Genomic DNA, 576,716 nt, shown 5'->3' on the forward strand with positions numbered 1-576,716 from the left:
TGGACTTCCGGCGCACGCGCGGCGCGGCGCGGCAAGGCCAGCTTTCGATTTCCAGCCTTCCCCCGGCCCCTACCTTCCGCCCCACCTCCAGGCTAGTTCCTCCTCTTGGCCCCGCCCCCTGACCTTACTTCTCCCCACCCCTAGGCCCCGCCCCCTGATCCGCTCCTTCCCGCCGCCCCTCCCCCGTTCCATTTCATTGTTGGATTGTGGCGCCTCACTCCTGCTGGCGGCCGGCAGGGGGCGGAGTTCGAGCCTGGATTTTTTCCTCGGGGCGTCCCCCGGGAGGCCGTCCCGGCGTGGGGGAGGGGAGGGCGGGGCGGGAGGACGCGGTTCCGTCGGCTGCAGCGCTACTTTTGGTCCGGGGTCGGCAGGGAGGCCGCGGCTACCGCATCAGAGCTGACGTGGGGACTACGTGGGGCCGCTGCCGGCGCCGGGTTGCTGGGCGGCGGCGCCGCTGCTGAGCGGCGGTCGGGCTCGCCGTCTCCACCTCCTCGCGTCCGTAATCAGTGACGAGGTCCGCTACGTAAATCCCTTTGCGGCGGGTAAGTGGTGCGCCAGCCCCGGCCCCGAGACCCAGCAGCCGGCGACGCGGCGCAGGAGGCGGAGGTGGAGGCAGGAGGCGGAGCGGAGCCGGGGGCGGTGGAGCAGCGGAGGCCGAGCGGAGCCGTGGGTGGCGGGCCGGGACCCCGGAGCCGGGCGGAGGTTTGGCGGGGAAGCCGCGAGTTCACCTGACGCGGCCCCTCGCTTGGCGCCCCCGTGGCCGCTGCCTTCTCGGCCCACGCCCGCTTGGTCAGCTCAGCTGCCCCGGGACCCGCCTGCCTCCTCGCGAACTTGGGACGAGTTGGAAAATCCGCCCTGAGAGAGCCTTGCGGCTCAGGGGAGCGGTTTAACTCGGAAAAGGAAAAGGAAGCCAGAAGTAAGGACTTCGGATTTCAGTGCCCACAGCGCCTCTGCCCCACTTTGCGAGCTCAGTTCAAACTTCAGCGAACGCAGCCCGTTTTTCCCAAAACCCGGCCGGAGGGCCTCGTAGCTGAGTCATTCGGTCCCGGGCGCGGGCAATCTCAGGAGAGGGAAGGGCAGAGCCGCGACCGCTCTCGAATGGCGCATTTTCCCTTCTGTCTGAGTCTTACCTTTTTAGGGCCATCTGGTAAGGTTTCCAGAGCCTGCTGAATTTGGGGAATAAACACATTATTAAACATGCTTCTTTTTTTTTTTTTTTGAGACAGTTTTGCTCTGTTACCCAGGCTGGAATGCAGCGAGCGGCATGATCTCAGCTCACTGCAGCGTCTGCCTGCTGGGTTCGAGCGATTCTCTTGCTTCAGCCTTCCGAGTAGCTGGGATTACAGGCATGCGGCACCACGCCTGGCTAATTTTTGTATTTTTAGTAGAGCTGGGGCTTTTACCATGTTGGTCAGGCTGGTCTCGAACTCCTGACTTTCCACCCACCTCGGCCTCCCAAAGTGCTGGGATTACAGGCGTGAGCCACCGCGCCCAGCCTCAACATGTTTCTTAATCCTGTTGCGTTTTATTTGTATATCAGATACCTGAGTTTGAAATCACTTAGGGGTTTTCTGCATGCTGCTCAGTGAAGCAGCTGTCAGTTTGTAATCACATTTTAAGAAATTGTGACTTACAAGGCCAGTCTCAAAGTGTCATTGAAACTGAAAGAGCCCGTTTAACAGTGTGGTTTATGTACGCGACTCAGTTTTCTTTTCTATTTAATTTGCCGGGCGGATGAGAGTGCACCTTTCCCTTGACACAAAAACCTAGATTGAACAGTGAGAGGTCCGCTATGAACATTGTATCAGATTACATTAATAAACCACGCTGTTTTGTTTTGCTTTTGCTTTGAGCACCACGTTTTTTTCCTGGTTTTTTTTTTTTTTTTTTTTTTTTTTTTTTTTTTTTGAGACAGGGTCTATGCTCTGGCGCCCAGGCTGGAGTGCAGTGGCACGATCTCGGCTCACTGCAAGCTCCGCATCCTGGGTTCATGCCATTCTCCTGCCTCAGCCTCCCGAGTAGCTGAGACTACAGGCGCCCGCCACCACGCCTGGCTAATGTTTTGTATTTTTAGTAGGGACGGGATTTCACTGTGTTAGCCAGGATGGTCTCGATCTCCTGACCTAGTGATCCGCCCGCTTCGGCCTCACAAAGTGCTGGGATTACAGGCGTGAGCCATCGCACCCTGCCTTTTTTTCTTAGTCTTGATTCTGTTTTTGGATAACAAACTTTCCCTTCCTAAGTCATAGTAGTCTTAAAGTCTTTCAATCTAAAGTAATTTTTTTCCCAAAGGAAGGCTTGCACGCAATATGTTTGGCCAATAAATGCTAAGTATTAAAACTGATGTTTAAAGAACTATGTATTGATCCCGACACAACTTTAACAAATATATTAAAATGGTTTTGATCCTGAATGAGTAAACACTTAAAGCATCGTCAGTATACACACGACTTTGGCGAATCTGTAAATAGATGAATATAACACATACTTTCCCAGTGAGTTGGTGATGGATGTGGAATCATTTTGGTGAGTGTGAAGTTGTAATTACGGTGATGTTTGTGTACATATTTTGGTGACAGTATATGAATAAATTTTTATTTAATGCGTAAATACAGAGGACATTTTTATTTTTAGTCTTTTTGTTTTTGCATTGTCCGTGAAAGTTAATGAAATTTACTCCTACTTTCTGAATTTTAAACTCTCGAATCCATAGTTAATAGGCTGTATTCCAGTTTCATGCTCAGGTGAGTCACTGCGTAATCAAAATACAAAATCTTGCTTAGGGTTATGACCATTTCATGAATAGTAGGGAAAAGTTTTGCATTATTAACGTACATAAGGAATCCTGACTGAATCTTTACCAATATAGAGATATGTTTCTGAAGTTGTATTTTCTCCCAAGTTGTATTCCCTGCAAATTAAGTATTGGGTCAGAAGATTGAGCTAGGTTTATTGTTGAAGTGGATAGTCCTACTGAAGAGCTCTCAAATGTCCTGTTCCTTTTAGACAGACTTCTTAAAACTGAGCAGTGCAAGTAATAGCTGAACCACTGAGAGACGCTATTTTTTAGAGCAGTTTTAGAACCAGTATTTTTATATTTCCTTATCAACATTGATAAGGAAATAAGCCTGAAATGCCGAATTTTATTGTTTCTACTTAAGTAAACTGATGGATTCCGTATGTAAAAGTCAGCTTTGAAAAGAATTATTATTGTACATTGAATACAGTTTTGATATCATCAACACAGGAACTTAAAAAAATACCCATTTTAGGCTGGGTGTGGAGGCTCATGCCTGTAATCCCAGCATTTTGGGAGGCTGAGGCAGGCGGATCACCTGAGGTCGGGAGTTCAAGACCAGCCTAACCAACATGGAGAAACCCTGTCTCTATTAAAAATACAAAATTAGCTGGGCATGGTGGCCCATGCCTGTAATTCCAGCTACTCAGCAGGCTGAGGCTGGCAAGGCTGGAGAATCGCTTGAACCCAGAAGGCAGAAGGTGCAGTGAGGCGAGATCAAGCCATTGCACTCCAGCCTGGGCAACAGGAGCGAAACTCTGTCTCAGAAACAAAACAAACAAACAAAAAACCACCCATTTTAGGAAAGATGTATCTCATTACGCAATAGGTAGAAATGAACATTTTAAATAATTACGTTAATAATCTCCTTTTAGACAATACATTTTATTTTTATTTATTTATTTATTTATTTTTGAGACTGAGTCTTGCTCTGTGCCCCAGGCTGGAGTGCAGTAGCGCGTTCTCGGCTCACTGCAAGCTCCACCCCCCTGGGTTCACGCCATTCTCCTGCCTCAGCCTCCTGAGTAGCTTGGACTACAGGTGCCTACCACCACGCCCAGCTAATTTTTTTGTATTTTTAGTAGAGACGGGGTTTCACCATGTTAGCCAGGATGGTCTCGATCTCCTGACCTCGTGATCCGCCCGTCTCGGCCTCCCAAAGTGCTAGGATTACAGGCTTGAGCCACCGCGCCCGGCCGACAATACATTTTAAATACCTTTTGCAATGGGAGCTCCACAATAAAGACTGCTGTTGTTAAGAATAAATGCTTTTACTCATAGGTTTTCATTTTCTGATACTGTATATCCAGTAGAGAATAAGCAAGAACAAAGAAGAAAACCTAAGGATATCATTAGTGGAAATTTCTGTTAATATTACTTATGAAAATGCCTTAAATCTTAGTGCACTGAATAATGATGTTTTGATCAATGATGGACCATATATATGTCCGTTAAGATTATAATGGAGCTGAAGAATTCCTGTCACTTAGTGATGTCCTAGCTGTCCTAATGTCAGAGGGCAGAGTATTACCTTTTCTATGTTTAGGTATGTTTCGACACACAAATACATTCCACTGTGTTCTGATCACCTGCAGTATATAGTACAGTAACATGCTGTACAGGTTTTGTAGCCTAGGAGCAACAGGCTATCCCATTTGGCATAAGTGTGTAGTCGGTTACGCCATCTTGGTTTGTTTAAGAGCAGTTTATAACGTTCGCAGAATGAAGTTGCCTAATATTTCTAAGAACGTATCCCCATTATTAAGTGAAGCATAACTGTAGTTCAGTTATAGTAAGGTTTACAAAGTAAAATGATATCTATTTGCACATTTCATGACAGGCCTTCCTAGGAGTGATAGAGGAAATTACTGGCAACATGTGTGTGAAGTAGTTTTTGTAAGTAGAGGAAATGCATAGGCTACAAAACTGTATGGTAGTTTTGCTTAAAGACTGCTTAAATAACTATCTCATTGGTCAGGAAGGATGCTTACCTCTAAGAAAACCTTACTAGCAACTCATCCTCTTGTTAGACTTTTTTGAAGCCTCATCAGTTCTCCACAAATGAGAAGTATCTTTGTGCATGTTTTCTAAACAGTAGTATAACCAGGCCAATTAAATGTCAAGATATTAGTAAAATCCTGTGAACGTTTAAGAGTGGAGCTAATGTAATGCTAATATTTTCCTTGAGAATTTCACAAAATAAACTCAGTGTCTTCAAAGTTATCTTAGTAAAGATTTTTTTTTGTATTTTTTTAAACATAGAAGACTTAAATCATCCATCTTAGAATAGCAAAATAGCAGATAGTTTTGTTTATATTCTTAACCTCAATGTTTTCATTTATAGCACAAAAAATGATTTTTTTTTTTTTTTGGCTTAGAAATGGTTTTAACTGGAATTTATATCCTAGCATTGATTAAGGTGAAAGTGTCCACCCTTGGAATTGTGGCAACTATATCATACATAAAGACCTATATTACTGAATATGGGTGCTTAGAATGTTTTTACTCTTAAAAATTTCTGGAGGAGTAAAATTAGGCATGTTTCTGCACTTAGAAAGATACAGGTTTTGTTCAGATGTGTAAGATAGGCCCAATCTAGCTAAGTAAAATAATGGTAAAATTATTTTTTCTGATCTTAAGCTGATTCAGGTAGTTTACTTTGTCAGATTTACTATCTAGTAGTTAATGCATTTATACTTAATATGTAGATGTTTTGAAATGTACTTAATGTGCAGTAAAGAAGCATGCAATTGGAAAAAAAAAAAAAAAGACAACCTTACAGTGAGCCTAGTCAAGCAAATAACTCCCTCAAAAGTTTACAAATTTGGTTTCACATTGGCCGGGTGCGGTGGCTCATGCCTGTAATCCCAGCACTTTGGGAGGCCGAGGTGAGTGGATCACGAGACCAGCCTGACCAAACATGGTGAAACCCCGTCTCTACTGAAAATACAGAAATTAGCTGGGCATGGTGGCTCGCGTGTGTAATCCCGGCTACTCAGGAAGCTGAGGCAGGAGAATCGCTTGAACCCGGGAGTTGGAGGTTGCAGTGAGCCAAGATCATGCTACTGCACTACAGCCTGAGTGACAGAGCGAGACTCAGTCTCAAAAAACGTAAAATAAAAATTTGGTTTCACATGAAGTGGTGATGGTGGGGGAGGGAGGTGTTTGAAAGGATGGAGATAGACCATGATTATTTGAATTTCATTTTTCATTTCCTCCTCAGCAGCCGATTCTGTAGGTCATTTACTGTGAAATAGCCAAAAGCAGGCAGCAGGTGGGAAATGAATTGAAAAAGAGACACTTATTGAATAGCTAATCCTTTAGTGATTTTAGTAAAGAGTTAAGATTTCTTAATAACAGGTATCTCAGGCAATTAAATTGGAGTAGCCGTGAATCTGTATTAGAGAGCCTCCTGAATTTATGTATAATTCATGTTTGAAATATTAAAGACATTTACAAGTGTTTGGAATATTTATTTACGAGTATCCCTTTTGGCTATTCTGTTTTTACATGAAAGTGTAAAGATTATTTTTTGAAAGTTATTGTAACTTTGCTTCATAAAGAGTGTAAGACTAATGGTGTAATTTCATGTACTGCTTTCTCACGTTGTTTTCCTGTACTCATCTCCTTCCCCTAAAATGGGTAACCATAGTCTCATCCCTGTCAATTTCAGCTGTTGGAATTATTTGTCTTATAACTAGCCCCACCTTCTCTTAATATTTTAATGGACTTGGTTGAGAAGGACCAACTTTACAATATGAGCTTCATATTCTCCTTTATCTTTCTTTTTTTTTTTTTTTTTTTTTTTTTTTTTTTTGAGACGGAGTCTTGCTCTGTCGCCCGGCCTGGAGTGCAGTGGCCGAATCTCAGCTCACTGCAAGCTCCTCCTCCCAGGTTTACGCCATTCTCCTGCCTCAGCCTCCCGAGTAGCTGGGACTACAGGTGCCCCACCTCGCCCGGCTAGTTTTTTGTATTTTTTAGTAGAGACGGGGTTTCACCGTGTTAGCCAGGATGGTCTCGATCTCGTGACCTCGTGATCCGCCCGTCTCGGCCTCCCAAAGTGCTGGGATTACAGGCTTGAGCCACCGCGCCCGGCCTCTCCTTTATCTTTCAAACTTTATTGCTATTGCTACTTAAATTACAGTTAACCTATGGATATCTACTTTTGCAAAGAACTAAAACCTTGCTTCATCACAGAACCAAATTGTATTTCTCTGTGTTCTTTCTCTTCCTGCTTCTGTAAAAGGTATGATACCTTTTATTCCACATTCCTTTCTTTTTCTTTTGGATATGCTAGTTGCAGTGCTTTCAGTTTTTCTTATTATTTTTCTTAGCCTTTCTTTCCAAAACCATCTCACTAATGCATAATTTACAGTTTATATTTTTGGGTTTTTGAAAGTGGCGTAAGAACTTAGATTGTTTGGCAAGTGTCTTATAAATCTTAATTTAATATTTCCCGTATTTCATAGTTATCTCCAACTGTAATATCTAGTCCAAAAGCAGATTTTTTTTTTTTTTTTTTTTTTTTTTTTGAGACAGAGTCTCACTTTGTTGCCCAGGCTGGAGTGCAGTGGAGCGATCTCGGCTCACTGCAGCCTTCACCTTCCCGGGTTCAAGCGATTCTCCTGCCTTCGCCTCCGAAGTACCTGGAATTATAGGCACCCGCCACCATGCCTGGCTAACTTTTGTATTTTTTGCAGAGATAGGGTTTCACCATGTTGGCCAGGCTGGTCTCGAACTCCTGACCTCATGTGATCCACCCGCCTTGGCCTCCCAAAGTGCTGGGATTACAGGCGTGAGCCACGGCGCCTGGGCAGAAGCAGTTTTTTTAAAGCAGAAAAAGCAAAACTGTCTTTATTGTCTTTCCAAAGCATTCAACTTAGTCTTTAGAGAAACAGTTCTCTTTTTGAATCATTTAATCCACTTAGTCATTTCATCTAAGGTACTATTTAATAAAATTACAAAATTGCAACAAGTATGGCTGGCATAATCAGATTTGGTGACAAATACAACTAACTCTTGGTAAGCACCCATCCCTGTTGAAGTGAACACAAGTGCTTGGGCACACTAGAGAACTGTGGTGGGCATTAGCTATACTGTAAGCTTCACAGGAGTGGAGAACGCTGTTAATATGGAGAGCTAGAAATTGGTTAAGTAGACTTTGGTATTCTAATAAACTTGCCCAAGAAGTTTAATTCTTATATATACCTAATTTTTCCAGAAAGTTACATTAAGGTATTAATGTAATTAACCACAGCAGATTAGGTATTCAAAGTTTTTTTTTTTTTTTTAAACAGCTCTATTGCCCTGGCTGGAGTGCAGTGGTGCTATCTCAGCTCACTGCAATTTCCACCTCCTGGGTTCAAGTGATTCTCCTGCCTCAGCCTCCAGAGTAGCTGGGATTATAGGCACACACCACCATGCTAGCTAATTTTTGTAATTTTTTTTTTTTTTTTTTTTTTTTTATAATGAGACAGAGTCTCACTCTGTTGCCCAGGCTGGAGTGCAGGGGCGCGATCTTGGCTTACTGCAACCTCTGCTTCCTGGGTTCAAGCAATTCTCCTGCCTCACCCTCCCAAGGAGCTGGGATTGGTGCATGCCACCATGCCTGGCTAATTTTGTATTTTTAGTAGACGGGGTTTCGCCACGTTGGCCAGGCTGGCTGGTCTTGAACTCTTGACCTCAGGCGATCTGCCCACCTCAGCCTTCCAAAGTGCTGGGATTACTGGGGTGAACCATGGTACCTGGCCTCAACATTTTTAAGTGTTAATTTAATACTATCTTTATCAGCATATTGTATTTGTTTGCTTATTTTATATGAGCGTTTTCCAACATTCGCTTTATTACCCTCTCTGTAATATATAATCCCATATTCAGATTTCACCATTTGTCCCCAAAATGTCCTTTATAGCATAATCAACATATTTTAAATATCATTTGTATAGAAAGCTATATATTGAAGTATACTGACAGCAATGAAATTAATTAAGCCTGTTACGATGGCTCAAGCCTGTAATCCCAGCACTTTGGAAGGCCGAGGCAGGCAGATCACTTGAAGTCAGGGGTTTGAGACCAGCCTGTCCAACATGGTCAAACACCGTCTCTACTAAAAATACAAAAATTAGCTGGGCGTGGTGGCATGTGCCTGTAATCCCAGCTACTTGGGAGGCTGAGGCACGAGAACTGCAGAACTGCTTGAACCTGGGACGTGGAGTTTGCAGTGAGCTGAGATGGTGTCACTGCGCTCCAGCCTGGGCGACGGAGCAAGACTCAGTCTCAAAAAAAAAAAAAAAAACAAAAAACGAAAAACAAAGAAATTAATTGAAGCTATTACACCAGAGGGTGAACATAGAGCAACATGCTGGTGAAAGTAAGGTGAATGCCAAATGTTATTTTTGTAATCATACCTAATAAAGTTTTTATCAGGATGTTAGATGACCTTCAAAATATGGCACAGAAATCCATAACTAGGCAAAATAATTTTGAGTCTCATTTCTTCTTGTAAGTTATTACTTGCCTGTAACAAACTCCTCTAAAATATGCCTTTCTGCTCTAAAAGCTAAAGCTTAAGAGTCCCTTGGCAGATGGGACTTTTAAATTATTCCTGTAGAAAATTGGTAGTATATAAGTGTTACAGCTCTTAGAATTTGTCCAGCAAGCTCTGTCTCTGGTTTTTGCCAGAATGCCCTCCACCTCCCAAAAAAAGAAAATTGGTAGATTGGTAGTATACAGGATATATCAGTGTTTTTTGGGAGTTTAGGTATAAAGAGATCTGATTAGAAATTATAACTGGAGAGCTGATTACAGTGGCTCATGCCTGTAATCCCAACACTTTGGGAGGCTATGGTGGGAGGATTGCTTGAAGCTAGGTGTTTGAGACCAGCCTGGGCAACATAGTGATACCCATTTCTGGGGGAAAAAAAAAAAAATTAAAAAGACATTTAAAAAAAAATGAGCCAAAGAAGATAGAGAACAAAAGGCTAGATAATTTGGAAGAAAAGCATGAAAGTAATGTCATAAAGAATTCAAAGAAGACAAAGTTTCAAATAGAGGAGGAAATGCTGTAGGGGTATTGAGGAAGATGGAGACTAGAAAGCATCCTTTTAGATTTGGCAAGCAGGCAAGCATTCATTGGTGACTTTGTGGAGAATAGTTGGAATGAAGTAAGGCTCTGATCATCCTGAGTCAGGGTCAAGTTTATCTTGTCCTTATTCGGGTATGAGGCTAGTTTTTCTTTTTGATATCCTGTGGCTCCCATGACAAGAAGATGGTGCTTTCTTCAGTGCTGGTTACCTCTGGGAAGAGGAAGCAGGCGGCTGTTCCTGGACTTCTCTGAATACCTTTTTCTAGTTTTAAAGTTTTGAACCACAAGAATTTATTATTCAGCAAATAAAATATTTCCAAGTGGAATACAGAAATTGGCATTTGTTTCTATGATATAGTGCTGTGGTTGCCATTATTGTTCAAGTGCTATTATTATTTTATTGACACATCTGCCCCCTCTTTAGATTGCAGGCTCCTGGAGAGCTGTCTCCTGCAGTGCCCCAGCATCTAGTGTGAGGGGGTGGCATCTAATGGGTTATACAACTTTTAAGGAGCATAAGATGTCCCTATGTAAAATGCTAGTGTAGTATAACAGAATAAGGTTTAATCTCAGAATGGCATCAGTTCTGCTTTTTGTTCCTGTTGTGAGGAGCCTGTTCAAATGCCCTACTGTCTCTTGTCTCTATGCTGGGGGCAGATGGTAGCAGTAGCAACCATCGCCTTAGTGCGCTTAGTAAGGTCTGATAAACCTGCCTGCTGCCTACAGTTCCAAATTTGACCGGGATTGTATGCCATCATTTAGAGGAACCCTTAGGAGGGGACTCTGAAAGCAGTGTGTGTGTCTAAGCACTGCTGTTGTGGGCAGAGGCGCCTAGAGGTTACTTAGGGATGAGCACGATTGTTTTCTCCAGCTCTAAAATAAATTAAGGACTCCCAGTTTTTTTTTTTTTTTTTGAGACTGTCTTGAAAGAGTTTAGGTCTGTGAAATGGTCTTGCTCCGTCACCTAGGCTGGAGTACAGTGGTGCGAACATGGCCCATTGCAGCCTCAACTTTGCGTGCTCAAGTGATTCTCCCACCTCAGCCTCCTGAGTAGCTGGGAGTCCAGGCCTGTGCCACCATACCTGGTCAGTTTTCTTGTAGAGACAAGTTCTCACTATGTTGCCAAGGCTTGTCTCAAACTCCTGAGTTCAAGCAAACCTGCTGCCTCAGCCTCCCACAGTGCTGGGATTACAGGTGTGAGCCACCATGTCTGGCTCAAGTGTTCTTTTGTCTTTTTTTTTTTTTTTTTTTTTTGCCAGTTTTACTTCGTTCCACATGTCAAATATATCTTTTTAAAGATATTAGTAAAAAAAATAAAGAGAGTTTAATTGCTGCAGTGTCTAAACTAGGTTTTTTTCATGGATTGAAGGCTATCAGAAGGACGTTTTGAATAAATGTATTTTGTTTGGAGTTTAATTTTTGGATAAAAACCCAAGTTGGAATTTAAGGTAAATGAAAATTTTGTTGCATTGAAGTGAAATATAAGGAAATAATTCATTAAGTTTATTAAATGATCATTCTTAAAAATAGAGCTGATACCCATGAGCTATACTTAGTGTGTATTAGATGATTTAGATAGCACTGCTTTGTCTTCAGTAGCAAATAATCAGAAAAATAGTGTATCATTTCAGTTTTGTCAATTTTTTCCCCCTAGGAAGATAAGAAAAATACAGTAGAAATAAGATTGACAAAAAACAGTACAGGGCTGTTTTTAGCTTTCTAGTCTTTTGGTTTTTTTTGCGGGGCAGGGGGTGGTGTTTTGTATTTTTAGTTTTATAGAAATTAGAATGTTCTTCCTGGCCTCATTTTGAGAGGTTTTAATTTTTTTTTTTTTTTTTTTTTGAGACGGAGTCTCGCTCTGTAGCCCGGGCTGGAGTGCAGTGGCCGGATCTCAGCTCACTGCAAGCTCCGCCTCCCGGGTTTACGCCATTCTCCTGCCTCAGCCTCCTGAGTAGCTGGGACTACAGGCGCCCGCCACCTCGCCCGGCTAGTTTTTTGTATTTTTTAGTAGAGACGGGGTTTCACGGTGTTCGCCAGGATGGTCTCGATCTCCTGACCTCGTGATCCACCCGTCTCGGCCTCCCAAAGTGCTGGAATTACAGGCTTGAGCCACCGCGCCCGGCCGAGAGGTTTTAATTTAAATAAAATTTAATTTGAGAGTTTTTTGAAGTGAAATGTTACGATCTCCCAATTCAACATTATAATTTTACTGCAGGATAAATAAAGAAAACGGGAAAGGAGGAAAGCATTGATTACAAATGTCTTAACAATGAGCAAATGTGCAAGGAAAAAATATATTAAGACAAATCTAAGGTAGGTAGATGTATGTTTTTCTGTTCTTTTGAAAATTCTACTTAGCTTAAAGTTCATGATGAGTAAATGGATGTATAGATGTACACATACATATATGTATGTATATGTATTCTGTTATAGACTCAAATTATTCAGCCATTCACTTAAGGTACCATCTACTTTGTACCATGCTAGGCGCTGTAGGGGATGTGTGGGTATGTCAGTTGACGTATGCCAAGTACTGGTCTTTTCAGTTAGAAAGCAGACCATTTGTGAGGATGTCGATAGTTCAGCGGAATTGTAGAATTTGAAGAGTCCCCAGGGTTTTATTCTTCCTCCTGGCCTTTTGGCTATACTTGTATTTAACCTTACGAAATAGAAGAAAGTTTCTACCAACACTTTACAAATATCCAAATAGAGTTTTTCGAGTTTTCTTTTGATTACTTTCAGAGACATTCTGTTTCATCAGTTGGATATAGCCCTGAAGAGAAAATTGATTTTCTACTTTTTCTAAAGTTATTTAAAAGAATAGAAACAACTTTCATAACTTCCTTTTCCAATTGGATTCTGTTTTTAGAAGAGGTGAAAATTTTTTTCAAGGGTAATGCACTTCCTCTGTAGTGTAATTTGTCTTTGAAAATTGGATGCAACTGAAATTTTAGAATTTTTTTTTTTTCTTTTTTTTGAGACAGAGTCTCACTCTGTTACCCAGGCTGGAGTGCAATGGCATGATCTTGGCTCACTGCAACCTCTGCCTCCCAGGTTCAAGGGATTCTCCTGCCTCAGCCACCTGAGTAGCTGGGATTACAGGGTGCCACCATATCTAGCTAATTTTTTGTATTTTGTATTAAAACAATTTTTTATTAAAAAAAAATTTTTTTTTAGGCTGGGTGCAGTGGCTCAAGCCTATAATCCCAGCACTTTGGGAGGCCAAGGTGGGAGAACTGCTTGAGGTCAGGTGTTAAAGACCAGCCTGGGAAAAAAAAAGAAAGCAAGAAAAGAGAAGAAGACCAGCCCGGGCAACATAGCAAGATCCTATCTCTAAGGAAAAAAAATGTTTTAATGGAAGGTCCTATTTTTAAAAAAACAATAGTTATATTAATATTTTATTAATTTGGATCCCAGTATATTCAAAACAGGTTGGGATAATATTTGCTTTTCTATCAAAGGAGAGAAAGGTTTGCTAAATAATATAAAGGAGATTTCAGAAGAAATGTTTAACTTCAAAAGAAAATAATGTTCCTGCTATTATTAGTTGTTCGTAAATTTAAATATCCCCATTTTAGCTATTTTTTTGTTTGTTTGTTTGTTTGTTTGAGACACAGTTTCACTCTGTTGCCCAGGCTGGATTGCAGTGGCACAATCTTGGCTCACTGCGACCTCTGTCTCCCAGGTTCAAGAGATTCTTGTGCCTCAGCCCTTGAGTAGCTGGGATTATAGGCGCGGGCCACCACGCCCAGCTAGTTTTTGTATTATTAGTAGAGATGGAGTTTCACCATATTGACCGGGCTGGTCTCAAACTCCTGACCTCAGGTGATCCACCTGCCTTGCCTTCCCAAAGTGCTGGGATTACAGGCATGAACCTCCATGCCCAGCCACCATTTTAGCAAATTTTTACCTGTTTTTAGAATTGTGGAACCAAATATTTGCCAGTATTTTGCTTGTTGTTAATTTATAGTGCTTAGTGGACTTTTTTGTTTTAGTTTTGTTTTATCCTTACATGTTTTTATTTTTAAATATTTTGTAATTCATAATTGTGAATTGGTTCTTTTCTCTCTGAAAAGGATTATTGTTTAAAATTAAAATACTACATAGTTAATTAAACACTATTAGTTTTAGTACAGCTGTGTTTATTTAATATCACAACTATGTTTAATATAGAAAGTGAGATTTGGGGAAATATATTCTATGAGACATCTCTTCAATTTTAATATATTTAGTTATAAATTATGTAGTGAATAATGTAAGATGATAATGGACTCTATAAATTCTATCTGGAGCAGCTGTGGCTGATTTATAGATGTTAATGTTGTATGTGCAACATTGACAGCTGAGTTTGGGGTCCTGCATTTCTGCTGAGATAGTGCTTGAAAAATGCCTGGTACAGTGCTTGACCCATGTTGAGCACTGAATTGTTAGTTGAATCTTCTGCACTGAGTCCTGTGTAGGAGTTGGGTTTTAGTGGATTTAGGGGGTTGTACTGGAGGGCAGTTGGATATAAATCTGCGGAATAAACTGGCTGGAAATAGCATATCTAGTTTAAATTGCTAGTGTTAACCTTACTTTTTTATAGATGATTTTTACCTTCAAAAAAATAATTTTAGTATCAAACTTTTACTAAATGACATGAACTGAACACCGTGCTAGGTACTCTGACAGAATACAAATGGAATAAAATTACAGTCCATACATTTGCTATGAAAGAGAAAGCATATCCGAGTGAGATTGCAACAACAATTGCAGCATACTCCAAAACACATCATCATCATAAAATGTTGTCCAAACTGGAATACGCAGGGCACTGACCATGGAAGGAACCCTGGAGTCACAGTCACAACACCTCTTTTTCATCCCTCATCATGCTACCTATTATGTTCCCTGTAAAAGTCCCTTAATCTCTCTGAATGTTATTTTTGTTATTATAATAACACCTGATAGTTGCACAGTCTTCCAGGATAATTGAATAATTGGTTTATGTAGCATATACTGTACTAGGCACTGGGAATGCATGGAAATCTATAAGATGGGATCCCTGTCCCTGAGTTGCTCATGCTGTTGTGTGAATTCATGTATTATATGCTACACAAATGTTATAACAGACTTGTAAAATGCTTTGGGAACTCAAAAAAGAGTATCTAATTCTGCCCATGGCTATTAGAATAGGCCTTTGAAAGATGGTGTCCTTGAACCAGACCTTGACAGACTAGTGAGAATTTGCCAGTTGGACAAAGAAGGGTAAAGGGCATTTCAGGAAGAGGGAAGATTAGATGTAAAAGATTAAAACTGGGAGAGTAAGGTATGTACTTGAAAAAATGTCTGATTAGGAGGCTGGCATGCAGTGTGTTGGAAAGAGTAGAGGGACTGGAGATGAGGCTGTAGAACTAAAATGGGTCACATTGTGAAAGAGATCGAATGGCAGTGTGGTTTGGTAATGGAGTATATGGACTTCGGAAAAAAACCTTGGTTCGAAACCTGGCTATGCCACTTATACCTTTGTGGTAAGATCAAATTTTTAACCTCCCTGAGTCTCCTTTTCCTTATTGCTAAAAGAAGAACTAATTATTTTTTATTTTTTGAGACAGTCTCACTCTGTTGCCTGGGCTGGAAGAACTGATGATAATGATCTTACAGAGTTGTTAATCAAAACTACCATTCACTTACCACATGCAAACTCTCAATAAATGATGGTTATAGTTATAAGAATTAGAAGTTTGGATTTTATTCTGTAGTCAATAGGAAGCTACTAAAGAGTTTTAAGCAAAGAAATATTTAAGAATACATGTTTTAGAAACATAACTGTTGGCATGGATTGGAGCCAGGAGATAGAGTGGTGGCCGTGGAAATGTAGAGAAGGGGACTTAATTGTTCTTTAGAAGGTAGAATCATCAAACCTGATGATGGTGCTGTGTGGAATGACAGGGAGTTTCAGGGGTTTCTGGCTTGAACAGTTGGTTGGATGGTGGGGTCCCATTTCCTGAGATAGGAAACTCAGAAGGGTAGAAAGTTTGTGGAGGAAGAAGAGGAGTTTAGTTCTAGACCCATTGATTTTGAGGTTCCTGCAGGCCATGTGTTTGGGGATGTTAAACAGGGATTTGGATATTGTATTTTGGAATTCAGAAGAGACGTCTGGCCTAGAGTCATGGACTTAAATCTGGCACTTGAATCCAGAGAAACAGACCCCATGAAGTAGGGAGAGATTTGAGAGTGAGGCAAGAAAGCTAAGCAGAGTCCCGAAGACATGCAACGTTGAAGGTTAACATTGAGAAAGGGAAGGAATTGTCAGAGGAGCTTGTGGAGGAATTGTCAGCGAATCAGATTAGAAGAGGAAAATGTAGTATCAGTACACTGAGACAGTGTTCAAGAAGGAAGATGTTGTCATCAGTTTGAATGCTGCTGAGGGATCAAACAAAAGATAGGACTTAAAATGTACATTGGATTTAGTGACAGAGATTAGTTACCATTTCTAGAGATGTTTTAGAGGCAGAAACCTCTGTAAACTTGGGGGGGTGTCTAGGAGTATGTGGGATGTGAAGTAACGGAGATAGTGTTGGCAGTTCTTTCAAGTAGTTTAGCAGTGAGAAGGAGAAGAGAGGTTCAAGGGAATCGCTTGAGAGATTTCTGATCCAGTGGATTTGTGGCTGTGTGTGTAAGTTGTGAGATGGGACAGACGTGAATGTGTTTAAGTCTTTACAGGAAAAAACTGTTAGAGGGGGAGAGAATAATTGATAGTATAAACCCCTGAAGGGCATGGGCTCTAAACAACAGATACAGGAATTTTAAGAGTGGGGAGGAGGCAGGAGGCAAGGGAGCATAGTGAGTGTAGATGTTAATAGCTTTGTTGATTTGGTGTGGGGAGTTGATGGAGTTCTAATTAGAGACAGCAGGCAAGGGCTTTCATTGAGTGTAGTCAGTATAGAAACGCAGGGATTGAGAAGAGGGAGCACATTCGAAACAGTTGTGGAGAATGGGAGAGTAGTAAGCCAAGTAGGCAAACTCCATCAGTTTGCCGCCCATTTGAGGTTGAAAACCAAGAATTTAATAGCTATATTTATTTTATGTTTTTAGAGATGGGGTCTTGCTCTGTCGCCCAGGCTGGAGTGCAGTGGCACAATTATGGTGTGCTGCAGTCTTGACCTCCTGAGCTCAAGCGTTCCTTCCACCTCACCCTCCTGAGTAGCTGGGACTATAGGTGCCCACCACTATGCTCAGCTAATTTTTTTGTTTTTTGTGTAGAGACGGGGTCTCACTATGTTGCCCAGTCTGATCTCGAACTCCTAGGCTCATGTGATCCTTCTGCCTTGGCCCCGCCAAAGTGTTGGGATTACAGGCGTGAGCCCCTGTGCTTGGCCTTAATAGCTTATTCTGGCTTATAATTTCATTCAGTATTGTTCATCTGCCTTGGTGCAGGCATAGAGGAGATGAAGAGTTGGTTTTATACAAGGTTGGTATTTACTAAGAATTTACAGCAGTGGCATAATCTTGGCTTACTGCAACCTCCACCTCCCAGGTTCAAGCAATTCTCCTGCCTCCACCTCCCAAGTAGCTGGGATTACAGGCCCCTGCCACCACACTCAGCTAATTTTCGTATTTTTAGTAGAGACAGGGTTTCACCATGTTGACCAGGCTGGTCTGGAACTCTTGACCTCGTGATCTGCCCGCCTTGGCCTCCCAAAGTGCTGGGATTACAGACGTGAGCCACCGTGCCTGGCTGGGAGACAATAATTAAAATGAGAAGCCATGCTAGCTGAATAGGGTGGGAAGTGAAGAAAGAGGGAGGTGGATGGGCAGAGAGAAAGTGGTGTGGAGATCTCAGTGTATTGGAATAACAAGTGTGATGGGAGTGGTCAAGGGAGAGGGTAAGCTGGGGGAATAGGATGTTGTAGGCAGGGTGGAATGTCAGAATTAATTTTTTCAGAGCTGGACCAGTTTGCACATTAGCAGTGTCCAGGGTGTGGCCAACCATTCCAGTAGATGGCTGAAGTGGCATAAAGTAAGTCATTGATCTCAGACATCTGGGTAAGGGATGGGTCTTCATTTGAGTGTTGAACATAGACAGAATGGTGAAGAGGAAGACTTTTACATCAGGAGCCAGAGTCTTCAGTTTACATCCTGGAGGTCAGTAGATACTGATTATCTTATGGATCCTGATGACCTTGAGCCTCAGTTGAACAAGGGTTTTTACAAGGGAGTAAAGGAGGTGCAGGTGGGAAGCAACAGTGGGGAACAAAGCAGATGGCCATTCGACATGATGGGTGTGGGAAGATGAGCAGTACCTTCTTGAGAGGACAGCTGCGAGGCTTTGGGAGTTCCAGATAGCACATTGCTGGGGTTTGGAAGGAGAACAGGAGTGAGGGGTTGTATTATGGAGGGAAAGGAAGCACTAGTTATGAGAGTGAAGATGAAATATGGAAGGAGTTTATATCTTGGACAGTGATTTGAGTATGATTCTGGCATGGGTACAGGGGCATTGCAGTTTAGTTGTGGCTTAGGAAGAGGCCCATTGTCTGTGATTTTTGTCTTCAGAGTGGGTGGCAGCAACTGTGTAGAACAGCAGCTCAATTACTTTGTCCAGTGAGGCGATGGGAGGTTACAGCGGACAGTGCCCAGTGCTAAATTCTGGTAAGGAGGAGGAGTTGGGGTGGCTGCTGACCTTCCATCTCTGCCTTTCTCCCTAAGGCTCAAGGCCTCATGGCATTCTGACTGATGTTTAGCTTTGTGGGGTTGCTTTTTGTGGTTGATCTGGTTCTGACTGATAATATAGATACACGATTCTAGCTTTGGAGTCTGAATGGACGATGATACTCTTGACTAAAAGAAGAGATAAAAGAGAAGGGACCAGGTGTCCATGAAGACCCCAGGTTGAGATGCTCGGTAGGAGGGAAGTGTGTGTAAATACAGATTTGGGAGCCATCTGCATATAGGATTGAAGAAGCCATAGTATTCATATTGGAAAATTCTGTAATATTGACAAAAGGAAAAGGGCAAAGGACTGAACTCTCTGGGAAATGCCCCCAGAGAAAAATGGACCAATTAAAATGATTTCTTGAGATGATATGTATCAAGACATTTTCATATATAAAACATTTTGAAATCTGTTTGATAGCTTATAGTCTTTTATCATATCTCAAAAATTGAGTTCCAAATAGTTTATTTTCTTAATCATTAAAACTTTTTTTGTTTTTAAATGGGAGACTTCTTGGATTCCACAGTGTGTACCCCTCTGTCCTTAAAGTATACTGAACATAATTAGCCTTTTTTTGATGACTCAGGATAGTTATTATAAATATCAGTTATTGAGTTGTAACTCAGGCTGGGCATGATGGCTCACGCCTGTAATCCTAGCACTTCGGGAGGCTGAAGCGGGCTGATCACTTGAGGCCAGGAGTTGGAGACCAGCCTGGCCAACGTGGTGAAACCCTGTATCTACTAAAAATACAAAAAATTAGCGGGGTGTGGTGGTGCGTGCCTGTAATCCCAGATACTTGAGAGGCTGAGGCAGGAGAATTGCTTGAACCCAGGAGGCGGAGGTTGCAGTGAGTGCAGATCGTGCCACTGCACTGCAGCCTGGGTGACAGAGCAAGACTCCGTCTCAAAAAAAAAAAAAAAAAGAGATTATTCCTAATTTAATTCCATGCAACCCTTCCAGCCCTATTTGTACCAGTCCTACTCTGTCTCTTTCCCATTAAATCTAATTATCCCCCTTTCACTCCCCCAGATTTTCTACTCCAGTCAGCTATTCTGTTTCCCAAATATCCTCTGTACTTCCTCCCTCTCATAGTTGACCTGTCGTTTCTAGCTGGTGAAATCCTACTCAACCTTCAATGTACAACTCATATGACCACATCCTCTGGCGGACTTAGTCATTCTCTTATGTTTTCCAGAGCATTTAATGGATCACATACATCACATGATTCAAGAAATTACAGCTAGTTGCGGTGGCTCATGCCTGGTAATCCCAGCACTTTGGGAGGCCAAGGCGGGCAGATCACCTGAGGTCAGGAGTTGGAAGACCAGCCTGGCCGACATGGCGAAGCCAAAATACAAAAATTAGCTGGGCACGGGGGTGCACGCCAGTAATTCCAGTTACTTGGGAGGCTGAGGCCAGAGAACTGCTGGAACCTGGGAGGCAGAGGTTGCAGTGAGCTGAGATCATGCCTCTGCACTCCAGCCTGGGTTGACAGAGCGAAACTCTGCCTCAAAAAGAAAGAAAGAAAGAAATTACTTTACTTGTGATTTACTTTAATTACTGACCTGCCAATAAGCTGTGTTTCTCAAATTTTAGTACATATTGGAATTGTTTGAATATAAGAAGTTAAATTCTCAAGAAAGTTTGATTAACTAGGTTTGGGGTTGAGCCTAAGCTTCTGCATTTTTTAGGGCAAATACTTTTCGTTAATTCTGATGCGAGTTGTCCAAGGACCATAATTTGAGAAACCAACAACATAGTTAATGGATTCCGCCAGGGCAAGGGCCATGACTTACCTGCTTATGTATTTTCAGAGCCTGCCATGTAGATGATGCTAAATGAATGTTTCTAGAATGAAATAGAGTTTACTGGGGAAGGCCTTTCGGCATGTAATTTTTGAGTTGAGACCCAAGTTGTTGCAGAACCTTAAGAAAGGTTTTATCTTTCAAAGGTATACAAAATAGCACAAGACAACATTTCCCATGTGGTTTCCAAAATACTCCTGCTAAGGCATACTTTGTGGGAAAAGGGTTTGTTTGGTGGTCAGATACTTTTAGAAAATGGTGTCTGTTGGACCTGTGCCTTTCACCCTTCTCAAGACACACTAGCAGATTGAAGCTTTTGAGATGTTCTGTGGGAGAGAAACCCTTTTAATCTTTAAAACGTTTTGACAAAGCACTTTCCCTACCCTTTTTCCCCAGATAATGCCTTTTTAGAACCTGCAGAACTAATGTCTTGAGGTATTTTCTTTTTTTTTTTTTTTGAGATGGAGTCTCGCTGTGTCTCCCAGGCTGGAGTGCAGTGGCGTGATCTCGGCTCACTGCAAGCTCCGCCTCCCGGGTTCATGCCATTCTCCCGCCTCAGCCTCCCAAGTAGCTGAGACTACAGGCGCCCGCCACCACGCCCGGCTAGATTTTGTATTTTTAGTAGAGACGGGGTTTCACCATGTTAGCCAGGATAGTCTCGATCTCCTGACCTCGTGATCCACCCGCCTCGGCCTCCCAAAGTGCTGGGATTACAGGCTTGAGCCACCGCGCCCGGCCTGAGGTATTTTCTTTGGAAACTGCTCACGTAACCAAAAGTAGAACAGTAGGAGTTATCCCTTTATGTGTGATGATGACCTATAATTACCTAGAATTGGAGAGGCCACTCTGGGAAGTTTTAAGAAAAGAGATAAAGGATTAGGCAATATATAGGGAAAGACATTTTTCTATGGTAGGCTCTATGTTTGTATTTTGGTATAATTGCTCTAAATTGTCCTGGTCAGTAGTAAGTGTTAAAATAATTGTAGTATAGACGATAGCAGACAGGTTTGAGCATGGAAGGATTGAATTTGGCTAATGGCTACTGGAATGCAAAAGGCGGTATGAAGTCAAAGACAGTAGATGAAGGATCTGTAGGATCTGGTAACTAATTAAATCTGGAAAAACAACTTGGATATTTTAATTCAGAGATCTAAGTGGACCATATACTTTTTGGACATATAGTTAGACTAAGGTGAAAAAAACATACTGTATTATTGACAGCTGAAAAGATGTATAACAAGAGGGACTAGTTTCTGTAAGTTTTTAAATTTAAATTTTATTTTGTTTATATTTTATCTTTAACAGGATAAAATTTATTATAATATAGTTTGCCTTCTAAAAAGAGTCCATATAGAAATCATTAACTTAAACTGAATTCATATACAAACTTCAAATCACATCAGAAGTTTTTTCCTGGAAAAATTAGGTCCTCTTTTTTCAATAATTGGGGTTTGTTTATCAGAAATGACTTAGTGATAACAAAGCAAGACACATTTTAATATTATTATACATTTAATTTAGACAATGGGGAAATTCCTTCACACTACCTCATAATATAAAACAGGTTTATTAGGCCTTGAGAATCATAGAATATTTATACTTTTCATGTAAAATAGGAAACATAATTTTCCAGTCATTCATGCTAAACAGCAGGGTTAAAGTAATGATCAGGAAGATTTTATTATAAGTTTTTTAAGTTTTAAAATAAGGTAGTTCTCACAAGACATTTTGCAGTGCTCCCTTGGTAATGTTCATATTCAGTGAGCAGAAAGGAAAAGCTGAGAGAGTTAGGACTCTACTATTGAACCTGTTTCTTGAAAAAAAAAAACCAAAAAAACCGATAGTACAATTGGATGTCAGAAATGGTTATTAGAAAGCTAGGTAAAAACAGTACAGGTTGAGTATCCCTTATCTGAAATGCTTGGGACCAGAATTGTTTCAGAATTTGGATTTTTTTGGATTTAGGATATTTGCATATACATGTGAGTTACCTTGGGGATGAGAGCCAGGTCTAGACACGAGATTCATTTATGTTTCATATACACCTTATAGTCCGAAGGTAATTTTATACAATATTTTTAATGATTTTTGTACAAGATACAAAGTTTTGAGCCATAGCATGAGGTCACATGTGGAATTTTCCATTTGTGGCATCATGTAAATGCTCAGAAAGTTTCAGATTTTGGAGCATTTCAGATTTTGGATTTTTGGATGAGGGATGTTCAACCTGTATTTCCAAATACTTAAGATAGGGCCTTAATTTGTCTTCCTTTTTATTGTCTTTTCAGACAAATGACCATGGAAACAGTTGAATCCCAGCATGATGGAAGTATAACAGCTTCTTTGACAGAGAGCAAGTCTGCTCATATGCAGACTCAGACTGGCCAAAATTCAATCCCTGCTTTAGCTCAGGTAGGCAATAGGCAGGCATCGTTGAAAGTCAAAATACATGGAAATGAGAATTAGGTGCAGATTCTGTTTTATTGCCATTGATCTTAAATTTTCCATTTTGGTTATCAGCCATTCTTGCTGATTTGATTGTGAAGAAAAGATACATATTGTGATTAGCCTTGCATTTTAACAGACATTCAGCAGTGCCCCATCTCCACTGCCACTACCACTATGGACAGAAAAACAAAAACCCTTCCGGAATATGTAATCCTCAAAGTATGATTTGAGAGGGTTGCTAATTCGAAATCGATACAGTTCTGATGTCCTTAGCTGTTAAGATGACAGAAATCTTACCATTTGCCCAGTATGTATTTGTCTCGATCATTACTTTCTTTTCAGTTAGGTCTCTAACTTTGAATTGGTTTCATTCAGAGAGCACCAGTATCAGTCAGTACCTGTTTCCAGATCCGAAAATTTATTTCTGAGATATCTATAAAAATATATAGCAAAAACAAACACATTTGTTCATCAAATATTTATTGAATGTCTGCTGTGTCTAATTATTCCAGATGCATGTGGATATGTAGTTTCGGGCCTTAAATATCTCATGGTTTGGTAGGGTAGACATATTTTAGCAATAACTCCAGTAGGGTAAGAAGTGCTGTAAAATACTATGTAGAAAATGAATAAGGCCTACAGAAGAGGGAGCAGCCAGCTGACTAGGAGTGTTTTACAGATCTCCTTTGAGCTAGACACAAAGGATGAGTAGGAGTCTGCCAGGTTGATAAGGTGAGGAAGCATATTCTAGGCAGAGTGAAGAGTGTGCACAGAGGCACAAAGCCAGGGCATGGGATGTTCAGGGAACTATGGGTATTGAGTTTAACTGGAGCCAGGTGTCTGGGTTGGGCAGTCCAGCTGGTGAAGGTAAGCAGAGGATTGTATACATTTCAGGGTTTAGAGTACACTGTACTCTAAATAGTCCTGAAATATTTTCAGGTGCCCACCATATTTTCAGTTTAGACACTAGTAGCCATGTGGAGGTGGAATTGGAAGTCAGTGAGTCGGAAGTGAAGACACCATCAGGATGCCTGGTGGAATCAAGGTAGCGTGAGGTACACAGCAGTGGTGAGACCTTTGTGGTATGTTAAAGGGAGAATAAAAAGGACCTGGTGGCTGACTGGAAGGCGTGGGGGGAACACCAGGCACTTCTTGGTTTATATTAGGCCAGACTGGTGTGAGAGCTCTCCTTTCCCATGCACCCAGCCTACTTTTCTTTCCTCTTTAAAGCTGCCAACACCCACTCGTTCCCTGGAGGTTTTCTGCGATGTTCTGTAGAGCTGTATCTCCCTAGCAACACCTTTTGTTACACTGAAAGACAGGCATGTAGGCCAGGCCTTTTGCTTAAACACACAAACACACACACACCCCCTCACACATGCACCCACCCTTGTTTAAAAAAAAAAATGCATGTTCATTGTAGAAAATAAATATTACTAAAATGAAGAATATGAAAACTATCCATGATCTTAACATCCAGAGATAACATTTTGGTGTAGCTCCTTTAGTCTTTATTGTCTGTGTGAATCAAATAGAAAGCATATACTTTTTTTCATGATTTTGGGATTTTCCAGATGAAAATACATTTTATTCCTTCTGACTCTACTTCCTTCTGGGTGGGTCCTGGCTCACTAAGTTCTACAGATGCCTTTTACCCCAGAATTCTGGGGCTGAAGTCTCAGCAATAGATTCCCATTATCTAAATATGGTAATTTGCAATTCTGAGGACCTTCAGGCTGGGTGACAGCCATATCTGTGAGCCTCACTCAGAAATTGCCAACAGGTGGCTGGGTGCAGTGGCTCATATCTGTAATCGCAGTACTTTGGGAGGCCGAGGCAGGTGGATCGCTTGAGGCCAGGAGTCCGAGACCAGCCTGGCCAACATGAAGAAACCCTGTCTCTACTAAAAATACAAAACTAGGTGGGTATGGTGGCACATGCCTGTAGTCCCAGTTACTCGGGAGGCTGAGGCACGAGAGTCTCTTGAACCCAGGAGGCCGAGGTTGCAGTGAGCCAAGATGGAGCCACTCCACTTCAGCCTGGGTGACAGAGTGAGACTCTGTCTCAAAAAAAAAAAAAAAGAAAAGTTGCCAACAGGTTGAGTAATGTGGAGTCTGAAAAGTAGCCTTGGGTTTTTGAGGGCTTGGAATTGAATAGGAGTCCAGTGGACAGAAACTAGCTTAGAGAATAAGAGGAGGGGAAGTGGAAATTGGAAGTATAGAGTCTTTTAAGAAACTTGTCTTGAAGTAAGAGAAAGATGGGTTTGTGAGACAAAAGGGTGAGAACTGGGATGTGGGAAATTTGGGAATGTTTTGAATAAAATGGAAGATTATAGAAACTTGTGAGAAGGCAGAATCAAGGAACTAGAAAAAACCTGTGTTTATGTTTGTAATGCTTCTTTAAAAATCTCAAATAATGTATGCTAATAAATATTGATAGTTATTAAATCTGGATAGTAAATTCATGGAGTTTTGCTGTTTTTCTATTTTCTGTTGTTAGAAGTATTTTTTGTTGTTGTTTTTGTTTTGTTTTATTTTTGAGACGGAGTCTCATTCTGTCGCCCAGGTTGGAATGCAGTGGTGCAGTCTCAGCTCACTGTAACCTCTGCTCACTGCAACCTCCACCTCCCAGGTTCCAGCGATTATTATGCCTCAGCCTCCTGAGTAGCTGGGATTACAGGCATGTGCCACCATGTCTGACTGATTTTTGTGTTTTTAGTAGAGACAGGGTTATGCCATGTTGGCCAGGCTGGTTTTGAACTCCTGACCTCAAGTGATCCACCTGCTTTGACCTCCTAAAGTGCTGGGATTACAGGCGTGAGCCACTGCACCCGGCCTGTTTGAAGTATTTGATCTAACAGTAAACTATGGTTTTTGTCTTTCACATGTTAGAAATATAAAGAGATTAAGAAGCTAATCTGTATGCTGACTCATGGATTATTTTATTTGAGAATTATCCTCCATACCATGCATGGATCGTGATTTTTTGAAGAATTAGAAGACAATTCTTAGCAGTCAGAATTTTCTGAACATAATTACTCATTTAAGTTCTTGTGACACCAGCAGCTATTTGTTTATGAGTATTATTACTATCATACGATGTCATATATCTTATAAGGAGTAGGAAATCAAGCTGAACTCTATTAACCCTATGATGTATGCCAAAAGTGACTGACTCTTCTGAATTTCTGATGGCTTTATATTTACTTGCTGCTTGACTCATTTTTCTTCAAACTTAAGGATTGTAAATTTCCATATGTTTTAGATTTAAATTTGGTTGTATATAAAGAGGAATTTCTGACACTCACCTTCCTTGTTTATATTATCAGATTATCAGTAAACAGTGTGGGAACAAAAGGTGTGAGCAGAACATTCAGTGGGTTTGATTCTCTGCATCTAATGTCATTTGATACTAGTTGTTTTGACTGCTCTGGCCTTTCCAGAGCTTCTGCTAATCAAGAATATACTCTGAAAATCATCAGAGACCTAGCAACTATTGAGCTTGGTCTTGGCTGTCAGGCCTCTGTTCTGCTGATGGATTGAGGTGAGGTGCAGGTACACCAAGGGAGACTGGAATTTTGCTTTTCTATTTTATAACTTTGTAGTAATAAATGGAGCCTTTCTCTTCTGTTTGAAAACAAAATCACAGTGGTGGTAATGTCAAAAAGTTGGAAGCACGAGTTGCCATTAACAAATCCTGATAACTGGAGGTTAAATGTTGTCTTGGTTTTCTTCTTGTCTAAATTATTTTTATGCTGATTTATTTTTAATGGAAGCTGGTATTTATTAAGTACTTGTGTTGATATATAGGACTAGACCCACTGGATTCTGGTAAAACCTTTGATAATAAAGTGGAGAGTCCATTTTTTTTTATTTTATTTTATTTTTTTATTTTTTGAGACGGAGTCTTGCTCTGTCGCCCGGGCTGGAGTACAGTGGCCGGATCTCAGCTCACTGCAAGCTCCGCCTCCCGGGTTCCCGCCATTCTCCTGCCTCAGCCTCCCGAGTAGCTGGGACTACAGGCACCCGCCACCTCGCCCGGCTAGTTTTTTGTATTTTTTAGTAGAGACGGGGTTTCACCGTGTTAGCCAGGATGGTCTCGATCTCCTGAACTCGTGATCCGCCCATCTCGGCCTCCCAAAGTGCTGGGATTACAGGCTTGAGCCACCGCGCCGGGCCTGGAGAGTCCATTTTAAATAACCTGGCCAGGCGGAAATCTTTTCCAGAAATCAAAATGGTAAAAAGCAAAAATATTGTATGTATAATACAAGTAGTTTTAAAATAGTGACACATCCTCTGGAAATAATATGGTTTTTAAATGGGTAATGGGAAGTTAAAACTTCTTTTGTTGTGAAAGACTTCAAACATACAGAAGAGTAGAAGAATGATTCCACGTACATATAAAGTTACTAATTGTTAAGATTTTGCTAGGCCAGGCATGGTGGCTCATGCCTGTAATCCCAGCACTTTGGGAGGCTGAGGCAAGAGGATTGCCTGAGCCCAGGAGTTCAAGACCAGCTTGAGATCCTGTCTCTATAATAAAAAATAAATTAATATAAAAAAATTTTTGCCAGGTGTGGTGGCATGCCCTTGTAGTCCCAGCTACTTGGGAGACTGAGACCAGTGGATTGCTTGAGCCCAGGAGCTCAAGGCTGTAGTGCACTGTGATCATGCCTACAAATAACCACTGCACTCCAGCCTGACAACATAGCGAGACCTTGTCTCAAAAAAAAAAAAAAAAAAAGATTTTGTAGCACTTGCCTCATCTATCTTCTTTTTTTCTTCTTGTCGCTGAAGTATTTTAAGCTGCTCAGCAGATCTCAGACATCATGTCATTTTACTCCTACTTACTTCTGGGTATACAAGTCTTAAAACATTATGGACATTTTCTTATATAACAAAATGTCATTATACCTAGTTAAGTATAATTAATATGCAATCCATATTCATTTCACAAATGTATGATCTACTCTGAAGGCAGCAGAGTGGACACCTTGAACTTTTCTTGTTCCTAGACTCTTGGGAATTGATAACACTGCCATGAAGACCTAGGTGGGTGAGGTCATTCAGATGGAGCCAGTGGGAAGGATGTACCTTAAAAGTGACTTTCTGAAGTATAATTCCCCATAGCTGCTGATGAAGCCTGGAGGCCTCGACTCTGAAAGCTAAATAACTCTTCTTTATAAATGACCACTTCTCAAGGTTTCAGCAAAGATAGAAGGGAAAGATGAAAGGAGCAGCATCACAGGAGTCACGGGGGGGAAGGAAACTCTGGAGATTGTCAAGGTCGGCATACTGCCTCCAGAGAATTAGTTCTCATATAACACTTAACCTCTCCAAGGACCTCTGTATTTTTGGAAACAAGGAGATGCTAGGGAGGCAGAGAAAGCCACTAGGGAATGTTGTTCAGAGATTATACTCTCCTAATCAAGCTGAACTCTGTTAACCCTATGATGTTTGCCAAAAGTGACTAACTTCTGAATTTCTGATGGCTTCATATCTTATCCTTTCTTATCTTTTCCATTCTAAACGCACACTGTGTAAGGAGTCCCTCGGAATAAAGCAGCCCTAGCATGCCGTGGGGGATTGAAGTAGGAACGATTTAACAAGGGATACTTGGAAATATTGTCATGTGTGAGTTGTAAATTTTCTTTTTTAATCTAGTGGAAAATTGGAATGGCATTTCTCTGTTTTGGCCAGCTATGCCAAAAATCCATCTTCTTGGTTCCAGATAGGCCTAGGAAGGATGTAGATGGCAATCACAAAACAAACAAAAAATGAGCACACAAATAGAAAACCTCAAGCAACATTTTCTCTTGTTAATAGGTCAGCAACCTCATATTTCTGTATTAAAGATGGTCTGCATTATGTTAGGTTGATTTCATATAATTTTAGCTAAGTAGATCTAGTTACGGTCAGTGTTTTATTGAATCTTGTATTTTAGTTTCAGTATATTAATTTTCTTAGGTGAGGGACTCTTACTGAAGGAGAAAAGTGTTCCTGCTAAGATTTTGAAATAGAGCCGGGCGCGGTGGCTCACGCCTGTAATCCCAGCACTTTGGGAGGCCGACGTGGGCGGATCACGAGGTCAGGAGATAAGACCTGGCTAACACGGTGAAACCCCGTCTCTACTAAAAATACAAAAAAAAAATTAGCCGGGCGTGATGGCGGGCGCCTGTGGTCCCAGCTGCTCGGGAGGCTGAGGCAGGAGAATGGTGTGAACCCAGGAGGCGGAGCTTGCAGTGAGCCGAGATTGCGCCGCTGCACTCCAGCCTGGGTGAGAGCAAGACTCCGTCTCAAAAAAAAAAAAAAAAAAGGAAAAAAAAAAAAAGATTTTGAAATAAAAATTTCTGTTTTACTGTTGATTTTTTCACTATTGCTCCTTATTTTTATGTATTCTTTCCCCTGGCTGTTTTTCATTGTTCATATTTTATCTGTTACATAGAACATTTGTATTCTGTTAGAATTATCTATAAAAATGAACAAAGGTTGGCAGAAAAAGGAAGAGAGTAAATTTTTTTTCAATTAATGCTAAATCTGTATTATAGAATGTTCCTTAATCAATTCAGAAAAACCCACTACTTTGAACTGTAACTCATTATTGAGGGTAATTCAAGGTTCAGAGGCCATAATAAAAAGTAACTCGTGAACTGTTAGTAACCAACTTTTTTCAACTTCAACAAGAATTTGTTATGTATCTGTGCTCACATTTTGATAATTTTGTATATAATAGTATATTTCTTTAAAGGTTAGTTTTTGGCTTTAGAATACGCTTTTTTGTTTTCATCCCAGTGTATTGAAGGTGACAGTACTTTGCGTTAAATAAATTTTGGTGTTTCAGAGGTAATTTCAGGAAGTATAAATCAGTCAGAGTCAAATTTCAGAAAAAGAGTTTGGTTTTATACTTACAATAAAAATGCAAACAAATTTATTTTAGTGTTTGGGAGACTGTTAAAGATTTTTCTGTAATTTGTAATGATTTTCTATGAAGTTTGGATACTCACAGAAAATGTTCACGTTCCTCTTCTTAATTTTACTAATGTGTAGTTTGTCACTAGCAGTAACGAAAAAATAACTCAGTATAAATACAGTTATTCCTTTTGCCTTTTTCTGTATGATTTTCTTTAGTAAAAGAGTAAGCTGCGAGGATGGAAAAATGGGGAGTCATTGTTTAATGGGTATAGAGTTTCAGATTTGCAAGATGAAAAAGTTCTGGAGATCTGTTTAACAATAATGTGAATATACTGAACACTACAAACGACACTTAAACGGTGAATATGTTATGCGTCTTTTACCACAATAAAAGACAATGAATAACAAAAAAAAATAGGCTAGACGTTGAAATTTGGAAAGAGAAACATTATAGTTTCTTTTTTGAGTAAGACTTAGGGATTCTTTTCTTTCTTTCTTTTTTTTTTTGTTGTTGTTGTTGAGACAGAGTCTCACTCTGTCACCCAGGCTGGAGTGCAGTGGCGCAACGTCAGCCAACTGTAACCTCCACCTCCCAGGTTCAAGTGATTCTCTTGCTGACTCAGACTCCTGAGAGCTGAGACTACAGGTGCATGCCACCACGCCTGGATAATTTTTCCTTTTTCCTTTCCCCTTTCCTTTTTCCTTTCCTTTTCCCTTTCCTTTCCTTTTTTTCTTTGAAGATGGAGTCTTGCTCTGTTGCCCAGGCTGGAGTGCAGTGGTGCGATCTCGGCTCACTGCAACCTCTGCCTCCCGGGTTCATGCCATTCTCCTACTTCAACCTCCTGAGTAGCTGGGACTCCAGGCTCCTCCCACCACGCCCGGCTAATTTTTTGTATTTTTAGTAGAGACGTTTCACCGATTTAGCCAGGATGGTCTCAATTTCTTGACCTCATGATCCGCCTGCCTCAGCCTCCCAAAGTGCTGGAATTACAGGCGTGAGCCACCGTGCCTGGCCACCTCTTTTCTTTTTTTTAAGAAACAGAGTCTCACTCTGTCACCCAGGCTGGAGCACAGTGGCATGATTGTGACTCACTGCAGCCTCAGTCTCTTGGGCTCCAGTGATATTCCTGCCTCAGTCTCCTGGAGTAACTAGAACTACAGGTGTATACCACTACGCTTGGCTAACTTTTAAATTTTTTGTAGAGATGGGGTCTCGCTGTCTTGCTCAGGCTGGTCTCGAACTCCTGGCCTCAAGTGATCCTCCCTCTTCAGCTTCCCAAAATGTTGGCATTACAGGCGTGAGCCACTATGTTTAGCCAGAGATTGTTTTCTTTGCCTTATTTTATCGTTTGTTATTTATAACCCTTGTAAATCCCAGACTATTAAGAATTATATTTGGAAAACAGAGGCTTTGGGAAATTTCTGCTTCATTGAATAGTTGTGACGACATCTTCATAGTGCTCTTCACAAATGTGGATTTTGTAGTCCTATCAGAGATAAAACTATAGTGGTTTTCTTAAAAGGTAGAGGGGAGAAAAGCCTGGTTATGGTATTGAATGTATTAGGTAGAGACAATATTAAATGAAGAAAACAGACATAGTTCAGGAAAAACACTTGTCTTTAAACAGATTTCATTCAGAAGTAGACCTCTGTTTTGGCAGATAATAACTATTTTCCTTTAAAACCATGCATATAAAGATGCAACAACAACAAAAACTACAGTCAGTATCCCTGATGAACATAGGTACAAAATACTAACAAACCAAATTCAACAACATATTAAAAAGATCATTAACAGTGATCAAGTACCATTCATTCCCAGGGATGCAAGGATGGTTCAACATATGCAAATTAGTAAACCTGATACATCACATCAACAGAATGAAGGAAAAAGACCATATCATCATCGCAACATATGCATAAAAAGCGTTTGAAAAATTCAATATTTCATTATAAAAACTCTCAACAAATTACATAAAGAAGGAATGTACCTCAATGCAACAAAGGCAATATATGACACACCCACAACTAACATGCTGAATGGAGAAAGGTTGAAAGCTTTTTCTCTAAGATCTGGAATAAGACAAGGATACCAGGCCAGGTGTTGTGGCTCACACCTGTAATCCCAGCACTTTGGGAGGTTGAGGCAGGTGGATCGCTGGAATCCGGGAGTTAAAAGACCAGCCTGGGCAACACGGTGAAACCCTTTCTCTACCAGAAAACATACAAATAATTAGCTGGTCATGGTGGCGCACACCTGTAAGTCCCAGCTACTTGGGAGGCTGAGGTGGGAGGATGGCTTGAGCCTGGGAGGCACAGGTTGCAATGAACCAAGATCACGCCCCTACACTCCAGCCTGGGTGGCAGAGCCAGACTCTGTCTCAAAAAGAAAAAAAAAGAGAAAAAGACACGGATGCCCATTTTTGCCATTTCTATTCAGCGTTGTACTGAAAGTCCTAGCCAGAGCAATTAGACAAAAGAAAGAAAGAAAAGGCAACTGAATTGGAAAGGAAGAAGTCAACTTGTCCCTGTTCACAAATGACATGATCTTACATCTGACACGACCTTTAAAAAAAAGGAACGAAAATTAGAAAACCTTAAAGATGCCACCAGAAAAACCTGTTAGATCTAATAAATGAATTCACTGAAGTTGCAGGATATGAAATCAACTTATAAAAATCAGTATTGTTTTTATCTACTAATAGTGAACTACCTGGAAAAAAATATCAAGAAAACTCTATTTACAATAGCTATGAAAAAAATACTTAGAAGTAAATTTAAGCAAGGAGGTGAAATATGTCTACATTGAAAACTATAAAAAACATTGATGAGAGAAATTGAAGGAGACACAAATAAATGTTCATGGATTGGAATAATTAGTATTGTTAAAAAGTCCACACTACCCAAAGCAGTCTACAGATTCAGTGCAATCCCTATCAAATATCAATGACATTCTTCACAAAGATAGGGAAAAACAGTCCCCAAATTTATACAGAACCACAAAAGACCCCAAATAACAAAAGCAATCTTGAACCAAAAGAACGAAGCTGGAACCCCTGCCATGGCCAGTCCGTTGCAGGGTATCCTGCAGCTACTACAGACCCAGAAGCGGGCTGCTGAGGTTTCCAAGGCCCACAGGCGGATGGACGGGGGACTGAAGCAGGCCAAAGAAGTAGCTTAGGGTGAAATTGAACAGTGCCAGCTGCAGAGGGAAAAAGAGTTCAAGGCGAATGAAGCTGAAATACTGAAGTGGAAAAGGAGACCCAGGAGAAAAGATGATCATCCTCCAGATCTACTTCTGGCAGAACAAGGAGGAAGTCTTGAACAACCTCTTGGCCTTTGCAACATCCGGCCAGAAACCTGTGAAAACTGCTGTGTAAATGGGTAGAAGAAAAAAGCACCTGTTCTATGAATTGGCATTTTAGATGCTGTCATGGAATATGAAGTTTCAACATAGCTCTAGTTATATTCTTATGGAAAGGCATTAAATTATTTCTGTATATTATGTAATAGGTCCTTCCCCTTTTTGGAGAGTAACAAATGCAGTTTTTTTCCCCCCAGACTGAGAACTTATCTAAAGATTTTGTGTTTCCTAGAAAATTAATTGGTATATGTTGTCTATTTTCGTATACCTTTTGGTTCAAGCAACATATATGTCAGTGTTGACATTTTCTTTCTTAGATCTAATTAAACAAAACCAATTTTTTTGAAGAAAGAAAGGGATTAAATAATTTTCCCCCCTAATGCATTACTGAATTTGCCAGGGCTTTATCTATGAAAAAGTAGTAAATACTTATTTGTAACCTGTGTGAAGCAACATTCAGCCTTAATCTATTCCTGCTAATGGTTAGAACAACAATATTGGTATAATTGTTTGGGCTGCTTTTAGTTTCTGTTAATCATGTTTACTAGATTATAGAACTTAAGAACTTGTTACACGTTATTACTTGGTGTACTGATAATCATTTGAAAGTCAAGACTCTTTGTCTTGCGGAAAAAAAAAAAAGAGAGAGAGAACAAAGCTGAAGGCATAACACCACCTGACTTCAAAATATACTATAGAGCTATAGTAATTAAAACTGCATGGTACCAGCATGAAAACAGATACATTGATCAATGGAACAGAATATAAAGTCCAGAAATAAAACCATGCGTTTACTTACAGCCAACTTATATTCAACAAAGATGGCAGGACCACACAATGGGGAAAGGGCCATTTCCTTAATAAATGATGTTGGGAAAACTGGATATTCACATGCAAAAGAATGAAATTAGGCCTTTGTCTGTCACCATAAACAAAAATCAACTCTTGAAAATGGATTAAATATAAGACCCCAAACTATGAAACTACTACAAGGAAACAAGAAACTTCTTGACATTAGTCTGGCCAATGAGTTTTTCGATATGACCTTAAAAGCACAGGCAACATAAGCAAAAATGGACTCACAGTATTACGTCAAACTATAAAGCTTCCCCATAGCAAAGGAAACATTCTACAGAGTGAAGAGGGAACCTACAGAATGGGAGAAAATATTTGCAAACTATACATCTGATAAGGGGTTAATATCCAAAACACAAGAAGGACTCAAACAACTCAATAGTAAGAAAACAACCTGACTTTCTAAAAATCTGCAAAAGACCCGAATAGACTTTCCTCAAAAGAAGACATAAAAATGGCCAAGTACAGTAATTCATCACTTAACAACAGGTATACATTTTGAAAAATGTGTTGTTAGGCGATTTCATCTTTTTTTTTTCCCCTTCTGATCCAACAGAACCAATGGTATAGTTATTTCATCTTTGTGCAAACATCTAGAGTGTACTTAAACAAACCTAGATGGTATAGTATAGCCCACTACATACCTAAGCTGTATGGTACAGCCTATTATTCCTGGGCTGCAAACCTGTACAGGATGTGATTATACTGAATACTATAGGCAATTGGAGCACAATAATAAGTATTTGTGTATCTAAACATAGGAAACATTCAGTAAAAATACGGTATCAAAGATAAAAATGGCACATCTGTATAGGGCACAAAACCATAGTGGAGCTTGCAGGACTGGATGTTGTCCTGGGTGTGCCAGCGAGTGGGCGGTGAGGGAATGTGAAGGCCTCGGACATTATTGTACACTACTGTAGACTATCTTTTTTTTTAATAGAGTTTTGCTCTTTTGCCCAGGCTGGAGTACAGTGGCACAATCATAGTTCACTGCCACCTCAAACTCCTGGGCTCCAGTGATCCTCCTGCCTCAGCCTCTCAAGTAACTGGGACTACAGGCACATGCCACCATGCATGGCTAACTTACTTTATTTTTTTGCTATTGTAGACTTGATAAACATTGTACACTTAGGTTATACTAAATTCGTAAAACATCATTTCTTCAATAAATGAACTGTAGCTTACTGTAAATTCTTTATTTTTTGACTTTTGTAATAACACTTAGCTTAAAACACAAACATACAGCTGCATAAAAATGTTTTTTATGCTTGTTCTATAAACCTTTTCTGTGTTTGAAATTTTTTATTTTTTACTTTTAAACTTTTTTGTTAAAAACTGAGACACAAACACACATATTGGCCCAGGCCTGTATAGTGTCAGGATCATCCATATTGCTGTCTTCCACCTTCACATCCTGTCCCATTGGTGGGTCCTCAGGGAAAGAACACTCATGGAGCTGTCATCTCTTGTAACAGTGCCTTCTTCTGGATACTTCCTGAGAAACCTGCCTGAGGCTGTTTTACAGTTAACTTTTTAAAATAATTTGAAGTAAAATAATAATAAAAAATACAATAAATACATAAACCAGTGACAGTCATTTATTATTCAAGCATATGTACTGTACATAATTGCATTGCTATGCTTTTATATAAGTATGAGACAGGGTCTTGCTCTGTTGCCCATGCTGGTGTGTGGTGATGGGATCTCGGCTCACTGCAACCTCCACCTCCCGGGTTCAAGCTATTCACATGCCTCAGCTTCCCGAGTATGGGATTACACTCGCGCATCACCAGGCCTGGCTAATTTTTATGTTTTTAGTACAAAATTTCTCTACCAAAAATACAAAAATCAGCAGGGGTGGTGGTGGGTGCCTGTAATACCAGCTACTCGGGAGGCTCAGGCAGGAGAATCGCTTGAACCCAGAGGCGGAAGTTGCAGTGAGTCAAGATCACACCACTGTACTCCAGCCTAGGCAACTGAGACTCTGTCTCACCAAAAAAAAAAACCCCAAAAAAACCTCAACATTATTAATCATCAGGGAATTGCAAATCAAAACTACAATGAGATATCACCTTCCTCCTGTTAGGTTGGTTATTATCAAAATGACAAAAGATAACAGGTGTTGGCAAGAATATGGAGAAAAGGGAACACTTATACACTGATGGTGGGAATGTAAATTAGTATAGCCATTGTGGAAAACAATATGAAGGTGCCTCCAGATATTAAAAATAGAAGTACCAGATGATCCAGCAATTTCACTACTGAGTATCTATCCAAAGGAAATGAAAGCACTGTGTGGAAGAGATATCTGCACTTCCGTGTTTATTGCAGCACTATTCACAATGGCCAAGATACGGAATCAGCCTCAATACTCATCAGTGGATGAGTGGATAAAGAAAGTATGGTATGTAGCCGGGCGCGGTGGCTCAAGCCTGTAATCCTAGCACTTTGGGAGGCCGAGACGGGCGGATCACGAGGTCAGGAGATCGAGACCATCCTGGCTAACACGGTGAAACCCCGTCTCTACTAAAAATACAAGAAAATTAGCCGGGCGAGGTGGCCGGCGCCTGTAGTCCCAGCTACTCGGGAGGCTGAGGCAGGAGCATGGCGTGAACCCGGGGGGGCGGAGCTTGCAGTGAGCCGAGATCGCGCCACTGCACTCCCGCCTGGGGCACAGAGCAAGACTCTGTCTCAAAAAAAAAAAAAAAAAAAAAGGAAAGTATGGTATGTATACACAATGGAATACTATCCAACCATAAAAAAGAATAAAGTTGTGTCATTTGCAATAAGATGGAGGCATCTGGAAGACATTCTGTTAAGTGAATAAGCCAGGCCCAGAAAGACACATACTGCATGATCTTACTCGTGTGGAGTCTAAAACGTTCTCATAGAAGTAGAGAGTAGAATGGTGGTTAGCAGAGGTGGGGGTGCTTAGTTAGAGGGAAGGGTGGGGAAATGTTGGTCCAAGAGTATATAATTACAGTTGGGAGGAATGTGTTCAAGAGAGCTATCATACAGCATGGTGACTATAGTTAAGGACAATGTATTGTTGAAAAATGCAGAGGTAGTTGAATGTTAATAATGTTCTAACCACAAAAACAACTACATGAGGTAATGCTATTGTTAATTAGCTAGATTTAACTTTTCCACAACTTATATATACTCCAAAACATCATGTTGTACGTGATACATGCATTTTTTTCTGTCAATTCAAAATGTAAAGAACATCTGAAAGGTGTATTTCTAACTTCCACATGCTTTCCTTGCCCAGTCTTTCTCTCCTGCTTGTCTCTCTGCCTATCAGTGTGAGACACCCTCTCTAGGAAGCTGCTGTCATCCTTTACAAAGAAAGAGTCCAGAATCTAAAATCTTACACAGGCTGCTTCAGGCAGTACTGAAGCCTGGGCTTCTCAGAGGCCATAGTAGAGGCCAGTTGTAGCAAATTTGGTTGAAAAAGCAGGAATTATTTTAAGTTTTTCTAACCACCTGAGCTCAATTTGCCCAGTTGTGAGATTAAACACTTTCTTAGGGCAACAGTTAACCATGGCCACCAGAAAGTAAAATCAAATACAAAATAATAATTAATGGGCGAGGAGCAGTGGCTCATGCCTGTAATCCCAGCATTTTGGGAGGCCAAGTCAGGAGGATTGCTTGAGCCCAGGAGTTCAAGACCAGCCTGGGCAACAAAGTAAGACTCCATCTCTACAAAAAAAAAAAAAAAAAAAAAAAAAGCCAGGCATGGTGGCACTTGCCTGTAGTACTGTCTACTAAGGAGGCTAAGGTGGAAGGATCTCTTGAGCCCTGGAGGTTGATCGAAGCTGCAGTGATTCATGATCATGCCACCACACTCCAGCCTGGGTGACAGAGCAAGACCCTGTCTCAAAACAACAAAAAACAAAAATAAAAACAAAATAGAGAACAAAAATAATAAATGTGTGCATATTTACTATTGGATATGGTAATATACCATGGTAGGTATTGCCTTTGTAAGTTGGTCTCCACTGTCTTTTGTTCCTAGAGCTTTCTCATTTTCTCATCTCCAAGGGCTTGTTTACTGCTTCATACATAAAAAGAGGCCAGGTATGATGGCTCATGCCTGTAATGCCAACACTTTGGGAGGCTGAGATGACAGGATTGCTTGAGCACAGGAGTTCAAGACCAGCCTAGACAACATAGGGAGAACATGTCTCTACGAAAAATCAAAAACTTAGGCCAGGAGCAGTGGCCCATATGTGTAATCCCAGCACTTTGGGAGGCTGAGGCAGGCAGATCACCTGAGGTCAGGAGTTCGAGACCAGCCTGGCCAACAACATGGTAAAACCCTATCTCTACTAAAAATACAAAAAATTAGCCAGGCTTGGTGGTGGGCACCTGTAATCCCACCTACTCGGGAGGCTGAGGCAGGAGAATCGCTTGAACCCAGGAGGTGGAGGTTGCAGTGAGCCGAGATCGCACCATTGCACTCCAGCCTAGGTGACAACAGTGAAACTCTGTCTCAAAACACAAAAACAAAAACAAAACCAACAGTTAGTTGAGTGTGGTGGCATGCACTTGTAGTTCAAATTACTCAGGAGGCTGAGGTGGGAGGATTGCTTGAGCCTGGGAAGTTGAGGCTACAATGAGCCGAAATTATGCCACTGCACTCTAGCCTGGATGACACAGCAAGAACCTATCTCAAAACAAAATAAACAAAAAGAGCCCTAATTTATACATGTATACTCGGTTTGAATTAAATTTAGCTTGTTTACTTAAAACTAGTGTTGAAGGTATTTTTCATACTATATTTTAATACTAAAGTTGATACTTTAGTATTTATGCAGTTTTAAGTATTAAGACTAATCATTTGATCTTTGCTTTCTTTACCTAAAACATGGAAAATACTAGATTAAATGAGATGATTTGTGTGAAGCACAAGCAGAGTTTGGCATCTGGTCAATGTGCAATAAATGCTTGCTTTTATCCTCATAGTGACCTGCCTTGATCTTAAAATTAAAATGGTAGTAATTAGGTTTTAAGATGAAGTGGCTTATGCTGGTTTTAAAATATATTGTATTCGGAATCCTTTGTAAGTAACTATGTTTTCTTGTAACATTGTAATCTACTATGCTTAGTAGGCCTCCAGAGGGTATAGAGGAGAAAAGCTAATTTTTTATAGTTGTTTTATAAGCAAAGGTCCGGGATGTCAGGAGCTTGCTTAAAATGGTTATGTTTTATGCTTCTTAATTTAGGTACTTTAGATTTCTCCTAGATATTTTAGAACATTGCAGGCCATTTTGGGCATAAAAATCTACAATATAATTTGTAACTATTTCAGATTTCATGGTAAGACCAAACTGCGTTATAATTTTTGTAAGGAGCTAAACTCTTAGACTTTACTATTTATGTACTCTGACCGTTGGACTGGAACTGAAAACAACTTAAAGATGCAATTTGGTCTGGCTGTGTTAAATTAGTCTGCTTTGCATTGCTATAAAGGAGTACCGGGCTGGGGCAGTGGCCCATGCCTGTAATTCCAGCACTTTGGGAGCCTGAGTTGGGTGGATTTTTTGAGCTCAGGAGTTCGAGACCAGCCTGGCCAACATGGTGAAACCCCCTCTCTACAAAAAAAATACAAAAATTAGCTGGGTGTAGTGGCAGGTGCCTGTAATCCCGGCTACTCCAGAGGCTGAGCAGAAGAATCACTTGAGCCCTGAAGGCGGAAGTGCAGTGAGCCAGATTGCACCACTGTTTTCCAGCCTGGGCCACAAAGCGCGGCTCCATCTCAAAATAAATAAATAAAATAAAAGGAAAAGAAATACCTGAGGCTGGATAACATATAAAGAAAAGAAGTTTGTTTTGGCTCACGGTTTTGCAGGCTGCACAAGAAGCATGGCACCAGTATCTGCTTCTAGGGAAACCTCCAGAAGCTTCAAATCATGGCAGCTGGAGAAGGGGGAGCCAGGGTATCACATGGAGAGAGAGGGAGCAAGAGAGAGGGGAGGTGCCACACTCTTCAACAACCAGCTCTCAGAACTACTAGAGCGAGAACTCACCATGACCCAAACACCTCCCACTAGGCTCCACCTCCAACATTGAGGATTATATTTCAACATGAGATTGGGAGGGGACAAGCATCCAACTGTATCATATGCTTTGTCAAAATGATTCTGATTTTGACATCTTTTATGTAAATCTTCTTTCCTTGCCTCCATTTTGGGGATGATTTTTATACATTTAATCCTTTAAAATCAAAGGGTTTAATATACATGTATGTTATCTAAGCTGTACTTTGTTGACCAAATTATTTGAGTAAAATGTAGCAATAATAAGAATAAGAATAACAAAAGTGAACTTTTATTGAATATTCGGTATGTGCTAGGCACTGTTCTTTTTTTTTTTTTCGAGACGAAGTTTCACTCTTGTTGACCAGGCTGGAGTGCAATGGTGTTATTCTGGCTCACTACTATCTCTGCCTCCCGGGTTCATGTGATTCTCCTGCCTCAGCCTCCTGAGTAGCTGGGATTACAGGCATGTGCCACAACGCCCAGCTAATTTTGTATTTTTGTAGAGGCGGGGTTTCACCATGTTGGCCAGGCTGGTCTCAAACTCCTGAACTCAGGTGATCCACCTGTCTTGGCCTCACAAAGTGCTGAGATTACAGGTATGAGCTACCGGGCCAGGCCGCCAGACACGGTTCTAAGTGCCTTACACGCATTGACTAAATCTTCACAACCCTGTAGAAAGGTAGTGTTTTCATAACCATTTGCACCTGAGGAAAACAAGGCACAGAGAGTCTAAGTCACTTGTTTCAGATCATACAGCTAGGAAAGGCAGAGCCAAGATTTGAACCCAGGCAGTCTGTGTTTAGAGTCCGTTGACCACTCCACCATTTATCACCTGAAATGCATAGGTACTCAGTGTTTAACCAGACAATCTCAGAGAACATTACCTAGAAAAATCCATAGTTCATTAAGAGTGATAATGAATATATGCTTTCTTGTCTCCATATATATATATATATATATATATCTCTATATATACTTTATAACAATTTATACTTCTGTGTGTGTGTGTGTGTGTTTGCACTATGTGTACTATGGATACATATATACTGTTACTCTGTTACTCCATTATTCAGTGGCAGAGAAGACAGTTTCAAATTTAGATCCCAGTTCAGCTTCTGACCCTGGATGTGTGAAGTCATAGAAAATTTAAATTTTACTCATTTCGATGCATTAGGAATTGTTTCCATATAATTCCTGGCACCAACAGCCATTGTATTTGTTGCACTATAATTCTCGGGTCAGGAGTACGAGAGAGTCCAGAGTTTTAGAATTATATCATTTAAGATGATGAATATCAGTCTCATTGCAATTTAGTAAAATCAATTTAATGAGTGTTTTCTTGGCGAAAAGCCAGTTAATTATCATATCCATCAAATTTGGGGCTATAGTTATTAAAATTTTTTATTGTGGGAAAAATATCTAACATAAAATTTGCCATGTTAGCATTAAAAAAATTTTTTTTTTGAGACGGAGTCTCGCTCTGTCACCTAGGCTGGAGTGCAGTGGCGTGATCTTGGCTCACTGCAAGCTCCGCCTCCTGGGTTCAAGCGATTCTCCTGCCTCAGCCTCCTGAGTAGCTGGGACTACAGGCACATGGCACCGCTCCCAGGTAATTTTTTGTATTTTCAGTAGAGATGGGGTTTCACCGTGTTAGCCAGGATGGTCTTGATCTCCTGACCTCACGATCCACCCGCTTTGGCCTCCCAAAGAGCTGGGATTACAGGCATGAGCCACCACGCCTGGCCCATGTTAACATTTTTAAGTGCACAGTTCATGATGTTAAGTAACATTTTCATGAAACAGATCTCCAGAACTTTTTTTATCTTGCAGATATAGAACTAAGCACCCATTAAACAACTGCCTCTTGGTATTAACCTTTCCCTCAGCCACTAGTAACCACCATTCTACTTTCTGTTTCTCTGAATTTGACTAGATACCTCCTGTAGGTGGAATCATGCAGTATTTTGTCTTTTTGTGACTGACATATTTAGCATAATGTCGTTGACATTTTGTAGCATGTGACAGGACTTTGTTTTTTAGGCTGAATAATATTTTATTGTAGGTATGTACCACATTTTATCGTTACTATTTTTCTGTACTGTTTTTCTCTGGTGGTTTTTGTCAAGTCAGTACTTGTTAGACTTATACCAAGTGATTGGTAGAAGGAATATGATAATCAGCATAATTCATATAAATTGCAGTTTGGCTGTTTCATAGATACTACAATAAAGAGTTGGTTTAGGTTAGAAATAAAGATTAACATGAGAGTTTTGAAAAGTGGTTTGTAGGCATTCATTCCCTATTTTTTAGCTTTTGGCAAGAACATTTCCTGTTCATTATTAGAAATGATCCATATTACTGTTAAGAGCAATTTTAATATCTACTGTTTGCCCTTATATGAGGTCTGTTGCATAAAAAGTCTTTTTTTGGCTTAGGATCTTAATTGCAAATTCTTTATGTGTATTTATTATTTTGAAATACATCTGGCTAGCAAATTATGATCAGTTTCCTTCTTACTGAAACCAAATATGAGATTGACTTCCAAAAGTTCCTTCCAGAGCTAAAAGGAGTTTGACTTCTATAAAGATCATGTTCATTTCTATAGTACTTTAATATATATATATTATAATAAGTGAAACATGTCTCATATTGGTTAGAATATAAAATGATGCCCCAAATACTATAAATAGGAAATCCAAGATACCATAAGGATTAACTCAGAAGAAAAAAAAGATTAGCTAGAGCACTGTTTTCAAAGGATAAAGAACCCTAATTTTAATTTAAGTGGTTACTGGAAGTATTATCAAAATAGATTATTTAAACTCTTCTGGATAATTAAGAATGACCAAATTCTAATACTTGCTTTGCTTTCAAGAAGTGAATTTTTTAGAAACATGAAATTTGACCATTTACGTTTACAGTATCAGAAACAATGATCCTCTTCCCCCTTTTTAATTTAGATTATGGATTTCAGCTTATGTGCTATACATAAAAAAGGGATTGGAGGCAACAACAACATCTCTTTAGAAGATAATGGATAGCAAATATAGAAATAATATCGTACTTGGCTAATCTCTTTTTAACAAATATTTTCAACATATATTCTTAAGGTAAAATTTAACTACATTGATTTTGCAATTTGTTAGCCACACTATCTTAAAAACAAAACAAAAAAAAACCCACCTAGGCCAGACGTGGTGACTCACACCTGTAATCTCAGCACTTTGGGAGGCCAAGGCGGGTAGATTACCTGAGGCCAGCAGTCGAGACCAGCCTGACCAACATGGTGAAACTCCGTCTCTACTAAAATTACAAAAATTAACTGGGTGTGGTGATGGACACCTGTAATCCCAGCTACTTGGAGGCTGAGACAGGAGGATCGCTTCAACCCAGGAGGTAGAGGTTGCGGTGAGCCCAGATGACACCACTGCACTCCAACCTGGGCGACAGAACAGGAGTCCGTATCAAAAAAAAAGAAAAAAAAAATTACCTGGGCGTGGTGGCGGGTACCTGTAATCTCAGCCACCAGCCACTAGCCACTCGGGAGGGTGAGGCAGGAGGATTGCTTGAGCCTGTGAGGTGGAGGTTGCAGTGAGCCAAGATTGTGCCACTGAACCCCAGCCTGAGCAACAGCTAGACTCTGTCTCAAACCAAAAACAAAAAACACTTTAATGGGAAGGAAGTCACTCAATACAACCAAAATGAAGACCAACTACATTTTTCATTTAGTGTTTGTCTTACTCAGCACAATCAAGTATGACTTTTAAAAATTAAAGTAGGCCAGGCACGGTAGTTCACACCTGTAATCCCAGCACTTTCAGAGGCCAAGGTGGGCGGATCACCTGAGGTCAGGAGTTCAAGACCAGCCTGGCCAACATGGTGAAACCCTGTCTTTACTGAAACAAAAATCAGCCGGGCATGGTGGTGCATGCCTGTAATCCCAGCTACTCAGGTGGCTGAGGCAGGAGAATTGCTTGAACCCAGGAGGCGGAGGTTGCAGTGAGCCGAGATAGCACCATTGCACTCCAGCCTGGGCGACAGAGCAAGACTCCATCTCGGGGGGAGAAAAAAAATTAAAGTGGAATATTTTACATCTTTATTCAGGTATTTGATTTATAATATTCTTATAATTTTCAGCTTTAAAACATTTGAAATATTCTTTTAAATGCTTTTTCCCTCATAGAACAGACTGTTGAGAATCCTGTCTTAATACATAAACATCAAGATAGTTTTCAGCTTTTGCTTAGCTTGTTAGTGTATTTTTATTGTAGTCCTTAAACTAGGTAGTACAAAGATTTGATTTTTCAGGAGCAGAGTTTATAGAGCAGTCTGCTATATTGTGAATTCACATTTTAAAATCCTTTATTAATTGTCTTGAATGCAGGTCTAGTAGCTCTGTGACGTGTGCAGCTATACTATGACATCATAAACCCCATCTTGAGGGAACCTAGCTACGGGTCAGAGCTAGTCCACTAGGTGCTCATCAAATGCTGTGTTACAACGCTGTGAGGTTTTCCCAGTTATAAGTGTCATTATTAGGGTTTTTTTTTTTTTATTGCAAAGCCAAGTAAGGCTGTCAATTGCATCATCTTACCTTATTTCTTCAGATTAAGTACTGTTTATAGTGGGGTTTTCGGTGGATGTGGTGGCATCAGCATAATCTATGTTTCAGGCGTCCTATAGAGGAGGATTATTCTTCAAGGGATGTGGAAGAAAAGGTAAATGATGTCTACTATAAGTACCTTCTACACACTTTTAAAGCCTCATGATTGTGAAATATAAAATAACATCCATTTTATGTTTTAGTTTTTTTGAGCAGTTGCCTACTTGGTTATTGGAATGTGATAAATTATTCATAGATCTTGTTACCACTTTTTCCTTCTCTTCATTTAGGCTTTTTATGCAAACATTCCCTCCTCTGAGAAATTATCTACAACAAATAGCCTCTTCCCACACCACTCCCAGCTCCTGATTTGTCACTCTCAAATCCGTTATTCTGCTTTACTGTTCTTTTAAGAATGGAGCACCACCCAAATTATTTCCTCATCTATTTCTGTCTTCTAATCTGGGAGAGCAGCGACTTGTTCTCATTCACTGCTGTATTCCCACTGTCTAGAATAGCCCACGACAAGCTCCCAATAGATATTCAGCAAATAGAAGGCTTAATTCATAAATCTGATGTGTTTTTTGATGTTTATAAGAAAGATTTCTCTATTTTTTCCTGTGATATGCATATTTTAGTTCAAGTGAACTTTGGTTTGTCTCCTTGTGTGTCTTTTAGGAAAGACTTTTTAATTCCTTTCTGTTTCCAGGGCTTCTTTAGAACCCTACTTATGAATAAAGTAATTATAATACTTTGTAGATTCCTCCTTGTTTATATTACAAGGATCTTCTTCTTCTTCTTCTTTTTTTTTTTTTTTTTTTTTTTTTGAGACTGTCTCTCACTCCGTTACCCAGGCTGTAGTGCAATGGCATGATCTTGGCACACCGCAACCTCTGCTTCCTGGGTTCAAGTGATTCTCCTGCCTTAGCCTCCCAAGTAGCTGAGATTATAGGCATGTGCCACCACACCTGGCTAATTTTTATATTTTTAGTAGAGACGGGGTTTCACCATGTTGGCCAGGCTGGTCTTGAACTCCTGACCTCAAGTGATCCGTCCACCTCGGCCTCCCAAAATGCTGGGATTACAGGCATGTGCCAGCATGCGCAGCCTCCTCCTCCTTCTTCTTCTTCTTTTTTTTTTTTTTTTTTTGAGACAGACTCTCGCTCTGTCGCTGAGGCTGAAGTGCAGTGGTGTGATCTCAGCTTACTGCAACTTCCACCTTCCAGGTTCAAGCAATTCTCACGCCTCAGCCTTCCCAGTTGCTGGGATTACAGGCACATGCTACCACACCTGGATAATTTTTGTATTTTTAGTAGAGATGGGGCTTCACCACGTTGGCCAGGCTGGACTTGAACTCCTGACCTCAATCGATCTGCCTGCCTTGGCCTCCCAAAGTGTTGACAGGCGTGTGCCACTGCACCCAGCCTCAGATGTTTATTTCTTATCTGGGCTCTAATCCAATAACCAGTCCCCTAATTCTCCTTGCCTGTGGAACATTTCCACCTGGTGGTCCTGCTGTTGCCCTGCCATTTTAGTGGCTTAGGCTCCCTAAAACTGAATCCATCACCTTGCACAAATCAAAAAAGATGCTTCTTTATTTACCTATTTTGTCTTTGGGGATACCATGCATGTTACTGGATCTTTCACTGCCCTTCTTCCCTACATGCCATCTGTGTACCATACCCTACTTAACAGGCAGCCATGTACTCAGCTATAGCCCTACGCACTCAGTATAATAATAGTGCTTAGATGTTAAGGGTAGGAAGCCATGTGAATTTTTTTGATGAATAATAATGGTGGAGTTTAACCTATTAACTCTACCAGTATAATTATAAGCTTGACACTCTTGCTTATAAGTTTTGGCCAAACCAGTGAGAATGTAGAATGATAATTCTCCAGATCTAAGGGTTTTCTTTTTTAAAGGGAGACATTTGAATTCTACCTCCAGGTGCGTCATTTGTGCAGGTTCTCGGCCTTTATTTTAGCAGTTTAATGAAAAAATTGTCTCGTGAGCTTTTGGTCTGCCTAGAGTTTGGACATATAGAAGTTTCCTTGTAGTTACAGAATCTGTATAACCCATCTCCAGAATTGTCGGAATATGGTTTATGTTAGCAGGTACAAGTTCTTTTTCTGTATCAGGTATTCTGAACCAAGCCTTTTTTTTTTTTTTTTTTTTTTTTTTTTTTTTTTGAGACAGAGTTTTGCTCTGTCATCCAGGCTGGAGTGCGGTGGCATGATCTCAGCTCACTGCAACCTCCACTTCCTGGGTTCAGGAAATTCTCATGCTGCAGCCTCCCAAGTAGCTGGGATTACAGGTGCGCACAACCACACCCGGCTGATTTTTGTATTTTTAGTAGAGGGGGTTTCACCATATTGGTCAGGCTGGTCTTGAACTCCTCACCTCAGGTGATCCTCCTGCCTCGGCCTCCTGAAGTGCTGGGATTACAGGCGTGAGGACTTAGCCATTTTTGATAGAGCTATTGTTTAATTAAAATTCTGAGACTTGTACTTGAAAGATGATTAAAGCAATGTAAAGGATGATTTATGCCTATCAGACACCCATGAATCTTTGTTAAATTGTTTTTCTGTTCTCCAGAATAATCTGATTTCTTTGAAGCTGGGCATTTCCCCACAAAAAGTGAATGTGGACTCCACCTGCCATCTCAACCCATAGGTCTAGTTTGTGAGAATACTTGTAGGACCCCTGGATTTCCCCCTATAGTTTCAAGTTCATTGTCTTCAGATACCTTATTCTATGTATTTGGAAAAAAGAGTAAAACTTTGAGAGCCATTGGGTATCTGACAAGGTATCTTTGGGAGCTCCTTAATTCTAAATAGAAAATTATTTTGATTTGAGAAAATGTGGTATCTTCAGAAATTTCCACCACCCAGCTATGTGACTGCATTTTTTAAAAAGGAAAGGAACAGAGAGGAAAATCAAGTCACTCCACCCTCCTTACTTACCTGTGGATTGTCCCTGCACGTGGTGGTGGGTGGTAGAAGTGGTGGTGGAGCACTGGGTCCTCCAGAGAGCTCAGTCCGGAATCTGGCAGTAAAGATCATGTCCCAGTTTCCTGAACTGATGGGACAGAAGCTGGTCAATGAAGTCTTCTCTTTGTGTTATTTTTTTTTCTTTTGTTTTATGTAGTTATAAAGTATAATTTCCATTTTGCCAGTTTCTGACATACAGGCTCTGTCAGGGTTACTGGATATGTTTATTTTGTCTCTGCTGCTCTATTGGAGCTGAAATCTCAGCCTGTCTGAGCAGTTCTTTAAGCTGAAAGCCAGGATGGTAGGGGCTAGATTAGAGTGGAATAACTGTTTTCAAAGTGTGGTGTGCAGAACCCTGGGGGTGACTCTGAGACACTTTCATGAGGCTTGCTAGATCAAAACCATTTTTACAGTAATGCTAAGATGTTATTTTTCTTTTTCTCTGTTTTGATATCTGCACTGATGGTGCAAAAACAGTGGTGGTGGGGGAGTGGTAAATTGTTGGTGCCTTAAGTCAGTGACACAAACTGTATTAGTATTCACTATATTCTTCACTGCCATCCACTTGCAGTTTTTTTTTTTAAGTCAGTTTTACTTAAGAATACCTTTGATGAAGCAGTAAAAATTACCATTGCGTTAAACCTTGACTCTGAGTACATGCTGTTTTGATATTCTGTGTCCTGAAGTAGGACAGCCGCAGAAAGCACTCCTGCTGCGTCCTGAAGACCCGTGGTGTTCTTGAGGAAAAGCACGTGTGTTATTTGAGTGCCAAGATGAATTAACTGCCCGTTTTTCCACAGAACATCATTTTCTTCAAAAGAATGACTAATTGCCAAATGATGGCTATTCAAACTTGAAGACATTTCCTCAAAAACAAATGAAGTGAGCTTGTCAGTTCAAGGGAAACAACTCATGGTGTTTATTGTCACAAGCTTTTAAGGCAAAACTTTGAATTTTGGAAAATCTGCATCTGCCATTGTGAGCTTGACAATATTCATAGTTTTCTGATCAAACTGGTTATACTTTAATGAAATGTGATTTATAATAGTGTGTCATGAAATGCGTCCACATTTGGAAGATCTCCTGAACTCAGTGAGCCAGTATTTTCCAAATGAATACTTCAGGATGTTACAAAATCTTATGTGAGTAAAAAATTCATCCAAAGTACAAGACAGATCAATGGATTTTAATGTAATTGATACAGTCTCAGATTGTACATTGCAATTAACCCTTAAGAGACAACCAGTTGTCAAGTTTTGGTGTATCGATGAAGAATATCCATGATTTTCTACAGCCGCTATTATAATATTCCTCCCTTTTTCTAACATGAGTCTATGTGAGGCCCAGATTTTCTTCACATACCAACTAAAGCAACATATTGCAGCAGATTCAGTGTAGAAGTAGATACGAGAATCTAGCTGTCTTCAGTTAAATCTGACCTTAAAATAATTTGTAAAAATGTAAAATAGTGCTACTTTTCTCATTTTTTGAAAATATAATCATTTTTCATAAAATGTTATTTATGGTAGCATATATTATTTTAAAATGAGTTACTAAGTATTTTTAAAATTTTTGTTTTAATTTCCAATATGTTAAATATCAACAGATATAACCAGTAGTGTGCACAGCTGGCTTGTACCAGTGAAAGCCAATTGTATAATCTTTATCCGGCTTTGTGTTCAATGTCATCCATTGGCAGCTTGAAATCAGCCATAGTAGGAGTATTTACATCACAGAAATGAGCAAACACCACAAGTCAGTGTTCCTCCTTCTTAAGATCTAGTTATTAAGTGTTTACCAGCCCTCTACTGCATATGAATCACAGAAACAAAAGCTCTTTGAGGTCATCAGTAATTTTTAAGAGTGTAAAGATGCCCTGAGACTAAAATATTTGAGAATTAGTTGTGAGGAGAAAGAGTTATCTTTTGGGAGTTAGTCACCATAGAGGTGGTTGCCTTTTTATAATTCATACAGAGTTGCCTTTTGTGCTGGAAACATTTGTAGAATAAATCCCATGTTTTAAAACTTGTAGTTGTTAAATCTACTGGTTCCATAATGGGATGATGTTTTTCTTTTCCCTGGAATCTAAACTGGACGATAATACTCTGGGGGTAAGTGAGCTGAATTTTCACTCAGTAGTGAGAATTTTCACTCGTAGGCTACGTATTGGTTGCCTCTGTCCTGGTTTCTCACTATCTGTCCAACTGTTATCTAGGTTTAGATCAAGCCTTCACTCATGCTCTGGCACCTACACAAAGCCCTCACTTACTGTTTGGGCCCGTACTGATCTTTCTATTCTGTACTCCTATGATATTCAAGGCCTCTAAAGTGGAGCAATTAGTTCTATACTATTCAGCGTGCCATTGTTTCTTAGGTGCTAGTTTTATTCTACTTTCTACTAGTGCACCTAGTACAATGCTCAACACCTAGGTTCTCTTGACGGATAAAACATGTTTTAACTTTTGGATTGCCAGAGAAGTTTGTTTTCCAAGGGAATAATATTGTAAATAAATCTTAGTTATTTGTTATAAACACAGTTTTTAATAATTATTTTCAGGTATTAATATAAGTTGGAAATCATTGGTGTTCCTCAAAGTGAAGTCACACACAAAATCTTCCTTGAAAAATTGTTTTAGATCCTGTGGTTCTACTAACTGCACATGATAGACACTGGTGACTTATTTCCAAAGTCTTTGACTCTTGAGTAAGTCATAATGAATAGTGAATCTTAGTAAAATGAGTCAAAGTTTCTGAAATTATGCTAGCCTATAGGACAGAGGTGTTTACTAATTAGAAAACCTGGCAGGTTTTGAGTCTAGAGGAGTGGTAGTATCATGCTTTCTGGTAGGGATCTCTGTTGAAGGAACTCAGGGAAGTAGTGAGAAGATGGCTGTTGTACTGATCTCTACCCAAAGCTAAGTGATAGTTCTGGCCTCTCTGGATGCTTGAGCTAGGGAGACGGAAAGTGTCCAGAGGCCTCACCAGCCTTGAAGGCATGAGCTTTCTCTGGGTCAGAGACACCAGGGGCTTGAAAGGTCCTGGAATTTCTTCAGCCTATGCCTTTTTAGTGGTTATAAGGGCATAACAGTGACTGTGATTTTTATCAGTCTAGAAACAACGCATCAGCTTACATCTAGAGTAACACTAGAATATCGTATGTCACACATTTAATAAAAATAATGCACTGGCCAGGCGCGGTGGCTCATGCCTGTAATTCCAGCACTTTGGGAGACCAAGGTGGGCAGATAACAAGGTCAGGAGATCGAGACCATCCTGGCTAACACAATGAAACCCTGTCTCTACTAAAAATAAAAAAATCAGCCCAGCATGGTGGTGGGCGCCTGTAGTCCCAGCTACTCAGGAGGCTGAGGCAGGATAATGGCTTGAACCCGGGAGGCGGAGCTTGCAGGGAACCAAGATCATGCCACTGCACTCCAGCCTGGGCAGCAGAGCGAGACTCCGTCTCAAAAAAAAACAAAAAAACGAAAAAAAACAACCATATTTAAGTTCTATCTCCAATTTCTCTGAAGAAGTTAGAGAGGATAGTTTATATGCTGGCCTAAGAAAGGCTTCACTGTTAGTAGTCGTGAGGTCGTAGTGAGGTAGTTTAACTGCTTTAGAACTTCGTGCTTGGAACATTCTTAGCCACCGAAGTATGGGCACCAAAAGTGATAAGAAGCATGTGTTCCTTAATATCTGTCACATCAGAAAATGACTGTTCCAGGACAGTAACCACCTACCGATGGTAAGTATCCTAGCTGGTTTGTCATTTCTCAGGAGCAGGATAAAGAGAAGTAGGGCAGCCATATTAGTGAGTGGTATTGCTTAAAACTAAGCAAAAACAATAACAAAAAAGATTCAACTTTAATCCTCAATGGTGATCGTTTTAGCAGGTTTCTGTAGCTGGATCAGGCACCGGAAGAGGCTCCCCAGCTGTAATTCTAGTGCAGTTACCTTCGGGCCAAACTATACATGTCCAGGGAGTAATTCAGACACCACAGCCATCGGTTATTCAGTCACCACAAATACACACTGTTCAGCTTAACTTCCTTCCCGTATGGTTTCTCTTTTACTTTCTTGAGCCATTTTTTTCTCTTTCACTAATTCATTTATCATTTTTCTTTATGAAGCTTTTATGCACAAATCTTTTTATTAGATATTTGGAGGAATCTCTTTTCCTTGCTTAAGGTACTCTGTGTCCTGCTAGGTACGTAGGTTTCACTTCAGAGCTGCAGCTTTGTTGTCAGCTCTTCATTTGGGGACTGAGTAATTGCAGATGAGCAGTTCATGTCTTCTTCACATTGGTTTTCTGTGTTCAAACTCAGATTTATTTAGCGGTGCTCCCCAAGGGTGCTGAAAAATATTTTGAGGGTTCTTCAGAGAAGATGTCTGATAAACACAGTAATATAAAGATTATAGTACTGATGCTGTTTTCATGAATAATCACCTTAGTAGGTAGATACAAATTTATTTAAAATTCAGTATACATAATTCTTAGATGATTTTATTGATGTATCCTTCTCAGATTAAACCTTGGCTTTTGTAGATATAATTATTATTGTGGTTGTGATCCAGAGATGTATTTTACCCTTAACATTTCTTGAAGGTAAAACATTTTTTTCCATCAATAGATGTAAATTATTAAGTATGCATTTTTTTAAAGTATGCATCTTAATTACTGAATTTATTTTTGTTCCTTTTTAAGGTCAGTTATTATCCTTTAAATGCTGAAATTATCTGAACCTAATTGATGACAAAAAAAAAATCTGTGAGGAAAAGGGAGACACATATACATAGTGTAGTCCTTTTCCCGCGTGTTCAAGTAGTTTATCACAGGAGAACGATGAGAGTGGCAACAAGATACCTGACGTGACAAATTCACGTATGTTAAAAGCTTGATTATCTTTGTGGCATGGGTATCTTCTCCTGTATTGCCCAAAAGTGTAAGAATAATTCTCATCATTATCTTTTTTTCCTGTGATGGCCCCTGATTCCAAGAGTTTCTAACTCTTTCTGACACTAATTATAAAACAAGAAAGTCTTTCCTACCTCTTCTTTGTTTTATGCCTTTTATTGGGGTCCACATATTTCTACTGAGTTTTAACCTGGCTGGTATTGGAAGAAAGTATTGTCTATTAATTTTATTATTTAATAGAGACAGAATTCTCAGTATGTTACCCAGGTTGGTGTTGAGCTCCTGGCCTCAAGTGATCCTCTTGCCTCAGTCTCCCAAAGTGCTGGATTACAGGTGTGAGCCGGAGCACCCAGCTGAAAGAAAGTATTCTCTTATATTCAGTAGGCTTTGTTTGGATTTTGTTAAGTGAATGATCTAATTGTCCTTGTAGAAAGAGGTGCCAGTGGATCTTGTCCTAGAATACTTAATCCCTCTGCATGAACTTTAATTTTCACCTTTTCTAAAATAGATAAATTAATAGCCTACCTCACCTAAGGGAGTTGTTATGATTCTATGACAGATGTGTGAGAGCCCGGTGTAAAGTGATAAATACTTAATATTTGGTGGTGATATATGATTATCTGAGGCAACAACATTTTTTTCAGTAAGTTCTGTTGATTGAGTGTGTGTGCTTATGTGTGGGGCATTCATGAGCAAAGATGCAGAGTCATATGTGAAGGTGAATATACACCTCCGTGTACTTTGGGAAGTATATATTCTTGCTTGCATTGTTGATATTTTGATAAGCTCTTTTGATTTTATCCAAATCAGTTTCCTATGTACTTACAATATGAAGTGAGTTTTGTAAACTCTGCTACCCTAGGCCCTCAAAGTATTAATAATTGACTGAATATATCGAAAGCGGTCATGTTGTTGAAGAGATTCATTGTTTTAGTTTTCTGACTTCTTTAATAATCATATCACTGTATTATTACTTGACTTGAAAAATGAAATCATGCTTAAAACTCTGATCTTTCTCTTTTTTTTTTTTTTTTTTTTTTTTTTTTTTTTGAGACGGAGTCTCGCTCTGTCGCCCAGGCTGGAGTGCAGTGGCCGGATCTCAGCTCACTGCAAGCTCCGCCTCCCGGGTTTATGCCATTCTCCTGCCTCAGCCTCCCGAGTAGCTGGGACTACAGGCGCCTGCCACCTCGCCCGGCTAGTTTTTTTGTATTTTTAGTAGAGACGGGGTTTCACCATGTTAGCCAGGATGGTCTCGATCTCCTGACCTTGTGATCCGCCCGTCTCGGCCTCCCAAAGTGCTGGGATTACAGGCTTGAGCCACCGCGCCCGGCTGATCTTTCTCTTAAGGAGAAATTCTTTATTTGGATCTTCAAGACCTACCACCACCAAACCCTAACTTACTCCTTGTAATAGAAATCCTAATTTTACCCAGGCTTGCTTACTGACTTGCTTATCTACTTAAATATTCTGTCTTGGGCCTATCTGATAGCTAATGTGAAGACCCAGCTCACGCCAGTGCCAGCTGTGTGAGAGTGGAGACAGCAGTGTGATCCAGGAGCTCTCTTCTGCCTTGGCCCCTTGCTGGCTCCCTCCTGAATCCGTAGGAGCACTTTCAGGTTGAGAGCTTAGGTCTTGGGTATTTTACATTTTGTTCTTTGCTGCAATGCCTCATTTGACATCCCAACCACTCTTTCCCTTGTATTTCTGTAGTATATAGTACCCGTATCATTACTTTCCACACACGTTTGTTTTATAACTGAAATGTTTGTGTCTGCACTTCCTTTCTTGAGCCAGACTCCTTTAGTGCAGATTCACCGTGTTGTATTGCTTGGTTGCTTCCACAGTGCCTGGCTCAGTGCTGCACACGCAGACTCTTAGCCTCAATTTTTTGAATGAGGGAAAAGAACATATATTTTATGATACATTTCAGAAAATCTTGTATTATAGGTAGCAACAATTGCAGAGACAGATGAATCTGCAGAATCAGAAGGTGTAATTGATTCTCATAAACGTAGAGAAATCCTTTCACGAAGACCCTCTTATAGGTAAGTTAACCAAGTTTCCTACTGTAAAGATACTTTTTCCAAAATGGTAGAATAATTATTCATCAAATCAATTCTTCCTTTATAGCTTTTCTGTTTTAAGAGTCAATTCATGTATCTTAGTGACTTACATTGTTAAATTATATTTTAGGAAAATACTGAATGAACTGTCCTCTGATGTGCCTGGTGTTCCCAAGATTGAAGAAGAAAAATCAGAGGAAGAAGGAACACCGCCTAACATTGCTACCATGGCAGTACCAACTAGCATATATCAGACTAGCACGGGGCAATACAGTATGTATGCTGCAATTCGATATGATACAGTGCTAGCTTTAAGTCTTCTCTAGTTATATTGAAGCAACTCAGGTTTTGGCATTAAATTGTTCCATTTTTAAGTGCATCAATACCTAAACTGTATCATTGAATGAAAGTATATGTTAAAAAGTGAGATATTTGTATTGACAACTATCATATAATTTTGAAAAGTAAAAATTTTAACTGCTGAATATAGAAGAAAAATTTGGAGTAAAAATAAAGGGAGGATTTTTTCCTACTTACATGTTTATATTAATCTCTAGTAAAACATTGTTTTTGTTGTCTTTATGATGCATGCAAACATAAATGTCTGTATTTCATTCTTGTTGGCTTCTGTTACCCACAATTACATACTATACTTACTAATCTAAGAGTTTTCTAAAGTATGTTTTCAATGTTTCACTACTCTCTGTTAATTGGTGCTACAGTTTTTCCTAAAAGAGAATGGAAAAATGATTTAAGTTTTTAAACTGTAGCAATTGGATAGATAATTTTATTTGAAATTTTACACACCAAAAGTTCTAAATAAACAGATACATTCACATTCAGTCTTGTGCATTTTAATGGACTGTTAATTCTGTGCTTTTAGCTCTGATTAAAGCACTAGTTTTTTCCCAAATGAAAAATGTTTGATACATAAAAATAGTAAAAACCAAGAGCTAGAAAGAAAGGAAAAAGGAAGAGAAAGGATAGGGATATCACATATCCTAAGCTAGCCACTTAGGTACTGGAATAATGTGATATTCCTGTCCTTTCTGAAGTATAAATTGTCCATGGAAATTGTCCAAATCAGTTTCCCATGTAATTATAATATGAAGTAAAGTGAGTTTTGTAAACTCTGCTACCTTAGGCCTTCAAAGTAATTCACTGAATATATTGACAGCAGTCATATTGTTGAAGAGATTCATGATTTTAGTTTTCTGACTTTAAAAAGAGCTACTTAGGTACTGGAATATATGTGATATTAAATAATGTGTTTATCCAATTAAGGTATGGAGATTTTAGATATATTCTTTGTTTTTCCTTTAAAAAGTAGCAATACCAAGGAAAAAAAATCTCAAGTCTTAATTTAAGTCCTGGCTACTAAAACAAGCTATAATTTTTAATATATGAGAAGACTTTATGTAGTCATTTTTTTTTTTTGGAGCTTTTTAGAGTTTTTCTTATAGCATTGGTAGATTTGCAGTTGTAAACTATTAAATACATTCTCTGTTGGTAATTGAGGGGAACTCCTACCATGATACCTAGTAGATCCGGGGTGTAGTATATTCACACCTTCTACAGGGCACCCAGTAGACTTGTCCAAAGTCAGTGTTAGGAAAAGAAAACTCCCCATCATCTGTAAGAAATAGACCTTGAGGTTTACATTGTCACTTTTTTATTACTTCTTTCGTTTACATGCTCTTTTGTCTGGCACACTGGGAATCTCTGGTGGGTTTTAGAACTGTAAAACTGAGTATGCTAATGTGCAAGGCCTGCTGGTGAGCCTCTGCAGCACAGCATGCAGGTTATGAGAGTGCTGAGTGCCTCGTCCTTCCGTCCCCAGAGGGGCTGGGCAGAAGCTGCTGGCACCTCCTGGCTGGTCAGTCCTGGCCTTGAGCAGCTCCATCTGCTCACCCCAGTGGGCTGTACACATATCATCATGTTCTGTTTGTGTCATGACAGGGAAAAGGTTGGAAGTGACTGCTGAAATGACACTAAGACTTCTCAAAGTGTTGGGGACCACTAAGATGCTGTCATCGTAACATTTCTCTGGCATGTCCTAATGCTGCTTAGGACTTCTGATAGAAACAGTGATTCCTTTACAAGTTGATAGGGAAGCAGATGCTATAGGGTTAACTTGTCTAGATTATTAGCTGAAAATTTGAAATTATGAAAACGTTTGGGGTTGAAGCTGGAGAGGATGTGGGGAAGGAACCATGTTTGTGCCATTTGCAAACTCAATGATCAGAGCAAGAAGCTTTATTAAATTCACATCTCAGGTTTTAGTCTTTGAAGTGGGAATAATACTAAATTGCCAAACTCTGGGGTTCCTGTGAAGACAAAGGAGATAACGGGTAAAAGTAGGGGGAAAAAGGCATGCTACTATTGGCATGAAACAGAGAAATTAAGTTAGGTGTACCATTGTCTCATTCATGTTCATTGAACTTTCCCTCCAACCAGCCTCAATGGCTTCATTCCCTGTGTCCTTGGTGCCTGCTCACAGGAGGGGGCTGGCATTAGACCTTACTCTGTGTGTCTGTAGGGGGATGAGAGGAGCGGAGTCAGGAATTCTGGTTGAGAACTAGAAAACTGCATCTTTAGAAATTAGATCTTAGGCCAGGTATGATGGCTCCCACCTGTAATCCCAGCGCTTTGGGAGGTCTAGACATGAGGGTTGCTTGAGGCCAGGACTTTGAGACCAGTCTGGGCAATAGAGTGAGACCCTGTCTCTACAAAAGAATTTTAAAAATTAGCAGGGCGTGGTGGTATGCGCTCATCCCAGCTACTCAGGAGGCTGAGGTGGGAGGATTGCCTGAGACCAGGAGTTTGAGGCTGCAGTGAGTTATGATTGCACCACTGCACTGTCCAGCCTGGGCAGTGGAGTGAGACTCTGTCTCAAAACAACAAACAAACAAAAAAGCACATCTGTGTATTTGCCACATAAGAAGTCATGGACTATTTCTTACTTTGATTTCTTAATTTGAGCCTATACAGTATGATCCTAGAAATTATTTTGATAAGGATTTATAGTTCTGTGTGTATAGTCTGCAGGTAAAAATTGCCATTTATTGGTTCACACAGTGTGAATTTCCTTTGTTAAAAATGCATTTTGGGGACATTTAGTGACATTTATGTAGATAATTCTTTGATAAGTGAATACTAACAACATTCAAACTTTTTAGAAGACGTTTAATTGGACGGTAAACATATACTTACATACACAACATCCATTTTTATTGATCTTATTTCTTATAGAACTAACTTAGCAGATATTAGTGCTTTAATGTTGTAGCAGAATGTCTAGAAATGGAAACAATTGCCAGTGTCCTTTGGTTTTTAGAATAGAGGAATTTATTTTACTAGAATTTCTGGAGCTTTTCCTATGTTTTTTCCTTCCCTTTCAGCTGTAAATGTTTTTTCCTTCCCTTTCACCTTCCCTTTTAATGCTGTTTCATAACCTTTTATTATAAAAATTTTTTTTAGGTTTAATTCTTCAGCTTTATCCATGGATGGCTTTCTTCCAAACTTTGCTTTTCTTTTTTTCCAAGATTAGTATTTTATTAGTTATTTTTAATTTGAAATAATGAGTTAGCTGGTGTTTAAAAGAACTAAATGTGTATCAAAGTTGAAGAAAGTATATTCAAGTTTTCCCATATACAAGCAGTTACGTTTTTAATAGTTGAAAGATACTTGGCACAAGTTGGCCTTATTATATTGACTTACTATTATCACAAAAACTAAGAAGTGAAAGTTGGAATAGGCTACTCCCTGGGGAATAGGAAAACTAGCATAAAATAGACAGGGATCCATTATTACAACACCAAGTAAGTGAGCTCTACCTGCAGAATCCTCGCTGGAAGTACAGATCTTCGTGATAGGTGTGTTGCATAACAGTTGAGCGATGCTGGTCAAAGAAAGTCTTTTATCTCAGGAGCATATACCCGAGACATGGCAGGAGAAGAGAGAGCCTTAGAATGAACAAAGAATGTTACTTGCTGCATAAGACAGTTAAGATATGCAGTAAATGAATGAATTTGTAAAAGCAACTGAGGAAATTAAAATGTTTGAAGCTTCCTAATTCATTAAATTTTCTCTTGAAACAAAGGTTACTTAAATCCCCCATCCTACTATACCCAACTTCTTCCTGTACCAATTAAAGACTATCACCCAAGACTTCAATTTTTTTTCCCCGTAAATGACCCTTGTCTCTGTTTGTGCCTACTGTATTTTACTAGGAATCTTATTAGAGTCTCTATTAACTCCTCTTTCTGGAATTCTTATACACGAAAGGTAAGTGGGTCGATCCAAACTGCACCATTATGAAAAGAAAAATGTGAACTTTGTGGATTGCTTATAAGAATTCAGATTTCTCAGGAGGCTCACGAATAAACACTAATTCAACTTCTTCATAAAGGGAATTGGAACATGATAGGCTTACACATTTGAAAGTTAATCCAGTTGCAGTTCTTAATAGTGACGTTTACATTTCTTTAGGGCAACTGTTTCAAAAATTTTTAAGGCACTACTTAATGTAACTCTGGCTTTTAAACTTTGGTGTTGCTATTCTTGTTAAAGCATGATTTAGTCTTTTTTTCTGCTATATGCACCTCTTGGCTTTTAAGGTACAGGTACTCATAGGTACTCTCTTATGGTCACTCTTTGAATTTAAACCTGAGAATTCATTGGAACAAAGGTCTGTTTACTGCTCTTTTTAAAGTTAATGTAGTGAGATTTCATTTATGAATCTTTGCATTGCAATTTGGAACAAGAGTGGTTTTAAATATAAACATTTACATGTTTATGTATTTTAATTAGCTCATGTGTATAAGTTTAAGTTTAGAAGTATATAACATGGGCTGGGCGTGATGGTTCACGCCTGTAATCCCAGCACTTTGGGAGGCCAAGGCGGGCGGATCACCTGAGGTCAGGCGTTGGAGTCCAGCCTGACCAACATGGTGAAACCCTGTCTCTACTAAAAATACAAAATTAGCTGGGTGTGGTGGCGCACACTTGTAATCCCGGCTACTCGGTAGGCTGAGGCAGGAGAATCACTCAAACCCAGCAGGTGGAGGTAGCAGTGAGCTGAGATCACACCATTGTACTTCATCCTGGGTGAGAAGAGTGAAACTCCATCTCAAAATAAATGAATAAAATAAATAAATAAATAAATAAATAAATAAGAAGTATATAACATCACCAGGCTTAGTGGTTTGTGCCTGTAGTCCCAGCTACTCAGAAGGCCGAGGCAGAAGGATTGCTTGAGTCTAGGAGTTTAAGACCAGCCTGGGCAACATAGCAAGACCCCCATCTCTTAAATAAATAAATAAATAGCTAAAATAGAAGATGTGTCTAAATTCATTCAGTTAATTTCATCATTTTTTCTCACTACCTTGATTTATGTTTATTGAAAGCACATGTTATGCTATCCTTGAATATTTTGAAACCTAAACAATTTTCTCCTCAAATCTCTGAATACAGACAGGCCCACATAAAACCTATTTCCAGGATCCTGAGGCATTGGGAAATCTTGTTTCTTGTCAGATGAGAGAGAACATTTTCAATGGGAAGGTCCTCTGTCATTTGATAACAACAAAATCAAGAGCACCTTTGGTATAAAAAAGGAAAATGAGGCTAAACGTGCCTGACTTAATCAGTAGAAATGTTTTCTCACTAGAGCCAGTGTGTGAGGGGGGTGTGTGTGTGTGTTTAGCTTTTGTTTTCCACATCTAATTATATAATGACCTCACCAGAAAATAAAATGAGAAGCAGATTCTTGATGTTCGTATCGTGAAAACAAAGTTTTTTGATCAAACTGTGGGGAAATATTAGTGAAAGAAAAAAGGAAATGAGTAAATCAAAAAGAAAGAAGAGAAAAAGGAAAGTAAAGATCTTTGTTATCTACCTGTTTAGGGGTTCTTACCCCTGAGGGAGCTACTCTCACCTCAGATTGACTTGATCTAAAAGCTTGATAATTACATTGGTGTTGAAAAACTAGGTTCTATGATTAGAATTTGAAACCATACCTCATTTAACTCTCCTAGATTCACAGGTGGCTTAAGTTGTTTATAATACCATCTGTCATGAGGAAATGATAGCCATTCATTCATTCATTCATTCTGTTTATTGAATGGCTGCTCTGTTCTAGGCTTTGTCCTTCTTTTTTTTTTTTTGAGACAGAGTTTCACTCTTGTCCAGGCTGGAGTGCAATGGCGCGATCTTGGCTTACTGCAACCCCTGCCTCCCAGGTTCAAGCGATTCTCCTCCCTCAGACTCTTGAGTAGCTGGGATTACAGGCATGCACCACCATGCCTGGCTAATTTCTTGTATTTTTAGTAGAGACAGGATTTCTCCATGTTGGTCAGGCTGGTCTTGAACTCCTGACCTCAGGTGATCTGCCCACCTCAGCCTCCCAAAGTGCTGGGATTACAGATGTGAGCCACCGTGCCCGGCCTAGGCTTTGTACTTCTAACACACCGTGGTTACCTGACCTTAGGCTGTTCTTTTCTAAAGCACTATTTCTGTGACATCAAATTAATTATCAACTGAAAAATACATATTGAAATATATGACAACATACAAAATTTACTCATGTCTAGCCACAAAGGGCCAAGAAAGCAGTGTCTTTTGACATTTTTATACTTATAAGAAGTTAGATCTCCCTCAAACCCTTTTACTGTGAGGGCTGAATCCTGAAACCCATGAAATCTTTGGAAAGCCATGGTTTAAAAATATCCTGTTTTTAAAGTATGTACAGAAAATACTGCTCTAGATGAGCCAGATAAAGTGCTGTTACATCAGGGTATCTCAGCCTCAGCTCTGTTGACATTCTGTAACTGACTTCAGTTTCTGCCACACTGGCCTGTCAGTGAAATAAAACACAGAGAACACAGCATGTGGAAATCTTTTTAAAAATGTTAATCTGTCTTCCTGTGTAGACACTGGCACCCTAGGTGAAAGAAGTGAAAATTTGTTGTTGTTACTCTTTCCATAATTCTCATAGGTTTGTCCTATGTAAGGTTATTACCTAAGTGCTTTTTTGCCTACATGCTATTAAAAATGTTTGGAAATGACTTGAAAGTATTCAGAGTATATTTTAAACACTACTTTACGCTACTGTAAGGCATTTACTTTGATGTATAGATGTCATGTTATTCTGGTGATGTGTTTTTAAAATCTTTGTTGTAAAGCCTAGTTAGGTAGTTTATATGTGATTTTTTAAAAAGCATAGCCTCTGGTACCATTTAATACCTACTATTTAAAACATGCAGTTGGAATCTTTATGTTAAAATATACAGACCTTCCAGATATTTTAAATAATACTTATCTATTATAGTGAAATTTTTGAAACAAAACATTTGATCAGTTATTCTTTGGAAGCTTCAAGTCCATTAATACGTCAACTTTTAAACATGACTGGCAAATCTCAGTATTTAAAGGGAATCTACCTCATATTTGTTGCCATTAGCTGTAGTTATTTGAGACACTTGGTAGAGATAAATATTGTAGCACAAATCCTTTTAGTAACAGTTACTTTTTAAGGACCTTTCCAACTTGACATTTTATATTTCAGGATTCTCCTGACAGACAAAATGGCAAAGATTACACTTTTCTAGACTTGAGCTTTATAACCAAAATATTTTAATATAAATTTATATATAAATATATGTATATTTATAACATATATGTTATATATGACATATATGACATAATTACATATATAATTATATATTTTTATATAAATATATATAAAAACATGTTGGTTATATATATAATTGTATGTATGTATTTCTTTTTTTTTTTTTTCTTTTGTAACGGAGTTTCTGTTGCCCAGGCTGGAGTGCAGTACCGCGATCTCAGCTCACTGCAACCTCCACCTCCCGGGTTCAAGTGATTCTCCTATCTCAGCCTCCCAAGTAACTGGGACTACAGGCGCCTGCCACCACGCCTGGCTGATTTTTGTATCTTTAGTAGAGATGGGGTTTCACCATATTGATCAGGCTGGTCTCAAACTCCTGACCTCAGGTGATCTGACCACCTTGGCCTCCCAAAGTGCTGAGATTACAGGCGTGAGCCACTGCACCTGACCTATATATTTCTTAAAAACTACTTTCTTTTGATGACAAATTAGAAAAGTAGTTAGCTGAATGAAGGTACAAATTCATTTTAATTGTAATATTAAATGGGAATTTTTCTCTTTTCTTTCCTTTTTTTAGAGACAGGGTCTCCCTATGTTACCCAGCCTGGCCTCGAACTCCTGGGCTCAAGCAGCCCTCCTGCCTTGTCCTCCCAAAGTGCTGGGATCACAGGTGTGAGCCACCACACCTGGCCTTAAATGGGAATTTTAAATGGTAGAAGAATGGTGTTTGTAAGGAAAAACATCTGAGAGAATGGAGAAGACCAGGAAGCTGGACTCTCCCTGTCTGCTTCTCCACTCTTCCTCTTGAGTGATGTAGTTAGCTGGATGCTAAGGAGTAGGAACACTCCATGGGCTCTATGAATCTCAAACAGTTATTTTCAGGTGTTTATAAGCTTTTCCTAGCATATTGTCCCATGACGAATTCAGCATAGAAAATAAGGGTAACCTGAGAAAGAAGCAATGGTAATAAATAGACCCAGAGTATATTCTTCCAGTAGGGGATTATTAAAAATAAATCTTGAAATTCTCTAATATTTCTTTTCTTTTTCTGTTAAGTTGCTATAGCCCAAGGTGGAACAATCCAGATTTCTAACCCAGGATCTGATGGTGTTCAGGGACTGCAGGCATTAACAATGACAAATTCAGGAGCTCCTCCACCAGGTGCTACAATTGTACAGTATGCAGCACAATCAGCTGATGGCACACAGCAGTTCTTTGTCCCAGGCAGCCAGGTTGTTGTTCAAGGTATATTTTATTAATCTAATACATTTAGAATACCTATGGATTACTATATCACACCACTGAGTGGTGATTTTATAGTTTTCTGAAATATATCAAAGGTAGATGGGGGGGGGTTGGGACGCACTTAAAAACGCTTACAAAAGAAATATTTTAATACATTAAATAGCAAATTAAGTTTTATCATTTTTCACCTTTTAGCAGGTTTTACTGGCTCTGGAGAAAGGCCAGATTCAGAGTAGCATGACAGAAAAAGAGAGAGAGAAACATGAATGAATTTTTTGTTTTGTTTTGTTTTGTTTTTGAGATGGACTCTCACTCTGGTGCCCAGGCCGGAGTGCAGTAGTGTGATCTCGGCTCACTGCAACCTCTGCCTCCTGGGTTCAAGTGATTCTTCTGCCTCAGCTTCCCAAGGATCTGGGATTACAGACATGTGCCACCACGCCTGGCTAATTTTTGTATTTTTAGTAGAGACGGGGTTTCACCACGTTGGGCAGGCTGGTCTTGAACTCCTGACCTCAAGTGAAGGCCTCAGCCTCCTAAAGTGCTGGGATTACAGGCATGATCCACCGTGCCCAGCCACATGAATGAATTTTTAAATTAAGTAAATATCCTTCCTTTGGGGATTGCAAATGTTGTACCTAATAGATTTATATTACCTAATCTGTGACAATTTAAGTATTCAGGCTATGATGCCCCAAATTTGAGTTTTTCCCCAGCTGTTACTTTCAAGTCTAATTTCTAGGTAATTCATTTCAAAACAAATGCTGACTTTGGGTTTTTTTGTTTTTTGTTTGTTTTTTTGATGGTTCTTAGTATGTTTGAATTCTGAGGTATCCATTCTAGTTCTTACGGAAGCTGTCAGTAGTGAAATAAAAGTTGAGATGTAGCCCTAAGCTTTTAGGGTTACCTGAGATTTCAACTATTTCAACTGGATTTGCGATATACATTATTTTAATTTAATTCAGTTGTGCTTATGATAACTATAATAGATGTATTTAATATAGCTTTCAAAACTCCTGTGTTTTAATTGAATTCTGTTCCTTTTGGTCCATTTGCTTAGGATTCAGGATTTAGCACTAATTTTTTTTTTTAATTTATTTTATTTATTTATTTATTTATTTTTGAGATGGAGTCTTGCTCTGTCGCCCAGGCTGGAGTGCAGCAGTGCGATCTCGGCTCACTGCAACCTCCGCCTTCTCGGGTTCACACCAATCTCCTGCCTCAGCCTCCCGAGTAGCTGGGACTATAGGTGCCCGCCATCACACCCAGCTAATTTTTTTTGTATTTTTAGTAGAGACAGGGTTTCATTGTGTTAGCCAGGATGGCCTTGATCTCCTGTGCTTGTGATCCTCGTGATACAAAAAATTAGCTGAGCGTGATGGCAGGCGCCTATAGTCCCAGCTACTTGGGAGGCTGAGGCAGGAGAATGGCGTGAACCCAGCAGGCGGAGCTTGCAGTGAGCAGAGATGGTGCCACTGCACTCCAGCCTGGGTGAGAGTGCGAGACTCCGTCTAAAAAAAAAATTACTTTTCTTCACAAGTCACAAAGATATTTTTCCACATTTTTTTCTATTTGCTTTATGGTTTTACCTTTCACATTTATGTCTTTAATGTATCTGGGCTTCACTTCTGTGTATAGTATTTGGTGGGAATTCATTTTTAACTTATATGGAGCCATTCCCAAGGGTTTGTTGTTTCCTCATTGGTGAATGGGGAAGCCTTAATTAGACAGTAGGTTTGCTTGTGCACATGGATCTGGCCCGTCTTCTGTCTGATTCATCTTTTTCTGAATGCCAGTGCCATATGTGTTTGTTATCTCATAGAACAAGTTCCCCTTGTCTTTTTTCTCAGTTTGATGGAGGGTTAGCTTTTTGTGCAATATTATTCTTTCATATGCATTTGGAATAAGTTTGAGTTTGTAAGTAGTAGTAGTAATAATAATAAAACCAATGATGAGACTGCATTAATTTTGTTTTGTTTTGTTTTTTGAGACAGAGTCTCGCTCTGTTGCTCAGGCTGGAGTGCAGTGGTGCAATCTCCGCTCACTGCAAGCTCTGCCTCCTGGGTTCACGCCATTCTCCTGCCTCAGCCTCCTGAGTAGCTGGGACTCCAGGCACCTGCCACCACGCCCAACTAATTTTTTTGTATTTTTAGTAGAGAGGGATTTCACCGTGTTAGCCAGGATGGTCTGGATCTCCTGACCTCATGATCCGCCCGCCTCGGCCTCCCATAGTGCTGCGATTACAGGCGTGAGCCACTGTGCCTGGCTGAGACTACATATAGTTTAGGGACAGCTGCATAATGTTAAATTGACCTATCCCAAACCATAGAATGTCTTGTTTATTCAGATCTCATTTTACTTCTTTTAACAGTTGAACATTTTTCTTCATGGGGGTCTTGCATATTCTTTCTTCAGTTGGTTCCTAAATACTTTATGGGTTTTGTTGCCGTTACAATGGTACCTTATTTTTTGTTATATTTTCTCATTGTTGCTGGTGTAGAGAAATACAGATTATTTTAAGTCGATCTTTTATCTATTAACTTTGCTAAACTCTAATTACTTCTAATAATTTACTGATTCTTTGTGAATCGGTCTGTGATCCTATGTGAATGTTTATACAAATAGTGATGTTTTATTTCCTTCCTTCCAATCTTTATTCCTCTTTTCTTTTTTTCTTTTCCTTAAATAATCATGGCCAGGAGCTCCAGTTTAAACGCAGCAAGGCCAGTGGGCATTCTTGTCTTCCTGAACTTAGTGGCAGTGTTGCCTGCCCGCCTTCTGCCTTCATCTCACTGAAGGGCTGTGTCAGCTTCTTTGTGGATTCTCAGTGCCTGTCTTGGCTGATGCCTCAGCAGTATTTAACACTGTCAACTTCTGCTTCCTCTGCTTCCTGAGACTATGTCCTCCTTGCTCTTCTCTCTCTGCTGCTTCTCTGTCAGTCTCGTTGCTGGGCGAAGCTTCCCCTGCCCCTGTCCTGAGTGTTTCAGTGATCTTCACGCTCGCTCCCCCACCCTCTTCCTGCTGAGCTCCCTCCCTGAAGGACTCCCTCCCACCCTGGCTTCAGTTCACTGTGACTATGTCCTGACTCCAGCTGGTTCCTTAGATGGCCCACACATACCTCTGATACAAATCCCTGAAACCCGTTGTTCCTATCTTCAGTGACCAACCACTACTATCCCACCTGGTGCTTGATGCCAGAAACCTGGATGTTGTCCCATATTCTCCCCAGTCTCCACTCAAAGTCACTGTGTAGATTCTTCTCCCTGGCTGAACCATACATGCTTCTGCCACTCCACGCCCCTCTGTCCTGGCCCTGGCCCTGGCCCTGGCCTGGGTGCTGTCCCTCTGACCCAGGCTACCCCTGTGGGCTGCAGTCTCCAGCAGCCACCAGAAGCTGGCTATTGTGGAATAGCTTTCTGATCCTCCTAATCATGCCAGAGGCATCAGCTCCTTTCTTGGCTCAGTTTTTTGGGAATTGTTCCTGAAAATTCAGCTAGACTCTTCATTCCTCACAGTGATTCTGGGAGCCACTGATACTTCTTAAAAACCGCAGCTTCTTGCCCCTAACATCTCCATTACTGCATTGCACTGTTCTTCTTTTCTTCTTCTTCTTCTTCTTCTTCTTCTTTTTTTTTTTTTTTGAGACAGAGTCTCACTCTGTTGGCCAAGCTGGAGTGCATTGGTTGGAATGCAGTGGTGTGATCTTGGCTCACTGCAACCTCTGTCTCCTGGGCTCAAGCATTTCTCCTGCCTCGGCTTCCCAAGTAGCTGGGATTACAGGCATGTACCACCACGCCCAACTAATTTTTGTATTTTTAATAGAGATGGGGTTACACCATGTTGGCCAGGCTGGGTCTCGAACTCCTGACTTTAGGTAATCCCCCCATCTCGGCCTCCCAAAGTGCTACAATCACAGGCGTAAACCACCGGCACCTGGCATCTGGGGTCTTTTTTATAAGGGCATTAATCCTGTTCACAAGGGTGCCACCCTTATGACCTTATCACCTCTCAGAGGTCCCACCTCCAAATACTATTGCATTGGAAGTTAGGATTTCAACAGAGGAAATTGGGCAGGGATACAAACATTCAGTCTATAGCATCCTCTCGAAAGCATCCATAAATGTCTGTGACCTGTTTAGACAAAGCCCCAAATCTTTCATGTGGCCCAAATCTTTGCTTAATCAAAGCCTTGCTTTCTTTAATAGCTGCCTACCTCTCCATTTCTCCCTCTTTTGTAATACAGCTCTTCATTTCCTGGAATAGGCTCTCTCCCTCCAGGGCCGCCTGCACACATACTGATTGCCTGATAAGAATACTTTCCCTGATTGTATGCCCTACTCCTGTTTCACCTTAAATGATTCTTCCTCCAGGAAGCCTTGCCTATCCTCCACATCTGGCTTAGGCAACCCCCTGTGAGTTCCTGCTGTACTTCCTTGGGCACACATCATGTTATATTGTGGCTCTGCGTGTCTTGGTAGATGGTAAGTTCTATTTGGACAAATACCTAGCACAGACCTTGGCATGTGATAAGTGTTCAGTAAGCATTTACCAAATGAAAGTGAAATATTCTTCCTCTGAAAATGTGATTTGTTCCATGTGTGATTTGTTCCATGTGAGATTAACTGGTCCAGGGAATATATTAAAACTTTACTAAGAGCAGTAATCAACTAAGCAACCCATTTCCCTTCTTTCTTTCCTTCCTTGACTTTTTTTTTCACACCAGTATTTATTGAGCATCTATGTGCCAATTTAAAGGAATGCTGACGTAAAAATCAATTTCTTACTGATTTTCTGAAATTTGAAATAAAATTTCCTAAGCATTCTTGGGCCCAAACCCTCAGGTGTGGCTGGGACAGCAAAGAGTCCCTGCTGGAGCCCCAGATTGGGGTTGATGCCTAGGTCTAGGTGACCATCCAGGCTTTCTTACTCAGCCAATGTATCTTCAGCTGAATTGAAACCCTAGCCCCCTTGTCAGGTATCCTGGAGAATTACTAGAAACGTGGACACCCCCTGAAACTTTACCTCCTGAGCATCTGAGGTGTACAGTCCTTACCTTTACTGGAAGATGATTAAATTAAATACAGCTAAAATGTGGTGGGATGTCCTTTCATTGACATAAGGTTGGGTTGAATTCTAATCATACAAGGGGAAAGGGCTTTGTACAACTCACTGATAAAAACAAAAGGTCGGCCAGGCGCTGTGTCTCACGCCTATAATCCCAGCACTTTGGGAGGCTGAGGTGGGCGGATCACCTGAAGTAAGGAGTTCGAGACCAGCCTGGCTAACGTGGTGAAACCCCGTCTCTACTAAAAATACAAAAATTAGCCAGCTGTGGTGGGCACCTGTAATCCCAGCTACTCGGGAGGCTGAGGCAGGAGAATCATTTGAACCCGGGAGGCGGAGGTTGCAGTGAGCCAAGACCGCACCTTTGCACTCCAGCCTGGGGGAGAATAGCGAGACTTTGTCTCAAAAAAAAAAAAAAAAAAAAAAAAAGACAAAAGGTCTCAGTGGCATGTCACTTATTTTTTTGCAGTGGAAATGCCAATAATTTTTTTCCAGGCTATGGTCTGTTCTACGGTTGAACATTTGCCCATTTTTGTGTCTAACCTTATAGTCACTGAATTTTCTATAATGATCCAGCTTACTATGTGCTGAGCCTTCATTAAGTGATCCAAATAAAATTTGACATTTTAAAAAAAATGTATAAATAGTAATTTTGATTTATTTATGAATTTTAAAAAATCACAAAAGTCTTTTCAGGTTGGTTTAATCTGGTAAAACAATGTATTAGGTTGAATCAACATGAAACTGCTATTTTTGTGGGCCAAAAGGTCAAATATCAGCAAGTTCATGTGATTCAGTCTAGTAGTTATGGGGGAATACTACATAATACTTGCTCCATTGGCACAGTGAATTTTAAAAATTTCATTATCTACTCCCTTCAAGTGAAAGTAGCATATTCTGTATCACCTTAGGAAGAGTTGGATTTTTTGATGGTGTAGCAAATAGCTCAGCAAATAAAAATGTGTTAAGTAAACACAGGTGGCTGGATATTTCTTGGTGAATTTAGAAGTGACTATGGAATACGGTATTTCTTTCCTGATAATCAATGTGTTTTTTTTTTTTTTTTTTTTTTTTTGTATCCCCAAAGTTTAAATCTCCAAGTGTTTTTTTCCTCCTGTAAGTTAGGAAAATGTATAGCGTTTATTCTCACTATGTTTACCTAGAAACCTTGGACACAACAATAATAAAGAAGTAGCCCTGTAAGATACAATCGTGTAACTTTTAGTGCTAAAAGAAACATTATTATTATTATTATTATTATTATTATTATTATGCCAGAGCCCACCTCAAACAGATTTCTATGTAAAAATGAGAAACAAGAGCATTAAGATGGTTTATTACAGGAAGAGTTTTTATAGGGCTGGGGTTTCAGTGAGCTCGCCTGTGACAAAGCAAATTGATGGCAGTGATAGGCTAGTGATGTCATTGTGATGTCAGTCCTCCTGCTTATCCTGCACATGCTTGCTAATTTGGAACACTTTATGTTGAACTGTGGTAGAGGAAACAAGACAGTTCTGTCTGCAGAAGCCCATTATGGCTGTAACTGGAGATGACACAGGTAAGAATGTTAAAGAGGGGTTTCAGTTAATTCTGCAGATTGTTTTGAAGTTTAGGAAGTATTCAGGAACATCTGAGTGTTTCAGAAAGTGTTACTCTCCTAGTCACTTAGGTTTAAGACTTTTTTGAAATACACATCTATATATATTCAGCTCACTTTGTTAAGGCATCTTAGTGTGATTGTTTCTTTGCTCAATATTCTATTGCTTGCTTGACTGAGGCACTAATCCTCTCTTCCTCCCTCTGTCCTCCCTCCCCTCCTCCCCCTTCCCCCCTTCCCCTCCTCCCTTCCTCCCCTCTTCTCTTCCCTTCTCTTCCTCCCCTGCATCTCTGTGTCTCTCTTTCATGTGCATACCATTCTGCCCTACTAAAATAAGCTGTTACTTCATCTGCAACCTGTTGCAAATTCAATCTAGCCTCAGGTTAAACATACAGTATATACTGTTCACGTTCTGATTTCGTTACTGTGGGCAAATGCAGCTCCAAACAGAATAGGAAAAACCCGCGTGTTATGGATGTTTGTGTGCCTACTTGTTTCTTTCCTCCTGTATTTAAAATGGTCTGTTCAGCTAATTGAGTTCAAAGGGCTGATGTCATTACATTTCCTGGAATCGTGTTTCAGCAGGGGAAGTGGAAAAGTTAAACTCCAAGCGAGCTGCACATTGACGTCAGTTCCGAGTCATGTTGTGATTTAGTCAGTTCCTTTCTGTTTTGTAAAATGCTGCTGACAGATTTAGAGTTAACTGGCTCACCACTGCCTCTGCCTCCAAGCTCCCTTTTAGACTGAATAGCTTTTCTTGTTAGCCCTACTTTAACATTTCTTTTGAAGTGGGTATCTGCTTGAAGAGGGAGACACGTCATGAAACTGTAATGCATGAACAGAACTCGGGAGTTGTCTGGCCAGCTTAGTGGTAAGATCGAGCCTCCTACTGAGGCCGTCCCTGCACGCGCCTGGTGAGAAATGGACGATGTATGTATAAGCTGGCGGATTCTTTACTCTTAGTCCATCTATAGGAACTTGCGATTCAGAGCGCTCTCTAGTGTTCAGTCAGGGAAGTGCTTGTCTTTTACTTACTCTCCCAGCCTCTGGTATTTAAATTTGTAATGGGTTATTTTTCACTAGGTTTGCTTTTCTCAGTAACAGGTAGTGATTTCGAAAGACTTAGTTACTAATAACCTTTGTGTGCTTGCAGCGTTGTTTATTCAGTGGTCTTGTTTGTAATACAATACTGAATTTGCAGTTGAATTAAGAAAGAGTGGATGGTTTTAAACAACTTCACTACAATTTAGCTCTTCGAAGTTAATGGGTCTCAGCCCTCTTTCTGGATAGGAACACTGGATTGTCTTGAGTAAGTAAAACGTGTATTACATTGTTTTTAAAACTGTCTTGAGGAGCTATTTTTTTTTTCTCAAAGAAGGTTTGTGAAGTTCTAGAGATGCTATAGACTGCAGAACTCAAATGATGAATTTATTTTAAGATATAGATGAACATCTCAAACACTGCATGTCATATGATTCTTAGAACCAGAAGGCACTTTTGTACATATATTTATTTTCTAAAAATTACTGGTTTATATCTTTCTTTACCAGGCCTTTCATTCCTATTCCCCTTTTGACTTGTCTAAGCATAAGACTCATAACAAAAAAAAAAAAATAAAATGATGTGAAAACGCTGTGTACTTTTTTTTTTTTTTTTTTTTTTTTTTTTTTTTTTTTTTTTTGAGCCGGAGTCTCGCTCTGTCGTCCAGCCTGGAGTGCAGTGCTGCCATCTCGGCTCACTACAAGCTCCGCCTCCCGGGTTCACGCCATTCTCCAGCCTCAACCTCGTGAGTAGCTGGGTCTACAGGCGCCTGCCACCGCGCCCGGCTGATTTTTTGTATTTTTAGTAGAGACAGAGTTTCACCGTGTTAGCCAGGATGGTCTCGATTTCCTGATCTCGTGATCCACCCGCCCGCCTCGGCAACGCTGTGTACTTCTAACCACTATTTATAAATAGATAAACATTTTTGACATTTGTTTTTACAGAATGAACATAACATCCTTGAAAGTTTTTTTCACAGTTTTACCAATAATGCTACACATGATTGAATTTCCCTTTCGAATTTAAACTTATCAAAATGCTGAAACTTTAACATGTCAAACAACAGAACACTTTTTCAAAAGACCTGATTTTGCCTTTGGAAATCATATTTTTTAAATCTGGTCAATTCTTACAGAATCAGTGCTACTTGAAAAATGAGTAATACGTTTTATTTCATTTTTATTTATTTATTTATGAGACAGAGTCTCGCTCTATTGCCCAGGCTGGAGTGCAGTGGCACGATGTCAGCTCACTGCAAGCTCGGCATCCTGGGTTCACGCCATTCTCCTGCCTCAGCCTCCCAAGTAGCTGGGACTACAGGTGCCCGCCACAATGCCTGGCTAATTTTTTTTTTTTTTTTTTTTTTGTATTTTAGTAGAGACGGAGTTTCACCGTGTTGGCCAGGATGGTCTCGATCTCCTGACCTCGTGATCTGCCCGCCTCGGCCTCCCAAAGTGCTGGGATTACAGGCATGAGCCACCGCGCCTGGCCTCATTTTACTTTATTTTTTAAAGCCAAAAGAGCACAGGATTAAGGGACTTTTTTGAAGGTGTAGTAGAGTAGCTTTAGGAACCAGACCTCTGGGCTCTCAGTTCTGGGGTAACCCTGTGGATCGGCAGACCAAGTAGATTGAGCTAGATTAGTGGCTTGCAAACTTTTCAACCATGACCCACATTATATCACGACAAAGTGGACCTATGTGTGTGTGTGTACCCTACATTTATATAAAACATGTTTCAGACATAATTCTTATCCTTAACAAAATGTGATGTACCCATAATTCCTTTTCTGTCCTTTTTTAAAAATGCTTTTCTTGACCCATGACATTTACTTTATGACCCGTTAATGGTCTACAGCTTACAGTTTGAAAAACTCTAATCTAGACCGAAATCAGGCTCCTAGCACTAATGGCTGGCCTAGAAAAGATATTAGCATTTACTTACAGGATCATGAAATGAAATATAAAAAGTAAATGACTGGGCGCGGTGGCTCACGCCTGTAAACCCAACACTTTGGGAGGCTGAGGCGGGCGGATCACAAGCTCAGGAGTTCAAGACCAGGCTGACCAACATGGTGAAACCCCGTCTCTACTAAAAATACAAAAATTAGCCAGGTGTGGCACGCATCTGTAATCCCAGCTACTCAGGAAGCTGAGGCAAGAGAATGGCTTGAACCGGGGAGGCAGAGATTGCAATGAGCCGAGATTGTGCCACTACACTCCAGCCTGGGCAACAGAGCAAGACTCTATCTCAAAATAAATAAATAACTGACTGTAGTTTATGGGATTATGTTACTGACTTTGTGGGGCATAAGTTACATTTTTATTAGAAATTGCCTTTTGTTTTATTCATAAACTGATTCTGTTAGCATAATTTCCTATCTTTTAGACTCTGAGTCTCACGTTGCATTCTGGCTGGATTTCTGAATTGTTGAAAACAAACTTTCCAACAAATTTGGAAAATGAGTGTCTTAGTTAATATTTGATGCATGAGAATAAGGATATATATCATCTTTGTGAAAGGAGGCTATTAGCAATTATTTTTGCTTAGAAATATTTACATAAAATAATAATTTGGAGGCCCGACGTGGTGGCTCACACCTGTAATCCCAGCACTTTGGGAGGCCGAGGCGGGCAGATCACCTGAAGTCAGGAGTTCAAGACCAGCCTGGCCAACATGATGAAACCCCATCTCCATAAAAATACAAAAATTAGCCAGGCGTGGTGGCACATGCCTGTAATCCCAGCTACTCGGGAGGCTGAGGTGGAAGAACCGCTTGAACCCGGAAGATGGAGGTTGTAGTGAGCTGAGATCGTGCCATTGCACTCCAGCCTGGGTGACAGAGCGAGACTCCATCGCAACAACAACAAAAAAGAATAATTTCATTTAGATTGTGACAGCTTCTTGAAGTTGGTAGCTGAGCAAGTTATAATCACTTTGGAAGTGGAAATAACAAGGCATTTATCTACCTTAAGATTCAGTAAACCAAATCTGCAGGGTGAAATTGGAAATTACTCATGTTATTTTCCTACTACTTTTGAAAAATGTATAATGAAATGTAATTTGGAATATTTATTTCACTTTGCTCTGTTTTATTTGCCTGTATGAATATATTAGGAAAATATATTTATTCATTTATATTCTAATAAAATAATTATACTTTGCATTTATGTAAACTTTAAAAAAATCACTTAATGTTACAAATAAACATGAATACAAACTGTAGCAAGTGCTGTCAAAGAAACTATCAGATTGTGAGTGACACAGAAACATCTGGACATACAGGTTAAGGGATCAAGTAGGCCTCACTAGGAAACCATGTTCAAATGCTAAAAAAGGCAGTTTACAGGCATTCTCACTGATACATGCCCAGCTACACCCGGGTCAGACTGGGTAAATGACTTCCAATTTCACAAAGCTAGCAAGTAGTGAACCTGTTCGAGTCTTCAGAATCCTCGGGTTCTGTTCATAGCATATTAATGTGACTCCTCAAAACTCACCTGACATTGACACACGAATGCAGTGTCATGTGAGTACATGCTGCTACACACTGCTTATAAAACATATAAAATGAGGTTAGGTTAGCATCATTTTAAGTCATTAAAATGGCTTTTTTTTTTTTTTAAAGACAGAGTTTCACTCTTGTTGCCCAGGCTGGAGTACAGTGGCGTGATCTTGGCTCACTGCAACCTCTGCCTTCCAGGTTCAAGTGATTCTTCTGCCTCAGCCTCCCAAGTAGCTGAGATTACAAGCGCCCACCACCACACCTGGCTAATTTTGCATTTTTAGTAGAGACAGGGTTTCACCATTTGGTCAGGCTGGTCTTGAACTCCTGACCTCAAGGGATCCACCTGCCTCAGCCTCCCAAAGTGCTGGGATTAAAGGCATGAGCCACCACAGCCAGCCTAAAATTGAATTTTTTATAGATTATTATTACTCTCAGAGAACAATAGAGCATATATTTGCTATTATATGGAACATTAAATTTCAGTGTTCATAATTTCCCATCTTTTTTATAGACTGACTCATAGATTTTCACATACTAAACAACTTTAAAAGGTCCTTTATGTATAACTTAGCTGGGCTGTGATAATAATTTCATAATGTGTGCATATGTGAAAGCATCACATTGTACACTTGGAGTATATACAATTTTTGTCAATTACACCTCAAAGCTGAAAAGATTTTGGTGAGTTATCTATGCGGTCTATGTGTTACAGTGATTGTAGCAAATTTGAAAATGATCAGTGCTTAAATAGCTATTTTTATGTAGGATTTAATTTTCACGGAGAAGGGAACGTTTTTGGCAGTGTGGGACACCAGGCACGGAAATGTAGGATCTGGGTATTAGGAGCAGGTGGTGGTAGGGAGGAAGAGAACCACAGCAGTGGTGGTGATGTCAGCAGCTTACCAGAGCTAGGGATAGAAGCCCCCGACTTAGAAGTGTGACATCTAAGTTAACCTCTGCTGCTTACTTAAAGGTGTATTTAGGATTAGTGCCATGCTGTGAAATGGCGTATGAAAGCAGGAACTCTCTATACGAAAATGTTTTTTATTCAGTCTTTGTGCTCAGTACTACAGATATCTTAATAAATAAGCAATTGAATAAAATCACCATCATTTGGAGTGCTGAGAAATGATTTCACTTTGGAATTTACCAACATAGGTACTTGGCTGGGTTTCTTATTTATTTCTTTGTTTCCTATTCTCACTTGAGGTTTTTTTTCAGTTTTCTTCTTTCCAGTCTGATGAGAGTATATCTTTGGCCATTCAAGGTTCTATTATAAATGATTGCATACATTGAAAAGGACATCTTACATTATCTTTAATAATATGTTCTCTAAAGGAATATAATGATATATAATTTTATAAGTTTTTAATAGGCATATTCTTTAACAAAATAAGGAATAAGAGCCATAAATTTTGATTCCTTGGGTTTGTTAGAAGGGAAATTCCAGGGGGAAATGGGTTTATGGATGTGTTTTAACTAATATACATTGTAAGCATAATTTGGAACATTGTCTTTCAGAACTTAAGGAGGGGAAGAGGAAGGGAACTAACATTTGTGGAGTGCCTGCCATGTGCCAGGCACTGTGCTAGACACTTTGACATACATTATAGGGTTTATTGTGAGTACTAAATGAGATACTGTATCCCCATTTTACAGATGAGGAAACTGAACTTGCCCCAAGTCACATGGCTGGTAAGTGGCAGAGCTGGACTAGAACCCAGACTCCAAACCCCATGCTTTTTCTGCTGTACCGTGTTTAAAGCTTGCAAAGAGAGGTATGAAGTTAATGACCAAAACTGAGAGTTCTAGGAATTTTCTTTTCCCATGAAATATTTGATACTGAACCTAAAAAAAAATTTTAAAAATGCTTTCATGTCAGGAGCTAGATGGAAACACGTCATAATGAGAACGCCTTTGTTTTTAAAATGCTATGTTAGACTTATCTAAAGTGCATCTAAGTAAGATTTAAGAAATAATGCCTTTTATCAAGAAAGGCCACTTTGAAGAGACACATCGCATCTTGTAGGACTTTCCATGTCTTAGAGGTAAAGGTTTAGCTATAATAATGTAAGTTTATAAGAAAGACTGCTTATTTTAAGCATTCCAAATGACAGCAGCCTTGTGCAAAACCCCAGGAAGTTCAAATTTTACTTCATATAGCACACATAAACTCATGAAACACCCATTATATGCCAAGTACTGTGCTAGATTCTAGGGGATTCTGGGGTTAAAAAGATACTATCCCTGATTTGTCTTAAAGTTTTTCCTTTCCTGAGAATAAAGTTAGTGTATAAATATCTTACAGTCTTTCTTCAATCATGATTGTTAGTCCCCCACTGATAACCCATATATTTTCAGAATATGAAAATTCTAGAATAAAAATAATTTGGACACTTTCAGTAGTTAAATGGGACAGGAAGTGGCCTTTATAAGAGTACAGGAATAGCAGTGTGTCATCAGAGAACGCAGGATGGTCTTTGAACTGTGATCCTTGGTATCTTATCTGCTTTAAATTTCCACTGAGTTCATATTATTGGAAATTTGAAGCTAACTAAGAAAAATATTTTTTATAACTTGTTTTAAAATTAAAACTTGTGACATTTAGATTTTTTCAAAACAAGAGATTTTCTTTGTATCTTTATTTTTTTAGGAGACAGGGTCTTGCTATGTTGCCCAGGCTGAACTTGAACTCTTGGGCTCAAGTGATCCTCATGCCTCAGCCTCTGAAGGAGCTGGGATTACAGGCATGAGCCACTGTGCACAGCTGTCTTTGCCCATATCTGTTAAAATGTACTTTACTAATAAGATTATATTTGAGTATATGGAATTTGTCCATTGACCATTAGAAGTATACCACTATATAGATCCGTTGGGATATTATAGAAATTTATGCAAATTCCTACTAATTTATACTAATTCCTGTTTCTGGCTTGAACTAATGCACTGTCATTTTTATTTTATTGAGGGAAGTAAAAGGAATATATGATACCTCTGAAAAATTATAATAAAACCCAGTCACCTAACATCTCAGAACTAATACATCTGAATATATCATCCCCTTCCAAGTTATTTTAAAGTGGTATTTTTTTCTGAGCTATTGCTCAAAATGTTTTTAAGAATTCTTAGTTTGGAATTGCCATTATCTTTCATGGTGCCAAATTTGGTCCCTTGAGGGTGGTTGTTGCTTCTGGAAACAGGCAAGAGTTGTTGAGAATCATTTCTGATAAATACAAGGCCAATGAATGAACTTCCTTTTTTCTTTTCTTTTTTCCTTTTTTTTCTTTTTTTCCTGAGACAGGGTCTTACTCTGTCGCCCAGGCTGGAGTAAAGTAGCATAGTCACGGCTTACTGCAGCCTCAAACTCCTGGGCTCACATGATCTTCCCACCTGAGGCCCTGGAACCACAGACGCATGTCACCACACCTGGTTAATTTTTGTATTTCTTGTAGAGATCGGGTTTCTCCATGTTGCCCAGGCTGGTCTTGAACTCCTGGACTCAAGTGAACCTCCCACCTTGGCCTTCCAAAATGCTGGGATTATAGGTATAAGCCACCATGTCTGCCCTTGAACTGCATTTTTCACCTGTGACTAATGCAGGGTCACCTGTGACCCACCCTTTTTAAAAAAAAAAAAAAAAGTTTTTTGTGGCCGAGCGCAGTGGCTCACGCCTCTGATCCCGGCACTTCGGGAGGCCAAGGTGGGTAGATCACGAGGTCAGGAGTTCGAGACCATCCTGGCCAAAATGGTGAAATCTCATCTCTACTAAAAATACAAAAATTAGCCGGGTGCGGTGGCAGGCATCTGTAATCCCAGCTACTCGGAAGGCTGAGGCAGGATATTTTGCTTGAACCTGTGAGGCAGAGGTTGCAGTGAGCCGAGATTGTGCCACTGCACTCTACCCTGGGCAGCAGAGCAAGATTCCGTCTCCAAAAAAAAAAAAATTTTTTTTTTTTTTTTAAACTAGCTTTTGTATATCATGGAACCATCCTGCTCTAACTTCATATTACAAGAAAACAGCAAACGTCTACAGAACTAGAGTGTAATGAGCCCCTCTCTACCTATTACTTTTACTGCACGTCTGTGTGAGCAGTGTTTGGAAAGAACGATCCTAGACCGAGGTCCCTATCCATGCTGCCTGCACGTGTCATCCTGGTGTCATGTAAACTTCTCATTCCTCACTGGCTATTGTTCCAATTTTAGAAGGCCTAGGTGGCCACCAGCTGTTCCATTGTTTCAGCCTTTATTACCCCATAACCTTCTTCCCTGGATGTGGGTGAAGAGAGAAGAGAGGAGAACTATGTTATTCTCTGCTCCACTCCATCTCCTCTGACAATACGATGAAGATACTTTAAACAATCTGTTAAGTTAGTTTATAACTGGCTTAACGTGACTTTCTTAACTATCTCAGAGCTATACAGTTTTGTATGACTCATTGAGTTGTCTGTGTATGCATTATTTTGAATAGTCACAAAAACAAATTTAGGACTTTTCTCAAGTTTATTCATATGCTGGTGATCATTAGTCACAATTAGGCCGGGCGTGGTGGCTCACGCCTGTAATTCCAGCACTTTGGGAGGCCGAGGCAGGCGGATCACAAGGTCAGGAGATGGAGACCATCCTGGCCAACCTGGTGAAACCCCGTCTCTACTAAAAATACAAAAATTAGCTGGGCATGATGGCGTGTGCCTGTAATCCCAGCTACTCGGGAGGCTGAGGCAAGATAATCACTTGAACCAGGGAGTAGGAGGTTGCAGTGAGCCAAGATCGCACCACTGCGCTCCAGCCTGGAGCCAGCAAAACTCCAGCCTGGAGTCAGCAAAACTCCGTCTCAAAAAAAAGAATTATTACCTATCACCAATGTTTTAAAATTACATGTAGAAGGAAAAGGCAGTACAACCTTATAAATGATATTTTTATTAATTCTATGAAAATCTTTAAGTGAGCTTCCTTGAAAGCCACGTGTTTAACTGTTGTATTCTTTCACCTAATTCTCAAGCCTTAGAAGGCAAAAATCTGGCATATACCCAAATAGAAGCACATAAATCAGTTAATCTTTGTTTAACTGTTTTAAACAAAGTTTCAGTGATAATATCCTATTTAGCTGACAAAGTATTTGTCTCCCATGGGTAACATTTCACTTCTTATTCAATAGGTATAAAACATTTCCATGAAATATAGAAATGCTGTATTTTCCTCTTTTGATTGTAATTTAGTTCAGACAATTGTTAATAGAATTTGATAACTTTTTAAGAAATCTTTTTTCTTGCAGTTAGCTTTGAGAGAGCATATATTTTGTAATGTCTCATCAGAGTGACAAACTAACTCTGGACCATACGTTTCAATGTTGAAGCGTTGGTGGTAGAAACGTTTTATCACTCGAATCCATCTGTCTTTTCTAGGAAGCTATGTTTCTTGCAGTAGACAAATTTTGAATATAAATTAGGAAACTTTGAGAACTTACTTTCAGTATTTTATCTGAATACTAAGTAAATATTAAACCCTGTCTTTTAACTGTATGGTTATACTATGCTTAGACAATACTTTTAAATGAATATTTACAAATGTATTATTTTTCCTAGGAAACCTAAGAAAGACAAAAATTATCTTTCCGCAGAGAAACTAGGTTTAAGCAGAGCTTTGCTGGGTTTTTGTTGTTGTTTTTTTTTTGTTTTGTTTTGTTTTTTTTTTTTACTGAAACTGCAGTGAGCTCAATTCCTTCCAGTGCTTCAATAATTTTCTAGTAATGAGAATTGCACTTAAAGACATTCAGTGACTGTTTCAGGCATGATATGGAGTATAGGAAAATCTCTAAACTGAAACATTCACAGGATGGAGATATTCTGCTTCATGGAAATGTTTGCAGTGGTGTGCTACAGTCAGCTCCTGCTGGCTTGTTAGAGCCTATTGTTAAATTTTCAGGCCAGGTGTGGTGGCTCACGCCTGTAATCCCAACACTTTGCAAGGCTGAGGCAGGTGGATCACTTTACGTCATGAGTTCAAGACCAGCCTGGCCAACATGGCAAAACAGGATCTCTACTAAAAATACAAAATTAGGCAGGCATGGTGGTGCACACCTGTAATCCCAGCTACTTGGGAGGCTGAGATACAAGAATCACTTGTACAGGGGAGGCGGAGGTTACAGTGAGCCAAGATTACACCACTGCACTCCAGCCTGGAGCCACTGAGTGAGACTGTCTAAAAAAAAAAGCCGGGCGTGGTGGCTCACGCCTGTAATCCCAACACTTTGGGAGGCCGAGGTGGGAGGATCATGAGGTCAGGAGATTGAGACCATCCTGGCTAACACGGTGAAATCCCATCTCTACTAAAAATACAAAAAATTAGCCGGGCGTGGTGGTGGGCGCCTGTAGTCCCAGCTAATTGGGAGGCTGAGGCAGGAGAATGGCGTGAACCCTGGAGGCGGAGCTTGCAGTGAGCTGAGATTGCGCCACTGCACTCCAACCTAGGCAACAGAGCGAGACTCCGTCTCAAAAAAAAAAAAAAAGAAAAGAAAATGTCAGTACCTTTGTGAGCTGGTTGTAAAACAGCGATTATTAAAAATTAAGTGTGTGTATGCACACATTTTATTTATTTATTTACACATTTAAAACAGTACTCAAAACTCATAATTTCTAAGTATTTTCTCTGTGCTCTGTGGGCATTGGCATCTGTTTTGTCTGTATGCTGTGTGCTTACTACGTGTGTGTCTTTCCAACTCTATGATCAGCAAAGTCACCTTGGCAGCTTGAAATTGGCCATGTATTTACACCATGAGAATTATCGGAACACTACATATCAGGGCTTTTTCATTGTTTTCCCCTGAGGACTGTTTATTAAATATTTATTAGCACACCACTGATTTTAAGCTAAATGAGCACCTGTGAGCTTTTGCATTTGATAAAAACCTGTCTAAAATGCATTAGGACACTTTTCTCCTTAAATATTTAGAGCGTGCTGAATATCATTGTTCTAAGTGCTGAAGAAGATCTTTAATACTTGAGATTGCTATAATGCTCAGAATAATTATCTTAAACATTACAAGATCACCTCTTATGAGATGTCAAAAGCATACCGTTTCCAGGTCAGTTTTATGTAAAATGCCAAATTGTGAATTCTTTATATAAGCTCGAAATACTTTGTTTTACTGCAGCTGCCACTGGTGACATGCCAACTTACCAGATCCGAGCTCCTACTGCTGCTTTGCCACAGGGAGTGGTGATGGCTGCATCACCCGGAAGTTTGCACAGTCCCCAGCAGCTGGCAGAAGAAGCAACACGCAAACGAGAGCTGAGGCTAATGAAAAACAGGTGAGATGTTTCTCAGGGAATCGGTAACTTCTAGAACACTTTTTTAAAATTACAATTTTCGCTGGGTGTGGTGGCTCACGCCTGTAATCCCAGCACTTTGGGAGGCTGAGGCAGGTGGATCACGAGGTCAGGAGATAGAGACCATCCTGGCTAACAGTGAAACCCCGTCTCTACTAAAAAATACAAAAAAATTAGCTGGGTGTGGTGGCGGGCGCCTGTAGTCCCAGCTATTCGGGAGGCTGAGGCAGGAGAATGGCGTGAACCTGGGAGGTGGAGCTTGCAGTGAGCCGAAATCGCACCACTGCACTCCAGCCTGGGCGACAGAGCAAGACTCCATCTAAAATAATAATAATAATAATAATAAATATTAATAAATAATAACAATATATTAATAAGTAATAAAAATAAATTCCAGTTTTCAGCCAGGCGTGGTGGCTCACGCCTGTAATCCCAGCACTTTGGGAGGCTGAGGCAGGCAGATCACAAGGTCAAAAGATCGAGACCATCCTGGCCAACATGGTGAAACCCCGTCTCTACTAAAAATACAAAAATTAGCTGGGTGTGGTAGTGTGCGCCTGTAATCCCAGCTACTTGGGAGGCTGAGGCAGGAGAATCACTTGAACCCAGAAGGCGGAGCTTGCAGTGAGCCAAGATCGGGCCACTGGACTGCAGCCTGGGTGACAGAGTGAGACTCAGTCTTAAAAAAAAAGAAAAAGATTACAGTTTTCATAAGCTGTTTGTCCCAAGTTACATGTTATGTGGCATTTCATGTAGGTTTGTGCTCTGTGTGTGTTATTAGTTTGTCTTCTAGTCAGAATTCCTGGCCGTTAACTATTTCATCATCAGGAATTACATCCCTATGTTGTAAGGGTAGTGTTCAAAAGATACAATAATTTTTTAAAATAATGATCAAAGGACTTCATGAGAAACAAAGAGCTATTTTGTATTTAGTGTTTGCTTTGTGAAGTAGATAAGTCGAATTTTTTAGCTTCTCTGAGCAAAATAAATTGAAGTGTAAGTGAAGCATTTCTTTTTGACATTTTCTACATGTAGTTTCCTTTTGTCTATTTTGTAACTTTTTTCCTCTATTACACTGAAATACATATTTAATATGATAAATTCTAGTCAAGTGCAAATACAAACTAACAAAAAGAATTAAAATCATCCATGGCTCTAATCACTTAGGATACCTCCTATTATAGTCTACGTACTTCCAGTCAGCTGTCATTTTCTCTCATTTTTTCTTGCTCCATAACTCTGTAATTTTATTTTTTAAGCAACATATTATAAAATGCTATTTTCTAAAACTTTTTAAAAATTAAAACATAAAATTTTATTTAACTTGTATATTATTTCTTGGTTTAGTTTTTATTATGGATAATGGTGCAAATTAATCTGATTTTCAAAAGGAACAGAATTGTCTTAAGAGTTTCTCAGTAGTCTTGTCACCTTAGTCCTAAGTGTCAAATAATGTCCTCATTGTGTGCAGCCAGGACAGAGGCTCAGCAGTGTTTGTTATCAAGGGTCCAGGCTCCCGCTCCCGGCTGTGTCATCTTCAGCATGTATCATTCATTCTCATGATCACAGCGTGGCTGCTGAACCTCTAGCCATTGCCTCAGACAGGAAGAAGGAAGAAGGGCTAGAGCCAAAAATTGGGGCTAGCTGAGGTCTGGCTCAACTGCAAACATTTCCTGGAAGACCCTCCCAGCAACTTTCACCTACATTTCATTGGCCAGAAATAGGTCTTTAGTCCCTAGCTGTATGGGATTCTGAGAAAGGTTTATTTTCGCTTTCTAAATCTCAGTTTCAGAGAAGACAAGAGAAAAGCAGATGATACCTGGCTGTTAGGTTGCTCATTGTCTGTTTAGCAGGTTTTAAGTGCTTTGTTCTACTGTGTCTTTAATGCTTACATGAGAGTAGGTGATTATTATGCCCAGTTTACGGATGAGGACCAGAAGTTCAGAGATGTTAAAGTTGGTCAAGATCACATGGCCCAAACTGGGCAGAACCAGGGCAACCAGGCAGTCTTTATTCTAGAGCCTGTCCTCTGTCCCAGCATCGGGCACCCCGAAAATACCCCATGATAACCTGCAGATTTCACTTCCTGGGAAAGTGTGTAGGCTTTAGTCTTTCACAGATCTCTTACATATTCTCTTTTTATTCTTTGGTTGGTATCTATATTCGATATTTCATTATATTGCATTTCTGCCAATCCAGCAACAGTTTTTATTTCTTTCCAGCCTTGTCAGAGTTTCTTCTTTGCCTTGCATTTCCTCTCCATGCTGAGGATATACTCAGACACATGCAAGCCTGAAAACTGAGCTCACTATTAATAGAAGAAACAGGTGTTTTCCATGGCTGAGGAGTACTTAGGAATGTACCATCTACTGATATGATCGGGGAAAGCTTTGTGCCTGGAACATTTTGACTCTAGTAATATGTGTGTCTGTGCGTGCACACACACACATGCACACTCAAATGTAAAATATGAAGTATGAATATTTATAATAGCTTGGTAAATAAAATGTTAAAGATTAAACACCCACAACACTACTATTAGGTCTTTAAATTTTTCATTTAATGGTAAGCCTGTTTTGTAAAAGGACTATCTTCCTTCTAGATCTAGAATTTAATATAATTTACTCATGAAAACCTTGGTATTCATAAATGAATTTCAGTTCCTTTGTGGAAAAGAGTTGAATTATGTTCCCAAAGTGGCAAATGTGTGTTTGGATTTATTCTTAACTTTTCCAATTGCATCATTTAGATTAAATTAGTCACTATAACGTTCAATTCAATTTTACATTTTAAATTTTTTTTTGTTAACCAGCTGAGAAGTCTGAGAACTTTGTTCGTTCACAGGGTGAGTCCATTGTTCCTGGCTAGGAAGCGGGGGTCGATCTTTTCCTGCAGTTCATTTGGATTGAAGGTTCTTTGCTGACTCTTGCTTCCACAGTGAAAACACAGATATCCAGTCAGTGAGAGTCAGCTATCTTAAAAAAAAAAAAATCACGTATACATCACATGTGGTTCAGGATACTAATTGGCATTATAGAAACTGGCGTTTAGACATTCAACACTGCTTTTGTTAACCTATTTGAATGATAATATATGTTTCAGTGTAGGCTTTTTTGACATGAAGGGTGATCTACCTCAAAGGCAGTTATTCTGGAATTGAATCCTCCAAAATGAGGCCAATCAAAGGGTATCTTCTACAGAGGAGTTAAGGGAAGTGGTTGCCGTCCCTCCCACCCTGAAAAAAAGAAAAAGAGAAAATGTTGGCTCTACTTATTGTTTTGGTGGGGTTATGTATGAAAATGACTAATTCAACTCATCTGTTTGTGTTGTTGCTTTGGCTACTGGTCTGTTCCTTCTTTTGGGGCTTATTAGTGCTTTAAAATTCAACATATTGGATATTAAATGCATGTGATGAGGAAACAGTCTTGAAATATGCCCGGAGTTACTCAGTAGCTTCTTTTTTATAATTTTAATTGTGGTGGTCTCACATTTGTGGGTTTAAGTTGTCTGAGTTATTGAGTGTTGTATTTTGTAGCCCCCGTCTTTAATTTTCAGAAGCACTGTCCATTTCATTTCGGTTTATAAAAATGCACATCTTTTGTTTATTGTTATGATTTATCCATGTTGTGTTTTCTAGCCAATAAACTGTGTCTTGCAGTCACAATTGATCTTGTTTTACTGAGATTTAGTTTTGAAGACTAAAAATCTCCAGTGTTGATATTTAAGGTTTTTGAAGATTCTTATAATCATTTTTGATCGCATAAAATTAATTTATTATGTTGGAGTATGTGCCTTTTGAGAGACAAAAAAATTAAAGAGAATTGAAAGGATCTATAAATGTTTTTGTAGAAATTCCACTTGGGGATGTGGTCCTATTGTAGTTTACTGAAAACAGTTCTGCTCATTGTTACCAGTGGAATGTGTGCCCTAAGAAAACACCATTTGTGATGAATGCTGGGCAAACTGTGTTCTCAAGTCATTCCTGTTGTCCGATGGTTATCTTACAAAAAGCATGTGCTTGGTTATGTTTGTTATGTGGCTTTGTACAGTCCTTACCTAGGATCGATTGGCTGTTGAGTTCGGGGGGCAGAAGTGCACTGACCCACTGTGGATTGTGTTGGAAGGCTGTTCCTGTAGTCATTTGCCTTGTGTTGGTTCCAGGGAAGCTGCCCGGGAGTGTCGCAGGAAGAAGAAAGAATATGTCAAATGTCTTGAAAATCGTGTGGCTGTGCTTGAAAACCAAAACAAGACTCTCATTGAGGAACTCAAGGCCCTCAAAGATCTTTATTGCCATAAAGTAGAGTAACTGTCTTTGACTTGGACCTTGTTTACTGTGAACTCTAATCAAGGCAGGAGATGCAGCAGTCCTACTTATTGCCATGTGGACTTGTGGAAAGGACACGTGTGACCCTTAAGAATCCAGTTCGGATTAGTGTTTGAAATTGAATTGGGAATGTTGTTCCAGGATGTGGAATGCAGCTGTGATCACACTTACCGAGCTTACTTTGACCTGTTTGTCAATAGCATGCAAAAAAATGCTTTGTTTGCCCTTTGCTTCTGCTTTTTTCAGGGAAGCTGCCAAAGAATGTCGACGTCGAAAGAAAGAATATGTAAAATGTCTGGAGAGCCGAGTTGCAGTGCTGGAAGTCCAGAACAAGAAGCTTATAGAGGAACTTGAAACCTTGAAAGACATTTGTTCTCCCAAAACAGATTAGTAGAAATATTTAACTATGAACTGAAGACAGCATGTATAGTTGCTTTTGAAGGAATACAGTATATAGCTGGCAAGAATGGTGGCTTCTTTTCTTTGTATCATTCATCTTCTTTAATCTCTTAACATTCCTAAAATGCTTCACTGTATATAGTTAAGTCATAGCTATAACTTCAAATTTTTTAAAAGAGACAAACTAAAAAATGTATGTAACAGATTCTTAAAATGCAATATTTGTAAGGCTTGTTCCAATGCCACATACTTGCAGCTCCCATTCTCTGTGTCATCAGTAGTGTCCTATGCAATAAAATTATTTGCAGGTCTTTAAATCATTTTAGGAAAGGATGATCAAAAATAATGCATCCAGCAGTACACTGAAAGTAAACCACAAAAAAAATACCTCAGGAAAGAATAGAAAGAAAGTCTATCTAATGGCATGCCTATATGAGAAGAATAGCCTAGATATGAATATATGGCATTTGCAGATTTTTATATTAGTTGCTTTGTTAAAAAAAAAAAAAAAAAAAAAAAAAAGATTGTATTGCTGTCCTTGAATGCCATAGTCAAAGAGAGTTTTTAATAGAACCATGTTGGTTGCACTTTGTAGTGTTTGGTGCTCATTTAAATATCTGAACATTTACTACAGTTTTTAACTGTATTGTGTAACATAAAAGATCTTGCAGAAGTTCTTAGTGTCGGTTTAATATTAACTAATGAAAGTGATGACATATTTTTTCTATCTGGAATGAGCCTGTTGGGATCACATTGCATACCTTCCGGGTACAAGTCAGTTTCTACACTGGGTGCTGATCCTTGCATGCACCCTTTCTACCATGTCATGGTGGGGATGGCCGCAGGGTGTGCACCCAGAAGAAAAGAATGGCTGTTAGCGTTTCGGCCTTCGTGATGGCCTGAGACTATCTGTAGGTGGTCTGGAGCTGTCTGGCTGGTGGCCCCCTATTTTGCCATTTAGCGAACAACCACAGAAATTTTAAAAACAAAAGCATCCCAAGATTTTTTCATTTCAAAAAGCCTCAAAGTCCACATTAGATCAGATATCCTGCTGTCGGCACATTCAGCTGAGGTTCATTACAGTCGAAGCCGCAGTGTGATCTACGTTTCATCTTGTTTTAATAATAAAAAGCTTCAGGAAACAAGCCCAAAGCCCTCACCACAGGATGCTCTGTTCCCTCTCATTCCCTGACATTTCTTGATTGTCTGCTGCGTGCTGGACTCTGCTGTGTTTCCTACTGTGACTTCTGCTTTAAGGATGTCCCCGCCCCACCCCCCAGTTTCAAGGGTAGATCTGGTCAGTGTGGTGGGAGATAGAAAATTGGGAGGTGGTTTGTGGAGCATCCAGCTGCTGCTTCTCCTGTACCACTGGAATTCTTTCCCTTATCTGTCACTCCCAGCAAGTAGGGCATGTCATTGTTGGCTTTCTTTAAAAATATGTATTCTCCCTTCAGAGTCGGAGCTCTGAATTTTCTTTCTTTCTTTTCTTTCTTTCTTTCTTTCTTTCTTTCTTTCTTTCTTTCTTTCTTTCTTTCTTTCTTTCTTTTCTTTCTTTTCTTTCTTTTCTTTCTTTTCTTTCTTTCTTTCTTTTTTAAGACAGAGTCTTGCTTTGTCGCCCAGGCTGGAGTGCAGTGGCGTGATCTCAACTCACCACAACCTCCACCTCCCGAATTCAAACAATTCTCCTGCCTCAGCCTCCCAAGTAGCTGAGATTACAGGCATGCGCCACTACACCCAGCTAATTTTTCTATTTTTAGTAGAGATGAGATTTCACCACGATGGCCAGGCTGGGTTCAAACTCCTGGCCTCAAGTGATCCACCTGCCTTGGCCTCCCAAAGTGCTGGAATTACAGATGTGAGCCACTGCACCCGGCCTGAATTTCTTTTATCTCAGTTTTTGTCTTCTCTTCTACAGAGAAGATGAGGAAAGAAGACAAGGAAGAAAAAGGAAAGGAAAACTCCAGGTTTCAGATGCAGGACAGTAGGGCCTTGTACTCACTCATCTGCCCAGTCAGTCGCTGTACATCAACGGTGTGGCTGGGGTGGATGGACACACAGAGGGGACACGAGGATCAGCAGGCAAGATGTACAAAGTTGGAGATGATGCACGCTACATGTTAGAATTCTAGAAAGATGCAGCTGGGGGTTAAATAGGAGACTTCATGTGGTAAGTGGATTTTGAACTGGGCCTTGAAGTGATTGACAGTGCTGGGGCATGGGGTTGGTACTTAGGGAATACAGAGCACACACACTGCTCCAAGGGGCTTGGGTCTGGAGGACGAGGGAAGCCAAGTTAGTTCTCACCCAAGAGGTAGTTTCATTTGAAAATTGGGGAAGACAGAATGAATGTGTGCGCGTGCATGTGTGTACTCCAGTCTGTAAAAGAGGTTATATTATTTCAGAGGAAAGGGACTCTATCCAATTTCTTGGGACCACCAGCAACAGAAGTCCCCCTTCCCAAACCCAGTGGTTTAAGCAATAAGGAAATATACTACCTTGCAAAACAAGAAGTCCAGTGGTAAGAAATTCCAGGCTTGCTAATTTGGTGATAACAATGTCATCACGACCAGACCCTGCCTCCTCATTCTTTTCCCTCTACCTGCTGGTACCCCTGACCTAATACTGCTGCCACAGTCCCAGGCATCAGAAATGGGAAAGACAACACCCTTTTTGGAGAGTACTTTTTTTTTGGTTGTTTTTTTTGTTGTTTTTTTGAGACTGAGTCTCACTCTGTCACCCAGGCTGGAGTGCAATGGTGTGATGTCGGCTCGCTGCAACCTCCACCTCCCAGCCCAAAGACTGGGCTGAAAGGCACTGGGTTGCTCATGATGATTCCGCCCCTAGGGTTGGGGAGCTTCCAGGCTCTGGGGAAGCATATGGCCATCAATGTCGAATAAAACTGGGCTTCTGGAAGAATGGCGTGTAGACACTGGGGACGTCTGGCGCTGGGACTGAGTGAGCGCTTACCCTGTTCAAGAAGTGAGGAACAGCTTGTGAGAGGCTGGGGCTTGAGCCACGCTCCCAGACATGCACGGGAACTCTTATTCTTGTTCATGAAATGTATCCCTGAAACCAAGCTTCTGCTACCAAAATAGCACCATTTGACAGCAGTGCTTTCAGCCTTACAGCAGATACTGCCTACGACCTCTCCCTCAACAGAACCAGCAGTAGGGGAAGCTTTGCAGGGGGGAACGTTGCACATCTCACACACCCGTGCGTGCGGGATCCACAGCGCTCCCCACACCCTTGCACTCGGGATCCAGAGTTCTCACTGTGTGTGTCTTTCTTTGAATCCTAAAAGTTTCAGAATCTGGACTGCTGGGTATAGAAATTACTGCTCCAGGTTTAGGGGACTGCATACCTTCTCTGTCCTATCTAACTAGGTACTTCATAACGCTAAGTCATGTGAGATGGGAACATTAAGGAAATGAACTCCTTCTAGTATTTAAACATGTGTGACCATGAGGCATGCCTGAAACTGAGAACATGGACATCAGCAACATACTGTGCATGAATGGCGGCTATTTCAGTGCCAGATGCCTCATTCCTTGTTCAACCACACTTCTCAGTTTTCTTCATATATGTTTATGTCCAAAACATGCTGTTTCCCATGTGCCTAACAGTACAACTTTAAAAAATATGATTTGTGAAACCAACTTGATTGTTCTAGTCTACACCAAAAATAATTAGCCCGCTTTGACGTGTGAGGCAGGCAGAGCTGTTGCCAGTTGGCTGGCCATAATGCAGTGACTCCTATGGTAGTATACCGTGGTTCTCAGAAGCTCAGATGTGTCAGGCTGGAGTGCAGTGGCATGATCTTGGCTCACTGCAATCTCTGCCCCCTGGGTGCAAGTGATTCTCCTGCCTCAGCCTCCCGAGTAGCTGGGATTACAGGTGTGCGCCGCCATGCCCATCTAATTTTTGTATTTTTAGTAGAAACAGGGTTTTGCCATGTTGGCCAGGCTGGTCTGGAACTCCTGACCTCAGATGATCCACCCGCCTTGGCCTCCCAAAGTGCTGGGATTACAGGCGTGAGCAACCGTGCCTGGCCATGCTTCACCTTTTCTAAGAGCATTTTAAAGACATAGACTTGATTCTGAACTACTCAAGCATGGTATATTTTAATCTTTATGGTTTGTGGGCAGGTTTTTCTATATAAATCCATTTTCTTGGCTGGGCATGGTGGCACACGCCTATAATCCCAGCACCTTAGGAGACTAGGGCAGGAGGATTGCCTGAAGCTAGGAATTAAAGACCAGCCTGGACAACATGGTGGGACTCTGTCTCCACAAAAAACAAACAAACAAAACATTAAGCAAATTAGTTGGGCATGGTGGTGTGCACCTATAGTCCCAGCTATAATATATACATGATTCATTGATCATGTTGCCTATATCCTTAAATTGTCCCATCTTCAGGGCTATGTGATGCGGAGTTTCCAGAAAGCGACATGGGAGTCAGCATGTTCATTTACTCCTTCAAGTCAACAAGTGAGGCTGCCTTTGTAAGAAGTCCGGAAGGAGAGAGGGCAGCTTTGGGACCTAGGGCTGTGGCAACCCTGACATTACCAGCACCGTCCTGGGCTTGCTTTCTTCCAGCTGGGTATGTAGCTCCATGGATGCTACAGCCACGCAGTCATGGCAGTCAAGAATAACAGCTACTGTGTACAGAGTGCTCACCCTGCGCCTAGGGGCTTCCACATTTTATTCTCCTAACAGCTCTCATTTTGCAGATGAAGAAGCAAGGCTGGAGAAATTCAGTAGCTTGCCAAAGGTCACATGGCTCAGGACCAAGCGCAGAACCAGGACAGGGAGCCTCTGCCCTGGTGGCTCTCACCCAGTCTGGACCCAAAGGCAGGAAAGTGATAAGAAACACTTGCTGGCAATGACTCAAGCAGGTGGTGGCTGCGGAGAGAGCTCTGTGGTTCTGAGTGGCTGTGTGTGGGAACACCCAGACCTTCCTGTTCAAATGCACAAAAGCACATTTTCACTTCTCTCTGGTTTTTCAAATCCCTGATGCTGATCAGGAAAAAAATGACTTTACAGTTTAAGGACTAAGGTCTGGCTAGCTATTGGAACAGCAAAGTCACAGTTACGCTTATTGAAATAGAATCACAGCTAAAAGAGGTCTCGCCGGTGTAATTTTTTTATTTTTATTTATTTATTTTTTTGAGACAGGGTCTCACACTGTGTCACCCAGGCTGAAGTGCAGTGGTACGATCTTGGCTCACTGCAACCTCCGCCTCCCAGGCTCAAGCGATTCTCCCACCTCAGCCTCCCCAGGAGCTAGAACTACAGGCACGAGCCACTACGCTCGGCTAATTTTTGTGTTTTTTGTAGAGACGGGGTTTCGCCGTGTTGCCCGGGCTGTTCTTTAACTCCTAGGCTCAAGTAATCCACCTGCCTCGGCCTCCCAAAGTGCTGGGGTTACAGGCATGAATCACTGAGCCTGACCAACAGGTGTAATTTACTCCTTTCATTTTATAGACAAGAAAACCAAATTTCAGGCTGATTTACTTAAATATTGCCAGCTATTGACAATAGACTAGAAATACTCAGATCTCTGAACTAGTGTGATAATCTTTATATTACTGTGATGCCTCTATTTTTCTATAAACTGGATTTTCAGCCAGCTTTTGTGCAGCATAGCTTTCTGAGGAAGGATTTGTCCCTGTGGTTTGAATGGACGGAAGCTGGAAGGAAAAACCCCATCACTTACTATGCAAAAGTCCAGCTGGTCTCTGTGACAGCTGCAGGACACAGGGACTCTGCCAGATCTATCTCAGCCACCTCACTTTATGAAGGATGCTTGACTTGTGGTTCAGTCATTTTCTAGGACAAATGGCTGTTAACAAGGTATATGAGAGCTCTTGCTTTCAACGTTCGTGGAGCTCTCAGAAGCGCTAACTTACATCAGACCAGTGTCAGGCTTGACTTAGGAACGAACTTTTAAATTCTTACCTTTTAAAACACAGTTCACGATTGACACACTCTTTTTTTTCTTTCTTTTTTTCTTTTTTGAGACAGAATCTCACTGTGTCGCCCAGGCTGGAGTGCAGTAGTGCAATCTCAGCTCACTGCAACCTTTGCCTCTTGCGTTCAAGTGATCCTGCTGCCTCAGCCTCACGAGTAGCTGGGACTACAGGCGCACACCACCACACCCAGCTAATTTTTGTATTTTTAGTAGAGATGGGGTTTCACCATATTGTCCAGGCTGGTCTCGAACTCCTGACCTCAGGTGATGCACCCGCCTTGGCCTCCCAAAGTGCTGGGATTACAGACATGAGCCACTGCGCCCAGCCACTACTGATAGACTTTTGAGGAGGTAAGAAGCCCAAATAAGGGGGCTGTGGATGAAAGTGGGCTGTCCCGGGAGAGGATAGCATGAGTGTGCCCATCTGCGTCTTCTGTTTTGTGTCCCATACCTCTGGAATTTTCATTCAGTAGGTCTGGGTATTTGTATTTTTAACCAGTTCCTTGCATGTTTGTTTGTTTGTTTGTTTTTGAGACAGGGTCTTGCTCTGTTGCCGAGGCTGGAGTGCAGCGACACAATCACAGATCACCTCAGCCTCCACCTCCTGGGCTGAAGCAATCCTCCTGCCTCAGCCCCCGGAATAGCTGGGACCACAGGCATGTGCCACCACCACGCCAGGCTCAAGTTCCTGGCATGTTTCTGAAGCACTCTAGTGTTGGAGGACACTGAACTGTATGATCTGGGGTTGGGCCTAATTTTCCTTTAAGTTATGTGTGCTCTTACCCAGCATTTGCCCAGCACAAAGACTGTTTAATGTCACAGCCACAGCGCCACCTAGTGTATGTGTGACTTCCAAGCGGCTTATTTTCTTGGAAACAGTCCATGAACATTTCAAAACTCAATGGGTGGTATTTCTTTTCTGCAAGGGACTCTCCAAGTGTATGCCAAGCCCTATGGGGCAAGGGAGTAAGGGCAGTTTTTTCTGATCTAATTTGGTAAATTATATTCAGAGTAACTCTGGGGAGTCTTGGGTTAACTGTGGGGAAGGGGCAATAATTTGACAAGGTTTGGGAATCTAACTTAAAGATTTTTCTCTAAGAGTACACAGTTACTTGCAAATAGACTGAATTATTTGACATAAGAACTTTAGACATTACTTCCAGGCCACAAAGTTTTCGCAAGTGAGTGACTTTAAAATGAATCCATCTTTTCTCAGTAAAATTACCAGTTTTGCTTTAACTGCATATGATGGTTACTTTAGGTGGTTAGAACGTAGTGGAAAATGAGGCCAGGCGCGGTGGCTTACATCTATAATCCCAGCACTTTGGGAGGCCGAGCCGGGTGGATCACTTGAGGTTAGGAGTTCGAGACCAGCCTGGCCAACATGGCAAAAACCCATCTCTAATAAAAATACAAAAATTAACTGGGTGTGTTGGCACGCGCTTGTAGTTCCAGCTACTGGGGAAGCTGAAGCAGAAGAATTACTTGCAGTGAGTGGAGATTGCGCCACTGCACTCCAGCCTCGGTGACAGAATGAGGCTCTGTCTCAAAAAAAAAAAAAAAAAGGACATAGTGGAAAAGAGTCAAAGCATTTTACGTATCACTCAGACATGGCTGTGGGTGGCATTTTAGTTTTTATTGTAACCTGTGATCACAGTGTTGGCCTCATGGGAATTGGATGAGCATAACCATATCACTAGAAGTTTTTGACAGTTCTTGGTAAATAAGTATCATTGACTGTGGGAGAGCAGTGATATTTTCATACTCTAAAAAGTATACATATCCTGTTGCTTAGTAATGCCGAGATCAGCATCTGTTTTGTTATTGTAGCTTGAAATATCATGAAAATGTAATCGGAGATGAAGGTACTGATGGCATTTAGCAATTGCTTAGAGGTTAGATTAGTGACATGGTAATGATTATTAGATTAGATGCCTTTGAACAGTTTCTATTCAGAGACTTTTGATATATGATATTATGAATAAGATAATGTTAAAAAGTCCAAATTTTAGAACATTAATCCATCTCAATATTAATTTAAAAATAAATACACACACATGCATACTTCTTTGGTCAGCCAGAATTTTTTTTTTATTAGCCTTTTCCTCACATAACCAGCCAGTGTTAAAATAGATTTGATGTCATGAAGGTTGCAGCTTTTAGGCAGTATAATTTCTTTTCCTGGCATGCATAGTTCTGTATTATGTACATGGTTTCATTCATCCTTTTATCCAGATGTCTGAATTGATGTAACCCACCTGGATTTTATTGGAGTTTAGACCTAGAAGGGTAGAAGACAAATCTACTTTATCAAGGGTATAACATGCCTAACCTATTAGTCTTTCTAGTCAAGTAACCTGACTTAACATCATTAAATGTTGGGTTGCTGTTGCTCCAGGAATACAGGATTGTGGCAGTTTGGAGGGCAGGGAGGGGAAGTTGGAGTACGGGCAGAAGATTTCATACAGGGAACATCCCATGTAACAATAGAGAAAGAAGACTGGGTTGCTGGAGGGGCTTAGCAGACAATCTACGGGGACTCTTCCACAGCTGGTATAGACTTTACCCACCAAAGGACATTGAGATTAGCTGTGGTTTCTTAGGTATTTTCACTACAATCAATTACTTGAATACTTCTAGAGCATTTAGGATCCCAGACACCCGTTTCGACTTTGATTTTTAAAATGAGTCAGACAGTGATTACCTATGTTCTCAAAAATCCATCCTGGATAAAAAGAACTACAGAAACAAAACAACAAAGCCCAAAGCTACAGGCACTGTGAAGAGCAGAATGAACAGTGGGTGTGGGCTTGGCTGGAGGAACCATGGCTGACGGCCACCAGACCTGGGTTCTGGTCCTAGCTTTTCTGTTAAAACTCCCTGTGTCACTTTGGCAAGGTCACTTGACCTCTGTTTGATTGGAAACCTCTGTTTTCTCCACATTGACCTTGACATTTGTGACACTGTGATGAAATTCACAGTGAAATGTTAATTTCAGAGAAGAGTTCATCAGATCTTATTTTTTCCCTCATCCCTGTGAACACAGCTTCTAGATTCTTAGTACTCAGGTCATGAACCCATAAAATTGTCTTTCAGAATGTCTTCAACATCAGTATTTTTAATAAGCCATTCTGAGGCTTGCCCAGCATTTAAGAGAAAAAAAGTCTTAGGCTGAAACTGGCCTGTGATGAAGGCAGGGACATCTACTTTGATTCTGGTAACTAGATTAAGATTTTGACACATGAAGACTTTACTTGGGCAAATTTTGTTTTACTTATGTTATTTATAAATGTGCCAAACCATAGAAGTTTCCTTTGCCCTTCTCCACCTAACAGGGCCGCACCAAGTTAACAGAAATGATCACTGGCTTAGAAAAGGTTGTGGTTTTCAGTGTACATTAGGAGGGTTACTGTCCCATAACCCAGTTTATTATTTAAATATTCTTGAAAGAACTGAAGTAATGAAGGGAGAGGCTATATTTTCTTTAGATTTTTCCATGTTATTTGAAAAGTTTTATTGACACGTATTTTTCTTAGCAGAAAAGCAATTGCTTATTAAATTGTACCCAAGGATAAAATGATTTGACAGGCTCAATCATGATCGATTTGAATAAGCTGATACTTGCAAATATTTCCTTATTCCTGATGTTTGATAACTTCAAGTCCCTGAGACCCAGAACAAAGGCCTTCTTGTCGTGAAAAGGCAGCTACATCTAGTGGTTGGTGGCATTTTCATTGGAAAATTTGGTTTATGAAAAAAGTCCTTCATGGCTGTCTTTGCTGACATTCTGTGGTTGTACAGAGCATTACAACTAATGTGGTGTGTATTTGTAACTTAACTGAGGTATAACTTTTACACCATAAAACTCACCCATTTTAACTGTACAATTCAATGATTTTTTAACAAATTTACCAAATTGTATAATCATCACCACAATACAGATTTAGAACATTTCCATCACCCCAGTAAGATTATTCATTCCCATTTATAGTTAACCAATAATTTTATTTTATTTATTATTATTATTATTGTTTTTCTTTTAAAGACTAGGTCTCACTCTGTCGCCCAGGCTGGAGTGCAGTGGTGCAATCATAGCTCGTTGCAGCGTCAAACTCCTGGGCTCAAGTGATCATCCTACCTCAGCCTCCCGAGTAGCTGGGACTACAGGTGTCCGTTGCCATACCTGGCACATTTTTAAATTTTTAAATAAAAATAATGCTCAGGCTGTTCTCGAACTCATGGCCTCAAACGATCCTCCCACCTCAGCCTCCCAAAGTGCTAAGATTATGGGTGTGAGCCACTGCGTCCAGCCCCTGGCCAGTATCTTGATTGTAGCCTGTGAAAGACCCTTAGTTAGAGGACCCAGTTAAGCCAGGGCCGGATTCCTGATTTACAGAAACTGTGAGATAATAAATGCTCTGTTAAGCCTCTTAAGTTTGGGGATTGTTATGCAGCAATATGGAACTAATACATCTACTTGCCAAGCTAATCTAGCAATGTATGCAACTGAATATCCAATCTGCCAACAGCAGAGACCAGTACTGTGCCCTTCACTGGCACTGGAGAAGAACCAGCCACTAGGTGGCAAGTCAGTGACAGGGACCCTCTTCCACCTTGGAAGGGACAGAGACAGAATGTTTGATCCTCTGGCATGGGATACCTCGTAACATCACATCAGGCCTGGGACCCATGTTACAGCAAGGGAGGTAGGGGAGTGGCCTAGGAACACAGGATCCTGTAGTGAAGCCACAGAACAGCGGACCTGATAGAGGCGCGGCTGAAGGGCCCACTCCAGGGCAGGACTTTCAGGGCATGAGGTGCCGTCCTCCAGGACACAGGCTGCACTTTAGAGACCTTTACGCAGTGCTCAGTGGGAAGAATGCATGGGCCTAGGGACCAGAGGCCCTGCCTGTCTCACCCCCAGGGACCAGCTGGGAAAGGAATTGGCATTTCCCATCGCTGTAAGTTTGGGTTCTGCAGGTCTAAAGGGCCTGGTCCCAGGAGGACACTTTTGCCAGGGGAGGTGCCACTGGGGCACTTAATCTCCTTGTGCCAAGGGACCTTGCAGCAGGAAGAGGAGTCACCCTCTGGTGGCACTGACTGGCCACCATTACCAGGAGGAGGAAAGGCTTCTGCTCCAGACTGGAAGCATATGTTTGGCACCCAGGCCATCCATGTGGGCACCTCAAGTGCAGTGACCCCGGCTGAGAACAGCAGATGTGCCAGCTGAGGGGTGGATGAATGGGGAACAGATGTAGAGGAAAGAGACAAGGAGTGTGGACCACAGCCTGAGGCCAGCTGTGGTGGGAAGGGCTGTGGTTTGTCCTATTAATCTTCCTCTTCTAAATTCTCCCATAGGCCAGGTATGGTGGTATACACCTGTAGTCCCAGCTACTTGGGAGGCTGAGGCAGGAGGATCCCTTGAGGCCAGGAGTTGGAGGTTGCAGTGAGCTATGATGGCAACACTGCATTCCAGCCTGGGTGACAAAGTGGGATCCTGTCTCTAAAAAAGGAAAAAGAGAAAAACATCCCCAGGAGGAGGCTCCCCCACACTCCCCAGAACCTCCAAAGAGCTGCTCTCTTAACCGTCTTAATGTATGTGACTGAGCAGCTGGCGGGCAGGGGTGGCTGTGGGGAAGACTGGCACATCCCCCGCTCCCCTGCCATAAAAGATCTTGCCCTTAGCTGCTGGGAGTGCTGTCAGCCCACAGCTTTCAACTCAGTCCCTTTGGGTGCTGCCTCACCCGATGCTTACAGGTCTGTATCCAGCAACGGACCCAGGTGGCCCCGCCAGACAACACCTAGGGTCGATCTCACTCCTGAGCTCCCTGTGGGGTCAGATGAGGTGGTCATTTGACCAGCACAGGAGCTGTTTCTCCCTCCACCCACTCTTGGACTCTTGCCCTCCCAGGAGCATCCTTATGAACCCCTGTGTGCATGCCAAGTCCATCTCAGAGCCCACCCTCTGGCAGCACCTTGTGCTGATCAGTGACAACACTTAGACAAGCTGGGCCATTTTTCTAGAAAATCATAAATTTCTAAGCCAACTCAAGGGAAAAGAGAAACCGTGAACAGTATAAGCATTCAGAAAAATTAATTATACAAAATAACACCAGGGTCATTCAGCTTTACAAGCGAGTGCTATCAGATTTCAAGGTATGGATTCCTATCCTAGAAAAAAAAAAGTTACAGAAAATAGTAAAAGAAACCTAATTTATTTTATGAGATTTGTAAAACATTTGTAGTAAAATTGGGAAAGTCCAGTATAAAAGAAAATGTATATGCTAATCTAATTGATAAACTAATATACAAAAGATCTAAATAAAGTGTTAGTAAACTAAACCCAGATATATATTTAAAATATTACAGTACGATCAAGTAGGGTTTATCCTAGGGATACACATTAACAGACTAACATTCAAAAAGAGAAAGAAAGCATATTTCACTAGATGCAGAAAATCATTAGCTATGGTTCAACACCCTTTCTTGTTGTCAAAACATTTATAAGACAAACTTCTTGGCAAACCAAGAATAGATAGTGATACGGTTTGGCTGCCTCCCCACCCGAATCTCAGCTTGCATTGTAATCCCCATAATCCCCACATGTTGAGGGAAGGACTTGGTGGGAGATGATTGAATCATGGAGGTGGTTTTCCCCATGCTGTTCTCATGATAGTGACGAGTTCTCACGAGATCTGATGGTTTTGTAAGTGTTTGACAATTCCTGCTTCACACACGCCCTTTCCTGCTGCCTTGTGAAGAAGATGCTTGCTTCCTTTTTGCCTTCCGCCATGATTGCAAGTTTCCTGAGGCCTCCCCAGCAATGTGGAACCCAGCCATGAGTTAATTAAACCTCTTCCATGTATAAATTAGTCAGTCTCAGGTATTTCTTTATAGCAGTGTGAGAACAGACTAATACAGATAGGAACTCCCAAAACTTGACAGTGTACAACCAGCTTACTTATTAGTGTAGTTAGAAGCATGATTCAATATTGTAATGAAGTGCCTAGTTAGTGCAACAAGATAAGAAAAAACAAAAAAAACAAGTTGTCATTATTTACAGATTAAAATGTCCATATACAAAATTCAGAATAATCTGCAGACAAAGGTTAGAAAGCAAAATAAAATTCAGTAAGTTTGCGAAATAAAAGATAAATGTGTAAATTAAAATTTAACAGTATTCCTATATACCTACAAAAAACAAGTAGAAATTGAATAGTAAAAAATCATGTTCATAACAGCAAAACATATACACAGCATCTAGGAATAAACGTAACAAAGGCTATACAAAAATTTTACAGAAAAAATTGTAAATCTTTACTGAAGGGCACAAAAGAAGGCCAAAATAGAGAAACCATGTTATAAATGGAAAAGCTCAGTATTCTAAAGATGTCAGTTCTCAAATCAATCTATAAATTCAATACTACTCCAATCAACACCCTAACAGGGCTTCTTTTTCCATAGAACCCAGCAAACATCTCAAAACTCACAGTGAATTGTGAAAGGCCAATGTGGTGACTGAATCATGGCTGCCATGAAAATGTCCACCTCTTAAAGGCTGGAGCTGTGGATATGTTACAATAGCAAAAAAGACTTTTCAGATGTGATTAAATTAAGGGATTCGAGATGAGGCGATTATCCTGGATTATTGGGTAGGCCAATCACTAGGGTCCTTCTAAGAGGGCAGTGGGATGGTCAGAGTGAGAAAGAGGCTATGTGACCAGAGGAGCAGAGAGAGAGACCAGAAGATGCTGCACTGCTGCCTCGCAGAAGGGGAAGGAGCCACGTGCCCAAAAATGTAGGCAGCTTCTAGAAGCTAGAAAAGACAAGGACATGGATTCTTCCCAAGAGCCTCCAGGAGGAACACAGAGCTCCAGAGCTGCAAGAGAATAAACCTGTTTTGTTTTCAGCCCCTAAGTTTGTGGTAATTTGTTATAACAGCAACAGGAGACTAACACAGTAAAAAGTCAAATGACTTAAATAAGGAGAGAAACTTGCTTTCCAGGTATCAAGACTTTCTAGAAAACGATTGTGATTTGAGTAATATGGAACAGATGCAGAGTGTGAGACCAATGAAACAGAAAGGAGTGACAACCACTTGCTGAGTACGGTATGTCTAGAGCTGGCATTACAAACCAGTAGGAAAAGAACAGACTGTTCAATAAACGGTGCTGGATAACTGCTTATGCACATGATAAATTAAATGAGGCACATACCTCATTTAATAAAATACATTCTGGCCAGGTCCAGTGGCTCACACCTATAATCCCAGCACTTTGGGAGGCTGAGGCGGGTGGATCACTTGAGGTCAGGAGTTCGAGATCAGCCTGGCCAACATGGTGAAACCCCATCTCTACAAATACAAAAATTAGCTGAGCGTTGTGGTGTGTGCCTGTGATCTCAGCTACTCAGGAGGCTGAGGCAGGAGAATCGCTTGAACTCAGGAGGCAGAGGTTGCAGTGAGCCGAGATCACACCACTGCACTCCATCCTGGGCGACAGAGCGAGATTCTGCCTCAAAAATAAATAAATAAATAAATAAATAAAATACATTCTATCAATCAAACTTTAAAACTTTCGAAGGAAATTAGAAGAATGTCTATATCAGGATTAAGATTTGTTGAAAAATTATTGAAAAGCTCAAACAATAGAGAAAAGTCAGGTAAAAAATCAACTATGTTAAAAAAGAAAACTGCTGTATGACAAATAACACCATAACAAGGGTAAGAGACAAACCACAGACTAGAAGATATTTTCATCACATAAAACTGGCAGAGGATTATTATCTAGATATAACAAGAACTAGCCTAATTTTTATTTATTTTTATTTATTTTTTTAGACAGAGTCTTACTCTGTTGCCCAGACTGGCGTGCAGTGGTGTGATCTCAGCTCACTGCAACCTCCACCTCCTAGGTTCAAGCAATTCTCATGCCTCAACCTCCCCCAGTAGCTGAGACTAAAGGTACCCACCACCATGCCCAGCTAATTTTTTTTTTTTTTTTTTTTTTGTAGTTTTAGTAGAGACAGGGTTTCACCATGTTGGCCAGGCTGGTCTCGAACTCCTGACCTCAAGTGATCTGTCCACTGTGGCCTCTCAAAGTGCTGGGATTACAGGTGTGAGCCACCATGCCCGGCCTTAAGAACTAACATAAATTAATAAGGAAAAATACAACAATCCACATGCAAAATGGGTGAAAACTGAATGTTTACAAAAGGGAAAAAGCAATGAATAAACAGGAAAATATGCTGAATCTTTCTTGTTTTGAGGAAATGAAGTTTAAACAATAATTATCATTTCATATTCAGCAGATGGGTGAAAAATTATAATACCACCTAGTGTTGGGAGGATAGGGAGGAATGGGGACTCATACACTACTAGTTGGAATGTAAATTGCATCTTTATAGAGAAATTGGTCGCTATCTATCAGCCGTGAAGAGGCAGGTATGTTGGGAGACCTCTTAGGTTTATATCTGAGAGACTCTCAAATAAGGAGGCTGATACAAGGAGACTGTTTACTGCAACAATGTTCATAATAGAAAATTTTAGCCGGGCGCCTGTGATCCCAGCACTTTAGGAATATGAGGCCGGTGGATCACCAGCCCGGCCACTAAAAATAAAAAATTACTAAAAATACTACTAAAAATACAAAATTAGCTGGGGGCATGCCTGTAATCCCAGCTACTCAGGAGGCAAGGCTGGAGAATCGCTTGAACTTGGGAGGCGGAGGCTACAGTGAGCTGAGATTTTAACACTGCACTCCAGCCAGGGTGACAAGAGCAAAACTCTGCCTCAAAAAAAAAAAAAAAAAAAAGATAAAAGAAAATGTTGGAAACAACCTAAGTGTCCTTCGGTAAGGAAGGGTAACTGTAGCTTATTCCTACAAAGGAATGCTATTCAACAGTTCAAATGCATGAATTACAGCTACGTGGATCCAAAGGATCAATGCTGGACCGTGTTTCCCATAAGAAAAAACTGTAAACTGATCTAAGAGTTATACTATTTGTGTTAGTTTTACGCTCCTAAAATAACACTATAGGCCAGGTGCAATGGCTCACGCCTGTAATCCCAGCAGTTTGGGAGGCCGAGGCGTGTGGATTGCTTGAGGCCAGGAGTTTAAGACCAGCCTGGGCAACGTGGCAAAACCCCTTCTCTACTAAAAATACAAAAATTAGCCGGGTGTGGTGGTGGGTGCCTGTGGTTCCAGCTACTCCAGAGGCTGAGGTGGAAGGATCCCTTGTGCCCAGGAGTTAGAGGCTGCAGTGAGTCCAGACCGCGCCGCTGCACTCCAGCCTGGGCGAAGGATTGAGACTGTCTCCAAAAGAAGAAAAAAAAGCCAGTTCTGCTCACTTTTGCCCTCTCTGCTGCCTAGCTTGCAAACATGATGGCTGAGGAGGGTCCAGGCCGTCCTAAATTACAAGGTGACCTTGATGACAGGTCACACTCTGAGGATGGAGGGGCAGAAACAGCATCGTAAGGACTCCAGCGTGGCTTTTATGTGAAGCCGCCATACTGGCTCCTGAAAGGCCCCCTATGTCGGGGCTGTTATATGAGAATAAACTCTATTATTCAAGCCACTCTCATGAGGTTTCTGTTACTCCTAGGGGAATGCAACTCCTAACTGACACAGCTTCCGCATTGTGGAGTCTCACCTAAGCAGATCTGTACTGTGATTTTAGTGATTCAATTTTACCTTTGGTCCCATTATTTTGAACGTCGGTTGGGGTATGTTTATTCACAAGACTGCAGATTGCAGACTCCACCACCACCCGTGAAGTAATAGAGCATGCATTTGAGATTTTATTTATAGTTTTTTTTTAATTTTTAATTTTTTTTTTGTAGAGATAGGATCTTGCTGTGTTGGCCAGGCTGGTCTTGAATTCCTGGCCTCAAGTGATCTTTCTGCCTCAGTCTCCCAAAGTACTGGGATTACAGGTGTGAGCCACCACACCCAACCTATCTGTAGTTTTTAACAAATATTAAGTAAAGGGTTGACAACACCGAGTACAATCCCTTCTGTCCATAAAATATACCCAAATGTTAATATCGTATCTCCTTAAAATACATTGAAAACACATACATTTATTTTGTAGCTACTATTATAAGGCGGGAAAGTTTATGTATTTTTTGTAGCTGGCACCAGAATACTTTTGAGAGGAAAAAAAAAAAGGACCTGTTTCTGTTGAGAAATCTATCGGTGTGCTTGGGGTGGAAGCTGCTTGCCTAGAGCCTGAGCATTGGCCGCCCCCAGGTTTGGAGAACTTGAACACTCCCGTGCATTGGAGAGGAGAGAATTTCGTAACTCCAGGGCTCCTTTTTGTGGGGGGTGGAAGTGTTCGGTGGGATTTGCTGTGTGATAAAGGCTTCCCTGGGAACCTACTTGTTCACGCTCACAAAGCGTGAATGTGAGTCTGCGTGCATGTGCACGCCAACTGTGATGGCAGGAACTTACAGCCAAATAGTGGCGGTAGGAGCAGTGGCAGAAACAGGAGGCCTACCTGCAGCCAGTGTCTTGATGACATTTTGGGGTTCCTCCTGACATCCTCAGAGAGAAATGACTCTAGGACATAGCCGGAAGTTCATGATCACTGTGGCTGCCAAGCCCATGGATCCAGCTGCTGGAGAGGGGGAAAGTGTTACAGACCAATTTCATTTTTAAATATGAGAGCCAAAATTCTGAATAAAATATTCATAAAGATGATTTCAAAGTACATTTAAATAGTAATATAGATCAACGAAGTGAGATTCACCTCAGGAACACAAAAACAAAAAAAAATTTTAATGCAAAAATGTTAAGAAATCTATGAATATAACTCATATTCATTTGTTAAGAAGGAAAAATACGATTATCTCCATAGATGCCAAAAACTGGAACCACTTTCTCCAGCTTTCCTCCCAACCCGGGGAGAGCCAACAAAATGGCAAGTGGAACGCCGCAATTTCTGTTCTTGCGCAAAATTCATCCTTGGATTCCTATGTCTCTGTGTGGCCCGCCTCTTTCTTATTGGGTATATTAGGGTGATTCTTAAGGAATTCCCCACTGCCACTCACCTCTGTTCCTCTTATTTATTTATTTATGTATTTATGTATTTATTTATTTTGAGACAAGGTCTTGCTCTGTTGCCCAGGCTGGAGTACAGTGGCATGATCTCGACTCACTGCAACCTCCGCCTCCCGGGTTCAAACGATGCTCCTGCCTCAGCCTCCTGAGTAGCTGGGACTACAGCCGCGTGCCACCACGCCCAGCTAATTTTTGTGTGTTTTTAGTAGAGATGGCATTTCACCATGTTGGTCAGGCTGGTCTCGAACTCCTGACCTCAAGTGATCTGCCTGCCTCGGCCTCCCAAAGTGCTGGGATTATAGGCATGAGCCACCTCGCCCTGCCTTTTTATTAAATATTTTTAAAGGGGCCACGTGAATCTTCTCTGTATCATTCCAATTTTAGTATACGTGCTGCTGAGGCGAGCACGACATCTGTTCCCCTTATACTGCTGCTGGCAGTGGGAATGGGATGAGTCAGGAGCACCTAGAACCTGCTTGGTCAAGAGGATAGTGGGACTCTCCCACGTCACTCTTACTCTTGATGGGAATTTTTTAAGATTATGATACAAGTAAGACCAATCCCTCCATGCCCTATCCACAAGTACCTTTTGTAATTGCCACTGCATTATTTTTCTGCTTTTAAACCACCTCTCTATTTTGTTGTGAATTTTGGGGAGGTATCTCATTGGAGTCTCTCTCCATTTTACCACCGAGGTCTAGAATATGCACTAATTTAAAAAGAGAAATTGGCAACTTTCGTGGGAGGGGGAGGGATCCTTGACAGTCACATATGGATTGATTAAGACCCTATTCTGCTTTTCCCATGGAATGGGAATCTCTGGAGCCTGTGGTTCTACTATGAGCCTGGCTATCAGGCAATCACAAAGCTCCCATTTGAGGTAAGAAGACACCACACCAGGCACAGTGGCTCACACCTGTAGTCCCAGAGCTTTGGGAGGCCGAAGTGGGAGGATCACTTGAGGCCAGGAGTTTGAGACTTGCCTGGGCAACAAAGCAAGACACTATCTCTACTTAAAAAATTAGCCAGGCAGGCTGGGCACAGTGGCTCACTCCTGTAATCCCAGCACTTTGGGAGACTGGGTTGGGTGGATCACCTGAGGTCGGGAGTTCAAGACCAGCCTGACCAACATGGAGAAACCCCATCTCTACTAAAAATACAAAATTAGCCAGGCATGGTGGCACATGCTTGTAATGGGGGAGGCTGAGACAGGAGAATCGCTTGAATGCAGGAGGTGGAGGTCACAGTGAGCCGAGATCTCACCATTGCACTCCAGCCTGGGCAACAAGAGCGAAACTCTATCTCAAATAAATAAATAAATAAATAAATTAGCTAAGCATTGTGGCATGCACCTGTGGTCCCAGCTACTCGGGAGGCTGAGTCAGGAGGATCACTTGAGGCCAGAAGTTCAAGGTCACAGTGAGCTATGATTGCACCACTGTACTCCAATCTGGGCAACAGAGTGAGACCCTCTCTCTTTAAAAAAAAAAAAAAAATTCAGAAATCAGATACTTTATAGGGAAGGCAGGACAGGAACTGAAGACAGCCTTCTTATCTGTCTTTGGAACTTGCCACAAAATGTTGCAGTAATGACAGCCCCTGAGGCAGAGAAGCAAAAGAGATTTAAGAAGGAATTTCTGGAGCCACACATTCAGAACATTAAATGGATTTAGAATTGTCACCAACTGGTTCTGGTGGCAGGATGCCCAAACACATTCAGATGGGAACCAGCAGTAATGAGTATTGTCAGGAATCATCTGTTAGATTTCTAAACACACACGAACAGGACGGAGGAAGGACCTCTGTATAGGAGTGAAACCAGAGAGGCTTGTGCCTGAAGCCTGTGCTACTCAATCAGAAACTCTAGGAAACGTGTATTTTTACAAAGCTCTACAGACAATTCTGTTACCCAGTGCTGTGGTTTAACGTGTCTGGCAAATGCCAGGTGTTGGAACTGAATCCCCAATGTGGCAGTCTTGAGGGGCAGGGCCTTTAAGAGGCGACTGGGTCATGAGGGCTCTGCTCTCATGAATGGATTAGCCCATGAACCCATTCACAGGTTCCACCGGGCGACACCCTCACAACTCCCCAGTCCCCACCCGCAAGAAGGCTCCTACAGGCCGGGCGCGGTGGCTCAAGCCTGTAATCCCAGCACTTTGGGAGGCCGAGACGGGCGGATCACGAGTTCAGGAGATCGAGACCATCCTGGCTAACATGGTGAAACCCCGTCTCTACTAAAATACAAAAAAAATTAGCCGGGCGAGGTGGCGGGCGCCTGTACTCCCAGCTACTCGGGAGGCTGAGGCAGGAGAATGGCGTGAACCCGGGAGGCGGGGCTTGCAGTGAGCTGAGATCCGGCCATTGCACTCCAGCCTGGGCAACAGAGCTAGACTCCGTCTCAAAAAAAAAAAAAAAAAAAAGAAGGCTCCTACCAGGTGCTGACCCTTGACCTTGGACTTCTCAGCTTCCACTGTAAGAAGTAAACTCCTTTCCTTTAGAAATTTCCCAGTTGCAGGTATTCTGTTATAAGCAACAGAAAATGGACTAAGATACCCTGACAGGGCTGAGAACTGCTTCAGTAGAGGCTCTTCTTTTCCTCACCCACTGTGACCAGGGACTCAGGCCTGCACAGTGCTGCAGCATACTACAGTTTCACATAATACGGGCCAGGTGCAGTGGCTCACGCCTGTAATCCCAGCACTTTGGGAGGCCGAGGTGGGGGGATCACCTGAGGTCAGGAGTTCAACACCAGCCTGACCAACATGGAGAAACCCCATCTCTACTAAAAATACAAAAATTAGCTGGGCTTGGTGGTGGGCGCCTGTAATTCCAGCTACTTGGGAGGCTGAGGCAGGAGAATCGCTTGAACCCGGGAGGCGGAGGTTGCAGTGAGCCGAGATGGCGCCATTGCACTCTAGCCTGGGCGACAGAGTGAGACCCCATCTCAAAAACAAAGAAACAAAAAACATAATCATCGGCCACGCACGGTGGCTCACGCCAGTAATCCCAACACTTTGGGAGGCTGAAACAGGTCGATCCTTTGAGGTCAGGAGTTCAAGACCAGTCTGGGTAAGAAACACACCACTGCACTCTGGCCTGTGTGATGGAGTGAGACTCTGTCTCTTAAAAACAAAAATAAAAACCAAAAATTGACATAATAATGATATTTATGACTGATAACAAATACTGAGACACATAAGAATTTTAGGAATCTCATACAATTTTGGAGCACATATTGATAATACATTTATATAAATATAACTCAAAGAAGGTTAAATACCATTTCTCATTTAACAATGCTTCCCATATAGTTATTTACGTAGTACATACGCCTAACACATCTCTCTTGGACTCCCAGGAGTCCTTTTTGGAACCTCTAAAAGTTAGTTCGAGGTTAAAAGGACAATTTTAGAATTTAAAATTTGACTTTGGGATGTTTATCTGATATGAAAGGTTTAAAACACTTGATCAAAATAGGAGTACAGGTCACTGCAAAGTAATATTCATTTAGCTAAAGTGATAATTCAGATTTCAAAAAGCAAAAACCTTTACTCTTTGATGGAGAGACACTCAGTTTTTCAAACGATCAAAAGACCTAATAAAGATAGCATAAGACCAACAGGATCTGTCTCTCCTTCTCCCCTTTTTTACAGTTTATCTCAAAGGTAAACAAAACCTTTTGCTTTTATTAATACTACACGAAAATCTCATTCAAAAGAGAAAACCAACTTCTACTTTTGCATTAGCGTTTTGTTTTGTTTTGGTTTTGAGACAGAGTTTTGCTCTGTTGCCCAGGCTGGAGAGTAGCGGCATGATCTCAGCTCACTGCAACCTTCACTTCCCGGGTTCAAGCGATCCTCCTGCCTCAGCCTCTCAAGCAGCTGGGATTACAGAGGTGCACCACCATGCCCAGCAAGTGTTTGCATTTTTAGTAGATACGGGGTTTTTCCATGTTGCCCAGGCTGGTCTCGAACTCTTGGACTCAAGTGATCTCCCCGCCTTGGCCTCCCAAAGTGCTGGAATTACAGACGTGAGCTACCATGTTATGCTGTATTAGTGTATTATTAATAGTTAGGCCAATTTCAACAAAGCCTTATAAATAGATGCATCCAATTTCAATCAACTTTGACCACACAAAGTAAGATTTCTGTTTACCTTTTATAACCTCTTCCAAGTTTTCTCATTCTTCCCCCCCAACTTTCTATATCTATTCATCTAAACTAGACAAAATTACTTTTCCTGTAGCAAAAACCACATTCTCATGCCTTTCCTATCGCCCTCCTCACCAAAAACACATACTTTTCTTATACACTCTGTATACAGAAGTGTTTCTCTCAGTTCTAGTTTTAGTTATATATTAACAATAATTTTAACTCTTAGTAGCCCTATTTTTCAGTGAAAAACCTAGGGAGTAAGTCATTTTAATTGCTATGTATCAGGGGCAGAGCCCAGGACAGAGGCCAGAGCTGTAAAGACAATACCCAGAGGACCCAACCCTTCCCGGAATGGCCAGGAAATCCTGCTGGGCCAGGGAAGATGGGCCCAGGCACTGCAGACACACGTGGGTCCCCAGGCCTCACCATGGCCACTGTGTAGACTCCAGAATCAAATGGCTCCAAACCTAAGTCATAAAGTCACAGACCAATCAAGCAAGTTTCAAAAATATCTCCTAGCACTTTGGGAGGCTGAGGCGGGAGGATCTCTTGAGCCCAGGAGTTCAAGATCATCCTGGACAACATAAGGAGACGCCATCCCTTCAAAAAGTAAAAAAAAAATTTAGGCAGGTATGGAGGCATGCACCTGTAGTCCTAGCTACTTGGGAGGCTGAAGTGAGAGGATAACTTGAGCCTGGAAGGCCAAGGCTGTAGTGTTCCAGCCTGGGCAACAGAGCAGGACCATGTTTCAAAAACAACAACAACAACAGGAAAAATTACAGAAGCTGTTAACAGGTTTACAACCTTAAAACATCATGGAGACAGTATAAACCCGTCTAAACTCAGGCAGAATGTCTAAATTAAATTCAGACGATGTTTTTATTTTATTGTATCAACAATATTAAAACTGGCTTTATTTATCAAAGGTTATTAAAGTTGCATGAATTTGAAAATAATTTGGGCTCATTTACTTAATTTATAAATGCTAATTTACTTATAAGTCAATTTGGCACCATGTAGACAATATACAAGCAAACATGTGTATATAAAAATACATGCAGATGGCTGGGCGCAGTGGCTCACGCCTGTAATCCCAGCACTTTGGGAGGCCAAGGCTGGTGGATCACCTGAGGTCAGGAGTTCAAGACCACCCTGATCAACATGGAGAAACCCCATCTCTACTAAAAATACAAAATTAGTTGGGTGTGGTGGTGGGTGCCTGTAATCCCAACTACTCAGGAGGCTGAGGCAGGAGAATCGCTTGAACCTGGCAGGCAGAGCTTGCAGTGAGCCGAGATAGCGCCACTGCACTCCAGCCTGGGCGACAGAGTGAGACTCCGTCTCAAACAAAAAAAAAAAAAAAAAACATGCAGAAGTAAATAAAGGCCTTACAGCTTTGATTTCAAAATTATAGCCATGAGACTGGTAAAACTCACTAGTTTAAAAGGATAGGTGGATTAAACTGTGTTTATGTAAATGGAACAGGTTAAAGTTTATCTGTCTCACGTAGCTGAAGCCCTTACTGAGATAATAATAAGAGATAATAATCTCTTATTATCAGATTTCAACCAGGAAAAACAGCCAATATTTTGGGGTTTTGAACCTTTTAACCAAAAGGAAGTGGCTCCCTAACTGGGAATCGAACCCAGTCCACAGTGGTGAAAGCACAGAATTTTAACTCCTAGGCCACAAGGTGGAGTGGCTGCCACTACAAGTTCTGCAGGGAATCCAAAGCAGGCAATTTGAGTGTACAAAGGATTTTAATTTTGTTTTCTGTCAGATTTTTGTTCTGAAACTTTTGTTAGGAAAATGTTAAGGCTAGCCATGATACTATTAGTGCCTTTCTTTTAATTTGATCTTTCCCTAAACACAAATAAGGCACTTGTTTGGAATGAGAGGTCTCTAAAATAGTTTCAGTTTAGGGGGCCTTTGTAATTTAAAGAATCAATCTTTTGGCCACTGATGATTAGAATTTCCTGAGATGTGGCCAGGCACGGTGGCACAAGCCTGTAATCCCAGCACTTTGGGAGGCCGAGGTGGGTGGATCACTTGAGGTCAGGAGTTTGAGACCAGCCTGCCAACATGGTGAAACCCTGTCTCTACTAAAAATACAAAAATTAGCCGGGTATGGTGGTGCGCCTCTGTAATCCCAGTTACTTGGGAGGCTGAGACAGGAGAATTGCTTGAACCCAGGAGGCGGAGGTTGCAGGGGACCGAGATCGAGCCACTGCACTCTAGCCTGGGTGCCAGAGCGAGACTCTGTCTCAAAAAAAAAAAAAAAAAAAAAAAAAAAAGAATTTCCTGAGATGTACTTACACAAATAGCAACTCAATCTAACCAGCCTCTTCATGGAATGCCCAGGAGGTAATTTTCCCGGTTTCAATTAAGTTTTTACCAATAAACAAGAGGTGCTTCTTGGAGAGGGCATAGAACAGGCAGCCTCAACGATCCCCATCCTCACAAATTCACTCCCAAGAATAGACTAAGGCAGCAAAAGGTTCATGGTGCCACAGATGATAAAGGATGGTGTTTTTACATACAGTGCCTCTAGTATCCCACAAATTTGTGGGGGGCCGCCAGTCACACACCTATTTAAGCTGTGACACCAGGCAGGCCCTCCTGGGATTGGACTTTCCCAGGACTAACCAAGCAGCAAGGTTGAGACAACAAAAGCACCTTATAAATAGGACTCATTGGCCAGGCACAGTGGCGCATGCCTGTAATTCCAGCTACTCAGGAGGCTGATGCAAGAAAATCACTTGAACCCGGGAGGCGGAGGTTGCAGTGGGCCAAGATCACGCCACTGCATTCCAGCCTGGGTGACAGAGCGGGACTCTGTCTCAAAACAAACAAACAAACAAACAAAAAAACTGCAGGGCCAGCGGGCACAGTGCGCTTCTGGGGGTTCTAGGTCCATGTTCTACCCTATGGCACCCCTCTTTATGACAGATCCATAACGAAATACAATGGAAAAGACTCTGAGAGAAAAAGGATCAGACGATATGAATATTCATGCCTAAAAGTACACCAGAATTGCTACTTAACCCAAGACTAGTCACACAAATCCTTTTCTCCAGTTAATCAAGATTTTAGGAAAGGGGAAAGAGACAAACAGTGATTTCTGCTGTCTGCTTGATTGGATTTCACGGAGAGAGGCCGGGAGGCTGACTGGTAGGAATTTCTTACCCTTCTGATGCTTTGACAGGTCCTGGGTTCCCTGGACTGTGGCTTCCAGAAAAGTAGAGCAGCTTTAGTATCCTGTCTATGACGCCAACACTGTAGGGGCCAAGGGAAACTTCACGAAGCTTTGCTGAACATCAACAGACAAAGGCAGATTATTAAGAGACAAAGCATGCAAATCTATTAACACGCACAGGGGAAAATCACGGAGCGATTACCCCAGCTTCCCAGTGGAGCACAGAAGCTTTTCTGCCTTTTTTTTTTTTTTTTTTTTTTTGAGACGGAGTCTCACTCCGCTGCCTAGGCTAGAGTGCAGTGGCGCCATCTTGGCTCACTGCAACCTCTACCTTCCAGGTTCAAGTGATTCTCGTGCCTCAGCCTCCAGAGTAGCTGGGAATACTCCACCACCACACCCGACTAATTTTTTGTTATTTTTATTAGATATGGGATTTGGCCATGTTGGCCAGGCTGGTCTTGAACTCCTGACCTCAAGTGATCCACCCACCTGGGCCTCCCAAAGTGTTGGGATTACAGGCGTGAGCCACTGGGCCCAGACTTTTCTACCATTTTGAGATTACAGAAAGAATGGGGCCTTCGAGCATGGGCTCAGAAAGGTTATGGTGGTAAGTCAGGTGACAGTGGCAAAATAGATTATGGATGGGAGAGAAGAGGACGCCTGGCTAGCAAAGGTGGTCTTGTTACGCAACTGAAACCTCACGGGTAGCAGCCCTCAGAGAGAAGAGGTGGGAAATATTCCTTTCAGATCTTCAGAGATGTCAGACTCTCAGTTCATCTTTCCTAGATCTGGACCAGGGAGGACCTCAGAGAGCCTGGCTGCAGGGATGCAGGTTTGCTTTACAGATGCAAAGTTCCACACAGACGACAGCTTTGCAGGGCTGCTTGGCTCTCTGAAGAACTATCTCAAAATATGTCAGCAAAGGATATTTTGGGGTGAAATATTTTGGCTTCCTTCAGTATCTCAGGATCTTTGAAGCTTAAAATCAAGTTATCTGACCAGACCTATGATCTGATTTCTTTTGAGAACTTAGAAGAAAATTTAGAATGAAAAAACAAGAACAGGCTATGGGAACATGGGAAAATGAGAGGCTGGAGTTGGATGTTTTGATCCTCAGAATCCTCATTCAACAAATAAGGAGTAAAATACTGTATATATAGTGTATGTCTCTATATACAGATATACAGAGATACACAGAGTTGCTAGATTAGTGTATTTGGGACATTCTTAGGTTAAAAATAATTTTTTAAATCTGAAATGTAAATATTACTGGGTGTCGTGTATTTTTATTTGGTAAACCTGGCAGCCTTAGTAATTTTTTTTTTTTTTTTTTTTTTTTTTTTTTTTTTTTTGCGACGGAGTCTCGCTCTGTCGCCCGGGCTGGAGTGCAGTGGCCGGATCTCAGCTCACTGCAAGCTCCGCCTCCCGGGTTTACGCCATTCTCCTGCCTCAGCCTCCCGAGTAGCTGGGACTACAGGCGCGCGCCACCTGGCCCGGCTACTTTTTTGTATTTTTTTTAGTAGATACGGGGTTTCACCGTGTTAGCCAGGATGGTCTCGATCTCCTGACCTCGTGATCCGCCTGTCTCGGCCTCCCAAAGTGCTGGGATTACAGGCTTGAGCCACCGCGCCCGGCCAGTCTTAGTAATTTTAAGCAAAAATTAAATATAATGTTTGCTAAAAAAATAGACTCTATTAATCAATTTCAATCATTTTCCCCAAAACCTTCCTAGGAGAAATTATTCTGTTTTAAAAGAGGGCGAAGGTGTTAAGTCGCGCTGACTAAAATTTGCTAACTGACCTCTAGAGGGAGCCAAATTGATAAAGAAACCGAAATGACATCCTAAATCCAGTGAATTTCTCTCTTTCTTTCTTTCTTTTTTTTTTTTTTTTTTTTTTTTTTGAGATGGAGTCTGGCTCTGTGGTGCAGTGGCGCAATCTCGGCTCACTGCAACCTCCACCTCCCAGGTTCAAGCGATTTTTCTGCCTCAGCTCCCGAGTAGCTAGGATTACAGGCTTGTGCTACCACCCCTGGCTAATTTTTTCTGTTTTTAGTAGTGACTTTTAATATTTTTAGTAGACACGGGGTTTCGCCATGTTGGCCAGGCTGGTCTTGAACTCCTGACCTCAAGTGATCCGCCTGCTTCGGCCTCCCAAAGCGCTGGGATTACAGGTTTGAGCCACCGTGCTCAGTCTGGATTTGCCTTAAATCATGATCCCAAAATGAGCCCTATATGAGATGTAATCACTTCTCTAAAAGAAATGTTTCTTACTTCCTTAAAACAACATAACACATTTAATGCTTTTTAAAAAGTAACAATGCGTGCTCTTCAAGGAAAGAATCCTTTGCGTTAAACCTTTCCATGTGCCGGGGAAGCCAGATGGGGGTAGGAGTGGAGGGTCGGGTGCAGGCTCACAGGAGCCACCTGAATAACGAATTCTGACACTGATTATGTAATGCGTTGAACTTGAAATTATAAACACGAATGTAATTCCAAAGGTGGTTACTGAGTCTTTGAGAAAAACACCAGGCAAGTTGTAGGAAATCTCCAAAATCTGTCATCTTGACCCATCAGACATCTCCCCATGGGACATCCTCTCCACCCAGCATTCTTTGGCTAGAGGAGAAAAGTTCTGTGCTCAGACGTGGAAGGGAAAGGCTCTTCCTGTTTTCCCTCCTGCTTCCACGAGCTCCCTTGCACTCTGGTTTGAAGTAAATTGCTGTTTTCCTTTAACTTTTTTTAAAAGGATCATCCATTGCTTAAAAATAATGCCATTAGGCTGGGCATGGTGGCTCACGCCTGCAATCCCAGCACTTTGGGAGGCCGAGGTGGGCAGATCATGAGGTTAGGAGATCGAGACCATCCTGGTCAACATGGTGAAAACCCATCTCTACTAAAAATACCAAAATTAGCTAGGTGTGGTGGCACGTGCCTGTAATCCCAGCTACTTGGGAGGCTGAGGCAGGAGAATCGCTTGAACCAGGGAGGTGGAGGTTGCAGTGGGCCGAGATTGCGCCACTGCACTCTAGCCTGGCGACAGAGTGAGACTCTGTCTCAAACAACAACAAAAAAATAAGGCCATTATAACAATCTATGACCCAGCCAAGTTTGTCTCAAAACATAAAGAGGGAGAGGCCAGGCACAGTGGCTCCTACCTGTAATCCCAGCACTTTGGGAGGCAGAGGTGGGCCGATCACTTGAGGCCAGGAGTTTGAGACCAGCCTGGTCAACATCATGAAACCCTGTCTCTAGTAAAAATAGAAAAATTATCTGGGCGTGGTGGTGCGCACCTTTAATCTCAGCTACTCAGGAGGCTGAGGCAGGAGAATTGCTTGAACCTGGGCGGGGGAGGTTGCAGTGAGCCGAGACCATGCCACTGTACTTCAGCCTGGGCAACAGAGTGAGAGTCTGTCTCAGTAAAAAAAAAAAGCATTTGGGGCCTAGTGTGGTGGTTCATACGTGTAGTCCCAGCATTTTGGGAGGCCAAGGCAGGAGGATCCTTGAGGCCACAAGTTCAACATCAGGCTGTGCAATATGTCTACAAAAAGTTAACACATTAGCTGGGCATGGTGTTTCATGCTGGTAGTCCCAGCTACTCAGGAGGCTGAGGCAGGAGGATCACTTGAGCCCAAGAATTGGGGGCTGCAGTGAACTATGATTGCACCACTGCAACCCAGCCTGGGTGACAGAGACCCTATTTCACTAAAAAAAAATAATTTTAATTATTTAATTCGAATAAAGACGGAACACTTGGAATTTAGAAAACCCTATCTCTTCAAAAGCCTATTTTGCAAAATCAAACATTTACTCTTTCTCTTTGCCTTTTTTTTTCTTTATTTTTTAAAGGAGTCTCACTCTGTCTCCCAGGCTGGAGTGCAGTGGCCTGATCTTGTGCCTCAGCCTCCTGAGTAGCTGGGACTACAGGTGTGCGCCACCACGCCAGGCTAATTTTTTGTATTTAGTAGAGATGGAGTTTCACCATGTTGACCAGGCTGATCTTGAACTCCTGACCTCAGGTGATTCACCTGCCTCGGCCTCCCAAAGTGTTGGGATTACAGGCATGAGCCACTGCGCCTGGCCTTGCCTTCTTGACACAAAAATTGTAATCCTGCCTGAGGCAGATGCATGATGCCAACAGAGTAGGGAAAGGTCATATATGTGTCGGGGGATCCAAGCACATTATACATTTAATATCCCAATAATATCCCTTACAATGTTATTTAGTGTCATAGCCAATCTGGCTTCATCAAGTATCCTTTTTTTTTTTTTTTTTTTTTTAAAGAGAGATGGGGTCTTGATATGTTGTCCAGGCTGTAGTGCAGTGGCTATTCACAGATGTGATCATAGCACACTGCAGATTCTAACTCCTGGGCTGAAAGTGATCCTTCCATCTGAGCCACCCCAGTAGCTGGGACTATATGCACAAGACCACACTCTGCTAATTTCTTTTCTTTTTTTTTCTTTTTGAGACAGGGTCTTGCTTTGTCACCCAGGCTGGGGTGCATTGGCTATTCACAGGCATGATCATAGCGCATTGCAGCCTCAACCTACCAGGCTCAAGTGATCCACCCATCTCAGTCTCCTGAGTAGCTGGGACTACAGGCACATGCCAGCACACTTGGTTATTTTTTTTTTTTTTTTGTAGAGACGAGGTCCCACTTTGTTGCTCTGGCTGGTTTTGAACTCCTGGGCTTAAGCAGTCCTCCCACCTCAGCCTCCCAAACTGCTAGGATTACAGGTATGAGCCACCACACCCAGCTCCTGCTAATTAAAAAAAATTTTTTTTTTTTTTTTTTAGAAACGGGGCTTGGCTATGTTGCCCAGGCTGGTCTCAACCTCCTGGCCTCAAGCAATTCTCCTGCCTCAGCCTCCCAAGTAGCTGGTACCACAAGTGCATGCCATCAGGCCTGGCCTCAAGTACTTTCTTATGTCTGATGTTTAGCCAGTAGTTATTAAAATCCAAGCAAAGAAAAATAATTCCTAACCTCTTGGCACTCACATTCTTGATTAGGATATATGCCATGTCCCTATTATCTGGAGGTCATCCTTTGGGGCCACTCTAACTCTCCACAAACATCAGAAAAAAAAAAAAAAACAATGGAAAATATTTCTCAGTGCCTGAAGTAACTTTAGTAGAAGATGACTTAGCTGGCAGTCTAACTGATAAACAAATTGTTCTAAAATAACTTTCCGTGTGATCATCTTTGTTAAAAATTAGGTCATTGCAGGCTGGGAGACACGGCTCACGCCTGTAATCCCAGCACTTTGTGAGGTGGATCACTTGAGGCCAGGAGTTCGAGACCAGCCTGGCCAACAGAGGAAACCCCTTCTCTACTAAAAATACAAAAATTGGCTGGGCGCGGTGGCTCACTCCTGTAATCCCAGCACTTTGGGAGGCTGAGGCGGATGGATCACAAGGTCAAGAGATAGAGACCATCCTGGCTAACACGGTGAAACCCCGTCCCTACTAAAAATACAAAAAAAATTAGCCTGGCATGGTGGTGGGCACCTGTAGTCCCAGCTACTTGGGAGGCTGAGGCAGAAAAATGGTATGAACCTGGGAAGCGGAGCTTACAGTGAGCCGAGATCGCGCCACTGCACTCCAGCCTGGGCAAGGGAGAGCGAGACTCCATCTCAAAATTAAAAACAACAACAACAACAACAACAAATTAGCCGGGCATGATGCTACATGCCTGTAATCCCAGCTACTCAGGAGGCTGAGACATGAGAATCACTTGAACCTGGGAGGCAGAGGCTGCAGTGAGCCGAGATTGTGTCACCGCACACCAGCCTGGGTGACAGAGCGAGACTCTGTCTCAAAACAAACAAACAACAAAACCACATTCAAAAGAGATTAGAGATAGATCAATTTTTAAAATTTATTTTTTATTGTTTAGAGACAGAGTCTTGGTCTGTCACCCAGGCTGGAGTGCGGTGACATGATCAAAGCTTACTGCAGCCTCCAACTCCTGGGCTCAAGCAACCTTCCTACCTTAGCGTCTCAAAACACTGGGATTACAGCTGTGAGCCACCATGCCTGGCCTGATTTAAAACATTGTAATCATTGTAACCATCATGCTGTTTTAGAATTAAGATATTTAAGCTTCAGATATATTCGTCATTGAAATGGGTCAAGTTGCAGATTTTCTGGGTAATACATTTATTTTATGAAAACCAATAACCTGAAATGATGCACTTGATTGGGTGGACAGCAAAGCTATGTCTGCTATCATATACTATATACTAGGACACAAGTTCTATGAAAGCCAAAACTTTGTTTTGTTCAGCCCCTCATCCCTGCTGCCAAGAACAGAGTCTGATATATAATAAACACAAAAGAAATGTTTTTTGAATGAATTAATGTATGCTAACTCCTTTTTCAAAATTTATGTTTAATTGTGGCAATATACACATAGCATAAAATTTAACATCTTAAAATTTAATGTCTCTTTTTGTTGTTTTTTCATTTGTTTGTTTTTTGAGACAAGGTCTCACTCTGTCACTCAAGCTGGAGTGCAGTTGGGCAATCTTAGCTCACCACAGCCTCCATTTCCCAAGTCCAAGTGATCTTCCCACCTCAGCCCCCTAAGTAGCTGGGATTACAGGCACATGCCATCACGCCCTGCTAATTTTTGTATTTTTAGTAGAGACGGGCTTTTGCCATGTTGGTCAGGCTGGTCTTGAACTCCTGAGATCAACCAATCCACCTGCCTTGACCTCCCAAAGTGCTGGGATTACAGGTGTGCGCTGCCACGCCCAGCCAACATCTTAACCATTTTTAAGTGTACAGTTTAGTTTGTCTTGCAATACTGAATCTCTATACCCATTAAACAACAATACCCCACTTTTCCTCCCTTCAGTCCTTGGAAACCACCTTCTACTTTCTATCTCTATGAAGACAAGAGAACTCAAGGTACCTCATATCAGTGTAATTACACAGTATGTGACCTTTTGTGACTGGCTTATTTCACTTAGCATAGTGTTCTCAAGGTTCATCCATGTGGCATGTCAGAATTTCCTTCCTTTTCAAGGCTGAGTAATATTCCACTGCATGGATATACCACCTTTTCTTTATCCATTTGGCCATTGATGGACACGTGGGCTGTGTCCATCTTTTGGCTATTGTGAATCATGTTGGTATGAAAATGGATGTTCAAATATTGAAGACCTTCCTTTCAATTTTTCAGGGTCGGGGGGGTTTATATCCAGGAGTGACATTGCTGAATCATGTGGTAATTCCATTTTTAACTTTTTGAAGACCCGCCATACTGTTTTCCATAATGGCTGCACCATTTTACATTTTCCCCCACCGTCCACGAGCATGTTTCTAACTCCTAAGTTTGGTGATCTGGTTTCCAGGTATGGTGCCAAGGAGCAGCAGTACATTAGGAGGTGTTAGCAAGTAAAACAACAGGACAAAGTATCATCTGGCAATTTACTACTGAGAGACAAGAATTCCAAGAAGCAAAATTAGTACTAGATTATTACAATATTCAATCACGAGGCTTTCAGTGGTGTTTTGGAGATGCCATGAAAAAAGTTATGTTGATTTTTCATTGTACAAGGAGGCAGGCATCTATCTATTTCAGAAAGACATCCATTGATTCTCAATTATGTAAGTATTGTCATACCTAATTTTGTTGTTTAAAAAACCAAGACTTCCATCAAATATGGTGGAATTTTCAGCCAGGCACAGTGGCTCATGCCTGTAATCTCAGCACTTCGGAAGGGTGAGGCAGGTGGATCATGGGGTCAGGCATTCAATACCGGCCTGGCCAACATAGTGAAACCCCGTCTTCACTAAAAAAAAATACAAAAAGTTAGCCAGGCATGGTGGCGGGAGCCTGTAATCCCAGCTACTTAGGAGGCTGAGGCAGGAGAATGGATTGAACCTCGGAGGCGGAAGTTGCAGTGAGCCGAGATCACGCCACTGCACTCCAGCCTGGGTGACAGCACGAGGCTCCGTCTCAAAAAAAAAAAAAAAAAAAAAGTGAAATTTTCAAAGGACTGGTGGTCATTTTCATTTATCCAGAAATGTCATTTAAAGGGGACGTATCCCCTCCCTATGATGCCCCATTAGTGGGATGTTACTGCTTCCATATACAATAATGAATTATATGGATACCCTCTTGTATTAGTTCATTTTTGAAGTGAAAGTGAGAGCCGGAGGAGCACGAGCCAGAGAGGGGAGTTGCCACGCACTTTAAAACAACCCGATCTTGCGAGAACTAGCACCAAGGTGCTGGTGGTAAGCTATTCTGCCCCATGATCCAATCGCCTCTACCGGGCCCCACCACCAACACTGGTGATTACAGTTTGACATGAAATCTGGGCGGGGACACAGATCCAAACCATTTCACCTCCCAAATATAAAATGCGATAGTATAAGGACAAATACTAAGCTAAAATGATATTTTTAGTTCCTGGTGTTTGTGACATTGTGAAATGTTTATTGATTAAGAAAAGAGGGAATCTGGCCGGGCACAGTGGCTCACGCCTGTAATCCCAGCACTTTGGGAGGCTGAGACGGGTGGATCACGAGGTCAGGAGATCGAGACCATCCTGGATAACACGGTGAAACCCCGTCTCTACTAAGAAATACAAAAAACTAGCCGGGCGAGGTGGCGGGCGCCTGTAGTCCCAGCTACTCGGGAGGCTGAGGCCGGAGAATGGCGTGAACCCGGGAGGCGGAGCTTGCAGTGAGCTGAGATCCGGCCACTGCACTCCAGCCTGGGCTACAGAGCGAGACTCTGTCTCAAAAAAAAAAAAAAACAAAAAAAAAACAAAACAGAAAAGAGGGAATCTGGCCGGGCACAGTGGCTCACGCCTGTAATCCCAGCACTTTGGGAGGCCGAGGTGGGTGGATCACCTGAGGTCAAGAGTTCGAGACCAGCCTGGCCAACATGGTGAAACCCCGTCTATACTAAAAATACAAAAATTAGCTGGGCATGGTAGCACATGCCTGTGATCTCAGCTACTCGGAAGGCTGAGGCAGGAGAATCTCTTGAACTCAGGAGGCAGAGGTTGCCGTGAGCTGAGAATGCACCACTGCACTCCAACCTTGGTGACAGAGCCATCTAAAAAAGAAAAAAAGAAAAAAAAGAAAGAAGGAATCTATTTAGCCAGAAAAAACCTTGGGAAGTAAGTTGATCTTTAGACATGTGTGAAATAAGATACTTGAGGTTGAGGATAAAAATCAGGATTTTCAGGGTATTCTAGGTTTCCTGAACCTGTGTCCTTTTTCCATTCAACTCATCTTTCATCAACCCAAATTTACAGGCCAAACCACTGAAGAATGACAAGTCTCACCTCTAATTATCATGGGGGTTAGAGCGGGGAGGAGATGGTGCAGTGTGCACAGAGCACTAGGAACTCGAAGGAAGTTAGGGGAGACCCAGGCCCTGAGGAGGGCCATGACCTAGTGATGACACACAAGGGGCATTATTACAGTGCACATGGGGTGCCCCTGGGAGGGATGGGTGGGTGGGAGTCAGGAGACATGTAAGCCTCATACTGGGAAGACCACACTGAGGCCACCAGGTTGAGAGCCACCTGGCTGGGGGGCTTGTCCAGGGACAGCACGGGCAGAGGCATGGAGGTGAGCTCTGTGCGACAGGAGCCAGGCCTGAGAACGCTCGGGCAGGAGGGGAACTGGGGAGTCAGGAGTCATGTTTGTGAAAAGCTTGCTCGGTGGGTGCACTAGCAGAGGCTGCAGCCAGGAGACTTGGGAGGTCAGGGAACAGGGCACGATCTAGAGAAGGTGTGGAAATTGAGAATAGGGCCACGCACAGTGGCTCATGCATGTAATCCCAGCACGTTAGGAGTCTGAGGTGGGAGGATCACTGGAGTCCAGCAGTTCAAGACCAACATAGTGAGACCCTGTGTCTACAAAAAATTTAAAAATTAGCCAGGCATGGTGGTGCACACCTGTAGTCCCAGCTACTTGGGGAGGCTGAGGTGGGAGGATCACTTGAGCCCAGGAGTTTGAGGCTGCAGTGAGCTAGGATCGCACCACTGTACTCCAGCCTGGGTGACAGAGTGAGACCTTGTCTCAAAATAAATAAATAAATGAAAAAAAAAAAAAAAAGAAAAGAAAAATAAAGAAAGAAAGTGAGAATAAACAAGTGGTGAATAATCTGAATGGCAGGGCCATCAGAAGGGGTGCAGGAACTGTCACAAACAGCAAGGCTGTTATTTCACCATCACTTTATGTGCCACACTCGGGATTCCTTGGAAACGCAAGGGGCTTGCTCTTCTAGGTTCACAGGCAGGAAATCGGGCAGTGAACCCAAGTCTCCTCCAGTCACATCAACATCAAGAGCTGAACTGGGACTAGAAGTCACCGCCCCAGGGCTTTTTGCTACCAGGTAAGCCTCGACCCTGTCATTTCCCAGTGCTAAAAAATATTTCCCTTCCTAGAAAAACCTTTTGTTTCTAATAAATGCTTTGTGTTTTAACAGGCAATGGGTTGTGGGGACTGGCAGTGGAGGAACATACTCATTGAAAATCAGACTAGGGACCGGGCATGGTGGCTCACACCTGTAATCCCAGCACTTCGGGAGGCCGAGGTGGGCGGATCACCTGAGGTCAGGAGTTCAAGACCAGCCTGGCTAACATGGCGAAACCCCATCTCTACCAAAAATACAAACAAATTAGCCAGGCATGGTGGTGCATGCCTGTAATCCCAGCTCCTTGGGAGGCTGAGGCAGGAGAATTGTTTGAACCTGGGAGGTGGAGGTTGCAGTGAGCTGAGATCATCATTCCATTGCACTCCAGCCTGGGCAACAAGAGTGAAACTCCCTCTCAAAAAAAAAAAAAAAAGAAAAGAAAAGTAAAGTAAAGAAAATCAGACTAGGGCTGGGTGCAGTGTGGCTCAAACCTGTAATCCCAGCACTCCAGGAGGCCAAGACCAGAGGATCACTTAAGCCCAGGAGGCTGATGCTGCAGTGAGCCGTGATCATGCCACCACCCTCCAGCCTGAGCAACACAGTGAGACGTTGTCTCTAAAAAAGAAAAAGAAAATCAAACTAACACTTTGGTTTCCTCAGCAATGTTTGCTTAGGAAGTGGCCTGAATTTTACACTTTTTAAAAGTGTTTTTTAGTGACACTAGGTTTGTTTTGTTTGGTTCAGTGATAGGGTCTCACTCTGTTGCCCAGACTGGAGTGCAGTGGCATGATCTAGGCTCACTGCAACCTCCACCTTCCAGGCTCAAGCGAGTCTCCCACCACCTCAGCCCCAACAGGCACATGCCACCACTCCTGGCTAATCTTTTTAAAAATTTTAGTAAAGATAAGTGGGGCAGGTCTTACCATGTTGCCCAGGCTGTCCTCAAACTCCTGAACTCAAGCGATCCACCTGTCTCGGCCTCCCAAACTGCTGAGGTTACAGGTGTGAAGCACTGCTCCCTGCCAACACTAGGTTTTTGATGTCTTATATTGAGACTAATATTGAGTTGTAGGGGTTTTATATTAATATTAACCACTAAGCATGGGCTGGACTAATTATTTTGGCCTAACATGATGGTATTCATCTATTTTGCAAGCAACGAAGCAAGGGCTTTTTTGTGTATGTATGAAACTTCAGTGGAGATTTCAGAAAATCACTAAATGAAGACTGTGTCGATTGTTTATGTTGTTCAAGACTTTAAAAAAAAAAACTATAATGATAGAGAATGAGTCTTGGTCACATTTTATTCTTCAACTGCAAGTTGACTTATTTGGTATTTGAATCTTTAAACCTGAAAGCAAGAAAATTGCTTCTAGTTAGTTACAAACAAAATAGCCCAAGGCACTGCTATATTCTAGAATGTTCTGCAGAAAGTGTGGTTTAGGATTTATAACGATGAAGAGAATAGCAAGATAGAATGGCTGACCTCTTCCCACCTCACCTTGTACAGTAGGGAGTCCTTGCAGACAAAACAAGCTTGCAGCTTTGAAAAAGATCTGGGATCTAAAGTGAAGGACAGACCGGGCGCGGTGGCTCACACCTGTAATCCCAGCACTTTAGGAAGCTGAGGGAGGCAGACTGCTTGAGGTCAGAAGTTCTAGACCAGCCTGGCCAACATGGTGAAACCTCGTCTCTACTGAAAATACAAAAATTAGCTGGGTATGGTGGTGGGCGCCTGTAATCCCAGCTACCCGGGAGGCTGAGGCAGGAGAATCGCTTGAACCCAGAGGGTGGAGGTTGCAGTGAGTCAAGATCACACCACTGCACTTGAGCCTGGACAATAGAACGAGACTCCATCTCAATAAATAAATAAATAAATAATAAAGTGAAGGACAGAATGAAGCCATGAAAATCAGGAGTCATGAGGGCATTTTTCTCAAAATATTGTGGTCCATGTAGCCTCACAGTCAGAATCTTCTGAGATGTTTACTATAAATACATATCCCCGGGTCTCATTCTAGAACTGCCGGGTGAAAATCTTTGGAAGAGAAGTTTGAGAACCTGTTAAACAAGCTCTCCAGGTAATTCTGTGCATGTTCAGGGTGAGGACTGCTGCATCTGAAGAGGTAAGCCCAGACTGCTGTCAAGGTCAATTCTGCCTAATAGAGCCTCTTCCGGACACGCCGCCATTTCCATGACCACTTGATGAGAAGTACTGCACTTAGCTTTTTCACACTTCTCAAAGTAGCAGATTTATGTGTATTCATAAGGTTCCTTTTCAGTAAGTGAAAATACATCTGGGAAGATTCGGGCTTCGCATTCATATTCACATCTAACACCTGATTGAGACAATTGCTCTGATCTTGGGAGGATGTTCAACTTCAGGCAATGTTTTCTCAAAATCAAGTATTGATTGATGGATGGATTTTTGAGGTGAACATCAGCTCAAGATTTTATTAAAATATGGCACTCTTCATGAATTTGCATGTCATCCTTGCCCAGGGGCCATGCTAATCTTCGCTGTATCGTTCTCATTCAAATTTGAATATTTAAAACTGGACGCTTATAAAGAAAAATAAATGTCCACCTTAGAATTGTGACTTAAGACTATTTTTTGGCCAGGTGCAGTAGCTCACACCTGAAATCCCAGCACTTTGGGAGGTGGAGGCAGCAAGGTGGCTTTAGCTGGGGAGTTTGAGACCAGCCCGGGCAATATAGTGAAACCACGTCTTGACAAAAATAAATAAAGGCTATTTTTAATATAATGTTACATACATATGAGCAAACATAATATTAAACTCCTTAGTGTTATTGGTGTCTGAATCCAATACAAGATGTACAAATGAAATACAAACAAAACTATAAAACTAATAAAAATTAAAATTGGCAGCACCGATGAGACAGATGGTGGTGTTTGCTGAAACGAAATTGCTCATGTTAGGTTTATAGTAGTAGAAAGATGTAGCTTCAGGCCCACTTTTATTTTTGATTAAAGTAACATGACTGCAGATAAGGTTTTGTTTGCTAAATTGGAATAATTAGACTTCATACTTAACCAAGCTTTCCCTGGCAAGCAATCCTTCAGTGTCACTTTTTTTTTTTTTTTTTTGAGATGGGATCTCACTCTGTCGTGCAGGCTGGAAGACAGTAGTACAATCACAGCTCACTGCAGCCTCGATCTCATGGGCTTAAGAGATCCTCCTGCTTCAGCCTCTCGAGTAGCTGGGACTACAGGCACGAGCCACCACTCCTGGTTAATTTTTGTATTTTTTGTAGAGATGGAGTTTCATTATGTTGCCCAGGCTGGTCTCTAACCCCTGGGTGCAAGTGTTCTGCCTGCTTCGGTGGTGCAAACTGCTGGAATGACAGGCGTGAGCCACTGTGCCCAGCCTTCAATACAACTTTTAATGACATTTTTTCTGCAACTTTCAGACACCTACAGCCCTCTAGACGAGGGGCTTTTCTATTTTCTGCAAAGAAAAGCCCCTTGTAGGCTAACAGGCAAATTGAGGTATTATATAGGTACTTACAAAACAAAGAAATGTCTTTTTGACACAAATAAGATACTGCTGGACACTGATATCAATCATAGCATAAGATTTTAATTGATTACTACACCGAAGATTAATCATTTCCCCTCAAAGATTATGTAGAGGCTCCTCAACAGCACAGTTAAATGGGTTTTGAAATATGAGAATATCCTGGCCGGGCGCCGTGGCTCACGCCTGTAATCCCAGCACTTTGGGAGGCCAAGGTGGGCGGATCACGAGATCAGAAGATTGACACCATCCTGGCTAACATGGTGAAACTCCGTCTCTACTAAAAATACAAAAAATTAGCTGGGCGAGATGGCGGGCGCCTGTAGTCCCAGCCACTCCGGAGGTCGAGTCAGGAGAATGGCGTAAACCCGGGAGGCGGAGCTTGCAGTGAGCCGAGATCGCGCCACTGCGCTCCAGCCCGGGCGACAGAGCGAGACTCTGTCTCAAAAAAAAAAAAAAAAAAAAAAAAAAAGAAATATGAGAATATCTTTTGCAGTTGCATTGAGGTATGAAAAATACTGCTGGAACAGTTTTGGAAAATGTATTCTCTGCAAATTTGTATGGGATGGAGATCTTGCTTCTTGTTTTAATTTTTGACAGCAGAGGGAGTAAATAAAGCGGCTTGATATTGCTTATGGTTCCAACCACATTGTTGTCATCCAAATGATTTTATTGAATAGAAGTTTTCCATACAACCTCTGTTTCGTCTTGTAGTTTTAGGCTTAATTCATTAAGAAACATTACCAAGTCTGCCGCAGAAGCTACTTTTCAAAGCCATTCAGAATTGTAGTGGTCACAGAAAGTCCTCATTTAGAAAAATGTGAATCAACTATGAGATTAAAAAAAAAATCCGTACAATTTTACCACTGCAAAACCATCGAACTGCTGTGTGATAGGGCAAATGAGGATATTTGCTTCTATTTATGACAAAAATTCACGGGACTGAACATTATTAAGCCCTTGAGAACAAATGAAGTTCACTGTTGACACTGTTGGTTGAATAACACATGATAGTCAAATATTTTTCACATATGTACCTGCTGATGACTAGTACAATGAATACAAAGAAGTCTTCCAACACCTCGAATTAAAAAAAAAAAAACTTTGTAAATTTGTTAAACCAGGCCTTTATCTTCTCCACATAGTTTTTTTGGGGGATAGGATCTCACTCTGTCATCTAGGCTGGAGTGCAGTTGTGCTATCACAGCTCACTACAGCATCCAGCTCCTGGGCTCAAGCAAGCCTCCCACCCTAGCCTCCTGTGTAGCTGTGGCTACAGACATGCACCAGCATCCTCACTAATTTTTGTATTTTTTGTAGAGATGGGGGGGGTTTTTCTCTGTTGCCTAGGCTGGTCTTGAACTCCTGACTTTAAGCCATCCTCCCACCTTGACCTCCTAAAGCATTGGGATTACAGGCGTGAACCACCATAAAATGGATAGTGATTTTTATAACTATCCATTTTAACACATCTTAGTAGATTCCCCATGAGGTTGTACTGAATTAGTGTTTTCTTGAGTGCTCTAAAAATATTCTCAATTATATTTGTTCCACGTAGACCATTCATAGAGGCTAATATTCAGTGACTTCAGACCAGGCATTGACTCCTTGAATAAACAGCAACTGAATAGTGTTGGAAATATCTGTTGAGTGATTAGAAGCCAAGGAAAATCACTCAAAATAATTTGCGTTGTTTTAAAATTGGCTATTGATGTTGCTCTCAATATCCTCAACTGTTTGAGTGACTGTTTTTTACCCAAACGTGAATAGTCTTAAACCAGTTTATTTTATCTGGACACATTTCTCTGGCTTCTGGAATTAAATATGATTTAATTAATTCACTATCAGTAAATGTGCTTGCCTAACAAATGAGCCATTTGGAAATTTATTTTGGTTGCAGCTTCATTTTTATTTTCTGTTTTAGTGAAAAAAAATTATGCTGTAATGAGATATTCTTTCTGAAATTTCCTGATTTTTCTGGCCGGTTGCTTTCCTGTGAGTTGAGAATGCTGTGAAGAATGCTTAGGCTGGTAATGCTGACCTACCATATGGTACTTTTTTCTTTAGCGCATAATTCCTTGTTATCTAATTTGATGATAAAATAATTAGGCTGGGTGCAGTGACTCATGCCTGCAGTCTCAGCACTTTGGGAGGCCAGTGGATTGCTTGTGCCCAAGAATTCAAGACCAACCTGGACAACATGGCAAGACCCTGTCTCTACAAAAGAAAAAATACAAAAATTAGCTAGACGTGGTGGCCTGTGCCTGTAGTCCCAGCTACTCAGGAGGTTGATGTGGGAGGATCGCCTGAGCCCCCAGGGAGGTTAAGGCTGCAGTGAGCTGTGATTATGCCACTGCACTCCAGCCTGGGTGAAAGAGTGAGACCCTGTCTCAAAAAAAAAAAAAAGGTGTGTTGTTTAATTTCTAAAGGTGTGTTTGTTTAATTTCTAGGAATTTTCCAGCTTTACTTCTGTAATTGATCTCTACCTTTATTCCACTGTGGTCAGAGAGGATACATTGTATGATATATATATACATCATATATATTTTATATATATATATATATATATATATTTTTTTTTTTTTGAGACGGAATCTTGCTCTATTGCCCAGGCTGGAGTGCGGTGGCACTATCTCGGCTCACTGCAAGCTCTGCCTCTGGGGTTCATGCCTGACTAATTTTTTTATTTTTAGTAGAGACGCCTCTCACCACGCCTGGCTAATTTTTTGTGTTTTTGGTAGAGACGGGGTTTCACCATGTTAGCCAGGATGGTCTCGATCTCCTGACCTCATGATCCACCAGCCTTGGCCTCCCAAAGTGCCGGGATTACAAGTGTGAGCCACCGCACCTGGCCACATTGTATGATATTTTAAATAATCGGCCGTTGGGTTGTAGCCTAACATAGGGTCTACCCTGGAAAACTTCCCATGTACGCCTGAGAAGAGTGTGTATCCTTTTGTTGTTGGGTAGCATGTTCTATGTCCGTATATGTCTAATAGACATACAGTTGGTTTACTTTGTTAAATCATCTATTTCCTTACTTATCTTCTGTCTGGTTGTTCCATCCATTATTGATAGTGGGGCACTGAAGTCTACAACTTTTATTATAGAACTGTTTATTTCTCCCTTCAATTCTATTAGTTTGTGCTTTACATATTTCGATGGTCTGTGAGGTGCATAGATGTGTGTGTGTGTGTGTGTGTGTGTATATATATATATATATTTTTTTTTTTTTTTGAGACAGAGTCCTGCTCTGTCACCCAGTCTGGAGTGAAGTGGCATGATCTCCACTCACTTCAACCTCCACCTCCCAGGTTCAAGTGATTCTGGGACTACAGGTACAGAGCACCACGCCTGGCTAATTATGGTATTGTTTTAGTGAGATGGGGTTTCACCATATTGGTCAGGCTGGTCTCAAACTCCTGACCTCAGGTGATCCACCTTCCTTGGCATCCCAAAGTGCTGAGATTACAGGCATGAGCCACCACACCCAGCAAATGCTTATAATTTTCAGACAAGTTCTCTCTCTGTCGCCCAAGCTAGAGTGCAGTGGCATGATTACAGTTCACTGTGGCCTCAACCTCCTGGGCTCAAGTGATCCTCCCACCTCAGCCTCTCAAGTAGCTGGGACCACATGCACGTGCCACCATGCCTGGCTAATTTTTAAAATTTTTTGTAGAGATGGGATTTCACTATGTTGCCCAGACCGGTCTCGAACTCCTGGGCTCAAGTGATTTGCCCACCTCAGCCTCCCAAAATACTGGGATTACAGGCATGAGCCACTGCCCCCAGCCATATAATTATTATATCTTCTTGCTGTACCAAACCTTTTTATTAATCTATGGTGTCTTTCTTTGTCAACTGTAACTTTAAAAAATTTAAAGTCTATTTTGTCTAATATTAGTATAGTCATCCTGGCCTATTTTACTTACTATTTGCATGGAATATCTTTTTCCATTTTCTCACTTCCAATGGATTGTGTCTTTGGATCTAATAAAAATCATCTGAAGATAGCACATAAGTGGTTCCATGCTTCCTGCCTTACTATCTTTTGTGTTTACTTGATTTTTTATAGTGGAAAATTTAAGTTAATTTCTCATTTCGTTGTGTGTATATCTACAGCTATTTTCTCTGTGGTTACCATGGAGATCGCATTTAACTTCCTAAAGTTATAAAATTCTAATCTGGATTTATACCAATTTAACTTAAATAACATACAAGGCTGGGCGGTGGCTCATGCCTGTAATCCCAGCACTTTGGGAGGTTGAGGCGGCTAGATCACGAGGTCAGGAGTTCAAGACCAGCCTGGCCAGGATGGCAAAACCCCATCTCTATTAAAAATACGAAAATTAGCTGGGTGTGGTGGCAGGTGCCTGTAATCCCAGCTACTCGGGAGGCTGAGGCAGAGAATTGTTTGAACCCAGGAGGCGGAGGCTGTAGTGAGCCGAGATTGTGCCACTGAACTCCAGCCTGGGCAAAAGAGCGAGACTCTGTCTCAAAAATAAAAAAATTTAAAAAATAAAAATAAAAAAATTCCGCTCCTTTATAGCTAGGTCCTCACTCCTCTTGTTTGTTGGTGTCACGAAATTACATGTTTATAATGTGCTGCCCCAAGTCATAAACTAATAATTATTTTAAGTGCTTTTGTGTCTTAAAAGTAAAAAAACAAAATGTGGAATTACAACCCAAAGTTATAATAATACTAGCTCTTTGACTAATTTTTAAAAATGTATTAGTCTCTTAAGAGACTATCATATAGTCTATCATATAGAAAACAAAAAGTGAAGCTAAAAACCTTTGTTACAATAATACCACCTTTTATAATGGCCCATATATTTACCTTTATTGGAATCTTTGTTTCTCCATATGGCTTCCAGTTACTGTCTAATGTCCTTACATTTCACACTGTATGACTTTCCTGAGCATTTATTGTGGGCCAGGTCTAGTGGTAATTCTCTCTTTCCTTTTCTTTTCTTTTTTCTTTTCTTCTCCCTCCCTTCCTCCCTTCCTTCCTTCCCTTTTTCTTTCTTTCTTTCTTTCTCTCTTTCTTTTTCTTTCTTTCTTCTTTCTCTCTTTCTCCTTCCTTCCTTCCTTTTCTTTCTTTCTTTCTTTCTTTCTTTCTCTTTCTTTCTTTCTCTTTCTTTCTCTTTCTTTCTTTCTTTCTTTCTTTCTTTCTTTCTTTCTTTCTTTCTTTCTTTCTTTCTTTCTTTCTTTCTTTCTTTCTTTCTTTCCTTCTTTCTCCCTTTCCTTTTTTCCTTTCTTTCTCTCTCTTTCTCTTTCTTTCTATTTTTTTTTTTTGAGACAGGATCTTGCTGTGTTACTCAGGCTGGTCTCAGACTCCTGGGCTCAAGTGATCCTCTCACCTCAGTCTCCTGAGCAACCAGGATTGCAGGCACACACCACCACACCCGGCTCTCCCTCATTTTTTATCTGGGAATGTCTTAATTTCTCCCTCACTTTTGAAGAACTATTAAGCCAGATATAGGATTCTTGTTGTTGTTGGTTTTATTTTCTTTTAGCACTTTGCATACGTTGGCCCACTGTCTTCTGGCCTGCAGAGTTTCTGGAAGAAATGTGCTGACAGTCTTATTGAGAGACGCTTGTATGTGATGAACCCCTTCCCCCTTGCTGCTCTCAAGATTTTATCTTTGTCTTTCAAAGGTCTGATTCTAATGTGTCTTGGTGTGGGTCTTTGAGTTTATCTTACCTAGAGTTTATTGAGTTTCTTGGATGTTTATATTCATATCTTTCAAGTTTGGGATGTTTTCAGCCATTACTTTTTTGAATATTCTCTTGGCTTCCCTCTTCTTCTTCTGAGATTAGACTTTCACAATATGCATGTTGGTCCACTTGATGGTGTCCCACAAGTCCCTTAGATTCTGTTTACTTTTCTTCGATCTTTTTTCCTTCTGTTCCTTAGACTCAATAATTTCCATTGTCTTTTCTTTAACTTTACTGACTCCTCCTTCTGCCTGCTCAAATCTGCCTTTGAATCCCTCTAGTGAATGTTTCATTTTATTGTGCTTTTCAGCTCTAGAATTTTTTTTGTTTCTTTGGGAGGTAGAGGTTGCAGTGAGCCAAAATCGTCCCACTGCACTCCAGCCTGGGTGACAGAGTGAGACTCTGTCTCTACATAAGTAACTAAAACACGGTAACTCTGGAAATCAGATTCTCAGAGTTTGCTGTTCTTTGTTATGGTTTTTCTTTATTGTTGTTGTTGTTATTTTAATGTTGTTTGCTGCCTCTGTGACAAGAAGTTAGGCTGAGGTGGAAAGCTGATGTTTTCTGAGGCCTCTTGTGAGCCTGCACCTTTCCCTGGGAGGTGTGAGTACTTCCGAATTTTCCATGTATATTCAGTTGCTTTTGACTATCCCAGACTTAGTATTTGACTCCCAAGGGGGAAAGAAAGAAAAAATGAAGGTGGGGGAAGGGCGCTGGCCCTTCATATCCAGAAGAGGGTCTTGCCACAATGACAGAGGTGCAACAAAAACGTCCACCGTTTCTTCGTTTGTGCCTCTGTGATCAAAAGCAGAAACCAGTGATTCTGATATTTGTGGAGATTCCTAATAGTTGGAGGACAGGGCTTCTTTGTCGACCCTGGCTCCTGCAAGTTGGTTCAATCTGCCTTAGAAACACATGCGGCCGGGCCCGGTGGCTCATGCCTTTAATCCCAGCACTTTGGGAGGCCGATCATGAGGCCCCCGAGACCAGCCTGGCCAACATAGTGAAACCCTGTCTCTATTAAAAAATACAAAAATAAGCTGGGTGTGGTGGCACGCACCTGTAGTCCCAGCTACTCGAGAGGCTGAGGCAGAATTGATTGAACCTGGGAGGTGGAGGTTGTAGTGAGTCGAGATTGAGCCACTGCACTTCAGCCTGGGTGACAGAGAGAGACTCTGTCTCAAAAAAAAAAAAAAAAGAAAAAAGAAAAAGAAACACATGCACAGCTGCCTGCCATGGGGAAAGGTGGTAAGGAAAAGGGTAGTTGCTACTGCACCAAGAGCTGAAATTGACCAAAATTATCCATAATTTACCATCTAAGTCTTCTGCTGAAAGCTGCAAGTCTTCAATAGATTCCAGAGTTCTGAAATAGTTATGACAAAGAGATTCTGCCCGGGTAATTGTTGTCTAGATAGGGAGACTGATTCTTGGTGCTTCCTATTCGATCATCTTTCCAGAATCCTCTGTCCAGGCCTTTGTTTGAAAGTATAGCTTTTTTTTTTTTTTTTTGAGACGGAGTCTCGCTCTGTCGCCCAGGCTGGAGTACAGTGGCCGGATCTCAGCTCACTGCAAGCTCCGCCTCCCGGGTTTATGCCATTCTCCTGCCTCAGCCTCCCGAGTAGCTGGGACTACAGGCGCCTGCCACCTCGCCCGGCTAGTTTTTTGTATTTTTTAGTAGAGACGGGGTTTCACCGTGTTAGCCAGGATGGTCTCGATCTCCTGACCTCGTGATCCACCCGTCTTGGCCTCCCAAAGTGCTGGGATTACAGGCTTGAGCCACCGTGCCCAGCCGAAAGTATAGCTTTAAATCTTGTTACTTTTCCTTTGGTGGGGTTTTATTTTCAGCCTTATTTTATTCACTGTGGCCTTGACTTCCTGGGGTCAAGTAATCCTCCCACCTCAGCCTCTTGAGTAGCCAGGAGTACACCACCATGCTTGGCTGGTTTTTAAATTTTCTGTAGACATGGGATCTCACTATGTTGCCCAAGCTGGTCTTGAACTCCTGGGCTCAACCTTCACAAAGTGCTGGGATTACTGGCATAAACTACCACACCCAGTCCGGTTTTTTTTTTTTTTTTTTTTTTGTTTGTTTGTTTGTTTTGAGACAGAGTTTTGCTGTGTCACCCAGGCTGGAGTGCAGTGGCATGATCTTGGCTCACTGCAACCTCCACCTCCCGGGTTCAAGTGATTCTCCTGCCTCAGCCTTCCAAGTAGCTGGGATTACAGACACGAGCCATCATGGCTGGCTAATTTTTTTTTTTTTTTTTGGTAGAGATGAGGTTTGTCCATGTTGGCCAGGCTGGTGTCAAACTCCTGGCCTCAAGTGATCCGCCTGCCTTGGCCTCCTAAAGTGCTAGGATTACAGGCTTGAGCCACTGTACCCAGCTCCAGTCCTAGTTTTTGTTTGTTTGTTTTTTTTTTTTTAAATGTAGAAAAGAAAATGTGGGCTCTCCTTAAGGAAATTTTATGCATAATCAAACAACATACTTTTTTTTAAAGGGACCCTGAGACATCCCATTGGCTCAGAAAATCACTTGCTCTTCTAACTCTTACAGCCATTTTCTATTATGCTAATGTCCCAGAAAGAAACCAAAACTATCAGGGTCAGAGAAAGCATGGCAATCTCTATGTTGGGACTGAGAATTTGATCCTGTTCATGCTTTGTCTTTCTACTTCCACGTTCAGTGCCTTTTTCTGTTCTTTTCTGGTGCTCTCTTTTCTCTCTTTTCTCCTCTCCCCCATGCCTCTTGTGGTATCATGCTACCTCATCCTTCCTATCATGACCAAGGCATTTGATGAACTCATTCCTGCCAGCTCTTCTCAGAGTCTGAGTCAGACAGGACCACGGGGAGAAAAGACTCTTGAATCATGGACTTGCATTTGGATTAAAGCACAGACCAAATGCTGTATGTAAGAGCCTACCTCCTGCAAGGCTGCCCCTGCTCCCACTATTACCCCCATCCTGCCAGGGGCCGACTGGGCCGACACCATCATTCCCGTCACTCCCACCACTCCCCTCCCCTCCCAGAATTGCAGTCGTATGTCAAATCTAGGACCCCGATCAGGGATCTGGGAAGTTGAGAAAGCATCCAGTTGGCAAACTAAGATATGGGTTTCACCCTAGGAAAAGAGTTTTAAATGCTGGCTGTGCATGAAAATTGCCTGGGGAAGCTTTAGAAGAATGTAAGTGCCTGTGCCCCACCTGAGATCAATCAGATCATTTGATGTGGTTTAGAATAACTGCCCAGTTAACATTGCTAGGCAGGGCCTGTCACCAGGACATAATTTCTCTTCTCTACATCCAAATCCTGACCAAGGCCTAATCGAAGGGACTTTTGGGATCCTTGAGCTACATTAGAAGCTGATAGTTCCATTTAAAGATGTTGGCAGTTTCTGCAAGGCTTGGTGTATTAAGTGTGTGAGTAGTGGGCCGGGTTCTGTGGCTCAAATCTATAATCCCAAAACTTGGGCAGGAAGATTGCTCGAAGCCAGAAGTTCAAAAGCAGCCAGGGCAACCATGTGAGATCCCATCTCTACAAAAAATAAAACAATGAGCTGGGCATGGTAGTGCACACCTGTGGTCCTGGCTACTTGGGAGGCCTAAGTGGGAGGATCACTTGAGCCCAGGGAGTTGAGGCAGCAGTGAGCCATGATTGTGCTACTGCACTCCGCCTAGGTGACAGAGCAAGAATCCCTCTTAAAAAAACAAAACAAAACAAAACTGAATAGCTTTGGCAGGTTGAGGAAGGAGGATCGCTTGAGGGCAGCAGTTTGAGACCAGCCTGGACAACATAGCAAGACCCTGTCTCTAAAAAAAAAAAAAAAAAATTTTTTTTTTTAGTCTCTCTCTGTCGCCCAGGCTGGAGTGCAGCCTGGCGCGATCTCAGCTCATAGCAACCTCTACCTCCTGGGTTCAAGTGATTCTCCTGCCTCAGCTTCCCAAATAGCTGAGATTACAGGCGTGTGCCAACATGCCTGGGTAATTTTTGTATTTTTAGAAGAGATGGGATTTTGCCATGTTGGTCAGGCTAGTCTCAAACTCCTGACCTCAGGTGATCCGCCCACCTTGGCCTCCCAAAGTGCTGGGATTATAGGCATGAGCCACCGCACCTGGCCTACAAAAAATTAAAAAAATTAACCAGGTTTGGTGGCTCATGCCTGTAGTCTTAGCTACTCAGGAGGCTGAAGCAGGAGGACTGCTTGATCCCAGGAGGTCGAGGCTGCAGTGAGCCACCATCATGCTGTTGTATTCCAGCTTGGGTAATATAGGGAGACCCAATCTCTGAAAAAAGTTAACAGAATATAAAGAACTGAATAGGTCGGGTGCGGTGGCTCATGCCTGTAATCCCAGAACTTTGGGAGGCCAATGCAGGCGGATCACCTGAGGTCAGGAGTTCAAGACCAGCCTGGCCAAAATGGCAAAACCCAGTCTTTACTAAAATTACAAAAATTAGCTGGGCGTGGTGGTGTGCGCCTGTAATCCCAGCTACTCGGGAGGCTAAGGCAGGAGAATTACCTGAACCAGGAAGGTGGAGGTTGCAGTGAGCTGAGATTGCACCATTGCACTCCAGCCTGGTCAAAAAGAGTAAAACTTCATCTAAAACAAACAAACAAACAAACAAAGGGCCGGGCGTGGTGGCTCACGCCTGTAATCCCAGAACTTTGGGAGGTCAACACAGGCAGATCACCGGAGGTTGGGCGTTCAAGACCAGCCTGGCCAAAATGGCAAAACCCCGTCTTTACTAAGATTACAAAAATTAGCTCGGCGTGGTGGTGGGCACCTGTAATCCCAGCGACTTGGGAGGCTGAGGCAGAAGAATTGCTTGAAACCAGAAGGCGGAGGTTGCAGTGAGCCAAGATTGTGCCACTGTACTCTAACCTGGACAATAAGATTAAAACTCTGTCTCAAAAAAATAAAAATAAAAAAATAAAAAATAAGAGAGATCAGGAGTTCGAGACCAGCCTGGGCAACATGGAGAATCCTATCTCTACTAAAAATACAAAAATTAGCTGGGCGTGGTGGCATATGCCTGTAGTCCCAGCTATTTGGAAAGCTGAGGCAGGAGAATCGCTTGAACCCAGGAGGAGGAGGCTGCAGTGAGCCAAGATGGCACCACTGGCCTCCCACCTGGATGACAGAGTGAGACTCTGTCTCAAAAAAAAAAAAAAAAAAGAACTGAATAGTATGAGTGTCACACAGAAGGTCAACATGAGTCATTTTATGTTTTATTTTTTGAGATAGAGTCTTGCTCTGTTGTCCAGGCTAGAGTGCAGTGGCACAATCTCAGCTCACTGCAACCTCTGACTCCTGGGTTCAAGCAGTTCTCTTGTCTCTACCTCCCGAGTAGCTGGGACTACAGGTGCACGCCACCACGCCCGGCTTATTTTATTTTTTTAGTAGAGATGGGGTTTCACCATGTTGGTCAGGCTGGTCTTGAACTCCTGACCTCACATGATCCGCCCACCTCAGCCTCCCAAAGTGCTGGGATTACAGACATGAGCTGCTGTGCCCAGCCAGCATGAATCAATTATAAACTACTTATATCATTAATTGATATTGGGACTGGGGAGTCTAAAAGTTTGGATTATCCTGGTATTGACTTTCCTTTAGATTCTCTGGAAAGCATCTTGAAGAAACATTATACTGACCTTGGGCTTCTCTTCACCAGTCTTTTCTGGGAAGAGTTTTAAAGTACCCTGACCCAATCCACAACTTGAGAAAATATGTAAGAAATGAAACATGAAAAAAAATCTCACTCTAAGAACAGTGTTCTAAAAGGAAAAAAAAAAAAAAGGACCAGGTATGGTTGCTCACACCTGTAATCCCAGCACTTTGTGAGGCCAAGGCAGGAGGATCGCTTGAGCCCAGGAGTTCAAGACCAGCCTGAGCAATATAATGAGACCCTGTCTCTACAAAAAATTTAAAAATTAGCTGAGTGTGTTGGCATGTGCTTGTAGTCCCAGCTACTCGGGAGGCTGAGGTAGGAGGATTGCTTTAGCCAAGGAGTTCAAGGCTTCAGTGAGCTATGATGGTGTCACTGTACTCCATACTCGGTGGCAGAGCAAAGACCCTGTCTTAAAATAAAATAAAATAAAATAAAATAAAATAAAATAAAATGAAGAAAAAGGGGAGAGGAGGAGAGAGGAAAGGAAAGGAACAGAAGGAAAGCAAAAGGTAAAATATGTCATTAAAAACATTTTAACTTTGTTTTTAAAATTATTTTTATATATATTTTTCTTCAACTTTTATTTTAAGTTTCGGGATACATGTGCAGGATGTGAAGATTTGTTACATAGGTAAACGTGTGCCATGGTAGTTTGCTGCACAGATCATCCCATCGCCTAGGTATTAAGGTCAGCACCCTAAAGGGGTGCTGATTCTTCTTGATGCTCTCCCTTGTCCCCCAACAGGCCCTAGTGTGTGTTGTTCCTCCTGATGTGTCCATGTGTTCTCATCATTCAGCTCCCACTTCTAAGTGAGAACATGTGGTGTTTGGTTTTCTGTTCTTGCATTAGTTTGCTGAGGAATGGCTTCCAACTCCATCCATGTCCCTGCAAAGGACATGATCTCATTCCTTTTTATGGCTGCATAGTATTCCATGGTGTACATGTACCACATTTTCTTTATCCAGTCTATCACTGATGGGCATTTAGGTTGATTCCATGTCTCTGGTGTTGTGAATAGTCCTGTAGTGAACGTACTCATGTATGTATCTTTATAACAGAATGATTTATATTCCTTTGGGTATATACCCAGTGATGGGATTGCTGGGTCAAATGGTATTTCTGCCTCTAGGTCTTTGAGAATCGCCACACTGTCTTCCACAATGGTTGAACTAATATACATTCCCACCGACAGTATAACAGGATTCCTTTTTCTCTGCACCCTCACCAGCATCTGTTGTTTTTTGACATTTTAATAATGGCCACTCTGACTGGTATGAGATGGTATCTCATTGTAGTTTTGATTTGCATTTCTCTAATGATCAATATTGTTGATTTTTTTTTCATATGCTTGTTGGCCACATGTATATCTTTTGAGCAGTGTCTGTTCAGGTCCTTTGCCCAGTTGTTTGTTTGTTTGTTTGTTTTTTTGCCAGAGTCTCGCTCTGTCACTCAGGCTGGAGTACAGTGCGTGATCTCAGGTCACTGCAACCACCGCCTCCCAGGTTCAAGCGATTCTCCTGTCTCAGCCTCCTAAGTAGCTGGGACTACAGGTGCCCACCACCACGCCTGGCTAATTTTGCCAAGTTGGCTAGGCTGGTCTCAAACTCCTGACCTCAGGTGATCCACCCACCTTGGCTTCCCAAAGTGCTGGGATTACGGGCTTGAGCTACTGCGCCTGGCCATTTGCCCAGTTTTTAGTGGGGATTTTTTTTTTTTTTCCTTGTAAATTTAAGTTCCTTGTAGACTCTGGAGATTAGACCACTGTCAGATGGATAAGTTGTGAAAATTTTCTCCCATTCTGTAGGTTATCGCTTCACTCTGATGATAGTTCATTTTGCTGTGCAGTTTTAATTTCTTAAAGGGGGAGGGATGATAGCAAGAGAATCCTTGTGTCTCTACTTTTAAGAAATGGTGATGAAATATTTGGGAACTGCCTACAATGAAAATCTTCACAATCCAAGGACTAGGAATAGGCTGAGAGTATTAGTAGACTGGTGACCTATTGCGATGGACATAACGCGAAGAAATAATTCAGGCATCTTACGCACTAATCTTGTTCTTTCCTTGTCAAAGGAAAACCAATTAGATAAATCAAGAAGAAAGCTGAAGATTAGTGTTCTTTTTAACTTGACAAATAATGATGTATATATTTATGTGTGGAGATTAGGGTTTCTACAGTTGTTTTAGTTGTGAATTTCTGGGCCTTTCCACTGTCATTTATTAAACTTCACTTTGCAATTTTTGTGCATAAATCAGTTACTCCTGTGGAGGCCTCTCGCCTGTAGTGACTCCCCTGTGCACTGGGTCTTGACTCTGTGCAGCCAGAGTTGAGAGCTGGGGAAGACAGCAGCGAATGGCCCATGCCAAGGGCCCTTCTTTTTTTTTTTTTTTTTTTTTGAGACGGAGTCTCGCTCTGCCGCCCAGGCTGGAGTGCAGTGGCCAGATCTCAGCTCACTGCAAGCTCCGCCTCCCGGGTTCACGCCATTCTCCTGCCTCAGCCTCCCGAGTAGTTGGGACTACAGGCGCCCGCCACCGTGCCCGGCTAGTTTTTTGTATTTTTTAGTAGAGACGGGGTTTCACCGTGTTAGCCAGGATGGTCTCGATCTCCTGACCTCGTGATCCGCCCGTCTCGGCCTCCCAAAGTGCTGGGATTACAGGCTTGAGCCACCGCGCCCGGCCGCCAAGGGCCCTTCTGAAGGTGCTGCTCCTGGCCAGCTTTGAATGAGGACCCGAGGATGTACACAGGTGTCCTGTTACTGAAGCAGGACACAGGCTGCCTTTATGTAGTGAAATTTCCTTAGTGGTTAAGGAGAAGGGGGCTTTTCAGGCAATGGCTCTCCAAAGCACATAGCTTCTGAAAGGAGCATAAAGGAGGTCTGGTGGGTTGGCCAAGGTGGGGCAGATATGAAGCCCACCAGCGTGTCACTGACATGCTTGCTACCTCCCACACTATCAGAGTCGCACTTGCAGGCCACCGGGAGAGGCTGTGGGTCACACAGCAGAAGCCAGCCCCACTCTTTACATTCTACAAGCACAATTATTTTTAAAATTCTAAATGACATAAGCCATCCTTGGGTTGTTATGGAGAATAAAAGATGACAGAAGAGAATTTACATGTATCTCCAGGAAACTTTTTTTTTTTTTTTTTTGAGACAGAGTCTTGCTCTCTGTTGCCCAAGATGGAGTGCAGTGGTACAATCTTGGTTCACTATAACCTCCACCTCCCAGGTTCAAGCAATTCTCCTGCCTCAGCCTCCCGAGTAGCTGGGATTACAGGCATGCACTACCATGCCCAGCTAATTTTTTTCTTTTTTTTTTTTTTTGTATTTTTAGTAGAGACGGGGTTTCACTATGTTGGTCAGGCTGGTCTCGAACTCCTGAGACCTCAGTGATCTACCAGGCTTGGCCCCGCAAAGTGCTGGGATTACAGGTGTGAGCCACCACGCCTGGCCCCAGATAACTTCTGAAGTGAGGAATGTAGCATGATTTTTTTGATCACTTGGTGGAGGAATTCCATGTAGCAGACTGATTTAAAACATCCTCTCTCCGCGTGGACACAGGCACACATTTCTCCTGTTCTATTACTTCCCCATATAGAGGATCCTCCTGTGCTGCAATGAAAATACTTCTCATTAACCATAAACAAACTGAACAGAATGCAACAAGAGCCCTAATGCAATGTCGGTCACAGAGATAACCCTACAGTGGGCGATGCGGGGGGAATCGTTGGCATCATGAAGGGTGTCATTAAGCGTTCTTATTTTGCACTTGTATAGATTAGAAAGCAGTTGTTTTTTTTTTTTTTTTTTTTTTTTTTTGAGACGGAGTCTTGCTCTGTCACCCAGGCTGGAGTGCAGTGGCCGGATCTCAGCTCACTGCAAGCTCCGCCTCCCGGGTTTACGCCGTTCTCCTGCCTCAGCCTCCCGAGTAGCTGGGACTACAGGCGCCTGCCACCTCGCCCGGCTAGTTTTTTTGTATTTTTTAGTAGAGACGGGGTTTCACCGTGTTAGCCGGGATCATCTCTCGATCTCCTGGCCTCGTGATCCGCCCGTCTCGGCCTCCCAAAGTGCTGGGATTACAGGCTTGAGCCACCGCGCCCGGCAGAAAGCAGTTGTTGACTTGATTTGAATGTAATTCATTCCACTTTCTAGGGGTCTTCTTGAAAGATGACCTACTGTGGCCGGGCGCGGTGGCTCACGCCTGTAATCCCAGCAATTTGGGAGGCCAAGGCAGGTGGATCACCTGAGGTCAGGAGTTCAAGACCAGCCTGGCCAACATGGTGAAACCCCGTCTCTACTAAAAATACAAAATTTAGCTGGGTGTGGTGGCAGGCACCTGTAATCCCAGCTACTCAGGAGGCTGAGGCAGGAGAATTGCTTGATCCTGGGAGGCGGAGGTTGCAGTGAGCTGAGACTGCGCCATTGCACTCCAGCCTGGGGGACAAGAGTGAGACTTCTGTCTCAAAAAAAAAAAAAAAAAAGAAAGAAAAAGAAAGAAAGATGACCTACTGTGGGTAATGAGGGCACATAGAACAGCCCTTTCCGTAAGAGAGTCATTCCAGGATAGGTGCAGTGGTGTGTACCTGTAATCCCTCCACTTTGGGAGGCTGAGGTGGGAGGATTGCTTGAGCCCAGGAGTTTGAGGTTGCAGTGAGCGATCATTGTGCCATCCTACTCCAGCCTGGGCAACAGAGAGAGACCCCATCACTTAGGAAAAAAAAAAAAAAAGGAAGGTCATTCCAGCCTCATCCTCGGGCTTTTGTGGGAGCTGTTGGGAAGCTCTTCCCTGGTGGGCCTCTTTCTTCTCCAATTCTCCTTCCTGTTGACATGCTCAGACACTCCGGGGCTGGCTCGTTCTTTAGCTGCCAAATGAGGAACGGGCTAAAGAGCCCAGTGTGGAGCTGTCACCGTGTTCTGCTGGGATACACAGCTGACAGTCCAGCATGTCCATGGTGGTAGGCCTGGGGGCAGATTTGGTCTGAGTCTGGCAGGAAGCCAGAGGAGAGGTTCTGATGATGATGTAGATGTAAAAGGAAGATGAGGGGGTCCTGGCTGCTCCCTCTTGTGACAGAAAACACTGCTTCCAAGTATCGATTCCCAGGATGAAAATCCAAAGAAACTAATAAAAAGGACAGTGCGGGCATGAGTGCTGCCTTTTCATTCCTTACATGTTCCTGCCTGAGCTGTGCAATGTCGGGTAAATAGCTGAGTGGTGGAATAAAGTCACTGATTTACAAAGTTGAAAAAACTGATGGGTTAACACATAGCTGAAAAAGTGATAATTATTTTTGAGACGGGGTGTTGTTGATGGCTGATGTGATGCCTCAGCTCTTATCTTCTTTTTTCCTTTTTTTTGAGACAGAGTCTCATGACCAGACTGGAGTGCAGTGGTGCAATCCTGGCTGGCTCACTGCAGCCTCCACCTCCCAGGCTCTAGGGATTCTCCTGCCTCAGCCTCCCAAGTAGCTGGGATTACAGGCATGTGCCACTACAGCCGGCTAATTTTGTATTTTTAATAGAGATGGGATTTCACCATGTTGGCCAGGTTGGTCTCGAACTCCTGGCCTCAACTGATCTGCCTGCCTTGGCCTCCCAAAGTGCTGAGATTACAGGCGTGAGCCACCGTGCTGGGCCCCTTGGTTCTTCTCTTCTTGGTGTAAAAGAATTTAAATGCCAGGTGCAGTGGCTCACACCTATAATCCCAGCACTTTGGGAGGCTGAGGCAAGTGGATCGCTTGAGGTCAGGAGTTTGAGACTAGCCTGGCCAACACAGTGAAACTCTGTCTCTACTAAAAATAGAAAAATTATCCAGGTGCGGTGGCACACACCTGTAATTTCAGCTACTTGGGAGGCTGAGGTAGGAGTATCGCTTGAACCTAGTAGGTGGAGTCTGCAGTGAGCTGAGATTGCGTCATGCACTCCAGCCTGGGCAATAGCATGAGACTTTGTTTCAAAAAAAAAAAGTCTAAAGTCCAGAGTCTCATCTAAATCAGATATAGGTGAGACTCAAGGTACTGAGATGGAATTGTTCCCTTGACCTTGACCCCCTTCACGGGCAGGCACTGGAATGGCTCACTTCACTCTGCCGGCCACTGGCCACTCCTTGTGAGAGGGGACATTCAGGAAGCAAGTGCAGGAACCAGAGGGAACAAATGCTGGAACAGTCTGGTTGCTCCTCTCTGGCAAGAGCAGGCTCTGTGCGGGCCCCACACCAGCATCCAAGCCCCTGCCCACTGGGCACCTGGGTTCTTGTCCAACATCCAGGAAGAATCAGGTCACACAAACTGTTTGAAAGATGATGAATGTGGAAGACTTTGTTGAGCAGTGGAAGTGGCTCTTGGTGGAAGGGAAGTTGGAAAGGGGAAGTTGGAAAGGGGATGGTGCGGGAAGAAGGTGATCTTTCCCTGAAGCCCAGCTGTCTCTGACTGGGCTCCCCTCTGAAGCTGCGTGGTCTGAAGTTAGCCACGTTTATCTGTAGTCTCTGACACTCAGTTGCTTGTATTCCCAACGTTCAGCCACTTGTATCCCCAACGCTCAGCCACTCGTGTTGCTCTGCCAGCTGAAGTCTTTTTATGGGCACAGGATAGGGGTGTGGCAGGCCAAAAAAGCAACATTTGGGTGGAAAAACCGGGTCAGCAGTTTTTAGGGCCGCAGTTCTAAGCTTAAGGGTGGGGTTTAGCCAGGAGCCCAGCCATTCTCTATCAGTACCATTTATCTTTTTTTTTTTTTTTGAAGCTGGAGTGCAGTGGCACCATCACGCTCAGTGCAAGCTCCGCCTGCTGGGTTCATGCCATTCTCCTGCCTCAGCCTCCCGAGTAGCTGGGACTATAGGCGCCCGCCACCACGCCCGGCTAATTTTTTGTATTTTTAGTAGAGATGGGGTTTCGCCGTGTTAGCCAAGATGGTCTCGATCTCCTGACCTCATGATCCGCCCACCTCGGCCTCCCAAAGTGCTGGGATTACAGGCGTGAGCCACCGAGCCCGGCCAGTACCATTTATCTTGATGAAAATTTCCCTCTAGCTGTGAGCCTGTGAAATCAAACAAGTTTTTCCAAACTGTATTTTTACTTCCAAAATACAATGTTGGGACAGGCATAGGATAGACATTCCCATTCCAAAAGGGAGAAATAGGCAAGAAGAAAGGGACAACTGGCTCCAAGTAAGTCCAAAACCTAACAAGTGCAAACAACATTCAATCTTAAGGCTTGAATATACTCTTCTTTGCCTCATGTCCCACATGGGTGTGGTTGGGTCCCCGAGGCTTCCCTGTCCCCGTGGCTTTGCTGAGCACAGTCTATACCGCAGCTCTTACAGGTTTGTGTTGTATTCCTGGGGCTCTCCCAGGCTGGTGTTGTGTGCTGGTGGCCCCACAATTCTAGGGTCTTGGGGTAGCCCTGCTCCCACAATTCCACTAAGCATTCTAGCCAGGGCTCTCTGCAGTGACCCCTTCCTTGTGGCAGTCCTTTGCCTGGCCCCAAGGCTCTCTGAGGCATCCTTTGAAATCTAGGTGGAGATAGTCATGCCCGCACAGCCCTTGCATTCTGCATGCCTACAGAGTTAGCACCACATGAGTGCCACCAAGGTTTATGGCCCGAACTTCACAGCAGTGGCCTGAGCCACACCTGGGCCTGCTGGAGGCACAGCCAGAGTGACCAAGCAGCACTGGGCCAGAATACAGGGAGGCAGCAAGCCCAGAGGTCTCCAGGGATCCTGGGGCCCCTCCTTTGCCATTCTGCCCTTAAGGGCCTAGCACTGTGGGCCTGTGAAGGGCCTGGTAGCCCTGGAGATCTCTGGAATGCCTCTAGGGTGATTCTCCCATTATCTTCATGAACAGCATCTGGCTTCCTTCTCTCTGTACTTATCTCCTTATTAAACAGTCACTTGGCCACACCCTCAGTTTTCTATCCTTAAGAATACTTTTTAAAGACTTATATGGCCAGGCTGAAAATTTTCCACATTTTTACGTTCTGCCTCCCTTTTGATCATAGATTTTCTCTTTAACTGATTTTTCCTTCTGGCATTTTAATATAAGCAGTTAAAAACAGCTATATGGCACACTGAACACTGCTTAGAGATTTTCTTTGCCAAATATTCTAATTCATCACCCCTTTCCTCCCTCCCTCCCTTCCTTCCTTCGCGCCTGCCTGCCTGCCTGCCTGCTTTCTTTTTTGTTTTCCGAGACAGAGTCTCACTCTGTTGCCCAGGCTGGAGTGCAATGGCACAATCTTGGCTCACTGCAACCTCCACCTCCTGGGTCCAAGCGATTCTCCTGCTTCACCCTTCCTAGTGGCTGGGATTACTACACCTGGCTAAGTTTTGTATTTTTAGTAGCGATGGGGTTTTGCCATGTTGGCCAGGCTGAGTCTCAAACTCCTGACCTCAAGTGATCCACACTCCTCAAACTCCCAAAGTGCTAGGATTACAGGCATGAGCCACTGTGCCCAGCCAAGTTCACCACTCTTCTTCTTTTTTTTTTTTTTTTTTTTTTTTTGAGATGAAGTCTCAGTCTGTCACCCAGGCTGGCGTGAGTGGCATGAACTCAGCTCACTACAACCTCCGCGCCCTGGGTTGAAGTGATTCTCCTGCCTTAGCCTCTCAAGTAGCTGGGATTACAGGTGCCTGCCACCATGCCCGGCTAATTTTTGTATTTTTAGTAGAGACAAGGTTTTACCATGTTGGCCAGGCTGGTCTCAAATTCCTGACCTTGTGATCCACCTGCCTCAGACTCCCAGAGTGCTGGGATTACATGCCCAGCCAAGTTCATCACTCTTAAATTCTGCCTTCTACAAAGTACTAGGATATGAACATAACTCAGGTTCTTTGCCACTTTTGAACATGTGACCTTTCTTGTAGTTTCCAGCAAGATACTCCTCATTTCCACCTAAGACCTCATCAGAATGACCTTTATTGTCCATATTTCAACCAATATTTTGTTCACGATCACTTCAATAATCTCTGAGACTGAAGCTTTCTCTACAACTCTCCCCTTCTTCTGAGCCGTTACTCCAATTGCCCTTAATGACTTATTCAGGGCAGAACAGGCTTTTTCTAGTGTCCACTTCAGAACTGTTCTAGCTTCTACCCATTACCCAGTTTCAAAGCTGCTTCTACATTTTCAGGTATTTGTTATAGCAACACCCCCACTTCTTAGGGCCAATATCAGTCTCAGTCTGTTTGTGCTGTTATAAACAATAACACAGACTGGGTAACTTACAAACAATGAAGATTTACTGCTCACAGTTCTGGAGGCTGGGAAGTCCAAGATCAAGGTGCTGGCAGAATTGGGGTCTGGTGAGGGCTACTCTCTGCTTCCAAAATGGAGAGGAGGAACTCTGTCTTCACGTGGCGGAAAAAATGAAACAGGTGAAAAAAGGAGTAAACTCCCTCCAATAAGCCCTTTGGTAGAGGCAGCCGATCCCATTCATGAGGGTTCGCTGTCATGACCCAGTCCCCTCCTAAAGGGTGCACCTCTTAATAGTGTTGCATAGGAGACTAAAATTCACTTTAGTCTAATGAATTTTGGAGGGGACAAAAACATTCAAATATAGCACAAATAGAAAAATAGAAGAAAGGGGAGGAATTACCAATGTGTCCTCCATGACTCACATCAAGTGACATCAGACTTGCTGCTTCCTTGTTTCAGGGTTGATAAACTAATTGGAAAGACATTTTCAGATTTTGTTCTCACTGTGAAAACATTAAAATTTTAAAATAACATATTTTGGGGTTTTTGCCTGAATTGGTGTATGTACTGAAGTGTGAGTGCTCCAATTTGCCCAGAGTCCACAACGCCACCTGCCAATCATGCCATCTCTTTTTTGTTGCTCTAACTTCAGTGTGTAGCTGAATCTCTACCCCTTTTCACAATTCTTAGACACACTCAGTTCTGGTTTTTTTTTTTTTTTTGAAATGGAGTCTCACTCTGTAACCTAGGCTGGAGTGCAGTGGTGTGATCTCGGCTCACTGCAAGCTCCACCTCCTGGGTTCACGCCATTCTCCTGCCTCAGCCTCCCCAGTAGCTGGGACTACAGGCGCCCACCACCATGGCTGGCTAATTTTTTGTATTTTTAGTAGAGACGGTGTTTCGCCATGTTAGCCAGGATGGTCTCGATCTCCTGACCTCGTGATCCGCCTGCCTCAGCTTCCCAAAGTGCCGGGATTACAGGCATGAGCTACCACACCTGGCCTTGTTATATTTTTATTGAGTTAAAGTTTATAGCTGTTTCTGGCCTGACATGTAAAGGGATTAGAAGTCATGCTCTGTCATAACAAGTAAAAAGCTCAACAAACTGAAAAATCAACAGCTCTTTTTAGATCTGTCAGAGGAGTGAAGTCACAGGGAAAACCACTGTCCCCAAAATTGAAGAGACAAACAGGCAGTTATGGAAAATCACAACTTAATAGAGCAGAAACCCACAAACAAAAACCACCCCAGGAATCAGCTCCAGGACAGGAAACCCTGAGCTGCAATGGATGGATTGCTAGAGGTTCAGTGTGGAGAAGCCTGAGAGTTAACAACTTCAGGGGGAGCCATTCAGAAGAGAGTCCCACACACTCCTTTGAATTTACCTCCCAGAGCTCTACCAGGTCCTCACAATGAAGGCTGAAGAAAAATCCCCTATGCTTCTGGCAGGGGGAAGGGAAAGTCTCCATTCTGAAATACCCCGGAACATTCTGTTCTCAACAAGGCCAGCCATCAGGAGAAACTATTTCACCAGAGCCTAACCTGCTAGGCCTTTTTTAAAGACAAGGTCACCCAGGCTAAAGAGAAGCCTGACTGCTGTTCTCTGACAGGAGAAATCTCAGCTTCCCACTCTGCACCTCCACCATCTGTCTTTGCAGCTCATTCCCTCCTTCACCCTGATGCCAGTGGCCCCTCCAGCCCCACTGGGGCTTGCAATCCATTTCCTTGGCTCTTTGCCCTCTGCCCCCCTTGGTAACTCCCTTGGGTTCCACAGTGCATTGTTATAATTACCCTCTGGCTTACACCCTCAACTCACATGCTCCTCTTTCTTTCTGTTGTACTTGAGGTACAATCCTGGCCCCAGTGAAAATACCACTAATGACCCACTCTTCACTTGCACCCAGGCAGCTGAAGCCAAATGGAGAAAAACACAAATCCATGATGACCTAAAATGTATGACACTGTCACAAAGTGCCATAAATCTCTGTTTTTTTTTTTTTTTTTTAGACAGAGTCTCACTCCAGGTTGGAGTGCAGTGGAGTGATCTCGGCTTACTGCAACCTCTGTCTGCCAGGTTCAAGTGATTCTCCTACCTCAGCCTCCTGAGGAACTGGGATTACAGGTGTGCAACACCATGCCCAGCTAATTTTTGTATTTTTAGTAGAGAGGGGGTTTCTCCATGTTGTCCAGGCTGGTCTCAAACTCCTGACCTCAGTTGATCTGCCCACCTCAGCCTCCCAAAGTGCTGGGATTACAGGTGTGAGCCACCGTGCCTGGCCTCTTTTTTTTTTTTTTTTAACTTTTTACATTCAGGGGTACATGTGCAGGTTTGTTACATAGGTAAACCTGTGTAATGGGGGTTTGTTGTGCAGATTATTTCATCACCCAGATATTAAGCCTAGCGGCCATTAGTTATTTTTCCTGATCCTCTTCCTCATCCCCCACCCTTTATGTCCATGTGTTCTCATCGTTTAGCTCCCACTTATAAGTGAGAACATGCGGTGTTTGGTTTTTTGTTCCTGTGTTAGTTTGCTAAGGATAATTGCCTTCAGCTCCATCCGTGTTGAAAAAGAAAAAAGAAAAATATGTTGTTCTTTTTTACAGCTGCATAGTATTCCATAGTATTCCATGGTATATATGTACCACATTTTCTTTATCCAGTCTACCACTGATGGGCATTTAGGTTGATTCCATGTCTTTGCTATTGTGAATAGTGCTGCAGTGAACATATGTGTGCATGTGTCTTTATGATAGAACGATTTATTTTTTGTTAAGTATATACCCAGTAATGGGATTGCTGGGTTGAATGGTGGTTCTGTTTTTTAGGTCTTTGAGGAATCACCAGAGTTTTCCACAATGGTTGAACTAATTTACACTCCCACCAACATTGTATAAGTGTTCCTTTTTCTCCACAACTTTGCCAGCACCTGTTATTTTTTGACTTTTTTAATAATAGTCACTCTGACTGGTGGTCAGAGTGATGCTCTGATGGTATCTCACTGTGGTTTTGATTTGCCTTTCTCTAATGATCAGTGATGTTGAGCTTTTTTTTCACATGCTTGTTACAAATTGCTATAAACTTCAAGTGTGCTCTTGGCGCTGCCTGGAAGTCCTATATTTCTCTAATCCATTCTCTTTCCCATTCTCCTAAATGCCTATTTCTCCTTAATCTTGTCTGCTCATGTCTCCAAAACCTCCTCATCCTCCTCATTCTTAATTAACTTTTTTTTTTTGAGATGGAGTTTCACTCTGTCGCCTAGAATGGAGCACAGTGGCACGACCCTGACTCACTGCAGCCTCTGCCTGCAGGGTCCAAGCGATTCTCCGGCCTCAGCCTTCTGAGTAGCTGGGATTACAGACATGCACCACCATGCCCGGCTAATTTTTTTTTTTATTTTTAGTAGAGACCGGGTTTCGTCATGTTGGCCAGGCTGGTCTCGAACTCCTGACCTCAAGTGATCTGCCTGTCTCAGCCTCCCAAAGTGCTGGGATTAGAGGCATGAGCCACCTTGCCCAGTAATCCTCCTTATTCTTACCAGCTCATGCAGTTTACTTGTACTCTCTGGCCTGGCATGGGTTCCAATCTAGGATGGGCTTGCTGGAACCCTCTTGAGGAGGATAGACTCCCAAACTGTGACCTGGTGGATTCGGCCAATGCAGGTTATGATCAGCGGCTCTGCCCACAGCATTACTTGATGTCCTGTGGTCAGACACATCAACTCTCCCAAACCACTTGTGCGATGGGAGCTGCTTTATGTGAAATGCTGCATAGCCTTGTTCCCAAACCAGAGGGGGCTACACTGTGTCTCCTACTGGGCTTACCACAAACTCCCCACAGCATCTTTTCCCACCACAGGTCCCTCTAGTATATAAGGTCTGCTAGGGTAGAGGGTATGACTGCTTGTACAGAAGCCAGGACCTGCGGCAGGGCCCTTCCTGCTCTGGGTCCCATCTGGCAGCCTTCCATGTCACCCAGTCAGTGTGCTGGATCAGCATTCCCAAGTATGGAATTTGCTACCTCCAGAACCTGAAAGGACTTGCCATGTGTATTAGTCTGTTCTCAGGCTGCTTATAATAAAGACATACCCAAGACCGGGTAATTTATAAGGAAAAAGAGGTTTAATTGATTCAGTTTCACATGGCTGGGGAGGCCTCTCAATCATGGCAGAAGGCGAAGCAGGAGCAAAGGCACGTCTTACATGGTGGCAGACAAGGGATAATGAGAACTAAGTGAAAGGGGAAACCCCTTTAAAACCATCAGATCTTGTGAGACTTGTTCATTACCACGAGAACAGTATGGGGGAAACTACCCCCGTGATTCAATTATCTCCCACCAGGTCCCTCCCACAACACATGGGAATTATGGGAGCTACAATTCAAGACGAAATTTGGATGGAGACACAGCCAAACAAAATCACCAAGTGCTATGCATCTTCTTAGTAGGGGTGGGGAGGGGATATCCCTGCATACTTCAGCCCTCTGGACCCCTAAGCCTTTCCCTGATGTCACAGGCTCCTAAACCTGAACAGGGCTCACTGTTCACCTTGCAAATGGCATATGTTTTATCAAGGCCTCCAACGAACTTGCCATTTCTTCCTCCTCAAGTCCAATTAGCACCAGGTCATCAACGTAGAGGACCAATGTCTTATTCTGTGGAATGTCCAGATGTTACGGGTCCCTTTCAAGTGTAATGTGACAGAAGGCAGGGAGCTAACGTAGTCCTGAGGGAAAACTGAAATGTATACTGTTTCGTGTCCCATGTGAATGGTAACTGCTTCTAATCCTTCTTTTGGGAGGGATGGGAAAGAACACATTTGCCAGCTGGACAGTCATATGCCTTGTGCCAGCAGTGGTGCTAATGCACTCTAGCAAAGCTGCCACATGGGCACAGCAGCTGCTGCTGGGGCTGCCCCTTAGTTAAGTCTGCTGCAGTCTCCCATCACCTGCTGTGATCCCCCTGGCTTCTGCAGGGGCCAGACTGGTGGAAGAAATGGGGATATGACAGAGACCACTAGCCCTTCGTTCTTTAAGGATCTGAGGGTGGCATTGCTTTCTAGGTATTGTTTTTGATTCATGTCATTCTTTTTTTTGAGATGGAGTCTTGCTCTGTCACCCAGACTGGAGTGCATTGGTGCCATCTCGGCTCACTGCAACCTCCGCCTCCTGGGTTCAAGCGATTCTCCTGCCTCAGGCTCCCAAGTAGTTGGGATTACAGGCGCCCACCACCACGCTCGGCTAATTTTTTTGTTTTTAGTAGAGATGGGGTTTCTCCATGTTGGTCAGGCTGGTTTCAAACCCCTGACCTCAAATAATCCACCCGCATTGGCCTCCCAAAGTGCTAGGATTACACACATGAGCCACTGCACCCAGTCGACTCACTGTCGTTCCTGTGGGAGAAAGGAGTTCAGAGGTTTCCGCTCGCCCTTCCCGCTGCAATAATTCCCACTTTACAGGTGGGGATTTTGCCAGCTAAAGAGTGTGTCCAGTCTTATTGTACATCCATGACCAGAGGAATGACCGCTGGGCAGGTCTGCGAGCTGGACCTAGGTTGGGAACCATGGACCACATGGCCCCAGCCACCCCTGGTTTAGGAGGGAAGCCACGGTGATGCTTTGAATCCCAGGTTTCAGTGTCAATCCAGACTCTATCCAATAATCCTCAAAAAGTCTAGGTATTCCCCTTTCACCTAGGCATGGTTACCCATGTAAGCCGCCATAGTTCTTTACAGAAGGACTGGGGGATCACTAGTAAATACATTTGTAATGTTTCTGCAGCCACAGACTTCTCCTTCAGTAAGTTCTGGACCTGAAAATAGGTTCAGGTCCAGAAACAAACAAGGGATCGTGACTTACTGTAGTGACTACCTTTAGCCTCCTAACCATTTTTGACTTTTAAGAATTATGTCCTATAAGCCCCATTCCTTGTTCTCTGTGTGAGAAACTCCTCCTAGTTGCCATTCTAACCTTGTGTTCATTGAGATAGTTGCACCTGCCTTGATTCTAATGATTAGGTGCTGCCACTTGGCCTCCATCATTTTGGAAGGTTGGAATCCTCATTGCTATGTCAGAGAGCCCAGCTGTTGCTTTTATTTATTTATTCTTATTTTTAGAGACCTGGTTTTGCTCTGACACCCAGGCTGGAGTGCAGTGGCATAATCACAGCTCACCACAGCCTCAACCTCCTGGGCTCAAGCTATCCTCCTACCTCAGCCTCTGTAGTAGCTGGGACTACAGGCATGCATCACCATGCCCAGCTAATTTTGAAATTTCTTACAGAGACAAGGTCTCACTATGTTTCCCAGGCTGGTCTCAAACTCCTGGCCACAAACAATCCTCCTGCCTTGGCTTCCCAAAGTAATGAGATTACAGGTGTGAGCCACCGTGCCTGGCAGGGAGCCCAGTTGTGAACGGTATCACCTTTCATCAACCCTGGCCTTCAGAGGACAGTCACTACGGAACTCTCCATGATTCTGGGGCCCCTCTCACTAGTCCTTTCTTCATCACTTTGGCCTCCCGGGCTCTCCTGTGGCACACAGTCAGCTTGTGGGTGTTCCGCTTTTTCTGCCTTTGTGCGACAGGCCTTTTCTTGAATGTGGCCCATTACCTTCAGGCTCCCAAGAGCCATCTTCACAGTGTCTTAACATCTGCCAGGGTGTTAAATCCTTATAACAAGGGAGTGCTTTCAGATTGATAAATGCCAACTTATCCAGCTTTACATTTGGCTGCTCTGGATCCAGCACCTTGGGATTCCATCTCTTCCATATTCTAGCTCCTGCCAGCAGGGCTTAGCCAGATTCTGCAGCTCCTTCGGCGTGTGCTCCCTTTCTTCCCTTGTCAGGCCCAGGGCAGCCTCAGTTGGACTTTGCTGGAACTTGACCTGTTACTAGTCTTGTTTCCAGGAGAGGAAGAGGGGGCAATCATGAGAGTTGCAGCCTTCATCTTGCAAAACATCTACCTCATTTAAAGCTTCTGCAACATCTTTAAGCAAGTAGAGAATACTATTTTTTTTTTTTAACAAGAAGAAACGGCCCACTTTTGCAAGCCCAGTAGATTCCAGGTTCTTAATTGCATCCATCCAGTATTCCCATCTCAAGTCTCAGAGTCACACTCCTTTCCTATTAGGCCCTGACCCTGCCCAGAGACCTGCTGGGGCCGAGAATTCAACCTTCTCCGAGGCTCTGCTATTGTGAAGCTCTGAGTCAGGTCCTCCTCTCTGCCTATTCTCCAGCTACAGGTTAAGACTTCCTCAAACTCTGTCTAGGAGGCCCTCGGAATTGGTGATAGTCAACTGTCCTGAGCCTGCCGCTGTTTCTTCTCTATGAACCCGTGGTGCTTAGCAAGTCAGAAACTTAGAAATAGCTTCCTGTCTCTCTCAGTCTCTAGAACCAGAGATACTGCAACAGCCAGTGCATCCTATGCCTGTGCTCTTTTTTTTCCCCCAAAGGAGTACTTCCTGTCACAGAGCTCACATTTGTATGTTGCGGGCTGGGCCATGGTCATCTGCAGTGGTATTCAGGGGGATTTCCTCAGAGACCTGGGTTTGGGCCTGTGCACCCCAACTGGCCCTTTCCTGATCTCTTTAGTGGATGAGGCTGGGGAGGGTCCAAATCCTAAAAGGCCATCCCAGGAGTTCGGTTTATCCTGAGGATAGTGGGGAGCCAATAATGATCTCTGAGTGATGGGGTCCCTCCTGCCTTTAGTACAGAGTTTAGGGAGGGCGAGCTTGGAGGTGCTTGGGTGGCCAGGTGAGGGGAAAAAGGGGATGAATTCAAAGTCCTTGGCAGGAGTGTCACCTGAGAGATGGATGACGTTGGGAGAAGAAGGGAAGAGAGTGTGAGGCCAGGTCTTCAGCAAGTCCTCCAGCCTCTGCTGACCTGTCCCCCATCCTCATCCCATCATCAGGGGCTTGTCAAGAGCTCAAAAGATACAATGCTGATTATAGACCAGTAACAGGTCAGGTCCCAGCAAAGCCCAACCGAGGATGCCATGGGCCTGACAAGGGAGGGGAGAGAGCACACGCTGAAGGAGCTGGAGAATACGCCAGAGGAGTCTGGGCCACTCCAGGTGAAAGTCAGTCCCTGAACTGCTGCAGTACCCCAGATCTGTCCATACTCTGCCCACCACTAGTGATGGGGTCCCTACTGCCAGCCTGCCAGCAGGAATCCAGCTCCAAAGTCTCATCTTAGAGTCTGCTTCCCAGGTCCACCCCAATCATCTTAGATATTCCCTGGAAACAGAGGTGGAGTGTTGCATACAGAAATGCTGTTGAGAGGCATGCGTAGGCAGGTGAGGAAGACAGAACTGAGCAGAAGAAGAAACTAACTCAAAATGCAAGTGCAGCTAAAGCTTCAGGCAATTCTTTAGGGTGCTCTGGAGCTGGGCTGGAGACCATTCCTTTGTGATCCTGGTCTTGGCCAGGGGTCACCTATTGGGAGGGGAGTACGCTTGGGCAAGGCAGTTATTTGTGGCTGAGGGCATTCCCAGCAAGGGACACAGCTGTGAACCTTCCCTGCCAGGAGCCAGGGGCTGGGTGCACCGGCCCTGAGAGGGGATCCTGGCAAAGCACAGTATCCACCATGCCAGCCGCCCTCTCTCTCTCTTCTATTTCATTAGTCCTTCTCTATTGGCCCATTCTCATCAGTACATGATCTTGCTGGTAATGCCTCCCATAGAAAAACAACCAACTAAACAAGACATCCTCTGTCGGGGGCTCAGTGTGGCTCTTCAGAGCTCTCCAGCTAGTATTACAGTCGTGATTAAAACAACAAACCTAAATGAAAGCACCAGTCAAGCCATATATATGTGTGTGTGTGTGTGTGTGTGTGTGTGTGTATGTGTGTGTGTGTATATATATATATATATATATATTTATTTATTTATTTTTTTGTTTTGTTTTGTTTTTTGAGACAGGGTCTCACTCTATCACCCAGGCTGGAGTGCAGTGGCACAATTTTGGCTCATTGCAACCTCTGTCTCCCCTGTTCAAGCGATTCTTCTGCCTCAGCCTCCTGAGTAGCTGGAATTACAGGCATGCACCACCACGCCCAGCTAGTTTTTGTTCTTAGTAGAGACGGGGTTTCACCACTTTGGCCAGTCTGGTCTTAAACTCCTGGCCTCAAGCAATCCACCTTCCTTGGCCTCCCAAAGTGCTGGGATTACAGGCATGAGCCACTGCGCCCCGCCAAGCCTTTAATCATCTAATGCCATACCTTAAGCAAGGGGCTCGCCTGCAGGGAATGTCCACTCCTGTCTGCTCTGTTTTCCCTCATGGAACAGTGTGCAGAGGGTCAGATATAAGGGGAAGGGTTAAGTGTGGAAAATAATCAAGTCCAAGTAGAGAAAAGCAAGATTCCTTCTTCTCTTCGTGATAAGGAGAGGCGTCTGAGGAAGGCCTCAGCCAGAGACCCTAAAGAGATTTCAAATGGAGGCACCTGGACTAGGAATGCAGATGTGTGAGAGCAAGGCCTGCCCATGGGGCCTGAGTCCTTGACCACAGCACCCTTCATGACTGTCATGCACTGGCTGTGTGCCAGATCTGGCGTGGAGAGGGCAGCCTTCCCTACGAGGCCTGCCAGGACAAGCCCGTGTAATCGCCTATGGTCAAATTTGAAAGATCACATAGAGGTCTTTAGCTAGGAGCTGAACTCCTCACCCCCTGTTATGGCTCCATCCCCCAGCTGCTATTGCTAGCAAACTCCTCAGTATACTTGTTTCTACTCATTATTTCCAATTCCTCTCTTCCCATTCTGCCATAAATCCATTCCCATTAACTTTTTGTCTCTATCATTTCATAAAAACTGCTATTGTTCAGATCACCAAAGATCTCCACGTTTCATCTTTGTATCTACGGCCAGTTGATTTTGACAGGGGTGCCAAGACCATTTGGTAAGGAAAGAATACCAGCCTGGGCTACATGGTGAAACCTTGTCTCCACAAAAAATACAAAAATTAGCTGAGCATGGTGGTGCATGCCTTTAGTCCCAGCTACTCAGGAGGCTGAGGCAGCAGAATTGCTTGAACCTGGGAGGTGGAGGTTGCAGTGAGTTGAGATCGCACCACTGCATTCCAGCCTGGGTGATAGAGTAAGGATAAAAGAAGAGAAGGAAGGAAGGAAGGAAGGAAGGAAGGAAGGAAGGAAGGAAGGAGGGAAGGAAGGAAGGAAGGATCTTTTCAACAAATGATACTGGGACAACTGAATAGCCACATGCAAAAAAATGAAGTTGAACCCTTACCTCACACCATATACAAAAGTTAACTCAAAACAGAGTGAAATATTAAACGTAGGCACCCAAAATATAAACCTTTTAAAAGTAAACATAGAAATAATGACTTTGGATTTAGTGACAGCTTCTGAGATATGACACTGAAAGCAAGAGAAGTCAAATTAAAAATAGAGAAACTGGACATCAGCAAAATAAAAAAAAATTGCACTTCAAAAGACACTATTGAGAAAGTGCAAGACAACCCATGGAATACAATAAAATTTTCACAAATCACATATCTGATAAGCAACTTGTATCTAGACTATATAAAGAGCTCTTACAACTCAATACTAAAAAGACATACAATCTAAACAAAAAATGGGCAAAGGATCTGGAAGTATTTCTCCAAAGAAGATGCACATGTGGCCAAAAAGCACACGAAAAGATGCTGTACTCAGTGGTCATCAGGGAAATGCAAATCAAAGCCACAATCAAATGTCACTTCACACCCACTGGCATGGCTATAATGAAAACATCAGGTAAAAAGAGTTAGGGAGAATGTGGAGAAATTGGAACCACTCACATATGCTGCTGGGAATGGAAAATGCCATTGTGGAAAATAGGCAGCTCCTTTAAAAGTTTCCATAGTTACCACTTGACCCACCAATTTCACTCCTAGGTATGCACCCAAGAGAAATGGAATGTCTACACAAAAACTTGTAAAGGAATTTTTTTGTGCTTGTTGTTGAGACAGAGTCTCACTTTGTCACCCAGGGTGGAGTGCAGTGGCATGATCTCAGCTCACTGCAACCTCTTTCCCCTGGGTTCAAGTGATTATCTTGCCTCAGCCTCCCCAATAGCTGGGATTACAGGCACCTGCCACCGCACCTGGCTAATTTTTTTTTTTTTTTGTATTTTTAGTAGAGACGGGGTTTCACCATCTTGGCCAGGCTGGTCTTGAACTCCTGACTTCGTGATCCACCTGCCTCGGTGGTGCTGGGATTACAAAGTGCTGGGATTACAGGTGTGAGCCACCACGTCTGGCCTTGTACAGGAATGTTCATAGTAGCAATTATTATTCATAATAGCTAAATAATGAGAAGAATTCAAAGGCCCATCAACTGCTGAATGGAGAAATGAATGAAATGTGATATATCCAATGTGATATAACCATACCATGGAATAGCATTCAGCCATAAAAAGGAGGAACTACTGGTACATGCTATGGCATGGATGAGATTAAAATATTCTAAAATGGATGGGGGTGATGGTGGTAATACTCTTTAAATATACTAAAACCACTGAATTCTACTCTGTAAATGAGTGAATTTTATGGTATGTGTTATATCTCTGTAAAGCCGGTAGAATAAACAAGATCTGCATATTTCTTAATCTCAGGGTTTTCAGTTCTTGTCTTCCTAGAACTCTTGGCCGTCGCTCACAAAGTTGTTCATTTTCTCCTTCATAAAGTTCTATCTTTTCTTGGCTTCAAGGACATCACTCTTCTCTTACTTCATTACCTACTCCTCATTCTGTTTTGTTGAATCTTCCTCACCTTCACCTTTTTTTTTTTTCTTTTTTTTTGAGACAGGGTTGCTCACTCTGTCACCCAGGCTGGGAATGCAATGGTGCAATCATAGCTCACTGCAGCCTCAAACTGCTGGCCTCAAGCAATCCTCCCACCTCAGGCTCCCAACTAGCCAGGACCACAGGCATGTACCACCATGCCAGACTATTTTTTTTAAAAATTGTTTTTTATAGTGATGGGGTCTTACTATGTTGCCCAGGTTGGTCTTGAACTCCTCGGCTCATGAGATCCTCTCACCTTAGCCTCCTAAAGTGCTGGGATTACAGGTGTGGGCCACCATGCCCAGCCTGTTTTAAAAATCTGAACAGGCCGGGCACAGTGGCTCATGCCTATAATCCCAGCACTTTGGGAGTCTGAGGCAGGCAAATCACGAGGTCAGGAATTCGAGACCAGCCTGGCCAACATGGTGAAACCCTGTCTCTACTAAAAATACAAAAAATTAACTGGGTGTGGTGGCGGGCACCTGTAATCCCAGCTACTTGGGAGGCTGAGGCAGGAGAATCACTTGAACCTGGGAGGCAGAGGTTTCAGTGAGCCAAGATTGTGCCACTGCACTCCAGCCTGGGCAACAGTGTGAGACTGTCTCAAAAAAAAAGATAAGAAAATGGGGCTGTAGTGGAGTTGGTCGGTGCATGTTGTTCTGTACTCCCAATGAAGAAGAGTCTATTGCCAGGCTGTTAGGACACATAAATTGCATATTGCTGCTTAACAACAAATGACAGCAAAGAGATACATCTTACGGTGCCCAAGCTTAGTGCACCCGAGAGAGTTCCAGCTTGTAATTACATGCTATAACGTGTTCCATGGCTGTCTTCCTTTGATCACTGAGATGTGCTGCACATTTGAGTGAACTTCACCTGGGTTTCACCATCCCACTGGGATCATTGAGGGTACAGTTCTTGAGTCTGTAGCATTAATGAAGGCAGTGGATTCTCCCTGAGGCCCAAACTAGCTTTTGATTCATGTGTTTTTAGGAACTCTGCTGGTGAACATAATTCTGAATAATTTAGTGTACTATCATTGACGACACTAGATGATAAAAACTATCCTCTACTTAAGTGAATCGAGCAGTAGAAGACACTAAAATCTTCTGGTTTTATAATTCAGTGTATAGAGGATGAGATATGTGGATAAAAATATCAATATTTCATTGCACACAGTAGAAATATTAGAGACACACTGACTTCAGAAAGACAATAGCGGAAGAATAATAAAAGCTTATTGTGCAGGGGTAAGGACAGTTTTGTTTTTTTTTTTTTTGAGACTGAGTCTCTCTTTGTTGCCCAGGCTGGAGTGCAGTGGTGTGACCTTGGCTCACTGCAGCCCCCATCTCCTGGGTTCGAGCGATTCTCCTGCCCTAGCCACCCAAGCAGCTGGGACCACAGGCGCGTGCCACCAAGCTCGGCTAATTTTTGGTATTTTTAGTAGAGATGGGGTTTCACTGTGTTAGCCAGGATGGTCTCGATCTCCTGACCTTGTGATCCACTCGCCTTGGCCTCCCTAAGTGCGTGAGCCACTGTGCCTAGCCAGTAAGGACAGTTTTGATGGTAGGTAACGGATGCCCTAACCACCTCCAAGGAATAGTTTACTGCTTCATAACGGTTTTTCTAAAAAATAGCTTAATTGGGCCTGGCGAGGTGACTCAGGCCTGTATTTCTAGCACATTGGGAGGCTGAGGAGGGCGGATCACTGGAGGTCAGGAGTTCGAGACCAGCCTGGCCAACAGGGTGAAACCCTGTCTTTACTAAAACTACAAAAATTAGCCAGGTGTGGTGGCACGTACCTGTAGTCCCAGCTACTTGGGAGGCTAAGGTAGGAGAATCGCTTGAACTCGGGAGATGGGAGCTGCAGGGAGCCGAGATCGGGTCAATGCATCCAGCCTAGACGACAGAATGAGACTGTCTCAAATAAAATAAAATAAAAACAAAAATAAAAAATAGCTTGAGGTATGCTTTACAGATCATAAACTGTACGTATTTCAAGTGTATAGTTTGACAAATGGATCTTCCTTGTCTTCCTGCCCTTTACATGAAGGAGTACCCAGGACTCAGCCCTTGAACTTTTTTTTCCAGTTATTCTCATTGCCTGTGTTATGATGCCCAGGTTTGCAGATGTAGGTATACATCTGTAAAACCATCACCATAATCATGAAAATGAACATATCCCTCAGTCCCAAAGTGTCCTCATGCCCCTTTGTGTAATCACTTCCTCCTGCCATGCCTGAAGTTATGTGGATATAGTTATTCATAGTATTCCCTTATAATACCCTTTAATGTCTGGGATCTGGAGTGATATCCTTCCCTTATCCCTAATATGGGTAATTTGTGTTTTATCTTTTTTGTCAGTCTTTCCAGAAGTTTATTAATTTTATTGCTGTTTCAAAGGACCAGCGTTTATTTTCGCTATTCTTGTTTTGTTTATTTTCAATTTTGTTGATTTCTTCTCTGATCCTTGTTTCCTTCCTTCCGCTTGGTTAGGTTTAGTTTGCTAGTTTCTTTTTCTAGTTTCTTGGAGTGGAAGCTCACTCAGGCTATTGATTTAAGACCTTTTTCTTTTTCTAATATAAGCATCTGATGGCATAAATTGCCCTCCAATCACTATTTCAAGTACATCCCACAAATTTTGATATGTTCTATTTTCATTTTCACTCAATTTGAAATAACTTGTAATTTCCCTTGGAACTTCCTCTTTGATCCATGAACAATTTAGAAGTGTGTTGTTTAATTTCTAAGCATTTGGGGGATTTTTCTTTCTCTTACTCAGTTCCAGGTTAGTTTCATTATGTTAGAGGCCATACTTTGTATGATTTCAACTCTTCTAAGTTTGTTACAGTTTGTTTTATTTATTTATTGTTTTCCAGACAGAGTCTCGCTCTGTCGCCCAGGCTGGAGTGCAGTGGCACCATCTCAGCTCACAGCAACCTCCGCCTCCCAGGTTCAAGCGATTCTCCTGCCTCAGCCTTCCGAGTAGCTGGGGGGATTACAGGTGTGCACCACCTGTAATTACCCAGCACCATGCCTGGGTAATTTTTTGTATTTTTTGTAGAGATGGGGTTTCACCATGTTAGCCAGGCTGGTCTTGAAACTCCTGACCTCAAGTGATCCGCCCACCTTGGCCTCCCAAAGTGCTGAGATTACAGGCATGAGCCACATATCCTTTTATTTTAAAGCTGCCTATATCATTATGTTTGAACTGAGTTTCTCATAGACAGCATGTATATATGCTGTCATTTAACATCCATTTTGATAATCTCTATTTATTTGTATATGTTGAGACAGGGTCTTGCTCTGTCATCCAGACTGGAGTATGGTGGTGCGATCACAGCTCACTGCAGCCTTGACCTCCTGTACTCAGGTGATCTTCCCACCTCACACTCCTGCGTAGGTGGGACTACTCAGATGTGAGCCACCACAACTGGCTAATTTTCTTTCTTTATCATCATTATTATTATTGTTATTATTTGTAGAGACAGGGTCTCATGTTACTCAGGCTGGTATTGAACTCCTGGGCTCAAGCAGTGCCCCTAAGCTGGTGGGATTAGGGGCATGAGCCACCACGCCCAGTAATCTCTGATTTCAAATTGCTGCGTTTAAACCATTTGCATTTTTAAAAATTATGGATGTGGTTGGATTTTTTTTTTTTTTTTAAGATGGAGTTTTGCTTTTGTTGCCCAGGCTGGAGTACAATGGTACGATCTCGGCTCACCGCAACCTCTGCCTCCCGGGTTCAAGAAATTCTCCTGCCTCAGTCTCTTGAGTAGCTGGGATTACAGGCATGTGGCACCACGCATGGCTAATTTTGTATTTTTAGTAGAGATGGGGTTTCTCCATGTTGGTCAGGCTGGTCTTGAACTCCCAATCTCAGGTGATCTGTCCACCTTGGTCTCCCAAAGTGCTGGAATTATAAGCGTGAACCACCGTGCCCAGCCTGGATTTAGGTTTAACATTTTATTACTTGTTTTCTGTTTGTTCTCTCTGGTTTATGTTTGTCTCCTCTTTTGTGACTTCTTTGGGATTATGTGAATATTTTCTACTATTCCAATTTAATTTATGATTTCTTTTTGACGATGTCTCTCCATACAGCTTTTTGTCTTTTTATTTATTTAGTGGTAAATATTATGATATACATACTTAATTTTTCAGTTTACTAAGAATTAATATTTTACCTTACCCCCTTTTTTTTTTTTTTTTTTTTTTTTTGAGACGGAGTGTCGCTCTGTCGCCCAGGCTGGAGTGCAACGGTGTGATCTCGGCTCACTGCAACCTCCAGCTCCCAGGTTCAAGTGATTCCCCTGCCTCAGCCTTCCGAGTAGCTCAGATTACAGGCACCCTCCACCACGCCCAGCTAATTTTTGTATTTTTAGTAGAGATGAGGTTTCGCCATGTTGGCCATGGTTTCGAACTCCTGACCTCAGGACATCACCCTGCCTCAGCCTCTGAAAGTGCTGGGATTACAGGCTTGGGCCACCGTACCTGGCCTTTTTTTTTTTGAGATGGAGGGTCTCACTCTGTTGCCCAGGCTGGAGGGCAGTGGCGTGATCTCAGCTCACTATAACCTCTGCCTTGCGGGTACAAGAGATCTTCTCATCTCAGCCTTCTAAGTCGCTGGAATTACAGGTGAGCACCACCACACCTGGCTAATTTTTGTATTTTTAGTAGAGACAGGGTTTTGTCATGTTGACCAGGCTGGTCTCGAACTCCTGGCCTTAAGTGATCCACCTGCCTCGGCCTTCCAAAGTGCTGGGATTACAGGTGCGAGCCATAGAAAGTAGAGAGATTTTTGAAGGTGTCCTTTCTCCATCAAAAAGAGCTACCTCTTAGCCACAATCTTTTTGGCAGTGAAAAATTCTGTAAGCAGGCAGTGTTTTCTTTCTACGGAATTCAAGAGAGTATTTTTTATGTAGAACTTAAAAGGATTTATTCCTAGCTGAGACTCAAACTCAAAGGTTAGAATCTCTTTAAACGACTAGAGCACTTGTTACTATAAAAATGTGTTCTACTATAGTTTGTCCAAATAGAGGCATTAATGTTTCTTCAAAAGGAGAGAAAGCCTAAAATTATTTTGAGATATCGTGTTCCCTATTTAAATAATTAAAATTATTTTAGGGTTCCTTAAATGTTATACACACACATTTACTTTTTAGAACAAACAGTTTAATTTACTAATAATATATAGCCCCATTTTAAGCACACAGTAAAATAAATTTTGACAAATAAACACATCTGCATCAAGACAGAACATTTCTATCACCCCTAAAAGTTCATGTACTCTTTCAATCAATCCTTCCACCATTCCTGAACCCAAGCAAATACTGATCTGTTTTCTTTTTTTTTTTTTTTTTTTTTTTTTTTTTTTTTTTTGAGACGGAGTCTCGCTCTGCCGCCCAGGCTGGAGTGCAGTGGCGTGATCTCGGCTCACTGCAAGCTCCACCTCCCGGGCTCACGCCATTCTCCTGCCTCAGCCTCCCGAGCAGCTGGGACTACAGGCGCCCGCCACCGCGCCCGGCTATTTTTTTTTTTTTTTTGTATTTTCAGTAGAGACGGGGTTTCACCGTGGTCTCGATCTCTGACCTTGTGATCCGCCCGCCTCGGCCTCCCAAAGTGCTGGGATTACAGGCGTGAGCCACCGCGCCCGGCCTGATCTGTTTTCTTACGTATTAATTTTGCCTGTTCTAGAATTTCATGCAATTGGAATCATATAGTGTACTTTTTTTGTGTCTAGCTTCTTTCACTCAGCATAATATTTTTGGGATTTACCCCCATTGTTGGGTCTATCAGTAGTTCATTTCTTTTTATTGCTGATTCCTATTTCATTGTATTTAATATGAATATACCATAATTTGATTGTCTGTTCACTTGTTGATGAACTGTTGGTTTGTCTTCAGGCTTTGAATATTGTGAATAAAACTGATATAGACAGTCATGTAAAAGATCCAGCTAATTTTTGTTTTTTAAGTAGCGATGGGGTTTCAGCATGTTGGCCAGGCTGGTCTCGAATTCCTAACCTCAAGTGATCCAGCCACCTCGGCCTCCCAAAGTGGAAAAAAAAAGTATTTAAATGGATATGTATTTTCACTTTTCTTGGGTAAATACCTAGGAGAGGGATTCCTAGGCCATATGGTAAACATGTGTTTAACTTTATAAGAGAATGCAAAACTGTTTTCCAAAATGGGTGTATCATTTACATACCACTAGTAATGTATAAGGGTTCCACTTGCTCCACATAGTAACTGATTACTGGTATGGGCAGGCTTAAAATTTTAGCTATTTTACTGAGTGAGTAGTTAATCCTATTATGATTTTAATTTCCATTTCCCTGATGACTAAAGACATTGAACATCCTTTCATGTGCTTATTAATACATATATATTCTACATATTTTATTTGAAGATAATTGAAGAAATGCTTCTTCAAATCTTCAAATCTTTTCTGTAATGGTCAATGTGTCTTATTGGGTTGTGTTTATTTGCATTATTGGGTGATTGGGTTATTTGTCTTATTATTGAGTTATCAAATTTTTTCTGTCTATTCTAGAAATGAATAATTTGTCATATATATGTATATACGTATTTTTTTTCTACAGTCTGTGGCTTGCTATCTTTAGATGGGGAGAAGTTATAAGTTCCAGTGAAGTCAATTTATTATCATTTTTAATGGTTTGTGCTTTTGTGCCCTAAGACATGTTTGCCTATCCTAAGGTTGTAAAGATTTTCTCCTAGTATTTTCTACTTTCAGCTCTTACATTTAAGGTATACAGTCCATTTTGAATTCAGTTTTGTGTGTGTAGTGACATTAAGGGTCAAGGTTCATTTTTTTTCCCCATAAGGATGCCCAGTTGTGCCACAATCATTTGTTAGAAGGAATATCTTCTCTCCATTCAGTTTTACCTTTAATCTCTATTGGAAATCAATTGGCCAAATCAATATCCATCAATGTATGAACATATTTTGAGTTTTTCCTCACTGCCTTGACTACTGTAGCTTTATAGTAAGTCTTAAAATCAGGCAGTGTAAAACCTCCAAGTTCATTCTTCAGAATTATTTTGGTCATTTTAGATCCTTTGGTATTACATATACATTTTAGAATCAGATTTTCCATTTCAAAAATCCTTCTGAGACTGTAATAGTGATTGTACTGAATCTTTATGTTGATATTATGTCTTCTAGTTCATGAACATAGATATCTCTCCATTTAGTGAGGTTTTTAAAAATTTCAATATTTTAGAGTTTTAGCGTAAAGATCTTGCACATACATTTAAATTTGTTAAAAAGTTTATTTTGCATATCATTATAAATGATATTAATATTTACTTTCTAATTATTTGCTGCTAGTATAAAAAATATAGTTGGTTTTTGTATATCGACTATCATATGATCCTGTTAATATTACTCATCGATTAACAAAGTACATTTTTTAGGATTTTCCACACATGTAGTCATGACCTATAAATAAAGACTGTTTTAGTTATTTCTTTCCAACCAGTAAGCCTTTCTTTTTCTTCTTACTTTATTGCATCATCTAGGCCCTCCAGAAAAAGGAAGAAAAGTGGGAAGGTGAACATTCTTGCTTTGTTCCCAATCTTAGAGTAAAAACATTTGGTGCTTTACCATTAAGTATGTTTTATTTAAATTTGTTTTTGGTAGATACCTTTTATCAGGTCCCAAAAGTTCCCTTCAATTATTTGTTGACTATGAATGTTGCTTTTAAAAAATTGGCTGGGAGCGGTGGCTGAGACCTGTAATTCCTGCACTTGGGGAGGCTGAGGCAGGCAGATCACCTGAGGTCATGAGTTTGAGACCAGCCTGGCCAACATGGTGAGATCCAGACTCTACTAAAAATACAAACATTAGCCGGGTGTGGTGGCAGGTGCCTGTAGTTCCAGCTACTTGGGGCTCTGAGGCAGGAGAATTGCTTGAACCCGGGAGGTGGAGGTTGTTTTGCAGTGAGCTGAAATCGCCCCACTGCACTCCAGTCTGGGTGGCAGAGTGAGACTCTGTTTCAAAACAACAACAACAACAAAAAGTTCCTTCAATTATTTGTTGACTATGAATGTTGCTTTTAAAAAATCAGCTGGGTATGGTGGCTCATGCCTGTAATCCCAGCACTTTGGGAGGCCGAGGCAGGCGGACTACGAGGTCAGGAGATCAAGACCATCTTGGCTAACAAGGTGAAACCCTGCTCTCTACTAAAAATACAAAAAATTAGCCTGGTATGGTGGCATGCACTTGTAATCCCAGCTACTCGGGAGGCTGAGGCAGGAGAATCTCTTGAACCCGGGAGGCGGAGGTTGCAGTGAGCAGAGATTGCACCACTGCACTCCAGCCTGGGCAACACAGCAAGACTCCATCTCAAAAAAAAAAAAATTAGCTGGGCATGGTGGTGTGCGCCTGTAATCCCAGATACTTGGCAGGTTTTGAGGCATGGACTCACTTGAGCCCAGGAGGCAGAGGTTGCAGTGAGCCGAGATTGTGCCACTGCACTCTAGCCTGGGCAACACAGCAAGACTCCATCTCAAAAAAAAAAAAAATTAGCTGGGCATGGTGGTGTGTGCCTGTAATCCCAGCTACTTGGGAGGTTGAGGCATGGACTCACTTGAGCCCAGGAGGCAGAGGTTGCAGTAAGCCGAGATTGTGGCACTGCACTCTAGCCTGAGCGACAGAGCGAGACTCTGTCTTAAAAAAAAAAAAAAAAAATCATAAAAGGGTGTTAAGTTTTGTTTTTTTTGCATCTATTGAGAGAACTATGTATTTTTCTATTTTACCTGCTAATGTGCTAAATTTTGTTGATTTTTTATTGGTTTTTATAATTTTTTCAAAAAGACAATTGAGATAAAATTACATACTATACAATTCACTCATTTGAAGTATACAATTCAATAGTTTTTAGTATGTTTTCAGAGTTGTCCCACCATCATCACATACAATTTTACAACATTAACACACTTTAGCCAGGTGCAGTGGCTCACATCTGTAATCCCAGTACTTTCCAAGGCCAAGGTGGGAGGATTGCTTGAGGTCAGGAGTTCGAGACTAGCATGGGCAACATAGCGAGACCCTGTCTATACGAAACAACAACGACAACAACAACAACAAAAGAAACCAAAACATAAAACAAAAACAAAAACAAAAACAAAAAAACAAATCCAACACTTGAAAAGAAAACTCCCTACTCATTACCAGTCACTCCCATTTACCCCTAACCTTTCCAGCCCTGGGCACATAATAATCTACTTTCTATCTCTATAGATTTGATAATTCTACACATTTCCTTTAAATGGAATCATGTAATATGAGGTTTTTTTTTTTTTTTTTTTTTTTAGATGGAGTTTTGCTCATATCGTCCAGGCTGGAGTGCAATGGGGCAATCTCGGCTCACTGCAACCTCTGTCTCCTGGTTCAAGCGATTCTCCTGCCTCAGCCTCCTGAGTAGCTGGGATGACAAGCACCCGCCACCACGCCCAGCTAATTTTTTGTATTTTTAGTAGAGATGGGGTTTCACCATGTTGGACAGGCTGGTCTCAAACTCCTGACCCCAGGTGATCCACCCGCCTTGGCCTCTCATTGTGCTGGGATTATAGGCGCTGAGTCGTGCCTGGCCTAATATGAGGTCTTTTAAAGCTAGCTTCTTTCACTTAGCATAATGTTTTTAAAGTACATCCATCTTGTAGCATTACTGTACATTATTTCTTTTTATTGTCAAAAAATATTCCATTGTATCAATAGAACACATTTTATTCACTTAATCCTCTGTCAGTTGTTTGTGTTGTGTCCACATTTTTGCTCTTATGAGTAATGCTGCTACAGTATTTGTGTACGACTTTTTTTTTTTTTTTTTTTTTGAGACAGAGTCTGGTTCTGTAACCCAGGCTGGAGTGCAGTGGCATGATCTCACTCACTGCTACCTCTGCCTCCCGGGTCCCGGTTCAAGCAATTCTCCTGCCTCAACCTCCTGAGTATCATGCCCAGCTAATTTCTATATTTTTAGTAGACATGGGGTTTCATCATGTTGGCCAGGCTGGTCTTGAACTCCTGACCTCGTGATCCACCTGCCTTGGCCTCCCAAAGTGGTGGGATTATAGGCGTTAGCCACAGCACCTGGCTTGTGTATGACTTTTTGTGTGGACTAAGGTTTTATTTCTCTTGGGCATATATCTAGGAATATAATTGCTGGGCCATATAACCCTATATTTAACCTTTTGAGAAATTACCAAACTGCTTTCCAAAGAGGTTGCAACATGTTACATTCCCACCAGTAGCATAGTGGGGTTCCAATTTCTTCACATATTTGCCATCTTATCTTTTGGATTGCAGCAATTCTAGTGGGTGTGAAGTGCCATCTCATCGTGGATTTGGTTTCCATCTCCCTGATAGCTAATGGTGTTGCATCTTTTCATGGTTTATTGGCCATTTACGCATCTTTTTTGGAGAAATTCAAAATGTTTGCCCATTTTTACTTCCATGATTTGTCTTTTTATTATTGAGTTATAAGAGTTCTTTATATATTCTATATACAAGCCCCTCATCCAAGAAATGATTTTTCTCCCCATTTTGTGGGTTGTTTTTAAATTTTTTTGATGGTATCTTTTGGAGAACAATAGTTTTTCATTTTTCATTTTTTTAATTTTTATGTTTTGAAGATGGAGTTTCACTCTTGTCGCCCAGGCTGGAGTGCAGTGGCATGATCTTGGCTCACTGCAACCTCTGCCTCCTGCGTTCAAGCAATTCTCCTGCTTCAGCCTCCCGAGTAGCTGGTATTACAGGTGTTCACCACCGTGCCTGGCTAACTTTTGTATTATTAGTAGAGACGGGGTTTCACCATGTTGGCCAGGCTGGTCTCAAACTCCTGACCTCAGGTGATCCATCCTCCTTGGCCTCCCAAAGTGTTGGGATTACAGGTGTGAGCCACCATGCCCCGCCAATAGTTTTGAATTTTTATGGTGTCCAGTTTATCTTTTTTTCTTTCATTGCCTATGCTTTCAGTGTCATATCTAAGAAACCACTGCCTAATATTATCCTCTAAGAGTGTTTTTTGTTTTTTTTTTTTTTTGGATACGAAGTCTTGCTCTTGTCCCCCAGGCTGGAGTGTGATGGTGCGATCTCAGCTCACTGCAACCTCCTGGGTTCAAGCAATTCTCCTGCCTTAGCCTCCCGAGTAGCTGAGATTACAGGCACACACCACCACATTCAGCTACTTTTTGTATTTTAGTAGAGACAGGCTTTCACCATGTTGGTCAGGCTGGTCTTGAACTCCTGACCTCAAATGATCTGCCCGCCTCAGCCTCCCAAAGTGTTTGGATTACAGGCATGAGCCACTGCATCTGGCACAATTGATATTTGTATGTTGATCTTTTATCCTGAAACTTTTCAGAACTCATACCTCAGTTTTAAGGCTTTTTTTTTTTTCTTCTTTTATTAAGCTCCTTAGGATTTTTCTAGATACAAGAAGATTGCATTTGCTAATAGAAATAATTTTACTTCTTCCTTCCCAATCTGGATGTTTTTACTTCTTATAATTATCCTGGCTAGAACATCTAGTATAATACTGAATAGAAGTGATGAGAGCAGATATCTTTGTCTTATTCCTGATCTGAGAGTGAAAATATTTAGTCTTTTACCATTAAGTGTAATGCTAACAGTGAGTTTTTCATAAATGTCATTTATCAGGTTGAGAAAGTTCCCTTCTGTTCCTAGTTTATTGAATGTTTTTATTATGAAAGATTGTTACATTTCATCAAATGCTTTTTTTCTACAGCTATTGAGGTAATCTTGTGGTTTTTTGTCCTTATTCTATTGGTATCATGTATTACATTAACTGATATTCAGATGTTAAACCACCTTTGCATATCTGGGATAAATCCCACTTGGTCATGAGGCATAAATCTTTTTATATGTTGCTGGTTTCACTTCTCTAGTATTTTGTTCAGGATGTTTACATCTATACTCGACAGATGCTTTCTAGTGATATTGTTGGGATTTAGTATGAGGGTAATACTGGCATAATAGAATAATTTGGAAAGTGTTTTATGCCCTTTTATTTTTTGGAAGAGTTGGTGAAGAATTGGTATTAATTACTATTTAAGTGTTTGGTAGAATTCACAAGTGAGGTTACCTGGGCCTGGAATTTTCATCGTGGTAATTAATTCAATCTCTTTGTTATAGATTTATTTAAATTGTCCCTTTCTTCTTGAGCCAGTTTCAGTAGCAGTGGCTTTTTAGGCATCTGTCTATCTCATCTAAGTTATTTAACTTTTAGCCAGGTGTGATGGCTCACACCTGTAGTCCCAGTTTTCTTAGGAGGCTGAGGCAGATGGATTGCTTGAACCTTGAAGGCAGAGGCTGCAGTGAGCCGAGACTGCACCACTGCACTCCAGCCTGGACAACAGAGTGAGACCCTGTCTCCAAAATAAATAAATACATAAAAGTTATCTAATTTGTTGGCATACAGATATTTGTAAACAAGTTATCCCTTATAATACTCTTTTTTTTTTTTTTTTTTTTTTTTTGAGATGGAGTTTCGCTCTTGTTGCCCAAGCTGGAGTGCAATGGTATGATCTTGGCTCACCGCAACCTCTGTCTTCCGGGTTCAAGCGATTCTCCTGCCTCAGCCTCCTGAGTAGCTGGGATTATAGGCATGTGCCACCACGCCTGGCTAATTTTGTACTTTTTAGTAGAGACAGGGTTTCTCCATGTTGGTCAGGCTGGTCTCAAACTCCGGACCTCGGGTGATCTGCCCGCCTCTGCCTTCCAAAGTGCTGGGATTACAGGCTTCAGCCACCGCCCCTGGCCTCATCACCACAAACAGAAACTCTATACCCATTAATCAACAAATCACCATTTTACCCTACTCCCAGCCCCTGATAACCTCTATTCTACTTTATGTCTCTATGAATATTCATACAATACTTGTCCTTTTGTGTCTGGCTTATTTCACTTAGCTTAATCTTTTCAAAGTTCTCTTAATCTTTTCAAAGTACAAATATTGTACTCATACAATATTTGTCCTTTTGTGTCTGGCTTATTTCACTTAGTTTAATCTTTTCAAAGTTCATCCATATCATATCACATGTCAAAACTCCATTTCTTTTTAAAGCTGAATAATATTCCACTATATATACAAACTACATTTTGTTTATCCATTCCTCTGTTGATAGATATTTGATTGTTCTGCTCCTGAATGACTTTTGGGTAAATAATGAAATTAAGGCAGACATCGAGAAATTATTTGAAACTAATGAGAACAAAGATACAGCATACCAGACTCTCCAGGGACATAGCTAAGGCAGTGTTGAGGGAAGTTTATCTTAATAGCACTAAACGTCCACATCAAAAAGTTAGATCTCAAATTAACAACCTAATATCACAACTAGAGGAACTGGACAAGCAACAGCAAGCCAAACCCAAATCTAGCAGAAGACCAGAAATAACCCAAATCAGAGCTGAACTGAAGGAAATTGAGAAGCAAAAAAACCATACAAAAGATCAATGAACCCAGGAATTGTTTCTTTGGAAAAGTTAGTAAGATAAACCACTAGCTAGACTAATAAAGAAAAAAGAGTCTGGGAGGGGTGGCTCATGCCTGTAATTTCAGGACTTTGGGAGGCCGAGGCAAGTGGATCACTTGTGGCCAGGAGTTTGAGACCAGCCTGGCCAAAATGGAGAAACCCCATGTTAACTAAAAAATACAAAAATTAGTGGGGTGTGGTGGCGCATACCTGTAATCCCAGTTACTTGGGAGACTGAAGCAGGAGAATTGCTTGAATCTGGGAGGTGGGGTTGCAGTGAGCCGAGATCGCATCACAGCACTTCAGCCTGGGCCACAGGGTAAGACTCTGTCAGAAAAAAAAAAAAAGAAAAAAAGAAAAAAGAGAGAAGAACCAAATATACACAATTAGAAATGAGAAAGATGAAATTACCACCATCTACAGAGAAATACAAAAACCCTATGCACACAAACTAGAAAATCTAGAAGAAATGGATAAATTCCTGGACACATACCACCTCCCAAGATAGAACTAGGAAGAAATTGCATCCCTGAATAGACTAATAATGAGTTCTGAAATTTAAGCAGTAATAAAAAGCCTACCAACCAAGAAAAGCCCAGGACCAGATGGATTCACAGCTGAATTCTACCAGATGTATAAAGAAGAGCTGGTAGCATTCCTACTGAAACTATTCGAAAAATTGTGGACAGTCTCCTCTCCAACTCATTTTATGAGGCCAGAGCCATCCAGATACCAAAACCTGGCAAAGACACAACAACAAAAAAATCTTCAGATCAATATCCTTGATGAACATGGATGCAAAAATCCTTAACAAAATACTGGCAAATTGAATCCAGTAGGACATCAAAAAGCGAATCCACCATGATCAAGTAGACTTTACCCCTGGGATGCAAGGGTGGTTCAACACAAAAATAAAAAAAAAAAAAAGAAAAAATATATACAAATTAAAAAAAAAAAAAGATTGGTTCAACACATGCAAATCAATAAATATGATTCATCACACAAACACATAAAAAAACATAAAGCATAATTATCTCAAGAGATGGAGAAAGGCTTTTGATAAAATTCAACATCCCTTCATGTTAAAAACTCTCAATAAGAAACAAGGCATTGGGCCGGGCGCGGTGGCTCAAGCCTGTAATCCCAGCACTTTGGGAGGCCGAGACGGGCGGATCACGAGGTCAGGAGATCGAGACCATCCTGGCTAACACGGTGAAACCCCATCTCTACTAAAAAATACAAAAAACTAGCCGGGCGAAGTGGCGGGCGCCTGTGGTCCCAGCTACTCGGGAGGCTGAGGCAGGAGAATGGCGTAAACCCGGGAGGTGGAGCTTGCAGTGAGCTGAGATCCGGCCACTGCACTCCAGCCTGGGCGACAGAGCCAGACTCAGTCTCAAAAAAAAAAAAAAAAAAGAAACAAGGCATTGAAGGAATATACTTCAAAATAATAAGAGCTATCTATGACAAACCCATAGCCAACATCATACTGAATGGATAAAAGCTGGAAGCATTCCCCTTGAAAACCGGCACAAGACAAGGAACCACTCCTATTCAATATAGTACTGGAAGTCCTGGCCAGAGCAATGAGGCAGAAGGAAGAAATAAAAGGCATCCAAATAGGAAGAGAAGAAGTCAAACTATCCCTGTTTGCAGATGATATGATTCTATATCTAGAAAATCCCATAGTCTCTGCCCTAAAACTCCTTGATCTGAGAACTTCAGCAAAGTTCAGGATACAAAATTAACATACAAAAATCAATAGCATTCCTAAACACCAACAACATCTAAGCTGAGTGCCAAATCAGGAATGCAATCCCATTCACAACTGCCACAAAAAGAATACAATACCTAAGAAGCTAACCAGCAAGGTAAAAGATCCTACAAGAAGAATTACAAAACACTGCTTAAGGAAATCAGAGATGACTCAAACAAATGGAAAAAATATTCCATGCTTGTGGATAGGAAGAATCAGTATCATTAAAATGACCATACTGCCCAAAGTAACTTACATATTTAACACTACTACTATCAAACTACCAATGACATTCATTCTTCATGGAACTAGAAAAAACTATTTAAAAATTCTTATGGGCTGGGCGCAGTGGCTCACGCCTGTAGTCCTAGCACTTTGGGAGGCCAAGATGGGTGGATCCCGAGGTCAGGAGATCGAGACCATCCTGGCTAACACAGTGAAACCCCGTCTCTACTAAAAAAAATACAAAAAAATTAGCTGGGCATGGTGGCAGGCACCTGTAGTCCCAGCTACTCGAGAGGCTGAGGCAGAATGGCCTGAACCCAGAAGGTGGAGCTTGCAGCTCCAGCCTGCGCGATAGAGCGAGACCCTGTCTCAACAACAACAACAACAACTTCTTATTAAAAAACAAACAAACAACAAAAAAAAAGGGCCTGAATAGCCAAGGGACTTCTAAGCAAAAAGAACAAAGCTGGAGGCATCATATTACTCAACTTCAAACTATACTACAGGGCTGCAGTAACCAAAATAGCATGGCACCGGTACAAAAACAGACACATAGACCAATGGAACAGAAATCTGTTGAAGTGTAATTAACATAAAATAAGCACACCCATTTTAGGTGCACCTTTCAATGGGTTTTCACAAATATAATCTCACCATATTCAAGATACAGAACATTTCCATCATCCCCTAAAGTTCCTTCATGTCCCCTTGCAACAATCCCAACCCAACTCTTGGCACCAGGGAATGACTGATTTGCTTTGTGTCACTATTGATTAGTTTTACATTGTCTAGAATTTTCTATAAATGTAATCACAACAATATACTCTTTATGTCTGGTCTCTCAGCATGTTTCAGGGATTTGTCAATGTTTGTACATGTTAGTAGTTTGCTCATTTTTATTGTTGAGTATTATTCCATTCTTTTTTAAAAAACAGAGACAGGGTCTTGCTCTGTTGCTCAGGCTGGAGTACAGTGGCGCTATCATGGCTCACTGCAGCCTCAAACTCCTGGGCTCAGGCAATCTTCCTTGCCCCAGCCACCTGAGGAGCTAGGACTACAGGTGAGTGCCACCATGTCTGGCTAATTTTTTTTATTAAATTTTTTGCGGAGACAGGGTTTCACTATGTTGCTCAGGTTGGTCTCAAACTCCTGGCTTCATGAGGTCCTCCACTTCAGTCTCTCAAAGTGCTGAGACTACAGGCATGAGCCATTGTACCTGGCCTCATTGGTTTTTTTGTTTGTTTTAACTGTAGTTAGTTAATCTAGTCATCTATTGATGAATATTTGGATTGGTTGTTTCCAGTTTATGAAAATTATAAAGATGATTAAAGTCATTTATGTATATGTTTTGTAATGAACATATGTTTTCATTCTTCTTGGGTAAACACCAAGAAGTACAATTGTTTATATGTTTGACTTCATGTTTTAAAAAAATGACAACTGTTTTCAAAGTGATTGTAACATTTCACATTCTTACCAGCAATGTAGAAGAGTTCTAGTTTCAGTTACTGATTTCTAATTAAATTGCGTTTTGTTGGAGAAGCCCAGTATGTGACTTCAATCCTGCTCGATTTATTGAGACTACTTTTCATGGCCCAGCATATGATGAATGAATCTGCAATGAAAACACTGTTTAGTCTGCCATTGCAGGGTGGAGTGTTCTGTAAAAGTTAATTGGATCCAGTTAGTTGATAGCGCTGTTCAAGTGTTCTGTATTCATACCAATTTTCTGTCTGCTATTTCTACCAATCATGAAGAGAAGGTGGTGAAATATGCAACTTAAATTATGGATTTGTCTTTTTTCCCTTTCAAATTCTGTCAGTTTTTGCTTCAGGTCTTTTGAAGTTCTACAACTGGGTGCATTCACATTTAGGAATGTTATTTTTTCTTAGTGACTTGATAGTTTATCATTGTGAAATGTCCCTCCTTATGTCTGGTAATATTTCTTGTCCTAAAGTGTGTTTTGCCAGAAATGAATACAGTCAATCCACCTTTCTTATGTCTCATGTTTACCTTTTTCCATCCTTTTACTTTTAACATTCTTGTGTCTGTATAAAGTGGATTTCTTGTAGACACCAGAGAGTCAGATCTTACTACCCAATTGGATAATCTTTGATTTATAATTGGAATGTTTAATTCATATTCATTTAGTATAATTACTGATATGGTTAGGTTTAACTGTACTGTCTTGCTATTTGTTTTCTATTTATACCATACGTTTTTATTTTTTTCTTCTTTTCCTGCCTTTTTGGATTAGTTGAGTATTTTTCAATATTTCATTTTATCTTCTCCATTGGCGAATAACACTCCTTTTTTTAAAAAAAAAAAAATGGTTGCTATAGGTTTATGGAATACGTCTTCAGTCTATCAGTGTACCTTCAAATAATATGATGCCACTCCTACAATCACATAAGTTTTCAGAACCATATACTTTCAAGGTCTTTAGGCTTTGTCTGTTCAGAACCTGAACACCTCTCAGATCTCTGGGGACTGCTCCTCTTAGTTTCCTAGTGGATGCTCTTTGCTTGGCCTCACAGTTTTACGTTGTGCATGAGCCAAAGATGCAAGAGGGCTCCCATGCGGATTTCTAGCTCCTGCTCTGTCTAGCTTACTCATCTGTGGTACCCTGCCCTAGAATTCCAGTTGCCCTCCCCCCGTCCCTACTTCTGCTCTGTGTCATCAAGGCAGCAAGGCTGCCACGCCCTGCCTGAGTTACCCTCCTGTATCACAATCTGCAAAGCAGCTTCAGAAAGAAAGCTGGGGTGAGCATGGGTCTTGCCTTGTTTCATTTCTCTTGGGGGTTACAGTTCTGCTTTGTCTGTTGTTCAGTGTCTGAAACAATTGTTTCATATATCTTATCTAGTGTCCTGCTGTTTATTGCAGTAGGGCAAGTCCAGTACCAGTTACTGCTTCATGACCAGAAGCAGTAGTCTTCTCTCATATTTGTTTTTCTTAGACCTTTATTTTTGCATTCGCTTGTACAATTTATTTTTTTTATTTATCATTGCCATATGGTTCATTAAAAATCTATGTTTATTTTCTGCTTAACAACTGCTTTACTCAGTGGGTTACATGTGCTTGCAGACATACTGCTTAGAACATTTTCAAAGCAAATATGCTGTTTGTTCAGACTTCTAATGTAAGCTCCATTATTTATTCAAGCTAGTATTCTAATATTCATTCCATTATTATTATTATTATTATTATTATTGAGATGGAGTTTTGCTCTTGTCGCCCGGGCTGGAGTGCAGTGGCGTGATCTCAACTCACTGCAGCCTCTGCCTCCTAGGTTCAAGTGATTCTCCTGCCTCAGCCTCCCGAGTAGCTGGGACTACAGGCAGCCACCACCATGCCTGGCTAATTTTTTTTGTATTTTTAGTAGAGACAAGGTTTCACCATGTTGGCCAGGCTGGTCTCAAACTCCTGACCTCAAGTGATCTGCCCGCCTCAGCCTCTTAAAGTGCTGGGATTATAGGCATAAGCCACCATGCCCAACTATCATACCCATTTAAATAGGCGAAAAGATGCTTTAGAGAGATCACACAAGGATTCAAACTCAGATAATCCGGCATCAGGGCTGAGATCTTAACTACAACATATATTAGCTTTCAGAGCAATTTTTGCCTGAATACAAGTATAATATTCATTGTTTAACAGATATACGGCCAATGTGTGTAGACATGACGGAAGGCCCAGTTTTGAATATGGGTTGAAATGTGTTTCTAACCCTTTCCATTAACACTAGAAAGGGTTGTCTGAGAGACAGTGTGAAGACTTTCCTGGAAATGTTTCATAATAGAATTGCTTATATCCTACCCAGGAAAGTGAAGGTAAAATGAAGTCACTTCACTTCTATGTGGTCCATGGCAAAGTGATAATCATTTTGCAGATGTTCTTGGCTGCACAGAGCTTTTATGCATGGTATTTCTCTTACTTCCTAAACACATGGGATATTTGAACCTGACAAATTAGCAGTCTTTTCTTATTTTTTTAATTAGAAGCCTGTTTTCATCGCTGTCTTTTGTTTCGTTTTGTTTTGAGACATTGTCTCACTCTGTCACCCAGGCCTGGAGAGCAGTGGCACGATCACGGCTCACTGCAGCCTTGATCTCCCTGGGCTCAAGTGATCCTCCTGCCTCAGCCTCCTGAGTAGCTGGGATAACAGGTCTACAGCTGCAGGCCACCATGCCTCGCTAATTTTTGTTTTTTTTTGTAGGCAGGGTCTCAATATGTTGCCCAGGCTGGTTTCAAACGCCTGGGCTCAAGCGATCTGCCTGCCTTGGCCTCCCAAAATGCTAGGATTACAGGCGTGAACCACCCCACCCAGCCTTCATTGTTATTTTTATTTTATTTATTTTTTTTGAGACGGAGTTTTGCTCTTGTTGACCAGGCTGGAGTGCAATGGCGTGATCTTGGCTCACTGCAACCTCCACCTCCCAGGTTCAAGCGATTCTCTGCCTCAGCCTCCTGAATAGCTGGGACTACAGGCACACGCCACCACACCTGGCTAATTTTTGTGTTTTTAGTAGAGATGGGGTTTCACCAATTTGGCCAGGATGGTCTCGATCTCCTGACCTCATGACCCACCTGCCTCAGCCTCCCAGAGTGCTGGGATTACAGGTGTGAGCCACCGCACCCGTCCTCATTGCACATTGCTATTTTTCTATCATAACAGCAGGTTAATACTTTGACATGTTAATCTTTTTTTTTTGAGATAGAGAGTTGCTCTGTCACCAGGCTGGAGCGCAATGGCGTGATCTCGGCTCACTGCAACCTCCCATCTCCTGGGTCCAAGTGATTCTCTGGTCTCAGCCTCCCGAGTAGCTAGGATTGCAGGCACGCACCACCATGCCCGGCTAATTTTTGTATTTTTAGTAGAGACAGGGTTTCTCCATGTTGGCCAGGCTGGTCTCGAACTCCTGACCTCAGATGATGCACGCGCCTCAGCCTCCCAAAGTGCCGGGATTACAGGCATGAGCCACTGCGCCCGGCCTGACATGTTAATATTTTAAAATGAAGAACAAAACAGCTAACCTAAGAAAAACAACTAGCAGGCACCCAAGGGCATCTCAGGATGAAAAATCTGTGGCTGAACAATTCAATCTACATCATAGCCACTGAGAACAATATTAATTTCTCAATTAGTAGCAAGAGCAGAGAGATCATGAACAGATAAAGCTGAGTAGAAAATTGCTAAAACATTTTGAGACATGCTAGCATAAAAGCTTCTTGTAAGTACAGCATGCTTATTCAGTGTAACTAAAACAATATTTGTTAGAAATTATAAAGGTAAGGAGGCTGGGCATGGTGGCTCATGCATGTAATCTCAGAACTTTCAGAAGCCGAGGCAGGAGGATTGCTTGAGGTCAGGAATTCGAGACTAGCTTGGGAAACATAGTGAGACCCTATCTCTACAAAAATAAAAATAAAAATAAAAATAATTACCTGGGTGTGGTGGCACAAACCAGTAGTCCCAGCTACTTGGGAAGCTGAGGCAGGAGGATCACTTGAGCCCAGGGATTTCAGGCTGCAGTGATCCATGACTGCACCACCGTACTCCAGTATGGGTGACAGAGTAAGACCCTGTTTCTTTTTTTTTGAGACTGAGTTTCACTCTTGTTGCCCAGGTTGGAGTGCAATGGCACAACCTCAGCTTACCGCAACCTCTATGTCCCGGATTCAAGCAATTCTCCCACCTCAGCCTTCTGAGTAGCTGGGATTACAGGCATGCGCCACGACACCTGGCTAATTTTGTATTTTTAGTAGAGATGGGGTTTCTCCATGTTGATCAGGTTGGTCTCGAACTCCTGACTTCAGGTGATTCTCCCGCCTCGGCCTACCAAAGTGCTGGGATTACAGGCAAAACACCCTGTTTCTTAAAAAGAAAGAGGAAAGAAGGCCAGGAGCGGTGACTCGTGCCTGTAATCCCAGCACTTTGGGAGGCTGAGGTGGGCGTATCACCTGAGGTCAGGAGTTCGAGACCAGCCTGACCAACATGGAGAAACTCCATCTCTACTAAAAACACAAAATTAGCTGGACGTGGTGGCACATGCCTGTAATCCCAGCTACTCGGGAGGCTGAGGCAAGAGAATCCCTTGAACCTCGGAGGTGGAGGTTGCGGTGAGCCAAGATGGCGCCATTGCACTCCAGCCTGGGCGACAACAGTGAAACTCTGTCTCAAAAAAAAAAAAAAAGAGGGAAGGAAGGAAGGAAAGAAGGAAAAGAGGAAGGAAGAAAGGAAGGAAAAGAGGAAGGAAGGAAGGAAGGAAGGAAGGAAAGAAAGGTAGGTACATGTCAAATAGAAAAAAACCTAGTCTTTCAAATTTTCCTAATAGGTTAAAAGACAAACAAGAGCACAGATTATGATGTGGGGAAGAGACTAGGTTCCACCACTCTTTACTCACCCATCATAGCCTGGAATTAGAGCCAATTAGGAAGAAAGGAAAGACCATTCCTGATACCTACTGGGTGCTAGCCACATGCTCCAGTTTCTTGTCTCCTGCACCCGTGGACGGGCTTCTGGAAAGCACCGACCCCTCTTCCTCTTTTAGTACCTTCACAGCTCCTGCACATGGGGTAGCTCAGCACAGGTTTGCTCAGTTCAGGTGACAGGTAGGTTAGAAATGGATTGGGAAAGGTGTTGAAAGTAAGGCTGAGGAAGTTACAATTTATAATCTAATAAGAGCCATTGTAAATTCTTGAAAAGGCTTTTTTCTTCTTTTTTTTTTTTAATTATTATACTTTAAGTTCTAGGGTACATGTGCACAACCTGCAGGTTTGTTACATATGTATACATGTGCCATATTAGTGTGCTGCACCCATTAACTCGTCATTTACATTAGGTATATCTCCTAATGCTATCCCCCTCCCCCCCCCATGACATGCCCTGGTGTGTGATGTTCCCCTTCCTGTGTCCAAGTGTTCTCATTGTTCGATTCACACCTATGAGTGAGAACATGCAGTGTTTGGTTTTCTGTCCTTGTGATAGTTTGCTCAGAATGATGGTTTCCAGCTTCATCCATGTCCCTACAAAGGACATGAACTCATCCTTTTCTATGGCTGCACAGTACTCCATGGTGTATATGTGCCACATTTTCTTAATCCAGTCTATCATTGATGGACATTTGGGTTGGTTCCAAGTCTTTGCTATTGTGAATAGTGCCGCAATATTCTTTTAATTAAAAGTGGTTTTGTTAGCATATTGCAGGTTTTCTCAGCCACAGTACTATTGGCATGTGCAGCTAGATCATTTTTGTTTTGGGGGGCTGTCCTGTGCCTTGTAGGATGTTTAGCAGAATCCCTGGCCTGTACCCACTAGATGCCAGTGGCATCCCCTAGTTGCAACAACCAAAAATGTCTCCTGGGGGCAAAATTGCCCAGGTTGAGAACCACTAGAGTGTTAGGGGGAGTGCTGAGCCTCAAGACAGGGGAGATCAGAGGAAGAAGAGCCAAAAAAAGTGGGTGGATGGAAGAGACACTAATTCAAGTGTGGTCTAAGAGTAGTGACTCTCATCACTGTTGCTGTGTTACATAGTATTTAGGAGCCTAATATACAAGTGTCATGTAGTATTGGACTAAAAATCTACAGGAACAATTCATGAGGCATTCCCGTTTGTCTCTTTTGGAAAAATATAAAACCTGACATTGCTTGGAGAAAACTGGAGCCAGACTTGTCAGGAAAATGTTATGGCCAGGTGTCCTTTTGCCCGAAGACATTTATCCTTTATGTAACTGGCAATACCAAAAAGTAAATGTGCTTTCTAATGAAAATTGTCATTTTATGTTTACAAAGCTTTTGGTTTATTGTGCAAGAGAAAAATTTCCTACAGTTAATGCTGTAGTTCCCCCCTGCTAAGGAGTAAATTGTAAAAATACATGCTGTTACTCTTTGAAATGCGGAGTGATGTTCCTTAAAGTCTAGAGGATGTTACATGAAATCAGCTTCAACACAGGCTTGAGGGGACAGGAACATGAAATATATATTACATGCAAACACTTTGGTTTTAGAAATCTGCACGTTTATTCCAATGGCATCAGCTGATACTGTGTTCACTGTAACCTAGCAATGTCACAGCAGCATCTGGGGGCATATAATCGTGTCAGAGTTGCTGTTTACCCAGTTAAATGAGACAAAGATTAGGTAAGATTTGTGCTACTTATGATTCAATGCCATGGCTTCATCTTCCTAATCCTCCCTATTTTTGCCCCTGCAAGAAAGAAAGAACAGTTCTAATATCTTCTTGTTTCTGAGTATTGATGATTGGGATATGTGGATACTTCTGGGTAGATGTCCATTTGGAAAAGATGCTTGCTGAGTGCCCTTTGTACTGACAATGGTGGAAGAAATTTCCTGATTGGGATCTGGCTCTTGATATATGATTCTTAGAGGTAATGTCCCTGTGGATGGTGCTGCCAGTCTGGCCCCTTGTAAGACTTCACAGATAGGCTTGGGATCATTAGAGTGGGTTTCGTTTCTATCATAGAAGGAGTTGATAAAAGGTGCAGGAAATCTACTCCTATTTTCCAAAGTTAGTTTCCAGTATAGTAACACATTCTGTGTAATTTTGTACTTAAAATTCATCTTTCATATGCCTTTTTTTTTTTTTTTTTTTTTTGAGACAGAGTCTCACTCTGTTGCCCAGCCTGGAGTGCAATGGTGCAATCTCGGCTCACTGCAGCCTCCACCTCTCAGGTTCAAGTGATTCTCCTGCCTCAGCCTCCCGAGTAGCTGGGATTACAGGCACACGCCACCACACTTGGCTAATTTTTGTATATTTAGTAGAGACGGGGTTTCACCATGTTGGCCAAGTTGGTCTCAAACTCCTGACCTCAAGTGATCCACCTGCCTTGGCCTCCCAAAGTGCTGGGATTACAGGTGTGAGCCACCGTGCCTGGCCAACCATCTTGGATTTGTCATTCAGCACAGCATGGAAGTTGGTGCCAGGCATCCTGCTTCTTTGTACAATATTTCCATCTCCTAGGATCATGCCACGTGAGGGAGGCCTGCCTGGGTTTCCACCAGCCCCTTCCCTGGCTTTTGGTCCATTCCAGCTTCTCTGAGCAGAACTCTGTCCATGCTTGGGGGACCAAGAAGGCACAAGGGCAAACACACACATGAATGAAGGTTGTGGGTTATTTAGCATGAAGCAAGCATCATGGCAGAAGCTGTTTGGGAAGAGGTGGTCTCTCTGGTACTCCCCAGTCTCTTCACTGTTCTCACCCCTTCTCCCACGTGCCGTCTCCCCCCACTTCCCCTTCTTTTCCTTTTCTTTCTTTCCTCCTTCATTTTCTACATGGCATAACAACCTTCAGGTAGCAAAACATCTGCTAGGAGTCATCCTGGCTTTTGTGTGTAAATCTGGTTCTATTTAGGATGCTCTTTAAAGAAAGTTTTATCTTAGGGGGCCAGGAGGATGGCAGGAGTGCTGTCTTAAATAGCCTTAGAGCAGCATGTCCAGGAGCCCAGGCATCTGCTAGAAAAGCATGTGTAGCTGCAAAAGATAAGCATTTCCATCAGTCAGGGAATCAGTGAGTAAGTTTTCTACTACTCACCTGAGTGTGTAGTCCCGCACCCTAGGAAGCAGTACACGGCAACACACCTCGCTGCTGGGCTGGGCTGCAGTGACTCAGTGCTGCTGCTCACTAGCCTTGTGCCCTCAGGTAACACGCTGGCAACCTGGGCCTCTGCTTCCTGATTCATAACTCAGGGATGACGACGGCAAGCTCCCTCATCAGGCTGTGATGCAGGTTAAGCGAGTTTATAAAATTAAAATGCTGGCTCACAGCCCACATTCAAGAAATGTCAGCTGTAATAATATCATGATCCTTGTCCTCAAGGAACTTGAAAACTAGTTAGACAGAGGGAACAACACATGTGAAAGAATTACAAAAAAAAGAGTCAGCCTGGGTGTGGCGGCTCACGCGCATAAACGACATGGAGTTTAAAGAAGAATGAAATGTTTCAGCATCGGAGCAGTCAGATAGTGTTAGGAGAGGACGGAGATTATGTTAGAGCTTGCAAGTTGTTAAGCCAACAAACATTAAGCACCTATTCCTGTGACTCACTCACCCAACTGAGTGTTTGCCATATGACATTGATTTTGCCAATCACGTTTTGCTAATCCTAAAACGAGGCACAATTAAGATCTTTGTGCTAGGTTCTGGGCTAAATAACCTTCCATGCATGATGCCGTTTCATCCTTTCAACGAAGCTGGAACAAGGAAATTTTTTTTTTTTTTTTTTTGAGATGGAGTCTCACTCTGCTGCCCAGGCTGGAGTGCAATGGTGTGATCTTGGCTCACTGCAACCTCCACCTCCCGGGTTCAAGTGATTCTCCTGCCTCAGCCTCCTGACTAGCTGGGATTACAGGCGGCCACCACGTCCAGGTAATTTTTGTATTTTAGTAGAGATGGGGTTTCACTATGCTGGGCAGGCTGGTCTGGAACTCCTGACCTCAAGTGATCCACCCGCCTTGGCCTCCCAAAGTGCTGGAATTACAGGCATGAGCCATTGTGCCTGGTCGAGGTAGTAATAATTTTATGGACAAAGAAATTGAGGTTTTGGAGCTGTTAGCTTGTCTAAGATCAAAGCACTAACACATGGCAGAGCTTAGAATGGAGCAGGGTCAAAGATTGCCTGATGGCAGAGCACGCAAAAGAGGAGGAGGTGGGAGGCTGGGCACAGTGGCTCATGCATGCCAGTGATCCCAGCACTTTGGGAGGTCAAGGTGGGAGGATCGCCTGATCCCAGGAGTTCAAGACCAGCTTGAGCAACACAGTGAGACTCCATCTCAACTGAAAAGTAAAAAATAGCTGGGCATGGTGACATGCACCTGTAGTCCTGGCTACTTGGGAGGCTGAGGCGGGAGGATCATTTGAGCCTGACAGTTTGAGGCTGCAGTGAGCTATGATCGTGTCACTGCACTCTAGCCTGTGTGACGGAGCGAGCCCATGGGGAGGAAGGAAAAGGAGTGTGTGAGGTGTGAGAGTCTGGACAGAGAGGGAGACCAGAAGAGGTGTGGAGGGTAGGGACCCAATGAAGTCAATATTCTAGTGGGAACAGGGCATCTGTGGGGGAACCTGAGTGACATACATAATGTGAGACTAATGGGCTACTGGCAGATGAGAGCTCATTTCAACTTGAGAAAAGGCAGCCAGGCAAAAGGACGTAGCAGCCATGCAGATGTGACCTGGTGAAGGCTCAGAGTCGGGGCAAAAAGAACAAAAAGGAAACTGTGAAGTCTAGGGGACCCCTTGAAGGCAATATTGACAGGTGTCTGTGACAGCTTGGATGATGATGGTCAGTGAGAGAGGGAGGGTGAGAGTGATCTCAGAGTCCTTGCCTCAGCAGTCCTGAAAATAGTGATCTTCAACCAGGCCAGGAAAACAGGGAAGGTGGGTGGGGAAGGAGGTGCTGTTTTACACACATTAAACTTAGGGGAACGTGTGGGAATCCTGTAAACATTTGGACAGACAAAGACTGGGGTATATGGGGGAGGCCAAACCTGGAGACAAAGATTTGAGAATCAGCCATACAGAGGGAAAGGCTACATCTCCAAGGCAGTGGTTCACGGACAAAGGAAAAGTGGCCACAAAGGGAAAAGAGCGATTGGTTTGGATGGTTACAGGAAAATCAGGAAAACAGAAACAGTGTCTCAAGGAAGAATATAGCCCTCCACAAGAGATAGGTCAGCAACCACTCAGGTCCTATGAAGAAGCAGACTCGGACTCAGTGGACTGTAGGGTGGAGGAATTCCCCACCTGCCTCTGGGTGATGGAGAATCTACCTGGGAGGCTTGGGGATGACAGATGGAGGGGAAGAGCAGTGGGTTTTTGTTTTTTATCATAGAGACAGAATCTTGGTGTCACCCAGGCTGAAGTGCAATGGCACCATCAAAGCTCTCTGCAGCCTCAAACTCCTGCTCTCAAGATACTTCTGCCTCACTCTCCCAAGTAGCTGGGACTGCAGGCACACACCACCATGCCCAGTTAATTTTTGAATTTTCTGTAGAGATGAGGTCTCACTATGTTGCTTAGGCTGGTCTCGAACTCCTCGGCTCAAGCGATTCTCCTGTCTTAGCCTCCCAAAGTGATGAGATTGCCGGCATGAGTCACTGTGCTCAACCTCCAAGTCTTTGTTAAAAACTGATTTTTTATTGATACATGACAGTTATACATATTTCTGGAGTACATGTGTTATTTATTTATTTATTTAGAGACAGAGTTTCACTCTGTCGCCCAGGCTGGAGTGTAATTGTGTGATCTCTACCAGCTAATTTTTGTGTTTTTAGTAGAGACAGGGTTTCACCATGTTGCCCAGGCTGGTCTCAAACTCCTGACGTCAGGTGATCTGCCTGCCTCGGCCTCCCAAAGTGCTGAAATTACAGGCATGAACCACAGTGCCTGGCCAATAAGAGAGTGTCTGAATTTTGGATTCAGTGCAGGGGTGATTCAGACCACTTGAATTAAAAGCTCTTCATTCGGGTAAATGAAGCCTCAAACGTCTCATCCCATGGCCTGTACGGTGATTGAAATCGTGACCTTAGTGTTATTAGCACCATGCTCTAACCAACCGAGCTAACAGGCCACACGTGATATTTACATAGATGCATATAATGTGTAACGATTAAATCAGAATATTAGGATATCCATCCCCTCAAACACTTACCATTTCTTTGTGCTAGGCACATTTCAAATCTTCTAGCTATTTTGAAATATACAATAAACTACTATTAACTACAGTCATCCTACTGTACTAGCAAACGCTAGAACTTATTCTAACTGTATTTTTATACCGATTAACCTCTCCTCATCTCCCCTTTCCTCTACCCTTCCCAGCTTCTGGGAAACACTTTTTTTTTTTTTTTTTTTTGAGACAGGGTCTCGTTCTGTCGCCAGGCTGGAATGCAGTGGCACAATCTCCGCTCACTGCAAGCTTTGCCTCCTGGGTTCATGCCATTCTCCTGCCTCAGCCTCCCGAGTAGCTGGGACTACAGGCACCCGCCACCACGCCTGGCTAATTTTTTCTATTTTTTAGTAGAGATGGGGTTTCACCATGTTAGCCAGGATGGTCTGGATCAGGAGACCTTGTGATCCGCCTGCCTCGGCCTCCCAAAGTGCTGGGATTACCAGTGTGAGCCACCGTGCCCGGCCAGGAACCACCATTCTTTTCTCTACCTCCATGAGATGAACTGTTTAAGTTTCCCACATATTAGAGAGATCTTGTGGTATTTATCTTTCTGTACCTGGCTTATTTCAATTCACATAATGTCCTCCAGGTCCATCCATGTTGCTGCAAATGACAAGATTTCATCCTTTTTTATGGCTGAATAGTAGTCCACCATGTATATGTACCACATTTTCTTTATCCATTCATTGGCTGATAAGGCACTGGGGTTGATATTTTGGCTGTTGTGAATCGTGCTCCAATAAACATACGAGTGCAGGTACCTCTTTGATATGCTTATTTCTTTTGGATATATACCTAGCAGTGTGCTTGCTAGATCAAAGGTAGTTCTGATTTGTAATTTTTTGAGGAAACTTCATATAGTTTTCCACGGCTGTATTAATTCACATTCTCACCAACAGTGTATATCCCCTTTCCCTTTATCCTCAACAGGATTTGTTATTTTTTGTCTTTTTGTCAATAGTCATTGTAACTGAGGTGTGGTTTTGCTTTGCATTTCCCTGATGATGAGTGATGCTGAGCATTTTTCATACAAATGTTGGTCATTTGTGTGTCTTCTCCAAGCTTTTTTGATTGCTTAGCCTTTGTAGTGTGATTGCTTTTTGAGCACTGTCTTAATATATGTATAGTTTTAAATTATACATACACACTACTATGATTAGCTAATACCTCAAGGTATATTATTCACCAGGGTGAGTTCACTATTAAAAGCAGATGATTGGCTAGGAATGGTGGCTCATGCCTGTAATCCTAGTACTTTGGGAGACTGAGGCAGGAGGATTGCTTGAGTCCAGGAGTTCGAGACCAGCCTGGGCAACATGGTGAAACCCTGTCTCAACAAAACAAAACAAAACAGAGGACTGAAGTCACAGTGGCTCATGTCTATCATCTCAACACTTTGGGAGGCTGAGGCAGGAGGATTGCTTGAGGCCAGGAGTTGGAAACCAGGCTGGTCAACATAGCCAGATCCTGTCTCTACAAAAGCAAAATAACTAAAGTTAGCTAGACATCGTGGTGCGTGCCTGTAGTCCCAGCTACTTGAGAGGCTGAGGGAGGAGGATCCTTTGAGCCCAGGAGTTCGAGGCTGCAGTGAGCTATGACTGCACCACTGCACTCTAGCCTGGGCCACAGATCAAGACCGTCTCGATTAACAAAACAAAAAACAGAGGATATAATTTTATATTTCAAATGTTCTTGATAATTAAAAACTTATTTTTGGTTGAGTGCAGTGGCCCATGCCTATAATCCCAGCACTTTGGGAGGCTGAGGCAGGTGGATCACCTGAGCCCAGGAGTTCAAGACCAGTGTGGGCAACATGGCCAGACCACTCTACAAAAAATAGAGAAATTAGCTAGGCATGGTGGCATGTGCGTTCAGTCCCAGCTACTTGGGAGGATCACTTGAGCCCAGGGAGGTCGAGGCTGCAGTGATCCAAGATTGTGCCACTGCACTCCAGCCTGGGCAACAGAGGGAGACCCCATCCCCCCCACAAAGAAATTTTTTTTTGGCTGGGTGTTGTGGCTCATGTCTGTAATCCCAACACTTTGGGAGGTTAAGGTGGGAGGACTGCTTAAGCACAGGAGTTCAAGACCAGCCTGGGACACCTCCTCTCTACAAAAAGTTTAAAAATTAGCCAAGCGTGGTGGTGTGTGCCTGTGGTCCCAGCTACTTGAGAGGTTGAAGTGGGAGGATGGCTTTGAGTTCAGGAGTTTGTGGCCACAGTGAGCTGTGATTGTGCCACTGCACTCCAGCCTGGGCAACAGAGCAAGACTATCTAAAAAAATTTTTTTGTTTGGTTCCTTCTTGTTAGAATCAATTATATTGCCATTATGTTTACCTTGCACTTGACTAAGGGTTTGTTTAGTAAAGCTATGTAAGATAATTCATATTGGCCGGGCACGGTGGCTCATGCCTGTAATCCCAGCACTTTGGGAGGTGGAGGTGGGCAGAACACAAGGTCAGGAGATCAAGACAATCCTGGCTAACACAGTGAAACTCCATCTCTACTAAAAATACAAAAACAAAATTAGCTGGGTGTGGTAGCGGGTGCCTGTAGTCCCAGCTACTCAGGAGGCTGAGGCAGGAGAATGGCGTGAACCCGGGAGGTGGAGCTTGCAGTGAGCCGAGATCGCGCCACTGCACTCCAGCCTGGGTGACAGAGCAAGATTCCGTCTCAGAAAAAAAAAAAAAAAAAAATTCATATGAATTAGGTACTTGTAAACCCGTCTGTGCAAACTAATGCATGTGGACACCACATCCTTCTCACTATGGTGCCCTCACACCCAATTCAGGGCACCACATGCATCATTCCTGACCCATGGCTGTCTAATGTAGTACGATGTGAGGGTACCAGGCCATTTTCCCTCTTTTGTGACAAAATAAAGCATAGATTTTACGTCCTAGTAGACCATCTTATCCTGGGGTATGTGCATCTGCCCCCCATCTGGTAGAACACATCTTTAGAGAGCACTATGTTGAGGAAATGGGAGAATTACACTTACCATCCCAATAGAGTATTCCTTTTTACTTTTTATTTTTTTTTTAAGAGTTGGGGTCTTGTTCTGTTGCCCTTGCTGGAATTCAGTGGTGTGATTATGGCTCTCTGTAGCCTCAAACTCCTACGCTCAAGCCATCCTCCTGCCTTGCCTCCCAAAATGCCAGGATTACAGGTATGAGTCAGTGCTCCCAGCCTCTTTCCTTTAGCTTAGCTCTTAGGCTTTTTCCTATGATTCCTTACCACCTTTCCTTCTAGGCATTGTAGGTCATTAAAAGTGCCTTGGACTGGGAATCAGGAGATGTGGTCTTAGCTGTCTCTTTGCTTCCAACTTGCATACAACCACCTAGGGCCAGTTCCTTTACCTTTCCCACACCTCAATTTCCTATAGTCCAGGGATGATAATCCGTTTCACATGATCCTGAAACGGCTGCGGCTAGCTCACGTGGACTCGTGTTTGAAAGTGTGGCAAAAACTGGAAACCGTCAAAGGCCAAAGACTGGTTTCATGATAACTGTCTTTTCAGTCTCATCTCTGGGGACATATAGATTCCACATAGTATACCATTTTCACAAATTTCTTTACATTGCAGCAAATTATTTGATTGTGAAGTATTTGTTTTATTTATATTAAGGCACTGAAGTAGGATGTGCAGGTAGAGCTGCGTTGCTTGTTAGCTGGTGATACTTACAGATTCCTTTGGGTCTCTTTGCCCATGTAACTGTCACTTCCCCGAGTTTGCGTCTGTTTCAGGTTCTCGGCAACAAGCACTTTTTCATTGTCAACGAAGTCCCGTGCCTATCCCTGCTGCTGGACTGAGGCACAGGAGCCTCCAGGTGGTTTACCTTGCCCTAGGCTCTACTCAGTGTGCCCAAGCCCAATCTACACAACCATCCAGTCAACTCAAAGTGGGGAGAGACCACAACACCACACAACTGGCTCTGCATAAATTACTAAGATTAAAAGTAAATGGCCAGACACGGTGGCTCATGCCTGTAATCCTACCACTTTGGGAGGCTGAGGCAGGTGAACCGCTTAAGTCCAGGAGTTTGAGACCAGCCCGGGCAACATGTTGAAACATCGTCTCTACCAAAAAAGATAAAAAAAAAAAAACTAGCCTGGTGTGATGATGCTTTCCTGCAATCTCAGCTACTCAGGAGGCTGAGGTGGGAGGATCACTTCAGCCTGGGAGGGGGAGGTTGCAGAAAGTCGTGATTGCACCACTGCACTCTAGCCTGGGTGATAAAGAGAGACGTCATCTCGGGAAAAAAAAAAATAAAAGTAAAAAACTGGTTATTTTTTGTGGGGCTGGAAACATTTAATTTTGTTTTCTAATTATGAAACATTCATCATAGCAAATTGGAAAGACAAACAGAAGAAGAAAAAAAAATGAGCTGTAATCCTAATCTCATATTTTGGTGTCAATAGTCCTCATTCTCCCTTTATGGTAATTAGATCACACTCATAGTAGTCTGTTCTCTCGCTGCTGGTAAAGACATACTCGAGACTGGGTAATTTATAAACAAAAAGGTTTAATGGACTCACAGTTCCATGTCGCTGGGAGGCTTCACAATCATGGTGGAAGGCAAAAGGCACATCTTACAGGGTGGCAGTCAAGAAAGAATGAGAGCCAAGCAAAAGGGGAAACCCCTTATCAAACCATCAGATCTCATGAGACTTATTCACTACCAAGAGAACAGTATGGGGGAAACCACCCCCGTGATTCAATTATCTCCCACCAGGTCCCTCCCACAACACATGGGAACTGTGGGAGCTACAATTCAAGATGAGATTGGGGTGGAACACAGCCAAATCATATCACACCATTTATAATTTATTAAAAAATTTTTTATTGTGGTAAAATAATATGAAATTTATCATCATAACCTTTTTTTGTATTTCCATTTTTCTCATTTTTATTTTCCATAGTACATTTATGACACAGAAATGTCCTGCGTCCTCTCCTTGAACGTAAGATTGCATTTTCAGTATCTCCTGCCTGTCATTTACTTATGCTAGCAATTGAAGTCTGATTCTTGCAATGAGTATTGTCCCATTAATATTAAATAACTTTTAAAAAAACTTTTATTTTAGTTTCAGGGATACATGTGCAGGTTTGTTACATAGGTAAACTTGTGTCAGGGTGGTTGGGTGTACAGATTATTTCATCACCCAGGTACTAAGCTACCATAGTACCTGGTAGTTATCTTTTCTGATCTTCTCCTTCCTCTTACCCTCCTCCCTCAAGGGGGGCCTCAGTGTGTGTTGTTCCCCTCTGTGCCCATGTGTTCTCATCATTTAGCTCCCACTTATAAGTGAGAACATGTGGTATTTGGTTTTCTGCTCCTGTGTTAGTTCACTAAGTATGATGGCCTCCAGCTCCATTCATGTTCTGCAGAGGACATAATCTCGTTCTTTTTTATGGCTGCACAGTATTCCATGATGTATATGAACCACATTTTCTTTATCCAGTCTACCGCTGACGGGCGTTTAGATTGATTCCACGTCTTTGTTATTAAAAAGAGTGCTTCAATGAACAATCACATGCATGTGTCTTTAAGGCAGTACGATTTATATTCCTTTGGGTATATACCCAGTAATGGGATTGCTGGGTCAAATGATAGTTCTAAGTTCTTTGAGGAACTGCCATAGTGGCTGGACTAACTTACACTGCCACTAGCAGTGTATAAGCGTTCCCTTTTCTCTACAAGCTACCCAGCATCTGTTTTTTTTGACTTTTTAGTAACAGCCATTTTGACTGGTGTGAGATGGTATCTCACTGTGCCATCTTACCCATTTTTAAGTGTGCAGTTCAATAGTACTAAATACATTCATAATGTTGTGCAACCACCACCGCCATCTGTCTCCATCACTCTTTTCATCTTGTAAAACTGAAACGCTAAGAACATCTCATTCCAGTTTCCACCCAGACCTATTTCTACCTTCTGCCTCTATAATTTTGACTACTCTATCCCATATAAGTGGAATCAGACAATATTTGTCTTTTATTGTGACTGACGTAATATTTTAAAAATATGTCATATACAGTGCATTTTTTCTGTTATTAAATCTTCTTTTACAATGTGATTTTTAATGATGCATTAGTATATTCCATTGTGTGAATCCCACTTGATTTAGTGATGCACTGTTGTGAATACTCTGGCCATACTCTGCCTGCCTAGCAGTGTACTGGAGTAACAGAGCTGGCCAGGGGTAGGGGTCAGAAGCTAGAGATACAGAGCAGGTGTTTAACCTGAGCACATGCTCCAGAAAAGAAACTTCGATAAAAATCTTCCCCCATGTTCTCACCTCCTTGATGGCAGAGCTGGACCACATGTTCATCACTGCGGTGTGCATTCCATACGGCTCTGTCTCTACCCACATCCATTGTTATCTCTTTTGGATGAATTCATAGAAATGAAAATATGGGATTAACATGTTTATAATATTCTAAAGCTTTTCACAACAAGTGTTGCACAACTGCCATTCAGAAAGTTTGAACCAAATGTAAAAGAATGCTTATTTCCTGGGTGTTGTTGCCAAAATTGGGTGTAATCTCTTTTTTAAAACATGGTTTTGTACTGGAATAATTTTAACTGTTTATGTTTACTGAATTAAATTGTGCTATGGACATCTAGCCAAAAAAAAGTTTCCAAGCCTCTTTTGGATGGTTGTAAAATTGTTTTAGTTTTTTATTTCTGTTTAAGGCAATGGCCACAGCAACGAAAACTGAAAGCAGAAACTACCAAAACAGTGTATTAAAATCACCACTGAATACTAGAATGTATCAATAAAGCAAGAATTCACTGATTGCAGTATTGGTAGAGAATGTTTTAGATTACAAAGTGTGTAGACCAAGTCTCGCTCTGTTGCCCAGACTGGAGTGCAGTGGTACAATCTCACCTCACTGCAACCTCCACCTCTCAGGTTCAAGCGATTCTCCTGCCTCAGCCTCCTGAGTAGCTGGGATTATAGGCGCCCACCACCATGCCCGGCTAATTTTTGTATTTTTAGTAGAGATGGGGTTTCACCAAGTTGGCCAGGCTGGTCTTGAACTCCTGACCTCAGACTATCCATCCGCTTCAATTTTCCAAAGTGCTGGGATTACAGGTGTGAGCCATCGCGCCCAGCCTAATTTTTTTTTTTAAGTTTATTTTTTATAGAGATAGGGTCTCCCTGTGTCACCCAGGCTGGTCTCAAACTCTTGGGCTCAAGTGATCCTCCACCTTAGTCTTCCAATGTGTTAGGATTACAGGCATGAGCCACTGTACCTGGGACTCAATAAATATTTTCTGATCACACTCTGCACCAGGTCCTACTCTAGGAGTTGAGGGCACGGCAGTGAACAGAACCAAGTGCCTGTCCTCTTGCAGGTGGTGATGTGGCTTTCATGACCAAGATGACCTATTTCTCTACTCCAGGGTCCTTGCTTGACCAAGCAGCACATGTGTTCAATCTGATTTCCTGTGGAGCCTGCTGGATTTAAACTTTGACTTATGCCAGGTTTGAGTTAGGACCAGGAAAATTCCAAGCTGGTTTCTGACCTTTGAATCTGGAAGTCTAAGCTACAACTGCATGAAGACTGTACTGTGACCATGTGGCATCTCTCAGCATGGAAGAGAGCACATTTCTTTGAGAGACATTTCACAAATCCTGGCTGGCTGTCACTGCTTGTGGATGAAGCAGCACTGCCCTCCTAAGTGTGTGCGCTCCCAGGGAAAGCAGATGTGGGGAATGGTGATGGTGAGTGAAGACTCACTTTGTCTTCAAATGTCCCAGTCAATGGACAGGTGGGCACCATTTGGAGGAAGCTACTGCTTAACTGGGTCAAAGACCCATCTAGAGAGACTTTCCCTTTGGAGGAGTGATCTACACAACCACTGTTAGTAACATGTACATACAGGGCTAAGTGCTACCTTACATAGTTCCAGCCTGGCACGGTGGCTCTTGCCTGTAATACTAGCACTTGGGAGGCTGAGGTGGGAGGACTGCTTGAGGCCAGGAGTTCAAGATCAGCGCGGGCAACATAGGGAGACCTCATTTCTACAAAAAATTTCAAAATTGGCAGAGCGTGGTTGTGTATGTCTATAGTCCCAGCTACTCGGGAGGCTGAGGTGGGAAGATCACTTGAGACCAGGAGTTTGAGGCCAGCCTGGGCAACACAGCAAGACCTTGTCTCTACCCATGATTGTGCCACTGCACTCCAGCCAAGGTGACACAGCCAGACTCTATTTCTAAATAAATAAATAAATAAGATTAAATAGCTCCATGTTAAGGAGAAGGGCAAGAAAGCAGAGTTGTGACCACCAACTGTGTGCATGTGCAACTACCCACCTACCCAGGTGCAACTGTGGGCCTTACAAGTGATAACTGAGTAGCCAATTTTAAGTTAGTCCCCTATCTAGTCATGAAGTAGAAATATTAATATATACTCCTATATCTACTGGAGAGAGATGAAAATCAGGTTTGCTGGATCTGACATGGTTTTAATTAGGTTATACACAGAAAGGTAAATGATTCTCTTATTTTTGAGGTAGTTGAATAGCTACTTTATGCTCCTGTATTGTAAACTAAAATGTGACAGAAGCCGGATCACACAGCAATTTTCTTGCAGTTCTGACTATACATTTCCCTTTGGTAATATTGAAAAGCAAGGGCTTTTTTTGTTTCTATGCAAGGATCTGTTGGTCTGTTGGCCATTTAGCAGCAGCAATGCAGTGATTCGAGTGGTAGAACAATAATGATGACTCAGTAAAAACAAAAAAGATAGTAAAAGAATAAATTAAACCAAAGTAAAACAAAGTAAAAGAAAGGAAATAATAAATACATGACTCTCCCCTCCCCCCGCTTCCCTTGAGACATGGTCTCACTCTGTTACCCAGGTGACAATTTAATTGATAATTAAATTTCCTTAGTATATATAGGGCTACTCAGATTTTCTATATGTATTTATTTATTTATTTTTTGAGACAGAGTCTTACAGTGTCACCTGGGCCAGAGTGCAGTGGCGTGATCACGGCTTACTGAAGCCTTGACTGCCCGAGCTCAAGAGATCCTCCTGTCTCAGCCTCTCGAGTAGCTGAGACCACAGGTGTGTGCCACCATGCCCCAGCTAATTTTTAAAATTATTTGTAGAGATGAGGTCTTGCTGTGTTGCCCAGAACTCTTGGGTTCAAGTAAGCCACCTCAACTGGCTAATACATATAGGAATTAAAAGAGGCTGAACACAGTGGCTGGCTCACACCTGTAATTCCAACAATTTGAGAGGCTGAGGCAGGAGGACTGCCTGAGACCAGCAGTTTGAGGCTGACTGAGTTATGATCGCTACTGTGTTCCAGCCCGGTCTGGGTGACAGAATGAGAACCTGTCTCAAAGCAAACAAACAATAAGAGCAAGGAGGAAAAGAAAAAATTACTAACATTAGGAATGAAAGAGATGATATCACCACAGATCTTGCAGACATTAAAACAAAAAAAGAATATTATAATTATATAAATAAATTCAAAGGCATAGATAAAATGGACAAATTGGTTGAATGCCGATTAACCACAGTGATTCAAGAAACTATAGAAAGAAGGCCAGGCACAGTGGCTCACGCTGTAATCCCAGTGCTTTGGGAGGCTGAGGTGGGCGAATCATGAGGTTAGGAGTTTGAGACCAGCCTGGCCAACATAATGAAACCCCGTCTCTACTAAAAATACAAAAAATTATCCTCATCTCAGGAGTTTTAGACCAGCATGGCCAACATAGTGAAACCCCGTCTCTACTAAAAATACAAAAAATTAGCCGGGCATGGTGGCGGATGCCTGTAATCCCAGCTACTCAGGAGGTTGAAGCAGGATAATCGCTTGAACCCGGGAGGTAAAGGTTGCAGTGAGCCAAGATCGCGCCATTGCACTCCAGCCCAGGCGACACTGTGACACTCTGTCTCAAAAAAAAAAAAAAAAAAAAAAGAAAAAAAAAAGAAACTAGCCCTACATATACGAAGGAAATTTAATTATGAATTAAAACTTCTCGCAAAGAAATTTCAGACTGAGGTGGCTTTAGGAGTAAATTCTATCAAATATTTAAGGAAAAAAACAATTTGTTAACAAACACACACAAACTCATTCTAAAAATAAAGAAAGATCACTTCTCTAGTCATTTTTTTGAGCCTAGACAATGACATTGAAAGGAAAGAACACTAGAGACCAGTATACCTCACTGAATACAGATGCAAAAATCCTTAATTAAATTTTAGGCAAACTGAATTCAGCAATATACAGCAAGGATAATGCATCATGACTAAGTGGGGTTTATCCCAAGAATGCAAGCTTGGTTTAACACTAAAAAAATCAACATAACTACCATATTACAGAATAAAGGAGAAAAATCATATACAATTCTCTTATTAGATGCAGAAAAATATTTAACAAAATTCACCACCCATTCACAATTTTAAAACTCTTAGCAAACTGGAAATAGAGGGGACCTTCTTCATCCTGGTAGAGTACACAATCTCTGAAAAACCTTCTGCTAACATCATCTGTTAATGATGAACAACCGAATACTTTCTCCTCAGATTGAGAATAAGGCAAGGATGTCCAGTCTCAGGATTTCTATTAAACATTACTCTGGAAGTCCTAGCCAGTACAATAGGCAAGAAAAAGGCAAAGAAAACCATACAGACTGAAAAGAAGAAATAAAACTGTCTATCTGCAGATGACATGATTGTTTACGTAGAAACATTTAAGGAATCTTTATGAAAAGCAAATCAAAATAATGTGACTTTAGCATAGGTTAATACAAAACAATATTTTCTGCATACTAGCAATGACCACCTGGAAATTTAAATAAAATATTTACTATAGTATCAAAAACAATGCCTCTGGCTGGGCATGGTGGCTCACACCTGTAATTCCAGCACTTTGAGAGGCTGAGAAGGGAAGATCACTTGAGTCCAGGAGGTTGAGACCAGCCTGGGCAACACAGCAAGACCTTGTCTCAATAAAAAAAAAAAAAAAAAATTATCTGGGCGTGGTAGTGCACACTGTCATCCCAGCTACTTGGGAGGCTGAGGCAGGAGGACTGCTTGAGCTCAGGAGGTCAAGGCTGTAGTGAGCTATGATTACACAACTGCACTCCAGCCTGGGTGACAGAGTGAGGCTCTGTCTAAAAAATATATATATATATATATATATATACACACACACACACACACACACACCATTTACTATAGTATCAAAAACATGGACTAGTTAGGGATAAATTTAACGTAATACATGCAAGGCACCTATACAATTAAAATTATAAAAACATTGCTGAATGCTATGTTGAAAATTAAAGATGCAAATAAATGGAGATATACTATGTCTATGAACTACAAGACTAAATATGATAATGACCATTTTTCCCAAATTGTTCCATAGATACAACATAATCTTAACTGAAATCCCAGCAGGGGTGGGGCACGGTGGCTCACACCTATAATCCCAGCACTTTTGGAGGCTGAGGTGAGAAGACTGCTTGAGCCCAGGAATTCAAGATCAGCCTGGGCAATGTGGTGAAACCCCATCTCTACAAAAACAGCAGCCAGGTGTGGTGGTGCACACCTGTGGTCTCAGTTACTTGGAAGGCTGAGACAGGAGGAGGATTGCTTGAGTCTGGGTGGTTGAGGATGAAATGACCTGTGATCATGCCACTACACTTCAGTCTAAAGCTACATTATTATTATGGGATCAACATTTGGATTAATGGAACAAAATAAATGAACCCACATGTCTATGGGCAAGTAATTTTTGACAAAGTGGCCATAGTAAGTCAATAGGAGAAAGTCTTTTCAACAAATGGTGCAGGAAAAGCTGGATAACCATATGGGAAAAAATGAACATTGATTATTAACTTACTCATACACAAAATTCACCTCAAATTGGACCGTGTACCTAAGCTTAAAAGGTAAAACTTGGATGGGTGCGGTGGCTCACGCCTGTAATCCCAGCACTATGGGAGAACAAGGCGGGTGGATCACCAGGTCAGGAGATCAAGACCACACTGGCCAACATGGTGAAACCCCATCTCTACTAAAAATACAAAAATTAGTGGGTGTGGCAGTGGGACTACCTCCTGTAGTCCCAGCTACTTGGGAGGCTGAGGCAGAATTGCTTGAACCTGAGAGGCGGAGGCTGCGGTGAGCTGAGATCGTGCTGCTACACTCCATCCTGTGTGACAGAGAGAGATTCTGTCCCTCCCCCCCCAAAAAAGGTAAAACTTAAAATGTCTAAAATAAAACATAGGAGAACATTTACATGATCTGTAGGGAGTCAAAGAGTTCTTAGATAATTGAAGACACACACACACACAAAAACAAACAAAAAAAGATAAGAGCTATAAAAGAAGATAGCTAAAAATTAGACTTTTACAAAGTTAAAGACTTCTGCTCTTCAAAAGACAATGCTAACAAAATGAAGACAAATCACAGACTGGGAGAAAATAGTCACACAACACATATCTACATATCTGCCAAAGGTATTGTATCTAGAATATGAATAATTATTACAACTGAATAAGAAGACAACCAACCCAACTAAATTGGAAAACACACTGAATAGGCACTTTACAAAGATACATGAATATCCAACATGCAAACAAAAATATGTCAACATCATTAGTCATCACGGAAATGCAAAGTAAAACCACAGTTAGATACCACTACATATCCATTAGAATGGTGAAAATTAAAAAGACTGATGATAGCAAGTTATTATCAGTGAGAACGTACGGCAACTACAACTCTCATAACTTTACTGGTGGGATGTAAGATGGTACCAGGACTTTGGAAAACAGTTTGGCCATTTTTTTTTTTTTTTGAGATGGAGTCTCGCACTGTCGCTCAGGCTGGAGAGCAGTGGTGTGAGCTCAGCTCACTGCAACCTCCACCTCCCGGGTTCAAGCAATTCTCCTGTCTCAACCTCCCAAGTACCTGGGATTACAGGCGTGTGCCACCATGCCCGGCTAATTTTTTTGTAGTTTTAGTAGACATGGGGTTTCGCCATGTTGGCTAGGCTGGTCTTGAACTCCTGACCTCAGGTGATCTGTCCACTTCGGCCTCCCAAAGTGCTGGGATTACATATGTGAGCCACTGCACCCGGCTGCCATTTCTTTTAAAATTAAACATACACTTAGCATACAACCTAGTAGTCTTACTCCTAGATATTTACCCAAGAGAAAACGTACACACAAAAATTGTACATAGATGTTCATAATGGCTTTATTTATAATAGACGAAACTGGACAAAGCCTAAATGTCCATCAACATTTGTGGTATATAAACAAATTGTGGTATATACATACAGTGGAAAAATACTCAGTGATAAACAGAAATGAACCACTCATTCATGCAACATAGACAAGTCTAAAAACATTATGCTGAGGAAAAGAAACCTTACGCACAAGAGTCTACACATTTCATAAGATCACATTTTTATGAGACTCTAGAAGAGACAAATCTGATCCGCAGTGACAGAAAACAGATGAGGGCTTGCCTGGGACCAGGGATGAGTACCAGGGAATTTGGGGATGATGGAAATGTTCTAGATCTTCATTGTGGTGATGGTGGTTACGTGCGTATATTACTTTCTCAAAACTCATCAAACCGTGGCCTGGCGCGGTGGCTCACGCCTGTAATCCCGACATGTTCAGGGGCCAAGGCAGGCAGATCACCTGAGGTAAGGAGTTTGAGACCAGCCTGGCAAACATGATGAAACCCTGTCTCTACTAAAAATACAAAAATTAGCAGGGCGTGGTGGGCACATGCCTGTAGTCGCAGCTACTCAGGAGGCTGAGGTAGGAGAATTGCTTGAACCTGGGAGGCGGAGGTTGCAGTGAGCTGAGGTCACGCCACTGCACTCCAGCCTGGGCGAGAGTGAGACTCTGTCTAAAAAAAAAAATTCCAAAGGTCTAAACTTAAAATATAATAAATACTAAATATATTTGGTGTACAAAGGGAACGTGAAAAAGAATAAACCTCAAATCCAGGAAACGAGGCTCAATTCCTTTAAGAAGCCTCCACTTAGAGGACCCTGGGACTCATGGCTCAAAGCCTTGTCCTCAGAGAGGCAATGAGAGCTTTACAGTACCTGCTTTGTAAAACCAGATTCAGCCCTGTTACTGCCCACTCTGAAGCCAAGTCTCTTGCTTCTCTGCCAATGACTCCCTTACATCATCCACTGGAGAAAATTACTTCAGCTGAGCTCTGTAAATTAAATAGCATGAATGAGCAACGCTAATCTGAATACCTACAACATTTCTGGAATTACTAAGCATACAAGCTTATTTGGATTGTAATGAAACCCTGTAAACAAAATATTTGTATAAACTCTTTGAATTCAGTAAATCAATACAAAAAATTACACTGACAAATACTTAGGTATCTACTGTGGTCTCAAGGAGCTGAAGATCCCATTGAAAAGAGAGTTTGTAAGCACGGAATTGCCAAATAAACAAGACACCCAGTAATTCCTCTAAGAGCTGAGATAGGGGAAGCATTGCTTTAGGCTTTAGTAGTCTAGAGAGGCCTGATGAGAAACTCATACTTATGCAGAACCAAAATCCAAAAGACCAATAAGGAATATTTTTTTAATTATAGAGTGCTGCTTTTGTGCATACATTTTTTTTCTATATAGTTGAACTGGGTCTGAAGAATAAAAGAAACATTAGGCTATATTTAACAGTCATAAAGGATACATTAGCCTATATTTATCCTTCATAAAGGATATTTTGTGATGATTCTAATTCTCTGAATAATAGTTATTTGTGCACACTTATATATAGGCAGCTTTCTGAAGGCTATAATGAGAACACCCATCACCCCCTCAGTCCCACTCATGGAACTACTAGAAGAGATTGAAATTTTAAGTGTCAACATACTATAAAAATATAGAGAATTACCTAGGTGTATAAACAACATAAATTAACTGCAAGAGTTTTATTTGGAGATACGAAGTTAAGGACATTTTTGGCAATCCCAGTTCAATCAAAATTTGATTTTAACTAAAAATTTAAACCTAATTATATTCGTAATGACTCTTATTTCCCTTTCATTTTTGTTTTGTTTCATTTTTTGACATGGAGTCTCACTCTGTCACCCAGACTGGAATGCAGTGGCATGATCTTGGCTCACTGCAACCTCTGCCTCCTAGGTTCAAGCGATTCTTGTGTGTCAGCTGCCTGAATAGCTGGGATTACAGGCATGTGCCACCACACTCGGCTACTTTTTTGTATTTTTAGTAGAGAGGGGTTTGTGGCCATGTTGGCCAGGCTGGTCTTGAACTCCTGACCTCAGGTGATCCACCCACCTTGGCCTCCCAAAGTACTGGGATTACAGGTGTGAGCCACCAAGCCCAGAACTCATTCTTTTTTTTTTTTTTTTGAGACAGAGTTTTGCTCTCGTTTCTTAGGCTGGAGTGCAATGGCATGATCTTGGCTCACTGCAGCCTCCACCTACTGGGTTCAAGCTGAGGCTTCCCGAGTAGCTGGGATTACAGGCATGTGCCACCACGCCCAGCTAATTTTGTATTTTTAGTAGAGACAAGAGTTTATCCATGTTGGTCAGCCTGGTCTCGAACTCCCTACCTCAGGTGATCCACCCACCTCAGCCTCCCAAAGTGCTAGAATTGATTATAAGCATGAGCCACTGTGCTCGGTTCCCCTTTCATTTTTTCAAATCAACTTTGGTCAGGCATGGTGGTTCACACCTGTAATCCCAGAACTTTGGGAAGCCAAGACAGGAGGATCTCTTGTGGTCAGAAGTTCGAGAGCAGCCTGGGCAACATAGCGAGACCCTCATCTCTTAAAAAAAAATTAGCTGGGCATGGTGGCACATGCCCATGGTCCCAACTACTTGGGAGGAGGCTGTGGTAGGAGGATCACTTGAGCCCAGGAGTTCAACGCTACAGTGAACCATGATTATGCCACTGCACTTTAACCTGGGCAACGGGGCAAGACCTTGTTTCTAAATAAATAAATAAATAAATAAATACACTTTACTGAGATATGGTTTACATAAAATAAAATGCGCCCATTTTAGTTATACAGTTTAATGAGTTTTTTTGTTTTTGTGAGACAGAGTCTCACTCTGTTATCCAGGTGGAGGACCTAGCCTGGAAAATATTTTTCAATGGAGAAGACTATGGTTTGCATTTTGGAGACATTACCTTTTACAGTGTTTTAATAATGAAAAGGCACAGGAAAATGCACATACAGTTACTCAAAGTACAGCCTTGGGGAGGGGAATGGGAAAGGAGAGGCAATGAAACGGCAGGGCCCTCAAAAGGATGGAACCTAAGTGACTAGACAGAAAGCATCTTGGCTTAAGTGGCAGCATAGCTAATATAATTTTACAGTAAGTTAAATAAAATGGAAGCTAACACGTTTGGTGCCCAAAGGCAAGAAATTGTACCAGTTGATGCCTTTTAGTCTAAGAGCTAGGATTCTGTACATAATGCTGAGTTTCCAGGCTGCACTTTTCCTGGATCAGAACCATTGCTTCTAGGCTGGGTATGGTGGCTTGCACCTGTAATCCCAGTGCTTTGGAAGGTTTACTTGAGCCTACGAGTTTGAGACTAGCCTGGGCAACATAGCAAGACCCTGTCTCAAAAAAAAAAAACCAAAAAAAAAAAAAACTAAACTAAAAATTAGCTGGATGTGGTGATGCACACCTGTAGTCCCTGATACTAGAGAGGCTTAGGTGGGAGGATTGCTGGAGCCCAGGGGTTGGAGGCTGCAGTGAGCTATGATGGTACCACTGTACTCCAGCCTGGGTGACAGAACGACACTCTCTCAAAACAAAACACACACACACACACACACCATGGCTTCCCTTTGTCTCCTGGTCCTCCTGGTCTTATAACCACATATGAAGTGTCTTCCTGCTTGGATTTTGTTCTATCGTGGGCATGGATTCTACTCTACAATCCTTCCTGGTTTTAGCAAACCACAATGGTTGATACAAAGATTAATAATGGGAAAAGAATTTGAAGTAAAAGATTTCGCTAGGCTATTCTTTTTTGGAGGGAGAAAGTGTATTACTGCTTTTTAAAAAGGTACAGATTTAAAGCAAAAAAGAAAAAAGAAAAGAAAGAACAGAGGAAAAAAGACAACTAAGTTAATCACTGTTTAACAGTAAATATCCCTAAAGACATCTCTTTGCATATATATTCAGTTTTGCAGTCTGCTTTCTCTCTCGACAATATTTTGTAGCTTTCTTTCTGTAACAATAAATACAGATGTACATCCTTATTTTTATGACTTCATAGAATTCCATTGTAGTCCACTGTATGTAACTAGCTATCATTCATGGGCATTTAGGTTGCATTCAGTTTTTCACTATTATAAATTAAATGGCAATTTTTAGCATATTTTGCCCAACTAATCTGACATCTATGAATATTAATATTCTTTCCAAAGTTTAAAAAAATGAGTAATATTTTGTGAATGGAGAAAACTGTTAGCAGGAGTAGATATATTTTTCCTTCCTGAGAAGTGCTTTCCTTTTGCTAGTGTATTTCCAATATTACAGTGTTCACGTTTAGGGTATGGAAGATAGTAACCTAAACCCTGTTCGTCTCTTCTGTTGAGCACTGTAGACACAGAAGCTTCCCAAGGAAAAGTTGTGAACTCTACACCTTGAGAGGAGGTTGAGGCAGTGGGGGTGAGAGGTATGAGTCTTTCTGGAGCTGACTTCACTGTTTTTCGCCTGATCTCCTGCATACTTGATGTCCCCATGTTTTCCTCTGAGTGCTCCAGGCCCTCCATGGTGGCTCCTGGCTGGATCCCCGGCAAGAGCTGATCCTGTGCTCTCACTGGTCCTTTCTCTCTAGCTTCTCACAGGTTACCGAGTGAAGGAATGAGGCTTACAGAGATTGCCCTGTGTTTTTCTGTTCCTTTAGTGCCTTGAGAGGTGAGCCAGCTGGCTAAGATACACTAGCTAAGATACACTGTGCTAGCAGAAAACGATAATTTTCATTTTGATGTGTGAACATTCCAAATACCACTTCTCAAAGACAAAATGAGATTTTAAGGCGTCAGTCCCAAAGGGATAGTCAACTGGCAATTTTGGGCCCCCTAATGGGCACTGAAGGTGTTATCACCAGGCAAACAGGGCCTTTGCATCCTCAGGGCACACTGGTGAGGGGGGCACCTGCTTTGACCTGCCTCTTTCCAGCCCAGTACCATAGCAAGCAGAGCTATACAGATGTTATGGAATCCATCTCATTTTCAAACAGAAGACCCCAGATTCTGGGGGCTGATACAAAAAGACGTGAAAATGGAGCTGGGATATAGGCAGAAGAGCGGGATTCACACTTCTTTCTTTTTATCTCTGTTTTTCCTGGCATTTATCATACAGTGACTGATCAACATTCATTAAAATGTAGCATCATATACTTTGCCAAGGTAAAGTCCCCAGGAAATGCAGGACGGTAACTAAGCAACAAGAAGACTCTGTGGTTTGTGATACTCATTTCTCAGGCTCCTGAGTGTATATGATGAGGTTATATCATGGAGAAACGCTGCAGGCAGAACCAACTACAAGTTCGTGTGATGGATAAAATAAAAAATGGGACTGTTAAAAGGACATGGTAAAGCAATGTGGAACTTGGAAAAGAAAAACATGTTGAGGAGCTGTCAGGGCCAGGTTAAGATGAATATAGCTCTTCAACTGTATGCAGCTTCCCTAGGTTAGGTATGGAAAGCTTTATTTTGATCTATCACAGGGAAACTGAGATTGAGACAATTACTCTTTCTGCAGATTTACCTAGAAAGGGCCTTGATGCCTGTTAGGTGTTACTGTTCTCAGTATCGTGCTACAAAGAGTAAAACAAGTTCTGTTTTGCACTTCAGAGCTTACTTGGAGAAATGCAAGCAAAACATAATACATCTTGATAAGTGTGTATAAATCATAATACATCTTGATAAGTATGTATAAAATGCTGCTAGGAGCAACGGAAATTTGTCCAATTACAGATCACAGAATGACCAAAAATTCTCTAGGTTTGGACCATCAATAAGGAAACAATTATTTGTGTAAAATGATGTAAACTTTCTAAGATGTCATATGGCAATATTAAGAGATTTAAAAATGTTCCTTTTTGGTCAAAATGACCTAGATTTTCCAATTCTAATGATTCCTTTTATAGAAATGAGCAGATACAGACAAAGATTAGCATATAAAAATGTTCATCCCTGGCCGGGTGCAGTGGCTCACGCCTGTAATCCCAGCACTTTGGGAGGCCGAGATGGGCGGATCACGAGGTCAGGAGAGAGAGACCATCCTGGCTAACATGGTGAAACCCCGTCTCTACTAAAAATACAAAAAAAAAATTTTTTTTTTCATCCCGGAACTGTTTTTATTATCCTGAAAAAGAAACAAATGAAATGTCCATTCACTGGGCAGAGGTTAAATAAGTTAGAGTACACCTAATATATTTTGCAGTCATTATAGTTTTAAAAAAATGCTAACTGGCATGGGAAATATTTATTCAGAGAGAATCTATGTGAGTTTATCATCTCCAGTCTTCAGTATGAAGGACAAAGGAAAAGCATTGTTTGTGCCAGGCCTTGAAGGTTAAGTCAGATGCAGAGGTGGGGAGGAATAGCGCTCAGAGGGACGAGGTCACAGGAGCAAAGTGAGACGCCACAGTGGCAGACACCAAGGAAGTTGTGAGCAGGTTTGAGCGGCTGGGGAGAAAGCCTGGGGAGCAGGCCAACTTGACTGTCAGGTGGGCTGGGTTTTTAGTCTAAAAACAATGAGAAGCTATTGACGGATTTTAAGCAGGGGAGGGACAGGACCACCCACTTCAGTAGGGTCTATTGAGCTGCTCCTGGGGGGCCCAGGGCTATTTTAATGTTGAATTATAGCTGCAGTGCCTTTTGAGTTCCTTGGAGGTTACTAAAGTGAGACAGAGACAAGTACAACTCATCAACTATCCCTTTTTGGCTTTTAAAATGCTGTCGGGTTTTGTCCTGTTAGGAACAGGGTCTGAAGTGAAGCCAGTTAACTAAGATTAAGGTATCTGAAAGTGCCTGGCTCGGGGGAGACACTCAATAAATCCCCTCCCAAAGTCAGTCACCTTGGATAGAAAGATTTCTTGCCAGGGTATATTCAAGGAGCTTCCTGTTCACAGGAACCGTTAGCTACAGTTCTGGGAATACTGAAGAAGTGCTGTATTAAAGTAATACATCAGACAATCCTTCTAATTTTCATGGGCCTAATCTGCCTCTTGGGTGAATCATTTATTTTTACCACTTATACCGTATCTTGGCTCCGGAGCCTGCCTACTGTATCATTCCATTCCATCCTGGATTCTCCTATGGGGAGCCAAGTACACATGATGGCCCCACAGGTCTTGGTCATAGTACCTATCGTCTGGGGGCCAATCAAGGAAAACTACCACTGGATGCTAGAACTCCAGCTATCATGACCATACTCCAAGAAGCAGAGAAGAGGTAGCTTTTTTTTTTTTGAGATGGAGTCTTGCTCTTGTCATGCAGGCTGGAGTGCAGTGGCACCATCTCAGCTCACTGCAAACCTCCACCTCCTGGGTTCAAGCAATTCTCCCTCCTCAGCCTCCTGAGTAGCTGGGATCACAGGCGTGCGGCACCATGTCCGGTTAATTTTTGTATGTTTAGTAGAGACAGGGTTTTGCCATGTTGGCCAGGCTGGTCTCAAACTCCTGACCTCTGGTGATCCACCACCTTGGCCTCCCAAAGTGCTAGGACTACAGGCGTGAGCCACCGTGCCTGGCTAGAGGTAGCCTCTTTGGAGAGCTTTTCTGGAAGCATCCACTCACATCTTAGTGGCCAGACTTAGTCCTGTGGCCAGCTGTCATCTTTGAGCTGGGCATATTACTGTTCTTCACGAAACAGGCCTTGAAACTATGGGAGATGGGAGAACAGCCACTGGGGAGCACAGTAGCCACCTCTCTCACTTCAACCTATACCTGACCCTGCTAGATGCTACATTTTGCCTGATCACAGGTACATCCTAGTTCTCAAGGATCCCACATATATATACCATTTCTCTTCTTGAAGAGTATGGAAGGATAAAGAAGGTAGAGTTTGGCAAGAGATAGTCTGGGCTTCCTAAGGCCATTTAGTGTGGGGACAGATAGTGAACTTGCAGTGGTGAGGCAGATAAATCAGTTTCCAAGTGGGCTTTCTCCCAGATGCCAGAGACCTTGGCTGTTCCTGTTTCATCATGCAGTCTATTAACAAAGGTTTTACTTAAGAAAAATATGTGGCACAAATGCTACCCTCTCCCTCACTCCTTCCCTCATGGCGGCTCCCTTCTCTGCTAAGCTGGAACATGACCTCAGAATCCTCAACACAACATCCCTGGCAGTTACTCTGGTCCAAAAGACTTGGCACTACTACTTAAAACTATTAGCCATCCTTATTTTCTTGCGGGAATTTTTATTTGCATAGAGAATTTCTGGGTAGTTCCTAATTTCATGGAAATAAATTTCTCATGGTGCAATTTGAGGTATATGCCCAGGCAATAAATGTAGATATTTATAGGTGGCAGGCGTGGCATTCCTTAGATTCCACCACTCAGTGGCTGCAATCACTCTCATTGCTGGAAACTTGTTCTTGTGATTGTTTAACTTACTGGACTGTGAATTTCTCCAGAATGGAAACTATAATCCACTTTTGTATCCTCATGGTTCCTGGCTCAGTATACTCTCAAAAATGTTATCCATAAATGAGTCACCTGCCTTGATCAAGGTCAAGTGGCTATCAAAGTAAATACTTCCCCTGTAGCTGGTTACACTGTGGACTGCCTACCACCAAGGACAAAAGGCAGGCCTCATTTGGAGAGGAGGTCGGTGACAGGAGGAGCATCAGTAGCACAACACACAGAAGGTCTTGGTTATTCCACAACTGCCTTAGAAATGCTTGAGTAACTGTCATGAGAAACTGACTAGCAGGTGAAAGGGCAGCCATACCCCGAGGAGACGCTACACTTTTTCCTTTTCACGAAAGGTTCAGGTCCTGGGCTAACTCAGCTCAGTGTTTTCTGTGTTCCAGGAGGTGACTCAGGCAGTTGTGCAAATGACTGACTCATATTTCACGGATATGAGTATGGCTGATGTAAGATTGCAATTATCTCCTCCTGATTCAATTAAGGTAGCCTATTCTTGATTGTTTTTACAAGTAGATCTATAAATTATACAAGTTGATACTAATATTGCTTACGTTTTAAATAGTGTGGTTCCACAGAAAATTTTGTTTTTTTCTGTGAAAAACAAAGCTACTATTGCTAAAACAGCATCGAGAGCACTGACTTAGCTATAGTTCATCTGAGTTTTTTTTTTTTTTTTTGAGACAGAGTCTCGCTCTGTCGCCCAGGCTGGAGTGCGGTGGCGCGATCTCGGCTCACTGCAACCTCCGCCTCGCGGGTTCAGGCCATTCTCCTGCCTTAGCCTCCCAAGCAGCTGGGACTACAGGTGCCCGCCACCACGCCTGGCTAATTTTTTGTATTTTTAAAAGAGACAGGGTTTCACCGTGTTAGCCAGCATGGTCTTGATCTCCTGACCTTGTGATCCACCCGCCTTGGCCTCCCAAATTGCTCGGATTACAGGTGTGAGCCACCATGCCCGGCCCACCTAAGTTTTATATTTACCTGGTTACAGTGATCAAATTATTCAACAGTGATCATGGAGAAAGATGAAACAAAATAATTCCCAAAAGATTCTTTCTGCTCAAACAGCAGGGTGCGTATGAGTAGATCCAGGCCAATTTCTTTTTTTTTTTTTTAAGAGACAGGGTCTCACTATGTCACCTAGGCTGGAGTGCAGTGGTGCAATCATAGCTCACTGCAGCCTCCAACTCCCAGACTCAAGCCATCCTCCTAATCCTCCTCAAGCTTGAGGACAGGCCTTGTTACAGTGCTCAGTGTGTACCTCTCCCCTTCCCCACTCCCCTTGTCCACATTCTGGGCTAGACCCACACTCTACTGAGGAACTGTCCCTGTATTTTGATTCCCGAGTGACACAGTGCTGGAGATGCTGTGGCTAGATACACGTTATTTCTGCATATGGCTATTCCTCAACCTTGTTGCCTGTCTTCTTACTCTGGTCTGAGGGCTGAACCCCACAGAAATAACAAGGCTACCCTCATCCCTTTCTCTCCCTTAAAGGTTAGTACTAGTCCTAAGTGGTCAGCTCCCAGCTTCCTTTAGGACAGAAAAAAGAGGAGAGAAGCAACACTTGTTTTTCTACTCACAAAGCCCCGGAGATGGGAGGTAGGAGGTTGGCGTGGATGTAGCTTGGACTTCGGAATTTAGAACCAGGTTCAAATCCCCAGTTAGGACATTTCTCAGTATTTTGATCTTGCATAGGTTTACGTATCAGAGTTAAAGTGTCTATTTATAAAATGAGGTACAACTTATCAGATTTAGATGTAAGAAATAGTATAGTGCATGGCAGCTAGCAGGGTTTCAACAAATGACATCTCTCATTACTATCATTTTGACATCACATTTCTCTGCTTAGAGTTGGTTACTGTTCTGCAATTTTTCCCAAAGTGTCACTGTGTGTCAGGCAGGGAGCATCTGCCTGGAAGAGTCTGAAGCGTGCATGTAGGGTGGGTGAGTTGCGGGGGTCGGCAACCAGGCAAATCACTAGCGAGGCTTTAGTACCTATCTTTTCTCTCCAGGATTCTTGACCAAAAGTTACACTCTAAAGTCCAAACAGGTACATACCTAAGGGGAATATGGTGGAAATGTCAAAGGGGAGATAGGCATGGTGCGGGGGCAGAAAAATCCCGGCAGACCACAGGCTGTACCACCCTTTGTTAAGGGTATGTGGCTACATTGATCTCTGGTCTTCAGATGCTCTTCCCGGTTAACACTGCCCAGTGACCTGCCTGGACAGGAAGCAAGTCACCTTAGTGCCACTGTCTCTTTCTCCTCTTAAGCCCTCAAACCATAATTGAATGTAAATGTTATACATTTTATAATGAAATAAAAATTGCGTAATGCGCCTAAGTAGATATGCCACACACCTATGGTTCAATGACTGAATGCTGACTTTCATATATGGCCCAAATTACAAAGCAGCAATCAGAACAGACAACAAGGGAACTCCTCTCCCAAGGGTTCAGCAATCTGACCCAAACTGCATAGCCCAGACAATCTGAATACACACATGCAAGTGTAAATATGCCCCAATCAGCTTTCCCAGGAAGCAGGAAGGTCTACACAGCCTCAATGAAGAGCACTATTTTGGACTGTTGCTGTCTACCCACCCTCTCCAGGGCTGTAATTCTTTAGAATTCCCCTTTCACACTTCTTTTCTCATCTGGTCAGCATTACCACTTTGCAGCCACTTATTTTCCATGGACATCTGCCACTTATCCTAACAAATAGCATTAATACAGATGAGAGCATGGAGCTTTTAAAATATGGACTAATAAATGTATAAACAGTACTTGGAAAGGGAGAGAAAGCACAGGTTAAAACATGGCTAGATGTAGAGAATTAAATGAAATGTTTATAAAGCCTTTCACAAGATGTCCACACATTGCTGATGCTAGACAAATACCAAGTCCCTTATTCCTTCTCTTCCCTTTTAGTACCTGGATTTGTCACTAACAGGTACTGAGGTCTGAATAAATCAAGGCATGATTTCATTTCTCGGCCTCAGTTTCCTCATATAAAAAATTAAGATAGCTGTACTATCATACTAGTCTTTTTTTCAAGAACTAGTTCAAAAGATTCCCAGCCCCCCCAACCCCCGACCAGACTCTCCTCATGGCTGTCCTCAGTAAATATTTGGAAAAAGGGTGGGAAGTTTGTTTCTCCACCTTATATTCTTCCCAATAAAGGCAAGAAAAGTCAGGGATGGGCGTCGGGAGGGAATGCGAACCAACATTTACTGTACTTCTCTCACAGCCAGGAACGTTCACATACCTTGATCTTAGTCAACTGGCCTAAGTGAACTTGTCCCCATCACGACAAAACCCGAAGGCATTCTAAAAGCAAAGCAAAGCAAGGGCAGTGGATGAATTTTGTTAATTTAGTTCTCTACCTCACGTTAACCTCCAAGGAACTAAAAAAAAACTCCACAGCGAATTCAACATTAAAATAGCTCTGGGACCTCAAGATTTATTTCACAGCTTAAAACAAGGTCACCATCAAGTTCTCGGCAAAGCTCAAAATACAATAGAAGAGAGAACTCCCAAATCAAGGCCCAGCTTCTTTTAAATGCTAAAACAAAAACAAAACCCGGGTGCCGTGGCTCATGCCCATAATCCCACGGGAGGCCGAGACGGGAGGATTGCTTGAAGCCAGGAGTTCGATACCAGCGCGGGTTACGAAGCGAGATCCCATCTCTACAAAAAGTTAACACAGGCCGGGCGCGGTGGCTCAAGCCTGTAATCCCAGCACTTTGGGAGGCCGAGACGGGCGGATCACGAGGTCAGGAGATCGAGACCATCCTGGCTAACACGGTGAAACCCCTCTCTACTAAAAAAATACAAAAAAGTAGCCGGGTGAGGTGGCGGGCGCCTGTAGTCCCAGCTACTCGGGAGGCTGAGGCAGGAGAATGGCGTAAACCTGGGAGGCGGAGCTTGCAGTGAGCTGAGATCCGGCCACTGCACCCCAGCCTGGGCGGCAGAGCAAGACTCCGTCTCAAAAAAAAAAAAAAAAGTTAACACAGACACACACTCACATCCACCACCTTAGCCTGGCTTAGGGTCGGGAGCCCCTGTTACGAAGCGAGATCCCATCTCTACAAAAAGTTAACACACACACACACACACTACCTTAGCCTGATGTAGTGGCGGTGGCCTGTAGTCCTCACTGCTTTGGACACACACACACACACACACACACACACACATACCCCCTACCTTAGCCAGGGGTGGTGGCGCGCGCCTGTAGTCCTGGCTACTTTGGAGGCTGAGGCGGGAGAATCGCTTGAGCCCAGGAGTTCGAGGCTGCAGTGAGCCGAGATTGCGCCACTGTCCTCCAGCCTGGGCGACAGAGCGAAACCGTATCTCTAAAAAAATAAATTAGAAAAAGAAGAAGACAAAAAGAACCAGACCGGTCTCGGAGAGGCAGGCGCAGCCTCAGCTCCCTGGGCCTGCGTCCCCAACCCGGCCCCGGCTGCACTCGCGCCCGCTGCGGGTCCCAGGGACACACCTCGCACACCGCGCTAGGCCCCGTTCCGTCCAGCCCGGGGGAGTGGAGGAGGCAGAGGCCGGGTGGGGAAGGGCCTCCAGAAACTGAGCTCCCGACGACGTCTCCCGCGACCCCAGCGCCGGAGAGAGGCGCGGCCCCCGGGAGCGATCCCACATCCGCGCAAGGCCGCGCCGGGCCGCACCGCCCCGGCCCTCCCCGCGGCCGCCGATCTGCTTCCAGGGCAGAGGGAAGGGGCGGTGACGGGGCGGGGCGGGGGCTGCGGCGAGGGCGGGCGCCGCTGGCGGGGGAGGGCCGTCAGCATCCTCCCTGGCCGCACCGCGCCGCGCGGGGCCCAAGGGCCGCGCCCACGCCCGCTGCCCGCTAGCTCGCCGGCTAGTCCCGTAGTCCGGCGCTGACACGCGTGCCCCCGGCTTGAACCGGAACCTCTTGAGGAGGCGGCCGCCGCCGCCGGGGAAGCGGACACCGACCGGGAAGCGCGGGGGGAGGCGGCCTGCGCGGCGCCGCCCGCCATGGCCGCGGCGGGGTGAGGTAGGCGCGGCGGCCGCAGTCGCGCGGACCCGAGCGCTCCTCCGCCGCGGATAGGCCGGCCGAAGGGGAGCCGGGGCCGTCGCCCGCTCGTCGCCGCCGCCGCCGCCCATGGCGAGGCCCCGCCGCCGCCGCCGCTGCTGACCCGGCGGCCGGCCGCGGCTTCCGCCCCCTCCCTTGGCGGCGAGCGGGCAGGCCTCCCCACACGCCCCCGCCGCCCGCGCCCCGCGTCTGCCCGACCCGGGTCGGGGAGAACAGGACCGCAGCAGGAGTCGGGGGGCCGCCGAAGATGGGGAACACTACCTCGTGCTGCGTGTCGTCCAGCCCCAAGCTCCGGAGGAATGCCCATTCCCGGCTGGAGTCCTACCGGCCGGACACGGACCTGAGCCGCGAGGACACAGGCTGCAACCTGCAGCACATCAGCGACCGGGAGAACATAGACGGTGAGTGCGGCCCGCCGAGCCCCCTGCCTTTCCCCGCGGCTTCAGCCGCACACCCAGCGTCGGGGCGGCCCGGCTGCACTTGCTTGCTCAGCCGGTCTCGGCGACCCTTGCATAACGGGGGCTTCGCCCGCGCAGCCGAGGCGCCCGGGGCCCCGCAGCCTCCGGGCGTACCCCTGGCTAGTTACCCCCAAGTGAGCGGCCGCGGAAACTTTGCAGGCCCGCGGCAACCAGCACGGCGGGCCGGGGGCGGGTGTGTGCGCGTGGGTCGCGAGGTGACAGGAGCCGGTCCTCGTCCTCAATGGAGCGGCCAGCGCTGGGCGGGGGCGGCCCGGGAGCTCGGGGTTCCAGGCATTACCTGAATGCAGCCCGAAGCCAAGTTGTGCACGTGTTTGTCCTGTAAAAGCCAAGTGAGTGGATTCCCATTTTGGAATCCCGGTGTCTCCAACCTGGAGTTGGAGAAACATGTTGCCTTGAGTCAGTTCCTCGGAAGCTTACAAATGGACTTCACTTGGCTGACCCCCCCTTCCCATTCTCCCGTTTTTTTAAAAAAGATATTTTTGAGTGGCGGTTCCAGGATTAGAGTCAAATAGCTTCTCCCGAGAATGCTCTTTAAAAGATTGTCAAGACACCTTTGGGTTAAGTCACCCACTTTTTGCATGGGCCCGAATTGCAGTCCTATGAATTTATGATTTATTCAGGTGACTTTTGGTTGGACTGGAGTTTGCAGAAAGAAAAAAAGCTAAGACTAATTACTGCACCCAGTAATGTTTTATTTTATTGGTTTGGCAACATATTTATTAGCACTGTTGCGCAATGATATCGACAGAGGGATATTTATGTATCATGCTTAAAATATAGTTTATAGAATTTTCAACTGAAAAGATTTGAAATTGGAAATATCTTTTTATGACAACGTGATTTTTTAAAACCCAAACATCTTCTCATAATCTGCTTGAACTAATATGAAAACATTTTTGTGTGAATGAATGAACACAACTCCATAATTCATTTCTGTCGACTTTAGGATGGAATATTCTCTCTACTGTGGAAAGGCCACGTTTAAACTCTGCTAAAGGAAAGATTTTTCTCGTTTGTCTTTGTGTAATTTCTTCCAAGTGGTAATTTTATCTTTTTTTAGGAGAGCATCTTTATTAAATGAGTGCCATGTATAAAGAGACTAACACAACGTCTGGTTTCTAGTACGCGCTTAGTAAACTATCGTTCCATATGATGTTTCTAGTGTTGTTATTTTAGATTTCCATTATTTTAAACATACTCTTAGATGTTTGAACTACAGCCATATTTTCTTCTTAAATCTGTGCATTAAAGGCATTTAAAGCAGGATGAAGGCCACATCAGTTTTGATCACTTTCACAGCCTCTAGCATCTGAAAGAAAAGTCCAGCATATAACAAACATTCAGTAAGTATTGCACTTTAAAGGGAGGAATAAATGAATGAATTTATTAGAGAAAGCCATTACCCAGTCCTATACTATGTTGACAGGCGAAAACATTTGGAAATAATTTCTTCTTTATGCTGTGCAGTAAATTTCTTTATGTTGTGCAATATCTAGCGGAGGCTTTATGTTTTGAATGATGGATCAAAAAAAAAAAAAAAAAGAAAAGAGAAAAAAACAAAAGATTTACATTTCTTAGAGCCAGGCTGCATAGTTATTATAGACTATTGTAAGGAAATAATGTGGAAAAAATAAGTGTAACCAGGTATTTGGCACTAAGGCTTAGTACAATTTTGCCAGAGTACAGTGAAATGATATTTTGTGTTCTTTCATTTCAAAGAAATCTTAAGTTTCAGTCATTAGGAATTTTTGAGAGAACGTTTGGAAGACTGTTTTGCAGATTCAGCGTAGTTTAAGAGAGTATAGGGCAGGTTTCCAATCTAGGCTGTGGAGTGTCCTCTCATCCCAGATCCCAGTTCTTATGATTATGCTAGTTTAAACCCCAAAATACTAATTCATCTTCTGTCTCTCAGATTCAATAAAGAATACTTCCAGCATTGACCCAGCCAGCAGTTCTCAACATTGGTTTCAGTTAAACTAGAAATCTAGTACTGTACATTGCCATTAATATGTTTAATTAAATCTCTCCAAGGTGGTTCTGAGATGCAGGTAGGCCTGAGAATTGTTGGCTGGACGAATCTTGGAAGTGTTACCTGCTGTTCAGGGACATTTTTGGCAGAAACTCATTATTAGAGGCTGAGAGAAGAGAACAGTTTTAATTAGATAGTATGTATATATGCACACAACATCTATATGTCTATATTTGCTAATCTGTATCTGTATGTATTTGAACTGAGTTATATTGATTGTTAGGTTATTAGTAAACATTTTAAAACTAGATTTTAAGAATTACTGATTCTAGTATATATCAAAAGCTGAAGTACTCAAGTACCATTTTTTTTTATGTTCTGAAAAACATCCCACCCAGCTGGTTTAGAAAGGTTTGAAGTTCATGGGTCTTCTATGATAGGTTAGCGTCTTTAAATCACAGAGATATGATATATGTATCCATGTTTTCTTCCCTCTGTCACCAAACACATGAAGGGATAATATTTGTCCTGTAGAATTTCAGTAACAATTTTAGAGTCCGGGTACTTAGATGTCTATGGTGCTTTATGGCAACTTAATGTGTCTTTGTACTTAGTGTATCTTAGTGTTAGGTGATTCATGTTTTTGAAATTGGTATTAGACTCATGCTCCCCAGGTATTATTTTTTATAAAATCATTCAGAGATTGAGAAAAAACAACAACACATAACAACGATAGTAATCTTCAGAACAATTCTTTAGGAAAAGAAAAAAAATGATAGTAATAATTGCAACCTATATATTACTTTGTCTGTACCAACTGCTGCTCTGAGTACTTGGATTCCATTCATTTACTTAGAACTCACAGTAACCCTATGGGTAATATTATCCTTACTTTAGGACAAAGAAATGAGTCATTGAGAGGAGAAATGACTTGTCCAAAGTCACACAGCCAATATGTGGCAAGTGGAAACTTTCCATTGTTGCTTGACGTAGCCATCAAACGTTAGCTAGTCTGGGGTTGCCTTCTGGGGTAGGGTCTTGTCATTGCAGTCATATCCATACTTTCTCAAAGATAAACAGCTTCTGTCTGCAACAGTTATTCAGTCCAGACTTCCAGGACTAGATTATTTCTGTGGGAGGAAAAAGGGAGGGAGGGACTAAAGAAAATTTAAAATGTGAGGAGACCAAATAAATCAGGATACTTGTAACAGCTGTACCATAGAGTCTTTGTAGGGTTTTACCTCAAAATGGTTAATGGCAACTTCTTTTTTTTTTTTTTTTTTGAGATGGAGTTTTGCTCTGTCACCCAGGCTGGAGTGCAGTGGCACAATCTTGGCTCACTGCAACCTCCGCCTCCCCAATTCAAGCGATTCTCCTGCCTCAGCGTCCCAAGTAGCTGGGATTACAGGCATGTGCCACCATGCCCGGCTAATTTTGTATTTTTAGTAGAGGAGAGGTTTCTCCATATTTGTTAGACTGGTCTCGAAATCCCAACCTCAGGTCATCTGCCCACCTTGGCCTTCCAAAGTGCAGAGATTATGGGGGTGAGACACCGCTCCTGGCCCATTCTTTTCATTTTTATAGCTTACCTGTCATACTTGACAACTCACTTTCTCCCTCGTCTTGTATCATATCTGGTAGGAAAGTGTGGCTGTCCGTCCTCAGAATACATCCAGAGTTTGACCACTCTCAAGACTTCTACTGCTGCTGTTCTGAAGATCTAAGCAGCTGCCGTCTCCGCCAGCCCACCTGGTCTCCCTGCTTCCACCCTTGCCTGCTCCAGTCTGTTCTCAACACAACAGCCATGGCTGAGATCCTTTAAAAAACTTTAACTTATTCCTTCACTCAAAAACGGCAGTGACGCCTCATTGCACAAGTAAAAGCCGTACAGTGCTCTTCAGGGCCCCTTGGGATCTGCCTGCCATCAGCTCACTCAGTCGTTCATTCCAACTACATTGGCCTCCTTCCCTGCCCCTCCTGGAACATACCAGACACAAACTTCCACCCCTGTTCTCTCCCTCTGCCTGAAGTGTTCACCATGTGCTCTCTTGGCTGAGTCCCTTTATCACCTGCAGCCTTGGTTCAAGCCTGACCTTTTCAGGGAGGCCCTCCCAATCACCTTTAAACATCCTTTCTGCTGCCCGCTGGCAATGCCAGTGCATATTCCCTGCACTCCTGTTTTTTTATTCCCTAATATCTCATGATACACTGTATAAGTATAAACATAAATAATAGCTACTTTCACCTACTAGCATGTAAGTTCCAGTAGAATATTTGTTTGGTTCACTGATGTAACCAAGTGCCTAGAGTAGCACCTGATTCCTTGAAGATACTATAAATATTTGTTGAATGAATTTGTTGAGTGAAACCAACCATTGAAAGATGTGAGTGAGAACATCATCGCGTGTATTTATTGGGTGAGGGGAAACAGGAGGGAAGAAGAAAATGAAGAGGATTTGTCATAATGAAAGTAGCATGGATGTGAAACTTTTTGGCTTTGTAGTTTAACCTGAGAGGTAGCAGATAGAGTGATGTCCTGAAAATGAAACTTAAAGGTTTTAAAGCATATAAAGAAAAAAAAGAAAACACACCCAGGCTGAAAGGAAACCCTGGCTAATGGGAATCTGTTTACTAATGTGGTATTTTTAGTCTTTTTTCCTTGTTTCTTTCAACGAATGACTTTAGCTGTGGCCTTACATCCTTAAGGGTCAAATTGAGACTCAAATGCTTAATTAACCAAAAAGTACTAGATGAACATCTGCAATTATGAACATAGTCACTTATGTTGATTTTCTTGTCTGAGATGTGAAGTGTCTTATGGGATATAGGTACATGGTGTTTGGAGACTCTACAGCCAGAGAAGCTAGAAGCCTCAGGGACTCATCCCAAGCAACGGAGGGATAACTGTCTAAAGTATGATTGCTGTTAGAAGGGTGGGGACATGGGGACAATTTGAAATCTTAAGTTCCTGAAGGATGAGCTTGCATATTGTTCTTGGCTTCCTTGAGTGTCTACAATCTATTTAACATCACCTCTGCAGCACTTTCTTGAATCTTCATCCCACATTAACATTATCAGCCCTAGTGAGCAGAACATACCTGTGGACTTTCTTTCCAGGCTAAGACTTATCAGCCCCGCTGCCTGTGAGATGTGTGGAAACACTCCGACCAAGCATGTGACTTCGTATTAGTTAACAGTGTGGAGAGGTGCAGTTTAAGGATTTGTCAAGAGAGCCATTCTCCATAGCACTGACCGTGGGCCCATGACCTATCTCTACTTGCTTTTCATATGTTTCTCTTTCGCTTAGAATCAAGGAGTCCTTTGCTTCCACACCCCTGTTTTACAGGTAAGAAGACTGAATCTCAGAGAGGTGTAGTTTCTTGCCCAGGTCATGCAGATCATGGATAACGGTAGTAGAATTTATTCTGTTAATTTTCAGCCAAGAACAGTGCTAATTACTTGACTTGTATTGTCTTAGTCTTCTCATCATTCTCCCCACTTTCTAGGTGAAGAAATTGGGCCTTAAAGGTTAAGACATTTGTGGAAGGTTCCTCAGTTTGTTAGTGGCAGCTGGGGTTCAGTCTGCTGTTAGCTTGCCTCCATGCCTCAACTGCCCTGTGACAGCTAATTAGAGAATGATCCATGTCTAGAATCTGAACCTCCTGGTGCCTGGCCCAGCCCACTTTGTTTCAAGAGATTCACAGTTATTGCCTGTATGCTTTTGTCTAGCAATATTTTGTGATTAGGACTTTTACTTTCCCGCCTGCTTTTTTTTTTTTTTTTTTACTGAGACAGGGTTTCACTCTCTTGCCCTGGCTGGAGTGCAGTGGTGCGATCTTGGCTCACTGCAACCTCTGCCTCCCAGGTTCAGGTAATTCTCCTGCCTCAGCCTCCCGAGTAGCTGAGATTACAGGTGAATGCCACTACTGCCCAGCTAATTTTTGTATTTTTAGTAGCGATGGGGTTTCACCATGTTGGCCAGACTGGTCCATATGATCCACCTACCTTGGTCTCCCAAAATGCTGGGATTATAGGTGTGAGCCACCACGCCCAGCCTGCTGCCTGCTTTTTGAGAGTAATGAAAATTAAATAATTCTGTGGAGTGGTAGCTTTTCTCACCTTCTCACCCTCCTCTACGGAGCTGATGGTCTTTTTTTTTTTTTTTGAGATGCAGTTTCGCTCTTATTGCCCAGGCTGGAGTGCAGTGGTGCCATCTCAGGTCACTGCACTCTCCCCCTCCTGGGTTCAAGTGATTCCCCTGCCTCAGCCTCCTAAGTAACTGGGGCTACAGGCACGCACCACCACACCCAGCTAATTTTTGTACTTTTGGTAGAGATGGGGTTTTGCCGTGTTGGCCAGGCTGGTCTCGAACTCCTGACCTCAGGTGATCTGCCCGCCTCTGCCTCCCAAAGTGCTGGGATTACAGGTGTGAGCCACAGTCCCCAGCCTGATGGTCTTGCTTTTACATTTATGGCTAGATGAAACTAATGCGAAGATTAAATTTATTTCTGTCCAGGAAGAAGGGGCAGAACCAAAAAATACCAAGAAACAGGATATGTGAGTGGCTTTGAAATTCTGTTTTAATCACATAAGGTCAGATATTTAGCTCCAAGTGTGTCACATTGGATTGACTTTAAGGAAACAGTGCTATTTTTCCCAAGAGGGCTATTGACAGTATATTTGTCATACTTCACAGTGCGAATCCTTTCATCATTCAACATTGGGCCATGAGGGTAGGTCCCCAGCAATGACAGCTGATGTAAACCCCTCATCCTTTCAGTATTGTTTCCAGTTTGTAGCTGGAAGAAGGGTGAGAGTTCACTTTCCCTGCAGCATTTCTCATCCTCTTAAGATGTTGAGTAGTTTGTTGCTTGGAGCCTTGGTCATGAGACCGTTTCTTCTGTGATTCTCAGCATTATTCTAGCCTGTCTTTCCTGAAGGAAGGAGAGGCTCAAGGAAGGTAAAGTCAGAGAGGGCTCTTCTCAGGGGATTTATAGGGTGTGCTCTCGGCTCTGTGAAGTGTGGTGGAGGGCAAAGAGAGGAAGCCTCGTAATGGAAAGACACGCATTCCAGATGTGGCTCCACTTTTACTGAGGGGCCTCCATCCTGCTGAACCTCACCTTCCTCTTCTGCTTTAAAAAAGTGCTTAATGGCCGGGCGCGGTGGCTCACGCCTGTAATCCCAGCACTTTGGGAGGCCGAGGTGGGCGGATCACGAGGTCAGGAGATCGAGACCATCCTGGCTAACACGGTGAAACCCCGTCTCTACTAAAAATGCAAAAAATTAGCCGGGCGAGGCGGCGGGCGCCTGTAGTCCCAGCTACTCGGGAGGCTGAGGCAGGAGAATGGCGTGAACCCGGGAGGCGGAGCTTGCAGTGAGCCGAGATCACGCCATTGCACTCCAGCCTGGGCGACTAAGAGAGACTCTGTCTCAAAAAAAAAAAAAAAAAAAAAAAAGTGCTTAAAAATACTGCCTTGCCTTGAGCTGGGCGCCGTGGCTCACACCTGTTATCCCAGCACTTTAGGAGGATGAGGTGGGCGGATCATGAGGTCAGGAGATCAAGACCGTCCTTGCTAACACAGTGAAACCTGGTCTCTACTAAAAATACAAAAAATTAGCCTGGTGCGGTGGCGGGCGCCTGTGGTCCCAGCTACTGAGGAGGCTGAGACAGGAGAATGGTGTGAACCCAGGAGGCGGAACTTGCAGTGAGCCGAGATTGCGCCACTGCACTCCAGCCTGGGCGACAGAGACTCCGTCTCAAAAAAAAAAAAAAAAACAAAAAAAACTGTCTTGCCTTACACATTGAGGTAGTAGTGTAAGGATCCAAATGAGGCTAAAATGCTTAATAAGCCACATAGTACTAGGTGAGCTTATGTCATTATGAATGTGGCACTCACATTGATTTTCTTGTATTATATGCGAAGTATGCTCCAAGATCTACACCTAATTATGTTTGGACTGTCCATAGCCAGAGAAGCTGGAAGCCTAAAGGGCTTATCCTAACAAAGACATCAAAGCAGGTTTCAAGGCAGTCCCAGAACATAACTGTAATTTTAGAGCTGGGTAGGGTGAGGTTATATAGAGCTGTCTGACCTTTGAGTGGGATGCTTGCTGGCTGTAGAATTTGGAATAGAAATACTATTTCTCAGATTCATTACTCTTCTGAGTTGCATCTTTCTGAAGTCAGTGTGATGCCCAGTGGGATGAATATTTGAAGAAGCTTTCCCTGACTCCTGGGGTAGTGGAGCCCACCCAGGCTGTTTCCTAACTGTGTCCTCGGAACCACATTCCTAGGAATGTCAGCATGCACCCTTAGGTATAAGCTGGAGCCAGGGCTTGCTTGCTTGCCTATTTATTCAGAGAATAGGGTTTTGAGGCTTGCATAAATATGCTTTATTATATTAAAATACTGCTTTTAATAAAGGGTACTTGGTGACCTGAAATAATAAGGTCAGGCATTCCTCAGCAGGTTATTAGGGACTGTTGTTCCCATTTCTTTTAGGAAAGGAGTCTAACTGGCTAGACCCAGAGTTACAGGGAGCTCAGGAGATACCCCGCCCACCTTTTCTTTTCTGCTGTTGGCTCTGTGTGCTGCTGGTAGTTCTTGCTAGGCTCTCTGTCTCCCTTTCCTTTTTCTGGGGTCTTCCTTTGCTATCTGCCAGCTTGGAGAGAAGGGTGTGCTAAAGCTAAAATTGAGCACGTCAGCCTGGCAACTCAGATTGGTGGATCCCACAAGTCAGCAAGCTTTTTGCCTATAAAGTCCCATGGTGACTCTGGCAGGAGAGTTCATTTCAGGGATTGGCCAACTCCAGACTGCTACTTTGTTGCCTTGCCAGGAAGGTTGCTTTTCAAATAGGTAAGTGGAAAACCTGTAAATCTCTGTTTTTGATCTTTGTCAGAAGATGGATGTTCTATACGTTAGGTTTTTTTTTTTTTTTTTTTTTTTTGAGACGGGTTTTGCTCTGTTGCCCAGGCTGGAGTGCAGTGGCGTGAGCTTACTGCAAACCTCTGCCTCCCGGGCTTAAGTGATCCTCCCACCTCAGCCTCCCAAGTAGCTGGGACTAAAGGTACGTGCCACCATGCCCGGCTAATTTTTGTATTTTTTGTGGAGACAGGGTTTCGCCATGTTGCCCGGGCTGGTCTCGAACTCCTGGGCACAAACCATTTGCCCGCCTCGGCCTTCCAAAGTGCTGGGATTATAGGTGTGAGCCACAGTGCCTGGCCCCATTAGTTTGTAAAAAAACTTTTTTGTTATTATTTTGTGTTTTTGTTTTAGTATGGTTTAAAAACCGATCTGAGAGGCAGTTTCGTAATAGAAATTCTAAAATGTTTTGGGCCATGGTAACAACTCTGGGGTCTAGTCTCCCATGGTTATACTACTTGCATTAAAAATTACTTCAGTGCAGACACATTATCCTCTATTGGGGATGTATAGTGGGGGTTCAGACACGTTATTCCCTACTGGGGATGTATAGCGGGGCTTCATTGGGTATGGTGTATGTGAGTGGCTTGCTCAGCAGAAATGTATGAGCAGCTTAGACATGTCAGCTGGCTCCTGGTACTGAGAGAAATACAGCTGGGCACAGTAAAGAGAATTGTTACCAACTACAATCACATCCGTGCCAGTTTGCTTTGTGAGCTTTGCAGAAATCCCAGTTGGGTGGTGAAATGCAAGTCACTTCTATTTTGGATGCCTCTGATTATAGACCTTCTGACTGTGAAGGCTGACTAGGAAATTCTCTGCATGGGAGTTCTATGTAATATAGCTATATGTTTCAAAACTGTGAGTGCAGTGCTTACAACATTTTATAAGCAAGTTCTTTATTTTGGGTGGATGCTTCTTTCTTGGTGGGCAATAAGGAAAAAGAGAAGTTATTAAGGATATTTTGTTTATATTTGGTAAACTCCTTGCCTCACACTACAGATTTAACATGAATCAGAGGAATTAGTGCATGGTGGGTAGGATGAGGTCTGTTTTTCACTTCTCGAGAAAAGATTTCACTCCAAATTTAGAATTCTGTCTATTCATGATTACATGGTCTTAGGATTTTAATTGACTTTCAGGATTTATTGGATACATTTATTCCAGTTAGTGCAATAATAATAATCCTTTAAATTATTTCTGGTTCTTACAATAGGTTTGTAGAATTTGTGTAGTTGTTTAAAAGTCCAGATTTTACAGCTCCTCGTCTGTGTATCCTGCCAACGTCCCGGAGGAGAAAGAAGTCATGGTATTGTGTTTCCCATGGCTGTGTTTCCTTGATGCACACATTTATCAAGGATTCCTTTCATTTACAGTGAGTGTTACTTTTGTCAGTTTAGGGATAATCTTATTTTTCCACAGCCTTTTTTCCCTCAAGCTGTGAACCGTTATTTTACCATGTAGTGCTTGTTGCTCTTTTGCTTGCAAAGTGATGATAAGCAGTTTATATAGCATTAGAGATTGCCTTCTATCTTCTGAAAGCCAAAGCTGATGTTATTGAAGAGTTACAAGTTGTTTATTCACTCTGATGTTAGCAAATGCTCGACTCCCACTTTTCTGTAAGATAAATCTGATGTCTGATTTGCCATTTCTCCTATTTGGTGGTAGGGAGTCTGGAGGAAGCCTAGTAAGCTTGCTGTTCAGAAAGGATGATGCTTGGCATAACCACGGAGGGGTCCATCCGAGGGCTGGAACATGCTCTTGCTTTGCGAACCATTGACTTCTGAGGAGGATTGTTGGTTCTGTTATGGCACATATCTTAAGCACTGTGTGTGCTCTGCGGGCACACTTGGCTGTTGGTTGAGTTCTCTTCTGAAGCAGGAGGATACAACTTCGTCACTCACAGTAGGAAGCTGCCTGTGGCCTCTGGGTGTTGGAAGTGTAAGATGTGAGCAGAGGATATGAGCAGGAGTCCCCGTCCAGGGTGAGATGAGTCAGGAAGGACCCCACTGCAAGATAGCAGGGCTGTGAAAGCCCAGCAGGGCCCTGAGAGGTCAGCAGCAGACAGCCAGAAGTAACTCGGATGCTTTTATTCTTGGTGATGTTTGGGTGCCTCTGTGCTGTGCCCTGGAGAATGGCTCGGGCTGGACAGCTAGCATGGCAGTGATTCTCAGTTAGGGATGGGCTGAATCTGGACACAATTTCCTTCTTCCATGGAACTAACAGTCAGAGAAACTTTGTTGAAATCTAAGTTGGGTTTTTTGAAAATGAACCTTACTCTTGTATCCAGGATATTTTGTAAGGCGGCATTGTGACAGGAATCCAGTGACCCTTGAACAACACGAACTTGAACTGTGCGGGTACACTTCCATGTGAATTTTTTCCAACCAAACCAGGTTGAAAATGCAATGTTCTAGGGATGTAAGATAGAGGGCCGCCTTTTTGTGTATCAGCAGGTTCCACAGGGTGGACTGTGGGACTTGAGCATGCTTGGGATTTGGTATCCGCAGGGGTCCTGAAACCAATTCCTCTCGGACACTGAGGGATGGCTTTAGAGTTGAGAATGAAGGGTGCCTCTGGAAGGAGAGCTCAGCAGTTGAGTCACAAAAGGGATGGTGTAGATGCGTGAGCAGTCTACTAGGAGACAGCCAGCTGCCTTATGGACACAGCAGAGCCTCTCCTTGCTACCCACTCTCCCACAACCTCCGACTACGTCTGTGTCTTCACTTTGGAAGTGGCAGGTTGACAGTCAAGGCCTCAAACGAGTGCATTTCCCTGCCCTCTGTGTCTGGCTTTAACATGGTTTGAAACATGTAAACTGTAATATTGATGCCAACCAGAGAAGGACAGTGTGCAAGTTGACGATACACTTCTTAGTGTTCTGTTTCCTAAGCTCATTTTCATAAATGAGTTTCTTACTTGATTAGTCATATTCACATGTGAATGTGTATTTGCTAAATCTCGATTCTTGGTGTGAAATTCAAGGACACTTTAAAGCAGGAATTGATAAGGAAACTATAGCAGGGTTTCTCCCTCCCAGCACTGTTGGCGTTAGGTGGGGGCTGCCCTGTCCATTGCAGAATGTTTATCGGCCTCCCACCTCTGTCCACCAGATGCCATGCCAGCAGCAGCAACAGCATCCTCCATAACAAAAAAAAATGTTTCCAGATGTGGCCAAATGAAATCTCCCCTGAGAGGGCAACTCTTCTACTCTGCCTGAAAATCAGTGCCTTACAGGCTCTAGGATTCCAGGTAAAAGAGAAATTTAGTAGAGCAACTTGCAGTGGTTCTGTTTTCTTTGTGTCTGTCACTTGCACATATCCTGGCCTCAGAGAGGACTTCACAGACTGCAGGGATTGCACAGCTCCAGGATTGCCATTAGCATCAGACTTTGATGTGCATGAGCCCTATGACTCCTCCTCCAGCTTTGCAAAGGGCTGCGTTGTTCCTTGTAACTCCTTAGAACTAACATTAGGTTTTAAGATGGTGTTACTAATGGTATTGTTGACAGAAAAGACATTGGCCACCGTTCTGACAATGGGTGGTGGGGTAGCTTTCTGTGTGCGCTTGGAAGTTGTGTAATTTCTTCAACTCAGATTCATAATTCACTTTTTTTTTTGCCCTTATTTCTTTTGCTTTTTTTTCCCCTTCCTTTTTGGAGTAGTATGTCGTACTGAAAGGGTAGTAAATTTTTCTTCCTTTATCCAGCAGTTTTGTTTCTTATTCATTTTTCACATTAGCTACTTCCGTATGTGTGTGTTTCATATTTTATGACTACTCACAGTGGAATTTTTTTTGAGAGTCTGTTCTGATGAGGAATATGTAAATGGAATGACAGTTAAGAGTCTGTAAAGTTCTAATCTGACTACATTTTCTGACAGTGTGTAGCTTTGGCTTGGTTCAGGTGCTGAATTGGTTTTGTATCTTTGTGAACTGTTCGAAATCTCAGCGGCAGCATGAAGACCTGGTCCCCTGAGGCAGGTGGTGAACCGAACAGGCGTTTGATTCAGGGGTCTGGCATTCAAGGACATCCTTAGTGGAAAACTTTGAAGGGGAGAAAAACCCTTGTTTTGTTGCATCTCTATTGAGCTTTTGAAGAAAAATAGTGATGAGATCATTTGAATTATTTGATCTCAAGAGTCACTTCCGTTAGTCAAGTGCACTGCTGCTGGATTGAGGAAATGGCAGTGTGGGTTTCTTGAAATAGAGGTTTAGAAATTCGAGTCTTGATTTTCAGCTTGCCTAGGTGAAGGAAGCTCCAAAGAATGTGGTGACACAGTATTCCTGACTAACATTGTCTCTAAGGATATTTGAACCAAAAGTGTCAGTTCCTTAGAAGAAAGTGTGTTTATAAGTATACAAATGGAAGTGATTCTTGAAATTGAAAGTGTCTTGCAAAAGTCTGAGGTTTGAAAGCATTTAGTCAACTCTTGCTCTGTCCATATAGCACACAACTTTTATTAGGAAAGTTATCATTATAAGAGAATAGCTATTCATTAAAGAGGTGGTTTTCAACACTGCTGTTGCAGAGCTCAAGGGGGACTGCCTGGGCCATTACTGCAGGATTAAAAAGGCCCCTGCACATGATTGTTGGGACTTCTGTCAGTGTGTACACAATCAGTCAGGAAGATAATTTGGAGTTGTGAGAATGAACCTCTTCTGTTTGTGTGACACATCTGGAAGTGACGTGGAAGATGAACTCTTCAGGTCAGTTTAGGCTAAGCTGCCAAACCTTGATTACTTTCTCTGTATTCCTTTTGGTATTCTGTGGTCCTTCAGAGTGACTGTAAGTACTGTTTTTAGAGTGATTCTGAAGTTTAAAGCTCAGTATATGCCTCATTTCCTGAAATAGGAGGTCTCTCAGGGAACGTCCAGCCTAACCCAAGTTAAATACGTGCTTTAGTTTTATCAACTGTTTTTCAGATGCAACTAATCTAGAAAGTTTGTTTGCACAAAATAAAAATACGGCAAAATGTATTTTATATTGCTTACATAGTGGGTGCTTAGTTTGTGGGAAACAAATATATTTCTGAAACAAGGAAAATTATGCTTACAGAATATTTTAAGAATTTTTATTTTAAGTATATAATACCATTGGAACAAGATGAACAGCACTACTTCTTATGAGATACCCTTACAGGACCTCTTTTGGTAAAAGGGTAACTAGCTAATTATTAGGGTAGTGTATATGTAGGGAGAGTATTTATAATAGCCTGAAATTATATTCTCTTCTCAAAGACCAGTGCTCCTCCTGAATGTCTTCAGCCTAATAATCTAAAGAGCCATTTATTATACAGTTTGGTGGTTGGATTTAGCCATCTTGTGGTGGGAGCAGTCACTGAGCTCCAAGTTCAGTTAGCCACATTGTTTTGTTTGCTTCTGAGTGTGTAAGTGATCTACCTAGCTTTCAAGTATTTTAAGATGTTTGGCGAATGATGTTTTCGCCTTCAGTTCACTTGTTTTATTCCATTGAAGTGTTAACGCTGATGGTGGGGTCACTGTATGGGGTGACAGTGGCTGAAAAACTGATTGCAAAGGTATATTTAAAAATTTTTTCAGAGTTCGAGAGTGTTGTCAGTTCTTCAGTTTGACATTCTTGCTATAGATAGAGGTTATGTAAACACAGTGCTAATACTCGGAGGAAGGAAACAAGCTGAGTAGTGGAGTTCCTTTCCTTTCCTGTTAAGCTAACATTTGTAGCAAGTATGCATCCCCTGATGGTGTTTGTAGAATGGGTTCTCTTCATCCACAGAGAAGATGTTGGAGAGAAAACAGAGTTCACTGGGCAAGTAGTTGGCTGAGAGAATTACCAGTGCCTATGGCGACTAGGCTTAGAGCTACAGCCATTGTAGGTGGTCCACAAATATGGTAGCCTGAACAGCGGGCCATTTTCTAGAAATGTGAGAATTGGATGTCCCCTGTGGGAGTTCGAGGTTCAGTTCTTCAGTAGGTCAACCACCATTGGTCAGTCCAAGTTCTGCGTTCCAACCTCCCTGCTGGATGCTGGGAATACAAAGATCAACATTATTTGGACCTTGCGCTTAAGGACATAATGATCTATTGGGTGAGACAGATGCAAATAAGGGATTACAATACGTTGTGTAGGAGAAGAAGGGAGACCAGAGTCCCCTGGATGGCGGAGGATGTGGTCAGGGAAAGTTAGCAAGTAAGCGCTGCCTGATTAGTGAGGGGCAAGAGTGGTGAAGGGGGTGGGGTGGTGAAGCAGAGGCCAGTAAGGCCAAGGCAGGCACAGGGAATTTGCTTCTGAAAGATCCAGGCTGGACTGGGCATATCTTCCTTCCTCCCTCCCTCCCTCCCTCTCCTTTTCTTTCTTTCCCCCTTCCCCTCCTTCGTCTTTCTTGTCTTTCCTTTGCTTTCCTTTCCTTTCCTTTGCTTTCCTTTGCTTTCCTTTGCTTTCCTTTCCTTTGCTCTCCTCTCCTCTCCTCTCCTCTCCTCTCCTTTCCTGTCCTCCCCCTCCCCTCCCCTCCCCTCCCCTCCCTTTTGTCTCACTCTGTCACCTGGACTGGACTGGGATCATGACTCCCCAAGTCTCAACCTCCCAGTTTCAACCAGTCCTTTTGCTTCAGCCTCCCAAGTAGCTGGGACCACAAATGTGCACCACCGTGCCTGGGTAATTTTTAAAATTATTTGTACATACAGGGTCTTGTCATGTTGCTTAGACTGGTCTGGAACTCCTGGGCTCAAGTGATCCTCCTGCCTCAGCCTCCTAAAGTGCTGGGATTAGAGTCATGAGCCACCACACATGGTGGTCATATGTTCCTTTTGAAGTCAGTAGGTAGTTTAGTTGAACTTGTTCATGGCTTAGTCCCCAAACATTTAATGCATCGTGCTCATTAAGAGGACATTTGTTGGAAAAGAGATTTCACAATGATGGATGTGTACTGGAGTTTCTTGTATATTTTTATATACTCTAGATTCTGGAGAATGATCACTCAGTTTTAATGTGGAAGACAGAATAGACATCTTTAGAACTGTAAAAGGAATAAGCTATTTTTGTTGAGTATGAGAAGAAGATAGCCTTCGTAGAATCACAGGCTGTTCAGAGCATCAAGGACCTCATACTGTGGAAATCCTCATGTTACAGATAGGACAGCTGAGCTGCCAAGAGGAGCTGCTCCTCCACTCTTCACAGCTGGTTCATAGCAATTCTTAGTCTGAGAGCAAGTCTTCTGATATTGGGGTCAGATCCTTTCACTGCAACACACTGTACCTCTTTTAAACCAGTTCTTATAGCAAGGTAAAACTTTCTCAAGAAGAAATTGACCTATCTTAATGTTTTTCTTTTTTAATGTGATGTTAGTCTAAGTAAGAATTATGTTTTAGGGAATTGTGTTAGTTGAAAAGCTGTACAAGAAATTACCCCAACATTTAGTAACTTAAAACAACATTTATTATCTCTCAGTTTTTGTGAGTCAGGACTCCCAGCTTAGCTGAGAGCCTCTGGCTCAGGGTATCTCATGGGATTACAGCTGAGCTGTCAGTTGGGGCTGTAGTCATCTCAAGGCTCAACTAGGGGAACTGCCTCCAGGCTCACTTATGTGGCCAATGCAGGCATCAGGTGCTCACTGGCTGTTGGCTGGATACATCAGTTTCCTGCCACATTGGCCTCTCCATAGGGCAGCTGGCTTCCCCTGGACCAAGTGATCTGAGAGAGAGCAAGAGAGACCCATAAGATGGAAGCCATACATAGTCTTTTTTTTTTTTTTGAGATGATGTCTCGCTCTGTCACCCAGGCTAGAGTGCAGTGGTGGGATCTCAGCTCACTGCAACCTCTGTCTCCTGGGTTCAAGAGATTCTCCCGCCTCAGCCTCCTGAGTAGCTGGGATTACAGGCGCCCACCACCACGCCTGGCTATTTTTTGTATTTTTGGTAGAGACGGGGTTTCACATGTTGGCCAGGCTAGTCTCGAACTCCTGACCTCAAGTGATCTGCCTGCCTTGGCCTCCCAAAGTTCTGGGATCACAGGCATGAGCCGCTGCACCTGGCTGGAAGCCATAGTCTTTATAACCTGAGCTTAGAAGTGACATTCTGTCACTGCTATTTGATAGAATCAAGTCATTAAGTCGAGGGGACAGTATTATATTAATACACGAGTGTGAATACCAGGAGATACATTGGGGCCCGTCTTCGGGGCTGTCCATGACAAACATGGATTAAGATTCTGTTGATTGTGTTTAGCAGAAGTCCACTAAAACTGACTTCAGCAAAACAGACCGGGAGTGGGAGAGAGAATAAATATGGGATATGAAGATTTTTCATGGAGACCAAGGGTGAGGAGCATAACTGGGTCTCATGAGGAACTGGACTTGGAAGGTGGACAGTCTTAGGAACTGAGGCAGCTTTCTCCTGCAGTATCTTAATAGTAAAGTCTCTCATCCTTCTAAGTCAGTCTTATGTTTCACATGTCTCAAATTTATTTTTCTTTTAATCTTTATTCTTTATAAAATAGCTATTTTTCTTTGTCTACACATGGTGGAAAATGGCCACCCCAGTGGTTCTAGGACCATAAAAGACTAATGGGAAGAATCTCCGTGTCGCAGGAGAGAGGACTGAGTTTACTTTGCCCCACTAGTGGGATGGCTCCCCCTATGGAAGTTGTCCAGTGAGCAGGGTCAAGGTTTAGGTTGGGGATATGGACATGTCTGCAGTAGCCTTACTCTCCTGTGAGCTGTGGGGGACGGATAAACGGGATGAAGTTGGAGGGGTTTAGTGAATCATTGGGACAGCAAATTTCAGAGAAGAGCATTTGGAAATAATTTTCTCAAATACATAGTTTTAAAATCCATATTTGATTTTTTTCTTCAGGGATTCCCAAGCAAAGTAGAGCTAAAATGAATTAATTTGGGTAAAAGTAAAGTTAAGGCTAAGTTAGGAAACACTTTTAAAAAGAGGAACCTGCTGGGTGATGTGGGCTCATGCCTGTAATCCCAGCACTTTGGGAGGTAGAGGTGGGCGGATCACCTGAGGTCAGGAATTCAAGACCAGCCTGGCCAACATTGTGAAACCCCATCTCTACCAAAAATTCCAAAATTAGCTGGGTGCGGTAGCGCATGCCTGTAATCCCAGCTACTCGGGAGGCTGAGGCAGGAGAATCGCTTGAACCTAGTAGGCAGAGGTTACAGTGAGCTAATATTGCGCCATTGCACTCCAGCCTGGGCAACACAGCAAGACGCTGTCTAAAAAAAAAAAAAAAGAAAAACCTTAATGGAAAAGTAAGCTTTTCTATATTAATTATTTAAAAAAAGTCTCTGAGGCTAGTATTAACCTGGAAAACTTACTGATTATCATAAGTACTGTTTTTTTCTCTCTCTCTCTCTTTAGTTGCCCCTTATAAATTCCAGGTTTATCCACTTTTTAAAATGTTCTTGTGCTGTGAACATCTGTCAGCTTTCCTATATTAGATTTTTTTTTTAGCAGCTTATATAACTTGAAATAAAATTACCATTTTTTGTTCTAAAACTGCCTATTTAGTGTGTTGATAGGGTTTCGCTTTGGCTTCAATCGATTTCAGTAGATGACAAAGATGCAGAAAAGGTTTTTATTTTCATTTTTGCATGCTTGTTCACTTCCATGGCACTTTAAAATGATGCACACTCCGGCTTAGCTGCAAGAAAGCTTGTATTACAAAGGTAGAAACCAAAAGCCTTTTCTGGAGGTGTTATTCTTTTTGCTTTGTAGATAAGTCAGAAGAATCCTGTAAAACCTAAAGACAGTCTACCAGTTGCATAGTTGGGTAGTTTTCATTTTTGTTCTTGGAGTTGGATTTGAGCAGTTCAGCAGTAGCAGCAATTAAAGCATGTTAGTGTATGGTAAACACTTATGCTTGTACATCTTAAGATGTTGCTTTGTTGGTCAAAATCTGATTTTAAAAGTTGAGACTGGGGCAGTGGTTTTGGGAATTACCACATGGTAAATAGCTCTGTTCCCAGCCCCCAACTCTCCATGACTCTGCGTAGGGGAAGCTGGTGGTGTAGCGCATGTTTGAGAAGGTAGATGTGGCAATGGGAAGTGTGCTTCAGGTGGGGTGGGTCCACAGAGCCTAGCACGGTTGGCTGGGTGGTGCTCCTTCAGAAAAATCTGCGCCCACTCCTTAACCTCTTCATGTTTTACTCATACTCTGCTATTGTGGGTTTAGGTTTGGCAATAATGCTGCTGTTTACAGTGAGAACCTAAGAGGGGAAAAAGAATGGACTTTGTAGTTGCAGTGATTGCTGGGAAGATGCATCAAGTTTTTTCTAGCTTCTTCCTACTGTTTACCGTGATGCATTCTCTTAAAACTATTCTTTCTTATAATCTTCTCTCTGTTTCCTTAACAGATGTGGAGTTGATCATGCCACTGCCCTGCTCACAACCCCTGAGTGGCTTCTGTTCTGGTTAGAGTAAATACATACTCCTCCCTGTGGCTCACAGTCATTGGTGTCTGTCCCCTGCCTGCCATGTAAACCTCCTTTCTCGTGGTGACTCCAGCCACAAGGGCCTCCCGGTGTTTTTCAAGCTTCCAACTTTGTCTGTCTCAGGGTGTGTACAGATGTTCTTCCTTCTGCCCTTCATGCTCTTCCCACAGCTTGTCACCTGGCTGGCTTCTGGGCGTCCCGTATCACCTCTTCAGGGTTTTTTCCTAAGAATACAATCCAGAGAGAGCAGCCTCTGCCCCTACCGCTGCCCCTGCCCCAGCCCCAGCCCCAGCCTCAGCCCCAGCCTCAGCCCCATCACACTCAGTCTCTTTACCTTTATGAGGTAATGTTTACCACAGTCTGAAATTATCTTATTTACCTCTTGCTTGTGTTTCCTCCACTCCCAGAATAGAAACACCATGAAGATAGGGACATGTCTTGCCCACCACGATGCCTCCACACCTAACACAGTACTTAGCATACAGTAGTTCTCAGGAAATACTCGAATGAATGGAAGTGCTGCATTCGTTTAACACATAGCAAACATTTTTTTTGTCTCTTTTTAGACCTCGGCGTTTTTAAAGAGCACTGGTCAGTTTGTAAAATATCCCTCAATTTGACTTTGTCTGGTGTTTCCTCTGGATTAGACTCAGATTATGCATTTTTGGCAGAAGCAGTGCCACGTGTCAGAAGGCACATGTCTGTTTATCCCAGCATTGGGGGTGCTAACTTTGATCACTTTGTGAAGCTGTGGCGTATTCTAGGTTTCTTCAGTGTACTGTTGCTGCTTTTCCCTTTGTAATTAATAAGTAACTTGTGGGGAGATTGAGACTTTGTAAAATATTCAATTTCTTATCAAACTTTCACTCACAAGTTTTAGTATCCATTGATGGTTTTTTAGGTCCTTCTGTATCTATTAGCAGCCTTTCTCTTGTAAGGAAAAGCTCTCCCTTTCCATCATTTATATATTGATCAGTATGGACAGATTGTTAATTTCATTGAGTTTTCATCTATTACTATTTTTTTGTTGCTTAAGTTGTCCAAGATTTGACTGGTGGGAGCCTCTTCAAACTGGTTTCTTTTCAAGTTGTGTTCTTTTGCTATGTCCTCATCATTCCTTCAGTGCTTCCTTAGTTTCTGTCAGGACATCTGCTTTTTAGAAGTCATTTTTCTCCTCGTTTGGAAAAAGCACTTTTTTGCTTCCCCCCCCCCTGCAAGAAGTATGGATGTAATACTTCCCTTTACAGAACATCACCGTAACATCTGTAGTCAGTCATGATACCTAAAAATGTGACCTTAAGCAAGTCTTATTATTTTTTTTAAACTCATGATTTTTCTTGCTGTTTCTGTGAAATCTAAGAGGAGCAGCTTGTCTGTCTGTAGTTCAGGGACAGAATAGCGTTGTGTGAGATGGTCCACAGTATTTACTGAATACTGCCAGTGCATAAAGCGTACCACCTGGAGCTGGAGAGAATCACAAAAGAGAGTAGAAGAGAGCATGTCTCTGCTCTCAAGGATGGCAGGATTCAGTGGAGAAAGAGAAGACTGTACTGCACATAGGAACAAATTAAGTTGAAAAGATTAATTTTCATAACTAACAGTCTTATTTATCCTGCTCATGGGTAAAGATTACCATTTAATTTGTAGCAGTAGTGAGTCTTGAAAACTGGGTGCCATTTATTACCACTTCTTGTCAAGCTCACACATGAGACAAGTCAAGGGCCAAGAAAGCCTGACCTGTAGATGAAACAAGCCGCTTGTAGATTTAGGTGGTTAATTACTTATACAGACAGAGAAAAGAAGAAGAAGGCAAAGATACCAGCTTCCTGTAGTCCTTGTCTAGCACACCAAGAAGGGTGACACTGAAACTCACGGCTGATGACCGTGAGTCACAGGATTCTGGCTGCTGAGGAACTAGATCCAGATGGCAGCTAAGTGGGTTTATCTTCTGGACCCTTAATTGAGGCCAGGTGGAGGGACGCCCAGAAAGTCCCATGCTTCACCAGAACCCAGGAGGCAGTGAGGACCTGTCTCCCGTCAGCTACGAGGGATGTAGGGAGGTGAGTGGGTGTTGACATAGCATCCCCCTCTGTTGTGTTCCTGGAGGGTCATGAGGTATTCTTCCAAGACAAAGCATCTGCTCTTCCGGCCTTGCCTACATGGCTTATTAGGTAAGTGCGGGCTGCCAGGGATTTGTGGCAGAGCTGTTCTCCTGTACTTCTTTGGACTTGTAGTGTGACTGATGTCTCCACATAACAGATAATCACATCGCCTCTCAATGTTACTCCCCAGCTTTTTTGCCTCCCCGTCCTGTCCCGTCTTTTGACAGATGCTGTTGTGTGAATCAGTCTGTTCTTGGGGCCTATTATCTGTCTGCCTCCTCTTCATATCTGACATGTAAGCATGGCTGGCATTGGTTTGAGAATCCTGGTTCAGGCTCTCCCTGTACATATTTACAGCCGCTGGACTGCAACAGATATTGCCTAATTGTTTGTAGATGGCTGTGTTTTTTGTTTATTTGTTTAAAAAACAAATTTGTGGTATAATGTACACATCAAATTTACCATTTTAGCTCTTTCTTTTTTATTTATTATTATTATTAATTTTTTTGTAGAGACGGGGTTTTGGTATGCTGCCCAGGCTGATCTTAAACTTTTGAGCTGAAGCAATCTGCCCGCCTTGGCCTCCCAAGGCGCTGGGGTTACAGGCGTGATTCACCACACCCATTTTAGCCATTTGTAAGTGTGCAGCTCGGTGGCATTAGGCGCATTCACATTGCTGTGCAACCATCACCACTATCCATCTCCAGAACTACTTCTTCCCAAACTGAAACTCCATGCTGAGTTGTTAAAAAACCCCAAGTCCTTGTTTCGTCGTCCCCCCAGATGCTGGTGACCACCATTCTTTTGGTGCCTAAATTTGTAACTCATATAAGTGGATCCATACAATATTTGCCTTGTGACAGGCTTATTTCACTTAACGTAATGTCCTCAAGGTTTATCCATGTTGTTGCATGTATAAAAATTTCCTTCCTTTTTCAGGCTGAATAATGTTTTATTGTATGGATATATCACATTTATTTACCCATTCATCTGTTGTGGGTTGCTTCTGCCTTTTGGTGATTGTCAATAATGCTGCTAGGAACAACAGTGTTGAAACATTTGTTTGAGTTCTTGCTTTCAATTCTTTTGGGTATGTACTCAGAAGTGGAATTGCTGGAAGGACTGAAAGCTTAGTTTTTGGTTAATTTGTATTGTTACTTAATGTTAATGGCTGTATCACCATATTATATGGGCCTTATGAGGCCAAATGGATGACTGGAATTTTAAAATTAAATTTCTTTTTTTTCTTTCTTTTCTTTTTTTTGAGATAGGGTCTCACTTTGTCACCCAAGCTGGAGTGTAGTGGTGCGATTATGGCTCACTGCAGCCTCAATCTCCTGGGCTCAAGCAATCCTCCTGTCTCAGCCTCCTGAGTAGCTGGGGCCACAGGCATGCACTACCATGCCCAGCTAATTTTTTTTGTAGCTATGGGGTCTTGCCATGCTGCTCAGGCTGGTCTTAAGCTCCTGGACTCCAGCAGTCCTTCTGCCTTGGCCTCCCAAAGTGCTGGGATTACAGGTGTGAGTCACTGTGCTCTGCCTAAATTTTATTTTTTTAAAAGTAGTATTTATTATTTCCCTCCTTGATTGTAGAAAATTTTGAAAAGTATATAGAAAAAATTATCTGTAATCTCCTACCACACAGAGCAATGCTTGTTTTTAAAATTTTACATTAGTATTTTAATATTAATATGAACATAAATAATACTCTATGGTATATCTGTATATGATTTTACACAATGTATAACTTAAAGAAAATTAGATAATATATTAATATGTCTCTGGGTCAGACACATTAATCAAGCTTCTGTGGTGGGGATTTACCAAAATGCAGGGTTTTTTTGTTTGTTTTTTTGTTGTGTTTTGTTTTGAGATGGAGTCTTGCCCTGTCGCCCAGGCTGGAGTGCAATGGCGCGATCTCAGCTCGCTGCAACCTTCACCTCCCGGGTTCAAATGATTCTCCTGCCTCAGCCTTCTGAGTAACTGGGATTACAGACGCCTGCCACCACGCCCCAGCTAATTTTTGTATTTTTAGTAGAGACAGAGTTTCACCATGTTGGCCAGGCTGGTCTCGAACTCCTGACCTCGTGATCCCCCTGCTTCGGCCTCACAAAGTGCTGGGATTACAGGTGTGAGCCACCGCACCTGGCCCATAATGCAGGTATTTATTCACCCATTTACTTATTGTTTCATTTTCTCTCAGGTATGTTATCTGTATTTACATATATGCTTGTGGATATATATTTCTTTCATAATTGAGACCATGCTGTAAATATGACTTTATAATTTTTTTGTCTTATTATAAAAGTATGGCCTCTAAACAGTCTTCTGAAACATAATTATTAGTTACCACAGGTAATAAAAGGTACATCAATTCCATGATTTATTTAATCATGACAGTACTATTTATACTAGCATTAATTGAGTGCTCAGATTTAGATTTTGGTTCTTTAGGTTTTTTCTTTTAATCTTTTTAAAAACTCATATATAATATTTTGTTTGCATATCTTTGGGGGCATTTCCTTATTTTTAAAAGTCACCTTTATGAGACAAAGGAATGAAACTTTTGATACTTACTGAGTAGGCAGGAATTTAAAAACTACTGAATGTTATTTTTCACGTGTATGTGAGTAACTTTTAATATGAGTCTGAAGAATCGGCATTCTACTCACTGTCTTCACTAATTCTCTACGAAAATATTAAGCATCTATTGAGAACTTTATTATATTAGGTAGATGTTACACAGATATACAAGACATGGCCTCTGATTTGTGGATCACTAAATTGTAATTGTGAAAATGAGAAGTATGGGTTGAGCATCCCTGATCTGAAAATCTGAAATCAGAAATGCTCCAAAATCTGAAACTTTAAAAAAATGTTTGCCCCCCTCAACACACACACCCCTGCACCTAAAATCTGAAATCTTTTGAATGCCAACATGATGCCACAAGTGGAAAATTCCACACCTGACACTTTTGCTTTTTGATGGTTCACTGTACACACATCTGTTTCATGCACAAAATAATTAAAACTATTGTATAAAATTACCTTCAGGTTATGTGTATAAGGTGAATGTGAAACAAATGAATTTTGTGTTTAAACTGAGGCCTCATCCCCAAGTGTGTGAGCAGATCTTTCAAAATCCAAAAAAATTTGAAATCCAAAACACTTCTGGTACCAAGCATTTTGGATAAGGGAGACTCAGCCTGTATATACATTATCATTTAAGGCAGCATGTGATACATACTATGTTAGTTGTACAGAAGTAGCTGCTAAAATCAAATAAAAAAGAGTGTGCAGTAAGATGTTTAAGGTGGAAGAGGCGACTTCTGGCCTGGGTGATCTGGGACAGTTTCATGGGGAGAGAGATTGGGGACTGGGTCTTTTGTTTGGGTGGTTCTTGCAAATAGAACATTTCTGGCAGTGGGGAAGGCAGTAGGAAAGGCCTCCAGGTGAAAAAGTACAGGATTTATTTGGGTCTTGGCAAATGAATTTACTCAAAGACAGGGAGGATAGTCCAGACAAGGCTTGGGTGACTTGCAGCCTAAGGGGTCTATGTTGTGTAGGGACCTGAATGCCCAGCTAGGGGGTACCAGATTTTTTTTTTATTCTCCAATTTAAAACTTTTAGTTAAAAAGTAAACTTTAATGTTGAAAATGCAGACTTGGAGAGGGCAGAAGGATCACACACAAGGCTGTCACTTCACACTTGGAGGGTTGCACAGCAGCCAGGCAGAGGCACTCCTCACTTCCCAGAAGGGGCTGCGGCCAGGCAGAGGCGCTTCTCACATTCCAGACGGTGTGGGGGCCGGCCAGAGGTGCTCCTCTCTTCCCAGACAGTAGGGGGACCGGGCAGAGCCGCTCCTCAGTTCCCAGACAGGGTGCCAGCCAGGCAGAGGCGCTCCTCACTTCCCAGACGGTTGGGGGGCCGGGCAGAGGCGCTCCTCTCTTCCCAGATGGTGGGGCGGCCCGTCAGAGGTGCCCCTCTCTTCCCAGACGGTGGGGCGGCTGGGCAGAGGTGGGGATACCAGATTTTGGGGTAGTAGGCTCACCTGATCAAAGTGACCCTGGAAGATTAATATGCTGGAGATGTGGGAACTGGATGGGAATGGGAAAAGACTGAGTCAGTGAGATCAGCTGTGTTGGTTCTGTGTAGTGGGGTATTGGATTGGAAAGGGAGTTGTAGAAGCAAGTCTGGTGCTGTCACCCCGCCCCACGACCTGCGGGAGACGGTTTTGAACATGCTGATACTGTCAGTCAGAAGAAAGCTTTTAAAGGTTTTCGTATTCCCCGCCTACCTGGCACCGAGTAGGTATGAAATCACTGTCGAAAGAGTGAATGAACCAGCAATATAATTTTGTACCCGAAGGTGCAGAGAGAGGGAGGATTCAGAATTGACCCTGAGTCTTTGGAGGCAGGGTAACTGAATGAACATGCTTTTAGTGTATGGATATTGGAGAAGAGAGGAGGAAGATTGGCTCTTAAGAGGGATAGGGTAAGAATTTTGAATTTGAGCAGGTTTATACAGTCTTGCTCAATGTTAAGGAATATTGGTGTTTACAAATTTTATTTTAATGTGTTACTGTTGAGAATATAATTTTTTAATTCCAGTAATGTTTCCATTAAAAGATCTGAGTGTTCTGATTTCTAAAGTGGTGTCAGAGAGATGATGGAAGGATCTGGATTTATGGTCAACTGACTTGATGACAATGTGTCTTTACAGCAGTTCTTGGTGGTTTGGGATTCTTAGATCTCATTTCTCATGTGACTTCTGGTCATTTAGCCCTTTCACTCGTAATTCACCATCCATCTAAACAATGGAAGGAGCAAGCAGGAGTGGAATTCAAATGTGTAGATTTAACAAACGCTTCTTTTTGGTTATTCTTACCTTTTTCAAGATAGCATTGGTCTACATGAACACCAATAACAGAAAGTTAACTGAATTTTACATGCTGTTTGTCCCACCTGTCATTAGATATATTGAAGGACTGACTGCTGACCATCAGATGTATGTTTTTAAATTAGTTTAAAATAATGTTATGTATTTAATTTAAAAATAGTGTTGTGGTGGGGGCACAAATGCCTGTAGGGTGCTCTTTGAGCATGTTCATAGCAGTGTAAAATATTAAGAGATGACATACTTATTCTAAAGAGTTTTGAAGCCTTCTGTGAAAGTCAGCTTCAATAGGGAACATTACCTGCATTAATATATTAGGCAGTTCACTTCTGTGAATTGTGTTTTTTTATACTTCATTTTTTTCCAGCTACTCCTTTAGTATTTTTTCAGAAGTTTATTTATGGTTAGCCTAGTAGCTCATTCTTACAATTACTGCAGTTTTAAAAACCATCTATTATAAACCGAGGTCTTCACCAAAGCAAAGGCTGTATAAATCTGATTGGGAAATGGTTCTGAGTGAGAACTGAGCCCGTCTCGAAGTGTGGAAATTTTCTGTTGTGCATTTTACTAGTGCTGGGTTAAGTCCAAGCTCACCATGTATATGCTTTTGAAACGAGCCAATTAGGGCATGTTTAACTATCAGTAGGCTTAAACAAATGTATTTGCATCGTGTTGGAATTTGAACTTAGTACTTTGGAAGGTGGAAAATTACATATGTAAGTGAAAGATTTCTATCACTGGGCTCCGTACTTAACAGCCAGTCCTGTCTCAAACTTAATCTGGTAATGTTTATTGAGCTGGTAACGTTTATGGAGTATACATGAGATAGGCTATCTTTTCTGTAGGACATTGGTTATCTTCACTGGAGGTCTTTTGAAATTGAAAGAAAACAAGAGTAACATAAATTTGATACTTAGCTAGAGAAGAAGATGTATTTATATTTAACTTGTCCTCATGATATAAAGACTTGATTTGTGTCTTTAAATAAGTGGTTGCTGTTTTTACTACAGTATTAATATCTTAAAGCCAATACATAGATTCGTTTCTTCTTTGTTCTTCAAATTCAAAATGAGGAGACATTTATTTCTGTGCTTCCTACTACTACTTGAAAAAATGTTGAATATCAAAAATAAAAATTGCGGAAGAATAAACAGCAAGAGCTAAAGTTCTCGTTTATTGGCATGTTACCTGCTCCTGGATTACCTACTGCAAATTAGGATGTTTTTGGTTAACTTTGATGGGTTTTGAGATTGTTACTTCTCTTTTACCTCTATTTAATCTTTGTATGCTTAGAAACTGCCAGTTTAGCATATTAGGTGAAAAGGGTTAGAAATATAAATAAAATCTTTAGTTGATAGTATTGTACCAAAGTTAATTTTTTAGTTTAGAAACTTGTACTATATAGCTATATAAGTTATTAACCTTAGAGGAAGCTGGGTAAAGCATATATGGGAACTGAACTATTTTCACAGTTCTTCTGTTATCTGAAAATTGTTTCAAAATAAGAAGCTAAAAAGTGATTAGACTAACTCAACAGCTACAAAGTTATTAGTGTATTGCAAAACCAGAGATAAGTGATTTGTGTGTTGTAGGGGTTGGACAGAGATTCTCTTCTCTTTGGATGGTTGAAATCCTTGTTCATTTTCATTGACCTGAAAAATTGGGAGTTGATGCTGTATCTCATGAGGATGAAGATGCTGTTAGAATATGTTTAGTAAATGCAGACCTCTTTTTCTGTGTTATGAATATATGCAAAAATACACGACAGATACCAATTTGCATACATACATGCAATATGCTTCCAAATGAGGTGATTGGCTTTCTAAAAATATCACAGAATTTCATTTTGGCTTGTTACACATTTGTTTTCTTGATGAGATAGTGGCAATCATTTGCCTTTTGAGAATAAATTAGATTCTTTTATTTTGGAAACACCAGCATGTGATTTGGGGCTTCATATATAAATTGAGTGATCAGACTTTTTAATACTGAGTTGAATCTAAATTTAAGAAGTGAGTTTTTTTTTTTTTTTTTTTAAATAAGTGAACTGGCTCTGAATTTATTTCCAAAGAATAGTACAGATCTTTGTGTGGTTCCTGCATCGTTGGACTAAGTCTGATATTTGTGGATTTCAACTTTAAAGGATATTATTTGTGTACTTGATTTATGTTTATTATAAGTTATTAGTGCTATCTGTATTAACAGAGATGGAAGACTCCAAGGTTTTTCAGCAACTGCTTTCCTTAGGCCCATGCTGTAGCTGAGTGTGGACATTCACCTGGACATTTGGGCTGCATTTCCGGTCTTCACTAGTTCCACCCCATTTACCCTCTTGGAACTCACTCTTTTTGTTCTAGGGCAGCACTGTTATTAGAGCTTTCTGTGATGATGGAAATGTTATATATCTGCACTGTCCAATGTGGCAGTCACTAGCCACATGTGGCAGTCAAACACTTGAAACATAGCTAGTGTGACTGAAGAACTGAATTTTAAATCTTACCTAATTTTATAGAATAAATTTAGATAGCCACATGTGACTAGAGGCTTCTATATTAGGCAGCACAGACTGAGGGCTACCATTGCTAATTCCTTAAATGGTCTACCTGGAATGCCAATTTAAGTGTAAAAGGAGGGAGTGGACACAGACATCATATAACTGAATTGTCTGCTGTTCTCATATAAAATTCCCTTTATAAGCATTTTAATTGACTTGATGTGGAAATGATGTTACCATGCTGATTCCTTGCTTTTGGGTTGCCTTTTGTGAGAGGTGCTCTTTGGGTACCACTTTAAAACCTGCTTTTTTCACGTAAATTTTTTCATGTCAGTAAACACACTTCTGTCTCATTGTTTTTAATAACTGTGTAGTATTCTATTTTATTGATGTGCAGTCATTTACTTCTGTTTATCCTTTTTCAAAGTTTTTATGTTACCTACAAATTCAAGAAGACTGATCATGCGCATACATTTTGGGGACACATCTTTGTTTTGTGACTTACGAAATTCCTAGCCAAGTCAAAGGGTAGGAATATATTTGGGGTTTTGTAGTGGTGGGTTGTTTAATGCACACTCCAAAAGTGCCACCTGCTGCCAAGCACCCTCCCCACCGGGTTGTACCAATTTACCCTCTAAATTGGTGTTTGTGACAGATTGTTAATCAGTGAGAAACACTTTAGGGGTTGTGTGTTTACACAAAGGCTGCTTTAAGGCAGCATCTCACACTCTTCTGTCTGTTCTTTCTGTTCAGGGCAAAAATCAAGTGGCCTTGAATGTGGTGTGTTTGATATTTGGCTTCCTTGGGTTGGCATGGCCTGAGGGTGGTCCAGAAGGGGCCCCCATGGGTGGGGTTGAGGCTCATCAGGCAGGGCTTCTGGGAGGTCCCATCAGCAACCTCTCTGCCTGCGGTTCTGCTTCATGCTGCCTTTTGTGTGGCTTGTTCCCTTGGACAGCAAGTCTGGGGCCTTTCAGCTGTCTCTTCACCAACTATAGAACAGGGGCCCTTGTGTTCCCTACCTGCGTGGCAGTGCTGCTGCCCTCTCTGATAGTGACAGCCCCGTCTGTGCACAGTGATGTATTTTTCGTGAGCCCAGGCTAATCTGCTGGATTTAGCTGAGTATCTGTGGTCAGTGTTTCTAGGCTGGTCTTAAAGATGGGAGCTTATTTTAAATTTGGGACCAAAGGAGGCCTCTGTTCTTTCACACTTTTGTTAGGGTGCTGTCTTGTCTTAGTTTTGAGAAAGGTTTCAAGTTCAGAGGTTTCTTGAAAAAGTGGCCCGCATTTTTTAAAAAGTAATTTTAAAATTGTGGGAATGGAGCTGTACTAACATGTTAATCTGGGACAGGGTATAGCTGGCTACTGACAAGGAGACAAAATTCCCAAGCTTTAGAATTGATGGTGAAAAGATTTTCTCTTTCAACAGGTACTGGACATGTGCAGAATGTAGGGTTATATAAAGATGGGAATAACACTGCTTGCTTATCAGGGAATAGAGAGTTTATGTGAGAAGTAAGATATACAATGAAAAGTCATGAAACAAGAAATCTTTATGATAGAAGGTGGAAGAGGCAAATGGATTAACGTATATTGTGGACCTGTCGAGTCCTGGCCCTGTGCCGTGCTCTTCGTCCATTGCTGAGTTCAGTGTGGCTGTAGAGATGTGTCCAGGCACCCATGGAGAGTGTCCTGGAGTGGTGCAGGCTGCCTGACCCATGTCCATGGGGGAGAATTGGTGGGAGGGACAGGGTTCAGGCTGAGCCTGGGAACCTCGTTAATTTTGATGAAAAGGAGAGGATGCACCTTTCAGGCACAGAGAGGATTCTGAGAAAGGTTTGCCTCAGATGAAGAGAGAAGACTGAAGACATTGGCCGAGGCCACATGGTGGCTGGGGCATTTGAGCTTTACTCTTGAGGCAGGGAGGAAGATTTCTCAGCAAGACAGTGATGTGATAAAGTTGGAGTTTCAAGGTGTTTCATTGGGTATGAGTGAGTAGGATACATTGTTGGAAGGGAGTCTAAAAGCAGGGAAACCGGAATTCCTGTCTGGAGACAGGGACACTTCCCAGTGTTTTTGGCTGTTGTTACCCTTGTGGAAGTTACCAGTGAAAGGAAGGAAGAGTCAGCGGTCAGGGCTGGATCTCTTCAGTCCCAGAGTGGGTTAGAATCCCTTTTCCACCACGCACTAGCTGGGAGCCTTGGGCCTGGTTCCCATCTTCCTTCTCTGTAAAATGGGACAGTAAAAATGTCTACCTCATAGAATTGTTTTGGGTATAAAATGAAATAAGATAAAGTGCTTGGTACAAAGTAAATGTGCTCAGTAAATAGTTATTATTAATAATATTGTTAGTAAAGGTCATTTCTTATGAGATAACATGGGCCTACATCGCATGGATTTTATGGAATAAAACAGACACTTTAAAAGTTGGGACAGGTGAAACCTCTCTGGAATGCAGATCTGAACGCGGCTGCCTTCCCAGGGTGGCCTCCGCCATAGAAGTCACGGTGTGAGAGCACACCTTCCTGCCGCTGCCTGGAGCAGCGTCTTTGGGAGCTGGGTAGGATTGTCAGTGTGCGCCCATGTCAGTGCCTCTTCCCCTTAGAGACTATTGCAGGTCTGCAGTTAAACAAAAGTAATTTTCCTAAACCTGAAAAAGGCATGTCTGAATTACCGGAAGTGAAATATTTCATTTAACAAAACTGACTCTTGCGGGAGTCAGTTTTGACTCTAATTTTGCTTATACTCCTGAGTAATGAGGCACAAGAAGTAGTCACATACATACTGCCCCTCTCCCACACCTCTTTAAAAACTTTGGAGTGTAAATGCTGGCTTAAGGTGTTTGGCTCATACTTGGAAGGCTGTTAGAAATGAGTTAAAATTTTCTGAAGAATGATTTAGGTTCTTATGCTAGGAAACTCTTGAAAGATTGGATAGAGTCTGGAATTGATTCCAATTGAGGCCGTGGAGTCTTTCTGCCTGGAGGTCATTAGAACAACGAGAACTGCTTATTTGGGAAATCAGCTTTGTAGTGGAAAAACACCTGCCCAGAAATCTGGAGACCTGACATAATATGTGCTTAGTCTTTAGCTGCATGACCTTCGGTGAGTCTTGTTCAGTTTTCTGGGCTTCAGGTTCCATCCTCAGCTCTAGTATTAATTTGTGGACTGTGTCCCAGTGTTTTTCATTTGCAGAAACTGCTTTGCGTTAAAATGGAATAATCATAATCTTTTTCTAATTTGCAGGGGGAAAAAGCATTTTCAGCGGAACTGGTAGGCTTTTATTAGTTTTTCTAATGTAAAATTATCTTAAACTTTTTTGCTACTCTTTATCTGCTACCAAGTGCTCATGTTGTTATTCTCATGTATGTGGTACATGGCGGTTGTCATTTTTTACTGTTCAGATGTCACAGGCATACCTCTGCTAGTGAAACCATTCCCAGGTTGGACTGTTCGCATCCACATTTCGTGGTGTTTTTGGAGTGCTCTCCAGAGACACAGTGACTCCTCCTGGGGGTGTCCGCGCCTGGGTGACTCCCTCGGGCATTGACTGCTCTACAGCCCAGCCCCAGGCATCAGGGCAGGCTGCTGTGGGGTGGGCGGTGTGGCATAGGACTGCCCTTCCAACTTGGGAATAAGGTAGCGGCTTTCTGATGTGAAGAGTCCTAAATCAGAGATAGATCCTCAAAGGGGCTGCAGAGTTCCTTTTCCTTGGCTTTCCTTAACCAGTGCTCAGAGGTACCTGAGGAAGTGAGGCTGGCAGGGTGGGGCTGGGCCTAGTGAGCAGGGTCTCTGTATTTCCACTGTTCACTTCTAAGATCTTATCACTATTTGGCTTCAGAAGTTTTTCAGTTTCTCCACTTTTCTGGTGTACAGGAAGGAGCAGCAGTAACCTGCCTGTTACTCTGAGGAACTTGCTGGTGATTTACATCATGGAGATCTGTCCTACTTCCCCTGTGGAAGTAGTCCAGGGTTAAACATACAAAAAGCGTTGTGGACTAATAAATATTCAGGCAGAAATGACCTTGCAGTAGACTGTAGACAACATTCATTAAGAGTATGTGAGGTGCTGGTGACTGTGCCTGTCCTGATTTCCACTCCTGTGTGGGCATCAGCGGGACAGGAGCAGAGCAGGATGATGAGGCTTGAGGTCCCACCTGTGACCTTGGACCGTATTTCCTCCTGCCAGAGGAATCTGCTAAACTGTTAAGGGCATGAACATTGTTTGGTTTCAGTGATGGATTTGTTACCACATTTGCAAAGCTCCACACAGTTTAGGGAAGTTGTAGTCTCAGGAAAGACTTAAACAGCTGTTTTGTAATCCCTGAGAACTTGGATTCTTGCTTTCAGAAGACACAGAAGAAATTCCAGTCAACTTTTTATGGGTAAGAGTCATGAGCATGTAAATTAAGAGAATACATTCTTGGCTTAATATATCCTTTTTGAGAAAACTACTGCATTGAGGCTGTTCCCTATTTAAATTTATCTTGCCTGAGATTATCATAGGATTTTTATTAGCGTGCTGAGGCAACCACTTAAGTGAGCTGAAGATACATACAAATTTGCAATGGAAAAGTTTCTGAGATTAAGCCTATTAATATGCTGCTTAATGTTTCTTATTCTGCACATTATCTAAATGTATGTATTTTGTAAATTGGACTTCATAAATTTTAATTTCTTATCAATATTTTTATTAGAGGTGACCAAATATCTTAATAAAGTGTATTTGAGTGCAGACTCATGTAACTCCAAATTTTGTAAACTACTTTTAAGAACATTTAAAAAGATGACCTGTTTATTCTCTGCATTAGAATTAATTATCTGGATGACTATTTAAATTTTCAGGGATCAGATGGGAGGACACGCATTTTTTAGTAAGCCTTAAAGTTTGAGAATCACTGACTGCTTTAGTTCATGTAGGCTTCATAGTAACTTCAGAGTTTCACGGTGAGGGTATGAGCTTTAGAGTACCGTCAAGCATATGCATATGCATATACATATACATATACAGTAAATTGTTTGTTAGACGTATCCATGGATCCCTCATCCATATTCTTTTTTTTTTTTTTTTTGAGACAAGATCTCACTCTGTCGCCCAGGCGGGAGTACAGTGGCTCGATCTCGGCTCACTGCAAGCTCCGCCTCCTGGGTTCACGCCATTCTCCTGCCTCAGCCTCCCAAGTAGCTGGGACTGCAGGTGCCTGCCACCACGCCTGGCTAATTTTTTGTATTTTTAGTAGAGACAGGGTTTCACCTTGTTAGCCAGGATGGTCTTGATCTCCTGAACTTGTGATCCGCCCGCCTCGGCCTCCCAAAGTGCTGGGATTACGGGCGTGAGCCACCGTGCCTGGCCGTTCCTCATCCATATTCTTTTGGTGTTTATATGTATACTTGCTCTGTGCCTGGAAACAGACTTAAGTATGAAGCCTATTTGAACATTGTCATTATAAATTTAGCTAACTATAGACCTTGGATGATAATGACTAGGAATCTTCTCTGGCTCTGTTTTTATTGTGTGCAGTTATTCCAGAGACTGGGCAGGTAGTGTGAAGTGCCTCATATTTTCCCAATTACTACTTTTCTTCCTTTGGTTAAGTATCTGATCTTGGATAAAACAATTTTTTTTTTTTTTGAGATGGAGTCTTGCACTTTCACCCAAGCTGGAGTACAGTGGGGCGATCTTGGCTCGCTGCAAGCTCCACCTCCCGGATTCACACCGTTCTCCTGCCTCAGCCTCCCGAGTAGCTGGGACTACAGGCGCCTGCCACCACACCCGGCTAATTTTTTGTAGTTTTAGTAGAGACAGGGTTTCACCGTGTTAGCCAGGATGTTCTCGATCTCCTGACCCCGTGATCAGCTCGCCTCGGCCTCCCAAAGTGCTGGGATTGCAGGTGTGGGCCACTGTGCCCAGCCAGGATAAAACTCTTAAAACCTATTCATTATTGATTGTCTGTTGGGTTATTTTACTTGCTGTTTTTCGAAATGGTTTTAAGAGGGCTGGATTTCTTTTCTTACTTCTCCATGTAGCCTGTGTGTCCCTTCAAAGCAGGGACTGTATGGATCATGTTGGTAGTACCACCGCCCAGCCCAGCGCTGGGATACAGAAGCAATGTGATACCTGTGTAGTGACTGACTGGTGAGAGGTGACCTGGACATTGTATCAGCTGATGCTTCTTTGCTATTTAACTTGGACTCTCAAGAGACCTCCCCTTCCTTTCTGTTTCAATTGTGGCCACACTAGTTCCTGCCTTGATTTACTGAGCCTGGATTAATTGTCTTCCTTGCCTTAGTCTCTTTGCTTTTAGGTCCATCTTTCACAATCCTTCCAGGCTAGTCATCCATCCACACTCCTTTGAACAAGTCACTTTCCTTCTCAGTGACCTTCACTGACTTTCCCTTGTATGTGAGGTTCTCCATGATCTCACCTCCACCTGCCTTTCTAATTTCTCATACTGACCTTTCCAACCAAGTCTGGCTGTTGGTGACAGGTACTTTCATCCTCCCTACAGTTTTAACGTGAGGCCTCAGCTTGGGAGGAGGATTGGGACACAGTAGAGATGCTGTAACTGTTCCCATGGCATGGGAAGCTGGGGCACAGGGTGGAGGCCCTGGGCCATGTAGCACTTGTGTCTGTGAGGCATGGGGAGAAGCGAAAACCAAGAAGGGTGGTCAGAGCTAGTGCAGGAACCAGAAGCAGCAGCCACAGAAGTCAGAGGAGGAAAGAACTTCAAGATGAGGAGGATGATCAGCAATTCTGAGTTCTCAGGCAAGTCCATGAAGACTGAGCAAGTTTCATTGCATTTGATGAGTGATTGATGGCAGCCTGGTGTGTTTCTGAAAGATTTCAATGGGAACAGAAGCTGAATTGCTGACATTCAAGATTACAAAGGATGCAGCAACAAGGGCAGACCACTCCTGTGAGACTGGGGTGTGAAAAGTCAGGTACTGTGTTTTATATTTACATTTTCCCCCAACTGGCAGATGCATATGTGCTTTGAAGTCTCAGAGGATGAAGCCAGGTTAGAAGGAGAGATTCAGAATAATGAAAGGAGTCACTATGGAGAAGGAGGGAAAGGATGGGGGTACTTCAGGGGTCCCATTAACCCTGACAGGAAGGAGAGGAGGGGACAGCAGGAGGAGTGGCTGCATTCAAGTGGCTTCATTTTTTTCTGCCGATTAGGAGAGGAGTTTCACGTGTTAGCAGTGCGCATGGGCCAGCCTGAATTGTTTCTGCAAAGATTACTCTTCCAAAAGTCAGTGTTCTGTGGTCTTAGTCCTGTGTTCACAAGTCTTAGACGATTCACTCTGAGTCCCTGGGATCAGCCCTGGGCCTTCCAGGGTATGCAGAGGTCATGCATGAAGTGTGGCTCAGCCAGCTCTGGCCTTTCTCTCACTCTTGGCCCTCTTAGACTCTCTGTTCCACTTGTCATTCTCTGAGCACTCCCTACATTGTTTCCCGATTACGTGCCTTTGCTCACTCTGGCTTGTGCTTTTGCTGGGCATCAGCCCTTCCTGCCCCACTTTTCTTCTTTGTGTCTGTTCTGTGTCAGTTAACTGTGTATCCCATTTCATAGAGAACTACTGCTTACAGTTGTGGTCATTTTCATTTATTTATTTATTTTTGAGACAGAGTTTCGCTCTTGTTGCCCAGGCTGGAGTGCAATGGCGCGATCTCAGCTCACTGTAACCTCTGCCTCCCGGGTTCAAGTGATTCTCCTGCCTCAGCCTCCCGAGTAGCTGGCATTACAGGTGCCTGCCACCACACCTGGCTAATTTTTGTATTTTTAGTAGAGACAGGGTTTCACCGTGTTGGCCAGGCTGGTCTCAAACTCCTGACCTCAGGTTATCCACCTGCCTCAGCCTTCCAAAGTGCTGGGATTGTAGGCATGAGCCACCACACCTGGCCAGTTGTGGTTATTTTTATTCATGCTCTTATTTCCTTTGCTAAATTGTAAACTGAAAGGATTTTAAAATGCAGGGATAATTTTAAATGTAATAAAATGTAAGAAAACTTACATGAAGTTATCAGAAGACAAGCCTGAGTCAGGAAGGCTTGAGTTTGAATCCTGGCCCTGCTTCTTCCTGATGCGGTTTTGGGTGATTGCATCCTGTCTCTTTATTCACTTAATTGATTTACAGAGTGGGGATAATGAAACCTACTTCTTAGAGCTGTTAGGAGAATAAACGAGACAAAGCCTGTAAAGCATTTGACCTAGGCCTGACTCCATTGTAGGTGCTTAGTAGACCATGCTGCAGCTGTCAGCAATGGATTCCTTGCCACCCAGCAGTGTTGGGTTGAGCACCTGGATGGATGGTGAGTGGTGGTGGAGTGTGCTCACCTCCCACCCCATTTATGTTGAGGGCAAGGATAGTGTACTTTACTTTGTATTTCTAACATGGGTCTATATATATGTATAGTAAAGAGGAACGGCATACTTCTTGTAACTGGGTCCACTTATGCATGGATTTTCTTACGCCTCTGCTCCCCTGGAGACAGCAAAACCAACTCCTCTTCTTCCTCATCTGCCTTCAACCTGAGGATGCCTAGGATGAAGACCTTTATAATGATATACTTCCACTTAATGAATAGTAAATCGATATACTTCCACTTAATGAATAGTAAATCTGTTTTCCTTATGATTTTTCTTAATAGCAGTTTCTTTTCAGTAGCTTACTCTGTTGTATGAATATGGTATATACATATATAAAACATATATTAATCGACTGTGTTATAGGTAAGGGTTGCAGTCAACAGTCAGCTATTAGTTAAGTTTTTGGGGAGTCAGAAGTTACACACAGATTTTCAACTCCATGAAGGGGTTGTTTCTCCTAACCCCTGAGTTGTTCAAAGGTCAACTATATTGTTTTCTAAAGTGCCCCGTACAAATAACTTTTTTCATGTTAATTGCATAGAAGGAGGTATCATTTTGTACAGTTTTTTGAAGACTGGGAACTGGTTGGAAATGACGCATAATGTGTTCATAACATTTATAGCAAGTGGTGCAGCTTATAGCATTAGTTTTCCCAATTAAAGCCCCTTTGCATTGTTTTTGCCCACAGAACTCTGGACATATTGAATGATTTATTTTTTTGACCCTTTCCTTTGTAGAACAAATGGTGAGGCCTAGAAGTTTTAGTGCAGCAGTTGTGTGAAGTGTACATATTATATAGTTTATGAAGCCAGAGATGGAATGATACCATGGGGTTAATTTTTTTAAAATTAATTTTTAATGCATTTGACATTGTTTCTGGGTAGCTGATCCTTTCAGTTTCTCAGTAGGAACACAGATGCTTCCTCATAGAAAACAGGAAAAGAAGCTTGCTCTAGGAGAACTTGACAAACCAATATAAATGTTTTGTCAGAGTGCCCTGTTGATCTCCACGGCCAGTCACAGGGGTTTTATCTCTCATCCATTTTTGTGATAAATGAGTACATATTAATTTTCAGTGCTGTAAAATATGTCTTATTTGTTGTAGAGACTAGGGACGAATGACACTTTCAACCAAGATATTGTATGGAGATGTTTTGCAGTTGCAGGTGGGATATGGTTTCCTCATTGAGCCAGTTAAAAGTATTTCATGGAATGGCCATGCAGCTGTGGTCTTTGTGAACTGTTTCTTGGTTTGTCAGGTGTGTCCATGTTTATGAATATAAATCTGGATCATTTTATATTTATAGCATACTAGAGGTTCTAATATATGTGTCTCTGAAAAGTAGGGTAAATATGTTAAAGATAGTGGCAAAAAAGGGGGTGGAAAATGAAGTAATTGCCCATGGAAGAAATTTTGGATGGTTAAAATGAGGATGCAGAGAAGGCAGAGGTGAATTGTCAACACTTGCCACTAAGTGATACTAAGCAGCTTCTCGGATGCTTGTCATTTGATGGAAAAAAGGATTTAAGAGTAAGCGTTCTCAGACTGTAAGAAACAAAGTTGACAATCTCAAGGGGAAAGAGTGTGGCCAGGTCAGGGCCTCTATCTTATGAAGTTAGTTGGGGTATGAGACTAGGAAGGGGGCGATTCTTTAAAGAATTTAAACACACACACACACACATATACGCACATATATATATATATATATATTTTTTTTTTTTTTTTTTTTTTTTTTTTGAGATGGAGTTTCACTCTGTTGCCCAGGCTGGAGTGCAGTGGCCAGATCTCGGCTCACTGCAAGCTCCGCCTCCCGGGTTTATGCCATTCTCCTGCCTCAGCCTCCTGAGTAGCTGGGACTACAGGCGCCTGCCACCTCGCCCGGCTAGTTTTTTTTGTGTGTGTGTTTTTAGTAGAGACGGGGTTTCACCATGTTAGCCAGGATGGTCTCGATCTCCTGACCTCGTGATCCTCCCGTCTTGGCCTCCCAAAGTGCTAGGATTACAGGTGTGAGCCACCGCGCCTGGCCATATTTTTTTTTTAAAGGTGGACTTACACTGTGTTAATTTTCTACTGATGCCATAACAAATTACCACAGAGTTAGTGGCGTAAACAACACACATTTACTATTGTATAGTGCTGTAGGTTGGAGGTCTGACACAGGACTCGGTGGGCAGAAATCAGGCTTTCAGTAGGCTGTGTTTCCTGTTGTGGGCTCTTGGGGAGAATCTATTTTCTTGCCTTTTCCTTGCTGCTAGAAGTTTCTCACATTCCTTGGCTTCAGGCCCTTCCTCCATCTTTAAAGCCAGCAGTGGTAGATGGAGTTCTTCTCCCATCTTCTCTCTCTGGCTCTCCTGCCTCCCTTTTTAGGATCGTTGTGATTATGTTGGGTCCACCTGGAAAATCTGGGCTCATCTCTCTACCTTGAAACCAACAGATAGCAGCTTTAATTCCATCTGCAGCCTTAATTCCCTTTTGCTATATGAGGTAATGTATTCACAGGTTATGGGGAAATGTTCTAAGTATTGAGTCATCTTGTTTGAATTTTGTTAGGGTACTGAAGTTCAGGGAAACTGTTCTCTCCAGAAGTCATCTGAGGCTTGTTAAGTATAGGGAAGTCTTAGTTTTTGCTGCTTCACAGATGTAATAAATATTGCAGACCTCACTCACAGAGGGTCTAACCTTGGGATTCTTTCTCTCAGCACAGAGAGAAATTGTGTCTATAGGTGAAGCAGGTTCTTATCATCAGGAAGGGAGAAGAGGTGAAGGCGTGATGACCTGACAGGTGTGCAGTGAGGAGCTCAGCAGAAGCAAGAGGAAAAGAAGACACACTGAGGTGGAAAGTAAAAGAGGGTGAGAACAGAGTGGTGGGCATTGTGGCTTGAGAGCCCCAGGCACCAGTGGAAGACACCGAAAGGAGGACTGCTCATATCTGGGGTGGGCTGGGTGCAGTAAAGCCATTCCCTGTACTGTGCCTTGGAAACTCTGAGGGGTCGTGGCTCAGACACTCTGTCTCTAAGCCTGAGCTTCTGTAGCACATGATGACCTCACAAGGAAGGGGACTTTTATCTCAGCAGCCCACAACCTGGCACAGCAGTTATTAAACTTTTTGGTCACAGGACACCATGTATAGTGTTAAAAAGTATTGAGACTCTCATACATTGCTGGTATAAAATGGTATAGCCACTGAGGAAAACAGTTTGATAGTTCGTCAAAAAGTTAAACATGAAGTTACCATATGACTCAGCAGTGCCACTCTTAGGTGTATGCCAAAGATAACTGAAAACATGTTTATACAAAAATGTATACACAAATGTACACAGCATTATTCGTGATAGCCAAAAGGTGAAGACAACTCAAATGTCTATCAGTGGATGAATGGATAAACAAAATGTGGTATATACATACAATGGGATACAGGTTGAACATCCCTAATCTGAAAATCCAAAATCAGAAATGCTCCAAAATCTAAAACTTTGAGTGCCAACATGATGCTCAAAGGAGACGCTCATTGAAGCATTTCAGATTTTGGATTTTCGTATTAGGGATGGCCAGCTGATAAGCATATAATGCACATGTTCCCAAATATGAAAAAACCTTTAATCTGGAACATTTCTGGTCCTAAGCATTTCAGATGAGGGATGCTCAGCCTGTATTATTTAGCCGTTAAAAGGAGGGAAGTAGTGATAACCTGGTACAACATGGGTGAACCTTTAAAACATTATAGTAAGTGAAAGAAGCCAGTCATAAAAAGCCACATATATTACGATTTCACTTATATGAAATGTCCAGAACAGGGAAATCTAATAGAGACAGGAAGTAGGTTAGTAGTTGCCAGAGATGGGGGGAGAAGAGGATGGGAGTGACTGCTAAAGGGTTTGGGGTTTCTTTTTAGGGTAATGAAAATGTTTTGGAATTACGTAGCAGTGATGATTGTACAACTTTGTGAATGTACTAAAACACCACTGAATTGTACAGTTAGGCACCACATGATGTTTTGGTCAAGGATTGACTGCTTATGCATTGGTGGTCCCGTAAGATTATAGTGGAACTGAGAAATTTCTATCACCAAGTGTTGCCGTAATATCGTAGTATAATTACTTTTTTAAAAATATGTATATATTTAGTGTAGCCTAAGTGTACAGTGTTTATACAGTTGACAGTAGTGTACGGTAACGTCCTCGGCCTTCCCATTCACTCACCACTCACTCGCTGACTGACCTAGAGCAACTTCCAGTCCTGCAAGCTCCATGCATGATTGGTACCCTGTGTAGGTGTACCATTTTTAATCTTTTATACCAGATGTTTACTGTACCTTTTCTATGTTTAGATACACAAGTACTTAGCATTGTGTTACAATTGCCTATAGTATTCAGGGCATTAACATGTTGTACAGATTTGTAGCCTATGAACCACAGGCTGTCCCATATAACCAAGTGTGAAGTAGGCTATGACTGTCTAGGTTTGCGTAAGTACACTCTATGACGTTTGCACAGCAACAAAATTACCTAACAATACATTTCTCAGAGCATATCCCTGTCATTAAGCAAGCATGATTGTACATATTTAATTGGTGAATTTGATGGTGTGTGAATTACATCGCAGTAACAGAAATTGTAGAGAAGAATTTTTATGTCTGTAGAGAGTTATATTAGAAATTAAAACTTGTAATTAAAACGTACTAATTTTTAAAATAACATAAGGTAACCATTATATGTTAACATACATTTTTATTTAAAAAAATCCTCAAAACAAAAAATTAAGTGGGAAGAGTAGCATTACCTTACATTTCTTTTATATCTTTAATATCTGGTGAGTAGGAGGCAGCAAGAACCTCATATGTGCTTCTGTGTCAGTCTTTTGTGCTATGTTGCTTTGTGAAAGTATATGAAGAAAATTCAGCTTTACACAGATGTGATTGGAAAAGAAAGGAGTATTGTTTTACACACTTTTGAGATAACATGGATATTCTTTGACACTACCTCAAAACGTGACAAATGGTAGTTTGTTAAAGGCTAGTTGCACTGTGGAATCTGAAATCATTTATATTAAAGTTTATTGATCTGTCATACTTTAAATGGACCTTTTACCACATGCAAGATTTTGTGTCATCATGCTTTGTCATTTGGAAAAGTATTGGTTCACTAAGTTATGCAGATCTTCCAAATATTGACTCATTTCATTATTCTGTCTAAAATCACATTTGCTAATGTGATCCCTGACCTCCTCAGAAAAGTCTTCATTATTGGGAAGCTTTCAAGCTCATGGTGGTAGATACGAGTTTTCCAGAATTCTGACTTCTGTGTGATGAGAGCCTGTGTCTTTTTGGTTGGCTTTGGTGGGTATGATCTTGACTGTTTTACAATATAAAAGAAGAAACGATTTTTTGGGAGAATTTGTGAGAATAGAGTGCTGGTGCTAAGTTGTCTATATTGGGTGACTTCCTAGAAGAGGTTACTGGAGCCCTCTATGGTTGCTTCTTTGGCTAGGGTGGGGTGTATGTGTGTTGAGAAAAGTTAGGAGGGTTTTTCTATTTGAGCAGGGAGCTAGAAGGACAGTAGAAGAGCAGAGCTGAGTGTTGGACGAGGGAGATGGAGCCCAGGACGTGCCGGGGGAGTTAGAACACATGGGTCAGGATGGCTTGCAGAGTGCTGTTCCACATCCTGCCCCGTTCGATCCTTACCATGATCTTACTAGTTAGGCCCAGAGGGTGTTCTGTTACACTTCTTTAATAGGTAAGGGAAATGAGACTCAGAAATGGCAGTGGAATTGTCTAGAATTGTCTGGTTAGTTAGGAGTGGAATGGGCACCTGTCCTCAGCCTCTGCTTCCTAATGCATGCTGGTTTGTTTGCAGCTGCACTAGGCTTGCTTTATTGGTGAGAAACAGACAGAGGTTTCTCATGGTCAGAGTCAAGGGAGACATTGGTGGAGTTGATGCACCATGCATCTTTGGATGAAGGTCGAAAGGAGTATACAGGATCTTTTACTTTGGGAAATGCTATTGCCACTGTACAGAGGTGGGATGGACCCACACAACGTTTGGTTCACATATCAGCCTGATGAGACCTCACGATGCACCCAGAGAGTAAGAAAAGGTTAAGTATTGACATGGTAAAGCTTTTGGGGGAGAGCAGGCAGACTCTTGGGTCCAAAAGTGTCTTGAGAGAGCAGGGAAAGGAGACTGGCTTGGCTCTTGCATGATTAGGGGTTGGGGTTGGTCGAGAGCTTCCTTCCTTGCCCCCCTGGACCTGGATGGTTTGAACTTCCTGCCAGTGCCAAAGGAGGGGGCCCCAGGCTTTCTTATCAGCTTGCCTAGATGGGGGTAGAAGGGGAAGGTGGGGAGTGGTAGGGCCTGAAAACTGTTAGCAGTCAAATGTCAGAAATGGAGCCAGACTCTGTATTACAGGAAATGACATCTTCTCTCAAGGAATCTAGCAAGTAGCAATTTGATTCTAAGTTCAAGACTTAGAACCAGCAAAGGGAGTGACTGAGTGAGCTACTGGCAGAACTTGTTGACTTAGCTGAAGTCTGCATGATCACAGCTCTGCATATCCTGGAACTCCACATTTCCTCCTGGTGACGAAGTGATGTGTTTCAGCTGATTTAGAATGTTGGCCTGTTGGGAACAAAGCGAAGCTTGTGGGAGAAGAAGATAATGTGGTGTAGGAAGGCTCTGAATGCAGGGATGTGGCTTTCTTTTACCGAGAATTCTCTCTTGCTTACCGTTGCCTTTATCTGCCCCCCACCCCTTCTTTCCTTTTACCCTGAGAGTTGTTGGGAGGAAGCTTAGCTGGGCCAACAGATGATGGAACCATCTGTTGGAGGCTTTGAAATCCCATTTTACCACACAAGGAGAAGCATAGCCGTCTTCTCCAGGAATTTTAGTACTCATCAGTCCTAGGCTGTCATATGAAGCAGTCTACACAGCACAGTAAAAAAATGCGGACTAGTCAATAGTTTGTATGGGAGGACTACTTTGTGATTCGAATGTTTGTACTTGGAACACTGTCCCAGATATTGCTTAGGTTATACTTGGAAGATGTTTTGGAAGCAAGTAGGACTTGAACTCCAACAGATACTGGGTTGAGGAGGCTGCCAGGCACCAGTCTTAGATCTCCGAGGGCTTGGATCTGGAAGTGCTGGTCCCATTTTGGTTTGTATTTTGTAATGAATGCTTGGAGTCAGCTCAGCGTCCAATAATTGAAGCATTGATGTGTGAAACATTGATTATGCAGTGATCACTTGAGGAGGTGACTGGTGGTCACAGCTTATTTCTCTAATGTCTTTCCCTTTCTCTCCCACTCCTCATTTCCACCTGGGAATCCTCTCCTTCCAGTCTGGAATATATGAGAGAGTTTTAGAGCCCAAAGAGGCCTTGGAGGTGATTATTTCTCTTATGTGTTATATTTAAGGAACTTGATAATAACTAACTTCAAACATTTATTTCAAAATGTTTCAAAACTATACAGAATTAAAGAGAATAGTGTGATGAGTATATATCACCCAGATTTAGTAATTTTAAGATATTGCCTAGGTACAACTATCCACATACAGAGCACTTCACATGCTTTACTTTTATAACCTCCCAACAGCCTCTTGCGGGTAGATACAAATATATTTCCTCTCTTGAAGATGAGAAAACTGACAGGCCCAGAGAGATGAAGAACGTTGCCTGGGGTCTCCCAGTCTGCAGCCAGCCGCCTATGACTTCACCCTCTCTGCCGCACTGCCTGAAGAACTTTTAAAGTTTGCCTGACATACACGGTCAGCTGAGGTCCGGCTAGAAGTGGAACCAAGAGATCTCACTCCTTCACTGTTTCTTTCATTGTGATTTTCTGTGACTTTTCTCTTTCTGTTACTCTTTTGCAACTGACTTTCTGGGCTTAAAGAGTCTCGGTACCATTTTAACTCTGATAGGCAGACAGCAGCATCCTAAGTTTGGGGTGGTGGGGGTGGTCTGCTCCACTGCTGGTGATGAGGTGTGCATTGTCTATGGAGGATTTAATAACACTAATAAAAGCATCCAGAAGTATGCCTGTAAAGTCTAAATATCTAGAATTTGCCTGCAGTTCTAAACAATGTCGGTGATACTCTTTCCCTGAAAATCTTTTGTTGGTGTTCTAAATAATTGCTTTATTGAATTTTAATAATATATATATATATAAGCTTCAAATGAGTACTTCTGGAGTACTTAGCCTTTAATAGATACTGTAGGCCCAGCGCCATGGCTCATGCCTGTAACACCAGCACTTTGGGAGGCCGAGGCAGGTGGATCACCTGAGATCAAGAGTTTGAGACTAGCCTGGCCAACATGGTGAAACCCCGTCTCTACTAAAAATACAAAAAATTAGCTGGACATGGTGGCATGTGCCTATAATCCCAGCTACTGGAGGGGGTGGGCTGAGACAGGAGAATTGCTTGAACCCGGGAGGTGGAGGTTGCGGTGAGCCAAGATCGTACCACTGCACTCCAGCCTGGGTGACAGAGTGAGACTCTGTCTCAAAAAAAAAAAAAGATACTGTATGTAGCATGGAAGTTAAATCTGACACTCCTGATTATATAGTTAGCCCTGAACACATGGGGACTCAGCTGCTTGCATTCATTTCCAGAGTAACTTCTTAAGACTTTAGAATTGTTCAGAAAGCTTGCTTAGGACAGTCTTGTGTATTTAACCCTGTAGTATTACATGTATCTGCTTTTAAACAGTAGATTTGAAATAAATGATAGTGTTACTGATGACTATAATTGTCACTCTGTGTGATCACTTGGAGTTTTTGTCCAAGAGTCCTTAAAAATTAAAACAGTGAAACAGAATGCAAACCGTGAGGTGTAATATTTTTGCTTGGTAAGTACAAAAATAATATCTGTAAAATTAAAATTTATCACTTATCATTTAAGACAGTTGTATTAAAACTAAAGAACAAATCTAGAAAATAATAGTTAATGATTTTTACATAACTATTACTGAAAATAATTTTTTTTCATACATGGAGGGTGTGTTAAAAAATGATCCTTCCTAGGTGTCTATAATGTGTTAGATATGCCATTGTAGGCAGAAGGCTTTTTTCTATGATTCGTTTTTAAGTGAAGAGATTGAGAATCTTTCATACGTGCAACTGGAACTATTAGGATAGGAAGAAAGTTACACAGGGCATTACCTGTATTGAAGGATTACTTTGTGCCAGAAGTTGCTGGTGCTTGGTACAGCTTTATCTCACTTTGATATTTGTCAAGCTTCTCAGTCCTGTCTGCAGTGCTGACAGACTGTGTGTGTGACAGTGGCAAGAGTTCCTGCCGACTCCTTTGCTTGGAGCATGCAAAGGGGGCTTAATGCCTTCTCTTGGGAGGGGGCCATGGCGCCTTTGCAGTGGTAAGACCTCAGCCGGAGCCCTAGCTTCTCTACTGTTATCTCTAGCATCACGTAGAACAGTGCTTCTCCATTGATTTTGCCCCCAGGGCAGGTTTGGCAAAGTCTGAAGACATTTTAGTTGTCACCACTGGATGGGGGCTGCTATTAGCATCTTGTGGGTAAGGACATGACTCCTGCTAAGTGTCCTGTGGTACACAGGACAGCCCCTGTATCCCTCTGGTAAAGAATACCAGCCCCAGTCATCCAGTAGTGCTGAGCTTGAGACACTGACTTAGGGCAAGTTACTTAAACTTGTATGGCCTGCTTCCTTATTTCCTCAAAATGGGAAAAATAACAGCAATACTTTTCTCATAAGGTTGTTGTGAAAACTATGGGAGACAGATTCACAATAGCTTCAAAGACAATAAAATACCTAGGAATCCAACTTACAAGGGATGTAAAAGACCTCTTCAAGGAGAAATGTAAACCACTGCTCAGTGAAATAAAAGAGGACACAAACAAATGGAAGAACATACCATGCTCATAGCTAGAAAGAATCAGTGTCGTGAAAATGGCCATACTGCCCAAGGTAATTTATAGATTCAGCGCCATCCCCATGAAGCTACCAATGACTTTCTTCACAGAATTGGAAAAAACTGCTTTAAAGTTCATATGGAACCAAAAAAGACCCCGCAGTGCCAAGACAATCCTAAGCCAAAAGAACAAAGCTGGAGGCATGACGCTACCTGACTTCAAACTATACTACAAGGCTACAGTAACCAAAACAGCATGGTACTGTTACCAAAACAGAGATATAGCCCAATGGAACAGAACAGAGCCCTCAGAAATAATACCACACATCTACAGCCATCTGATTTTGACAAACCTGACAGAAACAAGAAATGGGGAAAGGATTCCCTATTTAATAAATGGTGCTGGGAAAATTGGCTAGCCATATGTAGAAAGCTGAAACTGAATCCTTTCCTTATTCCTTATACAAAAATTAATTCAAGATGGATTAGAGACTTAAATGTTAGACCTAAAACCATAGAAACCCTAGAAGAAAACCTAGGTAATACCATTCAGGACATAGGCATGGGCAAGGACTTCATGTCTAAAACACCAAAAGCAATGGCAACAAAAGCCAAAATTGACAAATGGGATATAATTAAACTAAAAAGCTTCTGCACAGCAAAAGAAACTACCATCAGAGTGAACAGTCATCCAACAGAGTGGGAGAAAATTTTTGCAATCTACTCATCTGACAAAGGGCTAATATCCAGAACCTACAAAGAACTCAAATTTACAAGAAAAAACCAAACAGCCCCATCAAAAAGTGGGCAAAGGATATGAACAGACACTTCTCAAAAGAAGAAATTTCATACAGCCAACAGACACATGAAAAAATGCTCATCATTACTCGCCATCAGAGAAATGCAAATCAAAACCACAATGAGATACCATCTCACACCAGTTAGAATGGCAATCATTAAAAAGTCAGGAAACAGCAGGTGCTGGAGAGGATGTGGAAAAATAGGAACACTTTTACACTGTTGGTGGGACTGTAAACTAGTTCAACCATTGTGGAAAACTGTGTGGCGATTCCTCAAGGATCTAGAAGTAGAAATACCATTTAACCCAGCCATCCCATTACTGGGTTTATACCCAAAGGATTATAAGTCATGCTGCTATAAAGACACATGCACACTTATGTTTATTGCAGCACTATTCACAATAGCAAAGACTTGGAATCAACCCAACTGTCCATCAGTGACAGACTGGATTAAGAAAATGTGGCACATATATACCATGGAATACTATGCAGCCATAAAAAAGGATGAGTTTGTGTCCTTTGTAGAGACATGGATGCAGCTGGAAACCATCATTCTCAGCAAACTATTGCAGGAACAGAAAACCGAACACCGCATGTTCTCACTTATAGGTGGGAATTGAACAATGAGAACTCTTGGACACGGGAAGGGGAACATCACACACTGGGGCCTATTGTGGGGAGGGCGGAGGGGGGAGGGGGGAGGGATAGCATTAGGAGATATACCTAATGTAAATGATGAGTTAATGGGTGCAGCACACCAACATGGCACATGTATACATATGTAACAAACCTGCAGGTTGTGCACATGTACCCTAGAACTTAAAGTATAATTTAAAAAACAAAGCAAAACAAAACAATAAAACTATGGGAGACAGTACATTTAAGAGCTCAGTAGTTATAATTGTTATTATTGTGATTAACTTAGTGAAAATAAAATCCAAAAGGTAGAAAAAACAAAAACAAAAACTGCTGCTGTGATATACCTAAGATCTGTAGAGTCAACATACTACACTCTTTGTATCCTTAGTACTACACAGTTGACCCTGAACACCTTAGATCTAAGCCACGTTAGTCCACTTATATGTGGATTGTTTTCAATTGAACATGGATCAAAAACGCAGTATTTGCAGGATGCAAAACCTGCATGACCAAGAACTGCCTTTTTCTGTATCTGTGGGTTCTACAGCTCCAACTGTGAGACTTGAGCATGCGCAGATTTTGGTGTTTGTCCAAATACCAGTCGCCTGCAGATAACCTAGGGGCAACTGTAAATGGATAACAGTGCTTAGAATAATGACCTTGAATCAATATTCAGTGTATGAAACTTAGTAAAGTGGGAAATTGAACTAGAAACATTTAGAAACATTTTCTTTTTTGATGGTGTTTTGCTGTTGCCCAGGCTGGAGTGCAGTGGCACAGTCTTGGCTCACTGCAACCTCCGCCTGCTAGGTTCAAGCAATTCTCCTGCCTTGGCCTCCCAAGTAGCTGGGATTACAGGTGCCCACCACCATGCTCAGCTAATTTTTGTATTTTTAGTAGAGACAGAGTTTCACCAATTGGCCAGGCTGGTCTCAAACTTCTGACCTCAGGTGATCTGCCCGCCTCGGCCTCCCAAAGTGTTGGGATTACAGGTGTGAGCCCTCGTGCCTGGCCTGAAACATTTTCAAAAGAAGAAAATATTTCTGGCCAAATGTTAGCTTGTCAATATTTTCTCAACTCTTCTGATCGTGTCACCTCATGTGCCTCTTAAGCTACCCGACCCCTCCCTTAAAGTTTTTGATAAAGGGATCGGGGAATCCTGTTTTAACATGATAGTCCTAGATGATTTTTAAGATCAAGCTAGATTGGGGACTGTTCTTTTAGGTAGAAAAAAGATTTATCAACTAATAAAGCAGGTTTCTTTCCTGAAGCACTTTATATGGTAAACGGTAAATTGTATTATGCATTGTGGGGAATGAGAGTAAAAAAAAAAATGTATGTATCAAGTAATATTTCCTAAACTTAACTATGGAATGTTCTGTTAAACACATTTTCTGATGATGTTTCACAGACAGCACACTGGGAAACAATTACAACTCCCTCACCATAAATTCTGATTAAAGGAGGGTTTCCTTCCCTTTCACATTTTAGCAGAATAGCTATGTAAACCCAAAAGTATTTGAGACAGATCGCATTCAGTTTAGAAGTTTATTTTGCCAAGATTAAGGACAATGACGGGGATTAAAGAAACATGGCATCACACAAGCAGTTTATAGTCTATGCTTTTCTCCAAAGATGATTTTGAGGGCATCAGTATTTAAAGGGGAAAAGCAGGCTGAAGGGGAAAGAGGGTAGGGTATTACTGAATCCACATGTTGCAAGAGGAAAGGAGCAGGTCGGGGAATAGTCAGTTACGTATTCCTCTGGAGCTCAGTAAATCAACACTTTACCTAGATAAGGTGAACAATAGAGTAGCAACCTGTGGAGATACTTAACGTTTATTCTGTAGCTATCTACTTAGGAACAAAAGGAAAAGCAGCTTTCAGCTTAATATTTTTCCTTTTGACATAGTGAGTTGGAGTCCCAAGTTTTTGTTTTCCTTTCACAGCTACTTGGCTTTCGAGTGGCCCTGCAGTGGAGGAGCGGGGTGAGTACACATCATGACTCACATAGGGTGAGTCCATCTGGGTCTGCACACTCATGTGTGCAGATGACTCCAGGCCAGTCCTGGGCACAGAGTTTGCCTGTCCTCCTGCCCCAGGGACAGGGTGCCTCTGAGACCCTTTCAGTTTAGGTTTGTGGGAAGAGCTTTCCTCAAAAAGTGCTTATGTGGGCTTCTGAGGCAGCAGGCCTGCCCTCTGAGAATTCTATTGGCTCCTCAAGTGATGCCTTGGTGGGGTTATCTAATTTCTGCCAGAAGGCCACACCCACGTTTGCCTCAGGAAGTTCCTGCCAGTGCTCAGGTGACTGATGAGTTCCTTTTGGGCACCACTTCAGCTAACGACAGTCATCTCTAGGAACTCAGATTAATGCACAACGTCAAATCCACAGCCTTTGTTCCCACCATATGGATTGAGTTTATCTGTATTTTATAGTGATTATGGCAGAAAGATAGTAGCAGAGATCCAGATACATGGCAGCTGTTGACAGATTGAGAATTGGTAGTGGCTCATAATCTGGTTACTTGTGTCTTTCATTATTGTAATTTGATACTGTTAAATCTCAAATATAGCAATATGTGAATTCAGATTATCTTACTCTTACTGTTTATTCTTTTTAGCCCTAATTTGTGAAAAGTGATTAGCCCAGAGCAGGGAGATGTGAGTGATCTCCCTCCCTCCCCATTTGCCAGCAACTGGATTGTTTGTACATTGTTTGTATTTCCAACTCCTGTGGTACTCCTGTACTAAATGGGTGACTCAGATAAATGAAGTTAGTTCAGTGATTGTGATCCTGTCATTCTGTGTGACCACTTTAGTTTTTATTTGTGTTTAAAATTAAAAACTAAACCTAAGGTGTAATATCATTTGGTACCTACAAAGTTTAGTTAGTACGTGGAATGCTTTGTCCACAGTTTTCCAAAGTGGTTATGCCAGTGTATACTCCCAGCAGCAAAGGTGAGAATATTCCAGTTGCCCCATATTGTTACCAATACCTGGTATTTCTTTAAAACATGTGAAATTGAGTTTCACTGCGATCTTCCTAGTATTAGATAATAAAGTTTTAAAACCCAGTTGCCCTTTGCAGTGTGTGTCATCAGAACCATACAGTCTTGGGGTGCCTTCCATAAATGAGAACTTTGTGATCTCCTCTTCCATGAATTAGATATTTAGTTATTTTGGTGGAGAGTGATACCGGCCTTTTGCTCAGTCTCTTGAAAGAGAAAAGGTCAGCATCATCTTGTGGATTTCATTGAGCATGAAAACAGAATTTACCATAAGCATGTGTGAGCTCTGAATGTCACTACATATCTGCCCTAGCGTTTCTCATATTTTAAGTGTCTTGCTCCTTTGTCTTTGTTCCCCCCCCCGCCCCACCCCCCCAGTAATCCGATTGAAATGGGAAACAGAAGGATAGGAAATGGGTGTGCTTTTGGACCTCTGGATATGCAATTTCATTAGATTTAGCCAAAAATTTGTGTCACGTTCCTGTAGAAGAGAGCTAGTGACCTGGGGATGCTTAACTTGGGGCTGGCTGGTTGAGAAGTCGTACATTACATTCTGTGAATTTATCTTTTTTAAATCTTTGTATTCATGTCAGAGTCTGTGGAACCTTTTATATACTTAACCTTGGTGCTCCCATTAACCTTGGTGCTAGAGAAAAGGCAGGTCTGGAGTGGAAAGGATTTCCTGGTAAAGCATGGCAGCTTTTCTCGTCCTGCAGGTCTCACTTAAGAGAGCTATGCATCCTGGTTCTTAGAAGATGACAGGTGAGGAAGGGGCCTCTGATATCCAAAGTTAGACTTGATTGTTCTTTGGTAGTGAATGAGTCTAGGAGAATGAATACTAGGTAGTATTCATGGTTTGGGGCTTTAACGTTTATTGTATATAGGCAGTATCCCATTATGTCAGTTTCCGTCATAAAAATATGATACTTATTGGCTTTTACAATATGAGAATGCAGGTTTCGCTAAACTGATGACTTAAATGGACTTGGAGTCCACTGGTGCTGACTTGTGTGAGCGCATCTTGCAATGTACGGCCTTCCAATATTGACAGAGTTGAAGGAAACCTGGAGGTTTTCTGGGAACTAATCTTCAAATGAGGCATTTACAATATATTGTTACTTTTGTAGGATTGATTCTGTGTGGAAAGTGCATTCTTTAGATATGTCAAGATTCCTTCTTTGATTTTTAATAATGAAGGTCTTTAGTAAAACCTGTTTTTTGTTTGTTGTTTGGTTTTTATGGAGGGATGGGGGGCGGTGCAATTCTCTGAAAGCGTTGGTAGTGAAAAGCTGGCAGTGGCCCAAACTGCAGTGCTGCCTTTGTGCACGTTCACATTCTTCAGTGAACACCAGCGGGCCCTTCAGTGATTTCCTGCTGTTGGGCCAAAACATAGCTAGTACTAAATTTTATGCTCCCCTGAGCTGCCAACATATACTACACTACTGAGAGGAATTCCACTGTCCTTTTATTCTAGAGGTAAATCTATTCTGAACTTTTATGGGAGAGAAATGAGACTGACTTAAAAAATACACAGGAAAAAATCTCCCACTCCTCTTTGATTAACTTATGAACAAAGGAAAACAAAACTTATTATTGATTGCTTTAAAAAAGTTACTGCTAGTGAGATAGTCCTTTTCTTCCTCAGGATGCTGAGTTCCTTCCCCTCTAGCTTGCTGAGGGGTTGCGGGAGCTCCCCTAAGAATGTCTGGTGATGATGGTGGTTCTGAGGCTTGAGGGTTCTGCCCCTTCTGGATTGAAATGCAAAGGAGGCTGCTTCACAGCTGGACAGCAGTGAGCTCTGGGCCACCATGAGACTGCCTGCTCCGTGTTCTATGTGGGGCAGATGTGGGAGAAGGATGGTGGGAAGAATGGCTTCCAAACTGTTGATTGATCAGATATGCAAGGGAGGTTGCCAGGGGATAATGCCAAGAAGAGGTGGGTAAAGAAAGGAAAGGAATCCACAGAAGGGAGGAGGGGAGTACAGGTGTGCATGTGTTCTGAAAAGTGCTCATACACATACAGTTTGCTTGTTATTTAAAAACTTACTGTGGGAAGTTTTCTAAATGTATTTTATAAGGCAAGTTAAATGTTTGGGTTTTGTATAAATAAATTTAGTAGTTAATGTATAGCATGTAGAATTAAGCATTTTCTTCCTGAGTGAGCTCACTGCCAGGATCCACGTAGGAATATGTAAAATCACAGATCATTGGTGGATTCTGAACACAGCTGTAGGATTCCATACTGAAGCACAGCTTTCCTGAAAATAGCCAAATTAGGTGTGGCCCTTCCCCTCTGGCCTTAGTCCTGCTGAGGCTGTGTTCCTCTGAGTCATCTCAAGTAAGTCAACAAATGCTGCGCCAGTGGCCAGGAGGAAGCAGCCCCTTTGTGTGTTTTTGTGTTCCTTTAGCATTTCAGAATGTGGCCTGACAGGTAACTGTGGGGCTATTTTTGACTCATAAAGAGAATTCTAGAGGAGGAGATGCTCTGGCCCCCGGCTGGGGGTGGGCTGTCTTCTGTAGCTTTTCCTGGTATCACATTTAAATGTTGTGCTCCATGGTAGGCTGTATTTGTAGTGTCTCAGTTGACAAAGGCTGAAGCAAAATAGATTGAGAGCAGACATCTCAGAAGGCCCAGATGAACACTCATGTATATGGCACAGAAGTGCTAGGTGGCCCTGCAGTTTCTGTATGAATAGTTATGGCCTTGTATTGGCGAGTAGTTTTTCTCCCACATCACAGCTCAGTTGACTGGCGAGTCTATGAAAGATGTTCTGGGAGCAGGCACTGGAAACTTAGTGTCACATGATGGATATATACCACTTGACATTTGCATTTTTGCACCAAGCTTTAGGTTTAATGAGCTTCCTCTCCTTGTTGGGTGTGGCTGATGGAAGCATTGGTAGGAATGAGTATTCTCTTTTGACATATAAATAATTGCATTTTCCAACGGAAAGGCTCTGTGTTCATTTTCTGTTGCTGCCACAGCAAATTACTATACATTTTCTGGCTTAAAACAATACAAATGTGTTATCTTACACTTCTCTAGTTTAGAAGTCTGACCTGGGTATCACTAGGCTAAAATCAAAGGGCTGGCAGCACTGCGGTCCTCTGGAGGCTCTCAGGGAAAATCTGTTTCCTTGCCTTTTCCAGTGTCTAGAGGTTGCCTATGTTCCTTGACTTACGGCCCCCTCTGTTTCCAAAGCCAGTGGCCTCGCATGTCTGGAGTATACTTCTGTCAGCACATCTCTTTATCTTCTGCCTTCTTCTTCCCCTTTTAGGGAGATTACTTTAGGCTTACCCAGATAATCCCAGGAACATCCGTTTTAAAGTCAGTGGATTAGCAACTTTAATTCCATCTGCAGCCTTAATTCCCCTTTGCCATGTAAGGTTGCAGGTTCCAGGGATTAGGAGGTGTACATCTTTGGGGACATTATTCTGCCTACCATAGGCTTTTTCTGTGTTTCCTTAGAACCCTCATCTGTATCAGGTTATATTAGAAGTTGTCTGTTTATATATATTTTACTGCTGCTGCTACTACTACTGCTGCTGCTGCTGCCACTACTACTGCTACTACATTTTACAGACTTCTCAAGGTCAGGCACTGTTTGTTTCGTATTTGAATCCTGGCATTACCACAGCCCCTGGTGTACATATAATGGTGCTTAGTAAGTGTTTGCTGAGCTAAAGGGAACTCTTTCAACTCCCTGATTTTACATATGAACAAACTAAGAAACAGAGAACTGTGCTTTTTTTTTTTTTTTTGAGATGGAGTCTAGCTGTGTCGCCAGGCTGGAGTGCAGTGGCATGATCTCGGCTCGCTGCAACCTCCGCCTTCTGGGTTCAAGTGATTCTTCTGCCTCAGCCTCCCCAGTAGCTGGGATTACAGGCACCTGCTACCATGCCCAGCTAATTTTTGTATTTTTAGTAGAGACGGGGTTTTACTGTGTTGGCAAGGCTGGTCTTGAACCCTGACCTCATGATCTGCCCACCTTGGCCTCCCAAAGTGCTGGGATTACAAGCATGAGCCACCATACCTGGCTGAGAATTGTGACTCTTAAAGTAGTGAGAACTCAAAAACCCTTTTATCTTGACTTCCATAAAACTGTGAAATGCCAAGCTCAAATCTTCATGCTTGGAAGAAAACTTGGGTATGCAATAAGAATGTGGTGTTGTTGCCTTCTCTCATAAAGGCATCGTCTGATACTGGTCATGAGCATAGAACAAAATGAACAAAGTGAATTATTGCCTGTGTATCTGAAGACTGCTCTCTGCTAAACAGAGTATCACTTAGTCATAAATCAGCTCAGTGTTTACTTAATGGAAAATGAGGAAGATCTCCTACCAAGCATTCATTGGCTTGATTTTAAGGATTATACTCTCAAAATGTGAGAACTATCAGATTATGTTTGTACAAAATATAGCATACAAATTAAATCAGCACGGTAGCATAATTTGAAAACCATGCACTTGTGGCTGAGTATAGATAAATTCTTGTCAATTAATTTTGACCTTGTCCGAATGCCTTGCAATGATTAATTAGTAGGAAGCAAACCTAGGATGGCAAAACACCCCAAAATAGTTGCCCAGGATGCCTGGTGTGCCAGCAGACGGTATTTCCCCCCCAGGATCAGGATACTGAGGAAACCCATGTTCTTCTGCAAGATTGGCGCACATTCAGGTGGTTTTAAAATAGAGCTGTTTATCTGTTGTGTTTATTTTGGTATTTGAAATTTTGTATATCAAAGCTAACCCTAAAAAAACAACAGATTTTCTTAACTTTTTATTTAAATACTGGCTGCTTTGAGGATGTGCTTACAGATTTGGTTTTGGTGTGAACCAATGACTGACAGTTGTCACCTGATAAAAGCGCTCCTTTACCTCTCCCTTACTTCAGTGTCTCGGAACTTTCTGGGCCTTAGAGTTGCAGTCTCATTTCCCTCTGCTTCCCAGCCTATGTGCAGGGCAGGCCTCTTCCTCCCTCAGTCCCAGCTCGGCACACCCGCTGCCAAAGATGCCTTTGCAGTTGGCAGTATGGCATAGGGTGGTGGCTTTCAAACTGTTGTTTAGTTTTGGGAGTCATGGAACTCCTGTATTATTATTATTATTATTTTTAATGACATGTAAATAAGATGCATAACATGAATTAAAGTGGAACTGCTGAGGTTGAAGATGAGTGGGAACCCAGGGCCCTGCTGAGCTGGGGCCTGAGGCCAAGTATACAGGAATCCCTCTGGGAACACAGAATTCAGTTGAAATAGTCTTAAAGTAGAAAGAGCACAGATTCCATCACTTACTAGATGGATGAGGTGTGTGACTTTGAGCAAGTTACTGTTAGAAATGCTTGTTCCCCAGTGCCACAAAGAAATAGCACTCGAACATAAATTTAATTCTCTCAGCAAGGCAATTTTTACTTTTTGCAGAAAGGGTGCTCGTTGCAGATGGAACAATGGCGAGAGCACACCTGAACAGGGGAGGGGCAGGGATTCTTATTCCTGTTGCAGGTAGCCCCTGCTACTGTGTTGTTACCCTATTGGCTAGGGTTGGACCGCACAGTCTAAGCTAATTCTGATTGGTTATTTTAAAGAGATCAGGGGTATGAGCCAGAGTGGCAGGGTGAGTAGTTTGTTGGGAAGAACAGTTAGGAACAGGTAACTAAAGGTGACTTACGTCAGAGCAGGTGACCAAGGGTGACTCAGGTCAAAGTGGATGACCGGAATTAGGACGGAGCAGATGACCAGGGGAACAGATGTGAACTACTGATTAGGACTGGTGGGAAAGTTGTTTACTGAAACTAGAAGCAAGTGGGCAATGAGAACCAGGAAGTTAAACTTTAAAATGGAGAATCAAAGAGTAAGAGAGCTGAACCTACTGACATACTGATTCTTTGAAGAGAAACTTGGGGTTCACCATATTTAACATTACCCTAGTTTTTAGTTTTCTCATCTTTAACATGGGAATGATAGTACTTGCCTTACTGGATGGCGGCAAAGATAGATGAGCTCGTGCTTGGGAGGAGCCTGGGATCAGGCAGGTTCTCAGTCAGTGGTAGCCATAACTGTCGCTTTGTGATTCTTCTCTCTGCCCCCTCCTCCGTCTTCCTGTTGTCCCCCTTCTACTTCCACCCCTGCTACCAGTCCTCCTCTTGTTCCCTCTTCCTTCTGTTTTTATCCGCCAGCCTTCATGGCCTGACGGGTGCTGGCCTCACTTCTCCCATGACTGTCTCATTGCGTGTTCCTAGTCACAGGAACCACAGCCTTCTCTAAATTCCTATAACACTTATTATTTGTTCCATTAAAATGTTTTCAAAATGACATTTTATGTCATTATAAAAGGAACACGTTTGTAAAAGAAATATATGTTTATTGTAGAAAATTTAGAAGATATGTAACTACAAGATCTTTCAAGATAGGAACTCTTTTTATATTTTTTTCCTGCTGCGTAAATATAGTGGGAATCATCCATTTCATACTTAATAGATTAAAAACTATTAGTTTTAAGTCTGTGGTGTTGTATTACCTCATTTGAAAGAGATTTTGATTTTTATGGCAGAGGAGGAAAGAATGTCCTCCATGAAGTTGAGAACATAAAGACCAGAGGAAGGCACTGTTCTGGGTGTTGTGAAGGATGTAGAGGGACCCAGACCAGGTTTCCTGTCCTTCAGGAGCTCATAGTTCAAATAGGACTAAATGCTATTAAAAAAATAATCTAGTTACTGGTACAGAGAGAATGTCCCGTGGACTCATTGAGGATGAGGAGTTCCAGTCCTGCTGGGGTATCTGAGAAAGCTTCGGAGGCATTGGAATTAGAACCAGATCTTGAAGGGAGTAAGGATTTTGACAGATGGCCAGATGGCACTGAGAACATTCTAGTGGTGGGGAAGTGAAGTGTGAGATGTGGTTAGGTGACCCCACTGGCTGAAAGCAGAGGAGAGGGTTGGCTGGGGAGCTGGGCCTCCAGTGCCAGGCCAGCCCTCAGAGCTGTACGGCAACTCTGTCACAGCAGAGTTGGGAGTGGAGAAGTGACATGACCAGGTGACAGGACCAGTGGGAAGGTTTGAGAAGGAGCAGCCAGGAGGACTTTAGTTGTGGCCATTACAGAGCCTAGCCTAGATGACAACGACCATCTCCTTGACCAGATGATACTCAGGCTCCTTCGAGTCCTCTTTTTGACCAGGCCTTTTGCTTGGGTCCTGTCTTCAGTCTGCATAGCTTTGCTAAGTCAGTTTAACTACAACCTCCCACTCTTAAGCTCTCCTCCCCTGGCCTGCCTTCAGCAAGAATCCCCCTCCCCTTGCTGTCTCCTGTGAGTTATTTTCCATCCACTGACCCCGCTCACTCTGTGCATTGGTGCTGAGTCCCCAGTTGCCTTGTGTTTTCTGAGTTGAGCTCCGTCTCCTTCTCCTATTAGGATAGTCTTAGCATCTATCATAGTAGTCCTGGGAAAGTCTTCCTCACCATTTTAATAAGCGCCAGAGTAATTTTTTCTTTTACACAGATCTAGTAAAGAGATGCTCCTATAAGTATATGATGAATTGAATTGACTTGTGGAGGAAAGATGAGGCAATCAAATAGCAGTGTTTTCTCAAACCTTGCTGCCCTGGACTTTTTGTTGTCATTGTCCTGAGTGGTGTCCTGAGTGGTGTCCTGTGTCTTTTATTGACTCAGAAATCATGGCCTGGTTACTATTTGGGAAGGCATGTTTGTGAACCAGTGCAAATTGCTGGCGTTTAGTACCCCTGCGTTTCCTTTTTAAATTCACCTTCCACTTTCCCTCCCACCCTGTTGTAGGGACACCTGCCTTACTCACAGGTTGCTCCTGGAGACTTTATGTAAAGGCTGGTGTTGACCTGAAGGCCTCGTGCAGCTCGTTTTGCCTCCCTTGTGTTTTTCTTACATCTTTTCCCTTCCCTGGCTTCCAGCCATTCTCTGTGAAGAGGCAGCTCACTAGGTGAGCTGTGGCTTTAGAGCTTGTTTGCATTCAGTAGGTTTCCAGGCCATTTTCTCCAGCCTTTTAGTGCATGGCAAAGGCATCATTGGATGAGTATCATCAGGAGGGAAAGGGCAGATGGCAGTGTGTGGACTGTTAAAGAAAGCAGTGTGTGGGCACGGTGGCACGCACCTGTAGTTCTAGCTACTCCAGAGGATTGCTTGGAGCCAGGAGTTTGAGACCAGCCTGGCAACATAGCGAGACCCTGTCTAAGAAAAACAAAAAGGTTTACAAATCTAGGCTTTTAATCTGTATAAAAGAAAAAAGAAAATGAAATAACAGCAAAAAAGAGTGCAGTTTGTCCAGAGACAGGGATGTGACTGGACAGCAGGAGTGAGTTGAGCCTTTCTTTGCCAGCGTTTGGTTCAGTTCACTCTCCAGTGCTTTGTGCAACTCATGTTTCCCCTCCTGTTTCCTGCTGGGAAACAGCCTTCTCCAAGAGGTGTGGAGCTGTGGCTAGAAATGGCCTTATGGCTCTGGTAATCCCCAAGTCTACCTCATAGAGACCATCTGGCTGTTTTCTGATTTCTCTACTCCTAATTTAAAGCTTTAGTTAATTGCCTGCACTTTGAGAAGCCTGGTGGAGATAACTTATAAGCATAGGTTAATAGTGAAAATGCTCAAATACAAGAACTGCCCAAACTGCCTTGATTCAATTACATGTGCATTTTTCTTTAAAAGAATTTCACACTGTGAAAAGCCTAGTAATTGTGATTTAAATTGTTTAATAAAAGCGTTCATTTGATTGCAGACTTGAGTAACTCACATTTGTTTAAAAGACTCATGATGGGGATAAGGGGGGTTAGGTTGATTTGCTTAAGATCCCATATGAAGTTGAAGTGTGTGGGTCACACGGCTTCAGGGCATTGTTTGGATCGGTCAGGGGGGCAGGGTGGCACTTCATGGCTTTCACACTGAGTTGGTTTTCAGCCAGACCGGTCTTTTGGTATGCTGTCGCATAGACACTTGTTAATATTTAAAGTATCTCTGACCTCTTGTGCCTTTTAGTTCAAGATTTTTGTTTGTTTTGTTTTTAGGGCATGTTTTTCATTCCTTACTTAGCCTCTGTTTTGAAGGGCCTTGGTGACCACACCATATTCTCCTGTTTAGGTAACCCCAGTGGCTGAAAGCAGAGGAGAAAATGTTTCATCACGGGCCCTCACCTTCTGAACACTGTGAGTCTGTGCCTTGGAAAATTAAATACGAGTATTGTAAAACTCACTGAGGGCTTCTCTTTGGAAACTTCACATTCATTCTCCACATGTTCTTCCCTCCCTCCCAGCCCCAATAGGAATTAAAAATTGGGAGTTGAAGAAGAAAACTAGAAGTATTATGTAGCAGCCTTGTTTGCTTTAATAAAGTAATAGTTCTATTTTATCCTCCTCACTTTGCTGTGTAGTGTGCTCCCTTAAAGGTGACTCAGACAGTTGACTGTCTCAGTCTTCTCCCTGTGGTCCCACTACCCGGGCTCCTAACAGTTAAAAAGTTTTTACCAGAAAGTGATGGGTAATAGTACTGGCTTCCTGAGGAAAAGCTATGTGTTGTTGCATTGTTAGAGGAAAAAACCAGAGCTGGATAGTAGTTGAGGTGGTGAAAATGGATTTTACTCAGGAAAACTATTGCAATAGGGGAGGAGAGATCCCAGAATAAAACCAGGCTCAGTGCCAAGTGCGGCATGGGCCACTGGGAATTCCGAGCCAAGGAGCAGTGCGAGGGTCATTGTATCGAAATTACTGGAGGAAACCTCAGGGGTCAGCGGGATTCTAGCTTCATTGACCCAGTGAGGATTCTTGCTGAGGGCAAGCCAGGAGAATCAGACATCACCTGGGGGGTTTTGGGGGACAGTGGAGGACGAGGGACACATCACATATCAACGGTGATCAGATGTTGAGGAGGGGGCAATTCAGCTAAACTGACTTAGCAGGGCTCTTGCCAAAGTCAGGCGATGCAAAGAAGGATATGGAAGACCAAAGGTGGAGGTCCATTTTGGAAGAGCCTTAAGAGCGGTCCGACTAAAGTTGGTCAGAGAGAGACGCTGTCAGCGCCTGGTTGTGTGTTACTTTTAGGTCCTGTGCACTGTCTTTTTTCAGTTGAAAGGACAAACCCTCACCTTCAGCTGTTCTGGGTGCATCTCTGAGGCTGGGTTTAGGGCTGGGCCTCTCCATTAGCTCCTGGGGATGGGGGCAGCACTCACCCTTTGCGGAGGTTTTGCAGCACCCCCAGCTGGCCCAGTATGTGGGTGTTGTGGGGTGCATAGGGCCCCCGAGAGAGACTTTGGGTCTGTCTCAGTGTGCGTGTTACTGTTGTGCTATAGTGGCTTCCTTTGTTTGCCTCTGTGAATGGTGGGCTCCAGAGAGCTGGGATCCTGACTGGCTCTTTCATCCTCTCATCTCCAGCATGGCGTTTTGCACATAGCACGTGCTTGATATGTAGTGTGTGAAGCAGTGAAGGTTGTTTGTGAAAACTGGCCTCGGTTCTTTATACTCATGGTGATAGGATCGGGGGATCACAGTTCAGAAACTAGTGGAGAGAGCCTGGAGTATGGAAAGCTGTAATTATTTTAAAAGCTTTCTCTCAACGGGTCATTTCATTCTCACACCTTCCCAAAGCATTCACCAGACAGGCCAACTGGAGTTTCACCTCCCCATTTGCTCTGCTCCCCACCCCATTGCTGAGTTGTAAGAGGCAGGTGCCGCAAGAAGGTGGAGTGGTGGGCAGCCAGCCTTAGTATCTGCAAATTGCAGAATGAGCCCTCCTTCTTGGCCCTCCGTAATTGAATGTTATACCACCTTTCTGGTACCGTTAATGGGCCAGGGTGCCCCAATGTTCTCACGGACTCTGAAATGAACCATTTCTCTGTTGTGGGTTCTTGCATCTGGCAGGGCCATGGTGGGGAGACAACGCTCCAGCCATGCCCCAGGGGCTGGTGAGGAGGTCCAGACAGTTTCACCTAGGCCTCAGGGACACTTCCCATGAGAAAAAAGGATTCCTGCTGGGCCGGGCACTCCTACCTTGCAGCGTGGGAGCAGTCGCTGGAGGTGCTTGAGTTGCTGGGTGCTGTGTCCCAGTGCCCCTGCAGTCCTCTTCCTGCTCTCCCCGTGAAGTTCCCAAGGCAGGATCCGGAGGCCCCAGACTGTTCAGGCAGCCTTGTCTGGCTTGCAGGATTCCTCTAAGCTCTGGGTTTCTAGGATTCCAATTACAAACGGTTATAATCTTACCTCCAGTTGGGTAAGGAAAATTCAAAGTACTGGAGTCAGATCAATTTTTCTGTCTGTTACAATTCTGGGGTCTGGCTCAGAGGGAGCAGATTCTTAGCACTGCTCACTTGGCAGCTCCAGGTGCCCCTTGGACCCTACACTTTACCACATAGCCGTCTTCTTCCCAGGGCTGGGGTCCCTCTGCCACTGCTGCATGGACTTTTGTGCAGAACACACACATAAAACAAACTTGGAGCTAGTAGGAAACCTTAGTATTCAGAGGAAATGTGGAAATAAAATGCAAGTGTCCAGGAAGTTGTTCTAGTAGGCGGCCCTGTGCAGACAGCAGTGGTGTCTCTAGTGGTTCCTCCCTTCAAACCTACTTACCCCAGGTCATTATTTTTAGCACAGTGCCTGAAATCCTTCTACTAAGTTCCCTAACCTTTATAATTATTCAGGAGCAAATATTGTACCTTTGGGATCCTAAGGAGCTAGCTCTTGCTTCTTTCCCCTCTTGTCTCTGGGAGGTAGCTTGTCACAGACCCTACCTTAGAGGTACTCAGATACTTTGGAGGGCAGAATTAGTCACTGATGGGGGCACCATTTCCCTCTTTGGCCCTGGATTGGGGAGGAGTTCTAGGAGGTAGGGGAGAGACACAACATTGGTGGTGGGAGGGAGTAACACTTCTTCTAGGGTCAGGTCAGCCTTGTATGCAGGGCACCAAATGAACCCTGTCCCTGGGACCAAAGACTGAGAACTTGGGCCAGGAGTGGCAGTGCTGGCAGTGCTTGAGTTATGTCTGAACCATCCCAGGAGATTCCAGAATTAGGGAACTCCATCAGAAATGGCCCCAGGTGTGTGTGGGCTGTTGCATCCCTCCTGCCTGGAGGCATGTGTGTCCTTTCCCTCTGCCAACCTTCTAGTTTTTCATTTTGATCCTTAGGTGGATTAAAGAGAAGACCTTAAACTGCCAGTTGCTAACCTTGAGTGAGGATTCCCAGAGGAGTGATGGCGCAGTATAGGCAGGACTTCCTCTTCTAGTGATGTGCTTGCTTCCAGGGCCAAGGGAAGGAGAGGTGCAGTGAGACGAGACTCTGTTCTCTGAGCTTTGCTGGAGGAGAAACACCCTCATCCATGTGGAGTGGGCATGGTTAGAGGCAGCAGGGAGGATAGTAGCTGGGCTTCCTGGGGCCTGTGGAGGCTGAGAGCAAAGCCACGTGATCAAGGAGCATGACTGAGAAGCCAGTGGAGGTCCCCTCTGCTGCATGAGAGCCACCTCCTGGATCCTAGGGCCCCGGCTATGGGCAGAGCTGGCCCTCTGTTCTCTGCAGTGAGTATAGGGATGGATGTGATTGTGATCCTCTCAGAGGACTGATGCATTTGCTAGAGACGTAGAAGTGGCTCAAAAGCCAGCAAGGTCCTTGGTGGACATGATATAGATACAGGTTGTGTTCCTCGGAAGTAACCTGCATGTGTCCTTTTGCATGGCGGAGATTCGGAACTGCAACCTGTGCTAATCCTCTTGGGTCCTTTTGTTGTGGCCATGGAGCCCCATGATTTGGTCACTACTTGGGGTCATTTATGTGTCTGACTGATCCAGTTCCTGTATTTTGACTGCTGGGACCAACAGCTGTGTGTGATTAGGGCATTGCTAAGTTCCCGGTGGTTGAAATCTTTTTCTATATGGTTCTCTAGATGTCATTGTGTAATTCAAACTCCTAAGGCTGTAAGTTTTGCTAACTGCTCTTGAAGTGGTGCTTTCCTTGCGTTTTACAAAATGCACAGTAATTTTTGTCTAAAAGCAAAACAAAAAATCGGAAAGTGACCAAGTAAATTTGCAGATAAAATACCCTTATATGTTTCTTCCTTTAAAATCACTGAAAATATGCTCAATTTTTATTTAGTTTAACCAGACCACGTTTGTGAGGGTAAGATATTCCCAAGCTATTCTGAGAGGGGATTTAACCTGAGACCTGGTGGGGCCTGGGAAGGGATAAGACCTGCCTTGCCTGACAGAGCTGCCCCTGCGAAGAATGAGACATATGCTGTGCTTGCATTCCTGGCCTTTCAGCTTGGTATGTCAGTCCCTCATAGCGTAGGCTTCTAGCAAACTCGCTGCAGAAATGCATTTTAAGTTCCAAGCAAATGTTGTACAAATGAACTTTGAGAATCCAACTGAATTGAAAGCGTGAGCTGACTGGGTTTCTCACATGGTTTCTTTCCACATTTTATAAAGTTCCTGCTTTTTAACCGTGTGCACTTGGCAGTAAGACAACTAAAGGCAGCTTGAAAGTGAGGGTGGCATTTTGGATGTCCCTCTTGAGCATGGTGAGGTCATAGCTCCCTGCTGGGCCGTGGAGGCTGTGGACTGCATGTCTGGCTGCTAACTCTTGGCCTAACTCCCCAGGGGGTCCTTCTGCATGGCCAGGATGCTTATCCTTGTTTGAGATTCCTTCTCAGGGACTGGTGTCTTGGGTGTCTCCTCCACTTTTCTGAAAGTCTTTTTACTCCACCACAGAATTTGGGCACTAGTGTGTGAAGTGGTGAGGAGGTGACATGACCTGCAGACCAGCCTGCCTGCCAGGTGGCCGACACAGGACACACGCTGTTGAATTCAAGGTGTGAAGGGAGGCACAGGCTATTCTGTTTTCCTCAATTGAAAAGGAGCAGGATGGGTGTGGTGTTTCACGCTGTTAATCCCAGCACTTGGGAGGCCAAGGTGGGAGGTTTGCTTGATGCCAGGAGTTCAAGACCAGCCTAGGCAACATAACGAGACTCTGTCTCTACAAAAATAAACATAAAAGAAAAGGGATTATTTCTCTTCGGCAATAGATCTTTTATTTTTCTGTGCTGAGTGCTGATAGGGAAATACATAACTGGACTCCCCCTTAGCAGATCCCAGTAATATGCTCCCTTCAGTGCCATGTGGGGGAGAAAATTCTGACTGTTGTATGGAGAACCCTGAGAAGACTTCTTCCTGTAAATTGGAGATGTTCTGGCTGAACACAGGATTAACCTCCAAACTGGTGATTTTGTTTTTAGAATAAGATACATGGCTAGTAGAGATAAAGTTCTGTTGACATGGAAGGCTGAGTGTGTTCTCCAGTTTACATGGGGACTCAGAAAATATGTGGAGCTGGAGTCTCAGAGAAGGGACATGCCATGGGTCCCTACTGACATCTGTCCGTTTCCCACCCCAGATCTCCCCTGCCTGATTTTAGCCCTGTGGATAGCTGTTCTTTATATTTGGATTTTCTTCCAGCACTATCTAGTTGATGTAGGCAGTTTTATAGAGGAATTCTTTTGGACTTTCTGAAATACTAAAAACGCTTTCTAGTGCTTTGATGAAAAGGCATTCTGTTTAGAATCTTCCTAGCACAGTGCAGGGGGTGGCAGGGCTGGTGGGGTGGGGTTGTTTCCCTTCTTGGAGGGGAAGTTGCACAGATCCCTCCCTGTCTTCTCCCTCCCCTCACCTTGGGAATGAATGCCTGGGGCATTTAGGTTGGTCTCTTTGAATTAGCCAGTTCAAAGATGCTTCACTTCGGGGAATGGAGCCTTGTAATTGCTGACTTGATTGGATTACCCGAAGTAACCTTTTATGCTTGGTTAAGAATATGCTTTGTTGAGAAAGCATATTTCTGTTTTAAAATATTAATAGTTTTTTCTGACCAACATCTTCTCCAACCTCCCAACTAAAAGAATTATCAGTGGCTGTTTCCAGAGTTATCTACTGTTCGTTAGATAATTAGGAGCAGGAATATTTATTAATGGTGCAATATGTACTTGAACAGTATTTTTGATGGGGAGAATTCAAGTACCTGAAAACAAGGGCGTGTTTTCTCCTCCCCCAGGATTGTAACTTGACTTCTCTCTCTCTTTTCTAGAGTCTCTTAAAGCATTTTGGAATGGAATGGTTGCTGTTACAAGTTGAGCCATGGTGCAGTTGCTGTGGAAACTCTAGCATGACTTTCCAGACTATTGTGTGTTTTTTAGTAGTAAACACACCGTGGCATTGAACTGTTATCTTAATGTACACTTTTTATTTTTGAGAGAAATAGAAGGTAGTAGAGAAGAGACTTTCTCAAATGCACACTTTGTGGAATAGTTTACTGAAGTAACTGTGCTCTGAAGGGCGTGCAGCAGCACCTAGGGTGGAGGCCCAACAACTGGCCAGCCCCGAACCAGGTGGCAGCTGAGTTTCAGCTGTGTCGAGCATCAGCAGTTCCTGTTTTTTGTAGAATTTTATACTGAGCTCTGTGTGCTTAGAATTGTTGGACTCTACCTGCCCTTGTGATAGTTCCTTCTCAGGTTTAATAAGAATAGAATAGGGAGCTGAGGGGCAGAGATGAGTGCAGAGGACTGTGTAGAGGACCATTTGCTTACTGGGAAAGGAAGCTGCAGGTGTGCTCTTTTGTGATAGTGCTGTCTGTCTCTCTGGTTAAATCAGCATGGCTGGAGGTGATACTGAAACCCTGGAATCTGCAAGAGGATCACAGAGCACTTTGCAGTCCCGTTCTGATTATCTGCCAGTTTCCTTCTTAAATAGCCCTAACAAAAATTTGTTTTGCCAGGAAAGAGATCAATTCTAAATTTCCCAAAGAAATTTTCTTTTCTTTTTTTCTTCTTAGGAGGTACAAGCAAAGGCATCTTCTTTTCTCCCTCTGAAAGTTTTTTTTTTTTTTTGCTCAAAGTTAGCAATAGTAATATGATGGGTTGAGGGAAATTTATCAGAAGAGAAAATGAACAAAAAAATTTCTAGCTTTACTGGAGAATGTTGATGCTGGGGTAAGCAGAGGTTTAAACTAGAAATGGATTCAAGTAGACAAACTGTATTATTTCATCATAAATGCCTCCACTTTGTTCTTTCCTTCTGTTACCCTGCTCAACTCTTTTTTTTCCTAAATTCTAGTTATGAAGAAAAAAAGTTATTTTGCCTTGACCCAGTGCAGAGATGAAAGCAGAAATCAGATTTATCCTATGTAATAGCTTGTTACTGGGCAAAGAAATGAAGTACATTAAGGAGGCCTTTTTTCCTCCAATGACTGTTAGACTGTGTATTGCAACCAGGAGTTGTCAAGCTCCTGATCCTAATCCAAGCTGGGGACTCTGGTACAGTGTGGCCAGCTGCCTTGCCAGCTGCCTCTTGCCAGGCAGGTCTCGCATCTGTGACTGTCATCCCACTGGAATCAAGTTGCCTGCCAGTGAGCTTGCTGGGGTGTGCCCAGGTCAGAACAGTTACAGCTTAAAAGCCTTCGCTGCCTTTTTTCAGATCCTCTTCCTGGGAGAGTCTTCCACACTAAGTTCGGCGTGGGTGCTGGCTGTGGTGAGGGTATGCTGCCACTGCAGCTGCTGTCTGGGCATCTGTGTTAGGGCCAATACTCCAAGAAGTGTGAGTCATTGTGAAGTGACTGTAGGCAGCTGGGAAATAACAGCTGTGAACAGAAAAAAGACTGGTGACCTGCTCTCTGGAGGCCTGGCCATAGTGATGAGAGGCTGAGGAACAGAGAGGGAAAAGAAAAATGAAGTTCTAAAATTTAAAAAAAAACTTAATTTAAACCATGATTTACGGATAATTCCCAAGTGTGAAAGACAGTATAGGAAATACTCCAAAGAGCTTGCATTAAAATAAAAATAAATAAAAATGTAGAGATTTCCTGCCCGTATGTGAAAAAGTAATCTGTGATTGTTTTGTTTTGTTGAGACAGAGTGTTGCATTGTTGCCGAGGCTGGAGTGCAGTAGCATGATCACAGCTCATGGCAGCCATGAACTCCTAGGCTCAAGCAATCCTCCCCGCTTGAGTAGCTGGGACCACAGACATGTGTTATAAGCTATGTCTGGCTTATTTATTTTTTGTAGAGACAGGGTCTTGCTGTGTTGCCCAGGTTGATCTTGAACTTCTGGGCTCCAGTGATCCTCCCACCTCAGCCTGCCAAAGTGCTGGGAATATAAGCGTGAGCCACTGCACCAGCCATGTGATTGTTCCATACAACTTAGATGGTACAGAAAAGCAAAGGAAGGAAAAATATCAACCTTGTCCTGTCACCTAGGAGGAGGGAACCAGAGACAGACACATGGTAAGTACGGACTTTGAACAGTGTCAAAGCTTGGAATAAGCTGAGCTGTACACAAATGCTGAAGACAAAACAAAAGAGAGGAAAAAGAGTTTTACATTTCAAACAGGACCAAGAAAGAGAAATGATCAATAAGTGGAAGAGGATATCAACTGAACAATTTGGTTTTCTCCAACTTTCTTCCCAGCGCCTGCTCTGTTGGCATGCCAGCATGAAACCTAGATAAGGAGAGAAATTTCCAAGAGATTTTTTTCTTTTAAAAATTATGATGTGCCAGACGCTAAGAGAACATGTGATCACGGAAACACTGCAGATAAATGTTAAGAAATTGTTAACACTGGGAAAAAAATGTCACAAGGTAAGGCAAATAGGGTCCTAATTTTCCAAAAAGGGAGGAAAGAGTTTGTGTGCACTGTGGATTGGTGAGCTTAACTTTGCTTCCAGGCAAAGGTGATAGAAAGGTTGATTAAATAGTTTTGGACATTTGGAAAACAAAGAAGAGCTAGCTAAAAGCAAGCTTAAGTTCAAGAAGAAGAAATCAGTGGAAGCATACCACCTTCAGTTTTGAGAGGGTTGTTCCAAGGACAGGCAAGTGCACCAGAGCTCTGCTTATCAAACCGTAGCTGCATCCGTGTCACTGGAGGGCTGGGTTTTGAGACAGTAGGTCTGGAGTAGGGCGGGAATTTGCATTTCTAGAATTCCAGGTGACGCTGATGTCGCTGGTCTAGAGAACTATTGCTAGTATGCTTAGTGTTGTTGGATTTGGGGAAGACTTGTAACTTTTGGAGAATATTGAGAAATTGGTTGGGAATATTAATGGTGGTGTGTGGAGGGTGAGGGCTTTTGACTGGTTAAACAGTGTGCAACTTTGTTGTCATTATTTTAACTTGGACAGTTGTCTTTAGTATTTTGTCAGAATACTCTGGTCTTGACCCTCAGCTGTTAAGTAATTTCATCAGGGACTCAGATGACAAAAAGGTGTGTTTCTCAAATCTGAAACACTAAAAGATTCTAGCTAATAATGTTGAATGGTTGAGGGTTTAAATGATCTTGGTATGTTAGATTTAGCAGTGATAGGCCGGGTGCGGTGGCTCACACATGTAATCCCAGCACTTTGGGAGGCCAAGGGAGGATAACCTGAGGTCAGGAGTTCGAGATGAGCCTGGCCAACATGGTGAAATCCCGTCTCTACTAAAAATAGAAACATTAGCCAGGTATAGTGGCGTGTGCCTGTGATCCCAGCTACTTGGAGATTCTCTTGAGGGAGGAGAATTGCTTGAACCCAGGAGGCAGAGGTTTCAGTGAGCTAAAATCAAGCCACTGCACTCCAGCCTGGGCGACAGAGCAAGACTGTCACAAAAAAAAAAAAAAAAAAAGATTTAGCAGTGATACATATAAAATGACTACAGTTAGTTACAGGAGGCTCTACAATACCTTCTGGGATAAAGGCCTAGGAATTTGGATTGACCTCAGTATTGTTTGAGATAACCTTAAGGTAGACTATATCTCTTCCATCTGACAACCTGTTTCTCACCCCTACCTGGGAAACCCAAGACAAGTTTTATGTTCTATTGAGAGATTTCTTACATGGTCAGGCCATATCTATTGTATTTAGTGCAGTTCTAGCACCACATTTGAAGATTTTGACAAAATTTGATAGCATCTTGAAGGAAGAGACCAAGGTGTTTAAATCCGGAATGGATTTGCTGTGATAACAACACCACTGTCTCACTGGCTTTCCCTAACAAGCCTTAATTTCTTGCTCATATCATGGGAAGGTTGCAGGTGAACTGTGGCTCTGCAGGGCTGTGCTTGGTTCCAAGTGTCTTCCTTCAGGACCCAGACCAAAGGAGCAGCTCCTGTCTGGGTCTGAGACATGCTGTTCTCATGGGAAAGGGCTGGAGTGCAAGGTGGGGAAGATGCCATGTTTGCGTCCATCTAATTGGCTGAGGGTGCCAAGGTCAGCCTGTGACTGTGGGGCAGAGGGGGAAGTTGTAACTTCGTTTCAGGGAGGGAGTGGGCAGTTGGAAACAGTAATCCAATCTACAGCAGATGGAAGATTCAGTTACCTTAACATTTATTGATTACCTACAAAAAATTAGGCATTGTGCTAAGGCATGTAGGATTCAGAGATCAATAGAAACCCTGGAGGAACTCAGTATAGAAGGACAGAGGGAGATATAATCAAATAAATTGCTATACAACTTGACAGATAGAAGAATCACAGCATTCCCAACTACAGAGGCTGCAGAGAAGAGGGTGGGAAGAGCTGGTGGCAGGGAAGTATGAGGTCAGTGTTCTCAGAGGAGGGGGGACATCCAGCCTAGGTGTTGAGGATTTAATAAAGAATTTGCAGCTGGGTGCTGTGGCTCATGCCTATAATCCCAGCACTTTGGGAGGCCAAGGCGGGTGGATTGCCTGAGCTCAGAAGTTCGAGACCAGCCTAGGCAACATGGTGAAACCCTGTCTCTACTAAAATACAACAACAACAAAAAATTAGCTGGGTGTGGCAGCGTGGGCCTGTAGTCCCTGGCAGGAGAATTGGTTGAACCCAGGAGGCAGAGGTTGCGGTGAGCCGAGATCACGCCACTGCACTCCAGCCTGGGTGACAGAGCGAGACTCTGTCTCAAAAAAAAAAAAACCAAAAAAAAACAAAGAATTTTTGCGGTGGGCAAGAGGATGAGGATCAGGCTCTGGGCCAGGGATGGCATAATTGCAACTGGAGGCCGGAAACAGTGGGCTGCTTCCTGGGGGCCATGTTTTGCTTGCTGCTGTATCTCCAGTGTCCAGAACAGTGCCTGGTGAATGAATGGTGGGTTTAGTCTTTTGGTATTGTATTAGAGGGATAAGAAGGAAGGAACCAAAAAGGAAGACACCAAGAGGTAATTTTAATGACATTTTCATGGGACACCTGGGAGCTAGATTAGAAGAAGCTAAGACTAGAATCAGGGAGATGAGTTGCAGGAGGGAAGTGGTGAAGGTCTGAAGGAAGGTAGGAAAAGGTGGGACAGATTCCAGACATATTTAAGGGGTGGTTGGATATGGGGAGTTTAAAGGGGAAGGAATGTGGGGTGACTTGGGTGGTGAGTCAGTGGATATTGGTGACTGAAATCACCACTGCTAGGAATACAGTAGACAGAGAGCAAAAGTAGCGAAAGGGAAGCTGATGTGTTTTGTTGTCATGTTTAGAGTTTGAGGTGACTGTGAGACACTGAGGTGAAGATATGCAATGAGTCATTGGATATATGTGATCCTGACCTAAAAATGTATATTTGAGCTTTATCATTAGAATGGGTGAAATTGCACAGTGAGACTGTATAAAACTTGGAAGTGCCTGGGACAGAAGCTCTGGGACACACAGTGTAGGAATGGCCAGGGGAGGAAGCTTTTTGAAGATTTGGAGGGGATATTCTCACAGCGAGAGGGCAACCAGGGAAGGTGATGTCCTGTGTGGAGGAGAGCGTTCAGCAGGAGAGAGTGGCTGTCACTAACTGCAGGACAGGCAAGCTCAGGACCCAGCACCATGGCTATGGGAATGTCAGGAGTTGAAGAAAAAGGCTCCAGTGGCACTCAAGCGGGAAACGCGGTAGAGACTTGGAGACTCGACTTTTCAGAACTTGACTGAGAAGTGAGGGAGAGAAATAGGAGTTCTGACATGCAGCAGGCACGTAGCTTTCGCCCCACTTCACAAAGGGAGGAGAAGCAGAGCCATGGAGGCTGACCTGGACTTCACTGGTTCCCCTCTGCGGTTGAGCTGCTGTCAGAATGTGGATTTGCAAATAAAGATCTGTTTTTTTGCCCAAGGTTTTCTAGGCTAAAAAAATAGGCCTATTTTTTTCCTGTGTTAGTTTCCTTGCTGTGTAACAAATTACCAGAAGCTTAGCGGCTTAAGACAACTCACATTGACTCTGTCACAGTTTCTGTGGGGCATGAGTCGGAACATGGCTTGGCTGGGTCCTGTGCTTCCTAGTCTCTGATGAGGTTGCAGTCAAGGTACTGCCATGGCTAGGGTCTCATCTGAAGACTTCCCTGGGGAAGATCCCCTTCCAAGTTCCCTTGCAGAACCTGGGTGTTGGAAGGATTCCATTTTTTTCAAGTTACGGGACTGAGGGCCACAGTTCCTTGCTGGCTCCTGGCTAGAGGCTGCCCCAAGTTCCATGTCCTGTGGGTTTTTCCACCATGAGAGCTACTACTTCATTGAAGCCAGCCAGAGAGAGACAGCTTGCAAGAGGGAAGTCATTGTATCATGCTGCCTTAGCACAGAGGTGACATCACCTGTGCCCTATTCTGTTGATTATGAGCAAGTCACAGGCCCCACTCACACCTAGGAAAGGGGATTACATAAGAGCATGAATACCAGGAGGCGGGAATCACTGGGTGGGTGAGAACCTTAGACCTACCTGCCGCAGAGTAGGACTCCGTGGTACATCTTGTAATCATGAGACTTTTGCAGCATGACTTCAGCAAGTTGGGGGCCATGGTGGAAGGGAGTGATTCAGATGAGATTTTCACAGTGAAGGTGAGATGTGAACTGGTCTTTGAAGTGGTAGCTCCAGAATTTTCACACATAAAAAGGGTTTAGGGTAACAGTCTGGTTGGAAGCAGGGTACATCACAAATGCAGTGTGACAAATTACCAGTATTTGGAGTAGCTTGCTACCTCTGAGGGTAGAAGGGCTTTGCTGGCCCTCAGAGGAGCTGGAGCCCGATCCTCAGGGCAGAAAGCCTTTTTGGGCCTTGAGAAGATGGAAACCCTTTCCTGAAGGCAGATAGGTCTTTGTGGACTCTCAGAGGAGATGGAGCTGGGTCCTGAGGGCAGAAGGACTTTTAGTCTGGGTAATGATAGGATTAGTTTTGGGCTCCTTTCCTCAGCTGCAGGGGAAACTGCTTGGGAATGTGTTTGTTGCTCACATCTGTCTCCTCTGCTCTTGGCAGGAGACAAGAAAGGATGTGAGCCGAGAAGTCAGAGGTGCTGACGTGTTTCCCAGCCTCTGTTACATCCTGAGAAGCCTGGGTCAGGCTGAGGTTTGGGGGAGATTGGGAATGTGTGACCCCACTGAGGAATCGGGCTGCTTACTTCCAGATCACTGTAGGCCAGCTCCCTCCTGCTGTACCTTTCACATGTGGGCTCAGCCATCCTGTGGGCCAAGCAGGTGGCAGTGCCTGCTCTGACTACACAGATCAAGACAGAGAGTTTCATAGATAAAAACCAATGATTCTTTAAAAGGCATCTTTTCTTCACATAGAATTGGTATATTGGATGTCAGGAAGAAATAGTTGCTCTTTTTTCCCCATTCTTCCTGAAAGAGCAACTTTATACAATGTTTTTGGCAGCTGATGTTTAAGAAAGATCAAAGAAGAAAACTGGCATTTTTGGCAGGTTATGACATTGGTACCCATGGGGTGCTGTTCAGTACCGTGTGACCTGACCTGGAAACTTGTGGCACTCGTGTGTGTGTGTGTGTGTGTGTGTGTGTGTGTGTGTGTGGCCTTGTAGGGTGTTACTTCTCTCCTTGGCTATCTACCATTTACTTTGATGATGCTGACATTGGTGGATTTCTGCAGATGGGGGGTTTAGCCAGGTATGCAGCACTCTTTATTTAAAATGGAGGACCATTAATGGTGGCTCACGCCTGTAATCCCAGCACTTCGGGAGGTTGAAATGGGAGGATTCTTTGTGCCCAGGAGTTTGAGACCAGCCTGGGCAACATAGTGGGATGCTGTCTTTTAAAAATAATAAAATAAGATGGGGAATCTTTTTGATTGGGGAGAAATTAGAATGTAATTTTGGAAAGGGTCATAAAATAAGTCATGAGTTTGGGGAAGCACCATGACATGTAATTACCTAGTTATCTCTTAAATTTCAAAATTGGACTTAATTGAGCAAATGGTGGTGAAGATACCACAGAACAAAAGATTCCCTGTTTCCTTCTGGGCTTTTTTATTATATGAAACAATGTGGCATGATTTATTTGGTTGGTGCTGTCTGGTTCTGAACATGAGCAGCCTTTAACAGACAGTTGGAATGGGGCCCAGTTGGAAGGAGGGCTGTGGACCACCTGCTTTCGTGGCCCTGTTGCCCTGGAGATCACTCCAGCTGTGACTGTTGCTGGCCTGTGGGAGCAAAATCAACTCTTCAGACAGGTGGCAGCAGGACTAAATTCTAGACTAGAGGAAACCAGGGAAGAGAAAGCCCAGCCTGAGTATAGCAGGAAAGAAACTGAAGTCGAGGGTCATTAATACTAGCCTTCATAACCCATCAAACAACGAAAGTGTATTTCTTGCTTAAACAAAACCATGCAGATTAACCCTCCTCCATCCCGTGGCCACCTTCTTCAGCAGGAACAGAGAGTCGGGAGAGGCATACTTACTGCCTTTCTGTGGAAGTGAGACACGTCACTTCTTAATCTCCATTGTGGCCCTAGCTGATTGCAAGGATGACCAGGAAATGCCGGGAAGCACATGGAATGCCAGTCTTTGCTCTGACTCTCAGGACAGCTTTTCTGTCAAGGAAGTATTTAGAATCAGTCCTCTTTGTGGATTGCAAAGAGGTGTTTTCATTCCACAGTCCCTTTCAGGGAGTAAGAGGACAAGCTGATCCCATTAGCTGTGGAGCAGAGCGGCCCAGAGCAGGGGCTCTGGCATCTGAGTCTGAGCTCTTGATCCACCACTTACCATGTGACTTTGAGCAAATCATTTAACTTTTCTGCCTTTATGTCACCATCTGTAAAATGGGGTCACTTGTAGGACTGTTAAAAATCTGAAATGATTGTTACATTCATAGTTTTATCTATGAGGGAAAGAGAAGTTGATGGTGGTCAATTTTAGCTAAAATGTTTGAGCATGTTTTTCTTTGTTTTAGTAAAGGGGGAGGTTAAAGCAAAACTCCTTGAGAGGTGCTTATAGTCACTAGATGCTTTGTAGAGCTTTTGGTCATGTAGTTTTAATTCTAGGGTGTTTGCCGTTTGTGGTTTCTTTTAGGTGTTTTAAGGAATCAGACCTGCATCTTTTTTTTTTTTTTAAATTATACTTTAAGTTCTAGGGTACATGTGCACAATGTGCAGGTTTGTTACCTAGGTATACATGTGCCATGTTGGTGTGTTGCGCCCATTAACTCGTCATCTACATTAGGTATATCTCCTAATGCTATCCCTCCCCCCTCCCCCCACCCCACAATAGGCCCCGGGGTGTGTGTGTGATGTTCCCCTTCCTGTGTCCAAGTGTTCTCATTGTTCAGTTCCCACCTATGAGTGAGAACATGTGGTGTTTGGTTTTTTCTCCTTGTGATAGTTTGCTGAGAATAATGGTTTCCAGCTTCATCCATGTCCCTACAAAGGACATGAACTCATCCTTTTTTATGGGTGCATAGTATTCCATGGTGCATATGTGCAGCAGTTTCTTAAGCCAATCTATCGTTGATGGACATTTGGATTGGTTCTAAGTCTTTGCTATTGTGAATGGTGCCACAATAAACATACATGTGCATGTGTCTTTATAGCAGCATGATTTATAATCCTTTGGATATATACCCAGTAATGGGATGGCTGAGTCAAATGGTATTTCTAGTTCTAGATCCTTGAGAAATCGCCACACTATCTTCCACAATGGTTGAACTAGTTTACAGTCCCACCAACAGTGTAAAAGTGTTCCTGTTTCTCCACATCCTCTCCAGCACCTGTTGTTTCCTGACTTTTTAATGATCACCATTCTAACTGGTGTGAGATGGTGTCTCATTGTGGTTTTGATTTACATTTCTCTGATGGCCACTGATGATGAGCATTTTTTCATGTATCTGTTGGCTACATAAATGGAATCAGACCTGCATCTTCAAATGGCATTCATTTCTTTTAACTTATATTCTAATAATAATGAGCAAACCATCTATCAGAGCCAAATCTGCTATGCTCCAGATAATTGTAAGAGATTTCACTACATTTTTAGGGGTCTCTAATCCTGTCTCTGGGTTGACAGAATTGGGAGAGTGAAGAGGAAGCTACCAGGAATAGTTCACCTCTCCAGCAATCTGTTCTCTTTTTTTCATCAGCTGTTTCCAAAAGCCTTCAGCAAGATGCTGTGTGACATTCAGCTGGTACCATTTCCAGTAAGTCTAAAAAAGCTCTAAGCCCAGGCCTTTTGGAATATGTCTCCTTTAGGAAAAATCATCAGTAAAGCTTGAGGATAAGACTGTTGAGTATAAAATGGGGTTTATGCCGCAAAGTAGAAACTGAATCATTTAGCTTCGATTTTAGTGAAGGGCTGAGAGTTTATGTAACAGAACTGTCTAAATGCTCTCTTTTATATCAGGGCTTGTGAATATCAACAGCAGGGAGCAGGGAAGTAGGAAATTTTCTTCAGTGGCCTGGATGGAGTGTTTAATGAGCTTGTTCACCAAATATGTAACTGTGTCTGCCTGTAGCCAGGGCTGGAGGAATGAAAAGGCTGGGAAACCCCCACCCCCAGCTTGATCACCACATTTTCTCAAGGAAACCTGTGTCTGTGCTGCAAAACTTTTCTACCAGGAGGGAAGATGGAGAGAACAAGATAGAAAAAAACATGCCCTTGCTTGATCCTACAGAGAAATTGGGCAGTCAGTTTTTGTCTGTGAAGCATTGGGAGCCATGTCCTATGGACAGAATTAAATATGGGGCCTCTTGTCCGCAGGCCCTCTCCTGTGCATTCGGGTGGTGTGGTTGTGGTCACCCATAACAATGATGACAGATGGGGTAAGCAGTAACTGAGAATATGCCGCTGGTGCTCAAATGTGGGGGTCGTATGTGGGGACAGTGGAGGTAGAGCGAGTATAGCCTAGCAATTCCCAGTGAGGCTCTGGAGTCAGAATGCCTGGTGTGAACCCTGGCCCTGTTGCTTGCTCATGTGAGATGTGATGTAGGCGGTTTCTTTCACTCTGCTGTGCTCAGTTTCTTCATCTGTAGAATGGGGATATAATAGTGTTTTTTTTTTTTTTTTGATCTCTCTGTCACCAGGCTGGAGTGCAGTGATGCTCTCTGCTCACTGCAACCTCCGCCTCCTGGGTTCAAGCGATTCTTGTGCCTCAGCCTCCCGAGTAGCTGGGATTATAGGCACACGCCACCACACCCAGCTAATTTTTGTATTTTTAGTAGAGATGAGATTTCACCATGTTGGCCAGGCTGGTCTCGAGTTCCTGACCTCATGATCCACCCGCCTCAGCCTCGCAAACTGCTGGGATTACAGATGTGAGCCACCGCGCCCGGGTGGGATATAATAGTATTTATGTCCTAAAGTCTTTGTGAATTAATGCATGTGAAGTAGTTAGGATACCATTTTGACATACTGTGAGTGTTCCATTGTATTACTATTATTTGGGAATTCTTGAAGAACAGTTAATTAAAAAGTAGGCTGAAGTTTATTGTGAAGCATCTCTAATGTGATATGGTGTGAAGGAATTTGGACTTATCCGTTGAGCATTAAAAATTTTAAGCAAGGAAATGTTATGAAGGAAGTGTTTTAGAGGTATTGCAACCCTGGCAGAATGGCACAGGTTGGATCCAAGGTAGAAAGAAAGGTGGCAGGAAGGCTGACGGGAGAAAAAGTAATCCAGGTGTGACCCAGAGTGTGTGCTAGGGTGGTGGCCATGGACTATGAGGGAAGGACTGGGTTGCATTAAACTGTTCCTTTTTTTTTAAAAAAAGCAATTTGGCGGATTAAGGTGCTAAGTTATAGGTTCGAGGAAGTTATTGGATAGATAATTTGGAGATAATTCAAAACTCATTTGATATACAACTCAATTAGTCCTACAGATTGATTTTAACTGCTTTATCTCATGTCTCTCTTGCTTTATATACATTTACATAAATATATGTGTACGTGTATGTCTGTGTATGTGTATGTGTGTGTATATATAATACTTCAGGTTTTGATACTTTTAGGTCATTCATACAGCATTGTGGCTGCTGAAATTAGGAAATAGGTTGACAGATAACTAATTTCTAGGCAAACTTTATAATTAAAAGAAGAAATAGATATGGCTGTGATTTTTTTTTTTTTTTTTAAAGCACAGTTCAAAATAAATGGTGCCATTTGGTCTTGCAAATGGTTTCCTTCTTATCTAGTTTTATTTTTCTCTACGTGAAAAGCCTTGCTGACTCCTCTTCTTAATTTTTTATTGTTCTTAATTTAGGTCCTATGTCTGTGCTTGCCTGATTTTTCCTGTGACTATCTTTTATAGATAAAATAGTGGAAGAATCATCATGTATATAAGTTTAGGAAGTTTTCGTTAAGCTGCTAATTTCCTAAAGATAGCTGCATCATGGCGTACCCTTTGTTTGTTGTAGGAGGATATAGTGATGCTGAATGAATCACGTATTGCTCTGTGGCAAGAGGAATGTTTGGTAAAGTTGTTGTTTGCTTTGGTGAGCAGTGGAGGTGGAGTGGGATCTGACCCCAGTGGCCCTAAAAACAGCGAGCTGTAGAAACCAGGCCCACCTGGGTTTTCCTGGGTCTCCCTCACTCGTGCCCTCTTGTTTCTCATGAAAATGTGAAGCTGCTGTGATATTTTGGGGTCTCTCACTTGGCATAGGTAGCTTTTCAGTGACTTTGCAACTATTCTTTCTGCATATCTTCAGTTTGAGATGAACATGTTTGTTTTGCAACTCAGCACCTGATGGGGATTCTGGAGAGTGCAGTGTGGGATCTAGGATCACCTTACCCAGTTCCCAATGACCATCTCATGAGGAAGTTGCAGTCTCATTCCAGAATCTCACTGGAAAACAAAATCAGACTCTCACCTAAAAAAAAGGAACTGAATATGAAGTAAACTTTTAAAAAGTAAATATGTTTTTAAACTGCAAAAACAGATGCTTTCTTTTGGTAGTTTTGCTCATCAAACCTAAGCTGAATGTGAACGGAGACTAATTTTTAACTGTTAATTCACAGCCTAGATGGCAATGAGTCTGAATTCTAATTTCAAAATCTTATTTGAACTCTGTGTTTGGCTGTCTGAAGTGAAAAATGTATTGTTTAGTAATTCAGAATCATACCCTGCAGTGTTTTAAGCCAATTTTGAGCGAGTCATGGCCAAGTGTAAATTTGCATACTTAACTTTTATTCGTTAGTCACACAGCCAGCCCAGTGGATAGGCCTGTTTGAAGTTAGGCTGTGTGCCCCTGTGCCAGTGCTGGCTTGGCTTTGGGGCAGGATTTTGGGTATAGGATGAGGTTCAAAGGACCTGGCTGAGGACGGCCACACAGGTTGAACAGGCCGTTTCTGGGGAAGCCCACTCAGGTGTTCTTCCTGGATCACCTTTCTAGGCCAAGTATAAAAGGAGAGGGAATTTCTTCGTGAAATTCATTCCTGGTTTCAGGGCCCTTTTGTTACCTTCTCTTCCCCACAAGCTCCCATCTCTGTGCTGCAGGAAGTTCAGAGACGCGGTTTATCATGGGTGCTTGGCACCACTCTCTCTCTATGTGGATCCTAACTCCAGTCTCTTGATGATCAGCTTGACACAGGTTCACTGGATCACTGCCTTCCAGTCCTGGGCAGGTGCTCTGTTTCTGTGTTATTCTAGAACCCCCGACCCAGAGAACGCAGAGCTTGCTGGTCTGCCTTCATTTTCTCACCTCCAATTTAAGACCAAGTAATTTTATTTTGCCTCCACTTGGTGTTTAGAAGCATCTGGAGACTTTTGTCAGGGTCATAGTTTCATGCCCCTCTGGCTTTTGTCCGCGTTGCCTGGTTCTCTTCTGGCTGACCCTGCTGACTGGAGTCTGTGATGAACTCCCATTTTCTTGAGCTGAGTCAATTGTTTTCTTCCAGGATGCCGTTCCCTACAGCTCATCCTGCTTGTTTTCAGTTACTTTCCTGTTTTCTGCCCTTGCTCTTATAACCAGGCCTGTTAGATCTGAATCTAGTCATTCTGCATTCTCTTCACAGGTTTCTCTTGACAGTAAACATAAATACAGTATTTTCTATGGGCCAGATATGGTTCTCAGTGTTGGGTGAATTTTAACTCAGTCTCTGTAACAATCTATGAGGTGGGTACTCATCTCCATTTTGCAGAGGGGAAACTGAGGCACAGAGAAAGTCAGTGCCCCACAGTCATCAGGGTGCAAAGTGGGGGAGTCAGGGTTGAACTCAGAAAACCTGGCTCCTGAGCCTGCGCTCTTAAATGTTATTCTATATTCTTTTTAAAACATTTTTGACTTATTTTGTATTCTATAAATATTTTTGATTCATTTTTACATCCAATTTTACACCTTTCTATTCTTTTAAAACTTTTTTAAAATTTAAGTTTAAAACCTATAGTCATCAATAAAACATTATTCTATATTCTTGCTGGCATGTGGCACCTCTGCTCTCTGGAATCTTCTGTGTGGCCTCCTTGCTCCCAGGATGAGTTAGCTTTTTCATATGATATTCAGCTACAATTCTATATAGGCAGTTGTGTTTTGAAAAAAGCATTGGAGTTAGCATTAGATCCGAGGTTCTGGCTGCAGTGCATTGTGATTGTGTGATTGTGTGGCCTTGTCTAAGCTCTGTAACCTCTCTGGCCTGCATTTCCCTGTCTTGTGGTATGAGCTGACTCTTGGGCATTTGAGAAGATTAAATGTGAGTAAGTAACAAGGTACTTGATGCATAAAGGCAATCAGAAAATGGCAGTTATTATGCTAATAATTTAAAAAGTTGAAAGCTCTTATAAACTTTCAAGATACGTTTTTTTATGTTTACATTTAGTCAGTTCATTCTGGTTTCTAATTGATTAGGCCAAGAAGAGAGTTCTCTTAATCAGCATTCCATTAGGGATTTATTTATTTATATTTGCTTATTTTTTGTCATTTAAGAGTTAAAGGAATAGAAAGAATTCTGCCTTTTAAATGAAATCTTTTTAACATTAGTTACGCGTTAAGATATCTGTTTATCCTTCATGATTTTTTTGTTTTATCACTAAAAAACACGGACTCATTTAATTGTTTAGCTAGTAAAGGCCTTTATAAAATTTTTCTCTAAAAGCACAATAAAATAGTATTTGCTTTTATTTAAGTGAAGTCTTTGTAACTGACTTTACATTTTGTTAGGTGGTACTAAATCAAGAGTTACTGCTTTAGTTAATGGGACTGAAAAATTACTTGATTTGTGAATCTATTTCGAGTGTTTTGTATGCTGAACTTTCCACCTCCCCAGTCTCCTAAAGTAAAACGACTGGTTGTCCTTTGGTGGTGTTTAGTCTGTGTGATGTTTGCCTTTAATTCATTTCCTTTTTTATAGAGCTTTTTTCATTTATGTAAAATTTTTCAGCCAAGTGTGGTAGCTCACACCCATAATGTCAACACTTCAGGAGTCCGAGGCAGTTGGATTGCTTGAGCCTAGGTGTTCGAGACCAGGCTGGGCAACGTGGCAAAACCCCATCTCTACGAAACATACAAAAATCAGCCAGACATGGTGACACATACCTGTATTCTCAGCTGCTTGGGAGGCTGAGGTCCAAGGATTGCCTGAGCCCAGGGAGGTTGAGGCTACAGTGCATTCCAGCCTGGGTGACAGAGGGAGACCCTGTCAAAAAAAAAAAAAAAAAAAAAAATCTACTGAAAGAGGCTTTTTTTGGGGGGGGGTGGTGAGGTGGGGAGATGTGCATTGAGAGTGTTTGTTGTAAGCAGCAGGTTATTTTGGTACACTGTACATTTTATTAAGGGATTTTTCCTCTGGGGTTTGTTGAATGATGGCGGATGTCTCAGTTTGGTTTCAATAACTGAATCCTTTGGAGACCCATGCAAAGAAACTTTTTGTCCAAGAAGAGCTTTGACCTGCCTCAGTCCTGAGTTGCTGGCCACGACCAGATTAGGTAAGTGATTAAAAATAGCAGAACTCTTTTGTAGACATGATCCTTTGAAAATTCTCAAATTTGCTTATTCTGAACTCCTGTAAGCTTACAATTATCCGAAAGTCACTTACTCTTCAGCTAATAGAAATTATAAGAAGATTGGAGTTAGAGAAGAGTTTTTCAGATGGTAACTGAGATGATCACCTCAACATGGAAATGAGGAAACTGAGGCTGGGGTTAGGGGAGGTAATTCCCATACCAGTAACAAGGTGGCAGAACAGAGAGGGTGAGAGCCTGGCTCTGTGACCACGCTGCCTGGGGCTCTGGGGACTTGACTAAATTGTGTGGACTCGGAGCCTCGTTTGTCATCTGTCAAGAGGAAGAAGTTAGTAATCATAGCTCGTGCAGAGTAGTTGTGAGGATTGAATGAGTCAATATACCTTAGAGCATTCAGACAGCACCCAGCCCAGCATAAGTTCTCAAAAAAAAAATTTTTTTTTTTGAGACGAAGTTTCACTCTTGTTGCCCAGGCTGGAGTGCAATGGCATGATCTCAGCTCACTGTAACCTCCGCCTGCAGGGTTCAAGCAATTCTCCTGCCTCAGTCTCCTGAGTAGCTGGGATTATAGGCATGCACCACCACACCTGGCTAATTTTGTATTTTTAGTAGAAATGGGGTTTCTCCATGTTGGTCAGGCTGGTTTTGAATTCCCAACCTCAGGTGATCCGTCCACCTCAGCCTCCCAAAGTGCTGGGATTACAGGCATGAGCCACCGCGCCCAGTCGTTATTTTCTAATAATTGTAGTAAATAACCCCCTACATTTCTGCAGTGCCTTGCGGCTTACAGAGTATTTTCTCACACATCTCATTTGATGCTCACAGAATCACCATAGGGAGGCGTGTCTGATATTATTAAGTGCTTGCCAGGGTCTCCCAGCTCTCACGTGGCCTGATCAGAGAGCCTAGTCTTGCAACTCCTAAGTCTAGCTGACAACTAAGGTGTGTTCCCAAGTGTACCTGGCCAGGCACATAAATGTACAAAATTGATACTTTAAAACTTGTGTGCAGTATGTTCTTTAGAAAGTTCCTCAAGCCATTGCCAAGAACCTGTTTGTGTTAGGGAAATGCCTAATCCACACTGTCCTACAGCCACACCAGGTTGGGGAGTCTAAGTGAAGATGTAAGGGGTGACACTGGTTTTAAAAACAAAAACAGAACCATGGTTTCTGCCTCTGAGAACCTGCTCCCTCCTCAGTACAATGGCTGGTTCCGAAGAGGTCCTGCTGCTGTGTGCTGTGTTCCCAGGAGTGGCCATGAAGATTCCACTTGTGCTGTGAGCATGTACAGTCATACCTCCTGCATGCACGGGAGACACACACTGTTCCTCTGTCCCAGAAACTGCCAGGCTGATGTGGGAGCCGCTGCCCTCCAAACAAGACTGGCTTTAGGCTTGCAGTTCCCATTTCCCATAGCACTTTGTGATAACAGTTCATTTGACTTACTCTTTGTTGTTTTCTCCTGTTTTGATCAGGAGGCTTGCATAGGCTTAAGGATTATTGCATTGGTATTGTATTAGATTAAAAAATTGGGTCTCGTAAACTGTACTTCCTGACTGGAAAGCAGCTGTTTAAATTTATTCATGTGCTTTGACCTAGGAATTTCCACTTTACAGAATTTATCCCAGGAATACTCATACATGAGGTAGAGATTCATCATAGCATTGTTTGTTATAACTCCATAACAGAAGATTGAGTTATGGTACATTCATAGAGTGGGATGTTATATATGGCTTAAAATGAATTTTGTAAGTAGGAATATGGAAAGGTATCCAAAAATATATAACAAAGAACAGTGTGGTAAGAATGAACCAATGTTTGTTTATAGCATGTGTAGTGTGGGAACTCTGAGGGAGAAATGAATGATTTGATCTGGAAAAATGTGTTGTAATAGTTGGGAGCAGGAGTATACCTGGTGGAGGGAATGTAAACTTGCTATGGAGGACTTTCTACTTTCTAACTTTTACATCTGTGTTTGGTGTAAATGTTTAGTTAGATGTATTGCTTTTGTAATCAGAAAAGCTACAAACTAAACAACAAAAACTTACCCTTGTCAGTGACTCATCCAGTGCCCTTAGTGACCAACTCTGACCCCAATTCTCTTCTAGGAGGGCAGTTTCTCCATCTTTATGCTGCTGAGAGGCTTCAGGAGAGGACTGCAGCTTCCTGTTCACCCTGGGGGAGACTTTGAATCCTGGCCATAGCCAGCAGCACCAAGGAGCCCACTTAGTCTTCTGCCATCTGGGCCCCTGTTCAAATTGAACCCCGGCATCTCTTCTCCCTGTGCTGATCCAGCGCACACACACACACACACACACACCACACACACACACACACACACACACACACTAGCATTTAGGTCCTTGCTCTCTCACACACACACACACACACACACACACACACCACACACACCACACACACACACACACACACACTAGCATTTAGGTCCTTGCTCTCACACACACACACACACACACACACCACACACACACACACACACACACACACACAGTAGCATTTAGGTCCTTGCTCTCAAACCTTCTCTGCAAACATGCTGTGTTGTCCAGTTTTCCAGCTGTCAACAGGTTATTAAGAAGGCCTGATAGTGAAGAAGGAGACAGAAAAACTATAGAAACATAAGCTGAGACCCCAGAAAACACCACAGTTCAAACTCCGTTTAGTGTTGGTGCATATAGTTCACTACAGGCAGCAGCCACTGCATCACATACATACAGTCCCTGGGGTTTAGGACAATGACTTTGGGTGTCCATCAAGAAGAAGCAAAATACTGCTTAAAATGCTTTGTTTAGGAAGGCAGGATTGTGAGTAATACGTTTTTAGAATGTTATTAAAATTGCTTTGACAGTGTGGCACATTAAAGTGTCAGTTATCTGGAAATTCTCTGATGCTGAATCAATGATGACTTTAAAGCCGGTATTTGTATTCCTGAGACCCTTTGTCCAAAACATAAAACATTAACTTGAGGCCAGAAGTCTTTCAGAAACCCTTCCCCACTGGTGCAGTATTCTGAATTAGCAAATCTGCATAGGCAAACACTGACAGAAAGGACCTCTTGGTTTTGTTCTGAGGAAGGAGTGAAATTTCCACAGCCTGCATATCACAATAGGCCTTGTGGGTCATTCATTGTTATTAGATTGAATTATAATGAGAAGCTATTGTGCCTCTGGGCTCCCTGTCTTGGCCCACAGGGTTGGAACCACAATACCAGAAACAATTTCTAAGACACATTAGTACACTTTTTAAAAGTATATTTGTGTCTTATACAGAGGAGAACTGAAATCCTTTTAATATTTGGGGGCTTTAAAGTAGTAATTAAATGCCACAGACCCTGTCATGAATTTGTTAAAGATCTTTGAAAAATCTACCATGTCAGCTGCAGCACCAGCTGCTCTCGGGATGCTTGGACAGGGTGAGTTTTGTCAGTCGAGCATTGTTGGTGGCTGGGTGGATTGAGGCAGGAGAATGTTGGAATGAGGAACTGGGCAGGTGTTAGAGATAATGCCACCTGGCTGGGCATAGCGCCCATGGAATCCATCCCCCGAGTAGCTTTACAGTCTGCCCTGCCTGAGTCCATCCCACTCCTGTGGAAACACCCAGATGTCACGGTTTTTTAAAACTTCCTAGGTGAGTCTAATGTGCAGCCAGGTTGAGTGGTGGCTGTGCCACCTACCGGCTTGTCACCTTGGGCACTAAAGTTACACATCCCCTCTAACCCTTGGTTTTGTCAAAGCCTTGTGGTAAGAATTAACTGAAAGAATGCATGTGGCATCTAAGTGCTCCATAAATATGAATGAATATGTGTGTATTTCAGTGTGATAATATTTATTACGATACACACATACATATATGTTACATATATATAAGGCAAATTTGCTGTGACCCACAGGGTCGTATATGTAAATAAATACCATAGATCACAAGGAAGTTGAAACCAGCTTTAGAGATTTTCCAAAACATAAAGTACAATGTCAGCGGGAGCCTATCAGAGTTCTTGGTAAAGCAGAGTGAAGTTAAACTTTCCCTGCAGGAAAGAGCAGTAAAACAAGTGCTGACAGTTGCCAGCGGTTGAGAGGATCCTAGCCCCTCACGTTCTGTTCTAGATCCAGCCCCACCTGGGCCTGGTGGTGGCTCTTGGTGGGTACCTCCCCTTCCTTCTGTTAAATACCAGCTGTTACCAAGTGGTGAAGATGAAGGAAAGTAAATTGGACCGACTGTCTTGATTGACTCATTCTTTACTGTACATACGTATGTACATTGTCAGATTTATGCTGTCCTTTCATTCATTTAATGGATATTCAGTATGTATTTACTATAGCAGGCATTGAGTTAAAATGTGGAACAAAGCAGATGCTGTCACTGCTCTTGTGTTCTTTACAGTCTAGTGGGAGAGATGGGCATTCACAACCCAGATCAAGCCACTCCGATGAGTGGCAGGCACGTTCCTTGATTGCCTAAAACAGAGAGAACCTGATCCCGACTGGGGCTCCAGGAAGATTTTGCTGAAGACGGTGTGGTTGAGCTGAGACCTGAAGGGTGGTTGGGTGTATAGTGGTGGTAGAGGGTGTTTTGAGTAGAAAGGCCTGTGTGTTGTTGCCATCCAGGAACTGCAGGAAGGCAGTCTGACTGGAACGAGAGAGTGTATGCATGTGTGTGTGCATGATAAGGGTGAGCCCTGAGAGGCAGGCAGGAGCAGATTCAACATGGCTGTGTAGGCTATATTAATAATTTTGGTATTTTTACTTAGAGCAGTAAGAAGCCATTGAAAGGGTTTAAGCAAGGGATAAGGGTGGAGGGAGAGAAGGAGAGAGAATGGGGTAGACAGAGCTGGCAGGCTCCTCCAGAGAGTGGATCAGAATGACTGAGATTCGATCTGTGGGGAGGAGTTGTGGTCTAGGTGGAAGATGGTGGAGGTGAAGAGAAGTGATGTGTTTGAGAGAGATTTAGGTGGTGGCATTGACAGGACGTGGTTTAGAGATGTGTTGGGTGCTGTGTTCTGGTTTGTGCAATGGGATGGATGATAGTTGCATGCATTTCAGGGAACAGTGGAGGAAGACCAAGTTGGGAAAGTACCCTGAACCCACTCTAGGGCAGCAAGCCGTTGGGCCCTTTACTCAGAGTAAGGCAGAGTATTCTTTTTTAACCTAAACAATTTGAGGAACAAGCACATTATATTTAGTTGTAATAATTTTTCCTGTTATATTTGTTTTGGTTGGGGATTTTAAAAATCCATTTTGCTCAAAAATAATGTGTTTCTAATCACCTTCTACCAGAATCTTACCAGGTTCTAGCAATCTAACCAGGCTTGGTAGTGAAGTGTATTCTTTGACTTTGTGATTTCTTCGTATTCTTGTATTTCAATCAAAGCGACGTATTAAAACAGATTGAATGCTGAAGCAGATAGGAAACCTAGTTGTTTTCTTTTAAGCCAGACATTAGATTTTCAAAAATGTAAAATAGCATCATCTCATCAGTTTTTGTTTTGAGAAAGTTATTTTTGTAGAAATAGGTTTTATTATAACATAAATGAACTTACTTTTGTTATTTAAAATGAATACATAAATATTATTAAAATTTCTCAGTTTTAATTTCCTAATAAGCTGTTTGGTAGATAGAACCCATATAAACCATAGCTTTTTGGGGTCTTCAATAATTTTGATTTATAATAGAGTCTTGAGACAAAGGAGTTTGAAAATATTTGCTGTGGGTCATCCTAGGGTTTGTGATAGTAGGCAAATTATTTAAACTCTTAGCCTCAGTTTACATATCTGTAAAACAGGGGGAAAATGGGGTTGCTGTGAGTGTGGAGTATGCAGGTGATGTACTGTAACGTACCTAGTTCAGTTGCTGGTATGTAGTAACGGATAAATCGGTAGGTGCATTTGTGGTTGCTGTTATTGGGTCATTTCATCTACATTGCAAACTATTCTAGGTATGTTGCCATGTATTATGAAAGAAATTTCTGTTGTTGCTAGAACAGCTATTTAATAAAAGCCTTTTAAACAAGTGAATTGCAAAATTTCTAGAGAGTATGATTATCTGAAATAGTCCTTGATTATTCGGCAGCTAACCTTGAATATTTGACTTACAGTTCAATAGTGACTGGCTCTGTTAGTAGCAGATTTAGCATGAAATGAAAGAACAGCTTTGGAACATAGAAGACTTTGCATGTCCCATTTGTTCTGTTCCTAAGTCTCTCCTTATCTCAGTTTCATCATTACAAAAAAAAGTGATGAGATGTTGAAATCCTGCTATAGAGTTTCACATTCATCCATAGTGAATTTCATGGTATTTTTTTTTAAAGACACAGGTGAAGGGAAGAGTGGGAAAGGAAAGAGGGAGAATGTGATCATCTTGTGACTGAAAATCAGGTTATCAAATGGATAAATTAGGAGAAACCATTTGAATTTCACAGGCATTTTTTACTTTAGAAATAGATTAACCACATATAGAGGATTGAGGGTGGAAGTTTAACTGTTATTTCAATGTCCATTGGAATTGAGGATAATGGTTATTTGAAATTTAACAGAATTTAATAAGAAAAAGATTTCGTTGCTCATATGTGTATCACGAGCGGATCATGAGGTCAAGAGATTGAGACCATCCTGGCCAACATGGTGAAACCCCATATCTACTAAAAATACAAAAATTAGCTGGGCCTGGTGATGCGCGGCTGTGGTCCCAGATACTCAGGAGGCTGAGGCAGGAGAATCGCTTGAACCCGAGACACGGAGGTTGCAGTGAGCTGAGATTGCACCACTGCACTCCAGGCTGGCGACAGAATGAGACTCCATCTCAAAAAAAAAAAAAAAAAATATATATATATATATATAAAAATATAAATACTTATATTACTCTTTGGTCATAAACCTTTCTGGTGAATATGTTTATAAACTAAGCCTGCTAATTGCAGAGAAGCATAATTTGAGTTACTCTGTTACTGTTCTTTAAATGTTTTCCACCCATGCTTGATCTTGGAAGCGAAACTACTCACACTTGGAAGCATCCTTCACTCCTTCCTTCCCTCCTTCCCTCCTTCCCTCTTCCTCTCTTCCCCTCTTCCCCTCCTCCCCTCCTCCCCTCCTCCCCTCCCCCTCATCCCTTCCTCCCTTCCTCCCCTCCCTCCTCTCTCTCTGTCTCTCTCTCTTTCTCTCTGTCTCTCTCTCTCTCTCTCTCTCTCCCTCCCTCTCTCATATCCCCTCTTCACACCACTCTGTATGTCTGTGTGTGTGGTGGAGGGGGAGAGAGAGAGAAACATTTCTTGAGGTTTTAGCACAGTCTGTCATTGCTCTGACCTTTGAATTCTGTCTGATCTATCTGGCAAATGCTTTGGAAACGAATGCTGTATTTTTAACTTCATTTTCATTGACTGAACTGTCATTCTTTTGAGTTTTGATAGGTGTTTTTCCTGCAGAATCCAGTAAAGCCATGCTCGTTTTGTTGGGGAGAAAGAAACACCCTAAGCATCAGGTCCCAGGCTCAGGCTTGGAGCCCCATAGGCTACGTTAGACCTCAGTTCCACCACTTACAGGATGTGGCCTTCTTGAGTTGGTTACTTAGCCTCCTAGTTTTTTTTTTTTGTTTTTTTTTTGTTTTTTTTTTTCTCCTAGCTTCTAAACCACCAGAGATTAGCCTCCTATTGTGATTCTCTGTTTTTACATCTGTAAAATAAAGGATGGATTTGTTGGTATGGAAGTTTATAAGGTATTCAGTGCTATGTCTGAGAAAAATTATGGTTCATTTTCTCTTGTCAAGGAGTGGCACCAGCACAGATAGGGAGGTCATATTATGGAGCGAATGTCAGTGTGAGAATCATCTTGGTATATCAATAACTTAAATAGTTGAGCCATGGGGCATATTTTTATTAGTATAAGCTAACCCAGATTGTATAAGTGTAGGGGAAGGATCATTGGATTTGAGTTGGAAGTGCTGTGTTGGAATCTTGGCTCTGTGACTTGCTGTTCTGCTTTGGGAAGGTGTTTTAATTTTCTCCACTTCAGTGTCCTGATTTGTAAAATGAGAATAATGATAGCTGCCTCTTAATGTGGTTAAGAGGACTTAAATGAGATTATATCTCATTTAATATAGATGATTAAATGAGATTATACCAAAGAACCTAAGAGTGCTGATACACAGTAAGCCCTAATAAATGGGGATTCTCTAGATTTTGTAAGTAAATGACCAATATTTCTGTCAAACTGCTTACCTTTGACTGAAACTTTGAACTTTAGTAAGACCTTCATATAATTTTCATGACACTTAATAACTGAACATACTTTCCTGAACACACTATGCTTTGGGCATAAGAGTATGATACTTTTGTGTATTTTGTGATATTTAAGTACTTCTTCCTAATAAGCTGTTTGGTAGAGCATATATATCCATCCACCAGCCATCTTACTGAGAGAGGCAATCTATTCCTTCCACTGAAAGCTTAGGATCACAAGATGAAATTTCCTTAATATGAAAACAAAAACAAGTTCACATTTTGGGTTTCATAAATTTAATTATGGTTAAGTTTGGAAATTAAAATGTTTGAATAACTTTTCTGTTCTCCCTAGGAAAAATCCATTATTAGAATGTGAGAGACAAAACAAATCTTTTAATTATGCAGCCTAATAATGGGCAAACACCCCAATAAATTTTATCTCCTTCATCTTCATGAGTAGTTTCTTCACCATGTGTAATTTTAAAGCAGGAAGGTAGCCTTAAGGGAACATCGAGTTAACCCTCTAGCTTCACAACTGAGGAGTTTGCTGCTCAGAGGAGTTGCAGCTGGTCAGCGACAGAGCCCAGTCTAGATGCTTCTGGGGTCTCGCTTGAGTGCTGTTCCGGGGGCAAAGGTGCTCCAGGGCTCAGTGTGTTCCTTTGCTGTCTTTTTTGCCAGCATCTTATTTGATCCTTAACGTGTCTAGAATGTGGTTAAGATACTAAAAAATATTTTGAACTGGACTAACGTGCCATTAGCATTACCACCTTGGTTTTACCAGCTGAGTGAGTATTCAGATTCTTGATGTGCATATGAGGTTAACATCTCTTTAAAATACTACCTGTAGGCCGGGTGCGGTGGCTCATACCTGTAATCCCAGCACTTTGGGAGGCTGAGGCGGGAAGATCCCTTGAACCCAGGAGTTAAAGACCAGCCTGGGCAACATAGTGAGACCCCTGTCTCTACAAAAAATAATAAAAAAGATACTATCTGTAAACTAAGGTGGGGTTTTTCATTGATTATCTCCCTCCTCCTATTGTAAAACCTTTTGAATGAAATAAAATACACTTTTTCTTTGTACTCTCTTCTCAGCTTTTAAGTTTACTTTTCTCAACTCGTAGAACATTTTTCAGCCTTATTTTTATTTGTCTAATAAAACCTCTATTTTGAGGTTTCTTTTCATATCTTCAGTACCATAAGAAGATTTCAGGGTAATTATTTGACAAGTTCTTGTCAAGCAGTATAACACAGCCGTCCTCAAAGAAAAGGTGTGGAAAATGATGTTCAGTGCTCCAAAGTAGAAAAAGAGATATGTTAGTTATTGTGAATAAAAAGATAAAAACATGAACTTTCTAGTATATGATACATGTATTAGTCTTGGTTCTACCATCTTAAGAAATAGTCGTTTTCTGAGATGAAGTTTCACTCTTTTTTTTTTTTTGAGATGGAGTCTCACTTTGTCGCCCAGGTTGGAGTGCAGTGGCACGATCTCGGCTCACTGCAAGCTCCGCCTCCCGGGTTCACGCCATTCTGCTGCCCCGGCCTCCCGAGTAGCTGGGACTACAGGCGCCTGCCACCACGCCCGGCTAATTTTTTGTATTTTTAGTAGAGATGGGGTTTCACCGTGTTAGCCAGGATGGTCTCGATCTCCTGACCTTGCGATCCGCCTGCCTCGGCCTCCCAAAGTGCTGGGATTACAGGTGTGAGCCACCGTGCCCGGCCGAAGTTTCACTCTTGTCACCCAGGCTGGAGTGCAGTGGTGCGATCTCGGCTCATTGCAACCTGAGCCACCTGGGTTCAAGCGATTCTCCTGCCTCAGCCTCCCCAGTAGCTGGGACCACAGGCACGTGCCACCATGCCTGACTAATTTTTTGTATTTTTAGTAGAGATGGGGTTTCACTATGTTGGCCAGGCTGGTCTCGAACTCCTGACCTCAGGTGATCCTTCTGCCTTGACCTCCCCAAAGTGTTAGGAGTACAGGCGTGAGCCACCGCACCTGGCTAAGAAATAGTTGTTTCTGAAAGTGATGCATGTTGTCACAGGAATTTGACTAGTATTGGCAATATTTCCTTGTATGTGAACTTAAGTGCTGTAAATCTCATCAGTCATATTTACACACTTGTGAGTGACAGAGATGGAAGGGGAGCAAGAGCCTGCCTGTGAATTGTCTTTGCTGGAAAATAATCTTCTATTAGTTTATTCTCTTTAGGGTATTAAAAAACAGTGACCCGTAGCATGAAGGTGGGTGAGGCCTGCGTTGCTAATGTGCTGCTGATATGGATGCTCATTGTGGCTTTGGTTTTTACCCACAAAGGCTGTAAGTCTGGAAAAGACTGGCCCATTGCCATGAGTTATTAAGTTGTCTCCCTCTGTCTGAAATGGGGATTTAGGTGCGATGGGTTCAGGGAAAAGTGATGGCTGTGTAATCTCTCCACCCTCATGAATGAGTTATGACCCTGAGGGAGTGCCCAGCTGAGCATACTGTGGAGCTACGCATCCTCAGGGGTGGAGCCTGGCTATGGATGGGAGAGCTTTGTCCTGCTCTTACTTTTGGTACTAATACTACTCATATTTCATTTTACGATTTTAGAGACTTGTACTATTTGACAAATGGTATTAAAAAAGTTTTCAAATGGGAAGTGATTAATTTTGAACTCTGTTTTTCTTGGTGTATACTTTGCCCTTAAGTGATCCTTTGTCAAACACTTTTTACAAAACATTTAAGAACAAGACTCTCCTTTCCACTTAGGAAGTATTACTCTCTATTCAGAGGGATGCTTTGAATGAAACCAGTAAGTAGGTGTTTTCAGAATGACTTTTCCTGTTTGCCTTCTTCGTGTCACAGTTCTGAGAATGATTGTATTTTTTGACCCATGTCTAGGCACATTTGCCCTTCTGAGCTGGGGCTGCTGCTTGGATAAGACTCTTTTCTGCTCTCTCAGTTATTTATTGCTTCTATTTTTCTCCCCTTTCCTCACTTTGTACCTCTTACACTTTCTTTCTACTTAATTTATCTCCTGCTTCTCGACTCCTTTTTACTTTGAGAATGTCAGAGAACAGAATGATCTGTGCTGAACGCTGTGGGATGATGGACTGGTGAAGAAGGCAGGGGTGAGGAGGCAAGTGAGGAAACCCAAATCCCCCCTGCCTTGCAGAGGCTGCACCTGGATTGGGACAGTGAATTGAGACATCAACATGTGGAGTCTGAGAGATGGCTGGAGATAATGTCTGTCTAGGGCTGATAAACAGAAGAGGATGGTTGGAAACACGGATTACAAGGCTAGGAGTCAGAAGCTCCAAGTCCCCATCTCTGCCAGGGCCTTCAGTAGCTATAGGTGAGGCACTTATACATACCTGGTAATCAGTTTCCTCGTCTGTGAGATAATGGAAATAACCATCCATTCTACCCCTGGACAGGCTCATTGTGAAGGTGAAATAAGATAGGATGTACCTAAAGGCACCTTGTAAGGGATTAAGCCCAATGTGTAGAATAAACCTGCCTCATACCCTTGGGGAGCAGTGTGGCCTAGTGGGTCATACTGGGCTGTCTCATAGGCCCATGTGGCCCATCTGCGTGGAGGACTGGTTCTACTGAGGATAAGTAATATGAAAGATGATTTCTATACCAAAATAATCACACACATTGTCTTGTACAATACAATGCTTAAACTTTATTTTAAAGATAAAACATGACACAGTCAAGCTGCCATTACGTCTCTCTGTTCTTTCTGGGTTACTTGTTTACACACTTTTGTTTATTAAGACCATTTCAATCACAAACCTTGTGAGCTGTTGGTACAGTCAGAAGCTTTTGTGTTGAGGACTCAGTGGACATGTGCTCAGAGGCTCTCATTAAATCTCTCTGGGCCTCAGATTCCTCCTCTCTCCTGTGGGAACCAAATGCTAGGTTTTGGTGAGAATTAAATGGGAGAACATCTGGCACAGGTAATGGCTAAGGTGTTTAAGTTCCTCTTCCTAATTGTGATGGTAGTAGTGACAATGGATAGTCCCTCCTGTAGTTTAGAAGGGGGAAGTTAATTCTGGGTGGGAGGTGGTCAGCAGAAGTTCCAGAAAGGAAGGAAGTTCGGTTATGAAAGAGGGATGAAGTTTGGATAGTGGACAAGAGGCTGTTTCAGGTGGAGAGAGAAGTCCAGACACGGGAGCTGGAGAGTCAGGCAGGGGTGAGGCAAGCAGCAGCAGCCGGACCATGGGGAAGTGTGACATGGGGACTGGGCAAGGCCAGGAGGGAAGTCTGGCAGTTACTTGTGGGACCCTGAGTGCCGAGCAGGGATTCGGACGTTGTCTTTTGAAAAGGCAGGGCTTTAGAAAGGTGTGTGTGGTGGTGGGATGCAGTGTTCACATGGTAACAATTTCCGGGTGAGCTGATTCTTATGGGTCCCCCATCCCTCAGCAGGTATCTGGAAAGATTATCTTGGGCATAAAGTGACCTCCGCCCTCCCCTTTGTCAGAAGCTCTTGCTCCTGGCTCTCAGGGTTAGGTTTGCTGCTGCTGCTGGCTTTACCCTGCAGTTGGTTGAAGGGTTTCCAGTTAGTCTCTGGAGGGTGATAGTGTAGGACCTGGTTTCACCTGAGCTTGGTGCCCTGCTCCAGGGAGAGAGCTGTTGTGGGGGTCATGATGTTTCTGGGGTTGTGGATCTTATGACGTGGCAGAGCTTTGTGGAACAACGCTGGAGGCACAGCACTTGCTCTCACTCACACGTTGCTCTTTTCCTCCATGACTTTGAGATCCTTAAATATGTTACCTTTTTAGAACTGGTGCTGGCTTTGATTTCTGTACATTGGACGAAAACGAAGTCTTCAAAAATCTTAAAATGAGTTAATTTTTTCCTGTTTCTTTTTTTCCTTTTCTATCGGTGATTTGGTTTACAGGTTCGTGATCTATAATATTCAGTTTTAAGTTTTATATTTGGTATCTGTATTAGTCAGTTCTCATGCTGCTAATAAAGATATACCCGAGACTGAGTAATTTATAAAGAAAAAGAGGTTTAATGGACTCACAGTTCAACATGGCTGGAGAGGCCTCACAATCATGGTGGAAGGCAGAAAACACATCCTAAGTGTCAGCAGGCAAGAGAAGAAATGACAGCAGGGGAAATGCCAAATGCTTATAAAACCGTCAGATCTTGTGAGAACTCACTATCACGAGAACAGTATGGGGGAAACCTCCCTATGATTCAGTTATCCACCCGGCCCCACCATTGACACATGGGGATTATTAAAATTCAAGGTGAAATTTGGGTGGGGACACAGAGCCAAATCATATCAGCGTCACTTGACGGAACCGGGTTTGCAATACCAGGATCCTTGAGAGTCTGATGTCACATTTGCTGTGTCTTCAGGCAAAGGCCTAATAATTTGAAATCAGATTTTTCCCTAGCTGTGGCCTTAGGATCAACATTCATAGAACACTTTTCAATAAATTAGTATTTGACTGTTAAAAGTATCATTTTCAGGCTGGGTGTAGTGGCTCACACCTGTAATCCTAGCACTTTAGGAGGTGGAGAGGGGAGGCTCCCTTAAGCCCAGGAGTTCGAGATCAGCTGGGCAACATGGCAAAAACCTGTCTCAACAAAAAAATACAAAAATTTAATCAGTCGTGGTGGCACGTGCCTTTAGTCCCAGTTACTCGGGAGGGTGAGTTGGGAGGATTGCTTGAGCTGGGGAGGCAAAGGTTGCAGTGAGCTGAGATCACACCACTACACTCTAGCACTCCAGCTTGGGCGACAGAGCCAGAGTCTGTCTCAAAAAACAAAAACAAAAACAACCACCACCACCTTTTTGATGAAGCTAGTATGAATAGAGTGAGAACAGGTTTTTTCCCAGGATTTCATAAACTCTGTAGCCATGTTTAAATACATGTAAACACCTAGCTATCATGGAAGCACTGTTTTACTGTTTCCCCTTAGCTTTAGCTGAATCCTTCCAAGTCTTGCCTTTGGGTTGGGAATTTTTCACTTTTTAAAAAAAGTTTTTAAAATTAATAATAGTAAATAGATAATAAACTGGAAAGGAATGAAAATGGTATACAGGGAAACTTGTCGCCTTCACCCCACAGCCTACTGTGATCTCTGGATACCAGTTCTCTGCTTGGCAGCAAATACTCTTACCAGCTTCTGTGTGTCTCTCCAGAGAGTTTCTGAATGCATATTTATCTTCATACAAATGATAGCATCCAGGACACACTGCTATAGCCCTGCTTGTTGTCCATAACAACATATCTTCAGAGTTTTTTTTTTTCCCAAGACAAGGCCTTTTCTGTTTCCCAGGTTAGAGTGCAGTGGTGCAGTCACAGCTCACTGCAGCCTCAGCCTCCTGGGCTAAAGCTGTCCTACCACCTCAGCCTCCCAAGTAGCTGGGATTATAGGTGCATACCACCATGCCTGACTAATTAAAAAAACATTTTTTTTTTTTAGAGATGAGATCTCACTATTTTCCCACGCTAGTCTTGAATTCTTGGGCTCAAGTGATCCTCCTGCCTCAGCCTTCCAAAGTGCCTGGGTTACAGTCGTGAGCCATCATGCTTGGCCTAACCGTCTTTTTAATGGTTGTATAATATTCTCTCTTATGGCTGTATCATTGTTAACTTAACCAACCCTCTATTAATGGACATTTATAGTCTTTCACTGTTATTCAGTGAATATTTTTGTTTATAACAGGTCATTTGGTACATGTGGGAGCTATGTAATCATCTTAAATATTTCTCCTGTATACATTTAGAACCACAGTAGACATTGTTACACTGTTCGCTTCAATTGTCAAATGTAATTTGGAAAATTCCAGAGAAGGAGGGGAAAGCCTTTTGCATTTTACCTGTGTTTTTACACGCCCTCTTCTTTCTTTCTTCCTGATGTTCCAAGGTTGAGTCATTTCCTTTTCATTTAGAGAACTTTGTTTAGCCATTCTTTCAGGGTAGGTCTGCTGGTGACAGTTTCTCTTAGTTTCATGAAAGTATCTTGATTTCCTCGTCATTCCTTAATGATATTTTTGCTGATACAGGATTCTGGGTTGTCACCTCTTTTCTTTCAATCCCTGGCAAGCATTGTGCCACTTTCTTCTGGCTTTTCCTGTTTTCTGGTGAACAATCAGCTGTCATTCAAATTGTTTTTTCCTTATCAGTAGGTGTCATCTTTCTTTGGCTGCTTTCAAGAATATTTCTGTCTTTAGTTTTTCAAGGTTTAACTAGCTTTTTGAGTCTTGGGTTTCTGTTTCTTGCCAAATTTGGGAACTTTTCAGCTGTTATTTTTTCATATACTTTCCAAGCCCTGCCCTCTGTCTTTTCTCCCTTGGAGCTCTGATGATGAGAATGTTAGTTCTTTTTTCACAGTCCCACAAGTCCCTGGGCTCTATTACTAGTTTTTTTCATTCTGGTCTATTTCTCGATTTCTCTCTCGTTAAGTTTGGGTAATTTCTTTTGTTCCATCTTTGAGTTCACTGATTTTTCCTTCTGTTCTGCTGTTGAGCACATCTACTGAGCTTTTTTACTTCTGTTGTTATATTTTTCAGTTCTAAAATTTCCATTTGGTACTTGTTTATAGCTTTTATTTCTTTGCTGAGCTGAGCCTCTTTTTCTTTGCTGCCTCTTTCTCTCTTTCTCTTTTTTTTTTTGTTTAAAGTGTGTGTGTGTCCTTGTTCATTGAAGAGTGTTATTATGGCTGCTTTAAAATCTGTCAGGTAACTTGAACATCTCTGTCATCCCAGTGCTGGCATGTATTTTCTTCATTTCGTACAGCTTGAGATCTAGCTTCTTTGTGGGGTGAGTGATTTTTTTTTTTTTTTAATTGAAACCTCCTGGACATTTTGGGTATTATTTAAACCTTCTGTTTTAGTTAACTTATGGCATTGCTCTGGCAGAGGATGGTGGGCCACTTGCTTGTTACTGCCAGGTGGAGACAGAAGTTCAGATTTTACTTAGCCACTGTTGACACTGAGGGGCTGTGGCTGGGGCTCTTTGTTATAGTTAGTGGGAGTCTCACGTCTCCATTTGTTTTCATTGATAGTGCAGTAGTGCAGGGGGCTGGTTATTACTGGCAGTGGAGGATGAAAGTCCTGGCCCCCTACTTGGCCTTCTTGGACCCTACCCTTGGACCTAGAGGTGTTGGGGCATCTCGTTACCACTTCACAATGGCAAAAGTTTAGGCCTCACACTCAGCCTTTGTTGGTGTGGGTGGGACTGGAGCCACAGTCGTTTTTGATGCCTGTCTGGAGTAGAGTGGTTATTATCTAAAAATGTTCTGTCTTGCTAGACAGGCTCCTTTCTGTTCTTTGGACAGAGAAAGCAGGTGTTCTTTTGGTCTGCACTCTTCTTGTTTGCAGATTGTCTCCTTCAGCTTTTATCTGAGATACGTGAAGCAAAAAGGAAACTCAGGGAACTCACCCCTATGCTGTTTCTCATGTCCTTGCGTCCCTGGCCACTCTGGAACAGAGGTTAGCAGAGGTTCTCTGGAAAGGGCCAAATGGTCTCTGAACTGCTCAGCTCTGCTGTTGAACTTCAGAAGTGAGCATAGACGATATGTAAGAGAACAGGCCTGGCTGCTCCATTTCGGCTTTGCTTATGAAAACAGCCTGACCTGAATCTGCCTACCCTGCTCTAGACCCTTGCTTCCTAACCCTCGTAGAGCTGACTCTTTCCTAGATGTCTTCAGAATAAACTCTGGAGTTTTTTTGAGTGCAGCACATTTCTTGACTGTCCGGGGCACAGTCTTGTAGTGGTGATCACCTGTGGGGGAGAACTTCACAGTCAGCTCCTAGAAAGAGAGATTCTGGGCATCAGAAAGGGCAGAGCCTAGAGCAGTTTCCAAAGTAGAATGAAGTGTAATTGCACACGTGGGACTCCAGTCCCTGCTTATCTTTACTTCTGAGAAGCATTACACACATTTGTTAATTATGCTGTGAGAGAGGTAGTCTTAATTCATAAACTAAGCTGAAATATGTCTAGATTTTCACGTGTTATTGCTATTTTAAGACATCTCTTTTCATACTCATTTTGTTTTAACAAGTGTACCTGTGAAGTTAAGGATGGGTGCTCTTATTTCTATCATATTGCTTTGGATTTTTCTCTAGATGAGAGAGTATTGCAATTGCCAATTCAGAAGGCATTCTATATTGTTAGCACTGCTTATAAGACCCTATTTGCCTGAAACGGAAAGGAAGAGTCCCATAAGGAGCTAGAATGGGGCCCCATGTGGTATGAGGTTCGGGGAGAGTCTGTAGCACTGACAGGTGTTTTGGCTTCTTCTGAATACTGCCTTGTTTTACCATGTTGCAGAATGGAATCATTGTAAGCCAAGAACAAGTTGGCCTTTAAACTATTGTTAGCAAAGAAGCAGAAGCAGTCTTCTTTGAAATGGCTTTCACTTTGGAAGGAACAGAGACAAGATGAATAAGAGCTTTCCCTGATGTTAAGTGTTTGTGGCCTTAGAGAGTGGTACAGAGTTTCCTATGTATCCGCATTGTGTACGCTTCTTGTTTTCTTAATTTGGGGTCCTTATTCTTACTATGCTTTGGCTTAGCAATTGGGCTTTTAAATGGAAAAAGCAGTAGGAGGCTGGGCGCGGTGGCTCTCACCTGTAATCCCAGTGCTTTGGGAGGCCGAGGCAGGAGGATCACTTGAGCTCAGGAGTTTGAAACTGGCCTGGGAAACACGGGCGAAACCTCGTCTCAACTAAAGATAAAAAAGAAAATAGCCAGGCATGGCGGTGTGTGCCTATAGTATAGTCCTAGCTACTTGGGAATCTGAGGTGGGAGGATTGCTTGAGTCCAGGAGATGGAGGTTGCATGAGCTGAGATTGTGCCACTGCACTCCAACCTGGACAACAGAGTGAGGCCCTGTATGAAAATAGAAAAAGATAAAGCAGTAGGTTATTAGCATAGACTTGATAAGAGTTCATGCTGGTGTATCTTATTTTAAGGTGTAGATGTCTTTAATAAAGTTCATTTCATTAAATGAAGTTAATTACCTGTTGTAAAATAAAAATGTGTTTCTCTGGAAAACAAATTTGGCTGTATGATTTAAACTGATCATACTTAAGAGAACACCCATTGTTGTAAAGTCTGTCTGAAAGGAAAAGTTCCCATTTATGGTTTTATTTAAAACGATGACATAATTTTAAAGAACTTAGATTCATTGTTGCATTTTGAATAATAGTTTAAAAGTCCTAGTAAAGCAATAGTGAAAGTATACTTGGGTATAACACATGGGCTGGCTAGAAATGTCACTTAGCCTGCATGACCCACAGAGTGTTGCCATCACTCCTGATGTATAGGGCCATGTTTGTGTTGGAGCGATGCAGATCTCTGAGGCAGTGCTGGTTGCCCTCCAAGGGCTTATGGTGGTGGTTGGAGAAATAGAACTAAATAAGGGAAAATTAGGTACCCTTGAGTGCTAAGCTTAGAACTTTGAAGCAGAAGCAATGTGAGTCATTAAAAGGACATAAAATTAACTCACCGTTTATTAGCCATCTGCTGCACATCAGGCTCATAGTCTGGCGGGAGAGATGGCTTTATAATTGAAAGGTAGTGAAATAGTGAGCCCGGAGACTCATACAAATTACCTGGATAGGAGGTACTTCGTTGGGAGTTTAGGGTGGTCTACCTACAAGACTTGATATTTGAAAATAGTTTTTAGAAACAAGTAGGAGATTGCTTGTAGGATAAGAACGTTTTAGTCAAGGGAAAACTATTTGAAATACAGAGATATGAAACAGCATGATGTATTTGAGGATTAGAAGACATTTTCATGTTAGGAACATATAGAGTATGAGTAATGAATTTGGGAGTATGAATAAAGAAACTATTGGGGATGGCTATGGGATGGGCTATTGATGTGGTTTGTGTTATTTTCCCCCTTTATTTCATATACAGTCATGTGTCACTTAATGAAGGGGATACGTTGTAAGGAAGTGCTTCCTGAGAAATGTCTCATTAGGTGATTTCATCATTGTGTGAACATGAGAGAGTGTACTTATCCACAGATATAGATGGTTTAGCCACTACACATGTAGACTGAATAGTATAGCTTGTTGCTCCTAGGCTACAGACTTGTACAGCATCTGACTGGACTGAATAGGTAATTTGAACACGGTGGGTAAGTACTTATATATCTAAACATCCCTAAACATGGAAAAGGTACAGTAAAAACACAGTATAGAAGATAAAAAATAGTATACCTGTTTACCGTCTCCATGAATGGAACTTACAGGACTGGAAATTGCTCTGGGTGAGTTAGCAAGTGAGTGGAGAGTGACTCTGAAGGCCTAGAACATTTCTGTATACTACTAGAGACTTAGCAAACACTGTACATCTAGGCCACACTAAACTGATACAAAATATTTTTCTTCACTAATAAATTAATCTTAGCTTACTGTAACTTTTTTACTTTATAAACTTTAAATTTTTAAAACTTTTTGACTTTTGAAATAACAGTTATAACACAAACACATTGGATAGCTGTACAGAAATATTTTTTCTCTTTATATCCGTATTCTGTATGCTGTTTTCTGTTTTAAAATTTTTATTGTCTTTTTAAACTTTTTTGTTAAAAACAAGACATGAACACACACATTAGCCAGGCCTACACAGGGTCAGGATCATCAATATCACTGTCTTCCACCAGCACCTCTGTCCCACTCTGTAGAAAATGAAGTAGATGTTCCTCTTCAAAGGGACTTTCCTCCCAGTCTAATTGAGAATAAATAGTAGCCTCTCTTAGAAGCAAAATTTACTCAAAGACCTGTGCTAATATTCTTAACTATCTGCTAGCCATAATAAAGAAAGCAATATACTTTGTGTTCTTAGCCCCCATCTTTTAGCCTAGGTATTTGCCCTGGCATGCCTGTACAGGCCTAAGCACGCATTAGGTCATAGCCTGTTCCTCTTTCTTATTTGGAGGTGTTTTTGACTTTCTCAGCATTCCACAAGTTACTTCGTCCTTTCCTTTGTTCTCCTCTACCTTTGCTTCTTTTGGGAAGTTCTAAGTTGCCAGCCAGTCAGGACAAGTACAGAATGTGAGGTCCTGTTCCAGCCAGTGGAAACTGGACACAGCCATAGGGTGGACGCATCAGGCTTATAAATGACCCTGTCTCCTTTGTTTATGTGTGCTCTCGTGGCAAGACTGCTAGTGAGCAGCACCCTTTCTGCAGAAAAGTAATTTAGCCTTGCTGAGAGATCCTTTGTCTTAGTGTTGATTTCTGCAACACTGAATACCCATTTCCGACACACTTGAAGGGCTTTAGAGGCGACAACACATGTGGAGCTGTCACCTCCCATGATGGCAAGGCCTTCTTCTGGTACCTCTTGCAGGCCCTGCCTGGGGCAGTTTCACAGTTAACTGTATTTTGTTTTTGTTTTTGTTTTTTTGAGACAGAGTCTCGCTCTGCCATCTGGGCTGGAGTACAGTGTGTGATCTCAGCTCACTGCAACTTCCACCCCCCGGGTTCAAGCTATTCTCCTGCCTCAGCCTCCCAAGTAGCTGGGATTATGGGCGTGTGCCATCAAGCCAAGCTAATTTTTGTATTTTTTGTAGATATGGGGTTTCACAATGTTGGTCTGGCTGGTGTTGAACTCCTGACCTCAAGTGATCCACCTGCCTCGGCTTCCCAAAGTTCTGGGATTACAGTTGTGAGCCACTGCGCCTGGCTATAGCTGTTTTTTAACAAGTAGAAGTGTAGCATACTCTAACAATAAAAAGTATACATAAACCAGCAAAACAATCATTTATTGTCATTATCAAGTGTTACATACTATGCATAATTTTATGTGCTAGACTTTTATATGACTGGCATATAAACGTAATATAAAAGTAGGTTTGTTTACAACAGCATCATCACAAACACAGGAGTGATATGTTGCACTACATTGTGATGTCACTAGGTGATAGGAATTTTTCAGCTCCATCATAAGCTTAAGGGACTACTGTCATTGAGGTAGTCTGTTGTTGACCAAAATGTTGTTATGCAGTGCATGACTGAATTTTTGTTTTAAAATTTTTTACAAATGAAATTAGATTTGTATTTTGAAAAGATAATCCTAATAAAGCAACGTGGAGAATGGATGTAGGGGTGGAGGAGGCGAGAGGTAGAGATGTTAGGATACTGAATAGTCCGGGCAACAGATGATGAGGACTTAAATCAAGGTGGTGGAAGCAGTGATGGAAATGAGAGGAGCTTCCAAATAGATTTGGATGTAAGGGATGAGGGAACAGTAGAAATCGGGGACATTTTTAGTATTTGTGGTTTGGCTTCAGGGTGATCAGTGGTGCTATTAACTCAGTTTGGGATTATGGAAGGAAGAGCATGTTTTGGTAGCAGAAGAGTTCACATCTGTGGAACAGTAAATGGAACTGCTTGTGGGTGGCTGGCTCTGTAGGTCTGGAAGTCAGTGGAGGAGTGTCCCTTAAAAAGTAGATTTTGGTGGGTATTAGAAATAGTTGGAATTAAAGGAGGAGATGAGTTAACCCATGAAGGAGAGCCTTTAGAGAAGGAAGTCAAGTTCCAGGTAGAGCCGTGCTGCCACCCTGCTCTCCTGCCGCCCACTCTCCACCCACGCAGACGTTAATAACCATCACTGCTGTTTCCCATGGAGCCTGTGGGATCCTCAGAATCTTCTCAAGGCAGTGCACTGGAGAGCTGAGAGGAGTTGGGGCAAAATGTAAGGGTTAGAGGAAGAGACTGCATGGAGAGACTGAGCAGAGAAGCAGGAGTGGAGTCCGCATTTCTGCCAGGAAGGGTGGAAGACTGTTAGAGCTGGAATGTGCTGATGGATTTGGGAAGTAGGAAGTCATTGATGACTCTGGTGAGAACAGTTTTAATTGAGAGAGGGAGACAGAAGTCATGTTTTGAGGCTATTTGGAGCCAGGAGTAGGAGGTGAGAGACTACTTTTCCTAGGATCTTGACTAGGAAAGGATGGAGGTTGTTTGGAAACCAGAGGGAGGGAGGGGTGGAGCATGTGTGTAGGTGTAGGAAATAGTTCGTATCTTAAATAATCCTTTTATGTAATAATCCTGCTGATACATGTTCTTTAACATTTTATTTTGAAACAATTTCAAACTTGAAGTAGACCTGTAATCACCAGTGCTAACACTGTGCCACATTTGTTTTATCATTTTTTTTCTTTCTTACTACTTTGTTTTCTGCACCATTAGAGAATAAGTTGCAGACAGTAAGTAGGTGTTTTTACTTCTAAATATTTCATGATTTTTAGGCTTCGTTTAGCACCCTTTACTCTCATAAGAAAGGTCATTGGGCAGATCTGTTAAAAATAACTGGAGTACTCTGCCTGCCTCCTTAAACAATTTGTCGTTGTCTCACAGGAGGATTAAACACAGGAAATTTGGGACTTGGACTGTACTGGAAACTTCTAAAATATAATTGTTCTTTCAGATTTTGGTCTCTTTTGATTGTTTGCTGATCAACAGAAAAGGTGGAAGGAAATGATGGCTATTTCAGCTTTTTAAAAATAGTACTAAATGTTCGATTCCACGGTACAATACTTTATCATCTGAGAAGTCAGGTAACAGGTCAGTGAGATTCAAAAATCTCTTCAAAATACTTACATGTCGGTTACCTAAAATATTCTCCTTGATGAAGATACTGGACACACATGCTCAGTGGAAAATGTGGGGTTTTTCCCCCACTAACTACCGATTTTCTTTCATTTAAATAGTACTTAATTGTCCTAAATTAACTGGCCTCCAGAACACATTTGTGTGCAAGCAGTTGTTCCTTTGTCCTTTCCCTGCTTTTAGTAAAAGTGTGGTAGTGTAGATTTGCCATGGATAGTATAGATTTGCCATGCATAATGTAGATTTGGACATGAACTCATGGACAGGAATTGTAATAAGCAGTCATATCCAGTTTATGTTTCATGAGCAGCTTCCTTTTGCCAGGGTCTTTGTGGTTAGTGGTGGCCTTCTTGTTGCCAACCCCGCCTTGTCACTGGCTCACTGGATCCTGGATGGAACAGAGACTGACAGTGCTGGGTTATTCCTCTTGCCCCTCGTGGGATCTGTGGGGCTGATGGCCCTCTGGGTACCACCCCAGAGCTGTTCGTTGTTCTCCAGCAGAAGTGTAATAAGCAGTTTGTCTCTTCATTCCTGACAGTTTCAAAATTGCATGTCGAGATAAGTTCTAGATTTAAAAATTAGTGTCTCCTAATTTCTAATGTAATTTTTAGATAAATTGATTATACAGATTTTGGAAAACATATAGTTACCATGTAGGTTGAAGAAAGGTGGTTTAGGGCCAGGCACGGTGGCTCGCGTCTGTAATCCCAGCACTTTGGGAGTCCAAGGCAGGTGGATCATGAGGTCAGGAGATCGAGACCATCCTGGCTAACATGGTGAAACCCCGTCTCTACTAAAAACACAAAAAATTAGCTGGGTGTGGTGGTGGGCACCTGTAGTCCCAGCTACTCAGGAGGCTGAGGCAGGAGAATGGCGTGAACCCAGGAAGCGGAGCTTGCAGTGCACCACTGCACTCCAGCCTGGATGACAGAGCGAGACGCTGTCTAAGAAAGGTGGTTTAATTTGAATTCTAGAAAAACCATAGTTTAACATGTGGCTTTGTAAGCGAGACTTTCAGATGTTATTGTTTCATGTGTCCATGTGAAGAGATCACCAAACAGGCTTTGTGTGAGCCACGTGGCTGTTTATTTCACCTGGGTGCAGGAGGGCTGAGTCCGAAAAAGGAGTCAGCAAAGGGTGGTGGGATTATCATTGGTTCTTATAGGTTTTGGGATAGGTGGTGAAGTTAAGAGCAATGTTTTGGGGGCAGGGGGTGAAGCTCACCAAGTACATTCTCAAGGGTGGGGAGAATTACAAAGAAACTTCTTAAGGGTGAGGGAGATTATAAAGAACATTGATCAGTTAGGGTGGGGTAGAAACAAACCACAATGGTGGAATGTCATCAGTTAAGCTATTTTCACTTTTGTGGATCTTCAGTTGCTTCAGGCCATCTGGATGTATGTGTGCAGGTTACTGGGGTATGATGGCTTAACTTGGGCTCAGAGGCCTGATAGTTATCATGTTTCAAAAAGACAGGAGGCTTTACTAGTGATAACGTGGTAAGCCAGATAGCAATTTTTATTTATATTTAGGGGCAGATGATGGGGAAACACTACTGTGGTCTTGAGACAGTGGGATGATTATGACCATCATCATCATCTCTGTTATTTCTCACACTTCTCGATTTTACCTGCACGTTTCCATGTCTTAAGAAAAACTTGCTAAACCCTAAAATAATATAAATACAATCTTAATTTCTAAGATTTCAAGAGGTTTGAGGTGTTGTTTAGTAGCAGTGTCATTGCAGTAGCTTGAAATATTTATAAGTAATAACCCAAGGGTAGTATTTCTGCCATGAAATGCCAGAAATAATGGGCACGTCTGACACTTGGGGAGTTTCTAGGCTTCCTGTGATTTCTGTTCTCTGGCTTGCTCAGTCTGTTTGGCACAGGTTGGATGTTTGTGCTTGGTCTGGAATTTGGAACATGTGACTGTAAACCACAGATAGTTTGATAAAGGCATAACAGGCGGGAAAACAAAAGATACGCTTTTAACCAAAAAATGTAGGCCTGCCCCTGGCATTTCCCGTGATGAAGGTATTTGAGGCTGTGCTTTGCCGTTCATGGTGTAGCTGCTCATTCGTTTTCAGCTGTTAGAAAGGCCACTTGTTCTGGTGCTCCTTGGCTCAGCTCGCACCAGGTCACTGTCCCATCCTCCAGCCAGTGAAGGAAACCACCTTCACTATGGGAACCAGTGGCTCTTATTTTAATTGTGATCTGGTGACTCCTGTACAGCAACAGATTGATGACAGCTTTGCAGGTGGCTCAGTGTGATTGAATCGTTCTTTAACTCATTCAACAAGTAATGGCCAAGTACCCGCTCTCTGTTGGACACCATCCGGGGCCCTGGGGCAGTCATGAACAAAGCAGACAAGAGAGAAAACTAAACAGGAAGTTAAGGGTGGGGACATGGGTAGGGCGGGTGTAGCAGAAATTCTGGAGCCATGCTGCCTGAGTTGGAATGCGAATTCCCATTACTTACTAGCGGTGTGACTTTGGCAAGCCCTTTAACTTCTCCCTGTTTCCTTGTAGGTAACATGAGGGTAATATTATTACATGAGTTGTACTAAATAAATTGGCATATGTAAAATTCTTAGAACGGTGTCTGCCATGTAACTGCTATGTGTTAGGTATTAAGACAGTGCTTATATAAAGGGATCTTATGGTGTTACTCTTACGTAAGGTGACATCCTTCAGAGACCTGAAGGATGTGAGGGCTGAACCATGTGAATCCTTGGGAAGGAGCCTTCCCAGCAGAGTGGGCATATGCCTGGTGGGTTTGAGGGGCAGAGGGAGGGTGGGGGATGGAGGGGAGAGGTCAGAGAGGCAGCAGGGGCAGGGCATGGCCAGTCCTGCAGCCACTATGAGTACTTCACACTCTGGGATGGGGGCCACTGTGGGAGTTTGAGCAGACGTGCTCCTAATGCAGTTTTGGCAGGATTCCTCTGGCAGCTCTGGAGAGAATGGACAATGGAGTATTCCCAGGGGGTGCAGTGTGGGTGCTGAAGAGGGGTTAGACCCTGAGGCATGTCAAGGGGCAAGGTCAGGGGATTTGCTGGTGGGCTGGATTGGGTGGGAATAGCGAGGGTGGAGGATGAGTGCAGGCCTTGAAGGGTAGAGTTGCTCCTTAGTGACTGATGTAGACTAGAAGGAGCAGGTCTTGAGCCTGTTGGTTTTGATTTATGTATTAGTCAACAGGGGAGCTGAACGGGCAGTATGGGAGTTCAGTGGAGTCAGCGCTGGAGATAATAGCATGGGAGCCATTGGCATACTGAGGGTATTCATTACAATCTTGTGACTGAGGTCACCAAGCAGCAGGGAGGGAAGGGACAAGGAAGCAGCAGAGGTGTGTGTGAGAAGGAGCTGGGGAGGGGCAGAGATAGGGGCAGGGAGCCGCGGTGAAGAGAGAGAGATGGTCCCGGCAGTCAGCGAGGAAGACATTTTGAGGATAAAGTGGGCATCTCTAGTAAGATAAGGACTGAGATGTGGCCATTGAATTAGCAGTGGCCTTGGTAAGGGCTGGAGAGTTGGAGGTGGGAGCAATGGCCCTGCTGAGCAGGGTTGCAGAGAGAACAGGGAGGAGAAACTGGAGCACGCAGGAGCCTGGCTGAACAGGAAGCAGAGAAATAGAGGGAAGGCTGCAGAGAGGAGGCTGGTTGAAAGCTGTAGTTTTGGTGTTTGGAATGAGAGTAATTATTACGTGTGCCTGTGCTGATGGGAAATGCATGATGCAGGAGAGAGAGGATGGGAGGGGCAGGGAGCCATTGCCAAGTAGCGGGGCCGGCCCCAGGGAGGTGCCTTTTTCGGGACCACAGGTCAGAGAGATGCAGGGGGCAGAGATGGCAGGGTGAGCAGAATGGAGGCAAGAGGGCTGCAGTGCTTCTCCTGGCCTCTGTCTTCTCAGCTGGATGGACAGTAAGTTGAGAGTGCCAGGGAGTGTTGGAGGTTGGGGGAGAGACAAAAAGGGCCTTTCCAGTGATGCTATCTCACATCACTCAGGGCTTACCTGAGTGGGGTGTCAAGAGTTTACAGTGGGACCGATCAGCAGGATTCTGCGTCTCCTCCAGCTGTGTGCAGCTGCTTGGGGCAGAGGAGATGGGGAGTTAGATTTAATCAGCTTGGGATTTGCCAGAAAGTGTTTTGGAGGGCAGAGGAGTGTGGCGGCATGTGAGAGCACCAGGTAGCCGATATGACTATGAGGCTGTGGCTCTGAGGTCGGGTAGAGAAGGAAGCGAGGATGTAGCAGGTGGAGGGGTGGCAGAGAGGTGGTGGAATCGGGGTCTGTGGTCATGGTAGGTGGAAGAATTTATGGGGTTGGGATGTCAGGGAGTGAGCTGGGAAGGTAGGAGATTAGAGTCAGAAAAGGGCTGCTCAACTTTGAGAACAGAAAGTCCTTTTGGTGACTTACAGGGGGAGGGCGGAGGTTAAGAGCAAAACACCAGGCCTTGCAGGGGAGTGGCATCCTGGGCTTCAGCAGCGTATGGAGGATGTAGGACATTGTGCTGGGGATGTGCTCCTTGGGTTGGTTTTGGAAGTTGGGAGATGGCGTTAGACGCTCTTTGGAGTTTTCCGGGCTCAGAGCTTGAATGCTAAGGGACAGCATGGGAGTTGTCGGCTTCTTGAGCTGACAGCCAAGTGGGGATAAAGGGTTTCTTCTGATGGAAAGGTTGTGGTCCTGAGGCTGCTGGCACTTTGGGAAGGGCATCTTGTGGGTTCCTGTCATTGTGGAGCTGCATCTTTATTTCTGAATGTTGGACGTGGGGCGCTTGGGGAGGCCAGTATTACAAGGAGATTTTTCTTTTTGTTTTTCTTTCTCTTTTACATTTTGTGTATCAGTATTTCTTAATAAGAAATGCCTACTTATTTAAATTCAGTGGGAGATATTTTCGACATAATTTTTTCACTTTCTCTCTGTCCTCTGTTTTGGAGAATGACAGTGATGGAGCGGTGGGCTGGGAGCCTTCCTGTCACCAGCACCTGTGACTTTGGAGCAGCTACTTCCTCTGGGACTGTTGAAAAGAAAGGGTGGGGGGCTCATCTTTAAGGTCCTTTGGTTTTAGAATTAAACTCTACTTTATTGGTTTATGAAGCATGTTTTTGTGCCCACGATCTCAAATTTCTTTGTTTTTAAAACTTTATCTATTTATTGTACCTTTAAAACAAATACATTTTATACCTAATGCAAATTAGTATTTTTCGAAGAGTGTTAGGCAGAATAAATGTGTATTTCCCATCAGAGAAGGAACTACTGATAAGTACTTCAAGAAGACCCAGAATTAGCATGTGTGTTTATATAAATTGGGAAATCATCTTTTCCCACTTCTTCCCCCTTTTTTACAAAAACAAGTTAGGAGTCAGAGAAGGAAAGAAGAAACGGGATTCCCAGCATCATGGACTGATACTGCCTGGGTGTAGTTGTTTTGCTTGGTGAGCAGAACTTGCTGTATTGTCTGTAGCTTTCTTCATGTGTACTTGGGCAGTTGTAAATGTTACCAAGTGCCTCAGACCAGAATGGGTGGGTCATTTTCCATGTCATCTTAAAATGACTGGAAAGTTGGTGATAAACAGAAGGTGTATTTTGATAGCTGAGTATGGCCTGAAGGTGAGTGAGTGAAACCCAGAGCACTTTTCTGAGCAGGTTTTGGTTGGTTTGGTTCTTCTTTTGTTGATGCTTTTGTGAGGGCCAATTCTGTATGGCACTAGACAGAGCTGGTTAGGCTCGAGAAATACAGTGTTACTAGGCAGGTTGAGAATGGACACCCACAAGCCCAGGAGCCTCCTGAGGCCAGTCCCCCATAGTGCCTGGGCCACATGGGGCTGGGCCTGTTAACCAGGGCAGGCGCGGGATTCATGTCTTTTACCGTCTACAACAGTGCAGCCCAGCAGGTCATTACCACCTCACCTCCAGGCACGGCAGGAGCGGGGAGAGTGGTCAGGGCACGCCTGTCCTGCTGCTGTCACCCAGATGAGCTGCACATTCCACAGTGGCTTGAATGGCAGTGACTTTGGGCCTGGCAGTGTCCTCTGTCAGTCTCCTTCACTCATAATTTCATTTCAACTTTGTGTTATAGTGAAGTATTTAATATGACACTGTCTTTCCTTTTTATTCTTTAATAGTTCAAATAGTAATTTATGCCAAGGTCAGACTCATATTTTGTTTACTAGCTTAATAATTTTCTTCTTGTTCCTACATGAATTAATTTATATGGGAGCAAGTGCTGGCTTTTGTGCTGTTGAATACCAGAGAACATACAGCAAATAATGATTTTTACATATTGAAGTTGCAGTTGTTGGCTGTGATGTTGAAGACGTCTTCAGACAGTAGTTTGTACTGCATTCCACACTTGGGACTCAGAGTGATTGGAGTGATTTCTGCAATTACTAGTTTGTTCAATAACTAAGACTGTTTGTTGGTGTCTGCATATACTTTTAGGTCATTAAGTGCTGCAGAAATGAGAAATGAAATACAGACTTTTTAACTCTTACTCAGATGTCCAAACAGCTTCTTAGTTCCTGTCAGATGGTAATAATACTGGGTTTGGTCTTTCTTAAACCAATCATAATCCTGCTTATCTTAGAATGAAACAGCGTTCCTATTCTGAGGTAAATACATTTTACTTTTACTCATGTAATTTTTATTGTTTGTTTTACCATTTAATGGTGTTCATACTAGCCCCTTTTCCTTTCCCTCTAAGTGACTGCTGAAGTTCTCACCATTTCAGAATAAAATTCTTGTCCTTTGAGGTTGGAAATTTAATGATAATTGAAAAACTGTATGTGTCAGTATACTTAAAAGGAAAGGTTGTTATATCATTCTCTTCGTTTTGGATGTAAAATTTACCTGTTAGAGAAAACTTAGAAATTATAGAAAAGTAAAGAAAAATAGAAAAAAGCTATTGTGCTTGTCTCCTACAAAGAGAACTACTGTGAACGTTTTATGTCTCATTTCTTCTATTTTTTAAAAGCTGGGTTTGTCTAAAACCACTGTCACCAAAACAATAAAACCCAAACCTTCCAAATTTGTATGACATATAGTTGTGGTGACATTGTCTATAACATTTTTTAAAAAATATTATTTATTTTTAGGGATGGATCTTGCTCTGTTGCCCAGGCTGGAGTGCAGTGGCACAATCATAGTTCACTGTAACTTGGAACTCTTGGGCTCAAGCATTCCTCTTGCCTCAGCCACAGCGTCCAACTAATTTTTTCATAGAGATAGGGTCTTACTTTGTTGCCTAGGCTGATCTCAAACTTCTGGGCTTAAGGAATCTTCCCACCTTGGTCTCCCAAAGTGCTGGGATTACAGGTGTGAGCCATTGTGGCTAGTCCTATATATAAAATTTATGTCTTTTTCACTTTGCATGATAAACAGAAGTGTTTCTCCAATTACAGATGTATTAAACTGTTTATAAAAACTATTGATTATTATTTTTGATCACTACGTAATTTTGCATGTAGGAAATTTGCCACTTATTCAGTCTTTTATTACTAGACATTTAGGTTGTTGTTTTCTTTTTCCTTTGTAATCAACATAGTAATGAACATCTTTGTGCCTAATGCCTCCTCTGCACGTCATATCATCTCAGCAAGGTAGAATCCTAGCAGGCATTCTGATGACTCAAAAGTTTCAGGTGCAGTCTACAAAATTATTGTATGACAAGGTATTAATACATGATACTAATATTTGAATTAGCAAAAGCTGCTTATTGGATGTCTAAGTTGGGCAGCATTTGGTAGGCTTATTTTTTATTCTTTTAAATTACTTCTTTCAAGTGATTAGAAACTTTAAAGAATCTTAATCAGTAGGTGAAAGAAAATGTGGCGTATTTAATGCTCTTTGTATATTGAAATAGCTGGGCAATATTTCTGGTAACCATACTGATGTTTTACTGCTATATACATTTGCCAATTTTTAAACTAAGACCTATAGTAAAAAAATTTACATTTGAATCCAGTTTGTTTCTTATTGATAAACACACATGAAACAATATTTGTCTTTATGCATTTCATAATGTTATATTCTGAACTTTTCTGTTTCATTCCATTTTTTAAAAAAGATGAGCCATTATCCTCTAAATTGATTTCATAATCTCCTAGAGGTTCCAACTCATAGTTTGAAAAACACTGTACTATACTGTGACATGCAGTGAATTCAGAGGAACACATGGCTTATTTCCCTGACTGCCTTTACTTTTCCTGTGTGTGGGTGGGAATCTTGTACTCGTTCATCCTGGCAGTACCTGAGTGAGACATAAGGAAGCTAAGTACCCTACCCAATGACACACAACTACCAGTGGTCAAGCTCGGACACAGCCACTTCTGGGTGGCCCCCAGGTCCAGGGTCTCACAGTCCAGCAGCATAGAAGCTATTCCAGTTTCCCTTGTCCTGGAGGACACCAAGGCATCTGGAGGAGAGGCACATGATCTGCAGGAAAGACTCTGCCAAAGTGGTTCAGCGCAGGTTTACCAAAGGCTGTTCACCTGGGATGGACTGTGAACGCCCCCGCCCCAGAAACTGTGGCACAAGCAGAAGTCAACCAGGGTGAAATGAGGCTTTGCACTCTGACATTTGCCCCTTAAAAACCTGGAGCCTGGTAGAGTTAGGGATGGAAAGCAAGTTTTCCATCAGCAGAGGAGCATCTTCCATAGCTGCTAGAAGGATCAGTTAAAAGTGTCAGTCCGATGGCTTCCTTTGGGTTTTGTGAACCTCAGTGGCTTCCCCTGCCCTTTGCCTTTAACCAGCCAGTGGGGCCCTGCATGAGGTGCCCAGGGAGGTGGTGCGTGCATAGCATCCTTAGTAAGCCTGGAGTGCTCTCTGGCAGCAGCCTTCCTCCTGGCTTTCTTGTGGAATTGTCCTCCTTACCAAGATGCTTCTGCCAGGGTAAGAGGAAGGCCAGTGAGTGCTTGGGAAGGGAGCTTGACAGTAACTTCCAACAAAACTTGCCCCACTGTAACTTCTCAGAAGGGTGATATGACCAGCTGCAAATACCAAATGGAAAGAGATTTTGACCAGAGGGTTTTCAGGAGGGCCTGATGAACCTGAAAACCTTCCCTGAATGCAGTGTACCCTTCCATTCCATACAATAACCATTGAAGGGCTTCATCTTAATTAACACACGTGGACAGAAAATGCCGCCTCCCCTCACCAGGTGAAACCGTCATTGAAATCAAACCAATAGCAGAGAACACTCTTTTCCCAAAGAGCAGGTTCACTGTATCATGCCAACAAGTAGCATTTCTTATTTTCAGCCTAGTCACATTGATTGACTGGAGCTTAAAAATAGAAAATAAGAGTATATTATTGATCTTGGATTTCTTGGAATACTGAAAAAAATACTGCCTTTAAAATCAAATGTTACCAAACTTGGTAGATTACAGTAGGAAAACAACAGGATATGTGGATTTTCCTACTCGTGTTCTCTAGCACAGGGAATCTACTAGAGGGTCCTGCCTCCACTTCCATCAAACAAGGGAAGAAAATGCTGTCCATGAGGTCACTGTTAACTAAGCCAGCACAGAGAGGCTCAGCAGGTGAGCTGGCTTGGTGGGAAGTGGTGGTTCTGAATTCCCGCTCTTTTGTAATGGCCTTGGGACCTGGGGCGAGTGACCCTCTCTGAGTTTTAGTTTCCTCAAGTGCACCGTGGGGCCTTGAGAGCCTCAGGATCTTTGACATGACGGAGCATTCATAAGGCTCAGTGCTCACTGTCTCCTCTTCCCTTTCTCTCGTCTTTTCTCTCTGCGTCTTGAGAGAACATGAACCAGGACCGCAGTGCCACGCGCATGGCTCTTGGCATATTTTATTGAACATTATTTACATGGTCAGCAGACCAGAAAATCTCAGTGATCCTCTGATGGCTCCAAGGGATGCTTCCTTTTTTTTTTTTTTTTTTTTTTTAGGACAAGGTCTCGCTGTGTTGCCCACACTGGAGGGTAATGATACAATCATAGCTCACTACAGCTCCAAAATCCTGGTCTCAAGCAATCCTCCCACCTTAGCTTCCCAAAGTGTTGGGATTACAGGCATGAGCTCCTGTGCCCAGCTTTATTTTTCTTTTATAGTCATGATGACTTAAAATAGTCAACTTTAGGTACCTTGCTGCAGTATCACAGCCCAGTATTTTTCTGCTCATGTTTTTCCCCGTGTCTCAATGGCTCAGGTTTTGCAGGAGAGTGACAGTTGTATGTACTGGTATGTATGTAATTGCACTCACACATGTGTTGAAGGTTGTAAAGTTGCATTCACCATTCACCAGCTTATGGAGAGATACTTCCTGTCTTCTTGCTGCCACTGCATCTCCGTCTCTGTCTCCCTCAGTATAGCTGAGACCAGAGCTGGATGTGGTAGCCATGTGCTTCTTGAGCACTCACATGGAACAAAAAAGAAAGAGAATGGAGCTTCTGTTGTGCTGGGCTAATTGCCTTATTATTGATTCAGCTGTATAAGTGAAATGAATTGTTTAAACATTTTTGGTTTTGTGATTGTTTTAATTCAGGTTTTATTAAGCTGGGCAGCAGATCATTGATTGCACAGGATTCGGAGGCACATTCATTTGTATCTTCCAGGGTAGCTTTTCTGAATGCAAATCTTGTCCATCTGGTTGCCTATTATCCATCCTTCCAAAGCTCGACGGACTTGATTAAATTCAGAACTCTTCTGCCTTGATAGTGGCATCTCAAATTTTATCATTAGTTATGCATCACATTTCCTTGTGTCTGAGGTGACCCTCAGAGGCTACAGTATTGCCTTTCTACTTTCTCAAGAAGTGGAATGTTTGAAAGGAAGTTTAAAGTTATAGAATGAAGTAGGAAATAAATTTTCGATTTTTTTTCCCTTAAAATATGTATCAGGTCTGAAAGTGAGGAAAATACTGTAGGTGATTACTTCACTTGCAGATATGCCTGTGAGCTTGGCCATCAGGAATCATAGACGTGGCCTAGAACACCATTCATGGGTCAAAAAAATAACCCTTAGAGTCTGTGGGATATACATGTCTGTAAAAAGAGGTTGAATTGTTGTGCTTTCTCTGTCACCTGTTAATATTATGCCTTGTGATTCACATAGTGAACCAGCTCTTTGTTCTCCTATGAAAATGGAGGGGGGGAAACTACCTTAGTATTCACAGTTTGGTTTAGCCATCCAATCAAAGTTTTCTTATAGATTGGCTCCACTGTATTTGTCCTGAATTACATGTTATTTTTCATGTTTGGTGTATAACCTTTAAAAATATTAGTTTCTTTATGTGCTTTCTCCTTTTCATTCTCTTTGAGGTAATTTCTGATTATGTAGCCATGCTTTCAGTGTTGGTTCTTTTCAATCTGAATCTCCCTCTTTAGTGAGGATGGCACCCTCATTAAAGTCTCCACAGATGACTGCCTTGCTTCAGTCCCTTCGCAGCCTGGTGCTGCCTTTCTCACTTGTGGTCATGTTGTCCACAGGTCTCTCTCGTGTGTACACCTGCCTGTTCTTTCTTGCTGGATGGGCAGAACTCAGCCCAGGGAGGCCTTGCCCCTCTGTGTTTCCTGTGTCTAGACAGAAGATGCACCTTGCTTGAAATCAGTTGTAATGGTACCACAAAACAGATCTATATGTTTAATCTCCATGTTGGATCCTGCACACTCTACTGTAACCCAAATTCATAGTTGTTTTTCTTTTTCTTTTTCTTTTTTTTGAGATGGAGTCTCGCTCTGTTGCCCAGGCTGGAGTGCAGTGGCACGATCTCGGCTCACTCTAAGCTTCACCTCCCAGGTTCACACCATTCACCTGCCTCAGTTCCCCGAGTAGCTGGGACTACAGGTGCCCGCCACCAAATCCAGCTAATTTTTTTGTATTTTTAGTAGAGACGGGGTTTCACCGTGTTAGCCAGGATGGTCTTGATCTCCTGATCTCGTGATCCGCCCACCTTGGCCTCCCAAAGTGCTGAGATTATAGGTGTGAGCAACCGTGCCCAGCCCATGCTTGTATTTTTAAATTCTCTTATGGGGAAATCATGAATGCAGAAATATGAGTTGGATTCTTTCTGACTCTTTTTTCTCCTGTTGTTTTAACTATTCCTCTTTTTGGTTTCTCTTTTCTCATGTTTTTTGAGTTGGGGAAGATGTGGAGCAGGACATGTTATGTACGTGTTCTTTGTTTAAAAGAAAATTGGAAGTAGTACCTTCCTCCCTAAAAGGGGGAAAAAGTGGTGTTTTGTGTTTTCCTACAAGCTGTTTCTTCATACTTGTGCTTGACTACTGTGGAGGAATTGGGCTTTGCGGGTATGTCACTGTCCCAAAGACCCCACCCATTGCACCTCAGAGTTGCTGATCCCTAAGGCAGCATAGCTATAATGTGTTGGTGTGATGACACTGTCCTTTCCCTCTTCCAAGGGTGGAGAGAATCTCAGCTTTCTCCCTGCGTCCACAGTTTGTTGGAATTCTCTTTTTTCAGTTTACTTGTTCCAGACCATATAGCGTTTATAAGGATATTGTTTATAGAAGAGGCATTTTAATTAGAAATGTTATTCAGTAATTCCTCATTCAATAAATATTTATTGAGAATCTGGTTGCGGGGTTAGGGTGGCACCTTAGTATTCCCATTCTGGGTTAGCTTCTGACCAGGGTTTTCTCTTAGGCACTGAAGATTCTGCAGTGAACAAAGGAGACGGTCCCTTTCCTCAGAAATTACATTCCAGTGTGGGAGGAGGGAAGAGACAGATGACAAGCAAAATAAGTACCGTAATCTTACCTTCCGCGTCTGTAGTCTCAGCTCTGTGGAATGCCAGGGACATATGAGGGTGTGAGCCAAGCCTGTCCTGAATTGTGTGCACTGAAACTCTTAACCACTGCTCCCAGGCCTGCCCGTGAGTCTTTTTCACAGGTCTTTCCTCTTTCAGGGAACCAAGGCTCTTCAGGTTCCTCTTTGCATTCACTTCTAAAGAATGAGAGAGTGTCTTTTCTCAGCCCTTAGTTGATGCAGAGCAGAAAATGGAAGGAGAGTGAGGGGCAGATAGGGAGGCAGGGGACAGAAAGACCAAACCTGAGAAGCAGAAGCTACTTCTATCAGCGGAAGACCTCAAGGCTGAGCCACAGAAAAGAGAACAAATTCAGCTTAGCACGTGGAGGGAAGCCCGTCATATTTTGTAAAAAAGCTTATTTTAACTGATGATTAAAATGAAGCTTTAGTTCAGAAGAGGGTAAAAATAGATGGAAATCTGTTCAGATGGGATTTCTTAGTTGAATCCGGAGTGATGCAGATACACCGTGAGAGGCAAAGCTGAGAGTCAAGAGACTCCCGGGCCAGCACTGCTGTCTGAGAGGCCACAGAATCTCTTCCAAAGGTGTAGACCAAGCTTGTCCAACCTGCAGCCTGCAGGCCGCATGTGGCCCAGGAGTGCAGCCCAACACAAATTTGTAAACTTTCTTGAAACATTATGACCTTTTTTTGTATTTTGTTTTTTGGTTTTTGCTCATCAACTATTGTTAGTGTTACTGTATTGTATGTGTGGCCCAAGACAATTCTTTTTCTTCCAGTGTGACCCAGGGAAACCAAAAGATTGGACATCCCTTGTGTAGACGAATGAAGTGATGCTTCTTCCCAGGCATGATGACACTGTTTTGACAGGGCTGCACCTTGTTTCGACAAGGTGGGACCCTGTCTTATAGGGGTACAAATAAAGGAAGTAATACGGTAGAGGATGCAGAGTTTTCTCAGAACTCCTCCCAGGCTAGTAGCGGGTTCCACCTCCTGCACCAGCTGACCCCCTATAGAGCATGCTCTCATTGCACCATCATCACTTGCCTGGAGGTTGAGGAATGGGCAGATAATTAACATACCTGTTATTGAATCGGATATGTACTGGATGAGCACCTGCTTGGGGCTCTCGTTGTGTTGGGTACTTGGAGGCAATACGTACTTGGAGGGAGTACTTCATACCAGGACTAACAAGTATAGCTAACTGATCTTCTAGTCCCTAGCTAATTAAAAGGAGGGGGGAAAAAAGAATTACTGGCTGAGGTAGATATAAATGCAGCCTAAAACAACATCTGATAGCCTGGAAAAAGGATACAAAAGCTGTGAAGACCTCCATTGCATGCTAGTGGAACAGCAGGGGATGTTAACAGCATCTCTTCCTTGGTGAGGCAGCATGGTGTCATGGGAAAGAATGGCCTTTGTTTCAGGTAGAGCTCCCTGATGTCCCTGACCTAGTGTCTCTCTGCCACGTGGCAGCTGTGTGAACTTAGGAATGTTCTCTAACATCTCTGAGCCTCTTTAAAAAAATCAATCTCTCTCTCTCTCTCATATATATATATATATGAGATATATATATATATATATAAACTCACTGTAGGCATTGTATAAGAGAAACAGTGGTGATGCCCTGTGGCCCTCAGGGTCCCACTTTGTTGAGACAGTGTCATCATACCTAGGAAGAGGCATCACTTCATTCATCTACACCAGGGGTGTCCAATCTTTTGGCTTCCCTGGGCCACATTGGAAGAAGAAGAATTGTATGTGTACACACACACACACACACACACACACACACACAGCACAAGGATAATAATTAGAAGTTTCAAGGTTTTGTAAGAAATTGGAATTTATTTAGGTGAAATGCCTGGATACAGTGCCTGGCACATAACATTCATTTGGTAAGCATCAAGCTACTGTTATTATAAATATGATTTGAACAAATGGAAGAGAAAAACAAAAATACCTTTAGCAGGAGCTCAGAGGAAATAATCAGCATGAAATGTTTGTGAAAATATTTAATGTGTTATCCATTCTGTTACATAAGGTTTTCTAAAGTGTCCTGAATGTGGCAGCACAGTACCTATGGCATGGCACAGTATCATAGTACTCCTCACTCAGTTATTTCCTCCTTTCACTAGCTCAGGTTCTCTTGTTTTATTTGTTACTCAATCATTTATAGAGCTTGGATGATAAGTGATGCTGCATGCCAAGTGCTGTACTGTGTCTAAGATGAACAGGATACAGGATTTGTAATCAAAGGAACTTGTATGTGGAGGCTGGGCTAGGACATCCACTTATAAACTGAGGGAGGGATGTGAGGAGTGGGGAGCAGTGGGCAGGGGTGGCAGGGGCTGATGATCCACTGAGCCAGCCTGAAATAGGAGACGATGGCATGGACAGCTCCCAGGCCCACCACTGGGCTGGGTGAAGGTCTCCTGGTTATAGAAGCAAGTGGGGGAGCTGAAGGATGACACTTTATATATCCTGTGCCTGAGGTTTGGTTGTGTTAAAGAAAAAAATACTCCATGACTCTTGTTAAAGCACAGTAAGGCATACTTGACTAAGGACCATCTTAATAGGCAGAGGGACCACGGCAGTGGGGTTTTGTTAAGGGGGAAAGAGATTAGGTTCAGGTCTGAATATAGCATGGGCAAGTGGGAATTTATAGCCCAGGAGCAAGGGATGTGGTTAGTGAATGGAAAATTACTAAGAGGAAGCATCAGGAGTAAGGAGAATTCTGGCTAAATCAACCCGACAGGATTCTTGCTGAAGGCAGGCCGGGAGGATCACCTGAGGGTGGTCAAGGACAAGGAGCTTGATTAGACATCAGCGGTCAGGGGTTTTTGCTAATCTGACTTAGCAGGGTGCTTTGCTAAAAGTGGAGTTTATAAGGAAGTGCACAGATGGGCTCGGAAGAAGATTCAGACGCCTGACCAAAGCTTGGCCAAGCAAAGACTCTTTAGAGTCATCCCCTAGCATCTTGGGGATCTTTTTCAGAATACTTGGGACCACTTGATGAAAATTTGAACCCAAGGTCTCTTTTGCTGCCCTTTTTCTAGCGTTCATGCCTTCCATGTGTATTATTCATGGCAAAGTATGGGCCCTTGGTCTACTGAATGGTTTTGTGTTTGAAAGGGGAAATCTCTGACTTGTTACTGAGGTATCCCAACGTTAGCATCTTCGTTTGTACCTGATGTTATTCAATCCAGCCTGCATACGTAAATGCATAAATAAATCTCTCTGTAGATTTTCTGTGGACTGGATTTTCTGTTTTCTTCCCCAGCACATCCCACTCTTTGCCCCTCTTCTTACACTCAGTATAGTTATATCCCAGGCTCCTCTAATCTCCAGGCATTTGCTTCAGTGGTGACCACACTCTAAGGCACTCAGTTTAGTACTGGAGTTTGATCCTAACTCTGGAAAATCAAGTCTTTACATCTCAGCCATAAACCTCTGGAAGTGGATTAAATAGGAATTTTGATGATTAAATGTGAATATTACCACAATGTAATAAAATTGATGTTTTTCACTAAAGTAACATTGTGACACCTTTACATCCACAGAAAGTGTTTCTTCAAAGCAGCCATGTTAGGTGGAGCTCGTTTTGATGCCTCTTTAGGAATGGCAGTAGTGGTGCTGGCTCACCAGTGGCAGAAGGACCCTGGTCTCGCAATTGGATAGTATATCCGCTCCCTTTCTCCTGTATTTTGCTCCTGAGATTTCCTGCACTTTGCATCTCCACCCTCATCTTACCTTCTGCTATTGCTTTGCCATTATGTTCTGAGAAGATCCTCTTCTGAAAATCAGGAAACCATGGTGAACTAGCTAGACACTGAGACCATGCTGAGGCTGGAACCAAGAGCCTTACTTTGAACCTAACAGGGAGCAGATGAACTTTCAGAAACACAGAGGGCAAGGTCCTCTCTGCCAGGACCTGTCTTATTTGCTTATTTGCACTCACTGCCGCTGCAGCTGCTCTCTGTGACAGCTTCTCAGAGTATGCGGGTGGAGGGGTCATTCTGGAGAAGAGGGGCTGGTGCTGGATTGGAAAGCTGCCTACCACCCAAGGTCAGAAACACCAGCCATCCCTCTACCCACAGCCTGCGCAAGTTATGTCCCAGATCTTGGTGCGGGTGGTGCCCCTGTCAGGAGGGCTCCTTCCATTGAGTGCCTCTGCAGGGTGCACTGCTGTGCTGTGAGGAAGGCAGAGCAGAGGACAATGGGATCTTGGCATTCCCAGCATTGTATTGTGTATCAGCTATGTTAGGCCTTAGTTAGAGATATTTGGGGAAATGGTTGTAGCGGCACTTTTGGAATGTATAACCTGCTGGTAAATGTGGGTTCTGTACACTGAAAGTGAAGGTGTGTCTCCTTGACACTGCCTTTTGGCAGATGGAGGTTCCTAATCTTCATGGCTTCTAAGTGACTTTCACTAGAGGGATTCAAGCTAGGGTTCTGCATTCAGATGTGCTAGATGTGGAACCATAGTTGTGCTATGTGCTAGGGGTCTGACTTTGTATGATTTACCTTATCTGGTTCTCTTTATTCATCTAAAAAATAGGATTAGTAATGTCTATTTCAGAGAGTGTCTGTGAGGATTAAATAAACATGTCTGGAACATGGTGGATGCTTACTAAACATTAGTTTTTTCCCTATGCTCTTGATTACCCATAGAGTTAATGTTCAGAAAGTATCTGTTACCTCAGTAACAATGGACATAGAATATGCTAACTCAAGTGATCCAGAGTATATGCATATATGTATATAAGTTACTGAATCTGACAGAAGGAAGAGTCAAGAATGTTTTGGTGACTGAACTCTAAAGCAGCATAAGATCGTAGAAGGTAATAAATAGTGAAACCCTGGAAGCCCCAAGTTTAAAAGGAAAAAGAGTCAATGAAGCTAAGAAATTACAATTTGATAACAAATGACATCATATACCAACATCTCAGGAAACAACTGTCAGGCAGAACTTTAAAAAAAGATTTATGGAAATTGTTTTAAAACTCATTATTAAATTTGGCAGCACATCCTCAACTTGGAGAGAAAGGAGGAGGCAAAGAAATCAGAGGCTCTGACAGTAATTTATGGATGTAGGCAAATGATAAATACTTCCAGCGCTTGAAATTTATGCCATCATTTTCTTGAAAGTAACCACTCGTTAACTTGATTTGGGAAGTAAGTTTATGACATTTACCTATTCCCTGATCATCAGCAGAGAAGCTGCATTATGGAAGGTCCTGCCTGGCCAGCATTAAAGCTTCAGAGTAAACAGTGGGCAGAGAAGGTGCAGGAAGCTGCTGCCTCTAGAGCTGGAGATGGTAACAGGCTATCTTTATCTTACTGAGTCTGGAGGAAAAGGTTCTAGGAAATGGGAAAGAGGAGCAGTGTCAGGCATTTGGCACAGCTGTCAGCAGATGGGGCTTAATTGGATTGACAGGCCGTGGTTTTCCCACAGATAGGTTAAATTCAGCAGCGTATCCACCCCCGAACTGGGTCTTCCAGCTCCCTCCTCTGTGCCTTAGCCCAGTGTATGGCCCCATTGTCAACCACTGCTTGTCACCCTCATCTGCCTCCTTGTCCTCATGATCCAGCTTTCATTACTTACCAGGCGCATCCCGTCTCCTCTAGATCTTCAAATCCATCTTTTTTTCCCAACCCTTTTCCCACGTGGATGATGACCACAACTCCCAACTGACAACTTTTCTTCCTTGGGCTCATTTTTTCAGCAGTGTGTGGTCATAATGGTGTTTTTAAAGTGTGTATTTGGTATGGTCACTCCACTTCTTCAGTAACTCCCTGGTTCCCTGGGGATAAAAATCCAGACATCACCAATTTTTTCTCACTGTTTCCCCCTTCTTATGGTGTGTCTGAAATGCCCAGTATGCTCTCTCTGTCTCTTTTTTTTTAATTAACTCTTGTGTCTTTGATCTACTTTGCTTCTTATACCCTTCCCCTGCTCCCTTGTTAGCTTGGGTAACTAACCGATTCTTCCTGAAGGCACTTACCTGGAGCAAAAGCCTTTGACTTGTCTGCCTCAGGCCCCACCCCCAGCCTTTAACCCTGGGGGCCACAGGGCCTCACCAGTTGTATTTCTCTTAAGGAACACCTACACCGAGTTGATTCTCCTTAAGTATTTGTTGAGTGTTTAATGGAGTAATGATAGTGGACTCAAATGCCTTTTTTCTAGCTTTCAGGGTGTTGTCATTTCATGTGCTTTTCAGCTGTCTGCAACAGCAGATTTCATCAATATTGCCCCCTAGTTAAAAGACCTAGTTATTTGCCGGGTATTAAAATATCAGCAATCCAAGTGGTATTTTTCCTGTTCTAATGATAGTGCTAATTCATGCCTCTCAGGAGAGGCTGGTTGCTAGGAGATTCTTTCTTTGAGTTCATCTGCATTTGAGTTAATGCTTGGTCCTTGCCAGTTTTTCCTTTTCTTTCCTTAAGTTGTTGAGAAGAGGTATTTCATTTGATCATTCTTTTATGTTCCTTTCGTTATTCAGCTTATTTGTTAATGACTGTTGAACACTTGTACTTTATGTGAGTACTGTTCGTGTTCTAATGTGGTACTGATTCCACTGACCAATGCTTGCCCCGCCCCCGCCTTTGTGCTGGGGTCTGAGCACCGCTGGCTTTAACTGGTATTGTCGCTCTGATCGTCCTAGAACCCAGTGAGGTCGTCATGTATATTTCTCTGATGCGTGATTTTTGTTTTCTCCTTTCTCTGAATTTAAACTTGTCACTTCACCTTCACATTTTCTTTTAATGAATGTACTTCTAAACATAAACACCAGCAGTCAAATTGGAACTGTTGAGATGCCATCAGTGGTTTGTTCCTCTGTCCTCAGGTAAAGTACAACTTCTTGTTCTGGCACCCAGGGCTTTCCATAGTCTGGCCTGAATCCACCTTGCCTGCTCTCCTTATCCACAGCTTTTCTTCCTTAGCTGTCTTGCCTCGCATGTCTACTGGCAGTTCCCTAATAAACTTTTCTCTGTCCGTTATGTGCCTTGGCCTGTCCTCTTCCTTCTGGGTGAGATGCACCTCCTCTGAGCAGTCCTCCAAATAAAAATCCAGCTCTCTGTGAGGCCTGCCGAAATCTCGCCTGCTCTGTGCAGTCATCTCTCCTCCACCAGTCAGACTTGGAGCACTGCCCATCATTGCTGTATGTGTGATCCTTACTGCATTCTGCCTTGCTTCAGGATTATCAGCGGGGTAGGGAGAAGAGAGAGAGAGTGTGTGTGTCTGTGTTTGCTATGGAAAGAAGCTCCTTGAGAGCGAGGACTGGATCTGAAATATCTCTCTGCAATCCATTCAGTTCCACTCCTTGGTGGCATATAGAAGACATTTGAACTAATCTACTGGCTCTTTTCTGTAGTCAGTATACATTTTGGGGGTGTGGGGGACACACATTCAAACCAGTGTTTATAGGGACGTAAGAAGTACACAGGCGTGTACTAGGTTTGGTGGGAGTGGGAGAGAGGCACAGAAGTGAGCCTAGGAGGGTCAGGAAGGCTTCCAGGGCTTAGGAGTTTGCCTGACACTTGAGGTGGGAGCAGGAGTAAAGATGGCTTCCCCTAGAGAGGATATTCAGGACAGAGGGGATGGCCTGGTCAAGCCTGGGAAAAACTGAAAGAAGATGATGTGGTGGCAAAGTTGCCAGAGCAGAAAGTGTGTGGCGAAGAGATATGGGAAACAAGGCCAGACTGGAGGAGCAGGCCAGCTCCGTAGGGGTGATGATCAGGTATGGCAGCCAGCAAGAGCTTGCCAGTCCCAGTGTTGTGAATCGGAGAGAGTTCTCAGGTGTGTCCGCCTGTGCCCATGCTTCTGTCAAACCTCACACAGAAGGAAATAGGCACTAGCATTCATCCTGTTGCTCCTGCTGTCCTTCACCCTCACCTGGACTTTCCATAACCCTCTTTATGGTTTTCCTTATCTGGCCTCTGGTGAATGTGGCAGTAAGCAGGAGAGTGCTCAAAAGGGAGCAGTGTTAGGGTGAAGCAAGGTTCCTGGCAAAGCCGCACCTAAATTTTAAGGTTTAGTTTTGTTGTGTTTTTAAAATAGAGACAGGGTCTTGCTCTGTCACCCAGGCTGGAATGCAGTGGCACAGTCATAGCCCACTGCAGCCTTGAACTCATATGCTCAAGCGATCCTCCTGCCCCAGCCTCCCTAGTAGTTGAGACTAGATTCCTGCACCGGCATGCCTAGCTAATTGAATTTTAAATCTTAAAATGAAAATAGGTTGTAAAATGAACTGTGACCAGACAAGAGTGATAATCTTTAAACTTCCCAAAAGGATTGATAATTCTGTGAGCAGGGACCATACCTTTTGTGTTCACTGCTTGTGTGCCCAGCTCAGCATGCAGCCCATGACTTGACACAGGGCAGGGTATGTGTAGGTGTGAATAATTGTATGTACAGATGTGTATGTATGTGAGTAGAATATATTTCTATACATTATAGACATATTTTGGCTATTTATAATTTTCTATATAAGGTCTTTACACATCTTTTGTTTAATGATGTTTTGTTTGTATTGCTTAGTAAATGGGTTATTTTTTTATTGTCATTATTAGTATGCTAATCGTTTATTGCTCTGGGCCATAGTGTTTCTCAGTGAATACCCTGTTGGCCTTGGGAGGTACAGTTTCTCATTGTGTGAGACACTGGTGTCGACAAGTAGCAGCCACTTGACATGTGACAACTCCACACATTGCTGAACACCCCTAGGGTGAAGAGGATGACATTGTGCCTTAAGTTGAGCACTATTGCTGGGATGAAGGAGTGAAATTGGTTTCTATATGTCGGTTTGTGTCTAGCACTAATAGGTTTTTAAACTCTTATATTTTCTATGTAGAGGATTATATGCAAATAACAATAATTTTGTTTCTTTCCATTTCAATAAATCCCTTGTATGTTATATTTTTTTGTCATTTTGCATTGACTAGGGCCCCCAGTACAATGTTGATGGTAGGTGGATCCCAGTTTCATTCCTGACTTGAGAATGTGTCTGATGTTTCACCATTAAGTATACAGATTGCTGTTAAGTTTTTGGCAGATAGCCTTTATCAGATTAAGGAGGTTTGCTGAGAGTTTTTATCCTAGGTGGTTATGGAATGTAGAGCCCCTGTTAGTTGAACTTAGTTCATTCTATACAATATAACTCTGTTCTGTGTGCTCCATTCTAAGTGATTTCCTCAGATCTGTTTTTCAGGTCACCAGTTCTGTATTCAGGAATGTCTAACCTGCAGTTTAACTCATCTATTGAATTTTAGATTTCATTGACCATCTTAGTCATTTGGGCTGCTATAGCAAAATATTATAGACTGAGTAGCTTATAAGCCATAGAAATGTATTCCTTACAGTTCAGGAAGCTGGTAGGTTCAAGACCAAGGTGCTGGCAGATTTGGTGTCTGGGGAAGGTCTGCTTCCTGATTCATAGATGACCATCTTCTTTTTAGCGTAACCTCACATGGCAAAAGGGGCAAGGACACTCTCTGGGGCCTCTTTCATAAGAGCGCTAATCGTATTCATGAGGGCTCTGCCCTCATGACCCAGTCACCTCCCAGAGGTCCTACTTCCAAATACTGTCACACTGGGAACTAGGATTTAGTGTATGAATTTTGGGGGGACACAAATATTCAGTCTGTAGTGATTGTGTTTGCATGCATGTATAGACACTTGTGTGTATATGTGTATGTCTCTATATGAATCCTACAAACATGGTTCTTTTTTAAACAGACAAAAAGGGAGTCTTCTAAAACTCCCTTTTATTTTTTCAGAGTATCTGTTCCCTCTTATTTTAATATTTATTTTGGTTTTCCCCACTGTGCACAAATTTATTCTGTGGTCTTTATTTAGTTTTGTTATCTCAAGTTTTTGAGGGTCTGATCTTGATGTTTTTGAGTTTCTTTACTTTTGCTTGAGAGTCACAAGACTGTTTTTCCTCCTGTGTCTTGCCATTTTAGATGGCGAGCCTGTCATCAGAGGACATAATCTGGTGGAATTCTGGGAGACAGCCTGCTTTAGAGTGGTTTATAATTTGGCGAATTTGGTGTGAATTTCTTTTCCAGGAGTTTTCTGGGCTACATGTGTAAAGTAGAATGTCAAAAACCACATTAGAGATACAGACAGACTGATAGTTACCAGTTGTTGGGTGATTGGGCAATTGCTCCCTCTGCCAGGCCCAGCCTCCTTTTCATTTGGGTTCATAGATACTTTTTCTTAATTCAGGTTTTTGCTAACATCATAGCCCTCTGAGAGTTCTAGCTATATGTAAAAGTGTCAATTCCAACTCCTGTGTTATATCCTGTCCTGCAGGAGCGTTAAAATAATAGTGTCTTCAAACCAAGACACTTCTGAGAGTAAAGGGAGTTAGGATTCTTAATTATGCCACATCACTGGTGTGAACCCGCATGTGTGTCACCTTGTCAAAACCCAAGACCAGCTCACACAGCTGGGTATCCCCTGTCCTGCCACAGACTTCAGTTGTCTCTTTGATTCGGGCCTTAGACCGTTTACCTTGCTTTCTTGCCACACTGGCATTTAAAAGGCTGTATTATATTTTAACTCACATTTCGAAGTACCTGTAGCATGAGAGCTTTTAGGTTATCTGGTCTGTGTAGTAGCAGAATAGTCTGTCTTTAGTCTTAACATTATCTTATCTCCTTGATTAATCTTCAGATATAATATTAGATACATTAAGATAGAAAATTAGAAATAGGGCAGCAGAGAGGAACTGGGGAGGGAGGAAGGGAAAAAGGAAACAGATAGTTATAGCGAGGAAAAGAGAAGGAGTAGAAGAAAGGCTGAGAGATGGGTTGGAAAGAGGAAGATGGAGAGGCAGACCGGGAGATGGAGAGATGGACAGACAGGGAGATGGAGAGACGGACAGACGGGGCAGTGGAGAGACAGATAGACAGGGGGAGATGGAGAGTCAGACAAGGAGATGGAGAGTCAGACAGGGTGATGGAGAGTCAGACAGGGTGATGGAGAGTCAGACAGGGTGATGGAGAGACACATAGGGCGATAAAAGGCCGACAGGGAGAAGGAGAGACAGGGAGAAGACAGGGATGATAGATAGGGCACTGGAGAGACAGGGAGATGGAGAGACAGACAGGGAGATAGGGCAATGGAGAGACAGACAGGGAGATGGAGAGATAGGGCAATGGAGAGACAGGGAGTTGGAGAGACAGGGAGATGGAGAGATGGACAGGCAGGTGGATAAACCAACAGAGGGAAGGAGAGGCAAACAGGGAGATGCAGAGATGGACAGAGAGATGGAGGGACAGACAGACAAACAGAGCAGATGAGTGAGGGCTGGATATGTGTGCACAGAGAGCTGCACACAGATACACATCCATTCAGACAGCAGCCCACTCCCGGAGAGACTGCCCTGGAGGCCCACACACGTAGACGTGTGGACACAGGGACACACCCTTGCGAAGACATACACGGAGAGCACCTGCAGGGGCACCAGCGGCTGAAAGAGAGTGAAAATAGGAAACAACTAAATATAAGTGTGTTATAATAGTCCAGAAAATAAACTTGAAGTCAGTGGGAGTAGAAAAGATGGCTTTAGGTGGAATTAACCAGAATTGCATAGCAGCACTTGGCTGCAGCAGCCGTTGCTCTCATGGGAATGCTGATGCGGGCTCCTGGTCTCAGGCTTGCCTGGTGACAGCCTCCTGGAGCAAACCAGCCAGGTCAGCTCCTGATTTCATCCTGTTGACACTAACAAGTGGAAATAATCACTGATTTTGAGGCAGTGACGGACAATAGTAACAACAAAAGAAACAATCTGATTTAAAATTAACAGGCTTTGTTGATTTCATAATTGCCTCCCACATCATAGCCAGATTTGGAAATGTGACTACCTAAAATTGAAATTAGGGGTTTGAGATTTTAACCATATCAAATATTGCTCAAAAGACAGGAAATAGAACTAGTGATGTCTTCGGAGGGTAACGGTGGGGCTGTATCACAGTTGGCCTCCCAGTTGGAGCTCACTTTCTATATTTCTTGAAATTCCAGAACCTATCAAGGAATCACAGGACCCTCGATTCCTTTGGGCTCTGCTCACAGACACTGTCTAGACCTGAGTGGACAGCTCATCTTGTGGAGATGATTTATGGGAGTGATTATCAGTTTGGGGTGTGGCAGTGCAGAGAAAGGGGGATGTGAGGGGAAGGGGATGGTTTGACTTTGCAGGCTTGCTTTGGCGCCTCCTCTACATCCAGTGCTGTTTAGGTCTTGCTGTGCTTTTCTGCTTTGCTTTTTACTAGTTTTTCAGACCATTAATGATAGCTAATGACGGCTGCTTTTCTTAGCCACTATCTTATTACCTGGATCCTTTATAATACTGGAAGGTAAACTTGGTGCTGGTTTAAAAGCTGAGATGAGCAATTGTGGATCACTGTTATTGTGACATCTGTGGAAAAGATTGAAGAAAATGAGGTTGCCCGATATAAGAGAATACTGCCGAATTAAACTGTGCCACATGCTGTTCAATTTTTTACTTTTGAATAAAGGCATTGTATTTTACCTTGTGCTCAGCTGACACATGGACTGAAAGCAGTGTGACCGAACATTCAGTTGCCACCTCAGAGTCTGGCAGGAGGCCCTTAGAAAACTGTTCTTTGAATATTTTAATTCAGCTATGTATCTTAATAGGTATCAACATCATAAACAAAAAATAGGCTAAAACTCTGCTTCCTAAATATTAGATTGAAGTCAACTCAGGATTCCATGACATTCCTTAAAACTGCCTTTTCCTCTAAAGCATTACTTCCTCAGAGGTTAATTTATGGATGATCTTGCCATTCTTTTAGGAGATAAGAGACTCTAAGTCAGGGGTATACAACACCAAAGTTTTAAACATCAATTTCAAGCCAGCATTCTTTAGAGAACAGAAATTGTGTAATGAAATTTAACAGTCTTTAATGTCTCTAAGCCTAACATTTATGTATTGAGAGTTTTATTTCTTTAGCCCTGATCTAAGTGCTGTGGCTTAATGTTTTTAATACCCATTATTTCTGGGGCCCCTATTGTGTGGCGGGCATCCTGCCCATTGCACTAGTACATAACTCCTAATCTTCACAGCAGTCCTCGAAGCTAGGTGTTATTAGCCCACTTTATAGATAAGGAAAATGAGATCAGAATAGTATCACCATTTGTCTAAGGCCATAGAGCTAGCAAAAACGAATTCAAATCTGGATCTTTTATATTATAAAATGTGTAATTCTTTTTCTACTGTTTGAGCATCTCTTTGGGGAATGAATGATTCTGAGAACTCCTGGAGAGTCTAAATTCAGCTTTTTGAATGTGGGTTATAGAGTCAGTCTTTATGGGTTTTTCATTCTTTTTGTTTTCTCCTGAAATACTTTATACCTTCAACCTAGAAGGGTAGGGCTGAAATTTGATCTCTTTCGTTACTTCTGTATCCTCAGTACCTGTAACTCAGCAGTACTTAGTACCTAGTAGATGCTCAGTGATTATTTGTTGAATGAATGAATGAATGAATGAATGAATGAATGAATTAATGAAAACCGTGGCAGAATGGACCGGCTCTGACAACCTCTCAGTATATCCTCGTGACGTCTAATGAAATGCTAATTTATCCTATCGCAGTATAATCATGAAGGTAAATGATAGAAATGTCATAGGATGCATTTTGAAGTCAGCTAAATACGTGTTTTGTCTCACCATTAATTGACTGTAGCCCTTTAAAAACCAAGAATGCTTTCTTATGACCATGAAATAGGTCATGTAGAATAGGAAAGTTAATGACACAAGTAGTTACTACCTCAAAGTAGTATTTCGATACGAACAGGATTGAACATAATACCTAGCATAGAGTGGAGACTCAATGCATGTTGGTCCATTTAACTGAATTCAACTGAATAGCCTTGCTAGGAAAAAAAAATATTTATTTTTGACTTGTAAAATTATGAGTCCAGTGTTTTGTTTAAGCTATTTTTTTGTAAGCATGCTATTCTGTGGTCTCCTAGGATTTGGTCACATATTTTATTCTTCATTGTTCCCTAGCTGGTTCTGCACTCTGATGTGTCATGTACTTCATCTTGACTCCCTGAATCAATTGTAAGTTTGGGTAGGATAAACCAGGCCATACATGTCTCTGCCCCTCCTGGAGGCCGACCACATGCCCGCCTGCCTCGTGGCAGAGCTCTCGGCTTCTGTGTAGTGTAGTCTTTTCTCAGGGATGGAAATGCTCTGGTAGGGCTTCACTCTTATCAGTAAGGCAGTGGTTTCTGTTACAATGACACCCAGTAGAGTAACTATTTAAATTTGTAAGTTCTTCTTCTGGGTGAGTTAGCGCATGAGGTACTTCAAGAGCTTGATGGGAGTAGGTAGAAAGAGTCAGAGCTCTCTGCATGCTGCAAAGGCAGGTCTAAGGGAGGCCCAGCTGTGTGAGGTTCCAAGAGGGGCTTCGTGAGGGGTGAGGGATATGTGATTTTGGGGTGGATTAAGGGAGGATCATGTGAACAGTGTTTAGATTATTTAAAAATGAGTGATAAACTGTTAGAGCTGACTTCAGTGAAGTGGTCAGCATACTTTAGCAGTGAAGTGTATTTCGTCTGTAATCTCTAATTTTAAGCTCAGTATTCCATGAATTTATTCCTTTTAATTTTTGTCATTGAAAAACATCATAGAGGTGAACTGAAACCACTACGCTCTTCCAAGTGTGTTCTACCTCGTGGTAAACATTGGGGATATCATTTTTCCTGACTCTGCAATGAGATTTTTTTCCTTTATGGCTAAAATTGCACTTTTTGTCGTGCTTGGCTTCAGTGTGAAGTTGGGATGATAAAGCAGGTTCATTTTGCTTGGCTCATGAGAATGGTGGCTTTTCCCTTTTTTTTTTTGGTTCCCCAGAGAGGTGGAGTTGCCGTGACGGAACACATATTGTAATTATCATAGTTTTCTTCAAGATCTGGCCTGTACTTGCCTCATCTGTGAATTTCACATCAGACACTGGTCTTAAAGTCTCTGAACTCTGCAAGTCACTTCATGTGTGTCACCACACTGGGGAGCGATGACACCTGGCTTGTCGCCATTAGGGACCACTTGTGGCCCAGGGAGCATTCTTGTCAGACTTAGAGTTATAAGTTGGCTGTGAAGGAAACGTGACAGGCTTTTCTTCGCCTCCCACTTGGTGCTCACCTTTCATAGGGAGAGTGAGAGACATAATTCTGCTGCTTGGCTTCCCCCACAGAAGAACAAGTGGGTCCTTCTGCCTTTCCTCGCTGCAGCCCTCTTGAGGAGGAGTGGAGAGGCACAGGGGCTGCTGGTGGAGGGCAAGGGTGCCTTTGCTCAGGAGTGCCTCTGAGCCGGTCAGTTTTCACCCTGAGTTTCTATGACAGTGGACACTGCCGAGGGGAGTCTCATCTTGGTGACTCTGTGTGAATCTCCTCTGAATTCAAGCTTCAGGGCATCTCCTGGGAACACCACTGTGTGTTGGAGAGGCAGTCCAGCCACTCAGAGGGTCACATCAGTTTTCACAAGTAGTTTTTAAACAAAAGTTTAAAAAAGCAAACCAATAGGCTGGGCACAGTGGCTCACACCTGTAATCCCCCAGCACTTTGGGAGGCTGAAGCAGGAGGATCGCTAGAGACCAGCCTGGGCAACATAGTAAGACTCTGTAGCTACAAAAAATAAAAAAATTAGCCAGGCTTGTGGTGCATGCCTGTAGTCTCAGCTCCTCAGGAGGCTGAAGCAGAAGGATCGCTTAAATCCCAGAAATTGAGGCTGCGGTGAGCCATGATTGCACTACTGCACTCCAGCCTGGGCGACAGAGCAAGACTCCATCTCAAAAACAAAAACCAAAAAACCAACAAAAGTGTTTACAGTGCATAAAACTCAGAAAACAATCACATTATTCAAAGGTAACCAAATGTTGGTATATATTCTCTTAATGTATTTTCTATGCCTACACATACTTTCCCCCAAAAGGGTATCATACTGCTTTCGTCACCTAATGACCTACATAAGTTTCCATGTCAATAAAATATTCTTCATGTGATTTTTAGATGGTATGATAGCATTTCACCATCCAAATGATAGTACTGTTATTTACTAGTAAACATGCCCCATTATTGGAAGCTGTCCCTTAGAATCTGTGACATCCCTATTAACAACTTTGAGGGCTTGTAAACGTAACAGCATAGAACCCCAGTCTCCAGGCAGTCAGGGGATTGTCCTCCAGGACATTCTTGGACTTAGGAGCAGGATCTCAATTCTCCAAGAAATGACAGTCTCGTGTTATTTTGGTTCCAAACAGGAAAGCTTTACGTTTTTTGATTGTGGTGTTCCATAAACCCCTACTGATATATTTTAATAATAAAAGTGGGTCTTAAAGAAAACTGGTCTGGTTGATGAGTCTCAGTTGGGCATTAAGGGAATAAGGTAGTAGTCGCTAGTCCAGATGCTGTCTGAGGCCAAGGATCGATATTCTGGTGTCACCTTGCTGGCATGTGGGAACTGCATACGTGTTGTGTTCCCAGTGATGCTTTTCTAGGGGACTATGTGTTAAGATTCTGGGACATTAAAAGCATCCATCATGGTTAGGATTTTATATTTGCCCTCATTTTGATATGCAGAAGCCCTCAAAACATTTAGTAGCACATTTGTTATTTAACCCCTTTTATATCCTAGTTGAGCAGGAAACCTCCTTGCAGAGTCATTTTCACCATGAAATTTCTTGACTAACTGTAGTTCAAATTGAAGCAAATTCGAAAAATTCAGTGTCTCTTCCACCCATCTTTCTCCTTCCATCAAAACTCCTTAATACCTTTTAACTCTGAAATTATTGTGTAATGTTAATAGAAGTTATATAATACAAGAAGGACCAGATAATTGAAGTAGCATCTGTTTAAGATTCAGATGTTTCTTTAATCAGGTACTCAGAGAGAAATTAGGAACTGGCCCAGTAGCCATTGGCTGATGTAGGAAAAAGTCACCACGCTTCAGAAGTTTGCTGAGAATAAATCTCCTTGTGGATAAGTGATTAGGTGTTACCTCCAGTGTGTATTTATTTGACCATCCGTCTTTCTTTCACTTTATCTTTGATTGATTAGCTATTAAGGCTAAGGATAGCACCATCTGTTTTTGTTAGTGTTGATTAGGTTTCTCTGCAAATTTGTGGAAGTAATTGAACCCAAAAAGTTTTCTTCTGACTCTAAGTTGATTTGAAGATCATTCTGGCTTTCCAGTAATTTTGATCTCTGTTTCCTCCCCTAACTTAATTCTTCTGTTTTGCTTATTTTCTATGGGATCAGTTAAAAAAAAAAATGGAAAAACTCTTCTGTGATGGCATTCTAAGTTGTTTGTACCATCCTGACAAGTTGTAGACCTTGGAGATTGTTCTAAGAGTTCTAAGATTGCAAAATCAAATGCTTGTGAAAACCTGCCAGTAAAGCAGAGAGGGGTGGTCACTGGGGAGCTGGAGTCTTGTGTCCCATAAGGGACATAGCCACTGTGAAGGGGTCACAGCTGCTTGGCTTTAGCTGATCGTGACCATTGGGGTGGAGGCAGGGTGTTGCCAAACGATCTGATTTCTCAAGGGAAGCTGGAATTAGGGGTGTGTGTGTGTGTGTGTGTGTGTGTGTGAGAGAGAGAGATGTGTGATGTGTTTGAAATCTCTTTTATATGTTGTCTTAAATGTTTCTTAAAAAGTAGGAATCGAACAAAACATCTCTGGGGCCCAGATTAGGTCCACAAATGGCCGATTTGTAGCTTTTGCTCTAAGGAATAAGTTTTGCTTTTTCAGAAAATAATTAAGCAGGGTATGTGGATGCTGACTCGCCCTAATGAGTTGAGATATTCCTATTTTAATCACCTTGAATAAGGAACTACAACATACTTGACTGTAATGTTTAGATGAATCTGTTGTAGCACATAACTCTCTTTAATCACATGCTATAACTCTGTCCTGCTATTTTATTATATAGGGTGCAGAGCAGAATTTTTTCAGAAGAAAGTGGAGTTTTTCTTAGGCTAATAGGTGTCTAGCCAACTCTCTACTTTTATGTATGACTTTCAGATTTCTAAATAGCAGTATTCTGAATTGAACCAAAAGAATCTATTAACATAATAGCTATAGGTTTCCAGAATCCTTGAATGTATTAGCAATTTAAAGTTGGAAAAGAATTGAGTCAATCTTGGTTCCTCTTAGTTATCAGATGGTTTATTCATATAATTTCTTTTCCTTTCTTTAAAGATTTGAACATGGAATTCAATCCTTCAGATCATCCTCGGGCCAGCACAATATTCCTCAGTAAATCTCAGACAGACGGTAGGTCCTTAATTTATGCTTCTTTTTTTAAAAAAGGCTTATGTTGGTACTTCGCCTAGTTTTGATTTCTCACTAGATTTAATTTTCAATATGAAATAGAGTCCCTTTAGTGACCCACACATATACTGTTTAATGGTAGTTCTTTGGGGATTTTTTTCTTTTGCAGTGTTTTTAGAATTTCCTATTTGAAGCATCTATCCTCATTTTGTTAATCAGCTGTATTATTTCTACATACATTGTGTCATGAGAGTTTCTACCCTAAGAGTCAGAAATTTTCCTTTTAGAATTGATATTTGCATAATTTCTCACAAGATCAGAAGTATTTGTTAATTTAGACAGTGTGTAAAAGAAAGCAAAATATAATCCTTAAATAAAAGTACCACTAACTAGCTCTGTTGTGTCAGTTGAGAGCTGAATTGAACCCGTACACTAGGTGCAGATGTTTTCTTCTCTTTTTTTTTTTGCCACCTCTATAATAATAACAACCATATCTAAGTTTATTCTTATAGATCGTACAATCTTTGTGGTTCATCCCAAGTGTGTGTGGAATTTCTCCTAGGGATTTTCTCTCTTTTCAGCCCCTTCCCTGGGCCTTGGCTGCAAAAGAGAGAAAAGATAAAACTTACACAATGTGGCAAACACACATCTTCATTGGATTCCTATAGAAAAAGGTGGCAGGAGAAACTTGTTAAATGATGACATCGTGACCAGGATATTACTTTAGGATGCTGGAGTCCTGCATGATTCTATCCCTAACTTTTTGGGCAATTGCTAAGCTTTAATTCAGAGAAGATCCTAAATGGACCAGAAAATAACCAAACATGTTTAAGATAGTAAGTTCATATATGAGAATTGATAACACTTCAGTAACAGTTAGATAACAATTTTGGCAAGGTATAGTGCTGATTTAATATTATTGGGAATCTTTGGTTAAGCAAGACACTGACTTGATTTGAAAGAGTTTTATGTGTTTATGAAAAGTAAACATTTCCAAGAATAAATTAGTATAGGCATCAAGTATTTAGGTTGGTCCAAAAGTAATTTCGGTTTTTGCCGTTAAAAGTAATGGCAAGACTGAAGTAAGTTTTCGGTGTGCTGGATACAAAAGAAACATTTTTTTTCCTCTGGTGAAGCAGGAAGCCATTGGGAGGGGTGGGATAATACAAAGGAAGGAGAGTGGCAGTGAAGATGGGTGTTTAGAACCATGAAAAATGAGGGTCAAAACCAAGTTTTGCAGACACTTACTGATAGTACTATAAAAACAAGAAACAAAGTTGGCTTACTTTCAGGTTTCATTCTTGCTTCTTGTGAACTCAGGGTGCAGACCAACTTCATTCAGAAGATGTGCTAACAAGATTCCCATGAAATTGCATTAGAGCTTCTAAGTGGATTTCCCAAATCTTGGTTGTCCTGGTAGAAGGAAACTTGACCTAAGTCAGGGTTGTTCCATACTTAGCTTAGGGAACTCTGTCTTCCCTCGTCACCTTTGCACTAGATATCTTTCCCTTTCCTATTCTGGAACATCAGGGCATCAATTACTCTGACCTCTCTGTTTATTGCTTCAGTTTCTTTTTAAATGCTGGATCTTTCTACTCAACATGTAAACATACACGAGTCTCACAGAAAAAGGGAAAATAGCCAATATCTCTCTTCAGGTGAAAGCTTCTACGCCATTTCTACCTCTCTCCCTGTCCACTCTCCCATTGGGAACTTCCTCCTACCCCTGCCATTCTGTGGAGCATTGCGGTAGAGTGACCTAAGGACATTTTCTCTTCTTGGGCTATTGCCCACATATGTGGCACTTGCTGTCGCCAAGAATTCCGTGCTTTTAAAAAACTTTTTGGCCTTCTGTTTTCAAATGGGCAAGTTGCTGAAATTAAGTGCCTCTAATGAACAATTGCTTTATAAATAATTAGAAAAAAATCAATTTTAAAAATAGGTTTGGTAACTTTAATGAATTAATTATTTGGTGACATGATAATCAGAGAATTGGCTACTTGGTGAATTGGCTTTTGGCAAATTGGTCCTGAGAAATCCTGCCCTTCTGAAAACTCCTTCTGAGACATCTTCATAAACTTCTATTTGTCTCTCTAATGTATTTCCCAGGGTCTCTCCTTTACCCTCTTACCTTTTTGATTTGCACACAGTTCCTCATGGCATTTGTGTTAACTGTCATGTCTAACCATATTTTTCTCTGTACTGTTCAAAATGCATGTATTCAACTGCCTGCTGGACATCTTTCCAGTGAAGGCTGTAGGTTCCCCTGACTCAGTATGTCCCAGACAGAACTTAAGAATTCCAGTTGACTTTCTGCATTGTCTACCCTGCCCAGGTCCCTAAGCCAAGGAGGGCTTTGGATTTTCCTAGACTCTCCTCTTCTCAGAGGTGGGCGGCGGTGCTGGAGATACATTTCTTCCCAGCTCCAGGTTCAGTGACATCGTATTGGTGGCATGAAATAGCCATAGTCAGAGTATTTACACCATGGAAATTGGCGAATGCTACAAATCAGAGCGTTTTTAAAACACATGACTGTTAAACATTTACTAGCACACCATTGCATCCAGGCATTCCAAGGTGTACTCAGTTTCATCTCTTACCCAGCCTTGAACCTGACCACTATTTCCTATTGCAGTTGCTGCCGCCTTAGTTCAGACTCAATTCCCCACCTGTGTTACTGCAGCAGTCTCTAGACTGGGCTCCCTGCCCTTGACCTCATCCCTCTCTAGTCCCGGGTCTATGCTGCCGCTAGCTAACAGGACTTCCCATGAGTCAGATATGATTGTGCCACTGGCTTCCTTAACCTTTCTTAAGGGCTCCCCAGTTGCTTTAGAGTTAAATTTCAAACATCTCAGCATGGAATATGAGGCCCATCGTGATCCAGCCTCTGCCTTCCTTCCCAGCAACTTCCTCTCTTCTTTGTGTACTTCTGAGCTTCCGCCATACTGAAATCACTTGCTTCCTCAAGTCTGCCACTTGCCTTACACATGGATTTCTCCTCCCCTTTTTCACACAGCTGATTTCTTCTGTCCTCCAGGCTCCTCCTGCTGTTACTTCCTCCTTGAGGGTCTCTTTGACCCATCAGGCTGGGTTGAGTGGACCCTTGGTGAGCTCCCATAGGAGTAGCCTGTGGATCTTTCTTCATCGTCAGAACCGTACTGTGGAATTTAAAACGACCTTTTTGTCTTTGCCACCCACTAGCCCCTAGAGGAAAAGGCATGTGATACTGGATGTCAGTATTCCTTGTGCCAACCTGACTGATTGAAAGAAGGAAGATGACAAAACCCGGAAACATTCTTGATTTGATTGTGATAATTCGTCACTTGGGTAAACTTATATTTCCATTACAGGACCACAGCTGTGGATCTTCTACTGTATTTTTTTTTCTAATTGGAAGAAATGTAGTCTGAGACAATAATGCATACTTCTGGTAGAGTCCTTTCTTTTGAATCTGGTGATCTCTTTCCTTCATTCAGGTTGATGTACTTCGACAGTAGTTTAGATTCGATTTGTGGATAGGAAGCCATGGTTGGGATGAGGACAGTCATGTTAGGGCAGCTGTTGCTTGGACCACAGACATGCAGCTCCTGGGTCTTGACAGCTCTGTGTTTCTGCAGACCCCACATTCTCTTTCCCCTCAGCACTTTATGATCTGACAAACAAGTTGTCGGCCATGCATCCCACCTCCCAGCTGTTCACTAGACTGATTTAGATGGCACCTGCATGATGTCGTCAGAGTTTTCGTGATTGCTGAATTCCTTTTCCTTCTGGATATCCAAGAGATTTAGGCTGGACATGGAACTTTTTTCTTGTTCCAAGCAGGAGAATAAAAACTCCAACAAATTGAGTAAGTAGCCTGCTCATCAGACCCCTCCAGAGGCTGAAGGTAAGGGTATTTTATTCAAAACCAGAGTGACTGCTTTCTTTCTTCACACAAAGAGGATGGCATTGCAGACTTTGTACAGGAGCTGTTCAGCAAAGAAGGGACCAAGAGTTCCTCCTGGGGGTAGAGAAGTTTGCCAGGCCAGAGAGAAGTTTGAGGCCTGCCACGGTTTTTCATGCTACTCTCATTACTTGTGGGGAAGAATTGTAGTTCCTCGTGTCCTTTCCTTTTCTGTACTTATTTTAGTTAATCATTTTCAAAGATGTGAGAGCTTAATATTCTTAAATAATATGAGAAAGCAGCCAAGCCACATCTTTTTCTTTTTAATTAGTATGATTTTTAGAGATTTATTGTCTTAACAAAGAATTTGGAGGAAAAAACCCTAAGTGTGCGAAATCTATGTTTCTCAGGAGTCCCTTGAAATAATTAAAGGAATAAAAACTGTCCGTCCCTTGAGTGACTTGAAGCCAAAGTAGAAACATTAAAATTCAGAAATAAAAATATGTCATAGTTTTTGTTGCACAACCTTTTAGAAATACAGAAATTGAAAAAATATTCTGTGGCTGTCCTCATTGGGGTGGTGTTTTGGTTCCTGGGCAGTGTTGAACTTTTGCATGGTGAAACAACCGCCCTTTTTGTTCTCCTTTTATCTAGCATTTGGGAGCAACTTTCCGCTGCCCTGTCGGAATCACTTGCCTCTGAGCGCTGTGATGACCTTGCTTTCCCCACCTCACTTGCATTCCCAGCTGTCTTTAGCTCCTTTGTGTGTGCAGATGCTGAGATGCCCCTTTCTCTAGCTGCCCTTAGTTGCTCGGTGTGTCTCCTTCAGGGCATGTCAAGTGCCATGGGGAAGACCTAAGCATACACCAGTGATTTTCATGCTTTGTTCCTTTGCTTACATACCATGGAAAACAATTTTGAAAAACTGAACTCCCTCAAGCATTTTTATGTTGACCTTAAAATTTTTTTACCTTATCAAAGCACATAATTTCTGATGTATTATAAACGTTGATATTTTAAAATAAACTGTCTTTCTTTAACAAATGTTTCAGATGAAATTTAATACCATAGTGATTTGATACCCATCAGTCCTTTAAAAATGTATGAACATGCTCCTCTCTAACAGTTGGAAATTTCGTATCACTCCTTTATCATCTTGAATTTGTATTTCCATTCTATTTTCTCCATAAAATTTTATAGTAGTATAATATATTTTGATTTTGGAAAGTCATTTATCACACTATCATATTCTTTTCTATAAAAATATGACCTAAGCTGGGCGCAGTGGCTCATGCCTGTAATCCCAGCACTGTGGGAGGCCGAGGCAAGCGGATCACGAGATCAGGAGATCAAGACCATCCTGGCTAAGAGTGAAACCCTGTCTCTACTAAAAATACAAAAAATTAGCCGGGCGTAGTGGCGGGCGCCTGTACGTTTTAATGGATAATTATTAAACAGAAAAGTGAAATATTTTTTGGAAAAACATTTCTTGGTGAGATGCTTCTGTGGTTGGATATTACTTATTACTGAAATGAGGCAGTATTCATCATCAAAGCCTTTGTTTTTTTATTTGTTTGTTTTGTTTTGTTTTTGAGATGGCGTCTCGCTCTGTCGCCCAGGCTGGAGTGCAGTGGCACGATCTTGGCTCACTGCAAGCTCCACCTTCCGGGTTCACACCATTCTCCTGCCTCAGTCTCCCGAGTAGCTGGGACTACAGGCGCCCGCCACCACGCCCAGCTAATTTTTTGTATTTTTAGTAGAGACAGGGTTTCACCGTGTTAGCCAGGATGGTCTCGAACTCCTGACCTCGTGATCCTCCCACCTTGGCCTCCCAAAGTGCTGGGATTACAGATGAGAGCCACCGCACCCGGCCAAGCCTTTGTTTTTATAGATGTAAGTGCTGAGGAACTTTGTTCATCTATATAAATAGATGGAAATAGAGTTTTATTATAGTCATATCATTGAATTCTTTCTACTTCGTCTAGTTTATATGTCGAAAAATCTTCAAGGGATTTATCAACCAAAATAATTCCTAATAATCAGCTACCGTTCAGTTTTGTTCCCCTTCAGTTTTATTGACAGTAGAGAACTGGAATCTATTTGATTTGCAAAAGAGTTACTCAGTTAGAGGAGTCCCTCATTTTTACAGTTTCTGGGAAGTACATCGAAAAAGGTTTACCAACTGTAACACATGACTTTTAATTATATCTACTACTCTTTATATTTGGTGGCACCTAGCTTAACCTGATACCCTTGGGAGCTTTGGGAGAATAAATCTAGGCTTCATCTTAGAACAGCTTCCCTGACTGCTGCCCCACTGCAGTCTGCATGCCCCTCTGTTGCTGCAGAGATCTTCACTGTATCGTGATTTATTCCAAGTCTTCACGTTTACATATCTCTGCCATTCACAGTGCCAGACCCATAGAAAGAACTCAAATATATGTTGAATGGAGCAACCCCCACCTGCTCTTTTCCTCTGAACTAATGTTTTCAGCTTCTCTTTTGTTTTAAATATATTTTCCTCAGAATGCTACAGGTTCTTCATATGACTTTGTTGGCAAAGCCAGGCATCATAGTCAGTCCAGTCAGTCAAATCAGTCTTACTTTCTTTTTAATTAGATATTTATTTTTATTTTTGCCTGTCACACCTGTTTCTTATAATCAGTCTTACCTTCTGTCAGAAAAAGTCTGATTTTATTTTTCCAATTCACATAACATGTTAATGTGCATGCCCGTGGCTGCCTTTGTGCTTCTGATCATAAATGGCCAGACAGGTGCAGGGGAGTGCATGCCTGGCCAGCAGTCAGTGGTCTGCTGCACCTTCCCACCCTGCCCTGTGCCCTCCTGCTCTGCTGCCCTCGCTGCTTCCCGAGCTTTGCTTGGGAGTCTAACGCCTCAAGAGGCAGGTCCTGTTGGAAACCGTCCTCACTATGATATCTGTAAACTCAGAGCCAGATGTCTTTCCAGCACCCCTCCAGGGAAAATCCATAGGACAAAGAAGCCTCCAGGTTGTGCCACGGGAGGCTGGCAGGAGAGGAAAGACACATGAACCTGTTTTGAAGGTGGTTACCACAACCCCAGTGGCTGTTTTCGTCTGGCGCCCCTGGAGGTTTTCACACCAGGTCAGTGCAGGTCCCAGCTCAGGTGTGCCTGCTTTTCTTTGTGAAGCTGTGAGGGAGGAATGTGGTTCCTGCATCACACCTCAGCCCTTTTAAAGGTCTCTTTGAATACTTGGTTTGGGGACCTTTGCTCTAGTCTAGCCCTAAGTTACTTGTGACAGACCATTTCAATAAATGAATTGCAAAAACTACTACCTCACCTGTCTTTCCCTCTAGTTTGGAGTGTGTGGAGGAGGGTGGGTACTCAAAAGCCATGAGTAATTGAGTGTGCAGACAGGTTCATTTGTGCGTGCTGGGCTGCCCATGCCCTCGCCAGCCTGTGGCCACCCCGGCGGCAGGGAACTAGCCTCTGGCTTCCAGTTAGGCAAGGCTCTAGGACCCAGCTCTGTCTTAGGCCCTTGCCTGCCATTAGTTGCATTTACAGTCACATAATCTCTTGGGTCATAACTTTCTATAAATTGACAGTGGGCACACCTGTCTCCTCAGACGATTGCTCTCCTGAAGCAGTAGGGTGAGTCCCAGGCACGCAACGAGCCCTCAGCAATGTCTGCTCATTACCTGTGATGTAACAGGTACTTTGGGATCCTCACTGGGGATCCCTTGAGCCCGCCTCTCCCAGGACCCCTGGCAAGGAGGAGCTACCCCGTCCTGGCACTGTAAGCATGCGTTCCAGAGGTGTTTCCTACCGCCTGGTAGGCAGCCAGTCTGGAAATCATACTTGCTCCTTGGGGTTGGCATGTCCACATTAGAAGTCAGCATCTTTCCTCTCCTGCCAGCTTTCTCTCCCTCATCATCTAATTTTTTTTTTTTTTGAGACGCTCTGTCACCCAGGCTGGAGTGCAGTGGCATGATCCTGGCTCACTGCAAGCTCCTCCTGCTGGGTTCACGCCATTCTCCTGCCTCAGCCTCCCGAGTAGCTCGGACTACAGGCGCCTGCCACCACTCCTGACTTTTTTTTTGTATTTTTAGTAGAGATAGGGTTTCACCGTGTTAGTCAGGATGGTCTCAATCTCCTGAACTCCTCTCCTCCTTCCTCACCTGGTCTGTGGCAAGGCCTTTTCCCAGCCTCCTGCCTCCATCATGTCCTGTCTCACCTTTCTTCCACGTGCCTGCAAGTGGAGCTTCTCTTAGGCTCCTCCCTGCCTGACCGTCTGTTTCCTCACCACTGGAACAGTGAGACGCCAGCACACACACACAGCCCTTTTCACCTTCTTGTGGGTCCCCTCCCCTGCAGGCCTGCAAGACCATCACCTGTGGGATGCTCTGCCCACAACACCTGCCCTCTGTCCCTGCTGACCCAATGGCTGCCTCATAGGTGATGCTCCCCTGTTTCCCTTCATTCCATTGATTCTGATAGACACCTTTTACTTGGCTGGAACACCTCTGAAATCAGCACAGTCAGTTACTTGCCAAAATTTAATTGGCTTTTTTTTTTTTTTCTTTCGTAGTGACACATAGAGTAATGGTTTACCAGAAAATCAGTGGCATTACGTTCAATGCAGTTTGCATATTCCTCTGTGTGGTGGTGATTATTTTTATGGTATAGAAATAAATAGCCTGTTTATCTGCTGGATTGCATCTTGCTCATGGGTAGAAACTGTGCCTTTCACATTCCACAGTCTCTGCAGTGGCTAGCACATAGAAGAAACTTTCAGGGACAGGGGAATGAAAGAATGAAGGCAGGGCATCATGACCCACCCTGAGCAGACCTGCCGTGGCACAGTGGCAGTCTTCCTGAGTAGTGGCTTTCTGTTTTGTGTTGCAGCTTTACCTTCTTCTACCTTCCCTAGCTTTGTTAGAAAACAACACATCCATTATTTAGGGACAGGAGGATGTAGATTTTTTTTAGGCTTAGGTGGTGTGTTTGGACTTTCCTATTCTGGGTCAGAACTCATCATACCGTGCCACCCTCAGGCCAGCCCTCCCCTCTCCCCTCTGCAGTCTTCTCTTGAGGTGCATGGGGGAGGGGAGGGCAGGTGTCAGATCTCTTGGCCAGGTCTTACCCTGTAAGTCAGATGCACGGGAGAGGCGCTGTTTGGGTGCCGTGGCTCACTTTTCTTGGGAGCATCATCCAACTCCAGTATTTCGTCTCTTGGGCTTTCCAGTGTGGAGAAAGCTGCCGACATAGTAGAAACTCAGATGAATCATTTAGACCCAGAATGTCAGTTTTCTCAGTATGCCTTTTATCATATCCTCTCTCCTGACCTGCCCTGTTCCCAGTCAGAACATTGCTCAGTGAGCACAGATCCAGAATAGAGGTTAGCAGGGATAATTCCCCCAGGCTGGGGGAGTTTGATGCCCTGTCTACCATAGCCTTGTCTTACTGTTAAACAGCGCTTGTGGCCTGCTGGTAGCCATAAACTCTTACTTTTCAGTTCTCTTTTTAAAAACTCTGAGCACCTGCATTTCCCCTTCAGTTGGCACAGACTGACAACCTTGTAAATACTTTTCATAGCTTACCATGTTTATAGCTTATCTTACGTGGCTGATGTTTTCAGCTGGCTGCCCTATGACATCTAGGGAGGCAGCTGAATTTCAGGATAATCTGATGCGGTCACCATATAAGAATAGTTAATGCCTTGGAATGATTGCCTGACGATAGCGATCCTCTGGAATCAGACTGCCTGAACTGGAGGCTTAGATCCAACACTCTCCACATAATCTTGGTGCATATGATCCGTCCACATGATTTCCCTGAACCTCAATTTTATCACTGTAAAATGGAGTTAGTACCTCTTTGTGAGATTGTCAGGAGGACTAAATGCATAATCCATCAAAGCACCGAGTCCTGTACGTAAGACAGCATAAGTTCTCAGTAAATATAATCCTTACTCTGGAGTGTAGGTTCTCATTTGCTCAGTTGGGTTGGTTTCTACCCTGACTTGTGTCTGTGCCATCTTCTAGCTTGTCTGTGCTGACAGCTCCTCTGTGCTGACTGTGACACCTTGCACCAGAACACTGGGCCTGACCAGGAGGAGAAGGGATGGATGCCAGGACAAGAGTAGAGGGTGGCTTCTGTGCACTGCTGTGCCCAGTCCCATCTTTTTCTGTGTTTCTTTGATAAAGATAGATCATGGACCCCCGCATCTTAGAGTTGTTTCCAAGCTAGGCACAATGGCTCACTCCTGTAATCCCAGCACTTTGGGAGGCTGAGCGGGGAGGATTGCTTGAGCCCAGGAGTTCAAGACCAGCCTGGACAGCATAGTGAGACCCCCCCCCCCGCCCCCGCCATGATTTCTACAAAAAAAAAATAAAGATTAAAAAAAAAAAAGTTGCTTCAACACACGTTGGAAGCAAACCAGAAAGAGGCCAGGTCTGAAATTATGTCAGCCAGCATTTGATAGCAGCTCATTATAATAGAATACACAGCTCTTTAAGTCTCACTTTAAAAATAAAATGATAACCTCACCTCCACCCTGTGTCAGGATAGATTTCTGATGGATTGACTAGTGGTAGAGTAAATGTAACAATCATAATCATCTAGAAATAGTATACATGAATATTTAGTGTCAGAATGGGGAAGGGGCATGTAAGTTTGTAGAAGCAATGGAGGAAATTGCCTAAAAATGAAAACTCATGTCAAAATGCATCCTAACAATGAAATTATCAGTGATGGAAATATCACAATATATAGGAAAAAGGATTAATGCCTTTATGTATTAAAGAATTATTATACAATCAGTGAAAATGCTAACACACCAATAGAAAAATCGGCATATTTCTGTTGGCATGTTCATATATGAGCACATGTATACTTGCACGTATTTATATACAAATACATTCATATGCAAAAGTATCCATCATGCTTGCTTTGTGTGCATGCACACAAAAGAGGCTCAAAGGATACACATCAAAATATTAATAGTGATTGTCTCTGGATTATTGGATTAAACAGGTTGGGCCTCTCAAATTTGAAAATTTGAAATCTGAAATGCTCCAAGGTGGATCTGTAACTTACTGAGCACCAACCTGATGTTCAAAGGAAGTATTAATTGGAGCATTTTGGATTTCAGATTTTTGGATTTGGGATGCTCAAATAATGCAAAATTTCAAAATCTGATAAAAAAAGTTCTAAACCCACGCATTTCAGATAAGGGGTGGTAAGGATACTCAGTCTGTGTGTGTGTATGTTTTATGTATCTCTATGTTTTCCAAGCAAGCTTTTAATTTTTATTTGCAGTCACATTTTCTTGTTTATACAGCTCTGTATTTTCCAAATTTTCTGCAATAAGCATGCATTTCTTTTCAAATTAGCAGAAAGTTTTAAATGGATGCCACTTAGTTGAAGTTTCCATGCTTCTGAAGAAATCCTTTGGCCTTAGATATTCTCTATGGGAAACAGAAAACCTCTCGAGTGAGTTGGCAGCTTAGATGGATATTTGTTCTTTGAATGGTTTTCTTGTTATGTTCTTCCTTTGTCTGCTTCCTATTCTCTTCCCTGGAATTTTCTCCTCTCCATGACTGGCTGTGCCCTCAACATCTTAGAAGTGTTTCTGTGTCTTTTCATTTTTGTTCATTGGCTTTGCTTATTTAGATTTCACTTGGAATGCACAGAATGTCACGTTCCTCTGTGCCCAGATTTAGAAATAAGTGCAGGTCCGGGACAGTTCAGAGCAGGCCAGAGGTCTAATTGGAAGCTTCTTTCCTGCAGCACAGGAGGTGTGCCTCCGGGGGAAATGGCCACACCAGGATGCTTTGTTCTGAGCTCCAAAGTGTGGGTGATGTTCCTGCTACAGTGCACTTTGTGTCCTGGCCCTTTGTGTTCATGATGACCTCCCTGTCAGGACAGGAGCTCAGCAGGGCAGGAGCCTCCATGTGCACTCTGAACAGGTGCTCAACAGTTGTTTTGAATTGAGTGTGAATTCACTGAATTATTGAAAACTGTAGGAACTGTGTGGTAATCTCAAATTTACTATAAGAAAAGTTAATAGTGAACTTTTAATTTTATTCTTCAAGGCCTGATCTTTGCTACTCACAGGAAAAAGGAAAGGGAAATGAAACATTTTCTTTTCAACCAGATCTTCGTGATCTGCATTGGAGCTACCTCAGCAATTAGCTTCGTATATCCAAACAAAATTCTATCATTCTTTAGTTGAATCCTGCCTCTTGTGTGGCCTGCCAGTCCTTCACATCCAGAGTAATCAGTTAAGTAGATTTTCTTTGTAGAATAGCACAGCTCTGTTCATACCTGGTTCTAATTGTCATTCTGTTTTTAAATGGGACTCGTTTTATGCAGATGCCAGAGGTGTCTGTTCACACCAGTGATGCTCCTGTTGGAGGGCGGGTGTATAGAGGAAGGGGTCCTGCACGCGATCTCCTCTCTTCTTCTGGGCCCTCCCTTTCTTGGCCTGCTTGGGCTCTTCCCTTATTTGCCAAAGAAAGGATATCTTAGGTATCTTAGGACCTTTTTAGCACCAGCATCCTGTGGCTTGGTGGTGGCTAACACTTGCCATTGGAAGGTCGGTCTATTTTAGAAATGGAAGAGGAGAATCAGGTGCGGTGGCTCATACCTGTAATCCCAAAACTTTGAGGGGTGACGAGACAGGAGGATTGCTTGAGCCCAGTAGTTCAATACCAGCCTGGGCAACATAGTGAGATCTCATCTCTAAAAAAAAAAAAAAAAAAAAAATTGGAAATGGAAGAGGAGAAACCAAGGTAGTCTTTTAAATGCTGACCTATGACAGGAATCAGCTGAAATTGTGTTTAGATTGTTAATAAATCCTCATTAATAATCAGGCACTAGGTTGAAAGTTGTATTTTAAAGAGTCACTTGTGTGACATTGTGGCAAGAGAGTATCCCATAGCAACAAGTGTAATTTTGTTTGTCCCTCAGATTGCAAGCACTGCCTTTGACTCTCTTAACTCCCCATTTTATCAGGAGAAGACTTTTAATGCCAACTGTATTGTTTTTGCTGATTTTAGATGGCTTATTTTTTTTTTTTTTTTTTTTTTTTGAGACGGAGTCTCGCTCTGTCACCCAGGCTGGAGTGCAGTGGCCGGATCTCAGCTCACTGCAAGCTCCGCCTCCCGGGTTCACGCCATTCTCCTGCCTCAGCCTCCCGAGTAGCTGGGACTACAGGCGCCTGCCACCTCGCCCGGCTAAGTTTTTGTATTTTTAGTAGAGACGGGGTTTCACTGTGTTAGCCAGGATGGTCTCGATCTCCTGACCTCATGATCCGCCCGTCTCGGCCTCCCAAAGTGCTGGGATTACAGGCTTGAGCCACCTCGCCTGGCCTAGATGGCTTATTTTTAAAGCCACTGGTACATTTTCTGTTTACGTCGTTATGGACTGTCACTGTAGCCAATTAAAAATCCTCTTAACTATCATAGATTGTGCCAAAGGAGATTGCTATTATTCCTCTCCCAGGAAAGAAAAAATTTATGATCCGTATCAATTTATTGCCTGTTTTCCCTAAAGAAGCAAAACATGATTATTAGTTAATTCAGTTAGACATTAACTCAGAAAACTCCAGAGATTTTGATTGATATATTATAGTGACCAAAAATAGTGAAGTTTTAAAGATGACTGAAACCAGCTATTAGGAATGAGTTGGCATATTGCTTATACCATTACATAAAATAGCTAAAGCATTTTTAATTTCAGAGCTGTACCCACATCAGCCTCAGTGGTTTCAAATTTATTTTAAAGCCAGATTTAGATTTGGGCAATTCTGTCAGTCGTTTCAGGTGTTATGCCACTGTAAAATATTCTGCTTATCACTGGGTGTGGTGGTTCATGCCTGTAATCCCAGCGCTTTGGGAGGCCGAGGCAGGCAGATCACTTGAGGTGAGGAGTTCGAGACCAGCCTGGCTGACATGGCAAAACCCTGTCTCTACTAAAAAATACAAAAAATTAGCTGGGTGTGGTGGTGCACCCCTATACTCCCAGCTACTTAGGAGGCTGAGGCAGGAGAATCGCTTGAACCTGGGAGGCGGAGTGAGTCAGCTTACTTCCCTCCAGCCTGGACAGCAGAGCGAGACTCCGTCTCAAAAAAAAAAAAAGATTCTACTTATCTTATTCCCCCATAGTAATGTCTTGGTTGTGCTCCAACTAGCTTAGGGGAAAAGGAGTAATTAATTTTAAGGGCACTGAGGGTATCTCAGACAGCTCACAAATTGGTGGAACTGGGTACTAAAAGCCCTTAGGACTAAGGTGCCCATCTCCCTCTGCCATGCTTCTCTGCATGGCAGCTGTGTGGGGGGTCCAGGAATCATAAGACATAAAATACACTCACACTCATGACTGTAACTTTCTACAATGCAAGCGCATGAGGGAAACTCAGTACAGGGAAGAGGTGCATGGGGCGAGTCCTCGCCCATGGAGCTGCACAGGTTGCACTTCATCCCCCCATTCACAAATGAGTTGTGAAAACAACTGTGGAATGTTGTCAGCCAGGGAAACTCCTGGGTAGAAACCCAGCACCCAGGATTTTTATGGAGGACCGCTTATGTAAGAAGGCTCTGCCTGTTAAGTACCAAAGTTCCAGACTCCCAGAAGGAAATAAACCATACTGTATGCGGCATAGAGCATATTGTTTGTGCAGACAGCTTAGGCACAATGAGCCACTTTTACCAGTTAGGGAATAATGGAAGGGAACCCTTCTAAATCCAAGTTCCCAGATACCAGCCAAGGGCCAGCCTCGCAACAGGTGCTTTAGGGATGGCAGTCAGATCTGCTGCTTCACTCTTTCCTGCACAGCAGGAGATGAGCCCCACCCCAGTCTGAAGTTTACACATCATACCCTCAGTTAAGGTTGAGCAGAGCCCTTCGAGTATGTCCCAACTCCAGATTCCCAGGAGAAGGAGTTAGCCCAGAGAGGGTAGAGTGTCCCCCCAGTCCAGGCAGGATGGTCAAAGTAATGGGCCACTTGGTCCAACATGGATATCAGGAATTCTCCCCATTTATGTAGGGATAGGTTGTTGGTTTGGTGGCGCAGAAGACACTCCAAAAGCCAGTCGGCCATAGGGATTCATGTATGGAAAATCTTCTCAGAAACTGTGCAGACTTCATCTGCCGAAGGCCCTCTTAGCAGGGGCATTACAAAACCATACAGGAAAGTGGCACCTGACTCAGGCCCCAGGAGCCCCAGGTTGCTCTGAGGAAATAGGGTAGTGTGTAGGTGTTCATTTGCATAGAAGCAGTGAATGCCTGAGAGATTCTATAATAGATGCAGATAGCTTATCCTCAGGTGTTTTGTAATAGTCTTCGTGAACTTTCGTTTTTCTTCACCATTCTCATTGCAGCCAGCTGGAGTTCATGAAAATGACCTGATTCCTCCCTGAGATTGATCCTTGTAGGTGGCACACAAGAATGGCATGTGTGTTTATAATAGTCTTCTGTGTCTGGTGTAGTTTTTTTTTTGTTTATTTGTTTGTTTGAAAGCTTTTGTATTAGTCTGTTTTCACACTGCTGATAAAGACATACCCCCAGACTGGGCAGTTTACAAAAGAAAGAGGTTTAATGGACTTACGGTTCCATGTAGCTGGGGAGGCCTCACAGTCATGGTGGAAGGTATCTCAGGCACGTCTCACATCGCAGCAGACAAGGCGAAGAGGGCTTGTGCCGAGAAACTCGCCTTTTTACAATCATCAGATCTGATGAGACTTATTCACTATCATGAGAAAAGCATGGGAAAAGCATGAGAAAGCATGGGAAAGACCTGCCCCTATGATTCAGTTACCTTCCATTGGGTCCCTCCCACAACATATGGGAATTCAAGATGAGATTTGGGTGGGGACACAGCCAAACCATGTCAGCTTTCTTGGTCAGACTTATTGAAGGTTATGCATCTCAGCCATTACTTCTATGTGTGAATATTTCCTAATCTCAATAGTACACATATAGGAAGCGCTGGTATTTTTTGAGGCATGGATATCTTTCATTTGCTGAAGGCAGGGGCTGATGTAGGGTGTTGAGGTGACCTTAGTATATGCAGTGGTCCCCACAATTGGGAGACACAAGTCTCTTTTGCACAAACCTATCACTGGGATGCTCTGAGAAGGACTGTCATGTCAGAGTATTGTGGGTACCCTGTGAGTTCTGTGGCCCACGTAGAAAGGGTTTCCAGATCCCTTCGGTCAGTGGGAAATCACCATAGAATTATCATCATATCTCCATCCTTGGCTGCATGCATAATAGTTTAGTATAAATTGATTTAAAGAAAACACACACATGTGCATGCACACACTGTATGTATGTATGTATGTATGTATGTATGTATGTATGTATGCCAGGAAGTTAAAACCCAGAGCTTCCAGCCAGACCATCCTGTTTGTTTTGCTATGGTTTACATGTGGTTGCTTCCTTGGAGTCAGGTAAAATGTAATCCCTCTGCCTCCATGCTGTGCATAGCAGACCAGTTTGTCGCCGCTGTCTGTGCACTCATGTTCTTTGTGTGGTAGTCTGGCCTCAGGCATGGCCAGGGTGCCCTGTCCTGTGACAGCAGGGGGCTGATCTTCTGCACATGGGTCCATCGAGCTACCTTCTATGTGTCAGTCTCTTTTTAAAGTGCCCAACAGTATCCTCAGACAGATTTTTGCTTTTGCATTTTTGCTTTTGTTATCTTTGAGATATCAAGGGTGGAAGGCAGCATTCATTCCAGAGAGGACAAGACTTCTATGGAAAAGAGAAGTGTTTTTTTGTGAGCCTAAGAACAGTGTATGAGTGTTAGAAAAACAGTTCCATCATCCCTCCAACAGATCAGCAGGAAGGCTTTCGAAAACAGTAGTGAATCTGCTTTGTGGGGGCATGGACTGTAAGGAGAAAACCTTCCTCTATCTTTTGTACACTGTTGTTTTAGGGTACCCCAAGATAACATTGTTGATTCTTGGGGACCTAGGATGTTATCTCCTTGAAGGAAACCTATTTTTCATATCTTTTACAGTAACGAATAAATGTGTTGATGGATTAATCTGTTCCCACAAAATGAGCCTTCAGAAAAGAAAATGCAAAGTTCAGTGATACTAGGTTATTACAAGCTCTTCGTGTTCCCTGTGACTGACCCTTCTACCTCTCTGGGGCTGCAGGCTCCCATTCTGAGAAACACTGGTGTCTGGGGACAGTGGAGGCTGAGCTGCTCAACACAGGCCATGTGTACAGACAGCAGTGTGAGAAGCCACTTTGTTAGAGCAGGATCAATTATGGTGACCTCTGTCAGCCTTGTGGGGTTGGGGGTGGGTGCCACAAGGAGCTCCAGGGGCCTCCCAGACAGAAGCTCAGCTGTATTCACCAGCACCCAGCATGGAGAATAATGGGTTTCCATGATAAGTAACGCCACTGATGTACGTCGTCTTCCTGGATCTCAATGCTTTCTAGATATTGTTGTTATTTATATTTCCCTTATATGCTGTGGAGCTTTATGGGTCTGGTAGGGTTGGGAATAAATAGTCCTATTATTTGTTAATTACGTTAAACTAATAGATGCATATGAGTTTCATGACGGTTACTAATTACTTTTTTATTCAGTTAATGGAAATCTGTTACCCCTTAATTGATTTCAGCTGCAGTTATATTGTTATGGTGCCGTTGTTTAAATGGATGTATATTTCCCTTTGTGAGCCAAGTTCATTCAGATCTGCATTTGTGCAGGTCCCATATTCTTATGTTTGATAAATGAGCAAGTGGGTATGTTGGTTGGTGGAAGGATGGGACCACGACACAGGGGCCCAGTCCTCAGCCACCTACCAGGGGTTGGCATGCAGGCATGTAACATTTCTGTTGCATCTTTTGTTTTCACAGTGAGAGAAAAACGCAAGAGTCTCTTCATTAACCATGTAAGTGAAGCTGTCTCCCTGTGTTTTTCATAATGACTGTACAGTATAAAGAGCTGAAATAACTGTGTCTGTGATGGATGAAAATGGCTCATGTGCTTTGTAGATACTTGGAAGAATGTTGCAGTGTACTTATGCTTAGTTTGGTTTGTAATTTGACAAGCATTACTCGGTATCTGTCCACTGTCCCAAATATTTTTCCAGAAGCCCTAGACCACTATTGTTCATGAGATGATGTGTGTGAACAATAACATATCAAACATCACCCAGCAAGTCCAAGCGAAAGGCACTTCTTTTTAATTTTGAATCATTTCCTTTCTCTACCCTCACCCCCAAATTACTCTTTCTCTCTTGTAGCTCAGTTTCATTTGAATAAACACATAATTGTTTTCCATGAGGCTCTCTGTCTCCACACTTGACTCTTCCCATTTGTTATTTGTGGGTCCAGTAGAGTCTGCATGTTCTTCTGATGCTCAAAGAAAGAGGATAAACTTGATAACACTAAATTAAAAAAAGATGTTCAAACATTTGGCTGTAGTCTTTTGGCCATTCTTAGCCATGTCTCCCTCCCCTGGTGGCCAGGTGCAGGTGCCCCGTTGAGATACTTTATCCCTCTTCCTTCCTTGAGCAGAGGTATAGCTGGCTGGCTCCAGCGCCTCCTCCACACCTTATGTACCAGGCAAGTCCTAGCCACCCCTTCTTCTTAGAAATATGCCCCTTTAGGAAAGAAAACTCTCCGAGAGGTATGGAATGATAAAACAGGTGTAAATTATCAAAATAAGTATGCTCTAAGTCCTCATTCTAAAAACAGAACCATGCAAGGATCTTTCTCAGGATTTTTAGACTGTCTGCATCTATGTGTTTGCAGATCTTGGAATACTTAGTCCTAATGCTGTGTATTAAAGAGACTAAAGCCATAATATTGTATTCTCTGCCCTTTGAAAATATGGACAAAATGCAGTTGGGAAGAAATTCATAAGCTGGGCTGTTACACTTCAGGGACATGATGCTATGCCCATAGGAGATTGATGACTTCTTTGTAGTCAGTATTAATATATATGCACATATACAGTTTCTAGGGGTCAGAGTGCTTATAATTTTTAGCAGATTCTTAAAGCAATCTGTGACTTTTTCCCTCAGCCCCTTAAATTTCAAAACATCCGTGTAAAGCACCTTTGAAATTGCAATTTGTGTCATGAGGAAAATATGAAAATTGCTGTGCTTTTTTTTTTTTAAAGCAGTATATACCTGGATATAAAAATTCAAGCGATTGGAACAAATTCTCTAAATCCTTGCTTCCATTTGTTTGCCTGCTGGGTGCACTTGAATGCTTTCCTACTCATTACACTCATTAGCACGCCTGCCAAGGAGCTTGCAAGGGAAAGGGAAGAGCTGGAACTGCATCCAGGCCATCTTTCCTGTTCACTGCAGCTCCATGGAAGGTGCATTGAAGAAAGAGGATAGGAGTTTGTGCCACTCTGTTCTCATTGCGGCTGATGATACAGAGATGTGCTCCCACAGTTCTAACCTGCATACCTCTTTTAACACCCCTGCCCTCCACCTAGGCACACACCTAACGTTGCCATTTTGTGTCCTTTACAGTCCTAGCATCTGCCACACACTTGAGTACACACCTTCTGCACCCAGCACGTGGATTAGAATGGGAGGTCATGCATTCTCATGCACGATAGCTTCTAAAACCCAGCCCAGCATTCAAACCTCTGTAAAATCACATCTGCTGACACAGAGTGAAATTGCACAGTTGTTGAGATCTATGCAAATGCACCTATTCCTATAGAAAAGAAATCTGGGTGCTAAGTTTCTTATATAACAGTTGACCCTGTAACAAGGAGCACAACCCTCCAAACTGTGAACAGACCTCACTGCAAATGAGCGCCATCAGTCCTGCCACACTGGGAAAAGCCGTGGGAGTGTACCAGTCCAACCAGCTGAAATATCATTTGAGTGAAATTACCTGCGGATTCAATTAGGCTAATAAAGCAGCTGTACTTTGCAGGTTTTGAAACTTGGGAATAGTAAGTTAGAACGGTGGAGAAAAGACGAGCAATAATAATAATCAGTACCATCTGCTGAGTGCTTTAAAGCGTGTGTGCCAGGCTCTGCTGTAATTGGTTTAATGGACTCATTTAGTTAGCACAATGGCCGTGCTAGGTAGGTACAATTCAGTATTACTCTTTTACAGATGAGGAGACCGAGGCACAAAGAAGTTAGCCAAGTAGACAGTGGAGCCTGGGTTGAGTTCCAGGTGGTCTGCTTCAGCACCCCATTTGGCTCGCACCCTCTGTGTTCCTCAGATAATGACACCGGTTCCCATGTGACAGAGGTTGTTTAGCTTGCTTATCTGAAGTTAGAGATGACATTTATAATTAAATTTGTGTGGCACAGTCTCTAGGGTTCATTTCTGAATATGGATCTCAACTAAAATTTATCATTTAGTCTGTTACTGAACTCTGGAGTGACAGTTATTTTTCACCCTTATTATACCATTTCATTTTTTATTTGCCGTATTGTGAGGGAGGTTGTTTCTTTAATTTCTCTTTCAAGTTTTGAAGAACCCACTTAGTGCATGTTGCTAAAATAACCTACAAAGAGGTTACTATTTAAGAGAAATGAATACAGTTGTGTAGGTAAGCCATTTAAGACAAGGTGGGTGTTCACCTCTACTCCCAGGACCGTGATAACTGCAGGGGAAATAACCTCCTCCAGGTGGAGAAAAGTAGGGCTTTTCTGGTTTCTACAAACAACACACATGAGCAAGTGAAAAGAGTGGGCTTTGACCCAGGACATTCTCCGGGGAATGGGGCAGTAGAGAATGGAACCCCAGGCTAGAAAATGAGAAGGGCCTTTAAGTGACTCAAAACAGCCAAGAGAGACTCAGAGGATTAAGTGAAAGGAGACCACTTCTCAAGGAATTATTACAGGTTTTAAAGCTTGAAACCTGAAAACGAACCACTTTGGATGTTTGGCAGCAAGTTCAACCAGGGTGAATTATAAAGGTTAATATTCTAATCCACACGTATGTTTTAGATGTAATTAAAGTGAACAGTTATAGGAAGTTTTTGTGTTTGTTTGTTTTGAGACGGAGTCTCGCTCTGTCCCCCAGGCTGGAGTGCATTGGCACAAACTTGGCTCACTACAGCCTCCCCCTTCTGGGTTCAAACTATTCACCTGCTTCAGCCTCCCAAGTATTTGGGATTACAAGCATGCACCACCATACCCGGCTAATTTTTGTATTTTTAGTAGAGACAGGATTTCGCCATGTTGGCCAGGCTGGTCTCAAACTCCTGACCTCAGGTGTTCCACCCACCTTATTAGCTTCCCAAAGTTCTGGGATTACAAGCATGAGCCACTGCGCCCAGCTAGGAAAATTTAATGCATATGAAAGATACACGTATTTTTAAAAGGCTGTGTAAAGGGCTTTATTTAAAGTGTATACTTTGTTTAAAATTTGCTGACGTTTTGACTTTGCTTTTTTTTTTTTAAAGGTTAGCTGTTTTTATGAATCTTTTAATTAAAGTGTAAAAATATTTGATTATAGATTGTGGGTGACATTGTAGGTGGTTGGAGTTAATAATCACTCCTGAAAAAAAAAAATCACTCCTGAAACTCAGAGAGAATGCATGCTTTTTACCTTAGCCTAACTTTTCTATGATTATCTTCCTGCTACCTGGTGATAGCATACCAAAAATGAATGGATTATTCTAAGAAGTTAAAAAAAAAAGATATGAAAACAGAACGAATCAGGAGTTGAATAGCCAGCTTCCTTTGTCTTGTTTGCCGTAGGTGCACTTTGAAACGAGAAAACCAGACTGGGGATTGTGTGTAGTGTCATCCTCAAAAAAAAAACAAAGCATTTGTCTCAACACTGAGTCTGGTGATAGTTCAGGAAACTTTGTGAGTAAGTAAAGCAACTAGGGAGTGTTACTTATCAGCTAAGCAAGAGTCACATTATTAGCAGGACTTGGAGCCAAAAGAACTTTGTTCAAGCCCTCATTGGGCAGTCTTGGAAACATCTTGAAATGTCAGTTCTCTTATCTCCTAGGATGGGTCATAATTTCAGACCTACTTGACTCAAGGAAGGTAATGATTTGCAGCCTAATTATAACACCATATACGTATGTTGTATTATTATTGCCCATTGGAGTTTAGGTAAATTTGATTTAATTTTCAAAGTTCAATATCAAAACTGATGAAAGTCTTGCTGGTATTTTGAGTATGGATATAGTTTTTTCATAATCATTAAGACCAAGATTTTCTGGGAGGAGTATATTCTGTTCAGCTCCCTTTGGGGAATACTGACTTGAATAGTTTGCTGCTCTTAATGTATTTCAGTTCCAAATCAGTTTCTGCCTTTTAGTTTTGAGTGAGGTAGGAATAGGATTCCTTGTAAAATGGTGTCTATTCTGGTTATAAGCTTCATCTGTAAGTCATAAAAGTCAAGTAATACAGTGAGCTACATCTAGGAACTGAAATTTAAAACATTTTAATCTTGCTTTTGCCTCTGGAAGATTTGCTCTTAATAGAATGAGAGTTTATTGAGCAGCTGCTGTGTTAGCATCAGTGCCATATGCTTGGAGGATGTCAAAGAAGACTCAGTTTTAAAATATCAGTAAAAATTTTAAAAATCCAGTAAGATTAAAGAAATCCAGCTTTTACTTTGAAATAATTTCAAATTTATAGAAAAGTAGCAGCAATAATTGAGAGTACAGGATTTTCATGTCACTAAAGGAACCTTAGATGCCCTGGTTCTCAGACCTCCTGTTCTGCTTCACCCAGGGATGTTGAAATGGGGTAGATATTTTGCTATTTTCTCTCTTCTTTTTGTTTTTTCTTCTTCTTTTTGCGGAATGTTTAGAAATGATAATGTTACACGTGGAAATACTGGTACGTTGAGAAGCTTGTGTAGGACATCAATTCCTTGAGTGTATTGGTTATGTCTGTGGAGGACTGTCTCTTTTCTTACCTCTTTCTGTTTCTTCTTCCCTTCCTTCATGCTGTCACTCTTGTTACGAGGCACAAAGGAAGTGGCACTTGTAAAGTTTAATGGCCCATTCAAATACAGGGCAGCTGACAGGTGGAATTGCTTCCCTAGTGCCTTTGTGGAAGGTCATTTTGAAAGCTACGTTGTCCTTGTTAAGACACCCAAGTGAAGGGGCCACTGAGCTGATGTTACGATTTATCCTGGTAACTTATGGTGTGTTCTCCGTGGAAGTTTCTATGTTGGAAGCCCTGATCTTTTGTATATAGTGTTAGGATCTCATCCCTTAATTAGCCAGCACAAATTCTTGACCACAGCTGCCTGTTTTTCACATTGCTCAGACACTGCTACGTGTGGGGAAGGAGCTGTTCTCATTTTAGTCAGTCACTGACTCTTGGTTCCATTGCTGCCATTCCTGGGGTCAGGGGAAGCACAACCACTCCTGCTAGCTGGGCAGGCACTGAGTGCGTCTTTGCTGTGCATTCTACTTGTCACTTCATTGCTCTCCTAACCTCCTCAGTTTTCAACTTCATCACCTTGCTCAGGGACTTCTGGAGTAGAGAGAAGAAAGGAATCAAGTGAAGCCTTGAAGGAGCATTGTATTTGAAGCAGGAACTTTGTCAGAAAAGCCCTTTAAGAAGCGGACTCTGTTACCCTTAGCCTTGTGTTATAATCTGTTCTTTGACTTTATAGATACATATATATGTGTGTGTATATATATATGCGTGTGTATATATATGTGTGTGTGTATACATATATATGTTTTATTTCAAACTTACAGAATAATTGTAATAATAAGAATAATAATAATACAGAAAACTCTCATCTACCCTTTAGCCAGATTCATCAGTTTTAAACCAGTATTCTCTCACATTCTGCACATCCTTAGTCATTGTCCTTTATTATTTTTTTTGAATTGTTTGGAAGTAGGTTGTCTGCATTCTGCCTTTTCTCCCTAATACTCCACTGTGTGTTTCCTAAGATCAAGGCTGTTCTCTGTGTAACCACAATATTGTCAAAATAAAGAATTTAACATTGATGTGTTTCTTCTAATTAACTGACCATATTCCAGCGGTGTTACGTGGCTCCGTAATGTCCACTACAGCGTGTTTGTCTGTGGTATGGGTTTCACTCCAGGCTGACACATGGCATTTAGTTGGCATGTACCCTCGATGTCCTTTAATCTGGAGCAGATCCTCAGCGTTTCTCAGTCTTTCAGGACATTGACACTGTTGGAAGAATACAGGGTCAGGTTTTTTTTTATTGTTTTGTTTTTGTTTTTTTAAAATAATAACATAATGTTTCTCATTTTGGATTTGCCCGAAGGATTCAGTTAAACATTTACAGCCAGAGTACTACATGGAGTGTTCCCTTGCCTTTTTCAAGGCATCAAATCAAGAGGCAGGCAGTATCATCTGACTCTTGTTGCTGGTGTTGATTTTAATTACTGGACAAGGTGCTGCCTGGATTCTCCACTGTCTGTTTACTCATTTTTCCTTGGCAACTAACAAGCAGTCTCTGGGCAGGTACTTTAAAACCATGTAGATATCCTGTGCTTTATCCCCACCCCCAGATTTAGCATCTGTTGATGAGGCTTACCTGAACCAATCTTTATTATTTTTGGTTACAGAATGGTCGTTTTCCAACCCTGCCATACTTCCTCTCCCTTTGTCAGTAGGTGTTCTGCTTCAAGGGAGAGCCTTCTCTTCCCATCTGTCCATCTGTCTGTCCATCCAGCCATTTTCAGTACAGATTCCTGGATTTCTGCTTTTCCAGTGATACCTAGTTCATGCCTCTGCTTAAATATTTTGATGCTCAAACTGTCCTAGATTTGGGTAGTGGCAGTCTTTTGACACTGGTTTTGTGTTCTTGTGACATGCTCCATCCTTTCATTTTGTTTTGAGAACTCCTTTGCTCTTTGGCACAATAAGATATTCCAGGCTCATCTTATACCTTTGCCTCAACCCTGGATAATCATTTCTCCAGGGAGTCCTGATTCCTTTTAGTGGCAAACGGTACTAGAACCAAGGTCTGGACACCATGTGTGCTCATTGCTGCTGGGGTGTTATTGCTTCTAGGCCCATTTAGCAGGTGTAGCTAGGAAACAGACATTTCAGAAATCATGAATTCATACTGTTACTTTAAATTTCCAATTCCAGTCTATCCCATAGGTTTTTTCTTGACCTTGGCCTTTGACTTTTTAATTTCTAATGGAAAACTTATTTTTTAAAATAAGTTTTATTGATATGCAATTAACATGTAAAATTCACCTTTTAAAAATGTACAGTTCAGTGGTTTTTAGTATAACCACAGATGTGTGCAACTGTCATCACAGTCAATTTTAGAACATATTCATCACCCCCAAAAGAAACCCTGTACCCATTAGCAGTCATTCCTACTCCTTCCCCTCCCCGACTAGTCTACTGTTTGTCTCCATAGATTTGTTTATTTTGGATATTTTATATAAATGTAATCATATTATATATATATGGCCTTTTTTGAGTGGCTTCTTTCACTTAGCATAATGTTTTCAAGGTTCATCCATGTATCTCAGAACTTCATTCCTTTTTATGGCCAAGTACATATCTACAGAGCAGAATTCTACCATAAAGTCGGCATTTTCCAGTTTTTGTTCTGAGATCCAAAGTTGGTTTATTTTCTCGCTTTCATAGAGAATGATTTGGTTCACCTGTGTTCTTAACTCCATGGGCATTTTGCCTTCTACTTTAGTCTTGCTGTAAAAAATCGATCCTACTAAAAGCTGTACCCTTTTTTGTGGGATGGGGGCACGGGGACAGTCTTACTCTGTTACCCCCGCTGGAGTACAGTGATGTGATCTTGGCTCACTGCAACCTCTGCCTTCTGGATTCAAGCGATTCTGCTGCCTCAGCCTCCTGAGTAGCTGGGATTACAGGCACTCGCCACCATGTCCAGCTAATTTTTGTATTTTTAATAGAGACAGAGTTTCACCATGTTGGCCAGGCTGATCTCAAACTCCTGACCTCAAGTGATCCAGCTGCCTTGGCCTCCCAAAGTGCTGGGATTACAGCCATGAGCCACTGTGCCTGACCTGCACCTTCTTTTTCTTTCTATGGAACATTAGTTTGTGAACACTTTGAGGTCAGAGAGGAAGATTTTTTCATAGTTTTGCTTTTTGTCTGTGTCTCTGTGACCCCTGGTGGTCTTGGAAAAGTGATGATGGTGCTTTCCTCTCTCCCAGCCTGGTGCCTTCCACGTATGGGCATCCCCCTGTGAGCACACCTGCCCTTGCTGATCAGTGCTCTGGGTTTCACAGGCTTCAGAATTCCACACAAAGTTCTTGAATTCCACTCCACCCTGTATTAGCTGTGTGAATAAGGCAAAGACACTTCTGCAAAATGAGTGGCCTTTATGGTTTCATGGAGACTGTGAGCTGGGAGTTCAGCAGGTGGCAGGTGTGATCCCGCAACCCAGCGTCCCCTCCATTTCTGCACTCCAGCAGGCCTTTCGTTCATTCCTAGTCAAGGAATGCCAGTGCAAATGTCCTTTCTCTATGGCCCAAGGAGGCTGCAGACCGAAACCTGCCTCCTTTATCAAGGTCATAGTTTGCCCTCCTTAAGATTAAAAAAAATTGTGGAGCTTTCGTATTTAGAGATTTCACTTATATTACTTCCTTTCACAAACTTTTACTGCTTATTTTCCTCTAGTAATATTACTTCATTTTATTTATTTATTTATTTGTGAGACAGGGTTTCACTCTGTCACTCAGGGTAGAGTGTAGTGGCACAATCATGGCTCACTGCAGTCTTGACATCCTGGGCCCAACCCGTCTTCCCACCTCAGCCTCCTGAGTAGCTGGCACCACAGGCATGCATCACCACACATGGCTAATTTATTTCTATTTTTTGTAGAGATGAGGTCTTGCTGTATGGCTCAGGTTGGTCTCAAACTCCTGGGCTCGATTGATTCTCCCACTTGGGCTTCGCAAAGTGCTGGGATTATAGGCATGAGCTACCATGCCTGGCCCTTACATTATTTAATGCTTTTTTTTTTTTTTTTTTTTTAAATCCTAACAAACCTTTCTAGGAAGTAAGACTGTCATTGAAAATGGGAAGTTAAAGCCTAGAGACTCTTAAGTGTAAAGTGACTTAATATTTATTGAGTTCATGTACGTACTAAGCACTTTACAGGTGTTATTCCTCATAGCACCACAATGAAGGGCAGGTTCTGTATCTGAATTTTATAGATGAAGACATTGAAGCGTAGGGAGGCTAAGCTTAAGGTGATAGGCTTATACATTTTAATTGATTATGAAAGGGGATACTATTATTGGTTATTCTAGGACAACAGGGATAAACTACGGCTGTCCCAATCAAGCCAGTATGTGTGATTGTCCTCTGTAAGTAACTTGGCCACGTTTACACAACTCGTCAGTGGCAGAGCTGCAGCCAAGCACTGAGCTTTCTGACTCCACTGTGCTCCCGTGCTGCCTGTCTGGAGTGCCTCGTCCACGTGAACTTGGCTCCTTGATCTGCCTGCCATGCCCCACTTCGTGTGTTCTGCCTGTGTCAGCATTTCACTGCCCAATGGTGCAGGCCCCTGTGGCCAGCTCATTGCCACACAGCATGCCCCTTTCTGCCGTAACACAGCTGCTGTGGCCACACTGTGGTCTCCCTCACAGAGGATCCTGTGCCGTCATGGAGGTAGATGACTTCCCACCGTTAGGGGAAGTAAGTACTCTAGTCCCGAGATGGAGCTGTTCTTCATTTGCTGATTCAAGAAAATTATCCAGTCTGTACCTCCAAGATACCTGCAGTCTAGACCCTAGACACACATAGAAAACTGAGCCAGAAACGACAATGGAGAGTGACTGGTAATGTGGAGGGTGAACATGGGCATAAAACACACAGAGGGGTGCCCAGCCCAGGTGGTCTGGTGGTGGTGGGAAGGCATCTAGAGGAAGCACTGTGAGCAGAGTGCTGAAGGATGAGTGGAGTCAGGGAGGGGAAAAGGTCTTCAGGGTATTATACGAGAAGGTTTAGGAGAGAACAGCTCAAGGGAAGGGCTGCAGAATCTCAGGGAGGGAGGCACGGGCTTGGGAGTCAGACAAACATGGCTTTATGCTCTGGTGTCTTAGATTTGATGTTGGAAATGCTACTTCATTTCTCTGATCTCCTTATCTGTTAAATGGCAATTGTACCTGCCTTGCAGGGCTCTAAATGCTTGTGAGCTCTAAATGAATACACATAAAGTAACCCAGAACACTGTGGGCTCATCCTTGATGGCCATTAAATAAAACTGGCCATTGTTCCTTTCATCTTTGAATTATGTCCAAGTGTGGTGTGCAGGGAAAGAGGAAGTAAACAGTGAACCTGGAGAGATGGAGAGTTGACTCGTGTGCCTCTCCCCAGTGGAGAACCTCAGAACCATCTAGGCAGGGAGGCAACACGATCTGATTTGCTTTGTATTAAGGTGACAGTAGCACTTGAAGAAGAAGGGTTTGGAGAGGAGTGAGCCTGGAGGCAAGGTGGTTACTGCAGTGATATAGGTGAGAGACGATGTGGCTTTCATATACCCGATAGTGGCTAGAGGGGCGCAGGGGAAAGGATGATGTGAAAGTGTACTTGGAGTAGAATTGATAGTACTTGATACAAGGAAACCAACAGAAAGGAAAATGAGGATTTCTGGTTTTAAGCCATTATACTTGATTAGAGGAACAAATTAGTTTGGCATTTGAGGTGCCCATGAGGAACATTGAGATGGAGGGGTCAGCCAGGCCAGAAGTTGGGGCCGGAGAGGAGAGATTTGGGACTCAACAAAGGGCAGAAGGAAGTTGAATTAATGAGAGTGGGTGAGAGTCCTCTGGGAAAGTGTTTAGAGGAAGAAGAAAAGACCATCACATCTAAGGAAATTCAGAGAAGCAGAGTCCACAAAGGGACTGAGACTGAGTGGCCAGAAAGATGGGAGAAAGCAAGGAGGAAACCCCAGAAAGAAAAAAACTTCAGTTCAAATACCAAATTGGTAGGAGGACTGCAGAGGACCCATCTGCATAGCAGACTTAGAGTTTTTTGTGAATGGGGAGGAAGTGTGGAGGTTGAGCCAGTTCAGAAAGACATTTTGAAGAAGCCAAGGGACTAATTAGTTCTGGCCTGAAGAGAGTTAGGGCTTCTACTCCAGGTAGAGGGAGGTGTGACCGATTTGCCAAGGAAGAAGAGGCAAGAAAGTGAGGGGACGCTGTCTGGTGGCCTCTGGGTTCTGTGACTCGAACTCCCTGTGGGGAGCTCAGCATGGAGATGGGTGGAGGGTTTGAGGAGGTGTTGCGGTTGGGAGCAGTTGAAATAGTTGGGAGAAAGATTGGGGTCATTGTGTAAGGTCCAGTGGAAGTCTTATCTCTGCTTCCTCCTTCTCTTCATCCTGCACTTTGATTGTATGTTTGTGTGTGCATGTACATGTGCATATCCATGTATCTTTGTATCTGACGTACATCAGTATTGGGATTATCTAAGGGGATAATCTCATTATTTGGGACACGTGATAACTCTCCAATAAAATCTTAAATATGTCATTCAGCAGTTTTCATATATTAGTGGACCTTGATGTAAATCACATTTTGTGCTGTAGACATTGTGTGAATACGTGGACTAAATGAACTTGCTTCAGTCTAGCTCTAAAATTTGATTATTCTGCATATTCATAACTTAATCTGTAAGGTTCACATTATTTCAAAGATATAAATTTTATTTCTTTAGAATAATTCACAATTGGGCTTCTCACTCATCAGGCTCCTCTTCTAAGCAGTTCGTGGTTGACTCTGTAGTATCTGTGCTCTCGCTAAGACACTTGCTGTTTTTGGGACAATCTTTCTAAGTTGTCTATAGGGTGATGCCCCTCCTTTGCAAGTAAAACATTGCCTTAGGCTTTTCCTTTTATGTTTTTCCAAAATGTTGTAAGCGTTAGGCATAAAGAACATCCCTGTCGCTTTGTTGACCTGTTTAACGCAGTTTCTACTTAACGATTACTGACAGATGCTTTCCACATGCTCGCCGTGCTCAAGGTGCTTTACAAATACTAACTCATGCACTCCTTCTGATAGACCCATGAGGTAGGGTCTGTCATTTTCATCTCTGTTTTACAGCTAAGAAAACTGAGGGACAGAGAGGGAGGCCAGGTAACTTGCCCAGGTCACACAGCTAGTTATGTCCAAGTCAGATTGACTGCTAAGAGTCATGCCCTGCTGTTTGTCCAGCGCATCACTTTGCCGTGTCATTTACTAGCAAAGATGGGAACCTAAGTGGCAGGGTCTGTGTGCGCGCGTGCACACACATGTACAAACATACCAGTGTTTTCAGAATCATGGAGCAATACGTTAACAAAAACATTTTGAGTAACATTGAGAACTACCTGACACACGTGTGCTTATGAGAACTATCAAATTAGAGTGCCCTGTTCTGTGAGTGATGTGCCTCTGCCGCGTCCAGAGGCCAAGCATCAGTCAGTTGTTGGATAGTACCACACAGCAGGAGGTGTTGTACTTTCCTCCGCCACACCCTGAGAGAACCAGTTCAACAACAACAACAACAAAAACCAGAGACAACCCTGGGGTCAAGAGCATTTCTGGTGGAAGGATTACAGCTATTTCAGCTTTTTAGTGATGTGGGGTTCAGATTAAGCGAAGTTCACGTTCTGTGAGTTTTGTAGTCCTGACAGTCAACAAATGATTTAGTGCCTAAATGGTCTTTAGAGTGTTGAGATACTCTGAAACTAAAATCTTTATAACTCAATATTTGGGACTTTTATTCAGTTTCAAAGTTATTAAATAGTTTAAAAGCTGGCTTGGCATCCCCCTGGGATCGAGGGCTTTGGCAGATCAGCCCTTAGTTCTGGGATGCTCAGACCCGCACCTGGGACAGTCCTCAGTCCAGGGCAGGGTCCCTTTGTGTGGCTGGCTTTGAGTTAACTCTCTGAACCTTAGGGACGGTACACACAGAGGGGTGTCCTGCCCATTAACTCACAAAGGTTACTTCCTAGATTATGATGGGATATTCTCTGTATCCTGAGGGATCCCATGACCCCGTGTGTCACTCTTCTTTCCCTGACTTCATGGCTTATATTTTCTTAGGGAAACCATTTATTCTTTGCGAGCCCTGTTACATTTTAATCGGGAAGGAGTTTGCATCAGAGGAAACAATTGAAACCCCACAAGAAACACAAATGAAATATTATTGTCCTTTTCGTTCATTGTTGGGATTTCTAAAGTTATCCCATATCTCTAAAAATTTATTAACACCAGAAAAAATTTAATTACTGGCTTTTAATGTTAAATATAGTGTCTGTGTTAAAGACAGATTTTTGTTTGTAGTAGATTTTACATCTGTAGGAAAAATTCCCTAAGCATTTTTAGTTTATTACCTATAGTAATAGCTGTTATTAGAGTCTGAGGCTTTAGTATGTCTTTTATGACTTACATGTGATTGCTACAAGAGTTTAAAAAGAGGAAGAGAATTGTTTTTAATGTCTGGATTGTCTTAATGAAATGTGATTCATTTAATAGATTTTAAATGCCATGTGAAAACTGACATTTGACTTGAGACTTGAATTTCACAAGCATTCTCTATGCCCTGTCTCCACACAGGCACTTGAGAGTGTAAGCCTAAGGAAAGAACCCTGGGGAGAGGCCTTAGCTTCTGAATTTCCTGGTTGTGGTTCTTTCCTTCTGACCCGTGTGCTGTTGATATGAGACTAGGGCTCCGAGGGTCAGGATGCTTCAGCAGTGCAGTGCTGTCTAACTGTGATTTAAGAAATTGGAACCCCAAAGAAGTAACTAGTATCATTTGTTATCTAGTTTTGAGAAGAGATTCTGTTTATAACGTTGTTTATATATTTCTCAGGCTGCCTCACATTTTCCTTACTTTATTACTGAGGAAATCTTATTAAATGGGAAATAAACTTTAAGATACTGAACAGGGCATTTGGTCTCTAACATTGAGGCTTCGTTTACTAAATTCGTGAACTGTGTATACCCAGGGTATGTTGCAGGCAGCCAGGTCAGGCATATGATGTTGGGATCCCCAAGGAATTGTTGGGTTTTTGTTGCTGAAAATGACACTCAGACATTCAACATAGCATCAGGCATGTGGAAACTTGTTTGCATAGTTTAATTTTTTTTCTAGTTTGCTTTTGATCAGGAGCTATCCAGATTGATGTGTACTTATCATATTGCCCGATTGTTGCCAGAAATCTATTTAGTGTTCAGCTAGCTGTCATCAGTGTGTGCTATAAATTCTATTTACTTCACTGGTACCTTCTAGAAGAAATTCTGTTCTAAAGTTCCCCAAAGAGCCCAGCACTTATACAATTATGAAAGAACCTGTCATAAGACCACACAAAGAACTACCTAAAAGTCATTCATTGGTTGTATTTTCAAAAGTATCAGATAATCTTCCCCTTCAAAACTTATTTTGTCCTTAACAAAGCAGTATTTTTTCATTATAACTTTACCTGCTGAAATTCAAGCAGATTAATCAGGAGATTCTAAATTAACATTGGTTGCATTTTCCATGGCCCCTAAATCAACTGTATTTCAAGAGTAAGGGAAGTGGGTACAGTGGACACTTGTCTTGATCTTATGCATAAAACCAGGCCACCATCTAAATTGCAGGCTTTTGTTAGTGTAGTAGATCCCATGTTTCATACAAGCCATGGGGCAGGTGATTTTTGTGGACTCTGAAACATACTTTTTGATGCTTGATTGCAAGAGTTTACTGTTCTCCTGATGCAGGAAGTTAGGGACTAGGCATGGTCCTGGTGACTTTTATATATGGAAGAGCAAGGAAGTTCATTTTATGAATAAAGTGTTTTTGTACTGTTCTTGGTGGTAATGTTGACATTTTCTTGCTAAGACATTTTTCCTCTGTGGTCTTATCTCAAGTTAAGGGGGTGATGTTAATCTTGTTGCTGTTGTTTTCTAGCATCCTCCAGGACAAATAGCAAGGAAATACAGTTCCTGCTCCACCATTTTCCTAGATGATAGCACAGTCAGTCAACCAAACCTCAAGTATACAATTAAATGGTGGGTATATGGATGGTTTTTTCTTTCTGTCTTTTTTTAAACTTAACTGAATGCTTTTTCTGTTCCTTAACCTGACAGCTAAGCTGGTTGGTTGTGGGGTCTGGGAGCGATAAGATTGGATGGGTGGGAGTGGGGGTAGCACTGATAATTCAGGAAATCTTTTTTAAAAATGATTTTGGTAGTTAAATGTGGGGTATTCGAAATATTTTTACATATTTACATTAAAAGACCAGAATTTTAAAGTATTTTAAATGTAGATTACTTAAAATGTATTTTTGATTTTTGTCCATGCTTTCTACCCTTGCACTTTTTATTGAAGCCATCCTGGCATAACTCCACTAACTCTTTACCTTCTAAATAAAACAAGACTCCTGTGTTCCCAGTTGAAGACCCAGGGCTCCAGTAGAAAGCCTGCCTGGCCTGGTGAAGGTGCACTTGCCTGGGGTCTGGAGATCTGAGTTCTGATGACGGTTCTCACCAATAGGGAAGACATGGGTGGGACCCTTTCTGGGGGCCTTTAGTTCCGTATTTTTAAATGGAATTCACAAGGGAGGGAGAAAAAGGGAGTCTTGGGATAAACTTTTTTCCCTTATGGGGCTTCAGTTTCAATACTTCAAAGAGGGAGGGAACACTGGATTTTCCTTTATTGTACAACTAGCATTATGGTAATAACGACCCTTGGCAGGGACTATAGAGAACTTGATGTGCTTGGGCCTGTGGTCAGCAGCTCTGTTCTAAAAAATCTGAATTTTGTCTCTATACTTGTTGAAGAAAGCACACATTTCACAATACATGTCAGCATATGAAATAAGTGTTTAAATTTTAAATAAGGAGTATTCATCCATTTCAGTGGGCCAGGTTTTCAGGCTTAGAAGCCCTGTTCTGAGTATGACCGCAGGTGATGATCAGTTAGGCAGTGAGGACTATAACCATCTGTGGTCAGTGTCTGCTCCAGGCAAAAGGTGGAGGAGAAGGTTCTTCTCACCTCTCAGGTTCCGTGCTTCCAGGATCTAAATGGCTATGCAGCCTCTTCCCTTATGTCCTCAGCACCAGAGTGCACGGGAAGTGACTGGTGGGCATAAACTCACACCGGCAGTGCTCACAGAGCTCTATCTTAGCTCCACCATGTGTGCCCTTGCCTGAGCCACGTTTACCCTTGGGCTGTGGTTTACTGAGGGGAAATGGGATGTGCAGTACCTTTGGAAGTGTTTTCCATATTAAGTTATTAGGACTTGCGGAAAGAAGTGGAAAGCCCTGAAGATCTGTGTGCCACATGACTGTTGGCTTCTGCTCAATCTCTGAGGAGCCCAGAACAGAAGCTGCTAACTTCCCTTTAATCCTGGACTCCTCTCGTTGGAAGCCAGGGCAGAGTAACACAGTTTCCTATCCTGGGGCAGTGGGGGCTTTTGGGGTTCACAAGTGGCTCTGTCTTAGTTGCTCAACACTTTCATCCTTGGACCACTTAAAATTGCCGCTGGCTGTGATACAGACACTTATTAGCCTGGTGAGAGAACTGTGTGACAATTTGATAGTTCGTTGGTCAAGTCTAGGAGGCACAAGCACCTAAGTTAGAAATGTGTTGTCTGTGTAAATCACTGGTTCCTGCCCTGGCTGCACCTAGGAGTCACCTGGGAGCTTAAAACCACACTGACGATTGACAATTGAGGTCTCCTTACAGATCTCGATTGAATCTGGCTGAGGCATACTGTGAGTATCTGGATTTTTAACAGATCTTGATTGAATCTGGCTGAGGTATACTGTGGGTATCTGGATTTTTAAACCTCCCCAGGAGAGTCTCACAGGCAGCCAAGGTTGAGGACCCCGGATGGAAGTGGATAGCTGCCCTCCCCTCCCCCAACAATGTCCCCCTGCCACTTCTAAATGAACTGTGGGTTAGAATGTAGAGAACAGAGAAGCTGAAGAGCAGGAACAAGCTAGCTAGCTATGAGATTTCAGTGTAGATACTGGGCTTCCCTGACCCGAAGACATGGTCTCTGCACCGCACACATTTGAAACTCCTTCAGTCTGTAATTCAGTTGCTTTAAAAAGTATCTTCTCTTCCCTCCCTCCCTCCCTCCCTCCCTCCCTCCCTCCCTCCCTCCCTTCCTTCCTTCCTTCCTTCCTTCCTTCCTTCCTTCCTTCCTTCCTTCCTTCCTTCCTTCCTTCCTTCCTTCCTTCCTCCCTTTCCTCCCTTTCCTCCCTTTCCTCCCTTTCCTCCCTTTCTTTTGTCCCTCTCCCTCTCCCTTTTTCTTTTTTCTGAGACAGGATCTCTATCCCCAGGCTGGAGTGCCGTGGCATGATCTCAGCTCACTGTAACTCCGCCTCCCAGGCTCAAGAGATCCTCCCACCTTAGCCTCCCAAGTAGCTGGGATTACAATCACACACTACCACACCCAGCTAATTTTTGTATTTTTTGTAGAGACATTTGTTTCACCGTGTTGCCTCGGCTGGTCTTGAATTCCTGGGCTCAAGCAATCCACCCACCTTGGCCTCCCAAAGTGCTGGGATTATAGGCATGAGCCACGGTGCCCAGCTGAAAGTATCCTCTTTTTAAAATGCACACTGGGAGCTGGGCAGGGTGGGACCCAACTGAAGTAGTGCCATCAGAATCCTTCCCTGGAAATACCAGCATCTCACACTTCCTGTAGGTAAAGAGGCAAAAACATAGAGACGTTAGCAGGTCCAGTTGAGTTCTTTAGCTAGGGGTGTTGACAATGTGAGAGGAAAGGGATACTCAGAAGGAAGAAGAGTGAAAAAGATAGGAAGTTGTGAAATCCACATGCCATCCCATTCTAAAATTTTGCCTAAATCTTGCCCTACTCCTGTCCAAAGAAAACTCCTATTTTCTTTTTTGCTTTCTCTGCCTCCTGTTAACCCCAGGTCCTCTTGCATCCTACTCCAGACATTAAAACTGATAACACAATCATTAATATTGTAGTTCAACTTCATTGTGGGCATAAGTGAGCATTTGTGGGCCAGAGTTGCTTCCTGAAATCCAGTTACAAGGTTATAACTGTGAGAAGAATGCCCTAGGTTGTAAATAGTGATTTATAAGCTGATTTTTGGAAGATAATCCACCTGTAAAGTGGGGATTGCCAGAAATAAACATATTTGCAGATTCTAGTTGGGGATTGGGTGGAGGGTTGAGTGCTAATCTAACAGTGAAAGAAAAGCTATAAAAAGGTTAGGTATTCTTTCAGTGCTCACTCTTTCTGTAGACATAATTTTTTATTTTGAGAACTTGATTTTCCTGTTTTTCCCCTAAATGCCAACAGCTGTGGTATGGATTTAGAGTTTGTCAGCCACACTTTGTGCCTCTGCAGCCAAACCCTCTCCACCAAATCCTCTGACAAGCATAAGATGATGATCAAAGAAAAGAGTGGAGGGTGCTGGGGAGCCCCTTTGCGCACTTGGCCACACCATCAGGGTTCTTGGCCTCCAGGGCCAGGGAAGAGCTAATGCCCATCACAGCCCTGTCTATGGCTCAGCCCCTCTGTGCTGCTAGAACCCACCCCTTCTTGCCCGTCAGAGGTTTTAGGATTGCCATGTACGTTGCTACTTTAGCTCTGGGTAAGAAGTAAGACAAATGCAGTGCCAGAAGTCACAAATCCATTTTGTTTTCTTGTGCAAGAAAATAGCATTTACTTCCTCCCCAGCTAAGTAGGAAAAGCTGCTGAGCAAACCCTATAGTCCAAATGTTCTGTTCTCTGTTAGGGCTCCGGCCCTTCCTTGGTGAAACTGCACCATTTTCTGAGGACTTGGCAGAGCTGACCAAGCCTCTGAAGCTGGGCACTCAGGGTCCCCCAGGTCCCCTGAGTTCTTTCTGTGTCCTAACTGAAAATCAAAGTGCCTTGACCACTCTCTGGCCTGGTTAACTTGGATTTGATAAGGGTGGTAAGAGCCGGTTAACTCTGTGGCTCACCAGGGTTAATTGATCTGGTTAGCCACTCTGGGCAGAAACTAAAGGAGGCCTTAGGCACTTGTCTGGTAGGGTAGACACCAATGGGTGGTTCTGTCTGGAGGTGAGGCAGAAAAGATTAGCAATGTCACAGCCCTCCTCCGTCAGACAGCACCTACTTGGCTCCTGGGCTGTTCCCTGAGAGACAGGATCATTCTGGCCCTGCGAAGGAGATATGCCTGGGGGTCCTTCACCATAGAACCCTATAAACAAGGTACAGGCTTTGTTGCACAGATTGACACTGAGGGTGGCGGTCTATGCCCCTGCTTTCCAGGGGCCGGATGGCACCCCATTCACTGCCAGCATGCACGGTAAACCCCTCAAGACTGCTCCACCTGGATGGAAGGACACTGTTTCCCACCGTATGTCCCTTGGATGGGGCTTCGTGGCTGAAAGAGGGGAAGTAGAAACAATGACTGGCACAGCTAAGGTGAGGAGTGCTGCAAAAACAGGGGAACCTGAAAAGAGACCAGAAAAAAAGGGAGATCCAACAAAACGGGTGTCGAGGAGCCAAATTTGACAAGACCTTCTAAAGACAGGTCCAGAAACAAAATAGACAACCCAGTACAATTCTCCTTAGACTTTTAAAAACCCCAAAGCCAGAGTACCAGTTCACCACTAGGGTTAATCCTAAACCCTGGACACTGCCTCTAGAAAAAAACCCAAGGATAGAAGGTGGTGAGCACTGCAGCCTCTACACTGACAAGAAAGCAAAGTTCTCCTCAGTGTGGTGCCATTAATTGGTTCCCTCGAAACATAGTTTTGACTCTGGTGGCTCCAGGGCTGAGCGTACTCCATGCCTGCTGATCCTCACAGTTTCTGGGCCCCTGACTCATAGATATGGATCCAGAGATCTATCCACCTGCCTTTGTGAGATGAGCACGCCTCCTGTTACAAATTAGACCTGCTCCACTTACCCACTGTGGGTCTGCATCTCAGTCCCAAAACACATTTTAGGGAGAGACAGTCTCCTGGGAGCTGCCTTTAGAGGAACGCAGACAAATTCCATCTCTGGGCAAGGGTGATAAGAGCCACACTCCACGGGGAGGCCAGATGACAGCCAGTATATGACCCCACCCAAGATAGATTCTACAGATACACATCTCTCAGGAAGACTCAGAAAGATAACAGCAGCTACTCAAAAACGAAAGAGAGTGAGGATTGTGCATCCTACACAGAACCCATATAACAGCTGTGTGTGGCTGATGCAAAAATGTAACAGCATCTGAAGGATGATGGTTGATTACCAAAAACTAAGGTAACTCTGGCCACACATGCTGTGGTCCCAAATGTTAGCCCCAAAAGACTAACTGTTTAGGAATATGAAAGACTGTCCTACAACAAATCTTTCTTGAACATACCCTTAGATCCAGAGTCCTAGGACATGTTTGCTTTCACCAGAGAGGCCCCAAGTGAACCCTTCAGGCTTTCCTCCAGGGGTGCTCACAGAGCCCCACTACTGCCTTGGCTTGATGACCAGAGACCTGGCTGTTTGGGTGAATGCCTTGCATATTGCCTAAAACATTGTATAGATAATATGTCACTGACTTACATAGGTTTGAGTCTTTTAAAAAAGGCTACCTAAAAGGTTCTTAAACACCTGCAATTCCCAGAGGATAGGTTGTCAATGAACAGGAAGTCCAGGAACCAGGGGACACCATAAAGTCCTGGACATGGTCTAGTTGGGTGAGGCTGGTTTTTCCAATAGCCATATTTGACAAAAGACACAGCTGCAAACAGTTGAAATATTGCAGACCGTTCTAGAGCCACTAAGATATGAAAGGACCTTCATTTCCACTTGGCCCACTATCTCAGGCCATCGTACTGCCTAATTAAAAGGGGGCACAGTGGCGCAGAGATCCGTTTTTGGGGTGATTCCAGCCTTAGGTTTGACAAGAGAGACTGTGTGTAGGGTGAAGCTGCAAGCCTGGGCCTGATTCAGTTGTCAGCTGACAGCCTCTTTGGGCAGTCACTTCCTTCCAGGTGACTGCTAAACTAGTCCATGGAGCTGTACTGTACCTGAACCCTCAGCCTGGTGGTCTCACTTCCTGGGATATCACCTTGAATGGAAATTGGCCTACAGAGTGGCTCTACTTTTCCTGGAGGTCTTAGGCCATGATAATATCCAATCTTGACTTTAGCTTGGGAGATAGTAATCTTGGGGCCCTGAAGGTTCTCACCCGTTCGGCAGAAGCCAGACACTAGGGGAATAACAATAATAGTAACTTTTCTTTTAAAAGTTAATGTAAGATCATGCTTTTATATACTTTTTTTTATTTGATCATAATTACAACTCCACGATGTGGGTTGTATTGTTCTAATTTTATAAATGAGGAAATGAAAGCTCTGAGAGGTGAATTAGCACTAATAAAGGAGCCAGGTTCAGAACCCAGGTTGATGTGACTTCAGTCTAGTGATATTTCTACTGCTGTGTGCGCCCTCACAGGGGAAGCAGGAACATCATCTTTCTCAAAGACATTAATCGTGTGAAACATTTCATTGAAATGTAACATTAGATTAGAAGAACAGTCATCACAGCATGACTAGTAAATGAATAAAACTAATTCCTCCCTTTCCCAGAGGCTACATGGTCAAAACGGAAGGGCACACAGCCTTATACAAGCCAGAAATCCTGGCAGCTACCGTCTGAACCTGAGTTTTTCCCATTTATAAAATAGAATCAGTAACATCTATTTTTTTCTTACAGGACTATTAACGTATGTGAAAACACTTTGAAAACCTTATTACTTTTTATAAATTCTGAAGCCCTTTTACCCCAGTTACAGTTTCTTCGTCAGCTTCAATGCTTTTCAAGATGTTAGAAGAAAAAGGATGTATTAGCACTTATTTGCTCATGAATACTTTCAACACTAGGCCGAAGTCATTTAAATGAAGAGCTCTGGAAAGAGAGAGGTTTAGAAGAATATAAGAGAGTGAGATTAGCTCCTGTCATGTTAAGTCACAGGGAACATCTGGGTGCTTTGGAATCCAAGGTGCATGCTCATGTCTCTAAGCCAGTGTGGCTGAGTAAGCGGAAATGTTCGGGCCAAGTCGGTACCCTGAGAGGATCAGAACACTGTCTGCTGCAAACAGTTACGTATGTTCTTAGAAACTTAAAAATAATTTTTGGCCTCCTCGATAAATTTTAATGTAAAACAAAAATAGTGGAAGTATCTAGACAGTTTTTGAAAGAGGAAATTTTTAAAAATTGTCCAGAACATGAATAACCCTGCCAACTTGATAGGAGTTTAAAGAAACCCAGGTAGAAAAAGGAAAACTTTTTTTTTTTCACCTGTCCGGTTGGGAGACCACTTGGTCTCCCAAGATTCAGGTCAGTGTCAGTGAGTGCGAGTCGAAACAGACGCTGCTGGGGAGTCCACTGGTGTAGACTTTCTGCAAAGATGTTTGGCAATATGTGTTGAGAGCCTTACCATTGTTAATGACTTGAGGTCAAGTGATTCCAATTATAGGATGTATCCTTATGGAAATAATATAGTTGTATATTGCACAAATATTGGGATGTTCATTATGGTGTTAATTATAATTGCAAAGTATTAGAAACAACCTAAATGTTCAGTAGTGGGGAATAGTTAAGTTTTCGACAACCATATGAAGGAATATAATCAGCCATTTAAAATCATGTTTTTAATGATAAAAAAATGTTAACATGAAAAAAGTTAAAAGTAGGATGCAAACCTGTCTCCTTACACACATAATTTATAGAAAGCTATATATCTTAAGCTAATAGTTGTATTTTCTAAATATGTTCTCCAAAATTTCTACAATGAATATATTTTCTAGTCAGAAAAAAAATTATTTTAGAAAAGAAGTTCAGAGAAAGGGAATGTAGTTGTTCATTAAATTCAGACCTTTTAAAATGTAAAATAAAATTTTAAGTAGTGCTACAAATAAAAGTTACAGTACATTTTAGCAAGTGAATGAATAACTTGAGCAGATTGCCCAGAGGTTATTAAGGGAAAAATAGCAAACTTCTTGGGTGACATTCACATTTTTCTGGTAGTTATAAAGAAACCACGAATTTTCTAAACTAGTAGGTTATGAGTTGGAGATTTCTAAAGCTGTTTTCTTTATACCACCAATGTTTTACATAGTGCTTTTTTTTTTTTTTTTTTTTTTAAATACAAGTGAGGAAAGCTGAAAATTTCTGAATAGAAAGAGCAGTTTGCTTCTAACTATCACTTAAAGTTCTTTTGTTTCTAGAAGAGATGTAATATTATTCCTGGGAATGAGTGCCAGATTGATTTACTCAGAAGAGGACATTTTCCTGATCAGTATTGTGAATAAAATGAGACTGTTCAGAAAGATTGTTAGGCTTTGACTTCTGTTTAAATATTTATGTTCAGACTGTGGCCAGGTAATGTGTAAGGTCTTGAATATGCTCATGGACACTGAACCTCTGCATTTTATTTTCACAGTGTCGCTCTTGCAATATATTATCACATCAAAAACAGGTATGTGGATGGTCGTGTGCTAAAAACATCATACATTATCTTCTGTTACGTTATTCCTATTTTTTTCATATTTTAGTTGCTTAAACCTTTGAATTATACATTCTTAACTCATATTTTCATAGAATTTCTAAAGGTAGTATAATTTACTAAAACTTCCCAGGTAAGTGCTGAACTGCTTTCGAATCAGAGGAAACCAAATGAGTGTGGTTGAAACCAGCAAAACAGACAAAGCTTCTCAACGATGTTTGGCTTCCTTTTTCTTCTTTATTTTCTGTAAAATTTATTTAAACATTCTGTCTTTTGTAAAATGTCGTTTTAAAAGTTCACTGGGTGCAACTTGAACATGAAAAAATGTTTAATTTATAGTTTGAATTCACTAGAGGCAATTTTGGTGTAAATTTAGCAGGCATAAACTATTTTAATGTAGAAGCCGTCTCTGATATAAGTGTATCTGGCAATAGTTGGTTAATTTTAAAAGTCAGTTAAAACAGGGAGTGAAAAAAAAAATCTACCTTATACATTTTATTTCAGCATAAAACATGTAAGAATACATTTATTTGCCAATTTTTTAAAAATGCAGCTTCAAAACATTTGCTTCAAGCACAGGACATTGATTGGAGAACCAAAATTTATTTCTTTCATAAGCCACAGCTATAATTAATTCATCCTTTCCAAGTTTTTTTTTTTTTTTTCCTCAAGAAAGCTTGAGGACATTTGCATAACAGATGAGTATAAAATCTTTCCAGTTTTGACCACACCTAATCTACAGCAAATTTATTTTTAGCAGTTTCCTTTTATCGGATGTTTCCAAAGCATCCTCCTTAGTTTTCATGAGGACATAGCCACTCTCATGGTAGTCATATTTCATGCATAATGTGACAGTCATGTATGTTACATGAGTCTGCTGGGTGCAGCTGGTGTGAACTAGTTTGGGAACAAGCAGAGCCACCACATGCTAAGTGCAGAGCTCAGCCGGTGGGAGCCCCACACCTTGTATCTGTTTACAAAGTGTGGTTAGTCAGTGCAAGGGAGGTTGGATGACAGCTTCTAATGAACAGTATTGGAGAAAACACGAATATCCAGAAGGAGACACCTAGAAAGGAATTCTCTGTGATCATCTGTTTCCATACTGTAATTGTGATTCATGGTTCTTTATGGTGCTTGAGAATTTTGGATTTAAGAACTTACAGAACAGTACAACTTCAGAACCCTAAATCTTGAATTAGAGTAATGTTATCAATGAAAGTGTAGATTTTGTTGCCTATTTCTATACTAGTTCAAACTTTTTAAATCTGTAAAGTTTAAGAAACAGTGGAATTCCATTGATGAAGCTCAGTTGTACTTTCAAGACAATTTTGCATTAGAATCTCTATTTCTTAGTACTTAGACTATGATGGATCCTGAAGTGAATGTAGCCAGAGCTGATAATAGTAAGAGTTGGCTTTGTGAAGCACCTACTCTGACTCCTCTGGTCAGTTCTTTACATGCTTTAATAACAACTCCTTAAGGTGATGCTGGTATCTTCATTTTACAGATAAAGAAATTAGAGGCACGGAGAGATTAATTTGACTAAGATGATACAACTAGTAAATTGGGGAACTGGGAAATGAATGCAATCTAGCACTCAGACCACTAATCATATTGCTCTCCTAGATTAATGGTGATAAATTGCACCAAAAGTGAGAGAGTGGAAGTAGAGAAAGTCTAACTGAAAAATTGAGCATTGTAAACAAGCATGATTAATGTACAGATTGCCACCTGCACGTCTCTAGATATGAGGAGGCATGCCCGTGTGCACGCCTGCTCCTCGCTGTCATGCTAGGCTGGCCTTTGGTGCTGGTGATAGACCTGTTAGCTTGATAAAGGTGGTGTGGTGCTGTTCAGCTGGGACACACAGCTTTTAGTGCAAATAAGGAAACAGTCTGCTTCTCAGAGGATTCTCCAGAATTCCCTTTCCTGAGTCTTCTTACCTTGAGCTCTTAATTCTCATTTATATTTTTAGACTCTGTTCTCATTTTAAAAATTACTTCAGGCGAATGTTTCTCTAGAGTACTGGATGCTTTCAGGGGCCCTTGTTCTTCAGCAAAATTGAATGGGTCTCAACTGCTGAGGAATGGGGTCCTGGGCCAGGCTCTGTCTCTTGTGTAGCATCTTGAATGCCTCATAGAGATTCAAGATTTGGTTTATTTGAAAACTCAGTAAATAAGATGAGGGAATCCACTGATTCTTTGTAGCCAGGGTTGGTGTCAGAGTGTAGCCACATGCACCCAGAAGCTGCTTTTTGCTCACAGACTCCCTGCTGGGTTGAACCTTTCTTTCATTTGGATTGATCTGTGTCTCTGCTGCCTGTGTTCATACAGGCAAATGTAAATGAGCACAGGTGTGAATGCCCAGAGCTTTAAAAATAATTGCTGTGACCGAGCGCGGTGGCTTGTGGCTGTAATGCCAGCACTTTGGGAGGCCGAGGCAGGCGGATCACAAGGTCTGGAGATCGAGACCATCCTGGCCAACATGGTGAAACTCCGTCTCTACTAAAAGTACAAAAATTCGGCTGGGCGTGGTGGCATGCACTCATAATCCCAGCTACAGGGGATATTGAGGCAGCCTCTACAAGGAGGCTGAGGTAGGAGAATCGCTTGAACCTGGGAGGTGGAGATTGCAGTGAGCTGAGATTGCGCCACTGCACTCCAGCCTGGTGACAGAGCGAGACTCTGTCTCAAAAAATAGTAATAATAATTGCTGTTGTGCAAATGTAGGAATGAAAATTGAGCTGTTTTGTTAAGCTCTTTCTCTTTTATTTTTACACAGATGTTAAATTTCTAAAGCAGATATTGTAATGTTTGCAATGATGAGTGTATGTTAGGGACAGGTCTGTAGCCTTCTGAAGTTCTGAAGCCTGACACTGAAGCACAGACTATGGAAATTACATGCAGTTAGCCAAAAGTTGTCGTTTCCAAGTTTGTTGTTTACAGAAAATTTTTTAGGCAAAACTTAAATTTCATGTAACAGATGAAAGCAGAGCTGTCACTGGTGCGGTACAGAGGGTCCCCACACAGCCCAGCGGCCCATGGCACTGTGTTCACAGTGAAAGCTACCTCTTTAAGTGGTTCTGTGCATGTACCAGCCTGTTAATAGCCAACTATTCACTTGCAGGTTGTTGACTAAAGACTTTTTATCTGTCACCTCTTGTTTTTCAGTGTAAAATTGTGAAACTTAATGAAGTAATGATGTTGCATGTTGTGAATAATAAGACTGATCTCTAGGATACATTGAGTATTCATTCTTACCCTGGCACTTCTTTCCTATCACCCACAATATGGTAATGGCTTAAGCAGATCCATCAACCTTTGCTTGGAAATAAGATGTCAAATTTAAGTCATTTGCCTAGATTTGGTTCATTTGAAAACTCAGAGCATTAAAATTAAATTTTTACTTAATTTAGCTAAGTGTGGTTTATAACGTTTATTTCTTTGGGCTATTTTAATCAAAAGTGATTAAGTATTGCACCCAAGAAAAATCATTATTCATGAATAACCATTTAGCACTCACTTGTGTTTCCTGAAATAGTCGAATTGACTGGGTACAGTGGCTCACACCTGTAATCCCAGAACTTTGGGAGGCCAAAGCAGGTAGGTCTCTTGAGGTCAGGAGTTTGAGACCAGCCTGGCCAACATGGTGAAACCTTGTCTCTACTAAAAATACAAAAAAAAAAAATTAGCCGGGCATGGTGGCAGGCACCTGTAATCCTAGCTACTTGGAAAGCTGAGGCAGGAGAATCGCTTGAACCCAGGAGGTGGAGGTTGCAGTGAGCTGAGGTGGCACTGCTGCACTCCAGCCTGGACCACAGAGTGAGACTCCATATCCAAAAAAAAAAAAAGAAAACTCGTTGAATTAAAATGTATTTTTGTTTTATTTGAATGACGTTCTTGCGGAAAGTAAGTTTCATTTTCTATTATTTTCCCTACCAGGGACCCAGATGGAAGGATGCTCTTAGATATTTTTGATGAAAACCTTCACCCTCTTTCGGTAATCTCCTCCTCCTTGTGTTTCATGAGATGATTTAATTCTTTTTTGCTCTGATCGGGAGAGCAGTCATCTGAAAATATTTTCTTCCCCAGAAATCCGAAGTGCCACCAGATTATGACAAACACAACCCAGAGCAGAAGCAGATTTACCGGTTCGTTCGGACACTGTTCAGTGCTGCTCAGCTGACGGCTGAATGTGCCATCGTCACCCTGGTGAGTGCCCTCAGGATGGCCACACCCATCCCCAGCCGGAGTGGTTCAGTGCCCATTCCTGTCACTCAGAGGAGTGGGGTTTGAGCGGGGAATCCTCACCAGGTTACCCTGTAGACACTGTGGCATAAGCTTCAGTGTTGTCATTCTCCTGGGAGAATAGAGGATAGATATCCCAGAAGAGGGTGTGAAGATTGTTCCGTAGCACCCACCTAAAGTCTTTTGTGACATCACGTTCAAATCCAATAAATGCTGAAATTAAAAATGCAGGTAAGTAAAACAGTAGGACTAAGGGAGTGATCAAATGGCCAAGGTACTCCCTATAAACGTCTAGGTTTCCTGGTGTTGATTCCCTACAAAAATTGTAATAATGTTAGTAAGATATACATTCATTTTACATGAACACTTGTCTAGGAAGGGGTGTGTATATTCTTAGCTTCTGTTCTGTGACTTTTGAGTAAATATGTCTGCAGGATATTCAGAGACAGTATGGAGGTAATGTGTATTTTAAGACTCAAGAAAAAATAAAAATTTATTTTTATGGCTGGGCTCCATGGCTCACATCAGTAATTTCAGCACTTTGGGAGGCCAGGGCGGGAGGATCGCTTGAGCCCAGGAGTTTGAGATGAGTCTGGACAACATAGTGAAACCCCGACTCTACAAAATTTAAAAGTCAGCTGGGCATGGTGGCACGTGCCTGTGGTCCCAGCTACTTGGGAGGCTGAGGTGAAAGGATCACTTAAGCCCAGGAGGTCAGGCTGCAGTGAGCCGTGATCATGCCACTGCACTCCAGCCTGAGGGGCAGAGTGAGACCCTGTCTCAAAAGAAAAAGTATTCTTGGATTCTTAAAATGTTATGCACTATTTAGGTCAAATCTCACTTGGGAAATAGATTTAACAATGGAACCCTTTTTGTCACTGACCTTTTACATTGTGTGTAACTTAGATGAGAAATTAGCTTTACCTGTGCATGAGCTATCCTGGAGATCAGAATACCATTTCCTGTAGTTTCTGAGAAGAGACAATTGTCTCATAGAAGCTTTACAGGCGACCGAAGGACTCTTTGTGTCTCCACCACATGAAGAACTGTGTGCTCTGAGGCTAACTGAACAGAAGCCCTGTTGGCTTGTTTGCTCATTCATTCATCTGTTCATCCATTTGTTCATTCCTTCTCATTGAACTCGCAGCCTGAAGGATAATAGAAAAATCAAATAATCATTAGATGATTAGGAATGATTGCAGGTTCATATGTCATAATTGAGAAATGTACGTATTGCCCAGCTTTGTTCCTCAAAGGGATTTCAAGTTCTAACCAAAACACACAACAGGGCAACAGGGTTGAGATTTTTATGTAGGGAAATTGAGTGAAGGGAAAAGAAGAGTAAGAAAAGCTCAGATGAAACCATAGATGAAATTAGTACTGGACTACATGCCATGAGGAGGGATTTATTTTGAAGTTGCTGTAGATGGAACGGGGTGGGGATTTTTTCTACCTTTAATTCCTGAGAAAAATATGGCCTGGCTGTGAATGATAGTGCCCTCCTGATCGGAGTTATTGTTTAGCTTGAAGGATGTTCATGTCCTGTGGAGGACAGGGCCAGCATTTAAACCCCGCAGCTCACCCAGTGTCTGCCTTGAGAGAATATCTAACAGGCATCCCTCGCTGCCCTCTGCATCACTCACCAAAGATGACGCGGCTGATGAGTTCATTTCTTTGGAGTAGTGTAGGACTGGCACTTTTCTTGTGAATAATTACAACTATTGAAATCTTCATTTGTCCTATGAAATAGACTGGTGTTGGCCAGGTGCCAGTGTGCATGGGGGTCTTGTTGGTTGCAGCTGGAGAGGAGCAGCCTTGGAGGCCTTCGTGGTGGGTGCAGCCCTGCAGCCTATCCCCTGGTCACTGCTGTCTGCCGAGGCTCAGCCCAGCTGCATGCTTATGGGCAGAGGGCATAGAGATGTGTGCCTTGAGCAAGACTCTTGTAGAATTGTTCTTCCCTCCTCGTGTTCCCTAGAGTTAGAAATAGTCTTTCAGGACAAGTCTGGCCTAGAGTTGACAGAGATGCATTCATTAACCCCTTATTTTCACTGGGCATGTGTTTGGCATCTTGGCATGCTGCTCAGGAGGCGATGGGGGAGGAAGAGCAGTTAGTCCTGGCCCTGCTTCCAACACGGAGTAGGACTGCAGCCTGCTGTGGACAGAGAGCCTGCAGGCCCTTCAGACACCCAGACCTACTTCACCCAAAGCAAATATTTCACAACAATAACTTAGGATCACTAAGTGTATTTTTTAGCCTTGTAGAATATGCTGAAAGCTCTCCTATGGGTACTGCCACATGAGGAAATTCGAAAGGGAGTGAGGTAATTGATTTGCACCTTGCTGAGTTATGTAGAGGCCTTTGTGGTGTTCCTGCAGCAGCTGGGGGAAGCCAGAGCTGTGGTGAGGTGGGCAGAAAGGCCTTGGCATCCAGCTGCCCCTCCACGAGGCCCTGCCCTTCCCTTAGGAGTCACCCAAGCTGGCTGATCCTGAGAACCATGCATAGCACCCACTTTAGTCCCAGGTGGTACCTTGACAACATGAAAAGCTCACCGCCTGTCTGAACTGGGATCTTCTGTTGGAAGGATGAGAAAGCCAGAGGCCAAGGCAGAAGGACATATTGGAAGGTCCAGGCAGGTCCCACATATCCCTTGTCCTGTAGGTCTGGAAGGACATCAGTCTGTAGAATGAGGCCCACTGCAGGTTTCTCTTCCTTCTGGCTGCTTCTCTCACCTTTGCGCGCTGCTGTGACTCTGGGGTCTTAATGTGCAGGTCGGCTTTCTTGCTTCCGATGTGACAGGACAGTATGAATAGCTTTTCCCACCCTAGCTTCATCACCTCTCCGTTTAAGGCCACACACCCTCTAAATCAGTCTCCTCTTTCAATTTTGGAGGCCCCAGTTCCTTTGGGGTCAGATGTTCATCTGTAGAAAAATCAGTCATGACCCAGAGCTGAAGGAGCTTGGTCCTGCTCTTTTTTCTCACTTTGCCCTCTACTCTGTTCAGAACCTATAGTGGTTCCCATCTTCCTCAGAGGAAAACACAAAGCCCTTACGTGACTGACGGGGCTCAGCAAGATTAAGCCTCCCTTTCATCTCTGTCCAGCTGCCTCCACTCTCCTCAGTGTCATGCTGCAGCCACTTTGTTCCCTGAAAGTACCAGACACACACCTGCCTCGGGACTTCTGCACCCAGCCCCCTTGGCACCCAGCCCCCTCTGACCCAGGCATGCTTGAGATGCATCTTGCCCTCCTCCTCCTCATCTTTGCCAAAGGGCACATCAGGAAGCTGTTGCCTGGCTACCATATCTGAAGTTGCAACCTCCCTCCTGCACCGCACTCGCTGCTTGTCACTTCCTGCTTTTTCTCCACGTGCTTATCACCTGTCAGCATGCTTTGGGTTGAAGTCATTAATTTTATTGTTTTGTCAGTAAGCCCCATGAGTAAGAAATGTTTTGTCTTTTTGTCCATTTGGTTCACTACAATATGACCAACATCTGGAACGCAGCCCAGCTTATAATAAATGCTCAGTAAGTATCTGTTGAACATGTAGTGAGCACAGTAATAACTGCCTACTGGCTGAAGTACATGGTAATGATGTGCCTGAAACATAAGGAGCATTTAATACCTATTCATTATCTTCCCGTGCCCCAGTAGCTTTAGAACATTTGACACATATTCTGTCATTTCATTGCTTAAGCTTTTTTTTTTTTTTTTTTTTTTTTTTTTTTTTTTTTTTTGAGATGGAGTCTCACTTTGTTGGTCAGGCTGGAGTACAGTAGCACAATCTCAGCTCACTGCACCCTCCACCTCCTGGGTTCAAACGATTCTCCTGCCTCAGCCTTCTGAGGAGCTGGGATTGCAGGCTTGCGCCACCATGCCCTGCTAAGTTTTTTGGATTTTTAGTAGAGATGGGGGTTTCACCATGTTGGCCAGACTGGTCACTCCTGACCTCAAGTGATCTGCCCATCTCAGCCTCCCAAAATTTTGGGATTACAGGCATGTGCCACCACACCCCGCCCTGCTTAAGCTTTCTGAAGGGACAGAGGCAAACTCCTCAGTTTCAGGCACATCACTCAGCTGAACCTTGATTGAGCATTCCATGTGAGGTTAGTTCTGTCTGCAGAACCACAGCAGTGGGAGAGGGAGAAAGAGGAAGTTGGTGATTGATGGGGGGATTCAGGCATAAGGGAAGGGGGACCAAGAAGAGACGGAGGTGGCAAAGTGACAGCTGACCAGATAAGAGGGGATGCAGTCCTTTTCTTTATTCCCTATTTTTTAATAGCTTTATTGAGACATATTTTATATACCATTACAATTCAGCCATTTAAAGTGAGCATTTCAGTGGGTTTTAATACATTGTACAACCATCACTCCAACATAATTTCAGAATATTCCCTTCACCCCATAGAGAAACCCCTTACCCTTTGGCATTCACTTCACATTCTTAGCCTCCACCCAGGCCCAGGAAACCACTAATCAAATTTCTGTCTCATTTGCCTATTCTGAACATTTCATATAAATAGTATCTCATATGATAGTTCATGACTGGCTTCTTTTACTTAGCATATGTTTTCGGGATTCATCCACATTGTAGCATGTATAGTATGTCCTTTTTTATTGCAAATAATATTCCATTGAATGGAGATATATATATATATATGAGACATATATATGACATATATGACTATATGAGACATATATATGACTATATATGAGACATATATATGCCACAGCCCCAATCCCTGTTGGAGTGAACAAAGGAGGACGAACGCAAGAATAAGACAAAGACAAAAGAATGTATTTGGAAGAAGGGGGTCAGGGGCCTCCTTGCTTTTAGTGAACAAGGACCCTGAGTTTCTATAGCCCTTTATTGAGTATAGTATTTGTAGTACAATATTTATAGTATTTATTGAGTAAAGGAGATAGGGAGAAGGGGGTGTTTGTCAGTCAGCTGCTTGACTTAGTGCAGGCCTGCACAGCTGCATTCTCTGAACAGTAGTCTCCAGACGTTCCAGTAGATTACCTCAGGGAGCATGGCGCCAGGGAGTTACTGCCTTCAGCAAACCTTCTGGTGGCAGGCACAGTTGTGAGTTTGCCCACATCCTGCATTCATGGTGAACAGTTTGCTATTTGATCATATAGCCTCCAGTGGAATGCTGAGTTGGTCACAACGCACAGGCTTTCGGCACTCTCCCTATATGTATATGTATATGTATATGTATATGTATATGTATATGAGAGAGTGAGTGTTGGCCCTCCTTGTATAAGGGTTTTGCACCTAAAGGTTCAACCAACTGCAAATTGAAAATGTGGTTAGGCCTGTGATGGTTTTATCTGTGCTGAACATGTACAGACTTTTTCTTCTTGTCATTATTCCCTAAACAAAACAGTATAACAACGATTTACCTAGCATTTACATTTTATTAGGTATTATAAGTCATGTAGAGATATATGAGATGATATGCACAGGTTATACGAAAATGACTATGCCATTTTATTTCAGGGACTTGAGCATCCTCAGATTTTAATATCCGCAGGGGGCCCTGGAACCAACCTTCCACAGATGCTGAGGGTGGCTGTACTTCATTTTGTTTAGTCATTAATCAGTTGGTAGACATTTAATTTGTTTCTACTTTCTGGCTATTATGAATACTGCTGCTGTGACCTTAGTTTGTGGTAAGATTTGTATAAGTTTGTGATGTAGTTTGGCTGTGTTGCCACCCAAATCTCATCTTGAATTGTATGTCCCATAACTCCCATTATTGTGGGAGGGACCTGGTGGGAGATAACTGAAACATGGCAGCAGTTTCCCCCATAATGTTCTTGTGGTAATGAATAAGTCTTCGAGATCTGATGGGTTTATCAGGGGTTTCTGTTTTTGCCTTCTTCTTATTTTCTCTTGCTGGCACTATGTGAGAAGTGCCTTTCACCCTCCGCCATGATTCTGAGGCCTCCCCAGCTGTGTGGAATTAAGTCCAATTAAACCTCTTTTTTTTCCAGTCTCGGGTATGTCTTTATCATCAGTGTGAAAACAGACTGATACAGTAAATTGGTACCAGTAGAGTGGGGCGCTGCTGAAGATACCCAAAAATATGTACGTGACTTTAGAACTGGGTAACAGGCAGAGATTGGAACAGTTTGAAAGGCTCAGAAGAACACAGGAAAATGTGGGAAAATTTGGAACTTCCTAGAGACTTGTTGAATGGCTTTGCCCAAAGTAGTGATAGCAATATGGAAAATAAGGTTCAGGCTAAGGTGGCCTCAGATGGAGATGAGGAACTGGGGAACTGGAGCAAAGGTGACTCTTGTTATGTTTTATCAAAGAAACTGGTGGCATTTTGCCCCTGCAATAGAGATTTGTGGAACTTTGAACTTGAGAGAGATTATTTAGGGTATCTGGTGGAAGAAATTTCTAAGCAGCAAAGCATTCAAGAGGTGACTTGGGTGCTGTTAAAGGCATGCAGTTTTATAAGGGAAGCAGAGCATAAAAGTTCACAAAATTTGCAGCCTGACAGTCTGATAGAGAAGAAACACCCATTATCTGAGGAGAAATTCGTGCGGACTGCAGAAATTTGCTGGAGAGAATGTAATCCCCAAGACAATGGGGAAAATGTCTCCAGGGCATGTTAGAGGTCTTTAGGGCAACCCCTTCCATCACAGGCCTGGAGGTCTTGGAGAAAATGGTTTCGTAGACTAGGCCCAGGGTTCCTGTGCTGTGTGTAGTCTAGGCACTTGCTGCCCTGTGTCCCAGCCACTCCAGTCATAACTAAAAGGGGCCAAGGCACAGCTCAGGCTGTTGCTTCAGAGGGTGGAAGCCCAAGCCTTGGCAGCTTCTGTGTGGCATTGAGCCTGTGGGTGTCCAGAAGTCAAGAATTGAGGTTTGCCTAGATTTCAGATGTATGGAAATGCCTGGATGCCCAGGCAAAAGTTTGCTTCAGGGGCAGGGCCTTCGTGGAGAACCTCTGCTAGGACTATGTGGAAGGGAAATATCGGGTCAGAGCCCTCACACAGAGTCCCTGCTGGGGCACTGCCTAGTGGAGCTATGAGAAGAGCTACCCCAGAATGGTAGATCCACCAGCAGCTTGTACCGTGAATCTGGAAAAGTTGCAGACACTCAACACCAGCCTGTGAAAGCAGCCAGGACGGGAGCTATTCCTTGCAAAACCACAGGGGTGGAGCTGCCCAAGACCATGGGAACCCACCTTTTGGATCAGCGTGACCTGGAGTCAAAGGAGATCATTTTAGAGCTTTAAAATTTGACTGCCCTGCTGGATTTCGGGCTTGCTTGGGCCCTGTAACTTCTTTGTTTTGGCCAATTTCTCCCCTTTGGAATGGCTGTATTTACCCATTACCTGTACCCCCATTGTATCTAGGAAGTAACTAGCTTGCTTTTGATTTTTCAGGCTCATAGGTGGAAGGGACTTGCCTTGTCTCAGATGAGACTTCGGACTGTGGATTTTTGGGTTAATGCTGAAATGAGGGACTGTTAGGAAGGCATGATTGGTTTTGAAATGTGAGGACGTGAGATTTGGGAGGGGCAAGGGGTGGAATGATATAGTTTGGCTGTGTCCCCACCAAGATCTCGTCTTGAATTGTGTCTCCCATAATTCCCGTTGTTGTGGGAGAGACCTGGTGGGAGATAATTGAATCATGGCACCGGTTTCCCCCATACTGTTCTCGTGGTGGTGAATAAGCCTTATGAGATCTGATGGTTTGATAAGGGGAAGCCCCTTTCGCTTGGCTGTCATTCTCTCTTTGCCTGCTGCCATCCGTGTAAGACGTGACTTGCTCCTCCTTGCCTTCCGCCATGATTGTGAGGCTTCCCCGGCCATGTGGAACCATAAGTTCAATTAAACCTTCTTTCTTTTGTAGATTGCCCAGTCTCAGGTATGTCTTTATCAGCAGCATGAAAATGAACTGATATAGTTTATATGTGGGCATATGTCTTCATTTCTCCTGGTATATATCTAGAAGTAGAATTGCTGGGTCATATGGTAACTCTGGTTTGAGGAACAGCAGATTGACTGTTTTTCAAAGTGACTGCACAGTTTCAGATTTCCTTTGGCAACATAATGAGATTTTCAGTTTCTCCACATCACATCCTTGTCAATGCTTGTTAGTGTCTGTCTTTTTCATGTTAGCCATTCTAGTGGGTTTGAAGGGTTAGCTCATTGTTTTTATTTGCATTTCCCTGAGGATTAATGACGGTTGAGCATCTTTGCATGTGTTTATTGACCACTTGTATGTTTTCTTTGGAGAAGTATCTGTTTACATTCTTTGCCCATTTAAAAATGGGTTTGTCTTTTGGTTGTTGAGTTGCAGGAGTTCTTTATATGTTCTGGATACAAGTCCTTTGTCAGGTATATGATTCACACACATTTTCTCATCTGTTTTGTCATTTCTTTTTTGTGATGGTATATTTTGGAACTTAGGTTTTTATTTTCATGAAGCCCAATGTATTTCTTTTGTCACTTGTGCTTATCTTAAGAATCATTGCATAACCCATGATCATGATGATTTACCCCTATATCTTCCTTTAGGAGTTTTATAAATTTAGCTCTTATATTTAGGTCCATCATTCTTTTTGAGCTAATTTTTGTGAGTTGGGGTCCACATTCATTCTTGTGCATTTGGACATCCAGTTGTCCCAGTGCCTTTATCCTTTCCCCACTGAACTGTCTTGTCACCCTTGTCACAAATCACTTGACCATAAACATGAAAGTTTATTTCTGGGTTTTCAGTTTTGTTCCATTGATCTTTATGTATATCCTTATATCAGTACTACATTGTCTTGATTACCATAGATTTGAAGTTGAAATCAGAAAGTATAAGTTTCCAGCTTTGTTTTTCTCTCTCGATGTTGTTTTGGCCATGCCATCCGTGATCCTTGCATTTCCCAATGAACATTAGAATTAGCTTGTCGATTTCTGTCAGCACCCACCACCCCAAAATTTTGGGATTTTAGTAGGAATTGCATTGATACATTGTAGATCAGTTTGGGAAGTATTGTGGTCTTAGCAGTATTAAGCATCAAATATCTTCTAACATGGAATATCTTTCTATTTATTTAGATTTTCTTTCATTTTGTCAACATTTTTCTATAGTTTTCAGTATACAAATCTTATATTTCTTTTGTTAAATTTATTCCTGGGGCTGGGCGCAGTGGCTCACACCTGTAATTCCAGCAGTTTGGGAGGCCAAGGAGGGCGGGTCACGAGGTCAAGAGATCGAGACCATCCTGGCCAACATGGTGAAACCCCATCTCTACTAAAAACACAAAAATTAGCTGGGTGTGGTGACACGCACCTGTAGTCCCGGCTACTCAGGAGGCTGAGGCAGGAGAATCGCTTGAACCCAGGAGGCGGAAGTTGCAGTGGCAGAGATTTCAGTGAGCTGAGATTGTGCCACTGCACTCCAGCCTGGTGACAGAGTGAGACTCCGTCTCAAAAAAAAAAAAAAAAAAAAAAAAAAATTCATAGGTATTTAACTCTTTTTCATGCTGTTATAAACTGAATTGTTTTCTTAATTTCATTTTTGGTGGTTTATTGCTAGACTATAGAAATACAATTTATTCTTGTAGATTGATCTTGTACGCTGCCACGTTGCTGAATTCATTTATTCTAATAATTTTTTTAGTAGATTCTTTAGAATGTTACATGGGAAGATCACCTGCAAATAGAGATCGTTTTACTTCTTCCTTTTCATTATGGAATGCCTTTTATTTCGTTTTCTTGCCTAGTTGCTACAGTTAGTACCTCTAGTACAGTGTTGAATAGAAGTATCATGAGTGCACATCCTTGTCTTGTCATTGATATTAGGTATGAAGCTTTCATTGATATTAGGTATGAAGCTTTCCATTCTTCTCCATTAAATGTGCTGTGTGCTGTGAGTTTTTTGTAGATGTCCTTTATCAGATTGAGGAAGTTTTCTTATATTCCTAATTTGTGTAGTGTTTTTATTTTGAAAGGGTATTAGATTCTGTTAAATGCTTTTTCTGCATCTATCGTGATTGATTGTGTAGTTTTCATCTTTTGTTCTATTAATATGTTAACCCTGCATTCCTGGGATAATTCCCAGTTAGTCACAGTATATAATTCTTTTTATATGTTGCTGAACTCAGTTTGCTAGTCTTTTGTTGATAATTACATCCATATTTGTAAGGAATTTGGTCTATGGTTTTCTTGTGATAGCTTTGGTTTTGGTATCAGGGTAATACTAGCCTCATAGAACAAATTGAGAAATATTCCTTCTTTTTTTTTTTTGAAGAGTTTGTCAAGGGTTGGTGTTCTTATTTGAATGTTTGGTAGAATTTACCACTGAAGCCATGTTGGTCAGGGTTTTTCTCTTTTGGAAGTTTCTACATTACTAATCAGTCTCCTTGCTTATTTCTTATAGGTCTATTCAGGTTATCTCTTCTTGAGTCAATTGCAGTAGTTTGTTTTTCTAGGAATTTGTCCATTTCATCAGCATTACCCAATTTGTTGTCATGCAGTTGTTCCACAGTATTCTTTTGTAATTCTTTTTATTTCTGTAAAGTCTATAATGTCCTCTGTTTTGCTTCTGATTTTACTCATTTGAGCCATCTTTCTTTTTCTTGGTTGGTCTACCTTCAGGTTTTTCAATTTTGTTGTTTTTTCCAAGGAATCAACTTTCAGTTTTATTGATTTTCTCTCTTGTTTTAATATTTCTATTTCATTTCTTTCCACTTCAATCTCGATTACTTCCTTCTACTTTAGTTTCAGTTTGCTCTTCTTCTAGTTGCTTAATATGGAAAGTTAGGTTATTGATTTGAGTTTTTTTTTTAATACAGGCATCTACAGTTATGAATTTCTAAGCTTTAGTTGCATTGCAAAAGTTTTGCTGGGTTATACTTTCATTTCCATAGATATATTTTTTTAAATAAACTTTTGTTTTAGATTAGTTTTAGATTTACATAAAAATTGTGAAGAAAACAGAGTTCCTGTAAACCTCACATCCAGTTTGTTTTTAACATCTATATTATAAAATTGTATGATATAATGTACACAATTTAGTATCTTAGTGTGATCTATTTGTTACACTTAATGAACTGATACTGATATAGTATTATTCTATTATTTTTGAGATGGATCTCATTCTGTTGCCCTGTCTAGAGTGCATTGGCACCATTCATGGCTCTCTGTAGCCTCAAACTCCTGTGCTCAAGTGATCCTGTCCCTGCAGCCTCCTGAGTATCTGGAACTACAGCCGTGCACCTTCATACTCGCGTAACTTTTAAAAATATTTTGTAGAGATTGGGCCTTGCTGCGTTGCCCAGGCCAGCTTTGAACTCCTGTCTTCAAGTGACTCTTCCTCTTCGGCCTCCCTGAGTGCTAGGATTACAGGTGTGAGCCACCATACCTGCCCATATATTATTATTATTATTAACTGAAGTTCATTTTTACTCCAGTTTACTTAGTTTTTACCCAGCATCCCTTTTCTTCTTTAGGATCCCATCCAGGACACCATACTGTATCTAGTTGTCGTGTCTCCCTAGTCTCCTCTTGGCTGTGACAGTTTCTCAGGCTTTCCTTGTTTTTGACGATCTTGACAGTTTTGAGGAGTGCTAGCTAGTTTTTTTTGTAGAATGTTCCTAACTTGGGATTTGTGTGATGTTTTTCTCATGATTAGACTGGGATTATATGTTTTTTTGGAGGAAGATAACAAAGGTAAAGCATCATTTTTATCACATCACATCAAAGGTACATAAGGTCAACATGACTTATGACTATTGATGATAACCTTGATCCCTGGCTGAGGTTGTGTTCGTCAGGTTTCTGTGCTTTGTAGTCACTCTTTTTCTCCACTTTCTGTACTGTGTATCCTTGTAATGAGGTCACTCTGTACAACCCACACTTAAGCAGGCGGTTGTGCTCCACCTCCCTAGGTGATGCATTCTAAGAAGAGTGCTTGTTATATTAGCCTGTCAGGATGACTGATCATGCCAAGTGGGGTTGGGTCTCAGCCTGAGGAGTTCTTGGCAGGGCCCAGCCATTGCTGCACGGCTGTCCGATGCCTGCCATTCAACCCCTGAACTGCAGCCTCTAAATCCCTTCTCAGAATCTGGTGCTCTGATGGTGAAGTGACTGTGGAATCAGTTGAGTCTGACCCTGAAAGACTTCCTTTATGGGTCACTTTTAATAGATTCTGAGGAATTCAAAAGCTGTTATTCAGGTGGCATCTATTCAGTGATGAGTCCAGACATCTTATTCAGTTGTTCCTCCGATTGCTAGCAAATAATAAGTGGTGGTCAAGTCACTAGTTATCTAAACTTAGTGACAGGGAGTCTAAGAGTTGCCATGCTTATGCAAATTCAGTAAAGTTAAAGGCAAGTGCAATGCAAATTATGTTCATCTTAGTGCACACTACTGCCCAAGATTTCATAAACAGATACCTCAACTTGCTAGATCTACTCTTTTCCATCTGTTTCATTTTTTAAAAATTTCAGTAAAGAATGCTGTTCATAATCTGGTATATTTGTTTAAAAACCCACTAATCGGGTACAGCCTGGCATTTGTAAAATACTGTGTGTGTTGGGAGTCCCTAAGACCACCCCAGGTTTGATCATTTACTGGCAGGACTCACAGGACCCAGCATATAGTTCTGCAGCTATGACTTATTACAATGTCCGGGTATAATGCAAAATCAGCAAAAAGGGGAGGGCCTGTGGGGCAAAGTCTGGAGGAAAAATAATCCTCTCCCAGTGGAGTGATACAGGGCACACTTGATCCCCCAGCAGTGAGTTGTAACAATATGGTCATGTGCCACATAATGGTGTTTCAGTCAACGGTGGACCACATATATGACGTTTGTCCAGAAGATTATAGTGGAGCTCAGAAATTCCTATCGCCTAGTGACATCATAACATCCTAGTGCATCCTAGGCTTCAGGTGTTTGTGGTGATGCTGATGTAAGCAAACCTGTGCTGTCAGACATGTAAAAGTCTAGCATGTGCACAGTACATATAATACTTGATAATAAACGACTCTGTTACTGTTTTATGTGTTTACTATTTATTGTTACTTTAGAGTGTACCCCTTCTACTTATTTTAAAACAAAGAAGTTAACAGTGAAACAGCCTCAGGCAGGTCTTTCAGGAGGTGTTCTGGAAGCAGGCAAGAGACACTGCTTTGTGTGTATTACTGCCTCTGAAGACCTGGCAGTGGGGCAAGATGTGGAGGCAGAAAACAGCAATATTGATAATCCTCACTCTGTGTAGGTCTAGGCAGATGTGTGTTGATGTCTTAGTTTTTAACAAAAAAGTTTAGAAAGTGAAGAAAAAAAACCTTAAATATAAAATAGCTTGTAGAATAAGGATATAAAGAGAGAAAATATTTTTGTACAACTGTATAGTGTGTGTTTTCAGCTAAGCATTATTACAAAAGAGTCCAAAGTTTAAAATTTTTTTAAAGTTGATAAAGTTACAGTAAGCTAGGGTTAATTTATTATTACAGAAAATCTTTTTCATAAATTTAATAGTGCCTAAATGTACAGCATTTATCAAATCCACAGTAGTGTACAGTAATGCCCTAGGATTCACATTCACTCACCATTCGCTCACTCATCCAGAGCAACTTCCAGTCCTGCAAGCCCCATTTACCGTAAGTGCCCTGTACAGGTGGACCATTTTTATCTTCAATACCATATTTTTACAGTACTTTTTCTTTGTTTAGATATATTTAGATACACAAATACTCACCCTTGTGTTCCAGTTACCTACAGTATTCAGTATAGTCACATGCAGTACAGGTTTGCAGCCTTGGAGCCATAGGTCATACCACACAGCCTTGGTTTGTAGTAGGCCGTAGCGCCTGCTTTTGTGTAAGTGCAGTCTATGGTATTCCTACAAGGATTGAATTGCCTAATGAAGCATTTTTCAGAATGTACCCATTGTTAAATGACGTATGACTATACTTCAAAGATGTTGTCCACCAGCAAAGCCCATTAGAGACTCAACGCCTGAGGTTTGTGTGTGTTGATCACGCAGACATCCTCTGTTAAGCACATACCAAAATTCCAGAGTCCCAGAGGGAAAGCAGGCTCAGCATAAACCACCTTGTTTGTACACCTGTGTGCATAGCGAGCTGCTCTTACCTGTCCTGGGATTGCTGGGAGCCCTCCTGAAATGGACGCTCTCAAATGCCAGCTGAGGTCAGCCCCAGAAGCAGCCCCATAGCAGTCTCAGGCTTGCTATGTTCACTGTTTGCTGCACTCCGTGCTGTTTTGTTCTTTCTCTTCTGTTTATACATTTTAGGTAGATGATCAGGATCATTTCCTGGGCTGCAAATGCCTCCTTTTAGAGGAAAGAGAGGGTTGTTACTGATGGCAAATGCTAAGTAAGCATGTGTTCATGTGTGTGCATGCATGTACACTCAGTAACATTTGAAAATCACAGCATGGCTAATCCTTGCCATGTAGAAATGAGGGTCTGGGGCCTTCCAGTGTTCAAAGAGAAGCTAGAAAACTGAACTTATTTTTGAACATTCCCTGTTGTTAGCTGAGATTTTAAAAAGAATCTCGAAGCCAAACGAAACCTGTCTGTGAGCTACTCCCGGACTGTGGATCGCCAGCTTCGCTTCAGGTGGCAGGGAGCCATCAAGATCTTTAGACAGATATTCTGTTAATTCCCCGGGGCTGCCAGAACAATGTACTGCACACTGGGTGGCTTCAGCCCCAGAACTTCATTGTCTCCCAGTCCTGGAGGCCGGAAGTCCAAAATCAAGGCACTGGCCAGGTTAGTTCCGAGGGCTGTGAGGGAAGGTTCTGCTCCAGGCGTCTCTCTGTGGTGTGTGAGTGCCCAGCCTCATGCTCACGCTGCGTTCTCCTGTGTGTATGTCGTCTCCAAGTTTCCCCTTTATGTAAGGGCCCCAATCATATTGTATTAAGTCCTGCCCTAACGAGCTCGTTTTAACTCTACTACCTCTGTAAAGGCCTTGTCTCCAAATAAGGCCCTATTCTGAGCCACTGGGGGTTAGGACTTCAACATATTGGAAGAGAGGACACAGTGTAACCCATATCCACAGGATACCAACAGAATCATGCGAGATTTTTATTAAGATCTCTCCAGGAATACCAGCAAGGAGGTTATTGCTGTAGGTTAGGGTAAAGATTATACTTTATGTTAATTTATTAACCTATATTCATAATATAAATGTATATTCCAGGCTATTGGAAAATCTTCCAGCATCAGGTACAAAAAGAATCCAAATGTGAAACTGGCAGAAATTTTATAAACAGAAAATAATAATTACTCCTTTAAAATAATTTTTTTGGCCACAAAAGTAATTTATGGAGCATTGCTGAATACAGGGAGTTTAGGAAGCTACCCCCATTCCCCCCAAATAGTATGTTTATGAGACAGCACTCTGGAATTAGGGTATAATTGAGAATGGAATGAAGCTACCAATTCACTTCACAGAGTCTTGACCTGTATGATTTCGACCTCAGCTGTATCGTAACATGCTCTAATCATCCAAACCAAACAGCTGAAAGACGGCAGGATTAAAGTCCAGAAGGAAATTATATCTGGTACAGATTCAGAAAATTAACTGGCCTAGTATTATTCTTTAAAATCGGATTGGAATAATTTCAGCATCATTGGGATCTCATTTGCATATATCCTTGATTCCGTGAGTTTTGTTTGATCCCCTCCAAATGCCTCTGAATGGCTTTGTGATGTGCAGTCAGCTGATGCCTCTTTATAGCTCCGTAGTTGCTCATTAACCTGTAGTTTCGAGAGGGACTTCTCAGAATAGTCATTCTCATGAATTAAATCTGAAAACTTATTTGAGTAAGAGTGACCTCTTAGCAATGGTCGTGGGATATTGTTTAGGAAAATAAACTGTGCATTATTTTACTTGGCAGAGAGTTAAAATATGCAAGTGGGAGTTTACTAAAGAAGTTGCAGCTGACTCTTGACTATAGTTTTATTGGCAAGTTTTGCTAAATTAAGTATTTTTAAGTTAAGCTTACCGTGAATGCCTTATCTCCCAATATAGCAACTGCTTTCCCTCTGTTACAGGATGTATCATGTTGTCTGATTCCTTCAGTTAGCCGTGATGGAATATCACACCTGGTTCATGACTGGTTTTTTCCCAAACATTAAGTATTCTCTTAAATATTACCTAATACAGTTATTAATATTCATCTACTAAGGTAAGTTACAAAGTCAGAAGAAAATGTAGTCAGCTTTTTGTACTGAGCCAGTGAGCACCGACCTCTGTGGAGAGCTTGGGAGGTTTGAGCGCCTCACGTCTGTAAGGAAGTGATGTCTCTGGTATCTGGGTGAAGATTGCATCACAGTCTTCTTTTTCTGCTGCTCTAACGATCTGGAGGTTTACTTAGGTCCAGCCCCCATTTTCTGCTGTCAGCACAGTGGTATTGCACATTTTCTGGTTGTCTCTTTGTTGGAGAGTGAGAGGAGTTTGTCATCAGCCTTTGTAAAATACACACCCTGGGACCCTGAGATCAGTGCCAGCTGGAATTCCACTGAGCCTCACCTAGATCTTTACCTGAAGAGTTATGTTCACACAGAGGAAAATTATGATCTAAAACATTAGCTTATTCTTTCTGTTTAAACTTAATATAATAAATGAAAATCCCCCAAAATTGATAAGGTTATTGAGCTTTCTTGAGTGACTTACTTTTTTCCGCCAATAGTTATCACACTCAAATGCTATTATTGATGAGTGAAGGACACTTGGAAACTCCCACAAAGGCCTTTCCAGTGCAGTTACAATGCCATGCTTTATGACTTCCTGGACCTTATTTGAAAGTCTCTCTGGCTTCCTGTGTGCCCATAGCTGCCGCCTCTGAACTTTGTTGCTCACCACTGCACCTGTCTCACAAGCCAAGGACTCAGTTTCCCTTAATTCACTACACCTTTGTCAATGCAGTTCTCTTTCCTGAATGCCATTATTTGTGGTCGTTTTACTAGCAAATCACTCTCGTATGTAGTCCTGCCGACTTCCCTTGGGCTGGAAATCTGTCCTTTCAAAGCTCTTTCAGGAGCCTGCTGGAGCCCTGTGTGGATGCAGCCCCTCGTCATCCCTGCAGGGGACCATGTGTCCATGAAGCATTCAGGGAGCACGCACTGCCGGCCCCTGTGCTAGATGCCGCGCGTACTGGGGATGAGATGAGGGCTTATCCAGGCTTCCTATCCAGGGAAGAGGCCCTTACCCTACCCTGAGATAAAGGCAGCACTCGGAGCAAGGGGAGGGTCACCCAACTAATTTGGGAAGGTCAAGGTGGACTTTCCCTATAATGGTTTTCCATTTTATTATTAGTATACTTAGAACCTCTTACTACAGCTTATTGGCTATTTGCCTTTGGGATTTCAAACGTGTTACTCCACTTGACCCATGAACAACTCCAGGGTTCGAGGCATGGAACCCTGCACAGTTGAAAATCCACATAGAACTTTTGACCCCCCCCAAAACTTAATAGCCTACTGTTGACTGAAAGCCTTACCTATAACATAATATTTGATTATTTTGCATGTTATATGTATGCTGTACTGTATTCTTACAATGAAGTAAGCCAGAGAAAAGAAAAGGTTAAGAAAATAAGGACAAATATATGTGTGTGTGTGTGTGTGTGTGTGTGTGTGTGTGTGTGTGTGTGTGTGTGTATTTTTTTTTTTTTTTTTTTTGAGATGGAGTTTTGCTCTGTCACCCAGGCTGGAGTGCAGTTTCACAATCTTGGCTCACTACAGCCTTCGCCTCCTGGGTTCAAGCAGTTCTCCTGCCTCAGCCTCCCAAGTAGCTGGGACCACAGGCATGTGCACCATGCCCAGCTTATTTTTGTATTTTTAGTAGAGATGGGGTTTCACCATGTTGGCCAGGATGGTCTTGATCTCCTGACCTCGTGATCTGCCCACCTTGGCCTCCTGACGTGCTGGGATTACAGGTGTGAGCCACCGCGCCCAGCCAGGAAAATATATTTCCCATTCATTAAGTGGAAGTGAATCATCATAAAGGTCGTCATCCTGGTCGTTTTCACGTTGAGTAGGCTGAGGAGGGGAGGAGGGATTGGTCTTGCTGCCTCTGGGGCTGTGGAGGCAAAAGAGGTGGAGAAGGTGGAAGGGAGGCAGGAGAGTCAGGTGCATTTGGTGTAGCTGTTAACGAAAATATCTGCATATTAGTGGATCCACACAGCTTGAACCTGTGTTGTTCAAGGGTCAACCGTACTTTCTTTTTAGGATTTTTACTTTGTCTTCAGTACGGTGCCCTGATCTATTCTAAGGAACATCTGATAAGCTATAAAAATCCAAGTTTTTAAAACTTAAAAAATTGCTATTTCATTATTAAAGCACTGAACACAGAACAGTAATCTTTTTAAGCAAGAGAACCATTAGTCATGGATGTTTTCATTCAGCAAACATTTGGGTGCCAAACCCCCCACCCCTCACCATGCCAAAATCCCCGTTTCTCTGGAAGAGACCGAGAAGAGTCTGACCTCCCCCTCCCCAACCCACCAGTTTCTCAGGGGCTTCACAACTGCACCTGGCAAAATAAGCCACAAGGAAGCTTCTGGTTGCTTTGGGGAGCATTAGACCCTCTCACTCTGTCTGTGGTTTAGGGATGAGGGGTGGGGGGCTCTGCAGAGGAGCTGGTCAAGCCATGTGACCCTACGCTGCTTGTGACCCTGCGCTGCTCATGGCCCATGACCCTACAGTGCTGGTGACCCTGTGCTGCTCACTGATGGTCTTTTTATCCTTAATCTGCCCAGAGTTTTGCTTCCATTAAGGATTGTTCCTCCATCCCCTTCTTCCACCCTGTCTTCCCCGCCACTGCTTTTGTCCCTCTACCCTTACTCACTTGCCCTTCTCTCCCTGGCCTCCTCCCTCCTGAACCCACCTGCTGCTTCTCCTGCCCCGCCACTTGCACAGTCACTGCCTCTAGAATCCTTGATCTTCCAATTTAATGTTTTATTGTGCAAGAGACCCCTTCAGTTTCCTTCTCATATGCCCCATATAATGTTGTAAGCCTAGTTTAGGCACTTGCAAACACAGCTTTGCCTTAGAAGTTCTTTTCCAAACTATTACAAGACTCAACAAGAACACCACATACCAGGTTTTACTCCTCCCTCTCCTTTGCTGCCCCTTCATCCTGTCTCCAGCCCTTAAAATGGGAGGGACCCTCCAGTTCCAGGCCCAGCCCCTCCTTTTCTTAGTTCTTAAGCCTCCCCCAGGTCCCTTGCCCCTGGCTTTGCTCTTTCTGCCTGTCACAGACTTTCAGACTGGCACCCCAGTGCTGTCTTCTTGGAGCTCCAGACCTGTGTGTTCACTACTTATGTGGCATCCTCTAGGACATTTCAAGACAGAAATCATCCAGAGTTAGGCCTGCCATCTTTTACCAACCTCTTCCTCCCCAGTGCGCCCTGTCTCAGACAGCAGCACCTACCTAGCTGTGCAAGCTGGGAGCTGGGGTTCTTCCATAGCAGTCCACCTTCTGTGGTTGTTGGGTCCCCTCACAGGCCTTGTGCATTCGCCTCCCGTAAGAGGCCTCTCCCAGTCAGTGTTAATTACCCGTTTTCTCAAGAACTTCCTAAACTTCATTAAGATGTCTCAAGAATATCCTAAAGAAGTAACAGGTGTGAATTCTTCCTTTTTAAAACTAAACAACAACAAACCGTTCCCATTCCATTTGGGAATGTTGGTATCATTTAACTGAAAATAATCTGTATTTTATTTATGTATAAACATTTCCTTTCCACCTGTGCCTTTTTGCGTTTTGCAATATTTAAGACTTTATGGACATTATATACTATGAATAATTATAACATTAATGGGTTTTATCTGCAAGTTCTTAAAGCATAGATGATGTCTGTTTTTTTCTGATACATTTTCACTTTGCAAATGCATTTGATAAAAACTGTAGTAGTAATTTCATAGTTCAGAGAAGTGTTAAGACATACTATCAATAATAAACAGTTTTACTATGGGAAACTAAAAAAGACATTCTTACCTCGTGGCCCAACTTACTGGACTTTGTAGATATGTCTGATGTTTGTCTTCAACCTAAATTCTGTCAGTTTAGAAATCCTATATTACTTGGTTTTATTTTCCAATCATTTTAATGATTTAAAAATAGGTATATAAAATCATAATCACAATGATACATGACTTCACACCCATCAGGACGATTGTTACCAAAACAAAACAGAAAAATAAGCAGTGTTAGGGAGGATGTGGAGAAATTGGAATCCTTGTGCATTGCCAAAATGTGAAATGGTGCATACTGTGGAAAATGATATGTCAGCTCCTCAAAAATTGAACATAGGATTACCCTATGATCGAGCAATTCCACCACTGGGTATGTACCCAAAGGAATTAAAAGCACGGATTCAGACAGATATTTGTACACCAGGGTTCATAGCTGCATTGTTCACAATAGCCAAACGGAGGAAACAGCTCAAATGTTCATTGACAGATGAATGGATAAACACGATGGGGTATGAGCATACAGTTGAATATTATTCAGTCTTAAAAAGGAAGGAAGTTCTGACCCATGCCACAACATGGGTGAGCCTTGAGGACATTACACGAAGTGGTAATAAGCCAGACAGAAAAGGACAAATATTTTATGATTCTACCAATATCATGTGCCAAAAATAGTCAGAGTCATAGAGACAGATTCATAGAGAATGGTGGTTGCCAGTAGCTGCAGAGAGGGAGGAAGTGGGGAGTTATTATTTAACGGGTGTAGAGTTTCAGTTTGGGAAGATGATAAAGTTCTGGAGATGGATGGTGGTGATGGTTGCACAGCAGTGTGTCAGGTGAATGTGGTAACCACCACACTGCAGAAACAACACAACGGTGTGAATGTACCTAATGCCGCTGAACTGAAAATGGTTAAATGGTAAATTATATGTTGTGTATATTTTACCACAATAATTAAAAGATAGGCTTAACAACTGCATGTGTATCTACAGTTACCTCAAAACAAAAAGCTTAATTTTTAAAAACCTACAAACAAAAAAAAAATCAGTGTATTGTCTATCCTTTCTGTTGGAACATTCATTAACATGTATGGATATCACAGTTGATAGAGTGAGAAATTAGCCTGTGCTTCCTGGAATTGGTTCCTCCACAGAGTCTGTTTAAGATCCAGCTGCACCCACACTGTCCACTGACGGAATGGGACTTTTAGCCCATGTTTCATCAGACTCATTGAGCCCTTTGGCCTTTTCAAAATAAATATGATTGGGTAATAAATTCCCATTTAAAGGTGGATATGGTACATAATATTTTAGCATTTCTTGAGGTGTGCTGGTGTTTAGGAGAAAACAAATCACTTAGCTCTGGCATTGTCTTGTCTTCCCAGGTGTACCTTGAAAGACTTTTAACATATGCAGAGATAGATATCTGTCCGGCCAACTGGAAGCGGATTGTTTTAGGGGCGATCCTGCTGGCCTCCAAGGTGTGGGATGACCAGGCTGTATGGAATGTGGATTACTGCCAAATCCTGAAAGACATCACGGTGGAGGACATGTGAGTAGGGGAACGGGGGCAGGTGGCCATCAGAGTCTTGGCCAGACCATTTGGAAAGAAAGCTGCCTCCTTTTTTAATGGTCTGTATAGTGCAGAATGAATGCATTTGACTGAATGTCTATTGTGAGCTGGTACCACGGGGGCATGGCTATGGAATATTACATATGAAAACCTGCGTTTCTCATTATGTGGATCATGAACAGGTACTGGTGACACCTCCTGGTTTTGTGAAACTGGTTTACGGAAACTATATTGTAGGCAAACACTCCTTTAATTAGAAAGGTGTGGTCCAGCACTGATAGCAGCCTATGATGGTTTATATTTGGGCTTCGTATCTCACTGCAGACTGATCACAGGGAGGTAATGCCCCCATACAGTCCTTTGTAGGCAATAAGCCAATCCAAAAAGCACAAAAGCTAAAATATTTTATATTTTTGTTTAGTTTCACAGAGAAAACATCCACTTCTTTGTCATGTTTTGCAGGCTCAGTTGCCTCAGGTCAGCCTTGTGTCCTGGGGCTCCCACTTGCAGCATGAACACAGCTCATGGAGGGGCATCGGCCTTGGGGGGCGTGGGGCCTGAGAGCTGTCCACTCCCCTTACTCTTTGGGCAGTGTCAGGGTTTCTCAGATGGGCCAGTCTTCAATTTAGGTAAGGATTATTAGTAGGACACCTGCAGACTATTGTTTGGGGAGTGGGGTCTCTATGGACTAGGAATCCAGGAACTGAGTTCAGAGCCCTTGGGGAAGAAGGAATTGTAGAAAACAATCAGCTAGCACTACTTGACTTACAGTTCCTTATGATTTATAGTCACTTCTGACATTATTGTTGCTAAAACTTTTCTCATACATTTTGTTTGGCAAACCTCCTCAAGACGTCTTTAAGCTGGAGGAGGTTACCAGCTCTGTCCCAGTCTACACCCACATCCCTGCCCCCAGTAATCCTCAGATGCAGGACCTTCCCAGTGCCTGTGACAGCTACCACTGCAGGGGCATCCCTGGGCTGCAGACTTGTGGGCATGCGGTTCTGGATTCCGCAGTAGCCTAGGGCCCTCCTTGCCTCCGGTTACCAACTCCCTGGGCACCCATTGTTGTGGTGGCCTTTGAAGTATGCTTGTTTATGTTCTTAGGGCATTTGTTGCAGAGCCTATTCCTGCTGCAGACCTATAAAATTTCATCCTGTGTCTGCAGTTCTCTATTACATAAAGTAAGAAACACATAAAGAAGTTTTTTTTAAAATCAGAACTATATAGTAAGAAAAATAAAATTCTTGACTATATTTCATGGTGAAAGCAGCTACTAAAACAGTTGTCATTCATATCATAAAGGAGGTGGACATTTGGGTGCAAGGTATAAGAAATTCTGGCCTGTTTTCTTTATTAGGGATTATCTTTCCTCAGCTCCTTGGTATCATTTGACACTGACCAGCACGTCACGTGATGACTTCCTGGCTGTCCCCTCCTGTTAGATGGTACATGACCAGTGACTTGGTTTAGGTGGTGCCCAGGTTCTGTGAGAGCACAGAGGCCCCCCCCCCCATGACTAGGTGTGTCCACTTAAAGCCAGAATACCTGATGAAATTAGACTCGGTCTTAAATATTATGATTTGTATCCTAGCTGTATTTGTAAAAGGAAGTGAGAGACAAACACAAATTATAGATGCCACAGAAGCATGAAAACAAAAGAGAACAGAGAAAAATGGTCAGTGAAGAACATTAGAGGTGTGGAGGAGATGCTTTTTGTACTCTTATCCTTAACCCACCAGGTTTAATTCACTAAAATGCCAGCAAACTGAATTTTCGTGGAAACTTAGGATCAATGGAAAATCCCCTTAGTTGATTTAAAATTTTGAGGAAGTTTATAAACTGTTTGTCAGGAGGTACACATTACTCAGTTCATGCACATGTCAGTTGAATCCTCTCGGCACCCCTGTGACATGTGTACTGATGTCCATGTCACAGATCTGGATACTGAGGCCTAGAGAGGGTCAGTAATGCCCCAACAAAAGAACCAAGTGGGGAGGTTTACCCCCAGCTGATGAGCAAAGGCTCACCTTTCTCAATCCCAGTGACCATTATACAGTGGCCAAATGAAAATGATGTGTACTGGTCCCCAGTTACGAAGATGTTTTAATTAAGGGCATGAAACATTCATTTTTACTTTTTCCTACTCTCCTTAAATAAAAAGATAGGAGGGTAAAGTAACAGGTAATTTGGAATTCTAGGTACTTAGGTTGTATTCATTGAAGGTTTAAATTCAAGTGAGTAAAAACCAATTACCAGGAATTTATAATCACAGTAACAAGAGCAGCAGCAGCTATCCTATATTGAGCACTTCCTCGCTCAAAAGAAATGACTTTTCTGTGTTAATTCACATCTCACATTTATACATGAGGTGGTACTATTGTTTCCATTTTACAGATGAAAACATGGCACTGAGAATTAAGTAAGATGCCCAGGTCACTTGACTAGTAAGTCAGTCAAAATTTATGTTTCTTCTCTTCTAAGCAATTGGAGCTACAGTTGTTTCATTTATGTAATACTTAATTTTTTTAAAAAAAACTATTTTTTTGTAAGTCAACTCTTTTTCTACACAGAGAAGTTAAAACAGTTGGCCAGTGTTCATTCAGCTGAAATTAATATCAAGAATTGTTTTGATAATGATAGCCTTAATATCTGTTCTTTTGATAGGCAGTCAATAGCTTAAACAATTACACATTATAATAAGGTTGGATGTTTTTTTCAATTGCAAAATAGTAATAGTTTACTGAATGAAACTGCTGCTTTACTCATTAAGATTTTGAAAGAATCAGCACTGTGGTTAGTAGAATAGTAGGATTGATGTTAAAATTCTGTTCCGTATTTTGTCCAAAGAAAATTGATCATTTTTTAGCCTGCTTTTTGTCTTTTTTGAAAGCTATTGGTGCCCAGGCTACCCCATCACCATCTGAGCCACTGGCTGAACCTTAGTGACTCATGCAGCATTTGATCAGTGCCCCGCATGCCTGTAGCTGGGCAGAGGAAGGAGGCATTCAGGAAGACCTGATGTTTCTAAAAGGTCTGACCATAAATAGTTCTCCTGAAGAAACTCTGGAGTGCCACCTTTTTCCAATGCCCTCTGCCAGGCTGGAGAACAGATCATGGGGAGATGCAGCTCAGGCACCCTGTGCTCCTCTGTTTTCCTTGCAGAGCTCTGAAGACTGAAGGCCCAGAGTAGGCAAAGTTGTAACCCAGCCAGACTGAGTCCTTGCGTGTTCAGATTCTTGCATATTTTATTCTACTGTTTGTTTTGAGAGCCACTGTGGTCCATCTACAATATATTGTTTACTCTTTGGTTATATGATTAACACACTGTAAGACTCTATGTTCTCCATAGAAAAGCTGATCAAACAATCACATATATGGATATTTGGGGAGGGATAGACACGTTTTTCCCCTGCCAGGAGATTGGAGGGAGCATGGAGCTTTCTTCTGATAGGGGTGATAGCCGAAAGGATCCTCTGAACCACACATTTGCAGTTCCTGATTATGCAGAGGTACTTGGTGCAGTTGTGTCTCCATTTCTTTCTGGAGGTGCCAGCCAGTGACCACAATAGCGGAGGTCTTTATACATTTTGGCCTGTTTATCCCTAGAAGAAGTTTGAAAAATTTTGTATACCCACTACATTTTTTTTTTCTTAAAGACAGACTTTCGCTCTTGTTGCCCAGGTCAGAGTCCGATGGAGTGATCTCGGCTCACTGCAACCTCTGCTTCCCGGGTCAAGTGATTCTCCTCAGCCTCCTGTGTAGCTGGGATTACAGGCATCTGCCATTAGTCCTGAGTAATTTTTGGTATTTTTAGTACAGACGGGTTTCACCATGTTGGCCAGGCTGGTCTCAAACTCCTGACTTCAGGTGATCTGCCCGTGTTGGCCTTTGTAGTTGATATTTGAAAATGTTTATCCCAAGTTTTAGTCATTGTAAAGGATGTTATTTGCAATATATTTTATATCGTAGGATTTTAAAGTTAAAAGTATACATTGGAGACCGAATATACCAGAGTAATATGAAACTCACAATTACCCATTTTCTTAGAGGTGAAAATTTTACATTGTTCCTTTTTCTCCTTGAACTCATTCTTTCTAGTTTCCTCACATATTAGCCTCTTCCTCAAAATTCTCCATGTCAAAAATATACATTTAAGTCAAAATTGCAGTAGTGTTTTCTGGATGATAATGTTCTAATTTATTAAAAACACTTTCAGGTCCGAGTTGTCATTAGTACACAGTTGATCAAAATATAGACATACTAAGGCTGGGCGTGGTGGCTCACACCTGTAATCCCAACACTTTGGGAGACCGAGGTGGGTGGATCACTTGGGGTTAGGAGTGCAAGCCAGCCTGGCCAACATAGTGAAATGCCGTCTCTACTAAAAATACAAAAAATTAGCTGGTACTGGTAACGTTCACCTGTAGTCCCAGCTACTCAGGAGGCTGAGGCATGAGAATCGCTTGAGCCCAGGAAGTGGAGGTTGCAGTGAGCTGAGATCGTGCCACTGCACTCCAGCCTTAGCGACAGAGCAAGACTCTGTTTTATATTTTTTTTAAAAGTCAATATAAATTCTTAAATATAAAAAGTAAAACCTTATGGGAAATAGATCTCTTAATGAGATCAGTAGTTTTTTCTTTCATTAGTTTGTATTTTTGTGTATGATGATTATTGAAACCAGGCTGAGTATCAGTTTTATTCCCCTTTCCCTTCTTTTGCCTCTTGGTGTGAGTTCAGAGCACATGTTCAGATGAGTAGGTGAAATTTTGAGGAGTTTTATTATAGCAGTGTCACTCAAGTCTTAAAACACTTCTTGAATTTTATGCTGAAGTATTAGTAAAGGCTATTTAAATGAGCCTACCAACCCCCACTTCAGTTTGTTGAAAGCAAAAATTGGAAACCATCCAAGTAGCCTGTCATTAGAGTCATTCACTTTCCCAGTACCACATGTTGGGATATAGTCTTTTTCCTGGGCTCCTCAGACGATTTTCCCCCTGAGACAGTGAACCTTAGTAAGGGCGGGTGAGCAGCCTGCCTTTCCCTCCCAGGGCAGGAGAAGAGCGACTGGGAAAGAAGAAGCCAGAAGGAGAACCTTCGCACACAGATTTGTTCTCCAGCAAGTCAGTTTTAGGAGAGTGAAATGAAAGTTACAGATCTAGAAATCTCTTTCCTAATGCTGTGTTCTCAAGCACGCTTAGAGACACTTTCTGTACCGTAAATTGAATGCATATCCCAGCTTGAAGTCCAGAGTCCCACTGAGTCCTGTAACAGATGTTATTCATGATATGGGCTGAATTGTCTCCTCTAAAATAGATGTGTGAAGTCCTAACCCCCAGACCCTCAGAATGTGACCGTATTTGGAGATACATTTTTTAAAGAAGAAATTAAATTAAAATGGGGTTGTTAGGGTGGGCCCTAATCCAGTATGTCTGATGTCCTCATAAGAAGAGATTAGGACACAGACAACACAGAGGGACGGCCATGTGAGGACACAGAGAGGGTAGCATCTGCAAGCCAAGGAGAGAGGTCTTGGAAGAAACCAACCCCACTGACACCTTGATCTTGGACTAGTAGCCTATAGAATTGTGAGAAAATAAATTTGTGTTGTTGAAGCCACCCAGTCTGTAAGACTTTGTTACCTGTGTTAGTCTGCCGCCCTAGCTGACTAATACAGATTATGGTACTGGGAAGTGAGGTGCTGCTGTAGAAAATACCTAAAAATGTGGAAGTGGATTTGAAAGTCGGTAAGGAATAGAGGCAGGAGGAGTTTTGAGGTGCATATTAGAAAAACCAAAGACTGCCTTGAAGGGATTGTTGGTAGAAAAGTGGGAAATAAAAGTGCTTCTGGTGAGGACTCAGAAAACAGGACAGCTATAAAGAATGCCTGTACCATTTTGGATGCATTCACATGTCATCATGAATAGAATGTTGTTGGCAATATGAATGTCCAGGGTGCTTATGGTGAGGTCTCAGAAAGAAGTGAGGAGCATGTTCCTGGGAGCTGGAGGAAAGGTGATCCTTGTTAGAAAGTGGCAAAGACCTGACCAAATAGTGTTATAGTGTTTTGTGGAAAGTAGAATGTTTAAGAAATGAATGTGGATGTTTTAGCCAAGGAGATTTCCATGCACAGTGTGGAAGGCACAGCCTGGTTCCTCTTGCTGCTTGTAGTGTAGTGTGAGAGGAGAGAGATAAACAGAAGGAGGGATTATTCAGTAACAAGGAACCAAATCTTCTAGCCGAAGATTTAGAAATCTCAAATCTTCTAATCTCAGTTTATCCATATGGCCAAAAAAATGGGAAAGTGTGCTCTGGAGGCAACACAAGGTGTGGTGGGACAGCATTTGCTGAAGAGATTACAGATGTGACGCATGGATCCAGTCGACCATCTCAGCAGAAGCGCTGCCGGCTTGCACCCAAGGGCCCAGAGACAGGACAGGTGAAGCAAGGCTGTCGTACTCTGGCATTCCACAGGCCAGCAGAACTGTCTGGCATGACGTGTGATATCCTCCAGGGAAAGGGATGAATGATCCTGAGATGGTACCACTGCCACTGTGGGCCCAGCAGGCACAGCCTGGAGTGAGGCTGTTTCCTCCTTGGCTCCAGGGGGTTAGGCCAAGGCAGGGCTGGCTTCCTGGGGGACGGTGATGGCGCATCAGCAGAGAGAACTGCTCTCAAGTCTTTGATCCCTGGAGCTTGCCCTGCTAGATTTCAGGCTTGCTGGACACCGTGACTGCTTGCTTTATGAGTTTTTTTCTTTCTTTTGGAAGTAAAGGGGATGCCTGTCCTATGTCTGTTGTGTGCCTGTGCCGCCATTGTATTTTGGAAGCAGGTCACTGGGTCACAGCTGGAGAGGAATTTTGCCTTAGGATGAATCATACCTCAAGCTTCACCCATACCTGATTCAAATGATATTTGGATAAGATTTGGGATTTAGAGATGGAGCGGGAATGATTAGGACTTTGGGGCCGTTAGGATGAGGTGAGTGTGTTCTGCACATAAGGTGGACATGAATTCTGAAGGGCATGACGGCAGTGTTGCGGGGCTGAAATTTGGCCCCCTCAAATTCACATGCAAAGCCCTCCCAACCCCTAGTTTAAGATGTAACCATGTCTGGAGATAAGGTCTTTAAAAACCTAATTAAATTAACATTGGTTCATTTGGGTGGGTCCTAACTTAATATGACAGGTGTCCTATAAGAAGAAGAGATCAGGACACAGGCAACAGACAGAGGGATGAGCGTGTGAGACTCAGATGGCCACCAGCAAGCTATGGAGAGTGGCCTCAGGAGATACCAGTCTGCCAACAGCTTGGACTTACAGCCACAAACTGTGGGAAAAAAATTCCTGTTGTTTAAGCCTCCTAGCATTTTCGTTACAGCAGCTCTTGCAAACTAATACACCCTGTAAACTTTATTAAAAGAAGGAATTAAATCCGTATTCTAGGAGCTGCTGGGGATATCTGTGGACATAGATGCTGGTGGAGCTAGAGGCTCCAAGTTATTTTGTGGCACCCACACAGTAAATAGATTCACTATGAGAATTTTTAGAAATGAATGCTTCATTCAATCTTTCCCAGTCAAACCATATGAGCTCCCAGGAATTGGTGGAATTGGGCATCACTTGGCTGAATGGCTGAGGGAAGATCATGACTCCTCGGTAGCCCTTTATGGGAAGAGGAGGCAGCACGAGGCTCACTGGAAGCTGGGGGCCCTGCACCAAGATAAAGATGAGCAGAGGCACTGCCGGTCAGTTTTCCCAGCATAGCTTCAGGAATAGAGCTGAGATGACACAGCCTGTAGAACAGGGGCCTGGACAGCCATCCGAGCTGCACTCCCTACCTGCAACGCCTTGGATGAGCAATGGGTTCCTTCCGCAAATCCCATTTGGGTGTCCCAGAATGGGGGAGGTGCGTGCCAGAAGCTTGTCATTCTTGGCACGCTATGGAAGTCCCCAGGATGCTAGAATCCTCTTGTTCTACCTCCCAAGTGGGAAAAGAGTCAGTGGCTTGGGCCTGAGGCAGGGTGGGAGGCGTTTGGGCAGGAGAAGTCTCAGATCTCCTGGGGTTGGCTCCGTCCTAGCAAGGGCTGCCCTGCCATACTTCTCTGTAATCCCATCACTCAGAATATTGCTAACATTTTTATTATATAGAACTTCCCAGTGTTTACATAGATTTTATTTTTACAAAACTGGGCTCATATTGTACGTGCTGTTTTAAACTTTTTGCCATTTAGCAGTGTGTTAATCTGTCTCAGTTTCCTGGCGGAGGCAAACAACCCGAGCTTTCCCTTGGAGCTCCTGAGCAGGGAGAGGGCTCACAGGTTTCAGACGGAAAGCTTTTCAAATGGGGTTTTTGTTAGTGCTTGTTCTTCTAGGTACCCTTTGGTACCCCTCTTCGTGGCCTCCTGTGTCCCAGCTTCCTAAAGTGACTTTCCTGGTATTTTTGACCATAGGCTAATCTCCTGCTCAAGAATTATCCAACAGTGAGAACTTGACTTGGAGTCCCCCCATGTACCTTTGGACAGAGGGGTTCTGGCTTGGAAGGCAGCTGACTGTGTAGCTGTGTGTCTGTGGGCGCAGGCTGAAGAACACTGTACGATGAGTGTCACTGAGATTTGCAGGCAGAACAGTCAGGGCACTAGGCCATGTGGATAGTCACCAGCACCAGTCAGATGTTATCTCTAGGCAGACCTCATGTGGGAAGATGGGGCCAAGGGCCCGCGTTTCTCCCACTCTCACCAATAATCAGTGGTCACAACATCACAGGCCAGCTTAGAGCAAGAAGTGGCAACCGCTGTGGATGGGGAAGGGATGATGAAATTTCACCGTGCAGAGTTCTGTAGGCAAAAAGCCTGTAAAAAAAAAAAAAAGAAAAGAAAAAAAAAATTACACCTCAGGGTTTGTCTGTTTCTTGTTTTTGTTTTGCAGTGTTCCTGTAAGTGTCATTTTCATGTGTAGACAAATCCAAATAAGGAGAAATCAAGTGACTTGTCCAAGCATTGCATGGCACAGGAGGCCACAGAGAAAGAACTTCAGTTCCTCTGTAGATTCCTGGTGTCTGGGGTTTTGTTTTTAAATTGTGGTAAAATGTATGTAGCACAAAATTTACGATTGTAGCCATTTTTAAGTGTACATTTTTGTAGCGTTAAGTACATTCACATTGTTGTGCAACCGTTAACCACCATCCATCTCTAAAACCCTTAATTTTCGCAAAGTGAAACTCTCCCCCGTTAAACACTAACTTGCCTTTCCTCCTTCCTCCAGCTCCTGGTAATCACTGTCCTACTTTTTGTCTCTATGAACTTGACTACTTTCGGGACCTCACATAAGTGGGATCATACAGCCTGTGTCCTTCTGTGTCCGGCATATTTCACTGGCCGTAATGTCCTCAAGGTTCCTCCATGTTGTAGCGTGTGTCTGAATTTCCTTTCTTTTCAGCGCTGTGTAGTATTGCCCTGAGGGTGTGTGTCCCGTTTTGTTTGTCCCATGTACACTTGGGTTGCTTCCACATTGGGCTAGTAGGAATGGAGGCTGTAAGTGTGGCTGTGCAGATACCTCCTCAAGACTCTGCTTCTTGTTCTTCTGGGAAGTGACCCTAGTTTCTAGAAAAATAGGCAGCATATTAGATGCTTTTTACATCATTTTAGAGTTCTGTTTTCAAGTTGCTGAATTGCACCAAATTGGGTTTTTATACAGTGTTGATCTATTTTGAATATTCTGAAATGTGCTTTTTGTTGATCAACTTGAATGTATTTCTTACAATGTTTTACACCAAAACTGTTTCTTCATAGTTATCTAAATGTGGATAGTAAATCCATCAGGCCCATTCTTGGCATCACATTAGTTTTCTGATAATTTATCACATAGCAAGCTGCCAGTGTCCCTGTAAAAGATGTGCTGCTGTAGTTTGGAAATTCAAGTTTTGGAAATTATTTCTATTTTAGAAATCTTTAGAAAAAATTATTTTCAAAATCTTTAGAAAAAAATTCATTGTTCGATACAACAGCTCTAAAATCTGTTTCCCCAAAGCTTAACCAGAAACTCAAGCTTGGAGAAAGGTTGTTCTGTTTTCCAGGGAACCCTGGGAAAATGCTGCCTTGTTCAAAAGCAGCTTCCTCTTGACTTTGCTCATAGTGTCTGCCTCCATCTAGAAGCATGGTGTCTGTATATCATTTTGGGCAGGATTATCAGGCTGTTCTCTTAGAATACTAGGACTTCTTAGCATTGGGAGAATACGCTCTGCAGTGATGCCTGTTGGCCACCAGACGGCGGTGTGTCCATGGCAGCTCCCAGGTTCACCTGGGATTTGCTCCTTGGACGTTTATTTTGACACTTCTGGCCTTAGCAGTACCTCTGACACCTTTGTTTTATTGAAATCTTACCTGGATTCCAGTATTTCGCAGGATGATCACTTAAATAAAAGTTGTTTTAAGTAAAAATTATCCCAAATCAAAGTAAATTATTATTTATTTATTTATTTCTGAGATGGAGTTTTGCTCTGTTGCCCAGGCTGGAGTGCAGTGGGGCAATCTCGGCTCACTGCAACCTCCGCCTCCTGGGTTCAAGCAGTTCTCCTGCCTCACCTTCCCGAGTAGCTGGGAAATTAGAGGTGCCCACCACCATGCCTGGCTAATTTGTTTTGTTTTGTTTTTTGTTTTTTGTTTTTGTTTTTTTTTTTGAGACAGAGTTTCACTCTTGTCGTCCAGGCTAGAATGCAATGGTGCAATCTTGGCTCACTTCAACCTCCACCTCCCGGGTTCAATGGATTCTCCTGCCTCAGCCTCCTGCGTAGCTTGGATTATAGGCATGTGCCACCATGCCCGGCTAATTTTCATTGTATTTTTAGTAGAGTTGAGGTTTCACCCTGTTGGCCAGGCTGGTCTCAAACTCCTAAACGCAGGTGATCTGCCCACCTCAGCCTCCCAAAGTGCTGGGATTACAGGCGTGAGCGACCACGCCCAGCCTAAATTCTTAAAAACTATAAAACTTACTACAGTAAATACATTTGGAGCTTGTTATAAGTCTTTTCACAAGGCTATGCGGAAACAAGCAGTGACGCTCTTCATCTGATGAAGAGACTGGAACAGGCCCTCTTCAGGCCTCCTTCCTTGCTGCCTGCCCATGGTTCCCAGTGCTCCTTTGCCCAGCAGCTTCTGTCTCCCCAGAGCCACTGGCCTTGCTCAGCCCCAGCCTCCCTGCCCGCCTCCTTACCGCTCCTGTCCTTTGTCACAGCAACTTGAGCTGGTGTGGAGCCCTCCTCAGTGCTTTATAGCTGAGTGCCATGACTCACCGGCAACAGCCATAGGGGTCTCGGGACATCACTCAGGACAGGATGGTGCCTGTGTGTGGGGCTCAGACCCGAACCGGCAGCATTCAGCAGAGTTGGCGGGACGTGACTCAGAATGCTGAGGCTGGGATCGGGGTCAGGAGGGTGGAGGCCCTGCACTAGGGCCCTGGCTTCACTCACAGGAAATGGTGACTGTGCATTCTGGCTACCTGCAGCAGGTTGAAGGGGACCCACTCTACCTGAAATACCCCTCCTCAGCCCTGGTTCCTCTCTGCCAGAGCTCCTTGCTTCTGTCACCTCAGTTCAGCTCTCACTGCTGTGGGAAGCCGTCTGAGAGGTCACGTGCTGGGGGCCAGGCATGCAAAAGCAGATGTTGCAGTTTGTGGCTATGAGGAGACCAGTTCAAGAGGCTGAGTTCAGCAGCCACATGCTGCATAGTATGGGCAAGGACAGGAAGTGCCTGGAGGATGCGCGGTGGGTGGGCACCCCTGGGGGCTTCCTGGGGAGAACGTGCTGAATCTGGGTGCCTGACCCAGGACCGGTGCTCCACAGATAGTTCCCTCACTGAGAAGGTTCCCCACCCAGAGGAACTATCCAGAAATCAACCTAATTTGAAAGATAGCTGACACAAGAAGTTCTCAAAGTAGAAGTTTTTAAATTTCTCCCAGCAACCCATCAGCATGTAGATGGGCTGGCGGGGTAGGTCTCAGCACCTCCTCTCCTGACTTACCTTTTTAGTTGAGTGGTTCTCAGAGTGTGGCCCCGAGGCAAGAGCCTCAGCCTCACCATCACCAGGGAACTCCTTAGAAATGCACATTCCCAGGCCCCACCCCAGACCTACTGATCCCCACAGTGTGAGAGTGAAGCCCCATGTCTGTTCTAACAAGCTCACCAGGCGATGGAGTGCATGCTCAAGTGTGGGAACTACTGCTTGCATTCTTCCCAGCTTGTGAGTTCTCTTTCTAAGAGACTGAGGCAGAGACTGGACACTCCCCCCCCATAATCCCTGCCTTTTGCCTAAGAAAGCGTATACACAGTTCCTCCCCTCTTTTCTCCCTGGAGGCAGGGAGGGGCCACCAAGGAAACCAAGGTCCTCTAGGTCTGCAGAGGCCGAGTGTTTTCCTCTGGGGCCCTGCCGAAGGACCCTCACTGGACTCTACATGGCAGCTCTTGGCTGCTCCATCCACCCTGTGTTAGCAGCCTGTCCTCACGGAGACCTGCAGCCAGAGCCTGCTATGTGTGTGTTAGATCTCAGTGAAGTGATTCACCCTGAAACCCTTCCTGGTGATGATCCCAATTAATCAGTCCTCATCCTGGGCACCAGATCAAGTGGATTTGGCTTTTAATCCCAATATGGTGGTGAGACTGCAACTCTGGTGTCCAGACAGACATTTAATTAGATCACTGGTCTCCCTGGTGGATGCAGTTTTCTGGACTCAGGTCTCCAGCAACTTGCCTTGGCAGGCCATGCGGCCTGGTGTGGTGGCTAAGCACAGGCTATTTTTGTCTTTGCTTTGCAGGAACGAGCTAGAGCGACAGTTTCTTGAATTGCTGCAGTTCAACATCAATGTTCCTTCCAGTGTCTATGCCAAGTATTATTTTGATCTTCGTTCTCTGGCAGAAGCGAACAACCTGAGCTTTCCCTTGGAGCCCCTGAGCAGGGAGAGGGCTCACAAGCTTGAGGTAAGATGCTTTAAAACAGCATTTTGTGGTGCAGTGTTGCTGATGCATCATCTGAGGACCAGGGATGTATGTGGTCACACTGATCATTTTCCCCACTACATGATGTAAAATAAAGATGAGCTACTAGGATATATAGCTGGGCAGTTCATTATAATTTGTCCTTCTTTTTTCTTTGAGACAGAGTCTCACTCTGTCACCCAGGCTGGAGTACAGTGGCGCGATCTTGGCCCACTGCAGTCTCTGCCTCCCGGGTTCAAGCAGTTTTCCTGCTTCAGCCTCCCAAGTAGCTGGGATTACAGGTACCTACCACCACACCCAGCTGATTTTTTTTATTTTTAGTAGAGACGGGGTTTCACGATGTTGGCCAGGCTGGTCTCAAACTCCCGACCTCAGGTGATCCACCTGCCTTGGCCTCCCCAAGTGCTGGGATTACAGATGTGAGCCACTGCACCTGGCCAACCGCTTCATATTTTTAATAACCAGTTTAATATCACTTAATAAACATAGTTTTTTTTTTTTTTTGAGATGGAGTCTTGCTGTGTTGCCCAGGCTAGAGTGCAGTGGCGCAATCTCAGCTCATCACAACCTCCACCTCCTGGGTTCAAGTGATTCTCCTGCCTCAGCCTCCCTAGTAGCTGGGACTACAGATGTGCGCCACTGTGCCCGGCTAATTTTTTTTGTATTTTTAGTAGAGACATCCAGGATTTCATTATGTTGGCCAGGCTGGTCTAGAACTCCTGACCTTGTGATCTACCCACCTTGACCTCCCAAAGTGCTGGTATTACAGACATGAGCCACCGCAATTCTATTTTGAAATAAAATATTTTTTAAAACCCTTATCTTTGCGGATAGGTTTAAAAAAATTATAAGTCCCCCCAAAAAGCATTTCCCACCATATAAGCCCCTCAAAAAGGTATTTCTCAACATGCACTTTTATAGGAAAAAGCTGCCAGATGATATTAACAATTGGGAATCCAAAAAGGTTTGATTCTGCTTTTGATTTTTTTTTCCAAAATATTTTTTCCATAGCCCAGTTAGAGCTGAGGGCAGCACCACCAGTCTTGGTCTGGGTTTTGGGCCATCGTTAAGCTGTGTAACTTTGGGTCTCATCACAGCATATTTGTATGTGCCTCTACCTCATATGCTCACCAGGCTCTTCCCACTTGACCTTTTGGCAGGAGGAAAAGGGATGGGGTGGTAATGAAGCAGGATCCCTGGGGAGAGACCCCTCCTCCAGAGAGGGTGTGCCCCAGCTTTTCCCCTCTGCACCTTTGTCCCCAGTCCTGCCTTGGTCTCATCCCACAGAGCCTTTCCAAGTAGTGGATGGCACAGTCGTGTTCCCAGCTTGTGAGACCCAGAGGTCTTCGTGCTGCCCATGCCACTGCCCATCCCAGGTGGGATGTTGTCACTCAGTGCAAGTTGGTGTGGCATTGTGATGGCCTGGCCACACGGTGGTCTAGAGCTGGGAGAAGAAAGCTGTTACGGATTACATGCTTAAGAAAGGAAAATGTTAAATAAAAATTTAAAAAGTAATATGTTAATTCCAAGAAGTAAACCATAGAAAAGACTGGATGCATAGCACTGGTTAGAAATAAAAATCCAGTGAGCATTTCAGAACTCAACCATGCCCCTGTGATTGTGTGCCGGCCTTTGGAATGGAAAGCCCACCCAGTCTCCCAGTTATCATCTATTCGAGGAAAAAATGGAAAACCCTCCCTCTGCAGGATTTCCTGCAAGGCAGATGTTGTGAAGCCTTCGCAAGCACAGATGTGAGGTAGAATCTGGCTTTCCCTGAGAGCGTGAGCCCCCTCTCAGCCTGTGCTGCGGTCCCTGGTCCCCCTCATCACCAGCCATGACTCCAGTGGCTACTTCAGTGCTGATGAGACAAGCCGGAGCTCCTGGCAGCTACACAGCTCTGCAGGGAAGCGAGTCTGTGTTCTCTGCTGAAGAATATATGGGGCTCTGGGTCAGCCACCCTGAGAGCACAGGCCCAGGTTGGTGGAGTTGGTACCTGCCGTTCCCTCTGTTAAGTTTCTGCGAGTACGGAGAAGGGAGAGCTCACCTGCTTCTGGGGCTGCTGTGCCACGGGCCCTAGGGTTTCACCGGGCCAGAAGAGAAGGCCAGTCTGTCCTGACAAGGCTGCTCTTTCTCTTCTCCAAATAATCAAAGCCTTCCCACGACTCAGACCATCCCCTCCTGGGACAGCGGGCTCAGCTTTTGTCATCAGCTGGTTCTAGCCACACCCAGTGGCAGCCCTGGGAGAGTTGTTCCCAGGGTAGCACGGCCCCTGTCCTCATCACCAAAGTGTTAATTATCTGCACATCTTAATGTTTTTGTGATCCTCCTAGGTCCCTCTTTCAGCAACCCTCTAGAGGTGACTTAAGTCCTCCATCCTTTTCTGTGGAGTCCCTAGCTGGTGGTCTGGCTGCAGCTCTCCTTGCCGACGGTGGCCGAGCTCTCCTCCTTGTGAGGCTCAGCTGCAAGCCTGTGCTTGACGCCAGCCCTGCCAGGATGGTGCTGTTCTTGCCCCGCTTGCAGATGAGGATGCTAAGGATTCGAAACAGCACCCGTGGGGGCAGGGCCGTCCCACACCCCGAGGGTGGGGAGCCAGCATTGACCCTGGTTGGGCCAATTGCAAGGTGACACTGTCCTGTTATTTCACATCCTGAGAGTCTTTTCTCAGACCGTGAGCTCTTGGGAAACAAGAGCTGAGTCTACACTCCCTTCATATCTTCCTGCGGCCAGCAGAGAGCTGGGCTGTGGGCTGGAGCTCCAGAGGGGCAGGGGCTCTGCCTGTCCATCATGCAGCACCCTCGGCGCCCAGGACGAGTGAGCAATGGGCGCAGATATGGCCCGCCCTGACCCACACTGTCTCTCTTGCCCCTCAGGCCATCTCTCGCCTCTGCGAGGACAAGTACAAGGACCTGAGAAGATCTGCGAGGAAGCGCTCAGCCAGTGCAGACAACCTGACTCTGCCCCGGTGGTCCCCGGCCATCATTTCCTAACTGCGGAGGCCCGCCGGAGGCCACACCATCCCTTAGTTTCTCCTTCAGTTTGAGAAAAGACAGACTTGGGGTGGGTTTGTTTTTGTTTTTTCTTTCCTTTTCTTTTTTAACGCATAGTTCCGTCAGGCTGCCTGGATGAGCGCCCACGCAGCAAGGCTTGGAGGAAGCGTCAGTACCCTGGAGGTCCCAGCTGGCTCTCACCACTGTCAGCAACAGCACTTCCTTTGTGGAGGAAGCAGACTCCAATCCTGCAGGAGGAAATAAAGGGAAAGGGAAGTCGTGGAGAGGCAGGGAAAATGATTAAGCGGCCCGGCCCTCTGGAGTCCCCGTGGGGGCGGTAGCTGAAGTTGGTGAGCGCAGCGGTGGATGCAGAGCTGGCTGCACCCAGGGCTGGACCGGTGTGTCCTGTAAGACTTCTTGCATTCCTTCTGCTGCTTTTTTGGGATGGGGGGGATTTTTGTTCGTTTGTTTTTGCCCTGTTTTGATTTTGGTCCCACAGAGCAGGGGATGTAGTTTGTACCCACCATGGCGCAGACTTCCAAATAAATAGTACTGGTCATTTCTCTCCGCACTATTTCTGCGCGCTGTCTTCTGAGCTTTCTTCCTCACCAGTGGGCTGTGCTCGTTCCATTTCTGTACACCCTCATTTTATACCGTTTTTCTTCAACAATGGTGAAATTGACTGTAGTGCTGAACCAAAAGTATCCCTTTCCCTCCTTATTCCTCACCCCAAGAGCATTCTAGATCACATGGGTGCTTGTGCCTTCCGATTTTCTTGCATTTGTTTTTTTCCTGACCTGAAGTTGTTGTTACAAAATCAGTCAGACTTCGTGGGCTGAAGGACACTGTGCAGCAGAGGGTGTCCCCGTGAGAGTTCTGCAGAGTGCTGGGCGTGCATCCGAAGCTACCGAGTAGGAGCCATTTCTTTGTACCCCTGCCTAATCCATTCCTCTCCTTCCAAGTCCATTGTTGCAAGCAATATTCTTCTCAATTTTTATATGTTCACTTTAAATCAAAGTTAGTCTATTTGTATAAAATTTTTTAAAAATCTAAAATAAAAAGAAAAAAAAACAAGGGTGGGTTGGGTATTCCAGTGGGAAGATCATTGAAGGGAAAAATGTTACTATTTACTGAGGTATTTTTCACAGAATGACTGAATTTAAAAAAACTCAACTTGCAATTTCATTGTGGGTGCTTAGAGAAGTTCTACAAAATTCAAACTGTGAAGGTTTATGCTTCATTAATTATGACCATACTTTTTCATTTTCTGACGATCCCTGATTTCCTTATGGGCTCAATAAGAATCTTTTATACCAAGTAAAATAAAAGAGTTAATGATAGAATATCAAATAGTGAATTTGATACGAAATCTAAGAATGTGAGTCACTTGCATATGTAATACTTTGGGTTTTTGCATATTTTCTTAGGTCACAGTGACAGGTTTCTGAGTTGTTTCCTTTTTCAAGTCTCTGGGAGGCCAGTGGCAGCAGCAGGTCTGTGTTTCACCTTCTTCCCATGTGAGCTTGGAAAACTTTGGCATTTTAATTAGTATTGAATCATGTACCTGATCCCCAAACATTGCCTGCTCTCAATGAAACATGCTCTGGAAATGGAAGGGACTCAGAAAGTCAGAATCCCAAGAACTCCAAGCCAAAAGTGTTAGGTTTTAGTGAAATTTGTGTCAAGTATAAGCATACCTGTTTGGGCCAGAATTATTATCACAGCCTTTCTGGCCCAAACTTTCAAAAGCAAATAAACAGAATATAAAACATTAATTATCTTTCCATTGTAATTGTGATGATCTACTCTGTGTGGGTACCAAAATCAGCTTCTCTCTTCAAGTCAGAGTTGAATTTAGAACTTTAAATGCAGGTCTAAAAATGTAGAAAATAGCATTTTATATTCCCTAATCTATATAGCTGAAAAAGGGATGTATTTTCTTAGCTGAATATGAATACCTCTTAAACATAAATTAGTTCCTCTCCAGTAAAGTATCTTATTTTACCAATCCATTTCAGGAAAGTGGTTCTGCTGCCTTAATAGCAGAATTTTATTTTTATCCCTTTTATTTGAATGAGAGATTTGAAAATTGAATTATGTAAATATTTCTATGCATCTGCTATTATTTTGTGGAGTTTATTAAACTACTTTAAAAAATTGTATAGTCTATTTATTGTATATATGTACATACAGTCTGATACCTAAAATTTAAAGTGGATTCCATAAAACCGGACTCAGTCTTGTTTAGACTACTGAATACTGTTTTAGCCTGTGCCCTCGACTCTACCTCTGTATAGGAAGATTTTCCATATTCATTAATTAGTATTGATCTGTATTAATTGGTTATGTTTCTTGCACTAAGGATGTTTAAAACTGCTGTAAGTGTAGATTTTAGTTTTACTGGCAGGATGAATCACTTGACACATAGTAGATACTTGAGGTTCATTTTCTTTTCTTTTTCTACATGATGATGAATAGTTATGTTTTCTTCTCTGATTTGTTCAAAGTTTGCCAAAAGAAAACACACAACCAGTACAGTACTTATTGATAAATCGTAGTTGACTGTAATTTGTTTGTAAGGCGAATTAATGCTCTACAATTAAAGCTGGATTACTGTTGAGGAACACATTGTCTTAGTGTAGTTTTTGAATGGAAAGTTTTTATCATTAATGAAGGATGAAGGAAACGACACAATTTGTTACTTTAATATTAGATTTGATTTAAACAACAAATAAAGTCATTGGGACAATAAATATATATCCCGATGAATCTTTTTTATTATTTGTTTTACATTTTCATTTTTTTTTTTTTTTTAACTAGAAAAAGGGAAAGAAGAAGTCAGGAGTTTAAAACCAAATGGGAGGGCAGATGAGAAATCCGGCCAAAACCGGGATGTGCCCTCATGCACGAGGTGAGCCCAGAGGTGGGGGCACCCATACCTGCCTCCTCTTCTGGTCTGGCTCTCCTGCCTGCCTTCTCTCGGGCTTGGGCAGAGCCATCTCCATTCTGGGGTTTCCTTTAAGCCAAGCTGCAAAGCAGAATTTGGGGAGTGAATGATTTAAACTTTTCCTGCTGCTTTTGGTAACTTCTCACCTGGGGCCATATCTTACAGATTTGATTGGTTTGTTTTTTTTTTTTTTTTTTTTTTTTTTGAGATGGAGCCTCGCTCTTGTCACCCAGGGTGGTGTGCAGTGGCATGATCTGGGCTCACTGCAACCCCTACCTCCCGGGTTCAAACATTTCTCCTGCCTCAGCCTTCCGAGTAGCTGGGATTACAGGCGAGCACACCATGCCCAGATGATTTTTGTAGTTTTAGTAGAGACAGGGTTTCACCATGTTGGCCAGGCCGATCTCGAACTCCTGACCTCAAGAGATCCATCCGCCTCAGCCTCCCAAAGTGCTGGGATTACAGGCGTGAGCTACCGCGCCTGGCCGAGATTTGAAATTTTTAAAAAATAAAACACGATTCCTGGTTATTGTAGGTATCTAATAAATGTTAAATAAATACATACATAGAACAAAGTAGTGCCTGCCTTCCTGCTGTGTTTTTTGTTGGTATGTTGAGATAAAATTCAGTAGGTTTTATGGATGCTCAGTGAACCAGTTCTTTGCAAGAGCAGTGGTAGAAAGTGGTATTGGCCCTGTGTTCTTGAGCGACTCATGCAGGTATGAGAGCTACTCCAGCAATTGAGAAAAGTGGCACAATAGAGACCTAATAGAACATGTCGCCTTCATATTGATACCCCATTTTGTCTGAAATCACTTTATCTCCCTTGATGTCATTGGAGTCAGTGTCTTGGGTGGGTCTTAAAGACATTATCTTCTGAAAAGTCAGCCATAATGAGGTCCTACCCTTGTTGAAAAAGAGAAGGAAACAAGAAACATGCTCTCGCACTGATACGGGAAAAGGATACTTCAGTTTATATATCTTTTTTTTTTTTTGAAACAGAGTCTTACTTTGTCACCCTGCCTGGTGTGCAGTGGCACAATCATAGCTCACTGTAGCCTGAAACTCCTAGGCTCAAGTAATCCTCCTGCCTCTGCCTCCCTAGTCTCAGCCTCCCTGGGATGAAGGGTGTGTGCCACCATGCCCACCTAATTTACTTTTTATTTTTTATTTTTTGAAATGGAGTCTCGCACTGTCACCCAGGCTGGAGTGCAGTGGCACGATCTCAGCTCACTGCAACCTCCGCCTCCCAGGTTCAGCTGATTGTCCCTCTCTCAGCCTCCCAAGTATCTGGGACTGCAGGCAAACACCACCAAACTCTTTTTGTATTTTTCGTAGAGATAAATTTTTGTATTTTTCACCGTGTTTGCCAGACTGGCCTCGAACTCCTGACCACAAGTGATCCTGCCACCTCTGCCTCCCAAAGTGCTGCGATTACAGGTGTGAGCCACCACACCTAGCCAGGCTAATTTATTTTTAATTTTTCTATACAAAGGGAGTCTTGCTTTGTTGCCCATGCCGGTCTTAAATTCCTGGCTTCAAGCGCTCTTCCTGCCTCACCCTCCCAGGGTGTTATGTCTTAAGCTGCATGGATTTCAAGGCAAGGCCTGCAAACAGCTTGGTTAAGGTGCTGACTTGCTGTTATTGAATGCAGCGCCCTGTTAGAGCTGTTGCACCCAAACAGGGCTAGGGAGATGCCCAGGAGTACTTACAGTCACAGTGGTGAGGCTGGGGTTTATACCTCCAAGTCGGCGGGCTCCCTGCCTGTTTTCCTGTTAGATTTTCTTACTAAGTTTGCATATGTGAAGGGGCTAAAGGTCCTGTCTGTCGCTCTTCTCATCAGTGATCAACCTCAAAATGAGCTTCTTAATCTGGCAGCTGCTGTCTGTGTGCACTGCGGCAGGTCTGAGCTGGGCACAGCACCCGGGTGAGGACTTGTCCTGGCAGCTATATCTGTCCTTCGTAGGTTTTTGTGAAAAGAGTTCTGCAGAACCTGTTACAGTGAGAAGTGAACTCAAACGTGATGTCTGACTTAATGATGTTCAGATTCTACAGGTCTCAATAAACTTCCCCGTGTCCTTTAAGGGACTTCGTTTCACTGAGGGGCGTTCCTTTTAAGAATTTTTGTTTATATAAATAAGTTATTTCAAATAAGGGATAAAAGAATGGCATTACAAAATGTAGTTTGGGATAGAAGTATTAAATGTAGTGAGAATTTATGCCTAAGATGTTAACATTGGCATTGATTTGTATTGTCATGGAACCTTGGGTTTTAGTCTCAGTCCAAAAGATTAACTTGCTCTGTGACCTTGGACAAATTACTTGACCTCTCTGGACCTCTCAATGACCTTGGCTGTGAGGGAGACTCTTGTTTTCATCACCTGTCTTAGTCTGTTTCTGAACATGCTCTTCTCAGCCATTCAGTCACAATTGTTGGACGCTCCTCTAAATGTAGCAAGACTGGACATAGTAAAAGCCAAGTGCAAGCCTACCGGTGACAGAAAACCCAGGACGAGGGGAAGTCGGTTGTGTTCTGCAGGCCCTCTCCTAAAGAAGGGTGGCCATGGGTAGAAGCAGCAGGTCTTACAGGACCTGGGTACCCAGTTTTCCGCTGCTGTCCCTCCTTCCCCAGCTCTCCCCAGTACAGCTGAATGAATGCCCAGCGTGGCCTCTAGTTGGCCGTTCCTGGACCTGTTTTGTGAGTTCTTGTCCACATTGGTGGATCCTGGAAATCTCGAAACAATGGAGGTGGGTGTGTGAATCCACTGCCAAGTGCCTCTGTCCTGAAGAGCATGCTGTGTCATTTCTGTGAGCTCAGGAAGCCAGTCTCGGAAGGTAAGGATTTTGCACCTCCTCCCATACAGACACCAGCATTGGGTGGGGGCAGTGCGTGGTAATGATGACTCTGCAGGGGCAGGATCCCCCAGGACCAGGCCCTGGTGCAATGTAGTGGGTATGTGGTCTGGCGGGTCTCATGGCTGTGATCCATCCTGAGTCACTTCATCTTTAAAGCAAAGAAATGTGTGACTTCCAGAGCCTTTCCCCTAATATCCCATTATGGTTATGCTGGGTTTTGCAGGAGCAACCTCGAGACTAATGAGAGGTTTAGTCACCCCTGCAATCTTTGAAAAACAACAAATACAGGATGTGGAAAAACCGAGAGTGAGGCACCCAGACCCCCGAATGCTGGGTAGCTCCTTCCCTAGTTTATGCAGCATCTTGTGTTGAGCTGCGGCCCCTTATGTGTAAGCAAAACTCAAAACAAAATTCCTGTTCTAGAATATTATCTAGAAAACGTGTACTGGTTTTATACTGATGTAATTCCTTCAACAAATATTGAGCTGGACACTGTCTAATTCGTGTTGGGGATGGATGTGGCAGAAATAGACGAGGTCTTGACTTTCTTTGGGGATGTTCTAGTGGAGCAGCTGGTCAAACAAGTTAGCGTGTAAAAAGGATTGTGGTAAGTGTCAGGAGGGAAATTGAGTGGTTATGATAGTAACTAGGAGGTGGCAGCTTGGTGAACATGATCTTTTGAGTGGACACCTCCGTGGAAGAGATGGGGAGAAGGAAAGATGATTGGAGATGGGGATGTGGTTGGAGAAGAGCTGATCAGCCCAGGCCTCACAGGAATTGCTGAGGAACACAGATTTGAAGACCGATGGGAAACTATGGTAGAATTTAGTTAGACTGCACCATGCCAGGTACAGTTCTGGTGCTCAAGGAGTGGGTGTGACAGGCAGCACGGTTCCCACCTGGACGGCCACAAGCTGGAGAGAAGGGCCACATGCACTTCAGAGGTTACACACAGGAAAAGAAAGACCAGTTCTTGTCACACTTCTGGGATGAACCATCGGTAAGTTGTAACAGATAATGTGTTCCTGAGGTTAGTCCAAATCCTGAGTACCCATAATCTACCATGCAACATACATGATGGGACTGTGTCAAGATGAAAAACCCGGGCCCCTGCTCTCAAAAGCTGTGTTTGGGCTGGATCAATGAAAACAGACACGTTTTCATCATAAACACATCTTCATCCTAGCATGGACATGAGGTGGAATCTCTGAACCTGTCTTTCCTAATAAAAATATAGACAAAGCGGTTCTTGAACATGATTTCTTCCTGCAGACACTCATGGGTTGTATAGTCATTTATCTTGGGTTCAGTATTTTTTTTTTTTTAGTACCTTGAAGCTAATGTGATTTCTACCAAGAAAATCTAGGAGAAACAATTGGAAAATTATAAGAATTCAGTAAGATTATAGTTACAAGATTAATACACAAAAATTGAGTTATCCAATTTACCAGCAGTAACCAATTAGAGAATATAATGGAGATGGCATTCAAAACAGCAACAAATTGTTGCTATTTTGCTGCACATGCCTATAGTCTCAGCTACTCAGGAGGCTGAGGCAGGAGGATCACTTGAGCCCAGGAGTTCGAGACTGCAAAGAGCTGTGATGGCGTCACTGCACTCCAGCCTGGGTGACAGAGCAAGACCTTGTCTCGTAAGGAAAAAACCCAGACAACAAAATGGCAACAAATTATATCGAAGAACAAAAACATTTATTAAATGCTTATAGTGTGCCCTGCACAGTTTAAGCACTCAGCATTTGTTAATTCATTTAATCCCCATAACAATTTCATGAGGTAGCTGCTGTTATTCCCAGATGAAGGTGCTTATTAGGCTTGGAGAGGTGAAAACCCTGGTCAGTAAGTGGTAGAGCCAGAAAACCTGATTCCAGAGGTTTTTTTTAGAGGCAGGATCTCACTGTGTTGCCCAGGCTGGTCTTGAACTGGACTCAAGTGATCCTCCTGCCTTGGCCTCCCAGAAGGCTGGGATTACAGGCATGAGCCACTGCACTTGGCCCAATCCAGAGCTTTTTTCTCATCACTCTGCTACGTGGTCTTTCACTGCCACCGATTAGGGAGAAACCCATCTAGAAACATGCTATGCTGGATTGAGTAGTGCCCTCTAAAAATTCATGCCAACCTGAAATGTACAGATGTGACCTTTTTTGGAAATAAGGTCTTTGCAGATGTAATTAGTTAAGATGAGGTCATATTGGGCTAGGGTGGCCTAAATCCCTGTAAGGAGAGGGGGGTCGGCAGACACAGGGCCAGCACACTGTGGAGGTGAAGGCAGAGGTTGGAATGATGCAGCCGTAAGCCAAGGAATGCCAAGGTTGGCCAGGGCCAGCAAAAGCTGGAAGAGACAAGGAAGAATCCTTCCCTGGAGTTTCCAGAGCATATGGCCCTGCTGGCACCTTGATTTCAGACTTCCAGCCCCCTAGTGACAAATTAAATTTCTGTTGTTGTGAGCCATCCAGTGTGTAGATATTTGTTATGGCAGCCCTAGGAAACCGACACAGGTGCAATTCCTAAATCGAGAAAATGCCGGCCGGGCGCAGTGGCTCATGCCTGTAATCCCAGCACTTTGGGAGGCTAAGGCGGGCAGATTACTTGAGGTCAGGAGTTTGAGGCCAGCCTGGCCAACATGGTGAAACCCCGTCTCTACTACAAATACAAAAAGTTAGCTGGGCATGGTGGTGCGCGCTTGTAATCCCTCGGGAGGCTGAGGGAGGAGAATCACTGGGACCCGGAAGGCAGTGGTTGCAGTGAGCCAAGATCACACCACTGTATTCCAGCCTGGCCACCAAGCGAGACTCCAGCTCAAAAAAAAAAAAAAAAAAGAAAATGCCAAACTTTGCTGGCAGTCATCACGAAAAACCTGAATGAAAGAGACGTGCCATGTTCCTGAGTGGGAAGTCATAGGACCCGACAAATGTCACATCTCTTGTTCCCACTCCCCCTTTTGTCCAGTGTGTTCTCTAAGTATACCAAGTTCTGTTCCGATTCAGGAACTTTTTCTGCGTTGTTGTTTCTGTCTGGCATGCTTCCCCCCGATACCTGCATTGCTCACTCTTCTCACTATCTGCTGTTTTTCTTGTTCACTTGATTATTGTCTGGTGTGGCATTTTTCCAGAAACAAAGCACTGATCTCATATTTGGAGGTACTTCCAATTGTCAAAGCTTTCTTCTGCAACTCCCTGATGTAGGTAGAACAGCTGTTCCATCCCTATCGCTTTTCAGTCGAGCCGAGGGCAGTGTTAGGGAAAGAGCAGTCTCAGTAGGGAAGCGTATCACAAATACGGGGGACTCTGGCCGTCAACTGAGGAAGTGTGAACAGTGTCAGTCTACAAATATATGCCTTAAACGTAACATTTTTCCAGAAACACAGTACTGATCTCATATTTTGAGGTACTTCCAGTTTTCAAAGCTTTCTTCCTCATCTCCTCTGCAGCTCCCTGATGTAGGTAGAACAGACGTCTGCTTCAATGCCATGTCCTCACAGGCCTCCTCTGACCACCGCCCTCCGCCTGGGGAAGGGGACCTCCTTGTTGCTCTTGTGTTGCCCAACCATAAGCCTTGCCCGGCTCTCCCCACTATCTGCTGTTTTTCTTGTTCACTTGATTATTGTCTCGTGTGGCATTTTCCCAGAAACAAAGCACTGATCTCATATTTGGAGGTACTTCCAATTGTCAAAGCTTTCTTCTGCAACTCCCTGATGTAGGTAGAACGGCTGTTCCATCCCCATCGCTTTTCAGCAGAGCTGAAGTGCAGATAGGCTAGGTGACTTGTCAAGGTCGCATCATCCGCAAGCAAGTATCTTGCAGTTAATCTACAGCTGCCCCTAGAACCACAGAGCGTGGCAAGCCCTCCTGCACCTAGAATGCTGACCCATTCCCCACTGAACCCCAGGACCCAATACATGCCAGGCCCTGTCCAGTGAGTGAGTGGATGGGGTGAGGCACAGGTCCAGAAGATCAGGACAGGAGTCAAGGCATAGTCAAATCTTGAGCAAAAGGAGCAAAGCTGGAGGTATAGAAATGGAGATAAAGTGGTTCTTGAACATCATTTCTTCCTGTAGGCACTCATGGGTTCCACAGTCATTTATCTCGTGTTCAGTATTTTTTTAGTACCTTGAAGCTCACGTGATTGCTGCCAAGAAAACCTAGGAGAAACAACTGGAAAACTGCCAGAATTCATCACACCTGTGAGAATGGTATGGAGAAAAGGACGTCCCTTTGCACTGCTGTTGCGAAGGCAAATTATTACAGCCATTCTAGAAGACAACATGGAGGCTCCTAAAAAGACTAAAAAGAGAACTGCCATGTGATCCAGCAATCCCACTTCTGGCTGTATATCCAGAAGAATCGAAATCAGTGTGCTGGAGAGACAGCTGCACTCCCATTAAAGCACTGTTCACAATAGCCCAGACAGGGAGGCAACGCAGGTGTCCATCACTATGTGAAATAAGCCAGGCACAGAAACAAATATCGAATCATTTCACTTACATGTAGAATCTAAAAAAAGCCGCACTCAGAAGTAGAAAAGTAGAGTGATGATTACCAGAGGATGGGAAAGGAGGAGGATGAACAAAGGGGAGAGCTTCACCAATGGGTACAAAATTTCAGTCAGCAGGAGTAAGCTCTAGTGATCTATTGCGCAAACAGCTACCATAATAAATGCATTGTGTGTTCCAAAGTTGTAGATTTCAGTTGTTTTCACCACACACACAAATAACTACGTGAAGTGATGGACTTGTTCAATAGTTTGATTTAATCATTCCACAATGTAAAACATGTATCAGAACATATTGTACCCCATAAATATATACAATTGTGTGTCAATTAAAAATAAAAAGTAGAGCTATGAGGCAGCTTCAGGAAAGAGGCAGAGCTTGAAGCGGGTGTGTTGTAGAATCTGGATATGTAGAAAGGAAAGGAATTCCAGCAGGAAGCGCATGAACCAAGAGTCCGGAGCCCACCCGCTCAGCATTGCTGAGGACAGTGTTAGGGAAAGAGCAGTCTCAGAAGAGAAGCGTGTCACAAATACAGGGGACTCTGGACATCAACTGAGGAAGTGTGAACAGTGTCATTCAGTCTACAAATATGTGCCTTAAACATAACATTTTTTCCAGAAACGCAGTATTGATCTCATATTTTGAAGTACTTCCAATTTTCAAAGCTTTCTTCTTCATCTCCTCTGCGACTCCCTGATGTAGGTAGAACAGATGTTCTATCCCCATCGCTTTTCAGATAGCGCTGAAGTGCAGAAAGGCTAAGTGACGTGGCAAAGGTCACGTCATCAGCGACCAAACATGACTTGCAGTTAATCTACAGCTGCCCCTAAACCACAGAGCGTGGCAGGCCACACCTGTCACATGAATCTCCATGCACGTTGTCTTTGGAGAAAAGACAGCTGCAACATTTTAGCTTTAAAAAGTACTTAGCAAATAATGCACCTACAAGCAAGAATGGTGTCTGGGGATCCTGTTATTTTTATTGTTGCTGGATATAGAGCCCACACAGATGGTAAGTCTGGCTTATTAATGGCATTTTGCAGAAATCTACGAGTTACTATTTCAGAATTGCTGCCTGGCCCCCAAGTGACATCCCCTCCCCACCAGGTCTCAGTTTAAGAGCTTCAGAGAATCTGGAAACTCAGGGATTTCATGCGTAGTCACCACCTGTCCCCTCTCTGAGGCTGTGGCCCCTACTTTAGCAGGTATGGTTCTGCTGGACTGGAGTTTTATTTTTCTGAGCTTGCAGTTTCTCATTTTGAGGTTTGAGGTGTTTTTCCATCTCAAAACCCGCCCAGCCCATGACTTTCATTGAATGCCTCAGTAGGAATTTCCTTATTGTTCACGTCTTATCTCAAAAGTTGTGTCTTCATTGGCCTTTTCTGTGCAGCTCATCTAAAGTAGCACCAGTCCCTCTGTCTCACCCCATTGCTCACTGTCAGCCCTCCTGATTCGATTTCTTTGGCAGCATGTCATTTATCTGGTGGTACCCTGCTTATTCCTTACAATCTAAGTTGTGTGCCTCTCATCAAAGGCAGAGCCTACCCTTCCCCATCTGGAACAGAACGCTGACTTCCTTGCTTGCTAAGCAGGGGACAGTCTCTGAGCAAAGGGAAGAGCTGATCTCACACAGGGCCTTGGAAAGCATGAAGTTCAGGGATATCAGTGCCCGGAGCATTTAGGGATTGGTGGGCATTTGCCTATGTCAGCATGGTTACTTGAGCAAGACTTGTGGATTGCCTGGCCTTGGCTACTGATGTGAAATCCTTGTTGATCAAGGAGAATGGGTTTTAAATTGGTTCTGATGGTCACTTGTTTCTATGGCCAAATAACAACTAGCCCTCCCTAGGAGGATAGAAACTTCATATCCCCGGAGCTCAGTAAGAGCTCATACGCTCTGTGAAATCAAGGATCTTCTGTCTTGCTCATCTCTGCATACCAGAGCGTAGAAAAATGCCCACACTGGGTGAGTGAATAAAACAACCCAATGGGCTGGGCGCGGTGGCTCATGCCTGTAATCCCAACACTTTGGGAGGCCAAGGTGGGTGGATCACTTGAGGTCAGGAGTTTGAGGCCAGCCTGGCCAACATGGTGAAACCCCGTCTTTCCTAAAAATACAAAAATTAGCTGGGTGTGGTGGTGGGCACCTGTAGTCCCAACTAGTTGGGAGGCTGAGGCAGGAGAATGGCTTGAACCAGGGAGGCAGAGGTTGCAGTGAGCCGAGATTGAGCCATTGTACTCCAGCCTGGGAGACAGAGCGAGACTCCTTCTCAAAACAAACAAACAAACAAAAAACTAATGAAGGACTGGCCCCAGCTTCTCCTGTGGTGGATGGAGCTGTGAGACCTTAACTTGGAAGGAAGGACTGAGCAAAGGTGAAAGACGGATGTTACTCTGTTATTGCAGAGGGCAGAACTGGAGCCAGGAATCAGCAAAAGTTTCTGAGACATGGATTTCCGCTCGGTATAAGGAAGACCCTTTAAGAGTTATAGTCGTGCAGAGTTAGAAACAGCCAGGGGCCACCTTCTCATAGGTTAACCAGCGGTTATTGTTGTCCGCTTGCTTTAGCACAAGCCTGTCATACAATGAGCTCCTCTGTGGAACCCCAGTATATACAGGTCAGAGGCACGCAGATCTGTGTCAGTGGAAGAAACTGTGGAGAGCCAGTTCCAGCCACATGGCAACCCCTGACACACCCTGACCAGACTTTACGTTTCTAAGAAGCAAGTGCAAGAACCACTCATTACATTATTTAAAAATTCCTCCCGTTATTCTGTGCAGTGGGCGTCTGCATTTACCACTTTTCAGCTGAAAGGACTTAGGGGAAGAGAAGGTAACTTGAGGGTGGCAGAGCCAGGATTAGAACCCATGCTGGTCTGATTCTGAAGTCACGCTCACAATCACGCTACCCTATCACCTCCCATTGAAGTGAAACAAGATCGTCCATTGCTAAAAAGAAGTCTGGGGGGCAGGGCGTGGTGGTTCATGCTTGTAGTCCCAGCACTTTGGGAGGCCAAGGCAGGCGGATCACGAGGTTAGGAGATCGAGACCATCCCGGCTAACACGGTGAAACCCTGTCTCTACTAAAAATACAAAAAATTAGTCGGGCTTGATGGCGGGCGCCTGTAGTCCCAGCTACTCGGGAGGCTGAGGCAGGAGAATGGTGTGAACCCAGGAAGTGGAGCTTGCAGTGAGCCGAGATCATGCCACTGCACTCCAGCCTGGGCGACAGAGCAAGACTCTGTCTAAAAAAAAAAAAAAAAAAAAAAGTATATGGGAGAAAGAACAAACTCCATGTGATTTCTTAGTTTTTCAGATTCTATCTGTTAATTTTGCTTCCCTAGAAATTTTAATGACTTATTTATTGATGACAGAGATGAATCAAGAAAATATTGCTTTACAGGCAGGTGGATCACCTGAAGTCAGGAGTTCGAGACCAGCCTGGCCAACATGGTGAAACCCCGTCTCTACTAAAAACACAAAAATTAGTGGGGGGCGGTGGTGGTCACCAGTAAGCCCAGCTACCAGCTAGGCTGAGGCAGGAGAATGACTTGAACCTGGGAGGCGGAGGTTGCAGTGAGCTGAGATCACGCCACTGCACTCTAGCCTCGGTGACAGAGTGAGACTCTGTCTGAAAAAAAAAAAAAAGAAAAAGGAAAATACTGCTTCAAAAAAATCTTGTGAGTGCAAATTCATTGCTTGAAAGGAATTGAGGACATATAAAAGGATTTTCTCACTAGCCACTGGACTATTTATTAGAGAACCTAGTACTAAACACGCATTAAAATATTTTCCCATCCATTGCCCCATTAGGTGTCCGGTTTGTTCATCCACAGTGCCTTCTTCATTCTTAACTTCATGCTCCAATAAATGGGGACTTTGAAAGGCCCACCAGCTGGTACTGGACAAGGCATTTTGCACATGAAATTGTACATTCATGGGTGCTCGAGGTTTTTTGTTTTTTTTTTTTTTTTGTCATCTTTGTTTTTTGAGACAGGGGCTCTCTCTGTCACCCAGGCTGGAGTGCAGGGCTCACTGCAGCCTCGACTTCCCAGATTTGAGCGATCCGCCCTTCTCAGCCCTGCAAGTAGCTGGGACTACGGGCATGTACCACCACGCCTGGTTAATTTGTTTGAATGTTAGTAGAGACAGGATCTTGCTATGTTGGTCGCTGGTCTCCAATTCCTGAGCTTAAGCGATCCTCCCATCTTGGCCTCCCACAGACATGAGCCACCGTGCCTAGCCGGTGCTTGAGGTTTTCAGGTCCAATTAGAACATTTTGTCTTTTCACTCACTAGTCAGCAGCAGAGATTGCTCACAAGAAAGTATACTGAAGTCCTGTATTTTATTATCTCCACTGCAGGACCTTTCCTTTTGCAAACTGCTTGACGTATTCCTCCCTGAAACTTTTGTAATGCTGTAATTGTGTCACAAATATAAACTCCAAGGACTCTGCTACAATAAAAACATTTAATGTGAACGAGGTAAGACAGGCTCTAAATCCTCCCCACGCTATTTTCATTTCCCCAGGACTGTTCTTTTTACTTTACCGAGAATACAGATTTGACCTATGGGAAAAATACATCCATAGTATCCAATCAGCCTAACTCAGTGCAACATCAACCTCATTCTGCTACTTTCCCCGAACAGGGATGGCCTTTATGCAGCTTCCCCTGAGTGTCGATGATCAATCTCTTTGAACCAAATCCTGGGGAAATCTGAATGCCTCTAGCTGTTGAAATATCTTTGATTTTGTGAATAATATTTTCATATACTTATGCATCTTGTTCTCTGTGTAATCTGTTACAAAAATAAGAAGAGTTTCGGTATTCAATGACATTTTGTCTTTCCCAACCACATTCTGCCTGCACATGAAACTCGTCAAAGTAAACGAGTTGACGGACAACCGGGTGCCCCTATGGTAACGTTCTGGCAATCAGACCTGTGAGCAGGAAAATGTCCTGAAATAACCGGAGCCAACTGGGCACAGCGCACAAATTTCCAGCATTGCAGTTTATTGTTTTAGAGCCCAAGCCCCAGGCAGAGTGCTCAGGACCCGCGGTCCTTGGCGACTGGGGGAGATAGCAGAACATCACAGATGAGGGTGCTTTACAAGAGCTCACTCATTTGTGAGAGTCAACTCACTGTGGATTCAGGAGGTCTGAATGATTCCAGCCCTCTGTCTTTTCTTGGAGGAAGCCAATCCAGGCAAACCAATTGCCACCCACAGAGCTTGGCTCTTCACCAAACCCTAGGAGGGCCCAGGCCCGAAGACTGGATTGCTCCAGCTTCCTATGGCAGAAAGAGGGTTAGAAAAATAGCTGATGCAGCAACCGTCTTGCTTCCTGAGGAGCATAACCTCATGCTTGTTTGGAAAGACTTGAACTGGTAGCTGAGGGTGCAAACAGGGCAGCTGCATTTGGAGAGAAAAGGATGAAAGAGGAATGAGGGGAGAAGGTGGGAGGCGAAAATCAAAGGTGTGGAAAAGATATGTTATGGTGGGTCAGGTTAGTGGACATCTCCACTTCAACAAGACCTTCCACAAAAAAGCTGATGCCTCGTGCCGAAATCAAGGTCCCACTGCATCTGCAAGAAGGGGAGTTGCGTTTGGTGAGAGCCTGTGATACAAGTGATAAAGACGGAAGCTTACTGTTGAAGAACCACGAAATGCCTCCAATGGGCAGGTCATTAAACAGCAGTTCATCTACTTGAGTATTTCCAGGGCTTTGTCAGCAGCTCAGGCTGTCCTCACATCCTGCTGTCACAGACACCTCTACTTGAGGGAGGCCACCTTCCTCCCTCTCCCCGGCCCTGTGTCCCACACCTGTCGCTTCTTAATGAGGGACCCCATCTGCCTGGGTGCCTGGGCCAGGAGGCTTCCTCTCCTTAGGTTCTCTCCACCCTCATGCACACTCATCGCTCTGGACTTGGCCTCCTCATAACCCCTGGGTTCCATCCCGGGCAGCCTGGGGAGCACTCGTCTCCACCGCTGCCACCTTCTCACTCCTTCTCTTCACAGCAGGTGATGCCGTCTTCCTCAAGTGCAGATCCGATTGTGTCACCTCCAGCGGAGACCTTCAGTGACTTTCCATTGTCGGTCGGGTAGAACCCACGCTGTCCCAGGACCAAACAGGGCCCTGCTTCCACCCTCACCTTGTTCCCACCCGGGCTTTGTTTGTCCTGCATTTCAGACAGCGCCCGGTACCCTGCAGGTTCACTCCCAGCTCTGGGGTGTTGCATATGGTGCTTACTGCCCATCATGGCCTGGCGACCCTTGAGTCCCTTCGGAGCCCGCCACACCTCTCCTTTAGAAGCAGCCCTAACCGCAACACTGCGCCCTGCTGTGCTGCTGTCCTGCAGGTACCTTCCTGTGTCCCATTCCACATGGAGACCCCCTGGGCAGAGACTGGGTCCCGTAGTATCCTTAGTGCCAAGCACGATGCCCACATGTGCCGCTCACTGAATTAAAACTAGCAACTAAATAAAATGTGAACACTCAAACATATATCACACGCACTGGTTGCAGACATGCTGTGAAGGCATCTCACCTCACAAAGGTTGCATTTTGACTCTTCCTCAAGAGTAAATGGCCACAAGAGATTGGAAGTGGCTGAGCAGAAGGTGGTCTGCAGGAACTGCCCAGCACCCACCCCTGCCCCTTGGGAACACAGGTGGGCCTTCGCGGGTGGAAAACACACTCTGTAAATAGCCAAGTGAGTGATATTATGAAGTCAGGGGAGGCACTGTATGGAGAAAAGCTACAGAAGTGGAAATACGTTAGCCAACCCGACTTTAAGGGAAATGACTGTCCCATGAAACTGGGCTGGAAATGCTCCAAGGCAGGCTGAGCTGGGACCTGATGCTGCGTGAAGAGCCCAGAGGGGAGGGTGAAGTGTGGAGAACTCAGACTGAATGTGACGGGTGTGAGCGCCCCACAGAAGTTCTGCGTTGGAGGAACACCCAAAAACTTAGGGAGTTGGCATCCAAGTAGCTTGGAGGTAAGCTGGAGTTATTTCTTCTTCCATTGTGCAAAGTCCTTCAAAAATATATTTGATCTAAGCTCTCAGGCACCACAGGAACACACAAGCATTTGCTCTCAGCCTGGGCGTGTTTGGTGGTGACAGCAAAGGCACCTGCCCTCTAGAACCGCCTAGAAACAGCTGGCAGAGAAGAGACAGCCTGTAGCTTACCCCAGCCTCCGTGGGTTCAGGCTCCCCCGCAGTGTGTGCTTGCTTTCCCTCCTTCCCTACCTCTCCCTCTTTCTCTCTCTCTGTCACACACACCCCGACACACCTCTATGTAAAATGCCTGTACCCCAAGAGATCAGAATTAGGGTGTTCGCTGCACCACCAGTTCTGCTTCTGAGTGTCCAGGGCCAGGTTTCTTGTGGCCACAGTAAGTATTGCTTGAATTGCACACAATTACCCCCCACAGAGGCCCCTGTGCCTTAAGAGGACTATACAGAAAACACCCTCTGCAAGTGTGAGCCTCCTGCGTGTACCTACGTGTGTGTGTGTGTGTGTGTGTGTGTGTGTGTGTGGTCAGCTCTGGGGTAAATGGAAAGACCACAGCACTGGAAGAGGCGGCTCTGAGTCTGGATTCTTCTGTGATCTTGGGCAAATTCCCTCACTTTCTGCTAGGGCTGCAAGAACAAAATACCTCAGAGAACATGCGGTGTTTGGTTTTCTGTTCTTGTGATAGTTTGCTAAGAATGACGGTTTCCAGCTGCATCCATGTCCCTACAAAGGACACGAACTCATCCTTTTTTATGGCTGCATAGTATTCCATGGTGTATATATGCCACATTTTTTTTTTTTTTTTTTTTTGAGGCGGAGTTTCACTCTTGTTGCCCAGGCTGGAGTGCAATGGCACGATCTTGGCTCACCACAACCTCCGCCTCCCAGGCTCAAGCAATTCTCCTGCCTCAGCCTCCCCAGTAGCTGGGATTATAGGCATGCGCCACCATGCCCAGCTAATTTTTTGTATTTTTAGTAGAGACGAGGTTTCTCCATGTTGGTCAGGCTGGTCTCGAACTCCTGACCTCAGGTGATCCACCCGCCTCGGCCTCCCAAAGTGCTGGGATTACAGGCGTGAGCCACTGCGCCCGGCGTGCCACATTTTCTTAATCCAGTCTGTCACTGATGGACATTTGGGTTGATTCCAAGTCTTTGCTATTGTGAATAGTGCCACAATGAACATACATGTGCATGTTGTTCTCACTCATAGGTGGGAACTGAACAATGAGATCACTTGGACTTGGGAAGGGGAACATCACACACCGGGGCCTATCATGGGGAGGGGGGAGGGGTGAGGGATTGCATTGGGAGTTATCCCTGATGTAAATGACGAGTTGATGGGTGCTGACGAGTTGATGGGTGCAGCACAGCAACATGGCACAAGTATACATATGTAACAAACCTGCACGTTATGCGCATGTACCCTAGAACTTAAAGTATAATAATAATAAAAAATAAATTAAAAAAAAAATACCTCAGAGACTGGGCAACTTCTGCAGCAGAAACACCCTCTCACTGTCCTGGAGGCCAGAAAGCCGAGACCAAGGTGTGGGTGCCGTTGGTCCCTCCCGAGGCCTCTCTCCTTGGCTTGCAGATGGCGGCTTCACCCGGTGCCCGCAGCATCTTCCTTGTGCGCGTGCCTCCCTGGTGTCTCTCTCTGGTCCTAAGCTCTTCTTCTTAGGACACCAGTCAGATTGTATTAGGGCTCACCCTAATGGGCCCATTTTAGCTTCATTACCTCTTGAAAGGGCCTGTCTCCAAATACAGGCACGTTCTGAGGTATCGGGGGTTAGGATGTTAACAGACGGATGTTGGGGGGACGTGTTCAGCCCACAGCACTTTTCTCAGCTTCATTTTTGCTCTTGATGTTGATGTCTGACAGAGTCGAGCTAGTGATTTCCGAAGTCCTCTCTGAATCAACCAGTACCGTCTGAGTGCTCTCTGTCTCTCTCTCTCTCTCTCTCCCCTGAGACTACAAATACTTAGGTGTCTGTGGCCGTGTGGTTTTCTTTTTCTTTCTTTTTTTTTTTTTGAGATGGAGACTCACTCTGTCGCCCAGGCTGGAGTGCAGTGGCATGATCTAGGCTGACTGCAACCTCTACCTCCCAGGTTCAAGCAATTCTCCCGCCTCAGCCTCCCGAGTAGCTGGGATTACAGGTGCCCACCACCAGGCCGAACTAATTTTTGTATTTTTAGTAGAGACGGGGTTTCACCATGTTGGCCAGGCTGGTCTGGAACTCCTGACCTCAGGTGATCCACCTGCGTCGGCCTCCCAAAGTGCTGAGATTACAGGCGTGCGCCACTGCACCCAGCCAGCCTTGTGATTTTCTTTCTGCATGTCCCTCTCTATCTGAAGAGAACACCCATCCCTCTCCATCTGTCAGTTGCTGGTGTTATAGCTAAGGCAATCTGAGCTGTCCCCATCTCTAGCTTGCACTTCAGAGTGGCGGTCAGGGAACAGAAAGAAGGCAAGGCTCGCATGAAGGAAGATGGGGCCCAGCACAGTGCAGCCCTGCATGCAGGGCTCCTTGAGGTCACAGGACCATTCCTAGTTAGGGCTCCACCCGACGGGAGGCCCAGGCCGACCCTGGCTCTGGGCACATCCTCATTGTGAGTGTGTGGATGGGGAAATACACCCCACCCCACAGGTCTCGATTGGCTTCTGTATCTGCTACCAGCCCCATCCTAGTTCAGAATCAGTGAGTGTTATCACATTTTTTTTTTCCTAAGAGATGAGGTCTCCCTCTGTTGCCCAGACTGGAGTGCAGTGGCATGGTCATAGCTCACTGCAGCCTTGAACCCCTGAGCTCAAGCAATCCTCTGCCTCAGCCTCCTGAGTAGCTAGGACTACAGGCATGTACTACCACGCCTGGCTAACTTGTTTTTCTATTTTTTGGAGAGATGGAGGTCTTGCTCTGTTGCCCAGGCTGGTCTTGAACTCTGGGCTCAAGCAATCTTCCTCCTTCAGCTTCCCAAGTTGCCGTTAACGCCTTCTGAGCTGCCCCCACTTACACTAAGGGAGATGGTGGATGGAGCTATAAGCTTAGGAACAGAAAATGACCTCCTGTAGGGACTGAAAGGAATTCTTGCCCGAAATTGTCCTTTTCTCTTCTCAGCTCCAAAGAGAGGAAGCACATCTGTGTAGTTACTGTCAGAAGCTCATGCATATCCTGTCCTTGCTCCCTTAAATAATGGCTCCCAATGGCCATATTGAAAGAGCTGTACTCTGAGAGAACTTTGGATATCCAGCTCCTGGTCTGCCTCAGTATCCAATTTAACAGAAGAGAGAGAGAAACAGAGGCAACTGCTTTTAGAGTTTGGTTGTTCCTGAGAAATGGTAGAAGTGCCCTGCAATTTCCATCCTGTTTCAGTTCATTGCTAAGGCTTTTATTAAATAAGGGCTTAAAAAACAACCACAACAACAAACTTGAGCCAAAACCAAAACGACATAAACAAAGGCACATTTAATTTCAACCCATCTGTCTTTTGTCAGAAAAAGTCCTTCTGTTTTTGATCACTCTGGCAACAGCATGGGTTTTGTTTTTTAACAGCTAAGTAAGAAGTCAGAAATAGAAGTAAGGACTCCACACCTGTTGCTTTTAGGATCAATTATTTATTGATGTCATAAATTGCACAGAGGAAGGCATTTTGCTGCAGAAGCTAATGGAGCTACAGTGCAGTAGCTGTGCTAATCAGCTCAGCTCGAATACTTTTTATTATTGTTGCTGTTTTTTTGTTTTTTGTTTTGTTTGTTTGTTGTTTAAGACAGAGCCTTGCTCTGTCACCCAGGCTGGAATGCAATGGCATGATCATGGCTCACTGCAGCCTCGACTTCCTGGGCTCAAGTGATCCTCCCACCTCAGCCTCCTTAGTAGCTGGGATGACAAGCATGCACCATCACACTGACTAATTTTTTTTATTTGTATTTTTCATAGAGGCGGAGTTTTGCCATGTTGCACAGGCTGCTGTCAAACTCCTGGGCTCAAGTGATCCTCCAACCTCAGCCTCCCAAAGTGTTGGCATTACAGGTGTAAGCCACTGCACCCAGCCCAGCTTTAGAAACAGGCTCAACCCTTTGGACTCTCCAGCACTCTACACCTACTTTCACTCTAGTGCCAAAATTCACTGCTTCCTTTGGGAACTTTATATTTGTTTTAGTTGTTAAGTTAAAATATTTTCACAATCACAGGAGGCCATCAAGTTTTGATTTGCAATCTGAAAGGAAGAGAGGGGATTCTTTATAAAGAAATGGACAACACGTTACCCTCATTACAGAAGATGTGGCGAGGGGTGTTATCCTCTATGCCTCATGACGTCTCTCACAGAAACAGGGCTGTAATGCCTGCATTGTGAGAGGAATTTCAGGCATGGGGGAGAATTAGGTGTTGAATTACCAAGACATTTCCTCACCTGTAAAGGTTGAGAGCCCCAAGTTTATAGTTTATTTATTGAAAAATAGAAAGCAGGCTGGATGTGGTAGCTCACGCCTGTAATCCCAGCACTTTGGGAGGCTGAGGCAGGAGGATTTCTTGAGCCCAGGAGTTTGAGACCAGCCTGGGCAACATAGCAAGACCCCATTTCTACACAAATTTTAAAAATTAGCCAGGCATAGTGGCACGTGCCTGTGGTCCCAGCTGCTCAGGAGGCTGAGGCAAGTGGATTGCTTGAGCCCAAGAGATTGGGGCTGCAGTGAGCCATGATTGTGCCATGGCACTCCAGCCTGAGTGACAGAGCAAGATCATGCCAAACAAAATAACAATAACAATAATTGAAAAGTGGGAGGTAATAAACAGTATGGCATGCAAGGCTAAAAAATAATAGAACAAAACAACCTTTGTCACTGAGAAAAACAATATTTTACTCTTACTAGTATAAGAATTTCTTATCATAAGCATCCTTTTCCTTGCAAATGGGAGAAAATGCAATGAATGAAAACAGAAATATTTTGGTTTCTTTTTCTAATCCATGTCTCAATGCTCACAGCATTTCTGGAGAGCCACAGGGCTGGAAGCAGAGTCTTATTCTTTTGTAAAACTTCAGTCATGGAGAGTTACAATTCTAGTTCATTTTCCATGTCTGTTCTTTGCCCTAGTTCATTCAGGCTGCTATTAAATAAATACCATAAACTGGGTGATTTATAAGCAACAGAAATGTACTTCTCACAGTTCTGGAGGCTGGGAAGTCCAAGGTCAAGGCATCAGCAGATTCAGTGTCTGGAGAGGGTGCTTCATGGTTCCTAGACCAGCACCTCCTTGCTGTGTCCTCACGTGGTAGAAGAGGCAGGGCAGCTCTCCAGAGCTTCTTTGATAAGGGCACCAATCCCATTCATAAGTGCCCCACCCTCATGACCGGATCACCTCCCAAAGACCCCACCTCCTCATATCACATCACCTTGGGGGTTAGGATTTCAGCATATGGATTAGGGGAGCACATAAACATTCAGACCATGGCATTATTCTTTTTGCGATTTTTTTTTCTTCTTCCTTCTCTTCTCCTTGGTTTTCCAGCTCTTCCTTTCTCTTGTTTTTCATTTTTGTTTCTTTCCTAAGGCTACACGGTCTGCCCCATACATGATCATGCCCAGGCTGACTTTATCATTTTCATGGCCTGGCTAGAATATTTTATTTCAGGTTGCTTGCAGAAAGGCAAGTACATATCTTCATATAGAAAAGACAGATTACAGATTCATGGGAGGAAGTATTTTACTCTATCTCTGCATCCCCAGGGTAAAGGTAAATTGGGATCGAGGTTGATGCAGATGATCAGGCAGAGGTTTCTGCTCACGGCCAAGATAGAATAAATAGTACTGGAGTAGACCTCCCATTATAAATAACTTAAAAAACTAGACAAAATATGGGAAGCAATAATGTTTAGCTATTGAAAACAGGCAGCAAAGGATCATGCTCTCAGACAGAATGGAAAGAAATGAAGTAAGTCCTATGAGAGTTTGAGCTTTTACCTGGAGGCACTTTTCGAATGGCACACAGGAGGCGTCCAGGTAGGGCATAGAGGTCTCACTGAGTTGAGAAGCCAGAGATCAGAGATTAGGGAGGCTGGCACAGTTGAGGTATGTAGGGCGAGACCCAGAGAGGAGGAAGCTATGCAGAACTCCAGAAATCTACATCGAAGTCCTCTTGAGTCTTGGGCTGAATATTAAACTGTGCATGCAAAGCATGGAACTTGAAGTGAACAGCTTTGGGTGGAAGCTTTAAGCTGAACAATTCTAAGTCTTACACAGGGCAAGGAGACATTTAAGTTCTGACCAGCTACAGTTGGGAGATCTCCTTAAACACCTGAGAAATTCAGTCAAGACTCAAGAAATATAAAATCCTGGTAGTAGGGCTAAGTTAGACCCATTTTAACAAAGCTTAAAATTAGCCTCAGAAAGACCAAGCTAATACACAAACAACTTAAATGCCTGCCAAACCAAAATTTAACACTGTTTAAAGGAAGATAAAATCAAGACATTCAACAACATAACACATATAATGTCCAGCATCCAATAAAAATAACTAGACAGATAAAGAAACAAGAAAATGTGACTCATAATAAGAAAAGAAATCAATCAGTATAAATAGATTCAGAAATAGATCCAGATGATGGAATTTACAGATGAGGAACTTTAGACCAGATGAGGAACTTTAGACCAGTTATTCTAAATATGGTAAAGAGTTTAAAAGAAAACAAATATAATGAGTAGAATCACTACATTGACATCAGAAAAATATTCTTCAGGATAAGAAATATTACTAGAAATGAAGAGGGACATTTTATAATGATAAAAAGGTCAATTCACCAAGAAGACATGCAAATCTTAATATGTACGCATCTGACAACAAAACTTCAAAATACATAAAACCAGCCAATCAGGAAATAACATCTGTATCTACTGTTTTAAATTAAAAAGAAAAATTCGACACAGATATTTGCAAGGTCATTTTTATCAACATAGATCTCTTAAGTACACTATCGTTGGGCATTAACCTAGGTGACAGGAAAACACTTTAACAGATTTGACGTTGGTCTTAAGAATCTCAAATAGGGTTGAAATACAAAACACACATACAGATATTAAAAGATTAAAAGATATGTGTCATGTTGCATTTTCCTTAAATGTTTGCCTCTCCATTTTTGAATCCAATAAATCATTAAGCTCTTGTTGGCTGTTTTCCATCTTGAAGTATTGGTGCTTAGCCTTACAAAGCTTGAGGTAGCTGCTTAGTCATCCCTGATATGTTCAAGTGTCTACATGAGCCCCCTCCTTGGGTCTGCCAGAACCCACAGAATTGGAAATCTAGTGGAGACTCATTGTTAACATTACAGGAGACACAGGTCTAGAGGTCTCCTTTGGGGTTCCAGTTAGGCTTATACCGCAGCTGCCACCCCACTTTCTACCATTCTTCAGTCAAGTAGTGAGCTATGAGTGCACTCATGTTATGAAGAATACGTCTTGAAAAAGGAAAAGGATTAGTGTTCAGGGTGATTCACACCCATTATAGTTAAGCCAGCAAAGCCCCACTTAGGATGAGAGAGGAGCCACCCCTTGGGAAAATCATTTATATATCTGCTTTAAATACACACATTTAATCTTTTAAAATTCAGTCCCATTTCCCAAGGAAATTGCCTGGAAGTAGTGTTGAGATTAGAATGGATTACCCTAACAGAGCCTTTCCATAAACCCAAACTGAGCTAACAAGAAGGGCTCTGTGTTGCCTTTAATCATCCGTTGAGTTTTCTTATGCCAGCTCTTTCCAAAAAAGATTGAAGTTGCTTGCCAGCACACCTGCTGTAGATCTTAGCTTGTTCCAGAAAGGAGAAGCAACTTCTCAAAGATACGTCTCTTCTAGTCTTTCCTGACAATGAGAACTTCTCCATGAAGCCCTCCCTGAGTCTCCCAGTGACTTCCATCTTTGTGTTAAGTGGAAAGAATATGGACTTCGGAGTCAAATCAATTGGTATAGAATCCCAGCCTTGTCATCTACAGCCTGCACGGTGTTAGGCAGTTGTGAAATCTCACAGAGACTTATTTTCTTCTCTCTAACTTACCTCACCCACAGGCATGTGTGTGTAATGCAAATACTATTCTTCATAGTGTGAGTGCACTCATAGCTCACCACTTGCTTGGAGAATGGGTAGACAATGGGGTGGCCACTGTGGGACAAGCCTAACTGGAACCCCAAAGGCGATCTCTACTCCCATGTCTTCTGTAACATTAACAACGAGTTTCCACTAGATTTCCAATTCCGTGGGTTCCGGCAGACTCTAGGGTGGGGGCATGTAGACACTTGGACTAGCAGGGATGACTAAGCAGCTCCCTCAACCTTTGTAAGGCTAAGTGCTAATGCTTCAAGATGGAAAACAGCCCCAGGTGTCTTCTTCTTGCTCTCTTCATACTATATTATAGACCTTACTATTCATGATTGTTATGCGGCCATGCCTTCCGCCTCTGGGGAGCTGGGAAGCTGGTCACCATACTTGCTGTTGGAAGTACACTCACCTGCCTCCCTCTCCTACAGGGGAAAGCCTACGTCTTACTCACCTGTTCCCAGTCCCGACACGTTGTCAGGCACACTGCAGATGCTCGGTGTGTTGAAGGACACGCTCGTTCCTTTTCAGAAACACTCAATAATAAACTCTCATTCCCTCCTTTAGGGAAGTGAAAAACAGAACAACAAAAAAGCAAAAGCAAAAGGCTCCTTCCGTTTTCTCCTGTAGCTGCCTCACAGAATGGGTCCTCTTTAGGCTGAGGTCAACACTTCTGTGGCATATGGGGTGGGGAGAGTCCATGTCAGGCCCAGTTTCTCCCCTCACTGGATGGGTGGCCTTGACCCATCGAATACAGAAGTGAAGTGCATGTGCACCCACCAGGGTTGGTGGCTCTCAGGGGAAGCAGATCACACTCGTGGGTATAAAAGTGATCCTTACGACAGTGGTGCCACCAGATCCAAATCGGCCCTTTCACCCACTTGATTTGAAGCTCTTGTCTGTTTTACTCGTACTTAATCTTCTCATACTTAATTTTCCTGCTTTGTTGTTTGTCTTTGCTTTCATGTGGAAATAGAGCTTGGCAATTGCATTGCTGGCTTCTGTGGAGATCCAGGCCGTAGCCACTGCATTGCAGTAAACAAAATGGAATGTTGCCTACCTTCCTTTCATTTGTGTTCCTTAAGAGAAAATTTGAATTAAAAAGACCTCCTGATATCACCTCTCTTTCAAATTGCTGGTGCAGTGGCTCACACCTGTAATCCCAACACTCTGGGAGGCCAAGGAAGGAGGATCGCTTGAGGCCAGGAGTTCATGACCAGCCTGAGTAACATAGTGAGACCCCTATTCTACAAAAATAAGTAAATTAGCAAGGCATGGTGGTGTGTGTGCCTGTGGTCCCAGCTACTTAGGCTAAGGCAGGCAGATTGCTTCAGCTCAGGAGCTTGAGGCTGCGGTGAGCTGTGACTGGGCTACTTCACTCCAGCCTGAGTGATGATAGGCAGCAGAGAAAGACCCTGTCTCCAAAAAACAAAACAAAACAAAACAAAAACAATTGTCCCACAGGGTGGGACATTAGTTCAGAGATAAATTAGCTGTTGCCTCTGCTTCAAGACACCACTGTCTGGCCCTTCTGAATATATCCGCATTTGGAACAAACCTCGTCCTAAAAGTGGCTGTGAATGTTTGGAGGGTTGGCATCTAACAGTTGTGAATTTTAAAATAGATTGGATTCCTTCATTCCCTCTTCTAATATTTCATGGCAGAGAACAAAGAGAACGCATAGAGGGAAAACGTGGACTAGATCCTCTCTCTTAACAAGACTCATTCATCTGATGCTGAAGTCACCATGATCACAGCTGCCTGTATCTCTGTTCCCTCCCCTCCCTTCCTCTCTTCTCTTCCTTCCTCTCTTCTTTCCTCCCTTCCTCCCTCCCTGTTTCCTTCCTTCCCTCCCTCCCTCCCTCCATCCTTCCCTCCCTCCTTCTTTCTTTCCTTCCTTCTTTCCTTCCTTCCTTCCTTCCTTCCTCCCTCCCTCCCTCCCTCCCTCCCTCCCTCCCTCCCTCCCTCCCTCCCTCCCTCCCTTCCTTCCTTCCTTCCTTCCTTCCTTCCTTCCTTCCTTCCTTCCTTCCTTCCTTCCTTCCTCTTTCTTTCTCTTTCCTTCCTTCTTTCAGTTATTATCTAAAACATAAAAATGAACAGGAGGTCAATATGAGGACTCACTAATCCTGAATTTGGCCTTGCTCTGTGTGATGCTGGAGCTCTGCAGCATGGGAAAGTATCCGTGACATCCTATTGGCTCCCTTCCCCATCCCAGGCCCTTACCTTCACAGAAAGGCCTGCTTCCAGCAGCGGTGTTTCTAACTCACACTATAGTGAAGATGACTGATAAGACATAGTGAATTGCCTCTCCCAGAGAGATTTTCATTTTTATCACCCTTAAAAGACAGAGGACCTCAAGAATTTAATATTTGATGTTAGACAAGAGGCATAGGTGTGTTGAGGCAGGAGGTCCTACCCAGGGTCCCTAAGCTGCCTGTCTGTTATCCAGAAGGGAACGAAAACAATCATCTACATTTTTTTTTTTGAGACGGACTCTCACTCTGTCACCCAGGCTGGAGTGCAGTGGCATGATGTTGGCTCACTGCAACCTCCACCTCCCAGGTTCAGACGATTCTCCTGCCTCAGCCTCCCAAGTAGCTGGGATTACAGGCGGGCACCACCATGCCCAGCTAATTTTCATATTTTTCATAGAGTCGGGGTTTCACCATGTTGGCCAGGCTGGTCTCGAACTCCTGGCCTCAGGTGATCTGCCTGCCTCGGCCTCCCAAAGTGCTGGGATTACAGGTGTGAGCCACCGGGCCCGGCCTCCTCCGTCTACTTTTACTACTTAGAAAAAAAGAATGTCAGAAGAAAGCTTTCTTAATAAGTCCCGGTGTGCTCTTGCATAGTGGGGTGACATAGTTAACAATAATGTGTTCTATATTTCAAAATAGCTACAGAAGAGGATTTCGAATGTTCCTGTCACAAAGAAATGATAACTATTTGAGATGATGGATATGCTAATCATCCATCATTACACAGGCTATACATGTATTGGAACATCACACGGTACCCGTAACTATGTACAATTATCATGTGTCAATTTAAAAAGATTAACTTCTTTAATGGTATATACAGCAAAGAGAAAAAAAACATAATTTAAAATTTTGCAAAAGCAAAGCCTGCCCTGCTTCCAAGCAGAGAGGATCTCCTGCAAACATGCAGCGCTGCCATTTGTGAAACGCTAGTTGCGAAGCACAGGCGAACTCCAGCTGGCAGTGCATTGCCTGTGGGTGTCAGCGCTCATGGGACAAGCCCCCTCCATTCAGGGGTGCTGCCACTGATTGCTGGGGAGCTGTGCTCTTGGAAGGCCTCAGCGGGTCATGGAATCTGTTCCAGCAGAGAAATAGTGCAACACACTTTTGCTGATAATGAAGATTTGGACAAATGTCTGGCCATCGGGAGCCCTAGGCTTTGGAAAGGGCTGTGGACACAGAGAGGTCTGGACAGAATGGTTGACGGTGAACATCCCATCCCAGGGAACGTCGAGTCAGGAAAGGCTCGAGAGATGAGAAATAGCTTCTGGTGTATTGTGACTGCTTCATTCACTGAGCAAAGAGAAAGAACCACTTAAGTTTGTTGGACATGCTAAAAAAGGCCAGCCCTGTACGCAAAAAATGGACCATGTGAAAGAAGTATGAAAGACAAGAAGAAAGCCGGGTGTAGTGGCTCACGCCTGTAATCCCAGCACTTTGGGAGGCCGAGGTGGGTGGATCACGAGGTCAAGAGATCGAGACCATCCTGACCAACATAGTGAAACCCTATCTCTACTAAAAATAAAAAAATAGCTAGGTGTGGTGGCGTGCGCCTGTAGTCCCAGTTACTCAGGACGTCGAGGCAGTAGAATTGCTTGAACCCGGGAGGCGGAGGTTGCAGTGAACCAAGATCGTGCCACTGCACTCCAGCCTGGGCGATAGAGTGAGACTCCGTCTCAGAAAAAAAAAAAAGAAAGAAGAAGTAAAGCAAACCGAATTCTTCCTACTATTTCTCGGATGTTTCTGCTGCGCCAGGCAGTTTACACTTGTCAGTTCATTTCATTCTCTTATAACCCTGAGAAGTAGGAGCTTTGATTATCTCTGTTTCACAACTGAGTGAAAAAGATTCAGGATCCGTGGGTGACTGAGACGGGCCCCATGTCTTCCCAGCATATTCTCTCTACTCTTGATGAAGTGGAGCTGACTTCCAGCTGAGGGAAAGTGAATGCAAAGGCAGATCTTGGCCAGGGAGGAGGACTAGAGCCTCACATGGTCTTGGGCTGGGGGTGGCAGGATCTCAGAGAGGCTGGGCAGGGCAGGCATTGCTCTGACAGTGCACATGCTTCTTGTCATAATGAGCACCGCAAGAGGAGGACACCCAACCCAGTCTTGGGCAAAGGAGACAGAAATCCCTGGGAGCCAGTCAGAGAGAGGAAAGGGCTGTGGCAGGTCTCACAGGCAGCAGAGATCAGAGGCTGTGCAAGAAGGTCAGTGCCATTGCAGGGTCGGGGGGGAGAGAAGGGTGAGGCCCAAGAGGCAAGCGGAGTCCAGGGCTTGTAGGGCCGGGCAAGCTCTGTTTGGCACCATCAGTGGGGAGCCACTGAAGAGCTTTAAGCAGTGAAATTTTAAAATATATTTCAAGCAGATCAAGTACTGGTTTTCTTCTTGGGTGACATGGATCTTGGTGTCACTCACCTAGAAAGAGAACCTGTGGCTGGGCAAGGTGGCTCATACCTGGAATCTCAATGCTTTGGGAGACTGAAGCAGGAGGATCATTTGAGGCCATGAATTCAAGACCAGCCTGGGCAACATCATGATTGATGGCAAAAAGCGCAATTACTTCTGTGCCGACCTAATATTAGCTCAAGGTCAAACACTGGTCAGCGATCAGAACCAGAACTGAACCCAGGTCCTCTACCCTTGAACTTTGTGCTGTTTTCCCCCTAATTACTTCTTTGACTACCAGTGACTGCTTGATGAGTAATTTTTCATTGATTTGACTCTAAAAATGAAAATTCCCATCTATGAAAGGAACAGGTGTGTTTGTGGCCAGTGCAGAGACCCCTGCTGGACACCTGTGTGTTCAAGAGAAAACGACACCTAGGAATGCTTCCACCAGGTCCCTGCTGGGTAGTGTCACTTTAGCCTGCGAGGGACAGGTGACAGGAGTTACAGACAGGCTACGGGAGGTGACTTGGTCCATGTGCATACACTATACAGAATTTTAGGACATTTTAGTAATTTTCAAAATGTGCCACACAGCCACTGGTCCAAGTGAATTAGAAAAGAGAGCAGGAATTAATCAAGGCGGGCTCGTGGTCATAACATCTATGTGGCTGCCCCTTCACCGGCTTCTGTCTTTACTCAAATGTGTTCAGCTTAGGACACTGGCTACCCAATTAAACCTTGGCATCCACTACCCTCCTTAGATCTTATTACTGACTAACAGTCAATTTTGCTGAAGATATTTATCTTGTTCTTTGTCAGTTCTTCACACAGGATGTAAGTTCAGTGAGGGCAGGAATTTTTATACTTCATTCTCTGCCATTTCCCTAGTGCCAAGAACAGTGCTGAAGACATGGAAGGTGCTCAGGGAACATTTATGGTACTGTGTTCATGATACTATTGGTAATGTTTTGAAAGGCATCAGTAAGTCAAAGGGCATCCATAGAAACAATGACAAGGAAGAAGATGAGTCCTTCCTGCCTGGATGGTGAGAACATGTGTTGGATATGATTGCAGCTGATATCACACATATTGTGTGATATATTGCTGACATATTGCTCAGGACCTGTGAGCAAAAAGGAAGCTAATGGTGAAGTCCTTTGCTTTTCTCACAAAGAAAACCCAATTCCCCAGTGGCAGCTGGGTGCCTTTGTCCTCTTCCTGCCTGTATGACTTTTCTGCTCAATTTCTTTTTTTCTTTCTTTCTTTTCTTTTCTTTCTTTCTTTTATTTTCTTTCTTTCTTTTATTTTCTTTCTTTCTTTCTTTCTTTCTTTCTTTCTTTCTTTCTTTCTTTCTTCTTTCTTTTTCTTCTTTCTTTCCTTCCTTCCTTCCTTTCTTTCTTCTCCTTTCTTCCTTCCTTCCTTCCTTCTTTCTTTCTTTCTTTCTTTCTTTCTTTCTTTCTTTCTTTCTTTCTTTCTTTTTCTTTCTTTTTTTCTTTCTTTCTTTTCCTTCCTTCCTTCCTTCCTTCCTTCCTTCCTTCCTTCCTTCCTTCCTTCCTTCCTTCCTTCCTTCCTTCCTTCTTCTTCTTTTTTCCTTTTCTTTTTTCTTTTTCTTTTTCTTTCTTTCTTTTTTCTTTTTTGGAGACAGGGTCTCCCTCTGTGGCCCAGGCTGGACTGCAGTGACCTGGTGTGATCTCAGCTCACTGCAACCTCTGCCTCCCAGGCTCAAGCAATCCTCCTACCGCAGTCTCCCAGGTAGGCGGGACTACAGGCACACACCACCACGCCTGGCTAATTTTACTATTTTCAGTAAAGATGAGGTTTCTCCATGTTGGCCAGGCTGGTCTAAAGCTCCTGGGCTCAAGCAGTACACCTGCCTCGGCTTCCAAAATTGCTGGGATTGAAAGTGTGAGCCACCGCACCCGGCCTCTGCTCAGTTTCTGAAGGATGCCTTAGAAAGATTTCCATGGAAAAGTTAAAATAATATAATTTCAAACACTTGAAGGGCTAATATTGGGCTATCCAGATAACCGTATTTCTTAACATTCAGGACAGTTGAATTTATTTGTGTGCTTTTGATGTGTTACAAATCAAAAGGCAGGGATAACAAATATCATTTAAGCTCTCTACTGAGGCTGGATGGTCTTGGCCACATCTTAATTTCACCTGAAAGTTGGGGAGGTGATTAAGTAGATTTTAAGGTGACTTCCATTTCCAAAGATGCCTGAGTCTGCGAGTCTGTGGAAAGTGGAATTTTAGGGGTCTGTGCGTTCCCCACTGGAGCCCGTCTTTGCTGCCTTGGGGAATGTGATTTAGCACATTGATGCACATCTCACAAGTGAGATGTCTATTAACCGGCAGCCTCATCTGACCTGCTTGCATCTAATAGGCAGTTGTTTAGTTCAGCACTTTCCTCTGGGATCTTCTTTGGCCAGCATGCCCTCCTGTGGCTTGGGGAGGAGGCATCATTTTGGTATGATTGAGAGAACGAATCTGTGTCTGTTCAGTGTCTCTTGGAAGATCTTACCTAGGACTATTGGAGGTGGGAACAGTGCTTGGAAGTTCTTTTGCTCCCTTGGGAGAGAAGCTATGCCTCTCTGCATAGAAGAACCGGCCTAACTGCCTCAAAAAGAAAGTCCAAGGGGCACTGTGAATGCTGTCTTGGTAGAGAGAAGACACTGAGGAGCTGTGCAGTTGAGTTGAACTGGAGATGAAAATGCAGTCCAAGAACGACAGTTTTGGGGACTTTAAGAGCAGGAAAAGGCTCAGCTGAAGAAAATATAAAATTTCTTCCTTGTACCAGTGGTTAATTTTTAGCTCTAAGTCTTGTGAGGGGGAGTTTGTGGGTGTGGCTGGGGTGGAACAGCATGGACCTGGTTCACCCTACAGTACCTGTGCCAGTGGGAAACTAGATTGACAAGAAAGCAGTACAATCTATTTTTTGGGGTAGATTTGCATATGCAGATGAGATGCAACTGTAGGCATGATTAAACTGTTGTGTTGGTGCCTCTGGTAAATATTTGCTTTCTGTCTACAGTCCTGGAAAAGTCATTTACATCTTGATAACAACCCAAACATACATTTCTCAAATCAGATAAATGATTCCTTACACACAAACACACACACACACAGCAAAACAAAACAGATACCATCATTTCCTAGCCCTCCAGAAAATGAACTCTATTTCCTTGGGAGCCCTTTTCCCACCAGCCCTGGAGCACCCACTGTCAAGAAAAAGCCACTCCAAGCCTCCTGCATCTTCACTGGTACATCACTCTTGGCAGGTAATAAAAATGAAAAGCCAGTGATTGGGTTCATATTACTGGTGGGGCACCATTCTCTAGGCTTTAGGCATTTTCCCATGTATTCCTTGCCACCATTTTAAGGGGCAGGGAATTGTGATTCTACAGTGAAGACACTGAGTTAAGTGACTCCCCCACAATCATACAGTCAAGAAGCTAGAGTGGTAATCCAGGTAGTCAGACTGCAGAACCTGTGTCCTTAACCTTGATATCAAGCTGCTTCTCATAATAATTCTCATATAGACCATCTCTTTTCCAACGTTTCTTTTTAGATGTAGAATTCTTTATCCAAGGGGAATCTTGGCCAAAGCATAAAAGACAACACAGATAGCAGTGGAGGTGTTCTCACTGAAGCAGGAGTAAGAGGGTGGGGTCTGGAGCCTGGATCCTCCTCCAGTTTTTGTGACTCTGAGTCCCTGGGGTTCCCAGGGATCCGTTTCTCTTCTGAATTGGCTCTTCCTGGGACTCAGCTGCTCTTCTCGCTAGCTGATCCTTCTATTAAGTGCAGTCAGTCCTCATATTCACAGATTTCTTATTTGCAAGTTCATCTACTTGCTAAAATTTATTCATAATCCCAAAAGCAATACTCATAAGACTTTATCTGCCATTCGTGGACACACGCAGAGCGGTGGGAAATGTGTGTTGTCTGACACATGTGCTCTTAGCTGGGGTGGAAGCAGGGGCTGCCCTGCCTTCTTGCTTCTGCTCTCACAATGCCAACGAGTACTTTCTCCCAAGGTCTCATTAGTGCCATATGTTTTGCATTTTTGTGCTTTTGGTTGGTGATTTTGCCATTTAAAGTGGTCCCCAATGGGCTTAGTGGTGAACACCTATAGTCTCAGCACTTTGGGAAGCTGAGACAGGAGGACTGCCTGAGGCCAGGAGTTTGAGACTAGACTGGGCAATGTAGCAAGACCCCCATCTCTACAAAAAACTAAAAAATTAGCCAGGCCTGGTGGTACCACCCTGCAGTCCCAGCTACTCAGGAGGCTAAGGCCGGAGGATGGCTTGAGCCCAGGAGTTCCAGGCTACAGTGAACTATGATCATGTCACTTTACTCCAGCTTGGGTGACAGAGCGAGACCCTGTCTCTAAATTTTTTCTTTAAATAATAAAATAAAATGGTCCCAAGCATAGTGCTGCATGAGTGCTGGCTGGTTCTTCTGAGTGCAGGAGGGCTGTGCCAGGGCTTGCAGAGAAAGTACATGTGTTAGATGGGTTTCATTCAGATGTGAATGATAGTGCTGTGGGCCATGATTTAATGTGAGTGGGTTAGTATATATTTAATATATATTAAATGAGGTATATTTGAACAGAAACACACATAAAATAAGGCAATGTGTTAACTGGTTGGTGAAAGTGTTGTCACCTAACCGTGTATTTCCCCAAGGAGCCCCTAGTATTCACTATTGCAGTGTTGGTGGTAACTTTATAAAACATAGCTACTATGAATAATGAGAACTGACTGAACTCATCATATTTTGAAAGCTTCTCACTGGGCGGATAACATGCTAGAAGCTTATTTAAATGAATCCTAATCTCAACCCTGTACGCTTAGTATTATTACCCCAGTTTATAGATGGTAAAACTGAGGGCTAAACAATTTGCCAAAGTCACTACACTAGAGAGAGGTGAGGCCAAGGCTGAGTGCCACGTAGCACTATTGTTATCTTTCCTTTTTGCTAACACTTTTTTTTTCCTCCTTTTTTCTAGATACAAGGACTTGCTTTGAGGCCCAAGGTGGAGTGCAATGGCATGATCATGGCTCGCTGCAGCCTCGACCTCCTGGGCTCAACTGATCCTCCCACCTCAGCCTCCTGAGTAGCTGGGATTACAAGCATGCCAACACTTGGTTAATTTAAAGACATTTTTGTAGAGATGAGACTCTCTATGTTGCCCAGGCTGGTGTTGAACTCCTGGCCTCGAGTGATCCTCCATCCTCGGCCTCTCAAAGTGCTGGGATTACAGATGTGAGCCACAGGGCCCGTGCTGACCACCTGCGTTTAGTGAACTCTCCCACTTTGGCATCTTGTACACTTCAGCCCCTGACTCCCAGGTGGTTTCTTTGGCCATGGGTTGAACACAGTACTCCCCACATCTTCTCTCTACTCCACATACACATACAGAAACCTCCCCATCGGCGCTGGGATGCTCTTACAGAGACAGTCGGGAGTTGATGCCCAGACACCTCCACCTTCTCTGCTTCCCTTACCTCTAGCTAGCTTCACGTAGCCATTGGAGTTAGGATTTCTTTTCTTTTTTGAGACAGAGTCTCGCTCTGTCACCCAGGCTGGAGTGCAGTGGCGCGATCTGGGCTCACTGCAACCTCTGCCTCCTGGGTTCAAGTGATTCTCCTGCCTCAGCCTTCCAAGTAGCAGGGACTACAGGTGCCCGCCACCACGCCTGGCTAATTTTTGTATTTTTAGTACAGATGGGGTTTCACCATGTTGGCCAGGCTTGTCTCGAACTCCTGACCTCAAGTGATCCACCCGCCTCGGCCTCCCAAAGTGCTGGAATTTACAGGTGTGAGCCACTGGGCCTGGCCAGAGTTAGGATTTCCAAGTAAAGCAAAATGTCACCTAGCAGGAGAGAGGAAAAAAGGAGAAAGAGAAAAAAGACAAGGAATGGGGATGGGGTAGACTTCAAGGAGGAAGAGCAAAGGTGACCAGGATGAGAAGGGAGGTGGGTGGGCGTGGGCTGCTCAGAAGATGCGCTGAAGGGTGGGACCAGAGGAGCTGACCCTGAGATGCACCTGTCACTGACACTGGGTCATTCTTTACATTTCAAAATCATTTTCACATCTCTGGTCCCATTTTGCATATCACAGTCACTGTGAGTGGGTGAAGAACACATTCTTTTTTCCTGCTTCACTGATGAGAAAACTGAAGCATGAAGAGCTCCAGTGATTTGCTCATGGTCATGCAGTGCTAATTTATTCTGCATTTGGGACAGGCTATTTCTATCACACAGCAAATTCAGTAATTGCTTTCCTGATATTTCATTTTTTTTAAAAAAGCCAATACCATAAGCAGTCTATTAGGAGACAAATTCTCCTTTATTTTATACACCCTGTGACTATTTCAATATTTTTACTTAACTACAATTTCTCCAATTTCATTGCTCATGTCGGAGCATTTGACTAAAATATAGCAAAACCACTGTTCCTTTCAAGGGGGTCAAAACGTTTTCCGTGGATGGGAGCGTGTCATGTGAGTAAAGATGAAAGTAGCTTTGTTGCACTCTTCTGGGAATCTTTCTAGGGATATTACTAAAGTCAAGAATAGATCAGAAATGAAGAAAAGATGGGGATATAAAGAATAGCTTTCATGGAAAATTGAAATCATTCCTTTTCAAGTTTACAATTTCCACCCTGATCATAGCTCCCCAACCCTGCAGGATGGGTTCTTCCCAGATATGAAGGTGGCTGCGGCGATAGGATTTTGATGCAACTGTGATTGATGTCAGCAGGTCCAGACCATGATAGTTCATGACAAATTTAACAGACATTTATTAAGTAGATTCAATGGGAACAGCTCCAGGCTAGATGGGGCTGGGCGATACAAAGGGAAGATGTAATCTGTGAAGGTCGTAGGGGCCAGTGAGGGATTGAAATACCATGGATATGGGTTGTCACACACCCACTTCACACCAGTTGCTCTTATTCTATGCCATCATTTCACAGAAACCTCCCACAAATGCCGAGTGGAATGGCATGATTCTCCTTATTGCAAGATGAGACTGTCTGGAAGGATCCAGTGACTTCCCCAGTGAGTTGGGGACTGCCCCCAGCTTTGCACCCAGGCTTTTGTCTCTAAGGGAAGAGCTGTCACTCACTGCACAGGAAGCAGCAGGAGAATAACCAAGTCACGGTCTAAAGTTGGACACCCGACTGAGATACAGATTTCTGCCTGCACCCATGATACAGGAATGCAGAATAAGGGTGAGATCCTTGTGGGTTTGTGTGATGGTGGCATGGCGATTCATGCTTGATTGAGAAGACAAAATATGAACACTTTAAGGGCTTCTTGCACAAGTGAAGTGGTTGTAGAAATATTTTCAAGGAGCAAATGCCTTTTTAATAGAAAAATTTACGTGACTAGTTAGCAGAAGTTTTTCTTTCTTGGGTTAAAAGTAGTTGCTGCTATTATATCCTGAAGCATCTGGCTGTCCTGATGGGGACATATGAGCGCTGCCACAGGCCTGGAATATCCCAGGCGGGTAAGAATAGCCCACAATAAGAGATGACTGCTGCTTGCTCTGCTGGTCACTGCAGTTGTCAGGAATGTTTTGCCTCAGAGGCTTAGGGCCGTCTCAACTTGGAGACAGAAAAACCCATCTCCTACTCCTGGCTCAAAGCTTTGCTTTCTTATCTCCAGCTCACACCTTTAAGTCTTTTGTAATTAAAGGACATTTATCCAGGCAAGGATTTTTCCACCTCCTTGGAGAACACGCCCTGCAGTGTCTCCTGCAGCCTGGAGCCTGTGACATTCTGGAAGCATGGAAGGCGTGGACTTGCTAGGGTTTCTCATCATCACACTAAATTGCAACGTGACCATGGTGGGTGAGTATTGGGACTGTCTCCAAACTCCCGCGCAGTTTTTGTTTCCATTGCCGTGGTGGAATTGAGTCCTTCTTAAAGGGTCCAGGTATTTCCTCATTTTCAGTGTGCAGGCACCAAGCCGAAAGTTCACCCACTGCCAAAACAAAGGGCTGCTGTGCCTTTCTGGAGGAAAGAGACCTGAGGCTTCTATTTTTTTAGAATGGTTCCGCGGTTCCTCTGTCATGTAAGGGTCTTGCGGGTGACATTGTTCTCTCACAGGCCCTCCTGTGCTGACACTGGGGTGCTGACTCCAAAGACTGAAGCAGGTGGAGGGGTATTTGTGTGCAACCCTGGTGTGGCTACGTTACCAGGAAAAGGCACAGAACAGCAAATGTGAATGAGAAAGTGATCCCTTTAGGTTTTATCCTGGAAGCTTAATTTTTGTTTTTGTTTTTGGAGACAGAGTGTTTGTTACTCTGTCACCGAGGCTGGAGTGCAGTGGTGCGATCTCGGCTCACTGCAACCTCTGCCTCCCGGGTTCAAGTGATTCTCCTGCCTCAGCCTCCCGAGTAGCTGGGACTACAAGCACATGCCACCACGCCTGGCTAATTTTTTGTGTGTTTTTGGTAGAGACGGGGTTTCACCGTGTTAGCCAGGATGGTCTCGATCTCCTGACCTTGTGATCCACCTGCCTCGGCTTCCCAAAGTGCTGGGATTACAGGCGTGAGTTACCATGCCTGGCCTGGAAGCTTAATTTTTAAGGAGTAGCCATTTCTCTTGTGCACTTTAAACCAAATCCCAAGTTTAGTTTAGTTATTTTTTTTAACAAAGAAAATAACAGATTTTTGTTTAATGTAGATGACTCACATTTTCAGAGAGGTATGGGGGTCAGCAAAGGATGACTATATGCCAGAGATGCGGTGATACTTTCCCGGCTCATTGTTTTGTAGATTTAGACAAGATCAACTTGATGTTAAAAGTTCAACTCAATGACTCATCACGTAGTGATATTATTCTTTGCTTGACTGTCTTTATTTATTTATTTTTGTTTTGTTTTGTTTTTCTGATGTCAGGCGATGTTTCTCTCATTTCAAAACACAATATTCACAAGTTATTTTGGCTGAGTTTTAAACACGTTTCGAAACAGTTAGTCGGTGCCATGAAAAGAGGGCTTGACAGTTATTTTGGTTTCCCAGCTTGGTGTCACTCAGTCACCATACATTGAAGAAGGACAAGCCTCATTCATTCTTAATAGCTGAAAAAGGGGAAGAGGAATTCTGAATGATTAAAAAATCTGAACAATGGAATGTTCATAAAGAAATTCAATTTCAAAGGCCATAGACTAACATTAAATACAAGCCCTGTGATTAAATAGAGATCCCTGGACTGTTGTCATAAGTAAGAAGATTTACTGAAATCAGCAGCTCGAATTGGCTACACACAGTTACAGAAATATCCCAACCTCTTTTAAAAGGCTTATTCTCCTAAGAAGAAAATGTAAATCTTATTTACATCATTAATTTGCTCAGCCAAACTTTCTTTCTGGACCTGTCAGTCCAGGAGACATTACCAAAAGTCTGAATTAGCAGACAGATTAAAACACTTTTAATATAATGCTTTTAAAAAATCTGCTCATCTTGAAGCATTTTACAAACAAGGATGTTCAGTGCTCAATAAATACTTGTCAAATGAACTACCTGATACTCTTGCTGTGAGTAAAGACAAGCTGACAGGTGTGGTGGCTCATGCCTGCAATCCCAGCTACTTAGGAAGCCAAGGCGGCAGGAGCACTTGAGGTCAGGAGTTCAAGACCAGCCTGGGCAACATAGCACGACCCTATGTACAACAAACAAACAAACAAACAAACAAACAAACAAACAGAAAACTAAAGACATGCTTATTGACGTCTCAGTTCCCCAATCTCAGCCCCAATACAAACTTTAAAACTGTTGTTCAAGGCAGTGTATTCCGGGGTGATAAGGCTATGCCTGCTTCCTCTCTTCCAGGAAAGCTCTGGTTCGTCCTCACGATGCTGCTACGGATGCTGGTGATCGTCTTGGCGGGGCGCCCCGTCTACCAGGACGAGCAGGAGAGATTTGTCTGCAACACGCTGCAGCCGGGATGCGCCAACGTTTGCTATGACGTCTTCTTCCCCGTGTCTCACCTGCGGTTCTGGCTGATCCAGGGCGTGTGCGTCCTCCTCCCCTCCGCTGTCTTCAGCGTCTATGTCCTGCACAGAGGAGCCACGCTAGCCGCGCTAGGCCCCCGCCGCTGCCCCGAACCCCGGGACACGGCCTCCGGGCAGAGACGCTGCCCGGGGTCCTGCAGGGAGCGCGGCGGCCTCGAGGTGCCCGACTTCTCGGCCGGCTACATCATCCACCTCCTCCTCCGGACCCTGCTGGAGGCAGCCTTCGGGGCCTTGAACTACCTTCTCTTTGGGTTCCTGGCCCCAAATAAGTTCCCTTGCACGCGTCCTCCGTGCACGGGCGTGGTGGACTGCTACGTGTCGCGGCCCACGGAGAAGTCCCTGCTGATGCTGTTCCTCTGGGCGGTCAGCGCACTGTCTTTCCTGCTGGGCCTCGCGGACCTGGTCTGCAGCCTGCGGCGGCGGATGCGCAGGAGGCCCGGACCCCCGACGAGCCCCTCCATCCGGAAGCAGAGCGGAGCCCCTGGCCACCCCGAGGGACGCCCGACGGACAAGGAGGGTGGGCGGGAGCAAGAGGGGGCACCTGCGCCTCCGGTTGCACGCGCCGGAGGGGAGCGGGCCGGCAGCCCCAGGGTTACATCCAGGGTGTCAGGGCACACGAAGATTCCGGATGAGGATGCGAGTGAGGTGACATCCTCCGCCAGCGAAAAGTTGGGCAGGCAGCCCCGGGGCAGGCCCTACCGAGAGGCCGCCCAGGACCCGAGGGGCTCAGGATCCGAGGAGCAGCCCTCAGCAGCCCCCAGCCACCTAGCGGCGCACCCTTCCTGCAGCCGCCTGCAGCCCCCTGACCCGCCTGCCAGCTCCGTCGGTGCTCCCCACCTGAGAGCCAGGAAGTCTGAGTGGGTGTGAAAAAAACAGCACCTGGCCATGCCCCGGGGCTCACGCCTGTAATCCCGACACTTTGGGAGGCCCAAGCAGGAGGATCGCTTGAGAATGTATCTCCTTGCCCAGGAGTTTGAGACCAGCCTGGGCAACATAGTGAGACCCTCGTCTCTACAAAATATCTAAAAATTAGCTGGGCACAGTGGCCGCCGCCTGTAGTCCCAGCTACTTGGAGGGCTGAGGTGGGAGGACCATTTGAGCCTGGGAGATTGAGGCTGCAGTGAGCCAAGATCATGGCATGGCACTGCACTGCAGCCTGGGGAACAGAGTGATACCCTGTCAAAAAAAAAAAAAAAGCACAATGCAGAGCTGAGAGAGCCCAGCTGTCCTTTGCACACGGGAATGCCTGTGCTGATGTGCTGATGCACACTCACTTTGGCACCTGGCAGAAGGGCGAGATGACCTGGGGACACACGGACATCACAGGAGACATATTCTCAGTACGGATTTAATTTAGATAACACTTTTTTATTTTTTTTAAAAAAGCACATGACATTCAATGTCCCAGCAAAACTAAAGTGATGAACTGGAGTCGGCTTTCTGATAATGGTGAGATGGTTCTGTCAGCCACACTCTCCCGGTTCTGCTATCAGATTCTTTGCCATGTATTTCATGTAAGGCATGTTTTCTTCCGTTAGTATATTGATGTTTAATATTTTCTAGTGAATTATGAGGTTTTTTTTGTTTTTGTTATTCTGCTTTGGATGAAAGAAACATCTGTTATGCGTGTCATAAATAGAGAGACATTAAACTTCTCCTAACCCCTTAATAAAATTGTATTAGTTCATTTCATACTGCTATGAAGAAATACCCGAGACTGGGTAATTTATAAAGAAAAAGAAGATTTTTTGTTTGTTTTTTTTTCTTTGTTTTTTGAGTCGGAGTCTCACTCTGTCGCCCAGGCTGGAGTGCAGTGGCGTGATCTCTGCTCACTGCAAGATCCACCCTCTTGTTTCACACCATTCTCCTGCCTCAGCCTCCCGAGTAGCTGGGACTACAGGTGCACGCCACCAGGCCTGGCTAATTTTTTGTGTGTTTAGTAAAGATGGGGTTTCACCATGTTCGCCAGGATGGTCTTGATCTCCTGACCTCGTGATCCACCCACCTTGTCCTCCCAAAGTGCTGGGATTACAGGCATGAGCCACTGTGCCCGGCAGAAAAAGAAGTTTAATGGACTCACAATTCTACATGGCTGGGCAGACCTCACAATCATGGCAGAAGGTGAAGGAGGAGCAAAGTCACACCTTACATGGTGGCGGGCAAGAGAGCATGTGCAGGGTAACTCCCCTGTATAAAACGGTCAGATCTTGTGAGACTTACTGTCATGAGAATAGCAGGGGAAAACCCGCCCCATGATTCAATTACCTCCTACCAGGTCCCTCCCACAACACGCGGGGACTATGGGAGCTACAATTCAAGTTGAGATTTGGGTGGGGACACAACCAAACCATATAAAAAATTAATGCTGATTGTATTATAATATCATGCTTCATACATCATTGTGTTAGAGCAGAAATGACAAATGCAGAAAATATGGCTAATAAACAGTTGGGTTGGGGGGGGCATCGTATACTATTCCTGTGTATGGGTGTAAAGTGCACAGGATGTAGGATGCGTTGTCCCTGTGTGTGTATGCTGGGTGGCTGTCCTCACTGCATAGAGGGATTGCTTTTGCTGTAGAGGAGTGACCATAGATTTGCCACAAGTTTTTTAGTTCAGGCTTTGTCTGTGCCCTTTAGAGAGTCATACAATTCAGACTTCCCTGAGAATCTTCATGTTCCAGTGGAGAAGATGAAAAAAACCATGGGTATTGTAGAATGCACAGTCTGTCTTTATGAATTTTATGTAGCAACAGACAACTGCCCCAGGTCTTGGGCTGGGCTTCTGATCCAGGCCTTTCTGCACTGCTTAGCATCATTCTAGCTTTGATCTAGGTGCTGCCCAAGTTCAGGTGTGATGTCCAAGTTTAGTGCTGGCCGAAATCAGGCAGGTGGGAGGATACAGTAGAGCAGACATTTGCTATGGGACGGGATTAACCTGCTCACCCTAATCAAGAGAGGAAAGAGGCATCTGCATGTAGTTCAGAAATAGATGACTATTCCCCGGTTTCCAAGTATGGAAGGGCTGAGGAGTGGCACCACCCTTCAGTCCAGCAAATAACAAAAAAGGTGAACCAACTCCTCATCAAGATGATGGGCACTTTGACTCTTCTAAAGAAGACCTTGACGATGAAATACCCTCAAACATGGAGAATAACAGCCTGCTTGGTGTATCTGCAGGGTATCAAGGCCGTTGGTCCAAACTTTAAACAAAAATCCCAAATTGGTTTTGGCATAAAGCTTTTTGAATGTATGTGCCTATTTTAATATATTATCTCCTCTCTCTCTCTCCTCTCTCTTTCTCTCACTTTTGCTCCTTAAGCCACTGAAAGCTGTGAGCCATGCCTCCAACCCCTGTCTTCAATATTTAGATCAATGTCTGGCATATAGTGGCTGCTCAAAAAACTGTTTTGTTTTCTTTTTTTCATCTGATATTCCCGAAGCATTCAGGGGCAAATCTTGTTGTTCCTTGTAGTGTCCAATTCTGGTGGACTTCCCAAGTCTCTCTAAGTCTTCCCAGTCTTATAGAGATAAAGGATTTCTTTATTTCTTTCTCCTTCCTTCCTCCCTCCCTCTCTTCCTCCCTCCCTCTCTCTTTTCCTTCCTTCCTTCCTTCTTTCCTTCCTCCCTTCCTTCCTTCCTTTCCCTTTCCTTTCCTTTCCTTTCCCCTTCCCCTTCCCCTTCTCCTTCCTTCCTTCCTTCCTTCCTTCCTTCCTTCCTTCCTTCCTTCCTTCCTTCCTTCCTTCCCTCCTCTCTCTCTCTCTCTTTCTTTCTTTCTTTCTTTCATCTCTTTCCTTTCTTTTTTTTTTTTTTTTTTTTTTTTTGAGACGGAGTCTGGCTGTGTCGCCCAGGCTGGAGTGCAGTGGCCGGATCTCAGCTCACTGCAAGCTCTGCCTCCCGGGTTTTTACGCCATTCTCCTGCCTCAGCCTCCCGAGTAGCCGGGACTACAGGCGCCCGCCACCTCGCCCGGCTAGTTTTTTGTATTTTTTAGTAGAGACGGGGTTTCACCGTGTTAGCCAGGATGGTCTCGAACTCCTGACCTCGTGATCCGCCCGTCTCGGCCTCCCAAAGTGCTGGGATTACAGGCTTGAGCCACCGCGCCCGGCCTCTTTCCTTTCTTCTGATCTTCCTTCTTTCCATTTTCGAGGCAGGATCTTGCTCTGTCACCCAGGCTGGAGTGCAGTGATCATGGTTCACTGCATGAGCTCCCTCTGGGACAGGTAGGATAAGGGGGAGGGTAAGGGGCCCAGGGTAGGAGATCCGGGCTCTGGCCTCACGCCCACCATTGCCTAGCAGGTCGGTCCCTCCCCTGGGCCCCTCACGATGAGGGGCCCTGACCAGGGGATTCTTTAGTGCTCTACGAGGGTCAGACTCTGTCAGTGAGATGTGCGGCTGTCAGTCACCTTAGCATTAACAGGGACTCATTTATGAGGCCTATCCAGCTACCTGCCTGCATGCAGGTTTTGATCAGATGAAAATGGTAAGAGCAATAGAGGCCTGTGTGTCCTCAGAGGAGCTGCCATGGCGAGGATGTGGAGAAAAGGGAACTCTCGTTCTCTGTTGTGCACTGTTCGTGGGAATGTAAATTAGTACAACCACTATGGAGAACAGCATGGAGGTTTCTCAAAAAACTGAAAATAGAGATACAGGATCCAGCAATCCCACTGCTGGGTATGTACCCCAAAGAAAAGAAACCAGAATGACAACGAGATAGCTGCACTCCCATGTTTATTGCAACACTAGTCACAATAGCAAAGATTTGGAAACAACCTAAGGGTCCATCGATTGATGGATGGATAAAGAAAAAGTGGTTTATATGCAGAATGGAGTACTATTCAGACATAAAAAAGATGAAATCTTGTTATTGGCAGCAACATGGATGGATCTGGAGGATATTATTTTATGTGAAATGAGCCAGGCACAGAAAGACAGATGTCATAGGCTCTCACTTCTACGTGGGAGCTGAAGAAGTGGATCTCATGGAGGTAGAGAGTAGAGTGGGGGTCACCAGAGAAGGGGAAGACGAGGGGGCATGAAGGGAAAAAGAAAGAATACAAATGCACTTATTACCACCAAGGTGTACACTGAACAGTGATAAAGATGGTAGATTATGTATGTCTATTTTACCTCCATAAAAATAAATGTTAAGAAAAGAAGAGCTGTCAAAACAGAGACAGGGACCCTGTGGAAAGTGGGGGCAGATGGTCCGAGCACGAATCCTCAACTTCATATTCTACTGAGTGATGACTGAGAGTTGAGTGGACAGACCTGGGGGCCACAGAAGACATCTGATGGGACCCTGCCCTGTGAGGAGCAAGGTGGCGGAAGAGGCATTGCCTGTCCTAGAGCTTGGCTGGCCATGCTCACGTGACCGTGACTGTGCTGTGAAAGGTGCTAATGCAGGTGTCCTTCTTTCTCTTCTCTTTGCTGTCACACTGGGTGCTGAAGATCTCTCCTAGTTTTGTAACTTAGGTTGTGAAGCCTTAAATATTTTTTCCAGTCCATGGCCAGGTGTGGTGGCTTGCGCCTATAATCGCAACACTTTGGCAGGCCAGGTGGGTGGATCACTTGAGGTCAGGGGTTTGAGACCAGCCTGGCCAACATGGTGAAACCCTGTCTTTTTTAAAAAAAGACAAAAATTAGCTGGGCATGGTGACGGGTGCCTGTAATTCGAGCTACTCAGAAGGTCAAGGCAGGAAAATTGCTTGAACCCAAAAGGCAGAGGTTGCAGTGAGCCGAGATCATGCCATTGCACTCCAGCCTGGGCCACAAAGCGAAAGTCCGTCTCAAAAAAAAAGAAAAAAAAAAAAAAGAAAACTTTTTCCAGTCCTTTAAAGGGAGAGGGAAAAAAAATCTTCGACTATATTCAAAAGGCTAAAAAAAAAAAAAAAAAAACCAAACACACAGTAGAAAATCATGTGGCTTCCATCTTCCTTTTCAGACTTCAATCTGTGTCTTTGCATGTTGACACAGAATGATTGAAAGATGGCTCACAGGTCTGCATCCCTCCCACAGACAGTTAAGGAGGATCCTATGGCTTAGGGCAGAGACAGTGTGCAAGTTAATGTAACTGCAGCTGCAATAACAGGCAAACCCCGATTTTAGCCACTTAATGCAGACGAAGCCTCAATGAGTACAAAGTGTCTATTTCTGATGTGAGCAGCTCTGATCCAGGTGGTGACTCAGGGACTGCTCCATCCTGTGGCACCGACATCTTCTGCCCACGTTACTGATTGCTTTTGGGGAGGACAAGAGGGGCTCCCTAGGCCTGGCCTCGAAATGGCACTGGCCATGTTCTCTAACTAGAACTCAGTCCCAGCTGCAAAGGGAAGCTATGAAAGGTGGCTTAGCTACGTGCCCAGAAAGAAGGAGGAAAAGTTGGGGTGAACAGGGAGCCAGTGTTTGCCTAAGGCAACAATTATTATCTGGGCACCTTCCCTGTAAGAGGCGTTTAATAAATCCTAGTGACCAACAAATTGGTCTCTACGGAAAGCTAAGCAGGGCCATTGGCTCAGGTCCTCAGATGATGATGGAGAGAAAAGAAAGGAGGTGACAAGGACAAAGACAACTGACTGAATTAGGCACAGAACCCAAATCTCTCATATTGAGGGACTGTCCTTTTAATTAAATAAAAAGGGATCTTAACTGGTTTAAGTGTGTGCACATTTGGGTTTTAGTTGAGCTCTTTGGTCTTTGCACAGCACAAAAAGCTCATGAGATAATTGGCACCTAACTTTCCAGGGACTTTAATTCAGAAATCTCTTCCCAGGGCAATCTGCGGGTGGATTCTAGTGTGCAATTCAAGCTCTGACCTGACATGTGCAGCTGGCTACCTGCAGAGACACAAATGAAATATTATGAAGATCACTGAGATTATGCTTATAAAGCAGTTTGTGCTTAGCCAAGAACAGCATTTACAGAATTAACAGATGTGACTCTGTTTGGGTAGGATGTTGCAATCTGCTGAGGGAACCTATTTTGAATTTTCTGAGTGTAATTTTGGTTTCAGGTAAGAAGTGCTGAAAGGGGGTTGCTTTACAGATGAGGAGAGGGGACACTGGATTTCTCCAGCACAAATTTGCTGAAGATCCTCTACGATGTACACACCTCCCACCGTGGACCCCAACACTCCAGCTTTAGGAGTGAGACCGGCAGCGGAGTCTAGTAAATCTCACCAACTGTATTTTGGCTGTGCTGTGGGATAAATGTTTCCTAGGGACAAAACAGATAGCTTTCCCCCTGCATTCAAAATGTATGCATCGATATGTTTGCTCCCTCCTGTCCATCATAGAGCAAACCTCTTTCTCCGGGAAATTTCTAGTTGAACTCCATCTCTGTGACCTGAGAGGGGCAGTTGGGAGGGGCGCACAGCAGAGCCGAAAGAAGGGACTACATGCTCCGATAAACTGAACCTGGATGAAAGATGTTTCATGGAGAATCCAGGAAATTAAAAGCCAATGGACAAACTAGATTTTGGTAAAAAGAGTTTCCTCCTTCCCCAGGTGGGTGAAACAGAGAAGTGCATGACATGTTTAAAAGATCAAGTGATTATAAAGAGTGCACCCAACTGGCATGACCCTGCACCTAGAAGTTAATTTTTTGGTTCTTTTTCTTTTTCTTTTTTCCTGTGGAGCTAAAAAACAAAACAAAACAAAAAATCAACCTGCCAGGCACAGTGGCTCATGCTTATAATCCCAGCACTTAGGGAGGCTGAGGTGGGAGGATTGCTTGAGCCCAGGAGATCAAGCCTGGGCAACACAGCAAAACAAAACAACAAAACAAAACAAAACTTGGCCAGGCTTGGTGGCACGCACCTGTGGTCTCTGCTACTTATGAGGCTAAGGTAGAGGATCACTGTAGCTTAGTTTGAGGCTTCAGTGAGCTTCAATCGTGCTACCACACTCCAGCCTGGGTGATAGACAAGACCCTGTCTTAAAAAAGAAAAAAAATAATCGACTTATCACATGAGCACCAGCAACCTGTGGTGGGAAGAGTTTTAGCAAAAGGTCATTGTCTCAGTTCTGCCTGACTCCCCCAACTCCTGTGAGCCTTAATCTCAGTGCTGAGATGGGCAGATCACAGCTACCTTACTTCGTGGGCTTGCTGGGAAGTTCAGATGAGATGGTGGACATGGAAACCCCTGAGAGGGACATAGCCATGTGTCACCGTAGGCGCTTCTTGGCTGCAAGATCACCAATGCTTGGGCAGATCACTGCAAACGCTTCTCTTTGGGAATGTGTGATGTACAACGCTTGCTTGGGGGAGAAGGATGTCCACAGACTTAGGACATCGCAACCTCCTTCCTGCACCCTGTCTTACCAGCAGAGGCCTCTCTTGGACCGTATTTAAGATGCAGTATTTATAAGCTCCAAAATAAAATGTTAATTAATTCTGGTGGTACCTCTTGGCCACGTTCATGAGCTTATTCTTTCCATTCTTCTTTCTTATTTCTCTCTCCCCAGAAAAAGTAGGATCTAAGAATTCTCAGCAATCGATCTGGGAATTCTAGTAGGTGACTTTGAATAGCAGAGGGGGTAAGAAAGTTGGGGATAATGGAGAAATTGTGGGCAAGCTGGCTTCCTGGGAAGGGACTAATTGAACAAGACAATGATTTATGCTTTCGGGGTTCAGAGGCAGCTTGTTAATTCGAATTATTTTCTTTATTTTTGCCCACAAGTGTTTGGTTGTCTTTTTCCCTGGCTTTTCACATGATCAGGCTGCAGGCTGCAGAAGGGTGGCTTGTAATAAAAGATGACAGCTGAGACAGACAGTGGTGGAACCGGTAGATCTTGCACACCTGCACGGTGTGGCTGCTCGGGAGGCTGTCTAGTGGACCTGCCAACAGAGCACAAATATCCTCTCTTCCCCATTTCAGATTCCTCCTTCCAGCTGTTTACTAAACAGCTGCAGAAACTCCCCCTTGGCTGTAACTTGTCAAATAAAGTCCCTGCAAAGTGATATGATTTTCCTCCCCTCGGTTTATGAAAGGATGTGTTATTTTACATTTGAGAAACTTCCCCCCTTTTCTTGTTGCTTTAGAAAGTTAAAGTGCTTTTGGCTGGGCACGGTGGCTCACAACTGTAATCCCAGCACTATAGGAAGCTGAGGCGGTCAGATCACCTGAGGTCAGAGGCTCAAGAGTAGCCTGGCCAACATGGGGAAGGACTCTGTCTCTACTAAAAATACAAAAATTAGCCAGGCATGGTGGTGGGTGCCTGTAATCCCAGCTACCTGGGAGGCTGAGGCAGAAGAATCTCTTGAATCCAGGAGGTGGAGGTTGCAGTGAGTTGGGATGGCACCATTGCCCTCAAGCCTGGGTGACAGAGTGTGACTCTGTCTCAAAGAAACAAACAAAAAAAAAGTTAACGTGCTTTTGATCTCAGAAATGATATTTGAGGAGCAATTAAATGTCTGTCAACTGGTCTTCCTCACCTGGGATATTTGATCCAGAAAAAAGCCTCAGGTGTTATTTAAGTTTAAACTAAGCATATTTAGTGCTATTCCTTCAGAAATGAAAATTCAGTAATTTTATAGATGTAGTTTGTGGGATTGGCCATTTTAAGGAAAAATTTTAAAAGTCTTAGGCTAAAGCAAGTTCATCAAATTTTGTTGTACGGCCAGAATGGTTCTTTAGAGAGAAGTTAATAGAGTGGTTAAGACGTGCATTCAATGGGGCTGAGTGCAGTGGCTCACACCTGTAATCCCAACACTTTGGGAGCTGAAGCGGGAGGATTACTTGAGGTCAGGAGTTCAGGACCAGTCTGGGCAACATAGCAAGACCCTGTCTCTACAAAAATCACTACAGAAAGCAGCTGGGCATGATGATGCACACCTGTGTTCCCAGCTACTTGGGAGGCTGAGCAGGGAGGATCACCTGAGCCCTGGGAGGTCGAGGCTGCAGTGAGCTGTGGTCATGCCACTGTACTCCAGCCTGGAGTGTGCTCTGGAGTGCAGAGTGATACCCTGTCTCCAGGAAAAAAAAAAAAAAGGTATTACTCAATGGGGCCAGGGTGTGGGGATCACATCTGTCATCCCACCACTTTGGGACTTTGGGAAGCTGAAGTTTGAGGTTTGACTGAGGCCAGGAGGTCAGGACCAGCCTGGGCAGCATGGCAAGACCCTGTCTCTACAAAAAATAAAAAATAGTAAGTCCTAGCTACACGGGAGACTGAGGTGGGAGGATTGCTTAAGCCCAGGAGTTTGAGCTATGATTGTGCCACTGCACTCCAGCCTGGGTGACAGAGTGAGATCCTGTCTCTAAAAAAAAAAAAAAGACTTGCACTCAATGCACTAGGAAATATTTTCATTGTCTCATTAGCTAAGGACTCTGCAAACACGAGCTTTTCTTTGTGTACTTTTATTTCTCATCTATAAAACAAAGATGTCATCCCTTCTACCTGGAAATATGAAATGATATTTCCTATCAGAATGTGGATTAAGGGGTTTTTACCCCTTTGGAAGTAAGATAAGCATAAACATTGAGGATGACTCAATTTGCATATTTGTTGAGTATCTTTGATGTAGCTGATGCTTATACAAGGAAGGCATGGGATAAGGGGCAAGAGAGTGATAAGGAAAGACTATGCATACATTTAAGGATCTCTTTCTAAGAAATAAATGGGGACTATATGAAGGCAGCATATGACACAAAATTAAATTTCATGGCTCAGACTTGAATATTGAAATTTTTATTTTTTTGTAAGTCAGCCAACATTGAGTCAGACAGCAAAGCTTCTTGCATCAAGTAAAGGAATGGGGGCACTGCCTGCATCACTCTGCTGGGGCATGGGATAAGCTGGGCTTTGGTGTTATCCTCCTATGCTCTCCTGTGACCCCGACTCCCTTGGGCGCCCCTCCCTCAGGTGCTGCCCCCTCACTGCCTGTCTAACCACGGCCCCTCACCCATACTGTGCCCCTCAGGAACCTCCTGAGCCCAAGTCCCGTCATGGCGTCCTCAACTTGCCAGGGAGGTTGGTGACTGTACTCTAGTTCATTTCACACCTGAAAAAATGAAGGTCCAGGATGGCGATGTAACTCATCTAAAACAATCTGGTCAGTTGGTGGCTAAATCTTCTCATTCCGAGCTGGTTTTGGCTCTAGAATTCCATTGCTCCAGGTTGCCTTCTTGAAGGTCATTGGATAGAAGGGATTACTGTTCACAACAGCTTGATGTATAAGCTTTCTAGGAGCATTAGCAAATTAACAGAGGGCTCAGGGGCCCAACAGAATGCATCTCTGTTTTTTATTTTTTAGAGACAGGGTCTCGCTCTGTCGCTCAGGCTGAAATACAATGGCGTGATCATAGCTCCACTGCAGCCATAAACTCCTGGGCTCAAGTGATCCTAACGCCTTAGCCTCCTGAGTAGCTAGGACTACAGGCCTAGCTAATCTTTTATTTTAAAACATTTTTTCATATCCTTTGCCCACTTTTTGATGGGGTTGTTTGTTTTTTTCTTGTAAATTTGTTTGAGTTCTTTGTAGGTTCTGGATATTAGCCCTTTGTCAGATGAGTAGATTGCAAAAATTTTCTCCCATTCTGTAGGTTGCCTGTTCACTCTGATGGTAGTTTCTTTTGCTGTGCAGAAGCTCTTTAGTTTAATTAGATCCCATTTGTCAATTTTGGCTTTTGTTGTCGTTGCTTTTGGTGTTTTAGACATGAAGTCCTTGCCCATGCCTATGTCCTGAATGGTATTACCTAGGTTTTCTTCTAGGGTTTTTATGGTTTTAGGTCTAACATTTAAGTCTCTAATCCATTTTGAATTAATTTTTGTATAAGGAGTAAGGAAAGGATCCAGTTTCAGCTTTCTACTTATGGCTAGCCAATTTTCCCAGCACCATTTATTAAATAGGGAATCCTTTCCCTATTTCTTGTTTTTCTCAGCTTTGTCAAAGATGAGATGGCTGTAGATATGTGGTATTATTTCTGAGGACTCTGTTTTGTTCCATTGGTCTATATCTCTGTTTTGGTGAACAGACTTTTTTCAAAAGAAGACATTCATACAGCCAACAGACACATGAAAAAATGCTCATCATCACTGGCCATCAGAGAAATGCAAATCAAAACCACAATGAGATACCATCTCACACCAGTTAGAATGGCAATCATTAAAAAGTCAAGAAACAACAGGTGCTGGAGAGGATGTGGAGAAATAGGAACACTTTTACACTGTTGGTGGGATTGTAAACTAGTTCAACCATTATGGAAAACAGTATGGTGATTCCTCAAGGATCTAGAACTAGAAGTACCATATGACCCAGCCATCCTATTACTGGGTAAATACCCAAAGGATTATAAATCATGCTGCTATAAAGACACATGCACACGTATGTTTATTGCGGCACTATTCACAATAGCAAAGACTTGGAATCAACCCAAATGTCCATCAGTGACAGACTGGATTAAGAAAATGTGGCACCTATACACCATGGAATACTATGCAGCCATAAAAAAGGATGAGTTTGTGTCCTTTGTAGAGACATGGATGCAGCTGGAAACCATCATTCTCAGCAACCTATCGCAAGAACAGGAAACCAAACACCGCATGTTCTCACTCATAGGTGGGAACTGAACAATGAGATCACTTGGACTCGGGAAGGGGAACATCACACCCTGGAGCCTATCATGGGGAGGGAGGAGGGGGGAGGGATGGCACTGGGAGTTATACCTGATGTAAATGACGAGTTGATGGGTGCTAAAGAGTTTATGGGTACAGCACACCAACATGGCACAAGTATACATATGTAACAAACCTGCACGTTATGCACATATACCCTAGAACTTAAAGTACAATAATAATAATTAAAAAAAAAAAACAAAAAACATTTTTTGTAAAGCAAGTTCTCGCTGTGTTGCCCAGGCTGGTCTCGAACTCCTGGCCTCAAGCAATTCTCCTGCCTCAGCCTCCCAAAGTGTTGGGATTACAGGTGTGAGCCACCACACCTGGCCCAGAATGGATTTTTAATAGTGCCATTTGAGGCAATATAAAGGGTCTACAGGAGACCTATAGAATAAGAATAGAATTGGTTTTTGATGACGGATTACAGTGGCAATCATTTCTTGAAGTTAGACAGTTATGATAGAAATATAAAAACACAGAAGTTTAGAAATAATGCCCCATCCTCCCTCAATAACACATCAACCTGTTTCTATTTGTAGCCTCTTAGGTTTTAAAATTTATAGTTGTATTTGTATTATGTCCTTTCTGTGTTTTTCACTTGCTAATACATCATACACATTTTTCATGGTTCTCCAGTCTTCTTTACTTACCACTTTGAATGATGGCAGGAATCTATGAAGCGATGGCTCTCTGATCATCTCCCCCAGCCTCTGTTGAACAAAATACTGCCAGCCTTTTGATATTACAAAATAACACAGCATGGGTACACAGGATTTTCCCTCACATTTTGGATTATTTCCTTTAAATAGTTTTCTAGAAATTTTTAATTTTTAAAATTTAGGAACAGTGTCTCTCTCTGCTGTCCAGGCTGAGTGCAGTGGTGTGATCAAAGCTCGCTGCAGTCTCAAATTCCTAGGCACACACGATCCTCCTGCCTCAGCCTCCCAGGTAGCTGGGACTATAGACATGTGCCACCATCCCCAACTAATTTGAAAAGAAATATTTTTGTAGAGATGGGGTCTTACTTACTGTGTTGCCCAGGCTGGTCTTGACCTCCTGGGCTAAGGGATCCTCCTGCCTTGGCCTCCCAAAATGCTGAGATTATAGGTATGAGCCACTGCTTCCAGCCTAAAAAATGTTTAAGTTCACATACAGTCTCAATGGATTATTAAGCTATTAATAGTGTCAACCACATGCAGATTACTCTTTGTTAAGCTGCCATAATTTCACAAGTTGATCTTGTGATGCTAAACCAGTGGGGTGCAGTGGCTTGTGCCTGTAATCTCAGCTACTCAGAAAGCTGAGATAGAAGGACGGCTGGAAGCCAGGAGTTTGAGACCAATCTGGGCAACATAGTAAGACCCCGTCTCTCTCTCAAAAAAAAAAAAAAAAAAAAAAAAGGCCAGGTGCAGTGGCTCACACCTGTAATCCCAGCACTTTTGGAGGCCGAGGCGGGTGGATCATGAGGTCAGGAGATCGAGACCATCCTGGCTAACACAGTGAAACCCCGTCTCTACTAAAAATACAAAAATACAAAAAAGAAAAAAAAAACTAGCCGGGCGTGGTGGCAGGCACCTGTAGTCCCAGCTACTTGGGAGGCTGAGTCAGGAGAATGGCGTGAACCCAGGAGGCGGAGCTTGCAGTGAGCCGAGATCGTGCCACTGCACTCCAGCCTGGGTGACAGAGCGAGACTCCATCTAAAAACAAAAAAACAAAAAAACAAAAAAACAAAACCAAAAAAAAAAAAAAACCCCAAAACTGCTAACCTTGAAGATGCTGTTTCTTTCTGGCGCTTTGTCTTGAACTTCAGAAACCTCCCTCCGAGTAGCCAGGGTACCTGAGCTCTCCCCAGTGAGCCTCAGTGACGTTTTCCACAGGTGTGTTTAACAGACTCATAGATGAAGCATGTTAATTACACGTTAGTAATTAACCAGTTATTACAGTAGTTATGCTCACATGCTTGAGAACTTAAGTTCAATAAGCTTCACAAATTGAGCCAACTTTTAAAGGTGCTTGATCAGCTAGGTGCACCTTTTACATTGTGATTTTTTAAAACATAATTTACTTTTCTGGAATACATTTCAATCCAGATTAAACTCAGAAACCCAAATCTACCATTCCAGCCTGTGGTTCCCCACTGCTCTAATGAAGAGATGGTCTTCCCATGTTCCCTGGCCCCCTGCCGGATCTGCTCTGTTTCAGCTTCGAGGGGAGGAGGGAGGCAGAGTGGCCAGCATCTTCGGGAGGCAGATAACCAGGGAATCTGCACGGCTGTGTGACGGGCTGGATCAGGGGATGAGGGGCAGGAATGAGGAAGAGGGAGGAGAGCCTGGGTTAATTTTCTTGGTCACCAATTAACCTTGCCTGTATTAGTCCATTTGTACTGCTATAAAGGAACACCTGATGCTGGGTAATTTATAAGGAAAAGAGGTTTATTTGGCTCATGATTCTGCAAGCTGTATAGGAAGCATGGTGCCAACATATGGTATGGTTTGGCTGTGTCCCCACCCAAATCTCATTTGGAATTGTAGCTCCCATAATCTCCACATATCATGGGAAGGACCCAGTAGAGGTAATTGAATCATCAGGATGGGTCTTCCCCATGCTGTTCTTGTGATAGTGAATAAGTCTGATGAGATCTGATGGCTTAATAAAGGGCAGTTCCCTGTACACGCTCTCTTGCCTGCCACCATGTAAGATGTGCCTTTGCTCCTCCTTTACCTTCTGCCATGATTGTGCAGCACCCCCCAGCCATGTGCAGCTGTGAGTCCATTAAACCTCTATTTCTTTATAAATTACCCAGTCTGGGGTATGTCTTTATTAACAGTGGGAGAACAGACTAATATAGTCATATTCACCCAAGTAGAACACCTTGGAGGAGGAGATGGATTGCTGATAGTTTCTGGTTTTTTTTTTTTTTTTAACAATTTATTTTATTACTATTATTTTTTAGAGACAGGATTTTGCTCTGTCACCCAGGCTGAGTGCAATGGTGTGACCATAGCTCACTGCAGCCTTGAAGTCCTGGGGACACGTGATCCTTCCACTTCAGCCTCCTGAGTAGCTGAGACTATAGGCATGCACCACCATATTCAGCTAGTTTTTAATTTTTTTTTTTTTTTTTATAGAGATGGGGTCTTGCTATGTTGCCTAGGCTGGTCTTGAATTCCTGGGCTCAAACAATCCTCCTGCCTTGGCCTCCTAAAGTGCTGGAATTACAGGCATGAGCCACCTTGCCCTGTCAGTTTCTGGTGTAGAAGTGTCAAGGTGAAGTTGCATTTGGGGTATTTTGGAGGAGATGCTGAGTAGGAAGTTGGACTGGTTGGATCAGAGCAAAGAGAGGAGTTGGGCTGGAGACAGATTGTGGAGTCATCACACAGAGCTGCTTTCGAGTCCTTGGGTGTGGCGGCCTCGTCTCCCTCTGCTTCAGACAACCCCACACCTCCTTGGTGACCATAAGGGACAGGGAAAGCAGGTGGCATCAGGAAGGATAGCAGGATCCCTACAATCACTCCCAGAGGGGTGAATTCTTTTGTTTTCCAGCTGAAGAAGATCTTATAGCAAAACTGCCCTGATTTATTTACCCCGTGTGGTGACTAGGTCAGTGGGATAAACAGCAGATCTGCGGTGTTTCTGAGGTTCTCAAGTATCTGTGCTGACATATTTCTTTTCTTTTTCTTTTCTTCTCTTTTTTTTTTTGAGACAGAGTCTTGCTCTGTTGCCCAGCCTGGAGTGCAGTGGCGTAATCTCTGCTCACTGCAACCTTTGCCTCCCGGGTTCAAGAGATTCTCCTGCCTCAGCCTCCCGAGTAGCTAGGATTACAGGTGTTTGCCACCATGCCTGGCTAATTTTTGCATTTTTCATAGAGATGGGGTTTCTCCATGTTGGCCAGGCTGGTCTGGAACTTTGGACCTGGAGTGATCCTCCTGCCTCAGCCTTCCAAAGTGCTGGGATGACAGGTGTGAGCCACTATGCCCCGCCTATGCAGACATATTTCTGTTAAACTCCAAGCTCTTGTCCTGTGTTTCCTCTCCTCATACCACTCAGGTTTCCACCCGCAATCTCTGAGGGATGGACGGTCTGGATCTGCCCCAGGTGAGCCTACAGAGCTGCCTCCTTCTCTGACCAAATTAGGTTCTCCCTGGACCTCTGTGTCCCTCCCTTGTATTTCTTTGTCGTTCCAAGAGGGGAAGAGTCCAGTGTCCTATACTACGTTATTTGATGGAAAGAGCAGAGTTACTTATTTACTTAACTATATTTTTGTAGGCATGAATGAGTTGGTGTTAAACGGATCTTTTTTTTTTAAAAATACCATCCTCAGGCTGTTGTTTCCATTTCTGTTGTTGTTGCCAGATTAAATTTACTTTTTTTGGAAATATTGTTTAAATTTCAGCATGCTAATATATACATATACATATACATATTTTTTGTTTGTTTGTCTGTTTTTTGAGACAGAGTCTTGCTCTGTCTCCCAGGCTGGAGTGCAGTGGCACGATCTCGGCTCACTGCAACCTCTGCCTCCCGTGTTCAAGTGTTTCTCCTGCCTTGGCCTCCCGAAGTGCTGGGACTACAGGCATGAGCCACCGTGCCCGGCCGCCAATTTTACTCTCTAGACGCAAATGCACAAGGCATTCCAGGGACAGCTCATCAAGTCCTGGGAAGAATGTGTGGCCGGAGGGGCTGCCTAGTGGCTAGCCTTTTTGGAGACAATGGTCCAAGCCCCCAAATTGGTGCCATTCTACATTTGTGGCCTCTAGGAGGGCCTCCAGCACTGTATCCTCAGCTCCATGTTCCTAATTCATTCACTGTCCGAGCTTCCCACCATCCATGTAAGCCTCTTCTGCTCTTCTCATACCTTGGCAGGTGGCCTCGCTTCCTATGGACAGAGAAGACATTTGATGGGGACTTCTCTCTGCCCACCACATTCCACCCCGTTCCCTGACTTCTTGTTTACCTTGTATTTCTCGCTACATTCTAACATGAAATGAGGACCTACTATGTGCCAGTCAGCGTTTTGTGCCTTGTCTGGACTTTCTAATTTAACCCATCATCACACCCCTTTGAGACAGGCAAAGTTTTATAGTGGGACTCCATGTATAGATGAGGAAACTGTGATTAGGGGAGGTTCTGCAAAGTTCAAGTTCCCACAGTAGCCTCCATATATGGTGTAGTGTCAGGACTGGACAGGTGTTCAATGAACAATTTTTTGAGTTTATTTTACTTTATGTATTTATTTTTAAAGACAGGGTCTCACTCTCACTCAGGGTGGAGTGTAGTGGCATGATCTTGGCTCACTGTAGCCACAACCTCCCAGACTCAGGTGATCCTCCCACCTCAGCCTTCTGAGTAACTGGGAGTAAAGGTGCATATGCCACCACGCCCAGCTAATTTTTAAAATTTTTTAAACTTTTGTACAGACAGAGTCTTGCTATGTTGCCCAGGCTGGTCTTGAACTCCTGGCCTCAAGTGAGCCTCCTGCCCCGGCCTCTCAAAGTGTTGACGTTAAAGGAGTGAGCCATCATGCCCAGCCTGAATTAATTTTGATATAGGAGAAATGCAAAGCCCATGAGGCAGAGGCAGCACACAGGGAAGGTTTGCAGGCAGAAGGTAAAGAGGGAAGCAGTAACAGAATAGTTATGAGTTGACAGAGGACCCAACAGAGAATACGGGTCAGGGGATTGGCTTTGAGGAGAAGGGAGAAGACTCCTTCAGAGGAAAGGGGCAAAGATGGGACTAAACGAGGCTATTCATTACAGGATGAGGGGTTTCTAGAGGCCAGTGTGGTAGGGGAGAGGGTTGAGGCACCAAGAGTGGCGGCTTGGGAAGAGTCAAGTCAGCTATTCCAATAGCTGCTGTAAGGACTGGGGAAGGAAGCTGACCAGGAACACACAAAAAATCACCTGGTATCCCATGGCTGGAGGAGAAGGGTGTTCATTGAGTGCCTACTGCATGCTGAGAGCACGGGTCCAGTCATTTGATCCTCTCAGTAGCCCCATGAGCTCTATTTGACAGATGAGGAAACTGAGGCTCGCTGGTAATTTTCTCTGGGCCACACACAGGAGGAAACTGGGGTCAGAATCTAGATCTGACTTCAAAAACTTGTGTTCTCAGCCAGGCGCAGTGGCTCACACCTATAATCTCAGCACTTTGGGAGGCCAAGGGAGGAGGATCACTTGAGGTCAGGAGTTCAAGACCAGCCTGGGCAACATGGTGAAACCCCGCCTCTACTGAAAATACAAAAATTAGCTGGGTGTGGTGGTGCCTTCCTGTAATTCGAGCTACTTGGGAGACTGAGGTAGGATAATTGCTTGAACCTGGGAGGTGGAGGTTGCAGTGAGCCGAGATTGCACTGCACTCCAGCCTGGGTGACAGAGCGAGACTCTGTCTCAAAACAAAAACAAAAACAAAAAACAACAACAAAAAAACCTTGTGTTCTTTCTCCACATGCTACTGCCCCTTGCAAGCTTTTGGCTTATGATGGGAGAAAAGCCCTTCCCATACCTTAATCAACCCTTGGTTTGCTCAAGGCTTTTTCATCACTTTTTTTCAGGTCCAAGAACAGAGAGAGGATGCTTATGGATTAACTTTGCCAACTTCTGATTTTGTAATCAGAATAGGATTCACAAGCTGAGAATGTGTCCAGTGCTTCTCTCTTCCTATCAAGCGTGTAGAAGTTTGTATGCACTTGGTCCTTTTATCAGATCCCCAGCATGCACAGAATCTGCTCTGGGAGTGAGTAACTTAAACCTTGTTGATTACATGTATTAGTCCATTTGTGTTACTATAAGGGAACACTTGAAACTGGGTAGTTTATAAGGAAAAAAGGCTTATTTGGCTCATGGTTCTACAAGCAGTATAGGAAGCATGCTGCCAGCATTCGCTTGTGGGAAAGCCTCAGGAGGCTTCTGCTCATGGCAGAAGATGAAAGGGAAGCAGGTGCATCACAGGGCAAGAGAGAGAGCAAGAGATGCCAGGGGCCTTTAAACAACCAGCTCTAGCACGAACGAGCAGAGCAAGCACTCACTCACTACCGTGGAGCATTCAAGAGGGATCCACCCCCATGACCTAACACGTCCCACCAGGCCCCACCCCCAACACTGGGGACCCCATTTCAACATGAGTTTTGGAAGGGACAAACTTTCAAACTATATCATTGTCTTTTTATAGAACTTAAATACCAAAAGTGATGTAAAACCTCCCCTAACAAACCATTAAGATGGAGGTGTGAAATGATAATTATATAACTCTTGGAATTTTTTTCTAGTTGGGTAGGACCCACCTAGGGTTGGTATTTGAAATTACCCACCAAAGCTGTGCACAGTGGCTCACGCCTGTAATCCCAGCACTTTGGGGGGCCGAGGCAGGTGGATCACTTGAGGTCAGGAGTTCGAGACCAGCCTGGCCAACATGGTGAAACCCCGTCTTTACTAAAAGTACAAAATTAGCCAGGTGTGGTGGCAGGCACTTGTAGTTCCAGCTACTTGGGAGGCTGAGGTGGGAGAACTGCTTGAACCCGGGAAGTGGAGGTTGTAGTGAGCCGAGATCACACCACTGCACTCTAGCCTGGGCAGCAGAGTGAAACTCTGTCTAAAAAAAAAAAAAAAAAAAAAAAAAAAAAAACCCACCAACGACTCAGAGCTGGGATCCCTTTTACCATCCAAATATCCAAATGCCTTGGGAAGAAGGCAGGCAGAAGGCCTCCCTGTGTCAGCTAATTACCCGCTGTTGAGCATGACAGCTTAGAGAAATGATGAGAAAAGGAGGGTGAAGATGAAATGAGGGCCTGCATGGACTTCATGGGGATGGAGGGGAGAAAGAGTTTGCACCAAAGAGGCGACAGGAAGAAAAGGAGAACAGACTGGAGTCACAGAGACCAAGTCTGTGTAAGAGACAGCGAGAGACAGAGAAGGGAGCCCAAGCAGGGAACAGCGGAACAGGTGGCTCCTGTGCTTGAGGAGATCAAGGACCAGAGGGCAGGAAACAGAGGTTCAGGGCAGTGAGTTTGGAGCTGCAGAGAGGCTGGGGGAGCAGCACGCAGGCTAGGGTGCAGGGTGGAGCCTGGTGGCTTTGAACACTTGGGGGAATGGTGGTTTGCCATGTGAGCGTATGATCAGAGGGGCCTAAAGGGCCCCAGTGAGGACTAACTGACACATCAGCAGCTTCATACCTCCAATGGGGCCATGCGAGGTGCAGCAGACTCCTTTGGGTCAGGCCAAGGTCAAGGAGTTATGCTGCTTCCTCAGTGGTTGGATGAATGGGGTATTGAAAAACTTCTCTGGGCAGGTGGACTCTGCCAATACCCTGGATGTGTTTCTGACACCAACACTTCTTTCTTTCTTTCTAACCTTTATTTTAGGTTCGGGGATACATGTGCAGATTTGTTACACAGGTAAATTGCCTGTTGTAAGGCTTTGGTGTACAGATAATTTTGCAATTCGGGTAATCAACATAATACCCCAAAGGTGGTTTTCCAACCCTAACCTTCCTCCTACCCTCCATCCTCAAGTGGGCCCTGGCGCCTGTTGTTTCTCTCTTTGTGTCCATGCGGACTCAATGTTTAGCTTCCACTTATAAGGGAGAACATGTGGAATTTGGTTTTCTGTTGATGTATTAATTTGCTTAGGTTAATGGTCTCCAGCTCTATCCATATTGCTGCAGAGGATGTGATTTCTTTCTTTCTGATGGCTGTTTAGTATTCCATGGTGTGTATGCATTACATTTTCTTTATCTAATCCCCTGTTGATGGGCATCTGGGTTGATTCCATGTCTTTGCTTTTGTGAAGAGTGCTGCAGTGAACATGCGTGTGTCTGTATCTTTACGGTAGGATGACTTTTTTCCTCTGGGTGTATAACCATTCATGAGATTGCTGGGTGGAATGGTATTTCTATATTAAGTTCTCTGAGAAATTGCCACACTGCTCTCCACAGTGGCTAAACTAATTTACCTTCCCACCAGCGGTATAGAAGCATTCTTGTTTCTCTGCAACTTCACCAGCATCTATTGTTTTTTGACTTTTTAGTAATAGTGATTCAGACTGGTGTGAGGTAGTATCTCACTGTGGCTTTGATTTACATTTCCCTAACGATTAGCGATGTTGAGCATTTTTTCACATGCTTGTTGGTTGCATGTATGTCTTCTTTTGAGAAATGTCTCTTCATGTTGTTTATCCACTTCTTAGTGGAAATTTTTAAATCTTTTTATTTTATTTATTTATTTTTTAAAAATTATACTGTATATTCTAGGGTACATGTGCACAACGTGCAGGTTTGTTACATATGTATACATGTGCCATGTTGGTGTGCTGCACCCATTAACTCGTTATTTACATTAGGTATATCTCCTAATGCTATCCCTCCCCCCTCTGCCCACTCCACAACAGGCCCCAGTGTGTGATGTTCCCCTTCCTGTGTCCAACTGATCTCATTGTTCAATTCCCACCTATGAGTGAGAACATGTGGTGTTTGGTTTTCTGTTCTTGCGATAGTTTGCTGAAAATGATGGTTTCCAGTGGCATCCATGTCCCTACAAAGGACACAAACTCATCCTTTTTTATGGCTGCATAGTATTCCATGGTGTATATGTGCCACATTTTCTTAATCCAGTCTGTCACTGATGGACATTTGGGTTGATTCCAAGTCTTTGCTATTGTGAATAGTGCCGCAATAAACATATGTATGCATGTGTCTTTATAGCAACATGATTTATAATCCTTTGGGTATATACCCAGTAATGGGATGGCTGGGTCAAATGGTATTTCTAGTTCTAGAGCCTTGAAGTAGAACTTTTTAGTGGATTTTTTTTTTTTTTTTTTTGCTTGTTGATTTGTCTAACACCACCATTTCTTTTTTTCTTTTTTTAAGACTGAGTCTCACTCTGTTGCTGAGGCTGGAGCACAGTGGCGTGATCTCGGGTCACTGAAACCTCTGCCTCTCAGGTTCAAATAATTCTCCTGCCTTAGCTTCCCAAGTAGCTGGGATTACAGGTGCATGCCACCATGCCTTGCCAACTTTTGTATTTTTAGTAGAGATGGGGTTTTGCCATTTTGGCCAGGCTGGTCTTGAACTCCTCACCTCAGGTGATCCACCTGCCTTGGGATTACAGGCGTGAGCCACTGCACCCGGCCTAACACCAACATTTCTTGATCAATTTTTACTTGTTAGGCAGTGTTTGGCCATAAATCATACTCTCTATATTATATATTTTTATACCTCGTAGAAAGCCTGGTATGGACAGGATGTGTATTTTGTTTTCTTTTTCTTGGAGTCTTGATGGGATGGGTAGCAAAGAGATGAATAACACATTTCACAGTAAATAAAAGATACAGACTAGAACTCACGACAGGAGAGAGAAATATGGAAGTCACCTAAGAGGAGGTCACAGAAAGAGGGCCGGGGGGTACTCCAGTGACATACTTCACCTGCTTCTCAAATTGGTTCCCAGCCCAAGTCCAGTAGGCTGTCTCCAATAGTAGATTTAGAAGCAATTATAGTAGATTTTGAAGCAAAGTTTAGCTCTGGAAATCCCATGAAATGCAGAGTGGAATGGCATCCAATTGTTTTGATGAAGTCTTGATTGTGCTAGGGAAATAACACCGCTGATAATCCAAATGGAATTAACACCTTTTGTCATTAACTTGACACTTCTCGCACAAGCTAATGAACAGCTTATAGTAAGCTCAATCGGTAACTTTAGGGGCCTAGAAAACTGGGATATTGACTCACTTCGGACCCACCCTTCCTTTATTGAATTTGGAAACATCTTTGTGAGTCTTGCACTAATCCTTCTTGAGTTGGCGCAACACGATGGTGTTGGAAAGTTTCACGGAATTCGCCACATTCATCCTTTAATTAGACTAAACTTGGATTTAAAAGCTTCTGTGTGATTTGAAAAAAATCCAATCTTTGGTCTCAGACTGCTAAATCCTTTGGGAATTTTGAAGTGCAAATACACAAAATCATAATACAGTGTAAGGTTCTGTTAATCTTAAGAATATGTGAGTCATTTTAAACCTAGAGTATTTCAGGTTTAGTCATTTCCTTCATATGAAATCCAACTTTCCAGCATAAAAATTATAAAGCATAAATACAGTTTTCCAGCATGTAGAATTACAAGCCTAAAATACGAAAACTGTGTATGGATGGAATTTGCTAATGTGGCTGCAGCATTTTGTTGAAATTCTGATTTTAAAAATATTTTTTTACTTCATCTGAACTTTTCTTTTTTTCTGAGACGGGGTCTTGCTCTTTGACCCAGGCTGGAGTGCAGTGGTGTGATCATGGCTCACTGCAGCCTTGACCTTCAGGGCTCAAGCAATCTTTCTACCTCAACCTCCTGAGTAGCTGGGACCACAGGCACACACCACCACATTCAGCTAATTTTTTTTGATTTTTTTGTAGAGGTAGGGTCTCCCTTTGTTGCCCAGGTGGGTCTCAAACTCCTGGGCTCAAGCAATCCTCCTGTCTTGGCCTCCCAAAGTGTTGGGATTACAGGCGTGAGCCACCGCGCCTGGCCGGTCTGAACTTTTCTTCTTATAATCTTTCTTCTCTGTTCTTTCTTGCTTTTCTTTTCTCACTGTTCAGTTTTATGTATGTTCATTTTCTCCATGAATCAGTTAGTTTCATACAAAGAAGTGTCTACAGCTGAGTATGGTCCTCCTAAAGTTCCCCCACCCCCGCATTATGGTAGTCAATGGAGACACTGAAAATAATTCCCAGTTCTTTGGGCAAAGTAGTTTGTTCAACGAATATGTATCGAATGAATGAGTTTTTTGAAGAGCACAAATTTAAAGACAGATGAATTTTATTTTTTGAGTAGGTTAAAGCACCTATATTTAACTGTTTTGACTACTTTGGAAGTCACACACATCTCATTGAAAAGTATAATATCTTGAACAATATTGATGATAGGTGAATGAATGAATGGACCAACATAATAATTCAAGATTTATCTATTTATTTTTTGAGACAGGATCTCTCTTTGTCACCCAGACTGGAGTGCAGCCTGGTGTGATCTCGGCTCACTGCAGTCTTGACCTTCTAGACTCAGGTGATCCTCCCACCTCATCCTCCCAAGTAGTTGGGACTACTGGCATGCGCCATGACAATGAACTAATTTGTGTATTATTATTATTATTACTATTATTATTGTTAGAGATGGGGTTTTGCCACATTGCCTAGGCTGGTTTCAAACTCCTGGGCTCAGGTGATCTGCCTGCCTCAGCCTCTCAAATTGTTGGGATTATAGGGTTGGGCCATCACACTTGGCCTGTAACTAGAGGTTTAAAATGTACTGTTTTTATTTCAATCATGTCATTTGTTTCTTAGAAGACTCATGTGAGAAGGGCAGACCCATAATTATTAGCCTCATTTCATAGATGCAGAAAATCAGGTTCAGAAAAGTTAACAAGATTTCAGGTTCATAAAACACAAGGGCAAGAGTGCAGCATTTTGACCTTCGTTAGTTCTTTTTATTTTTACTTTACTACCTTCAGTAGAAGGCAGAGGTAACTATGACAGAGAGAGAGGGGACATGTGACTATATTAGTGTGGAGAACTATGGAAATCATTATTGCCATTTAACAAATACTTCCAGTTTTTCTTTTTCTGGGCAAGTGGTAGGATTAGTTTCCTGCACCATTTGGGGTGCCATATGCCTATACAACTTCCTTTGGCAATGACATATGTAGGACTTTGGCCAATGACACATGTAGGTATGATGTGCGCCTTTTCCAGGCAGATTCTTTAAGATTCAGTGCACGAATTGATATATTCCTTCCCCACTGATGCAAGGATTACAGAAACACATGCCAAGATTAAACTTTAGTCAAATTGGATCTTTGAATGCCCAGGGTAAAGAGAATCTCTTCACTGACATGCACTGGACATATGTAAAGTCATAAATTACTTTTTGTTGTGTTAAGCCTCTGAGATTTTGGAATTGTTTGTTATTGCAGCAAAACCTAACTTATTCTGATTGATATAGAAATTAAGGAGCATAAATGGGTAAAGAATGCATGGATCAATGGGTGGGTGGATGGTTAGATGAACGAATGAATGGACCAACATAATAATTAGCAGCCTGGTGGTTCCTCAAAAAGTTAAAAATAGAACTATCATATGGTCCAGGAATCCCACTTCTGGGTATATATCCAAAAGAATTGAAAGCAGGGTCTTTGAAGAGAGATTTGCACAGCCATGTTCGTAGCAGCACTACTTGCAATGCCCAAGAGGTGGAAGCAACTCGAATGTCCATCCATGGATGACAGGATAAGTAAAATGTGGTATGCACATACAATGGAACATTGTTCAGCCTTACAAAAGGAAGGAAGTTCTGTCCCATGCTACAACACGGATGAACCTTGAGCAAATTATGTTAAGTGAAATAAGCTGGTCACAAAAAGACAAATACTGTCTGATTCCACTTATACAAGGTGCCTATTGTAGTCAAATTCATAGAAACAGGAAGCAGAATGGTGGTTTTCAAGAGTTGGGGGTGAGGGGAAGGGAGTAATTGTTTAATGGGTATGGAGTTTCAGTTTTGCAAGATGAAAAAGTTCTGGTGATTTATTTCACCACAATGTAAAAATACACTTAGCGCTACAGAACTATATACTTACAAATGGTTAAGATAGTAAATAAAGTTTATGTGTTTTTGTTTTCTTTTTTTTGAGATGGAGTTTTGCTCCTGTTACCCAGGCTGGAGTACAGTGGCACAATCTCGGCTCACTGTAACCTCCTGGGTTCAAGCGATTCTCCTGTCTCAGCCTCCTAAGTAGCTGGCCCAAGTAGCAGGCACCTGCCACCATGCCTGGTTAATTTTTGTATTTTCAGTAGAGACAGGGTTTCACTATGTTGGCCAGGCTGGTCTTGAACTCCTGACCTCAGGTGATCCGCCTGCCTCGGCCTCCCAAAGTGCTGGGATAACAGGTGTGAGCCACCGTGCCTGGCCTATGTGTTTTTTTTAATCACAATAAAAATTAAATAAACAAAACAAAAATGCACATGGACACATTTTTATTTAATACAATAAAACAAAAAAAATTTTTTTTCTGTTTTTGAGATGAGTCTCACTCTATCGCCCAGGCTGGAGTGCAGTGGCACCATCTCAGCTCACTGCAACCTCTGCCTCCTGCCTCATCCTCCCAAGTAGTTGGGATTACAGACATGTACCACCACGCCCAGCTAATTTTTGTGTTTTTTAATAGTGGAGACAGGGTTTCACCATATTGGCCAGGCTGGTCTTGAACTCCTGGCCTCAAGTGATTCACCTGCCTCAGCCTTCCAAAGTGCTAGGATTACAAGTGTGAGCCACCATTCCTAGGCTGATAAAACAAATTCTTTATTGATGGCACCTGGCACTTACTCATCCAGGCAGGCACTGTTCTTTGCATTTTATCTGTACCAGAAGTTAATCCTTACAACAACCCTATAAAATGGATGCTGTTCTTATTTCCATTTCACAGAGAGGAGGAAACTGAGGGAAACAGAGGCTGAGTAACTTGCCAAAGATCATTCACTAAAAGAGCCAGGCAGTGGGGTTGAGTCTGCTCTTAATCCCTCATTGTTACTGGCTTTCTGCAACTTCCTGGAGATTTTTCTAAGTTAATTAAGTTAAGATGGTGTTCATTAAGAGATATTTTCCAGAATGATTAAGTTATTAGCTTCTTTTTTGTTCACACTGAGTATGGCCAAGAGATGTTTTTTGATGATATTGTGCAAAGTTTGCATCCCTGTTGTGGGTTTAACCTATGACCCTCTATTTAGGCTTTTTCTTACAGAATAATGATGAATGTAGCAGTGAAGCTCTAACATCATACACATCACCCAGAGTCAGGAAAACCTCTGCACTTACTTGGGAAAGTGGATTTCACTTTCTAGGGCTTCAGTTAAGGTCTCATAACTTCTTGTATTGTACCCAGACACACAGCAGATTTCTGCACCAAATGAATGCTATCCTATAATTCTACAACTTTAGCAATGTGCCAGCATGAGTAAGGTACTATCAGGTTCCTTTTAAAGAGGTGAGGTGAAGACACACGTATTGACACGCATTCAGGATTCCCCTTGAATCCTGGCTTGACCAACAGTGGGTCTACAATACCACCCTGCACCAGGTCTTAGAAAGTCAGGCCTTTCTTTGGTCACTGCAGACTGAACTTTCATTTCTATCTGAGTTGGTCTCAATACATAAACATCTACTGAACAAGAAGAGAACATTTTATTTTATTTTATGTTTTTTAAATTCAGGGAATACATGTGCTGGTTTGTTACATGGATATATTGTGTGATACTGAGGTTTAAGCTTCTACTGAACCCACTGCCCAAATAGTGAACATAATTCCCAATAAAAAGCTTTTCACCTTGCCTTCCTTTTTACCTCCCATCTTCTGGAGTCCCAGTGTCTATAATTCCCATCTTTATGTCCATATGTGGTCAATGTGTAGTTCCCCCTTAGAAGTGAGAACATGTGGTATTTGATTTTCTGTTCCTGTGTTAATTCACTTAGGATAATGGCCTCTAGTGTCATGTTGCTGCAAAGGACATGATTTCCATCTTTTTTATGGCTGCATAGTATTCTATGATGTATAGCATACCACATTTTAAAAATCCAATTCACTGTTGATGGGCACCTAGGTTGATTCTACGTCTTTGTTATTGTGAATAGTGCTGCAATAAGCATATGAGTGCAGGTGTCCTTTTGGTTGGAAGATAATATTTGAATATCTTTACTAACTAACACATCCACCTTATTGATTCCTCCTAACTTCACAGGTTGGGTTTAATTTCTAGTTTAATAGAATCATACCCTATGTGCACAATTCTTTGTTATTTCCTTATAGGCGAAAAAGCAGTTATCAAAAACCGTGTAGTGAGAAGTTCTTTCTTGGGGCCAGGTGAGGGCACTCCTGTCATCTCCCAAATACCTCTCACGGTGACAAAAATTAAAAATAACTGCTTTCTTTTAAAGTAGTCAAGTTAGATGACAATAGCTAGTTAGCTTAGCTAATTTCTATAGATCTATATAGATCTATATGTCTACAGACCTATATATCTATAAATACATCTATATATCTAGATCTATATCCATCTCTATATATTTCATTTTAGATGATAATACTGCATTCAATTACATTCACTGGTTTTCAACTCTGGCTGCACATGGGAATTGCCTGGGGAAGTTTTACAAAACTTTGAATTCTCAGCTGGCACCCACCAAAATTCTGATTCTATTGGTCTGGGGTGCAACTGGGGCATTGGTAATGATTTAAAAAAAAACCCACCTCAAGTGCCTCTAACATGTAAGCGGGGTGAGAACTACTGCTGGAGTGCTAGTTAGTTAAAAATGGGCTCGTTGGGGGGAAAATGTTAGAAATTGGTTTTCTAATTTCAATCAGTGTATGATTCACCTGCATGACAAACATGGTGCTATAAAAGCATGCGTTTGTCACCTGTGAAGAATGGCTGTGCCTCCAGACTCGGAAAAGCTATCCACCTTGGGTTGTTTCGCTAACAATGATCCTAACTTTGCCTTTTGCCCTGGGGTAATTCTTTCCTTCTGCCACCTTTCTCTGGCTACTGGTTGACCTTTTCAGGTGCCACCCATGCTCTTGGTCCCCTCCCTGGCACAGCCTGTGGCGTGAGTCTGCTGGGCCAACCAAGCTCTTCCTCATGTTGCTCTGTCATTGCCGAGATTTCTGGGACACTCTCTTGGTTTCCCTAAGCCCTTCTCTGTCCCTGATCCCTGCGCTGGCCTTCACTGCACAGTGGTTCTGCTGTTTCTCCTCCTCGATCAGTAACAGAAGTCCATCCTCCCTTCCTCCCTCCCTCCCTCCATTAGTCTGCTCTCACACTGCTTTAAAGATACTCCCTGAGACTGGGTCATTGATAAAGGAAAGAGGTGTAATTGACTCATAGCTCCACTTAGCTGGGGAAGCCTCAGGAAACTTACAATCATGGTGGAAGGTGAAGGGGAAGCAGGCACATCTTACACGGTCGCAGGAGAGCGAGCAAGAGAGAAACACTTAACAAACAACAAGACCACTTGAAAACTCACTCACTATTGGAACATCAAGTGGGGGGAATCCGTCCCCATGATCCAGTCACCTCCCACTAGTTTCCTCCCTTGACACGTGGGGATTACAATTCAAAATGAGATTAGGGTGGGGACACAGAACCAAACCATATCACTCCCAGTCACTGTGCCTTCTCACTAAGCCAGAACATAGACTCTTAAATATGGAATCTATTGGAACATTGTGGCCGTAGAAGGCAAAAAGCAGGTGAGCTGGCCTAAGCTGGCCAGGGTCCCAAGAGTCAAGCCTTTCCACAGTGCTCCTCTCACCTCTGAAGGCTGGGCGTTCACATGTCCTGTATAGGCCACCACCAAACCATGGGAAAACTCTGCTATGATACTGTAAACAGGTAAACACAGCCCTGGTAAGTTGCTGTATCAGCTAAGAATGCATTTTTTTTTTTTGAGATAGACTCTTTCTCTATTGCTCACGCTGGAGTGCAGTGGCATGTTCATAGCTTACTGCAGGCTTGAACTCTTAGACTCAAGTGATCCTCCTGTCTCAGCCTCCCAAGGGACTACAGGCATGCATTACCACACCTGGCTTTTTATTTTTTATAGAGATGGAGTCTCATTATATTTCCTAAGCTGGTCTTGAACTCCTGGCCTCTAGTGATCCTCCTATCTCAGCCTCCCAAAGTGTTGGGATTACAGGTGTGAGCCACCATGCCCAGCCTGAATTCTCCTTGTGGTGGCCTCAGAGGTTTACACAGAAGAGTGGGACAGCTGGAAAAGATCTACAGAGACAGGAGTGACAAGTAGGCTTGGTGGCTTCTAGGCCCAGCTATGCTCCTGACTGTGTGATGTTCAGTGAGCACAGTTGTTTTGGGCTTGTTTTCTAACCAGTGAAATGTGGGACGGTGGGCTAGACCTTCCTACCCTTTGTGCCTGTGAAGCTTGGGGATCTTGTTAAAATGCAGTTTCTGATTCAGTAAGAGAGATATGAGATTCCACATTTCCACAATGCTGCAGGTTCTTGCCCCTGCTCCTTGTTCATGGGCAGCAAGATTCTTGCCCCTGGGGCCTCTTTACTCTACAAGTCCTCCAAGATCTTATGTGGTCCTTGGCCACAGTCTCCTCCTTCCCTCCCATCTCCACTAGACATTCCAGTCCTCAGAAACCTCGTTTCTCTGCTCATCCTTCTTTTTTTTTTTTTGGCAAAGTCTTGCTCTGTCACCCAGGCTGGAGTGCAGTGCCCTGATCTCGGCTCACTGCAGCCTCTGCCTCCCAGGTTCAAGCGATTCTCCTGCCTCAGCCTCCTGAGTAGCTGGGATTACAGGTGCCAGCCACCACGCCCAGCTAATTTTTGTATTTTTAGTAGAGATAGGGTTTCACCATGCTAGCCGGGCTGGTCTCAAACTCCTGACCTCAGGTGATCCGCCTGCCTTGGCCTCCCAAAGTGCTGGGATTACAGGCGTGAGCCACCGCTCCTGGCCCTGCTCATCCTTCTTTAAGGTCCTGCTCTTCTCACATCTCGGTGCTATGTCATCTTCCTCCCCCAGGGCTCCAGTGTTCCAATGCAGATGCTCACCGATCTTGTTTTCCAGAGAAGTTTCTACTCCTTGGTGTGTTTCTGTGAACACCCGGCTAGGTAAAATGAGGGATGGCCTGCGTCTTGCCCACCCTAACAGCACTCACGTACAGCACTGACGGGCGTCGCCTGGTCTCAGAGGTTGACCTCTACATGAGAAATTGTAAAGCGGCACATTTAATTAAGCCAACCACATCCCACCTCAAAATACTCTTTATTATTCATTCTTTCTTCCATGAAAGCTTCGATATGGTGGAACTTTGGCGAGCATTTCATTCTTTAAATAAAAGTAACTCAGAAGCTAATTTAAAAAAAGATATACTCTTGGAATTTAACACAGCTTAATTATATTTTTAGCATAATGGTTATATGCAGGACTTAATGCAATTGAAGTTAATAAAAGTAGTATCACTGCATGGTGGGGATGTCTTGTGGGGCCTTAAACTTCAGTGTGCACTGATGCAATTTTGGAGCGCTTCAGAGAAAGGATTCAAAATTATGAATACAAAATATTTGCAGGTCCTCTGGGCAGAGGCTGTGCCTGTGCCTGGGCTGGCTCTCCGTGTGCTATTTTTGAATGAATGAATTGAATGACGGAACCTCCCTAACTTCTTGGTTCTGGGACCCTGTACTACCACGAGATGGCAGTGTAGTATCAAATGTGGAAAGTGGATAGACACTTGCACTGATTTGCTTTTTATGTCTCAACAGAACGTTTGCGCCTACACTTTAAATTGCATCCTGTGCTCTGCAACTGCTCCTGGTTTTCTTTTGGCAAGATAATCTCACTCTCTTTGCCCAAATTCTGAAGTATTACAGGCACCTGCAATGCAGTCAGTGCAGGTTAAGAAACTGTAATGTGCCATGGTTTACTCCTTAAACTTTCTTATACACTTCCCCCCGTTCTGTTTCATGGTACTTTCAAATTGCTTTTATTATAAAGCAAGAAAAGTGTTTCACGTAACTTCTCCCACAAGCAATTTTAATGAGCTTTGGCTTTAGTGATGGTTTTCATCATGTTAGACTCGACCTTGATCTTCTAGCCACACAGCAAACACATCAACCCCTCTCCCAATTTGACAAGATTTTCAAAAACTAACACTTGTTTTATGTAATTAGACACACCTGTGTAGCACACCGAGGTGTTCATTTGTCTAATGCAACTGGCCAGATACTCTTCTTTCTTTCTTCTACCCTAAAATCAATTTTGGGGTTTTGTTCCCTTAGTAGATACCATCTGGGTATTGGCAAATACGCAACTCAGGTTTTAGCTTTAAAGGCAAAGAACCAGCACTTATGTCTTAATACCATTCTCTAAAATTAGTCTCTAGTGATTACAGGTGCAGGTGTTTTTTAATTGAGAACTGTCCTCAGAATTTAAATTGGGGTTTTGGCTGTCAAATAAGCTCACTTAGATTGAACACATATAGATCTTGAGTTATGAAATATAGCATTTTATAATGCTATACTGAAGAATAAGGTAAAAAGCTTCGAAGTTGGACATTTTCTCACTGTTACACAGTTGAAAATTGTCAATAATCAAAATCCTGCTACATTAGAAAGCCAACATGCTAACTTGTGTCTTGTAGCTTTATCTCCATCCTACAAACGTGGTCAAGACTTTGGGACCTACCCTCAAAATTCTACTTTATAACTGGGTTAGATGTAGGCCACTGATTGGTACCTAAGTTACAAAATAGTAATTCTTTAAGAGTAAAACTACTGGAGAGGTGAACACACTTTTACAGTGTCTCTGGCTTTAAAAAATAAGATTGGCATGATAGCTAAAGCAGGGGTTCTAATTGCATATCTAACTTAATTAACACCGATACTGACTCTGAAAAGGATCTGCAAAATGTTGCTACCATGGAGATCCTCTGCGAAGCCTCTTACATGAGAAAAATCAGCCAAGAAAGTAGTGTCCACCCTATTAAAAATTTTTTTAACCACTGAAGATTCCTATTAGGTAAAGTAAGGAGAACAAACATTTTAGCAGGATGTGCAGAACAAAGCCCCTCCCATCCCACAATGATTGATGCCCCATCATTAGCAGGGTAGCTGCCCATTTCTTATCTTGATTGACAGCTTAATAAGGGACCTGGGGCTATCTTTTCAGTACTAACACAGAATCTTACCAATTACTTTTAAATTATTGCTAATCTATCAGAAAATAACAAGCATAAGGAATAAAAATATCCGCAAAACAGAAACGTCTGCTGAAGCAGCCTTTACTTCCGGTGCCTTAAAAGGTTCAGTTTGTAAAACTTGCTAGAATTTAGTTAATAGAATTTAGGCACTGGCGATTTTTTTTTTTTTAAGAAAAACTTGTAGTTTATAATAGTTCATTGGTTCAATTAGGAGCGAAAAAGAAGGGAGTTTTGTAATGCAATTGTCTAGCAAAGGAAAACGCTTTAAATTGGGGGATTATGTGCACAGACCACCTGTGGGGCATTCAGAGCCCTTTTCTATAAAGCTTCAACCCATGCCTAGCTGCCTGCAGGCTGGCTAACAATGCCGGGAAAAGCTGTTTAAAAGGCTGAGCACTTGTGCCTCCGGTCTTCACTAACTGTTACAAGTCTTCCTCTCTCGCGCTCTCTCTCCTTTTTAAAGTAAAAGTCCCACATCCCTTTAATGGAAGAACTTTAAGGCTCCGCGGTGGCCAATTGGTCTGCACTAAGAGGAGATAGGCAGCAGGGAAAGAAACTTCAGACTATTACAGCACATTTGCAGAGGAGAAAAGATCAAAGTTTTTCAAACTCAAAAGACCAAGTTCCCTACAGATTAACCCTATTCATTTAGCTCCTCTTAAAGGAATGATGTGCTGAGCCACTGGGCAGACAGGTAAAAAGTTCAACAATTGCCGAAGCATTCTTCTGCTAATTCAACAGCCTTCTGCTCAAATAAATTAGCTTAGTCTTGACAGAGGAACAATAGCTTTTTTCTCTAGGAAAAGCAGCACATTTGGTATACACAAGCGCTGAAGGTTATTAAGATGTTAACCCGTTAGTTTAATCCATTGAAGGGCGCCTACTCCCCTACCAGATTGTCAAGTGACTTCTACAGTAAAGGGTGAGCTATGGTTTAAAACATTAACCTCTACACCTCAGCAATGCGTTCCCTCCCTGGAACACCAGGTGCTTTCAAAATCACGGACTCCAGAAATGAATGCAGGGTTTTGAAACCTTTAGTGATACCATACAGGATAAATAACAAGGCCTAAGGGGAATTACTGCCTTGCAGAAGTTCCATTCACATCCACTAAGGTGAGAGTTGTTATTGGATCAGAAAAGAGCTCCCATGAAAAACACCGTCTTTGGGGAAGGTGCAAAAACTCAATTTTGATTTCAGTTCAACAATGATATTTACTTGGCTAACAACTTAAGAACTAGAGTTTAACAAGTAATTTTCTTCATGCCTAAGGTCAGTGTACAGAATGACAAGCCAGAAAATGTCCATTTTCCCCATGCGTCCTTAGCAAGCATTTTAAAGGTGACAGCTCAGAAGAGGCGGGGGAGAGGGCAATGGTTAAATCATTTATCAAAAGTCATTTTATTGACAAAATATAATACTTATATCTGTTCTTACAGGGGTAAGCCTCTAAACTTTTTACAAAATCATGTACACACTGTATATCTTTGGATATATACATATTTTACAGTTTTTTTTTTTTTTTTTTTTACAATTTAACAAATAATTATATAAATACATCCTCTAATGTAAGAAACCCGTATTTACTTGGGGTGTATAATTAAGACATTTCTTGTTTGTTTACTTAAGGCATTTGCCTGGTCATTAAGAATACCCAAACCGTGCAATCCCATCAGGTCGCGGTCACCCCTCCTCCAGGGTAAGTCAGGGGTGGGAGTTTACGTAAGAGAGTCGAGGGAGAAAAAGAGGTTCTCCCAGGTGAAATCTGGGTATCTGACTGCAAACCCAGCCAAGTGCAGCCAGGGAGGGCTCCAAACCTCGGGTTCTGGAAACGCCGCAGAGTCCACCCTCCTCAGCCAACAGAAATTAACTCGTGGCGGGAGGAGCTCCCCGCACATCAATGGAGGAATAGGGGCTGGGTCTGGGAGGCTTCAATGCCAGGTACTTTGTTCTAAGTGAGTCATTTAAGTCCCAGCTAATGGATACCATTAAGAGTTCATTATCATGCTAATAGCAATCAACACTGTGAAGGGGTGGGAACCTCAGCCCATCAAGTGTCCCTTCGCTGCACTTGGTCTCCTCGCCCCCCTCCCCACCCCTCCTGGGCGCCGCCTCCCCTCCGCTCAGACCTGGGACAATGGCATCTGCTTTGGATAAGACACGGAGCTGGCCGTGCCCGACCGCCACGTCAGGCCGGTGCTGACGTCGCTGTAGAGAGAGCCCGCGCCACCGCCTGGTCCCCCGCCGCCGGGCCCCCCGCCGCCACCGCCCCCCGGCCCGCCGCCGCCCCCAGCGGCCGTGGCGCCCGCGCCCCCGCCCACTGCGGCGCCCTTACTGGCCCAGCAGCAGCGGGTGCACAGGGAGCGCCAGGACTCCAGCGTCTTGCCGGACCAGACCCACACGCCCGAGGTGATGCCCACCACTAGGCACATGAAGTACTTGAGCATGAAGACGGCGTAGTCGGGCCTGCGCGCCTGGTCAGGCTGTAGGTCCCGCAGGCACGGGCAGTTGTGCGTGGCCTCCCAGCGCGGGCGGTTGTGCTGCTCGTAGAAAAGGCAGGCGACCACCACTGCCGCGGGCACGGTGTAGAGCACGGTGAACAGGCCCAGGCGGATCATCAGCTTCTCCAGCTTGTGCGTCTTGGTGGGGCCGTCCTGCTGCTTGATGACTGAGCGGATGCGGAAGAGCGACACGAAGCCGGCCAGCAGGAACATGGTGCCAATGAAGAGGTAGATGACCAGCGGCGCCAGCACGAAGCCGCGCAGATTGTCCAGGCTCTGGTTGCCCACGTAGCAGATGCCCGCCACTGGGTCGCCGTCCACCGAGCTGAGCGCCAGCACCGCTATGGACTTAACGCTGGGCACGAGCCATGCGGCCAGGTGAAAGTACTGCGAGTAGCCGGCGATGGCTTCGTTGCCCCACTTCATGCCGGCCGCCAGAAACCACGTGAGCGACAAGATCACCCACCAGATGGAACTGGCCATGCCGAAGAAGTAGACTAGCAAGAAGACCACGGTGCACAGCGCGGGGCCGGTGGTCTCATAGCGCACGTGCTGCTCCACCGCGCCCAGCTCCTCGTACTCGCCGCGCCCGCCCGGGCCGCCCGCGCCCGCGCCCGCCGCGCCCGCGCCCGCCGCCGCGCCGCCCGCGCCCCCCGCGCCCCCCGCGCCCGGCGCGCCGCCGCTGCACGCCACCTTCTCGTGGCCCGCCACCAGGCGCACTAGGTAGCCCACTGACACGAAGAGGTAGCAGGCCGAGAGAAAGATGATGGGCCGCTCTGGGTACTTGAAGCGCTCCATGTCAATGAGGAAGGTGGAGACGGTGGCGAAGGTGGACACGAAGCAGAGCACCGACCACAGGCCGATCCAGAAGACCGTGAAGGCGCGCTCGTCCTGGCTGAAGAAGGGGTTGTGGCAGGGCAGCGCGCAGTTGGCGATCTGGCCTGTCTTGACGCGGTTGTAGAGCGGGTGGCGCTCGCTGGACACGCTCACCATGGGCGCGCGGCATTGGCACCCGGGCTCGCAGGGAGCCGCGCCGCCGCCAGGGGGCCGCGCCTTCCCGCCACCGCCGCCACCGCGAGCTGGGGGCGCCGCCGCGTCCCCGCCGCCACCGCCCCTGCCGCCGCCGCGGTGCGGGGGCCTGGCCCCCGGCGGGCGGCCGTGGCCGCTGCCCGAGGGCGGCTGCTCGCCGGGCGGCGGCGGCGGCAGGCGGCGCGGGGGGCTGGGCGCGGCGGTGGTGAGGTCGGTGCGGTTGTAGTCCATGCACAGCGTGTCAGGGTTGCCCTGTTCGGGCAGCCGGTCGCAGCGCATGCGGTCGGGCCAGGCGAAGCCGTACTGACGCATGAGCGGCGCGCAGCCGGCCTTGGCGCGCTCGCACACCGAGCGGCAGGGCGGCAGCGGCTTCTTGTAGTCCTCCAGGCAGATGGGCGTGTACATGCTGCACAGGAAGAACTTGAGGTCGGGCGAGCACTGGATCTCCACCAGCGGCCAGAACTGGTGCACCTCCAGGCCCGCCTCGTCCTGCGTGTCGTGGTTGAACTGGTTGGGCATGTAGGTGTAGTTGTAGCCGATGCCCTTACACAGCGGCACGGTGATCTCTTGGCACGCCAGCTCCTTGGCCGAGGCGGCCGCCGCGCCGCTAGAGCGCTGCAGCAGCGCTAAGGCGGCCAGCAGCGAGGTCACTTCCAACAGGTAACCCCACTCCATGCTGTGCGCCTCGGCCCGGTGCCCTCGCCCTCCAGGCGGCGCTCAGAAGGGTGCCGGAGGGGAGGGGGCACGAGAGAGCCGGAGACGGGGAAAGCCGGTGATCTGGGATCTCCCTTATGCCTCGCCCGGGAGAGGAGTCTGCTGATAATCTAGCCCCTCGTAGGGGCGCGTCGCAGCCTCGGCAGGGCCCTTCCGCACTCCTTTCCGCCGCTCCTGGGATTTGAAGGCGGTCGCAGGCGCGCGCCACAGTCCGAAGGTCCTCTCTGCTCGCCCCAGGTCGCGCTCAGCCCTCGCGGCGCAGAGCGTCCGGGCTTCGGCTCATCGTCCCGCGCTCGCTCGCCTCCTCTCCGCGCGCCCGACCACTTCTCCCCGCCGCGCTGGGCGGCGGTGACTCCGCCGGGCACAGAGGGCGGCGGCGCTGCAAGTTTCCTCTCGGGCCGCGGTGCGCAGTCAAGATGGCTGGGCCCGGCCGTTCGCCGCGCCGGGTCAGCCCTGGAGGCCACCGCTTAGCCCCCGGGGGCTCATGCCCGCCCCCAAGGCCGCGCCACCGCCGCCGCCGGAGTTGGGGACCCGCCTCGGCCCAGGCCGCCGCCCTCTTTCTCCGGCGTCCGTCCTTCGTCCGTCAGCCCCCTGGACAGACGGACCCCCGCCACCAGGAAAAGTCAGCGCCGCGCTCCGTCCGCAGTCGGGCGAGGCGCACGCAGTCTCCTTCCTGCTGGACACCCAGGAGCAAATCCAGACCGGAAGGCGGAGCGGACACCTGAGTGGCGCGGCCCGCGCCCAGCCGCCGCCGCCGCCTCCTCCTCCTCCTCGGCGGGAGCAGCGCCCTTCGCCCAACTTCCCGGCTCCAGCCCCGCTCAAGCCGCGCGGCCGGCTCATGAATATTTATACAGCGCGGACTCGGTCTCCGCCCCCAGCCCCGCGAGCCAATCGCCGGGCGGCGGGGCGGAGTCCACGCGCTCCCAGGGCTCAGCCTTCCTTAAGGCAGTCCCCGAGTGTCCGCACCGCTGTGCGCGTTCTCTGCGGATGGAGAGTTTTGGTAACCTTGGGATTGGCCGCAGAGACAGAGTGTTGGCCACGGCTGTCCCCATGGCGCTGAGTGCGTCTGAGGTCTTGGTGCCCTTTCCCCGAGTCTGCCCTTGGGGACAGGGACGGGGTTTGGTGTAGCGCACGCCTCTTCGCCGCGTTTCAAACCAGCCAGGCCCCTGCTGCCACCCTCCGCGAATGCGGGTGATCTGCGGGCGGCGGGGGTCTCGCACTCCTCCGGGCGGCGCGGAGGTCCCGCAGCAGGCGAGTGCAGGGGAGGCCTGCCGGGGCGGTCTGCCGGGGCGGTCTGCCGGGGCTTGGCGCTGCAGAAGACCCGGGAACGGGTGTCCTCCTTGGGGTTCTCAGAACGATGGTTTCTGAGGCTTGGAGATGTGGGGGTTGGGGGGGGAGGAGTGGAGTCATTCTAAACTGGAGCTGGACCCAGGACGGCCCAGGTGAGATGCCCCGGAGCCCAGCCTTGGGCGCGCGAGGGGCGCGGGGGACAAATGCCCGCCTGAGACTTTTCTCCCGCCTCCGCTGCGTGACCCGGGGGAGCCTCAGTTTCCCCACCTCGAGAGTTGGGTGATCATAGCACAGATCTCTAAGGGGGCTTTGATAATTAGGTGAGATAAAATATAGAAAGCCCCGGGACGCCGTGCTTTCTTAGGAAAAAACATTCTATTTCTTTTTAAAAATCAAAACAAACCCCGAAACTTATAAATAGGACAGACTGGAAACTCTGGGGCTGGATTCCCTGCCTTCGCTTGGTTCTTTCAGGACGTCTATTCATCCATCCCAAGTTCACAGGCTTTTGCCAGAGCCTCCTTTTCTCTGGTGGGAGGCGGCGCTGCGCTCTGGCGCGGACTCCGGGACACGTATCTGCGCTCTGCACGAGGCCGGAGCCGGACCCGGGCTGCTTTTAGCAGCCGCTTGGGCCACCGCCAGCGAACACGGTCCCCGCCGGCTCCGCAGCCACCTTAAGACCGACCGGGAGGGGGGCTGCGGGCGGCCCGGGCCGGCGGCCTGGCAGGTTCATTTACGCTTGTTAGGGCGTCCCAGGGGGCTGTCTTTCTCCTGGAATGGAGTGTTTATTTTTTAATTGATGTGCTGTTTCATTTAGCGCTTGTATGGAACTCATGCTGGGGCAGTAATTACTGTAATCTCGGGAACAAGCATTTCAGTTAGCCAGGAGGGTGGTAGAATATGTTTCTCTCTCTCTCTCTCTCTCTCTCTCTCTCTCTCTCTCTCTCTCTCTCTCTCTCCCCCCCCACCACCACCTCCCTCCCTCCCTCCTCCCTTCTCCCCATCTCCGTCTCCCTCTTCCTCCCTCCCTCTCTTCTGTCTTCTTCCCTCTCTCTCTCCCCACCTCTTCTCTCTCTCTCTCTCCCCCTCCCTCTCCCACCTCTTTCTCTCCCTCCTCCCTTCTCCCCTTCCCCTTCTCTCTCTCCTTTCCTCCCTCCCTTTTCTCTCCGTTCTCTCACTCTGTTCTTGTTTCAAGATTTTTGCTATTTGCCAGGTTTCACACCGGAACAAGTACAGTTGGAGAACAAAAGTTGCAGAGGGCGTGGGGACAGAGCAAAACAATTAAAGGCACATTTGAGGCCAGTTCCGGTTTTCGGGGCGCTGCTGGTGGTGGTGGTAGTTGGTGGTTGTCCGTTCAGAAACAACTCTTGTCATAAAACAAAAATAACCAGCAGTATTTGTAGATTGCTTGAGCTGATGGCATCTATGTCTTTCTCCTCTTGCTTTCTGTAGCTCAGTTAGCAACCTCATTATGAAACATGTTACAAGTAGACTGTCAGACCGCACCCTGCCCCAGCGCCCCGTTTTTGGCAAGTTCTGTGTTCTAGACATATCCACCAATCTTTAGTTATACCCCACTATTTTTTTATTTTTTTTAGTTTTGGTCTAGTTGAACCTCTTTATACTGAAAAGCAACACTTCCTTCCCACTTTTGTTTTGGAAAAACTAAAGTCCGTAGGAATTAGGAATTCAAAGGCTTCAGAAATATTTCTGATTCAGCAGAAAACGGGCTATTCAAAAATGCAGACTAGACCTTTACTTGATTACAAATTTTTTTTCCTTTCCCACCTCCTGCAAATCTGAATTCCCACTTGTATGGTGAATGTAGAAAGTCGCTATCTCTGCCGTTGGCACCTTGTTTCCAGAGGGCGAGTCTCCAGAGCGCATCAGCTGCAGGTAATTGCGGGAGGTTCCAGTGCTGATCTGAGCGCAGCAGTGCAGGCAGAGCCCCAAAGACCAGCAAGGGTGCTGCACTGCCCGCACCACAGATGGGAGGGGCTGGTTTCCAAGAGCAACACAGATGGTGAAAAGTTTCTGTTGCTTTTCTTCCACGGGGAAATGTCAAATAGTGAAGTTTAGAATTACACTACATAAATTTGCTAGAATTGGGTAAAAACAAACTGACATTTGAAAATTGAAGCTGAAAATGGTTGATTTTGGCTCTTAATTGGCTTTAAATTTTTTTCTTTTTTCTTTTGAGACAAGATGAAAGGTTTGATGATGTGGAATGTGGCAATTTTGGGTAAGTATATTAAGTTCGCATGAGAAAATAAGCAGACTAAGGTTCAGAATTTCAAAAATCATATCAGCTATTTGGGAGATCTTAGTGATTTGTGAGGTTAAAACCAGTTACATAAAAGTCATGACAAATGTACTTTTTTTTTTTTTTTTTTTTTTTTGAGACGGAGTCTCGCTCTGTAGCCCAGGCTGGAGTGCAGTGGCCAGATCTCAGCTCACTGCAAGCTCCGCCTCCCGGGTTCACGCCATTCTCCTGCCTCAGCCTCCCGAGTAGCTGGGACTACAGGCGCTGCCACCTCACCCGGCTATTTTTTGTATTTCTTAGTAGAGACGGGGTTTCACCGTGTTAGCCAGGATGGTCTCGATCTCCTGACCTCGTGATCCGCCAATCTCGGCCTCCCAAAGTGCTGGGATTACAGGCTTGAGCCACCGCGCCCGGCCAAATGTACTTTTAATTGAGAGAATGTAAGAATAGCATTTTACATCTACTATTAAATTAAATGGCTACTTGATAGTCTTTCAGAGGAGAAGGGAGAGGCTTCTGTAGCCAATTTGTGTATAAAAGGTAATGATGGGTTACCTAGGAGTAATCAGAACCTACATCAACTTCGATGGCTAAATAATGATATTTTCATTGTATGTAAAGCAGCTGTTTTTTTAGGGGAGGGGAAATAGCTTTCGTAGTGACATAAATAATGTAGGGAAGTTTCTAAAGGGATTTCTGAACAGATGGCTCGTTACTGAATGGCCTGTAAGCAAATAATAGAAACAGTTGGAATCAGGAATCTACCTCAGAGGAGGGAAGCTTTTACAAAACGTTGGCTACCGAGTTAGATAGGGGACTATCAATATTTGTCTGTAACAAATTTAAGAAACTTTGGGGAAATCATGTTCCAGTGGATTACCGTCTATAAAAATCCCATATAAGAATCTGGATGGAAGAGAGGGCCTAGCATATACGAACAGAATGATATGTTCCAAAGATTAAATGAAGAACTCGTTAGTAAGTAATACAGTTTCTCAGGTGTTATAAAATGCCAAATATTGGCCAGATACAGTGACTCATTCCTGTAATCCCAGCCCTTTAGGAGGCTGAGGCAGGCAGATCCCTTGAGTTTAGGAGTTTGAGACCAGCCTGGGCAACATAGCAAAACCCCGTCTCTACAAAAAATACGAACATTAGCCGGGTGCGGTGGCATGTGCCTGTAGTCCCAGCTACACCTGAGGCTGAGGTGGGAGGATCACTTGAGTTTTGGAGGTTGGGACTGCAGTGAGCCGTGATTGCATCACTGCATTCCAGCCTGGGCAACAGAGTAAGACCCTGTCTCTAAATAAATAAATAAATGCCAAATATTATTTTCTCACAAGAAAACAGTTAAGTACTATATTACTATAGAATATAAAATTCTTATCACTGGCTGGGCTTAGTGGCTCATGCTTGTCTTAGTGCTTTGGGAGGCCAAGTTGGAAGGATCGCTTGAGTCCAGGAGTTGAGAGTGGTCTGAGCAACATAGTAAGACTGGAGTCTACAAACAAACAAACAAACAAACAAGGCCGGACATGGTGGTTCACGCCTGTAATCCCAGCACTTTGGGAAGCCAAGGTGGGTGGATCACTAGAGGTCAGGAGTTCGAGACCAGCCTGGCTAACATGGTGAATCCTTCTTTCTACTAAAAATACAAAAATTAGCTGGACGTGGTGGTGGGTGCCTATAATCCCAGCTACTTGGGAGACTGAGGCAAGAGAATTGCTTGAACCAGGGAGGCGGAGGTTGCAGTGAGCTGAGATTTCGCCACTGCACTCCAACCTGGGCAACACAGCAAGACTCTGTCTCAAAAAACAAAAAACAAAAAAACAAAAAAACATGAGTCAGGCCTGTAGCACGCACCTGTAGTCCCAGCTACTTGAGGGACTGAGGTGGGAGGATTGCTCGAATCCATGAGTTTGAGGCTGTAGTGAGCCATGATCATGCCTGTACTCCAGGTTGGGTGACAGAATGAGACCCTGTCTCAATAAAAAAAGAAACAAAAAAGACAAAACCCACAATAACAACAAAAAAACCTCTAACGGTAATATTGGGGCATCTTGGTGTTTTAAAAATCTGTCTTTCAAAGGGTTATGTCTTGAGTCTTCCAGTCCATAAATGGAAAGGGAGGTAGAGGTGAACTGACCTCATCAATCTCTGCTAGATTTAAACAGGTGAAATTATTTTTATATTCTTCCTTATTAACATGAGACTCAACTGAAGTGCTGCTGCTTCTGTTCTCTTCACTGCCAGGAAAGAGATCCTGTTGGAAGGAAGTACTCTTTGCTGTGTCTGCTGTCACCAGGCCAAGGTGCACATGGGTGGAGATAACAGGCCCATCTGTGCCACTGGCTGGCAGGCCCATGCTCACGTTACATGCAGCTGCTGCTTTGGAATACGGTGACCTCACTGCCATTATTTAAGTTGATAATTATTCTAAAATTTGTTTTAAAAATCAATAATTGATTTTTTCTCATTCACATGGGAATATTTGCCAGATATTGAAGCTCTTATTATGGCATGCATTGTACATTAGTTTGGGAGATTTCAGGTCCAGTAAAGACCTCCCGAGTAAAAGTGGCTTAGCCAAGAAGGATATCTCAACATATCATTAAGTCTAGAAGCAGACATTTCACCATCGGTTCTTTCTGCAGCTCCAGGAGGTTGACTTCTAGACTATTGGCTTCTAGACTGCAGGTCGGCTTCTAGACTGTTGGTTTCCCCTTTGGTTACAGGGGGCCTCCCACCACTGAATTGTCACATTGGAGTGTGGCCAGGGCTGGAGGACTGCTATGAGGTTTTCCTTCCCTTAGGAATGACAGCCCTTCCCCGAAGGCCCTTGGCTAACTTCCCCTTTGGGCAACCTGGTCTGAACCTGTCACTTGGCCACTCTTAGCTGCAAGAGAGGCTGTGAAAGTGAGGATCTGGAGAGTGGCTGGTGATGGGGGCACTGGTAGCCAGGAAGGGGAGGAGGGACAACCCACTGTGTCAGATGCACATTACTGTGTGAAAGCAGTGAACTTGCAAGCAATACCATTGAGTCAACTTGCTTGGTCTTCCAGCAGAATTTATTCAGGGTTATAAATTAAGCATGATCTAGATCCAAGAAAATCTTGAGATCTACTTTTTTTTTAAAGTTCACACAGTACAGTTCTTTGTATACTTAGTGTGAAATAAACATCAAGCAGTTTACAGCACATTTTATTTGCAGTGTGTATTCACTGTAGTGGAACTCACTTCCTAGTTCCTTTTTCTTCAGAATCCCCCTTCGCGTTTGGAGACTTCACTAAAAACACTGATACAGGCCGGGCGCGGTGGCTGACACCTGCAACCCACCACTTTGGGAGGCCAAGGCGGGTGGATCACCTGAGATCAGGAGTTCGAGACCAGCCTGGCCAACATAATGAAACCCTATGTATACCAAAAATACAAAAATGAGCTGGGCGTGGTGGCGGGTGCCTGTAATCACAGCTACTTGGGAGACTGAGGCAGGAGAATCGCTTGAACCTGGGAGGCAAGGTTGCAGTGAGCTGAGATCATGCCACTGCACTCTAGCCTGGGCCAGAAGAGTGAGAGAGTGAGACTCCCCATCTCAAAAACAAACAAAAAACATTGATGCAATTCTGGAGTTTTAGTTTCTGTGTTTCTTTTAAGCCTGTCCATGAAACATTTTGTTAGTTTGTCCATATAACTTTTTTGTTCATTTGTTTGTTTTCTTTTTTTTCTCCCGACGGAGTTTCACTCTGTCGCCTAGGCTGGAGTGCAGTGGTGTGATCTCGGCTCACTGCAACCTCCACCTCCCAGGTTCAAGTGATTTTCCTGCCTCAGCCTCCTGAGGAGCTGGGATTACAGGCACCCACCACCATGCTCAGCTTATTTTTGTATTTTCAGTAGAGACAGGATTTCATCATGTTGGCCAGGCTGGTCTTGAACTCCTAACCTCAAGTGATCTGCCTGCCTCGGCCTCCCAAAGTGCTGGGATTACAGGAGCGAACCACCAGGCCTGGCCTGTATATTTTCATTTTTCAAAAATTTTTATTATTTTTAAAATAAGCCTACATCATGCTCTGAATAACTTTTTTTTGTATTGACTAAATTAAATATAATGCAAGGGAAATTTTTGAATTCCAACTCTGAACTACTTATGAATGTGCAGGAACCTTTATATCAAAAGATTGGTCCAGGCAAGGGTTTATATCTGGTAACAATGATCCATTTTAAATGGTGGTCTGAACCATAATAAAATTTTCCATCAGTAATGCAAATTATAATTATTAGGGCACTCAGGACATGGAGATGGTAGGGATGACAAAGGCATTTCTTTCTATTTTATGTCTGTCTTTGATTGGATTCAGGGAAACACAGCATTTTTTTTTTTTTCTGGAGGTGACAGCATTTGAATTTTTTTTTTTTTTTGGTATGAGTTTTGGTTGCTCTTAGAAGCAAATGCACTTCTATAGGTCTAACCTTATAGTATACAGAAGTACAATTTGTAGTAAAATGATAACATATAGATAAAAGAAAAAAATGATGCATTAATATGTTCAGCTTACTGAAATAATATCACAACGTCAATATGAACTCTGGGCCTGCTTTCTTAAAACACTGGCAAGTTGCAGTTTGAAAAATTCTAGTTTAGAATGCGTTTAAAGTCAAGTCAATAAATACTAGTACCAACTGTTCTGGTTCCTGTTGCTGTACAGCAGTGGTCCCAAAACGTGGTGGCTTAAGGCAACCATTTTATTTTGCTCCTGATTTTGAGAGTCAGGAATTTAGGAAAGGCTTGGCTGGGCAGGTCTTGCTTGGTGCCTGTCCTGCAATCGAACTCAGCTGTCCACAGGACTAGGGTCATTTGAAGGCTTGAGAGGGCGAAACAACCAAGCTGGGGACTCCTGTGGTGGCCTGCTGTTGCTGACTGTCCACTGGAGCCACCCACGTGACCTTTCCAGCATGGCAGCTTCAGAGTCGTTGGACTTCTTACATGGCAGTAGGGGATTGGGGGGTGGAGCACTCCCCAGAGTGAGCATCCTAAGAGAACCAGGTGAATACTTTATATGACATCTCCTCAGAGTCACACAGCATCACTTCCCCCAACTCTGATGGTATGATCACACTCAGATTCAAAGGCAGGGGCATGGACCTATCACAAAAGGGAAGAAACGCCAAATATTTGGGGGTCATATTTAAAAACTGCCACACTAACTGAGTCCCAGGCCCTTTGTTAAGTGCAAGGGTGTGAAGATGAATAAGACATTATGTCTTTTATAGGAAACTCACATGGGACAGCCACAGGTCAACAAGTCTAATGCTGTTCAGTAGATATTTACATGGTACATGGATATAGTATTAGGGAACATGTGAATGTCCCTAGCAGAGCTAGGAAAGGACTTCATAGGAATTTTGAATAATGATCAGAAGTTTATTTGAGAAGAGGAGCAGAATTCTAGGCACACGAGAAAGCATTGACAAATCACAATGGTAAGAAATTGCCTCTGCCTTTGCTGTTAATGCAACAGCAAGAGTTTTCCTTGGACAGAAATATTTTTATTTGTATTCAATCTGTTGATATAATTCATACCTTTAAATAGGTTACATTTGGAGTCTATAGAGTTCAGTATCTATTACAATCTTTTCAACTTGGAGTAACAGGAAGCCAGAAAAGATAGTTACCTCACATTACCCGAGATTTGGAGGCGGCTGGCTTCGAAGTTGGCTAATTCTCTGACTCCACATGTTATCAAGATGGTTTTTTTCCATCTTTTTCTCTGTCAGCCTGATAGGTTGGTCTGTTGGTTTGTTGCCCTCATAATTAGAGTGGTTACAGACTGAAGCTCACATCTTCACATGTCAATGTTCAGAGGCAGAGAGAGGGACGTTCTTCTCCTTGTGCCTCGTTTTCAGTGCCAAGAAGACTTTCCCGGAACTGATTTCCTCTCATTTCTCATGGTTCAGAATTGGGTGACAAGTCACATCACTGAGCCCTGACCCGACCACCAGGGGTCACTTGGACAGAATCGGGGTTTTGCTAGTAAGGAAGAAGGGTAGGGTCACCTTGGGTAGGTCACCAAGGGTATCTGCCCCAAAACCTAGGGACTGTTGCACCACATGGCAAGAGGCCCCATCTCCTTGTGTCTAACCAAGGTCAGATGCTTTATAGCCTAGTGGTCATTGAAGCAGGTTCATATGCTCTTTGTGTGTTAATTAACAACAAAACTTAAGTCCTTTCTCCTCCTCTTTTCCCTATAACTTCATGCAGGTGGGATCTGCTAATAAGGTTCTAGTTATTCATTTCACCGGAACAACTTGCTTTGCTTACAGAACAACTTGCTTTGCTTATGAGTACTTTCCCGCTTTAAGAAATCCAGTTGCCTACAGGGCCTCTAGACAAGGCCAGGTTAAAGAATGACTCTGTCTAGCAGAACGAGCTGGGTGGTTTGTATGTTTGCTCATGTCCCTGTCTCCCCACAAACTCCCTGTGGGGGTAATTACATGCAGGAACACCTTACTAAACAGCTAGGAAGCATAAGGACTGCCAGAGATGAAAATTTATTTCTCACCTGTATGTTTTTCAGAACCTCAGAGGGTTGAGTAATAACAGCTTCCAAGAACCTACAGAGAACATAGAATTCAGGGGGACCAGGTGGTGGTTCAGTCTGTGGGTATATCCAGTTCTCTGCAGCTAATGCCCCTAAACAAATCAGTTTCTAAAGAACTATGCCCTCTTGAAAGTTCTACAGTTTATTCATTCTTTATATTTCCTCCAGCAGTATCCATCTTACTTTCTGTAGATGATCTTATTTTTGCATCATTCTCTGTTCCCTGGAAGATATTGGAGGTATGTGGAGCCATTTGTTCGAGCATCGTTTCTGTTTTGAACATGGTAATTGTCTTTTTTTTTTTGGCAGCAGCTCGTTTGGGAAGCTCCTGGTTTACTAAGTCTTCCCTACAAGATTTTGGTAGAATGTGATTGCTGGACTTGTTACTATAGGATTTTCTACCAGGGGATTCCCCTGTGCTACCCAGGATGGACCAGATTCACCTATGGGCTATTTATTTTCAAGATGGAGTCTCACTCTGTATCCCAGGCCGGAGTGCAGTGAGGCGATCTCGGCTCACTGCAGCCTCTGTTTCCTGGGTTCAAGCGATTCTCCTGCCTCAGCCTCCTGAGTAGCTGGGATTACAGGCACCCACCACCAGGCCTGGCTAATTTTTGTATTTTTAGTAGAGATGGGGTTTTGCCATGTTGTCCAGACTCGTTTAAAACTCCTGATCTCAGGTGATTTGCCCACCTCGGCCTCCCAAAGTGCTGATATTACAGTCATGAGCCACTGCACCCAGCCTTACAATTACACTCCTGCTTTCACCCTCATTTGAGAGTCTCTGCCTTAGCAAGCAATATTGCTCATGAGGAAGGATCTTTTCCTTGAGTAAGTTGGTGATAGGATGTCCTGCTACCTTGGGGGCTAAAAAGGAAGGATTCATGTTTTTACTTGTTGGTCTATCATGCTGCTGATCATTATGTTTCTTCCTTTTTTTTTTGTAAGAAACGGGTCTTCAGGGTCTTGCTCTGTTGCCCAGGCTGGAGTGCAATGGTGTGATCATAGCTCACTGCAGCCTCAAACTTTGGGCTCCTCCCACTTCAGCCTCATGAGTAGCTGGGACTACAGGTGCATGCCACGACACCTGGGTAATTAAAATTTATTTTTATTTCTTTAAAATTGTTTTTTAGAGACAGGGTCTCACTGTGTTGCCCAGGCTGTTCTTGAACTCCCAGCCTTAAGTGATCCGCCTGCCTTGGCCTCTTAACGTGTTGGAATTACAGGCGTGAGCCGCTGCACCTGGCTTCATTATGTTTTCCATTGGGATCCATGTGGTCTCTGGATTCCTATTTCAGAAAAAGATGTCTATCTGTATATGTACTGTGGCATTATCTCTTAATTTTGTTAACTTCTTGATCTCATCCTCCAGTCTGAAAATAAACAGGACAGAAAACTTCACCTGATGTTTTACCTGTCAAAAATCTGAAAGGATTCATTTTCTATTAGGATTCTATTGGAGTTTGGTTGTCTTGTGGTAATAAAATACCCAAGGTTTCTGCTGGAAGGTAATATGTTGGAATTATACATCGTGATTTTTTTATTAGAGTAAAAAATGTAGGTATAACTAAACCGAGTGAATCCTAACCTATAATTCATAACTGCAGACTGGTGAATTTCAGCCTTGTTCCTAAATCCCCCAAGTGAGCAATAAAAACTGTACTTAGAAAAAATGAAGTTTGGAATATATGCTAATGGTAACTATAGGGAGTAGTTGCTTTGCTTAAGAATAAGAGTGACCAGAATGAGGATGGAAAGTAGTTTGATCTGCATTACATTGTTAATGTATTGGAGGATGGCAAGAGAGGAGACTGATGAGTGGAGGTGGCATAGAATAATAATCTCAGCTACCATGGACAACGGCAGGTCTTTTATGCGCTAGGCTCTGGGCTGGCCCCCTGCTCCCTTTTCTTTTCTTTCTTTTGAAATAATTTAGGATGTTTCAGCAACAAATAACAGTTAATCCAACTCAAACTGGCTCATGCAGGATGGAAATTGTCATCCTTTGATGACAATTTGTAAGACAATTTATAATTGTCTTACAAAACAAATTGTCATCTTACAAAAGTAGGGCAGTTTTCCAGGTTGATAGATACAGATTTTCAGAAACGTCATCAAGGATTCAGGTTCCTTCTGTTTCTCTGCCCTGTTCCCCTCAGGGGTGTTACCCGTGGTGACCTCAGAGTCACAAGATGGCGGTAGGATTTTGGCCTCTTCCCACAAGTCTCCTGGCAGGTTTCACTGGTGGAATCAGGTTGAATTCTCATCCCTAAACTAATCATGGATGAGAAGAATGGGATGACCACAGTGGGCTTAAGGAAGTCAGGTTACCCCATGCTTGGAGCTGGGAATTAGTTCATCTTTCTCTGAAGTACCTAACCACGTGGAGGAGGGTGGATACCTGAATGAAATTAAGGGTTATAAGAAATAAAAAAGGGGCCAGTTGTGGTGGCTCACCCCTGTGGTCCTAGTGCTTCGGGAGGCTGAAGCAGGAGGAGCGCTTGAGGCCAGGAGTTGGGACCAGCCTGGGCAGCATAATGAGACCCTCTCTCTGCCAAAAGTAAAAATACTTATCCAGGTACGGTGGTGCATGTCTGTAGTCCCGGCTACTCCGGAGGCTGAGGCAGGAGGATTCCTTGAGTCCAGGAGTTTAAGGCTGCAGTGAGTTGTGATTGTGCCACTGCACTTCAGCCTGGGCAACGAAGCAAGACCCTATCAAAAATAAATAAACAAACAAAAGCAAAAAAGAAAAGAAAGGAAGTGGAAGTGGGTTTGGGTAGACAACAACAATCTGCCCCATGACTGTATCACTTTATCTACCTCGATCTCTGTCTCCATCTCTGTATATTTACTATGTCTAAGCCTTATGACAGGTATGCAAGATAGGGTTTTTTTTTTTTTTTTTTTTTCAGACGGAGTTTTGCTCTTGTTGCCCAGGCTGGAGTGCAATGGCACGATCTTAGTTCACCGCAACCTCCGCCTCCCGGGTTCGAGCAATTCTCCTGCCTCAGCCTCCCGAGTAGCTGGGATTACAGGCATGTTTCATGACGCCCAACTAGTTTTGTATTTTTAGTAGAGACGGGGTTTCTCCATGTTGGTCAGGTTGGTCTTGAACTTCTGACCTCAGGTGATCCGCCTGCCTTGGTCTCCCGAAGTGCTGGGATTACAGGTGTGAGCCACCACACTTGGCCAAGATAGGTTTTAAGGGTTATGTTTTACAGATGAAGCTCATTCCATGGCCACTTATTATATCACAGTTTTTAAATGTTGTAGAAAAGTGGAACCCTCTCTTCCAAACAAAATCTTGCAAAAAACTGTAACATATAAACACATAAAGTATCTATGTTTAAGTTCTGATTATAAATAGCTTTATAAACTCAGAAGTTTGCTTAATATTGATCTGGTTGAAAATGTTTAACTGATTGTAGTATTCCACTGTAAGAATAAGCCACACTTTATATAATCTCCACTACTAATGAATAGTGTGATCACTTCCACATTTTCATGAGTACACTTAGTGTACTCATATTTGAATATCATGAATAATCAAAAATTGAATATTTTGGATTATATCCCTATGTAGACATGTTCAGGAGTTTCTTTTCTTTTTCTTTTCTTTTCTTTTTTTTTTTTTTTTTGAGACGGAGTCTTACTCTGTTGCCCAAGCAATTCTCCTACCTTAGCCTCCCGAGTAACTGGGATTATAGGCATGCGCCATCATGACTGACTAATTTTCTGTACTTTTAGTAGAGATGGGGTTTCACCATATTGGCCAGGCTGGTCTCAAACTCCTGGCCTCAGGTGATCCACCTGCCTCGGCCTCCCAAAGTGCTGGAATTATAGGCATGAGCCACCACACCCAGCCCAGGAGTTTCTTGAAAGTAAATGTAGGTTGGTGCCAATGTAATCGCAGTATTTCTGTGTCCACGGAAAATGTGTAGGGGTTTCTGATTTGTCACAGCTTCACAAACACTTAGGAGATTAGACTCTCCCAATCTGATGAGTTATGAGGGAAGTGCATTGTTTTTATCTGTGTTTCTAATTACTAATAACAATAAACACATTTTAATATGATTTTTGACCAGTTGAGTTATCTTTTACATCAGTTACCTCTTCTTATTCTTTGTCCATGTTTTTTTCTCCTTTTGCTTCTTTTGTTTCGATTTGGGAAAGTCCTAAAAATATCTTGGATATTCATCCATTTGCTTTGGAAATGTCTTCTCAGCCAGGCACAGTAGCTCATGCCTGTAATCCCAGTACTTTGGGAGGCTGAGGCAGGTGGATCACCTGAGGTCAGGAGTTCAAGACCGGCCTGGCCAACATGTTGAAACCTTGTCTCTACTAAAAATACAAAAATTAGTCGAGCATGGTGGCGGCGCAGGCCTGTAGTGCCAGCTACTTGGGAGGCTGAGGCAGGAGAATCACTTGAACCCGGGAAGCAGAGATTGCAGTGAGCCGAGATTGTGACACTGCATTCCAGCCTAGATGACAGAGCAAGACCGTCTCAAAAAAAAAAAAAAAAAAAAAGGAAATGTCTTCTTTAAGTCTGTGACTTATCTTTTGATTTTATTATATCGTTAGTAAAAATCTTTAAATTATTAATCTCAAATGTATCAATCTTTTCCTCTATGGGTTTTTCTGGTCTTGTTTATGAAATTCTCTCCCAATGTGTTATAATTTTGCATTTTTTTTCTAAAAGTTTGAGGCTTTCCTTGTCATATTTAGGTTTTATTCCATATGGCATTTATTTTTGTCATTCATGTGAAATAGGTATCTCATTTTATTTTTTCCCATATTTGTTGCCAATTAAGATAGCAACACAGCTTTGAATAGTCCATTCTTTCTCTTCATTTGTTATGTCACCACCAGCATATACCCAGATCTTACATGTAGCTATATTTGTTCCCAGGTTCCATTCAGTTACATTGCTTTATTTACTATTTCTGAACTAATACTACATATTTTAATGACTAAGGTTATATAAGTCTTAGTTTCTGGTAGGTTAGGACACCTTGATTTTCCTCTTCCTCCAAGCATAACTATCTTGGTTATTCTTATTCATTTCCCCTCCAGGAATTTCAGGACCACTTTGTCACAAGGTCTGTGACACCCCTCTTGTACGTATGGTTTTGTTTCCTCATTATTCCTCATTTGTACTATTTGAGTATTTCTCTTATCTTGCTGGAAGTTTGTCCATTTTATTAGTCTTTTCAAGAAATATGTTTTTGGTTTTGTTGAATCTTTGCAATTTTTATAATTTCTTTTTTGAACCATGAATTATTTAGAAGTGTTTTTAAATCCTAATTTTTTGTCACATTTTGGTCAGAGAATATGTTCTATATGATGTAGATGTTTTTTGAGACTTGTTTTGTGGCTTAGTCCATTATGAATTTTGTAAATGTTCTATGTGTGATTGAAAAGAATGTGACTTTTCTAACTACTCTTTTTCTATATGTGACCACTGAATCAATTATTGAGAAACTTATATATAAGTTAAAATTCCTTACTAAAATTGTTGATTTCTAGGTTCTTTCCAGTAAATCTACCCTTTGTTGTTGTTGTGGTTTTGAGGTTATGTTGCTAGGTGCATAAAGGTTCAAAATTGTTCTATCTTCCTGGTGAATTGTCCCTTTCATTATAAGGCAATAATCCTTTTTATCCCTAATAATTCCTCCCTTTTACCACTTAAAATGTTTTTTTTTTTTGTGATTATATGATTATATTAAGTTTTGCTGTTGTGATTGTTAGTAGTTTTCAGATATTTCCCCCACTTTTTTACTTTTAATTTTGTTGTTGTTGTTTTGTTTTGTTTTTAGAGATGGGGTCTTGCTTTGTTACACAGGCTGGAGTGCAGTAGCATGACCATAGCTCACTACAGCCTCAAACTCTTGGGCTCTAGCAATCATCTCTCCTCAGCCTCCCAAACAGCTGGGACTTCAGGCGTGTGCCAAAGCTATATTTTCAAAATACAATTTGTATGTATCTGTATTTTATTGGGGAAGTCTAGTTTCTTTACATTGATTATGATTACCTTATATTGTATTTCATCAAATCTAAGATATCATTGATTTTAAGATGTGGCATCATTTTAGGTACCACTAAGAATGAAAATAATTTGTAATTAAACAGTGACATAATACTTACTTTGAACTTTTTAAAAGGAATCTTTTAGAATTAATTAGAAAATTTTAAAAATCATATGTTTGTCTTATGCATATATGTAAGTGAAATAAATTAACAAAGTTATTACTAAGAACTGTTAAATTTGGAGTCTAACTCTTCTGAATTCATTTTTGACTCAAGGTCACCAATGCTTATGCTTTTCCAGTCTCTAGCACTTTCTGTACTATCAAGAACTGGGAATGCAGCATTTCTCAAAAGAATTGAAAGCCATTGGAATTGACTCTTAAGCTGGCTTTGAAATTATGTAGAACAAACCTCTTTTTGAGTTCAGCTTTGGGAATGTTGTTAAACCTGTTTGATTCATTACTTTCTCCCTCCTTCCCCACTACTGCTTGGTGCTTAAGAGTTAAAATACTGCTTAGCTATTGTTTTCAGGATTTTCTTCTGAGATGCCAACACCCATTATACAGGTTCTGGTGCTGGTGCTTTTGATGTTCATGTGTACATTGTCCCTGACATCCATGCCACAAGCGCTGCATGGCTAACAGCAATGTTGATATGCCATCAATTAAAATATACATTCTGATTTCAGAAATGTGAACAAATGTACACCTCAGAATTGATGAAATATTGTAATACTTCACATATAAAAATATAAAAGATATTTTTATGTTTTTTTCTGCTCTCCCTTGGACAGACCTTTTTTCTGTACTATCTCCCTTTCCTTTCCTGCCTTTCAGTAGATTGATCGGTTTTCTTTAGTCTCCTTTACTGGACCGGAAGTTACTCATTTTATTTTTATTCTTTTTTCAGTAACCTTTAAATTTTTAACATCCATATTGGACTTGGCAAGTCTAATCAATATCTCTATTGGCCTCTTTAATAATTCACCAAGTTGATTGCTTTGACTCTCCTCCCTCCTCATCTTATGTATTTTTGTTTTCTGATATCATAGTTTCAACTTGTTTTTAATCATCCAGGTTGGTCATCATTATTATTATTGTTCTGACTTTTTTATGATCCGTGCCGACTCAGATTTACCCATATGTCTAATAATGTTCTTTCTTAACTTTACTTTTTGTCTTTCACTTCATTCTTCTGAGTTCGCTTTCCTTCTTCCTGAGATACATCTTTTAGCCTGCAAATGTCTGTACAATGCCCTCACTCTTAAATGATAGCTTCAGTGGATATAGAATTCTTGCAGGAGGGGAGTTGGTGGAGGCTGCATGGTTTCTGATACCAGGCGTGTAGCATAGATCAAGTTCTAAACCTTCTCGTATCCTTGGTTTTAAAATAAGCTCATTCTTGTTGTCCCCTGATCAGGTTAGGAGGCAGGGATTTTCTCATTCTCTGTTCACTGAGATCGAAGCCTTTCCATGGTTCTGCTTAATTCCACATGTCAGGTCCACTTGACAAGTGTAATGGGCCCACTTCCTTGCCTTCCTCACTGTTCAGCCCTCTGTCTTTCAGGCCCCTCTTTCTTGCTTGCTGTTGGGGATTTCTCTATCTTCTGAGTTCAGGTTTGCATTACATTTTTATCTTGTATTTTTAGGTGTTTTGGGGCAGGAATGTTTCTGCATTATCAGCCCAGTCTGTCTCTGTGGGACCCTCTGAGCAAACACTGCCTTTTCCCCCCTTTTTGCAATGTATATTTAAAATAGTTAAGACTACCTTAAGAAGTGATTTTTTTTTTTTTTTTTTTTTTTTTTTTTTTTTTTTTGAGACAGAGTCTCGCTTTGTCACCCAGGCTGGAATGCAGTGTCTCAATCTTGGTTCACTGCAACCTCTGCCTTCCGGGTTCAAGTGTTTCTCCTGGCTCAGCCTCCCCAGTAGCTGGGATTACTGGTGTGCACCACTATCCCTGTCTAATTTTTGTATTTTTAGTAGAGACGAAGTTTCACCATGTTGACTAGGCTGATCTTGAACTCCTGATCTCAGGTGATCCATCTGCCTTGGCCTCCCAGAGTGCTGGGATTATAGACATGAGCCACCGCACCTGGCTAAAAAGTGAAATTTGTGTGTTTATTTTTTTCCTTCTGGTTTCATGAAACCTTGGCTTTCTGCAAAATACGGTTTTTAAGCCACTGTTTTATTATATGGCTTTGATATCCATAGTTAAGTGACTGCTCAGGCGTGAGGTCTTAGACCTAGAGTGAATGGAATAAACTCTAGATGGCAGTCTCCTGGTGAGGTTTGCCAGCCTTTGGCAGATCCATACCTGAGGTATGAGATGTTACCTGCATGGTAGGCACTGGGTGGTGACCCCCCAGGGTAGCTGATATGCCTGCCAATGCACTTCTCCAAGCTGCTCATTTGTGGGTTCAGATAGGCTGGAGAAGAAAAGGTGGTGGGGAAGAGCAGATAGTCATTATGTAGAAAGAAGAGAGAACATCTTTTTGCATGCTTATTGGTTGGTTGCATTTCTTTTTCTTTCCATATAAAAGGGAATTACCTGATAATTTTTTATACTGTGATATTGAGGAAATAACTCTCATAGTCTGCTGGTATGAGTATAAAATGGTATAGCCAATTTGACTCTATCTTAATCAGTTGGCTTCTGTTGTGTAACAGGCCACTCCAAAACCTAGTAGTTTAGAGGCAATAAATTCTTATTATTTTCGACACTTTTGGGAGTTGGCTGGGCAGTTCTTCTGGTCTTTGCTAGCGTAACCGAAGCTGGGTCATATAGGATGGCTTCATTCACTTGTCTGGGAGCTTGGCAGGCTGGTTGGTTTGGGTGGGTCTCAGCTGGGATACCTTGGCTCTGCTCCATGTGGGCTCTCACCATCCAGTAGGCCAGCCCGGGCTTCTGCACACAGAAGTCATTGTCATCTCTCATATTCTGTTTTTTTTTTTTTTTTTTTTTTTTTTTTTGATGTCTGTGTTAGAGGGTATCTTGCACATGTGACATTGTATATTAGATATATACAAGAAGGTTTATTTCAGTTTTTGTTTTTGTTTTTTTACAATAGAAGAAAATTGCAAACTATGTGATATGGTCTGGCTCTGTGCCCCCATTCAAATGTCATCTTAAATTGTAATCCCCACATGTTGGGGGAGGGGGCTGGTGGGAGGTGATTGGATCATGGGGGCAGATTTCCCTCATGTTGTTCTCGTGATAGTGAGTGAGTTCTCAGAGGGTCTGATGGTTTAAAAGTGATGAAAGTGATAAAAGGGTCTGATGGTTTAAAAACTCTTCTTATGATAGTGAGTGAGTTCTCACAGGGTCTGATACTGTGACAGTTCCCGTCACTCGCTCTCTCTCTCCTGCTGCCTTGTGAAGATGTGCTTGCTTCCCCTTCTCTTTCTGCCATGATTGTAAGTTTTCTGTGGCCTCACAGTCATGCTTCCTGTAAAGCCTATGGAACTGTGAGCCAATTAAACCTCTTTTCTTCATAAATTACCCAGTCTCAGGTAGTTTTTTTTCACAGGGTAAAAATGGTCTAAGACACTATGTGATGTACGTTAATTGGATAGAGGTAACAAAAAAAGTGTGCTATTGAATACTATAAGGCAGTTAAAGAGACTGAAAATTCATATATATGGTCCCAAAAAGACACATTTTAAACAAAAAAAGTGCCAATTGCTGAACCACACACACCTTATACCTCCCAGTACACATGGGAAAGCTAAATTCCTACAGATACGGTAAATTATGTCACACATATGCAAAACGAAATGTTCAGAAGTATACACACCAGATTGATAACAATAGTTACCTATGTAGAAAGGGTGAGACTGAGTGACGGTTAATAGGAAATTTTGTTTCAATTTTTGGGATATCATTTGTATTTTTTATAAAAATGAGTGCATTTATAAATTGTTTATTTCAAAATGAATGACATTTAATTTTAAACTTACGAAAAGGAAGAACTTGGTATGATTCTCATGCACTTGGTTCCTTGCCTCTGACTCACTGTGTTTGTGGCATTGAATTTGTGCATGGAGACTGTCTCTCCTCTGCTTCTTCCTCACAGTCACACGTGCTGCTTAGTTGGAGTGTTTGAAGCCTAGTAAACTAGATCCAAGAAAGGATAAACTTTGGGAATTCATCCTCATAAAAATACAACACTTATCCTGGTCATTACGGTGCCCAAAGGGCCAACTGGCATAATTCCTGTTTGTGTAGTTTCAAGGTCCTCTTTGCAAATACCATGCAAAATGTTATGGTATCATTTTTCCTAAATAATTTCAACATAGTCTAAAGTTAGTTGGTAATTACTCTTGTGAGACATTCAGAATCTAGTGAATTGTAATTTTGAGGCTGACACAAATACAGATTAAATTTTTGCCATTTCCTGTTCATTCTAGTCAATATCTTTATCTTTTAAAATTTCAGATGTTTCTACAATGTAGTATATAAGCTAGTCCACTGTCTGCAGGGACTGACTGACCATTTAATTGTTATCTCTCTGTCTATACCAATGTTTTGTGGTTCTGTGGGAAAGGAATGATGCCAGACAAAATACCAAAGTTATCTCTTTGGCATGCCCATATAACTTAGAGAAAACAGACCAATACATGCTTCTTTTTATTGACCAATTAGAATAGAAACAAACAGAAATAAGGACAATAACTTGTAACTACTTATTTAAGAAACCACTGAATATTAGTGATAATTATATGATATTATTTTCCCTTATTGGTTCTTTAGAGCTGTGCCTAATGATATGCTTGAATAAAATATTGATTTGTTATTTTGAAGGGAAAATTTAAAACTACCATGATAAAATAAGTTTTAACTTTTGACACCTGGCTGGGTGTGGTGGCTCATGCCTATAGTCCCAGCACTTTGGGAAGCTGAGGCAGGAGGATCACTTGAGCCCAGGAATATGAGACCTGCTTAGGCAACATAGTGAGACCCTGTCTATACAAAAAAATAATTTAAAAAACCAAATTAGCTGGGCATGGTGGTGTATTCCTGTGATCCCAGTTACTCAGGAGACTGAGGCAGGAGGATCCCTGGAGCCCGGGAGGTTGAGGTTGCAGTGAGCCAGGATAGCACCACTACACTGTAGCCTGGGCAACAGAGCAAGAGCCTGTCTCAACAACAACAACAACAACAACAACAAACAAACAAAAAAAATCTTTTGAAACTGAGGAAAATGTAGTTTTCATGAAAGTTTGTCAACCTGCAGGCTTTAGAATTTTTTTGCTCTTCTCCTTGTCTGCTCTGTTTTTGTTTTACCATGTGTAATATATGTATAGTTTTACTTTAGAACACACACACACAGGCGCACACACACACACCCCATTATTAATCAAATCCCTAAGGGGGAGGACCACTTTCCCACAAGGATAAAACAGGTGTGTACTGTGCTTTTAAACCATATCATCATTTTACATTTCTTTGGAGGGACTACCCCTCTCTGAGGAAATGTTTGCCTCTTAGTTTTTTAGTTTGACATCATGGAACCAATGGTAGTAATTGGATATGGGTTTACCTCTGAATTACCTATGAATTTTGAGATCACTAAATCTTGCCATATGACTTCATAACGTTTCTTGATTCAGGGATGTGTGTGTCGGGGAGAGTTCTTATTCAGATTATAATTTTCAGAACATCTTATGTCCTTCATGAGTGTTGGTGTACTAACTAGGTGAAATAATATTGTGACCAATGCAGGTGTAAAATATTTTTTGGTTAACATTTAAACCTTTCATCATTGTGACCAATGGAGTACACCAGGTAAAATAACTGGTTATAAGTCAGAGAAACTATTAAAGCACTTCACAAATTAATTACAAGATGACTATTACTTATTGGCAGAAGCTGAAAGCAAAGCAACTGGTCTGACAGAAACCATTCTGGACAAGTAAAATCAGGATATTATAATTTGTCAAAATGTTTCCCATATGTCAGTGAAACATTAATGTATACATAAAACTTTCCTTATTAACAAATTCATTTATTGTTAAATATTTGGATATTCTAGTGAGACTTCTATAAATATTTAGCTTTGGGTTCACCCAATTTTCCTAAAAGTGAATGAGATGATTCCATAGCCACGTTTTAAATCCAAATAAATGAATATAGTTTAATGTTTATGTTAACTCTGTCTCTCAAAGTTTCAATTAATAGTGACTTGTTAGTTTCTGAGAGAATATTTATTCCAAAAGGGCAGAGTTTTTCATTCAGCAAAGATGATTATCTGCTTGATTTTGATAGACACAGGTTTTATACTTAGAAGCCTGTTTTATCTAATAATATGGTGTTAAAAGAGTGTAGACTCATACATGTAGGGAATATTGATTCTGCCTTTCTTCTTGGAACTCCTTTCGTTATCATATATACTGTATCATTGACACACAGCTACTTGTGTGTGATGACTTCCAGCTTCTCTAATTCCCCTCACTTCTATTTACCTCCTCCTGGGTTTATTTACATGCAGCACTGCTGTTAATTAGCTTCAAGGAGCGGGGAAGGAGATTTCTCTACATCCCCTTGGTTGCGGCCCCATGAAGAGATGGTCCTCATACCTGGGAAGAGCTTCCTCTTCTGCTTATTACCTTCAGTAAACAGAGCCTGCCCCTTCGGTGACCAACTGCCAAGTTCACAGCTCCCAGCAAGGAATTGAGCAATTTGCCAAATTAATTTTCTCCCCTTCAAGGTAGCTCTCGGTGGGTAATGCCTGTGTAGATGCACGCTTAACTGGATGGCTTCTTTAAAACATGCTTTTCCAAGATGGACAGAGTTGACGATGACAAAGGGTCCTCTTTCCTGCCCCTTGTGACTGATTTTTATAGTTTATTAAAAATCGTGTTCTTGTGGTTACACCATGGGAATGCTTTTTAAGATCTTTGGCTAATTTCAAATTCATCCAAAAGATGTCTTCATTTGTTTAGCTTTGAGAGTGTTCATCTGCTCACCTGATTGGAACAAGGAAGACCACAGGTGGTGAAAGTGGTCTTTCATGGGCATTTCTGGAGGGATTGGTTTTAGCAGCACCTAAGTGATGTTATCACCCAAGCCCTTTGAGTTTCCTGCCGTCTAGAAGGAGTACCCATAGTTGTAGCACAGAGGTATTCCTAGCCAATTCTTTCTCCCCCCAGCAGAAGCCGTGGTGACTCTGTCTAGAAGTCAGTGTGCAGGAGGCGAGATTTTGTGTCTACATGAGCTTCCTGCACAGGTGAACACGTCCTCGCGTTGTTGAAATCTCCCCATGGCGGATGCGGAAATTTGTACTTAGACTTCCTTCCACACACCACATCAATAAATACGGAAATGAAGCCTTCGAATCTCACTTCTCATGTAACAGTGTGCTGTCTAAATTCAGTTAATTGTAAGGTACTTAGTGTTGAAAGACAAAGATATGCTAATCTTATTAAAATATGCCTGGTGAAATTTAGCTGTAAATTCCATTCAGGGACTCCTGCATTCTACATTGATCCACGTCACAATGTCTGGAAAGAAAACCACCCACCGTGCAGGATGCAGAGTTAGTAATTTAGAAAGGTGAAAAGTTTAATGAAGAGTCTGTCTTCTGGGGAGGAAGTACAACAAGGCTGAATGCTTAATATTTTTTTTGTTTGTTTAGATTAAACCAACTGATTGTTTACATTTATGTTACTCTGACGGTAAGAAAAGCTTTTAACATTTTCTCTGTTTCATGTGAATTGAAATTGTTTCTAACTATATATGAGGGAGGGAAAGAGTCTTCACTAAAGGTGCAGCTCAAGCCTGTTTAGACAGACTCAACCAATTCTTGATTTTCTAGAGAGTTAAGGAGCGTGGCATTTTGAATTTGTGGCTAAGGGCCTGACTAGAGATTCTGATACCAAAGGCTTCGATCCTGACATCTTTTGTTCATGTTGCTGTGTAACTTTGCACATTTTTTTTTTTCCAGGCAGCGTCTCACTCTGTCACCCAGGCTGGAGCGCAGTGGCATGATCATGGCTCACTGCAACCTCAAACTCCCAGGCTTTGAGCTTCTGAAGACCTTTGTTTCTTTGTATGTAATCTGGGGTAAAATCATGATGTAGTTTTAAAGAACATTTATTTTTATTTATTCTTATAGACTAAACTATTCTTTAAAGAATATTTATAAGCTTTCATATATAACATTATACAACTTTGATACATATATATATCTTTACACACACACACACACACACACACACACACACACACACACCCCTCAATCATTCATAATCCAGTTATTCAGAGATAACCTCTATTCCATTTAGGTTGGACTCCCAGCCACTTAACCATCCATCCGTGCATATCTGTTCATGTGCATGAATCTAACCACCCGTTAATGAAGACTAGATTACAGAGCACCTATTTTCTTATAACCTGGTATATACAATTAATATATGGTGACTATCTTCCCACATTATTGTATATTCTTCCATATCATGGCAATAATTTCATTTTTGAAAAAATCCCCATAATTTATTGAACCAGGAACATATTGTTAGGCATTTGGTTTGTTTTCTTTTTGTTAATGATTGTAAACAATGCTGCAACGAAATCTCTATGTGTTATATCCTTAGGCACGTCTGTGATTATTTGTTTAGTCTGATTTAAACTGGTTGTGATAATGTGTTTTAAAGAAGTGTGTATATATTTCATCATGGATTAGTGTTTATGGCACTGTAATAAAGATACTTCCAATACAACTTTGATTTCTGACTATTTTTGTTATTTTAAACTTATATTTTAGATCTTTTAAAAATACAAATTATTCAATTATTTAAAGCAATTGCTGAAAAATATGTTTGACCCCAGAAACTAATGAATGAGTGGTAGAAGTGGAAACAGTTAGGAGGCCAGGCACTCTGTAAGAGCCACATGTAGTAATGGCTTAAGTCCCTGGATTTTTTTCCTGATTACTATTATACTTACTAGCTGTGTGATTGTAGTTGTTATTTATTTTCTTTAAATTTCAATATCCTCATGAGAAAAATGGGCATATGATACCTAAGTGAAAGGCAGTTTGGAGGATGCAGTGGGACATTATTTGTATGAGGAACAGCGGGGACAGGGGTTGCAGCGTGGCCAGTGCTTTGCCGTGTGTGGTCTACAAGGGTTATCCAGTCTCACTCACCTTCCTGATCCAATACCAATAGAGCCCTGTCCATTCCACTTCCCAAATCTCTCAGCTCTCTGCTCTTTCCCCACCCATGTCCACTGCTCTGTGCATTTGTCGCTTGACCTAGGACATTGTCACCACCTCAGCTTGTAACCAGCTGAAGAGCTCTGGTGACTCAGGCCTCTCTGGCCTTCTCCAGAGTCTGTAGCCTAGCCAGGGTAACGCACTGTGGAGGGTCCCTGCTCTGCTTCTCTCCACCTGGATGTGTCCCCCTCCTCTAAAGAGCCCTCCCTCCTAGCCCTGAGCTTTGTGTGTTGGCACCTTCTTGTCATTCAGCTCTTAGCATAAAAGTGCTAAGAAAGGTCTTGCCTGGCTGAGCTGCCTATAGCTTTACCCTGTTTTAATCTTTATCAATTGGTTGTCAGTTTCCTCATATGTAAAATGAGGGATAATAGAGTGTCTGCCTCATAGGGTTGTTGTAAACATCAAATGAGTCAAATATATGTTGAGTAAGAAATTGTCTGGGATAGAGACAATGCTATATACAAATGCTATAAAAATTATCTCCACGAACACCACAATCATGAACATCATCACTACCATCATCACTGTCATCGCCACCAACATCGCCACCACTACCACCACTACCATTGCTACCATCATCACCACCATCACCACCACCATCACCACTATAACTGCCATCACCACCACCATCACTACCATCCCCACCATCATCACCATAACTACCATCCCCATCATCACCACCATCACCACCACTACCATCGCTACCATCATCACCACCATCACCATCATCACTACCATCACCATCACCATCACTACCATCCCACCATCATCACCACTACCACCACCATCACCACTGTAAATGCCATCACTACCACCACCACCACCATCACTACCATCCCCACCATCATCACCACCACCACCACCATCACCACTGTAACTACCATCACCACCACCATCACCATCACTACCATCCTCACCATCATCACCACCATCACCATCACTACCATCCCCACCATCATCACCATCACCATCACTACCATCCCCACCATCATCCCCACCATCACCACCACTACCATTGCTACCATCATCACCACCATCACCACCACCATCACCACTATAACTGCCATCACCACCACCATCACTACCATCCCCACCATCATCACCACCATCACCATCACTACCATCCCCACCATCATCACCACCATCACCATCACTACCATCCCCAGCATCATCACCACCATCACCATCATCACTACCATCACCATCACCATCACTACCATCCCCACTATCCCCACCATCATCACCACCACCACCACCATCACCACTGTAACTGCCATCACCACCACCATCACCATCACTACCATCCTCACCATCATCACCACCATCACTACCATCCCCACCATCATCACCACTATCACCACCACCATCATCACCATCACTACCATCCCCATCATCACCACCATCACCACCACTACCATCGCTACCATCATCACCACCATCACCATCACTACCATCCCCATCATCATCACCACCATCACCATCATCACTACCATCACCATCACCATCACTACCATCCCCACCATCCCCAACATCATCACCACTACCACCACCATCACCACTGTAAATGCCATCACTACCACCACCACCCCCATCACTACCATCCCCACCATCACCACCACCACCACCACCATCACCACTGTAACTACCATCACCACCACCATCACCATCACCACCATCCTCACGATCATCACCACCATCACCATCACTACCATCCCCACCATCATCACCATCACCATCACTACCATCCCCACCATCATCACCATCACCATCACTACCATCCCCACCATCATCCCCACCATCACCACCACTACCATCGCTACCATCATCACCACCATCACCATCATTACCATCCTCACCATCATTGCCACCATCCCCACCATCACCACCACTATCACCACTACCACCATCATCACTGTAACTGCCATCACCACCACCATCATCACCACTATCACTACCACCCCCACCATCATCACCACCATCATCACTACCACTGCTGCTACCATCACCACTGCACCATCATCATGACTTCCTGGCACTATCATCACAAACATCACCACCATACTTGGCACATAGTAGACACTTAACGAATATTTGCTGAATGTGTGAACTTCAGCTATTTCAATTCCCTCCTCAGTGATGTTCCCATTCTCCAGTTTGTCTCCATTTACCCCAATCATTCTCCATAGGCCTACAAACATGATGGCAGCAATATTTCTTTTTCAGTCCAGCCCCTTTTCCCCCACATCGAGGCTTGGTCTGAAACACAAAGCCCTGCTAACCTGCCCCTCATGCTCATCTCATGCTGGCAGCCCCTATGCCCTAGCTTCAGTGGCACACACCCACTTACAGTTTCCAGAACAGATCTGTCGATCTCTCTCCTGCTTCTGTGCCTTTGCTCACAATGTGCCTCCTGTCTGGAATTCATTTCTTTATCTCTCTGATCCGACTAATTTAAATTTATTTTCCAAAGGTAAACTCCTGCATCATCTCCTTTTGGAATTGTGTCCTGAGTCCCATTTCTCACCCACACATGGGTGAGCAGGGCCGCCTCTATGTCTTGCCGCTGTGATTCCATTCATCCTCTGGTACAGCACTTTTCCTGCTCCATTGCAGGGTAGAGCTTCGCCTCTGGATTGTGAGGGTAGGAATCCTGCCTTGCCCGTCTTTGTTATTTCTAGCAGGTGTCACATCGAGAGACACATATTTGATGGACAATATGCATCGGTTGAACAAATAAGCGAATGACTGGTCCATTACATTTCTCGTGTGGGTTAGGCACCATTAGGTTAATAAAATGAGGATCATAGTTTGCAGATAAAATGAAATAATAGAAAATCTTATAGTAGATTTCTGAATATCTTGATAGGTTATCATATTCAAACATTTGTTAAATCACACACATGTGCATTATAATACATTGTCTATTCAGTTATGTACTGAGTACCTTCTGAGAACTGGGGGTGGGCTGGGGCAGAGCTCCTGCGCATATCAGGCCCAGATGTGCACCAGCATCTCAGTCCCATTTGATTCCAGCTGTGTAATCTGACAGTGGCATCACCTCAGCACGACAGGTTCCTGTCCCTTCCTGGCTTGGAGCTTCTCTGGGTGGGATACCTAACCATGAGGACTGGCTCAATGCTCAGGCATAAGCAACCAGGAAGTGTGTGCCTGCATGTATATGTGTGTGTGCCTGTGTGTGTGCATGTGCGTGCCTGCATGTGTGTGCATGCATGTGTATGTGTGTGCGTGCACGTGCGTGCATATGCATGCGTGTGCGTGCGTACGTGCGTGTGCATATGCGCATATGCATGCACGTGCATGTGTATGTGCTTGTGCGTGCATGTGTGAGTGTGCATTTTGTGTGCATGTGCATGTGTGTGTGTGCGCGTGTGTGCGCACCGCGTGTGTGTAGGGGGAAGTTTCTGTGGGAGTTGTTGCCTGAGGAGTCCCCCTTGACCAATAGGAGCAAAAGTCAATGAATGAATGTTTTTCCTTTCCCTCCTCCAGGCAGACAGCTCTGACTCGCATCTCAATAAGGCCCCTGAGAGGGTCCTGGCAGGATCTAGCACCTTTTGCCTGCAGCAGTGGCCAATTCAACGACATATCCCTACTGTGGCTGTCCCCTGGCCTGTTTCACCCTCCCTCATCCTCCCCTTCTGAACCCTGGGATCACCTCCCAATTAAACTACCTGCACACTAGCCTTTGTCCATAGCTCTGCGTTCAGGGACATCCAGGCTCACAAGTGCTGCCACAGTTTCAGATTTGAAACTAGCAGGAGGTCTCACACACTTACATTCCAGAGAACCACAGTTTTCAATAAGAATGAGCTTTTAAAAAAATACAGAACAGAATTTGGTGGTCATGTGTTTACTTCTCTCTTTGGAATATCTAGAATTTATGGATTTTTAATAATGCCTCCAGATGATATAATTATTTTTCCAGCCTCTGAGAACACACTTAGATGCTTTATAGATTTGGTTATCAGCAGGGATCTTGCTGTGGATGTCTTGACTTGGTTTAATTAAATTAACCGTGATGTTGATGCTGTTATACTTGTGAGTAATATCCTTTTTGGGGGTTGCTGTTTATTTTAGGAAATTGTTATGTTGACTCTACTGATTGATTCCAGTGTAAATCTTTTGATTAAGGAGGGGCTGTTAATTAGTTTATTTAAATTTTTTAAAATAGAGATGCGGTCTGCTATGTTGTCCAGGCTGGTCTTGAACTCCTGGCCTCAAGCAATCCTCCCACTTCAGCCTCTGGAGTAGCTAGGATTACAGGCATGAGTCACTTGCACCTGGCAGTTTATTTAAAAATTTCCCTGTATCTGTGCATCTAGGTACAGTGACAGTTCTCAGAATTCATCTGTGCAGTGGATTCTTATATGACAGGCACTGCACTTGATATTCAGGTTACAATGGAAGCAAGACACGGCCCCTGCTCTTGGGGCACGGCCTGGTTGTAGGGAGACCCCCAGGCAATAAGCAAGAGCAATGCAGTCCTGCAGGTACTGTGCCAGGAGCAAGCAGGAGGGGCACATTTTGATGGGGAGTAGAGAGTGGGAGGGGGAGTAATTCAGGAAAGGCTCCCTGGAGAAGGTGGCTGTTGGGTCTTGGCTTAAAACTAGATATTGGCAGGGATGGCGAGTAGGGCAATCTGGGAGGGTGGGGGTGTGGGAACAGTGTACACAAAGCCCAGAGGCAAGAAGTGCCTTGGTGCCTGGGCACAATACCAAAGGAGGTAGTGGATGCTGATGAGACTGGGATTTTAGCACACAGGGAATTGGGGCCGCTGAAGACGTCGGAGAAGAGGGTGGTGACCACACCACCAAGGCAACTAATTGAGAGTGGGAGCAGAGGTAGGGACGCAAGGGGAGAGACAGCCCTGAGTCAAGATGCCTTCGGAGTGAGTGGAGAGCAGGGCTTGTGCAGGAGAAATGGTAGTAATTGGGGCCTCCCAGTGGGGTGGGCACAGTGTGTCAGACCAGCCTGGCTGGCTCAGTCTTAGCAGAATGGATTGGTCTGCTACTGCCCTAAGGGGCACTTGCCCTGGGCACAGGTGCTGTGGGGCCCCAGCTTTGCATCTATAAAACGTTTCACACATTTTTATACCAATTATGCCCTTGCTCATGTTTAATCACCTGTTCCCAGGTTACCACCCCCAACCATCTATACACCACGTAATGGGGGATTATCAGAAGAGGGGCAAGGAGTGGGTTCACAGATGTGACTTTTGCATTCCCTTCAGAACTTCAGCGATGTTTTCCTTAAAGATATCATCCAGTGATCCTATTCTTTTGGCAGGTGGAGCACACAGTAACTGACCATGGACCCAGGGAAGCTTCTAGGCTGGGCCCCAAAAAATTCAAATGTCATGGTTCTAATGGTTTTTCTTTTCTTTTTTGAGATGGAGTCTTGTTCTGTTGCCCAGGCTGGAGTGCAATGGCACGATCTTGGCTCACTGCAACCTCCGCCTCCTAGGTTCAAGTCATTCTCCTGCCTCAACCTCCCAAGTAGCTGGAACTACAGGCGTGCACCAGCACACCCAGCTACTTTTTGTATTTTTAGTAGAGACAGGGTTTCAGCATATTGGCAGGCTAGTCTTGAACTCCTGACCTCAAGTGATCTGCCCGCCTCGGCCTCCCAAAGTGCTGGGATTACAGCGAATATTTTTTCTTGTGTTTCTCTCATTGCCCAAGCCGAAAACATCTAAACAGCCCTGAACTTCCATAAACAATAGAATCAAAGAGGGGACAGGTCCAGGCAAATCTCACCAAGTCAAAAGGAGAAAGAAGTAACCATATTACTGCACAGTTCCAGAAGAGACATGTGGACAATTTTTCTGACAACATTGTGATTATATTTCTGAATACATTTCCAAATACCTTCTGAATTCTGTTCAGAAAGATCAATTTTTAAAATCATACATTCATTGAAAATGATCTTAAAGTGATTATATAGAGAAAACATTTGTTCAAGTAAATATAGTGTACTAGAGTTTTTTAGTAAATTATGCTTTTAGTCTGCATTAATATTCCACCAGTCCTTTAAAAATTCATGTAGCTAACACATATATGTGTATATATATGTGTGAGATGTGTACATGGCACACACAGACATACATGCATGCTTAGATATATTTATAGTTATCTTTGTTTTATGTTTGTTAAATTATTTATTTATATATTTTAGAGACAGGGTCTTGCTCTGTCACCCAGGCTGGAGTGCAGTGGTGTAATGATAGCTCACTGCAGCCGTGACCTCCTGGGCTCAAGTGATCCTCCCACCTTGGCCTCCTGAATAGTTGGCACCACAGGGGCATGCCACCATGCCTAGCTAATTAAAACATTTTTTTTTTTTTCTGGGGAGGCTGAGGTGGGAAGGTCATGAAGTCAAGAGATCGAGACCATCCTGGCCAACATGGTGAAACCCTGTTTGTGCTAAAAATACAAAAATTAGCCAGGAGTGGTGGTGTGTGCCTGTAATCCCAGCTACTCGGGAGGCTGAGGCAGGAGAATCGCTTGAACCCGGGAGGCAGAGGTTGCAGTGAGCCAAGATTGCACCACTGCACTCCAGCCTGGCCACGGGTTGAGACTATCTCTCAAAAAAAAAGTAGGCATGAGATCTTGCTATGTTGCCCAGGCTGGTCTCAAACTCCTGGCCTCAAGCAATCTTCCTGCCTCGGCCTGCCAGAGTGCTGGGATTACAGCATGAGCCACTGTGCTAGGCCTAGATCTATGTTTATGGCTGCTGAGCTTTGCTTGTCTATGAAGGGCTTGCTTCTCTCTGAAATTTAGCACAGTTAGGGGACTTTGGAGCCGCTGATCACGAGTACACACTTGTACTGTATGTGGTGTCTTCTGTTAGAACAGCAGTGAAGGTGTTTTGTGACCCTCTCCACCCTCCCTGAAAGTGGCACTCCTTTATGTGGACATTGGTGCCATGCAGCCACTGTGGTAGAAGAGGGAATGGAAATAAAAACTTAAACCACTGCCAAAGTCATAATAAATAAATGAGTGTTTGTGTGTGGGGAGGGGGTGGATGGGGTAGGGGGTGTAGGCTGTGATGGTTTTGATTGTTGGATTTAGTAGACAACTACAAAGAAAAGAAACGGTGTGATGTAGCCAGAATTCATAAACTCAAAAGAGAAAGGTACCAAGGTATGAGAGGCTGAGGATTAAGATAATGTATTTAAAATGCAATGAAGGGTCCAGAGAATACTGTGGAAGTAGCTGGAAGGAGGGTCAGTGGAAGCCGGAGGTAGGGACAGATGGAAGGAATGCTGTTTGGGGATGACAATATGTGAGAAGACAGTTGACTAGAATTTCTTGCTTTTGGTAAGCGGCAAGGATGGAGATCAGGGTTGGAGTGAGGGCCCATGAAGGAAGGCACCTATACAGAGTGAAGTTTCAGGGGCAGGGCACAGTGACTCATGCCTGTAATCCCAGCACTTTGGGAGGCCGAGGCAGGTGGATCACCTGAGGTCAGGAGTTCAAGACCAGCCTGGACAACATGGTGGAACCCCATCTCTACTGAAAACACAAAATACTAGTCAGGTGTGGTGGCACATGCCTGTAATCCCAGCTACTCCAGAGGCTGAGACAGGAGAATTGCTTGAACCCAGGAGGCGGAGGCTGCAGTGAGCTGAGATCATGCCTCTGCACTCCAGCCTGGGCAACAAGAATAAGACTCTGTCTGAAAACAAACAAAACAAAACAAACAAAATGAAAACAGAGTGAGGTTTCAGCATGTCAGAGACCGGTTGTAGCCTTTGCTTAACCTTTCAGTAACACAGCATGGGGAACTTCTGCTAAGGACTTTGGGAAAATTCTCCCCATGGACCATTAGGATCCCAGCTACTTGTGCCCATCACTGCTGTGCTCTCAAACAGGCTCAGAGGTATGGAGGGGAGGTGCAGAGGCTAAGATTTGCTTAGAGAAAATATCTGACAGAGAACTACAATTATTTTTTGAGATCCTTTTAATTTGAAGTTTATCAACTGGCTGCAGTGGCTCTGGTCTCCCAGCCCCTCAGGGGGCTGAGGTAGGAGGATCACTTGAGGCCAGGAGTTTGAGAACAGCTTGGGCAACATAGTGAGACCCCGTTTCTATAAAAAATTAAAAACAAATAGCAGGCATGGTGGCACATGCCTGTATTCCCAACTACTCAGGAGGCTGAAGTGGGAGGATCTCTTGAGCCCAGGAATTTGAGGCTTTGGTGAACTATAATTATACCACTGCACTACAGCCTGGGCAACATAGCAAGATCCTGCCTCTAAAAAAGGTTTATCAACATGTATCAAGTATTGTGCTAAGTCTAGACATATATAAGACACTGTCCTTGAGCTCACAATATACATTATTTTAATAGTCTCTCAATCTTCTTTCATGGAAAGATTGTGCTGGAGTTGGTTACTCTACTAGTGATTGCAGATTTCCTATTGCCTGTAAAATGGAAGTTGAGATGTAAAGCAATACTGTGGGTATTTCGGGTAGAAATATTTTATATTCTAATTAGAAATAGACGAGTAACTGATAGAATAGGCTGATCACTGGAGTTTGACTAAAAAGACCAGGGTTTGAAACCAGCTCCAGTCTTTCCTAGCTGTATGATTTAGGGCTTATTCAGTACTTTGTCCTGCCTCAATTACTCGCTTACTACAAAATGGGACTACAAATCATATCAATTTGTAAAGGGCATTAAATAACATAGGGACTGTGGGCATATGCCTGCAAATAATAACAATACGAAACAACTTTTTCCTTCTTTTGTTTTTCCTGGCATTATTCAGTTCTGTTAAATAACATCTTCACTTTTTACATGCAAAGAAATAGTGTTCAGAAAATGTTTTTAGTGTGAACATAGACTATCTTGAAATGTAATGATTTACATATATAAAAATTTATAGTGACAGTCCCTTTAATCTCAGCGCTTTCTTTTTCAATCGGCAGAAATGTAAACAGACATTTTCTGGAGTACAGGAGCCATGGAGAGAGGCTTGAACTCCCTGTGATGAAGTAGAACAAGTAAAGATTCATTCCAAACTCATATTTTTGTCTCACATTTAGCCAGTTACTCCTCAGTAGAAATGAGAGGAAGCTTGTCTTTAACAGTTTCTTACTTGGCTTAATGCACAGGAGTCATGATTTCTAAATCAAGGTTTTAACCTCTTCTTGAACACTTTGTGTAGAAAAAAACATGAGAAGAAAGTTGCTATTCAAGAAGTTTCTAAATACAACCATCCATTTTTTTAAAAAAAGTAGCAGTTTCGTTAAAAAGAGAACAGCTTTAATTTTCAGAAGTTTAGATTTAATATGCCTAGCTGTAGCTTTTTTCCCCTTCATTTATCCTGTTTAGTGTTCTTGGAGTTTCCTGGCTTTGTGGTTTGGTGTTTGACATTAATTTGGGAGGAATTCTCAGTCATTGTTGCTGTAAATACTGTTTCTAGTTCTTTCTCTGTTTTTTCTCCTTCTGGGACTCCCTTGTGTGTGTATGTTATACCTTTTGTAGTTATCCCAGAGTTTTTGGATACTGTGTCCTGGGTTTTTTTCCCCATCTTTTTTTCCTCTGTGTTTTTTTGTTTTGGATGTTTCTAGTATCATATCCTCATGCTGAGAGATTCTTTTCTCATCTGTGTTTAATCTACAGCTCATCAAAGGCATTCTTCATTTCTGTTGTAGTGTTTTTGACCTCTAGCACTTCTTTTTGATTCTCAGAATTTCTCTCTCTCTGCTCCCATTACCCATCTACTCTTGCATGTTGTCTGCTTTTGAAAGCCTTTATTATATTAATTAGAGTTTAAAAAATTTCCTGCTCTGATAATTCCATTGTCCATATCTGACTCAGGTAGAGATGGTTTTTAAAATCTCTTCAAACTATGTATTTTGTCTTTTTGTATGCCTTGTAAATTTTTGTTGAAAGGCAGACATTATTTACTGGCTAAAAGGGACTGTGGTAAACAGATAAGTAATATGATGGTAAGGTGTGGGGCAAGGGGAAGTGTTCTGTAGTTCTACAGGTTTCAGTTTTTGGTCAGCCTGTACCACTATGCTGTAATCTTCACCAATGCTTTTCAACAGCTGCCTCAGCAGGGACAGGATGGCAAGAGGGGGCTGGAGTTGGGTGTTTCTTTTTCCCAAGTTAGGTTTGGCTCTGATAATACTCTAGCAAGTTAGGCGCCGGTAAAATAGTTTCTCCTGAGGGCAGGGCAGGCCTTTTCCAGAAGAACAGAAAGCTCTGGCATATTTTGAAATTATTCCTGTTCCCCTCTCCTTGCTGGAAACAAAAGATTTTTTTTTTCTTGGTATTTACTGTGAGGATGTGGTAGAGGTTCTGGAAGTAAAACTCATAGGAGATTCTCCATACAATTGGGTCCTCCTAGAGTTTTTGCTTTGTTTTGTTTTTGTGCTTTTTAAAGAGACAAGGTCTTAAGGTTGGACTACAGGGGTGCAATCATGGCTTACTGCAGCCTCAATCTCCTGTGTTCAAGCAATCCTCCTGCCTCAGCCTCCTGAGTAGCTGAGACTACAGGTGCACAGTATCATGCCCAACTAATTATTTAAAAACATTTTCAGCTGAGACGAGGTCTTACTATGTTGCTAGGGTGGTCTTGAACTCCTGGCCTCAAGTGATCCACCCACCTTGGCCTCCCAAAGTGCTGGGATTATAGGCGTGAAACACCGCGCCCAGCCTCCCTGGAGTTTTTATCTCTCAGTCTTGTCCAAATTGAGTCTCCAGCAATTCATCAACTACAGTTGAGGTTTTCCTACCCTCACGCTTGTTCCCATGGAGGTTTGTGCTCATGGGTTTCTCCTTTGGTGATGGAATTCTCTTTATCTGCCTTTTTGACCCTCCAGTTCTGGGGGCTATATTTTGCCCTGTGACTTCCCTTTGCTGAGAACCTGAGAAAGGTTGATTTTCAGTTTGCTCAGCTTTTTCCTTGTTCTTAGGGCAGAGTGGAGACTTCTCAGCTCCTTCCATTGCCAGACCGGAAGTGGGAAGACTCCCCTATGATTTCATTCTTGCAGAGTTTATTTTAAAAAGCAGCCAACTCATATTGTGAACATAGCTGTATATAAGAACAAATGTACGAAATATAACCCTGCATGAAAATACACATCGTGCTGAGGTGGGGAGAAAGCCAAGTGATTCTTTAAAAACCATGTGACAACAGCCCTTAAAACTGACATTTGATTCCATTTTGGAGCATTAAACTAAGTGTAGATTTGCTTATATATGACATAAGCATCCTGATTTTATATATTTGCAGCTGAAAGATCTTTGGTGAGTGACATGTCCATGTATTGATATTTACATGACCTTTGAAATTTATTTCAGATATAAAATGGGTTCACTATAGACTTTTGAAAATATAAAAACACATGTGCTGCTGAAATACTTTAAAATCTGATGAGTATGTTACCTACAAAGAATCTTATTACTTTAGGAGTAATTAATGTTAATTTAGAAATTCTGAAATTATTTCCATCTTCTTTGGGTATGGCTATAAGTCTTTTCCAGAACACTTTTTGAATATGAAATATGACAGAATTAGCTAATGATAGATGTGGAAATTAACTGACTAAAACCTGGAGAGTTTGAGCAGGTACCTGACTGATTCATGTGGGTGTGTGTCTGTAATGGTATTTGCTTTGTTGCTCAGGAACAAAAAAGTTTGTATATTCTCAAGCAGCAGAATGGCTGATGTTGGCTGGGAAGGAATTAAAGAGTTAAAGCTGCTGAGCATGGTGGCTCATGCCTGTAATCCCAGCACTTTGGGAGGCCGAGGAGGGCAGATCACCTGAGGTCAGGAGTTCAAGACCAGCCTGACCAACATGGTGAAACCCTGCTACTACTAAAAATACAAAAATTAGGTGGGCGTGGTGGCACACACCTGTAATCCCAGCTACTTGGGAGGCTGAGGCAGGAGAATTGCTTGAACCTGGGAGGAGGAGGTTGCAGTGAGCCAAGATCATGCCATTGCACTTCAGCCTAGGTGACAGAGCAAGACTCTGTTTAAAAAAAGAAAAAACAACAACAAAAAAACAGTTAAAGCAGACTCTTTATAATATATGCTTGTTATTTAAAAAATTCAAAAGGGCACAGAAATGTGTAGCATAGAAATGAATAGGTTCGTGTATCCTTTTCTGAATTCTGCCATTCCTTCATGACAGCTATCTTTAACTTATGCATATTCTTCCAGATTTTCTCATGTATGCTGTAATAGTTATAATTATTATTGATGCATATTAGTACATCGTGAATATGATTCTGGCCCTTCCTTTTTAACTTATGATGTCTTGTACTTTTTTGGGTTAGTCTATATAGATAATAATCTCATTTAAAATATACTGCCTATTATTTTATTGCTTATTTTACCAATTTACCATAGATTATGTTACCAATTACTTATGGTTTAATATTTCTGTTGTTTCTAATTTTTTTCACTGTTAGGAACAATGCTGAAAAGAATATATTTGTGCACTTGAGAACATTTCCTTAGGAAAAAATTTCTAAGTAGAATAGCTGATTGAAAGAATATGCATGATTTTAATTGTAATAGCTAGTGAAAAATTACTCTCTGAAAGGCTTGAGCCAATTTAAACTTCTCCTTACCCACTTGTGGGTCAACTATGGTTATTGTCTTTGTAAACCAATTTGATGAGTAAAAAAATCTTATTTTTAAGCTTTATATATTAGTATTATAATAATATATATGCATAATATAATATTAATGAGGTTAAGGATTTTTTGAGATGCTCGTTTTCATTAAAACACAATATTTAAATGAATGGAATTTCTAGTTAAAGTCCTTTACTGTCTTAATAATTTAAACATAACTTTATAGTTAGCCGATTTTTCCTTAATAAAAGTTTAAATAAGTTAATTGACCTCTAAAATTAACTAGATAAAATGATGTATTTGGTTTCATCCTGGGTTTTGGTTGACAATATTTTGCCTAGCCTGTCGCTAGTGAGTCTAGCTCTAAATCATAACTAGATCATCATAATTTACCGACACCAACATAACATCTGCAAAGGTATAACATCGATAATTCTGATGGTGTTGACAATATGCTAAACATCTGGATGAGAAGTGAAAATTTATTTTGACAATCTATACACTACCAAAAAACAAACCTCAATGTTTGGCTTTAAGTAGTTTTGTCACTTCTCTCTTAAAAATAATTGCTTCCTCTCTCTGTATCTATTCGTCTCTAATTGCTGCACTTTCAGTGTGGCCGACAGGAAGAAATGCGCAGGTGGCCCTTTGCATTCACAGGTTCTGTGTCTCTGGATTTAACCCACTGAGGCTAGACAATAGTCGAAAAATATTTGCGTCTGTACCAGACATTTGCAGCCTTTTCTCTTGTCATGATTTCCTGAGCAGTACAGCATGACAACTACTTACATATCACCTACGTTGTGTTAGGTATTGTCAATAACCTAGAGATGATGTATACAAGAGGATGTGTGTAGGTTATATGCAAACACGAGGCCAATTTATATCAGGGACTTGGGTACCTGTGGGTTTTGGTGTCTGTGGGAGTCCTGGAACTATACCCCCATGGATACGGCATGGAGTTGTCCCCCACGGAGGAACAACTATATAGAGTTTGTCTTTCCCTTTCTTCCTTGAAACTCCTTTACATTTCAGATTTGAGATGACTACTTCCTGACCAAATTGAGTAATTATTTACCTATTAGAGTTTTGAGAGAACATTGAGGCAGGCAGTCCTCTTAGATGGCCTATACTTTAGTTCTTGAACTTTGTTCTGGCATTGATAACATCTGCAGTTGTTTGAAAATAAATTGAATCTGGTAAAAGTCCCTGTGCATGTGGGGGTCTGTCTTCCCCTGCCCAAAATAACTAAGTGAGCTTCTTCTATCTCCCCTTCTGTGCCCTGTTTCAAGTTCAACAGCAACACCATCTGCTTCTCTATAATCACAGTTCCGCCTTCCTCCAGGCTCTGTGCATTTCAGGAGGAGGGAACCTACCTGCTTCACTCTCACTTTCCTTCATTGTCTTCTCTTCATTGCCTCCTGGTCTGTTCCTAACTTAGAAACTAAGATGAACATTCTCCTTAGATGTTTGCATTGGCCACTTTCTGCACTTCCATATCAATACCCAAATTATTTGCTTTAAATCTCTACCTTAGTTCTTACATCTCACCTGTCCTCTCTTCTGATTGTCCAGCGAACCCATTCATTGGGTGGTTTCTTCCTCGTAATAGTCCTTGTGCTTCTAGAGCTCTGGAAAGAGCCCTCTCTCCTTCTCCCACCTTACAGTCTTTTGAAAGACTCTCCCATCCCATAAGGGAGACCCAAGGAAGACATTGGGTCCTATCTCCTATCTTCAACCTCTCCATGTCTCTTCACAAACCACTGGACATAACAAATTATTTCCACTTCTTCCCCGCATTTTCACTTAGATGGCCTTTCTCTATAGTAATTCATTTGTTCATGTATCCCCTTATTCCTAGGATGTTTATTAAGCTCCCACTAGGCACATTAAGCCCTGCTGAGAGCTCTGAGGTAGAGGGCATTAGTGGAGGGAGGGAAAGAAGTTATCTCATCTTCCCTGGAGGACTTTGCAGTCTAGACAGAGGCCCAGGCATTTACTCACAGAAAAGTTGAGACTACATATGATTAAGTGACTAATGTTTGGTACAAGTTGGTACAAGCAATATAGCCTTAGGATGTCAGAAGAGAGAAAAATTTCCTTAGATGGGAGAATGGGATTGGGAGGTTGATGTGTAAAGGCACGGGCCTTACAGCATGGATAAAATTTGAGAGGCAGGAGAGGGTGAGAGGATTCCATCAGGGAGGAAGGAGATATGGCAGGTGACACAGCCTGGATGGAAAGGACAAGCTGTGTGGAGAGGCCGTTCCTCCATGAGCCCTGGCAAGTGTTGGTTTGAGGAGCGCCAGGGCATCATTCATTTTCACTCTCCTTTCACTTCCTATAGCAATATATATATTTTTGATCATGTAGGTTGTATTCTTAAATGAGTGAAAAGGCAATGTACATTTGTTCATAAAATGATACTATCATTTTGCACAAATCAAATAACACTAAAAATTATGTATTGCCATAAAGATGGGGAAAGAGGTTTTAGCAAACTTCTTTTTCATCAAAGAATATATCAGTTGCATGCAAAATAGGTTCTGTGTTTGCATAAATGGCTTCTTCCTTTCAGTATACTCTTTCTCTTTTCTTCAGAAATCTCATGAAGCCCACAGACTTTATAGTAAGTACTTTTTTCTCATTCTTTTTTTTCAACTTCTATATTAGAATCAGAGGGTACACGTACATGCTGAGGTTTGGTGTATGAATGAATCCTTCACCCAGGTAGTGATCATAGTACCCAACAGGTAGTTTTTTTCAACCCTTACCCTACTCCCTCCCTCCTCACTCTTGTATCCCCCATTGTCCATTGTTCCCACTTTTATGACCGTGTGTACCCAACATCTAGCTCCCACTTACAAGGGAGAACCTGTGGTATTTGGTTTTCTGTTCCTGCATTGATTCGCTTAGGATAATGGTTTCCAGCTGCATCCATGTTGCCACGAAGGACACAATCTCATTCTTTTTTATGGCTGCGTAGTATTTCATGGTGTATATGTACCACATATTCTTTATCTAATACACTGTTGATGGGCACCTGGGTTGATTCTATGTCTTTATAGTAAGATTTCTGATTGAAACACGAAGACATTCTCTTCTCCCTTCTGAAAAATGTTAAGAAACTGAACGTGTGTGTGTGTGTGTGTGTGTATATGTGTGTGTGTGTGTGTATATATATATATATGCTTTTCTGTGGCCCTGAAGAAGTTGCTTAAGCCTCGACAAATCTCCTATCATCTCCATGGGGGCTTATCTGCCTTGATAAGGGCCCCATAGGCTTTTTATGGTCCTGCTTACCCTCTCACACCTCTGGAAATGTTTCATTTATATCTTCCGACTTGAACCTGAAGAGATGACATTCTTTTCACTGCTCCCTCAGTGCCAAATTAATATCCAAAGTACAGTTGAGGTTTAAAGATTCAGACTGTTGGACTGGGAACTGGATCCTAGTTTCTATTTATCTGCCTGTCTAGCTAGTTATGTTCTTTTTCTCCCACTCTCTCTCTCTCCTGGTCTCTCTTTCAGTCTCCCTTTCCCACTGTCATCTTTCTACCACCTTTTTCCTTCTTTCTGTTTATGTGTCTTTCTATCTGGCCATCACTTACTGGTCATCTCTTTCTCGTCTTCCTGCCAACCCTATCTACCTCCCCTCTCTATCCTCTATCCTTGCATATATGTGTATGTAAATATTTTAAAATATACCTTTATATTTGGGAAAAAATGGGTTAAAGTAGTACTTTTTGATCAGGTTGTTGATAAAGTAGTCTTAACAGAAATGGCACAAGAACAAGTCACCATCTACAAAGGAAACCAAGGCCAGTAAACCCAACACAAAATTTTAGAATAATTGCAATTTAAGGTGCCCTGGAATTATTTCCACACTCAAAATCATTCTTTTCTTTTTCCATTTGAAACGATTTGGCAGAAGGAAAATTGCTCCTTTTTCCTTTGCTGTACAAACAGCTGCCCCCTCTTCAGTCTTTTGTAATCCTAATACAAGCCTTGGCAAATGAGACACGCGTTCTAAGGAACATCAAATCCCATGAGTTGAGGAACAACAGAAATAGGCATCTTGCCTCAGTTGGGCAAAATAGCATCTGTGTGTGAGAATGAGACTAAAGGATTGCTCTTCTAGTGTGTTTCCATGTGTAACATGCTGTATTCAAACTGCCGATTGGTTATTGGCTTTATGTCCTATTCATAGCATTGATTTCGTGTTCATCCTGTTTCCTAAGTTTTGGGTACCTCTGTAATATACGTTTCTTTGCATCTACCATGATTTCTCTGTGAAAGCTGCGTTCCCAAGTCCTTTGTTCATTCTCTCTCTCTTTCCCCTTACCTTCCCCCAGACCTAATTATGAAACAACTTCAAATAAATACAAAAATTTTTAAACAAAAAAAACATTCTGCTTCCTGTGAACAATTGCCTAGCTTTTCCCCCTCTTTTCTCTTCAAGAGTTCTAATTCACTTGGAGTACTGTGCAGTTGGCCAGGCCTGAGATTTCTGGGAGCTGTAATTGTGTCTCATTAATTCTTACTGTAATGTAGGGTAACTATAAGGAACATGCAATTAGTGGTTTGGTCAATGAACAGAGCAGTTAATCAGCAGACAAAAGATGGGGCTCAGGGCCCATTAGGCTGAAAGGAAGTGTGAGGGCTGTTCCGGGCTCCAGGAATGTACTCGAACATGCCTGACTGTTGGACAGGCTCAGAAGACTATGTTTGTCTTTTTGCTAAACCGGCTTTTTTTTTTTTTTTTTTTTTTTTTTAAATTGGTGTGGTATGTGTTTATTCAAACACTTGAGAGATTCCTGAGTATTCGGCAAGAGTCCCCCAAGCCTTTTTCTCTCTTCACGTTAGCTGGCCTCGGCTTCTTCCCTCCATTGTGCAAATAAACCTCCAATACACACACAACAAAAAAGCAAAACAAGCCAAAAACCAACCAACCAACCCTCCCCAATAAAAATAAAGAAGAAGAAAAGCACAATACTGCTTTACTGGAGCGTATTAAACATGAAAGTCCTGAGCTGACCCCTCTGTCATCAGAAAATAAATGAAAGTGGAGACCAATAACGTTGAAATAAGCTTTTGTGTTCTCAATCATCCCCTCCGTATCCATCTCTAGAAAGTGGACCTTTATGCTTTTGAATGGAGGTGCTTTAAATACATGTAAATGTATGCAGATAAGCATATGAGTTTTAAAATGTTGCAGGCCTTATAGCTACAAGTAACCTCAATTGTGTGTTTTCCGTGAGAAAATCTTGTAGCATTACTTTGGAACTTTGAATACAAAAGTTAACCCCAAGGAATAAGGTCCCTTTTTCTGGGTAACATGGACTGTACTGCCCTTGCCTAGAAAAACCATGTGAAGTTTATAGATAGAATCCTGTGAAATGTTGTAAATGTGAAGCGATGATTATACAAGAAAATGGATTTATCAATAATACATTGCCCTGGGGTAATTCTGAGCTTGAGCAAACAGTTCTTCAAATAGCATGACATCGCTACTCGTAAGTAAAGCATACATTTGGAATGAAGAAGGAATGATTACATTTGCTTTTCAAAAGTGAAACCAGCTTAATTATTAACTTATTTCCTGAGTCAAGTGCAGGTCTGAAAACAAAGGTAGGGTTTTTTTCTTTCTCCAAACCTGTCTGCGGTCTTATCTTCTTGGGATTCACACTGGAAACAAAGAAATGTTCAAAAAATGAATTCTCTTAGGCATTATGTTAGAGCTTCAGCTGTTTTTGAATAATTAGCTTCATTTGTTAAATATTTGAAACATTTTTTACTTGGAGATAAGAATAGCATAGTGGACGATGAGAGTTACAAATGATATACCCTTCTTATCAATTAATTAGGAACACTAAACCCGTTCAACCTCTTTTTTTGCTTATTTAGATTTTCTTCTGTAAAGAAGTGTTTTTACTTACTTATTTATTTATTTAAGATATGGAGTCTCACTCTGTTGCCCAGGCTGGAGTGTAATGGCGTGATCTCCGCTCACTGCAACCTCCCCCTCCCGGGTTCAAGCGATCCTCTTGCCTCAGCCTCCTGAGTAGCTGGGATTACAGGCATGCACCATCACACTGGCTAATTTTTGTATTTTTAGTAGAAACAGGGATTCACCATATTGGCCAGGCTGGTCTCAAACTCCTGACGTTAGGTGATCCGCCTGTCTCGGCCTTCCAAAGTGCTGGGATTACAGGTATGAGCCACTGCACCCAGCCAAGAAGTGTTAATTTTTAATTCAAAACATCATGAAGTTCCTCATTTTCTTCAATGGTATGCCATGCATTGTTTCAGAAATTGGGAGACTGCTGGAGATAGGGAAGGTGGTTTAATTCTGCACCAACTAGCTTTGGAGAGACACAGGAATTAACCTTTGCACCTCAGTTTCCTCATCTGTAAAATGAGGATTTTTAGTCAAAGTGATCTTCAAAGTTCCTTTTAACTGTGCTCTTTTGCGACTTTTTTGAGCCAACAGTGAAACTGTTCCAAGTATTATTTAGACATAGGATTTATGTCACAAACTATCCATGGTAAACCATGGTTCCAGTTTGCTACTGCTGATGCGGGCTATGGAATCATTAGAGGTTACTACCAGCATCAAATTAGTTGTGAAAGGGTTTTCTCTGTAATCAGTTTTTTTTTTTCTCCTTGTCTTGATTTGCTGATTGCTAAATATCTCCCTTGTTTCCTAGTGAATAACACTCCTTCATGTTTCAGGAGCTTGTTGTAATTACCTTGGTCTTTCGGACAGCATGCTGTCTGCCTGCTTGCATCTGTGAGTGGTCTCTACTGCTCTAGGGTTTCATGTAGTGTTTCATAAATCTCAGCAACAAACGGACTTCAAAATCTTCTGTACTTCTGTAAAGTGATACGATTGGGTTCTTGTGGTTGCACATTGCTTTATAAAGTAATCTGCTCTGGAATACATCTCAGAAACCATAAACACGGTGGCTGGGTATGGTGGCTCATGCCTGTAATTCCAGTGCTTTGGGAGGCTGAAGAGGGAAGGATCGCTTGAGGCCAGGAGTTCAAGACCAGCCTGAGGAACATAGTCAGACCCCATCTCTTCCAAAAAAAAAAAAAAAAAAAATTAGCTGGGAGAGGTGGTGTGTGCCTGTAGTTTCAGCTACTCAGGAGGCTGAGGTGGGAGGATCACTTGAGCCAGGGAGGTTAAGGTTGCAGTGAGCCGTGATGCTGCCACTGCACTCTAGCCTACCAGAATGAGACCCTGTCTTGAAAAAAAAAAAAGAAAAAAATTAAGAAACCATAAACATGTTACTTTTCTCATCAGGAATGGTTCTGCTTCACTTCAGCCTCATACTCCCACCAGGAAAATGTATTCAGTTATATATCGGCCACTTAGGAGGCCCACGCATACCGCCACCTGGCTGGAATTTCTGATACAGCTCAGCCCTTATGGTCCAATCCATCCTTTTGGTTTCTTTGTCCTTTGTGACCTGACCTCTTTCCCTAAGACTTTACCTTTAACCACCCTTCCCATTTTAGAAATTCTTTCTTCCCATCAGATTGCACCAGGCAAAAGTCTTCCATTCTTTTCTTTCCGGCCAAGATTTTCTCTAGCATCAATGTGACCTTCAGAGAATACAGAAGAATCAGTAAATGATCAATACTTTTATGACTTATTCACGGCACAGGGTCAGAAACTCTCATGCCAACATAGGCTAGGCAGATAACGTAGGAGTTGGGTGAGCCCGAGAGAAAATCACAGAAAGTGGTGGCGGGTGGGGGGAGGTGGAGGGTATGGTGTTGAGGGGATGGGAGGCTGGGGTTGGTGAGGGGGTGGGGGATGGAGCCCTCCAAAGGACAGGCCTCTGCTGAAGACAGCAGCCTGTACTCCCTCCAGTCAATTATCGCCATATGGGAATGTAGCCTGATATGGTTGGAGCTTCTGATTAAAATAATAATAATAATAATAAGTTGGAAATGTAGATTTTATGTAAACTCTCCCAATTTTTGTTTTTATATTTATTTATTTGTTTTGGGACAGGGTCTCCTTTGTCACTCAGGTTGGAGTGCAGTGATGCGATTTTGGCTCACTGCATCCTCAACCTCCTGGGCTCAAGCAATCCTACTGCCTTAGCCTTCCAAGAAGCTGGGACTACAGACGCACACCACCATGCCTGGCAAATTTTTTTTTTTTTTTTTTTGGTCAGCACAAGATCTCACTATGTTACCCAGGCTGGTCTCAAACCCCTGGCCTCAAGAGATCCTCCTGCCTCAGCTGTCTCACTATGTTACCCAGGCTGGATTCAAACCCCTAGCCTCAAGAACTCCTCCTGTCTCAGCCTCCAAAAGCACTAGGATTACAGTTGTGAGTCACCACTCTGGCAAAATTGCCTTTTTTAAAATTACTTGTGCAAGGAATTTTTTGTTTTGAAAGGGTAAGCTGAATAAGAAAAAGATTATTTTTAGATTACTCAAATTACTTTAATTCCAAGGAGTTGGGTGAGGCAACAATATGTATTGCCCATAATATGAGGATGTTATTTAATTATATCTGGAGTTACTCTGCCAAGAGGGTGGTTAAAAGTCAGGTAATTCTTCTCCTTTAACCCTCACCACCCTGTGACATTCTCATATTTAATGCATGTAGAAGCCAAGACTTGTCACGGAGTTAGTAAGTGGTAGAGGCTGGCCCAAACTCAAAAGTGCATGCTCTGTGCCGTCCCTGCCAAAGGGGTGGTCCAGGATCTCGGACATTCTTCAGCCTGACATTCCAGGTTCCATGCTAGATAATTATCCTCAGGATAATGCAGGGGTTACTTACTATTTTAAAAGAACTACAATCTTGGCCGGGCACAGTGGCTCACACCTGTAATCCCAGCACTTTGGGAGGCCGAGACGGGCGGATCACCTGAGGTCAGGAGTTCAAGACCAGCCTGGCCAACATGGTGAAACCCTGTCTCTACAAAAATACAAACCTTAGAATGGGTGCGGTGACTCATGCCTGTAATCCCAGCACTTTGTGAGGCAGAGGGGGTGGATCACCTGAGGTCAGGAGTTAGAGACCAGCCTGGCTAACATGGTGAAACCCTGTCTCTACTAAAAACACAAAAATTAGCCAGGTGTGGTGGCCGGTGTCTGTAATCCCAGCTACTGGGGAGGCTGAGGCAGGAGAATCTCTTGAACGTGGGAGGCAGAGGTTGCAGTGAGCCGAGATTGTGCCACTATACTACAGCCTGGGCAAAAAAAGCAAGACTGTATCTCAAAAACAAAAACAAAAATAAAAATTAGCCAGGCATGATGGTGAGTGCTTGTAATCCCAGCAACTCGGGAGGCTGAGGTGGGAGAATCATTTGAACCCGGGAGGCAGAGGTTGCAGTGAGCAGAGATCACGCCACTGTACTCCAGCCTGGGTGACAGGGCAAGACTCCGTCTCAAAAAAGAAAACAAAACAATACAAACAAACAGATTTAAAAAAAAAAAAAAGAAACAAAAGAAACTGCAATCTTAAGAAATTGAAGCTTCGTTAGACATTTGGTTGAAGGACTTTAGAGAGTAGAGAGTTCCTTCAAAGTGTTCCTGAGGCAGGTCTTTATCTCTGAACATCTCAAAGAATAGAAAGCATGGTGGGGGGGAACTTATGCCTCAGTTGACCAAGTGGTCACATGCTTCATATGATTTGGTATGGACTGCCAAGGGCCCCCTGCTGCTTCCAAAATAATTCCATCACCAGGCTGCCATGCTCTCAGCCATTCCCACCATTAGAAACCCATTCTTTTGGGTTAATAAAATGATCTCTAGAAATGCCTTGACAAGCTACAAGTGGCAAGAGACTGGCTGAAATAACACATGAAAACTGTAGACTGAATAGCAAAACTTTGAAGTCATAGGAGATAAGACAGATGGTATTTGTAACATATATAAAATATTTAACAGTGCCTGGTGTGTAGTAAACAGTCAAACACTGTTCAACGAGTGAAAATAAGGGATGGGAGGGGTGAAGTTGGGGGAGGCAGGCACAGGGTGGATGTGGTGGTGGCCGATGGGACACAGAACATGAGAGAGGGACAGGGTTGTGAAGAAAGGAGGCTGAGACAGATGTGGCCTGCCACGGAGGTGAAGTTCAGCCCTGAGCCCTGGTTGTAGCAGCTTTTTCTCTTTCATCATAGTAGAAATCAGGCAGAATTTATGCCCACAATTTGACTGTTACAGGAGCTTTCTGGTTCCATGGTTTTAGGACACACAGGTTTTGTTTCAGCTGTTTAAACTTACACATTTCAGCCAAGATGATGATAAACCTCAGGAAATTAAGGAAAGGAATACATGTGATATCAAAACCAAAAATTCAATCTTCCTTCATATGTAAAACATGAAAGCCATAAGACTGTAAACCCAAATTCTGGTAAAAATCCACTACAATGGGTTATTCAGCCAGCGTGAAATTTATGTGCACCTTAAGCAGGGGGTTATTTCGCTTCCTGTATTTCCTGTTTCCAAATACTCTTTTGAATTGAAAATGGTGAGAAGGGTAAATTATATGACACTGGAAACGTCTTTCCTATTTCATTTACGATCAAGAACTACTGTTTGCATTTGTATTATGTAGCTACTATAGAAATTGACCAAATGTTGACAGACAAAAGGCACGTGCACCCTGACAAGAGCCAAAGCAAACAGGAAGGAACCAACAAGGTAGAATTGTTGGAAAGAACAAAGGATACAGACACACGGGACCATGTGAACCTGTTCTTTGCAAGATGAGCCACTACAGCTGGGCGCATAGAAGGTTAATGAGCCTGATGGATGGAAATGGAGCTGGGTTCTTCTGTGCAAGGTGCAGACTTTTCACCTGAAATGCTTTCTATTTAGACTTTCCAGGAAGTGAGACTAAATGGTGTGAGGAGGAGTGAGTAAAGACCAACCCTGGATGATTGATTCAGGATGCATGTTAGAATGGGGCTAAAGCCCTGCTGATCCATCTTTTCTTTCCATAAGGCTTTTAGTTGGTTGCCACAATGGAGAGCAAAGGTAAGGTGAGGAGAGAGAGGAAGAGGAGGCTAATTTCTTTCCGGTTAAGAACAGGCAGACAGCAGAGAATAACTCCAGGCAATCTGGGGTCAAGGCAAAATGATCTATGTCCAGATCCCAGTCTTTCCGCTGCAATCCACATTTAGAATAAACATATATGCATCTACACTGTTGGGTTTCTTCCCAAGCTGGAAAGACCATAGGAGTAAGTTGGCAATTCAGACTTTTTTTTTTTAAATTGACTAGATTCCAAATTGGGGGTAGAGGGGAGAGATAAAACTCAAATACCCCAAATTTGAACCAGATGACAGAATGTCACCCAAACCTTTCGCAAGGCAAGGCTGAAGGGTGCAGGTGTGTGTATCGGGTGTCGGTTCTTCCCTCTTTGGGTACTGACACAGTTTGCCTCTTCCCCGAGATTCAGTGAGTGGCTACTGTTGCACATAGGTACCCGGTCCCTAATGAAACTCAGCTGCACAAGTTTCACGGGGCTTTAGGATTTATAAACCCATGATTGGGGCTGGAGCCTTCCAGGAGCCGCTGCCCTAATAGAACAGGGAAGGAAAACTGATCTATCTCTGCAGGCCTGCTTTTCATTTTAATGAGTGGCTCTGAAGGACGAGCAGGCTGCTAAACAATTTATTTTTCAGATAATACCAGGAACCGACTGGAAATACATTCAGAAGGAAAACACAGTAATTAATTTGTCACTGAAACCTGAGGGGTCCGGCTCCACTTATAGGTGATAATGAATGTTTTGCATGTAATTAGCAAGAATAATTAGCACATTCCTGGTAACAAATGGACTGACTGGTACTCTGCAAACAAAATTAATTGTTGTGCTAACAGAGGCAATTGTGTCTCTTTATTGTCTGACAATGTTCCTTATATGCACTAATACCTACTTTAGAACTAGGCGGCTTTGTGCAGATAGGAAGGGGAATCTGTAAAATTGTACCCCTTCCATCTGCTTCTCAGAAATTTCAAGACCACCAGGGGACTTGTTTGTCAAAACTTGTTAAACAATTTGTAATCTTTAACATGTGTTTTACTGTATTAACGGATGAACCGTTCAAATCAACTTACTGGTTAAACCAGGAAAGCTACTCTAATCAATCAAATGCTGACATTTTAAACTCTGGGAACTTTTTTTTTTTTCTTTACCTTCTTTGGAAAGGAATAGATAAAAATATTGAACTAGAAGTGAGAGGAAAAAATTTCTTAAGTTCTACTGATGCATATTGAATTTATTTCTGTTGTCTTGGCCTTATAAGGTGGGTCTGGACTTGGAAGCCTGTTTGTGTTTGCAGGCTTGCAATTATGCTGCTCAGAAGACACACAGTGGTATCCCTTTTATAGCCTTTTAAACAGTTTTAAGCAGCATGTAAAATTTATACACACAGTAGGCTTCTTTCTTCCTGACTTTGAAACCTATTTTTTTAAACTTCTACGGCTTACAATATAGGAAAATGAACACGAATATTCTAGTAATTCTTAGGATGGTTGGAGAAGCTCAGAATACTCTGATATACTTTAAAGAGGATTCCCTAGGTCTGGTGCAGTGGCTCAGATGCCTGTAATCCCAGCACTTTGGGAGGCTGAGGTGGGAGAATCGCTTGAGCCCAGGAGTTTCAGACAGGCCTAGGCAATATGACAAGAACCCATTTCTACAAAAAATAAAAAACTTAGCCGGGCATGGTGGTGCATGCCTGTGGTTCTAGCTACTTGGGAGGCTGAGGTGGGAGGATCACTTGAGCCTGGGAGGTGGAGGCTGCAGTGAGCCGTGATTCTGTCACTGCACTCCAGCCTGGGTGACAGAATGAGACCCTGACTTAAAAAAAGAGAGGATCGTTTATCAGAACTGCATCCCTGTGTGTGCACAGTAAATGATTATATGAACAGAACTGAAATCAAATTCAGGCTGCTGGTGGGTACCGGATTTCCACACACTCACCTGGCTTCCTGGGAGGAGTGGAGCAGAGCAAGACTGGCCTTATTCTTGAGGTGTGATGTGGGGTCTTGCCCTTAGTGTCTTTGGGGCACCACGCGTGGGCAGGTACTTTTCCTCCTGCAAATTGTCTGCTTCCGGGTTTCTGTGACTCCATTTTTTCTGGGCTCTCCTCTCATCCCTTTAAAGTCCTTCTGTCCTTCTCAGTGTTTGTCCTTGTGCCCTTACTCCTTCCCTTAGGGGAACCGTCCTCCAGTTCTGGGGCCCCCAGTGGTTCCCTTTTTGGGCACAGGGATTGTTTGGCATTATCACTTGGCGGCCATGTCCGTCTCGTATTTCCAGCTCCTTGTTGTCCTCTTTCATCTAGATGCTTTCGTTTTTCTCTCAAACATCTACAGATTTCTCTAAAACAAAATGGATTTTCTGCTGCTAATTTCTGCTTTCTTTTTGTGAAACCACCATTTTGTCAGCACAGGCCGGGCGCAGTGGCTCATGCCTGTAATCCCAGCACTTTGGGAGGCTGAGACAGGTGAATTACTTGAGGCCAGTAGCTCGAGACCAGCCTAGGCAACATGGTGAAACCCCATCTCTACTAAAAATACAAAAACTAGTCAGGCGTGGTGGTGCTCGCCTGTAGTCTCAGCTACTGGGGAAGCTAAAGTAGAAGAATCATTTGAACTTGGGAGGCAGACGTTGCAGTGAGCGGTGATCGCACCACTGCATTCTGGCTTGAGCGACAGACTGGGACTCTGTCTCAAAAATAAAATAAAATAAAATAAAATAAAATAAAATAAAATAAAATAATATCAGCCACGGAGCCTGCAAATCTCTGGATTATCATGGTTGCCTCTGATTTCAACCGGTTTCTAAGTCATATCCAGTATTATTTTCCGAAGGATATTTCTTTATTGTTTTTCATCCCATTGTCACCAGGCTACTCAAGCTTCCAAGCCTCCTCAGTAATTTTTCTGTTGTTAGAAAACTGGTTTCCCTATTGCTTTTCTTGTTCATTCTGCATACCATAAGTATATGCATCAATTAATTACTTTGAATCATCTAATTCACTGGCTTAAAAATATCCGGTGGACCCCTGGCTTGACATCCAAAGCCCAAACTCCTTCACTGAATGTGCAGAGTTCACCATCGTTTGATCCTAGTGGTTCCTGTGTATAAATATGTTCTGGCTAGACGTGCTGTTTTCATACCGATTTTGCACATTCTGACTCCACAAAGCCCCCGGCCTTCTTCCTTCTCTCATCTAAATCTATCCATTCCCCAAAGCTCTGTCCTAGTTTCCCTTCCTCGCAGACACTTCCCTGATCACTGGAAGCTGCAGTAAAATTCTTATCTGAACCCTGCCTTGCCTCGTTCTGATGACTTGGTCAGGAATCAGCCTGCATTGCCTACTATTGGCATTTGCCTTGCATGTGTATTTCTCGCCTGTGCAGTTAAATTTCTCAAGGCCAAGAACTGTGTCATATTTTAAAGGTGCTGCTAATTCTGTTTTGTATCAGTTATGTTTAACATTTATTTCAAAGCTAATTTTATAAACATTGTCCTTTTTAGAGGATTTTTCTCGTTTTGGGGTTCTGTCTTCAGCTCTGGGTCTTTCTTTGTCTTTTGCTTTTCCACATGTTGGAAGCTCTTGAGCAAGGATTTGAACACTCATGCAAAGTCAGGCATCTTTGTGCTTCCAGGAGGCAGGGGTTCTGTGTGAGAGATTAAACGGCCATTCTCTCTGTGGCTGGAGGATTTCACAGGGCACGCCTCTGGAGAGTGGTGAGGTGGAAAAGTGGTTACAAATTAGAGAATACAGGTTCCTGTCCTTCTTTGCTGCTGTTGAGCTGTGTGACTCCGGGAAAATTGCTTTGCCCCTCTGAGACTCGCTTTCTCACCTGCGAAATCCATTCATTCATTCATCCTCAGATAGTCACTGGGTTCCTACTGTAAGTCATTTTGACTAGGGGATTCTCTGAGTTTCTAAATGTTTTTTCTGCAGTGCTTATGTAACATTTTGTTCATACCAGTTTATAACACATTGTCCAAAAATTAGTTCTATTTATTTATTTTTCTTCTCAGATAGATTTTTTTTTTTTTTTTTTTTTTGAGACGGAGTCTTGCTCTGTCGCCCAGGCTGGAGTGCAATGGTGAGATCTTGGCTCACTGCAAGCTCTGCCTCCTGGGTTCGTGCCATTCTCCTGACTCAGCCTCCTGAGTAGCTGGGACTACAGGCGCCTGCCACCATGCCCAACTAATTTTTTGTATTTTTAGTACAGACAGGGTTTCACCGTGTTAGCCCGGATGGTCTCGATCTCCTGACCTCATGATCTGCCTGCCTCAGCCTCCCAAAGTCCTTGGGATTACAGGAGTGAGCCACTGTGCCCACCTCTCAGATAGTAGATTTTTTGATGTAAGAGGTAACATTCAATTATCCTTGTATTTCTGGCACCTAGCAAAATGCCTTTGGACTCTGCCTTTTTTTTTTCTTTTTGAGACACAGTCTTGCTTTGTCACCCAGGCTGGAGTGCAGCAGCACAATCCTGGCTTGCTGCAACTGCTGCCTCCAGAGTTCAAGTGATTCTTGTGCCTCAGCATCCCAACTGGCTGGGATTATAGACATGTGCTACCATTACCAGCTAATTTTTGTATTTTTAGTACAGACAGGGTTTTGCCATCTTGGCCAGGCTGGTCTCGAACTCCTGGCCTCATGTGATCCGCTCACCTCGGCCTCACAAAGTGCTGGGATTACAGGCATGAGCCATCACACCCTGCCTCTGGACTTTGCCTTTTTGGATGAAGGATCATGCAGAAAGGTTTAGGGCCAGTTGTTTCTGAGTGACTAAGTGTAGGAATTAAAGGACGTTATTTTCCTTGAATCTCTGTATAGGAGCTTTTACTTTTGGGAGGCAAAACATGTATTTTGCAGAAATTTCCTGCTTTGGTTAATTGACCACCGACTTTAACTAGAAAAAATTATAGCTAATTTTCTGACTCTTAAACATCCTCTTATGTGAAATCACTTGATGAACTTTGCAGTTAGGCTTGCTTAACATTGATGACTTCTTACTTAGGTGTCATGTCTAGCCCTAGGATGCTCATTAATCTAGTTGAAGTGATCAGATGCAGTTTTGGTGAAAATAGGTGGAAATGGAGTTTATGTTCTTCAGCAATTGGTCAGGAGTATGAAGATTGATCTAAAAGAGAAAAAGTTGTATAAGCCAACACTTTAACGAGTGGAGAGATTATCCTGAGGTTTACTTTGTATTGTAGACAAACTGATATTAGCTTCTAACTGGGACTTTAACTTATGAAATGGGAATGACATGGCAGTGACTTGCTTTCTAACAAAGCTGCAATTTGCATTTCCTGTCTCCTCACATTCTTCTTTGTAATCCTTGTTAACTGGGAATGTGACATTGAGTAAATTCATAAAATAAATATGGAGATTGTATTAGGCTAAAAATGACTTTGAGTTGTTATGCTTTGTTTAGTGTTCAGTTAGAGTAACTGAATCCACACAGTTCTCTTCTTTTATCCTTGGAATAATCACAAGCTGGGCTTCCACTGGCTGTTTCAGAAAAGAAAGTATATTTGGTTAGTTGTGTGTGCATGAGTGTATAAGCAATGGGAAATATAAGTATTTTGAATACATACAATAATATACCAGTATTCAGGATTTTCATGGTCTGAGGCAAAATCATGGCTTAGGAATGCTTTCAGTTTGACTTTTCACTTACCATTTCCTTGTGACCTAGCTTCAGATTTGGACTTTTTTCTCCTTCTTTGTTTAGCCACCCTTGCCAGTTTCATGTCATGTGCCAAGGCATGACAAGATAGTGTTTGTAGCCATCTAGGGGGAGAGGATAGTTTCTGGCTGCTGTGAATTGCTGGGGGCAGTCAAGAGGTTGTTTTCTAGCTAGGATTTTTGCACAAGTACAGCAGGAATCCCTTGCATGTGCCCAGTAGAAGCAGAATATTGTATTTTATGAACATTAAGATACTAGGGTCCTCTTTTCTAGCTAGAACCATGGAGGGTGTTGAAGAGAAGAAAAAGAAGGTTCCTGCTATGCCAGAAACCCTTAAGAAAAAGGGAAGGAATTTCGCAGAGCCGAAGATCAAGCGCCTGAGAAAGAAGTCTGCCCAAAAGATGCTTCGAAAGGCAAGGAGGAAGCTTGAGGTCTATGAAAAAGCAAAGCTCTATCACAAGGAGTGTAGGCAGATGGACAGAACTGAAATTCGAATGGCGAGGTTGGCAAGAAAAGCTGGCAACGTCTATGTACCTGCAGAACCCAAATTGGCATTTGTTGTCAGGATCAGAGATATCAATGGTGTGAGCCCAAAGGTCTGAAAGGTGTTGCAGCTTCTTTGCCTTTGTCAAATCTTCAATGGAACCTTTGTGAAGCTCAACAAGCCTTCAGTGAACATGCTGAGGATTGTGGAACCATATATTGCATGGGAGTACCCAAATTGTGGAACCATATATTGCATGGGAGTACCCAAATTAGTAAATGAAGTGATCTACAAGTGTGGTTATGGCAAAATCAATAAGGGAATTGCTTTGACAGGTAACACTTTGATTGCTGTGTCTCTTAATAAATACGGCATCATTTGCATGGAGGATCTGATTCATGAGATCTATACTGTCGGAAAGTCCTTCAAAGAAGCAAGTGACTTCCTGTGGCCCTTCAAATTATCTTCTCCAGGAGGTAGAAAGAAGAAAAAGACCACCCATTTTGTAGAAGGTGGAGATGCTGGCAACAGGGAGGACCAGATTAACAGTCTTATTAGAAGAATGAACTAAGGTGTCTACCATGATTATTTTTCTAATCTGGTCAGTTAAGAAACAGTATGGGCTCTCAAACTGAAAAAAAAAAAAGATACTAGGAAATTTAGTCAGTGAAGAGTATATTAAGGAGTATGTCAGTCCTGCCCTTTGGAATTCTGAAACTTTTTCTGTTTTTTTTTTTTCTTTTTGAAATGGAGTCTGGCTCTGTCACCCAGGCTGGAGTGCAGTGGCGCAATCTCCACTCACTGCAACCTCCACCTCCCGGGTTCAAACGATTCTCCTGCCTCAGCCTCCCGAGTAGCTGGGATTACAGGCAAGCACCATCAGGCCCAACTAATTTTTGTATTTTTAGTAGAGATGGGGGTTTCACCACGTTATCCAGGTTGGTCTTGATCTCCTGACCTCAGGTGATCTGCTCGCCTTGGCCTCCCAAAGTGCTGGGATTACCGTGCCTGGCCCTGAAACATCTTTAAATCAGGGGTTTCTGAAAGTATGTGGAATTGACTGGACCATCCTTAATTTGCACGTTATTTTGCTTTTTTACTTTTATTCAGAAAAAGAACACGGTGGATGAACAATAGATGGAAATTAGGCACAGAGGGCAAATAAACTATGAGAATTTACTTACCTTTCATGTGCATTTGAAATAAAGGACAGATGTCTGTTCTGTTCTGGATATCTGTGGATGCTAGTGAATGGTCCTTTTGGTCTAAGCAATTATGTCTAAGAGGTTAGAAATACTAGTTGACTTACATTTGAATCGGAGAAGCTGCTTTTTTTCTTTTTTCTTTTTTCTTTTTTTGAGACGGAGTCTCGCTCTGTCGCCCAGGCTGGATTGCAGTGGTGCGACCTCGGCTCACTGCAAGCTCTGCCTCCCGGGTTCACACCATTCTCCTGCCTCAGCCTCCTGAGTAGCTGGGACTACAGGCGCCAGCCACCACGCCCGGCTAATTTTTTGTATTTTTCAGTAGAGATGGGGTTTCACCCGGTTAACCAGGATAGTCTTGATCTCCTGACCTCGTGATCCGCCCACCTCGGCCTCCCAAAGTGCTGGGATTACAGGCGTGAGCCACCGGGCCCGGCCTTTTTTTTTTTTTTTTTTTTTTGGACGGAGTTTTGCTCTGTCACCGAGGCTGAAGTGCAGTGGCGCGATCTCGGGTCACTGAAACCTCCAACTCCCGGGTTCAAGCGATTCTCCTGCCTCAGCCTCCTGAGTAACAAGGATTACAGGCATGTGCCACCACGGCCTGCTAATTTTTGTATTTTAGTAGAGGCAGGTTTCACCACGTTGGCCAGGCTGGCCTTGACTCCTGACCTCAGGTGATACTCCTGCCTTGGCTTCCCAGAGTGCTGGGATTACAAGTGTGAGCCACTGCACCTGGCCAGAAGCTGCTGTCTTAATATTTAAATCCCTGTCCCACTAGAAAATTTTTCATGGTCAAATTATATATGATGTTACTGTCAGTAAATTTGCTTGTACCTCTGATTCCCTGAATACATACGAAATCCTTCATTCTTCCCATCTGAGATATATACTAATCTAACGGGGCATTATACATTCACCATGTGTAATGGGGCAAGAGGGCTCTCTGGTTAAAGACTTATAAAGACTTAGTGTGGACTCCTCCTCCCTTGCCCTCCAACAGCCCTCAATCCCTCCGTCCCCAGCCTAATGGTGTCTTGAACATAACTTACTAGTTTGACTTTCCCTAAACCAGAGCAATGAACTCATAGAATGATTTTAAGGTTGAGTAATTATGTCTCCAGGTGTTTGACATTTAAAACTTGAAGCTGAAACAGGAGCGTGGTCTCTGTATCCACTTACGATAAATGTCCTTGAAATAGTCCACTTAAATACTCAGCTGTAGTCAGTTTGCACTTCAACTGTGGACATCATTAGGAAATGGAAAAAAGGAGTCTTTCTTCATTAATAATTGGGAAGGCAGCCAGTCACCAGAAGCAGGAAGGCTTTCTTTTGAGCTAGAATGATCTGATTCCACTTCCCCCAAGCTTTCCATTCTCCCCAGGTCAGAGCATAGAAACTGGTGGAACCTAGCTGGGGTGACTTTCTTTTTTTAAGTTGTCCATAATGCGGACTGATATTTGGCAACCAAGTGTTTTAAAACATTTATACGCTGTCACAGTAAATAAGTTTCCAGGAGTAGACCTGTGTGAGCTTCTTAATATTCCTAGAGGGTATTTTAGATTTCCCTGAATCTTAGAATGCAACTTTCCTCACACTAATGGAGAATTCTATTGATTGCAGCAAATGACCTAAATACTTTTTGAGCAAGACTGAAATAAATATTATAGCAGCGACAAGGGCGTTTCTCAAGGATAGTAATTTCCTTTGCTTCTGAAAGCCTCCAGGGAATGATTCTATTTGCTCCATCTGGTGGGTCTCACTGTTTAAGTTGATAAATTTTCCAGGACACTGTAAAGTTTCTTCCTTAATGCTACATGAATTTTCTTCCTAGGGAGAAACATTTTGCTGTCTCAAGGATGTCAAATACATTCTATATATGTTTGGGACAGGCATGAGCCACCTCTAGTTCATATATGTCAAACACGAGGCATTGAGTGAGAGTGAACTATTCATCCAGTGTCACCCGGTTAGCCAGTCATGTGGAGGGTGAGGACAAAACTGGAAGGAATAAATGAAGCTGCACCGAAAGAAAGTTAGAAGAAAAATATCAGCTTTGCTAGCGGAGAAATCTATACTGTTACAGGAGTTATTAAGAAATAATTTCAGTCAGATAGAGAGGAAAAAGCCTCCTTGGAAAATTTTCATCTCTTTTAAAGCCGCTCCAGACAAGTTTCTTGTCTAGCAGGAAAGCTTTGGCTCTTAGAGCCAGGCCCGCAACCTTTAACATGCAAATACCAGCCATTAGAAACTGGGTCCACCCAACATGGCGATTCCCACCGTTGTCCTCTTGCCCTTGCCCCTACATGTGCCTGGCAGCATGGCCATCCCCACATAACCCCACGTGTGTAGAACATCATGGCGCCCTGTATTTGCATATTAAAAGGCTAGTGCAGGAGGGCCAGTTTTTTTCACGGGCTAAGTGAATGACATGCCAGGTCAAAGCAATCCCTTGAGCCCTATGCAAATCAGACTCCGCCTCCTCCAGCCTCCTCATAAAACTGGCTGGTATCCCCCCTTCCTCACGCGGCGTCTTCTCTGTCGGCTTTGGAGCCCCTCTCCCTCTGTCTTGTATAGGGGAGCTGCGTCTTTCTTTCATCTCCCCTCTTTCCTGCCTATTAAACTCTCCTCTCCTTAAAATAACTCCACGTGTTTCCATGTCGTTTTATCTAATTCGTGCAATACAAGAGCCCTGGTGTTCCTCCACTCATCCGAGCCGCATCTGTACCATCAGTATTAAGTCTTAAATTTACCAGGGGCTATAAGAGTCCCAGTGCCTCCATTAATCCACATCTGTGTATCCCCGAGGAAGTCTTTCTGGTCTTGTTGGTTTCGCAGGTGAATTTGAGCACGTCTGCTAAACATTCAGCCTGTTTACCTTAGATCCTACTTTGAACCTGAAAGCACTTTTCAAAGTTTCTTCCTTGCCGATTACCTTGCAGTCATGCCCTAGAAATGGCGACATGCACATCAGCAGCTGACGTTTGCCCAGTTCCTTGCAGCTTCCTTTGTCACTGTACCACCTGGCGCTGACTTCCGACTCTGCCCTGTACCCACGGGCCTCTGCTGATCCTCCCCACTGCCTGCCCCCTCCGGAGCAGCCCCAGGCCGTGGTGCGGTAATTGGCACCAGGTGGATGATGAAGGCAGATTTTTATTTGATTCTCACAACAACCCCGAGATAAATAGAGCAGAGATGAGGAAACCCACGCCCAGAGAGATGGAGTGCCTTGCTCACTGCCTCCATGACATGAAATGGCCCCAGAACCTGAACGCAGCTCTTCTGACTTCCAACGCAGGGCTCACCTCATGCCACCACTACTGATGGAGAATTCTCCTTATTCATCACTTGCATCACTGATGGAGAATTGTCCTTATTCATCACTTGCATCGTTAGCTAATCAACTATATAGAATGTTCCTGGAAATCCCCTGAATCTTAATTTGGTATTTTGCCACCCATCTGCAGTTGACTGTAGAGTGAAATCACACCCTACCTGACTGCAGCCCCACCAGCTGCCATGTCCTGGGTGAGTGTTTTCTAGACATGGGCTCATTTATTTTCACAGCCATCCCAGGAGGTATGAGTGATCCTTATCCTCATATTACAGATAAGGGAATGGAGACACAGAGCGGGGAAGCCCCTTGTCTGAATTTCCTCAGTTAGTGAGCAGCAGAGCTGAGATGCAGTCCCAGCCATCTGTCTCTATAACCTTAGAGCCCCCAGGCCATTGCTTGCTGTAGATCAGTGTAGCGCTAACTTCTGCAGCACTACGTCTTGATGCCTCACTTAACCCATTCTGTATTTTATTTTAGATTTAGGGGGTGCACATGCATGTCTGTTACGTGGGTATATTGCATACTGGTGAGGATTGGGCTTCAACTATATCCATTACCCAAGCAGTGAACATTGCACCCAATAGGTATTTTTGCAACCTTCCCCCTTCTAGAGTCCCCAGTGTCTATTATTTACATCTTTACTGTTTTTTTTTTTTTTTTTTTTCAAGATAGGGTCTTGCTCTGCTACCCAGGCTGGAGTTCAGTGGCATGATCATGGCTCACTGCAGCCTTGATCTCCTGGGCTCAAGTGATCCTCCTGCCTCAGTCTCCTGAGTAGCTGGAAACAGAGATGTGCACCACCCTGCCTGGCTAATTTTAAAGTTTTTTTTTTTTTTTTTTTTTTTGTAGAGGTGGGCTCTCACTATGTTGTCCAGGCTGGTCTCTAACTGCTGGGCTCAAACCATCCTTCTTCCTCAGCCTCCCAAAGTGCTGGGATTACAGGCATGAGCCACTGCTCCTGGCCTATTATTTCCATCTTTTACGTCCATGTGTACCCATTGTTTAGCCCCCACCTGTAAGTGAGAACACGAAGTATTTGATTTTCTGTTTCTAGTTAGTTCATTTAGGATAATGGCCTTCAGCTTTATTCGTGTTTCTGCAAATGGCATGATTTCATGGTTTTTCATGGCTGCACAGTACTTCATGTAAACCCGTTCTTATCAGAAAACTAACACCTGAGTTTAAGGCTTTCTGTGGGGATCCTGACCCGGTTGGAAGCTCTCTAACACGATGTCCCTGCCCCTTCCACATTGAACCCCTAGACAATACCTCCATCAGTGTGAAAATCTGTGTCTGTCCTCTCAATCTCTCCCCCACTATAAGGCAGGCTCACAGCATCACTGCCTTCTCTAGACTTTAGGAGAAATGAGATCTCCTGCTTTCTACATCCAGGTGAAGCAATACCACCTGCATTTTCTTCCTTCTTTTCTTGTTTTAATTGGTATATCATTGTTGTGCATACTCACAGGGTACATGTGATATTTTGATGCCTGTGTACGATGTGTAATGATCGAATCGGGGTAGTAGGGATGTGCATCACTTAACATTTATCTAATCTTTGTGGCGGGAACATTCCAAACTCCTCTTCTAGCTCTTTTGAAATATGTAATAAATTATTGCTAACTACAATTTGCCTACTGTATTATCAAACACTAGAACTTATTCCTCCATCTAACACTTGTGTGTTTTCTTTCCTTAGGGCCTGTTTTCTGCATCTGTGGTCAGATTAGTTTGCTTTCTCCATATCTTCCTTTGTATCTTCCCTTTTAAAACAGGGAGGCAAACATTAGACATGATGTCTTTGATAGTCAATCAACCACAACCAGTTAGAGCTCTGGGCCCATTTTCCAGCTCTTGCATCTCATCTGTGACTGTTCCTTCCCAGCTTCATGCTCACTTTCCAGCAAGGGCATTGGTCCCTGTTCAGTGTGTGAACAGGGTCACTCCCTGGGGCTTGCCCAGCATAAAAGGGGGCTTTCCTGAAAGTTTTTTTTTTTTTTTTACCCTCAAAATATGATGACTTACATTAACCTCTTGAACTTCATTCTGATTTTGTGGAGCCATTTTTGTTTTTGTGTAGCATTTAAAATGTATTGAAACAATACCTTTCTTAGAAACAAAACCTTTCTTAGAAAAGCTTTTGTAAAAGATGTAATCTCATACACACTTTATAAATTACATTATTAATGTGGAAACCTAAATGCAAGTTGCCAAGACTTAAGCTATAAGACTATAAGCTAAGTATAAGTATATATATAAGCTAAAGTATATATGTAAGTATATACTTTCTTGAGCTAGCACCTGGTGGATTGTCCATTTCCCATCACATTTGCACACACACACACCCAACACAAACATGTCAACACACATACACCCCAATATGCACATCTCAGCACACACACAACACCCTCCGACACATACATGTACACGCCAACACACATACACATGCACACACACATGCACATGCATACACATGTATCAACACACATACCAACTCACCTCCAACACACAGACCAATGCACACATACCCAAACACATATATTCACCAACATACATATGTACCCGTGCACACACCAAACACACACCCCTCCAACACAACCCCACACACAATACACACACCAACACACACACACCAACTTCCCTCAAAACACACAGAGCAATAGACACACACACCAAAACATACACACTAATACACACCCACCCCCGCACATGTTGAAATTATACACACACACCCAACACACACATGCGAATTTTTGAGTAAGTTTTCACCTACAAAATCCGGAGTAAATTATAGCAAAATCTATATATTGCTTTGCTTTCTACTATGCTACCAGGGGAAGTGGTGAAAAGTTCAAGAATTTTAGACTTATAACTGAATGGGAAAATACTGGAACAGACAGGGAATTGCTGTATATTGGCATAAAGATAAGCAAATAATTCGGAAAGCTATTGTGCTGTGTTCTACAAGTGTTGGTGTTTTTGTGCCAAAAATTTCCTATTCAAATTTAAGAGTATTCAATGGCCTACACAGAAATATGTTTTTTATTATATAGCTATAATTTGACCATGAGCTTAATATAATAATGTAATAGAGCATTTCTCTGCTGCTTAGAGAGAGAGAATTTTATAGTTATTAAATTACAATCACTGTATTCTCAAGGCACATAAATGAATTCATTACTCAGGACAGATTGAAGCATAGAATACTATTTGAATAATGTAAGCCCTTAAGAATATATTTAATTATTCCTAAAATAAATTTAACATTGATAGGGCTTGTTTTCATGACTGAAAAATTGGGAAGCGTGCAAAGAATATAAATACAGAATTAAAATGAGGCTAAGTATAAGGATATTTGGTTGTTGTTAATTGCTATGCTCAAATAATTTATTTTGCTAATAGGTGTGTCTGTCCATGTGTAGTGTGTGTGTGTATGGCATGTGTATATATGTATTTGTAGTGTGTGCATGTGTGTATGTGTGCATGTTTGTGCATACATATACATGCACTCTACCTGTCTGTGCATGCGTGTGTGTTTGTGCTTTTGCGTGTGTGTGTGTGTTTGTGTGTGTGTCTTGTGAAGCTAGCAGCAATGTGAGTTTAGGCATCTGCTCTGGCAATGGGCTCTGCCTCTCTGGATCTTGCAATGTTTTGACACCATCTGACACAGAAGCTTTCTTGCCTGGGGTCTTCTCATTGCATAGACCACATTTTTGTCTCTGGAGTTCTCATGACATTGCTGGTGACACACTGCATTCATGTTCGAACTCTGAAAAAACACTTTTGGTGAGATGAATCCACGTCCAGCTGTTTTCAGATGCAGATGTTTTCTCAGGGTAATCGTTGACTTCTAGCAAGACATCCTGGAGGACAATGGAGGTGAAGAGGAAATGGGACGCGAAGGAAACAGGCCTTGTTCCCCAGCCCGCCCACCTGTGTGTTGCCCTGGGCCAGTCGTATCTCATCTCCACAGTTTGTCTCAAGCTTTGCTCATGGTTTTCTATTTTCTGTCCTTCTTACTGTTTTACCTCCCCTAATTCTACTATTATCTATTACCTCCTCAGATCCAAAGGTTTCCACAATATAAGACCGATCCCCCTTCCCCCAGGCCACACTAACAATAGTTTCTCTGTGTCCATCCTAGTGCCAGGCACCGTACTCAGTGCTTACCTATAACATCTCATAGGATCCTTAAGATAACTCCAACTCCAACTCTATTATTATCTCAACTCTATTGCTTTAGAGAATGAAGTTCAGGTTAAATATTTGCCCACGATCATACAGGGCTGAGACTGGGGCTTCCAACTGTGTCCTGTCTGCATTGCTGCATCACTGTGTCACTGCCCTCTTGGCTCTCTCCTCTGCACAGTTGTAGCATCTACGTTAGAGACGTACCTTTTAATTTCCCATAACAGCTTATTCGCTCTCTGGATCTTGCTTGCTTTATTTCCCATGATTGGGTTTCGTCTGTTCTAAGAGACTGTCATCATCCCATGTCTCTTGGCTGGTGAGTTTTGTACACCTTTGCATTTACACCTACTATTTTATTTAATCGTGGCTTGTCCTGAATTCACTATGCTTCACCCCCCTATTTCTTGCTGTCTTTTGTATTCCCCACAACTATTTCATTTCATCTCAGACTATAGGGAGATTCAATTTTATTTCTATTCTTTGCTGGTTTCTTTTGAAGTTATATATATTAAATGTAGAAAAAAACAATACCTGTCATGCTCTTCGAGAAAAATACAAGAACTTATAACTGAGATCCCATCAACCTTCACACCCATCTGCTATTGTTGCCGTCTTTTAGATTCAACTTCTATTTTGCAATCCTCACAAATGAGATCTTATCAATATTATGTTTGATTGTTTGTATTTCTTATGTGTAGTTTTCTCCACATTTACCAGTTTCTTTGCTCACCACTTCTTATTTTATTTTATTATTTATTTATTTATTTTTTGAGACGGAGTCTCGCTCTGTCGCCCAGGCTGGAGTGCAGTGGCCAGATCTCCGCTCGCTGCAAGCTCCGCCTCCCGGGTTTACGCCATTCTCCTGCCTCGGCCTCCCGTGTAGCTGGGACTACAGGCGCCCGCCACCTCGCCTGGCCAGTTTTTTGTATATTTTAGTACGGGGTTTCACCGTGTTAGCCAGGATGGTCTCGATCTCCTGACCTCGTGATCCGCCCGTCTTGGCCTCCCAAAGTGCTGGGATTACTGGCTTGAGCCACCGCGCCCGGCTTTCTTATTTTATTTTTAACTTTTATTTTAAGTTCAGAGGTACATGTGCAGGTTCATTATGTAGGTAAACTCACATCATGGGAGTCTGTTGTACAGATTATTTCATCATCCAAGTATTAAACCTCATATCCATTAGCTATTTTTCCTGATCCTCTCCCTCCTTCCACCTTCCACCTCCTGTAGGCCCTCATGTCTTTTGTTTCCATCAATGTGTCCATCTATACTCATTATTTATCTCTCACTTGTAAGTGAAAACATGCAGTACTTGGTTTACTGTTGCTGTATTAGTTTGCCAAGTATAATGGCCTCCAGCTTCATCCATGTTCCTGCAAAGAATGTGATCTCATTCTTTTTTTATAGTTGCATAGTATTGCATGGTGTATATGTACCACATTTTCTCTATCCAGCCTACCATTGATGGCTATTTAGGTTGATTCCATATCTTTGCTATTGTGCTTACCCTTTCTTATATTCTAGACTTTCCTTTTGGAATCATTTTTCTTCTTCTGAAAGTTGTTCTATTAGCAGTTTTTCAAGTTTTTTAAAATCTGAAGATGTTGTATTTATTATTTTGTTCTTGAAGGAGAGGTTTGCGCAATACATCATTCTGTATTAATGGAAAATATCTCACCTTTTGAAGATATTCCACCCGTTTGTCTTCTATTACTGCCACAGCGAAGTCTGCTGTCTGTCTAATTGATTTGTTGTTGATAGTGGTGATTTATGTTTTCTGTTTGGGTGCCTTTAAGATCTTTTCTCCCTCTCTCTTAAAACTGTTCCTCAGTTTCACTATAAATATTGTTTCCTTTGTGTTTA

General features: G+C 43.0%; 5 protein-coding genes, 1 non-coding gene and 3 pseudogenes across 70 annotated transcripts; 6 read left to right on the forward strand and 3 right to left on the reverse strand.

The window, feature by feature from the left end:
• Positions 1 to 437: 437 nt before the first annotated feature.
• Positions 438 to 87,300, forward strand: CREM (cAMP responsive element modulator). Of its 50 annotated transcripts, none has more exons than XM_015146811.2 (8): positions 438 to 542; positions 22,673 to 22,796; positions 54,466 to 54,563; positions 54,712 to 54,854; positions 63,271 to 63,459; positions 76,325 to 76,360; positions 81,816 to 81,972; positions 86,152 to 87,300. In XM_015146811.2, exons 2-8 carry the CDS (start codon positions 22,677 to 22,679, stop codon positions 86,294 to 86,296), a joined length of 888 nt encoding a protein of 295 aa, XP_015002297.1. In that variant the 5' UTR covers positions 438 to 542; positions 22,673 to 22,676; the 3' UTR covers positions 86,297 to 87,300. The 50 variants fall into 50 exon arrangements, with proteins under 50 accessions (XP_015002297.1, XP_077802345.1, XP_077802346.1 ...); XM_077946219.1 differs by having other exon boundaries at positions 86,561 to 86,778; XM_015146812.3 differs by lacking the exon at positions 438 to 542 and adding an exon at positions 622 to 916.
• LOC114670209 (U7 small nuclear RNA) lies at positions 9,424 to 9,487 on the forward strand. The gene has a single exon (XR_003719691.1). It is a non-coding gene; the product is annotated as a U7 small nuclear RNA (small nuclear RNA).
• On the forward strand, positions 32,688 to 33,254 carry LOC107000096 (V-type proton ATPase subunit G 1 pseudogene; annotated as a pseudogene).
• Positions 87,301 to 94,754: 7,454 nt separating the features above from the next.
• Positions 94,755 to 212,921, reverse strand: LOC107000097 (uncharacterized). Of its 11 annotated transcripts, none has more exons than XR_013397994.1 (6): positions 212,721 to 212,907; positions 212,429 to 212,577; positions 211,488 to 211,549; positions 112,086 to 112,209; positions 104,183 to 104,302; positions 94,755 to 94,967 (listed from the first exon to the last, which is right to left on the reverse strand). XR_013397994.1 is itself a non-coding variant. In XM_077946248.1 (4 exons), exons 1-3 carry the CDS (start codon positions 183,559 to 183,561, stop codon positions 104,245 to 104,247), a joined length of 327 nt encoding a protein of 108 aa, XP_077802374.1. In that variant the 5' UTR covers positions 183,562 to 183,696; the 3' UTR covers positions 94,755 to 94,967; positions 104,183 to 104,244. The 11 variants fall into 11 exon arrangements, 4 of the variants coding, with proteins under 4 accessions (XP_077802374.1, XP_077802372.1, XP_077802375.1 ...); XR_013397997.1 differs by lacking the exon at positions 212,429 to 212,577 and adding an exon at positions 146,625 to 146,746 and having other exon boundaries at positions 104,183 to 104,299; positions 212,721 to 212,882; XR_013397996.1 differs by lacking the exon at positions 212,429 to 212,577 and adding an exon at positions 172,094 to 172,210 and having other exon boundaries at positions 212,721 to 212,882.
• On the reverse strand, positions 124,942 to 125,036 carry LOC114670174 (U6 spliceosomal RNA; annotated as a pseudogene).
• An 88-nt stretch (positions 212,922 to 213,009) lies between the features above and the next one.
• CCNY (cyclin Y) lies at positions 213,010 to 435,980 on the forward strand. Of its 6 annotated transcripts, none has more exons than XM_015146741.3 (11): positions 213,010 to 213,688; positions 274,353 to 274,417; positions 350,136 to 350,210; positions 367,948 to 367,982; positions 382,926 to 383,026; positions 391,421 to 391,456; positions 395,425 to 395,482; positions 395,575 to 395,694; positions 417,072 to 417,238; positions 430,066 to 430,228; positions 433,117 to 433,807. In XM_015146741.3, the coding sequence occupies exons 2-11, from the start codon at positions 274,384 to 274,386 to the stop codon at positions 433,231 to 433,233; spliced, it is 906 nt and encodes a 301-aa protein (XP_015002227.1). In that variant the 5' UTR covers positions 213,010 to 213,688; positions 274,353 to 274,383; the 3' UTR covers positions 433,234 to 433,807.
• Positions 435,981 to 471,084: 35,104 nt separating this feature from the next.
• On the forward strand, positions 471,085 to 474,511 carry GJD4 (gap junction protein delta 4). Its single transcript, XM_001094309.5, has 2 exons — positions 471,085 to 471,148; positions 473,134 to 474,511. The coding sequence occupies exons 1-2, from the start codon at positions 471,085 to 471,087 to the stop codon at positions 474,180 to 474,182; spliced, it is 1,113 nt and encodes a 370-aa protein (XP_001094309.3). The 3' UTR covers positions 474,183 to 474,511.
• A 33,191-nt stretch (positions 474,512 to 507,702) lies between these two features.
• FZD8 (frizzled class receptor 8) lies at positions 507,703 to 511,746 on the reverse strand. The gene has a single exon (XM_015146845.3). The coding sequence runs from the start codon at positions 510,885 to 510,887 to the stop codon at positions 508,806 to 508,808; it is 2,082 nt and encodes a 693-aa protein (XP_015002331.2). The 5' UTR covers positions 510,888 to 511,746; the 3' UTR covers positions 507,703 to 508,805.
• A 54,177-nt stretch (positions 511,747 to 565,923) lies between these two features.
• Positions 565,924 to 566,697, forward strand: LOC699267 (large ribosomal subunit protein uL30 pseudogene; annotated as a pseudogene).
• Positions 566,698 to 576,716: the final 10,019 nt, after the last annotated feature.

Source organism: Macaca mulatta, chromosome 9, assembly GCF_049350105.2.
Source record: "Macaca mulatta isolate MMU2019108-1 chromosome 9, T2T-MMU8v2.0, whole genome shotgun sequence".
NCBI lineage: Eukaryota > Metazoa > Chordata > Mammalia > Primates > Cercopithecidae > Macaca > Macaca mulatta.

What these genes read in the sequence shown, in the direction of transcription:
- CREM (XM_015146804.2), top strand. Translation starts at nt 12,151, where the DNA reads ATGAGCAAATGTGCAAGGAAAAAATATATTAAGACAAATCTAAG. An exon ending in TATATTAAGACAAATCTAAG is followed by an intron (nt 12,195 to 22,672) that starts GTAGGTAGATGT and finishes TTGTCTTTTCAG; the next exon opens with ACAAATGACCATGGAAACAG. An exon ending in TGCCCCAAGTCACATGGCTG is followed by an intron (nt 76,361 to 81,815) that starts GTAAGTGGCAGA and finishes GTTTTACTGCAG; the next exon opens with CTGCCACTGGTGACATGCCA.
- LOC107000097 (XM_077946246.1), bottom strand. Translation starts at nt 183,561, where the DNA reads ATGAATCAGGAAGCAGAGGCCCAGGTTGCCAGCGTGTTACCTGAGGGC. An exon ending in GTGCGGGACTACACACTCAG is followed by an intron (nt 112,210 to 183,413) that starts GTGAGTAGTAGA and finishes GTTGATGTTCAG; the next exon opens with CAAAGCTTCGTGAAGTTTCC. An exon ending in CCTGTCAAAGCATCAGAAGG is followed by an intron (nt 104,303 to 112,085) that starts GTAAGAAATTCC and finishes CCCCCTCTCCAG; the next exon opens with CAGCTGGATCCATGGGCTTG.
- CCNY (XM_015146746.3), top strand. Translation starts at nt 213,535, where the DNA reads ATGGGGAACACTACCTCGTGCTGCGTGTCGTCCAGCCCCAAGCTCCGG. An exon ending in AGAGTCTCTTCATTAACCAT is followed by an intron (nt 367,983 to 382,925) that starts GTAAGTGAAGCT and finishes GTTGTTTTCTAG; the next exon opens with CATCCTCCAGGACAAATAGC. An exon ending in AATGTGCCATCGTCACCCTG is followed by an intron (nt 395,695 to 417,071) that starts GTGAGTGCCCTC and finishes TTGTCTTCCCAG; the next exon opens with GTGTACCTTGAAAGACTTTT.
- GJD4 (XM_001094309.5), top strand. Translation starts at nt 471,085, where the DNA reads ATGGAAGGCGTGGACTTGCTAGGGTTTCTCATCATCACACTAAATTGC. An exon ending in TTGCAACGTGACCATGGTGG is followed by an intron (nt 471,149 to 473,133) that starts GTGAGTATTGGG and finishes CCTCTCTTCCAG; the next exon opens with GAAAGCTCTGGTTCGTCCTC.
- FZD8 (XM_015146845.3), bottom strand. Translation starts at nt 510,887, where the DNA reads ATGGAGTGGGGTTACCTGTTGGAAGTGACCTCGCTGCTGGCCGCCTTA.